General features: G+C 38.9%; 3 protein-coding genes and 2 non-coding genes across 13 annotated transcripts; 2 read left to right on the top strand and 3 right to left on the bottom strand.

The window, feature by feature from the left end:
- The first annotated feature begins 4,521 nt into the window (after positions 1-4,521).
- LOC131678917 (glucosamine-6-phosphate isomerase) lies at positions 4,522-36,757 on the top strand. Of its 6 annotated transcripts, none has more exons than XM_058959352.1 (4): positions 4,522-4,602; positions 4,680-4,775; positions 25,345-26,116; positions 35,462-36,757. In XM_058959352.1, exons 3-4 carry the CDS (start codon positions 25,349-25,351, stop codon positions 35,525-35,527), a joined length of 834 nt encoding a protein of 277 aa, XP_058815335.1. In that variant the 5' UTR covers positions 4,522-4,602; positions 4,680-4,775; positions 25,345-25,348; the 3' UTR covers positions 35,528-36,757. The 6 variants fall into 6 exon arrangements, 5 of the variants coding, with proteins under 5 accessions (XP_058815335.1, XP_058815339.1, XP_058815338.1 ...); XR_009303758.1 differs by having other exon boundaries at positions 4,563-4,775; positions 35,462-35,724; positions 36,589-36,757; XM_058959356.1 differs by having other exon boundaries at positions 4,563-4,775; positions 36,589-36,757.
- Positions 36,758-37,081: 324 nt separating this feature from the next.
- Trnam-cau (transfer RNA methionine (anticodon CAU)) lies at positions 37,082-37,153 on the bottom strand. The gene has a single exon. It is a non-coding gene; the product is annotated as a tRNA-Met (tRNA).
- A 23,036-nt stretch (positions 37,154-60,189) lies between these two features.
- On the top strand, positions 60,190-60,262 carry Trnav-cac (transfer RNA valine (anticodon CAC)). The gene has a single exon. It is a non-coding gene; the product is annotated as a tRNA-Val (tRNA).
- Positions 60,263-129,252: 68,990 nt separating this feature from the next.
- On the bottom strand, positions 129,253-531,352 carry LOC131678918 (uncharacterized). Of its 4 annotated transcripts, XM_058959359.1 has the most exons (7): positions 530,674-531,352; positions 442,541-442,923; positions 442,187-442,471; positions 240,317-240,483; positions 132,109-132,245; positions 131,858-132,034; positions 129,253-131,699 (listed from the first exon to the last, which is right to left on the bottom strand). In XM_058959359.1, the coding sequence occupies exons 3-7, from the start codon at positions 442,310-442,312 to the stop codon at positions 131,581-131,583; spliced, it is 726 nt and encodes a 241-aa protein (XP_058815342.1). In that variant the 5' UTR covers positions 442,313-442,471; positions 442,541-442,923; positions 530,674-531,352; the 3' UTR covers positions 129,253-131,580. The 4 variants fall into 4 exon arrangements, with proteins under 4 accessions (XP_058815342.1, XP_058815341.1, XP_058815344.1 ...); XM_058959358.1 differs by having other exon boundaries at positions 442,187-442,923; XM_058959361.1 differs by lacking the exons at positions 442,187-442,471; positions 442,541-442,923; positions 530,674-531,352 and adding exons at positions 272,763-273,359; positions 347,323-347,719.
- Positions 447,672-454,387, bottom strand: LOC131679308 (uncharacterized). The gene is made up of 3 exons (XM_058960016.1): positions 454,382-454,387; positions 448,394-449,677; positions 447,672-448,352 (listed from the first exon to the last, which is right to left on the bottom strand). Exons 1-3 carry the CDS (start codon positions 454,385-454,387, stop codon positions 447,672-447,674), a joined length of 1,971 nt encoding a protein of 656 aa, XP_058815999.1.
- Positions 531,353-538,844: the final 7,492 nt, after the last annotated feature.

The raw sequence follows: 538,844 nt of genomic DNA, 5'->3' as shown, positions 1-538,844 counted from the left end.
CTCCACCTATGACAAGGTGGAGGAAAACAAATCGTCGAACATACTAATACAGTTACAGATTGTCAAGTACTCTATGCAGAGGGGCCTTCGGCAAATCTTGGGGACTCAAACCTAATTGGATCTGTACAACAATTATTAGACCAATACTGAAATATGTGTGCCTCTGTGATGGCAGAAGGGACATGACAATCCGATCAAAGTTAAATCACCTTCAGAAGATAGTCTTGATGGCGATGACTGGTGCGTTCACGATACCACCTACTGTTGCGGGACTCTTGAACCTAAAGCCGCTATGTGTTTCTGAAATAAGAAGCACTTTCTTGTGCATACGGTCTTAAGGTTACTGGGCTATGGAACAGTAACCCAAAAGGTCGTGCAACTAGCCACACAAGACTGTGGCCTCAGATGGTTACTTGCTACGTGTTTCCTTTTTGGATGAGAATATACTTGCTCTCGGTGACCTAACACTAACATGCAGTTTTCCTTTTAAAACTTTCATTGTGAGAATTCCTCCTCGCGAAGAATGGCTGTATGGAGCTACTACCCAGTGAGCAAATTTTCTGGCAGAGACCGCTCTGCTAGATTTCTGTAAGTCTTGGTTTGGCAGCCCTGTTAGATTTCTGCGCGTATCCTGTCGGGTTAGTTGAGCTAGGGCGAACTCGGTTTCGCTCGCATTTTCTGGCAAATTTTGACAGGAACCGAGCTAAGCCCTGGCATAACTCGGACATAAACTGTGCAAAGATCCTGGCAATTTCTACCTGGTAGAATTTAGCACGAATCGAGCAAAACATCTGACAAAGATGTGGCAGCAAGCGTGCAGAGATTTTGGCCGTACATTTCTGGCTCGATTCTAGATAAAAGTGAGCAGTATCGGTTGGTTTAACCGCTTCTGTCAGAAACGGTTGTTGCATTTGAGCGAATTCGTTGCCAGAATTCTTGCACAAATCGCGCAAAATGCTCGCAGAAACTCTGCCAGCATCAATTTCGCTTTGCTCAACTTTTGCTAATTTTCTGCTTGCCATACTGACCGGGTACTTGAATAACACGTAGTTTATTATACTGACCGTTCTTTGTTAAAGAGTGCTGGATTCTATTGTCGTGAAATGAGATTAAACCAATCTCTTTTGCTTGGTAGATACTGTATCGTATTCCAAGCAGAAACCCAGTTAAACCCATTCCGGAACCGGTTCGGATTTCTGAATGGAGTCAGAATGGATTCCAACTCAAATGCAACAGCCGATTCCGACTCAATCGGTTTCGGAATCGGTTGTTGCATTTGAGCTGGAATCCATGCTGACTCCATTCAGGATTCCGAATCAAATTCCGAATGGTTTGACCGGGAATCTTCACGACTCTGTGTGGCGCACAAAGAGTACTTCAACAGAGAATTTCTGGTAAAAAAATCCCCTTTTTGCTCTGACAATCAGGCACAAAATTCGAAAGATTGGAGATCGAAATTAGGAATCGCATGTCGAACTGAAATCGAAGAACTTTGCATTTCAAATGCTATTTACCTTTTTTGGGTACATTGTCATTCCGGTATTACTGTACATTAATGGGCGGATGGATTGGCTAGAGCGGGTACTGCGACTGGCTTCGTTGGGGCCAGTACCAGTTCTACCATTATCGATAAGTCCGAAAATGTTAAAAAAAATCGTTGAATTTTTCAAGCACAATTGTAGTAGGACACTGCAAGCTCATTTATATCATGGCTATTATTCTGCGTGCTGAGTATTATTCGTGTGATCTTTGTGAACCCGTTTACGGAACTTCATATCATTTTAAATGTAGCTACCCTACAGTCACCGACGTGCCACATGGTACAAAAAATGCGTCAGATGTTCTGATAGTTTATATTAAAATATGTTGTTACACTAACGTTATCTGTATAACGGTTCGCGTGGTCCAGGAGCAAGCACTAAATCTTCAATACCACACAGTGCCAAAAATCTTACATAATTAGTTACTTTAAGTACCATTAAGTACCATCACAGAGAACAGACATATAAGCTGGAACAAACTTTCCCGAAAAACCACATGCGTGCGTCACCATTGTATCCAAGTTTGCACACAAGTCCCGTAAAGCGATTGCTGGCCTATCGAAGTGCCGGCTAGTGGCAAGTTGCTACTTGCTGTTGTCATTTCAAAGCGACAGTTTTATTTCTTACACAAGTTGAAAACTTTACTTATATGTTAGTTCTCAGTGGTACCATCAAGTACATTAAGTACCGCAAAGATTTAAAAAATGTACGCGTCAAATTCATTGTACTTTAATTACTGAAATGATTTTAAGTACAGCGCCTTTCGTACTTTAAAAACGCACAATATTTTTATTACCGTCAAACTAATACTTTAAGTACGTACACATTGGCATTAATTACTTTAAGTACCTTATTAAGTACAACAGAATTATTTTCAAATACTTTCATTACTTACTTTAAAATACGTTGGTATTTTCAATACTACGCAATCAAACCTGCTAGTGCTTGCCCCTCGCGCGTGGTAGTCTTCGCCGATAAAACAACAGTACGCGAAATCCAAAGTGTATCGACGTTGTACTAAATACGCTACAACTTAACTTTCTTTTATTTATGTTAAAATTCGATTTTCCAGCTTTTTATTACCTTTTGTATGCACCATTTCACAAAACTGTCCACTAAAAGCAAAAAAAGGAAAGAATACATGCATTTTCAATGAATTCTGCGGAATTCTGAATTTTATTTTGATGCATATTACCACTACAGTCGTGATTCGCTGGTTGGGCCACACCCTCTGTCCAACTAACGAATTTGATTCGCTAGTTGGAGCGAAAACGCATCTGCTCACATCTCTAATTATTGTCAGTTTGATTGTTAAAGTGAATTTGACACAAGATTTTGACATTCATATGCTGAGTCATTGGAATAGCCAGCCTTTTTGCATCCTCGAAGCTTTTTGAGATAATTGTGAGTGCTGCCATGTTAGATTGTGCAAAGAATGACATCTCGTTCGATCAGCATGGATTTATGCCAGGAAGATCAGACAACAAACTTGCTGAGTTGCACGTGCACAGGCGATATTTATCGCAAAACTAATTCACGGGGAGATTGACGCTCCAGAGATACTTTCGGAAGTAGATTTTCGTATACCAAATCGATTACTGCGAAACGGAACCCCTGCTTCAATACAGATTCCATAGAACCGTATTTGGATACAACCAACCGATTGCTGCATGTATTCGCGCATTTACCGACGTGGAAGAGCTCTTCTAATTTGGTGAACCGTCCAGACGCTTTACCGACAAAATTAGACGATCTGCTGTGTTTTGATATTATTTTTTAATGTGAAGATTTGGGTGTACTAGGACTTAAGATGAATTGTAGTTATTATTATTGTATGTGTTTGTGATTTTAAAAGATGCTGCTTTTTGCGCCCGTCTGAGAATGGCATGAAAGGTGTCCTCAGACTCAGACTCAGATGGGCTTTTTCTCATCCTGACTGTCCATGTAGACTCTGACTTATGTCCGTTGGACATAATAAAGAAATAAATAAAATATTTTTAAAAAAATATTTTTTCGTCATTAAAACACAGAAAAAAGATCTAAGGGTATGTACAGTAAGGTTTAAGCTTCAATGTAGTGCATTTAACTTTTAGAAAAAAGCAACAACCTATGATTTATAGCCAAAAAATAAAACACGTATCGATTTGCAAAGGTCTCCCCTACAGCGATTTTTTTTTTCGAGATGCTCTTGGTGATTCGCCTTCACTCGCAGAATTTTTATTATTTTACAATGACAATGAACATGTAGAAGAACATTGTTCAACTGTTCCTTTATAATATGAATGAAATAACTGACACTATCGTCAACAAAATTAAAATATTTAAAACGGTTTAACGAACGCACTAATTTAAGGTTGGACAGAGAATGGACAAAAATCGAAAACGAAAAAAGCAGTTTTTTCCACATCGTGTGTAAGATCTTCATAAAACTCAATCAGCTTATGTAGAATGTTGTTACAGAACTGCTGATTGATTATTATGACACGGTGTGGAAAAAACTGCTTTTTCGTTTTCGATTTTTGCCCATTATCTGTCCAACCTTAATTCCCTTGAACAAAAGCACTGTTTTTGAGCGACTTAGTGGAATGTTATATTTTACCGATGTCTTCCGTTTTAATTCCACTATGATACACTATGACATCATAGTGGAATTCAAACGAAAGACATTGGTAAAAGTGCTTTATTCCCTGCTGTATGGAAGGCGTGTTTCCAATGAAACCTAATATAATTTATAAAACCATGCTGCCTGACAACACTGCCTGACGCACCAACACTTTCAATCACGAAATGGTAACGCATTTTGCTACAATATCCCAGTAAAGTTCAGCCGGAAATGAACTGGAATTCTGGCTGGTTCCAGTTCGTATTCCGGCTCCAGTGCAACAACCGATTCTAACTAGAATCGGTTGTGTCACTAGAGCCGGAATACGAACTGGAACCAGCCAGAATTCCGGTTCATTTCCGGCTGAGCTTAACTGGGATGTTGGTAGCTCATTCTGTCATCTCTTTATTTACTAACACTCGGTCGGTGGTTGAGAGATAGCTGCAGTCCCCGGTACAGGTAGCTGTTTTTCGGGGAAATCTGCTGGTTTTACCTGTAGAATTAGGACAAATCTAAATAATACTGTTTACTTTTAGTGGTGTTTAGTAAGTGTGCTTTGGATTCCTGTCCGTCGGCCGTAGAACGAACCACCTTGATTTACACATCCCCTGTTGCAATCAGTGCACTAATTGGTGAGTAAAGAATCTGATTCACTAACTTTCCTTGGCCTGATATATTTTGTAATTTTATTAGCGTTAACGAGAACCTGGTAGTGAAAACTGTTTTTTCAGGTCAAGGCAAATATACTAACCAGCTATTGTCACAAATAAAAATTCATATACAAAAATACGCTATCCAGCATTACGAAGTTAAATAAAAACTTAACTATTCTTGGTTTAACGTTGACAGTTATACTCATAATCTATCAAGTATATCTTTTTATTGTGTATGATTTTCAACTAAGTTTTCATTGATCACGCTGTAGTCATTGGGAAGATTTGTCGACACAAAGCCGAAAGGTTCATGTATGTCGCTGGTTAGATTTAGTCATAAATGATTAGATTATAGAATTACCCTTAAGGTGAAACTTCTGGTTCTACGATAAAGAATGTAATTCGCCGATTATTTAAGACAGTCGTATATTCGAGTTAGTTCGCAGCTTCAAGGTTATTCCGCATAGGTTGTCAAGTCTTGAAACAGTATGCGAACATTCTGTAAAAGTATTGAAATGTAAAGTATTTGCTTTTTAACAGAATCCAGCTGTGTATCAGATCAGTTTCGTGCTAATTGATAAGAGTCATTGTACCCGAAAGGATGGATGATGGTTTGGAAGCAAGTATATTCAGTGCTGATAAAGCAGTCGATTGTAAATGCATACAATGGGCAATCATATGGGTTCAAAATTGATACTCAGAAAACAAACGAAAACACTATATGATTCCTTTGTCGATAAGGAACAATGATTTGTCGATTTGTGTAGAAAGAAATTTCAGCACTTCAATTTAACTGTTCTAATGAAAACATAATTCTAGCTTATGCTAAAGTATATTATCCTGAAAAAGTCAATTTGTTGTTTTTCAACGGTATCTTTGATACAACAAAAATTAAAAATGTGAAAAAATAACCTTGTCAAATAACCAAGCTGAATAAAAAAACAGTATTCTAACTTGGGTTTAATTGGACTTTTTTTACACAACATGAGACGAGCATCCTGCAATTCGAAAGTGTTATTAGACGAACAGCAAAAACAATAAAAAGTTGATTGATTAATAATTTTATCTATTGACCCAGTCTTTCAGCCACAATATTTCAATCCTGCACAGAAAACAAATACTTGATGGTGATAAGAGCTTTACGCTTCGGTGCCTCCATTGTAAATGCAGAAAGAACTATCAAGTTATGGGACTGCCCAGTTGGAATTTCGGTCATGTTCTGATGAACTTATTCCCCTTTGTTCTATACCCCAACTGTGATAGTGATAAGAGTCAGCCTGTTATCACTAATGACAATGCATTACAGATTCGACTTGCATGAAACTTGTTAACGCCAAAGCATTCACCACAAATCGATGCATTTTTCGGCTGCCCAGTGCATTGGCCTTTCCATTTGGCAAATTTGTCTTGGTGCAGATGTAAAATCCGGTTTTTAAAATTTTGATAATCTGCTTCGCTCTCTCTCGCACACCTCTTAGTCATTTTCTGGGTCATCAGCGTACAAACACTGATAAAAATTTGCGTCGGCTTTCGACTCCCAGTAAACACAGTCACACACAGAGATACAGATTAGCTACTTTCGGTGGTGGCATAAAATTTGTAGCTGCAAGCCTTGTGGTACGCAGTACGCAAGCAAGTGTCCGTCGGTTCGGTTTCGCGCACATCGGTGGTGAAGTTGTTTTTGGAGTATATTGTCAGTGTTAATTCGTTTTTGCAAACTATTTGGCTGAGCCGGAATTCAGGAGCAGTGTTAAAGAGGTTTGTGTGATTTGCTTTGTTGAAGTTATTTCGAAGGGGTGGATCGATGATCTGGCGTTTAACAATTCTTGAATTATAAGGAACTTGGAATAAGAAATAAAAATGACACAACGTTATCGAGTTTTAAAACATCTTATTTGTGAAAGGGGCGAAAGAGGGATTTAAGTTTTACAGAACCTCAACGATTTCAGCTTACCTCCACAAGGGTTAATTTATTTTTCATATTACATATTCTACTGATTTTAATATGTGGCATGTTCTTTCGAGAAGATGTCCCCATCCTAAAAGATTCTCGGCCTAAATTTACTTCCCCTTTTCACTTGGTCGTTTCTATTAAACTTTTCTCGAGTGTTCATTCCAAAAATTTTAGAAATAATAGTAATATAAATTTACGAAAAAATCATGCGTTTCAGTATCTTTGCAGACTAACTTAACACAAAGAGTTTTTATCGACCTTCAATAAGCGGTGACCCTCAATTGCAGTTAGGCTGCCTGCCAGGATGAAACCAAATTGTCTAGGCGTACTGGTGTAATTTTCTCCAACACTCAGGAAAGCACTGCAACCGACCGATGTGAATTGTGATCGGAAGCTGGTTATCCCGGTGTTTGAACACCAATCACTGTTATTTATCTACAGTCCAGCGGAACATGTAATCCTAGAAATCCACCATTTCCAACATCAAATTATGATCTCGTCAATTTTGGTCTTGAACTGCAAATGTTGGGAAATCCTAGATGATGCATTTACATATGCACCGCGAGAGATTTGGTTTTATAATTGGTACGATCGACATGACATTAATAATACAGAGCTTCCAAAATAAATAACTTATGGAAATCTAGAGTAAGCTTTATATTTGATCAATCTGCCACTCTCGGCATTCTTTTTTCGATACGCTCTTCCCTTTGAGATAGACCCTTTCGGGAACACTCGGTAGAATTGTATTTTTTGAAGAAGGCTACATTGTTTGATAAACATTTTACCAAACGGGCTGCGCACCGAATAGGGTAATAAAGTTATTCGTGTCACGTTTTGTCGCTGCCGCGTTGTAAGCATTTTTTTTATGTAATTAAATGAAAGTGGTCCGCACCGTACCCAAGTGATACAGTGGAAGTTTATGAATTGTGTTCTGGCTCGCGCTGTTCGCGTTGTCTACTCTCCAGTTACAAATAGTCGGTTTCATTGTTCTATTAAAAAAATTCGAACGCTATGAAACTGGAGATTGTCAATATTGAAAGTATTTAACTGCTTCATTGAGATCAGATTTCATGCTGATTTCGACTCATATTTTTGGCATGATAATCGAATGGATTATACGTTAGGTTCTAAATGATAATGAATATGGGTAGGGTAGCGTGGTGTTTTTTCTTGACCGCCACCAGGACGTAACGTTTCAAAGGCAATGACGTAGTCTCAGAACATACACCCTCCATTCCGCTCAAGGCTTTTTATGCATATTTCCAGTGTGCTAGTCTATGTTGCAGACACCCTTCCAAATACAGATATTTGCATGACTTCACAAGAAGTCGAGCTCACGAGCTCGAAATCATTCAATATCGTTACAAAGTACCAAATCTTTGCAATTCATGGCAAAAATGTAAACGAAAAACGGTGCGACGGACACCGCTGCGTCAAAAGCAAAGCATTGGAAAAGTAATTGCGAGCCACCGTAATCGCGCGAATGGCATTGACCTACATATTTCGCACATTTTGAGTTTGTATATGTATCGACGATGCGACGGCTTTGAAGTTAGTTTCATCATATCATTCGTCACCCTGTGTCAGTCAACAACAATAATTTTTATTTATTTTAGATTTATTCGTTTTATCTCTTGCATGTATAAAATCAAAACAATACTCGTACGGGATTCATTTGTAGTGCTGATGATTACGAACCGAGGTAGGCCTAATTCACAGAATCTAGCGATTAGGATGCTGACTAACATGATGACCTACAATGAGTTCGGACCACAAAACCAAAATAAAAGTCACTGAACGATAAGGAGTGGTAGTAACCCAACTAACATTTGGTTGTGTTTGTTTGTGTTTACGCTGGAATTGAGTCGAAGGTTTGCGCGACCAAACTGATCATAGTCAGTTACCTCGTATAGTCAGCGTTGATCCAGCCAGCAGTAGGCACCTGTTGAACGTTTGGTTTAAGCACGTCTCAGTGTCTCTAGTGTGTGATAAATATGACATTGTTTGTTCAAGTGCGACGATTGTTTTGATTGATTCCTGCTATCTACCACTAGCGTGATAAGAGGCTAATTTTAAATTCTATCAACTGGATTCGAGAAGGTGATATACGTGATTGATCAACAAGGCAACCAGGCAATAATATTTTATTCGTTCAACTAGGTAAGAATAGAGTGAGAGTTAAAATTATGTACTTTACGCATTGATGGACAAATGCAGAAAAAATACGAAGTTTAAGACTATTAACTATTTCAACACTATATAAATTTAGAACAACGGTGACTCAATACTACTGGGTAGTGATTGTAAAAGGTCGAGATGATCTAGGTGGAAGAAGAGATGTCTTTGGATTGGTTGTGTGCCTTGTCTTTATGAAGGACACCTGAAACAACGGGAATGTTTTCCCAACACTTTGCTTACCACAGCGAGGCCGTGGACTTTATATCTCACCTAATGTTCCTTGGGCTGTGGTCCTGCTTCCGTGGTTGGGTTTTCTTTCTTAGAAGGACGTCTGGAGTTTTAGAACTTTGAAACTTAATTTATTCAGAAAATATTTACAAAAGTTATCTTAAAGCTACATGTTGCCCGCGCGATTCATATATCGCTACGGGAAAATTTGTCCCTTAGTCCTTAAGTTTTTCCCTATTCTCCTGAGATACGGTGTAGATTTCCTATGGCCTTAGAAGGGCGCAATTCCTATTTGTTTACTTATATATTTGGCCCTGCCTCTTCAAGACTGACGTATTTAACCACAATACGGATTCCTGCTATTCAATCCTAGTCCAGTCCCGCAAGGGCTCACAAAATATGCGGTTACATTTGTACCGCTTTCTAAGATTTTATTACTATCATAACCGCAGAGTAAGTGAGAAGGAAAAACCAAAGCTAGCTAATCGGACTGCGTATGGTACGCTTATGTATATTAGGCGCGGGAGGTTGGTAAATAGACAGTGATCCCTTTTTCTGTGTTCTTTTCATTTCATTTTCGGGTTTTTAAGATCAACATCAACCTTCCCTACGCGTAGCAGTGATGCATTTCTTATGCACTGCTGACATTGTATAATTAACTCATTTGCGCGGCAACAACACCAGAAACTTGAGTGTAATAATTATTGAGGTATAACGAGCCCTGACCTGGTGTCTTATATTTATAGATTTTTTAAGGATATTTTGTTTTGGATTGCATCGAATTACACCAAATTTGTTGAAGTGAATTAGGGGGTTCAATAATAGAATTTCACCAAATTAATATCATAGATGCGCTTGAGGAAATTTTTGTTTTTCCGCATACAATTCATTTTTTAAATACTTCACTGAAGCACCAAGCAATAATAATCGATCGAATATTAGTCTTTTTATACACAATTTTTATTCGCTTTACCTAGGGTCTCGAGATCTCACCACATATATTGTCTCATGCTAATTTGATCGCTGTCCTAAGCTTTATGACTATCCCGCACAGTTTTGTATAGACATCGCCAATCACCATGCCCCAAACACTTTCAATCGTTATAAGAAAAAAGAATCTTCGCAGTGTATTGCTCGAGAACACAAATTTTTATCTTATTTTTATTTTTTTACGTTCAAGCACCGACTAACAGACATAACACTATGAGGGAATTCCCTAAAAAAATATCTATCCAACAATTTTCCTAGAACACTAGCTCCACCTTTTATTCACGGTCCCAAACACTCATTTACTGGTGGGTTATCCCTCAGGTTTGGGAACAATTTTTCAGTAGTAGTATATCCCCCATATGCTTGTTCATATGTCAGTTCATATCAAATGTGACCACAGTCCCAACTAGAAACATATTTAAAATGACCGTTAAAGCGGGTGAAGCTTTGTTTTTGAGTGTTATGTCTGTTAGTCTGTGGTTCAAGTACCTGAAAGAAAGAACTTCTTTTGACAAAAGCATATAAATCTTGTACACCCAGGTTTTTTACGCGGTTTTTTGCGCGGTTTTTTACGCGGATTTTCCAATTAAAGCGGTTTTTTCTCACGCGGATTTTCCAATTAACGCGGTTTTTGCAAAAATAGTCCTTTTGAATGCCTTTTTACTTTTTTCTGAAAAAAAATTTCTAAGTCCTTTTAAATGCAAAGAACTTAGAAGAATTTTGGCAGTTTTTATTTTGCGCGGATTTCACAATTAACACGGTTTTTGACGTCATTTTGAAATCCTTCGGCTTCCGGTTTAGCGAAGTTCGCGATAACTCACCCGAGTAGAATTTTACAATATCATTTACCCTACAAACAATCATAAAACAATAAATATTATAGTTATTATTGTTTCAACATTGTTCGATGCCAAGTTCTCACTGTAGATTTACAATAAAATTTCATGTAACAATAAATTTCATTGTTCAGCAAAAACTGATACAGTGCATTCACATTAAATTTTACTGTTTCCGAGAAAAAAATGCATGGAGAAAAATTGATTTTTTTAATGTTAAGATACATAACCACCCTCCTTTTTCACTGTAAAAGTCTATTTTACATTGAAATTTACTGTAAAAACGTTAAAGTTTATTGTTTTTGTATTGTAGCATAACACTAAAACTTACTGTAAATTGTTGTAAAATTACTGTACTGTCACAGTGAAAATCATGGTTTTGTTACTGTGCATTTCTATTCGGGCAATCATTATGGATATTTTTGGAATGGTCTTGAGGAGTAGGTGCCAGAAATTGATTTTTGACGCCATTTTGAAATCAAAGATGGCGACTTCTGGTTTAGCGCAATTCGCTATTACGTAATCAATATGGGTATTTTCAGAATGGTCTTCAAGAGTAGGTGCCAGAAATTGATTTATGACGCCATTTTGAAATCAAAGATGGCGACTTCCGGTTTAGCGAAATTCGCTATAACCCAATCAATATGGGTATTTTCAGAATGGTTTTCAAGAGTAGGTGCCAGAAATTGATTTTTGACGCCATTTTGAAATCAAAGATGGTGACTTCCGGTTTAGCGCAATTCGCTATAGCCCAATCAATATTGGTATTTTCGGAATGGTCTTCAAGAGTAGGTGCCAGAAATTGATCTTTGACGCCTTTTTGAAATAAAAAATGGCGAATTCCGGTTTAGCGAAATTCGCTATAACCCAATTATTATGGGTATTTTCGGAATGGTATTGACAAGTAGGTGCTAGAAATTTATGTTTGATGCCATTTTGAAATTCAGTATGGCGACATTCGGTTTAGCGGAAATTCCCTACGACCCATGCAATATGGGTATTGTCGGAATGGTCTTGAAGAGTAGGTACCAGAAATTAATGTTTGGCGCCATTTTGATATCCAAGGTGGCGACTTCCGGTTTAGCGAAATTCGATGTAACTCAATCAATATGGGTATTTTCGGAATGGTCTTGACGAGTAGTAGACAAAGATCGATGTTTGACGCCATTTTGAATTCCAAGATGGCGACTTCAGGGTTAGCCACATTCACTATAACCCAGTCAATATGAGTGTTTTTGGAATGATCTTAACGAGTTTGTTACGACGAGCAGTAGTTGAATCAGATTGTGAGCGGCTAAACTTCTTTCAGCAGCTATTTTCACACGGTATTGTGTAGGTCAGCTAAAGCACATTTATTTATTTTATATCGTTTCTGTTGATTTTACATGTATTTACTTACAACATTTTAGTGCTCGATATAATTCTGATTCCTAACTCGGTAACTTCATTTGTCATCGGCAAAACCGGATCGTATATAGGATTATAGCAATTATAATAATTTTCTAAATAAACTTTAGGTATACTCTGTTGCGGTTGATTTCAACATGTTTTCCGTCCCTAGTCTTCTATTCTTCTACCGTTTATTGTTCTTGAATCAGTCAAATAGCAATCTATACCCATTATAGCCCCTACCAAGAATAGATGGGCTAATTCTGTCGCAACATTCTCCCCCCCCCCCGTAACACGAGCAATTCGGATGAAGTGTTTCCCTTATATACTTGCGATAGAACTAGCTAAGTTTGGGTTTTATTTGGTCAATTATTGCAAACCATCTGGCCGAAGATGCTCCAACCAAGCTTACATTTCGAGGCGATCGGTTCATCAAAGTTTCCCATTCGTATTTCACTAGGTGTTATTAAATGCGAATGGCGCAGTCCAATTAGTATACGAGGTTTAGCATGATCATAACTTTCGACATCAATATCTTGCAAGTGGGTATACTTCAAACATAGTTTTTCAACATTAACGCTTTGTGCTGGGATTTCTAATTGTCTAATTGTTCGAACTTCAAATAACGAAAACCTCTTCCTTTTGTCTACTCCAGATATTTGCAGGTTTATAATCTTTGAACCAATTTCCTTCGATCTTGTACCATTTATCCAACGAAGTTCGTTTCTCTTGTTTGCTCCTTCGATATCCAATTCTTTAGCTAAATTACTTTCTATTGACGTACAGTCCGATCCTTCGTCGATGAATGCTAGAGTTTTCAAGCTTTTAGATGCTCCGTATAATGTGACAGGAACATACTTGAGGGTGGCGGAAGCATTGGAAAAACATCCTCCAGACATTGAAGGGTAGTTTGTTTGTGTTGAATCCAACATTGGATGGTGCTTGAGGCGACATCCATTAACGTTGCAATATTGTGCTGTCTTACACGGCCACGGAAGGTGCCGGTTCAAACAAGATGAGCAAAGTTGGAGACCGTTTACTATTTCCCAGCGTTGAGCCACTGTTGCGGAATTGAACTCCGCACAGTTGTGGGCACGATGGTTTTGTCCCTCGCATATGTTACAAATGTTGCGTTTCTCCTTGCGACTCATGGTGGATGGAGCCTGACACTCGTCCGTTTTGTACCTTCTACAACTATCATTATTGCTTTGCTCCGAATCGGACTTTCCAATTATCACTATCGAACTCACTTCACATGCAGCTTCTACTATCTCTGACATGAAATCGCTAAATGTGAATAAAGTGATGTATCGAATTCGTCGTTTGTGGACGGCCCATTGCAGCTTGAAGTGAGCTGGTAATTTATCCACGATTTCTTGCAGTAGGCACGGGTTATTTAAATTAGTGTTACCAAATTGAAATGAGAGCAAATTAAGGACATCCCTGCCAAATGTTATGCCAGTTATGTCACTTGACCCAGACTTCTGAAAAAACAGTCGGAATTCTGGCTAATGTTCCAGCGGTTGAACTGGGATGTTGAATCTTAATCGAGACAAATTAGAATGATGTAGTGCCAATACCAAACGAATATACCTTTTTGGCCAAACTTCATATTGAGCTATCCAACAAATTTTGGTTACTTGTGCGTAAAACAATTTTGATTGCCATGAGTCGCAGAGACCCAAGCAACACTTGCAACAAGTAATGGCCGCGGTTTGTTGCATAACCATATACTTTTGCTGGTGCGCTTTTTCAGTTGTTAAATCAGTTGAATAATGGTTTATGTAGGCTTCTTTCCCACAAGTTAAGTTGTAGAAACTGCTAATCAACAAGCGGTGCTGCTCGGGGAGTATGCATTAACAAAAAAAAATCGCTGGAAGGAATTGATTCTCTTGGAATAAAGTTGATCTGAATAATTTAATACAGGGTGATTAATCATGACGGTTTTTTTTTAATCTAGTAAAAAATTAAAAAATTGAGTAAATCGCGAATTGTTTATTTGTCAATCGAAAGAACATTTTTGTCATTGAAAACAATTTCTTTTAAATGTTGACAATGTTGGCGCTTCAGTTAGTCCATTCGACTGGTCGAATTATTGATGACGGATTCGAATATTTCAAGTGGTATCTGGCCAATTACTCGAGTAATGTTGGTTTCCAATGCATGGGGATGTCATCGCCGCTATGTTTTCTTCACTGCGTGGTGGATGTGGTCGATTTGTTCGCTAATCATTCAATAACAAGAACTACAACGCTTACTTTTTGGTTGTATGGCGAATAGTTGAGTCAGTTGGCCGATGATGTCGACCATATTATGGTCGGAGTTCACTAAACACATTTCTCACAGATCGCTGATTTTCGAAATATAGTTGAATAATTTGAAGATGGTGAGCTAGTGTAAGTCGTTCCATTATTAAATGGCAAACAATACTAAACTACAATAGCATGACAGTTTGCGTTAACTACTAGAAAATGCCCTGTTAAAAAACTTCGTGTTTGACCACCCTGTGTATGCCAAGGTTTGAGACTAAAATTAAGGACATTTGAAGTAAAATAAGGACGCTTTCCAAAAACCTCGAAAATAAGAACATGTCCTTTAAAATAAGGACGGTTTGTAACCCTATTTAAATGATCCTGCTGTTCCGCTGCGATCATATGGTCAGTGAGATTTTTCACAGCAAGTCCAAAAACAATTAATGAGTTCAAATCTTCTTCTTTTGGCGGGCATAACTGTCGTACTTTAGTTAGAAGTGTAGCTATCAACAGTTCTGGCCTGCCATATAGCATGCGCAATGTGTCAATCACCTGCGGAACCCTCTCCGGAAGCAAAAGTCTGCTGCTCACAGCTTCTCGTGCAGCGCCTCGCAGACATCGCTGCAATCTAATTAGGTTTTCAACATTATTGCATCCACATGCCTCGGACGAATTATTGAAGCTACTTATAAATATTGGCCAGTCTTCTGGCTTTCCAGTAAACACAGGGAGATCTGCTGGGATCGACTGACGAGCAAACATTTTCCGAATGTCCATATCAGCCAATTGCTCACTGCTGTTATCTGGCAGCAGAGATTGTCCAGTCGGAACTTTAGCAACGGGGATCTTTTTACCTAGACTCTGTTTTGATCTGCCTTCCAAACTGTTCATATCTCCTTTCAACGCAACGCAAATGTTCTTGCAAGACACGATACTTTTTGTTCATTATTTTCCTCTCCATTTCAAATTCTTCCTCAAGCCGCTGTAGATCCAAAATTATCTGTGCAGTTCGTTGTTGTAGTTGGTCCATCTACTTGTCTTCGTCAATGGAAGTTGATTGTGCGAAACAAGTATCACACTGCCAAGCTTGACTAGGTATCGAACTCGTTGCACCTTTACATGATGTGTGTTATCGTATTTTGCATTTTGCACAAACCAATCTATCATCATTTCCCACTGGGAATAAGCACTTTCCACAGTTTTCTTCCATCATTTGATTAATGATCACACACAATCCTTAGAGATAGTGATCGAGATTTAGTTAAAAAATTCCTTAGAATGTTACGACGAGCAGTAGTTGAATCAGAATGTGAGCGGCTAAACTTCTTTCAGCAGCTATTTTCACACGGTATTGTGTAGGTCAGCTAAAGCTGGAAACATTTAGCCCCTACCAAGAATAGATGGGCTAATTCTGTCGCAACAGAGTTGGTGCCAAAAATTGATTTTTGACGCCATTTTTAAATCCTAGATGGCGATTTCCAATTTCGCGAAATTCGCTATAACCCAATCAATATTGGTATTTTTGGAAGTTGAAGTTGTAGTACAAATAGTTTTAATTAAACAGTAGAATTTGCTTAAATTTAAGCAATATGTTTAATTTGAATTAATTCAAACCCCCAACTCACACCACATACGTCTCTTTCTTCTCTCTCTCTCTTCCATTCTCACTGCACTTTCCTGGATGAACACATAAAAATATTTTGCATTGTGCTGGTTTATGATTAGATCTTATATTTATATTAAGATGATTGCCCAAATTTTTCATGCGGGAATTTCGGGTAAACCGGAAGTCGCCATCTAGAATTTTAAAATGACGTCAACCGTTTGTCTGCTACTCGTCAAAACCATTCCGAGAATACTCTTGTTGATTGAGTTGTAGCGAATATCGCTAAGCCGGAAGTTGCCATTTAGATTTTGAAAATGGCGCCAAAAATCAATTTTCATGGAAAGCCTTGCGGGAAGGTGTAGATTTATTTATTTCTGGCACCTACTCGTCAAGACCATTCCGAAAACACCCATATTGATTGGGTTACAGCGAATTTCGCTAAACCGGAAGTCGCCATCTTGGATTTCAAAATGGCGTCAACAATCAATTTCTGGTACCTACTCTTCAATACCATTCCGAAAATACCCATATTGTTGGGGTGTAGGCCATAAGGAGTCTTCCATCTTTCCGAAAATTTTCTAAGTCTTTTGCATTCAAAAGGACTTAGAATATTTTTTGCAAAAGCCGTGTTAATTGCGAGATCCGCGCAAAAAAAACTTCCAAAAATATTCTTTAAGTTTAAGTCCTTTGCTGAGAGTTTTTTTACGCGGATTTTCCAATTAACGCGGTTTTTTCCGCGAATTTTCCAATTACGGCGGTTTTTTTACGCGGTACGTATCCCCCGCGTAAAAAAACCCTGGGTGTAGTACCCGGTGGATGAAGCGAGAATTGTGTTATTTTCCGCGGCTTTGCATTCCAGCCCTCCCCAGCAAATCTGTATTCGTACGTGACCAATTGATACACAATTGATCAGATTGCAGCGTTCTTCACTGGTCGCATAACGTGGCAGTCCAATAGCGATGAGCAGCACACGGGTGATGTTTATGTTTATTCCTTTGAATTTCGATGATCTTTCTTATAATACGTTCAGTGAAGACAAATCTCATCACATTGAACGTTCATTAGCGCATTTTTAACGATCAGAGTCACCCTTTTCAAACACCTACAAAAAATCTACGTTCATATAGGTTCCTTAGTAACCACAATGTTGTTAAAAATTAAAGCAGCGAAAAAAATCTTGTTCGTTACACAGATTTGATAATTTGACACTATTTATGATGTAACTGATTCGTTTCGTCGAAAAGACTGCTATGATTCACTCAATGCTGAACCCTATAGCAGATGAAAATTGAATCAAAAAATTAATCTCAGCATCATTAGACTCGACTGAGACATTCAGACAGCAGGATGAAGTCATTTCGATATTCCCAGAAAAACAAAACATTGAAGATAGTAGAACAAGTAAGCAACGGTGAAGGTTGTAAATTCCGCTGTAAAATAAAAAATAAAATTAAAAAAAAAATTACGTTTACATTTTCCGAAGTTTATGGGATTTCCGTAGACCTTTCTCAGAAACAATTAAGATTTTCCGCACAGCCATTGGATTTTGTTGAAGTTTTTAGGGCATTCCTGAGTTTAATAAAATATGCCTTAAGCTTGTAAATATGTCTAGTAGCTTACAGAAATTGACTGAGTGTGTGGAAATTATCAGGAACACAAGAAGCCCTTGCGACATTCTTGAGTGCGTAGGATTACCTTCTCTGAAGTTAATAGATACTCTGAAAATCGACAAAACTTGTTTGATATTTTTATACTTCTCTTAATATTGAGATATCGCATATAGTATACATCAATTCTGCTTAATATTATTTGGATGGTTTTCTGCATCGTGAAAGTATATTAGTTAATAAAAAATTGCAGTGGGTAGTTCTGACAATTGAAACAAATCAAATCAAGCAACTCAGTTCTATGGCACTTCGGATGTATTGCCGAGCTTGTTCTCTATTCGCCAGATACCGTTTTGCGCTAGCGAGTAATAATTATCGATCCTATAATCCTTTTCTGTCACCAGGGCCGGCGGAATACGTGGCTAGTATGGGTAGTACTACCCACTCGAAAAGTACCGAGGGGGGAATTACTCACTCGAAAGTTTGGAACAATCCAACACCTGAGATTAACCGTCTCGTATAAAAAATGCATGCGTCTGAAACTCTCGATGTACAACAATTTCACTTTTTTATTCAGATACAAATTTCTTTGCTTTACAATTTAAATTTCTTGGAAATAAGGGATGATAATCAGGATTTATTTGAAATTTGAAATTATTTTTTATATTTATATCAAGGTGACTCATTTTGACTCATCTATATCTTAAAACAAGGCGTTCAGATCGATATATCAAAAAGTATTAATACGATTTTATTCAGACTAAAGCATGTAGTGAGACATATTTTTGAAGACTAAATGCTCAATCTTTTAACAAGAAAAATGATTTGATTAAAAATTGAAACTAGGAGATAACAAGAGGATTGATTCCAACATCAGCAGCAAATACCGTATCAGGAAAAGTGAAGAAAGGGTGGACAAGAATGACAGTGAAAAAAGAAATTAGATTTTTGGCAAACGGAAGATCACTGTCAGGACATGATGAACAGGACCCACAAGGAACTCTTGGGATCATATTTCCAGGTAGCTATTAGCATGTCAACCAAAAGAGAAGATATAATTAAATTTGGATATCTAACGTGTTTAAAAATATGTATATGAAAGACATATCGTCGCTGTTGTGCTATCTTATGACAAACGCCATTTTGGGGTAAACTGAGTTAGATATGCCACATTACTCGTCTAACAAATCTCTACAAGATGGCGTTTCCAGAATTTTGAAATTTTGCTTGGTTACTGAAATATAGTGAGAAAAGTGATCAGAAATTGTGAGTTTTTTGCTTCAAATCATTATATCTTGGGATTGGCTCAAGTTATAATAAAATTTTAGTTGCTTTTTTGTGTAAAAATGTCGTAGGAACACAATGGCATAATAATTTTCAAAAGCAAAATACATGTATTGGGAGAAAAACGTAGTTTTAGCTTTAAACGGGAAATATTGCCTATTTGGCAACACTGTAACTAAAAATAAGTATTTTTTCTAGATTCCCTGACTCATTTCCTTCAAAATGCATCTAACCGATTGTTTATAGACCAAATGAAGCCAAAGATATGAATAAAAGTTCATAATTGGTGATTTTTTTCTTTGGAAAATTTTCCATGCTCGATTATGACACGTCATACAAATTTTTTCATCAATACACACCTATGACACGTGTGAGTGCGACTTTTGTTTACATTTTTAGTGAAAACTCGCAACATAGTCAACTGATTTTCGTAATATTTGAGAGATTAGTACAGAATAGGTAGAAGCATCAATTGTCTTCTCTGAATTGTTTCTACCATTTATAAGTTTCATGATATTCAATCTCAAACTTTAAAAATCGTTTTTCTCGAAATGAGCAAAATGGCGCTTGTCATAAGATAGCACAACAGCGACGATATAGGACCGATCGGGGATAGTCACTGGACTAGAACGTGGCCGAAGAGATTCGTTGAACGGAGATCTGGCGCTACAACACTAGGCGCACGACCAGACAACATGTTTAATGTTATGATACTTGTCACCACAAGCGCAGAGACCGCACTGCCAATACGCCGGAGATGCGCATTCAAAGTACAATGATTGGACATGAAGCAAGATATCACCCAAAGGAAGTCACGATCTTCATCCATATCCTTTAAACCACGGTTAATTCTTTTGGGATTCCTAAACTTCCCTACGAAATTTGCCAAGTTTCGAGCGTCCTCTTACAATAAATACTAAAAGAATCCGAAACACTAAAAGAAAAACCATACTTTATGTAAGGTCTTGTGTGCTTATGCACAAAAAATTTGGAATTGACCAAAATTTTCCCATTTGGGAATTTGCATATTAAAAATTTATTGAAGCTAAGCGATCTTTCATAATTATCACCTTCTAATGCCCAAGTGTCCGCCTTCTCATTACTATTCTAATCTAAATGTCGCCTTTCTCATTACTCGGAATGGAGCAATGTGATGTAACTGAAACTAGTATTTGTATCTGGTATTTTGGTTCGCCTGTTCAGACAAAGCTCTCAGGAACTCCTCATTTCCCCAGGAAAATCAAGAAGTGCTTTCCATTCTTCATTAAACGGAGAGCCGCATGAAACTGTAACGGTGTGGATATGGTCGTTGATAGGTAAAGCATAAGCTCTATGGGGACAATGTTTGCAGCACAGTCTCTTTTATTATCGCCCTCACCACTACTGTCATAATAATTAGCATAGAAGCTATGCATAGCATCATCTGATGAATGTTACGGTGATATGTGCATTACAATGCTTAATGCGAGCATCTTTGCTGTCAGACAAATTAATTGTTTTTAAAGAACAATCATTACGTTTATATACAGCATTATCATTTCATCTCGAAGCGTCTATCGTTTAATGTGGATCTACATGTAACGCTGTTGTCGCCGAAAAAGGATTATTGGATCAGTGTATTTCAATTAAAGGTTGAATCGATTACACAACGTAGGGTCTAGCCATTAGACGAAATATTGTTTTTCTCGTTAATTCGTCGACGAACCGGTGCCAATATCCGCGTTTTTCAGCTTCATCAAGTTTTTAATATGCGTTTCTAACGTCGCGTTTTTTTCGGAAAAATTCGGGCCATACGACGTTCAGAAAGTCCTTTTAAGACTTTTGCGGGTACAATTCTGTGCACTCCGCCCATCACAGAGGGGGAGACCGTTGTTCGCGCCGGGTTCTCGTTTCATCTGACCTTTAATCGCAGTGTAGATAATCAAGCTTGTCAAAACATTATACTCTTCCACTGGAGGAATTTCTTGTTTTTATTCGATTGTTTCTGATATAGTGGACGCGTAGTATATCGTGCGATTTGAAGTCTTCCATAACCAGCTGAAAACAATATCGAAGTTTTTGCCTTTGATTCGGATTTGAAAGGCGAACTTCAATACCTGATACCGAATAAAGGCTAATCTGATTGAAGTAATAGCACGTTTTGATCCCCAAAACGCTCCTGGCGAAAAATGTTGCGAAAGATCTACGTCGAAAGTTTACAAGGTTTAATATAATGCAAATGCATTGTGTAAAACATAGGAAAATAATAGAACTGACATACTTACATCGGTTTTGTAACAGCACCTATCAAGGGACACTCACGGGCCTTTACGAGGAAGCTTAGAAGAAATGATTCTCCTCTTTCGAAAATTTATAGGGATATTAGAAAATGTTTCCTCAATGGGATTGCTACAATCTTGCTCTTAGTTGTAGCCGATGGCGTGGCCCTCTTTAGCATTTCTTTTCGGAGCGTTCCTCAAAAGAATGCTTCTGTTTTCTAACTCTATTGTTTGTTTGTTTTATTTGAGAGACTTTAAAAAGATATTCATTCATCACGAGGGTAACTTTATGACCCCATTATTTGCAACGACGGTAGTTCAAGCCCTGCAGCACATAAAGGCGAACAGGTAGATCAGTTCCGATAAAAAAAAACAAAGTTTGAAAACCAGATCTGGCAAAACGTTGAACGCAATTGCTTGCATACCAGAATTTTCACTTACTAAACCAAAGGGAGTCAACCCCATATTTCACAATTACGACCCCTCTCGGAGACTACACCATCAATCTCTACGTCCCGGGCTGGTACGTAGACAAAATAATTCTTCGCACACGACCGAGAGTTGTTTAGTTAGATAACACGAGATAACGATTATGCCAAATTGCTTATCTTTGGTCTGGAAGTAGACCATCCAGGGGTAAGTTGTATTAAATGGATATGGTTTGCATTGAAAATTATTATTTTTGCCATCGGTATTCAATGCCCATTAAGCCTGGAATGATGTTAGTTAACGGAGCTACCTTCCTATTAGTACACACTATCATGCGGGCTTCAGTACCCACCAAAGAAGGTTCTATCACAGGGTAATGGAAAATTAATGCTACGTAATTCAAAAGAAAGGAGTAATATGAGCTTAGCTGTACAAAAGCTCCATGTAGTATCAGTAATCAACAAACATATTTTCACTGAGCCGTCGGTCATACAGCATGTCAACAAAGGGTGTTTTCAAATGGCCATCAGCTATTATCAGGAAATTTTCATTTACACTTACACACGCCATGGTTGAGCTTTCGCCAGTACTGGTAAAAATCATTCCGAATCTTACTACCCACTCGGGAAAGAGTGTTCCGCCGGTCCTGCACGGGCGAAACTGCTAATAAATTCATGAACCGTTTACGAAAATCGTGACCCAGCTCCCAACATCACGAATAATCAATCTCACATTCATGAAACTATTTGTGTTTCTTAAAACTAGTTCAGGCCAAAAAATATCTTACGTTAAGCTTAAATGTTAGATAGGGTTACTGTGGTTGTTTCCTGAATATTTTTAGTTCTTTTTGACATTTCTTACAAAAGAAATGTATAGGATTCGCTCAAACTTTGAAAACTTTTTCCGAGGCCCGGAGGGCCGAGTTTCATATACCAATCGACTCAGCTCGACAAATTGGACAATGTCTGTATGTATGTGTGTGTATGTGTGTATGTATGTATGAACAAAATGTCATGTAATTATCTCAGCAATGGCTGAACCGATCTTAATGAAACTAGTTTCAAACGAAAGGCTTAACGTGACCATTTGACACTATTATTTTTATTTTTCGATATGTTGTTTACTTTCCGAGATATGGATAATTTTGTCAAAGCAAAACGTGTTTTAAGTGAATAACTTTTGGACAAAGGGTTCGCGCAAACTATCTAGAAGTAGGAAGCTTATGGAAATACCTTTCTAACAAGCTATCGTTTGTCAAGATTCGTTCACGAGCGGCAAAGATATTAAACATTTTGTATTTTTATTTCTCGCTTACCAATGCCGTTACTGTGCGCAAATCACATTTGCGAGCCATTGCTTTGAAAAACTATAAAAAATAAACAATTAAACAAAAAAAATCAGCAAAAATGAGAGCGATTTTTTGTTCCGCTTCAAAATTAAATTAAATCAATTAAACAAATGATTAAAAACCATTATATAATACTAATTGTTACTTACGTAGTAAAACAACCAGTATTTAGACTGGTATTGTCACGAATCAAACTTCCACTGACAGCACGAAACCTGACAAAACACTAACGGCAACCGTACACTGGGGTACAAATGTACCCCACGCCAACTTTGACACCTGCTTCCACGAAGGCTATAAGCAAACTGACTATACCACCTTTTCCTACTCTTACTAGGAACTCTAAATTGAATTATGGTTAAGGTTCCAGGTCAGTAAATGCCGAATTCTCGTCGTCACACGGCTCCAAAGAAGGCGTGGGGTACATTTGTACCCCAGTGCAACGTTCTACGGTTAATCATATATTGTAATTAAAGCAGAAATCTTTCTTCCAAAGTTGTAACTTACCTACCACATAAAAAACCAACAATCGGTTTTATTGGGGTGAAAAGTTCACTAAACAGGAGTGAACCAAATAGAAGTGCAGTTTTGCTTAAGGTACACAATCGCGTTTCCGAACAAGATTCGAACCTATCATCCACATTGACTTTTATTTACTTTATCTATTTAATATCAATAACATAGTTTGTTGTACATCGTCATACGGTGTATAAGCAATGTTGATGGCCATCAAAATTCAATTCAAGTAAAACGCACGACGCACGTATACGCTTGACATCGTTGGATTTGGGTAATCACCGCCCTTACTTTTGCCTCGGAGCTACCCCTTACTTTAATATTAATGCCACTGGGCTGTACTAATCCTGCACGGAAAGAGGAACTTATGTATCTTTCAATTAAAAGGTTACATTGTTTAAAATTTGCGTTTTGTTCTTTAAAAATAAAATCCCATACTCGATCATGGAGCATCATTCTATATCCTGTATATTTAATTGTTTGTCCACAATTATGAGAATTTTGCTTTATGAATTTGATATTTAATGAACATATGAATCGGGCAACGTGTTTCGTTTAGAAAACAAACTTTTTACAAGGCTTAGTTGTTAAGAATAATGCATCTAATTGAACAAATGTTGGAATGCACAAAACTAGGCTTTCTTGCTATATAATTTTTTTCTCTAAAGGAAAATTTGTATCAAATCAAATTCGTGCATGAAGGGCCACAATACCTAATTTAAATAAATAAGATTGCGTTTCGAATTCTTCTCATCTGTAACTGGCACTGCTTTGGTAGCAACTAGAAATTAAATCCAAAAAATTACACGTCTTCTTTGACCACCTAAACAACTGACTGCTCGCGAGTGATGTCTCGGAAAGCAAGCACAGAAGTTCTTTGTTAGATTTTTACTCAGACGCGGTTTTCCGTGCATGGAAATGTAGTATAATCCAATGAGTTAAATTAGTTCAACCAGAGCAAATGAGACATTAAACCACGCTGGGAAACACGCACGATAGAACTACATGTTCCATAATGTATTGAATAAATGTATGTTCCTACATATGTGTACACAATAATTGAATTCTAATCAGGCCTGGGGCTTTCGTCGATGGAAATGACTGTTGATTGGTGCAATAATGGACACCATCTCACTGCACGTTGCGTGTTATCAATACATCCATAATTGATGGAATATTCATGTTTGGTGTGATTGGGAAGGTCACGAATCGGGGTCTTCGTAAATAAATGTTGGCTCTGTTAAAGGTCGATTTTTTTATTCAGAATTTATTGTTTGATTATTTCTTTAATTTTTTTCCCATCATCAAACCAAATATCTTCTGATTAGGAGATGCATTATATTGCCACAAGCTGCCATGTCCTATACCGTACTTTTACTGAACCTCTAGATCATTGTTTAGATGATACATACATTTAACCTTCCGGCAGTCGCGCTAGTGCACTGAGTACACGCTGCTCTAAAAATCTGGTGAAATCGTCTTAGGGCACCAGCGGCTGCTCGTTCAGGGGGCCATAAGTGCGAATTCCGCAGGGTTAAACCTACGAATCTGTTTCTAGACGCATTTTGACCGAGTTGTCGTCCGGCATTCGGACGAAACGTTAGGCTCACTTATACACATATTATGTAATTTATAACAAAATTTCTTCTCAATCTTATAATCTTCCCCAGAACCATGCGACTAATCATCCTGGACACGTCCGACTACGTCGGTGAATGGTCGGCCAAGTACGTGATGAAGCGTATCAATGATTTCAAAGCCGGCCCGGATAAGTTCTTCACGCTGGGTTTGCCGACCGGGTCCACACCGCTCGGGCTGTATCGGAATCTAATCAAGTTCCACAAGGAGGGTAAAATCTCCTTCAAATACGTAAAAACCTTCAACATGGACGAGTATGTCGACCTGCCACGGGATCACCCGGAAAGCTATCACTACTTTATGTGGCACAATTTCTTCAAACACATCGACATCGATCCGGCCAACGTGCACATACTGGACGGGAACGCACCGGACTTGGTGGCGGAGTGCGATGCCTTCGAGAGTAAGATTAAGGCGGCCGGTGGAATTGAACTGTTCATTGGAGGAATCGGACCGGATGGACACATAGCATTTAACGAGCCCGGATCGTCGCTGGTTTCGAGGACTCGGGTGAAAACGTTGGCGCAGGATACGTTAGAGGCGAATGCGCGCTTTTTTGGAAATGACATTAGCAAGGTTCCGAAGCAGGCACTTACCGTTGGCGTGGGCACTGTGATGGATGCCAGGGAGGTGATGATTTTGATTACCGGTACACACAAGGCTTTCGCCCTGTATAAGGCGATCGAGGAGGGAGTGAATCACATGTGGACCGTTAGTGCCTTCCAGCAGCACCCGCACACGATAATGATTTGTGACGAGGATGCTACGCTGGAACTTAGGGTAAAGACGGTCAAGTATTTCAAGGTGAGTTTAGCTGTTCTATTATCTTTACAAGCTGGTGGTTCTTATTTGCTGTTTGGTGAAGGTCGCTACTAGCTACTTGACAATCTTCTCTGGTGATGGTCTACTTGTTAAACAGTCTTGGACTCAATAATAGCAACTGATATCGAATATTTTGGTAAAAGGCTTCAGTGAATCATTGTTCAATAGAAACGGAGTAATGTTGTGTACACGATGGTTAAGGAGTCTAGTTTTATTATTAATGAGCAATCAACTATTTACATTAACAGAGCCTTTTCGGTAAAAAATCGCGTTCATGATTTTTTTTGCAATACAAACAGCCTAAAAAAGCCAATTCGAAGCAATAATGCAACATTTAAACATTTTCTTGAATTTTCATAGCAAAATGTTGCAAATTGGGTAAGTGGCAGTGAATCTCCGGAGGCATCTTCAAAAAACGAAGTGACCTTCATTGTTGGAATCTCCCTGGCGACTATGGCAATGAAAATTCGGATTCATTCCTCCCTGTCTCCTTTTCTTGTTAGCTGTATGGGAATGCAACTCCCGTTCTGCTTATCCTCCACAGCGAGAGTGCCTGGTGCTTCTGTGTTCTTTGTTATTAGCCAGGAAAGTAAAATTCCGAACTAAACCGACAAAAATCGTTAACAGATGCGAGAAATTCACTGCTTTATGTAAACTGAATAGCGGTGTGTAAATGTGCGTCTCTTTTGGTAATTTTCCAACCATATTGATACTCTGGTGAGTTACATAGGTAACGAAAATTTGTCTCCTTCTAAGTCAGCCTCTACTTTTTATATAACCCCTTCAAGTGTTGTTCTATCCTTTCCATTGAAGTGTACGCCCAGGTCAGTGAAGATTTCCGAGTCAAAGCCTTGTTAGGGGTTGTAACGCTATCTGTAAGGCTGTTCTCTCTGTTTATTTTCGTTTGTTTGGCGTCACAGAAAGGAACTGGTCTGTCTTCTACAGTGCTTTTGTATGGTGAAGTTAGGAACGTTCGCTTCAGTGTTTGCATACATACTTGTCGATGAGACTCTGTCCTCGCAGCGGATAACCACCACCGTTAGTAGTGCGTTAAACCCGAGCGAGCAATGAGGTACCACAAAAGTTCATTTGCAACACTCCATGGAAGCGCTAGGCGACGATTTGCAAATCTCTAAATTTTTCCATCCTATTACAATGTAGGGGTAATTCGGACCTCCCTACGGGGCAATTCAGACCGTCAATTTTTTTTATTTTCTTCCCAATGGAATTATGTTAATAACTTAATCTGGCTAGTCACAGCTGTCGATTGGCGCATCATATATTTTTTGTTGTGGCATGTGCAATCGTGTGCGCAGCCGCTGACCGATGGTAGATGAAATAGGGGGTTCGAATAGCTCCGTATGTCCATTTCGCACAAAAGTAGTGAGCGTCATTAAAATATCTGTGTTTTCACCCAAACAACAATAATTTCATAAAATAGGAGCCTCAAGCTATCTAAAACACATCTGTTTTTTGCTTTATTTGTCTTTTATTACGGTTTTACCATTATAATGATTTTTGTTTTGAGGATGGCAAAAAGATGAAACACGTTGTATCTCCTTTCTAAAAAAACTGAAGAATGAGATTTCCCGGCTATAATTTTATCAAGCACACGCTGCCGTCTTGTTGTGGTCGAAGAATAAAAAAATATGGTGGAGTAGAGATGTATACACAGAAAGGAATCAAGGCTATAGCTTTCATGAAATCTACGTTCGATTCGAGCATACCAATCGTCTCACGTTTCGAATTCCTTGCAGTTCGAAACACGTTGAGCGACCTCAACATCTGTGTAGTAGTTGTAGTATACAAACCCTCCTGCTCGAACCCAAACTTTAGCAAATGCTACGAAAAGCTTCTTTTGGACTTGCTGGAATACGATTTCGATCGAACATATGTTCTAGTCGATTTCAACGTACAAGTCAGTGCACCTCAGCCATCTGCGAACGTGCATGCATTGCTGCAGATCAACTCAGCCTCCAATTTGACTATATTGCCGACAGGATCTATCCGTATTACCGAAAATAGTGCCACTACGATCCACCTTCTCAGCAACGGTTCACCTAGCATCGTAATCAAATCGAAAGCTGTTAGGAACATCATATTTGATCACGATGTAGTCCAGCTTCTAGCTAATATTAGGTGACGCAAGTGTGCTGTGCAAACCATCGCAGCTAGGAACATAAATGGAATCTACCAACTACGAATCCAGGCGGCTATAAACACCAGAGATATGCGATGCTTTTAGGATGATCCGGATTGGAACAGAAAAACAAATCTGCTGGGCAAAGAGTTGAGAGGCCTGTTGCACCAGCTTGCTCCAGAAAGAACCTTAGTTGTCCTCGATCAATGCGATCAACCAACCATGGATTACACCGGAAGGTAAACAAGCAGTTAAGCGAAGGGATCGCGCTTTCGCTCTCTATCATCGTAGCTCAAATAGAACATACCACGACATGCAATGGCAGGACTACGCTAGCAAACGTGATAGAGCTAATATACTCATCTTCGCAGCTAAAAACAGTTACTCAGAACTACAGTTTAACACAAATCTGCCTGCTAAAAACTCTGGGATAACTTAAGAAGGGAAGCAATTTACAACAACTCACAAAAATACGCCATACGTTAGAACCGTTGCTAAAAACCCTGACCAATTCTTCGTAGAAGGTCATAGGCAACAGTTCCTTGCAAAATTTGGATTTTCGGCACACGAACGACAATGAAATCTGCAGAAAAATCTACGAAATTCAAACAAACGCAACAGGCTCAGACGATATTCCTATCTCCTTTATCAAACTCCTATGTCCGTTTATCCTCGCTATCTGTTCTCATCTGTTCTACTCAATCGACACAAATTCATTTCTAATTACCTGGAAGAAAGGAATTATCACCCTTATCCCCAAATCTTTCAATTCAACGCAACCAAAGGATTTCGGTCCGATCGACATTCTACCGGCAATTTCCAATAAACATCCTTCTAGCTCAAATGACAAAGCACTTTTTTTACAATGGAAAAGACCTTTACGTCCTAGCCCAGTACACGTGCTATTGGTAGGTGTCCAAGCTACCGCACGGGGTGTACTGGGGGCGTGTCGGGCTCGAATGGTGACGCTGCCATTAATACCGACTAAACTCCATTGGGCTCCGCCATCGTTCCTCCCAGGAACTACCTCTCGGTATTACTTCTGGGGGGATGGCTGTACTTAATGTACTCATTCACTCTCACTCACGCGTTCATACGTCCTGTATGAGGCTTACTTGGGTGCTCTCTCTATCGCACCTTGATTCACTCTCAAACACTCCACATGAGGTTGACTTTTGTGCTCACCTTTTTCATTCCTTGCTAGGCTTACTTTTGTGTTAGCCTCTACCATACCATGTGAGGCTGACTTTTGTGCTCACCCTTAACATGCCGTGTGAGACTGACTTGGATGCTCAGCCTTTCACTCCTCTGCCACGCCACGAGGCATCGATAGCTAAGTCCCAACATACTACGCTACGACCCTCCCATCTTGGCATGAGGCAGTCCACTTATACGCCTATACACTCGCTCTTCTGCCTTGCTTCGGGGTGGCTGGGTTTACCCTTTACGCGGTTGCCAGTCGCAGCGCCAAACCTGCCTCAGCATGAACAGACCATTCACTCCCTTTTTTGCGCTCGGCCTTTTTCGCTCCAACTAACCAATCACTAGTTAGCCGTGCCCGTCGTCTGTTGAATAAAGGTATCCGGGGTTGTGTCCCAGCCACAGACGTCAAGCATTGCTCTTCTTTCGACGTCGAACCACGGACATACGAACAGTATGTGTTCGGCAGTTTCGTCTACATCTGGGCAGTCTGGGCAGGCTGGGACCTCCGCGTGCCCGAACCTGTGGAGGTACTGTCGGAAACAGCCATGGCCTGACATGAATTGTGTCAGGTGGAAGTGAACTTCCCCATGGGGTCTTCCCACCCAGCTCGATATGCTAGGTATCAGCCGGTGGGTCCACCTACCTTTCGAGGAGTTGTCCGACTCACGCTGCCATCTGGCGACCGAGGTCACCCTGGTGCGCTCGCGGGCTCCTCTATTTCCAGCCCGACTGGCATCATGCTCGCTATCACGCAGGATGCATCGTGTGATACCGTGCGGTAGGCAAATATCACTCTGAGGCACATCACGCGGTAGGTGCTCTCCAGTTTCTGTAGGTAAGTGGTTACCCTCAGTGCTCTTGACCATGACGGGCCGCCGTACCTGAGGATAGATACGGCAACGCCTGCCAGTAACCTACGTCTACTGGCGCACACCTTTGAGCTGTTGGACATCATTCTCGATAGAGCCGCAACAGCAGTCGACGCTCTCTTGCATGTATAGTCGACATGGCTGCCGAAGGTCAGCTTGTCGTCTATAATGACTCCGAGAGACTTCAGACTTCGCTGTGAAGTGATCGCGACTTCTCCCACATGGATAACTGCTTGTTGTGCCGACTTGCGGTTGTTGACGATAACTACCTCCGTCTTATGATGAGCGAGCTCCAGGCCTCTCGCGCTCATCCATGTTGATCGCGTGTTCTGCGGTTAGTTCTACCTCAGGGATTGACTCTCCGTAGACCTCCAAGGTTACGTCGTCAGCAAAGCCGACGATCTTGACCCCAGGAGGGCACTTCAGTCTCAGAACCCTGTCATACATGAGGTTCCATAGCACCGGGCCTAGGATCGAGCCCTGTGGGACTCTGGCGGTAATCGGAACCCTTTTCTGACCGGCATCGGTCTCGTATAGCAGTACGTGGTTCTGGAAGTAACTTTCCAGGATCCGGTACAGACCCACCGGTAGGCTAAGCCGGTGTAACGAGAGCGCGATGGCATCCCAGCTTGCGCTGTTGAATGCGTTCTTCCCGTCAAGTGTCACTAACGCACAGTATCGAATGCCTCGCCTTTTTCGTTGGATCGCTATCTCGGCAGTCTTTATCACTGAGTTGAGAGCGTCCACTGTGGATTTACCCTTCCGAAAGCCAAACTGGTTGCTTGACAGGCCGCCAGGGGTTAGCCTGTTGAGGATGATCCTCTCAAGCAGTTTGCCAGTCGTGTCGATCAGACAGATTGGTCTGTATGCCGATGGGGCGTATGGATTAGTTGTTGCGACATAGTGCCCGACTACAGTTCCCTGAAATCTATAAAGAATGACATAACTGATCTGAAAGATGTCGTCAAAGCGCTCTCGGTTAAAGTTGAGTCAAAACCGCTATATCCAACCGTAAATACGTCTTGGAAACGGATTGCTACATAGGGTAAAGTGCCTATTTTCACTATACTAAGCAGGGTGTCTCACTAATTCATTAATTTCTTGGCCTACAATCAATGGAATGCGTAAAAATTAACATCAACAGTTTTGCTTCGTTGTTAAGAACCAAGATAATAACACAAATGCGCCGAAAACAGTTAAATGCTCGTGTTTGAGTGCAACGAAAACTCGAATCGAGTGCCCTTATTGTTGCGCTACCATTTGAGTCAATGCGTTGAACAAAGATGGCAGACACTGCTCTAACCAACAGCTTCAAATGGGAAGCGTGATAGTAGAAACATGGCGAAAATGGGCTCGTCACCCAATGATCCAGTTTCAAACACGCCTAAGCGCAAACGAAAAAATGATCCGCTCAAAGCAAAATTCCCTAATATTCGTGGATCCAAAGCTGCGTTTGAAACGATGAAAACAACATCTCCAGTTGATGAGCTGTTATGGGTTTACTTGTCAGCATTCGATCCCAGCACGACGGATGATGAGGTTTCTGGAGGAGGATCTGCAACCGAGAGTAGTTCGTCTAGTTCCTAAGGACAAGGAATCTCTGAGCTTCATTACCTTCAAAGTTGGCGTTAGCAAATCATACAGCGATAAGGCTCTGTCCAAAGACACTTGGTCGGAGAACATCTACTTCCGTGAATGTGTGACAAATTCAATGTAAATTTCACTTACAATCTGCTGATGAACACAACTCAATCGACTCTACCACTGCAGTGAATCTTCTATGGCAAAATGAAAATTTTGATTGCATCGCATCTGTCCGGTCTGTATGCCTCCCATTGCAGTCAACCGCTGGACACAACAGTCATGACTCAGTCATTCCCACCTGCTCCCCCCACGCCATTCGCAGTGTTGCTGATCATCGGAGCCCGCAGTTCTGAAAGTTGGTGTGTGGCAGGACACTTGGCACATAACACTGAGAAGGTTTGCGGATCTACTACCAGAATGCCAGAGGGCTAAAGACGAAAATAGACGACGTGTTTTTAGTTTCTGTAAATGGTGACTACGAAACATGGCTTGGATGCAAGGATAGCATCGATGCAGCTTTTCGCCGATGCTTACACCGCATGCCGTGCGGATCGAAATAGTGGCAACAGTATTCGTGATCGTAGAGGAGTGTTGAGGCTGTTTGGGTTAGAATTACTACTCCATCGAGGAACTTCTATATTGGTGCTGTCTATATCCCTCCTGAAAAGCGACTCGACTGTAACATCGTGCAACTTCATATTGATGCTGTGAATAACGCTTGTTCACAATCTGACGCGGATGGCGTTATCAATCAGCCAGGGTTCATTTGTGTGCCGTCACGACATGGATACGCTTACCCAGGTCCGGCAACTTCGACAACTAATATCGCCAGTCTTTTGCTACTGGACAAAATTGCTTTCAACGGACTAAGTCAAGTAAGAATGATTTTTAACCACCAATCTGGATCGCTTTCTGGATCTCGTCTTTGTTAATGAGAATATTATACCTGTGTGTCCCGTCAATGAAACATCCAGCGTCATTGTTCCACTTGGCAGCTTTCATCCCGCACTTGAAATTTCAATAGCTATTATTCGCTCAGTTCAGTACTTAGAAACTCTTTCTGTAGACCGTCTCAACTTTTGCAAGACTGATGCCCAAGTGAGTGTTAATGCTGCAGTTGCCCTCTACAAGCGACTATTACTGAACTGTGTTGAAACCTTAGTGCCTAAATGTCAGCCTCCTAGTAAGCCGCCCTGGTCAAACGTCACTCTTCGGAGGCTAAACGGTACTCGAGCAAAAACCCTACATGGGTACACAAATCGACGGTGTTCTCTCTCTAAGCGCATGTTCACTTTAGCCAGTAATGAGTATCGTTGTTACAACAAGCTTCTGTACAAACGGTAGGTAAACCGCATCCAGATTAATCTACGTTGTAACCCGAAGGGCTTTTGGTTATTTGTCAACACGAAGCGAAAAGAAACTGCACTTCCATCAAGGATACACTACGACGGCGAAGAAGCTACGACAACTGTGGCGAAATGTACGCTGTTTGCCAGATTCTTCTCTAGTGTTTTTTAAACTGACTCTCCAACCGCAATCGAACTCGAAAATGCTTCTCGTGGCGTTCTGTCTGAACAAATGGTTATATTTGCAATCCGGAAAACCAAGACATCTTATTCACCCGGCATCAGCGCTATACCTTCAGTTGCATTGAAAAAATGTTCAGCCCTTCTAGTAACACCATTTGCATATATTTTTAATCTTTCGCTTCAGCCTTTCTGAGGATTGGAAATGTTCAGTAATGTTTCCTGTATTCAAGAAGGGTGACAATGAGAATTACCGCGGAATGACTTCGCTAGGAGTCGAATCTGAAGTGTTTGAATTAATCATCAACGAAGCGTTGTTTTCTGCTTGTCGACACTACATCAGTACATCTCAGCACGGATTTTCCCCGGTCGTTCAGTCCAGACGAATCTCGTCAGCGTCACGTCAATTTGCACGGAACAAAGTTCAAGAAATTGCGTATATTCACTATTTACATAGATCTAACGGCAGTTTTTGACAGAGTTAATAATGAGTTACTGTTAACAATGCTTGACAAGCTAGGGCGTTCTACAAGATTCTGTCATTAACTTCGTTTTTAATTTGTACACCGTAAAGTTGTTGTTCAAATTGGCGATATGGTTTCAGTATCCTTCTCACCAGTTCCTCAAGGTAGTACGCTAGGTCCATTAATTTTTTCACTATTCAACGCGTTGACCACGTGAAGGATCTAGGAGTCATTCTTGATGAAAGACTAACGTACACTCTTCACGTCTCAGCGACCATCGACAATGCCAATCGATTTCTGGGATGTATTTTCAAAATTTCTAACGATTTTCGGGATCTACTGTGTTCCAAGGCTCTTTATTGCTCATTGTTGCGCCCGTAGTTGGAATTTGTAAACGTCGTCTAGTGCAATTATCAATCTACGTGGAGCATTGAAGCAGTCCAGCGTAAATTCGTATGATATGCGTTACGTCAATTGCCGTGGAACCATCCGTTAAACCTGCCACAGTACGAAGACCGCTGTCGTCTTTTAGGGCTTAATACTTTAACACATGGGAGACACGCAGCGCAGGCTACCTTCGTGTCAAAGATTTTGCTGGCTGAATATAATGATCCGGCACAGTTACCCTACATGAATTAATTTGTCGTTATTCAACATAATGCACTAAGCAGATAACACAAAACAAATCACGCCGCGTTCGATCAGTTGATGTTTGACATTTAGCTACTCCAATCTTTTTTTTGCTAATTATACGCAAAAGCCACCTAGTCGTTGCGGTATAGGGAAAATATAACTAACAAAGGCGCCGTTTCTTCCCATTGACACGTTTGGTTGTAAACAATAAAAAGTTTGGCTCCCACTTTTAGCAATGTTCGAATGAATAATCGGCTACAGCCCCAATTAGTCGAAATCCCATAAGCTATGGGTATCCTACAACGCGGATTCCTTTTTCACGCCCCCAGTTAATCGCTTAGTAGGAGACCCGACTGTATTCATTCGTGAATTGAGATCTTTTTTGTTGTTCTATGTTTGCCTCATGTTCTATGGGAGTTCCTATATACATGGGACAACCATGCATATAACGGCAGTATTGTACTACTGTGTTCTATTTTCCTACTTGTTTCATCTCTCCTTCTATAATAAAAATGATGGGACTCGCAATGTAAGGCACAAATCTCTTAATTGCGAGAACGTAACGATTGAGTAATTTTGTGCTTAACAAGAAAAGACTTTTTAAACCTTTATTATTCAATTATTCACACCACCAGTATCGACAGATACGCATGTTTCAATCACTTTTTTTGTAATTTTAACCAATGCCGTTTTCAAAAAAGCTAATAACTAATAATTTCGAATTAATTTGAATAAGCGTGGGTTGTTGTGATTATTTATGTAATTCTACGTGTAAGTCATGGTGATAATTGTATTTTTTATCATGTGAATTATTACAACACTTCCCGATTTTATTTTCTCCCTTTTCATTACATGTATACTCCACTTTTTCGATTCACGACATCTTCACTGACTTACAAAACGTACAGGCACTTAGTAATGTTCATCACAAACTGATCGAAGACGATACTAACGACGTGCGAATGCGGAAATAAGAACCGGTCACCATGCCCGATACTGTCCCTAATCTACTTGCAAATGCTATACTTCCTGCATTTCGTCGGAACTATCCTAACACCAATCAACCTCAAATGGATTCGAAGTTGTCCTTCCAGTGATAAAACCGAATGCGATACTTTTGTGTCACCACCACCAGAGACAGTTTCCATACCAGAAGATCAAACATCAAACGGTAAATTCGGCTACTCAGCTGCCGATCATGGCATTCGTCTACCAAAAAGGGCATATTTGAGTGGGCGTCAGCCAGCTCCTTTCCTAAACGCAAATGTGTCGGCCGTTGGTAGTGTAAGGGTGAACAAAACAGACAGACATAATAAAAATTGCGACATAGATATCAGTTGGGTTTTGTTCGGTCACCCAAGAAGGACACTCATAGGCGTGAAATCAGATTCCTACTCCCAGCACTCCTTGTCCCCCACTCATCACAATATGCGCTTTCGTTTGGGTTTGTGGTAGTGTTCAGCGGTAACCGAAGGTAAAGGTCAACTGGACTGCACATCGGTGCTTAATACTAGATGTTTGTCACTAACATGACACCAGCCGGCACGCTACAGGACACCGAACAGCATACATATGTACACACGCACAACAGTTGTGCGACGATCCTTTTTCAATTGATAAACTTTTCCCATAGCGAGAAAGAAATCATTCTTCCGTTTTTCTTTTGTGTTTTTCCTAAATGTTTACAACCTACGATACCCGAAACAGGACTGCTACATTTTGGCCTCCGCCAGTGGGAACGATATCGAAGGAGCTACCCGGTCAAACTGATGATTCACAGTTAGAAAAAGGAGCAGCCGGAGTGTGATTGACCTTTACCGTTGGTTGCCGGTGAATTGTGCTGCAGAGCCCCGTGCCCGTGGGTGGTTGCGCGGTTGGATGAAGGGGGTGTACAGGTTGAGGAGAGAAAGTGAGCGTGTAGCTGCCCTTTTTTGGTTTTATGTTTCGTAAATCACATCTTAGTACTAATTAATTTGTTTCCAACTGCGATTGGAACGACTTCCTGTTTTCTTTTTCTGTCCCAACTCTAACACAGAGCCTGTACGATGTTCATTCAAAGCTGATTGAAGGTGCGTAACACTGGCAACAAATTGGCGACTAAGAAATGGAGTACTTTTTCTCCCAACGGCTGACACGTCACTCGAATCCAAAGGGTAGTTTTAACATATTTCTCTACTTTTATTCAAATATACATCTGATTTTTAGCAGGTTAGCGATCATTTAACTAGAACGAAAAGAAAATTCCATTAGCTTTTTCTTGCCTTTCTCAAGTATTACGGCCTGCTTTGTTATTTCATGGATTCATGCCTGTAAAAAGTCTAATCGCATCGTTAAAAGAGTGACGGCTTGTTCCCTTTTAAACGCTAAATCAACGTTTAACACATTTTTCTAGTCAACAGACTCTTAAACATTTAAAGACAATTTCGAGCAAAACAGTCTTGCCACTATTACTCATGCGATCAATTTTGAGAACACAGTAAGAATTATTTCAGCATGTGGTGTTCAAGAAAATAATAAAAAAATGAATCTAGCAGAACGTAGTTTCGATCTACGGACCTCTGGGTTATGGGCCCAGCACGCTTCCACTGCGCCACTCTGCTGCACGCACGATGATGGAAACTACCCTTTAAATTACGCCAACCGTAACCATTTCCAGTACTTTATAGAAGTGATAAATTGTGTTTCCTCTTTCGCATCAATAAATCTTCGACAAGGTTATTTGTTTTAGCGTATGCTGGTAGCAAAACAAACTCGCAAAAATTACGTTTTCATAAATCGTGCGTAATCATGAATATTTTCTGCGTTTGTTTCGGTATGGAACCTTGTCGGCCCAACCGAGCTACTATGAAGGTAGGTATATACTTTTAGTAGTGCTGTGTCAAGTTTAACAACCAAACAAAAAATTGCGTGTCCGAACGCAGTCCCTTTGCATCACATTTTCAGATTGAAGCTATGCCTGAGCAGTACCTGCTTTCCGTCAACATTATCAGGTAGGTACCTACGGTAATTCAAAGGGTTCAGTTGAACCCAGTGCCTACGCCAAAATGTGTAATAATAATAAACCCAGAGCACGCACATAGGCCTACATGATTTTTACGATATGCTTCGAAACTCGGACGTCATAAAAATTTAGAACTAAGCAAACCACCCGCACAACGAACGAAAAGCACCGAAATTAGGATACTGTGCCTTCAACAGCATCAGCCTGTAGAAGTCAGTGTCAATTATCAGTCTCCCCGCGAAGGCGAATCCATCCGGGAAATCATTATAATGCAAAGTTCTGTTTCGCTTCTCTGCCTGCCAACCTTCCGTCGGTGTATATGTCTTCAATCTATTGGGAATGGGATGTATGTCCTCTGGCCAGACTCGGGAAGTGCGCCAGTTTGGGATAAATATCATCAGCGCAATAATTCATCAACGGACTGTTGCGTTGCTTTCGGATTTCGCGCGGGAACCGGGCTCTCGTAAACAGTGGTAGAACCAGATCGATGCCTACGGAAATGGGAGGTTGAATATGGGGGCGGGATTTATGATAATTCGCATTAATCAGGTTTTATTGTCCAATAGCGTGAGTTTGGGATGCAGCTCACGTTGGATTAATTTCATTGTATTTTATGGGTGTTTTGATATATGAGATTAAATTTATTTTTTCTCTGTGGAATGTTTTGATGGAATGCTGAAAATTGTGGAAGCACTACAGGATCGACCGGACATAGCAAAGGGTTTTGCACGGTTCGATGCTAAATCGTTTTGGGAGATCCTAACTACACACTTGAACAGCCTCGGTCCATCTACAAAAGACCCTGAAGGGTGGAAAAAGGTGCTTACCTCAATATGACTAAAGCAGTGAAAATAAAATCGGATCATTTAATTTTCGGCATGGTTTGAATGGAAATTCAATTTGAAAAAAAAACATTGGTCAATAACCGGAAAAAGGCGGTTCTAATAAATTAATTGAACTGGCAGCTCTTGAAGAGAGAGTGATCGATATTGCAGGCCTTACTGCTACAGTAGAAGAAGTTTGCGGCTCTGTTTTCTTTGGAACTGTCGGACAACGAAGGAGCAAGTACGACAACAAGCGAAATTCCATACTGATATGGTTTCAGTAATGATATAAAATAAAAAAAAACAAACCGAAGTTTCCCGTGGACAACAGCTGCTGGAACAGACACGATTGAGAAAAGCGCTTTCGAAAACTACAGACAAAAAAACAATTACTTGATCTACAGCTGAATCAACAGCAAATATTAAATTAGCAGTACATTTATCTATGTTGTTTTAGTGATAAGCAGGCAAACGCATTGTTTCGCAATTTAGACGAAGTATCTGAACTAGTACTCAAATTAGCACTAGTTAGACACAAAAAAAAATCCAAACATTTCACACGACATATCGTCGCTGTTGTGCTATCTTATGACAAGCGCCATTTAGCACATTTCGAGAAAAACGATTTTTAAAGTTTGAGATTGAATATCTTGAAACTTATAAATGGTAAAAACAATTCAAAGAAGACAATTAATGCTTCTATCTATTCTGTATTAAACTCTCAAATACCACGAAGTTCGGTTGACTATGTTGCGAGTTTTCACTATAAATGTAAACAAAAGTCGCACTCACACGTGTCGTAGACGTGTATTGATGACAAAATTTGTATGGCGTGTCATAATTGTGCATGGAAAATTTTCCATAGAAAAAAAGCATCAATTATTAACTTTTATTAATATCTTCGGCTTTATTCGGCCTAGAAACAATCGATGAGATGCATTTTGAAGGAAATCGAGCAAGCAATCTACAAAAAATAGTAATTTTTAACTACAGTGTTGCCAAACATGAAATATTGCCAATTTAAAAGTAAAACTGCATATTTCTCGCAATACGTGTATTTTTATTTTAAAAATTATTATGCCATTGTATTCCTCAGATATTTTTATATATAAAAACATCTAAAACTTCAACATTACTTAAGCGAATCCCAAGATACAGTGAATTAAAGCAAAAAACTGGCAATTTCTCATCACTTTTTTTGTTATACCTCAGTAACCAAGCAAAATTTCAAAATTCTGAAAACGCCATTTTGTAGAGAATTATCATATTAGTAATGTTGCATATCTAACTCAGTTTACCCCAAAATGGCGTTTGTCATAAGATAGCACAACAGCGACGATATGTGAACGTCTACAGCAACTGACTTGTACCGAATGATGTCCCGGGAAGCAAATGCAGAAACTCTGGGTTTGATGACAAGAAAGTGAAAACGAACTCTTGTCGTTTGGCTAGGGAGCCAAACGCCTGGTATTATGCAATATTAATTCCTAAGAGGGAAAATTGAATTAAAAAAATTTGCGCAATGAGGGCTCAAAACTTTACTTCAAACCAAGTTTGATTTGTTATGTATCGAGTCTAGTTAGCTTTCCGGGACGTCACTCGGGATAAGTCAGTTGCTTTAGATGTTTATATATATCGTGTGAAAGGTTTGGAATTTTTTGTATCTGACTAGTGCTATTTTGGGTACAAGTTTAGATACATCGTCTAACTAGACACCCAGTTAATGTTAGTTACTGACGAGATGGAGGTTCGGTTTTTTTGGCCTTAATGTGCAAATTGGTTTAATTCAATTCTCTCTTTTGGGAGTTAATATTGCATAATCTTTCGGAATGCAATACACCGTTCGCTTGGGTTAAATGTTTGAGGCAAATGTGTACAGTCGTAATTCGCTGGTTGGTCATTTTTACTGGACCGCTTTTTAATTAGATCTCCGCTAGTTGGATCAATGTCCAACTAAAAAGCATCTGAATATCAAAATCTCGTGTCAAAGTCATTTTGACAATCAAACTGACAATAATTAAAGATGTAAGTAGATACATTTTCGGTCCAACTAGCGAATCAAATTCGTTAGTTGGACAGAGGGTGTGGCCCAACCAGCGAATCTCGACTGTATACCTAATTTGTTTGCGGTAGCATGCGTGCATGATAACAATCTGTGCTTTCGTTGCGTAAAGACGAAAACTTTCTTTGCAACAAATCGATGGACACGAAACGATGGGAAGCGCAACGAAGGTTTATTATTTACGTTTATTGATTCCACGTGATTAATTTCCACTCAGCCTATACTACTTTGATTCTACTAATACTATAAAACCTATTTATGAATTAATACACTGCCAAAAGCTATGCGGTTGCAGTAGGCGATGCGAATGCATCCGAACTGTTTCTATAAAGTATGCCTGTAGAATTCTTAATTCTGTCATAGTAAAAGCGGAGCGATGCGCCTGCAAACGCGGCAAAATACCATGCAAAGTTTTCGACTTTGCTCTGTGTAATTCTCTTGAACTAAAATTTAATTAATCTCTATATCTATATTGATAAGTATATTATATTAATAAGTGCTCCTATGTTTAAGTCTAAAAACCAGAATGAATATAAACATATTTTCAAATTGTAAATAATTTCACTTTGTAATTCTTTTTGTGCATTTATCTCCAATGAGAAAAAAATTGGAGCGAAAATTAAATTTTACTCCCTAAGGAGAAAATTAGGTAAACCACTTTTGCACGAGAAAAGCTAAAAACCTATGGCTAATTAAGTTATGGATTGTGTTTCAACTTTGTTTCCTCAGAATCCGATACTTACAAAGCGCTTTACGCGTGCAAATGTGGTTTACCTAATTTTCTCCATAGAGAGCATTTGTCTATTTTATTTTCCTTGGGGAGAAATATGCCACTATGCAGATTGCCTTGGTTTGCTAATCCGAGCCATGTTTCGATTTGACCGAGTCTCTGTAGCCGAATTCTTATCTTGCAGGAAATCTACTTGTTTGTCCAGGAACACAAGTTTGTGCTGCTCTTTTTGGTTCTAGCGTCAATTCGGTGCTAAGTCAGTGTCGGACTCTGATGAGACTAAAGAGGAATTCTACGAAGAACTGCCCGAAAATCTTTGAAATCGCGACCGACTATCTTCGATTCCGATGAAACTTTACACGTTTCACCGGCATGGAAGACTAAACATTTTCCACAGTCAATAAGATTTTTTTAAAAGGGCTTAAAAGTTTCTTCATGTAGCATTTTCGAAAAAATAAATTCGATTACCCTATTTTATACAGCCAAACTATCTGAGAACGATTTAGAGGGAATGAATACTTCTGTATAAAAATATATAAAACAAATTTATGTTAAAAATTTAAATTGCAAGAAAACCAATTTTTAAAAGTTTTTAATATTTTGTCAACACAAACCTAAAGAGAAAGGAAATATTTCGAATGTGATTTCATGATGGAGAACTTATCGGTAAAAAACAACAATTTTGGTTTAACAATGTTGTTAAAATAAATTTTAAAGTATCTCGAGAACTACTACATTTCGGAAATTTTTTGTTATGAGCATTTCTTATTTAAAATGGCGTAACGCGAATAGTGTTTAAAAAGGGCATAATTACACGAATTAATTGTTTTTGTTTGAGCAAAATTCCAAATATCTCAAAAACTATCGCATTTTGGAAGATTTTTGTTTTTGATTTATAATTATACTTACAATTATATTCTGTATTAAAATTACAGTTTCAATTAGTATTAGTGTCAATTAGTATGAAATTTAAAAAACCTGTGTAAAGTTATTGTTAGAAAAAACTTTTTTACCGATAAGTGCTCCATTATGCAGTCACATTCAAAATGTTTCTTTTCTCTTTAGGTTTCTGTTGGCAAAAAATAAAAAAATGGTTTTTTTGCCATTTAAATTTTTAACATAAATTTTTATTTTTGTGGAAAATGACACAACTTTTTTTCATTGTATATTTTTTCGTACAGAAGTATTAATTCCGTGTAACTCATTCTCAGATAGTTTTGTTGAATAAAATACAGTAATCTTTTTTTTAAATTGATGCATCTATAAACGTCTAGTCCTTTTGAAAAATTGCTCTTGAATCAAAATATTGCGATTGGCAGATAAAATCATGGAGATATTAACCAAACACAACTGCAAATTTTCGTTCGAATCGACAATGGTCATATTTTGTGGTCGGCCGATTTTTCATGGAATCCCTCTAATAAGCAGTCCATAACATTTAAATTGCGTTTCGAATTTGAATTGAAAAGCAATTAAATTGGCGCCGTCCAGCTAACGCAACGTGTCGGGTCATATAAACAAACTGAATTAAACAACATGAATTTTCGAATTATGTGATCCATATTAATAAGTTCTTTAGTTTAGCCAATAAACACTAAAAACTACAAACCAACAAAATCCATAATTGACGATCATTGATTGTTTATTCAATAGTTGATTGTTTATCTGTGCAATAAATGAAAGATAATTTTAAACTATCAATGAACTTATATCGTATTATGCATCGTACTGTCCTTCGAGTCTTTAGAAATATTAGGTTGAGCATCAGGGCCGTCTTAAGACTACACGGGGCCCCTGGGCACTCTTGAGATAGGGGGCGCCTACAATTGAAAAGCTATAAGCAGCTGTAGTAGTATGATGATCAAAAAAAAAATCCCAGCTTTTCGGTACAGTTTCCACTCCATACCACCCTGAAGCTCTGTTCCAAATTTAAACCAAATCTGTGAACCGTGTTGACATTACTTTAAAAATAAAGTGGGATTTAAATTATACTGAGAACAAAGACGAATTTAGATTTCCACAACCTGGTGTCGTTGCCGATGTCCAAATATCGTCATGGACTTATTAACTACGCTATAGTATTCCCAGACGATGTAATCTGACCTTCGTAGTTGGTAGACGTTGTTTGAGGATTAAGAGTGCTTCCATCAAGAAGAAGAAATGTCGGGGTTGGGTTACGCTACCAAATGTCCGATGTTCTTCAAATACCCTGAAACACATGCACATTGCCGTGACTCATTTATTCAAATCTAGGGGAAAGTCAGGGTGTATGTGTGTAAACACTTTAAAAAGGCCATTTTCAACTTTTTTATTGGGATTTCATGACATTTGTCTACAAGATGGTTTATTTATTCTAGATAAGGCGGATGCATTACAGAGCAACATTATTGGTATTGTGTCAGTCTAGGACTGACCATGCAAAATGAAACTTGCCAAATCCGACCGATTAGTGTCGAGTCTTCGTAAGACCTCAAGAAGTTACTTTTGGACATTTCCATGTGAATTTGTTCATTTACAGACTCAAATATGACATAGAAATAAATATGTTTCCGCATCCGTAAATCGCTTGCCAATCAAAGTTTTCTAGTTGGTTGACTAAGGTTGGGTACCTTCAAAATTTTGTATACGTAGTGTGCCAAATGTTTGTAGTTAAAAATAAATTGAAACTTGAATCGAAATGTGGAATTGACGTTTTAACTGGTTTAATAGTCATGCAGTGCCTCGTTTTCTACCGCTCTGATGCCCTTTAAACAACTTGATCACATGGTATACGGTGCCATGTGCGATTCCAAGCTGCTACAGATCTATACTGCCGCTTTACGCATACCAATCAAATCGGACGGTTCGTTGACCTAGTTTTCTGCTCGAAGGAATATTGTGTATTTCGGTCGAGAAGTCAGTATCCTCCTTCTGCACGTCGACACGCACCACCCACCGCTAGTTATCATGATGCAATCGCCTGGTTGCCCGGTTATGTCGGTAGTTGTTCCAGCTAGCCAACTGCTGAATTATCGTAAGATTGAATTTTCCGAGCTGTGTGACTATTTGCTCCATCTGGACTGATCGACGTATCTAGGTAATAGCGATGCAGATACAATGACCATAAACTTCTGCCGTGTAATTCAGGACTGGTTACAGAATAATCTCCCAGTAAACGGGAGTGTTTCCTCGGCATGGAGTACATCGGGGCTGCGAGTCCGTCGCAGAAAACGAAATGCATGCCAAAGCAAACTTCGTCGCAAACAATCGCCTGCCATGAATCACGACATTCACGTTGCCAGTGAAGAATACCGGAATCTCAACGCTGTTCTGTATAGATCGTAAGTATAACGAGTTCAAGTAGACTTACGAACTAATCCTAAAGGATTTTGGAACTTTGCAAATTCAAAACGGAAAAATTCCAGCGTTCCTTCCAATGTGTACCTCGATGAAAAGGCAGCGTCGTCCACTGCAACAGCTTGTGAATTGTTTGCCAATCATTTCGCATCCGTCGTTGCTCCCTGTTTAGCATCTGATCAGGAAATCGATATCGCATTAGTAACCGTTCCGAAAGGTATCGCTGCCTTAAGCACCTTTTCGATTTCACCCGAAATGTTAATAGCAGCTGCAAGAAAGCTAAAAACCTCTTTCACCCCTGAACCGGATGGGATTCCAGCTGCTGTCTACTGTCACTGTGCCGTCGCTTTGGCTCGCATTTTGAACCAATCATTTGACCAGGCTAAGTTCCCCGACGTTTGGAAACAACCCTACATGTTACATTGGTGTTCATAGAGGAGAAAACACAAGTGGACACTATATACACAGATTTTAAATCTACTTTTGGCCGAATTGCCCATGAAATTCTTCTCAAGAAGTTGTACAATTTAGAAGCTCCCGACAAGCTTACGTTGCGGCTACGCTCCTACCTTGCGCACAGAACGCCTTGTGTGAAATTGGGCTCTTGTATATCGGCTTCGTTTACCAATAGATCAGGTGTACCGCAGGGCAACAATCTGGGCCCACTGCTTTTTTCACTGTTTTTAATGATATAACAGTAGTGTTAGATTCTGGGTACAAGCTCATATTTGCCGACGACCTTAAGCTGTACTTAGTCATCCAGTCAGCCGAGGACTGCCACCAACTGCAAGCACTATTTGATCGATTTGTGAAGTGGTGTGGAATGAATTAGCTTACTGTAAATATTGCCAAATGCTCCGTGATAACGTTCCACAGGAAGAACGATCCGTTAATCTTCGATTACAGTATCGATGGGGTTGCACTACAGAGAGTCAATGCAGACTATGATCTGGGTGTAATTCTTGTCCACAAGCTGTCCTTCAACTCTCATATGACCAACATAATTGCGAAAGCTTATCGCCAGTTGGGACTCATTTCGAAGATTTCACGGGATTTTACGCATCCGTACTGTCTAAATTCCCAATACTGCGCATTGGTCAGACCAATTCTCCAATTCGTCTCGCCGGTTTGGAATCCGCATCACCTAACTTGGTGTTTAAAATTGGAGAGAGTACTGAAAATGTTCGTACGCTTAGCTCTTAGGAACTTGTCTTGGCGTGACCAGCAAAATTTACCACCAAATCGTGACCATTGCCAACTGCTCAATTTTGAGACATTAGAATGTCGTCGTAGTATCCAGCAAGCTACTACCTTGATGAAAATTTTAAACGGAGAATGTGATGCGCCTGAATTGCTGCCCGGCTTAGATTTCCGAGTAGCGAGGAGAACACGAGATACATGATTATTATTGTCGAGGTTCCATCTTTTGGATTGCATGAACCACTGTCTTCAATGATTCGAACCTTTTCTCGTGCTAATTGTGCCTTTCAGTTTGGTGACTCCTCGAAAATATTTGCAAACAATATAAGAAGATTGTGTTTACTGTGATTATTATGTGTATTAGTAATAAGAATCAGGTCAGGTACTTGTAATTTTACTTAATTTTGTCCATTTAACCTTACGACAAGATAGTGGTTTTTACGCCCATTTGAAGGTGGCGCCTGGTAGGAGGAGGCCAACTCAAACGGACCTTTTTCCACCCAAATCATTTGAACTATTATGTCCAATGATAAATAAATAACTGTCCCATGTGCTATGGGATTCCCAATACACGCGATACAATTATGCGTAGAGTGGCAATATAGTTGCCCCTATGCTAAAAAGTTACAAGCATTTTTTTTGAAAATTAGTCTATTGAATGGTTTTATATTCATTCTACGTGCGGGGCCCCCAAAATCGCGGGGCCCCTGGCCCTGGCCCAGTGTGACCATGCGTAAAGACGGTACTGTTGAGCATGACAGCATTAAGCATCAACGAGAAACGGCGGCAATTTCCATAATCTCCAGTATGGAAAAAAAAATCCTCAGCTTGAATGACATTTTCAACGCCATTTCCAGGAAATTCCAAGTTTTTAGATACGACATTATCGCTGCGAATACGAGGATCGAAGTAGGCTGTGTCCAAAAGTTGATAATTTTTTTTAATCTGTCGTATTTTTGCTCAGAAGAAAAATATATACTAAACGTAATAATGGTGATGGTCAGTGCTGAAATTAGAATTAAAAGTAGAAGGAAAACCCGCAATACAGAAGGTATGGCGTCTGCACGGTCGTAGCGAAAGGTTCAGCCTTTATACTGGAATCAGCACCAGTTTATCGGTGTAGGGGTGACCGGGGCTGGTTGGCCGAAGGGACAGGTTGGACGAGTGCCTTTTATGAAAAGGTTATTATGCGCAGTAGCGACATCTATAGTGATTTTGGTGGAGTATTAGTTCACCAATGTACCGACGTAATTTCAGGTGTTTTGGTGGTGTCGGCACTGGTGAGTAAATTTCTGTTTCTGAAAAATAATATGTGCAACGCGAATAAATTTACATCCGATTTCCAATAGCTTGGTACTGTGTGAACTACCCATGATCGCATAGTTGTCCCGTTTTCTATGGGATTTCCTATCTTTATGGGACTGATATGCGATCATGGGCAGTGAAAGGGTATTCAAAACCCAACAAAATGGTATAACGGTTACCAGTGTAACCTTAAATTTGTTTGTATAAATTGTGATTGTTCTCCAAAATATACATTGGGGTAGGTTGGCCGAGTTCTGTGCGGGGCTGGTTGGCCGAGTTGTAAATTTAGTGTAGAGTAATGTGCACTTTGATATTTGTAAAATGCTAAACTTTTTCAAAGCAAAATTTGATATTATGCTAATATTGATGATTATAAGGAAAAATATACACGAGAAATAAGTAATAAAAATAATTTAAAATTATTACCAAATAGAACTAAGAGATTAGAATCATTAAAAGTCGGAAATTGTTTATAAAAAAGTTGATTCCGATATTTTATGAATTAAATGCCAAGCTGGTTTCAGAGTCTTTGGCGTGGGCCCTTCAATCCTGAATTTTTTTCTCCTGAGGAGTTTCTGGCAGGATTTGTCACAGATCGACCCAACCCCGAACATAACTCGTCCATTAGCATAGAATTTGCTGCAGATGTAAGCCTCTCTGAAGATGTCAGACCTCTTCCCAAGGCGATTGCACGATCTGATTTGAAGAAGTGGCAAGGTCGTAAACGCCGATCAACTCAAATTTTGACCGATTCCCCAAATAAAAGCAGTATTGCAGGAGCAGAAAAGTGAAATCAAACGTAAGCGTACGCTGGCGGAGGAAAAAATCAGCGAGAGCTGGTAAAAAGTTCACTAAAGCTGCCAAAACTAAGTCCAAAAAGGTTAAAAAGACTAAAAAGTTAAGAGTGGATTTTATTTTACTTACCTATATACGAAAAACGATGTTTTTTTTAATTAAAAGTTTTCCACTGATACATTTGACGTGCTTAACTTGTTTTACCAAAATCGGCCAATCTACACCAGCCCTGGGATTGGTTGGCCGATTTTTCTTTCCGCATTTGTTTACTAATAACTTTTTCCCTGATTTTTTTTTCATGAATGAAAAAAATTACATATGTGCTCAAGGGTTGTATCTTCATGACAGCGCAAACCGGTTTTCAAAAAGTCTAACCAGAATGAGTACAGAAATTCCGAAAGCAAAACTCGGCCAATCAGCCCCGGTCTCCCCTACTTCAGTTGCAATTTACATTACTCACCGGAGAATTCGATCGAGCACTACTGGGCCGATTGAGAGAATGGTCAAAAGTTTGAAGAATTGGTGGCTTTTGGTGAGATCGTTCGAATGTATTATTTTTGTCCATACACTGAAGTTTTTTTTTATGCGGGGGATACGTACCGCATAAAAAAAATCCGCATAAAAAAACCGCATAACTTTGAAAATCCGCATAAAATAAAACCGCATAACTTTGAAAATCCGCATAAAAAACTGCATGATTTTGAAAATCCGCATAAAAAACACATAAGGTGTGAAATATTTTTCATTATTAAGAGCCATAGTACTCAAGGAAGAGCAAGGATTTGAAGTAAGAAAGTTTAGAGAAAAGCGTGGAGTAGGGTATCATGAGCAAGCTTAGAGTTTCATGGCTACTTAACTCTTTTTCTTCTGCAACGCAGGAGTCAGGATCTTTTGGCATTAAATGCGAATCACCTGAGTCTGCGACATGTCCAGACAAGCGTAAAGTCACTTAATGACTTATGCTATCGGAACCGTGACTCCCTGGAATCACAAGACTGACCTCGGCACCTAACCGACCAGCATCGAGATAACGATTTCGAGAGAAATTTCAACGTCGGGAAATTTCTCCGTCGGAGTAGACTAGGCCCACCGCCGGGGACTAGTTCGAATAGATCGGGAAGTAGCTCCGACAGATGCTCATCGGGGCGCCTGTGACCTGGAAGTCACCCTCCACCCAGAATCGTAGGACCGACCTCGGCATCTGCCCGGGTAGTATCGGTTTCGGAAGATCTTCCACTGTCGGGGAACTCTTCGTCGGAGTAGGAAAGATCCACCGTCGGAAACTACTCCGAGTAGTCCGTAGTGAATCGCCGGCTTGAATCATCGGGGCAGCAGTGAACCGGACGCAATCCTCCACCGGGAATCGCTGGACTGACCTCGGCATTCTGCCGGACTGCATCTAAGGAAGAATAACGCGTCCGTCAACGGTAGCGTGAGACATTCTTTCGTCGGGGAACTCTCCGCCGAGGTAGGCTAGCTCCACCGTCAGGGACTACGCCGAGTAGCACCGAACACGACAAACCACCAGGTTCGTCGGGGCACCAGTGAACCGGAAGCCACCCCCCCAACCGGAATCACCGGATCGGCCACGGCATCCAACTGGTCAACGTAGAGAGGAGGGCATGTAGGATATAATGCCGTGCAGGACTGATATGGCGGTTATTAGACAAGCGAAATCTAGCACGACCAGCTAGACCTGGAATCAAGTGAAGTGCATTAGCACGCCTCCTCCCGAAGTAGTCATGTTAAATGGAATTCGGGGGATCAGGCAAATGTCGGACTTCTTGGTGGAGTTTAGAGGAATAGGGTTCAGAGTTATCTTCTCTGTTCAGAGTTCCTCACTCTGGCACACGATGGACGAAATCGGTAGTATGGTCTAACTACTGAACGTGTGCCGGGTCGGCGTAAAAGTTTTATCACCAAGTAAAAAAATACACGCTCAGAGACTTTTTTCCGATCTCGCCGAACTGAGTCGAATGGTATAAGAGGTTCGGCTCTGCGGGCCTCGGTTAAAAAGTCGAAATTCCGACCGATTGCATAAGTTTTATTATGAGAAAGGTAAAAAGGTATTCAGTCATTTTCTGTTTTTTTTTTTTTATTCAAATCGTTTATTTGATAAGGCACGTTGCGTTAGCTTAAAGGTGCCAATTTTGTTTTGTTTTACATTTTAAATTGCTTAAAACTAGGGGATTACATATTGATTTTTTTAAAATGAAACTAATGCGATTTTATAGCTATCTTATATATCTACACAAGGGGATAATATTGTTTTCGTAAGATTAGGGGGGTCATTTAGTTTTTGTGGCAATATGGTTTGACATTTTTATCAGTGAGATTATTGGAGCAAATAATGTTTAATTAAGGGGGACAATTTTTTACGACTAACTTAAAACTAGGCATAACTAGAGGGCATGATTGAATTTTGTAAAGATTCGTAATTATAGTTATTTTTGTGGGTAGTAGAGTTGGGCAATTTCAACGAGATTATATAATATAATAGTTAAAACTAGAAGAGACAAGAAGAGCCAAATGCTTCGTGATGATATTGGGGGGGGGGGGGTAGGGCTGTTACTTCTGGGTATAAGAGTCAGGGGAGGGAGGGTAGACAAAGATGGCAGGGAGAGAAAATTATTTCAGTTTCAGGCATCGTGAGATCAACGGATGGATTACAAACTCGGGTGGCCTTCATCAAGGGAATCATGTACTGGGACACCGGGTGGTCCTCCTCAAGATGGCAGGGGTTTTTCCAGACGATTTCGTAGTACGGCTCAGATGTGGATCGGCTACATTTCGAGTTAAGCGTGTTATGTTCGTGCCGTAGGTCCCGTGTTTGTTGGCTCATTCGATACAGATGGTTTGATACAGGTGGAAGAGCGTTCTGAGAATGATAAGGAGATAACAAGGGGCAGTTAGACTTGTATATTGATGGTTTTCACAAAGGTGTATATAAGGGACATATAGAGAACATCGCGGCTTGCCAGCACATCTCGAACCGGGACGTTGGTTGGTCTTCCTCGGGCCCGCAGGGTATCTATTAGCCGAGACCTGGCGGAACTGTACTCGGTGCACGCCCAGACAATGTGCTCGATGTCGTGATAGCCGTCGCCACAAGCGCAGATACCACTATCCACGAGCCCAATACGCCGGAGATGTGCATCCAGCGTGTAATGGTTTGCCATGAGTCGGGACATCACACGAATGAAGTCACGACCCACATCCATCCCCTTGAACCAAGGTTTCGTCGATACCTTAGGGATTATCGAATGTAGCCACCTTCCCAGCTCTCCACTGCTCCACGAAGTTTGCCAACTTTCGAGGGTTCTCTGATGAGTAATACTGAAAAATTCGCTGAAGCAAATTGGTCTTTCGTAAACGTCTCCTTCTAAGGCACCCACCTTAGCTAAGGAGTCTGCCTTCTCATTGCCCGGAATGGAGTAATGAGAAGGGACCCATACCAAGGTAATCTGGAAAGAGTTGTCAGATAAAGCACTCAGTAGCTCCCGTATTTTCCCCAAAAAATACGATGAGTGCTTGCCTTGTTTCATCGAGCGAATAGCGTCAATGGAACTGAGGCTATCCGAAACGATGAAGTAATGGTCTGCGGGTAATGTTTCAATGACTCCAAGGGTATACTGAATGGCAGCTAGTTCTGCGGCGTAAACTGAAGCAGGGTCACTGAGTTTGTAGGAGGCGGTGAACTTTTGATTGAAAATACCGAAGCCAGTGGATCCTTCGAGGTTTGATCCGTCAGTATAAAACATCTTAGAACAGTCGACTTCTCGGAATTTATTATAAAAAATGTTTGGAACCACTTGTGGGCGTATGTGGTCCGGAATTCCACTAATCTCGTCTTTCATGGATGTGTCGAAGAAAACAGTAGATTCAGAAGTATTTATGAAATGTACACGGTTGGGATTGTAAGAAGAAGGGTTAATATTCTGCGCCATGTAGTCAAAGTACAGGGACATGAAACGGGTCTGAGAATTGAGCTCAACAAGCCTTTCGAAATTTTCAATCACCAACGGGTTCAAGATATCGCATCGAATGAGCAATCGATATGAGAGTTCCCAAAATCGATTTTTCAAAGGGAGAACGCCCGACAGCACTTCGAGACTCATCGTATGGGTCGACTGCATGCACCCTAAGGCGATACGCAAACAACGATACTGAATTCTTTCGAGTTTGATGAAATGTATGTTCGCAGCGGAGCGAAAGCAGAAGCATCCGTATTCCATTACCGACAGTATCGTTGTTTGATACAACCTAATTAGGTCTCCTGGGTGGGCACCCCACCATGTTCCGGTTATTGTACGAAGAAAGTTGATCCTTTGCTGGCATTTCTGTTTCAGATACCGAATATGGCATCCCCAAGTACCTTTCGAGTCGAACCAGACCCCTAGATATTTTACTGTGAAGACCTGAGCGATAGTTTGACCCATTAATAGAAGCTGTAGTTGTGCTGGTTCACGCTTCCTTGAAAATACAACTAGCTCAGTTTTCTCCGTGGAGAATTCGATACCCAGCTTAATAGCCCAAGCAGACAAATTGTCCAGGGTATTCTGTAATGGTCCTTGTAGATCGACAGCTTTGGGTCCCGTAACAGACACCACGCCATCGTCTGCAAGTTGCCTTAACGTGCAGGAATTGTCAAGACATTCATCAATGTCGTTGACATAGAAATTGTATAAAAGGGGGCTTAGACATGAGCCCTGGGGTAGGCCCATGTAGCTAAATCGTGATGTCGATAAGTCACCATGCGAAAAATGCATGTGCTTTTCCGACAACAAGTTTAGTAAAAAGTTGTTTAAAGTCGCTGAAAGACCATGCTGGTGCAGCTTCTCTGAAAGAATGTTGATCGAAACTGAATCAAAAGCCCCCTTAATATCTAGGAACACTGATGCCATCTGCTCTTTGCTAGCATAGGCCATTTGAATTTCAGTTGAGAGCAACGCAAGACAATCGTTCGTCCCTTTGCCTTTGCGAAAGCCAAATTGTGTATCTGACAGTAAGCCATTTGCTTCGACCCAATTGTCGAGGCGGGATAGGATCATTTTCTCGAACAACTTCCGGATACAGGATAGCATTGCGATCGGACGGTACGAATTGTGGTCGGAGGCTGGTTTTCCTGGTTTTTGGATGGCGATGACCTTCACTTGCCTCCAATCGAGTGGGACAATGTTAGCCTCGAGAAACTTATTAAATAAGTTCAACAAGCGTCTCTTGGCAGAGTCAGGCAGATTCTTCAACAAGTTGAATTTGATTCTGTCTGGCCCCGGAGCTTTATTGTTACACGACAAGAGAGCAAGTGAGAACTCCACCATCGAAAAAGGTGTTTCGTTCGCGCTATCGTGAGGAGACGCGGCGCGGTAAATCTTCTGTGCCGGGGCGGAATCCGGACAAACCTTCTTGGCGAAATCGAATATCCAACGGTTTGAATATTCCACGCTCTCATTAGTACTGTTTCGATTTCGCATACGTCGGGCTGTTCCCCAAAGAGTGCTCATCGATGATTCTCTCGTTAATCCGTCGACGAACCGGCGCCAATAATCGCGTTTTTTGGCTTTCATCAAACTCTTCATTCGCTTGTCTAACGTCGCGTACTGTCGAAAACTGGCGGGTAACCCGTCGTTCCGGAAGGTCTTAAACGCGGCGGCCTTCTCTGCGTACACGTCTGAGCACTCTTTATCCCACCAGGGATTGGGAGAACGTTTTTGTATGTTCGCGCCGGGTACTGGCCTAGTCTGAGCTTGATTCGCGCTGTCGAGAATCAAGCCAGCCAAAAAGCTGTACTCTTCCTCCGGAGGAAGTTCTTGGGTAGATTCGATGTTGTCGGATATCGCGGCAGCATAGCTCTTCCAATCGATATTTCGTGTGAGGTCATACGAAATATTGATTGATTTCAATGGCCTTGAACCGTTATTGATTGAGACTACAATCGGCAGATGGTCGCTGCCGTGGGGATCAGGAATTACCTTCCACGTGCAATTTAACCGCAGCGATGTTGAGCAAAGGGACAAGTCTAAGGCGCTCGGGCGCGCTGGAGGAGCAGGAATCCGTGTCATTTCACCCGTGTTTAAAATTGTCAAATTGAAGTTATCGCAAAGATCCTGAATTAAGGAAGACCGGTTATCATCATAGAGGCAACCCCATGCTGTACCGTGAGAGTTAAAGTCTCCTAAAACTAGTCGCGGTGCTGGCAGGGATTCTAAGATGTCTTGTAGCCGTCGGTGCCCAACCGCGGTGTTGGGGGGAATATATATGGAAGCTATGCAAAGGCTTTTGCCTTTGGTTGTTACTTGACAAGCGACAACTTCAATACCTGTTATCGAGGGAAGGTTAATTCTGTAGAAGGAATAGCACTTTTTGATCCCCAAAAGCACTCCTCCATAGGGGGTGTCTCGATCCAGGCGAATAATATTAAAGTCGTGGAAGTTGAGTTCTATGTCGGAAGTTAACCAAGTTTCACATAATGCAAATGCATCGCAACTCAAATTATTTATTAAATTTTTGAAGGAATCGATTTTCGGGATGATACTTCTGCAATTCCACTGTAGAACAGTGATCAAATCCGTGACCTCGTTCGATGAGTTAGCCATCGAAGGATACAATCGCTGAGAGGAGGGGCCATTTAGCAGTCAACTGCTTCAAAAATGTTCTCACTGTAGGGAGAAAAGCTAACATAAGACTTTTAATAGGATCAGTAATATTGAAAGTTTTTATTATCCAGTCCACTATGTCCGAGAGTTTTATAATTCCAGTGCTGTGATTACTCTCGAACTGAAACAAAGGAACACTTGGGATTTTTGATGTTCCTGGAAGTGCTGGGAACTCCTTCTCTGAGCTTAATCCTCCGAGACCAGGAGCTAATTGCTTCGGTTTGGTTGCAACACTTCCAATAGATGTGACTTTCGGAGCCCCCTCAAGGGACACCTTCTGGCCTTTACAAGGAACTTTACGAGAGGGAGTGTTCCTCCTCTTCCTATAAATTCTAGGCACCCTAGTAGATGTTCCCTCTTGTGGGTTACCAGCCTCGCCCTCGTCAGGAGGCAAGTGAGTATAGATGTTTGCTGAGGATGGTGGCGTAGCATTCTTTAACATTTCTGCGAAAGAATGTTTGGATCGTCCCGCAAGGGAACGTTTCAGTTTATCCCCGCGTAGTTTGTACGCGGGACATGCCGAGATATCATGCAGACTCTCCGCACAGTAAGGACACTTTTCGGCTTGCTTACTGCACGAATCATCTAGATGATTCTCCCCGCATTTTCCACAGCGGGCCTTGTTGCTACAATGGGTGGCTGTGTGACCCAGTTGTTTACACTTTGTGCAATTCATGACCCGCGGCACAAACAGACGCACAGGCAGACGAACCTTGTGCAAGAGGACGAAATTTGGCAAAGCGGTACCAGCGAAGGTCACCCGATAAGTTTGATTGGGGGTACGTTTTTGAACCATCCCCCGCAACTACTACTGAGTGCAAACGTTTGCACTCAAGTATTTTAACTGGCTGAAGTAAGCGGTCTCTGAATCGGCCAACCCCGTACTTCAGCAGATCCTCGCACGTCAAACTCTCATCGGTTACGACGCCTTCGGATTGTACTCTTACAGCCGGAATATACACGTTATAATCCCGCGTAAAGTGCTCACAGCAAGCAATATCGTTTGCCTGCTTTGAGTTGGCTAGCAACACCCTTATCTTGTCCGAGCGGACCTTTGAAATTTCGGTCACAGCCGAGAACCGTTCCGTCAGGTCTCTAGAAATCTGAAGAAGATTCAGTGATTTAGTCTTGGGCCGAAAGAAGACCACAAATGGACCAGTTGAGAGTTCTGGATAGCATTTGGGCCGGGGGGGAGCCTTAGAAGTTGAACCCGATTCAACTTCCATTTGACCATCCGGAGAGGGAACCATAGAAAACGTCAACGCACGGGGTCAGCGCCCGCGCAGACGGAAGAAAGCAATAAATGTGTTACAAAAGACAAAAACCACTTAGCTTTAAACTGGTGTCCAACGACGAACCGATCCAGCTTATACAGCTGGCTATTGTTTAATCCTCACACGCGAACAAAAGACTGAGGACCGAACCGAACTGGCAAAATAACCTTGAATGCGGATTAAAACTATTCTTTATCGCCTCACACAGCACTACGGACTAGAAAAAACAACCTCTGTCTCGATGGAGAGCTCGAAAACGAATGATTTTCTGTTTTTATTTCCACTGCATCAAGAATGCTTCTCATATCCTTAACCCAAAGACTAGTAATTTATAACCTAAAATGAAAATATGAACATTTTATGTCTTTTGTTTAAGCATGTGCATTCACGAGGATCTATCTTTCGATAAAAGTCGCTTCAGGTGATGCCCTAGAAATTAAAAGGAAGCTGCATAAAAAGAATCGCATAACTTTGAAAATTCGCATAAAAAACTGCATAATTTTGAAAATCCGCATTAAAAAAAAACCGCATAACTTTGAAAATCCGCATAAAAAAAACCGCATAACTTTGAAAATCCGCATAAAAAAAACCGCATAACTTTGAAAATCCGCATAAAAAAAGTCGCATAAAAAATCCGCATAAAAAAACCGCATAAAAAAGACTTCAGTGTATTTCCACTGATTTCGCTTCCAACGATCTATTGATCATCAAAATCGGTTGAAGAATGGCGGAGTTATTAGTTTTTTTTTCTAAATTAGAAACCTGCTCACATGAACTCTTAAGGGGTTAGTGAGGTATTGTCTCGCAGTACAAGATGCTATAATTATAACTTCTGTTATTTTTTTTTTCAATTTCAAGCTCAAAGTTCAAGTTATCAAACAAAAATTTTTTTTTTTTAAATTTTATTTGAGAGTGTCCCCTTAAAAGTTCATGCGAGCTAATTTCTAATCACAGAATCATGGGTACTTTCATATTGTTGTCCCAAAACCGCATAGTAATTTTAACAAAAGTACATAACATAGCATACCGTTGGAAAGGTCTTCTTCTTCCCAAAACACTTAATTTAACACATTAAAATCTGTTGAAAAATGACCGAGCAGATAATTTTTTCGTGCTGAAAATCCTGAAAATTGTTTTGTTTTTGCTATAAATCAAGATTTTGAGAGTATATTCAATTGATCAAACGTGGTTTTGTGTTATAGTTGTGTTATACAGACCACTTTAGAAGTACATTATTTTTTTTTATTTTGTTGCACCGTGTAATCAGTGGTTGGCGTGCGAACATCGATAACGTGCGGAAACTGCTGCTTGGAATTAGGACTCACACGTATGTCTGGTATAAATACAGTGATAAAACGGTGACATTGACAAAATCGGGACATATATTTTTCTTACTTTTTAAGAAACCGAAGCTCTTAAAATATTCTTCTTTAGTCCCTAGATATAGCCTCATAGCCTTTCCTGATTACAGGTAAACTTCGATATAACGTACCTTCTATATAGCGTCACTCGATATAACGTACATTTTTCCTAGATATAACGTACATATTTTAAAATGAATTTTTCTGTCCCAATTTCTTTTCAAGTACGCATGTATTCCATATTTTAAGTATTGAATATGTTATACACAATCTTAAAACGTACTAATTGGGCTTCTATTGAGGATGTTAGAAATTGGTCACTTCATTGAAGGTTTCGAGAGGTTTTTATCCAAGTTTATTTGCGTATGATCGTAGTTGATCTAAACCAACCATTTATCTTAATAAATAATACATGATCAGTAAGTTCTAACTGGAAACAAGAAAAACTAGAATTAATAATATTGGTGTGGCCATTGAAGGATGGTTTCGGGACGGCGAAATCTGATTCTCTGGGCTGAATTACAATGTTTAAGTTCCATGGAATGCTGTGCAATAAAAAATACTTAATAACAATCAGATACAGTTGCTTCACGAAACTCCGGAGCTAGGTTCTTCGAATTACAGATTCTTTTTATCATTCTCGACGTGTGGCTTATCAAATTACATCAACCATATGATCTACGAATCATATTGAAAGTAATGCGGACACATTTAACTCCGTTATCGCATATTGCGGAATTCAGTTCCCTGGACTGATGATTTATTTTAAAGTTTACCATCATATGACCCACGACCTACGAGGAATACAGTGATGTTTATCAAAAATTTTCTGCTGGTTGCTGAGACTCCTGAATCCGGTTACAAGGACCAATGATTGTTTTCGTATCCTATCATATTGTATCATATTTGTAGTTATACGGACAACTGTGCACGGTTTACTACCGGTTTGGGTATTTAGGAAACTGGTTAACGGAATGAATAATATTTTCAAAAATTCTTCCATCAGTCAGTTAGTCTATTGTAATGATTCAAGTTTTTAAATTGCTTTTATTTGATGAGACGTATACAGTCAGAATATAAAAAAAACATTTTACGAGCTCAAATAGAATAATAATTGACTAAGGGCTTAATAATTAGGATAGGAATTAGAATATTTTCAATATAACTGTGATAATTGCATTTTAATTTAGATTTAAAAATAATTTTCTTAAAAGAAAAGTTGTTTCACACTGCTAAGTAGGTTAGATTTTAAAAATTAGTTACGCTTTGTCAAAATTCTACCAAATAAAGTACCATTAACAACAATTTTGTGAGTTTTTTCAATGCTTCGATATAACGTACAATTCGATATAACGTACATTTATTAAATCGAAATGTACGTTATATCGAAGTTTACCTGTATTTAGCTTAAATTTCCTTTAAGGAGGTCTGACAATGCAAAATAAAAAAAAATTAAAAATTTTCTGCACATTTGCAAAATATGCTCAAGTAAGGATTTACTCGAATTCAACTTTCTTCGTCTGCTAGAGCCATCAAACTACCAATTATCAATTTTGATGTGAAGCTGATTAAATCGGGGGTAGATAAAATCGGGTGCTGGTAGTCAGAATTACTGATTTTTTTAGGATTTCTATGTTAAATTAATACCTAGCTCGTTACAGAACAGGTTTTCGCTTTTATCGTAATCTTTTGATTTAAAAATAAAAATATCAACTTCTCGTTTTACGTTTCTTTACAAAAAGCGAGCTAGGATTAAATGTAGAGCGAGTCAAGGCGCTATAACCTAGGCTCATTAGTCAGGACAGGGCTAAATACTTCTGTCCCCAGGAACCTAGGACCAAAGAAGTGCCATAAACCCTCTTAGCCAAGTCGCTCCCAATTGCTATGAGCCGTGTCAAATAAACGAAATTTAAAAAAAAGTCGCTCCCAACGATTTATCAAATCCCCATCAAATTGAAACGGTCGGTACGGTTGTCCACGTTTCTTCCTTATTTAAGGTTTGATTAAATTCTTCATTAAATGAATAATTTAATTGCCGTTTAATTTTGAATCATCTTCGCTCTGGACGCTGCACAGTTGGCCTGGCCGCTTTAATGTTTGTGTCACATACCATAATATTGACAAGAAAAATTGTAGGCGAACGTCTGCAATTTTCCAGGATCCCTACATGTATTGGCTGTATATGTATATACTAGCCTAGACGACATTATCACTAGGAATACATTCTAGTTTTTATTGAGAGTCAAGCTATCTGCGACAGATAATGGTAGGTTACTGATGGAGCAACGCAGTTCTTTGTGAAACATAATCAGGAGGTTTAGCGATAATTTTGCTTTACGATGATTTTCTGGTAGTGCACGCCAAAAAATATGAAATTTATCGTTGACGTAATTGCAAGCATGACACAATTTAACAAATCGTAATTCACGAAATGACGAAACCGTGTTCCGTTTAATTTTACATGAAACATATTTTTACCTGCGTAATGACATAGAAAACCACTTACTGCCATTCAGAGCAATCGCTTTACGTGCAATAAAATTTCGTGGTTTACGAAATTCAACGTCTTGTAAAGATATAATCAAACGTTAAACAAAATCAGGAGACGTAAATTTACACGTTTTTTTCTATGTGTGTGGTTACAAGCACTACATCATAACCATGATAGTGCCATTCAAACATCCAACCATCATCGTGTTTTGTAAACAATATCGCTGTTACAGTTGGATATAATTTTTTTATCGCTTACGGAATTGCTCCACAGAACGGTGCGAGGTGAGTAATTTCGTTGAAAAGTTCCGCACCAAAACGAACCCTACATATTCTATTCTTGAGGTAAGTGCACCGCGGAATGAAACAACATAAACGGTTGGTTGGATTTTCATGTGTTGGTTCATTCTTCGCCCTTAGCGACTTCAAATTAATCAAAGCTGACTTTTGCGAGGAGCTTTCCAGGAAAGTACTTAGGCAATGGAAAACTTGAAGGTTTCAGCGTGTATTAGACTGTTGCCGAGGATGTAGTGAATAAGCAACTATGGATTAGCGTTGCAATGGAAATGAGTTGCCAAGGATAGAGTCCAGCATCCCAACACGTTTCCGTAGTGTAGTGGTTATCACGTCTGCTTCACACGCAGAAGGTCCCCGGTTCGAACCCGGGCGGAAACAAGAAAACACTTTTTTTGAGAAGCTGCTGATCGATCAGGCCGGCAAACCCTAAAATCATGCAGATAATTATTTTTAATCTTTGCCCGAACAAAAGATGTTTAAAAACTGATCCTACATAATTCTGCACTAATTGCAATTTTCCCGACGAAAATTTGCCTTGATGAGTCATCCATCATCTATAATCACATCCATCTTAACCCGTCAGGAGCGACGATCCCTCCATTATGATGTTAGCTGGATTGATTTGACTTGTTTTCCCTCTCCAGCTCCAGTAGAGGGTCATTGTTCTTACATCGTACCGTACAGACTACCGGCTCGGCGTGCATATAGTGAATATCTCTGTTATCATGGATGGATTAAAGTAGCAAAGTCGACGGAACGACACACCGAAGTGGGGTCTCTACCCCGTGACCGAGTGTATAAATTGCCACGGAAATTGACCGGAGGCAGCATGAACTATATTATGTTGTGTGAAGGTATGTATACACTTTTATAACGCTTTTCAGCGATGTTTACACTTCGGTGCCCACCCGGGAAGCTTTCTTCCGGGGCGAGAACAGACTTTATTTGTTGTTGTATGTACCTTCATATAACCAGCGAAACTAATTTAGTTTGAAGTTTTTATGTTCTCTATGTTGTTCGTTCACAGTTTTGCCACGCTAGTTTGTGCTAGTCTTCCGCTGCTACCGTGAAGTACCATTCCTTCGAGGTGAAGCCGGGTTTAATGAGATTATGTCCGGAGAAAGCCGACACCCGGCTTCGGGCTCTAGGTGAACGTACTGATTTTTATTTCGCTGTCTGGAGGTTGTTTTCACTTCATCATTTCCACCTTTCCAAGTTTTATTTTTTTTCTCTCCTACATCCGGGAGCACGTTGGCTGACCGCGTTAGGTGGCGGAAAACTTAATTGAAACCATATTTATGGTGCCGTTGGGGTTTAAATTTATGGGTTCAATTTTGCTCATTATTTCTTGTCACTTTACTTTCGTCGAGGTCGTTCACGGTTTGTGACCGAGATTCTCTTTGAAGGCTTGAAATTTATCGTCGGCTGATCCCGGTGCAACTACGATGAAAATATGTGTCATCGACATTGTTGAATACAGGCTCTTAAACCGTTTCTTTATCTTCTATAAACCAAACAAATATGAATTTCATTTAACTATCAATCTTGTTATTGTTTATGGCAAATGCAAAAGACGCTCGAAAGCAATTAGAACAAATAGCAGGCCTATCTAAGTTTTCTGTCGCAATTTCGAGCCACTATCGTATCAAACTCGCATTTGTCTTAAAAGGTTCTCAAACTAAATTTATAAAATATGATTTTTTTCCCTTGCATTTTTTTCTGAAATATAAGTGTCTACTATATTGTTTTAAACGGGGTTTTCGATCCATGCATCAAAAATGTTTCTACAAGCCATTCTTCGAAGCGGTGCCCTGGCCTCCATGAGATACTTATTTCTTAAGGGGGTCCGCCATATTGGGTCGGCCATTTTGAATTTCGAAAAACTGACTTCACATTCGTAATCAGCGATGTCCAAAACCCACAATTCTATGTAATTGTTACAAAAAATTGACATTCTACCACATCGAAAGTGTTCTCAAAACTAACTTTATCTCAGAACATGATTTTTCAAAACTGCGTACAATCACATTTGAAAACGGTTCATTTTAAAGACTTCGTCTTTAGATCTCTCGAAAGGAAACCTTTTTCAACGGAAGAATGACCTATAAAATCTACAAATTCTTTGTATTCACTATTTTTAGTGAAGCCTTAAAGTGGAAAATGGGGCTAAAAATCGATTCGATTTAAGATCGCATCATTGCGTTAAACTTGAAGTTTTTTACTTGTTCATAGGTCATTCCTCGAATAAATTTAATTTACTTCAGAGCCTTTTTATTAGTTTTGTGTTTCAGATTGATCCTAAGCCAGCAGGCTATACGCAGTTTTGGAATTCAACGCGCATCTAACCTTAGGTAGTACCTCACAACGGGCGCCATTTTGTTTTTTTTTGTCTTGAAAAAAATTGTAAATGAAGACAAAACTATAAGCTTTTTGAATCCTAAAAATGTTTCCTTCTGTGTTTTTTTGATTGGCCTACTAAAATTCCAAATTTTGCTTACTTTTTGGTCATTTGAATGAGAATCTCCCCTTGACCAATAATAGGACTTATATCATTTTTGACTTTGCGTTCATGATGAATACATAAACCTGGATATTACTAATCTGCTGCGATGTGATTTTTCGGAACATTGTCCCTTGTACCCATGTACCACAAAACTCGCGATGAATCCATATAGACCGTATAATCTCGTTACAGTACGCAACACTCGTTACTTTGTAGAAAGTTCATGGCCATGATCGACAACTTCCTCTAGCCCGTTTGGATCGAATGTAAAATGATCTTCCGATGTGACCCACATTACACCTGGAACGCGTTCAAATGTTCCATCTTTATCGAGATGCAACGATTTACATATCAATGGGTTCCACTTACCCGAGTTGGTTGAGTACCTTTTGCTCATCAGGCGGTATTTTGCCGAGCTGGAATTCAGATGCTGCGTTAATAACTTGCATCTGCTTCATAAGTTCTACGGCTTCGTTTATCCAATCGACGCTATCCAGCAAGTCACCAATGTAGTGGTCATTAGGCGGTAAAACAAGTAGTTTGTTCACCGTTGGGCCAACATTTGTGAATTCGTGCCAGTTCTGCAATCAGATGGCACACTATGGTAAATCATGTAATAAAACTGCTAAAGAAAATGGATCTACTATAACACCATCTAAGAAACAGTCTTCAAATGCTAAACCACAGACAACCGGTCAAACAGTCAGCCTCGATAACCCTAAACCATCCTCCAGTGTACCTAGCGAAGGAGTAACCAAAAAAAGAAACGAATACATCGGAGTCATTGAGAAACGCAAAAAGCAAAAAACTTTCAACATTGTAAACCAAAACTGTTCTAGCGACATCGACATGGACATCAAGCGAAATCATCGTCGTGGGCACAGATGGTAACCAAAAGGACCAACGACGGAATCCTTAATCTGACTTAGCTCCCTTCAACCCGTTCTGCAACTGGTTGCGCCTACTCTTCACGCATGCATCACTAAAATCTCTTCGTTGACTAGATGCAATCTTTTACTCCTCTAGCCGCATCCACAGTTTGTGCTTCAAAAACTCTTCTTGTTCATCCAGCTGCTTCAATTTAGTTTCTTCTTCTAGTTTCTCTAGTTTCTCTACTCCGCACGTAACTTTTTCAATTTATTTGCGTTTGCCGAATCAGATATTTCTGCGTGATCTTCGACAGCTTCAAATGCTTAAAATATAGGCCACTTTTCCCTTCCGGTTGGCATTACGCTGGTGGCAGTTGAGTTGGCTACTATTAACTCAGTATGCAACTAGTAGGGATTCAGGCGATACATGATCAAAATTTCGCTGTGCTGCTCCTCTTGCTTGGACGACACTTTTAAAACCGAAGAGCAAATGTCGAAATCGAAAGAGAGGCATCTTCCTGCACGCAGGCAAAGTAGGCAGATTTTCTTGAATATCGTGCAAAGCTTAAGTTGACGAACTTTTGATCGTAATACATGTTAAACATTCCTACGATTTTGGAAGAAGCCGATTTGCCAATAATTCATATTTATTCAGGTGTCGGTATTATATGGATTTGTTCAGATCTTTGTCTAGTTTCACATAGAATTCATTAAAGTAGAAAAAGCATTCGGACAAGTCGGTTCGCTATAACATTGTCACCGTCTGAAAATACAGCATCTCATTTGTTCGAAAGTATAGCTGATTTTCTTCGGTTTCGAGGAGAACGGATTTTTGCGAGTCCCATATTTATATATTTGGTATAGTATTGTTTAAAAACTCAGAATTACAATCTTGTGCAAATTGCAGTAGCAAAATTGAAATGCAAATCCAAAAAGAAAAAAAACATTCAATGGAAGTAGACTTCAAAGAGAGAAAAACAAAAAATAAAAAAAATAAGGAACAAACGAGAAAAAATAATAAGTAGTTAAAATGGAACAAAACCAGAAAGCTGAAAAGTGATATTTAAAATAATTGAAATAGATTAATAAAATGCAAATAGTCAAAAATCTACCAATATCCAAAATAAAAACCTATTTTAATCCACCTAGCGGTGCAATTGTGCCTTTCTCAATCATGAATCACGAGAATGTGTCCGTTGTTTATTTTCATTAAAAACTTTTAAATGCATATATTACATTTTATTATTATACATCACATGACAACTATATACAGGAAAATAAATCATTATTCGAGTTCTAAAATTTTGAAAAAGAACAGCCACGGTAATATTGAACTGAAAAAAGGTGCGAAATCGGCAGTCTCAAAAAGTCGATTTTTATAAAAAAAAAATTTTCGAGATCACATAAAATCTCGACGTTTCATGCATTTTAAAGATGTTTGGCATCAAAAATACGAATTCGATTTCTGAAATTTCATGGGGTCCCCCCTTTGGAAAAAAAATTGAGTTCCGGCTTATATGGGAATTTCATATGTGACCGGACGATTTAGTCTATATTTCCGGACCCATATAAGCGATCCGTACGAAATTTTATAGACTATAGCTATCATTTGGGACTAAGTTTGTGAAAATCGGCCCAACCATTTCAGGGAAACTGATGTGAGTTCGTAAATTTTGAAAGATGGCCGCTTTTCCCGGGCACTTCCGGAACCGTCTATGGTGGTCAATGTAGTCAACGATGGTGGTCAATGTAGTGGCCGTCGGTGACCTAGAACTGCAAAGTTAAGTTGTTTGAGAGACATTTTAGCGAAATTTTTACCTTTTTTGCTTCCATCGGGATATCGGTTTGAATCACAATTTGCTATGTGATCGCACGCCACAACCCGTAACTCCGGAACCGGAAGTCGGTTGGGGATAAAATTTAATAGCCATTTACGGGGACGCAACATCTTTCATTTGAGACTAAGTTTGGTTGATTCGGTCTAGCCACCTCCGAGAAACCGATGTGACTGTTAGTCTGAATTTGGATACTTCCGTCGGGGCTTCCGGAACCGATGATGGTGGCCAATGTGACCAAAGAGACTTTGAATGGCTGTTAATGACCTAGTACTACAAATCGAAGCAGTTGTGGTCACATTTTGGAAAAATTTTCACCATTATACATTCATTGCAGAATTTCTTAAAATCGACATTTTCTGCGTGATCGTACTCATCACCCTGTAATTCCGGAACCGGAAGTCGGATCCATTAGAAATTCAATAGCAGCCTATGGGAACGTTGCACCTTTCATTTGGGACTAAGTTTGTAAAAATCGGTTCATCCATCTCTGAGAAAAGTGAGTGAGATTGTGTTCGCGTACACACACACAGACGCACATACACACACACATACATACACACACATACATACACACACACACAGACATTTGCCGAACTCGACGAACTGAATCGAATGGTATATGTCACTCGGCCCTCCGGGCCTCCGTTAAAAAGTCGGTTTTCAGAGCAATTGCAATACCTTTCTATTGAGAAAGGCAAAAATGCAAAGCGGAGAAACAACAGAAAATGAACAAAATTAAGACAATGAAATTTGAAAGTTTGTAAAAAAAATAAAAAGTGCTGTTCGAAATAATAGCAGCGCGAGTGTTTTCAAGTATAGTGTTATGGATATTAGCGTGAAATTTGGCAAAGTTCAGATGTTTGTAAAGGTTTGTTTCACTTTTGTTTGTCCAGCGCAAAGCATTGTGTATCTTTTTAGCAGAACTCTGTAAAAATCCTAAACTTCACGGTATGTTTTGCCACTAGCGATCTACCGTTTGGTAAGATTTCGCTTTTCGACTGTACAGTGCTTCGAACGACCCATTTTCGTGAAATACTACAACTTGTAAACTTTTAATTTCCAGTTAATTGTAAGCGTTGGAACACAATACTGCACAGAACAGATAGCATAAACTGAACATCTTGAAAGCTTTAGCGATTTAAAAACCTTTTGTGGTAGCGCTTCCATTTTAACGAACAGCTTTATATCGACTTTCTTCCGAAATGACAACCATGTTTTGTAAACAATAAGTCAATGATTCCAAATAGTGGCGCGTTTCACTCTTCGTACTATACGTCACTTACAAAAACATAGAATGTTATTGGAGAGTAGAACGTATGGGAGCATTGTGCATCAAACTCGAAAAAATATTAGCGCTGCTATTTTTTTCGAACAGCGCTGTAAAATTGATTGAATAAATGAAATAATCAAATTAGACGAAGAAAATGAAAAAAGAAATTTGACTGAAGTAGAAAGAACAATAACACAAAATGTCTAAAATATAAAAATAATACAAAATGTTCAAAATATATAAATGATTCGATTATCCGGGGAAAATGATTCGATTATCCGGGTGTTTCGAAATAATCTCTGATTATAGTGCTAATTCGATCATTGCTGTCAATAGAACTTTTTTTCGGGGGGTCTAGGGTTAGCCTCCTTTTGGTCTTCCTAAAAAATAGCTTATATATGGGTTATTCCGGGCAACGTGGCAAAAAAACCAAAACTTACAATTGATCTTCACGGATTGGAACCGGTTTTGAAGAAATTGTTCATTTAGAGCCAATATATAATAACCTAAATGGGAATAGGAAATCACTTAATTTTAACAAATTGTTTAAAAAAGTCGTTTTTCTTCGGATGATATCTTTGTTACTATTTGCACTAGAATCAAACAGCGCGATAATTTTGAAATGATTTGTTCAATGAATCTAGAAAAAATACTAGTTTTTAATTGGCAGTGTTGTCATTGTTGTTTTAAACTAAAAGTACATTTTTCTCGTTATTCACATATCGGTCATCGCAGGTCTTTTTGAACCATAATATGTCATTATACCTACTTTGCTCGATCGGTTTCTGACACTCTCTTGGGATAATGATGACATGCTTCTCAAGATTCCGTTTGGATACTTTCCAGGATTCTGATCGAAGTTTTCTTAGCATTCCAAGGGAATCTGTTTCAGAATTACGATTGAGTCTTATCCGTATTTCTACGGTTTTTTCTCTGAATTTTGATGTAGTATTCTAGAGAAAAGCATCTGAAAGGTCTGGTGGAATCCTTCGTAGGATAGAATTCTGCCGAAGATTTTGATTTATTCAACATGCTGACAGAATCTTGTTCCTATTTACAATGAAATCCGGTGCAAAATTCTGGTGAATATCCTGCTCTGATTTCCAATGGACTTGGACACAAATATTATGTTTTCTCCCATTATCTTTTTCAACAATTGATTCCTGCTCAAAATACCAATGGCATGACCCCTTCACGCCCATGTTGTTGATAAATAACCACTTTTTTAACTTTTGGTTTATACAACATATGTTTACAAGAAAACGTAAGGTTAATAACTGGGACCAATAGCTTTCATTTGAGCACTAACAGTTATACATATTATCAGTAGAACAGATGTTATTGCAATTAATCTACTGGGGTCCACTAAAGCAGTGATGCCAGGGATAGTTTCACGTTTATGATGAAAATCAAATTTTGGAATATTTTCGTAGCCTGATAATATTAGAAGCTTTCTAATTTAGAGTGCCTTCAACTACCTTTCCATGTAATTGGACTAGATCGGAAGGGCAGCTTCTAGCACTGTGAAAGAAGCACCTATCTGGGATTACATACAAAGTTGTAGCGAAAAAGTGAGCTAAGTTCGTGATTTTTTAAATGTGTTTTATGTAAATTTTATTTGAAAAACCGAAAGACTGTTCGTTGGTAGCACTATCGAAGATAAAAAAACAAGTTGAATTTAAAAATATATTCAAGGTTTTCGGAGTTATGGCCCATCCCCCGAAGCATATTGAGGTTTGCGGTGAACGGTGAAAGCCGAACCACTCAACTGAAATCCAAAAACTAAAAAGATTATTGAAGAAAAATATATTGAACGGATCGGTTTCTCAATAGAAAAATTTTTTCTTGCAAAAAAAAGCACATTAGCCAAAAAATCGAGTTTTGTCGAGTTAAAAATTCAAAAAGAAATTAATAGCAAGGCATATAATATTTTTTAATGAAAAAGAAATCGTTCAAGTACACGAGAATGTAAATACAAACAATTCAAAAAGTAATTTATGAAAATTGGATCACGTTCACCGCAATGGTACTTTTCAAAAAACTTTTTTCCGAGATAATTGCGTTTGAAGTTTTGTGTTAACTTCTAGTGCTCCGATCTGGGTGAAATTTTCAAAAGTATGTACTTTCAGAATATTCATTAATTTTTTTTTGATTTTTTGAATTCCAACTTTGTGTATAACCCCTTAAACCAGGTTTGTAGTGTTTCATGAAGCCAAAAGTTCTAAGGGAAAAGAATCACTGAAGGCGATGTCGATTCTTGTGTAGCTCAAGCAAAAATGGATGTTAGACTATGTAAAGAGAGCGCCCGCACTACTTCTTGCCGAGACTGCCGGGAACCCATCATCTCCGCAACCTTTGGAAGTCCTTCGTTGGTGACAAACATGAGTGGGCGAGTTTGCGAAAACTACATGCGTAGTTATCAACTGACAATCCGATACGACATTGGTGAACTAAATGATGCTACAAGTACAAAGTCTCTTTGTGGAGGCACAACGCGCCCTGTTCTAATTAGAGTGAGGGTTAAAAGAAACGTTAGCTGTGATATGTGATACCACCACGTAAAATAAAATTGTTGCCAAGAAACAGATGACCCCCAGCTTATTTACTCTTACTTTTATTTTTTCTAGTAATAATCGATAAATAAAAATAAATAAAAATTTACCCTGGAAAATCGAAGCCCCGGATACTCGAGTTTGACCTGTATTGCAAAAGACACATCTTATTAAAAAGTGTCTTAGATTTTTTGCGCAAATAGATATAAACAACTGATACATACCGTTAACTAATTGCCAATGTAAAGAATAAATAAAAATCAACAGAAAATACAAATTACACCTTAAAATTCTGAGAAATTGACTAGGTCCAAAATAGGTACATTTGCATTTACCATAATTAGAAAATTTACCCCGACCATTTTATTTCCAATTTCTTCGCGAATGAAGCCCTGCGCGAGTGCCGGAGCGTTAAATTCATAAAATAGCACAAAAAAAGTTTGACTCGATTAGTGAACTGTTGTTACGGCTGACTCGATTATCCGGGGTGCCTTTTTTTGAAATCCCCGGATAATCGAGTCCGACCTGTACCCCCTTAAGAGAACTCACACCGCACACTGATTCAGATGTGTTATCAAGGTTTATGACGATGCTTATGACACTTCAGCACGCAAACGTCTTCTAAAGCCAGTAAATACTTTTGACCGTCTTGTTTAACATTGGGACAACTGAGCGCCGGTCTCACAATTTTTAGTTTCAATAATATTACTGCATAAATATTTGCAAATATCCTGTACAAATCATCCTCGAAGAGGTCCACTCAAGCTGCACTGTTGGGATTTCGAAATCTCACAAAATCACTGTCGAAAGAACCAACGAAAGCTTTTAACTTCGTCGATTGCTCATCGCGCATGCCTCGTCTCGTGCAACGTGGAACGGGAAAACCGCATGGCTTACCGGGAGCTTTTCACCGACCCAACCAGCTGTTGATGAGCTTCTGGTGTGCCAATCGTAAAAGGCGTGGATGATTGTAGGTAATGATGATGATGATGCTCGTCTCTCTGAGAGATTCTGAGCTCGACCGTCAAGAATCTCGGATTCGCGAACCATTCGAGTAAATAACTCGAATCTCGTCTCAATAAGTTGGTAGGTCGGTACACCGAACCGCTAGAAAAATGAAAGAGAAATTGCCAACATGCACGTGTCAACGAGTTTTTTGTTGTTGTTGAGTGATTCATTGTTGGATAGTTTGCTTATTGCTTGCTGGGTGGGCAGGTGGTTTTACATGTTTGTAGTTGCTTTTCAAATCACCGGAAACTTTTTCGTGTGGAGTTTAATTTGAATCCGTGGACGAGGCGAGATTAAGCCATGGTACTGGTCGATAGGAAAAGTTTATGTATTTGGAAGTGATTTGTCTCTGAATTTTTTTGACATGGCACACGGAAACGAAAAACTACCTAAAATTGAGTTCCTTTGACTCAATCTCGTGGTATCGTGGGGGAACTTAAAATTAGGTAAACCGTGTTGAAGATAGTTTCCATTTAACCACGGCAAAAATCACAACTCATTGATAGGTTTTTTATACTCAAATTTAAGTTGAATTTACCTTATTTTGAGTTCACCCCAAACAACTCAAAAGTACCTTCCCCCACGGAAGACCTCGACTGAGTCGAATCTCTCTTTTTGTTTTTGACAACACTAATAAGTGCGAAAGCGACGCACAACTCAAAAGTAAGTTAAAAGAACTTTTCTGCAGGTTGTTTTATTTAACCGTGCATGTTTCTTGTCGGTTGGTTGGTCATAGCTTAATAGATGGCTCAAGGTTAGATGTTGGTAATGCTCTAGGGTAGTGTTTTTTAACCGGGGTTGAATTCACCTCGAAGGGGACGGCAGATGGTGAATTATGCCGGGTAAATTTCAACTTGTTATCCTAATATTGTCATCGAATTATTGTCTATATATCATAGAGTTTATTAACTCTATCTCTCTATGATAATGCAGTTAAGATATATTATTATATGTCAATAGATGCAAATCTTCATTGATAGATGGGTGAACATTACTAGTTTAGAATTCTCTCGTTGTAGTAAAACAATATAAATGCGGAAAAATATCAGACTACTTTCTACCTATCCCTGAGTCAGACCTACAATCGAACCAAGTGAACGACAACTATCATCTTATCGATCTAGTGAGCTTTGTCTCGCGAACAAAGGAAACATTCTTGTCATCACGTGTAAAGTAGATCAAAAATCTCTTATTCGACCCAACGCCGTAGTCGTTGACTGTAAATTTTGTTCAATGCGACCGAGTTTTTGTGAGGGATTCCATGAGAAACCGACCGACCACAAAATATGACCATCGTCGATTCGAACGAAACTTTGAAGTTGTGTTCCATTATTTTCTCTAACAATTGAAATATTTTGATACAAGAGCAATTTTTCAAAAGGGCGTAAACATTTGTACGCGCATTAATTTCAAATTTGTTCGATTACTGTATTTTATACAGCAAAACTTTCTGAGAACGAGTTTCAGAGAATGAATAATTATGTGCGAAAAAAATATGCACTGAAAAAATGTTGTGTTACTTTTTACAAAAACAACAATTTGTGTTAAAAATTTAAATTACAAGAAATCCATTTTTTCTATTTTTTTATATTTTAGAAACAACCTATAGAGAAAATAAATATTTTGAATGTGATTGTATGATGGAGAACTTATCCGTAAAAAAGTTTTCCTAGCAAAAACATTTGACATACACTGCTGGCCAATAAAATAGGTTTGTTATAGATTATTTTGTTTTTCTCTCAATTACACATATCAAGTTACAGCAGTCTCAATCACACCTACCGCACACACAAGCCTTGGTATCTGTCAAGTTACTAGTGGGTTGTTGGCGCTGATTATATTTGCAATCTTTGTCAAGATGTAAAACAAGACTGCCACAGGCTTTTTTGTGTGGTCAATATAATAGGTGTGTGAAAAACATTAACTGGTTATTATTTTACTCAATACCATCATATGTTTAATTTGGTAAAGTTTGTATTTTGCGTGCTAATAAATGTATTTAAATGTTGAATAAGTCAAAGATTTGTTATAGAATGGGTAGAGCATCTCACTGTACTCAAGTGGAACGAGTTTTGCTAAGAAATTTTGTTAAAGAAGATAAGACGTACAAATAAATCGCGAATACACTTTGGCATTCCGAAAACTTCTTTACAAATGCATTAAAACCTTTGAAAAAAGAAACACGCAAAAAACCCAAGAAAACATCTACAGCAACTGACCATTGTATTGCATTATTAGCGAAATCTGATCCATTCGCGTCATCCAGGACTATTACAGCACAAATTGGAAATGTGGTAAGTCCGAGAACAGTTCGCCGTAGGCTGTAAAACTCAAATCTTCCAGAAAAAAATGCTAAAAAGGTTCCACTATTGCGAAGCAAAAGACCGCAGAAATATGAAATTTACTTTTCAACACCGTTAATGGGCATGGTTCAGAAGGAATCAAAATATGGCGACATATCCTTCGGAGGGACGAATCAAAGATAAACCTGTTTTCCTCCGATGCACAACGAAACGTTAGACGTCCAAAGTGCAAAAAGTTTGATCTGCGACACACGCAAAATATGGTAAAGCACGGAGGCGAGAACAATGAGGTTTGGGGCTACTTTTCGTGGAATGGCGCAGGTCCTATTTTTCGCAACACTACTATAATGGCAAGATTCGAATGCAAGGCTAAAGAATGGACATCCTTAAGGATGTCATGCAGTCCTATGCCAAAGATAACGTGCCTTTATATGGCAGTTTCAGCAAGATATTGAACGAAAACACACATCGAAGTATGTAAAGGAAGGATTTCGGGATAATAAAGTAACTATAATTTCGGACCCTACCAATCTCCTGTCATTAATCCCGTAGAAAATCTACGGAATGTACTTAAAAAGAAGTTATCCGGTCAAAACTTCAGAAATAAGTGTCGTTTGTGGGAAGCAGCTTAAAAAGAATGGTACACTATGCCAACGGAAACTTATCAGCGTTTGAATGACTCAATGCCAAGGTGAATGGATAAAATTTGGTTGAATAAGGGAGGTTACACAGGCTACTAGTTGTCAAAAATATTAAAGTCTTAAAATCATTGGATTTGAAAATTTTTAATGCAATGGATTACAATACACCTATTTCATTGACCAGGTGCTTTTTTGGATTTCATAAGGAAGAGAGAGTTCCTGTAAAGCATAACAATTAATTTACAAGTAAAAGTTTTCTTTTAATGTAGAATACATTTAAGCTTTCAATATAGGGGTCCCGTTTCAAAATATCGGCTGCGGCGCCGCGTCAGGTTTTGAACGATAATAACTTTTATCATACTTAACAGAATGATTTGATTTTTAGGCCAATTTGTTGACTATGCTGTATTAAAATTTGAAGTATGTATAACATGCACTAATAACAAAAAATTGTGTTTTGAAAAATCTTTCCAAAACGACTCGGAAAAGTGAAAATTTTCAGCCCATCCCGCACAGAGCCGTCACTTTGGTAGACCAACCGAACAATAAAATAATGAAAAGTTTATATATAGGTCCACTACATGTTTGTTTCTATGATTATTCGCATTGGGTTGCTTGACGAGAGCGGTTGGTGGGGGAAAGACGGCATATTCCTTTGGTTAGGCCATTAGAAGCCGGACGGAAAGGAAAGGCTCATGCACGGCACGAGAACGAGCGAGAAAGCGATAGTTGTGTATATTAGCGCGATTATAAAAATATCTGTCGGTCGGTTTTTCTCATCATTCGTGTTCGTTCAAGTTCAAGCACTAGCAAGCAGCCAGTCCACCGAAGGAAAGCAGTTGGCGATGACGACGGTCGGAAAAAGTGCCCCAGCTACTGGTGACTCATCGCAACCCGATCAGGAACTGTCGCCCTGCAAGAATTTCGCCCCAACTAAAGGGCAACAGAGAAACTAATCTGTGTTCTAATAAGAGTTAAACTGGCTCACCGCGTCCGCGGGGAGTGCGTCTGAATTATGCTCCCGCAATAAAACAATAAACGGTTCTTTACAGGATCAATTAATTGTGTTCTGATAAGTGTTAAACTGAAATTTACATTTTATGGTGTATAGCAAATAATTTTCAGAAAGCTATATAAGAAATACGATGTGTGGAAAGAAAGAAAGAGAATTTAAATTATCCTCTCTCGCTCGTTTTCGTGCACTGCTTTTCCATTCCTTTCTGCTGCTAATACCATCATAATAAACGAATGTGGGTGTTCCCCCACCATCCCATGGCCAGTATCAGCTCTAACAAATAAGACAAAAGAATTTAAATTTGTGAAAATCTTTTCCTTCTTTCTTTTCAAATCTGCAACATTCTTTGAAAATATTGTTGGAATGTTGTTATTGAAAAACTGAACATGCAAGTTTGCTAGCACTGGCCACTAGATTGAAGGCGATGGAAAGACAGGATATTCGTTTTGGTTATGCTAGTATTGGTAGCCGAACGGAAAGGAAAGGCACAGGAATGGCACGAAAACGAGCGAGAGAGCGATAGTAGTGCTTTCTCGTGTTTTCATATATGAATATTGGTCGGTCGGTTTTTCTCATCATTCGTATTCGTTCAAGCACTAGCAAGCAGCCAGTCCACCGGAGGAAATCAGTTGCAACCAACTACCGATCAGGAACTGTCGCCATGCCAGTATTTCGCCCCAAATAAAGGGCAACGGAGCAACTAATCCGCTGGCTAACATTCCAGCGTCTGGTTCGTAAGGTTGTGTATTACTTCAAAGTCGAGCTACGCTTACAAAGCTCAGCCGTAATGAAGCCAGTGATGCCTACTTGGTCGGTTTGTTTGAGGATACAAAATAGTGCGCCAAGTACGTAACTTTCTCGCAAAAGAAATCAAACTGGCTCACAGTGTCCGCTGGGAGTGGGCGTAAATTATAATAAAAGCAACGGTTCTTTTCAGGACCAATCAATTGTGTTCTAGTGAGAGTTAAACTGAAACTTTCATTTTAAGGTGTGTAACAAATTTTCAACAATCAACATAATACGTTGTGTGGAAAGAAGCAGCTTGCACACGGAACAAAAAATTAAATTATCCTCTCGCTCGTTTCGTGCACTGTTTTTCCATTCCTTTCTACTGTTATTATCAGTATTACCAAAACGAATGTGTTGTTGCATATGTTTAAGAGAAATGTTGAAGTCGCATGCTTCTATTCGAGCTTTTTGGCAGCCTCTGTGAACTAACTGCATTAAATTATTTTTTTGTGCAGTTCCGTGCTAGTAGCAAAAAAATGGCCCTACCAGTGTCTGATTCGTGAGATTGTGCAGGATTTCAAAGTCGAGCTAAGCTTATAAAGTTCAGCCGTAATAGTACCCGAAGAAGCCAGTCTTGTCGTTTTGTTCGAGGCTACAAAACAGTTCGCCAGGCACGTAACTATCATGCCAAATATATCCAACGATCCAGCGCATCACCATCAACACCAACGCCGATACCAAAGGTTCTTTTCAGAACCACCATTATTACCATAGAGAATTATTTGAAAATTTCCCATTCAAACGTGATTCTGTTGAATATTATTAGATTTAAATTAACGTCTCGAATTGAAATCACGACGCTCCGGTTATGTGACAGACATTACCCACCCATCTTTTTTTTATTGTGACCACGACTAACGGTTTAATATAGACACCCCATTTCAATATTTCTGAAGGAACAGAAGGTCGAGTTTGGAAAGTTTGTAACTTTCATTGTACTTAACCAAATTACACAATGTTCGCACTAATGATTCAGAAATATGATCAGGAATCTTCTGTTAGATTTGTAAGTATGTATAATTTACATGAATAAAGAAAAATTGATTTTCAGGAATCAATTATTATCTGTTCTTCCATTGGCCAGTACTACGCGACTTCCTCATGCTAACAATTAATTTCATCGTTAGCCATCTCTCTCACCAAGGCCAACAACGCCAACAAAACCGGTCCTTTTCAGAACCACCATCATTTTTGTAAAGAATAATTTGAAATATTCCTCGCCCAAATCACCTTTTGTCCGAAAATTCCAATGAGTATCAACATATTTGAAGAACGTGTTCCTTATGTATTCTACATCTCTCCGGTTATGTCGCAGACATTACCCACCCATCTTTTTCATATTTACGACTGTGCCTAACTATAAAATATTGGAATTAAAAATATTTTTAGAGAAAACTCAAAATTTCATGTATTTTTATCTCACACCTATTTTATTGGCCAGCAGTGTATGTTTATAATTCTTATTATTGGCAGTCAAAAATACAATTTTCTTTTCGAATATGATTCTAAACGCTATTTTAAATCAAAATGCTAATAACAAACATTCTCTGAAATGTAGTAGTTCTCGAGATATTTCAAATTTTGTTTTAACAACATAATTCTTTTGTTTTTACGACCTTTTCAGAAGTTATTCGCGTTTCTCCATCAACAATAAAAACTTTTTCAAAACGCCCATAACATTTGCTGTAACTTTTTATTTGACATCAAGGTGATATTGTAAAACATCGAAAGCTATATGGTTGAACATGCAAAACAACTTAAAACACGTGTTTGAAAGTGACGACGTTGGAATTAAGATTCCCTGTATGTAGAAAATGACTATATTCAGAGGTGACAGCACCTTCTCAGATTTTAATGAAACTTTCTGTACATGAAAACTTTGTCACAAAAAGCCACCATTTTTTTTTTAATGGCTCTAGTCTAAAAATGAAAATGGGTCAAACTTTTTTACCAATTTTTTTAAATGGCTCTAGTCTAAAAATGACAAAAAAATGTTGTAGGAATGATTTTCACAAAATTAGTCAAATTTTTGAATAAAACTATTGAAAAAATTCTTTATCGACTCCTACACTGCAAAAAATCCCATCTTTGAAGGGAATGAAATTTTGTTCCAAGATAGGTAATTATGTTCCCTACCTACCGTTAAAAATTCAAGTTGGACACTTTCAAGGAAAAAAAGTCATTTGAAAAAAACTTTCCCTTGTCCAAAATAATTTTTTTTCAGTGTGTTTTTATCGAAAACCAAACCAATGAACGTCATAATCGTCGCAGAATCCAATTTCCCAACTGCTAGTTGTCTGATACATGCAAAAAGCACCAGTAATGAATTTGGTATTCGTTTGGCATATTACCCTGGTTACCTGTACCTTACCTGCATCAATACTCATTTTTTCAAATAACAGTACTATAAAAACTATTGTTACTATACTTAAAGCAGTCTAGTAACAATAGTTGTGAAGAGCAGTTCTAGAAAAATTATCATTATGGATCAATTGTATAAATCAAAGTTAAACAGTATCAAGTGCTGTGCAAAGATAAACAATCCGAAGTGTAATCGTAATAATTTACGTTCGGAAGTCTTGGATTTCAACATGGCGTCAGACATGAATTTCAGGCACCTACTCGTCAAGATCATTCCGAAAATACTCAGTGAGTCTAGATTCTAGACTGTGAACTCTGAACTCACACTGGTTTCTGGACACCGGGTTTTGGCCTCGATATTCTGTTCTATGGACTCCGAACTATGGTCTCTTGGGTTTTGATTCTGGACTCTGGAATCCTAGCTCTAGATTCTGAACTCTGGAATCTATAGTCGGGACTCTGTATTCTGGACTCTTGGCTCTCCCCTAGGGATTTGAACTCTAGACTCTGAACTTTAGGCTCTGCATTCGGGTCTCTGGATTCTGGACTGTGGCCTCACTCCTTGGGACTCTGGACTCGGATAAATTCGTAATGCCCACCGTCAACACTAAAGGCAGTTTTGAGAGTGTCTTTTTTATGGATTTTAATTTGGTGAAATCCTGAGACCAGGTCTAAAGTTGAGAAGTATTGACAGCGACCAAGTTTGTCTAATATGTCAGTTATATTTGGGATTGGGTATCGAACATCTATCGTTTTGCCTTTCTCATATAAAGAAAGGCTATGCAATCACTGTAAAAATCGACTTTTTAACGGAGGCCCGGAGGGCCGAGTGTCATACACCATTTGATTCAGTTCGTCGAGATCGGCAAATGTCTGTGTGTGTGTATGTATGTATGTGTGTGTATGTGTGTGTGTGTATGTGTGTGTCATTTAAACTCACACAATTTTCTCAGAGATGGCTGAACCGATTTTCGCAAACTTAGTTTCATCTGAAAGGTATAACGCTCCCATAAGCTGCTATTGAATTTTTAGTTGATCCGACTTCCGGTTTCGGAGTTACGGGTTGAAGAGTGCGGTCACACAGCAAATTCCCATATAAACTGGTACCACCATGATGTTCAAATGATGTAAAACATATTAAAATTTATGTAACATTACTCTAGTTTGCGGGTCTGGATCACTAATGATCAATCAAAGCAGTTTTGACCACATTGGCCACCTATGACAGTTCATGACGCCCCCGGGGAACCCGCCAAGTTCTTAAGCTAATATCACACCCACTCCCCAACGAATTCTCTACCGATTTTTACAAACTTGATTTCAAATGAAAGATACAGTAATGCCATTGACTGCTGCTGAATTTCATTCGGTTCTGACTCTTGCTTCCGGAGTTACAGGGGTGTTAGTAAGAATACACTGGAATTTCCCATATAAATCGGTACAATCGTAATACCTCAGAGGCTAAAAACTATTGAAATGGTCACCAAATTACTTCTAATCGCAGATCTAGATCACTGATTGCCAATCAAACATTCTTTGAATATATTGTCCACTATCGACGATTCCGGAAGTCCGGAATTCCGGGCATATTCCACAAATAAAGTCACATCGGTTCTTCGGCGATGACTGAACCGATTTTCTCAAACCAAGTCTCAAATGGAAGGCAAAATATGCAGCTGAGTATTGCATCAGACACCCTCCGCCCCCCCCCCCGCCTTGCCCTTACATCTCCCTCCTTCATCACTACCGTCCCCTTGGACCACCCTCACGCCCGCATTTCCTTCATCCACCCCGTATACCAAAATAAAATGAAGGATTTCTGACGCATCCTCCACTCCCACTCTACTAACCCCCCATTCCCTCCACTTTTAAACCCATTCCACCAACATTTCAAAATATAATCACATGAAGATAACATTGAACTCATGCTGATTAAGCTAATTAAATACTATTCTTTTGCCTTTCTCATATATAAAGGTTACGCAATTGCTCCAAAAACCTACTTTCTAACCGAGCCCCGGAGGGCCGAGTCTCATATAACATTCGACTCAGTTCGCCGAGATCGCAAAATATCTGTGTGTATGTATGTGTGTATGTGTGTATGTATGTATGTATGTATGTATGTATGTATGTATGTATGTATGTATGTATGTATGTATGTATGTATGTATGTATGTATGTATGTATGTATGTATGTATGTATGTATGTTTGTATGTATGTATGTATGTATGTATGTATGTATGTGTGTATGTGCGGATTTGTTAACAAAATGTCCACATCGGTTTTTTGGAGATGGCTGAACCGATTTTGACAAACTTAGTCTCAAATGAAAGGTGCAACGTTCCCGAAGGCTGCTATTGAATTTCTAATGGTTCCGACTTCCGGTTCCGGAATTACAGGGTGATAAGTACGAACACGCAGAAAATGTCGATTTTAATAAATTCTGCAATGAATGCATAAAGGTGAAATTTTTTCGAAAATATGACCACAGCTGCTTCGATTTGTAGTATTAGGTCACTAACATCCATTCAAAGTCTATTTGGCCACATTGGCCACCATCATCGGTTCAGGAAGCCCCGGCGGAAGTATCTAAATTCAGAATAACCGATGTGACTGGTTTCTCGGAGATGGCTAGACCGATTCGACTAAACTTAGCCTAAAATGAAAAGTATTGCGTCCCCGTAAATGGCTATTTAATTTCATCCCGATCCGACTTCCGGTTCCGGAGTTATAGGTTGTGGCGTGCGATCACATAGCAAATTGTGATTCAAACCGATACTCCGATGAAAGCAAAAAAGGTAAAAATTTCGCTAAAATGTCTCTCAAACAACTTAAATTTGCTGTTCTAGGTCACCGACGGCCAACCAAACTTTCGTTGACTACATTGACCACCATAGACGGTTCCGGAAGTGCCCGGGAATAGCGGCCATCTTTCAAAATTTACGAACTCACATCAGTTTTCCGGAAATGGTTGGGCCGATTTTCACAAACTTAGTCCCAAATGACAGCTATAATATCCCCACAGATGTTTATAAAATTTCGTACGGATCGCTTATATGGGGCCGGAAATATAGACTAAATCGTCCGGTCATATATGAAATTCCCATATAAACCGGAACTCAAATTTTTTTTTCAAATGGGGGACCCCATGAAATTTCAGAAATCGATTTCGTATTTTTGATGCAAAACATCTTTAAAATGCATGAAACGTCGAGATTTTATGTTATCTCGAAAATTTTTTTTTTTGTAAAAATCGACTTTTTGGGACTTTGCCGATTTCGCACCTTTTTTTTCAGTTCAATATTACCGTGGCTGTTTTTTCTTCTTCAACATTTTTGATTTATTTTCCTGTATATAGTTGTCATGTGATGTACAATAATAAAATGTAATGTATGCATTTAAAAGCTTTTAATGAATATAAACAACGCACACATTCTCGTGATTCATGATTGAGAAAGTCACAATTGCACCGCTAGGTGGATTAAAATAGGTTTTTTACGATAGTCGTTAACCAACCGCTATTTTTTCTGACCAGAAGCGTCAAGTTTTTCCGGTACCACTCAAATGGGTGACGAATTTGGGCTTTCTGAGGCACGAAAAATACCTTGTTTTAGCGTATCATTTTGTGGATTCTGGTCTCTGGGATCTGGGCTCTGAGCTCGGGACACTGGGCTCATTATTTTGGGTTGAAGACTCTAGTCTCTGGACTCTGAACTCTGGTCTCAGGATTCCGTCTCTGGACTCTGAGCACAAGATTCTGGACTTTGAACTCTAGATGCTGCACTCTTCACGCTGGGTTCTGGACTCTGGATTCTCGCCTCGAGTTTCTTTGTTATGGACTCGGGTTTCTGGGCTCTGTGCTCTGGAATTTCAACTCTTGCGTCAGTATTTTGGGTTAAGTACTTCGGGCTCTGGATTCTGCTCTCAGATCTCTGGCCTCTGGCCACAGTAATTTGGGTTGAGGACTCTGGACCCAGGATTCTCGACTCTGTCCTCTGCATTCTGAACTCTGGACTCTGCATTCTTAACTCTGGATTCTGAGCTCTCGCCTCGAGATTCTGTGCTATGGACTTTGGACTGTAGTCTCTGGGCTATGTGCTCTGGGTCTTGATTCTGGACTTTGGACTCTGGACGCTAAACTCTGGACTATGCATTCTACACTCGGGACTCCGGATTCTGGGTTCAGATCGCTGGGATATGGAATCTAAACTCTGGATTATCAAATCTGAACTCTGGATTCTGGACTCTGAAGTCTGGAATCGGTACTCTAAACTCTGGTCCCCCTATTTTGGGTTAAGCGCTCTGGGCTCTGCATTATGTACTGCGGACTCTGGGCTCAGTATTTTGGGACAAGAACTCTAGACTCTGGTTTCCGGTCTCTGGGCTCTAGCATCTGAACTCTGATTTCTGGGCTCTGAACTCTGTGATCTGGACTTTGAACTCTGCATTCTGGACTCTGAGCTCTGTCTTCGGAACTCTGGGTTCTGATCGCCGCGCTATGGACTCTGGACTCTGCATTCTCGACACTGCACTCTGGATTCTGGACTCTAGACTGGTCTCAGCATTTTGGGTTAAGGACTCGCGACTCTGGATTTTGGTCTCTCTCCTCGGGACTCTGAACTCTGTGCTATGGAATCTGGAGTCTGGGTTCTCTCCTCGGGATTCTTCGTAATACGAAGAAGTAGAATCTGTTACACCTGATACTTGGAGAAACATCTTCCCGAGTATTCCCAACGGTGTTCTTGTTGTGAGGATGCGGGACGAATGGACAACCTTGCGCGGAAGATGCAAAGGAGAATGCACCTCAAACGATAGCTAGCTCATCAACGGAAAACCAGCCCAAAACAGAGTTTTCAGAGTTGAGGCAGTTGTGCAGGCCAGCAGAGAAGAGCATCTGATGGCGGATACCAAGACAGCCTGAACGATGATGAGCTTTACATGAAAGATGCGCGGGAATTGAATTAACTCCCCTGGCGCAGTAGGCGAGCAGACAAACATTTCTCCGCCGCGATTGCAACACGCCAAACTGCTCGGTACTCCAATAAATCGAAAAGTACTGAGCAACTACGAGCCAGTAGCTAAATAAATCAGATGTTTGTAAAAATGAAATGAAAATGTAATGAGAGTAAAAATAGTAGAAGTGTCGGTCGCTGTGGCTCATTATTTATGTTTGGGTTTGACATTAATCTGGTTTAAGCAACACTGAAATCAGAAGCTTATGAATATTCTACCATATCACCATCGATAAGTGCAAAAAATACATTGTTATATTCAATAAACGAACAATAGAATACAAAAAGCTTCGTTCTCATATCTCTTTTAGTCCTCTCATAAGGCCCGTGCGCAGAACATTCTCATGGGGAGGGTTTTGATTTTTTTGTTTGTTTTAAAAGAAAGGTATAGAAACACTCAAACGCTGAAGAGCAATAGAGGGCGGAGGCGTTGTCTACTAATCGACTCAGCTCAACAGATTGGGAAAATATCTGTTATCGAGAAGGAAAATTCAACAGACACCGCTGCCTGCCGGCTCATGGTATCCATCCCAATCCATTCGGGCAACCGATAGGTACTACTTCAGTAGGGACTGTGGTCCTCCTCATTTTATTTTGTGTTAATCGTTCATGTTTTCCATTCCTGCTTTTTGTAGGTTGCTGTCCAACCTTCGTGGTGTATTTGACCTGCTCAAGTCCTGACGTACAACTTGACGTACATCCCTTTCCAGTCACCCTTGTTTCTTTCTCGGTTTCTTCAACGACTTGTTTCTAGAGTGACTGAGCTCAAATGACATTTTAAATCTAAAAACGGCTCTCAATATAATTTAATGTTAGTTAAAATTTTTTAAAAAGTAACTCAAAACCCTCATGGGAGGGGTTTGAACCCCCAAAACCTTTCTCTTGTGCACGGGCCTGCTTCTCATAATAAATTAAATAAAAATAGGGGTCTAAAAGGCTTACAAGCTGTGAGTCCTTCTTAATACCTATTAGGGTGGGACAAAAAATAGAGTCTAGCTCCGAGCAACTTTTTGGGTGCCATTTGGGTCTTAGAGCATCTGTGCAAATTCTTAGCTCGATCTCTGAAACTATATTTTTGCGCCCACTGTTTAGAGTTTACATGGGATTTTATATGGGAAAATTAACTTTCACAGAATAATTCCTCCAGGAGTCGCCCATTGCTTCCTAAAAATAAACCGTTTTGCGGCTTTTGTAGGAAATTTAACAAAGAAACAAAGTCTCCAAAAATTTGCAAAGTTGTTCTGGGAGCTAAATGGGACCCAAAACGTTACTCGGAGCGAAATTTTATTTTTTTAATATAACCATGTCCCACTCTAATACCCATTTATAAAGATTATCTATTTAAATCTGGATTCGAGGGATATTAATTAAATTTTCTTGTTACTATATAATAAATTGAAATTCGTTTTCAAATTTACTCCTAAGGATTAAGATTCTTATCGATTTAGAAACAACTACTCCTCAAAGAAACACAATGTTAACGTGGGCGTTCGCATTAAATTCGGTTGCCCATTTACCCGTAGCATTATGGTTATCGTGGCTATTGGAGTGGAAAGTTTTTCAATATTCCTATCTAATTCCATTCACCAGTTACCCGACTCTGTCGAATGAATGAACAATGTAAATAAAATTCATCCCCAAAAAATATCACAAATGAAATCAATGCTTATAGCATTTCACCATCAACGGTTCCATTATCGTTAGACCGAATGACGAGAGTTAGAAAAAAGATTTCTGCATGTACATCAGCTCGTGAAATGTGTGCGAGTTGGAACAGTCAAAAAGTGATGAAAATTTACATTTTCCCTGAATTGATAAGGATCGATTCGAGTGGAGCGAGTGTTCATTGGCGTAGCTAAATTTACAATGATACAAAAGTAGGCTATTTCTTTGTTCCTATTCCTTTCTACCATTACGAGAAAGACCCAATCGATTCATCTACACCAAATTACATTCGCATTCGATGCTGATCGAGTCGGAAACGTAAAAGACCCGGAGACTATTTTGTGCGTCGTCGTCACCTGCGAACCATTTCCCACCGGAACGACAATAAAAGACTGTTTTTATATCAAATCCTTTGTGCTGTCGTCGCCTAGTAGCAATTTTCTTCCGGCGATGATGAAGGCGGAAATCAGTCTTTCATGTTGTCGCATGTGCTGTCGGGTGGAAAAATTGCGACAAGTGAATAATGTAGAATTTATAATTCATGTGACTTGAAATCATATTGTGCTGTGAAAGAGCTGCGATAGGTGGTTGCAGTGTACGTCAATGGGAGAATAGTATATTGTTCGAAACGTTAATTGGGATAATAATGAGATCAGTTTTACTCTGTGAAAGTTGCAATATTTATTCTCTCGAAGAAGTTTCTTTACTGATCTAGACAAGAATTTTTTTATGTATGAATACGATTTGCCCACCCAATCGGTCTTCACTGTTAACAGTGAAACACTTCACGCCCAGACAGCGGTATCTACTTATGAAGGTGAGGCTGCTACGTGTTTTTTTCTTAGTCAAAATTTAACAATCACAACGAAAAGTACTCATAGCTTGTACCTCGCGAAGTGTGAAAGACAGATCACGTTATATATTAATAAGACAACTTATCTCGGCACGTACTGGAAAACTGATCATGATTTGGTGATATATAGTAATGAGCCTATTTTGACCCAGTTTCTAATACGCTGGTAAGAGCAGTATCTGCCGTATTTGTTCAACGCATTGACAAATAGTAGTGCGATAAATGAGGCATGTGATTCGAATTTTTGTTGCACTCAAGTAGAAGTATTTTACTATTTTTGGACCTATCGTGCTGTTACATAGATTTTAGTAACAATTTTAGCACATTTCATAAATTGTGGGCTATGTAATCAATGCGGCACACTTCCTAACAGGGCCAAAATAAGAACTTTACCATATGAGAACATTTCAAGTCATCGTATTTAACTAGATTAACATGTGGGTATTTTCATATTTTAAATGTAGCCAGACTAAACTAAAAATATCCCCATTCGATTGGAGCAGCGCATCTTAAATGTGGAACCTTACTGACGTGCTTCCACATGATTTTTTTCTTGCTTCATTAGCCTGCTCTGTTGATCTTTCCCGTTAAAGTCTTCCGGCAGTAAGCGTGACAAAGGCCTGCCAGGAACAGTTATGGCACCGGTTCTCCGCCAACGCCAATGTATGTATATTAGGAAAAATGCAGCACCCATCAGTTTGTTCACGCCCGTCTTTATTTATGGTGATGTTCATCTTTCCCTTGCCCATGTCTTCCGCAGAGACAGACGGGAGCTATCCTTATTTCCACCGAAGATTTCAAACACCTGGTATCTGTTGTGCGGCGTCGCCTACTTTATAGATTGTATCTGTTTCCGCTGAGATGCAAATCCAGGACGTTTCGGTGAGAAACGGGAAAAGCCTACTCAGGTGCGGCGGTGAGGACGACATTCACGTGTTTCTTTAAAAACTGTGTTTTCATTCTCAGTCAACGTGTTGGCCCCCGGATCCGTAGGCCCCCGGATCAACGTCGCCGTCGGTGGCTGGTAGGGGTTGCTTGCCGTTTTCCTGGTATGGCATCATCTAGCTCCACACGTTTAGTCGGTTCGTGATATTTTGTTTTGGAAGCGAAAAAAAATGTCAGCAGAGAATTATGTAAACTTGTCATAATTTTATACACATAGCTATGGAGATGTCGAGCAAGATTTCACAATAGCAATGGCCAGGCTTAGCCGAAATTGTATGGACTTGTAAATGCAGTCTCCGTTTGGTCTTTTGATTGCTGGGTAAATACAAGCTGGATGGCAAAGTGGTATCATCAGAATCGGACAAACGTTGCCAAAATAAGAAGCACGTGCCCGGTTATGGAACAGGTTTCGTTTTTTTTCTTCTCCATAGTATTTGATCGAGTAATATCAGGAATCAGGAATCAGGAATCAGTAGCGTCTGGCTCAAATGGCACGTTCCCCATGTTGATCGAAGATTTGTGCCTTGCCAAGAATCGTCTTTTCATCATTTTCCTGATGGGAAGGATTGGGGAAGTGGTAAGGTTAGGGGTAAGGAAAACAACGACACATAACAATTAAAACAGAGCATTCTGCACCCCCGGAGTGATGCTGAACAATCTGCAGGTGCTACAACAGCAGGAATAAAACTTCCAACCCCCGGAGGGATTTAGAACCTCTACTCAAACAGTGAGCGGATATATCAACACCCTCGAGGGGATATTGAGATAACAGAACGACAACACCCCCGAAGAGATATTGTCATTCAAATAGGCTAAAAAACTATAGCTCTTTACCACACTGGGTTAGGAACAAAAGCATATCCTTAAATTTCAGCTCTCTGTACATAGGTTCATCTATGTATGGAGAACCAAAAATCCGGATGCCCAATTACATTAATACAGGGCAATTGCATATCAAATGATATGATGTTCCGTAATCGGATTCACAAAAGATCACATGAATAATACTCAGCGCGCTGAATAATAGCCATGTGATAATTGAGTTTGCAATGTCCAGTCAGTGCCCTGACCAGAATACTGCAGTTGTGCTTGGAAAAATGCAACAAATTTCTTGACATTTTCGGACTCACATCCGGCAGAAAAGCCTTTGTTTGAACCAAGTTTGCAAGCTACGCCAATGGTTGGCATGTTCGAATGCAGCCCAAGAGCGAATCTTGTGCTTTATGCAACTTATTGACAGAGATAGAACTGGTTCTGGACCAACGAAATCAGTCGCAGCGCCAGCTCTAGCCAATTCGTCCGCCCATTCATTTCCAGTAATACCGGAATGACCGGGTACCCATAGAAGGTAGATAGCATTTGAAATGCTAAGTTCTTCGATTTGAGTTCGACATGCGATTACTAATTTCGATCTCGAATCTGCCGAACTAAGTGCTTTCACGGCAGCCTGACTGTCAGAGCAAAAATAGTTTCTTTTACCGCAAATTCCCTGTTGAAGTGCGGATTGTACGCAACACAGAATCGCAAAGATTTCTGCTTGGAATACGGTACAGTATCTACCAAGCGAATGAGATTGGTTTAATCTCATCTCATGACAATAGACACCAGCACCGGCTCGGCCCTCCAACAAAGAACCGTCCGTATAACAAACTACGTATTCTTCAAGTTGTCGCTCCATCCAGCCAGACAGCCATTCCTCACGAAGAGGAATTCTCACATTGAAAGTTTTAGTAGGAAAACTACATGTGAGTGTAAGGTCACTGGGAGCAAGTGCATATTCATCCCAAGTAACCATTTGGGGCCACAGTCCTGTGTGGCTAGTTACACGATCTATTGGGTTACTGTTCCAGAGCCCAGTAACATTAAGACGGTATGCACAAGAAAGTGCTTCTTCTTTCAGAAACACATGTAGTGGTTTTATGTTCAAGAGTGCCTCGAGAGCAGCAGTAGGTGTTGTCGAGAACACACCAGTCATCGCCATCAAGACCGTCCTCTGAAGATGGTTTAACTTTGATTGGATTGTCATGACTCCTCCCTTCTGCCACCAAACAAGGCACCCGTATGGCAGTATTGGTCTAACAATTGTTGTGTAGATCCACTGAATGTACTTGGGTTTGAGTCCCCAGGATTTGCCGAAAGCCCGTCTACATTGGCCAAAGGCCATGAAAGCTTTCTTGATCCTGAAATCGATGTGAGCTGTCCAATTAAGTTTTGAGTCGAGAATTACCCCAACGTACTTAACTGGATCTTCGACAATAATTTCAGAGTCAAAAAACTGCAATGGACGAGCTCCGGTTGTAATCCTTCGTTGCGTGAAAAGCACCATTGAGGTTTTATTTGGATTAACTGATAGTCCAACATGAAGACACCACCGCTCAACAATACATAAGGCTTGTTACATCAAATCAAAAAGTGTGTTAATGCAAATACCGGTGATCATTATATGATAATCATCGGCGAAACCATACGTCGGAAACCCAAGCTCATTAAGTTTTCTCAACAAGCTATCGGCGACAAGGTTCCATAGAAGTGGTGAAAGCACACCACCTTGAGGATATCCGCAGACACTCAGTTTCCTCATCTCTACTTGTCTTAACGATGAGCACAGATGTCGGTTGCTAAGCATTGCGTGTATCCAGTTCGTGATATATGAAGGTACTCCATGATCTCGTGCTGCTTCCAAAATGGATTCGAAAGACACGTTGTCAAAAGCACCTTCAATATCGAGAAAAACTCCTAAACTTGATTGCTTTTGTGAAAAAGCTTTTTCAATGTTGTAGACAACATTGTGTAACAGGGTGGTAGTAGACTTCCCCCGCTGATATCCATGTTGCATTGCATGCAGCGGGTGCTCGCCCAAGCTACCATCCCGAATGTAGTGGTCGATTAAACGTTCCACTGATTGGAGAAGGAAGGAGGTCAGACTGATCGGTCTAAAGCTCTTTGCCTCCTCATAAGTGACGCGGCCACCTTTGGGAATGAATTTGACAGTTATTTCCATAACTGACATACTTCAACCCGCCGGATGCCACGCGGCCTCTAGGCTGGTTTTGTCCGGAGAAAGATAATAGAGTTATCAACCTCCTAGTGGACCACAGCCAGTTACTGGGGAGTTCGCCCGGCTCTTCCCAGGCTCCGTTCGCCATTGAGAATATTTTAAACCCCCTCAACAATTTTACCCATAGCACGGGTCGCATGACACTATGGAATTAGGGTTCCCTGTTTGGTGTTACCACCGGAACAGGTAGTCCGTAGTGTAATTCTTAGCCGGTTGAAACAACCACTACCGACACTACACGGCTTATCTAGGCTGTTCGGAGAAAGAAGCTGACATTGATGGACAGCTCCCATAGATGGCCGAACAGCCGGCAGAATCGGTCAATCGTTGCCAAAATAAGAAGCACGTGCCCGGTTATGGAACAGGTTTCGTTTTTTTCTCCATAGTATTTGATCGAGTAATATAGTTGTGGTAGTTGAGTAAAACCTCACTAAATAACTTCAACTTCCGATTCGATTGAAGAGTAATTATCAACGTTCTCGTGATCCTGCTATGAAATTTATTCGTCAGGATCTATAAAAGGAAATTTAACGTAGATTCACACTCTTAAGAAATTTCGTGAAAGAGTTTCCATATACTAATCCTTTCTGCAAACTGTCTAAGATTAATAACAAACTACAGAAACCAATTCCAGCTTTGAAGGAAGGTAACTTACCTCTTGCAAACGAGGAAAAAGCTCGAAAATTTGCTCAGCAGTTTGAGAGCGTCCATACTTTTAATTTCAACGTTGTGAGTTATATTGAAAACATAGTTCTACAAAAATACGAGACTATTTTAAATCAAGAATTACCTCAAGACGAAATTGTTGAGATAAAGAAATTAAGATGAGATCCATCTTAAAAAGTTAAAAAATATGAATGCCTCAGGTAAATTTTTTTAACATTCTTTTTAAAAACCTCCCTGAAATCACCTTGAAATACTATATTCAACAAATGTTGTGCATGCGCATACTTTCCTGGAAGATGAAGAAATACCAAGGTTATTCCTATTCTGAAGCCAGATAAAAAACCAAGTAGCAGTGGCGGCGCGAGATGATTTGCCGCTCGGGGCCAAAAATTAAATTTGCCGCCCTTTTTATAATGAATTTTCAAAAGAGTTGGGTTTGTACCAGACCTGCAACCTTTTCTGGATCACATTGAAAAGTACATTCTTTTTTATTTTGCGGCACCTTGTCATTATTCATTATGCGACAAGAGTTGACAAATTTTTTATTAGTATTTGTAGTTTTTTTAATACTAATAACAAGGTCGCCGAATGGTGAATACTTCCCAGTGTTCGCAGGTTCTAGCTCGTGCCTCAGCTTTGTAATTGCTTGTCAAACGTCCTAGGTGAAAGGGCGGTCAAGTGCATCTGTCATAATATCAAATTTCCCCTTAACAAACTAACAATCGTCATTATTATCTTAGTGACTTAGTGACCGGATAATTCGAATCATATCCGAATGTATTTTAGATTTCTAGGTTACTCGATCTTGGACCGCCAGTTTCATGGACGCCCACCGCACGCGCATCTTCCTCAATTGTGCACAGCCAGCGATAGCGGGGTTTGCCTCGAAATCGACGACCTCTTCCAGGTTTTGTAGTCTATCGTGTTTTATCAGCCTTCCAATGTCAGCATGGATGTATACTTGGTACTATTGGGGGTCCGTGCGTCTGCGCCATTCTCCATTTTCGTCTTCTCCCAAACAAGCCGAGCACTCGATACCCTGCTTCCTTCAACATCCATGGCCGTTCAGAGCAACAAGGAGTATCAGCGATTTGAATAGAGCAAGTTTTGTGCGCATTATTAGGCTGTGGAACTCTAGCTGACTACGTAAACCATATTCGCAGCAGCAACATGCATTTTTCCTTCGCGGCTAGCATCGTTATCATATGTATCATATCGTTAGATATATTAATTGGTTTACCGTACCCCATCGTTTTCCACCTCAAACCCAACACGACTGCCACGTTCTCTGCCAGCTACCATGTACTTTGTCTTGTCAGACTTTATAGTGAGCCCGATTCTTGCAGCTTCCCTTTTAAAAGGCAACAATGCCTCTTCCACTGCTCTGCGATCAACGCCAATGATGTCGATATTGATCGCAAAGCCAAGAAGCATGTGAGATCTCGTGATGATCGTTCCGTTCCTTTGCACATCAGATCTTCGTATCGCTTGATTTTATCCCATCCAACGTCATCCGAATCAAGCTAATCAGTTTTGTCGGGGAACCATGCTCAACGATTATCTGCCACAGTTCATTTCGTTTTATTGAATCGTCTGCCGCCTTAAAATCCACAAACAGATGGTGAGCCCGCAAGTTGTATTCCCGGAATATATCCAGAATTTGTCGCATTTGGTCCGTCGTCCTTCTTGAAACCCATTTTGAGCGACAAAGAATTCAGCCAACAGACGCAGTCTCCTCAAAAGAACACGAGAGACTACTTTGTAGGCAGCATTGAGGATCGTTATGCCTCGGAAGACATTATGTTCGAAATTGTAGTCCTTCTTGAAGATAGGACATATGAGGCCATTCAACCAATCCGAAGGCATTCTATCTACCACGCAGATCATCCCGATTACGGAGTGGATTGCTTCTCACAACCGGTCACTTTTTAGACTTTTAGAAGTTCACCCGGGATTCCGTCCTTCTCAACGGCCTTATCGTTTTTAAAATCTCGGATTCACTCACTCTATAGAACGGTTGTCTAATCGACGATGCTGGACCAACGCAGCCGTTACACGTAACAGAAAAGAAAACACCTTTCCAATGGAATTCAAAAATTTAAAACTCACTACTTGTATACTTTTTGAGGTAGAGACATTTAACCGTTGTGTGTCCGACGCGGTACCCGGGTACCTTTTGAGGTATCAAATTATGAAATTCCCATGTTTTATCCGTGGCTGGGAATTGAAACTTTGTGACATCTTAGAATTTCACTAAGTCAAGCTTTTGGGTTAATAATATTGTTAATTAAGGGGGAAGTGAGGCTCTAGAATTTTTTTACTACGTAACAGGTTTTGTATTCGGGAACTCATTCACTTTTAGACTTGGTAAAAATGAATCGGGTTACTTTATTCGGTTCCTGGGAATCCGGATTTCTGGAAGCATGTTCCAGTGCTGGGCTACTATTTGTGAATTTCAATGGAATACTAGCAATATGGGTATCAAAATTGGTGGAAATGCATCAGTGTATCTCGTGGTTTTGGAACTATTTGGTGATTTGACCCTGGAACGGACATTCTGGAGCAGATTCCCGTGGGACCGTGAGTGGCCATTCTATTCCAATTCCATTTTCAAATTGTCATATGGTCCCGTAACAATAAATAACAGACTTCCGAGACAATTTGAAGAGTTTTGATGCTCAGATTGCTAGGACATTATCAAAATTTATAAATCATGCCCTAGTACTGGAACATTACTCCGTAAAATCCGGTTTACCAAGAACCAGGTTCATTCATACGGTTCAACTTTACAGAATCAAAAAGTGGATGAATCCCTGAATCCAAAACATCTAAAAGTGTCCAAATCGGTTGAAGGAAGCCATACTTATGAGCATTTCAATTTGTGGGTACCCGGGTACCCTCGTTGGCCTCTTAAAGGTGTTTTTGTTGGACACATAACGGTTAAAGACAAACAAGTTGTTTACAGTTCAATATTTCTGTGACAGTTGAGATTTGATAGTTTGTGTAGAACGATTTGTTCGCTAAATATGATTCACTATCACGCCTCGAGAGATTCATAACAATGAACCAAACACCCTGTATATGGTAGAGCTCCCTGGTTTAATTTCAGTAAATTAGTCTGCATACTCACACTACTACAAGTACGTTCGGAAACTAATCTCCGTTGAATCTTTTTGACTGATCAATATGTATATAGTTTTGTTCTATCGCATCCGTCGTCTCAATCCCCTACCTTTTTAATTGTCAACAGATGCGAAAATAATAGGTATAAATTCAAGTGTTTCACTCGCACTTGATTTTTATCGTGATTTATAAAACTTGAAAAATTACTAAAAAATGAAAAAAAATTTGTTGTTTAGAAAATGCCGCCCCCTGATTTTGCCGCTCGGAGCGGCCGTCCCCTTTGCACCCCCCCCCCCCCCCCCTTAGCGCCACCACTGCCAAGTAGCATTTCTAGTTTTATTGCACAATCTATCTACAAGTGCAATCTATGTTTTAAGGCGGGCTTCAAGAGTACCATAAAATTGTAAATGTTACTAGGGAATCCAGCAGAAGTATCTAGCTATCGATCAATTAGTTTACTCTGTTCTATTAGTAAATTATTTGAAAAAAAATCATCCTAACTAGAATGACGTCACATATCAATGAGGATTCTATTTTTCTTCCTGAGAAATTTGGATTTCGTATTGGATATCAAACTACTCATCAACTTGTTAGAGTAACTAACATCACAAAGGCTATTTCACTGGAGTTGCTGTTCTAGACATTAAAAAAGCTTTCGACAGCGTTGGTCACAACGGATTAATTGCAAAGATATGGGATTTGAATTTTCCATTTCCATGACTACGATAATTAAAAATTATCTAAACCAGCTTCACTGACAGGTAAATTGTCAAAATCGTGAATCAATTTAGCAGTCTCAGCAGGCGTTGCTCCTTGTATAATATTGTTACTGCCGATCGTCCGAATCTGCCCACAGGCTTTATAATGTCACTTTTCTGAGATGACACTGGCATCTCTGCTTCAGGTAAAAGTGCGCAGTTGACTGCAACGAAGCTTTAAATAAATGGAAAAATTCCAATGACGCGATAAAAGCACAATTATTTTTTTTTGCGTTGCGTTGCGTTGCGTTGTGACGATGATTTTGGCGGATTGCACACTGACTTCATCATGTTTGACTGCTGATTATCTAATAAGAGTTGCTTAGGAAGTGGTAAGTAGGAATTCATACCAATCCGACCCATATTAAAACCTCAACAGCATGATAGCCATCATTGCCGGCCGCCCCCATCTCCATCGTTCACGGGGAAGGATAAAGGATAAGGTAGACAGGAAGTGTTGATGCTCCACCTACTTAACGGAAGGACGACGATTCATCAGACTCTTCCATAGGTGTCGCGGAGTTGGTGGTTTGGAAGGGTATCAGGTCTAGGATTCGCTCCAAGCAAACGATGCGACCTGTAAAGCATATTTTATTAGGTAGTTGTTTAGTTAGTCTTCGAGTGCACGATCACTCGAAAAAGAGATGATCTTGTTTAGTTTTTGGTTATTTTTAAACTCTGGGCAGCCGGCTACCGAGAGTATACTATGTTCCCTAAACAAAAACAATTTGAACTCCACACAGCCGATCGTGGGAGTATTGCCTGGAAAAGCTAATCTTATCTGCGTAATGGGCCGGATCACTATTTATTGCAACAGTATTTGGACAGAACTCGCTACTTCTTCTCTACGATATATTTATTGGCTTGAAAACTACCGAGTGATAACACATTATACAGGCAAAAATAGCGAGAGATGTTATAAATCTAGGAAAGTATTTCTTATTTTCCATATCGGATTGTTTGTGGAATACAAGTATACGAGCGATAATACCGAACACTGAAGGGAAATATAAAGGATTGTTAATCTGATGCACGGGCTTGTTAGCAATAACGGAGCTTTAAATTAGGTTCATAAAAACAGACGCGGCGAATTTTCAATACGTATTGAGCCGTGTTCATAGATACTAGTCAGATTAGTCGTATTGGGGCTAATTTCCGATCAACTATTCATTTTTACGGCAATGTTTTCTCGACTAGATCTGTTCGCACCCTCTCATTCTGTTCGCACCCTCTCATTTTGCGGTCTAAGGACCAAATGTCATCAATAGACTTAGAATCGCGTGGAGGCATGAGATAGGAAACTTGTAAGAATTTTGCTATCCCACCGTTTGACTACCAGGATGGATGGGAGAACAGTAATACTAGCAAATACCGACTACCATAAGAGCGGTGCAAATTTGAACGAGTGACGTAGAGTACTGCACTGAAAAAAGGACCAGGAGTGCGATTTTACGAAGTTTTAGCTTCCGATGGCCCTACATTTTCTGACAAAGTGAAGTTCTTGAATGTTGAGATTTTTATTACTGTTTAGAAAAGCAAAAGTATCATAAAGCTAGTGTCAGGCCTTCATGAGACCTCAAGAAGTCACTTTTGGAGGTATTCGTAAATGTAGATTTGTCGGTAGACGGTTCCAAATATAATAGAAAAATACCTAATTTAACACAACTACAGATCACTTGCAACATAAAAAGCTTTTTGTGAAATTCGACAGCTCCATCTTAGGCCAATTCAATAAATTTCCTACATGAAAGTTTCCATTTTTTAAAAACGGTTTTTAAGCCAAAGCTTTGGAAGTTAAACCTTGGCGTGGAAGTGCCGGTATATTAATATATTCTGTTACTTAGTGTAGAATTAGATTTCGTCATTTACGGCTAATATACAACCGCCAGAAGAAACTTAAAACGTTGGTACACAATCAAGAAAGGCGAATCAGAAAAGGTATATGTCAGTGATTCACTAAATACAGAGTGGAAAGAGGGTAATATGGAAAACCTTAAGGTCCGTCCAGATTAAGTCTTCGGTACGGAACAAAACCTCGGCCTAGGAACTCCTAACATGTTGTTAGTCGCCTCTTACGACATGGGAGCAGTTCCCAGAGGTTCTATTCTTGGTTGAAATAGTGCAAAAAGATTTCAGCCCGCCGGACACCACACGGCTTGATAAAAGCACAATTATTTTTTTTTCTGCATAAACCGAGAACTTTTTCACTTAAATCAAATAATAATCATATTAATAATTTTTTTGTTTGCTTATTTTCAAGGCTCACATTCAAACAAAATGCCACAAATATATAAAATGTTCAAATCCACTTATAAACTGAAATTCTAGGCCTACCTAAAGAACAAACTATTAATTTAGAAACAAATACAGGTATACCTCGATTTAACATACTCACGATTTAACATACCCTCGATTTAACATATTTCGATTTAACGTAATTTTTACCTCGATTTTACATACATGCAAAAAAAAATTAATGTCCATGTTACTAAAACGAAATGTTAAGAATCAATATCAATTTTATTCTATGATCCACTTCCAATGCTTAAAGAAACATAATTTATTTTCGTTTTTTCGCTAGATTATGTTTAAGATTCTGAGATACAAAGACATTCTTATTTTGATACCGCACAGTAAAATGAATACACGAATTTGTGGTTCAAGTTATTTCCTGATAATAGTTTTATGGGTTTTTATGTGTAAGCTAAAAATAAATAACTGGAAAGATATGGTTGATGGAAGGTATAGGGCGATGACGAGATGTTGGCGGACGGTGAGTTCCACTAATAGGCATTGGGACTGTAGCAGTTATTACGAAACTGTTAGAAATTTGTATTGAAGTCATGACAGTTCCTCGATGTTAACGCACCCAACTAGAGCTTAAAAGAACGTAAGCTCGACAACTTCATTATGGATCGCAAAAAAATGCAATAGACGATAATGATGGAAGATACAAGTCTTCCTTCAATGTACGACTCCTGGTAAGCTCACGGTGTTTATTTATCAATACCGGTGCCAGTCATTACTTAATCTAAACAGAGGAAGCACACAAAAGCAAAGTTAGTCCGACACTGATTGTGATTATATTCTTCATATATTACTGCGTATTCTGTATATCTGTATATATTACTCTCAACAACTGCAACGGATAGAGAATGGTCGTTAGTAGAGATTGGGATTCGAATGAACTGTACTGGCATTTGCGTACGATTTAAGATGATCGAAAACTCTGGATACTTGGCTCCCAGGAGTACCATAATAAATGTTCACGTTTAAATAGAAATCTAGGATATAAATCCAATAAATAATAAGCTAATAAAATGTGTAAAAAAGGAGATAGATCCTCCTCGTCATACATAAGGATTAAACTTTTTTTTAATATTTTTTGTATTGTTATTAAAATGTCTTATTTATTCTGATGATTTCGACTTTTAAACTGAGGTATTGTATCTGTCGTGAACAAAATGATTTAATCCAACTTTTTCCTTAAGGAGAACTATAGCGCTACAATGGCTCGATTTGGTTGCTTTTTCTGCAAGTAGAACTCCTGTGCTTACAAAACTTCGTGACTAGTCGTTTGGTCGTGAACTCAAGTAGTGTTCTTTTTTTGAATTCTGCGATTATCTGACGGACAGGTTGGTCTACCAAGATAAAGATGAGACAAAATAGAAACACAAATTTTCTTACTTACTAAAATTAGGCATTGTGCTCTTCATGCACACAATGGTTAATCCAACTTTGTTGACTATTCTTATAAGTTATCCTGAATTCTGAGAAAATTTTGCGACGAACTTTATAAAATGAATATCTGTTAGAATTGGCGAATACTTGGCAAGGTTAAGATAAATATGTTGTTTATGTTCAGAAGAGCAATCTAATTGTTCAATTGAGCATATGTGGTTTCTATGTCACTGTTAGGTGGATACAATCAGTAATATCATCGTAAATATTTCGTGTGATGAATAAAAGAAAATAATTCTATTCGAAAACAAATATTTCTTTTGTGTTTCGATTTTACATAAAATTCGATTTAACGTACATGATTGAATCGGAAAATGTATGTTAAATTGAGGTATACCTGTAGTGAGACCGGCAATGTTATATGCAAAGCCTATTTGGGTAAGTTGTGCTACCAGAAAGAAAGGATTCAGAACAAAAATTCTGAAAATTAAGCGTCCTAAGCAATTTCCAACAAAAATCGTTGCAATTATCAATTACAACGATTAGCTCCCTTTATAGTTTAAAAGTTAGTTTTTAAGGTATGTTAAGTGCCTCTATTCACATAACACGCAGGTTTAGAATTTTCTACAGCAAAAATCACATATCTGCAAGAGCGTATTATATCTTAATAAAGGGTGTACGGAATGAAATTGCATCATAGTCAAATTGCTGTAACTTTTTTTTCCATTCGGGATTTTATATTGAATTTTTGAGTGAAATTAGTTCAATGTTTTACATTGTATAAGTTTACATTGTATAAGTTTCACAAGCAATTGTGGAACGTTTGCGAAAATGGTTCCGATAAAAAACATTAGCGGCATAAACAAATTTTGCGCATTACCTAGAAAATCCGGATCTCTCTCTCAGCGAGCATTAGCAAGAAGTTGGGAATAGTTCAACATACGGTAAGTTCTTTTTTGAAACGGTACAACGAACATTTGGTCGTCGATAGGTAGTCGAAGCTTTCACGGGAAAACCCAATAGTTCAGTGAGAGACGCGGAAAAACAGCAATTAAGTAAAAAATTTATGCAAGATGCAAGACACACCTACAAAGTCCAAAAAGTGTTTTGGCATGGAATTAGCTTTTATGGAACGAGAAGCACCCCTTTCTTGACAACCAGAACTCTCAATGGGCAAGTGTACTTGAATGAATGCCTCCAAATGCTTCTACTTTCATTTTTGAAGTTTCACGATAACTATGGAGTGGTACAAAGCTTAGAGGTCCATTTCACGGCAATGGATCTTAATCCCTCTAATGTAAAATGCAATGAGGTAAAAATGGATTTCCACACACTAACAAATTGACCCTAACGTACAAATACTAAGTGACTTCTGATAATTTTTCTAGTCCATTTAACAAGATGGTTTCTTCCAATCTAGGTGGCGTTGCTTGATTTAAAAATCCTAAAACATTTCTACTCATAAACAATAAAAGATGCTGGTAGTAACAATCCTAGAAACGAACTTAGCAACGAATAATAAACAATTGCTACCAATTTTACGTGCCTGATAGATTTGTTGGTCAAGGTTTGCAAAATGAAAGGAGCCGTTCTTCCTCTATTACTTCAAAAGATCTAGCACAGGTGCCATGTTCCAGGGTCACAAAGGACGCTTTAGTCACATTCTTATAGCCCGAATACCAACTTCGCCGTATTGCGCCATGAATCTCCGGATTGCGCTAACAGGTTGTACTAGGAGATAAATCATGCAGCAGTTTAACGTCGACTTCATTGTCCTCCATGTAGATGGGGATCTTGACCTTAACGTTATCATGTTCAACGAAGTGTGTCTTGTTGTTGCTGTAGATAATTTTTTCTAGCAAAACACGATAACTAAACTGTACCAGTCCCACATTTCAAACATGGTGAAATCGTATCTGGAAATCTTTTCTCTTTTGATAAGTGTTCCAGTTGCAGTACGAGCGGGAGAATTCCACACGTTTTAAAGTCAATGACCGCTGTGACATGACGTCGGTTCCTCTGGAATCTGATTCGTGGTTCTAGAATCTTCTCTTCAGCCAAAAAAGATTTTCTTGATTCTGAAGTCCAGCTTCGGACTATAGATTTTTCTTGAACATACAAAACTTCGTTTTCTAATTTTGAATTCTGTATCAGATCCCAAAATTATTCACTGGAAATATTATCCAGAATCCCTTCTGTCAGAAGCAATCCCTACAATTGCAGACGAGTCGGGAAATGTCACCCACTGAAGCACTGCTTAAGGTCATTTGCAGCGGACCGGGATTCTGATTGTGTATAGCTCAGGGGCAAGGAGATTCCATGATCGCGTGGGATCGATCGTTTTTATTAAGCGTCAATCAACGGGTCGTTTTCACGTTTTACGAGATCGTGGGAGTAGGTTTGCGTAGATGATCGCAAAGAGCTCGAGGGTTTGTATGTTACCGTGTTGGAATGCGCGGACGTTGTCGCGTGTGCAAGCTTATATGGAACTTCGCGTGTATAAATGTTTTTTTTTTTTTTTTTCATATTCTGGTTGTGTGTATTACCGTGTGGTGTCCGGTGGGCTAAAAAGGTATTGATCCGTACCGAAGACTTAACCTGGACGGACCTTAAGGTTTGGCATCATAGCCTTTATCCATTCTATATTGAGTGAATCACTGACGTATAGTCACCTTTTCTGATTTGCTATTCCCGATTGTGTACCAACGTTTTAGGTTTCTTCTGGCGGTTGTTCAATAGCCGTAAAGGATTAAGTCTAATTCTACACTAATGTACACAGCATGTACATATTGATATACTGGCTCTTCCACTCTAAGGTATAACTTTCAAAGCATTGGTTTAGAAAACCTATTAAAAAAAAGCAAACTTTCAAGTAGGAAATTTTTTGAATTAACCTAAGATGAAACTGTCGAATAACACAAAAAGTTTATTGTGTGGCAAGCGAGCTGTAGATGTGTCAAAATAAGCAAGTTTTTTTTTATTAAATCTGGAACCGTCTACAGACAAATCTACATTGACGAATACGTCCAAAAGTGACTTCTTGAGGTCTCATGAAGGTTTGAACACTCCAAAATTTCACCCCGTCAGAAAATATAGAGCCATCGTAAGCTGAAAATTCGTAAAACCGCACTCCTAGTCCTTTCTTCAAAATCATCCAGTGCAGTACTCTGCGTCACTTTTTCAAGTTTGAATCGCTCCTATGGTAGTCGGTCTTTGCCAGTATTGCTCTTCTCCCATCTATTCTTCTTCTGGGACGCCGATGGATTAAAAGCCCTTGACGTCGTGTTTATTACATTTATTACGCATGTCGTTTGCAATTTGGCATGTAATCCAATTATGGAAACGTGTCTGGTAGGGAAAGTGGAAATGCCAACTTGTCATTAACATTTCGCAGTGAATTTCTTCACATTGATTTAGGATATCTTTTATACTTTTTGTACGCTTGCTTAGTACCGCAAACTTTGGAAATAATCAATGAAATGTTAATAAGAAGCCTCGATGGCCGGCTGTTCCCTATTCGGTGATCAAATCAACCATCGCCAATATAATAAAAGTGTTCGAAAAGCGTTTGTCGACAGCCAAGAAGAAATGATCGGGGGAAAACGAAAACCGGAAGCGGTAAAAATGACGAAAAATGTGACCAATTGTTTCAAGCGGAATCTCAACTTCTCTGTTTGAGATCTCGTAAGCAACCGTTCATCGAGCTAAAAATTGAGCCGGACTGTCTACTTAGGTGGTGGCATAAATCTTGGCGATAAGCAAAATAAACCGGCCAGAGAACGATTGAGGAAGCTGTATATGGAGCTGGTGACGAAGTTTTATTGCGTGGTACAGGATGATGAAACCTACGCCAAAAGAGATTTCAAACAGCTTTTTGGAAAGGAATATTATACATCGACTGGAAGAGGCAGAGCTTTTCAAACACATTAAGCTGTCGAAGTTCACAAAGGAATATCTCGTGTAATAAGCCATCTGTTCCGGGGTTCTCGCAACCGGGACCATCAACCGGGAGATTTATATGCTTTAGTGCCTGGAAAAACGTCTCTTGCCTTTCTCAAGCAACACAAATGTTCCGTTCTGTTTTGGCCGGATTTTGCACATTGTTATTACGGAAGAAGGCCTTGAAGTGATATGCTGTGAACAACGTCCAGTTAGTACCCAAGGACATGAACCCACCCAACATGTCAAAATTTCACCCAAAAGAAAAAATAATGAACAATAGTCATGCCCATATGAGCCTGCCTAGTTCTAGTTTTCCGTTCTAAGTTTATAACTGATTCGCTCTAGAATACCTATCCGTCTTTCAATTTCATTGCTTTCGTTTCTCTTAGTCTCAAATTTGCCGAAAATAGCCAACAAAATCGATACAGTAGAACCTTGCGGCAATTAAAACATAGTAACAATAGTCAAGCGGGCACTCAGGAAGACGCGGACAGTTGTCAGTGAGATGCAGTTCGAGGCAAACTGGTGTTCTGCGGCGATGAAAGCATCTAAGGAGGCTATGCAAAAATGTGATGGAAGAAGTCAAATGAAAGACCCGGCAATTCGCATTCGCTTGAAAGGATGCTTGAGTGAATATTTTTTCTTTATTCTGTGTGAAATGAATTTGTAGGAGGAACGGGATTTGTTTTTCAATATAAAGTTTGGCCACACTACACACATGGTTATTTGACCAATTTTTGATCCTAACTCCCTCTAAAAACGACGAAATATCAGGTGTTTGCCAACTGCGATATGAGATATGTAATCTTGTATACACCTGTTTTTATTCTAGACAAAACGGACTTCGATACCGTACACACAAATGTGAATATCAACGACTACAATACTTGCGATAATGGTACGTTTTTGTTTCCCAGAAATTAATTCAGCAAGCCTGTAGTTGACACTTACCAGCATATAATCACTTCATAGCAAATATGTTCCACGTAAGCATAATGAGCTGTGATTTCAACAATTCACACCTGATTGGAGAAATAATGTCTGCTCAATTAAATTGCGTTGTAAACATGTACCTGCAAGCGTGAAAAATTGATAAGCTAATGATGATTTTTCGTTTCGCCGGTTCGGTTCAATACGCCTCCAGTGTCAACCTGGGTGGCGGCAGTAGGCACTGCACTCCATTGGAATGGGGGTTTGTACGCATACAACAGTGTGGGAAGGAATGTTTAATAGTTATAATCCGCAATTATGATAACATTCCATCGCTGATTGCTAATTGGAGGCAAATTAGCTGTTGAATTTTCGTTTTCAGAACTGATATTTAATAATCGAATTGTACCATATTTATTGAAAATAATGTAACTGCAAATGATAGGTTTAGTCCCACTCTACGTAATATGCTAGCTATTCGAGCATCGCAATATGTAGGCGACGGTGGAACAACAAAGCGCTCACGTGTACAGGGATTTTCGATCAAATATATCAACACATGAGTGGTGTGAATTTTTTTTAAAACAAGTCAGTATTTATTAAATTCAGTTTTCAGATATAATATATTTCGAATATCATAGTTGTTTTGCATTTGATTTGAATTCGTGTTTTTCTTTGCTGTCTTCCGTGTTGTTGCATTTCGGAATGTGTTTTGATTTAAAATAGACAGTAGGCTTTGAATAATTTGCAATCGCGAGGGGTGTAATTTGATTTTCTTCAATTTCGATATCTTCATGAGTTTGCTTTTGATTTCAGTTTTACAAAAGTATACACAAAGGTACATGTTTTAAAAAGTTATAATTGAAATTGGCTAACATTTATGTGTAACTCGAATAGAAAAATGCTACCACTTATCTAAACAGTATAAAGATTCCTTTGAGTGAGTGTTCTCAACTACCATAGTGTAAATCAGTGACTTCGGTGTTAGTGTGTGACTTTGTAAAACCATTGGTCCTCGAAATAAGAGTATCCATTCTTTCGATTTGAAAAGAACAGTGTAGCTTCACTATTTTCCACTATTAGTTTTCCTATTGCGAACTAAACCAAGTTTGGTGTTCCTATCGATTCAATTGTATTGATAAATGCTAGTTAAAATCGTAATAAATCTCAGAATAGTTCCTTGGTAGGGGAACTTAACTTATCCGTTAACAAATCTCTTTTCATTTTAAATCATGTTAATGATCATCAAAAATATATCGCTCTCATCTCACCTTTCTTTATAACATTTATTCACTTTTATTATATTTGCGGAACGTTTTTTTTCTTTTCTATGTGTTTCATCTAGTTACTTTTATGATTCTAAAGATTGAAAAAACTATTGAATATCTCGCTTAAATTGACAATTAGGACATCTATATCACAGTTATCACTAAAAGTAAATGGTTTGTTATTCATACATTCGCTGGCGAAGCTGTTCATTCCGTTCACTAACACAACGAACGCAAACTAAGTCTGGATTGTACGTGATTAAGGGGGTATGTATTTGTAGGTATAATAATAAAATCATTACTTTTTTAACAAGCGTTTCTACTTTGCACGATGTCACTTGGTGATGATATTAGTTTGAGTACTTGTACGACTACTTCTGCTACTACTAATTACTACTACAGATTTACCTTTTTGATTGGATTGGTTTTGTTCTGAACATTCGTGATGAGTGCTGTCCACGCCGTGCTCGGTACCGAGTGCTAGTTGCATTTGCTTATACATATTTATTTTTTAATATATAGTATTTTTCCGATCTTTTCGTAGCTTACAGTTTTTATATTCGGTCTGCTGCTCTATATAGGTAAAAATCTAGAGTCATCTATTCATGTGCCTTTTTCAATGATCATTTTTCCGTCCATCCTTCTACCAAAGTATGGTTTTCTTTCGTTTCTTCTCTGTAATATTTATAATACTATTGCTTTTGTACATAATATTATTATCGTTTCAGTGATGTTTTGTAATTGATACATTCCCTTTATTTCGACACTTGTGAGTATTGTTTCGGTACGAATTTGTTTCCTAGAATCCTAGAGTTGCTGTTGGTATACGGCGCATTTGCTTAGATTTCATGGCAAGTTGAAACTCGCTCTGATTGGATCATTCAGTTGTACACTTGTTTTGTGTTACGGTAAGTGTAGCGAATGTTCGGTAAGTTGGGTAAGAGCCTGAAATGTATTGAAAAATGTCTAATGGAGATGACTCAATTCTTTGTTGTTGGAATGCAGCATACTTTTCAATAACCTCAATCTTTGTGCTCTGTTTGTCAGCAGAAGATTTCTGTCGCCAAGTTTCGTTTGGAGACGCCAGGCATCCCAATTTAGCTATCAATGTTATTTCAAAAGTGCACAAGAGTGGTCCACAGAAAATTTTCAACATTTTCATTGGAGAAATAATTTTATATATTAACAAAATTAAATTTATTTCTACCAATCAAAGCAGTATATTTTAGCGTTGCGTGTATCGTGTTCGAGCCCCATAAGAAACTACATAGCACTACGTCTAACAATCCAACGTAATGAAAATTTAAGACATTTTTCCCAAATTGCCTGTATGCAATCCCTAATAAACATCGAATGATTCAAGAGCCAAACGATCTGTTCAGGGTATCATCCAAACAGTATGTGGAATCGTATGACTATATGGGTTAAGGTTCGTGTATAATAGTTTTTTATTAGGGATCGCTTTGCTTTCTACTTCTGCGCGAATCAGAGTTACAAGCGGACCACTCGATCTAGTGTGCATTGATTAAAGCACAAAATGGCAAAGCAATCGTTGTTCTTATTCTTGCCGACTGGGGTGAATTTGAAGAAAAAGCATTGTTTTGCGCCGCAATCACGGTAGGGACTTTTGCGATCACGGTAGACTTCAACTTTTGCGCTATTCGATTTACTGCCGTTCTACGCATAGTTGTCCCATGTACATTTGATAAGAAACTTTTGTATGTCCGTTAGTACTGGGCAGTTGCATACAGTATGAGGTTCCGAAGTCGAATTCACAAAGATCACATGAGAAAGACTCAGCGCGCTGAATAGTTGCTATGTGATAATTGAGTTTGCAGTGGACGGTTAAAGCCCTGGTCAGCATGCCGCAGTGGAGCTTTGAAAAATGTAGGTGATCCTGCCCTGGCCAATTCGGCAGCCCATTAATTTCCAGTAATACAGGAATGTCCGGAAACCCAGACAAGGTAGATAGTAGGGCATCGCAAATTTTTTTTTTGAATTCTAAACCCTCATATTGTGACAAATGTCAAAGTAAGCTCAGATGCCAAATTTCACATCATTTGGACAATTTTGAACCCCCGCCCACTTCGCTTGAAATTTTTTGAAATTGGTACTATGGGAAAATATGGAGGAAAAATACATTAAATGCCATAACTTTTGAAGTAGCAATCAGAAAATTACAATTTATAACTCTTTTGAAAGGAAATAATCTTAGTATTTGAATGGAGAAAATTTTGTTTCTACGAAAATACGGGAAAGTGGGGAACTGGGCCATTTTAGCCCCAAAATCTCATATTTTTAATGATTTTTCTGCTCCGTGATGCAAATCTTACATATTTTGTAGTTTTTCTAATGTGAAAAAATCTCAGAAATCGATCGGGAGCCTTTTGACCTTAGTTCGAATACTAGAAGTTAGGGTAACCCTAACTAGGGCTTTTTGTCATTCATATTAAATTTCATCATTTTCTCATGCATATATCTCTATTATTCTTCAATCAATTTTCATAGAATGTAACTTGTTGAACGTGTAAAATTCTGTGGAATAAAACAAAAATAAAAACGTTTAAGGTAAAATTCAGAAGCATCAAACTTTTTGATATTTACTCTACAAATCTCATTTTTTTCATTATTTGTTCTAATACCTCAACTTCCCCTATTTTTCCAGGAATGAAACTTTTCTCATGTGATCCCTAAGCATATTTTACACTAAAATTAGTAAATTAAATAAGAATTTTGTTGTTAAATGGAGTTAATATGTGCGATTTTATGATAAAAATGTGAAATCGACACTATATGTCAGATAATTTGATGTTCCTGAATTTTACCGGTAACGAATCTATTTTTGTTATAATCTTAAGGATTTTGCACGTTCAACAAGGTATAGTTTATGAAAATTGAGTGAAGAATAATAGAGATATATGCACGTGAAAATGATGAAGTTTAATATGAGTGATAAAAGGCCATTTAACCCCAACTTCTCGTATTCGAACAAAGGTCAAAAAGGCTCCGATCGATTTTTGAGATTTTTTCACATTAGAAAAACTACAAAATATGTATGATTTGCATCACGGAGCAGAAAAATCATTAAAAATATGGGATTTTGGGGCAAAAATGACCCAGTACCCAACTTTCACGTATTTTCCTAGAAACAAAAATATCTCCGTTCAAATACTAAGATTATTTCCTTTCAAAAGAGGTATAAATTGTAATTTTATGATTGCTACTTCAAAAGTTATAGCATTTAATGTATTTTTCCTCCATATTTTCCCATAGCACCAATTTCAAAAAATTTCAAGCGAAGTGGGCGGGGGTCTAAAATTGTCCAAATGATGTGAAATTTGGCATCTGAGCTTACTTTGACATTTGTCACAATATGAGAGGGGGGCCTTCGAGAATTAAAAAAAATTTTTTTTTGCAATGCCCCAGTAGATAGTGTTGACAACGCTTAACTCTTCGATTTAGATTCGGCATGAGATCACTTGCTTGGACCGTGATTTGTCTGAGTTAGTGGCCTGTCTGACTATCGGAGCAGAAGTTTATAACTTTGCCGGACAAGCTCTGTTGAAGGGCCGATTGTACCCCGCAAAACATCGCGGAATTTCTACGTGGAGTACAGTACAGTATCTACTTAGTGAGTGACATTGTTCCAATCTCATTTCACGACAGTAGACACAAGCACCAGCACATCCCTGCCTTAATGAACCGTTTGTGAAACAGGTCACTTGCGTTTGTTGTTGTCTCTCCATATAGCCACACAATCACTGCTCACGAGAGGGAATCTTCACATGGAATGTCCTGTAAGGAAAACTACATGTGAGTGTAATATCGTTGGGAGTAACAATATATCTTCATCCCATGTAATCAATTGTGACCACAGTCGTGTAGCGATTCTTATCGCAGTAGGCATACGCGCCGGTCGCGGATATTGTTTTCGTTTCCGTCAATTTTTTCAACAACAAAATCGAAACGTATTTTTTTTCAATTTTCCTTTTATTCTGGTGTATTTGCTTAATTTTTGTCGTGAAAAGATTGTGCAAAATTAGTCTTCCCGATGAACAATATATAAAAATTTAATTTAATTAATTTCAACGCGTATCATTCGGAAGACGTGACAGGTTGTTCAGTGGACGGCGGATGCTATGCGTTTTGTAAGTCCTTAGTGCGTGCAAAATAAAGTGATCTGTGGGCGGAATTTTGTATCCAGTCGAACATCGAGTAAGCAGATAAGTGCTCTCCTATACTGAGAATAAGGGTTTTTTTTTTAATCTAATTTCGTGCCAAATCGAACAAATGTTGGCAGTACCCTCTCAGATTTTTATGAAACTTTCTGTACATGAGAACTTTGTCACAAAAAGCAACTTTGCATACTTCGTTTTTCCAAAAATGATTTAGACTTTCTTTTGAAAAGAGTCAAATTTTTTTTTGCCAATTTTTCCAAATGGCTATGGTCTAAAAAAGACAAATCCTACAAAAAAATGTTGTAGGAGTGATTTGCACAAAATTAGTCAAATATTTGAATAAAAATATTAAAAAAATTCTTCATCGACTTCTACACTAAAAAAGTCGATTTTAAAAATTTCAGGTCGATTTTCAAAAAAACCTATCTTTAATTTGGATGAAATTTTGTTCCAAGATAGATAATTATGTTCCCTACCTACCCTTAAAAATTCAGGTTGGGCATTTTCAAGGAAAAAAAGTTCTTTGAAAAAAACTTCCTTGCCCAAACTGATTTTTTTTCAGCGTATTTTTATAGAAATTAAACCAATGAAAGTCATAATCTTCTCAGAATACAATTTCCCAACTGCTAGTTGCCTGATACATGCAAAAAGTATCAGTAATGAATTTGATATAGCATCTCGGACTGGACTAGAACGAGGTCGAAGGGATTCGTTTAACGGAGATCTGGTATTAGAACACTTAGTGCACGACCAGACAACATGTTTAATATTGCGACCACAAGCGCAGAGACCGCTCACGACGACCCCAATACGACGGAGATGGGCATTCTACGTATAATGATTCTACATGACCCGAGATATCACCCGAATTAAGTCATCGTCCTCTGAGAAGAAATACTTAAACACTCGTTAAAGCTACGCGATCTTTCAGAAATATTACCTTCAACTGCCAAAATGTCCATCTTCTCATTATCATTCTAATCCAACTGTCCACCTTCTCATTACCCGGAATGGAGCACTGCGAAAGAACTCAAACTAAGGTAATCTGCGATGATTTTTCAGATAAAGTACTCAACAACTCCCATGTTTTCTCCAGGAGATACAAAGAGTGCTTTCCATGCTCCATCAAACAGAGAGCCTCCTGTAACTGAATCGTTGTGGGAATGGTCGTTTATAGGTAAAAAAAACCATCAGTTTTGTGGGAAGAATGTTGGCAGAACAACCTCTTTTATGATTAATAATTAGCATAAAAGCGAAGCATAGCTGTCATCATATGACAAACATTTCGTGTATTCCAGTCTCAGGATGAATCGTATACACAATGTAGGCCCTAGCCACCAGACGAAACATTGTTTCTCTGATGATCCGTCCGCTAATCGGTCGACGGACCGGTGCCAATAATCGCGTTTTTCATTTGCATTTATAACGCCGCGTGAAAAATTCAGGCGATTGGACGTTCAAAAGTCCCTTCCGTCTGTGACCACCACGAAGTAGGAGACTGTTCACGGTTGTTCGCGTCGGGTACTCGTTTCGTATGACCTTTAATCGTAGTGCAAATGCATTGTGTAAAACCTGGGGGAAAATGTAGTGACCAAACTATGGGGATGTCCCATGTGGAAATTCCTGCTAGTTTTTAAGATTACCGAGACCAGAAACCAATTACTTCGGTTTTGTAACAGCACCCTTCAAGGGGCACTCTCAGGCCTTTTCGAGGAAGCTTAGGAGAGAAAACTGATTTTCCTCTTTCGGAAATTCGGAAGGCACATTAGAAGATGTTCCTACAATGGGATGGTCAGACTCTTGCTCTTTAGTGTACAAGGAAACATAGAAATTAGTCGTTGTCGGTGGCGTAGCACTCTTTTGCATTCCTTATCGGAGATTTCCTTAAAATATTGTTTCATTTTGTCCCCACATAATTTATATGTGGGATATGTCGAGAGATCATGCGGAGTCTCTCCACAGTAGGAAAACTGTTCATGATTCCCCACAGCGTGCCTTGTTTCTGCAATAAGTTGTTATAGGCCCAATTGGCAGTTCATGCCTCGCGGCACAAAAAGATCAAGCTTTGGAAGAGCAGATTCGGTGAAAGCTTCGAAAGGAGGCTAATGGAAAATAAGTTATTTTCAAATACTCCTTGATTTTACCTGAATGCCATTGCTTGCGAACTAGAATTTTCATAATAGCGATACTTCATAATTAAGGCCCCTGTTGGATACTACACCATCAATCTCTACTTCCCGGGCGGATACATAGACCAAGTGGTATTTAGTTAAATCTCGCATGTGTCAATGCTGTTAAATGGCTTATCTTTGCCCTCATTCAAGTTTGTTACGAATATATACCAAATTCGTTACTGATACTTTTCGCATGTATCAGGCAACTAGCAGTTGAGAAATTGGATTCTGAGATGACTATGACTTTCATTGGTTTAATTTCTATAAAAATACACCAACAAAATCAGTTTGGATAAGGGAAAGTTTAACTTTTTTCCTTGAAAGTTCCCAACTTGAATTTTTGACTGTAGGTAGGGAACATAATTACCTATCTTGGAACCAAATTTCATCCAAATCAAAAATGTTTTTTTTGTAAATGGGCTTAAAAATTTTGAAATCGATTTTTTCAGTGTTGAAGTCGATGAGTCCACCGTATTTGACTTGATCTGCACACAGTAGCTCAGAATCAAGGAAGTGCAAGGGACGAACCTCGCTTCTTCGTGAAAAGAACCATTGAAGTTTTGTTTGAGTTAACTGATAATTTAACTTGTCGACACCACTGCTCCTAATGCTTCTTGCATTAAAGTCAAAGATTGTCCGATGCAAAGTCCAGTAATTAGTATTTGGTAATCGTCAGCAAACCCGTAGGTTGAAAACCCAAGCTCATTGAGTTTCCTCAACAAGCCATCGGTAACCAGACTTCATAGCAAAGGTACGCCGTGAGGACATCCGCAAATACTTAAGTTTCACATCTCAGCCTGTCACAGTGACGAGTAAATAATGCGGTAACTAATCAATGTGTTTATCCAACCCAAGATACATGTAGAGACTTCATGACCGCACGTCGCTTCCAGAATAGACTGGAAGGACACATTGTCTAAAGCATCCTCAACATCTAGGAATACATCCAAGCTAGATTGCTTGAGCTTGAGAAGGCCTAGGGGACTTCAACTTGTGCGCTATTCGATCGGGTATTCGCGAAGTGTAAATTTCACTGCAGTTGTAAATGGAGTGTATGCTTACCGAAGCTGTCTTCATCCAGTTCCATCACTTGCGCAATTGAGTACTGATATTATTTAACAATCCAAGCAGAAAGTTATATTTTGCAAAGCAACCGAAAACACAATATTGGAAGTGGTAACAGTAAGATTCCTGTGTATATGGAAGATTACAATAAAGAGGTACGACTGGACGACATAGCACCGGGCACCCACATGAGCCAATTGCTTAATACATGCTGCAATCGGAGCCGTAGCGTAGTCTTCTGGCGCCCTTGGCGAAGCTTCAGTTTTGCGCCCCATGCATCATTTGTCTACGCTAGCAGCATTGTTAGCGAATATGCCGCAGTGAATATGAAGTTAAGAGTCTGTAAGACAATCTAAACTACGACTTGTTCAGCGGTAACAGATATATTGCCCAGATAAGCTCAGAATTACTATATTTTGTCTTTTATTAAGGTCTATCACGTCTACATGCCCGCTCGCAAAGTTGAAATCGACAGTATAGTTACCGATTCAAGTTTGTCATGCGTGGATCTACTGATTGTTTCAAGGACCCTTTACTCCGATGAGAAAAGAGTTTGAATGGTAATCGCACCGAACGTGACAAAATTTTGTGTGCTCTCAAAATTCGTGTCAGGTAACTTTTGGCAGGAGAGGCCACATAACTGTTCCCCGCGTGTAAAAAGCTTCCCTTTGAAAATGCTCTTTTACAGAAATACTAAAAATAGCTACGCCGCTCACGACCACAAATCATTTTGCTCGCTTGACTCAGGAGTGTGACTCTGATTATCTCCATGTGGAAGCATCTGTTACTGCTCCGAAAATTATAGGCAGGTGAGATTACTTATAAAGTTTTCAATTTTTCTCTTAAGAGGTCGTCAAATATACCAGCTAGAGGAAGCTGGTATTAGTAATTGGAGATAAAACAGGAAATTTCCAACGCTTTTAGGAACTCCAAAAGTCTCATGTCATGTCAACCAGAGATTCAACTTAGTGCAAAACTCGTTGATCACTGGCAACTTTGTGATATTGTGGAACTCTTGCTGGCATCGAGAAAACTTCAGCGTAGCGTAATCTTTTAGCGCCTTTGGTAGGGTGTCAGTTGTGCACTACTTTGGTGTTTACATTGGCTTTCTTTGTCAGTTCGATTTTCGAACAATAATTTAGTGTGCACTTGAAAATGGCACTCCTCTAATAGCTTATCCTTACTTATTTTACAAAATAGATCACGATTTCAGCGCCCCTAAGCATGGCCTCCTTGGCGGGGGTCAACCGCACGCTATGGCTCTGGCTGCAATATCCAGAACTAGAAAACGTTTCACTTCATATTTGGAGAAACTTATTTTCGGGTATTTTCACCCATCAAGAACTGATTCCTGCATACCACTGCTTAAATCGGACAAAACACCATGGCAAAGAATACGTGAAAACTGCTATGAAATTTTATCTACTGCTCCTAAATCTAACCTACAATCTTCAACATGTTCAGCTAAATCGCAAACGGTTTCCTGAACACTACTCAAACGCCCATTTAATCAGTTATTTTTAGTGTTTTCGAATGGATGGTGTATCGAACCATCTACGGCAGGGTCCTAGAAGGAATCAGAAACGTGGAGACGGTGTGTGAATCTCAAATTGCAATCCGTTTAATCCGACAGGTTCAAGAAGAACGACCATGAACCGAGCGAGCTGGAGATGATTATTTGATACGGAGAAAGATATTACGGTTTTAGACATAGAAATGGTCTTAAGCTGTGAAGTTCCATGTCATTTTTCACAAACCGTCGATTGTGAAAAATCCCAAACCTCGTGAAATTCGATGATGTTTCAATCAGAAATCCTGTGTTGAACAGTGCTATCAATTATATTGGATCGAAAATTTATTCTCAAACTATTTGTGGACACGTACGCTATATCTTAACCGGATAATATAAGCATGGGATGCTTTCCTACTCACATAAACGAAAATTATCATAGCAGCCTGCCAGTGCAAAGTGAAACATAACCTCGATGCTCTCCTATGCAGCCAGTGATGCATGCGAATCAATTAACGTAGGAGGCCGACCACCCAACCAAGCCACCGACCAACAAACAAACAAACCATTATATGGTTATTTTCAACGTTGAGCGAGCGACGGGACATTAATACCGGCCAACCACTCATTACTGCTAACTATCCTATGAAGAACAACGGATGTGCGAAATCGGAAAACCAATTTTATCCATTAAAGAGCGAGGATGCTGTGCTGTGCTACCTACTATCAGGTGATTCCATTCGCAGCACATGCGTGCGTCCGTTTAGGAAGTGTAATTTCCAAGGAAACGGCTTGCTCAATAGCTCGGACCCCTACGGGGTGCTGGTATGACCGTATATGTACACATACTTTGCAGCGGAAATATGACTCAATCCTCTCACATCTCGCTATTTATGGAGGCCATATTTCCAGCAGTAGTTTTCATTTGGCAAAGCTGTTTACCGTGTGCTGTTTTGCGCTATCTGTTCCGAAAGTAATCCGATGCGTAGCTCAAAATAACAAACAAATTTCGCTTTATGAAAGACCTTTGGAGTTAGCATGTGGTGTAGCTAATATTTAATTGAAATAAATATTTTTCTGTTGTTCAATATTATTTCGTTTTCTTATGCCGATGAAACATGACAATCTTAAAACAATAAAAAGTAGTGTGGTGCGTACGTCTTTAGAAACAAAAAAGATAATCCTGTTTTGTGATTTTTTGGGACTTAGGAGCAGGAACACAGTAGAGCTCAATACTGGTACAGCAATTGAGTGGTTTATTCAAAAGGCTAAGGCTGACAACAACAAAATCTGTTAGATATTGTAATTCTAAATTTCTACGAGGCGGAGACCTCAGTAAAGAGCGCTTGGCGACTAGGTTTCATGGGTATTTTCCAAACGATTATACCTTCAACTGGCATGGATGAGGTCTTGGATAAAACAAACTCACTCATATTAGCAGGCTTGCAAAGAGGCTTGTCCGTTGTTTGGGAATTTGCTGTGTGACCGCACTCTTCAACCCGTAACTCTGGAACCGGAAGTCAATAAAAAATTCAATAACGTCTTATGGGTTACACCGTTCACAGACATTTGGCGATCTCCACGAGTTGAATCGAATGGTATATGAAACTCGGCCCTCCGGGCCTCTGTTGAAAAATTGATTTTTGGAGTGATTGCATAGCCTTTCTTTATATCGGAAAGGCAAAACGGATCGGAACAATCGACAAAATCACAAACTACAAAAAAGGCCCCAAGCTGAACCTTGGCTTCTCGTTGTTCGACTGAATTTTGGACGAGAGCAATTAGTAAGATGTGTGTTTCGATGGTAAAAGGCCGATTCTTCAACTACAGCATCAACAACGTGCAGCAGTCTATTTGTAACCATCAAACACATCGGTCACGATATTCAGTGTGCTCCTGCTTCTGTCCGAGCCAGTGCAAAGCGAACGAAAAAAACAGTTACTTGTGTGCATTGTTTGAAGAACAAAGGATACCGTTATTTGTATTCTTGGGTGATTTTTCAAGATGACTGAGTCTCATCAACAAAACGTGATTATTCGGCCTAACACAGTGGCGATTGACTTCAGGTCTTTTCGCATAAGACCAAGTATTCGTGATGTGCAACATCTGCTGAAGGTGAAAATGCAGCTTCGGTTTTCGGAAGTCACCTCCATACAGCTTGAGCACGTCAGGCATGCGGTGCTGATAATTTTCAACAAATTCGCCTAGGCGAAAAGATTCATTTTGCAGAACAACTTCAAACACGTGCTTGTTTGTGACAACGCTGAAATCACGATTTATCTCCACTTACTTGCAAAGTGGCAATTAAAAGATTTATGTCGTATTTCGGAGCAGTGGAATCTATTACGGAGGACAGATGGAGAAACTACTTCCCAGGTATTTCAAATGGTGTCTTTGTGGTGAGAATGCGGGTAGACCAACCCATTCCCTCTTACCTTACCCTGCAGTACAAAACAGAAGGGGGTGATACCATTACACAGCGAACTCTTTGTACATATCAAGGACAAACTAAAACTTGCCAATTCTGCGAACAAACGGCGCACTACGGACAACCATGCCCAGAAACTGCTAAGGAAAGCTCAGTTGCAGAAAAAAATGCCAACACCCAAGCCCCAATATCTTTACCTGAACCACAATCGGTTGCCAAATTTGTGGCTGAAGTAAAGGCAACAATATCAACTGCAAACGCTGCGTTAAGTAATTCGAACGTAACAATTCACATTCGTGACCCACAAGGGCAAGAAGCCAGGAAGAACATCTGATCGCGAGTATCATGGCAGTAATCAAGATAATGATGCGGACGTAAACGACAACGAGAGAGACGTGGATAACCCTGAAGTTGACGAAAGAAGGAACATCTTCCCGACGCGAAAAAAGATCTACGCTCGCAATAGCAAGTTGCGCGCACGGGATCTAACAGGCTCAAAATAAATAAACGAATTGGAAAAAAATACAACGTGCAGTACCCGCATGAAGTAATGATAAAGAGACATATTACATATAGCGGAACTGTGGCTATGACAGCTGCCCACGGCGGGATGTTAAGCTCGACTACATGAATGCTTACATTGGACCGTGGAATGATATTACGAAACGTCTTCTTTTCTAGTACAGGTACCAACAAGTCACCTAGAGATTGCCAAATCAATAGACTGAAAAAAAAGTTTGGCACATTCCAATCATCGAAAAAACTTCTTCAGCATCATAAACTTATACTACGTTCACACTACGAGTTAAAGCGTGTTTTAACGCTATCTTGATGACATTTTTCTTGTTGCTAATTATTATAACATGTTTTAACTCTGTAGTGTGAACATGGTATTACCGAAGTAGATTCAAACTACTATCGGGCAGAGATCCACGTGCGCTCAAAAAATTTCGACGTTGTACAACATATGTTGAGCATATCCGCTTCTCTTGCTTCGACGGAAGAGTTGCCCCCTACCGCCGAATATGAATTCCTAGCGGATTTGATTATTGAGGCAGCAAACCAGGCTCGAACGAATCGGAATCCTGGCATGACAATAAATAGACGGTCTCCTAATCCTAGGTTGGATAAAGAGTGATCCGGTGCCTATGAAGCTAAACAAATTGCTTGCAAAAAATGTTTGAAGCGAAAGGAACTAAGACAATTTGACGATTTTGAAAAACAAATTTGACGGCCTACATCGTGCCAAAAAGTCTCGTTATTGAGAACGCTTCGTTGATGGCTTGTCAAGAGAAACATCTATAAGTACTCTTTGGAATACAATCAGAAGAATGTGGAATTGAAACGTAACTAATGAAAGCAGTGAAGACAATTTCCATCAAAATTGACGCTCATCACCAAATCAAACCTGATAGTAATCCATGGTTTCGTTGCACAAACCTGTATACATACAAAAACCTTCCATGGCAACATATTTTCCAATTGCAAACAAATCTGAATCGATGAAAAGCGTAACCAAGTTCGATTGTTTACATTCCTTCCATTCATTAATTCCACGTGATCCTTTTTCAATCTGAGTATGCTACACTATATTCGATTCTTACCCATTCAGAAGTTCCATAAAAATTTCCGCATTCAATCGAAGTGATTAAAACAGTTTTGAGACTTTAATGCCTAAGAAGGGCATTTAACAGCTATAGTTACGGGCCTTTATGGCACTAGAACCACGACTATAACTATTGATGCCAAAATATCCACATTTTAAAACCCACAAGAATTGCGACGAATGCTATTTGATTCATTCATCAAGCATCGAAAGTTATCGATTGCGATGAGAAATCATCCATATTTGCCTGATCATCACTCAATGCTGAGTTGCCTCTGACAACGCGTAGTACAGCATTTATTGACGAAAGAAAAGTTCTATTTGGCGCGTTATGTATTTTGATTTGATCGCCTACTACAAATAGGATGACCTGATAAGCAAGGACAATTGGTTCAGTATACAACCAGGGCCTTGCCTCTAACATTTATTTTTTGTCTCATTTCGAAATCGCCAATAAGTAACTCACGGTCCCTTAGAATGTCAAACGCAACCATGACGTTTTACTGTCATCATAAAAACGGGCACTCATTTTTATATGGACAACAGGTATCTAAGAAAAATAAATAATAAACGTATCTAAGGACAAAGCGAACGAGCTAAAAATAAACAAAACTTTTAGAGTTTTCTGGTCATTGGCTATAAATATGAAAAGGAAATTACGAAGCTTGAAAAGGTTCGGTATTTGATACATATTTCAAATTATTGCGGATGGATTTTTTGAAACTACGATAGTTGTTTTCTCTCATTTCACAGCAACCTCCGAGGGAATTGATTAAGCTAAATCGGATTCAATCGATCATGTACATAACGAGTACGATTGCTCAACCGGTTTTATAAGTTTTTTTCGGTTTATGTTGGGGAAAATATTAGGAACCAGTTCGACTATCTGTATTAAATGTAATATTATTGTCTTATTTTCTGGACACTCATACCTTGATTTAAAGATGTATTCTAGTGACATCATCGTTATTTAAAATAAATGTGTTATCGAAGCTCAGGCTTGGTCAAGCAATCCGTAACCAATTAAGACTTCTGGTTCGAATGCAACAACCAATTTCAAGACTCATTGAGTATTGACCGGCTGTTATATTGTAACCAGAATTCTGACAGGAATCAATTAGAATCCCAGAATTCTGTATAGGATTTGACATCCGAGTGTTCGAAGATAAAATCAGAAATGCTTCAGGTTAACAGCTTTTATAACGTATGGTATGAAAGTTGAATATAGATCTACAAATTATTACTACACATTGAACCTTATTTTGAAATATCGCTGACCCGTGTTTATATCTGGCAAGTGCTATTATTTAAATATACCAAAATTAATAGTACTTGATACGTTTGTGTTCCCTACAAAATGCTTGCATTCTAAAAAATTCCATCAATCGGCAGTTGATAGAAACCACGCATAGCACGAAGTTTCTTACCGTTCAGCAGTCAATTAGTGATCATTCATCCAGCCGCGACCGGCTTATGATTCCGTCGTGTACGGGTATAGAATAAAAGTGTGGGAACATGTTTGCCGCCAGTGACTGTATGTTAGAGATGGGCGAATGAATCACGAATCGATCAAAAGAATCGACTCTTCAAAAATGAACCGCATTTTTTTTTAAGAATTACGATTCACTGAAAAGGTGGCTAATTATTATGAGCCCAATGAGATTTAACAAGAACACAATGAGTCAATTTGACAGTTTGCTAAGATTATGTACCTTTAGAGCGAATGAAACGAAATGAATGACAAACATTGAACACTGTTTGTCCACATGAAATAAAATATCAACAAAACAGCTGTTATATCCAACATAATGGTAAAATATGTGCTTCAATCAACCGAAGGTGAAGCAAAGCCCTCTCATGGTTTCCAAATTGGCACAGCTACTGCTAGATGGAGCATTTGAAAAGATTTTGACAACATCTCGTCTAAATGTCTCGTTAAATCCAACGGTTGCAGTTATATTGGAGATTGTCAAATAATAGCAGAACCTCCTCTCACACTCACATATCATCCAATATTTGATGAAAGGAAAGAAAATTAGTTTACCCTACTCTTTTCGAAATTATGCTAAAACGCCTATACGTACCTTCAACGTCAAGATTCTCACTAATGGTATTTGAGAAACATAAAACGAATTGAGACAATTATTTAAAATGGAACTATGGCAGAAAATTACTTCAAATATGTGTAAAACGAAAGCGTTTCTTAAAGCACTGGATTTTTTCTCATTTTATTTAAAAAAATCATTTTTCAACGTACGAGTCACTTAATCGATCCACCCACCACTTAACCGGTTCACCCACCAAACCGAATCGGTTTGCCCATCTCTACTGTATGTGGCGAGAAGAAATTACAGGAACTATTAGAAGAGTGGCAGCGAAAAGTGAAATAGATGCTATTATACCCTATATGGTGCACTGATTTACATTTCTGTACATTTATTATGCCTTAAATAAACTCTTCAGCTTCAAATGTAGTATAACGGTACTAACTAACTCGTAGATAGTACCATTCGCATTGGTTTGATGCTTGCTGGTTCCACGTCATATATGAGGAAATCACTTCCGGTTTCATCAGGGTGATGATTTTGTTGGTAATTTACTGGATGAGCAACTTGAGGTAACTAGGGATGTAAAATTTATGAATTCTATGAAACAGACCACTAATTCTTGCTAATTTACACAAAAACTCAAATCAAGACCAGATGCGACATACAGTACTTCCATCTGTTCGTAATTGAGATTGAGCGTTGATCGGGACGCTAAAAACATATTTATTACTTCCTACGTTATCGGCACTGTATTTCGTATCGTGTGGTCACTCCCTGCGCGTTTATCGATAGAGGCGTATCGTTACCAGCAATATCCAATCTTGAAGTGCTTGATCTATTGATGCAAAAATTCAAGGTCTGCAGAAAACAGAGAATCGACTCCGATCATAGATATAATCTAAGCAGAAGTCAATTATACATGATTGGATTAATAATATTAAATTAAAAGATTAGATTACTAAGAATCTACTTACAGATCCAACTGCCCCAAAAAATTATGCATGGATACCAAATTTTGTTTATATTTACTTGTTTCCATCTAGGCCTGCGTTGATGATTTTTTCTTTCTCAGAACACTCTCAAAAGAGACGTCAAACTGGGCGCCTTCAAGCGGTGAGTGCGATCAAATCTGAAGGGACCGCAGGCACTCATTCCAAAAGTGTAAAATGAGCCACATAATTTCTATAATTTGTTCGTATGAATTACGTCTTTATTATTTTTCTTTGATACAACGTTCGACGTTGATATGTATCATTTTGGATCATCAATATTTTCATCAATCACCATCACTGAATGAAAGCAAAGATTTCTCGAATCGCCTGATATTTAATTGTGCCAAGAAAGTTTGGCCAGATTCAGCGCCCGCACAGAAGATGCTCCCACAAGTAACGATTCCATAGATTCGCCCTTGACAGTGGTGGAATTTTGAATTGCATTCCTCTCATGCAACAGTTATGCTCCGGGTCCAGACAGAATTAAATTCAACTTTGTGTAAATCTGCCTGACTTTGCAAAAGACGCTTGTTGAATTTGTTCAACGAGATTCTCGAGCAGAGCATTCTCTCGCATGCCTGGAGTGGGAGTTACTGGCATTCCAAAACCAGAAAAACCAGCCTCCGATCATAACTCGTATCGACCGATTGCAATACGATCCGCCTCGACAATTGGGTTGAGGTGAACGGCTCGCTATCAGATAGCAAGTTTGGTTTTCGGAAGGGAAAGAGAACGAATGATGCACAACAACTCGCTTACGCAATAAAGGACAAATGGCGTCTTTGTTTTTAGATACGAAAGGAGCATTAGACTCTGTTTCTATTGATGCTCTCTCGGAGAAACTAGATTTCTTGTCAGAAAAGTACATACATTGTTCATATGGCGATTTGGCAACTGTTTTCGCGGGGAACTTTCCTGTTCCGTTAGTGGCATTTCGGTTTCGGGGGAATTACTGTTCCGAAGATCGAATTAAAAGTTGCGGGTATGTTATCCAAATGATTTATTGATTCCTACTGAAATTTCCTCCCTTTACTGTTCTCCCTATTTATACTCTCCGAGAGTAGTTGAGTACGGTGTGCAAATTGTGTATGATAAACAGCCTAATCCTCTTATAATGCTCAAAATGGGCATTATTAAATTATTGATGCCGTGCGCCAGCTCTATTTGCTGTAGCCGTGCACACTAAGCTATTGGTGTCGTTCCTGTTCTCTCTGGTTCTGTGTTCATATTCGTGTACGAACTCAAACACGCTATTTCGCACCAAAACACGTGCACATGCTCGCCTGCACAACTGATTCCCGTGTACGTACACGGTGTGCGGTTACATAGTATCGTAGCACCAGCTTTCCCTTTCTCACTCTCATCATAACTAGCGTTGACTCTTTGTGCCCTGTGAGAATTGTTCTCGTTTACGCACCCGGTGTACGTACACGGATGTTTGAACTAGAGTTTGCACATCGTTCGCTTGGGTTCGATGTTCGAGGTGAACCTGTACATCGAGACGAAGCATGTTTGAGGTTGAACTCGTGCACGAAATTTTGTATATAGGTACAAACTTGTCGATGTTCATGGTAAGTCTGACTCTAAGACAACTTGCAGATGATAGTGTGGTTTCTGTCAAAGAACTAAAAGCAATAAATTTACAACAACCGTTGCAAGATAGCTTAGATAATTTATCAATTTGAGCTTTGAAGCTGGGCACCGATTTCTCTACGGAGAAAACAAAGTTGGTCGTTTTTTAAGGAAGCGTGATGCAGCTCAGCTTTGGCTTCAGTTGGTTGGTGGAACGATAACCCAAGCCCTGACTAGCAAATACCTCGGAATTTGGTTCGATATTAAAGACATACGAGGAGGCCACATTAAGTATTTAATAACGAGGTGCCAACAAAGGATAAATGGGTTCTCATCCAAGTGACCTGAAAAGATTGTATCAAACTACGATACTTTCACAAATAGAAAATGGGTGCTTCTGTTTCCGTTCAGCTGCGAACCCGTATGTAAGTAGGGTGCGAATACAATATAAATGTAGGGGTTTGCCCACTACTCGGGTCTGATTGCCCAGCGGACCCTTCTTATCAGGGCGGCCTAGGTTCCTCTACAAGAATTTAGGATTTTCATATGCCAATAAACAAAGTAAACAAATGAACAAATTTAACTTTTACCGTTTATTCTCCCTCTGTCACGCCTCTCTGCTGTCCAACACTTTCACTGGATGCTGTCGCAGGTAGGTGGACGGGCGGTTTCTTCCGATCAGCCGGGATGCCAACGGCTGCGTTCTACTTCGGTCATATCTGCTCCGGCAGTGGTCCTTGACAAATAGCTAGGGAGGTGACCCGATCAAAGTCCAACATCAAAATTACAGCAAATAGACAACATATTTTGATATCAAGCATCAAATTGAAATCTTATTTTGATATCAGTTTAAATTTTTCCAGATATGACATCATATTTTGATCTCATTTTAATGTGCTTACATGTTTAGAAAAAAATGTTTGTTTCTCTTTCTTTGACAAACATCAAATTGATTACTTATTTTGTTATCAATGAAATATTTCACCATCTCAATGAGTTTTCAATTTGCTTTCACTGATAGCATGAATAGTTTTCAGTTTGATGTCATAGTGCAATTTTTCTGCTTTCGATTTTGATCTTTTAACCGTTAAAACGACCAAAATGATAACAACCTGAGCAATCATTCCCTACTACATCACAACATCAAGTTTAGTTCTCAATTTGTTATCAGACTCTGCTCGGGGAGCTTTGCTCTTTTGTTGGAACCTCCCTTACGACGGTGCGACACCGCTTTTACGTATGCCCAAACCACGGGTCGGCACTCTTCGACGGATATCTTCCGTCACACACGCGCACTTCGCACAATTGCTGTTGTGGCTGTTAACTGTCCTTGAACGGCTTATCGAGGACGTCTTGCATATACTGGGGTCTGTCACTAACTAAATTTTATACGATGGCCGCCTTCTGCACGACCAAAAGAAATCGACACACCGCCTCGGTGCATAGCTGTCGCCAGAGTTAAAAATAATCGAAGCTCATTTTTGAAGGCTGAAAATGAACCTGTTGCGACTCGCGGTGAATAGAAAAAATATTCATTCAACTATCCATCTTATTCATTCAGTTGAATATCGTACAATATATTCATTACACTAATTATCCAGGAAAATGTTTTCAAAAGCCGATAAAGCATATGAAACGACAATCATCATCGCTTACATTGTGCCATGGCCTACTTTGATGCGTTTGATTCGTTGCTCCACGGTCGCTTCGTGTAATAATCGGAGCCGAATGAAAATCTGCATGGATGAATGGGCAGTTTGTTCGTTTGACGTTTTCAGCTGCGTCACTGAATATTGAAAATGAGTGCGGCTGAATATGATCAATTTTCATTCAATGAATTTGAATATTTTTAACTCTGGCTGTCGCCCGCTTGCAGCATAACCAGCAACCAATTCAACAGCAAGAGGAAACAAAATTTTCTACATCTATCTAGACCAACATAATTGTTTACAAAAGCTAAAACAAACAAAATTTACAAGAAAAAGTGAACGATCATAAGGAACAGTGGTGAGTATTATGTTACGTAAACAATACACTCTACGGAGAGAGTACGTACAAATATGTAGATTTCCACCCAGTGCTATATTGTTACCCTGACGGCAAAGTCCCTCTAAACAAGATCCTAGCATGCGTCAAAATTGTTAGCGGTAGTGAACAGAGACAGCCTCTAAAATGTAGTATTGATGACATAGACGCTACCAAGGAGCTTTTATTCTCAGGTGATACGATCCTCTAAATCGCCGATCAGCCATGTTGGTTCTAGAAACGACAGCTAACAACATTGTTTAGTACATCCCCATGCTTGTTTGCTTGGATTTCAGTATGTAAACAACGTTATTCGCTGTTATTTTTTCCCCGCAGCTTGCTGCACGCTTACCTCACTCCTCACCTAGTTACTGTCAAAGACGAATCACCTTAGAACTCTAAGCACCTTGGACGCTACCATTCGCCCTTAGAAACTGTCACACATACGAGCGCAGAAGCAATTTTCGTTTTGACGCATGCTGGGACCTTCCTATATAATGACTTTGCCCTGACGTGTAGAGATGGTCGGGTTTCAATTTTTTCGAACCCGAACCCGACCCGAACCCGAGCGCATGAAAATTTAAAAACTCGAACCCGACCCGAGCCCGAAATTATAAAATTTGAAAAACCCGAACCCGACCCGAGCCCGAACATTTTAAAACTTAAAAACCGGAACCCGACCCGTACCCGAGAATGAAAATTTTGTAAAACCCGAACCCGACCCGACCCGAGAATTTTAAAATTTGAAAACCCGAACCCGACCCGAACCCGAAAGTTTAAAATTTGAGAAGCCCGATCCGAATCCAACTTGCAAATTCGGAGAATCAACCAAAGATCTCGAAGATTTTTAATTCTAGGCACCCGAGCTGGACCCTTGACTCATCTAAGAATAGTAGAATCATTCGAATCTGAAGTAGCACCATACGCATTGAGTTATGTCTGCATTTGGAAAAACAAATCACTACCGAGTAGAATCCGCATTTATATTTACTATTATTGAACGTCAAATTTGTAACGTGCTGAGAAACTTGATAAATCATTCATATCTTAACCGGAAATTAAGTTAAATCGGCGGCAAACTCATGGGGAAACAGAAAGCTTAATGGTCACAGTTTCCAACAACCTTGCCCGTCGTAATTGACCAAAATTTCTGATTTTTTATCAGAAACCATTCCTGCAAGGCAATTTCGTATAGTTTATTACATGTATTAAATTAAGCTATGGCAATTGGCAATTCGTATTCGACAGTTTACATGACGTCACCCACGTTACTGGTTGGAACGGTCAAACCTGTATCGAAGGGTATCAATCATTTTCTGACGTTATTTTATGCTTCAGATTATACGGTATGCGCGCCAATAGAGATGCTTCGACATCTCCAATGGAGCTCTCGGAACGACTCCAAACTTAAAAATCCGTTAATGGCTTCAACAGAACACACAAAATTTTTGCGATCATTTCGTTAAGTTCGTGGAAATTCATGTATTTTCATGAAGGAATCCGGATCATGCAACAGCTAGGCCGGGAACAATCTGACAGAAAGTGCTTGTATCATATATGTACCACTGATTTGATAATGGTGCTATTATCCCATCACCATATGAGTGTCATGAACAACGAAACCTGGCGGAAGTGAAGCTAGGTTTAGGTCTGATGGAACAAAGATAGTTTCTAGAAAATAAATTTGGCCTAAACTATCTGCTTTTAAAAAAATAATGTGCGTTTTTTAAATTTGAGCCGCCACAATGACACCAAAGTACCACCAAATTTATGAGTCCAAATCCTTATTTTTCCGTTACAGTTTATTGCAAGAATTGCAAGAAATCTTTATCATAAACCAATTTGATTATTAAACTTCCGTGAAGGCAGGTACAACCTATTTGTTTCATTTGACCAATTTAACAGTGCTTGCTTAAAGTTTGTTTGGGGTACAAATGTACCCCACAAAACCGTTAGCGTTAGTGTTTTGTCATGTGTACATAATTCAAAAAAAATTACATCTTTTTTTAAAAGCGAAATATCGATACATAGTAAGCGAGAAACTTGTGTAAAATTGTATAAGTTTCAACTTTGCTGAATAATAGTATCTGTTATTTGGTATAACAAAGCACTATAGCAAAGCAACTAGAAAATGCGCTTGGATCGGTATCGTAATTTTTGCTTTTGCGGATGAAAGAGTCAAAACACATTCGTGAATATGATTTGTATATACTATGCAAGACGCATCATTCGATTCGTTATCTTCTGCAGCCCAGTCTCTGGAACATACTTACTTTATATACACGTACAATGCACCGGCTCTACCTATTCCTTCGACGCCTTCCTGTTTCATCTCTGTTACTGCATATTGCTGCATATTTAACGTTTGTATTGGCGTTTGGTTTTAAAAAAGCATCGGAATAAATATACTTTTTGACCGGTTTTTGAAAAAAAAAATTAATAAGCTTTACAATGTCGTATAAATGGTCAAAATCGATTTGAAACTACCGGAGTTATAGCAATATGAAGAAAAAAAGAGAATTTTGACGACTTGTCTATACAAAATGAAATATTACCTAATTAAATAGCCAAAACACGAATATTTATAAACAGGTTACTTTACGAATGATTTTAGAATAAAACTATCCAATTTAATTATAAATTTAATAAAAGTTAGACATACTAGAGCGATTTTAGTTCTGGGGTACGAATGTATCCCACAAAACCGTTTACGTAGAGAAAAAGTCGCCGCGGCCTAAGTATCGGTTTTAAAGTACTTGTCGAAATTTATATTCCATTATAGAATGTTGAACCGATATTTTCCGATAAATTCCTGTTGACTTGGTTTATTATTAATTATCATGAAAAATAATAAGCAAAGAGATTTTAGATGTGAAACACGTATTGTTGAATGATCTTTCATGAATGTTCGTTTAAAAAATTAAATAATTCAGGCAGTTTGCGAATCTGAAGAGACGGAATTTTATGCAAGAATGAAAAAATACAATATTTGAGCACCAGAAAATACGACGAATTCTAGCGATTCAGAGGTGCTAACATTTGGTACGGTTATATGTGTCATCCATTCGTAGTGAATTAACTACTACAAAAAAGACTGCGTTTTGTGTATAGACGCAAACAGTGTCATGAAATGGATGGGTTGTTTTGTTCAAAACCCGAACCCGATCCGACCCCGATAATTTCTAATTTGAAAAACCCGAACCCGACCCGAGCCCGAAAGTCCAAAATTTCATAAACCCGGACCCGACCCGAACCCGAGAATTTCAAATTTGAAAACCCGGAACCCGACCCGAACCCGAGAAGCTTAAATTTACAGAACCCGAACCCGACCCGAAACCCGTCGGGTTCGGGTCGGGTCCGGGTTTCGGGTCCAAAAACCCGAACCCGACCATCTCTACTGACGTGTTACAAGTATTCTTGTTTACGAATTACCTAGGCTCATGTCCAATCATTATACTTTAGATGCGCATCTCCTAGGACCTAAAGACAGCAACACTAATTCTGCCGGAACTCAAGCGCAGCGGAGAAACGAGCACAAAATTAGTGACACCAACAAGCAGCTTCACGTAGGTTAAAAATCCTGCGAGGGTGGCTGTGAAGGGATGCGAGTCACATTTCGGCATCTCCGGATCGGTTCCTGTTTTGACGGGTTCCAACGTTGGCGCCCGGTTACGCTGCGAGGGTTGGATAGCGTGCTGGCTGACTCAACGTACGCAGGGGAGCCAACGGGCTCAAGGACAGCTAAGAGCCAATGTCAGTAACCTTAATTCTGTCGGAGCTCTAGCGCAGTGAAGATATGAGCTTTAAGTTGGCAACACCAACAAGCAGATTAACGTCGGTTAAAAAAGAAAAAAAGTCCTCCAAGGGTGGGGGTGAAGGGATGCGAGTTACGTTTTCGGTATCTCTGTATCGGTTCACGTCTTCGCGGGTTCCGACGTTGGCAATCGCCGGCGGACCGGTAACATTGCAAGCTGTACGCGGGTTAACTAATAATAATAATAATAATAATAATAATAATAATAATAATAATAATAATAATAATAATAATAATAATAATAATAATAATAATAATAATAATAATAATAATAATAATAATAATAATAATAATAATAATAATAATAATAATAATAATAATAATAATAATAATAATAATAATAATAATAATAATAATAATAATAATAATAATAATAATAATAATAATAATAATAATAATAATAATAATAATAATAATAATAATAATAATAATAATAATAATAATAATAATAATAATAATAATAATAATAATAATAATAATAATAATAATAATAATAATAATAATAATAATAATAATAATAATAATAATAATAATAATAATAATAATAATAATAATAATAATAATAATAATAATAATAATAATAATAATAATAATAATAATAATAATAATAGTAATAATAATAATAATAAAAGAAGAAGAAAAACATATTGATAATTTAAAAAAAGAAGCCAAGAACAAACTAATTATAATAAATTGATAAAACACCCACACAGCGAACAGGCGCGGTCGAGGAGCCAAGGGGCTTTAAGAAAGAAGAGGTGCAAGAGCACAATCCCCTCCTGACGTAATATTTAACGGTGGTCCCGGGAGGAAGAGGAGACGGAGATACAGGAGGTTCAGGTTTACTCGGTAGGCTTGCTGGATAAAGAGCTGCAGTAAGAATCCGACAGTACCACGACCAAGTTGGTAGTGGTCTCTTTTGAAGATTCCCCCTAGACAAAAAAGATGCGCAACTCTACCGTTATGGGCTTGTGCTTGTGGAGAGAGTTGCCACGACATTGAGCATTTTGTTTGGTCGTGCACTGAATATCGTGAAGCCAGATTCCAATTAGTAGATTCTTTACAAGTCCGAGGAAGGCCAATCCATATTTCTATTAGAGACATCCTGGCTTACCGCGATTCTCTATACATGGAACTTATCTATCATTTTTTAAAAAAAAAAACAGTGTCTGTCACAATTGAATCTGTTTCACTTCCTTACATTCATGACTCACACTATACGGAGATCCATTTTCGGTCAAATCGTTTCAAAACACGATTTGCCCTAGATTCGACCATTCTCAGTTTCTTGTTAATTACAAGGTGAGAAAAATCTAGATTTTCTAGGAAATTTGTTTACACTTCCTCAGAGTCCATTTTCGCAATGGAGGAATTCCACGAAGATCCGTCCGGAAATCTTTAAAATCGTGACCGACCATCTTAGATTCCAATGAAACTTTACACGTTTCACCGTCATGCAAGACTAAATATTTTCCACAGGTAATAAGATTATTTTGACTCAAGAGCAACTTTTCAAAATGGCGTAAACGTTTCTACGTGGATGAATTTCAAAATTTTTTTGTTCGATTACTGTATTTTATACAGCAAAACTATCTGAGAACGAGTTACAGGGAATGAATACTTCTGTCTGAAAAAAAAATACACTGAAAAAAATGTTGTGTCATTTTTCAAAAAAACAAAAATTTAGGATAAAAATTTAAATTGCGAAAAAACCCATTTTTTTTAAATTTTTTATATTTTGTTACCAAAAACCTAAAGAGAAAAGAAACATTTTGAATGTGATTGCATGATGGAGAAAAAATCGGTAAAAAAGTTTTCCTAACAATAACTTCGTACATGTTTTTAAATTTCATACTAATAGACATACAAAATTGTAATTCTATTACAGAATATAATTCTAAGCACCATTTTTATACAGAATATAATTTTAGCACCACAAAATTGTAATTCTATTACAGAATATAATTCTAAGCACCACATGAAAACAACCAACATATGATTCAGCTATATAGTTTAATCAACAGACCCTATGGTTGAAATATAAAAAGTTGCACAAAAGTTTACGGGCCTTTTGAAAAACCTATTATTGTTAATGGAGAAACGCGACTAACTTATGAAAAGGTCGTAATAAAACAAAATAATTGTGTTGTTAAAACAAAAGTTAAAATATCTCGAGAACTACAACATTTTAGAAATTTTTTGTTAAGAGCATTTCGATTTAAAATGGCGTTTAGAATCATATTCAAAAAGAAAATTGTATTTTTGACTGCAAATAGTAAGAATTATAAAAAAATGTCAAAAGTTGTTGTTAGGAAAACTTTTTTATTGAAAACTTGATCCAAATACACTAAAAAGGTTGCTTTTACGTCTTTAAAACGATAAACATTAAATTTTTGACATTTTTTGATGGGGTAACGCGAATAACTTTTAAAAAGAGCATAATTACACGAATTAATTGTTTTTGAAGGAGCAAAATTTCAAATATCTCGAAAACTAACGCATTTTGGAAGATTTTTGTTAAATGCATTTTGATTTTAAATGGTGCTTAAAATTATATTCTGTAATAAAATTACAATTTTTTATGTCAATTAGTATGAAATTTAAAAACATGTACGAAGTTATTGTTAGGAAAACTTTTTTACCGATTTTTTCTTCATCATGCAATCACAATCAAAATGTTTCTTTTCTCTTTAGGTTTTTGGTAACAAAATATAAAAAAATTAAAAAATGGGTTTTTTCGCAATTTAAATTTTTATCATAAATTTTTGTTTTTTTGAAAAATGACACAACATTTTTTTCAATGTATATTTTTTTCGGACAGAAGTATTCATTCCCTATAACTTGTTCTCAGATAATTTTGCTGTATAAAATACAGTAATCGAACAAAAAAAAATTGAAATTCATACACGTAGAAACGCTTACGCCCTTTTGAAAAATTACTCTTGTATCAAAATATTCCAATTGCCAGAGAATATCATGGAGATTCATACAGCGAACACACCTGCAAAGTTTCGTTCGAATCGACAATGGTCATATTTTGCGGTCGGCCGGTTTCTCATGGAATCCCTCAATGGTTTATTCGTTTTTATCTAGTGCTATAACGGCGTAGTGCAAAAAAGAGATAGACTGGTTACACCCAAGTTTGTATGAGTGTAGCACCGATTACACCGGTGTAGTGCAGTGTAAAAAAAGGAAATTAGTGGCACAGATACATAAAAGTTTAATACAAAATTGGTTGACATCCTCGCAAGAAAATAGTACAAAAATTGTTTTATTTGATTCAGTACAACAAATGATATAGAATCTCGAAAATTTATCCTCATTTTATTCGCTGTATTGAAAAGGAGTTTCTATATTGAAATGTTAGCCGTTAGTCACGATGAAAATATATCTTATGTACACTCACGAACGAAATTCATAAGATTTATCTTGTGATGCATAGAAAAGTAACAAAATTATGTTTTTATAACATGAAAAACATACGGCTTTTATGATTATCTTTTAATTTTATAAGGTATTTCATATGCCAGTCGTTTGAATTTCATACGAACATCTTATGATTCTCATAAATATAAGAGAAATGTATAATATAGTCTTATGTTAAAACAAAGATGCCTTATGGAACATGAAATCATATCAAACCGATTTGACAAAATAAATGCCGTTTCATAAGATAATCTTATTATTTTCATACATGCTACTTGTGGCTAAAAAGTATACGATATTTCTATGAAATTCGCTGTATTTTTTGCCTGAGTGTACGACCCCAAAGATGTGAATTCACCGTCATCATAGTAGGCCTACTGTATGTTACTGTAAACCCAAGCTTAGCACGAACAGTTTGTGAAAATTGAACAGTCGGTTCTCATTCAATGGTTCGAATTAATTTACAGTAAAGCACAATCACAAACACTTCTCCGTAAAACTTTTCTCTAATATAGTCGGGGAAAAACTAATGAAAACGTGTATAGGATGAAAATTTGCAGAACACCTGGCAGGTAAACATTGCAGCACTTTTAATTGAAGAAAACGGTCACAGGAGAAGAAATAAACTCGTCGAATTGTTTAGCAGCAAATCGCAAATGATTCCCAGATCGTGCTATGTAGTGGCATTCACTTATTAGATTTTATCTTTTTTCTCTGCATCCTTGTAGCACCTGCCGGCTGAATATACTCTCTTATGTACATCTGCAAAACAAGCACCAAAGCAACGAGTCTATTTCCGTTCGTTCTTGTTTGCTTGCTTGTTGGCAGTATGTGTGTACATTTTGCGGTCGACCGCCTTTAATTGATGTCATGATTAGTTCTGGCTCAACTTGGTCTTCAACTCAGCTTTCGAACACACCCGTTTGTGTTCTAAGGGGTTTCTAAATCCCAACTCTTCTTCTATCTTTTTGCCATGTACCTTTAGCACGGAGTTGCATTCAGGGTGGTCCTGATGGTTTAGTGTATTTTAGAAAGAACCGCCAGTCAACAGCTTGTAGAGTGTGCACCTTTCATAATGTTACTGATCCCAACCAATTTCGAGCTCAATTGACTTTAAGGTTGCACAGAGAAAGCGTAAAATTCGCAAACGAAAAAAGCAGTTTTTTTCCACACCGTATGTCAGATCTTCATAAAAATCAATCAGCAGTACTGTAACAACATTCTACATACGCTGATTGATTTTTATGAAGATCTGACATACGGTGTGGAAAAAAACTGCTTTTTTCGTTTGCGAATTTTACCCTTTCTCTGTGCAACCTTAATCCGGTTTGATATTGTGTTCCTGATGAAAACACAAAGAGAGGATACCACCCAGAGGGGCCCCTCCCGAGCGCCAATCGATCGGAACGAACGACTAACTTCAGGTGCCGTAGAGTGGTTAAACTAGTACCACTCAGCAATTGTGACCATGTACCTAGCATGCAACCGACAGCACATTTTCAGTTTAGACTAAATAACACACGTATCGAAAAATAAACTTATCTATAGGTACAGGGATTTTCGTGGTTTCGATGCCATCAGGCGTTGGCGGGAGCTGCAACCCCCGAAGGATATTAATAGTTTATCACTATACGAACTGCACTGCACTGCATCGCCGTCTGTTGGAGCTGGAGGTGGGTGGGATGATGGCACCTAGGACCTGTCGGCGGTGTACGTACAGGTGAGATGAGCGAGGCGAGGTGGACAGCGGCCCGGTCCTGTTGGATACCGACTGGAAGCTGCACTGATAGACTTTGTACTTCTATGTTCATAGGTAGTTTGGCCTCGAAACACAGCACAGAAGGCCCATGTTTTTGTAGAGTGAACCACGTCGTCGCTTCGCTGGCCATGGGCCGTTGATTTCGGTTGTAAGGGCTATTGTTCGCTCTGGAAGTACGGAATGAGAATAGTTTTTTGATTTAGTAGCTAGCTGAAGTAACATCGATTTTTTTGTTCTAGGTTGGCAAGGTATGTCCGAAAATAAATTATTTGAGTTGGCCTAGTCAACGTTTAAAGAAAAGATTCTCTAAACTATCTTTAATTACCCAGGTAGGTTTCCTGCTGGGGCATAAACTCCTGCAGATCCTGCAATATTCGGGCAATCTCCTGCGAATCCTTCGTTATGCTGCACAGCTCCTCCTGATTGAAGTCTGGCGTAATCTGTTTGCACAGCAATATCTGACTTATCACATTGCCGAGGTTCGACGGACCGGCACGATTTTCTATTGATTGGAGTAGAATAAAGAAAAGTTAGAAGCTGATAAACTATCCTGGCAACAGATTCACCCTAGCTTACCGTAATAACCGGACATATCCATAGGAATGACCTGCACCAAACGGTGACTTTTGATTAGTTCTCTTAGGAATAGTTGAGCTAGGTAGAAGAGCAGAACTAGGTGGGGGTTGTCTGCCAGGATGCCCTCGGCTAGTGCTCTGTAAAAAGAGTAATGAAAAATAATACTGATTAGTTTTGATAGCAATTTTGAGTTGAACTTCCTAAATTGACTCATGAACTGATCTGCAATACGCCAAAATTCCTCCCACACCTTCTGTCCTATTTTTGTAAAAAGTTTCCTTTTAATTTATTACTTTACATTTAATACCTGCTAGTGAAATGCCGCATATCACATTCTACAAGAGACTATCGTTCACTTAATCTGAACATTCTGAATAGCTTAGAAGGAAAGTGAAAAAATTCAACCAAAGCTTTAGTTGGCGCATACAGTCGGTAGGTAAAGGGAGTACTTGACAAAATGGGACACAACAACTATAAAAAATCATCTAAAACTTTCGCCGTTTCGAAATTGAAAAAAATCAATTTCGCGAAAATATTTTGAAATCATAGCACGACATATCGGGGCATCGCCCATTCAAAAATTCCAAAATCCATTTCAAGATCAAACCCTGATCTGGTAAGCAATTTGTAGTTCTTTATCTAGGATTATTTCGAAAGACTCCGAACTAAAACATGTTTTAAGAACCATTTTTTGTTGAGCGTTGAATTTTCATCGAATGCATCCTTTACGTACTCGCTTCCACTCGGGGTGATGCAAGACCTACTTCCGTGCAATGGTCTCATTCATTATTAACCGAAACGAACCAACCAAGTTGAACTGAGAGCTAAACGAGTAAACTTATACCGCAACCGGTGGTGGGTGTCGAATGGACATCCACCCTTCCAATCTGTTCGTGCATCGGCATCGTAGAAGAGCAATCCCTAATCTAGTGAATGTTTAATGCCTGTTTGACGAAAGCTTGGCGATGTGTCCGTAGCCTTGGTAGGTTGTACATTTTTTGGGCGTGTAGTGAAATTAGTTAATTATACGGTCCTTCATAAGTAATTAAGAAATTAAATAAATAAAGTCGGATTTAGTGTTCGGACTTCGTTTCACGCATGACAGATCATCTTGGCCACCAGTTACACACCAAATACAAAAAGTTACACTATTTCACTCAAAACTTGGCCTTATTATTGTTAACGCAATAAAAATTAATTCCTCTAATAGCAAGACAGTGAACACTCGGAATACCAAGGGGGTAAAAATTTCCTTACACCGCGGACTATCAAGGAGGTCAAAATATGGCAACGCTTACTTTGACCGGTCATATCTTAGCTGACATTTGATAGATTTTAAATCTAAATTTAAAATAAAGAAAATTGTTCATTCAGAAACTGTAGCCGAAATCAATCACAATGGATTGGTGTATAAATATGTATAGGTCATTCCTTTGAATTCTAAGTTATCTGCCAACTAAATGAAAATTCTGTACTTCTATGTGTTTTTGTTTATTTTTTGAGAAAATATAAAAAAATCCAGAGATGTAGTCGCAATCAATTACAATCGATTGGTACATGAAAATGTAAATGCCATCGCTTTTAATTCGAAGTTTTTTACCAACTAAATGAAATTTCTGTACTTCTACGTACTTTTGTCTATATTTGAGAAAATATAAGAATTTGTTCTTTCGGAAATTGTAGCCGTCATCAATTACAATCGATTGGTATATAAAAAAGTAGAGATAATCGCTTTAAATTTACAGTTATATTACGAATGCTTTAAACATTTTGAACTTCTTCGTATTTACATATAATTCGTGTGCCTCGTGAACATTATTCGCCTAAAACCCAAAAAAATTATAGTGATTTTTGAAAATCTATTTATTGCATACATTACAAATCTAGAAGCTCTAAGGATTTCATTGGTGTAATGTAACGAAAATTAGAATTGATTGGCAAACGACCGAGATGCGATTGTTTGAACAGAAAAGCTCATTTTGTCTGTACTGACTTTCGATTCCTGTTTTTAGAATTATCTCGGATATACAAATACGTTTTTCATTATTTATTATCACCGTTTTTGTAAAAGACATACCCATCCAATGGTGAAGAAAAATTTGAAATCGGTGAGCAAACAGCTAAGATATGGCAAGTCAAAGTTTTCGCTGACTTTGTTTACTCTTTTTACTATAACTTACGGTAGACAACTCTATTATTCCATATGACGTATTTACAAAAGACACACCTTTCCAGTGCTGAAGACAGATTTAAAATCGATCAAGTAACAGTTGAGATACGACCGGTCAAAGTAAGCGTTCCGATTTTTTGACCCCCTTGGTATTCTGAGTGTTAATATGAAATAGATAATAATAAAAAATCGCATGACTTAGAACAATAGGTGGACTAAAGTCTATTTTCAACCATCAAAGGCATCGGTCACAATACCCAGTGTGCTCCTGCTTCTGTCCGAGCCAGTGCAAAGCGAACGAAAAAAACAGTTACTTGTGTGCATTGTCTGAACAACGCAGGATACCGTTATTTTTATTCTTGTGTGATCTATCAAGATGACTGAGTCTCATCAACAAAACGTGATTATTCGGCCTAACACAGTGGCCATTGACTTCAGGTCTTTTCGCATAAGACCAAGTATTCGTGATGTGGAACATCTGCTGAAGGTGAAAATGCAGCTTCGGTTTTCGGAAGTCACCTCCATACAGCTTGAGCACGTCAGGCATGCGGTGCTGATAACTTTCAACAAATTCGCCCAGGCGAAAAGATTCATTTCGCAGAACAACTTAAAACACGTGCTTATTTGTGACAACGCTGAAATCAAGATCCCTGTGTACATGGATAATGGGAGTATTAAAGTGAAATTACATGATTTATCTCCACTTACTTGCCAAGTGGCAATTAAAAGATTCATGTCGCATTTTGGAGCAGTGGAATCTATTACGGAGGACACATGGAGAAACTACTTCCCATGTATTTCAAATGGTGTCTTTGTGGTGAGAATGCGGGTAGACCAACCCATTCCCTCCTACCTTACCATGCAGTACAACACAGAAGGGGGTGACACCATTACACAGCGAACTCTTTGTACATATCACGGACAAACTAATACGTGTCAATTCTGTGAACAAACGGCGCACTATGGACAACCCTGCCCAGAAACTGCTAAGGAAAGCTCAGTTGCAGAAAAAAAATGCCAACACCCAAGCCCCAATATCTTCACCTGAACCACAATCGGTTGCCAAAATAGTGGCTGCAGTTAAGGCAATAATGACAACTGCAAAAGCTTCAAACTTAACAACTAATACCACCAGTGAAGAAGCCAACACCAAGGATGGAGTGTTCACATTCGGGACCTGCAAGGGCAAGAAGCCAGGAAGAAGATCTGATCGCGATTATCACGGCAGTAATCAAGATGATGATACCGACGTAAGCAACAACGAGACAAACATGGGTAACCCCGAAGTTGGCGAAAGAAGGAGCATCTTCCCGACGCGAAAAAAGATCTCCGCTCGCAATAGCAAGTTGCGCGCACGGGATCTTACAGATTCAAAATAAAATTTGTTATTTTTATTTTTTACTTCTTGTAAATATATAAAAGACCCATGGCTCCTCTAAGCTAACGCATTGAGCCGTGTCAAATAAACGAATTAAAAAAAAATAGGTGGACTAAAGTCATAAAGGTTGTAATAGGACGGTTTTATGTAATTTTGGTACACTGAATTCGTTTTTGATATTAAAACATATTAAAAATAAACATTTACTATTGATTAAAATGTCTCAAAACTATCTATTTTATCGAAATCGTTCTTAAAATTTTTATATAATATTTTTCGTGCTTTAAATCGTTTCTGATATTACCATTTGTTAAAAAACCTTCATTGTTCATTAGGGTGGCTCAAAAATAATTATTTTGATGCGAAGGTTAAATAAATTTTTTAAAGAAATTTTTGTGCGCTAGATTCTGTTTTTGGTTATAAAAATATTAGAAATTAACTTTACTACTTTTTAGGGTGGCTCAAAAGTAAATATTTTATCTTTTGCAAAAATTTTCAATGGTTATTATGGTAAGCAGAATTTATTTTACATGTTGAAACGAAATGATTTACATCTCATTATGGTGCTTCAGAAATGATTATTTAGTTTTAACGGATCAAATAAAATGCGGCCAATTTTGGTACGTTAAATTCATTACTGTGTTAGGGTAGACGAGCCCTTATTCATCTCATTAGTCAGGATGTTACACTATTTCGTTGATAACTCGACTAAGAGTGACTGGATTGCGCTTAAATAGGTATTATCATCTTTGATTCGTTCCTAGGAAGCAGTACAGTTAAAAATTTTGCCTGGTAATGTGAAATGCTCGCATTTGTGCGAAGCAAAAAGTCGAGTACAACGTACCCTTATTCATCCCACCATTTGAGCTAATGCGTTGAATAGAGATAGCAGACACTGTTGTAACTAAGGTGTTCAAATAGGTGGGATGAATAGAGGAGCTAAGATGAATTAGGGCACAGTAACCCTACTTGAATTTAAAGCCTCATTTTCTTTAGTTTTTAAAACAAGCATTTTGAGCGTCTTAGTGGATGTTAATGAATGATGACCAATGATTTTTTTTCGCAGGGGTATTTTAGGTTGCTTAGATTGCTTATTTCATATCTTACATAAAAATAAATCTTTTATATTTTCAATTATTTTGACAAACAAACACTCGTTGGAAAGACTATAAATCTGGCAACATTTTGACAATAATGATTTTATGCATGGCTAAATATTTTTCAAGCTTAATTCAATAAGGCGAAGGTACTTTTCGATGTTTTTTTAAAAATCTGGGGATAGGTTACTATATCCATGGTTAAATAAAACAATGTACACACCTAGAAAATCAGCCGCTCAACTTTTTTTAAAGAGTATGAATATTGCAGATTATCTAACAATTATAACGCAAATAATAAATACAATCCATTCAAGTAGGAAAATGAGGAAGTAGTAAATGATGTGAAAAATCATAAAACCGCGGAAGGAAATGTTGAAAAAGCATGTTTTTCATTGGCTGCGTTTGGTTTACCTCTTCTGTGTCCTCGTCGTCGCCAGAGTGTTGAATTGAAGTCGTGTATTCAGGCTCACGTGGTTGCTAAGCGCAACGATCACGTTTGTATTTCGGAGCATATTCCTTGATTATCTACTTCAATAACACCTTAAATTGTTATATTGTTAACTCACGCGAAATATCTGACGCGCTTACATTGATGACGAGCACTTTCCTTTCACACGAGCACGTAATGTTTCGAATGGTGCCTTGAATTGTTTAAAGGCTGATTGAATACTGGCGCAAACTTGTGCAGATGCAACTTTGTTCTTTATGACCTCTTCACATCGTTTTAGCGCTTTACGCACGAAATTACGCACAATTTTCCTGTCAAACTAATTCAAATATACATTATAGTAGTGACCTATAGTAGCCCCAAACTGCTGACCTATCGTGCTCCCAAACGTGTGTTTCATGTTCAAACTACGGACATCAATTTTTTCAAAAATAAATATATCGGAAAACCAACACAATACTCGTGTTCAGCATTAACTCACTTGACTTTTTTTTACATACTGAGGACGAAAGACAATGCGTTTTCGCAGAACAGCACGCAAAAACATAAACGACGCTGTAACCAATACAGCTGATCCACGATCACAGCCGAAATGACAGTCGTCAACGATATTGTCTACCGTGTATCTAATCCGCGCAACATGAGCGACCTTAGCAATAACATAGCAAAGATAATGCCCTATACCAATTGTACCCCATACTTATTTTACCCCATTCTGCTCTACTATGAAAAAATAGGGAGCAAAAAAATATTAAACCAATATTAATTCTTCAAAAGGGCTAAAGAGATTTTTGTAAACAAACTTGTATCGCTCATTACTCCGCTGCAGAGTGGAATTTCATGAAAAATTCACGTTAATCCACATCTTCACCTTTCGTAGAAGAAATTTCAAATGTTTTCGGCGTTAACAAAATTATGGCAAATTAAGAGAAATCAGCAAAACAAAAGTTTGTTTACAAATATTATTAGCCCTTTTGAAAAGTTAATATGGAAATGTTGTAACTTTTGAAGAAGTAATTACAATTCATACCTCTTCACGCTTTCCAAAGGAATTAACCTGAGTATTTGAACGGAGATATTCTCAGGGAAAGTTGGGTACTGGGTCATTTTGTCCTCAGAATCCTCTAATTTTTTAATTTTTCCACTCTGTGTTGACTAAAAATATTGCAGAAATCGAACGGAATCTTTGTCGGAATGTGAGAAGTTGGGGTTATAGGGCCTTTTGTCACTCATATTAAATTTTATCATTTTCTCGTGCATATATCTCCATTATTTTCTAATCAATTTTCATAAAATGTACCTTGTTGAACGTGGGAAATTCTCAGGAGCAAAATAAAAATAAATTCGTTGCCGGTAGATTTATTTGACATTCAGTTTACAAACCACATTTTTTCACTAAATGCTTTAATACCCCAACTTTACGTATTTTTCCAGGAATAAAACTTTTCTCATGTGATCTCTAAGAGTATTTTACACTACATGTGGTATATTAAATTATAATTTATTGTTAAATGGAGTTGATATGTGAATTTTAATGATAAAAATATGGAATCGAGACTAAATGTCAAAAAATCTAATATTCATGAATTTTACCGGTAAGGAATATAATCCTATTTTGTTCTCGAGAATTTAACATGGTCAACAAGGTACATTTTATGAAAATTGATTGAAGAAAGCTAAAGATATACGCACGGGAACATGATAATTAATATGAATGACAAAAGGCCCTACAATCCCAACATTCCGGTATCCGCACAAGGGTTGCAAAGGTTCCATTCGATTTATGAGATTTTTTCACTTTAGAGAAACTGCAACTTATGTATGATTTGCAGCACAAAGCAGTAAAGAAAGTTATTTTGGAGACAAAAAGTCTCAAAATCCCAATTTTCCGTGTTTTTCAAGCTTCAAATGTCTCAAATACTAACAATTTTTTCTTTAAAATAAGGTATACACTGTAAATTTTCGCATGCTACTTCAAAAGTTATCGCATTTAATGTATTATATCCTCATATTATCACATAGTGTCAACAACTTCAAGCGAAGCGGACGGGAGTGTAAAATTGTTCAAATGATGTGAAATTTGGCATCTGAGCTAACTTTGACATTTGCCACAAGATGAAGGGGGGGGGGGGTGGGTTTGCGAATTCTGAAAAAAATATTTTTTATGCAATGCCCTAGTGTAGAATATGGGTTTTTTCTCGTTTCAGTTTATAGGTTCGGATACGCAATTTTATTACTGCAGGGCAGTTACATATTTTTTTCTTCATGTTCTAGTTATTTTCCGTCAGTCTATTTCCACTATTAGGCTAAACACCGACGAGAGAGAGAGGTGACTCCACTATCTGGCATAGACCCATCCATCGACCCATCAACCCATGGGCCAGGGACCAACGGTTTATTTATTTATTTATTTATTTATTGATTTTCCATCTGACCTACATGGTCTACATGAAATATGGAGTATGGAATGAGGAAAAGCCCATTTGACACCCTCCGAATGCGCGTAAAAACCTCATTATCTTTTCACATATACACATTAAACAATATTGCACGTTAAATTACATTACATTACTTAATTAATAATACATCTAACAAATCAAAATCTAATGCACTAAGTCAACCGCTTAAGCCTATTTCTAAAAATATCACATGAAACAGAGAAGTCAAAAAGTTCATACACACTATTAAAAACATTACACATCGCCCTTACGGGTTCGTTCTGGCCATAATTACTACTTTGATAGTCGAGTCTTAGAAAATCCCACGATCTTAAGCTTCTAGGGGGTGCGTTTACATTTATCTGTGAAAGTATATTTGGGGCATCTATTTCACCTGTTAGACCTTTTCCTACAAAGACTGCTCTGGAGATATTTCGTCTTTTTGAAAGGGTGTCCATATCAAGCAAACGACAACGATCAATGTAAGGTGGCAGCTCTATCGGGTTGCGCCATGGCAGAGATTTAAGAGCAAATCGGACAAATCTAGTTTGTATAGATTCAATCCTGTTAATCCAGATACTCGCATACGGACACCAGATGATAGCTGAAGCTTCCAGGACAGAGCGAACGAGAGAGAAATACAGTGCTCTCAGGCAATATGGATCAGTAAACTCTTTGGCTATTCTGATGATAAAACCAAGGTTCCTGTTGGCTTTCGCAATGACGTGGGAATAGTGATCTCTGAACGTCAATTTAGAATCCAGCAGTATTCCAAGGTCCCTGACAACTGACACTCTTTCAAGTGTTTTCCCTGAGATAGTATAACACCACAAGATTGGATTTTTTTAGCGCGTGAAAGAAATTACTGAGCATTGAGATACATATTTACTTCTCTTCCGAAGGAAGGCGTGACCAAAGGCGCCGTCGATATCAAATGATTTGAAGTTCCGTAATCGAATTCACAAAGATCACACGAATAATACTGTACATACACATACAGAGAGCGACAGAGATAATACGATTCGTGTATAGTAATACAGTATAGACGCTCAAAACCTCTACCGCCCTGGGTATATATCCTGGAGGATTAGTGTCTTTAGCAAAGCATCTTAGATGGAAATGATCATTATTTTGACAACTTTGGTTTAATCTAGATAAGAAGAAACTGATCTATCAGGAATCAGGAATCAGAATATATTAGCCCAAATGGCACGTTCCCCGTACATAGTCGGGGATTTGTGCCTTGCCGTGTGTTTTCATCATTTCCTGAGCGGAAGGAAAGGACAAGGAGGTGTGGGGAAGTAGAATTGGAAGGGTGGGAAAAATAACAGCACAAAACAAAAATAAACAACAGGTAAGTTAAACTCACAAGTAGTTCAACTGGCCTGCGAATAAGCCTAAAGCTCTTTACCACATTGGATAAGAAACTTTAGCATGTCTCTGAGTTTCAGTCGACCAAACATGGTTTCGTCTATATAAGGACGGCTGAAGACTCGAAATCGCAATTGCGCTACCGCTGGACAGTTGCATATCAGATGATATGAGGTTCCGTAGTCGGATTCACAAAGATCACATGAAAAAGACTCAGCGCGCTGAATAGTTGCCATGTGATAATTGAGTTTGCAGTGGCCGGTTAAAGCCCTGGTCAGCATGCCGCAGTGGAGCTTCGATAGTGTTGACAATGCTTAGTTCTTCGATTTGGGTTCGGCACGCGATCACTAGCTTGGACCGGGATTTGTCTGAGCTAAGGGCCTTGATTGCAGCCTGACTATCGGAGCAGAAGTTTATAACTCTGCCGGACAAACTCAGTTGAAGAGCCGATTGCACCCCGCACATAATCGCAAAGATTTCTGCTTGGAATACAGTACAGTATCTACCTAGTGAGTGAGATTGTTCCAATCTCATTTCACGACAGTAGACACCAGCACGTCCCTCCATCAGAGAACCGTCAGTGTAACAGACTACTTGCGTTTGTTGTTGTCTTTCCATAAAGCCAGACAACCACTCCTCTCGAGAGGGAATCTTCACATGGAATGTCCTGTAAGGAAAACTACAAGTGAGTGTAATATCGCTGGGAGCAAGAATATCTTCACCCCATGTATCCATTTGTGACCACAATCGTGTATGACTGGTAGCAAGATCAACATGGTTACTGTTCCAAAGTTACAGTAACCTGCACTCTGCAGTCTGTATGCACATGATAGTGCTTCTTGTTTTAAGTGTATGTGTAATGGTTTGATAGTTAGAAGTGTCTCAAGAGCAGCAGTCGGAGTCGTGGTGAAAGCACCAGTCAACGCCATGAGCGCCATTCTTTGCAGATGGTTTAGCTTTGACTGGACTGTCACCACCTCTCCCCTCTGCCACCACACAAGGCATCCGTATGACAGTATTGGACGTACAATTGTCGTGTAAATCCAATAGATGTATTTAGGTTTGAGACCCCAGGTCTTTCCAAAAGTTCGTCTGCACTGCCCGAAGGCCATGCACGCTTTCTTGACTCTGAACTCAATGTGAGCAGACCAATTCAGTTTGGAATCCAATATGACTCCAACGTATTTGACTTGATCTGCACACAGTAGCTCAGAATCAAAGAACTGCAAGGGACGAACCCCGGTTGTTATTCGCTTCTTTGCGAAAAGAACCATTGAAGTTTTGCTTGGGTTAACTGATAGTTTAACTTGTCGACACCACTGTTCGACGGCTCTTAATGCCTGTTGCATTAAGTCAAAGATTGTTCCGATGCAAAATCCAGTAATTAGTATTTGGTAATCGTCAGCAAACCCGTAGGTTGGAAATCCAAGCTCATTGAGTTTCTTCAACAAGCCATCAGCTACTAAGTTCCATAACAAAGGTGACAGAACGCCGCCCTGAGGACAACCGCAAATACTCAACTTCCGTATCTCAGCCTGTCGCAGTGACGAGCAAAGTATGCGGTTACTAAGCATTGCGTTTATCCAACCTGAGATACATGCAGGTATCCCATGACCGCGCATCGCTTCCAAAATAGACTGGAAGGACACATTGTCAAAAGCACCCTCAATATCTAGGAATACACCCAAGCTAGATTGCTTGAGCGAGAAGGCTTTCTCAATGTTGTAAACAACATCGTGAAGCAGAGTGATCGTGGATTTCCCACACTGATATGCATGTTGCATTTTGTGCAGTGGATATTCAACTAAACTAACGTTCCTGATGTGATGATCGATTATCCGTTCCAAAGCTTTCAGAAGAAAAGAACTTAAGCTGACAGGCCTAAAACTCTTGGCTTCTTCATAGCTTGAGCGCCCCCCTTTTGGACTAAATCTAACAGTTATTTCTCGCCATGCTTTCGGGATATACCCGGCAGCAAGACTGGAAAATCTTTTTCAAGACATGTTTAAGAATATCAAATCCTTTTTGCAGTAGCACGGGAAGTGTTCCATCTTTTCCGGGTGATTTTTATGGAGCAAAGCTGTCAACTGCCCACTTGACCGATTCAGTGGAGACTAATGTGCGTGCTAACGCCCACGAGTCCGAATCACCAGAATGAGATCTGTGAACATTGTTCAACTCCGTATCGATACAACCTGGAAAGTGTGTGTCGAAGAGACAATTAAGAACATCTTTTTCGTCCGTCACATAAACACCATCTCTGGTTTTTAAGGAGCTCATCTGAAAATCATTCGATTTGGAGAGAATTTTATTTAATCTGCTAGCCTCGTTCAGACTAGAGACATTAGTGCATAGGCTTTGCCAGCCAGCCCGGTCTGCAGATCTAAGACATTTCTTATATGCACTACGAGCTGACCTGAAAGCCCTGGAGTCATCACGCTGACGCCGGTTCCAAGCTCCTCCCCTAACTTTCTTCATTCTTTCAAGCTCAGCCCTCCACCAAGGGGTTCCCCTAGACGATTTAACAGTACGAAGTGGACAAGTTTCTTCATAGGATGCTAATATGAATGAGTTTGTCGTATCCACGACGTCATCTAAGTCGTCTAGTTGACTAATTGTTGGAAAATATCCATGAAATTTAGTCGCCAAGTTTTCCAAAAAGAGGTCCCAGTTTGTAGATTTAGGATTACGATATGTCACCACATTGAAGGTGACATCAAAATGATCAAAAAATATATATTTATGATCGGATAGAGACGGTTCAGTTTCATTTGGAACCTGCCAATTTCCCAGTTCATGCAAAATTCTATCAGAGCAAAGTGTTATGTCTAACACCTCCTCCCTCCCAGACCTCGCAAAAGTTGGTCGGTTTCCCACATTCAGAATATGGAGATTTGTACTACTTATGTACTCCATCAGTTCAGAGCCTCTCAGATTGATGTCGGAGCTGCCCCAAATGATGTGATAAGCATTCGCATCACTGCCGATAATGAGCGGAAGCCCATTTCTGCTACAATATGATACAATGCTTTTGAAATCATCAGAAGGAGATGATTCGTTATGCGGTAGGTATGCTGAACAATATATATATTTTTTGTCTACGTTTCCGACAGTCAGTGTAACTGTGACAACACAGATATCGCGAGTTGTGAGCTCCGATATGAGACACGCGTCAATAGCCTTATTTGCAAGAATGCAAGCACAAGGCATTTCACGTGGGTTAGTCATGCCTGTCTTGTTGTAAGCAATGAAGGCAGTGTTAAGTAACTTTCCAAAATAGAAGTTTCCTTTATGGAAATACGGTTCTTGAACCAATGCTATGGAAGCTTTACCTTCCTGCATGAGTCGAGATAAATTCAGAGTTGCTGTACGTTTATGTTGGAGATTGATTTGTGCTATTCTAACCATTGTTGATTAGAGAACTGTACATTTCATCTCCAACACAAATTGCACAACAACTAGAGGACACCAAGCGAGTTGGGATGTTAACGCATATAGCGAGCCATATCAGGTTTAAATGGGACATGATCATTTAATTCCCACGATTTGCGAAGAAAATAATGGTCCACTGTGTCAGAGATTCGCATAACACAGTAAGGGCAAAACCCAAAATGATTTTATCAAATTCAGACGTCGTACAATGGGGCAAGCTTTCGACGCTCAAAACCTCTACCGCCCTGGGTATATATCCTGGAGGATTAGTGTCTTTAGCAAAGCATCTTAGATGGAAATGATCATTATTTTGACAACTTTGGTTTTAATCTAGATAAGAAGAAACTGATCTAGATCAGTTATATCTTTTGATAGAGGTGTTCTATCAAAAAACTGTCTTCGGCAAAGTTGTTCGTTTTGATATTTCTAACACGTGTACTGAAGACATTTATACTTTATAACCTATGTAGATGGCGCTATACGACATTTAAAAAATACTCGATAAAATGAATTTTAACATTTGTTTATGAAAAATATATCTAGAAATAAATGTTTTATTCCTAAATCTTCGAAAATATACAATGATAAAAATGCTTAGAGTGATAAATGTTATCATGACATTTTAAGGTCGTTTTTATCATATATATTAAAAAATATGTTCCACAAAATTTGTAATAACCCACGAAGCGGCAGCTGGTTGTTTGTTTGTGACTAGTAAAAACCTTTAACATTATAACCACGAAGAGAAAAAAGTGGGGCAAGGTGGGCCTTTTGCCGACAAATGAAATGAGGAAAAAAATATAATATATTCAAATATTTTCTTGTTTTCGAATTCAAATATAATATTTCGAACTGAGAATAAATTTATCAAGTAATTTATAAAGTAATCTTATTTAAATCACTGCTGTGTCTAGTCCTTTCTGCAGTTTTCCGAATTCTAGTTCAGTCATAAGGCTATGCTTATTCTTTGCAAAAAATGTTTATCAGTCAGTTGTCAAAATAATGCTCATTTTCATCCAAGATACTTTTCCGAAGACTCAAATCCTTCAGGATACATACCCAGGGCGCTAGAGGATTTGAGCGTCGAAAGTAGCATTCTGCCCACTGTGCCGTCCTGTAGAATTCTCACAATCTTCGCGCACTTCTCGAGTGCAATTACCCTCACTACGAATATGTAAAATAGCATTTAATTCGAATCGCTTTTCTTCGGCCCACTGAACGTCAAAACTTGAACAATTCACTGAATGGTAGTGTTGATTTCGCTCCTGGGACTGTTATGTATTCTTTCTGGAAATAATTGAACAGTTTTGTTTAAAAAACACAGCTCTTTTAGAAAACAAATAAATTTATTGCTTCTCCATAACTAACCAATCGTTGATCTTTCAAATGAAATTGATAGAATGAAAATCGAACTGCAATGCTTGATGATATTTAGGCTTGAAGAAAACCATTTTTGTTGTAAAAATCACTTGCAACTTGTCCATATTATACATAAATACTGCATCTCTACACTTATTGTAATGATTAAATACAACACGTCTAGTGTAAAATATAGGTAACCCTTAAATGCATAACACTGTTGTAAAACAAAAACATCTCAAAATTATCACAGTAATGTATTGAAGCTATGAGACAATTTTCACAATATTAAAAAAATTGATTTGCGCCTTTGAGGGTTAATATGACTCCCATGTTTGGAAATGAAGTCAAATAATGTGATATCAATTGATACAAAAATATCTATTGCACATTTTTAAAAAACTTATTATGACCAACAAAAATGTTGCCAAAAACGGAACCCATTTGTTGCCAAAATCGGAGTGTGCCAAAAAGTGAGCATGCCAAAAACGGAATCTTACTGTACCTGTAAATAGTATTCATTTGTATTGAAGTAAATAGAAGGGAGTGTGAAGTATCTAGACTAGGTTTATTGTCGGTTTTATTATCGATAGCCCAAAAGATGTGCATTCATACTTATAGTTTGCGAATTGTTTCGTTCGGAATTCTACATCGTGGTGCAAAGTAGTGGCGATCTCAACAATCAGTTCGTGAAAAGAGCTGAGCAACTGTGAAAGAGATAACGAATCGTCTAAGAACTTTATCTTGCCGAGTTCTTACCAATATAAAATGATATTTGAGTTAAAATTTGGAAATTCGAGGAAAACGAGAAAAAACAACTATTTAGGGTGTGGTAGTACAATTCAATGCAAAAATTATCACACATCTTGAAATTTTGAAAAAGTTAAAACTATTGGTACGTTACTTTACAGTAGTATTTTACCGAAGAATTGAAAATTGGTCGTGTACTAACTTGAAACTACACTTAGGATCTAGAGAACTTACTCCGCCAAAAGGCTGTGTTGGGCAGCTAGGCGAAGTAGGGGACGGTGGGGAGTTGTGAACATAGTTTTTTTCGAAGTATAACTACCACAAACATCGGTCGATTGTCAATAATTCAACTGGTATTTGTACAGGACACCTTAATACACCCACAAACTAAACCAATTTAAAATAATCGTACTCGTATTTAAGATATGACAAATTGTGTGAAATGCGTGGAATCGGCATTGCCAAGTTCTTACCGATGGGGGCACACTCAACCAATTGGTGATTCAAGTGCGCATTCGAGAAGCGGAGCCAGAGAACGGAAATGATTACCGCCAACTCAATGGTACGTTCTGCGGATTTACTTTTTTGTTGAATGCCTTTCTAGGGCAAGGTTTTTTGGTGAACGGTTTACAAATTGTTTAGATATTTCTGTAAGACAGCAATCTTAACATGTTTCGTGTATTGTAAGATGTTTTTTAGCAGGACGAACAAGTGCAGAAACAAATTTTCGTGCAAGCCAAAGAAGCTCGAATGAGTTTTCAATTAAGAACAGAGCTTCTTGTTTTGGAACTAAGGGAACGAAGCATTGTGATCTTACTAAATTACGACTGGCTCAGTAGCGCTTCAAACTGGTTTCCTAGATAAATTATTGTTCTCTGATAACATCAATTTAGCGAAAGGATCGTACACATTGTTGTGATACCAAGATTCGAGTGGCATAGAGCTGGTTTTCTGATAAATCGAAGAGCACTGGGGTTGAGCAGTAATTGTATTTTGAACACACTGTATAAACATAACAGACTCACGGCTCAATCAAGCTATAGCATTGAGCTGTGTCAAACAAACTCTCTTAAAAAACTAATGGACCTATCATATGCATGGCGATGATTCGATCAGTATAGTCGCATCACGCTTCCGGTACAAGTTATAATTTCTTTTCACGACCTCCTCACCCCCTAAAAACTATTTCAATTAGCTGATACAAATCCATACGGAGTACGACGCTGCAACTGTTTCAGGAAAGCAGAGAAAACATTTCCCCAGAAGAATCAACTTTTATGCTTGTTGGACATAAAATCCAACTCTAATACAAACTAGCGCCTTCTCTACTCGGGTCTAACAATAGAAAAGAAAAATTTATCGAAATAATGCACTCTCCAGATTTCTGCTAAAAGAACACCTCCCCCTGTTGCAGTTCCCACTGCTAGACACCGGCCAGAAGCGCTCCACGGAGACAAATCGCGAAAAACTGAGAAACGTCAGCAGCAAGTATGAACTTAATTTATCAGACTCCTTCCAGAGGCCAGCCACTTTGCGACGTAAAACCTCAAGGCCCTCAAGGAGCTGTTTTGGGAAATGAAATAAAAAAGAAACCGGAAGCGCCATCGAAGTGGTTAGTGGCTTTTCCTCACTTCGACTTCCTTGCGGCTTGTAGAAGGCCTGATGCTTGGCTGATTTCCGCTGCCGGGAACTATTGGGCGGCTAGGGAAACTCGACAAATGAAATAAACGATAATTAGATTGCACTGCAGAGTACAGAGAAAATTTTATGGCAACGGCGTTAGCTCCGATCAGTTGACTGCAACGGACGAGTGTCTCGACCGCGGTGCAGGCGGGTTTTCGGTGAAAGTTCACCAATGACTGCAGTGTGGACATAAACGAGATTTTATTTAAGATGTGGGGTGCTAGAGCTTTACTTTCGAACTGATCTTCTTTAAGGGCAGAAGCATAAAAGTGGTTAGAAGCAGGCTCAAAGCACTTTCGTGGAAATTTGTTGAAATAGCTTGGTTGTAGAACTATACGGTTTAAATTACTGCTGTGAGTATTTAAAAAAAAACCTTTGTGAAACTTGTATGTTACCAGTAAAACTTTTAAAGTGCCATTTTAGAATAACGAAGCTCACTTTAAAAGATTTTTTAAACTAGTTGAAGTACCATTAATCACACATGCCTCAGGAAATTAGCACACTTCATTATTCAACAAGTGGCAGAGCACATTTTCTAAAGAATCTTCCCATCCTTATCGGCTACGGGGAAACGGCAGACGTCGTTGAACGGAAACCATGATGTTAATGCAGCCGGCGGAATGTTCGAACAAACTTCACAAGGCTAACTGAACTGCCGTCGTGTATGGTATGGTGGCAAAATTGCCCTCCGGCGTGCCTTCCAACGGAAGCGCTTATTGCCTATCGACATCAGCTGATGGGGATGACTCCACTTGAGACTGGAATGCTAATGCGAAAGCAGGCTTTCCGGAGGTGGCATCCAGCATGGGACAACATTCTATTTTAAGACACATGTTTTACGATTTCTACACGTTGGCCACCTGTTATCAGTTTTTCCGCATCGGTTAGTACGGCGTAGGATAAAAGTCAACCATTAGAGATGGCATAGGAGTAAGTTTTTATGGTGAAGTAGGAGAAGACGGCAACGCTGAATGGGATGGAATGGGATGGAAGGGTTTTAGAATAAAGCATTCTTAGAAAATGAATGTGTCAATATAGTTTAGTCACTAACCGTATGTTTAGGAATTTGCGATTCGACTTCGTATCATCAGCATCGTAGCAGATCAACTTAACCGCCAGATCGATGTTAAACCCATAAATGGAAAACATAAGCGTAGTTGGCAAATCGATTGCCTTACGCGCAGGTCACCTGGGTTCTATTCCCAACCCCGCACATAGGGTTAAGGATTTTTCCAAAAAGGGATTTCTCTATCCCGAAAAGAAGTGAATAAAAAAATATTTATGCACATTCATTATGCACAAAAAAAAATACGTGCGCGGAATGCATTGCTGTTCAACCCTCTGCTGTCCAAATAATCTTTTAAATATCGAAATTTTAGTGTCTTTGAAAGCAGTCGATTTATCATTATTTTCATATTTATCCAGGTGCATGGATTTGTTTGGATCTTTGCCTGGTTTCACATAGAATTCGTTAAAGAAACCACACATTCGGACAAGCCGGTGCTCTACAACTTTTTTGGTTTCGGGCAAAACTGATTGAAGTGAAAGATTAATAAATTTAAAAAGAAAACAAAAGAAACATTCAATGGAGGTGGAATTTAAAGAGCACAAAACAAAAAAAGAACAGACGAGGAAAAACTGATCAATAGATAAAACAAAACAAAACGAGGAATCTAAAAAAATAATATAAAATAATGGAAAAAGAATAATATGCAAATTGTCAAACCCTATCAATATCAAAAACTAGAAAAAAATCCAAAGCGCAGAAGCAACAGAAAATAGACAAAGACAACGGAAAAGAAATAAATTGGAAATTTAAAAATTTAAAGAAATAGCAGAATAAAACAGATTGAACAATTGAAGCAATTAAATTAAACGAAGGAAATGAATAAAGAAATTAGACAAAAATTAAAGAAATAGAAAAATATTGCACAATGGATGAAACAGTGGAAAACGCGTAAACATCAAAATGATATAAAGTATCATGAAAAAAGGAAAAACTGAACAAGAAAAACGAATACAACAAAAAATATAAAAACAATACTACAAAAAAGTAAACAAATATGGAAATGAATAAAATGGACTGAGTTGGATGTAAAAATAACAATTATGTGACATGTTTGAAATATAAAAATTAGCAACGAATTAAAAAATGAAAACAGGAAAATGGGAATATGTTAAAAATGTTTTAAAATAGAAGAAATGATAAAAGACAAGCATGGAGTATGTAGATAAAAATAAAATTACAATGAAAAATCAAAAAGTGTACAAATGAACTCATTTAGAACTGAATGAGTGTAATGGGATGGGAATAGGAGCAATTGGATGGGATAGATTAAAGAAAAAATAGAAAGCAAGAACAAGTGGAAATAGACCAAAAACAGACAAAAGTGAAACCATAGAAAGCATGTAAAATCAAAATGGTTTAAATGGATAAATGTAAAAAAGCTAGAAGAAACGAAAAAATAGGATTGAGCAGAAAATAAGGAAAAATTTAAAAAATAAATTGGTTTAAAATAAATAAACAAAAAAACAGTTACAAAACGCAAAAAAATCAAATTAAATAATGAGAAAAATGTTAAAATGAAAGAAATAACAAAATAAAAACATGGAATTCAAAATTGTTTAAATGGGTAAAAAAGTAGAATGCTAAAGGTAATGGAACATAACAATAAAGAAAAATGGGAGAATATTGAAAAAATCCACACAAAAGAAAGGCATAAATTTCAAAACCTATAAATGGAGAACATAAAAATTCACAGCACGAATTAAAGGTAAAACGAAAAAAATAAATAGAAAGAATGATGTTTCAAGCAAATGATAAACTTAAAATGAAAAGTATGGAAAAAAGGACGAATAGACGAAACTTTAAAACTGATGCTAGTCTATTATTCTAATTATAATTTTTGCTCTTAGCTTTTAATATTTTAGTTCATGTTATTGAGTTCGCGCAATAACTCTTGCTTAAAGGCTATTTTTGTATTACAAGTTTTGATTGGAAAGGGCAAGTTATTCCAACAAACAAACCTTTTACAAATATTGATTGGCTGTAATATGCCGTATGATGAAGGAGTAACGAAAAATTTAATGTGCGAGGATTACGAAGAGGTCTTAATTTTGTGAACAAATATTCAGCTTGATTAGATTGGATAATACGAAATAAAGTTAAATTGGACCGCAAATTATAAAATTGATGAAATGGACGGCCAATCAGATGGTGATGGAGATGGGATACTCGAGAAAAAAATTATACATAGTAGGCATTATTTATCTGTCCGCCAGATGGCGCTACGGAACAAATTGTGTTTTCCTCTTCTTTCGTAGAAAGTCGCAGCACCGCGCGATGGGTATTAGCTAGTAGAAAATATTTTTCAGTGTTTTAACACGCATAAAAAGATCTTATGTCTTTTTGCCCACTGCGCGTTAAAATCGTTTTTGAGTTCTAAGTTTCAAAGTTTTCCTTTGATTAGCCTCTCATGCAGTTTAAACTTTATGGTATAATTTATAATTAACTTTGTGATATAAATTGGAGGAAATCAATACCAATATTGAAACTGCAATTGAATTTCCAAATTAATTGTTATTGTGATAATATCTGACAGAATCATTCCTTCTGTTCAGGCCCGGTCCCCTCCACAAATCCGGAACCGGGGGCAAACACTCCCCCCCCCCCTCCCCCCTCGGCAGCCCTGCCGTCAACTCATTCTCAGATGGTTTTGTTTTTTTTATTCAGTTTGTTTATATAATAGGCACAAATGCATTTGCTTGACGGCGTCAAATTCTTTTTTTTTTTTTTTTAACATTTTGGATATCTTAAAAACTAGGAGGTTACAATGTGGAAGTATGTTTTATCAAAGAGGAAAAAAATTACAACTATTTTATAACTAGAAATACAATTCAATATGCAAGAGTGGGAACAATAGTGTTTTATAAGCAAATTTTCCAAAATCTTAAAACTAGGAATCCAGTTTGATAATCAAGAGGGAAAACATAAGTTTTTTTCATGAAAATTTTTACAGCTATCTTACAACTAGGAATACATAATACAAATTTGATTTTTTTCTAACATCGGTGTAGCAGCAGTTGTGTCAGGGACAGGACATGATGACAAAGAAAGAAGAACAAACTTTCAGGCGAACGGGAGATCAGCGACATGACTTAGAGCCTCAGGCTACCATGATGTCAAGAACCGGATTGATGGGTGAAATTCATCGGACCCACGGGGAATCGAGTCACTTTCGCTACAAGTTCTTTTTATGCAAGCGTGATAAGGACGACTACGGACACATAATGACGCTCTGGCGCAGGTTGGCTCCAAAAGGCAGGACAGGGAGCTTCTAAAAATGAGAAATAAAAGAGAGGGGCTAAATTGGGATATTTATCGTTTTAATGAAATTGTAAATAAGGGACATTTAGGGGAGATCGCAATTTGCTAGCATATACCGGACTGGGACATTGGGTGGCCTACCTGGCGTCAGAATACTCGGCACAAACCCAGACAACATGGTCGATGTCGTGATAACCCTCGTCCCAAGCGCACAGACTACTCTCCATAAGCCCAATACACAGCAAATGTGCAGCCAGCGTGTAGTAGTTAGACATGAGCCGGGACATTACACGAATGAAGTTTCGACCCACATCCATCCCCCCTGAGCCATGGCTTCGTTGATACCTTCGTGATAATGGAATGTAACCATCGTCCAAGTTCTCCATTGCTCCACGAGGTTTGCCAACTGTTGAGTGTGACGACAGATGCTGAAAAATTCGTTGAAGCAAATTGGTCTTTCATCGATGTCACTTTCTAATGCGCCTACCTTTGCTAAAGAGTTCCCCGGGATAGAGCAATAAGAGGGGACCCAAACAAGGACTCCCGTATTTTTCCCAGAATATACGGGAATTGTTTTTTGGGCTTCATCGCACGAAGAGCATAGATAGAGCTGAGGCTGTCCTAGATGATGAAGTATGTGTATGGGCAGAGTGTCGATGATCCGAAGGGTGTACTGAATATCAGCTAATTCTGCGACGTAAACTGAAGCGGGATCATTGAGCTTGAATGAAGCGGTAAAAGTATTATTGAAGATATCGAAGCCAGTGGACCCATCGAGATTTGATATGTCAGTGTAGAATATTTGGTCAAAGTCGACTTCTCGGAATTTATTATAAACTATATTGGGGATCACTTGTGGGAGTATGTGATCCGGTATTCTACAAATCTCTTCCTTCATGGTTGTGCCGAAGAATACAGTAGAATCAGAAGTATCTAGGAAGTGGACACGGTTGGGATTATAAGAAGGATTGATGCTCTGTGCCATGTAGTCGAAGTACAAGGACATAAAACGGGTTTGAGAATTAAGCTCGACGAGCCTTTTCGATTTTTCAGCGGGAGAACGCCCGCCAGCACTTCGAGACTCATCGTATGGGTCGAGTGCATGCAGCCCAAGGAAATGCTCAAGCAACGATACAGGATTCTCTCCAGTTTGATGAAGTGTATGTTCGCAGCGGAGCGGAAACAGAAACACCCGTACTCCATCACCGACAATATCGTTGTTTGGTATAACCTGATCAGGTCCCCACCATGTTCCAGTTATTGTCCGGAGAAAATTGATCCTTTGTTGGCATTTCTGTTTCAGATACCTAATGTGATATCCCAGGTACCTTTAGAGTCGAACCAGACTCCGAGATATTAAAATGTGAAGACCTGATTGATCGTTACATCCATGAGTAGAAGCTGGAGTTGCGCCGGCTCACGCTTCCTAGAAAAGATGACCAGATCAGTTTTCTCCTTGGAGAACTCGATGCCCAGCTGAAGAGCCCAAGCAGACAAATTGTCCAAGTGTCTTGTAATGATCCCTGCAAATCGGCAATTTTGGGCCCTGTAACAGAGACTACCCCGTCATCTGCAAGCTGCCTTAGCGTGCAGTAATTGACAAGACATTCGTCAATGTCATTCACGTAAAAATTGTAGAGCAGGGGACTTAGACATGAGCCCTGGGGAAGACCCATGTAGCTAAATCGCAATGTATTTAAATCGCCATGCGAAAAGTGCATATGTTTTTCAGACAGCGATTTTAGCAAAAAGTTGTTTAGAGTCGGTGGAAGACCATGCTGGTGCAGCTTCTCAGAAAGAATTTTGATAGAAACTGAATCAAAAGCCCCCTTTATATCTAGGAAAACTGATGCCATCTGCTCTTTGCTAGCATAGGCCATTTGAATTTCGGTTGAGAGCAATGCAAGGCAATCGTTCGTCCCTTTGTCTTTGCGGAAGCCAAATTATGTGTCTGACAGTAAGCCATTTGCTTCAACCCAATTGTCGAGGCGAAACAAGATCATTTTCTCGAACAACTTCGGGATACAGGAAAGCATTGCAATCGGTCGATACGAGTTGTGGTCGGAGGCTGGTTATCCCGGTTTTGCGATGGCGATGACTTTCCCTTGCCTCCAGTCATAAGGAACAATGGTACCCTCAAGGAACTTGTTAAATAAATTCAGCAAACGCCTTTTCGCGGAATCAGGCAGATTCTTCAACAAGTTGAATTTGATTCTGTCTAACCCCGGGGCGTTCAGATGGTTTTGTTGTTTAAAGTACGGTTCTCGAACAATTTATTTTGAAATTGGTACAAGCAGTAACTCAATTTCCTTTTTAAATTTTTTTTTGAGTCATAATGAGCGAAATTTCGAATGAAAAACAAGAAAGATTCATAAACCGAAACCAACCGCAAAGTTTCGTTCGAATTGGAAATCCACGAGTTTTATGATCTGCTGCTGTCAAATGAAACTCTTCATTAAAAATAAAAAGCTTTACGAGTTTTCACACAAAAAAATAAGCAAACTAATCTATTTAAAAAAGACCTGCAGTAAAGCATTGGTGGAAGATCGCGCCTTGTTTTATTCTTTCCAGACTTGCAATTAAAAATGTTTTCAACTTTTTACAACATTTTAGAGCATCTGTTTTTTGGCTTTCGCTTCGTTTAATGGGCCATTAAATTTCAAATTATTCATCTATAATACCGCCCACTACTGATTACGGTGGGCATCCTTTCTACAGTAGACACAATCAGTCATGCCGTCTCACGTAATGGAAGGGAAAATTGTCAGAACCATACTCTCTATACTACATTTCATTTCCTGCTCATGTCGTTATTCGTTAGCATTGCACGTATTTTTTTCCGTCCACCCCATCTATAAAAACTAGCACTTGTCAAAAATGTACAATAGAGGAAACATGTAACATGGCTTTCATTTTTCATTCCGAGCTTCGAAACACTTGTACCAGTCCAGCTGGGAATATTTTTATCTGTCTCCATCACTCTTTTGGCAAAGGAACAATCTCCACTCCACAGCGCGCAACAGGTTCCCAAAAGTCGCACTATCATACCGTCAACTTGATGAACATGACTGGGACCAGTTGGCAGAATCCATCCATTCAGTATTTGAACTCGGTGGCGTATGTGTGCCGGAAATCTCCAATGATTGTGTATGGGGAGAGCAAAGCTGCACATTTGAATTTCTGTGGGATCATCATTCGAAGCACATTTTGCTGCTTACCGGCACTGCCGAATTGGTACTTGATGGGTAACGTTGTTACAATAGAGAGTTTCTATGTTTCCTGTACATATAGTGATTGCTACAATGGACGTAGAATGGAAAGTTCACGTTTTTTGATGACGACAAATCTCATAAATTGATTTGGATTTACCATTGCTTTGTCAAAAACTTAGTTTGCATGAAACATAACAGCTTCAACAATGAAAGTAGGTTAGGAAAGGACTATCTCATGGGATTCCATCCAAATGGCGTGTTTTATGCAGATTCTACACAAAATCATAGAGTAGTTCTGAATGTTATGGCTCCAAACTTTTCATGTTTGGATAACCCTGACTAAACCTCTATAAAAAGAAAAATAAGGAAAAGTCGAAAAACAAAAATATTCCCTATAAGGGTCCAAACTCATCCGAAAATCGTCAATCTAAAACTTTAGTTGCGCATTTCCGGTCACCATTTAATCAAATACGATCCAGGATACCATCCATTCCCAAATCAAATTTAAATTTATGCGACACGTGTTTGATAAACCATGACTATGGCGGTGCGTGAGGCGAGAGAAAATCTCTCGCAGCGAATGTAAGAGAAAATCCCTCGCATACAGTTATTGGATGTAGAATTACTTTAACGAGGATCGACTGCTTATTCGTTTTTCCATCGGAATGGATTTACTGGCTTCTATTCTAGGATGATGATGTTCAGTATACCTTCCATTTTCTTCGAACCCAGAACGGCGGAATGGCGAGCACACGAACCATCTCTGATCATAAATTCCAATCAACGAGAATGGCAAGCAGAGCTTCTGTATGGGAGGATGGGATCCAAATCAGAATTCCGTGAAAGAGTTATCAGTACCTTGCAGGCAAGCAGTCGCGTAAATTGTGAATCGATTGATGTCTTTTTGTTGTGTCTGTTTTCGTTGTGTATTGCTGTTGGTCGAGTGTGGCAAATCTATTGCAACTCTTTGAAGTTTGATTTCAATGATTGACTGGGGTTCAAAATCGTGTTTGGAATCCGAACTCCAGTGACACATTTTCCGATTACAAGTTCACAAGAAGGTAAAAAGGAATGAGATGAAAGGGGAAAGATCATTTTTTCACATCCTTTTCATGTTTTAGATGCCATATCAAAAATATCAACTTTGGTTGTGTTTATATTTCCATGAATAGTGGAAATTCTATTTAGGGCGAAACAGGAATTATGCTATATTTACACAAAGTGTGTTTTAGTTTTAAGGGATTTGCGTCAAGCCGGCGCTAATCTATTCCGACAACAAGTTAGTGTCGGTTTCTGATGAGGCGAAGCCGAAACGCAAGGTATTTTATTCATAGGTCAGATTTTTCTGTCATATTAGCGGGATTTATTGTTTTTGATTTCAGAATCTTGGTCGCGATTTTCGTAATTTCTATTCACGTTATCGTGATATTTTAGTCACGAATAGAGTGTTTTATGTTCATGATTTCAGGATCTTGGTCACGATTTGTGATATTTTAATCACGAGTAATGTGACTTTTGTTCAGGGTTTTCGAAACTTTTTCACGATTTTCATAATTTATATTCACGTTGTCGTGATATTTTAGTAGCGTGTAGAGATTTATGTATATTTATTTTCATGATTTCAGGGTTTTAGTTACGTTTGTCGTAACTTCTGTTCACGTTATTGTGATAATTTATTCTGGAGTTTACTTTCGAATTCTACACGTGGATGAATGTGACTCATGTTCATGATATCAGCAGTATTATAATGATATTCGTAATTTCTCTTCTTATTTTTTTTTCTCTTATCGCTATTTGTTATTTTTTGGTTACTATCGATTTTTTTTATCGATACTAAAAATCATTTGAAATGTTGGCATTTACTCGAAGCAACGTCAGGGAGTGGAAACTGAAAAAAGTCTTTCAGTGGTCTGTAACCGAAATAGTTCGACCAAATAGTGGAGAAAATCGGAATTTAAAGTGCGTAACAGGCCGTCATTCTGGTCTAACTTTGACAATCGTACATTTTCGAAAAAAAGGAATTCACGCGTAGATTGCTGTTAGGGGGAACCACCCACATAGGGGAGACCGTTCTTCGCAGGATCACAAAGCAATCACAATAAGTTATTTTCATCCAAATAACTATTGAACAATCGACTTTATGGGCGCAAACCAAGGGCCCTCGGGAGAAGAGGGAGAGGGTAGCTAGAGACGAAAATGGGATATGAGGGAAACTCTCTACTAAACCATCCCTAATACATTTAACCCTCGAAAACACCCTGGAAACGGAACCAACAAAATGAATCTCGGCGGTTAAAGAGGCGAGAGGGACCAAATACGCCCTTCAGACTTCTTCCTAGAGAACCTACTGCTGTTAAAAATCGATCGGTTAGCCGATAGACAGAAGATCTAAATTATCCCACACCTATTCCTGAACAAAATTTCAAGGCCTACTATAGGACTTGGGCACCACCAACATGGAAACGTCGACCATCCTGCGAGAGCTAAAGGAGCAAAGGGTCATAGAGGTTCGAAGGATCACCAAAATTATTTCCAAAATTCTTTCAAACACCCCGCTACTTAGACAATCTTCCTAAGCATGGTGTGCGTTCAAATCAGGCGATTCTACCCTAACCCGATGCAATGTTTCCGCTGCGGAAAATTCGGTCATGGATCGAGGGTAAGCAATCAAAAAGAAGTGTGTCTCAACTGTAGTGGGGAATACCAAGTCCACAAAAAGAAATCTCGTGCAGCGATGAGAGCAAATGCATTCATTGTAGTGACAAACATTCAGCCAAAGTTCGATCCTGTTCAGAGGAGAGAAGCGAAAACCATTAAACTGATAATCGATAGCAATTTAACGTTCCCTGAGGCTAAAGCACTGAACAACCAAAACATCCACAATAATTCTTTTACGGACACTCTCAAAAAAACCATTGGCCCACAGTCGATGAAAGGGACCGAATCATAAACGCTCTGATAGGGTAAGTCGCCATGCTCGTAGCGAATCGACCGCCGACGGCAACCAAGGACGTTGAGACACAAAAGTTGAAAGAAGAAGTACTGGCGTACCGACCGCCAGGAACCCATCTCGGATTGAAAAAATTAAGGGTTGTGTACAAGACACGACCGCGATGACATTAAAAATGCAGCCAGTTTTATGAGCAAGCATTATTATCCGTGGCCAAATTAAAACCCCTTAATGCCATCGACTGTTTCAGAACTACACACAGGCATGCTATTCTTCACCAGAGATAATTGTTGAATTTTTAAATTAAAATCGATAACCTGTAGTGTGACAAATTAATGTTTTAAAAAAGTTTTATTCCAAGGCTCATTAATGTGATTATTGCCTTTAATTTGAGTATTAACAGTTGCAAGGTTCAGATCTAGAACTGAAGTTATTGCAATTAGTCTGATTGGTTTCCGATGGAGCAGTGCTGCCAGGGACAGTTTACGTTGACGACGGAAAAAGATTTTTTCACATATCTTTGTTATGGTGCAATATTATTGAAAACTGATAAAACCTATCAATTTAGACTGTCGTTGGCTACGTTTTCCACGTAATAAGACTATTGTAATATTCTAGGACAATTGTATTGAGCATTAGAAGGTGACTTCTAGCACTGCCATGGAAGCACCTATCTTTATGAAAATAGGCTTTTCATGTTTCTTGACCCCACCGTTTTCAAGAAAAAATAGTTTTGAAACCCTACATGCACTAGAAAAAAGTTGGGCATGAAAGGGTTAAATACCTGCTATCAAATCAAATGTTTGCAAGCACTATAGAAAAATAACTGGGCATAAATCAAATTATACGTAAACGAAGAAAGTATAACATATGTATCTTTATATATTCGGTGGTTTAATTAACATTAACTCTGAAATGTTCTCTATTTGGGGTCCTAAAAAGAACCATTTTAAGAAAATCATTCAAATTAACTCTTTTGTATGTGGGGTCCTGAAAAGGACCATTGGTGGAATTCTGAAAAGGACTATTTGTGGGATACACAAACACGCGTGCTATGGAATGAAAAGTACTAAACTAACTAAGAGCTTTTGGGTTAACAAAAATAACATGCAGAATGGAACAATTAGTCAGCTGCAAAAAAAAGGTTTGCCATCTCTTCCAGCCGCACGTTACTTACATCAGATAAATATTTCTAAATGAAAAGAAACAACCTTTCCCTTCAGCATCTAATATGAAATACTGTTAGCTTGAAACGTGACATCGGCTTTTATCACTTTCGCACTGATGATGGAAGGACTGCCTTCATGCAGAATAACGAAAAAATATTTGCGGATTCTTTTTGGTACGGCTTTCGCTAGTTGGCCGTGTTGCCACATCCTCCAATTTTCTGAAACATTGCAGAATTTTGGATTATGTTTCCGAAAGATTATTTTTAATAAATCACAGGTTTTCGCCAATTTCAGACTGGAAATGAGCATGAGCATGAGCATGATGACCATACAATTCGTAGTTGCTACTCCGTGATTGACCAGAACAAGCAAAATTGCACAGAGAATCAACGAATGGAGCCTGGGAGTAGCTTTCCATCCTCAATGTGCACGTTTCGAGGGTTCTAAATTTTGAGGTAGCAATAACGGCGCCGGCCACGTCCTTACAGTCATCGGGGAAGGAAGGGAATGTTAGTGTGACAACCGTTGTTATAGAGACCGTGTATACCTCTGCATCTCTGCGGTTGTCACGGGATGGAATTTTGGTTAGTGGGATGGGATCAATAGCTACATAGATCAGGATTCACCTTGATAAATGATACGATCTATGCAACTCTCTGAAGTGTTATCATGTATTTATTGCTCTGGGCAGCCGGCTGCCGAGAATTGAGATTAGATTTATCGTTTGTTGTATTAATACGGAAATTATTAGTGCGTGAAATATGCAACTTAAACTCCGGATAGCCGGCTGTCGGGAGTGTTGCTTATATTTAATAGAATTTTTCAATCGACAAGTGAAAATGTTATTTTTTCGTGTTTCTTTGTTCCGGTGAAACTCTACAATACTAGAATAATAAGATAGTTCTGGTACGATTATGCTTACTGCTTCAAGCTATCTCGTAATAAAAAAGTTGATACCTAATTACATTTTATTATAATTAACAGTTACCTTGATTAAATCGTGATAGTATCACAATAATGTATTACATACTTTCTCTTCAAATGAGTGAACAAAATGCCGACTCTATATTGCCTTCATTATGCACGCGAGATGTTGTGATATGTGTCGGTGAATCGCATAATAAATTGGTTCATAAATAGAGGCAATGTATCCCATCGGCTTCGAAAATCATACCCGCAGAAAATGATTTGCAATAAAATGTATACCGCAGTAATATGACAAAGACCCCACCACGGACACCAGTGAGGGCTCTGCTCCACCCCACGAACCACCCGGTCCACAATCCAAGGAACGCACAGAAAACGGCATCAACATCTCCGTCCCGTTCCGTAGAACCAATACAATAAGGGGTCGTGCACAAATGACGTAGCTTTTTTCGGCGACTTTCGACCCCTTCCTCCCCCCTTGTAGCATTTGGTCACAAAATTCTAGCCTCACCCTTGTCAGCAACGTAGCATTCTATGACCCACCCGCTCGCACCGCTGCCGGCCGACGAAAAAATTCAAATTTGTTTCGTATAATTCTTTCAAATTTTTTCGCTATAACAACAATTTGCATACACAATGAATCAATTACATGACAAAAATCGTGTTGACAGGTTTGTTTTGAATTTTATATGTCATGGATTAAATTTGTAACAGCGTACAAATAACCTTAACGTTTTTTGGATATCTTACAATACCGCGAATTGAAAAACTTACTGCATGAAAAATCGTATGAAGAGTAATTTTTGTGAATTTACATTTATTTCTCTTTAGAATAGAGGAGTATTAAATTATTTTCTTTAACGCGTCGAAAAAATTTAAACTTAATGCTACGTCGCACTGCCCTTGCCTATGCGCAGCGAAAACCCGAATTGGACGCCCCAACAGACGTCCGCCATCCGAGCCAATACGATGACAAAGCCAGACCTACACCTATCCGATCCGTCCCAGTGACGGTCCAGCTCCATGCACGGACACCAACACTCCTCAACACGACTCAAATGCGAGCACTCACACCCGTCCGGCATGGCATTGTGACGGACAACCGTGAACGCCCGTACCCGAACCGTACGAAAGAATAGCGGTGTCCGCGCACGGCACCGAAACGGATCGGACAGGTGCATATAGTGCTTAAAGACGGCAGACGATGCCCCGTCCAACGGGTCCAAACCGGCGGGGCGACAGCATAAACAGTGCAAAAACATGAATATTACTCTATATAAGAAAACCGTACCACGAATAAGCTTACATTGCATTCACGGGCTGCCTGTATCAAATATCATATATCATACACATAGGGTAATGAGCCCATCCCCCACCCACCCGAAGCCGCCGGCCAGAGCAGCACCAGCCATCTCCGCTCAACGCGCTGTGTCAAAAGGTATGGCAACAACTGCGGCACCCGACTCGTCTAAACACGATTACCCCACTGCTCCGAGGGCATCCGTGCTCCTGCCTTGGCTCCCACCAACGAAGCAAAGCTGTCGATGCCAATCCCTATGCATCCCCTCGACCGTAGGCCGAGCATTCAATGAACCAGTGACGCATCCTCCCCAACAGGACGAAAAATCGCACTTTACTCTATCGTCTTAATATCCGCTAGCACTGTTCGAGAAAAAAAATTGCTCCCCTTTCTCTTGAATGTGGTTGTACTTGTCATCTCCCGAATCCAGAGACAAACAAAATGAACGATGCTGATCCGAGATCACATGAATTAGGCGCTATCCCTTCATCGCGAACACTTTCAAATAAATCACCTGACACAAATACTCCGTTGTCTTTCCACAATCATTTTCGGGTTCCCAACTATCCCAGTGTAAGTCCGACCTGTGCATAATAATATGAGCGTGTGCATGTCTGGTACTCAGTGTCGCTCATGCTTGCATGTATATATGTGTGGCATGAAACTTTGATCACCTCACTACCGTTTACTCCGTGTGCAGGGAGAGGAATAGAGATAGCATGTTGACAGATTGCTATCAAAGTTGCCAAAAATGTATAAAAATCAGTATGTATTCCGATTCATATGCTTTTTATAAACCAAGAAACTGTATGTACGAATACACAGATTTTGGTTCAAAAATAGATATTCGCGTAATTCGGGACAAGGCCAGTACAGCCAAACGTCATAATATCCCCAAAATATAATTAAACCGAGACCAATGCGCAATATCGCCATCAGGGTTACCAAAAATACAGAACAATCCATATTCATACAGACCCCTCAGCCATCCCCAGACCAAGAATCTGTATGTGCAGATATACAGATTCTTGCGCGCATGCACAGATATACAGACTTCTAAGAAATGATGTTACAAAAACTATTTTTAGAAATTCCCTTCACAGTTTCAGCAATACTTTCCCTTTGTCTCTTTCAGTCCAGCCCTCCACATCAGGCTGTGCACGCTGACGAAGTCAACCCAAAAATGACTTCCACTGTGAGCCGTGTCTACAAACATTGCCTCACACGGCCCACAGCAAGTCACTATCCATGTCTACTTCGTCTGCGTGCACAGCCTAATCAAAATACATCTTCACATTCGAGAGCGGTCACTCCCTCTGAAAGGCAAAGGTTTGTAGTACATGCCAGCACCCAGCAAACGCCTGGCTGAAGCCCACTTCCAGAAACACCCCGTGATTTTGTCAAGTCCCAACTCTCTGTCCGAAAACATGACAGCTACATTGGTCGACCCAACGTATATAACATTATACATCAACAAAAGTAATTAAATGAAGAAGAAAACAATTCTTCAACCCTGCACATCGGCAAAGATCAAGTTTCTGGATGTAAAATATTAGAACGATTTGTATTGTTTCCTTTACGAAAATGTAAACAGGTCCTTGCTTGACTGATTCAAACATCAGGAACCAACATCTTTGATAGATAATCCAGCAAAAGGCTAAACGACTCAACCGACCCGATACAGACATCGACACAGACCTTTCGAAGAGCAAACACAGATGAAAAGATTTTTTAGGATAAAAATACAGATTTAATTTTGGCAACCCTGATAGCCATGACTGTTCATCATGAGAAATTCAAAAAAATCCGTCAATGCATCTGAGTATTTGAGGAAATAATAAAGAAATCAGCGGAACTTGAAAATAATGTGTGATCTGTGAAAGTGCATCGAACAATGCCTCCACTGAAAAAATCTGTGAAAGTGGTAACCCTGATAAGTTCGCTGTAAAATTTATTGTTGGCCTACCACCATCTTGTGAATCGAATCCAATGAGATAAATCTGTCTCCTATCGCATATGCTTTTCACTACCTTTCTGAATCGAATATTCTGGAATATCGTGACTGGTGGAATTTAACACATTCAGTTATATGGTCGGTATAGTGATGAATGAATCGAAAGCGATCTTATGGCGTCGCTACTTGTACTGTTATATAAAAAAACAAGTCGGCTCCCCGGTATAAAATAGAATAAAAATATACTTCCTTTGGTTGTATAGATGTGTGCCTTTTGGCAGAATGCAAATGGCCGGATCTCTGGAGATCTTCTTCATTCATTTACACTATCAAATCACTTCACTCGCGCAGTACTCGACTTAATTTCATTATCAACTAGTAGAACATGGCTTTATTTGGAAAACTAATATCCACTATAACTTTTAAATTGCAAATATCACTAAGAAATTTGATAAAAAGTCAGCTCAACATTAGTAGACGACATTTGCACAAGGCTGTGTTGCCGAATCTCCCGTGTTGGAAGTCAATGAAGTTTTTATTGAAAAAAAAACTACAATAATTTATTTACACGCATCGAAAAAGAAATATTCAGCTTTTTGTTGGTCTTTTCGCCAATTTCAGACTGGAAATGTACTTTAAGTAGCTGCACATTTTTGCATTGTTTCGGAAGGATAAATTTAAACAAATAACAGATTGTTGCAAATTTCAGATTGACAATATACGCGCAAGCAACAAATAACGAATATAAACTGCGCAATTGGATTATCGCTGTCAATGATTGGAAATATTCAAAATTGTTCTTCACTGCATGTTATAGCCCTTAACAGGGCTTTTAATTTAACAATAATAACATGCACAATGGAACAGCTTCAACTGAGGTTTGTCAACTCTATTTACATCGGATCACCCCCAGCGGTAGCAGTGATCAAATGCAGCACTCATCGCAGCGCATTGTTAACATGCGTGATTGCTGCTGCTGTTCTTTGCGGCCCGACGTTCGACAGGAGAATGAAGTCGCTCGAGGAATGATATTCTTTAAATAGTCAAGGATGACGCCATTCATAGAAGCGTAGTGTGCTGGGTGCTCAAATCTGTCGTACGATACGCTATAGGCACGATGTTACTTGTCTGGTAAAAGAGCAACAACTGATTCAAACAGGCACGCGGCACATTTATTTATAACTTTTCGTGTTCGTTTGAATCACTAAGCTGCTCCCTATTGACGGCTCTGCCGGGGATAGATTAACTGATGTATGGGAGTTTTCACTTTTTCGAGATCTGTTCATTTTTGCTTGTTTTTCAATAGTGTGCTATTGAAATACAAAAACACTATAGCAATAAAACATAATTTCAGCTAATTCCGAATTGTTTGGTAATAACCAGACGGAAATCCGTTCATAAATACCAATGTTATTAGCGTTCAAAATAGTGACGCAAAAACGTGACATCGTTTGATTTTAGATTTTAGAATGACACCCTGCCCCAGATAGTGCAATAAGACATTTTCAATGTCAAAAAAAACAAAATACTAATAGCAGCTAGACCAGAAACAAGCTAAACAAAATAAACAATAAAACCAAGCATCAAAAACAACAATATGACCACAACGAACAAACTAACACAAACAAAGGAAACAGCTACAGCTACATAAAATGCTATGCAGTCACCACCTCGACACCAACACCGACTGGGGTGTAGCCTCCGGCGGCTGCTAGTGTAGAGGACCCGGCCTCGCACCGCGGGTAAGTCGCAATGCACTTTTTCCGGCAAACGATCAGCCGTACCTATCTGAACTGCTTCCAGACAACGCACCACACCCACTCATCAGTTCTCACACCGGGTAGACAAACAAAGGAATCCGTCACCCACCGACCAACACGAGTACTAAAAACCAACGAATGACAGGCACTCCACCAAAAGCCCGGTCCACCGGGCACCAACCCCCACCACCGCATGCTCTTGGTCCTCTTCATGCAATCAACTGAAGGGACAGTCAACCCAACCCGTGCGGACTCCTTGCCATACCCCCTGCGGTCACTGGAAGGGCAGCCTGCTAGCCCACCCGAACTGCATTACTAAACGAGGCACTACTCCCCCAATTCCAGCAGCATAAGACGCGACTACAGGTCGTCGCAATACACCCCTGCTCCCAAGGAACTGTACGTCTCTGAATTGTTTCCAGACAACCCACCACAACTCATCCCCAGCCCTTACACCGGGAAAACCTCGAAGGGAAACCGATGCCCACTGACGAACACCACTACAAAGATACCAACAAATGACTGTCACCACACCAAAAGCTAATCCCATCGGACACCAAGCCCCATTGCCGGATGTTCTTAGCACTCAATTAGGTTCCACATGTGGCAACCGACTGAAGCAATAGCGCTAGTCCACCCGAACACCACCAGCAACCGAGCTCTCCCAAGCGGCGAACCGGATTTCCGCCGACATACACCCGGAAACCGCAGCGAACGACAGCCGGGCCGCACAGTTAACAGGGATCCGCAATGCTAAACAGCACATCAGCAAGAATCAGAAAACGAAAGACCGAATCCAAGGGACTCAGTACAAAGATCACCAAGTCCAATTGTCGGATGCTCATGGCACAGCCTTCCGAATAATGCGATCAACAACCAATACCCCGGTATTAGATCACTGAACTACAGCCAACGAATCACACCACGTAACCGAGAACACTAAGCGCAGGAAAAGGTTTTCTCCATAGCACCGGTCCTATTCGCGGATGTACCGGACTTCACCGACGAGTCTTCAGTGGCTGCTGGTGTAGGGGGCCCGGCTATCCTCCGGTTAAGTTCAGCTCTCTAATCCACACTCCGAGAACAGTTCAGCGCCCCAAACCTTCTTCCAGTAAAAGTTTTCCCAGCTGACGCCCAGGCTACCACTCGCCCAGGAAGACGATACAACATCTCACCTACAACACTTAGATCCCTTGTAACCAAAACAAAACGATCTACGTGGACCCCTTGCCACACCCCCGGCGGTGGCCGGAAGGGGTGGAAAGACGAGCTCAAAGACGACAAATTTCCATATCCGAAACAGATAGCTGTTCGGCCAGGGAAAAAGACCCCGTCCCTGCAGCGCCCCTGACCGTGAACATCCCGGTTCCTACTGAAGAACCACCGACGGCTGCTAGTGCAGGGGCCCGGCTTCCTGCGGTAAACTTACCACAAATAGCCCGCCCACGGCAACAATCTATCCCACACTAACGACAAATCTATCTGATCCACCAGCAAGCATACCAGCCGACTCTGATCTCACAAAATTTAGGATTTACCCATCCTCTCCGTTTAGTGGAACATTAACGGCCTGAGACACAACCTCGGGAATCTGCAAAGTATAATTTCTCACCTTGAGCTGCTCTGCCGCGTCATCCAGGGGACCCACCTTTACGCTTGCGTTGCGTCGACCCGTCTGGTGCGGGTATAGGTACGAGCGGGAGACGTCACAGGAATCAACAACTATTAAACCATCGGTTTGGTCATTAAAGTGAAACTCCTGTCGGAGCACATCCCCTTCAATACCAAATTGGTTGCCGTCGCCAGGAACCCTCATCTGGAGCTCCCGGCTTTGTCTTCTTATATATACCATAAGAAGTCACGAACATTCGAAACTAACTGATCGACCTCATCTAATAGATTCCAGCTCTACTCATTACGCCGCCTAGGGGTTGGACAAGTGCTGCCACCGCGGCAATGAGATACATACTTAGAGCCCTCGAAGAAAGCGACGCCACAGTCTTCAACGACGGCAGCACAACCCTTATCCACGGAAACTTGACGTCGGCCTTGGACATAACTTTCTGCTCCAACACTGTTGCAGCGACCTGCGGATGGCAGGAGGAGACCACACAGCAGAGAGTGACCCCTTCCAAAACCACGGGTGTACGAGAACGCTGACGACGACGACGACGACGACGCAGCTCTCCAGTTCAACCTTGATCGGGACGGCACATACACTCCGGAAGAGCTCTCCAAACCACTGCAGAAAGAAGTATTCCTCAAACTAGTGGGGTCGCGACTCACTGCGCCATACGCTGGTAAAACTTGGACGTCGCCTCCGTCATTAGGACACGAAGGAAAGCATTACTCCTCATACAAAAACTCCCCTTGCCACCCCCTGCGTGAAGGAAGAGCTGTCGGAGCAGTAGGAAACTCCGCAATCTAGCTAGGCAAACCATTCAAGAAGCTAAGGAAATCAGCTGGTCCAACTTCCTGAACGGCATACACCCAGATTCCCCAAATTCTGAGCTATGGAGACGGGGTAATGTTCTCAGCGGTAAACAGCGACAAAACGGTTTATGACTGGCACAAAAAAAAAACTTTGTAACCATTGACGACTCCAGGAAATCGCAAACAGCATCGGCTGTCACTTCCAAGCGGTATCTGCGAAAGACGCCCTCCTCAACGCTTTCGTCTGACGCAAAATACGCCTTGAAGCAACCCCCACCACATTTTTCCCAAACACTACAGCGGAATACACGTGTGGCACGATCTTCAGGAAGTCCGTCCAGCTTCTTGGATTCGTCGACGACATTGATATAATGGCACGGAACTTTGAGGTGATGTTGGACACGTACATCGGACTGAAAGCCAGCAGTATTGGACTTGCCGTCAACGTTTCGAAGACAAAATGTCGGACGACGACCCGGTGAAAATGGTTCTCGAGGGCGACCCTACATGAACAAGAATACGACAGCGAGCACGATGGATCGACCAGATAGAGGACGAACTGCGGACCCTTCGAAGACTGCGAGGCAGGTGACAAGCAGCAATGGACCGAGTGGAGTGGAGACGGCTTCTGCATACAGCAAGAGACAACAAGGCTCTAACCTGAACGGTAAGTAAGTGTTATCCATGGTTCAATGTAGTAAACCGTTTCATAATATAACGGGCAAGTAAGAATCTGTCATTGATAATTGAAAAGCGTTGTCTGCGGAATGTTAGTCTTGTATTTTATATTGTATGATCAGGTAGGCAGGCCGCATTCTTGTAACTGAAACCACTTTTCTATATTGCAAAACGATAATTTTTAAAGTCATATCACAAGTACACGGAAAAAAAATTCGTTCATAAATTCATAAATTCACGATTTCATGAACTGGACGATTTACGAAAACTGTGACAAAGTTCCTGAAATTATGAATAATAAACCTCGTATTCATGAAACTATTTGTGTTTTCTAAAAACCAGTTCGCCCCGAATATATACATGGCGTTACATTAGAATGTTTGGTTGGGTTACTGTTGTTGTTTAGTTTTTGTTGTGACTCTTGTTCATGATTTGGGAATACACAGTCGACAGTCAAACGTTGTTCATGATTTCAAGAGCTTATTCGCGATTCTTGTGAATTCTCATGACGTTAGCGGGATTAAAATTGAAGATTTCAAGATCTTAGTCGCGATGTTCGTTATTTTCATTCACGGTATCGTGATATTTTAGTCATAAGTAGAGTGATTCATGTTCATGAGTTCATGATCTTTGTCACGATTTTGAATATTTTTGTCACGAGTTATGTAATTTGTGCTCATGATTTCAGGATCTTAGTCGCGATTTTTGTAACTTCTGTTCATGTTATCGTGATATTTTAGTTATGTATAGAGCAATTCATGTTCATGATTTCAGGATCTTGGTGACGATTTTAGATATTTTTGTCACTAGTTGTGTGATTTGTGTTCGTGATTTCAGGATCTTAGTAACGATTTTCGTAATTTCTGTTCATGTTATCATGATATTTTATTTTAGAGCTTACTTTCAAAGAGTAATGTAACTAATGTTCATGATATCAGTGGTGTTATCATGGTATTCGTAAATTCTCTTCGCCTTATCTTGATCTATTATTTTTTGGTTACTAATGGTTTTTTTACTCGGAATAACGTGACAATATGAACTGGATCATTAAAATAAGACTCATTCGCGATATCTAGTTTTGTGAACTATATCACGCACATTATTTGAGGTTCTCAGTGTAGTTTTCGTTTTCTGTCCGGACATCACAATGAACCTTATCAAATGAATAACGATGTTCGAGGTCTAATAATTTTTTTATATCTACTGCTCGTACCTATTACTAGTCGATAGAAACTGGGTAATTCATTAAAAAGTGTATGGAACAAAAATGATTGCACGAAAAATATTCTAACTTTTGTGATAGAGTTCACGTAAAAATTTCATTACCATGTTGCATGAAATTGTAAATGATTAGAGATATCTTCTAAATATCACAAGCACGCAAATAGATATTAGATAGTTCGTACTAGGAATCATGCACCAGTTCACGAATACATGAATAATATTTTATGATTTCGTGAACTTTTTCACGAAAACGAATGATAAGTTGTGACTATTAAACTAGGTATCATGAACCAGTTCACGAATACATGAATAATATTTCATGACTTCGTGAACTATTTCACGAGCACGGATATTGGATCGTAACTAACATATTAGAAATCATGAACCAGTTCACGAATACATGAATAATATTTTATGATTTCGTGAACTATTTCACGAAAACGAATGGTAAGTTGTGACTATTATACTAGGTATCATGAACCAGTTCACGAATGCATGAAAAATATTTGATGATTTTGTGAACCATTTCACGAGCACGGATATTGGATTGGGACTATTATTTTAGGGATCATGAATTAGTTCACGAGAATTGAATGGGTTCATGAATAAAATTCCGAATTTCGTGAAATAGTTCACGAAAAAATATTCAGAATATATCGGTGTTGTGAACTATTGTTCCTATAACTATGAAAAAATCATGAGTCAACCTTTGGTTTTATGAATAATGTTCAAAAAGTTGTGAAATAGTTCTAGACGGAAACCGTGACTGAAGTTCACAAAACAAAATCAAATATTTCCACAAATGAAAGCGTTATGCGGGCGTTACTGAAGGGAAATTGAACATAATTATAAAAGCCATGATTTTTGTTCATGGTCCTGTTTTCATAACGTAAAAACGTGATTGTTCCAGAATTCATGGCACTTTATTCACGATTTTGGGAACAATTTTTTTCCGTGTACGAGGTGATCGTGTAGTCGAATCATGGCTTCACGATTATCTTTAAACACGATGTCATTGAATTTGATTCTATTGCTGCCACAATCAGCCACTTGTTGTAGTTTGTTATGCTAAATGATTTTATTTGCCTGGGGCAATCTACTGAACATTATCTACATTGAATGCCTGATATGATGGAATTGGATAGGGGTGACCTTCATAAGCCTAAACTAACGGATACTCGGTCTACCACAAAAAGACCAAAAATAAATGACCACGGTATTTAATAGCATTTCATTATGAATTATGTAGGTTATTAAGCATCGATTACATACAGTTAAATTATTATTATTTAATTGTAAATCTCAATCTAATGGGTTAGCTAGGAAAATAGTCATTCATATTCCATTGAAAATAATCGTAGCTCTTCTTATTGATCTCTAACAGAAAGTTGCCTTTCGCTATCATACAAATCAGAATGCAAATGCGATCGTTCCCGTCCACGACCTCGCTGTTATAAAAACGAACGAATTGATGAATGCGGACTTAAGCCCCAACACACAACCCCCGCTCTCGCGCGTTCATGAATCGTACTCGTTCGGGAGCTCTCACTCTAAAACGCGAAACTTGTATACACTAACCAACAAGTCTCAGTACACAATAGTTGTAGACTTCAGTGAGATGGAGCCCAAGCATCCAAAATCTCACGGGGATATGCACTAGGTTATATAAAACGATTCAAACACGCCAAATTATACACACACAAGCTATCGCAATCAAACACGTTAACATAGAAACGGTTGTGCCCTTTGCGGTAATACCAATCTGGTAACACATGCGAACGCGATCTCACATTCATAAAAAAACGCTCCGGTAATCAAGTCGAATTTATATGTAAACGCGGTCTCAAGTGCGATTATACTAACACCCGCTCCATTGCGATTGCTAATCAGTCACGTTCAGAAGCCGCCTATCTTTGGTCCTCGTCCTGTTCAAACAACCCACGTCCATACCTTCAGTCTTCGTGTAAAAAAACAAACTCATATACACCAGAAATGCCGGGGTGCCGTGGCCGTATACTCCAGTGATAAAGGGAACTCACATCCTCCTAGCTGCGAAGCGTACACTCAAATTCAAAAGCCCATGCGAATATGCAAGCGGTTACACATACAAGCGCTTGAGTAAAACGCGATAATATTATCCTGGTCACAAACGCGAAGATGCAATTGCGATCATCTACGCAAACCCACACTCGCGATCTCGCTAACAACACTCCCAATAATTTAAAGTACCCAGATTTATGGTTAGTCAATCCGAATTTGGTGTTTTTTCTAAATCCATTAATCATTTTTGATGCTGGAATAAATACCGAAGGATTGCATAAAAATCGTTTCAACTTTGTACACATACCTACTTAATTTTAATGTTTTCATACCGGTAAAAATCGATGGTAGTAGGCCACGGCCAGTCGATCACGGAGTGAATTCAGATTTACAGAATTATATACCCGTAATTTCACAAAACCGCAATAATCCGATTGAATGGCGAGTCTCGATAGGATTACTGCGCAAACCAGCTGACCGGGCGAGGCATGCAAGATTAACAAATTGTGATGGATGTACTGCTGCTGTTGCAGTTTTCACATCTGCATCAGATGAGCGATAGCAGCAGAATCAGACCGGATACTGTATTGATTGTCCTTCCTGTTGCTGGGCAGGTGGGGGTAAATTGTATATTATGCCTTGATAATAAAACCAGAAAAGAAACAACCCAATATGTGAATGTGATTTCGAATTTTTGATTACAATTTTTTAATCACAGAAAACTCGTAAACTATTCTATGTATGACATTTTTTCAAATAATGAAAGTTGAGTTTTCGAATGAGCTCGTATCAATGATTTTTAGAAAACATTGTGTAAAAATTTCATAGTGCATCTCAAAATACTGGTCAGTAGAGTGACGACAAGATTGCCATGAAAACAGAATAATTTTTACCCCCTTTACCATTTCTGTCAGTGGTCCGAACGCTACGCCTACTGGATTGTGGCAATGTTTTGCGGGTAAACCAGACCTGTCACGCGTCACCAGCTTGGTGAAAATCAATTTATCAACATATGTATCCTCCCCCCAATCAGTACGAGGCCTTCCGGGCTGAAACCGGACAGCCATATGGGTTGAATAGATTATCTCCTCGGAGACGAGGCGTGGTAGTTGATTTTGCAATAGACACTCTGCGGACGTGACAAAATAATGGAACCGATACGGAGTAGCTGTTTGAATGGTTGGGAATGAAAATCAAAGCGTTATCACATTACAACACTTGGAATCGCGAAGTGTAGTCGACATGTAAATGAAAATGGCAGGTATTTACATTATATTCCCCGAGAATTTCATTGAAAATGTAGTTAATGTCAATGTCACGCCAGATTTTTCCAACCATATTTAACCATATTTAATTTTTATATGTTTTGAAATTATAATTTTGGGAAAAGTAAATTTTTTTTCCATTTATTGTGAAGGTTCAAATAATTACGTGCATGAAAATAAATGGTTAATTACAAAAAATTTTAGCTGTGTCGTACCAACGCTATTGTAAGCGGTGCGTAGATATTTAAACTATAAATTACTTAGTGTCCTTATAACGAGGAGTGCTCTGTGACTAATAACAAACTATGGTTTTTCCTAACGACATCTCACCAGGCGGACAAGCAAAAAATGGCTGGTTTGTTCAGTAACGAAAATTGCATCCACAGCACTTACAAAATTCCAGCCAGCGAACGTCATCGATCTTTTACCAGAAATTCAGACTTTGTTAAACAAAGCGCGAACAAAGTAATTAGCATCCCACTCATTTATACTTAGTCAGCTTCAGGCGAAATACTGGTTTATAGCATTCATTATTCTCTTGAAACGTTCTTTCCAACCAACGGACCATCATTGGGTAAGTGCTTGCGAAAATGATTGTGGTTTCTAAGGGGAGGCATGTCTGGCTGAATCCACCCCGAGCATAGTATACCATTACATTATTTTTGGTATTGAAAATGCCTACCCGCACTCTCTGAGGCTGGGTGTAATTCTAAAATTATGAACTTTATTAGCGCCACGAAGCTGTAGCATTGTTTGGTGGTTTGTAACTTTGCTATACATGATGAAAACCCAATGCAAACCGTGATCCGTTCGAGAGGAGCGTCACGAGCGAAGCCGTCCCTATTGGGAAGGGATAGTGTGGTGTTGACCTAAAATCCGGTCAACTTAACAAATTTTTACATTATTTCATACAAATACATACAAATACTGTCTTACGACAACACTGCAAATTACAATTTTAACCGAATCAATGTAGGCCTTGCCAAAAAATTGTGAAAAATAAAACATTGCCTTACATCGAGCGCTGTACTTGGCGGATTTTGAAGCTGCACTTTCGCTTGTTTTATAAACCGGCCATCCCAAACGATGCTATGAGCGCTAATAAATCGAGGAGAATGTTCAGTGTTCGCTGAAATTTTATCGCATAATTTTGAGCAAGGGGTTTTCCAATGTGCTTTTCAATAATTATATCTACCGGAGAGCTCATTCTTAGCTCAAAACCAACCTACCGGATTTTGAACTAGCTCTCGACAGGGGGGATTTTAAAACAAACACCACTTTACGATTGCGGATTTAAAATATTGACATTAAAAATGTCTTACTCCACTATCTGGGGTTAGGTGTCATTCTAAAATCTAGACTATCTCCCATGTAACGAAACTATGTAAGGTTTGCACGCTTATAACTTCGATATTACTAGATGGATTTTAATCATTCATACACCAACCGATTCAGAAACACCTAACTTTAATATTGGTAATAATTTAATATCTCCCCAATAAAAGTAGACTTTTGGAAATTGGTAAAATTAAAAAGTTCACGAAAAACGGGAAAATTACCATTCCAGAGGCAGATTTCTCAGACACAGCCGTCAAGAGAGGGCAGCTTAGTTGCTCAATGAAACACGAAAAGTCATAAATAGAAGCAACGCATGTCCGTTTAAATCAGTTGTTGCTCTTATCCCATCCGAGCAACATCGTCTCCGGGCGATGCAATAAGCGCTATCGATTTTCGGTAACGTTGGCATTTGCACACAACTCGCACCCAGCGATGCCAACCTTCCAGTTTAAACTGGATTCTTCCAGTTTTTTTTACTCGATCCAGTCAAACAGACAAATGTGTAAATCGTCCAGTTTTTTTAAATATTGTCCAGTTTTATCCAGTTTTTTTTCCCAGAGGTGTGCGCCAAAATTATTTCCTCACTATTTGCATTACAATAGTAGTTTACTATATAAACTAGTAATAAATAATAAAATAAAATAAATGAAATTGTGAAGAGTACAACCTCTCTAGGGAACAAGGGAAATTGTTTTTCAGTAACCATATTTTGCTGCACCCTGTCGTATTTCAATTCAATAGAAATTGAAATGCTATGGAGTGCAAGATTAGCAGATATTGTTAATTAAAATGAAGATTGTTTTTTTAGTCTGTTAATTACACATGGCATAGTGCGTTAGTTTGAAGGTACCAATTTTTTCGTTTAACATTTCAAATTTCTTAAAACTTGTAATGTGAAATTATCTAAAAGTTATATTTAAATAGTAGCGATCGCTTTTATACTATCTTAAACTAGAAATTCGCTGCTATATGAGAATTGTTTTCTTATTTTGTCTAATAGCTGAACGTTTTCATATTGAATGTTTGTCTTCATATTTGAGAATCCTGTTTTATTAAAGATAGATCCATTTTATTTTAAAATACTTTGCATCCCTAAACTACATTCCCTTTTGCAAGGATAAATTTGGTTATTCGGGCATCCAGTTTTTTCCAGTCTTTTTTAAAGAGAGGTTCCAGTTTTTTTGAAAATAAAGTTGGCAACGCTGCTCGCACCTAAGTGTCAAAACCATATACGGTTAGTTTATAAATAGAGGTGACGCGTACCCGTTTGAATCAGTTTTTGTTCTTATGTCGAACGGGTAAGATCATGGCTGCAGCGTTTGGGCACTACAATAAGCGGTAGACGCTATGCATTTTCGGCAGCGGTAGCCGTGTGCGGATTTTCGGGTACCAGCACGGTGTCACAGAATGATTTGCAAAGTGGGTGGGCGGGGTGGTTTGGATTTAATTCAATACGGTGTGTGCTGCTTAAGAGTGTTGCGTTTGAAAAAAATATATTTATTTTTATGCATGCGTGTGCGTTGTAACTTGTTAATACATGTTTACGGCGCTTTGTAGTTGCTTAGGGTAAAGAGCCTATTGGTTTTCATGTTTCATATTTCGGTTATATGTTTTTTATCAGTAAGGCATCTGACAACGTGCCCCGAATTACCCGTGCGGTAATTGTTCCGAATCGCGGCTTTTTCGAAAAGAGGGTTAATTTCTTTTGGAAAAGGTTCTAAATGGCCTATTTTATAACAAGCAATGAAAAAAATTCGGGGGGAAAGCTTTAAAATAGTTTAAACTGGAAAAATAAGTTATTCCCACTTACCTTTCTAACAATGGCATTGCTCATGAGAAAGTGACATTAAGGGTGAAGGTAGTGCGATGCGGCTTTGCCGCATAGTCGAGTCCAAGGATTCGAAGCGGCGCAAAGCCGCTGAGAAACCGACGGACGAGGTGGTTTTGATCTTGCTATCGAAGGGTGCAATCAAACCTGTAATCCACTCGTTTGCCCGGTATACTCAAACATAGGGACTATCCTTAGTTTAAGTCCGACTGAGCGGCAGCGAAGTCGGACAGCATGGCAAAAAGCGATGTGGCGTAGCCACATTAGGCATTAACAATGTTTTATTTAGTAACAATAGGATAGTTTTTATTTACAAAAATAAAATGTAGTCAGTGCCGAATGTGGCCACATCGCTTCATTCAAGTGCTGTCCGACTTCGCTGCCGCTCAGTCGGACTTAAACTAGGGATAGCCCCTATGTTTGAGTATACCGGGCAAACGAGTGGATTACAGGTTTGATTGCACCCTTCGATAGCAAGATCAAAACCACCTCGTCCGTCGGTTTCTCAGCCGCTTTGTGCCGCTTCGAATCCTTGAACTCAACTATGCGGCAAAGCCGAATCACACTACCTTCACCCTTAACGTCATTTTCTCATGAACAATGCCATTGTTAGTAAAGTAAGTGGGAATAACTTATTTTTCCAGTTTAAACTACTTTAAAGCTTTCCCCCCGAATTTTTTTCATTGCTTGTTATAAAATAGACCATTTAGAACCATTTCCAAAAGAAATTAACCCTCTTTTCGAAAAAGCCGCGATTCGGAACAATTACCCGTGCTTCTGTAGTTATTGCACTGTTCAGCAGCGTAGTATTTTATATAGGAGAGTACACTCAGGTTTTTTTACGCGGATTTTGAAATTTACGCGGTTTTCATTTACACGGCCTATATCCCCTGCGTGAAAAATCTGAGTGTAATTGCATCGGAAACAATCACATTCCCAGCAGAACTTTTTGTTTTCTAATTTCAAACACTTTTGTTTCGTACTGCACACAACGAAAAATTTTAAAACAGAACTTACCGTCCCAGCAGCAGTTGAAGCGGGTGTTCTTTTTCGATTCAAATTCAAGCCATGTCTTAAGCGTTACTGGACTTAAAATTGTTTTCCCAGTTTATTCAGTCAGATTATCTGTCCTACCCTATGTATTTAAAACACAGTTCTAATTGCGTTTTAAAGTATACAACAAATAGAACGGTTGGGTATACTAATTTAAATTTTAAAATAAATCTGTACACCTATATAACATAAAACGCTGCAGAATTGGTTTAATAATACAATGTTTACACTACGTTACACGTTTTAATAATTAGCAACAAGAAAAATGTCACCAAGATAGCATAAAAACCCATTTTAACTGGTAGTGTGAACGTTGCATAACAATGTAATTTATCAAATAATTTCATTTTTTCCACCACTAATCGATCAAGAAATACTTAAACTTAAGATTGTTTACTTAAGTTCAGTAGTACATTATTGAAAATTTAAATGGAAAATGAAATTTCATATTTCATGGAGAATCTCTATATTTCCGTTGGCGGGCGTGGGCTTCCTCATCACAGCTCTCAATATGGAACTTTTCTTTTGAATATATTTTCTGGACAGACCAGCCTATTTTTACTAGATGGATCAGCCAAATAATACCAATCACCTAGTAAGATACTTGATTAATTAATAGATTACCGTTAAAAGACCTTCAATAAATTATGTTTTGATGGGGAGGGTATATAGCAAATTGTAACATATGAAAGCAGGCGAGTGAACAAGAACGTGAGTCGATATGTGTGATAGATAAAATTCATTTGCACGCTCTTGAAAAAAGCTACATTTTTAATGTCACCGTGGTCGTGTCCTGTACATAACCCTTTAATTTTTTATTTTTGCCGTTTCGATTACTTTTCGACCATAAATCTGAAAAAATACCATGAAAAACTATATAATAGACGATATACCAATTGTCAAAACAGAACGCGACTATTTTTGCATGCCATTGACAGTAGGCGTTGCCTTAGGTGGCCGTGTTTCGAGGTATTACTCATGTATTCGCGGAACCAGGTTGCTATGCAAGCACAATGCTTCCTTGTGAATGGCGAACGAACGACTCGTGAGGCGATTTTTTCCCTGCTAGATCAGACGTTTTAGGATCTTCATGGAAAATGCTTTTTTGCCTTTCTCATATAGAAAGGTTATGCAATCACTTTGAAAAACGTCAACCTAATCCCGACCCGGGGGGCCGAGTGTCATATCCCATTCGACTCAGTTCGTCGAGATCGGAAAAAGTCTGTATGTGTGTGTATGTGTGTATGTATGTGTGTATGTGTGTGTGTATGTATGTGCGTATGTGTCAAATAATGTCACTCATTTTTCTCAGAGATGGCTGGACCGATTAGCCCAAACTTAGTCTCAAATGAAAGGTGCAACCTTCCCATCGGCTGCTATTGAATTTTGGATCGATCGGAATTCTGGTTCCAGAATTACGGGTTTCAGAGTGCGGCCACACAGAAATTTCTCATATAAACTATAGGTAAAATTTTAAAAAAGAATTTTTATTTTTAATGCTACATGTGTTCAAGGTGCATGAAACGTCGAGATTTTATGCAAACTCGAAAAAAAATTGACGACGATTCACTTTTTTGGATTTTGGCACATTTTGCCTTTCTCATATAGAAAGGTTATGCAATCACTCTGAAAAACGTCAACCTAATCCCGGCCAAATTTGTTTTTCGACTCGCAAAAGGTTTCTGGATATTAACAGAGGCGTAGTTGATGGTTTACGGAGAGGGGTTACACCCCCCCTCTACTGTTCACTCCCCTCCTTTAAAAATCTCCTTAAATCACCCCTTAGACCACCACCCCATCCAGCCCTCATACCCCTCCCTTTCAACCCCATCATCTTTAAACCACCACTATATCACAAAGCATACCAATTTAAGCTGGGGAGTCGTTCGTTCATGGGACTTTCGCCCTCCTCACATACCCACCCCCGAATGACAACATGAGTTAGCAAGCAGATAACATTGAGCTAATGCTGATTACGCTAATTAAGTATGATATTTTTTTTTGTTTCAGGTGTTTCACCGTCGACACGTAGCTCATCAAGTTCGTGGCTGGCAAGCCGTTGTGTATAAGTGCAAAGTGTACTAAGAATGTAATGGACATTTCCACAATTATGTTGAACATAAAAAGCCTCCGTGCCATAGTTTAGAGGAATGAGAAAGGCACAATTGCACCGCTAGGTGGATTAAAACAGGTTTTTATTTGTTATAACAGCTAATGGATAAGAATTCAACAGAACGATGCCCACGACGGAGACAATTATCGAGAATCTCATCGAAGGAAGTGGTTTTCATTTTGGCCCTCAATTTTTGGTTTAGGAATTAACTTAGGATTTCTTTATAGAGCGAATTGAACTTATTGTAATATTTTTTGGAAAACACTCTGGAAGTGTTGTTTTCTCGTTCCAGAAACATTTATTTTAAGCTGAAGGAAGCCCAAAATCCTAATAACCACGATGTGATTATTTAAGTGCGGGGGAATATATTTCTGTGCTTTCCTCCAAACATTAATACATTTAATTTTTTCGCAACAAAATGTAAGAAATTTGTAACAACTATTTAAAAATCTACGAATTTCCGAATTAATCCGCTATATGGTCACTAGACTGACTCGAGGTTGCATGGAAAAAAATAAAAATGATCCCAATTAGCAAGCGCAAAACTTTTTGAGTTCATTTTGTGGTCCCAAATGTCTATGGGTCATTCCACGCGAAGTGATAAAAAAAAGATGCAAACCTGAAATCGATCTTCACGGATTTGAACCAAATTTGGAGGAATTGTTCATCTAGCGCCAATATATAAAAACACAATTTTTGGTGTCAATTGAACCACCCCTCGGCTCATGGGAGCATCCCCCGTTTTGGCAAATTGCCAAAACCCTTGATTTTCTTTTGATCATATCTCCGGTTCTATTTACTCTAGAATCAACCCACAAGATGGCTTTTGAAGAAAATTGTTCAAGGAGTCTAGAAAAAATATTATTTGTTTCCGACAGTGCTGCTAACTATGCGATTTTTTCAGTTAAATATTAAAAGGTAATTTTTCTCTCAATTTTGAAAATTTTAATGCCATCGCGTTCCTCAGATATTTTTACATGAAAAACACTTATCATCCCAATATAATATGAGCGCATCCTGAGATATACCGTTTTGAAGGGAAAAACTCCGGTTTTCTCATATAAAAATCCATTTTTATTGGCCAAAATTGAGAAAATCTTCAAACGGTCATAAAAATCGACCCTGAGAAGCAAACCAAAAATGTAGTTTTTCATCATTTCTCGTCTACTTCACGAAAAATTATGTTTGAACTCAGAATAGTCAAGTTGGTTTTTTAGTGTTATGCGCTTGCGATTTTATATGGGAAATTGCGGTTTTTTCTCTTCAAAACAGTGTATCTCAGGATGCGCTCATATTATATTGGGATGATAAGTGTTTCTTATGTAAAAATGTCTGAGGAACGCGATGGCATTAAAATTTTCAAAATTAAAATATATGTATTGAGAGAAAAATTTATAAATATTATTTAACTTAAAAAATTGTATAGTTGGCAGCACTGTCGGCAAAAAAATAATATTTTTTCTAGATTTCTTGAACAATTTTCTTTAAAAGACATTTTGTGGTTTGATTCTAGAGTAAATAGAACCGGAGATATGATCAAAAGAAAATCAAGAGTTTTGGCAATTCGCCAAAACGGAGGGTGCTCACGTGACCCGAGAGGTGGTTCAATTGTCACAAAAATTTGGGTTTTTATATATTGGCCCTAGATGAACAATTGCTCCAAATTTGGTTCAAATCCGTGAAGGTCGATTACACGTGCCTTGATATGCAAATTATGGGAGAGATTTGTTGCTCCTAGGATTTGCGCATTGTGGTTAAAGCTTGTTTTAAAATTATTGTCGGAAAATTTACTTTTATGTAGGGTAAAGTGCCTATTTTCACCATACTAAGCAGGGTGCCTCACTAATTCATTAATTTCTCGGCCTATAATCTATGGAACGCGAAAAAATTGACATCAACAGTTTTGCTTCGTTGTTATGAACCAATATAATAACACAAATGCGCTGAAATCGGTGAAATTCTCGCGTTTGAGCGCAACGAAAACTCGAATCGAGTGGCCCTATTGTTGCGCTACCATTTGACTCAATGCGTTGAACAAAGATGGCAGACACTGCTCTAACCAACGGCTTCAAATGGGTAGGGGGATAATAGAAACATGGCGAAAATGGGCTCAACACCCTATCTCCGCTCATTCAGATCACTACACACCTAGAAAAAAATTAAAGGGTTATGTACAGGACACGACCACGGTGACATTAAAAATGTAGCTTTTTTCAAGAGCGTGCAAATGAATTTTATCTATCACACATATCGACTCACGTTCTTGTTCACTCGCCTGCTTTCATATGTTACAATTTGCTATATACCCTCCCCATCAAAACATAATTTATTGAAGGTCTTTTAACGGTAATCTATTAATTAATCAAGTATCTTACTAGGTGATTGGTATTATTTGGCTGATCCATCTAGTAAAAATAGGCTGGTCTGTCCAGAAAATATATTCAAAAGAAAAGTTCCATATTGAGAGCTGTGATGAGGAAGCCCACGCCCGCCAACGGAAATATAGAGATTCTCCATGAAATATGAAATTTCATTTTCCATTTAAATTTTCAATAATGTACTACTGAACTTAAGTAAACAATCTTAAGTTTAAGTATTTCTTGATCGATTAGTGGTGGAAAAAATGAAATTATTTGATAAATTACATTGTTATGCAACGTTCACACTACCAGTTAAAATGGGTTTTTATGCTATCTTGGTGACATTTTTCTTGTTGCTAATTATTAAAACGTGTAACGTAGTGTAAACATTGTATTATTAAACCAATTCTGCAGCGTTTTATGTTATATAGGTGTACAGATTTATTTTAAAATTTAAATTAGTATACCCAACCGTTCTATTTGTTGTATACTTTAAAACGCAATTAGAACTGTGTTTTAAATACATAGGGTAGGACAGATAATCTGACTGAATAAACTGGGAAAACAATTTTAAGTCCAGTAACGCTTAAGACATGGCTTGAATTTGAATCGAAAAAGAACACCCGCTTCAACTGCTGCTGGGACGGTAAGTTCTGTTTTAAAATTTTTCGTTGTGTGCAGTACGAAACAAAAGTGTTTGAAATTAGAAAACAAAAAGTTCTGCTGGGAATGTGATTGTTTCCGATGCAATTACACTCAGATTTTTCACGCAGGGGATATAGGCCGTGTAAATGAAAACCGCGTAAATTTCAAAATCCGCGTAAAAAAACCTGAGTGTACTCTCCTATATAAAATACTACGCTGCTGAACAGTGCAATAACTACAGAAGCACGGGTAATTGTTCCGAATCGCGGCTTTTTCGAAAAGAGGGTTAATTTCTTTTGGAAATGGTTCTAAATGGTCTATTTTATAACAAGCAATGAAAAAAATTCGGGGGGAAAGCTTTAAAGTAGTTTAAACTGGAAAAATAAGTTATTCCCACTTACTTTACTAACAATGGCATTGTTCATGAGAAAATGACGTTAAGGGTGAAGGTAGTGTGATTCGGCTTTGCCGCATAGTTGAGTTCAAGGATTCGAAGCGGCACAAAGCGGCTGAGAAACCGACGGACGAGGTGGTTTTGATCTTGCTATCGAAGGGTGCAATCAAACCTGTAATCCACTCGTTTGCCCGGTATACTCAAACATAGGGGCTATCCCTAGTTTAAGTCCGACTGAGCGGCAGCGAAGTCGGACAGCACTTGAATGAAGCGATGTGGCCACATTCGGCACTGACTACATTTTATTTTTGTAAATAAAAACTATCCTATTGTTACTAAATAAAACATTGTTAATGCCTAATGTGGCTACGCCACATCGCTTTTTGCCATGCTGTCCGACTTCGCTGCCGCTCAGTCGGACTTAAACTAAGGATAGTCCCTATGTTTGAGTATACCGGGCAAACGAGTGGATTACAGGTTTGATTGCACCCTTCGATAGCAAGATCAAAACCACCTCGTCCGTCGGTTTCTCAGCGGCTTTGCGCCGCTTCGAATCCTTGGACTCGACTATGCGGCAAAGCCGCATCGCACTACCTTCACCCTTAATGTCACTTTCTCATGAGCAATGCCATTGTTAGAAAGGTAAGTGGGAATAACTTATTTTTCCAGTTTAAACTATTTTAAAGCTTTCCCCCCGAATTTTTTTCATTGCTTGTTATAAAATAGGCCATTTAGAACCTTTTCCAAAAGAAATTAACCCTCTTTTCGAAAAAGCCGCGATTCGGAACAATTACCGCACGGGTAATTCGGGGCACGTTGTCAGATGCCTTACTGATAAAAAACATATAACCGAAATATGAAACATGAAAACCAATAGGCTCTTTACCCTAAGCAACTACAAAGCGCCGTAAACATGTATTAACAAGTTACAACGCACACGCATGCATAAAAATAAATATATTTTTTTCAAACGCAACACTCTTAAGCAGCACACACCGTATTGAATTAAATCCAAACCACCCCGCCCACCCACTTTGCAAATCATTCTGTGACACCGTGCTGGTACCCGAAAATCCGCACACGGCTACCGCTGCCGAAAATGCATAGCGTCTACCGCTTATTGTAGTGCCCAAACGCTGCAGCCATGATCTTACCCGTTCGACATAAGAACAAAAACTGATTCAAACGGGTACGCGTCACCTCTATTTATAAACTAACCGTATATGGTTTTGACACTTAGGTGCGAGCAGCGTTGCCAACTTTATTTTCAAAAAAACTGGAACCTCTCTTTAAAAAAGACTGGAAAAAACTGGATGCCCGAATAACCAAATTTATCCTTGCAAAAGGGAATGTAGTTTAGGGATGCAAAGTATTTTAAAATAAAATGGATCTATCTTTAATAAAACAGGATTCTCAAATATGAAGACAAACATTCAATATGAAAACGTTCAGCTATTAGACAAAATAAGAAAACAATTCTCATATAGCAGCGAATTTCTAGTTTAAGATAGTATAAAAGCGATCGCTACTATTTAAATATAACTTTTAGATAATTTCACATTACAAGTTTTAAGAAATTTGAAATGTTAAACGAAAAAATTGGTACCTTCAAACTAACGCACTATGCCATGTGTAATTAACAGACTAAAAAAACAATCTTCATTTTAATTAACAATATCTGCTAATCTTGCACTCCATAGCATTTCAATTTCTATTGAATTGAAATACGACAGGGTGCAGCAAAATATGGTTACTGAAAAACAATTTCCCTTGTTCCCTAGAGAGGTTGTACTCTTCACAATTTCATTTATTTTATTTTATTATTTATTACTAGTTTATATAGTAAACTACTATTGTAATGCAAATAGTGAGGAAATAATTTTGGCGCACACCTCTGGGAAAAAAAACTGGATAAAACTGGACAATATTTAAAAAAACTGGACGATTTACACATTTGTCTGTTTGACTGGATCGAGTAAAAAAAACTGGAAGAATCCAGTTTAAACTGGAAGGTTGGCATCGCTGGGTGCGAGTTGTGTGCAAATGCCAACGTTACCGAAAATCGATAGCGCTTATTGCATCGCCCGGAGACGATGTTGCTCGGATGGGATAAGAGCAACAACTGATTTAAACGGACATGCGTTGCTTCTATTTATGACTTTTCGTGTTTCATTGAGCAACTAAGCTGCCCTCTCTTGACGGCTGTGTCTGAGAAATCTGCCTCTGGAATGGTAATTTTCCCGTTTTTCGTGAACTTTTTAATTTTACCAATTTCCAAAAGTCTACTTTTATTGGGGAGATATTAAATTATTACCAATATTAAAGTTAGGTGTTTCTGAATCGGTTGGTGTATGAATGATTAAAATCCATCTAGTAATATCGAAGTTATAAGCGTGCAAACCTTACATAGTTTCGTTACATGGGAGATAGTCTAGATTTTAGAATGACACCTAACCCCAGATAGTGGAGTAAGACATTTTTAATGTCAAAATCGTGTAAAATTACGTTTCTTCACCCTGACATATACGAGCGTCAAAAATGACACAGTTTTACGTTCGATTTTAAATTTACACGACATTAAATTTCGTAAATCACGTAATTTTACTCCACATATGGCGTTTGTCTTAAATGTTGATAGGTGTAATTTCATAGCACAGCACATGTAATTTAAAAGTACATCTTTCATGTAAAATTAAACGGAACACACACAGTTATATTTCGTCATTTCGTGAATTACAGTTCGTTAAATTGTGTCATCTTTGAAATTACGTCAATGATAAAATTCATATTTTTTTGGTGTGTACTTCAATTGAATTGAAAAAGTTGAAAAACTAATTCAATAGTAGTCCAGAATGTGGTATACAACTTGGCCGAAAACAACAACAGTTTATTTATAAAAATGTTATTACAATAAAATAGTCTCATAAAAATCGAGATCTAATTAGGAAACATTCTTAGTATCAGAAGGAGCCTTGTATTAATGTTGTAATGCCCAAAATTTCGTTTGGAATCAAATTAGTTATGGAATTTGCGTTTCGACTTCGTCTCATCAGTATCCGACACTAACTTAGTGACAGGACTAAGCTAGCGCTGGATTGAAGGGAATCTGTTCTGCTATTTGCTAAAATTGGTCATATAAATATTCAAGAATATTGTGCGCATCGTAATTGAGTAAATATTCTTCAATGTACCCGACCCAACCAGGACCCTGAGATAACAAAAGCTTATTCCTACGTGTACGGGTTCGGGTAGAGTTCTTGACAGAAATCCATTGTACGCCCGCCACAGGCGCACTTTCTCCGACCGCAAACGGCCAGCGGTTGCGGGGTTTACCCTGAAGTCGATGGCTTCTTCCAGGTTTTTTGCCTTCCACAATTGTAAAAAACACGAAAAACGTGATTATTTTGAATCACTTGGAAACTCTTAGTTAAAACTTTGTACTACTTTAGGAAGAATTAACGACAGTGACGTTTGTTGATTAATCCTTCTATAGGTGACATGATAAATTTATTTCTCATATAATTGTAGATAGCATAAACTGGTGTATACTGCAAAGTAGCATACAGTACAATAGAGTGACAGAAAAAATGACCCCTATCGGCCCATGCCAGAGTCGATTCCTAGTCCCAAGAGGAGTACTTGCTCCAAATTTAAAACAAATCGGGCAAGTCTAGCTACCGGACAAACGTGCCTGAAGTTTGCATGGGATTTTTCGACAATTTACACGGAGAAAACCCACTAGCTCGCATTTTCTCCGCTAGGTGGCACTTCATGCATCGTATTATCATTGTAAGTAAAAATAAGAACGATAATTTAATTGCCTACAACTTTGTCGAAGACTGCTAGTGAATCCGGATTTGTTAAAAGAAGTTATTAAACTTTTAACGAAGTGATGTCTGAGTCAGTTTTGCATGGAGCCTAGCAGTGCATGGTTGTGTATCGGTACTCGATTCCCATCAACTATACATTTTTGTGAGATACTTTCACTTACAGTGATAAAATATGATTCATACAGTGCCACCTAGCGGCGAAAATGCGAGCTAGTGGGTTTTCTCCATGTAAATTGACGAAAAATCCCATACAAACTTCAGGCACGTTGGTCCGGTAGCTAGACTTGTCCGATTAGCTTCAAATATGGAGCCAGTACTCCTGGTGGGACTAGGAATCGACTCAGGGGTGGACCAATTGAATTTTCCAAAATTCATCATTTTTCTGCGCACTCTACTGTACAATGATCAGCTAATATTTAACATGATATCCACCATCCCGTGTCGCAAGAAATTAGAGAATTAGGGAAATGGGATTAGGGGTTACATACCTTTTTGTGCGAAAAATGTCAAAAAAGTTTGAATTTACGTAATACATCAATGATTTCATTAGATCAAACTTATAGTATTTTGGTAGCACATTTTTCAATGGAATAAACAAGCATAAGTTTATAAAAATATATTCATGATTGGCGGAGTTGTGGCTTTTTCCTCGAAGCCTTTTTTATATATGAGGTTTATAAGTGATCACGATTGAAGACCAATAGATCAACTAAAATCCTAAAACTCAAAAAATTCCATTAGTATATGAGAATTTCTCGTTTATTAACGATTAGTTTAATAAATAATATTTTTTCCAGCATTCGGGAACGTTTTTCCTAAAAAATCTCTGTTTTAAGCTCTAAAAGTTGTATTAAAAATTCTCATCCACCAAACAAAAATTTATTCATAAGAGAGGAATTGTCAAGGTACGAAAAAGATTAATTATGGTGGTGGTTTCGGCAATCGTGATCACGGAAAACCATTTTTTCATTAACGACATTTCAAGATAAATGTTTCCACTGCTCTCGGTAGACGAAGCGCGCTTGGAAGCATTGTAACTTTCGATCTATTTCTCGGATCTCTATAAAAATTTGGGAAAATATTCTCAAGTAGTATTTCAGATAAAATAATAAAAAATTTAAAATTTAAAAAATAAAAAGGTATGTAACTCCTTAACGATTTTTTCTTATAGTGGAACAATCATCACAGTGTACCTGACCATGCCCTTACAATCGCCGAGGAAGGGAAGGAATGTTAGTTTAGCATCTACTAGCGAAAGTGCAGGGAACCCATACTACTATCATAGAAGTTTCAGGAATATGCTCATAGAAACCTTACTAATTTTCAATTATCTTCTCTCCTACTTACGGAACAGATTCAGTAAACTTGACTAACCATTTTTCCTATTTAGTGAAGAGAAACATCCCAATGATGCACAGGCATGCCAATTTCATGCATATGATAGGTTTGTTCTAGTATACGGAAGTGATTCCGGAGCAAACAGGAGCAAAAAATACTTGCTCTTTTTTACTCCGTTTTGCTATTGCGCACTTATCACCAACCTGAACTTCGCACTGTCAATGTGCGAGTGATCAAACTGCTACTGAAAATTGCGAGCTGTCAAAACGGATGTATTTCAAGTGATAGAGAGATGGTATTTTCATAGACAGACCCGTCGAACTAACCAGTCTATGAGAAGAATTTAATAGAAGAATAGTAAGTGCGCAGTGCGGTTTGAATCCAGTTTTAGTGCCACAAGCAATATCAGAAGAAGAAAAAAGAGCAGAGGAGAGCACAGGAACGATTTTCGCTGGAGTACTCCTGGACTTGGAACATTCGAATTAATAGTCTACTTCACTTTGGTTATGTTTCTAACATTACCTACCCATATTTTTTAATTGGTCCAACTGAATGAATTGGCCTAAAATGCTAGGACGAAGGGTAAAGATTTACCGACGTGACTGATTCGTGATCGCACGAACACGGACGTTTGCGGGTTTGCGTTCGAGACCGCGTTTGTAACTTTGAAAGATACCTTATTACTGGAGTGTTATCGCGCGCTCACTGGTGTAGGTGTGGGTAGATGATCGTGAAGTGCTTAAGCCTTCGTATGTTGACATGTTTGTCGCGTGTATAAATTCGATTTTGTAACCCTGCCGCCATTCACATAAAAGCGTGTGTTGTTGGATAGTCACGCGGACCGTCATTCTGATATGTTGTTTTCGGTGTACGGATCACAATCTGACAAAGAGTGCGTTACCCCGTATGACTAGAGCTCTCGGTCATGTCGTGTTGTCCAGTGGATATGAGAGCATTTTTTTTTAATTGGTCCAATCGAGAATGGAGACTCCCGGAAGTGATCGATTCGTGATCGCGCGAGCGCAGGAGTTTGTAGGTTAACGCTTGACGCCGCATTTGCCTGTTTATAAGTGCTGAGACGTTTATATTATCACCAGGATGTTATCATGTTTGCGAGAACGCGGGTGTAGGTTGCGTGGATGATCGCTAGGACATTGCAGAAAAAAAAACATTTTTATGAAATCTCAAAGGCCCCCTCTCATATAGTGACAAATGTCAAAGTAAGGTCAGAGGCCAAATTACATATCATTTGGACAATTCTAGACTCCCGCCCAATTCGCTTGAAATTTTTGAAATTAGTACTATGGGAAAATATGGAAAAAAATATATTGAATGCTATAACTTTTGCAGTAGCAATCAGAAAATTACAATTTATACCTCTTTTTAAAGGAAATAACCTTAGTATTTGAATGGAGATATTTCTTTTTCCGTATTTTTTCTTATAGCAGAAATTACTTTCTTTCAAATACTAAGGTTATTTCCTTTAAAAAGAGGTATAAATTGTAATTTTCTGATTGCTACTGCAAAAGTTATAGCATTCAATATATTTTACTCCATATTTTCCCATAGTACTAATTTCGAAAATTTCAAGCGAAGTGGACGGGAGTCTAGAATTGTCCAAATAATGTGAAATTTGGCATTTGTCACAATATGAAAGGGGGTGGCTTTGAGAATTATAAAAAAATGTTTTTTGCGATACCATAATGATCGCGAAAGTCTCCAGCATTTGTTTGTTAACATTTTTGTCGCGTGATTTCGGCTGGTTTGACTTCGCGTGTGTAAATTCGATTTTATGTCGCCATGGAACGTGTTGTTTAGTTGATATAAGCGTCATTTTTCCTGACAGCACTGGACCTATGCTACTAGGGTCAAGATTAAAGACTTCCGAACGTAACCGATTCATGATCGCGCGAACAAGGGCATTTGAATATTCACTCCTTAGACAGCGTTTGTGAATTTATAGATGCTAATCTATTCACTTAGTCACCGGGCTATTCTCCTGTTGCGATATCGTGGGCCTAGGTGTGCGTGGGTGATCGCGAACGACCCGAGCGTTTTTATGTTGGCATTGTTGTCGCGTGTGATAGCGTGTATGTAACTTCGCGCGTAGACCATTGTAAAATATTGATTTTTTATAAGCGCCATTCATATGCTCGTGTATTCTTGAATGATTGCGTGCGGATCGTAAATATGAAGGCATGAGATTGGGCTGCTAGGATCGAGGGAAGATACTTCCGGACGTGAACGATTCATGATTGCGCGAGCGGTGGGTTGATGCATGTGGCCGACGTTTGTAAATTTATATGTGGTAAAACGTTTACTTGGTTACCGGGGTGTTTTAATGTTGGCGAGATCGTGGGCATTCGCGTTTGTGATCAGGTTTGTGTTATCGCGAAGGCCACGTTTGAACGTTTGGAATAAGAGAGATTATTAGTGTATATGAGAGAATATGCAATTCATTGTGCTAGTGAGTGATATGCTGATTTTGGTTTTAGATCAGAGTCGCCCTAGGTTCGCTCTAATATTTATAAAATACATACAAAACTGACAGCTCAGAGCAAACCTAGAGCGACTCGATTCTAAAAACGAAATCAGCATTAGTATGAATCTAATTTAAGATATAGCAATAAAAGAGAAAACATGCCAAATAAAGAGAAAAGGAAAGAAAATAAGTAGAAGCGAAATGGACCGATATTATTTTTGGTACACATGAGTAGGGGTAAAACAAACTACTAGAAGTACAAAAACAGACTATTGAGGCAGAAGAAGATGTGACTCGCGTATCGCTACTACCCAGCAAATGTGAGACTCCCTTTCCCAATGCCTCAGGGTCGGCATACGCTCGTGGCCAGTGATGTACCAAATTGGGTTTTTATAATTTTGGGGAAAAAACCCAAGGTTTTTTCCCGGTTAAAACGGTTTTTTCGCGGGAAGATTGGGTTTTTTGCAATTTTTTGATATTTTAGTAATTGAACATTAATGTATTGTTATCCAAACATTTTTATTTTATTTATGAGCATTATTGTCATAAAGTTTTGCATGTATATGAATTCTGAATGGTTTTCCTCGATTGAATTATTATTAAAGCGGTGATCCATCATTTCTTTACAAATATTGTGGTTAAATAAGTGATAAAACTTTTCAACACGTTCTAGGCTAAGTCGATTGCGTTTCTTAATGTGAATTCACCTAAACGTACTAAACATTTTTTCTATTGTTGCTGATGTAGTTGATGCCGAAAGAATTTGGATTGCGATTTGTGAGAGTATAGCAACCCCTAAAATAAGTAACAAGCAGAATAAAAGTTGTTTTGGCATCACACGATTATTCTAATTTTCACGAGTAACAATGACTATTGTTCCCAGTATTATATAAAACAAGTTGGAATATGGAATGGACCGAAATTAAAGTCGCAGGAACAGAAATTGCTTCGTAAAACCCGTTATAAATATACTAGAATGTGAAAATTGAATTTGAACTTCAAGTTTCAAAATCGGACAGGAGCTTTTCGATTATTTCCTATAGAATAAAAACCGTAAAAAAGTATATCCGGTTCTTACAAAGGACTTTTCTTTCTCAAACTTTTAATCTTGAATGTAACGTTGTACGGAATTTCCTATGAGCGAATTATACTGGAGGTTCATACTTTCCGACTTTTTCGGATGAGAATATTCTAAGCGATTCTCGTGCTCAAGGATCTCTGTCCGATTTTTACGCTTGATGTTTATATTCGATTTTTACATGCTAAGATATCTGGAGTGGGTTCTACAAAGAATGTTTTATCCTTGCGACTTTTATTTTCGGTCTCTCAAATGTAAATGCAAGATTCTTTAACTCTCCGAAAATCGCGCTTATGGCCCACTGAACGAGCAGCCGCTGGTGCCCTAAGACGATTTTGCTAGATTTTCAGAGCAGCGTGCACTCCGTGCACTAGCGCGACTACCGAAAGGTTAAAAAACATTAAATGAACATCATACATTCGATAAAACCATATTTCCCGGTTAAAACCCAAAAATAAAAACCCGGGAAGAAGGAATTTTTCCCATCGGTACATCACTGCTCGTGGCTAATCGCGGTCAAGAAAACACCTGGTAAGTATCTTCAAGCAAACACCTCTTTTATTCGATTCTGTCGACAGTTTTATTTCTTTCTTTCCCACTTTCTTACTGGCTACCTCCTACCTTAGCACTTCTCTTTCTTCTCTTCTTCGGGGCCCCTTCTTCACTCCCGATCGCTGTCCATCCACTCCACCACCAATACCTCTGGTTTTCGTCCTCCGACTCCGCAACTCCACACGGCTTTGGTACGGCTATGTTTCTCGCTACCGGTCCTCTACGCGGCCCTCGAGTATGTTGACGGACTCGAGCTTCGACGATGGGTTCGTTTCGTCGGTTATGCCCGGTTTCTGGCGTAGTTAATCGACGAGCGGACACGGCAGGGCTTCACTAGGCCTCAAAGGTATTATCAAACGATGGCTTCGAATTACAAACCACGTCTTCAAGGTATAAACCAAGGGGTCCTGGAACTCTAGATTCTTCTCTCAGCAATCCACTTTATCTTTGTTTCTCCTTCTTTAAAACTTTTAAACTTTCCAACTTCACTTTTTATAACTTCAACTTTCACAACTGTTCAAGTCGATGGTCACCGGTTAATTCACCACTGTTTTGGCGGTTACTGACCTTTTGCCTTCGACCGTTGACCTTTTAGGTCTTCTCAGAAATCCGCTATCATTGGAATCGTTATCGGCACTCCCAATGGCCGCCCGTTTGTCGATCTTGGCTCCTGGTGGTGGGTACTGGAAACTGTGGCGAGTTTTCCTGGCTGCGTTCATAGGCCTTCTGACGGTGTTCCACTTTTAGATAAATCACAGACACTTTCTTGACATATTCACACCCGATAAACTAATCGCGACAATCTCACAAGTCTTGGACAGAAACAAATACACTGGTTAGAAAGAGAACACATGTAACATGCAATCAAACTATTTGAAATCGTCTAAATGCCTGCAAATGATACTTAATTACCATTAACGACAATTGCATTCCGTTAGAAGTTTTACATGCTACGTTGCCCGGGAATAAATGATTTACGTGCGTCGCTAAATTAATCGTACCTTATCCGATCTCAATCCGATCTTCCCGAATTAATCGAATCGAATGCACGAATTGAACACCGATAAAAAGTGATTAACGAATCCCAAGAATGATTACCCACTATTCTATCATATACGCCATTTCTGCATCCATTCTCAGACCTCTCTGTCACAAATACTCAGACAAACACATGCATATATAGACATACGACTAGCACATAACAATTGTAGGGAAAGGTGTTCGGTTGCCTGCACACTTTTGTTTTTGGCTCACAACATTACTCCAATTGAACATTATATGGGAATAAGCATACTCATGGAAAGCTAGAGGCCTTAGCTAATAACTTATTGAAGAATTTAATTTATTTTGTCGACTTAAAAAAAGTTACTAACAATTGTAACCGACCAAATCGTTTACAATGGTTCGATGACTGTCTGTCTCTTGGGTTTATATGCAATCACGATTATAGACGAAGTAAAATATTTAAAATTATGCTACTCTATCGTTACGTAACCAGGAATTGGTTCCGACTAAATCTAGAGCATAGAATATTTGCCCCACGTTGGGCGCCATTGTTAGTCACGGAAAAGCCCACAAAATAATTATGCTATTCCATGTACTATTTCTCAGGGTTGTATTTCGACTCAAGAAAAAAATGGAAAATAATTGGAAATACTGTGCTTTAACCTACTATATTACGCTTGTATTCTAAGTATTTAATGCTAACCTAAATTGCTAATTGTGACCCTAATCTAATTTATGTACAATCTACTTACTAGTGTTTTGTGTAATGTGTTCGTTGGGGCCCTGTGGTTACTGGCTCCACGGTTGTTGGGACGACTCTCGGGTATGTTACCCTATAGCGGAGCGCTGCTGAGAATGAGCGCGCCTCGTTGCTCGGTGAAACGATTCGTGCGGCAGATTGGATTTTGGTTTTCTGGGAAAATTGTTCGCCGGGTGATGGGCGCACTCGGACTCGATGGAGGTAATCAAATGATGTTTTATCATTAAAAATTAATCCGCAGTGCATGCGAATGATGACACTGCAATATGGTGATGCTATGGAGAATATGGTGTTTACGATTTGGCTATAATTTTCCGTGCCGTTGGTGTTTAGTTACCTTGATCCTTCTTACACTCTCTCCAAATTTATCGAAGGCGGAGAGTGCCAAACACTGCGGATTAATCGAAAAATTTACACTATGGCCTAGCTTTGCTTCCACAATTCGGTACTGCTTCGGAAGATTAGCTACACGTAAATGAACGAGACAGTCATCTCCTGATAGCCAGCCACCTCCGGGAAAACTTTTAGTACTTCCCGGTTTAGTTTTTTTTTTATTGTTGGTAGCTACTGAACGATGGGTAGCAGCAGGTAGCCTCGGAATGTAAGTGATGTTAAGTGTGAACCAAGCTGAATATAATACCTACCAGTCTATACATTTAATTTGATTTATATTTTGCTCTATTATTTCCATTTCGTTTATTTATTTAATTCATAAGTTATCTTAATTGCAAATATTCTATGCTCTAGATTTAGTCGGAACCAATTCCTGGTTACGTAACGATAGAGTAGCATAATTTTAAATATTTTACTTCGTCTATAATCGTGATTGCATATAAACCCAAGAGACAGACAGTCATCGAACCATTGTAAACGATTTGGTCGGTTACAATCCTCCCGGACTCCATGGAGAAAAATCGTAGATTATATAATTATATAATCATTATTACTTTTTTGGTAGCCGATATGCGAATAGAACATTTTGCAGAGGTTTCATTGAAATTCGTCAGATAAGAGTCATTTAATTGGAACCAATTACTCGGAAAGACCAGAATTAGTGTAACTGTTCAAAAATAGGAACACAAAATTAATCGAAACCAGTTCCCTTGTCGTTTACCTTTCCCGTCGCTGATTGTTCATAGGACTATATTTTTGAAAACGACTCATTACCATTATCATCCTTGCACACTCTCGCACTCATTCATTCATGTCTTCTCTCAATCATAATTCATGCGACCATTCATCATCCGCATTCATACCTATTTATTCTAATTTTTGGGGTACCCTCTAAAAATAAACTCTGCTGACCACTTCACCAAGTTCCAGTTTGGAACGTGGAGGTGGAGTATGCGAGATAAATGCTTCTATCTCTGGTTCTTATTCGGCTCTCTCATAATGAGGGAGAGAATAGAGGTCAGAGAAACAGAAAGAAATTTAAGCTGTGTAAATCTTCAAACCGAGTGATCGATATTGTACATAAACCAAGAAATGAATATTCCTTCTCCGAAATTTTCAGCGATCCCTATTATTCCTGTACCGATAAATGCTTATATGACTAATCTGTTATGAGGTTTCAACCTGGCTTTAGATGTGCTGCTGCCCATACTCCCAGTTGCTTTCCTGATAAATCTTCTAATTGATATGACGAGGTTCCGATTTTGCTTTTAATTCTACAAGGCAAATACTGGCGACCGTATTTTGCATTGTAATGCTCAGAAGCATTAGAAAGTTTCATGTTTTGTACGATACACAAGTTGCCCTGCTTGAAACGGTTTAGCGAATTTATGATGTCGAAGGTTATATTTTGAACGGGATAATTCGTGAGCCTTCGCGAGGTTTTTACTAACAAGATCGTAGGCACTGGAAAATAACTGCTTTCGCCTTTCATCCAACTCTTGATCTGAGAGAGATTCCTCGTTGCGGGCTCGACGGTGATCAGTACCAACCTCTGATAACTCATGCCCATGAGTAATAAAAAATGGGGTAAACCCGGTTGAGGTATGGATAGTTGTATTGATCATTAATTCAATTTCCGGAAGTCGCGTATCCCACGCTCGTTGATCTTCCTGAACGTAAGTCCTGATTGCCGTGTTTATGGTACGATTCACCCTCTCGACCGGGTTGGCTTGAGAGTGGTACCGTGAATTTAGCCAGTGAGTTATGCTAAAGCGATTGAGTAGTTCTTTAAATTGTTTGGACAGAAAGCAGCTCCCATTATCGGTAATAACGATTTCCGGTACTGAGTTTCTGAAAAACCAGTTATTTTTAAGAATGGAACACATGAAGGAACTGTCAATCTTTTTGACTGCCTGAATCATGGTCCATTTCGAGAAGTAATCCGCGATGACAAGAATATATTGATTTCCCTGTCGACTTCGTGGAAGTGGTCCAATATAGTCTAAAGAGATTATCTGAAACGGACGAGAGGCTAAGCGCATGTTTCCCATTTCGGGGCAAACAGGAATAGCAGCGGCTTTCACCTCCTTGCAGGTTTGACACCGTTGCACGTACCGGCGGATTTCAGATGCCATTTTTGGCCAGTAATAACGGCGGCGTATTCTCGCCAAAGTTTTTTCATATCCTGGATGCATAACTTTGTCATGACATTCTTGTAAGATGTTTGTGATACACTGAGATGATGGAACGAGCTTCCACTCAAATCTAAAATCGTGGGGTTCGTCAGGAACTGAAATAAATTTGTAAAGATTATCGCCCTCCACTCTAAAGTCGACAAACTTATCAGGGTGTTCGGTAACCTTCGTTTTCATGGACATATGCCAATGGTCCGTCGAGGACGCTGATACTGCCGCAACACTCCGAGAAAGGGCATCCGGGACGATATTATCTTTGCCTTTCCTGTGTATTACGGTCATGTTATACTGTTGAAAATCTAGACTCCACCTACTGCACCGCGATCCCACCTTCCACTTGGAGTGCAGGATGTGGGTCAAAGCTGATGAGTCTGTTATCAGCGTAAAATGATATCCTTCGATATATCCACGAAAGGCATCTATTGACAGCAACGCAGCAAGGGCTTCCTTCTCGGCTGCATGATAATTGCGCTGGGGAGAAGTGAGTTTGTGAGAATAATATGCAATCACTTTCTCCCCGTCATCATGCTGCTGAGTGAGCACCCCTGCCACGGCTACGTCGCTCGCGTCGGTCTGGATTATAAATTCTCTCTCGAAATCTGGGCTAGTCAGAATGGGTGTCGTTATCAAGCATTCCTTGATAGCGCAAAAAGATTTCTCTGCTTCTTCATTCCATTTAATCAATTTTGACGTCGACCGGAGTAGATCTGACAAAGGAGCGGTTACTCCGCTGAAATTAGCTATAAACCGACGGTAATAGTTGGTCATCCCAAGGAACCTTCTGAGCTTGGTGATTGTAGTGGGACGTTCGTATTCCACGATTGGACGAACCTTTTCTGGGTTCGCTCTCAAACCACTAGTGCTCAGAAGGAATCCTAGGAAGGGGATCTCCGATACGCCAAACTTTGACTTTTGAATATTTATGCTGAGGTTAGCTTGTCTCAGGCGACGGGCAATCTCTTTGAGTAACTGAACGTGATACTCAAATGTCTCCGTCACCACGACGATGTCGTCGAGGTAGACGAAGACATTTGGTTCCAGTACACCATGGCCTAATACTTTATCCATAAGCCTAGCCAATGTCGCGGGACTGTTAATTAACCCAAACGGCATTCTGGTGTACTGAAACAATCCTTTACCCTGCACGCTGAAGGCGGTGTATTTCCTCGAGGACGGGTCTAATGGAACCTGCAGGAAGGCTTCCGACAAATCGATGGTGGACAAATATCGGGCTTTCGGAAGCTGTCCTAAAATTCTTCCTGGGTGCGGCAAAGGATATGCGTCACGAACCGTACGCTCATTCACTTTGCGCGCATCCAGACAAAGTCTAGTTTTATTGGGTTTTATTACGGGAACACAATTGAGTGACCAGTCGGAATTACTAGGCTCTATGATCCCCGTGTCTAATAATCTCTCCAACTCTTTCGATACTAGCTGCTGGGTCTTAGGCGACATCACATAGGGGAATTGTCGTATCGGAGGACGATTTTTACATGCTTCCTGTAACTCAATTTTATGGGTAGCGAGAGCGGTGAGAGTTAACTCGCCTTCTTTGGCACCTAAAAATAGTGTTTTAATTTGTTCCATCGTTTGGACTTCTTGATCGCTAAGGGAGTCCGTTTTATCTATCGTGAAACAGTTAACTTGTGTTTCCTTTCGACCGTTTTTGATGGAGGGAAGGATTTGAAATTTTTTCCAGAAATCCATCCCACAAATACATTTAACTGCCAGCTTGGGCACTACCAAAGTCGGCACAACTTTAACGTTTCCGTTAAAAGAATACGGTAAATACAACTGTCCAGCCACTTTAAGTTGTTCGCCGTTTGCGGTACGCAGAACGATTGGATGGGTGGGTATAGATAATTTTTTTATCCTAAGAAGAGAATATATTGAATCATTAATGAGAGTAACATTACTACCACTATCTAACAGAGCGGTTACTTCAATGCCACACACCTCAACGGTAACATAGGGTCTGTTATCATTTACATGTGGATAAGAAATTTTGAATACGAAAGGGTTATCATCATATGCGTTGTCTGTTACCGGTTCCCAGAATTTGGGTGGTGAGAGAGGCGAAGTAGTTAAGTTTACGCGTCGGTCAACAGCGGGCGGCGGTTTTGGCCCACTGCCAGCTCGTTTTTTATGCAAAAAGGGCAATTATTCGTTGGGTACCCACGGAAACCACAATTTCCACAAAGTACACCTATAGGCAAAGAACATTTGATGATTTTATGCCCGAATTTACCACAATTGAAACAGCAATTCTTCGGGGGTGGACAATGTGGGGCTATCATAGTTTCCAATGTCATGACCGAACGCGACTGAGTATCAGCTGCTAAGGTCGATGACGTCGAAGGTAAATTATACGAAGGGGTGTTTGAATGTTTGGAATAGTTAGTTTTCACCGTCTGAGCAGACTGTTGGGTATCGTCGGCAGAGTTTTTATTTTTTTGTTTACCATTTTTCTGATTGGGCTTATCCCCGAACTGATCTTCGATCAAGGCATGTACCGATTTATCAGCTCCGAACACCTTGTGGTATGCAGAAAAGTTCAAAGCATCAACCTTTTGTCCTGCCGCAACCAGCGTTTGGAGATCCGAAATAGGAAGGAAGTTCAATTGCTTTTTGTAATCGATCCTCATATTTTGTTGCAGGATTTGGACTTTTTCGAAATCAGGAAGTTGACTACTCATTGTGCTGAATAAGCGTTCCATCTCATAATAAAATTCGTTGAAAGATTCATTCTTCTGTTGCCTTCTTTGATAGATTTTCATTTTAATTAATGCATCTAAATCTGGGTGCATGAACGTTCGTTTTAGCTCAAGCAGAAGATGCTGCCAGTTTAACAACCTACCAGTGGTACGCATAGTCATGTACCAATTCAACGCCGGCCCCTTAAATAGGTGCACTGCTGAATCAAATAATTCTCTCTCAGTTACATGTTCAGCAACTGAGAGCGCGTGAATATATTCTAGGAACTCATTTAATTTGAGACCTTGATCTTCCCCATCGTATTTGGTCATTGCCCATTTAGAAACTGGTAATGATCGAGATGAAGAAGAGGTTACCGTGGGAACATACGTTGCTGCATCCTGCCAACACTGAATCGGTACAGCTGAAGAGTGATTTCGCAGAGGTTGAGTCCATTTTGGTATCTCCCAAGAGTAATTCAAATCTTTCATCCCCTCGTTTCGCTCATATCTAAGACGGATATCATCTGCAGAAGGCCGTTGAAAAGTTGCTTTATTAACGGGAGGAAGAGAGTTTCGTGAGTCTGGAGCTCTCGGATCTCTCCAAAGTTCATTATTTGGTATTGCAGTATTTGTGAAACATTCAGACCTCAGCGGTTCCTCTGTTTCTTGATGGTGTGACACCATATGCATAGAAATATTGTCTGCACGATCGTATGAACTTGGAACGTTCGAAACCCGTCGTGAAAAGGAACACTTCTTATTCTGACTAGTCGTCTCGGGATGAGAATGTAAAGGAAAATTTCCAAAAGTTTTATCTATAGGATTGCTAAATCGTACCTGACATGTTTGGGTAGAACGGTCTTCCACACTCGTTCGTCGCCCCAGCTCCTTCTCGAGTTCCGTGACTCGCATTTGTAGAGAGCGAATCCATGTGATCTCATTGACACTCAGTCCTGCCACTTGATCCACGGAGGGATGCTGTGGAGAACTTCTCTCACTACCACACTCTTCACTATTAGATTCGTTGGGTTGCGGTTCACTTTGGGCATTGGGTTCTTCTAACAACTGAGATAAATTGGCTAATATATTTTCTTCTTCCACTACTTCCACTTGTTCGTCGCCTAATCCTGGATTTTCCTTATGCCCACAAAAAAAAAATTAGCTAATTTTTCGACAACATCGATGAACATCAATTGAAACTTATCAGTGATATATGATTGAAGCTTGGTGTAGTTTAGTAAAATTTTCACTCTATTTGCCAAATGCAAGAGACGCACTTTACATCGTTCTTGGCTACCTTTATCCCTACGTTCCAAAAAAGCCATAAGTTCGGCATATTTGGAATTACAAGTCTTTATTTCATCGATCACTGGTCTCTTCAGGGTAAGAATCACTCGGGTATCCGGATCTTTTTCGTGTCGTAACCTGTCTCTCAAACACCTTCTTCTGCGGGTTAATGTGGGATCGTCACTAATAACTATTTCGCGAATTTCGAGCTCAAAGTTTAACTCGTCTTCTAACAAATAATCGACCCGTAATTCCCGGTACCACACTATGTGTGCCTTACAAGCGGGTTCGAACGAAAACCGTGTTGGAAGCATCGTGCCCACAGTAACACTGAGCTCGTACTCAGAACGAGTTTCGGCTCGACCCAATTAGATGACAGAAAAGATATTCGACAGTGGATGCTAGGTAGAAAACAGTCCTTTAGACTGCAAATAACGTCGCGCTAACAACTGATGCTATATTCTGGTGGTTCGCAAGCAGTATACTACACTCACGACACTTTTATCATCATCCGAAATGATTGAAAACCGGCAACATGTTATATCCACTTTTATCGCAAGAAAAAGACTTGATCGAAATTGAAAAGATTTCGATTTCTCCCCAGGTCTCCTCAAATGACGAACTATCTATGAATTTCAATGCAATCACTAATTCTAAAATTCTAAATTTACGTTGGGCGCCATTGTTAGTAAAATGATCATTTTTTACCATTTTGAAAAATGGCACCCTAAAAAATTTTACTAAAATGGAAAAATATGAATGATGATCATCAATATTCAAAGGGCAAAAGAAATTTATTCATTTCAACAACCATCAAAGGCATTATGAACATCATTCTTCATCAGAACCACAATATGTTAAAAACTAGTGCGAATATTACTCACTGCTAATGCACTGATGGATCGCATTCACTGCCATTGAGTTAGTTTCAGGCAGTCCATTTTTTACCAAAGTTCAGACAGATCATATAGAAGTCAGCCAAAGGGGGAGGGGGGCTACAGGATAACCCCGAGCTCTCCCCCCCCACACACACAAAATTATCTGGTCGTGACAATCTGGTATATACAGTGCTACCTAGCGGTGAAAACACGACCATGTGGGCTTTCTTCCTGTAAATGTAAAACGCAAAACCGGAAGTCGCCTTCCTGGTTTTCAGAATGGTGCCAAAGATCGATCTCTAGTATCTATTCGTAAAGCCCGTTCCAAAATAACCATATTGATTAGGTTATTGAGAGAATTTGCCACAAAAACTGGGGTGCCGACAACCGACCATGTTTGGGTGCCGACAACCGAATGTAGTAACCTTTTTGAAAACTGATAAAAAAGATGGGTGGGTAATGTCAGAGACATAACCGGAGGAAGTAGAATACACTTTAGTTTGTTAATACGAATGCTACAATTTTGACTATCTTCTGATAGATTGTATTAAAACCAGCTATTTCGTTGTTTCTAATGGAAATACCGAACTATGGTACACGTACATCGAAACCTAAAATATTCAAACATAGTTAACCTTATATGATAACCCTGAAAAGAGCATTTAATGAGAGTGAAACAATTCATTTGGCAACAGCAGAGAATCGGATATACTTGTACCGTTATTTCGCTATTTCCATTAGAAACACCGAAATAACTGATTTTAATAGAACCTTTTTGAAATTAGTAAAAATTGCAGCATTGCTATTAATAGCTTAAAATGTATGCTACTTCATTTCGGTAATGTCGTTGACATTATTTTCTCAATTTTTTGTAAGGAAACAGCGATATAATCACAACAAATGGTCCTTATTAGGACCACAAAATCGTTCTCAGAAGAATTACAAATAAAATTTCCATTTCGTGCTTTGAAAAATAACTTCCCTTTTATCGGGTTAGTTATTTTCTATAATAATATCCGAAAAATGTGCGATAAACCAAATAAACTGACCAATTGGAAGGAAGCAAGAAAATACCTAGAAAAATTTGAATCAGAAAAGTGACATTGACGGAAAAAAAGCTTCGATCGTTTCTAAGTGTTTGGCAACTGAAGTTGCCGATTTGTTTTCCAACGTCAATTCTCTGACAAGTGGACTTGCTGAAACCGACTGAAATTCTTTCTGACCAGATTTGCGGCTTGGTTCATGAAATTAGTGGTAACCAATCAGGAACGAGCTTCAGTCAGATGATTTGAAATCGGTTTTTTTGTGTGTGTATGCTATCTTACATCCATCATAAAATAAAATGATGGCTTCTGCTAGTAGCACGTTTCAACACAAACAGATTCATCCACCAGTCGTGTACAGCTCACAAATATTTCTCGGTATTGTACAGCCATCCATTCCGCCAAGCAACCAAATACGAAGGTTAATAGAAACAAATCTGTAGCGGACCTATATTTAAAACTTTTCATCATTTAAGTGTTCGGTTGGTGCACCATATTGACGGCTCTGGCCGAGATGAGCTGAAAATTTTCACCATTTTCGGCAGTTTTTGAAAGATTTTTTAAAACACAGTATTTTAGATATTAATGCATGTTATACATACTCCTAATTTTAACACTACATTGCGGAACATATTTTCGATAAAATTGCCGTAAACCTCAAATAATTCTATTAAGTATGATGGAAGTTATTAACGTTCAAAATCTGACGCGACTGCCACAGCCGATATTTTGAAACGGGCCCCCATATTGAAACGTTAGAAGCATTCTACTTAAAAAAAAACGCTTTTAATCCACCTAACAGTGTGATGAGACATTTCTTATAACTCTTATCACTCTCTTCGGATATTATATCGTTTGAGAACATTTAGAACTTGATGCTTCGCGATGTTTTTGATAACACATACTACATGGGATAGTGGCAGGACTCAGAGAATCGCTCAAATCAGCATAGGACAACATCAGTGCTAGAAATCTCAAACCAAATCAATGGGAAAGCGGAAAAATGACCCATTATATAGACATACAAACGAATTATTGCTAATGCTCTGTTAATAAAACATCTAAATTCCTCAATCAATGCATTGTGGTGGGAAAACTGAATTTTCCTAAAGGGGTTATGTATATTGTACTGAGTCAAAAAAAAAACATTTAGCCTATACATATAATTGGTCATACAACAAAAATAAAATTCTCATCAAAATCGATCAGGACCTGCTAGAGTCGAATGTAAATCGTCATTTTTCATAAATTTCTCTCTACATTCGGAAAGTGTTATCCTCGTTATTAATCGAATTACGTTTTCGTCTCAACTTGACGCATTTCCAAAATAAAAACCCGTTTTAATCCACCTAATGGTGCAATTGTGCTTTTCTCATTTGTCCAGACTACGATTCCATGGCTGGTTATGTTCAATACAATGGTGGAAATGAATATTACATGTTCAGTACAATTTTCACATACGAACAATGGATCGACAGCCACGATCTTGAGATACTATGTGATACTGAAACATCGCTTGAAACCAGCGGCGGATCATTTAGAAAGATCCGGGTCCTGCATAAAACTTTCAACTTGTTAAGAAATTTTAAACTAGTTTTAATTTTAAAGTAGCAACCCCTCACTGCATACTCGCTCCGGGCCGGTATGTTCACATTTTTTCCACATACACACACATACGTACACACACAGACATTTTCCGAACTCGACGAACTGAGTCGATTGGCATATGACACTCGGCCCTCCCGGTCGCGATTAGATTGACGAATTTTAGGGTGAATGAGAAAGGCAAAAACATTTTTAGCAAATTTTGAAAGTTATGCATTTTTTTTGGTGAGCAGTTCTATGTTTCATAGACATTAAATCAATTTCAACTTCACTTCCTATTAAATAAAGACCCTTATTACAGTACATCTCTACAAAAGCGAGCTCAATTTGAAAATAAATCTGAGGATTATTATTGATTACAGAACTCTGGAATTTTCTATTGGAATGTTTTCAGGCAGGAATTTGATATTGATGCTATTAGACAAATGTGAAATCAAGACCAATAGATCAGTTACATATCAGGAAGGACCCCATTCCGACAATTTATCAAAAGTCCTCATGATGTTTACAACAACAGGTTATCAATCTACGGATCAGATAATTGTTATTGTAATATTGAATTAAATCATTCTGCATCAATAAATTTTCAACTTCAATCCAATTTATTTTTTTGGTTTGGTGGGGGGGGGGGGGGGGGTTGTATGGTGTTAAACCCCAAAACCTTCTCTTGGCTACGCCGTTGCTTGGAGTTATTTATTTCGCTTTCCATTTTCCGATATGTTTCAGATCGATCCGATGGTTATAAGTTAGAAAAATTGCAGTCAGAAGGTTCGCACAAATGAACATTTTTGCACTGATAAGTTATCAAGTTCCTTCCAGATAACTTGGAAGTGTTCGGTGATTATTTTTAGCGGTTGTAGATAGTAAAATGAAATACAAAATTCGTTTTATCGAAATAATGTTTAGCTTATTTCAATGGATTATTACTATATTGAACAATAAATAGGCGAGAAAGAGTAATCAACAAACAACAAGCCATAACTTTTAAAGTATTCAAAATAGATATTTAAAGTCTTTAGTAAAGTTATTCGCAAAAGTAAGAGCTACAAATTTGCTGAAGACATCATTTCAATATAATCACTTCCAAGAAAATTTGTGAAAATATCTCACTCATAGGGAGATTAATCAGCAAAAGCACAATACCAAAAGAAAGGGCATATTGCCGCCATTAAATTCTCCGAAGATACTATTGACCTAAAATAAGCCGTTTTGGCGTTAATAATAGATTACATTTTTTTGATCATATTTCTGGCAATGGGAAATGATAAAAATCTTTCGTCCGCATTTAATGTTAAATATCTCTTTTGATAATAGTCCGATTTCAACAATCTATAGCTTGTTCGAAAGGTATTTGTTAAAGTTATCTAAAAACATATAAATTGTTAATCTATAATGTCAATTTCGGCAGATAATTTAAAAAAAACTGTAAAAAACGCCATTTTTACGCATTCAAACATTCATATCTTGGAAACTGAACATCAGAATCAAAAACAAATTAATAGCGTTCATACTGTTTTTTAGTTCTTTCATTTAAAATTGGTTTGGATAAGATCGGTTCAGCCATTGCTGAGAAACACGAATGAGAATTTGTCCGTTACATACACACACACACACAGACACACACACAGACACACACACAGACACACACACAGACACACACACACACACACACACAGACATTGTCCCAAATCGTCGAGCTGAGTCGATTGGTATATAAGACTCGGCCCTCCGGGCCTCGGAAAAAATCTTGAAAGTTTGAGCGAATTCTATACATTTCTTTTATAAGAAATGTAAAAAACTTGTGGTGAATTTCGGTGCCATTCAATTTTGAATCACAAAATAGAATAAATTCACATCGTAAATATTCAATGCGCATAATTTTTCGATCGATTTACTTCTTTCTGTAACACTAAGCAAATCATTAAAAAAACTTTTAAGTACAGTTTCACTTGTTCAAAAAATATATTAGTTGTAGAACAAAACATTCGAGCCTGTTTGCTCCAGCAATCGGCACAAAAAGATCACCGTAATATATCACACTAATAATATTTATCAGAATGTCCATATCTGGTTTCTATCAAAAGCTACATAGGGGTGCCGACCAGTGCCGGCAACCGACCACTTTCCTCTACACTATTACTAAAAACTACAATTATTACAACACAACAAACTAACTGCGAGCCGTGCTCACAAACACTGCCAATAAGCTGTTGAACAATGTCTGCAAACACAACTCACACAAAAATCAGTCCTCGGTGACCCGCCGAAGGGCAACGCCAGTGTGCAGCGCTTTCCTTGATGTACCACTATCGAGGCGTAATGCAATAACCATCTTAAAGCAATTGTTTGTCAGAGGTTCTTTAAAACTAGTGTACTTGATGATGTTTGCAATATGTACCGTGCAATATTGACGTCAACCTGAGGGAGGGTTTTCGAGTGAGAGACACTTTATGTCAAAAATGTTAATTATTTCCACACATATCATCCGCTATCACCCCTCAAGAGATCTTTAATGATGAGGGATTTACATTTCTATTCTGGGCATCTCACCAAAAAGAAAAAGAGAAACAACTTTATACCAAAACCTATTTCACTCGTGTGAACATGAGGGTTCCAACATAGTTTTTTGGAGGATCTTATTCATTCTGATTACCTACAACAATTCAGAATGAGATTTTAAGCGATCCAGAGTTTAAAATGTCACCTAGAAAAAATCGAGTAAATTTACGTTTCCTGACCATGGAAAGAAAATGACATAACTTTACGTTTTTAAGTTTAAAATGTCGAAGAGTGACATTTTATGGCACTGCGCATGGAAGGTACATCTTTCATGTAAAATTAAACAGAACACGGTTATATTTCGTCAATTATGGTTTGTTAGATTGAGGCAAGTTTGGAATTACGTCAACGACAAAATTCAGATTTTTTGGTGTGTGGTACACACAATAAGGTTTCAAATTTTTTGTATTTGGTGCATGACACAACTGATCGTCTTGAGCAATTGAGCGCGACCGCCGAAAGGTTACATTCGCAACGATTGCATATTTTTCTCGAATTAGGAAAGTTAACCTAGCAGATTTCAGCCGCACCGAGCCGAAACATTTTTTTTACCTCTAATTAAGTGCCGAAGCGGAACATTCCAAGCATCGCTGGCTGACGGTGAGAACACCGGTGAAATTTTCGTTGGCCTGCAGCGCTATTTTCGGCTCCTTCTACCGTTAGGCATACGGTACCAAGTTTGTAATGAACAAACGCCAACATAGAATTTAATTAACCGCATCGCCTCCTAATGTGCTTTGAGAATGCTCCGTAACGTGCCGGAAACAAAGTACCTCCATAAAACGTACTAAATGTGATGGGGACGCCTGGTTCCGCAACTCTTTTTTCCGCAAAAGCTATTATCACACCGTCCTTAATCTTTTCGACTAACAAACATGTCCACGAAATTGGGACATTTCAACTAAATCTCACCCATAAATTAGAGCTATTCTGCGGTCTTCCAAGCTGCCCTTTTACAAAAGTCTCTGTCAAATCTACACCGGTACCTTCACAAGCAAAAAAAAACTCTCTCAACATAAATCATACCATTATGTTGCCGGTTATTACATTGTGGAATATTTATGCTAGTGGAATTACTTCTAACCTTGCTCGTCAAAGGATGAGGACACACGATGATGAGTTGCGGTACGGGAGTCAACCTAGGCGACCAACTTCTCTATATAGCTTCGAACGGGAAGGGCGAATAGAAAATCCAATCGACATGGGAACCGACAAACAAGGACCAGCAAAGCCCTGTTAGCTAGGGCTAAGATTTATGACAGTTCGGGCCACCTCAGAGACAACGATGGAAACTGGGGTGCGGCTTTTGAAATTGAGCTCAGTGCCCAAAAGATGATAGGAATTTTATTTTGGTCGGCAGTAAAAAATCTGCTCTGACCCAATTGAGGGTTTCGAAAAATAATGGGAAACATCGGAGCATCCCACAAATAAAAGTGGTTTAACCTATTTGCTGTGCAATAAATGATAACAGCAAAAGGTTGTATAATTGATGGGGGCATCATTGTTATTTAGAGATTAGGTCGCAATAGCAGTTGCAAAGAAAAAAGCCTTTGTGAACAATGAAAAATGCTACTTATTTGTTACGTCAAAATCATTCGTTGCTTCAGTTCTATCTAAGCAGAAATATTTTCGCCCACTTTCTCAAAATCGCTAGATTTCGTTTAATGAGAACAATAAAAAATACCAACTCCCTCAGCACGAATCATTTTTACACTGCCAAAACAGCTTTCAGCTGCAATTGTCGTCATAAGACGGTACATTCCAACCTACTCGCCACTGACAAATCTCTGACGTAATTACAATCTTGAAATTTCATTAGATAAAACGACAAAACAATGCCCCCAGCAAAAGCACTTCAGTGCCAACCGCTGAGCTTGATTAAAAGATAATACCAACCTCAATGGAGTCCATACCGAAGAAAACAATTCCGCGTCTCAATATCAATTTTCCTTTCGCCCGTATTTATCCTTTCAATTTCATTATCCATTGTGAGCCCAGGTCTGGCATTCTTTCGCACCGTCCTCGCGGCTATCATCCCGCGAAAAAGGTGAACATATACGTAACTTCATACCACACATACATACACATACACAGAGGAGAGAAGCTAAATATTTGCGCGGTGAATTCACTTGCTGTTCGGCAAAACCAGACCAGGCCTTCGCAATAGTAACCGGTCTGCCCGGAACAGGTCGGTGGCTTAGAAACGTGCCCCACGTGAAGCCCATTGCTGCGCGCGTAAGCGTCTTTCATATTTCACGAGTTCTCTCCATTCAATAGAGGAACCAACCAACGATGGTCGGGAAAGCTTTTGTTAGCCGCTTCCAGTCCCGGTTCGGGCGAACGTGTGCGGTTCATTCATAAAACAGTACCTGGGGCGGACCGTCCTACCGGTCGGTGATCAGCATGGGAATGCGTCGCTTGGAATGTGGAGCTGAACTAACAACGTAGGTAGGTATAGGAAAGAGGAAGCGACACGGTGGAAATGACAGCCGCCGTGTGACGTATGGACTGCGGTAGGCAGCTCACGTTACGGTACGAAAAGGGGTTGGGCTTGGAATTAGATTGGATCTTTTGAAAGTAAGCTTGCTTTGCTGACCGTAAATAGCCTCAGGAGTGATTATGGACATAGGGATGAAGAAAATGTACGACAAAGAAGGCTGGTGTGCCATTGGATTGTACGATTGTTGCGCTTTGTTGGAAAGAATGGTAACATTTGTTGCGAGGAATTGTGGAAGCTCAGCCTCCTAACGGAGCTCGACGATTTAATGATTACAGAATAGAATGAACCGGATTCAAGCGATTTTCACTGTAAATGTTTGTATTTCGAATCTTGCGTATTTCACCAATGAAGGGAGCTATTGATGAGCATAACACTTGGTGGGACTATCCACTGCAGGCCCGTGCGCAGAAAATGCTCATGGCGACGGTTTTGATTTTTCTACGTTTCTCATAAAAGAAAGGTTATACTTTAAAGATTTTTATGAGACCTGGAAGGTCGAGTATTGTGTACCAATCGACTCAGCTCAACAGATTGGGTAAATGTCTATTATCAAGAAGGAATGGAATCGGTTGGTGGTAGTTTCGGATTGGTTTGAAGTAGTTAATCTTACTGACTAAACTTAAACGTCTTGTATCTTGCCATCCTCATCCATCCGGGGCCATAGTTACACTGAAAAACATTTTTTTCGAGAGTTGTCCTACTGGAGCTGTTGAGCTAGGTTCTCGGAAGGGCTCCCCGTCAGAATCACATACTACAATTCGCAGACGAGACAGGCAATGTCGCCCACTAAAACACTGCATTAGGCCAATTGTAGCGGGCCGTGTTTCTGAATGTGATATTCATTGTACAGTTCAGGTATGTGCGGGCGCAGGGACTCGCGATCGCGTGTATCATCGCGAAGAGCTCGAACATTTATGCGTTAACGTGTTCGATCGCGTGTGCGTTTGTATGTCGCGTGTGCTAACGTGTATGTAACTTCGCGTGTATAAATTCTATTTCATAACCGTGAATCTGATACTTAATTTTTTGTGTGCGGTCAGATTCCAGAAGAAAGTGGGTTCTTCCATATCATTATAGTTCCCAATCATATCGCCGTAGAACGCGTGGTCTAGTGGATATGAGTTTTATTTTTTTTTTGATTGGTCCAACTGAATGTATGGACCTAAATTGCTAGAATGAAGGCTAAAGATTTCCGGACGTGACCGATTCATGATCGCGCGCGTTTGCGGGTTCGCGGTTGAGACCGCGTTTGTAACTTCGTAAGTACTAAAACGTTCACACAATTGCCGGAGTGTTATCAAATTTACGCGTCCGCGGGCATAGGTGTGCGTAGATGATCGCGAAGGGCTTAAGCGTTCGTATGTTGACGTGTTTGTCGCGTGTGCTCGCGTGTATGTGACTTCGCGTGTATAAATTCGATTTTGAAACCCTGCGGCCATTCATATATTCGCGGATCGTCATTCTGATCTTTAGTTTTCGGTGTACGGATCACATTCTGACAGGGAGAGAGTTACCCCATATCAATAGAGTTTCCGATCATGTCGCCATGGAACGTTTTGTCTACTGGATATGGGAGTTATTTTTCAATTTTATTATTTTTTATTAATTAACAAGGACCCAAATTGTTGGTATCGAGGATAGAGACTTCCGGACGATCCCGATTCATGATGGCGCGAGCGCTTTGTAGGTTGACGCTTGAGATCGTGTTGGTAAGTTTATGAGTGCTGAGATCTTCACCTTATCGCCGGGGTGTAATCATGTTTGCGAGTTCGTGGGCGTAGGTTGCTTGGAAAATCGCGAGGGGCTCTAACGTTTGTGCGCTGACGTGATTTTGTAACGTGTGTTGTTGAATGGTGAGTCTGATATTAAATTTTCGGAGCGCGGTTAGAATTCTGGCAGAGAGTGGGATCCCTTATATCGATAGGGTTCCCAGTCATGTCGCCATGAGACGTGTTGTCTAATAGGTATGAGCGTATTTTCTTAATTGGTCCAGCTGAAGGCATGGACCTAGGCTTCTAGGATCAAGGATAGACTTCCGGACGTGATCGATTCGTAATCGCGTGCGCGAGGGCATTTTTGTAGGTTCCCGCTTGAGACCGCGTTTGAGAATGTGTGAGTGTTAAGATGTTCACTAGACTGCCCAGAAAAATAATGAATTTTTGAAAACCCCTGAGTCGATTCCGGGTCCCACCAGGAGTACTTGCACCAAATTTGAAGCAAATCGGACAAGTCTAGCTACCGGACCAACGTGCCTAAAGTTTGTATGGGATTTTTCGACAATTTACATGGAGAAAACCCACTAGCTCGCATTTTCGCCGCTAGGTGGCACTTTATGCATTGTATTATCACTATAAGTAAAAATAAGAAAGATAATTTAATTGTCTACAACTTTGTTGAAGACTGCTAGTGAATCCGGCTTTATTCAAAGAAGTTATTAAAATTTTAACGAAGTGATGTCTGAGTCAGTTTTGCATGGGGCCTAGCAGTACATGGTTGTGTATAAGTACTCGATTTCCACGAACTATACATTTTTGTGAAATAAAGATTATGTTTAGCTCAATAGTATGTTCAGAAGAATTATAGCACATAATACGAGTTATGTTTGGGTTAGAAAATTTTAGTTCCACCTGTGACCGCATAGAGGGCGCCAACACTAACTTTTCATAGAAGAGAGTTAGAGCATCGAAATGTTCGGAAGAATTATTGCAAAATACCGGTTCTACAACTTTGTTGAAGACACCTAATTTCTATCTCTTTCCGTTGAAAAGTTAGTGTTGGCGCCATCTATGTGGTCACGGTTGGAACTAAAATTTTCTAACCAAAACATAACTCGGACTAATCCCACGTCCGTGTGGTGTATGCCCGTCGGCCTGTAGACAGTGCAGCCAAGCTTAGACATATCTGCAATCAGTTCTTCTGGTCGACCTATTCGCAATTCGATCGGTGCGTACAAGTGTATATCCTTGAGCCCAATCAGAATCATGGGAGCTGCTTGCTGAAATTCGGCAACTTCTAGGCCACGGAGACGAGAGTACTAGCCTTTACTAGACCATTTCAGCGGAAAACGTTGCTTTGATTCTTGTGCCGAGATACAAAGGTCTACTCTTTGAGAGTACTTCTCGAGTCGTGAAATTCCGGCTGTCCATGTTCCGAAGCTAATGAATTGATCTTCGAAACCGCTTTGGGTAACAGAAGTTAGCTTCTAACCGCTTCCAATACGCCTCCTCTCAGACATTCTTGAAGCCGCGCAGTTTTCGAGATTAGAAAACCTGCACGTTTTCGTCGACGTCTCATAACTGCTTATGAACATCGGCCATTCCTCCAGCTTGCCGGAGAAGGTTGGAATTTTTTTGAAAAGGAACTGGCGCGAGGGCAACTGGGTCTTCGTGAGATCCTGATGATGGCTTCTTCGTCTCTGCATCCCTTTGCTTTTACGCCGAGACTCTTTCCGGTTCTCATCTTCGTCAGAACTCTCTTTCTTGGTTTCAACACTTCCTTCCGCTTCAGATCTAACTTCCTCCTCCTCTGCACTATTTTTTTTTCTCTCTAGAATTCTCTTCAGCTTCGTCGCTCTCGTTCTCCTCTTCCGAAGATTTTTCTTCAGAACTATTTCCACTCTCAGACTCTTACAGCTTCTTCATTTTTCTACTGCTACTACAATCCTTCTTTCTTGGGACTTCCGGGTGACCAAAAGGCGTTTCATTTTTGTCTCGATCGATCAGGAAGCTTTCCGTCGGCGGACCTTCATCTAGCTTTCTTGTACGCTTGTAATCCACTTTCGGTGTTGGTCCAGATCTGCATCTCCAAGTTTTTCTTTACTCGACTTTTTCTTCTCGAGCTCTGATTTTTCTTTTCGGTGCAGAATCGTCTCCCGTTCCATAACCGCCTTCTCCCTGTTCTTTTCCGATTCGAGCCGTTTTAACTCTTCTTGAGGCTCAGACGAATCGGTACCATCCGCCTGACTTCATTCGCAATCCTGGCAGTTCCATGAGACGTTCCCCACATCATCAGTAACACCAGCACATCCGACATGGTACCATCGCTGACAATGGTCTCAAAACACCATATTCGTTTCGTCATTATCCAGACGTTGACGTCGACGCGCAATTGTGGCCTGATTGTTCAGGCTTCTCGGTGTTAGGGTTTGACCGAATCAACGAGATACTTTTTCGAGATTATTCAGACGTACCTAAACCGAAAAAAAAATCTTTAGCTCTTTTCGACTACGAGTTAGGTTTGTTCCTCATTATCATATCTTCTCTCTTACAAGTCATCTTTGGCCAACGCCTTCCAAAATCTACGAAGTTTTTAGCCGTTTTAAATATATTTCTTTTGCTTTTAAATCTATTTTCCTCACTTTCTACCAATCCGAAATCCATCAGTTTTATTTCCTCCCTCGCACTTTAAACCAATTAAATTTCATTCAGATCCCAAAAAATACTTCCTTCAATTTTTTTCAAATCTATCTTTTTTTCGTACAAATCTGTTAGGCTTTATATTTATGTTTTTATTTACAAATGCTCCATTTAGAGTCTATAGTTTTAAGTCCCGTCGACTATCAGCAAACGGTGCGATGGTTGCTCGATATCGCTTGATACATGGACGATTCGCTTCTGTGTTTTCAGGTAAACACTTAGAACGTATATGTTCACTCGAAGTAGGACAATCAGATGCTACCTCCGTTCAAACTCAACCCCCTTTTTCGGCGCATGATATTACTCCTGACGTAGCGACGCGTCGCATTTCGGCCGCCTATTAGCTTGGTGTATATGGAGGCCCCGTTTACGCATATCCAAGCGTACGAGACTGCTGCTGTGTCATTCACGAGCACGTTTCTTCATAGCACATTTGGCTCTACAACGACCGCAGAAAGACTAAGCACTCTATGCCATGCTGGTATGACTCATCGCACCCTGGAACGCGCTGCAGCTAGCACTATGGAAGCCCCTAATCCCCCTGCCGCAGTCGAGCCATTGCAGCCAGCGTTCGTCAGTCGTCCCGGTCCTGTGTGCAGGAGTGGTGAAGGGCTTCTTCCAAATCGATACCAACGGCAAGTACGAATCTGATTTTGGTAATGCAAGCACTGATCAGCTTCTCGCTTCCAGTTAACCGCAGCATTCAAACCTACAAATGTATTACCAGAATACCGGCGGTATGAATACAACAATCGATGATTATTCGGATGAGTGCTTCGATATAATCGCCCTCACAAAGACGTGGCTTAGCGATAGCACTCTGTCAGCGCAAGCATTCTGCGCCAACTACGATGTTTCCGTACTGATTGCAGCTCACGCAACAGTCTCAAGGCTACCGGTGGCGGGGTACTTGTGGCTGTCCATCGTCGATTGAAAGCGTAATTTTGTAATTTTGAAAATTTCTTAGTGAAAACAGTTCCAAAACTAAGGCAATAGACAATATGTTGTCTAATACAAGAAATGGTATAGTACATCGACGAATTCTTGCTTTTGAATTTGGTTTTTATTATTAATTTATAAGCTACCATTTTCACCGGTGGAATTTGCATACGTGGGTGCTCCCATCATACAACTTGAAGCCAACGAAGTGAGGCTGTCCAGCGCAGATTCATACAATATGTGTTACGTCAATTGCTTTGGAATGATCCGCTGAACCTGAACCATACGAAGATCACACAGGCTAGTGAACTCGGGTGATTCGTAGTTATGCTGCCTAAGCTCGACCCTCATTAGCAGAAGACAAAAATTAAGCCCGATGACCCTGCCACTTCTAGTTTTCCGATCTGTTTACTTCACATCCTTGCTATCACTTGAGTACTATGGCTCTAATTTTCATAACTTTCCCTACCCAGTAATCTCTAGCTAATTGAATGTCGTTAAAATATAAAAAAGAAAATGTGACTAACATAGTTGAAATAAAAAAAGGAAAAAAAAACATGCGAAGATCGTTGTCGATTATTAGGATTACACGCTTTAGAAGATCGTAGAACCGCGACGTAAACTACCTTCGTGTCTAAGCTTCTTATGGCTGAATATGATGTTCCCGATCACAAATTAACCTCTACGCACAAACCCGTGTCCTTTGTTCTCGAACACTGCTGCACTCTAAAATGTACAACACTAACTACGCTGCCAACAACCGATATTAGAAATGATTCGTCGCTTCAACGATTATAACGACATCCTCGACTTCGTCATTAGTTCCGCGCATGCCACTTTAGGTCATTTCTTTTTAGCACAGTTCATTAAGACTCAATTATTTAAATACAAATACAAGAGAATGTCAAAATTCGCTCCAAATCTTCTGATTAGGCAGGCGATTTGTAGATGCGCAGAAACGGTTCAACTCCTATTCAACACAAATTTATAATAATTTTCAATTTAAATGATGATACATTAAAGACTATTTTCAGACAAGTGAGAACAACTAGTTATTTATCTATTTGAGTATTCAGATTTTTCACAGATCCTATACTTTTATGAAATTGATACTTTTTATATCATTAGACAGACTTATTTTTCTAGGCAATTCTTCCTAGACCCTTGAAACTATGGCAAAAGACAGACCAGTAATTTTGTTTGTTGACATGTAAAGGGTGTGCAAAAAATACTACTGATTTCTCTACAAAGCATAAATAAGAACTATAGCTGTATTTACCTAGATTAAGCAAATATTATATTTGAGCACACGAAGCTTACAGGTTTCATTTCGGAATTCAGGGCTTTTTGGACAATACAAAAGAGACGTTTCAATGAATTAATTTACTAAACTAGCCGGAATTTTATCTACTATACTGCCGCTCTAAGCATAATTGTCCCATGTATATAGGGAATCCCATAGAACATGGGACAAATATGCTTATAGCGGCAGTATAGGACTGTTCACTAATCGAAAGGAAATCCCCTGATTACTGTTATCTTGCAATTTACGTAAATTTTGATAAATATAACCAGAGCTTTAAAAAATTGACATCCCAGCGTGAACTTGAAAGAGAACCGAAATTCAATTCCTGCCCGTCGCGATGAATGAAATGTTTGGTTCGTTCCCCTCGCCATTCATTCTCCCGACATAGCGCATTCGGGTTCGCATATGTTCGGTTTCAGAAGAAAACTGAATTTTCTTTCTATGCTAGCTCTGAGAAACTCTAAATATGGGTGAGCTAAATAATTTTAGCATCACACTTGCTTCCGACAAATCAAAGAAAACACATCGCACTTGCTTCTCCTGTGCCGAAGAGACCTACCGTTGAATGTTGTGCGGATAACGAAGACGTAATGTGTTTTCGAAAATGCCGTTTTTTCAAACCGAATTGAGAGGATCAGAGCGAAATTCCGAAAGCACTCGTTCTGAGTGCATAGAAAAGATAGAAGAGGTGCTCTTGAGGCTTCTTATAGCATTTTCGTTTTTTCTTGGTGCTACTCCGGTGTAGTGCAAAGAAAGAGATAGACTGATTACAACCAAGTTTGAATGAGTGTAGCACTGACTACACCGGTGTAGTGCACTGTCAAAAACTAAAATGTCATTAGGTTAGCTGATTCTTTTTTCCTCCGCCGTGATTTCTGATCATCTCTCATTTTAGTCCAAAACGAATAAAAAACAGATCGTGAGACTGCTATATACTGAAGACATAAAATCGAAATTATTGGACTAATAGATTCAACCAGTCACAAAATTTTAGTCGCAACAGTGTTGCGAACTCGCATGTGCGTGAAATTAAGTGCCAATGAAAATGATGATGAATTCCTCGCGTGAAAGTGAAATTAAGTGCCAATGAAAATGATGATGCGTTAAAATGACGCGAAAGCAAAAACTGTCGCCTCAGCTATATCGTTCTCAGTAAATTGAAATATTTTTTGCCTAGTACGCTTGAATGTGATGTCTAGTATTTATATTAAGAGTACAGAGTGCACAGACCTAATACAGTAATTCAAATTGAGTACAATTCAAAAACCTGTCATTTAAATTTAAAATAGAGTAGCCAATATCGAGTATTATATCTGAGTTTTGTTAAACGGGACAATCACTTACGATGATGCGTTCACTTTTAGAGAGTTTTAGTACTCAGTTATGTCTACTATTTTTTAAATAATTCATAAGTGAACTCGGTTCAATGCTTTAGCCAATCGAAGCAGTGGTTCTGTTATCTAGTTATATCTATTTCCAACAATAAAAATAATAAAATGAGTTTTACTGGTTGACCCACAGATCTCACGCAAGCTCTTAACCATTGCACGTAGATACCTGTTTACGAAGCAGGGAAATATTTTTCCCTAGCCAACTGCGTATAGGGGGTCGTTCATATCTATCTCGCTATTGAACACTTCCGTGTCGTAATCGTGGTTGCTGCCTTTATGTTCGCAAACATGCTTGCTTGTTGCCTTTATTATTGTGAATTTCCTCAATGATTTGCTGGCTGTAGATTTTGAGATATTGACGCAGCTTTTGCCGTTGTCAATATTACGTGAACATGTGCCACATATTTGGTAATTGCTTGTGTTCAGCAGTAAATAAATCGTAATGTGACGTTTTTTCATAGAACTGGGACGTACTAGTTTGCCTTGGATATGTGCAAAGAATACTATGTGTAATTGTACTATCGCATTATGTTTTGTACTGCATTTCTCCCATATGTGATATGTATCTGCAAGTAAGTGGTATCCGATCTTGTAACCGAACATTGATTCTCTCATCGTCCAAGAAGATCTTAATTACAGCATTGTCACACACAACCATTAAAATTTAATGGCTTTAAATCATTCGAAATCAATGATCCAATTTGTAGAACGCTATGAGCGCAGAATACCTGAGGTGGTAGAACTCAATAAAGGTGGCTATCGTAAGTATAGCCTCCATTTTCACCTTCAGAAAATGTTCCTCATCACAAATACTCGGTCTCATGCGAACCACCACTAATCACAGTATTTGACCGGTGCACCACTTCTTGCTTCTGCGACTCACTCGTCTTGACTGATTACTAGGGCATAGTATAGTAGAAGTTTCCTTTGTTTTTCAGACAAGGAACACAATATAAAAGTAACTTTATTTGTCGTTTGCTTCACACCGGCTGAGACAGAAGCATAAACCATACTGAATTTCGTGACCATTGATTTTGGTTGTTGGAAACAGCAATCTTCTAACTTTATCTCAAACCAAACGAGCTACAAGCTAAAATCGTCGCTGATAATAATGTTTTTGAAATTTATTTTCAAAACATTTCGGGGGGGGGGGGGGGGGCTTTAGCCCCCTAGCTCCTCCTCTAGCTACGTGCCTGATTTCCGCTCAAGCAAACCCGGTCGATGAGATCCTGATTGTTGGTGATTTCAACTTCTCCGGATTAAAATGACGCTCTGCTTCGGACGGATTTATGTTCGCAGATCCCGAGCTGTCATCTTTTCATGCTGGCATCACCAGTGTGCTTGACCGCTACTGTCTAAATCTGTTGGCCAAACGAATAATGTGGTGAATGAGAGCAACAGAATCCTCGATCTCTGCTTCTCGAGCAAATCTGACTACGTGCCAAAAATTACCGCGCCACCGTTTCCCCTGGTAAAGATTGTTAGACACCACCCTCCCCTGCATGTAGTGCTTGAAACGATTCGTGTAAAGCATGACTGCAATGTTACTGACACCGTCAGCTTTAACTTTAGAAGAGCCGACTATAATAGCATTATTGACTTGCTGTCAAATATCCACTGGAACGTATTTCTCGACAATGATGATGTCAACGTTGCAGTCCAGACCTTCTCCAATGTTATGATCTATGCTATCGATCGCTATGTACCCAAAAGAAGCGCTCCTCAATCTAAGTACCCCGCGTGGCAAACCGTCGAGTTGAGACGATTAAAAACAACTAAAAGAGCCGCTCTGAAGAAGTACTCCAAGTTTGGGGGCTACGTGCTGCAACAACACTACGTGCATGTTAACCAAATCTGTAAAAAGACATCGAAGCGTTGCCATGCCGATTAGTTGCGAAACGTGCAACGTAAGTTGAAGTCTGAAACAAAAACATTCTGGAAGCATGTAAACGAGCAAAGAAAGGAATCCGGGTTGCCTTTAACGATGAGCTATGGATGGCGTACGAGCTCTAGTTCACAGGAGATTTGCCAACTGTTCTCTAAAAAGTTCGCGAGTGTTTCTCCAACGAGAAACTGGCACCGCACAGTGTTTTAAAACGTCGTTTTCGTGCTCAAAATTAATAGCGTCTAAACCATTAACTTTAGAGGTATAGTTTGTTCGGAGAAGTTGTTGTTCTTATGATTGCGCATCCACAGGAGTATACCGTTGAGTGATTAATTCACCTATAAGTGATATACGAAATTTATTTTCCTAACTGATTGAGCTAGAGACTTTGTGTCTTTGAAAAAGTTGCAGCCAATGTTACTAAAAAAGAAATTGCTAAAGACGCTATATAGTTTACGAGTTATGGAACATATTATACGGAAGACCCCTTAAAATTAGTTTTTTCATGATAACTTTTGTAGACATTCTCGTATCTTCTTGGAATCTTCCACAAAGTTGTTTGCGGTATCGAAATACATATTTTTGCTGAACGTAATTACTTCCTATCTGTTGAATTTAAAAAGATATTCTAAATTTTACGATATTTTTGGGATAACTTCCACCTTAAATAATTTGTTATGGTTCAAAAAGGAGCAAACAACATCATAACATACTGTAAGTACTAGCTTTTTGTCGACGCGATTCTCCCCGAGTGCCCCGAGAGCTGTTTGTCGCAGTGCGCTTGAATATTTCATTTTATACCACTGCGATGGCATATTGTATTGAACATAACACTCGGGGAGAATCGCGTCGACTAACAATCGGGCCATTATATGAAAGCAAAAAGCTAGTACTTTCAGTATGTTATGATGTTGTTTGCTCCTTTTTGCTCCTTAACGAATTATTTAAGGTGGAAGTTACCCCAAAAATATCGTAAAATTTGGAATATCTTTTTAAATTCAACAGATAGGAAGTAACTACGTTAAGCAAAAATATGTGTTTCGATACCGCAAACAACTTTGTGGAAGGATCCAAGAAGATATGAGAATGTCTAAAAAAGTTATCATGAAAAAACTAATTTTAAGGGGTCTTCTATATAATATGTTCCATAACTCGTAAACTATTGAAACTAGATATATAGCGTCTTTAGCAATTTCTTTTTTAGTAACATTGGCTGCAACTTTGTCAAAGACACAGAGTCTCTAGCTCAATCAGTTAGGAAAATAAATTTCGTATATCACTTATAGGTGAATTAATCACTGAACGGTATACTCCTGTGGATGCGCAATCATAAGAACAACAACTTCTCCCAACAAACTATACCTCTAAAGTTAACGGTATAGACGCTATTAATTTTGAACACGAAAACGACGTTTTAAAACACAGTGCACCGACCCAGGTTTCATGCGCGGCACTCAATCGTACCAATCTTTGAGCTCTATCAGTATCGACAATAATATGGTACAACTTGCGATTGGCAAAAGAAGGCTTTAACCTCGGCAGGCTCAGATGGTATACCAACTATTATTCTTAAAAAATGCTCTGCCGGTCTAATTGAACCTCTTTGTCATTTGTTTCAACTGTCGCTAACAACCGGATTATTTCCCGAACTCTGGAAATCCTCCTTCATGTTTCCGGTTCACAAAAAAGGTGATAAAAAGGAAGTCGACAATTACCGCGGTATTACAACGCTAAGCGCAGTTCCTAAGCTGTTTGAAATCCATCTTCTTCACTGCAAACAGTATACCTCCGAGACTCAGCATGGATTTATGCCGAAACTTTCAACATATGTGACAGATGCCATGTCTGACATGCCATCAAACTGACGTTATTTACATGGACCTTTCAGCTGCATTTGACAAGATTAATCACGCTATTGCAGTGGCAAAGTTGGATAGACTTGGCTTTGGTACTAATATTCTCCGCTGGATGCAATCGTATCTCAGTAATTGTCGTCTGGCAGTCAAGATAGATGATTGTGTATCCGAAGAATTCTTCGCTTCATCTGGCATTCCGTAAGGCAGCCACCTCGGTCCATTGATTTTTCTTCTGTATTTCAACGACTTCAACTTTTGTTTGGAAGGACCACGGTTGTCTTTCGCTGAAGACCTCAAGTTATACCACACAGTCCGGAATACTGATGATGCAGTTTTCCTTCAACGCAAACTGGTAACCCTTGCGGAATGGTGCGAAATCATCCGAATGACCCTAAATCCCAAGAAATGCACGGTCATTACGTTCTCCAGGAAAGACGCCAATTCGTTTCGAATACTGTCTAGCAGAATCCACGATTGGCAGAGCGAATTGTGTCAAAGATCTTGGAGTTTTCCTCGACGAACAACTGACGTTTAAGCAGCATATATTGCTCAGTTGTGTGGAATCCTCATTATCTCAACGGTATCCATCGAATTGTGACAGCACAGCGCAGATTTGTTCGGTTTGATTAAAAAATTCAAAAAAAAATAGTGTGTTCAAAAGTAGGTAGTGTTCCAAATTTTGGACTATCGTCAGCGCGGTGTGTTGGGCAAGTGACGAGGTACTGAAGAGACGAAGTGGAAACTAGGCCCGTAGTCAGGATCCCAAAATCATATTCTTTGTCACAAGGAAAGCTATAGTACATCGACAAATTATTGACGCTGAATTAGATTTTTATTTATTATCTCGTTACATCAAAGGATATTGTAGAGTTCAAAATATTCATGCGCTACCCGAATATGACAATCCTTGACGGAAAATGCAAGGATTCAAACGCTTAATCGAAATGAGTAGAACAATTTCCATAAAATGTTGGGATTTGCACTGAATCTTTCGAATCAGCAAGCGATTTATAGATGCACAGAAACTGTTCAACTTCTATTTTCTTGATCTATTATCAGTGTTATGGCATCAACATTTTTTGATACATTCTAATTAAATAAAACTATTTTCAAGACTGGCCTTGGCCTAGCAGATCAGAGTCCCAGCCAGGAAGGATTCTTCGTGATGAATAGGATCCAAATGTTTATTTCAATCATTTAATCAACCAAGTAAAATTGCCCGAAAATTGCCCAAAAATCGAAAAAAATCGCTTAATAGTGACTACTAATATCTTCTAAATTTACGTAAAATTTATTAGTTGTATCATTGATGATAACACCAAAATAACTATAAACTATAAATATGAATATGCTCAATAATTTCAGCATCTCTTGCTTCCGACATATGGAAGGGAATACATCGCACTTACTTCCTCTTTGCGGAAGACTTTCTATCATTTCGGATTTCGGTTACACTTTCTAAATCAAATCGTCACTTCGTTAAACAAATATATAATCTGTTCAGCAAGTGGTTTGTTTCTTAAATAAAAGTTATTTGCTCTAATTTTTTCCACAATTACCACAAAACTTGCATGGAGTTTGAATACTTGAACATCACTGTAGTGTCTGTTTGATCACAGGTTCATTTTACGACAATTTGAAATTCTTTTTAACGTTACACTGCATGGACTGGATGATCGAAGTAAGCTACGGTAGCAGGCGTAAGGAAAAATATTCGATGCGTAATTTTTGTGTCAATCTTCCTTCTTCCTTGTGTTAGAAACGATTGAATTTGCTCGCAATATTATTTGAAAGGGTCCGAACTTACAGTGTTGTGTGTTTTTCTGATAAATACTGTTTACTTTGAACAATTTACGGCAAGTGTTTCCGGTGAACCTTTCCTGCCTCAACTGGAGTTACATCACTGGATATTAGACCGGCAACAATTTTGACTTTTTTTCGGAACACTGCTAATTCCAATGGTAATTGGATGCACAAGTCATATGCAAAATATGAGCTTTTTCTGATAGCTCTAGTTCACCCACACGAGTTTTGAAGTTTCTATGGTAATATATATGGAAACTCGGAAATAAAAACTTAAAATTAAATAAAAAATTCCACAGTAACTCTGTATACCTCAAATATTTTGGCCGCATTAGCATATTGATTGGAAGTTCCCCGACAAAGTTATTTAACTTTGAAGACGAACCCATTTTTTTGAAATTGCCTATTCTAAGCATGTGCGAGAAAGAGAGGCAACACATAGCTTTATATGAGAATATCTTTTTACTGCAAAATCGGATCAATTTGCAGTCTTCGGCCATGTTCATCCTTACACCATAAGCTATATATCTACAGTTTACGGGATGCACAAGATGTTACTGGCATTTTTTAATGAATTTATTGTTTCTTTTCCCTATTTTTTCATACATTTTACCATACAAACTTGAAAACTCTTGTGAGTGAGCTAGAGTTTTCCGAAAAGAAAAAAAAATCATATTCGACAAATGGTATGTGAAGCCAATTACCGTTTGATTTAACAGTGTTCCGAGAAAAAAAATCAAAATGGTTGCCGGTCTACTGGATATGTAAAGTAATCCTTATTATCGGCTCACGAAGGTTTTATTAATGATTATGTGCGACCAGTTGCTGATGTTCTAGAGCTACCATGACCATGGAACTAGACTTAGCAATAAACCTGCTGGCAAGAGCCTAAGATCCGAGTGTTTCATTTTAAACTCATAACTTCTATAACGTATAATCATCTTTTTGTTTCAGCTGTTTTCTTTCTGTCAGTCATCAACTGAAAGAAAATAATCATTCTGCAATGCTCCAATCTATTTATACTTATATACTAAAACTAGGAAATAATCACATTTTTTTTCTCGAAATTATCTCCTAAGAACATCGTGGTCTCTCTAGGTTCGCTCTAACTTTCATTTTAATATGGCTTTTGTATATATTAGAGCGAACCTAGAGCGACTCGGATCTAGAACCGATGTTAGCATTAGTTTGGAGGAGAGTGAGTAAAGGCGCTTTAACCTAGGCCTAATGAGCCAGGGCAAGGTGTAATTACCTCTGTCCCATCCCATAGAACCAAAGGAGTGACATTAACCTTCTTAGAAATGGCACTCCCAACGTTTTATCATAACTCACTATAAACTGAAACGGTCGGTACGGTTGTCCTCGTTTCTTCCTCATTCAAGTTTCGAAACGACTCGTTGGTTGAATTGCTCATTAAATTAACAATTCAATTGCCGTATAATATTGAAACATCTTCAAACCCAACTCTGCACAGTAGGCCTGGCCGTTTCAATATGCTTCAAATATTAATGTTGACAAGAAAAACACTAAAGAATACCTTCAGTGTTTTCCAGGATGCTTTTCAACACTGGCTGTGTAAGGGTTAGAATAGAATAGAATAGAATTCAATAGAATAGGTTCATTTTACGACAATTTGAGAAACAGTTGCAATTGAATCTGTTGTGTCTAACGTATCAAAATCCTACGGATAACGAAGACGGAAATGGAAGGATCAGAGCGCAATTTCGATAGCACTCGAGTTGTGTTTATAGAAAAGGTAGTAGAAGTGCTCTTGGGACGGTTTCAATTGGTGGACTCTTTTCTCCCTCTTTTCTCCGTGCTTTTTTATCATTTGTCTCATTTTAAAACATAACAAACAATATTAAAGCGAAACACTGTCATATACCGAAGACATGAACGCGATGGAATAATCCAGACTTATTGACTTATAGACTAGTTACAACATTTTAGTCCATGATTGTCTAACGAATGTCTAGACATTTATTGGAAACCATAGAATGCAACTAAAATGCTGCTGCCGGTAGCAACATTAAGTTCATTATGATTGGTTCAATGCGTTAGCTAAACCGTGGGTCTTTTCTATATATCCATGGTGTAAACAATAAAATTAATATAACGTTAATGGTTGTTCAACATATTTCGTGCGAGCGACTAGCGATTGCGCGTGGAGACAAACAAAGCTGGGAAATATTTTGCCTAATTAACAGTGTCTTGGTGGTCATTCATGTCACTTCCATGTACAATAGCAGTAGCATTTTGTTTTTGGCAAGTGTGTCCCTGATAAAAGTTGGCCTCGAAAGTTCTGCTGGATTTTTTGCCTGTTGCTTTCCCCCGTCTGGTTTCCCTCTGTTTCAGTTTGGCTTTTCTGTAAATTTTCGGTTTCGCGAATTAGTAGTGTGGAACGTCGAGTCAATCAGTCAATTTATTTTTAAAGAGTGCAGTGGCTGTTTCAATTACACGGTTTGAATTTTGTGAACGGTGTGGTGAGTGCAAGCCAAGTGCAGTGATTCAAAATGGCAGAACTCAGATCTCTTCGTAAGCGGGAACACCAGATAGTGAAGGCTTTCGACAGCGTGCAACTTTTTCTCCAGAAATACGACCAGGAGACTGATAGCGGGCAAGTCAACCTTCGGCTGCATGGACTTGAGGAAGATTTCAAGGATTTTCTTGTGGTTCGGAGTAAGCTTGAGTTGCTGCTGGAAGATGTTGAGGTCCAGAAACATGCTAAATCTTACCCAGACTTGAAGCAGGAGGCGTTGGAACATATGGACGATGAAAATGATCGGATTATGCAGGAATTTCGTGATCGATTCTACGCATTGAAGGCGGCGCTTGTGACTTTGCTACCACATTTCCTACCCCCACCAACGCCACCATCACAAAGAGGTCCCCATTCGTCAATTGCAGGAGATGATTTTTTCGGTGTGCACCCAACGCCGACATTTTCAAAAGTGAAGCTACCTGAAATCCGTCTACCGTCGTTCAGTGGTAAGATCTTCGAGTGGGTAACTTTTCGCGACACCTTTCAAAGCCTCATTCACAACAATCCTCAGCTGACCGACATGGACCGTTTCACCTACTTGAGATCATCGTTATCAGGAGACGCATTGCAGGAGATTAGTTCTGTGGGCTTGTCAGCCGTAAACTACAACGTTGCGTGGGAAATGTTAGCGAACCGTTATGAAAACAAGAAGTTGATTGTGAAGGCTCATCTAGACGCACTGTTCGCTACAGAAGGGCTCAAGAGAGAGAGAGCTATGAAAAACTCAACAGTCTCATTAGTGAGTTTGAGAAAAACCTTCAGATGCTGGACAAGATTGGGCAAAACACCTCCGAGTGGAGCACCATTCTCGCATACATGTTGTGTTCTAAGCCCGATTCCGCCACGCTGCGGCAGTGGGAAACTCATCACAATTCAAAAGATGTACCCACGTATACTACTATGATCGGCTTCTTGCGCAATCATTGTGATGTACTCCAGTCAGTGGCTCCTGCTAAATCCAACTGGCGTCGATCATCGTTCCTCGAAACCAGCTGTCTGTCACACAGTGGTGAAAACGTCAAACAGATGCTCATTCTGCAGTGAATCGTGGCATCCTGCCTTCCAGTGTTCTGCATTTCAACGGATGAACGTTCCAGATCGTGTCGAGGCTGTCGCTAAACACAGACTGTGTCGAAACTGTCTGCGTCCAGGACATTACGCAAATTCCTGCGAGAGAGGGGTCTGCCGTCATTGTCAACAGAAGCACCATTCCATGCTGCATGGACCATCCAGATCCTCCGTTCCACACTCGCAGCCGAAACCTCCGACACAAGACGAGCAATCGCGACCGCCAAAGGCTAAGTAACGCAATTCGAACCAACACACACACCACCACTGCCAGCTCGCAGCGCACAAACAACATACCTCCAGCCACCAACACGCCCACATCAAGTCAAAATTATGTTGCACTCCCCATCACACCTACACACCTGTCTACCGCTCTCGTAACAATCAAGGATCGTTTTGGTAGAGCGACGCTGGCACGAGCTCTGCTAGACTCGTGTTCCCAGCACTGTCTAATGACTGCCAGTTTTGCGAGTAAGCTGCAGTTCCGTGAGTCTCCTACATATTTGTCGGTACAAGGGATTTGATCAGCTCGATCGGTTTCCACCAAAGTAGTTAGTGCAGAGGTCGGTCCTAGGTCTAGCATCATTTCGCGATTCACTGAAGAGATGCAGTTCCATGTGCTGCCGAAGCTGACTGTGTTACTTCCAACGACGAGTTGCAATCCTGCCGATTGGGATCTTCCTGATTCTACGTTGATAGCCGATCCCAGTTTTCACGAGCCTGGACCGGTCGATTTGATTATTGGAGCTGAATATTACATGGACTTGCTGAAAGATGAGCGACAAAAGGCTACACCATCAGGACCAACTCTGCAGAATACGGTGTTTGGGTGGATAGTCTCAGGCAGAGTTCCCAACAGTACAAATAGTGAGCCATGTTCACTGGTTCACGTGTGCTCGACGGCGGAAATCGAAGAGCAGCTCACCAGATTCTGGGAATTGGAGACCTGTCGAACCACCAGCACCAACTTCGTCGAAGAAACCACCTGCGAACAGTTTTTCAAGGAGACTACAGTAAGAGACGAGAATGGCAGATTTATTGTGGCACTGCCAAAGAAGGAATACGTTATCAGCAAATTGGGGGATTCAAGGGCAACTGCTCTCAAACGGTTCATGGGACTCGAACGACGATTTGCAGCTAACCCAGACCTGAAGACGCTGTATTCCCAGTTTATCCACGAATACCAAACTCTCGGCCACATGAAAGAGGTCATCGATGATACCGCCGCAGGGAAGACATTTTATTTACCGCACCATGCTGTTCTAAAGCCGGACAGTGCCACCACGAAACTCCGAGTAATTTTCGATGGCTCTTGTCGAACATCTACGGGCATTTCTTTGAACGACGGTTTGATGGTCGGTCCGGTTGTTCAGGAAGACCTCCTCAGCATCACGTTACGCTTCTGTATCCACCGATTTGCAATAGTAACCGGCATTGCCAAGATGTACCGAATGGTCCGAGTTCAGGCAACGGATCAACCTCTACAACGGGATCTTGTGGAGAAATTCTATCGAAGACCCAATCCGTACTTTCGAATTGACGACCGTTACGTACGGTACCGCGTCTGCGCCATATCTGGCCACAAAATGCCTGCGAAGTTTAGCCGAACAAGGAGAAGAAACGCATCCAGATGCTGCTAAGGTGCTCAAGCAGGACTTCTACGTGGACGATATGCTCTCAGGTGTAGACGACGTGAAGGATGGAAGGAAGTTGATTCAACAGCTGGTCGAGCTTTTACAGTCAGCAGGATTTTCACTTCGCAAATGGAATTCCAACAGCAAGGAGCTCCTACAGAACGTGCCTGAGCAATTAAGGGACGATAGGTCGATACTAGAGTTAGACTCGTCTAGTTCAACCATCAAAACGCTAGGACTTGTGTGGCAACCCAGTACCGACAGCTTTCGATTCACTAGTCCAACCTGGAACTCCGCGGCTGTAATCACCAAACGAATGGTGCTCTCAGACGTCTCCCGACTGTTTGACCCATTGTGGTCTTGTGGGGCCAGTCATTATTCAAGCTAAAATATTCATCCAATAGTTATGGAAACAGGAGTGTTCCTGGGATGAACCGCTCCTGCCAGAACTACAAGAATACTGGCAAGAGTATCGGAGAAACCTTGCTGGCTTGGATAACCTCTCGGTTCCTCGGTAGGTTGGAATATCTAGCAACATTGTAGCAGAGGAGCTACATGGGTTTTGTGACGCCTCTGAAGCAGCTTACGGAGCCTGTATTTATATTAGGACAGTTACAGAGACTGGATCTGTATCAGTGCGGCTGTTGACATCCAAATCGCGGGTTGCTCTACTTGAAAACCTGAATAAGAAAAAGGAAAGGCCATACCTCGCTTGGAATTGTCGTCAGCACTGTTGCTCGCTCACTTGTACGAAAAGGTCGTACAAAGTCTCCGCATCTCCGTTAGATCATTCTTTTGGACGGATTCGATGATCGTTAAGTGCTGGCTTTCGTCATCGCCGTCAAGATGGAAGCAATTCGTCGCTAATCGAGTCTCCGAGATCCAGCATATCACGAAGGAAGGTACCTGGAATCACGTCGCAGGTGTAGAAAATCCAGCAGATTTAGTCTCGCGTGGGATGATCCCAGCACAGCTTCAGTACCAATATGTTTGGTTTGACGGATCTCGCTGGTTGCTATTGGAAGAAGCCTATCGCCCTCAGCCCCGCCAGATTAGAGAAGAAGACATTTTTTTTTTTTTTTATTTCAATTATAGAGGTTTTAACCTTAAGGTCATTCGCCTCTTCGGGTTAGAAAAATCTCTTAGGAAAAATTTCTAACCCTATGTGCGGGGTCGGGACTCGAACCCAGGTGCGCTGCGTACAAGGCAATCGATTTACCAATACGCTACGCCCACTCCCAAGAAGACATTGCATCAGCTGACTTGGAGGAGAAAACCCCCACGTTAGTCCTTCAGGCAAGCACTCCCAGTGAGATCTTCAACCTACGATCGTCGCTGTCGGAGTTAGTTCGCGTTACGGCATATATTCGCCGTTTCCGGTTCAACACACAAGCTGTCAACCGCAACTGTAGAAGGTATGTGCCGATCACATCCTCTGAGCTCGAAGATGCACTGCGAGCATTGGTTCGGCTTGCGCAAGAAGAAAGCTTTCCACAAAAACTTGCTGATTTGTCCAAGCGAACCCACGTGCGGGACTCGTCGCGCATTGTGTCACTAAAGCCGATTCTCAAGGAAGGCATGATGTGTGTTGGCGGCCGGTTACTGCTATGGCCGAGGATCGTTGCTAAGGGCTTTCGGAAACTACGACTGCTAAACACGTCTGGTTTGTTCAAGCTTTAAGATCACACTGACTCTATTGGGTGTTCTTCGCTATGAGATGAGATACATCTCATCTCGCCTCTCATCTCCCTCCTTAAATTCATAATTCATCTTTTTTTAAATTCAATATTATGCAATGTTTGGGTATTCAAAAATAAACTTAATTAATTATTTCATTTGGATTTCTTCTTCTTAACTAGTTGCCCTAAATTAAGATTTTTGTACTTTGATTTTATATATCTAGTAGATCGCCGTAATACTGGTTTTGTTTTTAGTTTAGGCAATGCACTTGATGGTGTATGTTTATGTTCTGTTTTAATCTCTGACCTGATTGTTTCGTTTTGTAGATCGTATTCTGCCGCTAACTCCGGAGCGATAGAATTTTTCAGAACGAATGGTTTCTGGGGAATGTGTTTTAATTGATTTCTATGCGCTTTACGGGTACCGCCATTTACGTCTATCAAATAAGTTAGATTCGATATTTTTTTTAATATGGTACCTTCTGTGCTAAGAGCTCTACCATTTGATTTATATGTATAAATTATTTTACTGTTGGTTTTGAAAACTGTTGGCGTATTTTGAGCGTTGTCGTCGTAATGGAATGTTTTATTATTCCCTCTTAGGGCAGACAGCTTCGTGCGAGGTGGGAAAGCAAAAATTCGTTCATTCGGTATTATGTTGTCTTCGGTAGTTGGTGATTGATGGTGGTGATGCAACATTTTTTTTGATTTCATTGTCGATCTGTAATGATGAAAAGGAATCGTTCTCTTTTATTAGTTTCCCCAACACCGCTTTTGTGGTTTGTACTGCCCTTTCTGCTAGCCCATTGCTGGCGGGATGGTAGGGAGGCGACAGAATGTGTTCGCAGTTTCTAGACTCACAGTATTTTTTGAAGTGGAAGCTGTTGAATGGAGGCCCATTGTCGCTGACAATAGTTGATGCAAATCCAAACACAGAAAAAATGTTATCCAGCTCTTGTGCAACGTTATCTGCATTAGTTTTAACCATTCTGCGGACCTCAATCCACCTGGAGTATGCATCAACTAATATCAGAAAGGTGCGATTAAATTTATGGAAAAAATCTATGTGGACACGCTCAAACGGTTTAGATGTAGCGGGCCAATTGCCGTACACTCTTGGGGTTCTATCTATTCCTAAAATTTGACATTGTTTGCAAGAACCTACGTAGCTTTCGATGTCTGATCCGAAACTGGGCCAGTATAAATACCTTCTGGCGATTTGTTTCATTTTTTGAATGCCACGGTGGTTTGCATGTAACAATTGAAGAGACGGAATTTTCAAGGCGGTCGGAATAACCACTCTTTCACCGAAAATTAAACAATCTGACTCTATGCTTAATTCATGTCTTTTACCGAAAAAGTTTTTCAATTGTTTATCTTTTACATGACTTGGCCAACCATTTTGTACAAAATTTAATACTTTTGACAAAGTAGAATCGTTAGCTGACTCTTGACCTATAATTTTAGAGTTGAGATTCACATGTTGGTCGTCTACTAGATAATTGAGTTCCATGAAAGAGCTACGCTGACTTTCTTCTAAGTCGGCTGAACTCAGATTTTGGTCCAAAGGTAATCTTGACAAGCAGTCTGCCACACAATTATCTTTTCCAGCCATATGAGTGATAGTGTAATCAAATATAGATAATCGTAAAAAATACCTCTGTAGCCTAGTTGCAATTACTGACGGGCCCCCTTTTTTGCTATTAAATATTCCCAGTAATGGTTTGTGATCCGTGATAATAGATATTTTCTGTCCTAAGACATATTTATAGAATTTTTCCATGGCAAATACCACAGCTAATGCTTCCCTGTGTAATATTGGATATTTTTTTTCAGTTGTCGACAATCGACGCGACACAAAAAACACCGGCATTTCAATTTCGTTTATCTTATGGCTCAATATGCCTGAAATCCCGTCATCACTTGCGTCGCATGTTACTGTGATGGACTTAGATGGATCAAAATGTGTTAGAACTTTTGCACTACAAATGGCTCTCTTGCTCTTCTCGAAAGCTTCATTGCATTTTTGATCCCAACTCCATTTACTATTCTTTGTCAGAAGGTTATAAAGTGGAGAGAGAATAACGCTCAATTTAGGAACGAATTTACCATAAAATGTTATCATACCGAGAAATGATTTCAGTTGTGTTTTTGACTTTGGCACTGACACGGCCGTTATCGCATTCACCTTCTCCGGATTTGGCGACACACCCGCCTCCGAAAGAATGTGACCCAAATATTTCACTTGGGAGACAAACCATTCACATTTCTCGGCATTGATTTTAACGTTATGGTGCATAAGCCTTCCTAACACTATTTTGATCTTATCTAACAGCTCATCATCGGAATCAACCCAAATTAAGATATCATCGATGTACGTTTGGACTTTTGCAATATCTCGTAAAATAGAGTCCATAACGGATTGGAAAATTGTGGCTGCCGGTTTAACCCCGAACGGTAATCTGCGGTAGGCATACAATCCCTGATGTGTGTTTATTACTAAGAGCTTTTTGGAAGCTTCCGAGAGCACGAGTTGCTGATAGGCTCCTCTCAAATCAATTAGAGCGAATTTTTTTGCACCACTTTTATTTGTAATGAGCTCTTCGATAACTGGAAGAGGATAATGATGGGTAATAATGTGTGGGTTTACAGTCTTGGACCCGTCCATACATATTCGAATATCTTTTTTATTTGGTTTCACTACCACTACTATGGGTGATGCCCACTCGGTATATTCTACCTTCTCAAGAATACCTTTAGCTTCTAAATCATCTAAATGTGTCCCAACGATATCTCTATGTTTAAATGCGACTGTGTATGGTTTGTGTACCACCGGATTTGCATTGCTATCCATTCTGATGTCTACTTCGACCCCTTTAATCGGTTCTGTTAGATCCTCATCGAACGCCGGCGCGTACTGAGTTTTCAAATTTTCAACAGTTTTCTTCACCCACTGTTGTCTTTTACTTTCGCAGAGAGAATTAAGATTAAACGTTTCTCTCCACTGAGGCCAGATTGCGCTTAGCCAGTCTCGACCTAACAGAGACACAAAATTTCGAGGAGATTTGATCACCAATATCGATAAAGTTAGTGTTTTCGCTTTCAATTTCACTTTAACTCTTATCTTTCCCACCACGTTTACAGTTTCGCCAGAGATAACGAAAAAGCTTCGACTATCTGGTAGTAGTGTACACTTATTAAACTTTTCTTTATATGTATCTAATGAACAAATTGTCGCACTAGCACCAGTATCGCATTCCATCAACAAGCTTTGACCCTCCACATTTAATTCCACAAAAGCTGGTGTTGAAATGTTTGACTTACCGAGCAATATATTGTTAATCTAATTCGATTGGGCATCCTCGGTGTCCAGTTCTTCCCCTGACTGATCATCACCTGTAGCATTCTCGTCGCCTAAACTCATTTTGAGATCTTCCATGGCTGCTGATAATTGGTTGATCCGTTCTTCGAAAGCTCTCTTCCTCACTGAATTATTTCTAGGTATTGGAGATCCATGGCGTGGCTTCTTAACTTTGGGCAGCGTGCAGTTATAAGACAAATGACCTTTATTATAACAATTGTAGCACACCGTGTCGCTGCTAACTTTAAAATTTCCTCGATGACTCGAAATATCCTTCGGTCCTTGCCCGGAACATGCACTTTCGTGGAACCTTCCTGGTTTGATGAAACTTCTGTTACGCACTGAATTGTTTTGACCCACATAATTAACCATGCTGGAACTTTGCTTAGACATTTTTCGAGCCTCGAAGGCTATCTCAACTGTTTTAGCTTTTTCTAGTAGTTGAGCTAGGTTTAGCGTATGGTTTGCATCCCGTAACATAGTCTCTCTTGTTTTTTCATTCCGAATCCCTGCCACGAATACTGATTGCACTAATGTAGCTTCCGTATCGACGCTCACACTACAATGTTCAACAATGTTCTGTAAATCTATAGCGAAATCGTCCAGCGACTCGCCCTCTTCTTGTTTCCGCGTTATCAACCGATGCCGTTCAGCAAACACATTTTTGTTCTCTTCGTGTAAGACTTTAAACTTATCCACTATTTGCGCGTATGTTTTATAAACGATCCTATTCGGTTTGAAACTGCCAATTATTCGGTTGGCCGTCTCTTGACCAACACTGGTTATGAATTCCAACGCCTTTTCGTCGTCTGGAGTTCTATTCAAAGCAAAAAATATATCTACTGTTTGTAGATAAGAGTTCACATTTAACCCAGGTACATACACAGGAAACTTCCCTTTCGTCCTTTTGTCTACGGTCACAGTGACCATTTTATTTTCATCTTCTACTGACGTTGCCATAGCGTTTTTTACGATTTCAATTAAAACGCAAACGTCCAATTTTTACTGCTCGACTATCACGCGAGTAAACTATTGAACCAATTTTCCTTACACCGTGATTGTACCACGTTTCTTTTTATTCTCGTCGCCAGTATGCTATGGCCGAGGATCGTTGCTAAGGGCTTTCGGAAACTACGACTGCTAAACACGTCTGGTTTGTTCAAGCTTTAAGATCACACTGACTCTATTGGGTGTTCTTCGCTATGAGATGAGATACATCTCATCTCGCCTCTCAGTTACGACATGCATCAGTTTCACCGAATCGCAAGCATCCGTACATTCTCGACCCACATCACCCGCTGACGAAAATTGTAGTTACTCACTACCATCGGAAACTATTTCATGCGGGACAGCAGCTGTTAATTTCGGCAATGCGAGAGCGATTCTGGCCAGTGTACACCAGGAACCTGGTGCGACAGGTAATCCACGAGTGCCTCGCTTGTTTTCGAGTTCGACCAAAGGTTCAGGACCAGATTATGGCCGATCTCCCGGCTGAAAGAGTAACTCCCTGTTCGCCGTTTCGAAGCGTCGGAGTTGATTACTGCGGACCATTTTCAGTGGTCTATCCACATCGTCGTTGCCGGCCTGTAAAATGTTTCGTCGCAGTCTACATTTGCCTTACCACCAAGGCGATACACTTAGAGATAGCCGCGGATCTTACGACGCAGGCCTTCCTAGCATCGTTGAAGCGCTTCTCGGCTCGACGTGGAAAACCTGAGCTGATAATGTGTGACAACGCAAAGAATTTTGTTGGTGCAAAACGAAAGCTGGATGAACTTTGCAAGCTGTTTCACAACCAACAGTTCCAGAACACTGTCGCAAAGGAGGCGGCAGACGACAGAATTGAGTTTCGGTTCATTCCAGCACGTTCTCCTAACTTCGGCGGGCTATGGGAATCCGCTGTCAAATCGTTTAAGACACTCTTCAAACGTACGATTGGCTTGCATACCTTGGTGTACGACGAAATGCAGACAGTCTTGATTCAGATTGAGGCGATTCTGAACTCACGACCGCTCACCCCCCGTTAGCAACGACCCAGACGATTTTGAAGTTCTGACACCAGGACATTTTCTAATACAGCAACCCTTAATGGCAATTCCGGAACCAGACCTTGGAGAGATCCCGGAAAATTGGCTGTCCGCCTGGCAAAAGGCACAGCGATTCACACAGGTTCTGTGGAAAAAATGGTCGACGCAGTATTTGTCGAATCTGCACAATAGGACGAAGTGGACACGCCAAAGAGACAACATACGTGTGGGCACTATGGTTGTTCGCAAAGAAGAAAATTTACCTCCGTTGAAATGGCACCTGGCGCGTGTGACGGAGATTCAAACAGGTCCAGATGGGAATGTACGAGTGGTTAAAGTACGAACAAAGGATGGTAGCTACCAACGAGCAATCTCGAAGATATGCGTGCTACCCATTCGCGATATTTCTTTACCAACCGAGGAGAACTAGGACTCCTTCATCGGCGGAGGCCAGGAGGCCTCCGCACACCAGTTAAGATGCAGCTCGTCGTCGCCAAAGGGCGATTGCGGAGGCCAAGGGGCCTCCGTTCCAGGGAAGTCTCTTTATTGTAATCATTTTCCTCTTAAAAAGTTCCCTATAATTTGTTCCAGCATATCACCACCGTCGAAGACGACCAGTCAGCCAGTCGGCGGCTCAGACCCGCTGTTCAATCCGATGTCCATCCTGCAAGTCCACCGGTCCATCCATCATACCTGAAAGTAGAGCAACGAGATAATCTAGCACAGTTTAATCACCACCGATGATGCACCAGGATGTTTGTTACCCGCGAGCAAGCGGCGATCAAATACACGCAGTTCCAATCCAGTCGACATGCAGATTGTCAACATAGCAGCAGCCGAGGTTGACGATTTCATAGACATCAGCAGAACGAATTCATTTTTTCATTTATGTAAGCAGAAAGAATTAGCAAAACAAAATTGAATTCGTGTAGCAGTATGTAGAATAGGACAGTTTTAGTTTGAAATCTAAAAGATTCCAAGGCGGCCAGCATATGATCGAGCGAGAAAGGAATCAAAATCTCAGGGAATCTTGAACATACGATCCATAATTCAATGACGTTTGTTTTGTTATACCTCCTGGGTGTAGACTTATATATGCCGATGATCTCAAACTATTTCTTATTGTGCGGTCAATAGAAGATTCCAAGGAACTACAGAAACACTTAGATGCTTTTTGTTGTTGGTGTAATCGCAACTTGCTGGCTCTCAGCGTGTCCAAATGCTCCATAATATCTTTTACACGTAGAAAAAATCCAATACTGTGGAACTACACCATTTCCGGGGAATCGCTAGAGAGAATGACAGTTGTCAGAGACCTCGGTGTACTTCTGGACTCACAACTGACATTCAGAAATCATTACTGTCATGTTACAGCACAGGCAAATAGAAATCTCGGTTTCATTATAAGAATCGCCAAAGAGTTCACTGATCCATATTGTTTGCGGGCACTCTATTTTTCACTTGTGCGATCTGTCTTGGAAGCTTCAGCATCCATTTGGTGTCCTTACACAAGCATTTGGATCAACCGAATAGAAGCAGTGCAGGCAAGATTCCTCCGTTTTGCTCTTAGAACTCTGCCGTGGCGTAACCCACAGAGCTACCACCGTACATCGATCGCTGTCGTCTGCTCGATATGGAAACCCTAGCCAAAAGGCGGAACACATTTAGAGCAGTATTTGTTGGGAAGATATTAACTGGCCAAATAGATGCTCCAGATATTCTCTCACAAATAAATGTCAATGTGCCCCCGAGAAGTCTCAGATCGCATAACTTTTTAAGACTCGAGTTTCGACGCACCGAGTACGGTCAAAACGAACCCATTAGGGCGATGTGTAATGTTTTTAATAGTGTTTATGGCCATTTTGACTTTTCTGTATCTTGTGATGTTTTCAAAAATAGACTAAGAAGGTTGACGTAGATTTTAAGATTCATTTTTTGTAATATTTGTATTTTTTATTTATGTAATGCTGTGTACTATGTTATTATATTTTATTGTAGTGTGAATCCATTGTAATCAGGTGTGAATATATGAAAAGATAATGGGTTTTTACGCCCATTTGAGGATTGCTTCTGAAGTATATCCTGAAATGGGCTTTTCCCATTCAACTACATTTCATGTAGACCAACATAGGTCAGATGAAAAATAAGAATAAATAAATAAATAAATAAATAATCTGCGATCCGTGCGATCTCATTCCCTACCATGGTTGTTCTTGGCCTGTCTCGCTTCACGAGCGCAGGTAGTAGATCGAAGATGTGCGAATAGGCCTTTTTCTTCGTACTTCTTACGATAGCCGGTCAGCTGTACCTTGTATATATCAGATCAAATAAACCGTCGCGTGATCAACACGTTCTTTCGTTCCGCAAAAAAATACGTTTTTTAGCTCGCGCAATAAAGTGTATTTTTTTGTTTATAAAATTGAAGGTGTTTAGAAGTGTCCGAAGAATCCAGACTTGCGCGCGCGAGCCAATTCCATAAGCATAACCTCCATTTTCACCTTCAGTAAATATTTCACATGACGAAAGTTCGGTCTTATGCGAAAAGGCAGGAAGTCAATAGCCTCCGTATTTGGCTGGAGCACCACCACTTGCTTCTGCGACTCACTCATCTCGACAGGTCACCACAGCATGAAAGGATCTGTTTTTGTCACACTCAGCATACTGAGTAGGTATCGTGAACGGTGTCTTTGGTGGTTCGAAATAACAGTCTTCTTCAACATTTTCTCATTAATCAACGAAACAAGCAACAAATTTATGAACAGTCATCGAAAAACATGTTTTTTTTTCTTAAATTTATTTCTGAAACTTTTTCGGAGAGGGGAGGGGGGGGGGCTTTAGCCTTTGAACAAAGCGAAATCACATTTGATTTAAGCAACATTCTGATGTATTCTTCTGTTCAATAATAGAATTTCACATGCTTTGATATGTAAAATAGAATATTGTATTTCTTTTGATGTGAAACTCTACTGAAGAAACTAGGGAATTGTGAATGACGTGCGTTTTTACATACTCTTGAATGTATAATCAAGAGCACGTGAAAAGAGCCCTTTGCTGTGCATCTTTTGTAAGAGTGTAGTTGCTGTAAAAACTGGTCAAAAAGCTGAACCACCAGAATATACCATATCGGTTTAGTAGGTATTGGGTTTCGACAAATGAACGTATTGATGTTTTTAGTCATTCCTAAATATTTATTGTACTTCTTTTCGGATATTAAAGTAAAAGGAAAAGGATTCAATGAACTACAGCGGCTGTAAAAAATTGTGGTGTCAACGATGTACCACCGTTTGCTTTAAAGTGGTCTGTTCTTAAGAAGGGACGAATCGGTATTGCAACAAAAATATTTAAAATTTATCAAAAAAAAACTGTGCTCTCAAGTTTTCGTCTCACATTGTTAAAAAAGACAAAAATTTAGCATTACAATCCCGTGATAAACGCCGTTCATAACATACGGGACAATTCGGAAGCTAGTGCAACCATCCGGGTGACAATAAGCATTCTTCCTGCCTGGAGTTGCTAAGATCAACGGTTCCTCTCGTGTGCCACAAGCAGAACGTCTAAATTTCCGCTATTTACTTGGTATACGAAATAAAACAAAAACACAAACATATCCTTAACGGAGCTTAACACGCACGGCTCATAAAAAATCCACTCCGAGAAGAGCTAATCGAGAATAAAGCAGTCAACTCTTAAGTGTTTTACCGTGTCTTCCGGTGTTGTTCCAAGTCAAGTCAAACCAACCATCAACGTCAGACCGCATTCCAGCGCTGGAGTAGCAGTGGCACTGCAGGTGTGTTATCCTTCTTTTTTAGACTCTTGGAAACCGCACACCAGTGCCCGTGGTACCGCAAGCAGAGAAGGCAGATGGTTGGTTTTGGAAGAATGGAATGGAGAAGTACGCAACCTGTAACCTTTTCGTGACTCTTGAGAGATACCTCCTCTAGTTCATACAAATATACGTATATATAACCGTATATACGTACTACCATCGCCATCGCTGCAAATGGTTGCTTGAAAATGATGTAAAAATGGCAGCCACTTGAGAGCTCATGCATGTGAACAACAGTGGCTTCCCGGGCTCTATGAGCTTGTAATTATGTCTGCCCCGGTGAATACTTGTACGTACTGACAACTGAACGACGCGATAACGGAAGCTGTTGTTCTCGCTGACAGTGAATGCTTAATGAAGTTCTCCGGTTAATGATGATTTTGGGCAATGGGGTGGAAGGAATGCCGGTGTCGGTAGGGAATAATTCGAAACATCCGACTGCACATTGAAACGAATAATACGCTTAATTGGGGCATTAATTTTTTCGAAGAATTGAAAATTGAAGTTAAATACAGAATAAATAAATTTCTTTTAAGCTAAAATTTAGATAAATCATCTCTCCGTTAAAAAAATAAATCTCACGTGCGTGAAATATCACCACATTTTTATCTCACCTGACATTATCTGCAAAAAAGTATCTCTGCCAGAACAGTAAAAGTTTACCAACTTCATCGTAGACGTAACTCTTCCTACGGCAGAAAATTCCAGACACGTGGCCGGACGGCTCAACAGCTCAGGTTTAACGCAGCAAAAAAATGTCCCTCGTCAGCGAGAACCTTGTGCAGAGAAGCTATTTAAACATTTAGAACCTGTCCGTAGGTAACTCGTTAACTTCCATACATTGCCGGTCCCCAACGTCTCGTCTCTTTTACGTTTTTGCACCCTTAAGTGTTTACTTTTCATTATAACTTATTCAGAGTGCGGTGAGGCAAAATTATTCCAACACTCTAGCATTACAAGGTATTTCGATTAGCACCTGCTCTTCCTAGATGATGGTAGGTTTCATTTTTAACAAGCGAATTTCAAATTGACGCATCATTCCAGCAAATATTTAATATTTGATCTCTGCAGTATTTCTTCTAGAAAAGCATATAATTTGCCCCACCATCCTCAACTACATTGTTCCTTGGCATTATCGCCGTAGAATATGGGTTCATTGTCGCAGTGACTACTTACGTTCGTATTTGCGGCAGTATCAGGGCCGCCGTGTGTTTGCAGGCTTCCACGCAGGATCTTCGCAGTTTCCGGATCTTTTCCCGCAGCTCCGGACAGTCTCGTGACTGCCCGACATGTATCAGCAGGTCTCGGAAGAGGGCAACTTCACTGTTTATTTCCAGGATGAGCTGTGAATGGAAGAGATGGAGGAATTTAACTTAGTAGTTGTTTGAGGAGAACGTTGGTGGTTGTAGAAATTATTGAAGTAAATTGTTCGGGTTTATTATCTTTAATAAGGTTTTTATAGGCGTTACAAATCTATTTGTTCGGTATTCTTTACGCCAGTAATGTCTCTAAAAGCGAGAAACTTATTGTAGTTATGTTTCACGCCAACTCATTGCTATTGTGGTTTCGGCAAAATGGAACAGGCCCTAATTCTTCAAACTACTTATCTGAAGACTTTATTAGCTCGTTAATTGATTACAAGGTTCGATAAATAAACAACTTGAATGCGCTGTGACCGCCTATCGTTCTTAAAAATTAGCAGGATAAAAAATGGGGACTCCTGTTTGTCTCTAGTACGATTTCATGAGCATTTATAAAAAATTTAATATTGAATTATAAAAATAGTCACAAAAGCAAAATTAAAGAATTAACGTAAGAGACTTTTTTTAATGTACATTTGAGTGCTGAGTTGCATAGCGTCCTTAAATTTTGTATACGAGGTCGCGTTCTCAAGCGTTTTACAGTCAAGCCGACTTAACTTCAAAATCGTCAACTTTAGAGGGTCAGTATTTTCTGAAAAGATTTATAACATGATACAGCGCATCTCTCGGGAAAATAATGTTGGTGATTAATCCTCATAGAAGTAATAAGAGAGAATCAAAAAACGCAGACTTTGTGTCTTCAGCAAAGTTATTCAGAATAAGATTAGATAAAACTTTTGTTCCTTGTATTTAGCGTATTGAAATATATTAGTTTATTTCCGAAACAAAACACATTTGAAAAAACTTGTTCTAGTATTAATGATTGTAAAATTCTTACATTTGTTTGACCTTTGGATAAGTTGTTTAGAACAGTAAAACACACCTTCATATCCAGAGTGTACGTTCCTAAAACTTTCAGTAAAAAATTATATTGAAGAAAATTGGATTTGAAACAAAAATGCAAAATATTGTTCAATATATTGATACCTTGAATACATTAACATTGAAGTCTTCACCAAAGATGTTTCTAATGCCATCTTCACCTATTTTACTGAAAGCATCAAGTCTCTAAATTATGTGTTTCGATGAGTTATTTCACAATATTTACTTTTAGGAAGATTAATTACCAAAATATTTTTTTTCAAAGTATACGATGTATTGCGTTATAAAACTTCTTCTAAACCACTAAAATTCCATACTTCTAAAATTGAAAGTTCCAAAATTGTTTGATCTTGACTGTGAAAACCTATTTTCAATTTTTTTTGTATTCTTGACCTTAACCCTTTCAGACCTTTCTTTTTCCTATTTCCTAGTGCATGTAGTCTTTGATAAGCACTTTGCCCTAAAACTGTTGAGGTCACGAAAAACGAAAAGCTTGCTTTGATCTAGATAGGTGCTTTTATTGCAGTGTTAGAAGCTGTTCAATTTTTACAGTCCGATGTTCAATAGAAATCTTTCCAAATTTTAACAATGTTTTTTTTCTTGTAAAAGATAGTTAAAAAACCTGTTTTAATCCACCTAGCGGTGCAATTGTGCCTTTCTCATTTCTCCAAACTATGATTTAATAGCTGGTTCGTACAATATAACATTATGGAAATGTCTTTCATTCTTATTACACTTGGTAAGTATATATAAGAGCACCTTTTTGCATTCATCGAGGTATCGGTTTGAATCGGAGTTTTCTATGTGATCGCACTCCACAACCCGTAACTCCGGAGCTGGAAGTCGGATGGAGATGGAATTTAATATCAGTTTCCGGGGACGCAACACCTTTCATTTGAGACTAAGTTGATCAAATCGTTCTAGCCATTTTCGAGAAACCAATATAACCGTTATTCTGAATTTGGATGCTTCCGGATTCGTCGATGGTGGCCAGTGTGTCCAAAGAGACTTTGAATGACTGTTGGTGACCTAGATCTACAAATTCAACAGTTGTGTTTAAATTTTGTAAAAAAATTCACCTTTTTACATTCATCGCAGAATTCGTTAGAATCGGAATTTGCTGCGTGATCGTACGTATCACCCTGTAATTCAGGAACCAGAACTCGGATCCACACAAAATTCAACAGCAGCTGATGGACCTTTCATTTAAAATCAAGTTTGTCAAAATCGGTCCAGAAAATTCCGAGAAACCGATGTGGACAAATCAACAAATTTTGTGTTGTAACCATACTCTTCAACTCGTAATCCGGAACAAAATGTCGGTTGAAAATGAAATTCAATAGCAACCTATGGGAATATTATACCTTTCATTTGAATCTTAGTTTGTAAAAATCGGTTCAGCCATCTCCGAGAAACCGATGTGGACATTTTGTTAACAAATCCGCACATACACACACATATATCAACGCTTTTTTATGAAAAGGGCGATACTCACAAATGTAAACATAAGGCTTTTTTCATACATGCGAATGAGGGCTTTGAAACGCAACAAATTAACCTAAAAATTTTGATTCTACGATATTGCTTTCTTAAACTACAGCAAAAAATACAACGGGCGAAACTGTATTTTTGTTTGTTTATTTAAAGTTTCGCCCTCCACGCCCCATGCAAACAAACAGGGCGATACTTTTTTTGCTAGCAGTTTAGAGGCGAAACTGTTATTTTCGTATTTTTTTAGGATTATCAAGCTGATACCAGCTGGTAATAGTAACAATGATCGCTATTGAAAAAACACGGACGAAATCGGTGGTGTAGAACGGTAGTTATTGTAAAAAAACGTAAGAGCGTAATTTCAATGCTGATAGGTGGGACTGAAAAAGTAAACAATCGCCAAAGGGGCGATACTATCATTTTGTCAATTTCAATAGCAAAAACAAATTTTAATTTAATAATTTCAAATACTTTATGAAGTTTTAGGTTTCGATCACTGAATCATGCAGTCTAGGATGTAAAAACACAATAGTTCTTAAATAGGAAATATAACCAAGTCTGGAAATATTCACTGTTGATTTTCTTTGAATGGTATCACTGCTAGTATCGCCCTTTTCAAGAAAAAGCGTTGATATACATACATACATACAGAAATTGGAAGACCTCTTTGTTGAGTCACTTCGGCCGAACGGCGGGACCGAGAACGTGGATGCGGCTGACCTAACAAGAAGGATTGTGGCGGCTTGTGACGCCACAAGGCCGCGAAAACTGGAACCACGCAACAAACGGCGTCCAGCTGACTGGTGGAACTAGACGCTTAGTACGTTACGCGCTGCTTGTCTCAGAGCCAGAAGGCGGGCCCAAAGAGCGAGGTCGGAACCAGATAGAGAAGAGCGTAAGGCAGCGTTTCGAGAAGCTAGGGCCGCTTTAAAACGGGAGATCAGACTTAGCAAGTCAGAGTGCCACAAGGAGCTATGCCGAGAAGTAGACGCCAATCACTGGGGTGACGCATACCGAGTCGTGATGGCGAAAATGAAGGGTCCGACGACGCCAGCCGAAATGTGTCCTAGCAAGCTGAAGATAATCGTCGAGGGTCTTTTCCCGAAGCACGATCCAACTATATGGCCACCGACACCGTACGGCGAAGAAGAAGGAACAAGCACGGATCGGCAAGTGACTAACGACGAGCTAGCAGAAGCATCGAAGCGCCTAAGATCAAAGAAAGTCCTTGGTCCGGATGGAATACCAACCGTGGTACTGAAAGCTGCGATCCTGGAATATCCGGACATGTTCAGGATAGTGATGCAGAAGTGCCTAAATGAAGGCAACTTCCCCGAAATGTGGAAGGTCCAGAAGCTGGTGTTGCTGCCGAAGCCAGGGAAGCCACCTGGCGACCCGACCTCGTACAGGCCCATATGCCTGCTGGGTACACTCGGAAAACTCCTGGAAAGGATCATTCTTAACATGTTGACGAAATTCACGGAAGGTGAGCGCGGACTGTCCAAGATGCAGTTCGGTTTCCGCAAAGGAGCATCGACAGTGGATGCAATTCGGATAGTGCTCGAGAGTGCTGAGAAGTCATCTAAACAGAAGCGAAGAAGAGATACTGAAGAAGATAAGATAAGATAAGATAAGAAGATCGATACTGCGCTGTGGTCACGATAGATGTGAAGAACGCGTTCAACAGCGCCAGCTGGGAAGCCATCGCTGCAGCGCAGCATAGAATGAGGGTTCCCGACTATCTATGCCAGATCCTGAAGAGCTACTTTCAGAGCAGAGTGCTGCTGTACGAGACGAGCGAAGGACAGAAGTCATTGCGTGTCACAGCGGGCGTTCCTCAGGGCTCCATTCTCGGTCCAACCCTTTGGAACGGGATGTATGATGGGGTCTTAACGCTGCCGCTGAAGTGGAGGTGTCGGTGATGGAGACAATAGACGCGATCGAGAGCTGGATGAACGGGGTCAAGCTGCAAATAGCTCACCACAGGACGGAGGTGTTGTTGGTCAGCAACTGCAGATCTGTTCAACGGATGCAGATCGACGTCGGAGGGCACGTAATTGCATCGAAACGTGCATTGAAGCAATTGGGAGTTATAATCGACGACCGGTTGAGCTTCAACAACCACGTTGATTACGCCTGTGAAAAGTCGGCGAAGGCAACGAACGCAATAGCGAGAATCATGCCAAACGTCGGCGGTCCAAGAAGCAGCACGAAACGTCTGCTATCTACTGTTTCGTCATCGATACTCCGATATGGGATTCCTGCCTGGAATGCTGCGCTGAAAACTAAGCGGAACCGTGAAAAGCTAAACAGGACATTCCGACTGATGGCCGTACGAGTCGCGGGTGCCTACTGAACAATATCGTCGGAGGTAGTATGCGTTATCTCCGGGATGATCCCCATCTGCATTAAAGGGCGAACACGAAATTATTGCGACACCGAAAATGTCATGCCAATTTTCTTATAATGTTTAAAATCAAACCAAAATTTTAGGGTAGTTTTATATATATATTTACTTCAAAAATCAAAAGAAAAGTTAATCGATGGAGCCTTGAGTGTAAAATTGAACGCATTTTCGCTTGATGCCCTCCATCAAAGTCTTTACAGTGTCATCCGGTACCAGTTTCTCAGTTTTTTTTTTCCATTTTCTTAACATGGCCTTCTCGTCTTTGACTGTCTTCTTGCTCTTCCGAAGTTCCCGCTTCATCATTGCCCAGTACTGCTCCACTGGGCGCAGCTCCGGACAGTTTGGCGGATTCATGTCCTTTGGAACAAAATTGACAGAATTGGCCTAATACCACTCCAGGACACTTTTAGAATAGTGGCATGATGCCAAATCTGGCCAAAATAGCGGAGCTTCTTCGTGCTGCTGCAAGAACGGCAAAAGGCGCTCCTCGAGGCACTCAGATTTGTAGATCTCGCCATTTACTGTGTCCTTTGTCACGAAAGGCTCACTCCTCAGTCCGCAAGAGCAGATGGCCTGCCAAATGAGATATTTGGAGGCGAACTTCGACATTTTCTTCTTCTTAAATTTGTCGTCCACATAGAACTTACTCTTGCCGGTGAAAAACTGCAACCCCGGAATTTGCTTAAAATCGGCTTTTATATACGTTTCGTCGTCCATCACACAGCAGCCATATTTTGTCAGCATCTTCTCGTAGAGCTTCCGTGCCCGAGTTTTAGCCGTCGATTGTTGCCGCTCATCGCGGTTTGGGAAGTTCTGTACCTTGTATGTATGTAGTCCAGCTCTCTTCTTTGCATTCTGGACGTAGCTCTGCGACATGTCGATCTTTTCACCCAAATCACGGCTTGAGACGTTGGGATTTGCTTTAATCATCCACTTCACCTTTCCCTCCGTCTTTTTGTTCTCCGGTCCCGGTTTTCTTGCACCTCCTTTGCCGTGGTCCAACGTCAACCGCTTCAATACTCTGGAGACGGTTGAATGGTGAATGTTCAACATTTTTCCCAACTGCCGGTGCGACAGGTTCAGGAGAGAATTTGTTCTCTCGATTCGCGTTGGTTCACCTCAATTTTCGTTGAATCGAAAAACACGATTTCGAGTTTGACAGCATGTAAACAAAACACATCAATGAGAAAGTGTGCAAATTTTGGTTGATTTTTACCCAATGGTGAAAAAGTTATGCCCTGTTGAATGTGTTGCAATAATTTCGTGTTCGCCCTTTACCCTGGCGGAGGACGTGGAATGCTATCAGCGGAGAAATGCACGTAACGCTAGGAGACTGGTTCGAGCGGACTCGTTGGCTAAATGGTAACAGGAGTGGGACAACGCGGAGAAAGGAAGGTGGACCCACCGACTCATCCCAAATGTATCGGCCTGGGTACATAAGAAGCATGGAGAGATGAACTTCCATTTGACGCAGTTTTTGTCCGGGCACGGATGCTTCCGGAAGTACTTGCATCGGTTTGGACATGCTTCGTCACCCCTTTGCCCGGAGTGTGCGACTGTGCAGGAGACACCGGAACACGTGGTCTTCGAATGCCATAGATTCGAAGAAGTTCGTAGGGGTATACCTGGTATGACAGTGGACAATATCGTCGAAGAGATGTGCCGTGACGAACATACCTGGGACGCTGTCAACAGAGTGGTCTCGAGCATACTCTCCGAGCTGCAGAGGAAGTGGCGAAGAGACCAGCAAGAAGCCGCAAATCGGGTCTCGAGAGAAATTCCGCCGCCGGGGAACTCTCCAACTGTGTATACTAGGTCCACCGCCGGGGACCAGTTGAGTAGTACGTGACGTAGCACCGAGTTGGGTCGTCGGGGCGCCTGGGAACCGGATGTCAAGCTTCACCGGAATCGCTGAACCGACCTCGACATCCTACCGGGTAGCTTGTGAGTAGGCTAGATCCACCGCCGGGGACTAGATCGAGTAGATCGGGACGACGCGGAGAGCTTAATGGCTCACAAAAACGAACATCCGAAGCAGGAGAAATCTACCGCTCGGTTGCAGGAGAATAGGCTAGATCCATTGTTGGGGACTAGACTGAGTAGTTCGCGAACAGTTGAATGACTCATCGGGAAAGTAGAGCGAAACGGAACGAGAGGAAGCGAAAGGGCTCAAGAAATTGTGGTGCTAAATCAAAAGAAGAATCGGTATCGGGAGAGCCTCCTTCGCCGGGGAGCTCTCCGTCGGCGTAAGCTAGACCCACCGCCGGGAACTAGACTGAGTAGACCGCGACGAAATACCACCAGTCGCAGGTCGTCGGGGCATCAGCGAACCGGACGCCCTGCTCCACCGGAATCGCCGAACTGACCTCGACATCTGGTTGGTTGGCTCGGTTTCGGGAGAATTTCTCTCGCCGGGGAATTCTCCGTCGGGGTAGGCTAGGTCCATCGTCGGGGACTAGACCGAGTAGTTCGCGAACAAGTCTGGTGCTCAATGAGTAAACGGCGCTGAATGGTGCGAGAAGGGAGTTGCAGTGCTAACTGGCACAAGGGAGCCGAAGGGCTCGGTGAATTAGACAGTCTGAAGTTTGCCGCCCAGACTGTACTCGTACTAAGCCCCGACTCACAGCCAGCTTTCCGTCTGCCATGCAGAACTTGCCAGTCTGTGTGAATGGTAGAGAATTGGTGGTGTGTAGAGGAGTGGGGCTGTAGACCTGCGGAAGAAACGAACTAGTAAGTAGTTGAATTAGAGTGTGTGCTATGCACATCAAAACCCCTCCCCGAAGTAATGCCGTAAGGTAGTGCCGGGGAGCAATCAGGTTCTGGGCAAGAGCAGTGGTTTTTTAGCGGGTCGGGTGATGGCAGCCCAAATCCGTTCCCTGAGACATTGGGGTTTATGTACATTTTCCCTCGGGTATCAGGGTCTTCCTGAAAAATTTTTTACTGCTCTCTAAATAAAACATACATACATACATACACACATACATACACACAGATATTTTGCGATCTCGGCGAACTGAGTCGAATGTTATATGAGACTCGGCCCTCCGTGTCTCGGTTAGAAAGTCGGTTTTTGGAGCAATTGCATAACCTTTCTATATGAGAAAGGCAAAAGAATAATAATTTAATTACCTTAATCAGCATGAGTTCAATGTTATCTTCATGTGATTATATTTTGAAATGTTGGTGGAATGGGTTTGAAAGTGGAGGGAATGGGGGGTTAGTAGAGTGGTAGTGGAGGATGCATCAGAAATCCTTCATCTTATTTCGGTATACGGGGTGGATGAAGGAAATGCGGGCGTGAGGGTGGTCCAAGGGGAGGAGAGTGATGAAGGAGGGAGGTGTAAGGGCAAGGCGCGGGGGGGGGGCATGGACGGCGACGCAATACTCAACTGCATATTTTGCCTTCCATTTGAGACTTGGTTTGAGAAAATCGGTTCAGTCATAAACGAAGAACCGATGTGACTTTAATTGTGGAATATGCCCGGAATTCCGGACTTCCGGAATCGTCGATCGTTGACAATATATTCAAAGAATGTTTGATTGGTAATCAGTGATCTAGATCTGCGATTAGAAGTAATTTGGTGACCATTTCAATAGTTTTTAGCCTCTGAGGTATTATGATTGTACCGATTTATATGGGAAATTCCAGTGTATCCTTACTAACACCCCTGTAACTCCGGAATCAAGAGTCAGAACCGAATGAAATTCAGCAGCAGTCAATGGTATTACTGTATCTTTCATTTGAAATCAAGTTTGTAAAAATCGGTAGAGAATTCGTTGGGGAATGGGTGTGATATTAGCTTAGGAACTTGGCGGGTTCCTCGGGGGCGTCATGAACCGTCATAGGTGGCCAATGTGGTCAAAGCTGCTTTGATTGATCAATAGTGATCCAGACCCGCAAACTAGAGTAATGTTACATCAATTTTAATATGTTTTACATCATTTGAACATCATGGTGGTACCAGTTTATATGGGAATTTGCTGTGTGATCGCACTCTTCAACCCGTAACTCCGGAACCGGAAGTCGGATCAACTAAAAATTCAATAGCAGCTTATGGGAGCGTTATACCTTTCAGATGAAACTAAGTTTGCGAAAATCGGTTTAGCCATCTCTGAGAACTTGGATTTCACACAGATATATTCTTATTTATGGTGATAATCTCGACCTAGGTTTCGTCCTCCATCACGGTGGCACACGAATAGCGTGAAATTTTAGTCATGCTTCCAGGATTATAGTCACGATTTTTGATATTTAAATCTCGTGTAATTTGATTTGTTAATGATTTTAGGATCTTATTCACGGTTTTCATAATTTCTATGCACGTTATTGTGATGAGAGTTGAGTAATTTATGTTCATGATTTCAGGATCTTAGTCACAACTAGCGTAATTTGCATGCACGTTATGGTCATACTTTATTCTTGAGTTTTTCGAATTGGATACGTTGAGTGATGTGACTCATGTTCATGATATCAGTAGTTTTATCAAGATATTCGTAATTTCACTTCGCCTTATCGAGATATGTTATTTTTTGGTTACTATTGGATTTTTTACTTGGAGTAATGTGACAATATTAACTGGATCATAGAAGTGTGACTGATTCGCGGTATCTTGTTCTGTGAACTATATCACGAACACGTTTTGTAACTCTTTAATGTTTTTGGTGTTCAGCGCTGTTTTCGTTTTCTGTCGAGATATCACGCTGAATCTTATCAAATGAATATCGAAAAAAAGTTCACGTGAAAATTTCATGACCATGTTGCATGAATCTGAAAATGATTGAAGATATCTTCTAAATATTACAAGCACTCAAGGTAAATCATGTGCTAGGTATCATGAAATACATGAATAGTATTTGAAAATTTTGTGAATTACGAGCATGGATATTTTATCTGACTAATATATTAGGAATCAAGAATTATTTCACGAGAATTTAATGGATTCGTGAATAAAATTTCGAGCTTCGCCCAATAGTTTTCAAGGCAATATCCCAGAGTGAGCTGATGTTCCTAAATCTATGAATAAAATCATAAGTTGTGAACTAGTTCATGTGAAGAAAATTAATTTGGTAATAAAAATCGTGGCGAAAATCGTGACTGAAGTTCACAAAACGAAACCAAATTTTGCCATTAATTATTTCCCGCGTTATGCGGGCATTACTGAAGAGGAACGAAAGAGTACACATTTGTCTATTTTATTTGATTGGGTAAAAAAATGGGATGGAAGTGTACCTTAGTTGAAAATTGCTTTTAGTTTCAACTCATTCTCGTGTTTCTCTGGAAGGCTACCTCGAGCTTAGTTAAAATCTCCGTGTCAAAGTCACACTAGAGGTGGCAACCCTAGAACAATGCAGCCAATTTCAAATTTACAGTGATTATAACAAATCATGGAATCATAGTATGGACAATTTAGAAAGGCTCAATTGCACTTCTAAATTAATGAAAATAGATGAACCATTGTTTCGAAATTATATCTCGATAGAAACCTTTGAATTAGTATAAATTAACAGATTCTTTGCTTGGAAAATCTCCCTTTTCCTGTTTGACATTCGACAAACCTCATAACATGATTAATATTTTATCGCTAATTGCAACAGATCCTTCAACACCCAAAATGTAAATTCATCCGGTTGTCATTGAAGAAAGAAAGAAAAACCTAGTAAAGTGATCTCTTGCGGGGGATACGTCATTATCAACTTTCCAACGGCATCCGTTCCGTCCTATTATTTGTCTGTGCTGCCTGGGGTAGCAGAATAATGTCTAATGTATTCATCTGCCGAGTCGGAAACGTAAAAAGTTATCTGGAATGGAGCGGATGTTTGAAGGTGGAAACGAATCGAAAAGTGACGGACAGAAAGGACGAATGCGTCTGTGAAGTCACCTGACACGTGTGCTACCAAACACACCACGAGGAAATAACAAGTGTAGATACGATCAGCATAATTATCATTATGATAATAAACGTCGACGTTTTGTCGCTTTGATCATTAGTGGAAAAGTAATAAGCTGTGATTTTCATTCGTTTGGTGGTGTATAATTGTATGTATCCAATCTTCGATAATTTGATAAGTTTGCTGTAAATGTCAAAGTCAGGTATTCGACGAAGGTTAAAAGCTAAAAAAACGATGGTAAAAATCACGATAAAAAATAAAACGTTCATATCTCAAACGGTGCTAATACAGAAGGGAACTAATTCATCTTAAATACCTCACTTCAACTTTAACATGACCCAGCGAGACCGAAAAACAGAGCCCCATTATCGGATAAGTGCACGTGTGTGAACGAGCAAGCAGGCGAGTCCTTTCATCCACAAAAACGACTGACGAAGGCGTTAAGTTCAGCACCCACCTACCAAACCCTAGCAGCGATAAACCCAACCAGGCAGCACCGCAATGAAAGTTGAAGTGAAACAAAACATCAAAATCTAATTAAAACCTTGCAACTTTTTGTCGTCTGTTTGCCGTCAGTCTTAGCCGTTCATGATGCCAGAAAGCTATTCATTCTGCATCAGCAGCCTCCAGACCATCGTCGTTTGCCCGCCCCGTTAACATTGACGCATATGGAGACCACTGCTGGCTGCTGGCATTTTGACCTCAAATCTCCGACGACGACGAACTGTTCGCAACCGCCCGCATCGTTGACGGAAAATCGTCGACCTGTTCTGATGCTTCCAACTAATTCCTGCAGGATCCAGCACTGTCACCGTCAACGTGTAGTAATTGCCACTAGCTTCTCTAAGATAGCGTAACACCGGGAGTGGGATGGATCTATCTTGGATAGGCTTATTACTAAAAGCGTAGGTATGTTCCAGGTCGTTTGTGACGAATATAGTAAATGGTTTGGTAGTTTCGAGGTTTCGTTGTGGTTCGCTTAATGGGGAACACTTTGACTTCAAGTAAAAACCGAATCATACAAGGTGGTGAATATGATGAACATAGCATAGCATAGCAAAAACGACCGTACTCATCATGGGTGGCTAATACAGTGAAATCTGTTTATACAATAGTGTAGTTCACTGCACACCTGGCCATGTCCTTCCTTACGATCGCCAAAGGGAAGGAAATGTTAGTTGAATACCTATTTAAGAAAATGCGGGAAACCCACGCAATCTTCATAGGCATTATGGATGTTAGAATTGGTCAGTAGGGAAGGAAAATGAGATTGGGTTTGGAGTGATTTATATAATATTGAAGTAAATGGATAATAAAAATTAATTTTAAATTAGATATATCTCACCAACTTCACTTGGCTGATCTGTAACAGATGCAGACTTCAGGAACGATAGTTATGCTACTTTTTCCGAGCATTCCGCTTAGATGGGATACCGCAACAATAAAAAGTCTCAGATGATGTTGACGAAGAAAGCATCGCCGATGATCCGGGATTCTGATCTGACTGTAAACCACTAACAGACCAATACCGATGCTGACGTTTTCACTAAGCTGAGTATACTGTTATGGTGACAGCTAAACACAACAGATTCGAATGTGCAAGAGTACAGCACAGTTTTCAAATTTCCTCAGCGCGAGAAAAAAGCCGAGAATTGCAGCACCAAAAACTTTTGTTTTGCGAGAAAACACGTCCACCTTAGGTGAAAACCTTCTTCTTAGTATAGGAGGCCACTTATATCAAATTCACTTATGTACAATGCAACTTATGACAAAAGCCGGATTTCTGCTTTTAGCAAAATAGTTAATTTAATTCAATTAAACTTTCACCACACGACCGCTAGTTCAGTGCTACGCCACCCAGCAACAAAATAATGATACGATAAATTTATTCATCTTCAGACGCAGACGTATTCTCGAATTCACATATTGCATGTCGCAATATTAAAACATTTATGTATTCTATTCACATGGTGACAATTAAATAAATTATTATTTTCCACTCGGAAAGTTTTCACACGCGAAGCAAAGAAAAAATTTCATCCGTCATCGTCGCCTACTGCGATCGAAGATCCACAAGGTGGTGAATATGGTGAACAAACTACTAATACCAACCGCAATCTTACTGAACTGGTTCGGTTTTAGTTTAGACGCAAGATTAATCGAATAAAAAGGCTTTTGTGTCCCGATCACTTTCAAGCCATGGGAAAAAAAGTTAAAAAAGAAAAAGAATTGTTGGAGAGATTTTAGATTATAGCAAGCTTGATCGCAGGTGGCGTTGACGGACAGAATAAGTAAATTTTCTATATTATTTCTACGCGTGGATGGAATTGGAAAAAAAAGCTGCCGAATCAGTTTTTTTTTCAAGTTCCATGAGGTAAGCTGTACTCATCCGTTGTTATCGCTAACATTGGCCTTTCGTATCCCTCGGGTAAGCCGCACTAATCTGGACGTTGTCAGTGTTGCTATTGCTAGCTTTGGTCCTTCGAAAACCAACAACAAAGTGAGAGTTCGAAAACAGGTACCGTACCGAAACGTTTTGTGGATTAATATTACTAGGAAAATTCCACGACTGGAAACATAAACACAGGCAGCATATACCGGTGCATCAAAATCCCGCTACAAGTTCTAACGTACCCAAATCTGGCACGAATTTGCAAACTAAATTTTAATCTAAAACAAGTAGTAGATTTTTATAAAATAGTAGGTAATCCATTGTAAGCATAACCCAACATCAGGTTGGAGTTTTAGAGTTGATTCTCCGTAGTGAGCAATATTGTGGCAAACTCCCGAATTTATGCAACAGGTGCACATATACCTACTTAAATTTAAGCTGGGGATTTTAGTGTTTCGAATTCTCCTCGCCAGTAATTAACAGTTGACTGGGACACCAGTTCCGACCAGTTGTTTTAACCGTACCGGACATCAATCTTAGAGGCTTTGAACTGATGGAGTACATAAGTAGTACAAATCAACAAACTTTGAATGTAGGAAACCGACCAAATTTTGCGAGGTATGGGAGAGAGAGGAGGTGTTAGACATAACGCTTTGCTCTGAAAGAGTTTCACATGAGCTGGGAAATCGGCAGGTTTCAAATGAAACTGAATCGTCTCTATCCGATCATAAATATAAATTTATCGATCATCTTGACGTCACCCTCAATGTGGTAAAATATCCTAATCCGAAATCTACAAACTGGGACCTCTTTTTGTAAAACTTGGTGGCTAAATTGCATGGATATTTTCCAACAACTAAACGACTTGGATGATGTCATGTCTACGATAAACTCGTTCATAGTAGCATCCTACAAAGAAGCTTGTTCGCTTTGTGCTGTTGAATGTAACACCTTGGTGAAGGGCTGAGCTTGAAAGAATGAGCCGGTGTCAGCGTGATGACTTCAGGGCTTTCAGACCAGCTCGTATTGTATATAAGAATTGTCTTAGATCTACAGAGCGGGCTGGCTGGCAAAACCAATGCACTAATGTCAGTTGTGTGAACGAGGCTTACAGGTTAAATAAAATTCTCTCAAAATCGAATTTTCAGATTCTTAAGAACCAGAGATGGTGTTTATCTGACGGACGAAAAAGATGTTTTAAATTGTCTCTTCTACGCACACTCTCCAGATTTAAGCGATCCGGAGTTGATCAATGTTCACTGATCTTATTGTTATGATTCGGAATCGTGGGCATTAACACCCACATTAGTTACCACTTAGTCGGTCAGTGGTTCGCCTGGAAAAGATGATATATTTTCCGTGCTGCAGCAATTTTTTTGTTTTCTACCATGTCTTTAAAAAGATTATACTTATCAGTCTTGTCTGTTAGATTTATTCCCAAAGGGGGGCACTCAAGCTATGAAGAAACCAAGAGTTTTAGGCCTATCAGCCGAAGTTCTTTTCTTCTAAAAGCTTTGGAACGGATAGTCGATCATCACACCAGGAACTCTAATTTAGTTCAACATTCACTGCCCAAAATGCAACATGCATATTAGTGTGGGAAATCCACAATCACTCTGCTTCACAATGTTGTTTACTAAATTGAAAAGGGCTTCTTGCTCAAGTATTTCTAGATATTGAGGGTGCTTTTGACAAAGGATCCTTCCAGTCTATTCTGGATGAGATGCGCGGTCATGAAGTATCTGCATGTATTTCGAGTTGGATAAACGCAATGCTTAGTAACCGCATTCATTGCTTGTCACTGAGACAGACAGAGATAAGGAAGTTGAGCATTTGCGGCTGTCATCAGGGTGGCGTTCTGTCACCTTTGCAATGGCCGATGGCTTATTGAGGAAACTTTAGGAGAAAAAATAAACACTTTTTGGCGATTTTTTGGAACTTTGCGTTAAGAGAATTGATCAAAACTTTTGTACATTATAATGTGTCATTAAAATAACATTCTGTAATTTTTCCATGCAATAATATCGACAAGTGACTCGGTGACGAAGCTTTTAGTAGAACATCTCTGAAAAAACACGATTTACAGTGTGAGCTGCCATTCAAAAACTACTTAACCGATTTATTGCAAACTTTATATACACACTACCGAGTCGCTTGTCAATATTTTTGCATGAAAAAATTACAGAATATTATTGAAATGATACATTTTAATGTACAAAAGTTTTGATCAATTACCTTTACCTAAATTTCTAAAAAAAATTAAAAAAAGTTTTTTCGCGCTGAAACCCTTAACCCTCCTCCTCTTAAAGAAAATATTACCGTTATAAATTATTATCCAGTTTTGTTTCAAAAACGACCAATTTAACCGAACTTAATGATTAAACCAAATCGTTGAGAGATACAGAGTAGTTGCAATGTTTTCCGATCCAAAAAGTTTAATGCTTGAATATTTTTTATCAATGGTTATAACAATATGGAAAAAGGTCTTCTGAAACATTAAAAAATCTGATTTTTAGTACTTAGCAACATGCCACTGTGAAAAAAGGCGCGCCATTTGTAAAAATGTTACGGATTTCGAATAACGGAACGAAGAAGTAAACATACGGCGTTGCCGTGAACCCGCATGGACCAAAATGGCCGCAGCGGCTTTTGAGGCTTTTTCAAACCACAATGGATGGAAGCGCGGCAAGCAATGCGGCTAGCATGTATTCAGACCATAACTGTGTAATCACAGCTATGACATACATTTGTATGAATCAATTGATTACAATAAATCAAGATTATATAACTTATGGTGGAAACTTTTTTGTAATTCACTGGAAATGTGTCATTACATTGAATTCAAAGATATTACACAGTGGTCCAGGAAGTAAAATTAGCAGGAAACAATTGTTTACGCTTTCATCATTGAATTTAGAGATTTGATGTCTTAGAAACATTTATTGTACGTGACAACCTGCTTCATTTGACAGAAACGGTTTTAGAGTGGTCCCTATAAATCGAAGTTACAAAAGTTATTTCAAATACTAATGGATATAGAACGACACTTTTTTCGCCAATATTCTAAATCAATCAATTCAGAACAACTTTGTTGAAGTTGTTAAATTTGTAATTCAAATCATTCTCATTTCATAGTGATTTCCATAACTTAACTAAGGGTGCTTCTTAAAAACTGTTTCTTCCGCACAGTTTATGATGTGATTTTTCTCATAAAAGTTTTGAGCCCTTCAAGGGCGTAATTAGGGGCTACTTTGCTGGAAGAAGAAAGTTTTTGTCTTGTCTGGCTCAAAAATTATATATAATTTTCACTGAAAAACTGCACGGGAGAAACCGTTCATAAATTCGATTTACGAAAAAACTAGTTCGCCCGACGTGCTTAGTTTTTCTTATGATTCTTGTTCATAATTTGGGAATACAAAGCCGATAGTTAAACGATGTTCATGATGTTATCGTGATGTTTTATTTATGGGTTTACTATCGTATTTTTCTATTAGTGTAGCGTGATTTGTTTTCATGATTTCTTAGTCGCGATTTTCGTAATTTCTATTCACGTTATCACGATATTTAAGTCTTGAGTAGAGTGATTCATATTCATGATATCACCCAAGTAGCAATTCTAGTTTTTTAGCACACTACAAGTGCAATCTAAGCTTTAAGAAGGTCTTCAAGAGTAACATAAAACCTCAATTGTTACTAGGGCAGGAGCTTAGTCACGATTTAATAATTTCTATTCGCGTTATCTTGATATTTTTGTCGCGAGTAGTGTTATTTATGTTCATGATTTAAGGATCTCAGTTACGATTTTCATACTTTATTTGCACCTTATCGTGATATTTTACTCCAGAGCTTACTTTCGTATTTGACACGAGGAGTGATGTGATTCATGGTTTTGATATCAGCAGTTTTCGCCTTATCGCGATCTGTTATTTTTTGGTTGCTATCGGATTTTTTTTACTGAAAGTGAAGTGATAATATGAACTGGGTCATAAAAGCGTGACTGATTTGCGGTATCTTGTTCTGTGATTTATGATCACAATAATGTATTTTCGGTGCTCGACGCAGTTGTCGTTTTCTCTCCAGACATCAAACTGAACTTCATTAAAAGAATAACAATGTTCGAGGTCCTAATAGTTTTGCTATATTTACTGCGCGTACCTATTATTGGTCGCTATGATATTTCATGAAATAGTGCAAGAAACAAACATGATTTCACGAATAATACTCCGAATTTTGTAGAATACTTCACGTGAAAATTTCATGACCATGTTCCATTAAATCGAAAATGACTAGGGATATATTGTAAATATCGCAAACACGTAAGATTGATCGTATATCATGTACTAATAATCATGAATCAGTTCACTAATCCATGATGTTCATAAAATGGTGAACTAGTTCACGTACAAAAAATCGATTTGGTGATGACATGGCGGAAATCGTGACTGAAGTTCGCAAAGCAGAAACAAAAATTCCTCTAGCATTATGCGGGTGTGACTGAAGGGAAATTGAACATAATTATAAAATGATTATTGCTCATGGTCCTGTTTTCGTAACGTAAACACGTAATTGTTCCAGAATTCGTGGCACTTTATTCACGATTTTAGGAACATTTTTTTCCGTGACTAGACCATCCAAAGATCAAAATGGCACACTGTTTGCGAACAGTATACTAATAAAAAGTAGTACCCGTGTACGTGAAACATAAAGACACCGCAAAGTTCCGTAGCCCCCAAATTGGAGTGAACACAATCGCGATTGACTTTTCGCAGACCAGTCTTTAACCTACAGTGCGCAAGGTGTAACAGTAGATCAAGGAAAAAAAACAGTAGATCAATGCGAAAATGGAACTTGTTCTTACAGATGTTTCATATATTCAGCTACATCATACGAGATAAGTAGTGTTAATAACGTTCAACTCCTTGGTCAAAGCAGAAAGTTTCGTAGCAAAGAACAACATGCTATACGACGTATGAAAACGTCAAAACCAAGATCCATGTGTGTATGGATTTTGATCTTACGGAAATTTGCCTCCACGATCTGGCACCGCGCACTAGTACGGATTATATTAACCCTTACATGCTCACGTTGTTTATCAACAACAATGTTTTTATAATTTTCGATTTAGGGAAGATTTGCTCACAAAAACAAGTAAGGCCAATAAATAAATAAATTAGTCTGATTGGACAGTTTACGTTGACTAGGAAAAATGAAATTTTCATATATCTTCGTTATTTCGCAATATTATTGCAAACTGATAAAAATAGATGATAGACTGTCTTCGATTACGTTTTCCACGCAATTGGACTATAGTAAATATTCTAGAAGAATTGTATTGCATTGGAAGAAAGATTGAGTAGCTTCTAGCACTGAGAGTTCTTAACCCCACAATTTCAAGCCAAAATGCGAATGCAACCTATACCGTCTTAGTTGTCTTTTGAGAGCAGATCATCCCAAGGTGTTAACTACATACAAAGAACGCTATTCAAACACCCATGTACCATGGGAAACCCCTATAAGGACCGTGCGGGTAATTCGGACCCCCTCGATTTCTCAGAAAATCGTAAGACTTATTCGTACATATCCGTGGAACCGCTATTCTAAAACTTTAATTTTGACAGATGAATCTGGATCTTTTTGAAAGAATACAACGTGTTTCATTTTTTTGATATCCTAAAAAAATCATTATAATTAAAGGATTAAAGCAACAAATAAAAGTGAAAAAATATCAGGCAAGTGTTTTGGAAAGCTTCAGGCTTCTTCAGGATTTATATTTATTTTCTAGACGCCCAGCAAATGAGCGTACGGGGCTATCCGGACCACCTATTCCATCAACCACCGCTCAGCGTCTTGTGGCTACGCGCACGATTGCACACGCCACAGCAAAGAAAATACTTGATGCTCAAATCGACAGCTTTGACTACCCAGATTAATTTTATATTTTAGTTACTTTATTAATTTTAGTTTTCATTTTTCTTTTATTTATTTCATTTATTTTGTTCATTTGGTCAATGTTAAGTCAGATCGGACTATGTGACAAAATATTGATTTCGAGAAAAAACGAGTTTAAAGTTTGAATCGCAGCATCCTTTACATTATGATTGGAAATTAATTTTTGCCATAATTCTTGTTTATTGTTACATATTTCAAATCTGGTAAAAGTCGAATGTAGTTGACGAAATTCATTATCCAGTGCTACAATAATTTCATTTTTTGATGTTTTGCGACTTAGTCCGTTCTGACTTAACATCGACATTTCATTTATCATTTGATTTTATTGAAGCCATTCATTGCATTTAGTTCACCGATTTTATTAATTTAATTCATGTTATTTATTTTTATTATTGAATATAATGAATGTTTTTATTCATTTTATTTATTTATAAATGCTATTAATTTTTTTTACTATTCATGTTAATTTTATTATTTTTACAGTTCACACATTTATTTAGTTTCTTCGTCTTATTAATATTGTTGAAGCTGTTCAATCATTCCTTTTTTCATTTAATCCAATATGTAAGTTCGAATCAATTTAATTTATTCTAGTGATTTTATAACTTTCTTCTTTTATCTAATTTTTCACTCAATGAGCTGAACTAATTGGATTTATGTATTCTATTGATTTGATTTATATTAACCATTCTACTATGAGTTTGTATCTGTAATTTTTTGCTTTAATAATATTTAAATTTTAGTTTATTCGAGGTAATATCTGTGCAGAACTCGAAACTGTGTTCATACTACCTCTAGTTGGGTGCTTACTTCGCTTGAGTTCTACAAACTAATGAATGTTTCAACAATGATATGTGGAAGAAATGTCTCATATCATTGTAAGGTAGACTAAATCGTTTTATGCTTATCTATTCTATTTTTTGAAAACCAATAATTCTGTTAAATCGTATTTAACTCTGCTGAAAATAGTAGGAGACTAATCAAATATATTTAGTCTTAATGTAATAATATAGCGCTACACCCAAAACAATTTCCCAATGCAAAAAAGGCATTACATCCTTTCGTGCATTTTCCGAATTAGAATCATGCCTTCATCGCATTGTAGACCAAGCATAGCTACGGCAGTATACCAACAGAGCGTGATTCATGATGAAATAAATTGATTGAGAATACACGCTACCATATTATCTGCCCGCATGTAAAAGTATTAGTTGGTTTTGCTTGCTGAGTGCCAAAAAGGTGGTGTATTCTATACATGAATACCTCTGTGGTGTTTGTAAGAACTTCTGTCTTCATACACAGTTACGCTTTTTTGTCTGCGAAGAGCTCAATTACAATCACACTAAACGCGTGAACAGTTTACGTTCACGAGAGTGTGTGATATACGCGTTATTTTCCCATAGCAAATGGTTTTTGCCGTAAAACCATCGCTCTCTTATTCTATGCTTCAGAGAAGAGTGGAAGAAAATGATTTGTGTTTAGATTGATTTGCGATGATCGTTGACCAGGGCGATGATGTGCGCTCAAGAGGATGACATGGCGTCATATTGGCGTAGTCAACATAAAAAACTTTGTAACAGAATTAACGAAATTTGTCTAAATACAAACGAGAAGCACTTTAGTTTCGATCAAATTAGAGAAAGTGTGCATTGTTTTCTATTGTATACTGCTACTGCTATTTGTTGATGATGTTTCAAGCGATTTTGACGTTGTCAAACTGACCCCAATTGATCGGTGGAAAAACGATGTTACCTATTGAGTTCTACAAGATGACGACATGAATGAACTTATGATGAATGATGTTCATGTTTGACAATTCTCGGTGGTTTGTTTACTTTGTCAATTGCATGAGTGCGAGTGCAACGGGTGCTCAACTGTTTTGTATTTGTATTTGTATTTCAATTGATCATCTGACACGTAGTCTTAATGAATATGTTAAAATATCAAAACTTAAACTTAGATTAATCTAGAGCTACGAATTCTATTTGCAAACCGACTAGAATTTTCTCCAAAATCGAACAAATCCTCTACTAAAGCGAATATGCGGATACACGATGTGAGTGGTTCATTGTATCCGAATGATGTTCTGTGGAATCTTGGATGCAACATCGTTGTACTACGAGACGATCTGGATGGTGTTCGAAAGTCCATTAATGACAATAGATGCGGTGCGTCAATTTCTCCATTCAGCAACTTTCCAACGAATAATGCTTATGCTATATTTCACCCTAAGGAGGATGAGGCGAAGCCGAAACGCAACTGAGTATGAAATAAGGATTTGTGCCCTCCTGTACAAAGACTGGTTTTACCAACAAATTTTCACCCTAGTTAGAAATTTTGGTTTTTACCAAATTTTCCTCCTTAGGGTGAAATATAGCATAGTGCTTTCGCATAGGCCTGATATGCCAAGACAAGTTTCGGCTTCACTGTGTCTCATCGGCATAAACAGAACTTCTGCTCGAACGGGACCTCACGTTTGATCAGTCGTTCGATTGAAACACAAAGTGTGTTTTAGTTTTAAGGGATTTGCGTCAAGCCGGCGCTAATCTATTCCGACAATAAGTTAGTGTCGGTTTCTGATGAGGCGAAGCCGAAACGCAACTGAGTATGGAATAATGCTTATTGGGTCTTCCTACGTCGTTGCAGCGTGTCAAGTCCTAATAATCGACATCGATCAGGATATGGAGATTCAAAGGATCACGACATGACAGGTTTTTCAACGCTAAACGAATGAATCGTTTCTGTATGCGTTCAACCCTCAGGCACCAAGACGTCTGATGTGGACACCAAACAACAGAGGCAGTTTCCAGTATAGGATGGACTAAAGAACAGTAAAGTGCTTTCAGGCAATACGGATTGGTAAAATCCTTCGCAACCTTAGCGATGATCCCCAACTGACGAGTAGCATTTGAAATAACGGCTGACCGATGTGCCTCGAATGATAACTTAGAATCCAACAGCACGCCTAGATCCTGAACTTGCTCGACTCTGGTCAGTGAAACACCGTCAATGCGGTAGTCGAATACAATCGGTGTTGCAATACGATGGAATGTAATCACCACACATTTGCGGATACTTACAACTAATTTGTTCTTCTGACACCAAAAAACGAAAAAATCCACGGTGTATATAATAGAGCAATATTATGACAGAAAAATAAGCATCGCTGAATTGTTCATTATTGGATGAAAGAAACTTTTACCTTCAATTTAAAACTAATTCGGAAATAATCCACCGAGGGATGCAGAACAATTTTTTTTCCAGTTCAAATCTAAATATCATGATTTATGAAACATACTATATTAGGCTGTCCCAAAAAAATCGATGTACGAAAAGTCATGGTGCTCAACCCTATAATGAAAGATAAGCATATTTTAAGCACTTTTGTAGAACAAATCAAGTTTTTAAAAAATCATCTAGACGTTCCACAAATGCGATTTATGAAAAATGGCCATTTTTGAGTAAAATTGTCATATAAGTCGTATAAGCGGTTTTCGTCATTTTTGCGAAGTCCGATTATTTTTTAAATATTTTTTTATTTTTCTGTGGACTTTGGAGAATAAATACCATTTAAAACGATCAATGATTAAACAAAGCAAATACAATATTTTTTAGTCAATTCTAAAGAAAATCCACATAAATCATTTTTTTTCATTAAACCAAAGGCATGTATTGGAAAGTACTATTTATTATAAAAGTTTTCGTGAATAAATATTGTGAAAATTCGGTCGGGAGGCTGAGATATAGCATTTTTAGTAAATGCTCTCAAACCATGAAACTTTGTCACATTTTTTTAATTGATCAATATCTCAACCTTAACTTGACCAGTGTAGGCATTTTGAATGTGAAATAAAAAGGATTTCTCTCTATCTTGCAAAATTTTTCCATATGTGGAATTTGCCATCTTATTCTAAGGTAGTTATTGAGACATTTATGGAATTGTGCATGATCAACAACTTTTTCGAATAAGAAGTGATACTTTTAATGATGCTATACTGTAACATTCACGATTGATTAGATTTATTATTAATGTAAATGTATGATAAGTCTTGTAATAAAACACTCAAATATAATTTTAGGAACGTGTCCACTGGAAAACAGACAGAGAAAGAATGACCGGAATGGTGAGACTGAAGAAACGGGGGTCGATAGGTCAATTAGTAGGTATTGGAGGCTGTGGCGGTGATCACGATGCCGTCGGGAATATATGCCGGGAATATATGCCATCACAGTTCCTCGATGGCGGAGTGGTTAACGCACCCAACTAGAGACTGGGAGATAGCAGGTTCGATTCCTGCTTGAGGACATATCTTTTCCCAGTGCTTCCAATAAAAAAAGAGAATTTTCACCGTTTCTCCATTCTCACCGTTCCGGTCATTCTTCCTCTTTCTGTGTTCTAGTGGACACGTTCCTAAAAACCCTTGAAAAAGGAAAAAAAACGAAAACTCACGTCAAAACAAGGAATATAGAGGTACTCAAATTGAAACCATTTTATATGTTATCGAATACATATGGCATGATTGATTATTTTGGCCCCTTCTGCTTTTGGCGATAGTTAGCCCTCATTGAATTGAAAAAATAAAAATGTTCGTCGACCCTCGGTGGATTATTTTCAAACAAGTCTTAAATTAAAGGTAAAAAGTTCTGCTATCGAATAGCGAAAGATTCAGCGATGCTTATTTTTTGTAATAAGGTCATTTTATATACACACCGTGTTCTTGAAGACGTTCGTAGACCTCGATTGAATGTACAACAAAATATAGTTTTAGATCATCAGCATAAACTAGCTTACAGCCGCCCCGCAGGAACAGTGTTACATCGTTGAAGAACAGAATAAACAACATCGGACCGAGGTTACTACCTTGAGGAACTCCAGACGCTTTGGAAAATGCAGTCGAAAAACAGGAACCCAGCTTTACACGTAATACTCTGCCAGTTAAATACGAGTTCAGGCAAGCCACCAATTGTACCGAAGCTCCGAGATGCGACAGATTGCAAAGAAGTATTCGATGGTCGATTTTGTCAAAAGCAGCTTTCAAGTCAGTGTAAATTGCGTCAATCTGAGATCTGTTTTCAATCTGTGTGATGCATGTCGAGGTGAACTCCAATAAATTTGTCGAGACAGATCTTCCAGGCATGAAACCATGTTGTTCGAATGAAATGTAATTACGAGTGCTTTGTTTAATCATGGCGCTTACTATGATTTCAAATATCTTTGAAGCAGCAGAAAGGCTAGTTATACCACGATAATTCCTCACGTTTCGTCGATCTCCGTTTTTGAAGACAGGCAACATTGTGGATTGTTTCCAAATGTCATGAAATTTCGCCTCGGCAAAAGAACGGTTGAAAATACAGCACAGAGGTTCTCTTAAATCGGCAATACAATGACTAAATATTTTTAATTTAATGCTGCCGACCTGACCATTTATGGCGTTATAGTAAAGGTTCTTAGGTCAACCACAATTAGGTTTTACACCAACTGTTACATTCGAACTTACGTAACTCCCATGTAAACAAACCACCGAGAATTGCCAAACAAAGTTCATCCGGTTCATTTTGTGGGGTTATGTCGGTTGGTGTAAAACCTAATTGTCAAACTCTGTATGTAGAGATAGGGATGCCAGTTACCTGTGTGCATTGGATTCGCATGTTCGGGAAATAATACAAGCTGAAATGAGTAACTGCCACTGGTGCTCAAAAGTGCAAAACCATGCCATCACTGCCCTTATAGCTTATGATACTTTAAATTAAAATAATTTTACTGCGAAATACTGATATGTTATCACCTGAAAGTATTGTTGATATGAGAAAAGCCAGAAATGATTGGCGGACGGCTTCTATCAGACAAATGTTGAAATTTGTTAGCCCAATGTTCCCATATAGGTAACTTTAGGGTGACCATACGTCCTGGTTTCCCAGGACATGTCCTAGTTTTGCATTTACTGTCCTGGTGTCCTGGGAAGTCGAGGAAAATGCTTGATTTGTCCTGGTTTTTCTACTGTAAGCCTAATATATTTCTATTTATTCAGTCTTCGATTTTCACTATGCTCCAGATCGCAGTTACGACCGACCGCAACCATAACTGCAACGTATACTCATCCTCAATCGGAATGCGACAAACAAAAGTCGAATCTCCCAATTGTACCTTCCAATGGTTTTTTTAATCTTAAGAGTGCCTCGTCAAAATCGATTAAACAATGGTTACCAGCGCTTCTTCTCGGCTTAAATCGTCTTTCAATCCGGGACCCGAAGCATTCCCTTTGGTACCTTTCAAAAGACACATCCGCGTTTTGGTGTTTCTGCTTCTACTTGAGTTCTCTTGCTAATGGCTTTTTTTCGTCTTACTCGAAATCCATTACATAAAAAGAAAAATAGCAACTATCGTGGAATAATTTCATTGAGCGCTCTCTCGAGCTGGGGATCATGCAATTACTAGTACCTAATCAATCGCTCTGCTTGTTAACAGTGCAGTGAATCAAACCAACGTTTCTACCTAAAGTCTGCTGTCTATATATACCGTGCCAGTACTATAAATATAGCATAGTACTATAAACAAGAAAAGCAGTCGAATAATAAAATTCGTCCCAAGCCAGTGTGAACAATAAAGCACCGTTACTTTCATTGGTGCGATATCAATTAGTCATTTCAAGATGTTTAAAACTCAACAGCAAAATTGAACAGCAAATTTGAAAATGCAGTTTAGACTATCGGAAATCGTCGTTATACAAGCCCACACTCGTTACTGATAACGTTTAAAACTTTGGCCATAACGGAAAGCTACGCTATGGAAAACAATATGCAATACGTCGTTGAGCATGATAATGTTAGGACCAAGGTACCCGCTTTTTATTGGCAATGATAAGATTGATATGCGTCTGCACGATCTACACTTGGGTACTATTAATAAATTTATTACAACCATCATGTCGGAATACGTAATACGTCCTTTAAGTTTGAAACCTGGAGAAAACTTTTCTTGATATTTCCAACGGTGTTTGTTGCGTGAGAATACGAGTGACAAAAGCTATTCCTTCATATCTGAACTTTCAATTCTAAGCAAAACGCATGACCAAATCTCAAATCACGCTGTGCACGTATGAAGGACAAATTCCTGCGTGCCCTACGTTGTTAGACAAGAAGACACCTTACGAGAAACCACGTACACAAACCTCTGACGAAGCAATATCAACTGCAAGCATACCCATCACACAGCCTTTCATCAACTAAATCACAAACCACCGGAGTTGCACCAACGAATACAGAACCTACGCACAGCGTGAATGATCATTGTGATGCGCCTACTACTTCCCAATCAACTGCCAGCACCACTGATAATAAAGTAAATAACAAAGAACACGGATACGCGATCGTGACCCATAGGCCCCACAAACAACTCAAACCAGGTAATCGTGAGAGCCCATACAACATTAACAGCGAGGATAGCAGTTAAAACGATAAACCGAGAGAAAGCGGACTAAGTGATCCACAAGCAACAAGAGGCTATGAAGTACATAAATATATCTTCAACAAGAAATAAGAGCTTTGCGCAAAGTAACACACGCGTACACAAGATCCGATGGATATACTTTAAAATTCGATTTATTTATTTTTATTTACACATTGATAATATTATAAGACCCACGGCGTAGGTAATGCATTGAGGCGTGTCAAATAAATTAAATAGCTAATGGACGATTACCATGCCTTCACGCCTGGACACTGAACAGCGACTAACCGCCGAGTCTAGCATCCTACATAACAGGGAGTATGGAATGTCGGGGTCAAACCAGTGCTGCGAAATTTCACTTATTTCTGCTTGTATTTACCGAAACCAAAATTCCCTCCCTGATTCATTAACTTCCCAACTGACTGAAATTTCATGCAGAATGGAATGCTTAAGTGCAGAAGAAATATAAATTCCTTCACCAACGAAAGCATTTATTTGTTTTTATGTGGACAGTTTGTAGGCAGAAACTGGCTTCTTCTACATTTTCGAGCATAAGTGAACTGCATAATCTATATCTGGTGCACATTTGCTCAATAATCTCTCTCATAGGTAGAATGGAAACAAAATTCTGTTTGATGAGGGAAATGAACCAAACATTTCATTCATCACGACGGGCATGAATTGAATTTTGTTTTCTTTCAAGTTCACGCAGGGATGTCAATTTTTTCTAGCTCGGGCTCAAACTGATATTATTTACTCCAAACTATCCGCCAGTTTTCATATAACAATCGTTTAAACGGAGATATTTTTGGTAACAATAGTAGGTTTTGCAGCTCTCAAATCGAGATATAATGGTTGACATTGGAGATTGCCAGGCATAGCGCAGGGAAGCTACTTGGGATCGTTGATGTTTCTGATTTACGTCAATGTCGTGTTTTTAGTACTGAAAACTCCTCTCCGGTCCTGCACAGACCATCTCAGCATGGAAGGTTTGCTGATGGTGGTGTAGCAAGAACTGCCTTTGTGTAAATCCGAAAAAGGTTATCGGTAATCGAATTCCGATGAAAGACGAGCTCTTCCTCCCAGCCTCCCAGAACTTTTTTACTGTCGAAGCTCTGCCTGCCAGACCCCAGAACTTTTTAACTGCCGAAAATATGCGGAAAAGGCAATGTCGATTGAGAGGTAATGGGGGATGCAGCACCCTTTCGACTGTCCTGGTTTTTTACTCGTCTGATATGGTCACCCTAGGTAACTTTCTCCTGCGTATAGTGCGCTTAAATAATCATTAATCATTATTAACATTTATGAACCTATCTAAGGGCTAGAGCTAGCATATCGATGGTAAATTTAGGGTTGAGAGAACGCCGAAAGCTCAACATAAAAACAACACATAATCATCACCCACACCCCATCAATTTGATGATGCTATAAACTGTTCTCTCCAAGATGCAGCATGTGATCAGTAGAAAGGCGAAATGGAAACAGGTCATTGAGCGTGTATTAGTATTTTCAGAACGCACGTGTATCCGAGTGGAGATGTCCTTTACATGTGTATTAGTGCGGAGTCATTTCAATACTAATACTCCGATATCGTTAAATTCACTAATACGTTCCCAACTGTGGGTTTGAGTAAGTTTCTGTGGTGTAATCGCCATTTAATGCATTTTTGTCCCGGACCAATATCGCTTTCTATGCATTATACCAGTTACAATGCAAAATTCTCATAAGAATCATGCTTATGCGCATGCAATTCATACAGTTCGCGTTTTGGGTGTATAATTTGCAACTAGAACTGGCTGCCGTTCAAAATTTATTACTATTGAAACTTTAACGATTTTTATCAAACATTATCCAATAACTTCGAAGTCACCGGCTATAGACAGCTGGTCTTTTCAGGTAATAAATTAACATTTTCTTGGGAGCTTCCGAGGTAGATAAGTGGTTGGTTTATGCGCCACTCTCAGTTGAGAGACCACCCACCTGTTATAGAGCTGCCCGGCCTAGTGAGACCCCTCGGGAGAAGGTTCTGGTTTTTCTTTCTTTAGGAAGGAAGCAATCTAGCTGGAGACACAGTCCGTCCGCGTCGATGATTCGCGTGCTATATGAGCCAAAGATAATCCAAAACGGCTTATGCGAATTTATTCCGAAACGAAGATTACACTCGCGGGTTGTTATCATCATTGGCAAAGTCCAAACCGCCAATTCGATCGACCAGAGTTCGACTAGAGAGTGGTTCCGGATGGTATAAGGGCCAACCTCCCCAGTAACAGACAAACAACCAAAAAACTAACACGACGCGATTTAACTAGAACTGAAAAACTTCACCAAGACGAACATCAGTTCATTTACCCTACGGGATACATTTTCTGCTATATCGCAAACAGCACATTTTCGCTACATCAATACATTTATTTATACAATCCTCCTTTCAGTTTCTCATCCCGATATTAATTTCAACCTAACTAGGCAGTTTCCCTTCCTTCTCGTGTTCCCTCTACTATCTAGTGCGACGCTATACTACCCATTATGCGTGCTCTCGGTGTGTGCTAGTTCGGTGCTGTGATAATTGAACGGCAATCTATATAGGCGAGCCACGCATGGCAAAATTTGACGGTAGGGTACGGCCGTCTATGGTGACCCGATGCGCATGGACTTCACAAACATAAAATCACTCTACTCAATGTTGGGCGGGAGATGGCGATTCCTTCTACTGCTGCTGCTGATGCGACATGCGATCACTACTGATCGCGCCGAACGGACGACGATAGTCTCCACCGCCGATTCGTGGACTGCTGGCGGGGTACTGCCGCCGAATCTTCCAGTCGTCACCGGAAAATGTGCTTGGTGTGCTGGTAATGTGTTTCGGTAGTCGAATGGTCCTGCCAAGATGCGGTTTGACGGATGCTGCCTTCTTCCGGCCACGTGTACCACCGGGACCATCCTTGAGACGAACCGTGGGGTCAAAAGTGGTTACCAACGAGGAGATGTGATGCTTTTGGACGTTCGACGGCTGCCACGAACCTGTGAAACAGATTGCTGTTGCACGGGAACAAATAAGTACAAGCACATTTTTATGGCAAATCTTCTTCGGCGCGCACACAAGAATCGCCAAGCTAATTGGGTTGCACTATCAATTGCTATTCTGTTAGGGAAGGGAAACTGATTATAAGACTTAATGAAACTTTTAAGGTCGAATTTAATTACCACGCTGAACACACCACGGGATAACAAATGACGAACCACTCTTGCCTCCTCCACTGATTAGTTCAAAGTGGTTTATTGGGCTTTGAGAATCCTCAGATTAACCGCGGTTTGAAGGTCTTCGTTAATCTGACGTATTTTCCACGAAGTGGACAATAGCGACATTCTCGAATTCGCATTAACAGTCCCGAGTTTCCCCAGCTGCATAAAAGCATCTCATTTCTACGGGTGGCTTCAATTGTGCCAGCCTGTCGCTTGCCAGCCATCAGAGTGAAACAGACTCTTCACCGAAGGATGCAAGGGTTCGTGAACTCTTGATAAGGTCGATAGCCTCTTTCGGTAGCCAAATAACACTCCCATCGGTAGCGACGCTAGGCGAAGCAAACTACAAATTGGCGCGTGCGAAGAACGGTGGTAACTCAAGTGGGTAATAGCAAGTCTTTTTTTAAAGAAGTCTCTCTCGCGCTACCGTAGCAACTCGATTTTATGAACGCGGTAAACATGAATAACGAAAATTAAATAATACTAATATTAAATGAACTAAATTAAATTAAATTATAATTACAGAACTATATACATTTACATATTTACAATAATGTACTCGTTACATTATATCTACGATATCTAAAATATTAAAAAAGTTATTCCACGCCGAACGGCGACGCGCACGGATTTCGAACAACGTAGTGAAGACATAGTTGCCGCGAACCCGTATGGCCCAAAAATGGCAATTCAGATTCAGAGTGTATTCAGACCATAGTTGTGTAATCAAAGCGGAAGAAACTTTTTTGAAATTCATTTGAAATATGTGATTATTTTGAATTGAAAGACATTGACTGAATAAACGAAAATCCTTAATTTCTTCATATTTCTATGATTTTTCTCGTCGAACCGAGTCAAATGGTATATGAGAGTTACACCGATAATTTTGGAGCGATCGAATAATCTTTCAACATTTGAAGTTCAAATATAATTGAAACTTCCCGGAATGGGGGATCGGAATGCATTTTCCAGGAACCCCATGTAATGAGCCATTAAAACTCGGCGGAAATTCAAAGGCTGGATAAACGACCCGATCGGAATGCAATAACAAAAGTATAACAGAATGCAATTTTTGCAGTATGCTATATTTTCACGTAGGTCTCATTACTATTTAAAATAAAAGGAAATCGTAATAAATAACAGTTTTAAAACTTTTTTACTATGTGCTTCTGATCGGGGAAACCTCTCTAGTGAGTCCGTTCAATTTGCCCTAATTAAATAGTAATGCAGTCCGCTATCCACCTCACATTGTGAAACCCCGCCGTACACAGTTAAAATCATAAACTTTCGCTCGCAACAGGACAATGATGCGGCGGTCACCGGTAGAAAGGATCACGTGTTATGCTGGCCTGGCGCAATTGGTGTTGTTCTTTATACTCCGGTACTTCCAAACTGGAACACGGGTAAAGAGGGGGGGGGGGGGCGTATGTGTTTGTCGCGACCTTACTGGCTTGCGGTAGACCTCCCTCCCGTATCCAAAACATTTATCATTAATTTATGATACATATTTATAGAGCCGCCAGTTGGGAGTACGATGCTTTTGTGTGGTTGCCACATTTTCAGCGAAACGATATCCACCCGGTGGGTGGTTCTGTGGGTAACCGAACCATCAGCATCACCACCCCCACCGCACTCCAGTTAAATCAGGTTAGCTGAACTCTCAGTTTCATTTCGTCGGTTTCGCTTGTACAACCCTGGCAGCCACAATTAGAACGAGCTAACATGTGCCAATTCCTAGGAATGTGCCGGGATGCGGGTTTGTTATGCATATGTCGCTGTAATTGTATATGTAATTAATTTTCGCATCACTGCAGTCGGAGTAGGTGTCCCGTGTTTTCGCTTGTCAATCAATTTTGCTTCAATCTGTGGGTCTGGAAATGCCGAATGTCAACAATAGATTGTGGTAGAATTACTTGATCGATGGGTATGTTGAACTGAATCTAATAACGCTAGTGCCAGAAGTTAAAATATGAAAGCAATTCGCTTCGATACAGGACAAGCGTTATTTTCTCTTGCAGAGAGACACTGGCGCCGATGTTCATTGGTTGTTCGTACCATCGCGGTGGATCTCTGAAAACTCAATCAAAAACCAAATTTGATTTGTGACTTCTGCAGTTGATTGATTTGTGTTGTCTGGTATTGGGATGTTGCTCTGGGGGGAAATCAGTGTGATCCACCGAAAACTACTGAGGCGTGGGTTTTTGGTAACAATTTTACTGGATTCGCAACTGTTACCAATGGAGTTTGGTTAAAAATGTATGTCACATAAATGGGACCGGTTCCCTTCACCAGTGTGTGATGGTTATAAAATATGGTACGTGATTGCCAATTCTGCTACCATAGTTCCGGGCTACGAAATTAAAACCGAGCAATCATCAATCATAAACAGAGAATGTACCGGCAAATGATGATGAAAGGTATCATTTATCGAAATTAATTAAATCCGGCGGTGATCTGGTCTGGGAACATGGTGGTCTGTTTTGATAAACTCAGATACTTTAAAATTCATTTAGCTAATTGACCTTTTGTTTGTGCGAACTAAACTAGCTAATTGTACTCACCGTGTGTAAATTTGATATCTGTGTCAATTCCCCCGGCGTCATATGGTGTAAGGCCAACATGGTCCCAGTGCCGGTTCTTTCTTCCGCAACGTGTCGTTGCCAAGAGTAAACACGTTCTATACACTTAAACGGGTACAAGCTACAACACTATCAACGGCGAAGTGAGCCACCATTCTTCACACTCACATTTCCGAATCGGATACATTTTCCACTCCTTCGACATTGGCATTGAATAGCGACGACGCGTTGCGGAAATAATGAAACCTCAAAGAAAACCCCTCAAAAGCTAAACTGAACAGAAACATGAAGCTTGTTTCCCTGGCTCTCGGCGCTTTCCACCACCAGCATGCTTGAAATGAGATTTCCCTTTTTTTCACCGGCAGAAACGTTCACACACTTATATCCCGCTCTATTTCGTGCACCAACCAAGGAGGCCGCGCTTGAGGTTTCACACTTTGCACTAAACAACATCAACACGTCACAATGGCAGCACTAATGGCAGCTGAGATGGAGCAAAGTACCCATTGTAGGTACATCCTCTTGTGTCGTACAAATTCCGATGGTCGGGGCGCTCTGGTCGAACCTGTAGCACACACGCTGTTGAAAAGGGAGACACAAATAGAAGAAACGGAGAAATGACAAACGGAACCTTCGTCTCTGTGGGATAAAATCTCTAGTGGAGACCATGGTTGGCCCGGATTCCGAGTGAGTGAACAGACAACTAGTGCACATGTTATTCTGTCCAGGTACTGCCAGCGAGGATACTCCGAAATACATTCAGTTGGATAGGTAGATACATATTGACAAGCAGTAAATCGACGTACGGTGCATAAACGACTCAAATACATGTTTTATTGGTGGTTTATGTGTCACTTTTGCGAGCTTAGAAATCAACTGATAGTACAGCGTTTTCTGCATTCCTATCGTGTTTTATCCTGGGTTGTCGATTTGAGTATAACGTCATTCGTTACACGGAAATTGCAATTGAAGCGTGGAATGGTGAAATGATTGAAAATATGGTGAAATAATATGTCCTTCTAGTCCTCCGATATATACAGATGTATGCGACGAACACAGATATTCGTTTCGCCGATTCATTTTACGGTTACAGAATTGTGTGAAGGATATAGAGTTCTACAGCCGAATGTTTGAAGCAGAGGTTATGGATTGATGGATGGAATGAAACCGAATACTCTTTCGACAACGTGCGTCAATATATCTTGGATGAATAGTATATACATTATTGAATTTCAATGCAAACACATCGATTTCAACACATAAATTTGAAAAGAAAGTAAAATTACATCTAGAATTGTATCAAGTCACTTCTTTTTTGTATTGACATTGTCTCATCAGTAGCTGACATACCGTCTAAGCCCCCTACTAAATCGATGTACTACAGTTAGGCATTGTTTACAGTGTTAGTCACCGCTAATGGACGTTTACACGCTTTTATTGTCGTGTTTCGGTGATGATCAATCACAGGTTATATCAGTACCGTCTCTACGCATGGGCATACAGCGTTATGGGTTCCGCGATAAGGATAGGCGGATAAAATTATTGAAAAAAATTATTATAATTGACCCTGCAGCAAGAAACCCGAGGCTCGGAAATGAATCATGCTGATTCTAAACCATCTGAAAAGGACTCGCCAACATAATATCGTTTAATTCCAAAACCTTCTGTTGGCAAAGTGTTGTTTATTGAAATAATGTGGCTTTTCGGAAGCCACATTCTATCCAGTTTCATCACATCAGGAACGTGTTATTACTCACGTCCAGTATGCACTTTTGTGAACCTCGTAAAAATAAAGATATTTTTTTGTGAAATATGCTCGTTTAAAGACATCTTCGTGTTGAAACTGTAACCAAGATATATTTTTAAAAGTTGAAATGAATTGGCAAATTGTTAATTGGTTTTCGTAGATTGTCGTAGTGTTATGTCAGCCTTATTATAATACATGGTCAAATGGAATAGACAAACGAACCCTCGCAACACGCACTTCTGATTTCAATCAGCACAGCTCGATTTATGTCGTTTATATCATGTGCATTTTTAGTATCTTGTTTTTTTTTTAGTGTTGGAACAATGGGTTGTCCATGGAATTATTATACTTACTTATCAGAGAGGGAGGGAGAGTTCGTCCTTTCTTACGTAATATCATAAAACAAGTATGAGAAAAGAAATTAATTAGAAAAATATTCTAGAAACTATTTCTAATTTGTGCTATGAACATTTTGAATATCAAACAAAATGAGCACATATTGTACATCATGGTCAAGGAAGGGCGGATCTCGAATTGCAGTGTGTTTGCAGCGGTAGAATATGATTGTTAAATAAGTTGTGGAACTTTGTTGATTGTTGCCAACATTAGGAGTGGCTTAATTGTCGATGTTTTTAGAACAGTTACAGCAATTTATTGACTCTTGGTGGTACATTGTTCTGATCGGGAACTGGGGTCGCAATTTGCCTTACAAGTTAAGACGTGTTGGTACCCTTCATGTTGCTAGGCCAACATCCTTTTCAAACATTCGCTTCAACCCCGCAAAGTATCCGGAAATTTTTCTGTTATGTGATTGTCAAAGATGTGGAATGTAGCGAAGCAGATTATGTGGACCAAATCGGAGTTTCTGAATATCTTCCAAAGGTTAGTCTGAAATTTCTACTGGGTGAGATCAGGGCAGGAAATATTCGAACCGAACCTATGTTCGAATACTTTCAAAGCGCGAAGCTTTGCGTTACTGGTTCGTATTCACAAGCTTCGCATCACAATCGCTTACCATCGTAATTGCGAACATTTGGGCGATACTTTTGCATGCTCTTCGGCGAGGACAAATGAAGCTTCTTGTTCATTTCATTGATGTTCGGAAAGATATGTAAAAGCTTTTGCGTAGTTTTCGACGAACACGAGCTAAGCTCTTGGTTCGTGTGATCGATATTTTTGAAACAGTTACACGGAGCTTCGCAGCGATATTCGCGAACACAGAAAAAAGATTACCTCGAAGTATTTCAGAAACGCGAACACCGAAGGATTATATCAATTTAGCATCGCGAGGGCCATCGCTAACATGTTCGCCGGACGATATTAGTTTTCTTTATTCAAATACCTACCTACTAGTTATGCAAAAAAGTATATTCTAGACAGAGGCCTTGTATTAAGGGTGAAAAATAATTGTGACAATGTGTAGCTTATGGATGCTGGGGTTAACAGAAAAGTGACGTAACAAGTTTATTTAAGATAACCTACTGATATATTACCAGTAGGGATAAAATCAAGATTTCGTGACAGGGCGGGGATAAATTTTCAAATTAAATAAATTAGGGCTAGAAAATGAAGTTAAACACAATGTACACAACGTATTGAGTGGCTCGCTTATCTTAGCCATGTTCCTATGTCAGTTTCTTGAGGATCCAGTTATGTCAGTTTCTTGAGGATAAAGATATCGATACCCATTCAAAGGAAAAAATCGATTATCAGTTAAATAAATAACGTCATGATGTGTATGATGAATCCTAGAAATAAATAGGGAATGTCAATAAACTCGACCATTCCCGATGCATATTTGGCAGTTCTGGTCGTTTTGTAAATCTTGTTTTCGACTAACAGTAAAACCATTTTGATTCAGAAGTATGTTTCAGAAGGGCGCATGTTTTTTCGTGCACTTATTTAAAAAAATGCTTTGAATCCATTTACCAGTGTGATGAGACATTTTTATAACTGTTTTCGAATATTATATCGGTTGAGAACTTTTAGAACATGATATTTCGAGAAATTTTGAAAGTGAAATTGAATCAGTTGTAAAGTTATAGAAAATAGCCTTTTAAAATGAACGGACAACCGAATTATTACTAATACATTATCTAAGTTCTTCATTCAATGCAATATGTATGCAAAAAGTTAAAAACTGGATTTCCCTTGAGAGCTGGGCCAAAAAATCGAAAAAAATGTGTTGGCGATCCAAGAACTAGAACAGAAATTGTAACCCTTGGACCTCTGAAGTGCATGCGTACAAAATGCTATAGTCTAATGTTTGTTTTCATTCATTTCATTTAATAATTTTCAGTTGGGCAATTCTGTCGCAAACTGCATTGTGGAGCGAGGGTCATAACTTCCTAAATTTAAGTGTTCCTATTAATTTAGTACACTTTCTTTAACATAAACTACTCTAACGAATGAACGAATGGGAGTAGGTTCGATAAATTTTGAAAGAAGCCGTTAAATCAACCACTTAAGGGATTACACCACAGCTAAATTTAAAAAAAATCGAAATTGATCTTGATTGATTTTATTATTCCATATCAACATTTGAATAGGGCTAATAAGATTTGTGAACAAACTTTTGTTTTGCTGATTTCTCTTAATTTGTTATCATTTCAACACAGAAAACATTTGAAATCGATTCTACCAAGGGTAAAGATGTTGATTCATGTGTATTTTTCATAAAATTTAACTCTGTAGCGGAAAAATGAGCAAAATAAGTTTGTTTACAAAAGTCTCATTAGCCCTTTTGAAGAATTACTATTGTATTGATCTTAAATATGGGTCTTCAAAATAATATTTCAAAATATGGAATGCGACAAAAAGCGAATAATAATGGAAAGACAGTATTCGAAAAAGTTCGAGTTTAGAACGACTTTCATTCTACTTGGAGTTATTTATTTCGCTTCTCATTTTCCGAGATTTCCCTTACATAAAGCATTTCGGCTATAACTGATTAAAAAAAAAAATACAGGGGGCCCTAAAGATTTCTTTCTTTTACTTTTTATTAGTAAAAGTCAAATAAGGGAAGATTACATCATGGAGAAGATAAACCAAATTTTGTCCTTTTCAGAATTGTTTTTGGATTTACAACAAAAAAAAATCACTAGAACATTGTTTGTAAGTTCTTTGCGTTTCTCCATCAGTAATTAGTTAACAAATACAATACAAACAAGTTGGAATATCCTTCTCATTATTTATCACAAAACACATGTACAGGAGTCAGGAAATAAATTTCATAAAAGTGGAACATGTAATAAGTTTGACACTTCATTTATTAAGTGAGCAGATTCTGTCGAAAATGTTTGAAAATAAATATTTTGTCTCTTGTGATTAGGTAATCAACCAATAAACTTATAAAACAATATTATAAAAATCATTTGTAAGCTTTCCTCTTGGTTTGGTACAGATGCCAAGAAATTATAATTCAATTAATGACAATAATAATGGATTCAAGTATGTAGGTATTTGTTAATAAATTTATTTGGTAAAATTAAAAATAACGTTTAACACACAAATCATCACATATTATTGAGAGAATATGACTAGCCGATTTAGGAATGTTGCGCAAGAACGTTAGAAACCGCAACAAGTTGAAAACAAAGGCCAACCCGACCAGAAGGAAATAACACAATTATAACTCATGCTGATATTTTGTTACGAAAAATTTTCTATCAAATTTTGTTATAAAGTAGAATCCGTTAGGTGTTAAAATAACAAAAATTCTAACAAAAAATTCTCTACTGATATCAAATTTATAACAAACGTTGATAGCAAAATAACACGATCATAACAACTTGAGATAGCTTAAATGACCCCAACATAGCTTGTATTACTTATTGTATAATATCAACGATTTTTGCGTGTACGTCTAAAAATAGAATACGAGAAAAATAAAGCATACATTAGGGCGCTTTTTTGCTTTGGAGCAAAAAGCTTCATGCAGCAAAAGCTTTTATAGCATTGCCAAATGATTGCATACCTACTGGCTGATTGTTATTGTGAATATATGACACGCAGATTATTATTTGTCGATTTGCCGCTTTGAACCTGGGTATTCTGAGTTTGATGGGGAAGTTTCCTGCATGAACCAACGACGTTGTTTTCGACTGATGTTTAATGTTATCATAATATTCCACGCCTCCGTCAAGGGCAAAACGATTATAGATGCAGAAGACGTTTCCAGAACGCACACATTGAAATTTGCCCAAGCCTACGTACTGTTTGTTTTCCTGGTGTCATACGCTTTGTTTTTATTCAGTTTTACTCACTAATACAGCTGCTTATATGACGATAGACTGAATAGCTTTATAATATCTTTTCAGATTAGGAAAAAGGGGCTATTTTTAGATTCCAAATAGTGTGCTTTGGCGCTTCTCTTGTACGTTAATGTGTTTTACACGGTTTTTAAAAATAATGTTGATGCGGCATGGTAACATTGAGCGGATATTTTACGTACATTATTTTACGGCGAATACGACAAATCTTATTCAGGATTCCTCGTAAATTCAAAGCAACAAATGAGTTTTGAGGTTTCATTATTTTGTCTCTTTTTGGCATTTTTGATGTGGGAAAGACTAAACAAACCAGTACAATTATCTCGCACCTAATAAATTGCTAGAAATGCAAAATCTTTCACAGAAGTTATATCTATCAACTGCGAATATAACAGATGTATGAGAAAATTCGAGAAATTATTGATGTTTCTTTGATGGGACGGATTCTTGAATATTTCATGTTTTTTCTGTTACACATTTTTTTTCCAAATTTGATTAAATTTTAAGGAGGAAATTAACAATATTTTTGCATTAAAGTTTTTAGATATTTCAAGGATTATCTAAAACGCATTCAAATCATTTGTCAGTTCAACCATTAAATATCAAATTTATCTTACGGGGCATGAAGAGTTATAATACTCAAGTAAACTCAAACACTTTTTATGCGGAGGATGAAATAAAAAAGTCGCGATAGTTTAAAAATTCAAAAAACGCACAACCTAGAAACCCACAAACTGGATAAGGTTTGAGTGTTCATAAAAACCCGCATAAATTGGAGAAATCGCACTTATCAATATGCTCAAAATACGCTAAATTTTAAAGATCAGTATAATATATCAAATAGTTTTTGTGACCTGAAAATTCGTTTTCGCAATATGCAGTTTAGATTAGAGGTAAATTAATTATATACTCATTTGACTAAGCCTTAAAAACTAGTTTTAAACTGCTTTTTGATTTCAATTCGCGTTTCTTCATTTCCTGTGGACTGTTTCATACTACCTGCTACTCGACGTAATGTGTCAGACGAGTGTCTCAGAAAATAGGCAATGTCATCTCTTAATCCAACTGCAACCAAGTAAGTTAATCAAACACCTCACTGACAAGTTCTCCGACCACTTGCATACAAAATATGTCTATACTCAATACGCGGAATTTTGAGAATCCAAATAAAAAAAAAATCAAAAACTTCGAAAATTCGCTTTAAAAAATTGAATTTCGACGCATAAAAAGAGACTTCAGTGTAAAAGCAAATAGACTGTCATTTGTGTAACCGTTAGCATTCAAAGATGATTGTGAAAGAATATATAACTTACTGTAACATCATCGTTGTATGCGTACATTAATATCTTATTATTAATACAATGATAGCACCAGAAGATATAATCTTGATATCAGTTTTCTTGCATTCCTGCTCGGTATATCATAAAGATAACACAGAGAGTAATAAATATCTACATGAGATATAAATTTGATAGCTTTCTGTTATGATGTTCTGATCGGGAACGGACTACGCCTAACTACCCCTCAGTGGATGCAAATAACTGAAGTTCGCCGTCTAACTGAACTCGGACGTCAGCAGTGAGATTCCATCCGAAAATTGTTCTTTTTAGGAAGAATTTGTTTTAGATAGGGAGATTATTAAGAGAGGGGTAATGGTTTTAGCGTTAAAAAACACTATTTGCGATTTTTTTAGAAATTTGGGCGAAGCGAATTGATCAAAACTTTTGTACATTATAATGTATCATTTCATCCAAAAGAGTCATTTCACCAAAAAACATTTTTTCACGCTGAAACCCTTACCCCATTAAACATACTTTATACATCTTCACCTAAACTCCTTGGCAGGGAAAATATACTCCGATTGAAGAAGAAAAGACGAGTTTGTAATCAAAGTAGCTAGTAAACATAATTGTATTCCGAAAAAAAGAATTTGAATTTCACTACCACTACGCTCATTCAAACTCGTGGCTCATAAATTGGTAAGGTATGCGACGCACCTAATCCCTAAATCCTAAATTATAATCTTAAAATAATCCATTTTATTTATACTCAAAATAAGATTTACAGTTTATGATTTTAAGACAGATAGTCACATAGCGAACATGTTCGCGGTGGCCTCATGATGCTGATGCTTGAAGGGATATAAAACTTCGATGTTCGCGATTCTCAAATAAACGAGGCATTCGCTTTATATGTGTTCACCGAATATCGCTTCGAAACTCTGTGGAAATGTTCCAAAAACGCAAAAACCACGAGCCAAGAGCTTACGTCGTGTTCGACGATGTGTGCTTCTAAGGTTAATGTGAACTTTTTCGGTCGAACCGGTAGGTCCACCTTCCTTTCTCCGTATTGTCCCATTCCTGCTGCCATGTCGCCATCGACTCGAATCTCACCTTCTTCCTCAAATTTATAGTATTTTTTTCGATTGTAGCAATGGATGATGCAGATTGGGATCATCCAGGCAATAACGCATATTGCCTACGATGATATTGTTCTGTAGGCTCTAGCAACGTTTGGCATGATCCTCGCCATTGCGTTCATTTCCTTAGCCGACTTTTCGCAGGCGTAATCGACGTGGTTGTTGAAGCTCAACCGGTCGTCGATTATCACTCCCCATTGAGTCAGTGCACGCTTCGATGCAATCACGTGCCCTCCGACGGTGATCTGCATCCGCTGAACCACATTGCAGGTTTAGCAGCAGGTTGTTGGTCAGCACATTCACATACGTCTTGAGATGAGCTATCTGCAGCTTGACCGCGTTCATCCAGTTCTCGAAAGCGTCTACTGTCTCCAGCACCGACACCTTCACTTCATCTAGTGTCTCACCCATCATCGTTAGTGACACGTCGTCCACGAAACCCACGATTTCCTGGGCAGTCGCAGTGTCAAGACATTCCGTTCCAAAGAGTTGGACCGAGAAGGGAGCTCCGAGGAACGTCCGCTGTGACTCGCATTGACTTTTGTCCTTCGTTCGTCTCGTACAGCAACACTCTATTCTGGAAGTAGCTCTTCAGGATCCGGCATGGTCATTGTGTACAGCGCTGCGGCGATGGCTACCCAGTTGGCGTTGTTGAACGGATTCTTCACATCTACCATTACTACAGTGCAGTATCCATCTCCATCTCTCCGTTTAGATGCCTTCTCAGCACTCCCGAGCATTGTCCGTATTGTTTCCAATGTCGATACTTCTTTGCGGAATCCGAATTACATCTTGGACTGTCCGCACTCATAATTCTTTCCAGGAGTTTCCTATTGACAACAACACCAGCTTCTGTACCTTCCACACTTCGGGGAAATTGCCTTCATCTAGACACTTCTGCAGCACCACCCTGAACATGTGAACGGATATGCCAGGATGGCAGATTTCAGCACCACGTTTGGTATTCCATTCGGATCGGAGATTTTCTTTGATTTTAGTCGCATCGACGATTCTTTGAGCTCATCGTTAGTCACTTACCACTTTTCTGTGTGTCCTTCTTAGCCGTACGGTGTCGGTGACCAGGTAGTTGGATCGTGCTTCGGCAAGAGATCCTCAACGATTATCTTTAGCTTACTCCGGCACATTTCAGCTGGCGTCGACGGACCCTCATTACGACTCGTTTTAAAGCGGTCTTAGCTTCCTGAAACGTCGCTTGCGCTTCTCTCTCACTCTCAAATCATGCTCTCTGAGCCCGCCTTCTGGCTATGAGACAAGCAGCATGTAACGTACTGAGCTACTCATTTAACCAGTAAGCTGGACGCCGTCTACTGCGTGGTTCTAGTTTGTGCGGCATTGTAACGTCACACGCTGTCATAATCCTTCTTGTTAGATCAGCCGCATCAACGTTCTTGATTCCGCTGTCCGGTCGAAGTGACTCAACAAAGAGGTCTTTCTTGAAGGCTTTTGTCTTCACTTTAGCTTGCCGGTCGTCCTTCTCCGTGCAGTTGCAGGGTTCCGTTGGCCGATGCGGTAGCGAATCGCATAGTGGTCGCTATGGGGATACTTCTAGCACGCTCTCCAGTCCATGTTCGCCTCAGTGAAGGACTACAGAATGTGGCGGAATTTCTTTCGGTACCGATGTCCGTTTCGTGAAACAATTAGCTCCCAGTTTTGTCACAATACCAGGAATCGTTTAGCTCCTCGCTTCGCCGCGAGCTATTCGATGTAGTCGAGCCGAAAGGTAGGTGCCGAGGTCTGTCGGTAATTTTCACGATATGGAAATATTCCCAGAAGATAGCTTTTCCAAATAAAATTTTGATAATTCGATTTAAAATATTAGGCAGATTATGGTTGAATATGTTATTTTTTTTTTTTAAATTTGATTAAAATATTTCGAGGAGGGTTTGTCCCGAACTCCCCTCGCGCTTCTGCACCACTGCCGCGTCGCACATAGGAGTATTTGAGTGAAAAACCTGGCCAAAATTATTTTAATATTTGTTTGCAGCAGAAATTAATAATCAACTAATATTATACATCAAATTAATGATTTTGTAATAATTCAATCCAAGAATTGCCTATCTATTAAGTGAAAAACAATTTCTCCCATTGTATTTCCAAATTTTCTTTTTGGGCATTTTGGACGAAAACTGGCAATTATAGCAGTTTTGGAGACGTATTTACCAGGAAAGACATGTATGTTGGCTTTTTGCATTAGCTCGTTTTGCCTTCTAGTCAAGTTCGCCTCACCAAACATCGTAAGATCTTCTTCAGGAGAATGCTTCTTATGGTTCTTAAATATCAAAGTGTGATTGGTTTCAACGGCTTTCTTGGACACTCTGAAACAACTTTCATAATCTTGGAATCAACTGGATTACCTGCCCTATGTTAAACGATCTGAATTGCAATAACATGAATAGTTTCCCTAAGATTTTGAACATATTTTGTTTTCTTCTCCAAAATTTCAACAGAGCGCCCAGCGTGCGATGCATCCTCCCAACAGGCAAATGAAATACTTTTCTGAAGCCATTCTCTATTTGTAGTTATGAATCGATTTGTTTTCGTGCAAAATTGAATACAGAAAAAAATATTTTGTAATTGTAAATGTATTTTCATGCACATATTTGGACCATGAATATAAATGTAAAATTAAATTCTACCACAAATACACACAACTTATCGTACTTTTTTCAACGAATTTTACTATGATTTCACAAGTTGATTGAAAATTGCAGTTTCAATTAACGGACTACCAATGCACTTTAATGTATTTTTAATCCAGTATTGCTGTAAAAATTAATGACGTGTAATATCGCACGAACGAAAGTGTAAAATCATACGATTTGATATTTTTAATGGTCCCATTGAGTGCATCGAATTCAACTTAATTTTCAATCAATTTTTTCATTCAAGCTATGTAAACGAATTGATTGTAAACAGTATTGATTTACATGTCGAGGAAAATTTCGTTATTGTTTGGAGTGAACCACATGTTTTGCTTGAACTGTTTTTGAAATGACTCAGCTGGTGTCAAAGCATTTTTAAGCGCTGTGGTCAAATAAAACCATATTTTTCCGCAGCTAACTAAACCTAAATCTTGTCGAGAATTACACAAAAGAAATATCCTTGAAAAAGTTTGAATTTCACACGGACATTGTAGTAAAACGTGAAAAAATGGCAAAAACATCTTATGATTCAAATAGCTTTAACAGCAATAATTATGCGCAAGTTTTAGTAGAATTTGGATTAAACTTAATCAGGGTACAAGAGTTTTCACTAGTTTCGGGTCCTGACTTGCGGACCTTCAATGGGACTTTTCGGGTTCCGACTTACTCGATTGAAGTGAGTTTTACTAATGAATCTATATTTTTGAAGAAGGACCGCCGAGGGTTCAATTGTGATTTCGTTTCCAAACACCTGACATGCATGCTTAAATTCAAACCGCTTAAAAGGAAAGTTATTGGTGTTGCGTTGTTTATACATCAACTCAAAAATACTGTATGTGCGTTAAGAATGCCCACCAAGGAAGGAAGTTATGATTTATTTTTTTATATTCTAACGACAAGGACTGGAAGGTGAAATATTTTTCAAATATTAAGAGTCATAGTACTCAAGGAAGAGCAAGATTTCAAGTAAGAAAGTTTAGAAAAGCGTGGAGTAGGGTCAATGAACAAACTTAGAGCTTCCCGGCTACTTAACTCTTTGTCTTCTGTAACGCAGGAGTCAGGATCTTTTGGCATTAAATGCGAATCACCTGAGTCTGCGGCATACATACGAATTTTTCATGTAAACCGGTACAATCATAATACCTCATAGGTTTAAAATCTATTGAAATGAACATCAAATTACTTCGATTCGCAGGCCTAGATTACTGATGGCGAATCAAAAATTATCGGAATGTATTGTCCACTATCGATAATTCCGGAAGTCCCGGGGTTCCGGGTAAATTCCAGATCTAAAGCCACTTCGGTGACGACTGAACCAAATTTCACTAACCTAGTCTCAAATGGAAGGTATAATATGAAGTTCGGTGTTGAACCCTCCATCTACCCCTCCACCTCTTACCTCTCTACGCGGCCCCCCTGTGTCACCCCCATCCTCTCAGACCAACCTCCCACATGCATTCCCTTTATCCACCAAGTATACTAAAATAAGTTAGATGATTCCCGACACATCCTCCCCATCCCACTAATTATATCCCTTCCATTCTCTATCATGAAGTTAACATGAAGACAACATTTAACTCAGCTCATTAAGCTATATAAAAATTATATTTTTGTTTGTTTCAAGTGTGTCAGTATCGACATGTTGCTTATCAGGTTCGTGACAGTCGTGCACTTATATATGCTCATCAAGTGTAATAAGAATGAAATAGACATTTTCACAATGTTATATAAATCATAGTTTGGATAAATGAGAAAAGCACAATTGCACCTCTAAGTGGATTAAAACAGGTTTTTTTCCGATACACTACCACAATCAAAACAAACTCTTTGCGTCTAGCAAATAGGAAAGAATCAGCACTGCGGCCAAACCAATATATAAATTATATTCTAATGCAGGTATAAATAATCAATTATTTAAAAATATTTGACTGATTGCTGATTGCAGAGATTTTATTTTCATCTGGAAATACAATTCGGCTCGCGACAATGCAATGTTTGATGTGAAACTAGTCATCACCAGTTGTTAGTCTTTGCATGATTATTTCCTGCGAGTGTAATACTGGGCGCTCTTCTTCTAACAGCTGTGCTGGGGTTCTTTCATATGCGTGATTTTTACGTTTGTTTTAATCGGATGAAAAGTGTGGAATGCGTTGGCGTCCATGATTTGAATATCTACTTAGAATGAACACAAATGGAATATAAAGCATTGCGGATCGCTTTGGATTATTTGATTATGTTCAAGTAAATACAGCACTTATTCGGATTTATACCGACATGTGTATAAATCCGAAGAAGTGCTAATCTTGCTATACCAACTAACTAAAACTAGGAGCTGATGTTGGAGAAATCTTCAAACTTCAATTTAGTCAATCAGACACAATACCACGGAGAGTCATGGAGTCTTCGGCCGACCGCAAAATATGACCATCGCCGATTTGAATAAAACTTAGCATATGTGTTCGGTTTATGAATCTCCATGATTTTGTTTGGAAATTGCAATATTTTGTTTGTTTTTTATTTTTAATTACTTTAACCCTAAGGGTCATTTTTTTTATAATTATTAAATTTATTTAGGCCCAAATGCGGTAGCTCAACGAGGCCGATTGTTCGTTTTTTACAATAAATAAAAAACAACTATGTTAAGTTTTTTGTCTCGTTTAGACGCAGCTTTCTGCTGCGTGTTGAGATCCTTTTTCTAGGGGGCGAAATATTGCCAGTGTTGTCCACTGCCATTTGAGGTTCGATCCGTTTGTCTTCTTTTGCGTTGTCGTTCATGCCCATGTCCTCATCCGTACTACTTTCCTGCTGCTCGCGGTCAGATGTTCCAGTTTGTGTCTTACTCTTATCGGTCGTCATTGTATGTTCGTATTTTTCGGCATTCGTTTCGTTGTTGTTGTTGCTGGTTGTTGGTGCTTGATCCGAAGATGTTGGTTTTGCAGCTGTTAGTGGTTTAGCGTAAGATGGTTCTGGGCTGATTTCCGTTGGATTGGTTAAGTTTTCCTTAACAGTTTCTACGCAAGGTTTTCCGAGGTGCACCTTCTTCGTGCAGAACTGGAACGTAGGAATTTGCCCTGGGTACGTGACTAGTGATGTTTGATGAATGAGAACATCGTCACTTCCTAACGCTGTGACGGTTATGTATGAGGGAATTGGCTTGGTCACACGCATTCTCACCACACGAACACCGTTAGGGATGCCCGGGAAAAATTCCTCCAAGTCTCATGTGTAACGGAGTCTACTTCTCCGTATTTTTGCAAGCATTTTTTAATCGCGCCGTCAGGGGTACGCGTAGCCAAATCATGGACACGAACTTCTACAGCGCCGTTCTCGATGTATACGGGAATGCTATATTTAACATTGCCGCATTCGGCGGTGTGCTGCATGTTGTTTCGCGAGGCGAATGACTCAGCTTGGTTAATGTTGTTGAACGAAATCAGCACGCAATGTTTGATATGATGCATTTGTAGGGTTTTCACTTCAGCCAGATTGAGTTTCATCTGCACTTTTAATAACTGTTCCACTTCCCGAATGGCTGGTCTTACGGGGCATTTCGAAAAATCAACAGCAACACAGTTCGGCCGTATCTGGGTTGCTTTTTGCTGGGCACCGTCACTCATCACTAAATCGCACAGTAGGTATAGGCTATTGTTATATGGACTGCTTGTGTGATAGGCACCGATTGGTTTTTAGGTAGAATTGACTGTTTCACTTGCGCGGGACGATTTTTTGCTTCTGCTCAGGGCGAGATGTGAAGACAAACTGAAGGGTCATTTTGATACAAGACCAATTTTTCGAAAGGGCTTAGATGTGTTTGCGTGCATTACTTTCAAAACTTTTTTTTCGGTAACCGTATTTTATACAGCAAAACTATTTAAGACTGAGTTATAGGAAATAGATACTTCCGTGCTGAAAAAATCCGTTGTCATCTTTTACAAAAACAATTAATTCTTGAAATTATACCCTTTTTATAGGTTATTCGCGTTTCTCCATCCTAAGATTTCAATAATCAAATGTCTATCGTCGGTCATGTCGATCATGGAGAAGCTATCAAAAAGTTCTGCTAACAAACAAATTTTAAGATATTTTCGTAATTCATACTATTTGCAATCGAAAATACAAGTTTCTTATTCAATAAGAAAATAATTCTAAATATAATATCAAATCAAAATGCTCATAACAAAAAATAAAAATTTGGGAGCAAAACCGGCTCCAAAAACCATTTATCCGTAGCATAAATTAGGCATAGATTTAAAACACTATGCTACATTGCTTACGACGTCGTGAATCTTCTAATATGAGTATTATTTCACTCTGATTACATGCATTAAATCGTTTTTGACATCCGTACTGCAAGTTCAGTATTTACATAGGAAGTTTTTTTACCAAGCAAACGAATCAAAATAAATTAATAAAAAAAACCTCCGCTTGATGAGCCTCGGTAATCAGAGATCAGTAGCGAATGGCTCAAATTGCACAGTCTCCATTTTGATCGGAGATTAGTGCCTTGCCATGATTTGCCTTTTCGTCATTTTCCTGATGGAAAGGATTAAGGTTAGGGTGGTAAGGTTAGGGAAAAGAAAAATAATATAGACAATAAGGATGTATTCTTCACTACCATGGGAACAAAAGACACTTTCGATCGGCGGAAATATGAACACCTCTGAGGGCTTGCAAATTTTTTCTTTCCGCTGTCAAATGAATATCGGAACTTTTAGATGTTATTGCAAGAGATCTTTGAACATCGCAAAACAATAAATTCATCAATTGTGATTTTTTTTCATCCAGAAAGTTTTTGTTAGTTTTAGGAAACAAATATAACTTATTTCGAGAACAATAAATGTCGTGAACTTTTCCCACCGACTGGTAGCAGCTTACGTAGGAAACAAACATAAACAAGCGGACGCAAAAACATTGTCGGCAGATATATACCTCAGTAGAACTAATTCCACGCTCGAATCAAGTCAACTTTCCGGTCGCTGTTTTTTCTCGCCTCCGGTAACTAGGTATGTTTTTACAGGTATACCCCGGTAGTGAAAACATTTGCGGGGAAAAATGCCGCATAGTATCTTTAATGTGCTTTACAAACTAGCAGGGTTCAATAGTAGCTAACTGTTTTCCGCGGAAACGAAAGTTCGTAAAAGTTTTCGCACCTCCGGGCTTATTTCGCACATAAACGTTTCCTTGCACAAAAAATGGATTATATAGCATGCACTACTTGAATATTTTATCGCGACTGTAATTATCGTCAGGCGTACAAGAGTTCGTTTTTCCAAGAACTATTAAGGCGGCATAGCTCAAAGATAAAAATGGCACCAAATTGTAATTGAAATTCTTTGATAATACAAGTATTGGAAGAGAGATTGTATTCCTTCGATCTCTTCAATCACGCAAATATTTTCTCTGACGTCACTCTAAGACGATCCCAGTTGAATCTATAAACATTGACAAAACAGTTTCATATTAAGACATTTTCAATTAACGTTCCATCCCGAATCGCAGATGAGAATTTCGTCGCAATCCAAACGTAGAAAGACGCGAAACGGAATGCGGGGTAACAGTGATTGATTTTTGCCCCAAACAATGTTCTCTAGGGACTGATTCCGACTGATAGCATCGATTTTTGACAGCAATGATGAAGAGAATGGGATGAAGTGCCTGGCTCAACAAACCCCCGGCTGATGGCGGCGTTGTCTGCTACCAGCGGCACCAGCAGTACACCATCGCAGCAAGACAAACTTTGGCGAAATTGAAACTTGTAGCTATAATCCTTCAGATTGGTTGCCTGATAAACGCGCTGCGGATTTTCAGCTTCAAGCCGTGGGTACGTGACACCAAGTTGGTGCCACGTTCAGCAACCATTTTCTTTGCGGCGAGGATTTTCGCGAGATCGTTGCACCCATCAAGAACTGTAACTGGATAGCTTAAACTAACCGGGATCCGAAATCAGTACCAGCAGTAAGTAGAGTGGACGAAATAAATCCGGGATTTCAGTTGATTTAGGATGACTGATTTGTAGCCGGATGATTGCCGTTTCGTTTCCAAGAAGTCGGTTATCGATTTCGGTTTTGAAGAAAGATGAGTTTTATTTTCCCAGAATCAGGATACAAATTAAATTTGCCCAGTCGATGCTTGCGGCGAGATGTTGTAAAATGGATCTAAATTTGTTTTATTTTTGGTTCGGCTGTGTACCGCCAGAAGTTGATGTTGAGCAGGGGTGGCGAAGATTTCGGACAACTTTGTTAAACATGTTGGTGAAAAACGTGAGAAATTATTTCTGAGCGAGACAAATTTAATTTAACGAAAATTCCGGTTAATTTCTTCGAACCAAAAGTTAAGTACTATTCGTGTTGTGGTGATTTATGGGTGGGATAATCGTATAATACTGAGAACATAAAAATTTGAATAAAGGAAATACAACTTCCTAACACATTTTTCTCAGCAATCGAAAATGTTGGTAAATTAGAGTAAACTATTTACTTCAACGAAATACAAAACCTAGGTACTATACTATATTTCTCCTAAGTGGAGATCAATTATGGTAAAAGCTATTTTTTCTCCATTAAGAACAATCCCATCGCGAAGAGAGCAAATTCTAAATTAGTTATGGAATTTGCGTTTCGACTTCGTCTCATCACAATCCGACACTAACGCAGGGCTTAGGCTTTCTAAGCCAACCCAAATGTTTCGATTTAATTAGTTCTCATCAGCTTAAAATGAGCTCCTTTTCTTGCAGGACATTACGCTTGACTAGGGGGTTTCTCTTCGTTTTTGGAGCTAGCGTCAATCTGGCGCTAGCTTAGTCCTGTCACTAAGTTAGTGTCGGATTCTGATGAGACGAAATTGAAACGCAAATTCTATAACTAGTTTAACAGCTACTCAGTACTTGAAACTGTTCAACCCTGTACACATTTAATAATCCATCTAATGGTTTATTATGTGTGTACCGGAACAAATTAGTGAAGCTAACGGAAAACCATTACTCGGCATCGAAAACTCATCATTCTTGCAAATTTAGCATCGAGGCTACGCAGAATTTAAAATTCGCATGATAGATTGTTTACTTTTCAAAAAGTTCATCCTATATCGATTTTTTGCCAGGCTCGCCAAAACGACGCGTTTCTACGTTTTAGATGCTGGGTGTTGTAGCATAACTCATCATCAACGAAATCAAACCCGATGTAGGGAAGCACATATTTCTGTTTGCATATGTTTTTTTGGGAATTGTGATTGGCATGTAAACTGAGTTTCTACTTCGTTTCCTGTTACATACAGCGTTTGATCAACTGTTTGTTTTATATCTAACGGGAATGCTCATCAGACCCGCGATTTTTTTTCAACTGTGTAAAATTTATCAAATGAAAAACAAAGAGAAGCATACATGCCGTCCTGGAAAACAGATTTTCACACATAGAGATACAAATCACCGTCCAGCATTAGCTTTTCTTTTTTATTTATTTCTTTGAAAATGAACCACCTTGGTTATGCTACTAATTTTTCCGATTTTATTTTATTGCAAATAATTAAGTAATTTTCATTTTATTAAATTCAGAATTGCACATATTTTGTTGTGTGTGATTTTAAATGTTCTTTGATTTGATGGCTTTGTAATTGAACACGTATCCACTGATTGATAGTAATCGAGGTGACATTTTTTTGGACTGGAGATTACGCATGGTCTTGTCTAAGTGAATGGTGAATCATGCATGAGGGTTGAGAATTGACGATTCGCGAGAACAATCGAAAGGCAGTTACCAATTTGCGGCAGTCGGCTTACTTTTAGTCCATTAAATCAATTAAATTAAATCAATTAAATTAATTGTTCTCGTTGCATTGAATACTTTCATATGCTTAGAAGTAGTGCATGCACTATAATATTGATGGTCATATTAATATTATTTCTTCATGAGTATAAAAATATTCTTGATGATTGACATAAAAGGTGAAAAGTTGGTTTCTTTTTGTTTTTATTGTTTCCAATTTTGTACTAGTAATTACACACCAAAAAAAATATTAATCTTATCGTGGACGTAATTGCAAGCATGACACAATTCAACAAGCTGTAATTCACGAAACGACGAAACATTGTCGTGCTCCGTTTAATTTTACATGGAGCATATACTTTACATGCGCAATGCCATAAAATTACACTTACCGCCATTCAGAACAAGCACTATATGCGGAGTAAAATTACGTTATTTACGAAACGTCATGTAATATTAAAATCAAACGTAAAACTAGGTCATTTTTGATGCTCGTATATGTCAGGGTCGGGAAACGTAAATTTACACGGCTTTTTTTAGGTGTGTAGCGTAAAAGTTGGCGTCATCGATTGTATATACAAAGCCAGTCGTTTCGGATATTTCGATACTGACTATTTTATTCCGTTTAAAATTTGCTTCAGTTAGCTTAACAATGCGCGCGAATATTCTCCATTTGAATTATTCTTCATTTGAATAGAAACCGGTTTTCCACTGAAAACCGGTTTTCGGCCAATTAGTCACCAGCAACCTGAAAACTGGTTTTCAGCGAAAACCGGTTTTCATCCAGTGAAGGAATAATAAAATCGTTCACCTGCCGTTTGATTCAGTTAAACATAAGCAACACTTCCGATCGTCGGCAGTCCGGAGCAGAAGTTGCTTTTTTTACAAACCGAGCAATTTTAAATTATTTCAACAAACGATAAATCCATCATAAATTCTCGGCAGCCAGCTGCCCAGAGCAATAAACACATGATAACCCTTCCGAGAGTTGTATAGATCGTATCACTTATTAAGTTGAATCCAGATTTGTGTAACTCTTTTCCGTATTCTACTAACAAAAACTCTTTCCCGTGGCAAACGATACAAAAATAACTGAGCTGAAAATCTTTTTTTTTATTACCCTAACTACTTGAGAGAGAAGCAAGAACGTTTATCACGAGTAGAAAAGAAGAATGATCACAATTCATCTACTAATTTACTACAAAGGCATCATACAAGATAAGTATCGCTATTTTATTACATTTTCAACATACCGTAAACCGGGGTGACATTGATCACTTTTCGAAGTAATCATTACATATTTTTAGACGCAACTTATTTTTTTCAAGTTTAAAATTTTTAAACCATGTACTGATGTATGGAGAACAAGATTGGATAGTTTTACCTAAAATTGTCCGCTTACAGCTATTTTTCTAAAAATGATTTGAAGATGAAGTCCGTTTTCGTATTCCGGGGTGACTTTGATAACCTGCATGTTCACCCACATGTTTAAACTAATTCTGGAAAGATTCCCATAGTTAAATAGATGTTAATCAGTAGCGTAGTAGCGGGGGGGGGGTGGAGAAGACTTTGGTGACTTGACTTTTTAGTTTAAATAGGTTTGAGGTGGTCAGATAAAAAATACTTTTTTCACTAATGTATTCTGTACAAATTTCGGAATCATTTCGGAACGGTCACATAGTACACATTCTATGAGAAATAATCTCTACTTTTCGAATATCATGGTCTCGTTCTGCGCCTAGGTGCGCAAAAAGGTTTAAGGAGACTTTGAAGCTTTGTTGTTGGTATGGAGGCGCATGGTGTTTTGTGTAAAATAGTTAGACAATCTACAGTAAACCAACACGTTATACAATGGATTTAAAGTAGTGTTCTTCATTTTTTATGATATTGCTGACATTGGTGTACAGTAATGGAAAATCTATCATGAAAACAGGATCTTAGTTACAAGAAAGGTTCAATGACACTGTATGGAAAAATGCATTTAATATTTTACGACTTTTGACATCAAAAATGAGCTCAGCATCTCAAAATTAGCTTAAATTGTGATTTTCAGCCAGATTAAGTAACATTTGAGGTTTTGTCCGACTTTTGTTTGAAGACCCGCCACTGTGCGGCGTGCAGCTTACGGGTTAAATGAGTAGCCTGCTGCAGTACGAAGTACGCTACACGCTGCTTGTCTTAGATCCAGAAGGCGGACTCAGAGCGTAAGATCGTAGAGTGAGAGAGGAGCGCAAGCGATGTTTCGAGAAGGTAGGGACTCTTTAAAACGGGAGATCAAGCTTAGCAAGCCAATTGTCATAAGTAGCTGTGCTGAGAAATAAACGCCAATACCTGGGGGACGCGTACTGAGTCGTCATGACGAAGACGAGGGTCCGTCGACACCAGCTGAAATATGCCCGGGTAAGCTAAAGATAATCGTTGAGGGTTTCTTCCCGAATCACGATTCAACTACCTGGTCACCGACACCGTACGGCGAAGAAGAAGGAGGTAACACAGCCGAGTGGTAAGTGACTAACGACGAGCTCAAAGAAGCGTCGATGTGACCAAAATCAAAGAAAACCCCCGGTCCGGATGGAATACCAACCGTGGCGCTGGAAGCTGCGATCCTGGCATATCCGGACATGTTCAGGATGCTACTGCTGAAGTCTTTAGATGATGGTAATCCCCGAAATGAGGAACTGATGTTGCTGCCAAAATGTGGGAAGCCACCGAGCCATCCAGCCTCGAATAGACCAATGCCGCAACGTGGCATAAAAGAATGAGCCAGATCCTGAAGAGATACTTCCAGAGTAGAGCACTGCTGTACCAGACGACAAACGGGCAATAGGCAATGCGAGTCACAGCGGGCGTTCTTCGGGGCTCCATTCTCTGTCCAACACATTGGAATGGGATGTACGATGGGGTCTTAACACTGCGGCTTCCCAGGAAAGTGAAAATCGTTGGTTTCGTGGACTATGTGTCACTAACGGTGAGAAACTCGAAGAAATGGAGATGTCGGTGACGGAGACAATGAAACCGCGAAAAGCTGAACAGGACGCTTCGACTGCCGGTCGTACGAGTTGCGATTGCGTACCGGAGGCAGTATGCCTTGTCGCCGAGATGATCCCTATCTGCATTACCCTGACGGAGGATATCGAGTGCTACAAACGATGAAACGCCAGAAACGTGAGGAAGATGATGAGAATCGATTCGAAGGTGACGTGGCAGCAGGAATGGGACAATACGGAGAAAGGAAAGTGGTCCTACCGGCTCATCCAAACCTGTCGGCGTGGGTCAATAGAAAGCACGGAGAGATGACCTTCCATCGGTGTGGGTACGCAACGTCAACACTGCTTGGAGTGTGAGATCGTCGAGGACACACTGGAGCGTCTTTGAATGTCCGAGGTTTTGTAACCCGTCAGGGTAACAATTTAGCACTGGGTGGAAATATACCCTTTTTTGCGTATACACTCCGTAGAGTGTATTGTTTACGTAAAATTATGCTCACCGCTGTTCGGTACCGTTCACATTTAGTTGTAAATTTTTGTTCATTTTCGCGTTTGTGAACGGTTTTATTCGTACAGATAGGTTAGATAATTTTTGTTTTATGTTTGTGAATTAGTAACATAGGGCTTAGGTAGGCTACCGCTCTCCTCTTGCAAAAATTTGTGTGTACTGGTTATGCTGCTCATCGTTGACAGCTGTGCGACAAGGCGGTTGGCGGTTTGTGATAGTCGAGGGAGGAAGGCGGCCATCGAGTTTTTTAGAAAGTGACGGACCACAGCCAGGAACAGACGTTCCAAATTTATTCCTTTTTTCGGGACAGTTTCCCGCCACCGTAACAAAAGTTCAGTGCGCGCGTGTGACGGTAAGTGAAATCCGTCAGTGTATCGGTGTGTGGTCCGGGCATACAAAAAGTCCTGGTGTAGGGTCGCCGAGACGGGAAGCTAATCGCTAAGGAGCTACTCGCTTCCCCGGCTAAATAAAAAGGACCCAAGTGACACCAGTGCCGTTCTCACTGTGGAGGATCAGTCGAACGAGCCAAGCTCTCCTCCACAGTTAATTGCCAAGGAGAACGAAGCAGGGCGGACAAAGGTTCCCCCTGGGAAGTTTACTGCGGTAACTTCCGGGATCGTTTACGGCGAGTAGACGATCCGGCGATTCGTCGCCAACGTCGCTAGGGAGGTTCCAACAAAGGAGCCAAGCTCACCTCCCTAGCTAAACGCCAAGGACCGCTGCCGGAGCAGCCAACGACCAAAGAAGAACGCGGCCGTTGTTGTCCCGGCCGGTCGGAGGAAACCGCCCGCCTTTCCGCCCGCAGCAGTGGGCTACCAGCAGCAGCAGTGAAGTGGAGAGTTTGAGGACAATAAAGTCGGTAAATTTAGTAATTTATTTTGTTTGTTTACTTTTGTTTTTTTGTTGTTACGAAAATCCGAAATTCTGTAGAGGCACCTAGGCCGCCCTGAAAAGAAGGGTACGCCGGGCAAATAAGAACCCGAGTAGTGGGCAAACCCCTACTTACAGTTTGAAGTCTTTGAATGTCCAAGGAGAGTCTTTGAATGTCCGAGGTTTGAGTGACGTGCAGGGAGCTACTTAAAACGGGAGGACCGGACATCAACCCGGATAATGTAGCCTACAGAATGACAAGCGACGTAAAGACGTGGAACGCAGTAAACAGAGATATGATGTAGGTCAGTGATTCTCAACCTGGGGTCCGCGGACGCCTAGGGGGCCGCGAAGTCATTGCTGGGAGTCCGCGAAGAAAAATATATTTTCCGAGTGCATATTGAAATTTCAAGTCATGTTTCCTAACAAATTGAAAATAACATATTGATAGCATACAAAATTGATGTTTATCTATGGGACCGCGCGACCCAGTGTGGTATCTAAGGAGTCCGTGGTACGAAAAAGGTTGAGAACCGCTGATGTAGATCATGACCGTCTTACAACGGAATGGACATCGAACAACGGTTTCGGTAGAGCAATCACCGCCAGGGAACTCTCCGCAGGAATAAGCTAGATTCACCGCCGAGGACTAGTCGAGTAGACTGCAACAGAGCAGCGAGTATGAGTCGTCGAAACGCCAGCGAACCGGACGTCACGCTCTATGCGGATTCGTCAGACCGACCACGGCACCCCACCGGTTGTTCCAATAGAAAAATAGCGAAAACCAAAGAAGAACCGATATTGGGAGAAATTTTTTCGCCACTAAGACCTCCGTTCGCGTATATATTGCTTTAAATCTGCTAAAATTGTTTTATTTCATTACTTTATCAATGCACAAAATGTTTTATCCAGTTTAACACGTTGGAATATTGAACAATAAAAAATGTTGCGAATTTTAGCTTAAAATAATTTGAAAAAATTGCCAACTAGTTTCACAAAAAAATGTATTTAAAATTAACAAACTCTTAAAAGTAAATTTGGCACATCGCACTCTAAAGGAAAATAAAAACTCGCTTGTAATTTATTACTCTTGCTCAAATCTGAGATTCATTTGTTTTATAAAAAATAGACATTTTACGAAGCTTCGTAAAATAAGGTAAAGTCAATTTTCGGTTTTTTGTAATTTTTGTACCCAAAATATACTCAAAAAGTATGACAAATCAGTATTTTATAGGTTTAGAGTAAACATCATTTTAAATTAAAATGATTCGGTAGACTGTTCTGGTTTAATAAGCGATCTTCGAAAAAGTTTCGAGTGATCAAAGTCACCCCGGTTTACGGTACAATGAACGATAGGTCAAGGTGAAGTTTTACCCACCTTCTTCAACCGAGCTCTTCGTTCTTCGTTAAATCTATTGCGGATTTTTCTAGTTTTAGCGGAACGGTATTCTGCTTTAAAAGAAATATTGAAAATTCGCTATGATAAGTTTCGGGGGGGGGGGGATGAATAGTTTGACGCAGACAAATGACATCGATGGCTACGAGACTTTTACGAAAGAGTACATTGTGTATGTGCCGCAATATTTGAGCTTCATGCCACTCAACAATACCATTGTTGCAATGGCTAGAGCATTACAAGAACAACACTTTTTGACAGCAGTATAATACAGTTTCAACATTGAATATTTTATTAATTCACAAAAGACGAATTTTGAAAAATATTGTTTTAACCTGCCGTCGAACAAAATCAAAAATTGTTTTTCGGATAGTGTGCAGAATGGCTTCTTCTCCTTCAAAGCACGAAAAGTGTCTGTACTGCAAGCTAGCAAAATCCGGTGACATCGATTGGGTTCAATGCGAAGAATGTCAGTATTGGGCTCATTTATCGTGCGCAGATGCCAACCAAGAGGTGGTGAACGTTAATTGGCGTTGTCCGCGATGCTCTCCGCTAAGCGCTCGACGTCTTAAAGTTCCAGAGACTACGGCTAAGAAGCGCGGGGAAGTCCGCCCCGAATGTGCAGGGTCCGGTCGTGGAACTGGTTCCGTCTTAGACCTGATTGAGCAGCAGCTTGGAAGAGGAACAGTTAGCAATGTGGCCTTTGCAAAGCAGATAAAGTTGCAGAAGCAACGTCTCGCTAAGCAGCGGGCTTGGAACGAAAGGCGGATGAAGCTAAAGTGGGAGATGCGCGAGCAGGAGCTACAATCGCAGCGTGAAATGGAGCAGCGGCAGCTAGAGCATGAGCAGAAAACGCCTGATTGCCAATTGGCCGCAGAGCGTGAATTCTCAAAGAAGCGGGATGCTATTCGAAAACAGCTTGACGACAGCATTAATAAGGTCAACGCGTTGAAGGGCCAATATGAAGCTGTTGGCGGTGCTTCTGCCTCCAAACCGTTCCGGAAGGTGGAAGACTGGATGCTGGATTATCGCGGGGCCTATCCAAAGAAAGGATATCGGCAGATGACTGATAAACTCGCGTGTCCGAAGAAGGTCGACAATCAGGTGGCACCTGAGGTGCCGTTAGATAAGTCGCTCGTTGTCGAAGTCGAGCGAAATGACGAAGATGTAAGTGACGGTGAAGTTTCGGAGGTCCCGCCGAGTAGATGTAGTCGCAACAGTCTTTAAATGTGTGTAGAAGGAAACGGGCAGGGTTGTATCATTGGTATCACAAGAGATTAGCTAGCTGCTCGCAAAGCGGTCTCTCAGAACCTTCCCAAGTTTAAAGGGGAAGCAGAAGTTTGGCCATTCTTTATCAGCAGCTTCGAGTACACGATTGCAGCTTGTGGGTTTTCAAACCTCGAGAATTTGAAGCGTTTGCAGGACTGTTTACAGAGCGATCCACTTGAGGCAGTCAGGAGTCGGCTAGTGCTGCAGGATTCTGCTCCGGATCAGGGATCTTCAGAATCTGTTTGGAAAACCGGAGAAGCTGCTCCGAACCGAACGTTGTTGTCGATGGTGAGGAACGCGCCGTCGCCGAGAGCTGCTCGATTGGAGACGTTCATCAGTTTCGGGATAACGGTGAAGCAGTTATGCGACCACCTTGAAGCATTGGTACCTAAACATCCCGATGCTGGTACATGCTATGGTTGACAAGTTGGGTCCGGTATAAGCGCGGAAAGTTGCGAGTGTTCACGAACTTCCCAAATGACATCGTTTCGAATGTGTCGGAGGTGATGGAGTTCTCGGCATTCTCGCTAAGCGAGCGCGAGCCTTTGCGGATGGGGAAAGGAAATTCTCGTCGTCGAAAGAGTTCGTCTCTCTTCATGACGCGGACCAGATAAATTCTGATAAAATTCAAAGAGAGCCAGCAACTAAGCCGTGCTGGATCTGTAAATGAACGGATCATCTCATCAGGTGCTTCGATGCTTGATACAAAACTGTCGTGGAAGCCATCATCCCCGTTTATATCGAGTGGAGGAATCGGTGCGGCTGCAGAAGGTAGAGTGCAAACGTGTGCCAGCAGATCGAAAGCTATCAAGTCAAACACTACGCGCACAAGGCGGGTGATGCCGAATTGAATGGTCTCTACCGTTGAATGTCACGGTGAATCCAAAGAAGCTGGGTAAGGTACGCCTGGTTTGGGATGCTGCAGCTGCAGTGAACGGAGTCTCTTTTAACTAAGAGTTACTCAAAGGTCCGGATATGCTAGTTCCACTTCCCAGAGTAATCTGCAATTTTCGGGAACGACTAGTAGCATTTGGTGGTGACATTCAAGAAATGTATCGTCAGATCCGGATCAGACCTGAGGATAAGCAAGCGCAACGGTTTTTATTCCGAGCGCGCAGTGAAGATGCTCCGCAGGTGTACGTTATGGGCGTTGCCAACTTTTGTTTCACGTGTTCGCCCTGTTCAGCTCAATTCGTGAAGATTTTAAATGCAGCGTATTTCTCGGAGAAATACCCTGAAGCAGTAGAAGCCATCGTGAAGCGCCATTACGTGTATGACTACTACGACAGCGTGGATACTATCGAAGAAGCGAGCCAGCGAGATGAAGTACATCCATTCATGTGGAACATTGTGGATCGGAAACTGGGTGTCGAACTCTGCTGCATTTCAACCGGGACAAGAACACCAAGACGAGTTCCGTTTTGCGATCGAATGGAAAGTAGAACACAGCAATGTTTTCCAAGAGGAAGAACGCAGACGAGAAGAATTCTTTTGATCATTGTGATGGCGCATTTCTATCCAGCAGGATTTCTCGCTCATTGCACTAAATACAAGAAAATGGGTGATTGTAGCAATAAGGCTCGGTGTGACAATTGCGCAGAGAATAACGAGTATGACCATTGCACTAGTAATGCTGAAAGTATGCTTATTGTGGAAAGGGTCCACATGATCTATTGCCAAGCCCCGCGTACAAACAGCATCCGAAGATTCTGAAGCGTTCCTTTAAAAGACGCTCTATGTACTCATTTACGGAAAAACTAATAAGTGCCATGCCACTTTCCACGCAAATCATCATGCTCTCTTGGCTGTGACTCTGACAGGGATCATGTGGGGACATCTTTTCTTGCCCCCAAAAACTATAGGCAGAAGAGATTCCTTATAAAGGTTTAAATTTTTCTCATGAGGAAGCTCTGACACAAAGCCGAAACATTTTCGAAATTTTACACAAAACATGTAGTTTCCAACTCTTCCAGAAACTCTGAAATTCTAATGTAACATGCGACAGAGATTCAACTTAGTGCAATACAGGTGAAGGCTAGGTTGAGTACCGGAAACATTGCGGTATTGCAGAACGCGTCAAAATTTCCGCAACACTCTAAAGTTGGCGTCCTTGGCGGCAGCCAGTCTATCCAAGTCCACAGTGCGGGCCTACAATTCTGTATCTTCGTGCAGAAGCAACACAGGCATTCTCTTGTGATACAGAAGTCCTATCCTACAATACCAGATGGGGTACGGGCAATCTTAGTGGAGATCAGGTAACAAACCCTCTTTGGTCACATGCTGACAGGAAACAATAAACCACACGAGCGTCTGTTCCTCGTGTCAGCGACTCAAAACTGTTTCTGGATTGAGGAATGAGGTCTCTCGGCAGTAGAGTATATGCTAGATGGCAATCCAATCATGAGGCTAGTTATCAAAGTCCTGGTAAATTTCTATACCGATTCTTCAATCAACATCCCCACAAAATGCAAAATTAAATTACTAAGTGAATCGAGAACAAAGGATAATAAGACGTGGTTAAGGGCTAGAATGTGAAAAGAAAGTTAGTAATCTGCTAACTTGGCATATAAAACATGTATTCAAGAAATAATTTCTTCGAATTTAGCTTGGTTCGTCTGCTGGAGCCCATCGAACGGAATTTCATAAAGCTGACAAAATCGGGGGCTGCTTAAATTGGGTCTTCACAGTATCTACTATATAATTGTTCCATTCCGAAAATACCCGTATTGTTGAGTTTATAGCGAATTTATATAACCCGTAAGTTGCCATCTTGGATTTCAAAATGGCTTCAGATTTTTTTTATTTTTTCTAAACCTACTTGTAGTAAATTTGCACACATAGTTTGTTGTTGGTATGTATTGTTCGTATCGTGCCCATGAGTGTTTAAATTTGAAACACATGTTCTTAGCTTAACCTTAGCCGAAGTTTCATGGTGGGTATGGATGGCAGTTTGGAATGAAATAAGGATAGACTAATTCGTGATTTTCATAATTCTGCTAAAAACTTCGAAAATTATCTTTAAATGCGTCATTGTTTCAGTCTGTAACAATGACTATGGTAGTAAACAATGGTTTTGTTTATTTTTTCCAATGATACCATAACTGGTGCTATTGCGTTGCGTAAGCACGGTATACTTCGTAGATTGCAGACTGATGACTCTCATTTTCAGCCAGACTACTTGAGGAGCATTGTTTGGAAATAACAATTAATCCAGTCCAAGCGAGAATTTTGCCTGAGAGCCACCATTGCAGCCACCACGATCTTTACCGTAACTTGGGACGAGAAAGGAAGTGTTGATGTGGTACTTACTTAACGGAAGGCCCGGCTCAGTGACACTCCCATTAGTACCACGGATTGGGTACTGGGTGGGTTGTTAGTCAGGATTCGCTTCAAGCAAGCGATGCGACTGAGAATATTTTTTCGTGCATAAGATGTTTGAATTGTTTATTGACTCTAGGATACGTAAATGTTCTAGGCGTTTAAACTCTGGGTAAACGTTTATCGAGATTGTTTCATCGAAAACAACTTGAACTCCGAACAGCCGGCTGTCGGGAGTGTTGTCGACAATGTAAAATGGACCGTAAACAATGACTTTAACAGTGGTATTGTGGAACATTCATAAATTATATCACGCAAAGATTACCCAATACTAGATAACTCTCTGTCATATTGCCACGTTATTTTTGCCCTTGGTCTAATACGAATCAAATGATTTAATTTTTCCTTCATTTTGTAGTAGCACATTAATGCCGATACTCGCAAAAGTGTTCATGTTCTATGGAAATTCCTATACACATGGCGCTATCGTGCGTAAAACGGCCGATTGCGTCAAAGCACATGACGTGCTCTCCTCCCATTTATGTCACAATTAGTCATATCTCTTCCTCCTAATAGCGTGGCAGAATTTATAAATGGTCCTTATTGGTATAACCACAAGCATATTGAGATCCCGTAATATGAAATTTTCCACCTCGTTCGAGTAAACGTTGCGATATTACCATGAAGACGCAAAACAGAAAGAATATAAATGCTGCGTCCCTAAACGATATTAACATCATGCACGAATCAAACACCCCCCGTTTCCAAATAGTACGTACTTATTCTTGGCTCAGTATAATTGACTGATGAGTTAATGGACTAAAAGTAAAACATTAAATATGATCATAAAACATTTGTTCCTCGAGCGGAAATGATTGCAGCAAATTGGTAATTGGATTTGAATTGATCTTGCGAAATGTCAATTCTCCACCTTCATACATAATTCAAAAGTCATTCGCTCAGACAAGACCATGCGTATTTCCCACACGCATTAAAGACCTAGTGGATTCGTTTCCTAGTTGGTCAAATAAACACTAAACAAACAAATAAATTAGTTTGCTCAGTCTAAAGAAATGTCAGCTCGATTAGCATCAACGGGCGGATACGTGTTCCCTTACAATGCCATCAAATGAAAGTACATTTAAAATTACATACGACCAAATATGTGCAATTAAGAATATAACGAAATGAAGATTGCTTAATTATTTGAATTAAAAAAAAGATCGGAAAAAATTAGTTGCATAACCAAGGTGGTTCATTTTCAAAGATAGCACTGCTGATGAATCACTTTTCAAAAATTGGTGATAAGGGACGCAGACGAAAATAGCTGACCACCGCCAATGATGCCATAACTGGTGCTATTGCGCCATAACTGATCCTCCTATCCTACCATAAAATACCATCATTTTTATTTAATTACATTTTTTATGCGTCAAATCAATATCGATCAATCTTGTTTCCGGATTCCAAGTGGGCCCAACTTTATTCATCGATTTCTTACGGATCAAAGGAATCCAGCGAAAAGACCAACCTGTGGGAGTATTTAATTATTTTTAATTGGTTCGTTATTGTGCACCATGCTGCTTCGAAGAAAAAGTATAAGTAAAAGAAGGTAGGAAAGTAATTCGGAAATATTTAATAAGAAGAACCTTCATTAGTATCGTTAGGAGGGATTTTTCGTATTAGTAAGGACGAGAAAGTTTTATGAGACACTCGATGTCGCATTAAGTCGTACCTTAGTTTGAGTTTTCCCTTTCACAGTTTAATAAAGAAGATTACCAAAGAAGGATCAAACTTTCAGTTGCTCATTTATAATAAAGTAAGTAAGCCGAATTCCACGATTACCAAGTACAAGAATATTTATTTGTGCATACAGTTATTAGCAATTCCCACCGTAATATGTTTTAATTCGGGAAACGGTCATCCAGTTTGTGTTCCAAAATAAGATTTATCTCCACTCTAAATCAGTGCCTTCCGGCGTCCGTGATTCAGCACAACCACAACGGTGTCATAAATACATTTTAAAACATAACAAATCTTCCACGAATCCAACGGTTCCCGAAACCCAGAGCCATTAAGCTGCGGCCGGCCGAAAAGCTTCGGGGCGGGGAGATGGATGCTTCTGCACCACAACAAGTACGAAAGAGTGTCCCACCACCACCGGCTTATCCAATGCAGCAAAATTGTGACTATACCTAACCTACACCTACACAGCACTGTTCGAAAGGACCCAACTCGGATCCGACGGATAATGATGTTGTACAGCGCAAAACGTGCATCTAGTGGTTGTCCGGAAGCCGCGGTGCCGTTTTTAATGATGCGATAGCTGCTCGTAATGGCTTTGTTACTGCCTCCGGGGAAGGTTGAATCCCGTTGACACTGCTAGTTTCGTCAGTTGTTGTCTCCGAAAGGGCGCATGACGACACTATATTTTGAGGTGCGATGCCAAATGCGGTGCTCTCGGGATCCAAATGGACCAGATGTAGGTCATTCCGGAGGGTTCAGTTTATAGTTGCAGAGGAATGAAGTAGATATAAAATCTGCAGTAGAATCAATTTTTCAATAAGAACCTTATCCGTTCCAGCATGGATATTCTTTTGGCAGTGCATAAAATTTGCAACCGAATCAGTATATGTCGCAGCATATTTTTATTTGTTTTTGAAACTAGATTTACAGGACACATAACTATAACAGAAACCTCTCGCGTGACTTTAAGGATTCATCCAGAATGCTTCAGCGCTGACGTAGCATCAGACCCATTTTGGAGAGCTTTTAAGGTGTCGAAATAACTTCGTCACGCTTGCTGCAGAAAGCAGTCCTTGGCTATAGATATTTTTACAAACGGAGCTTTGATGTATGATTCAGTTACAAACTGTTTCAAATTGAACAGTTGAAGATTATGATCTTAGTGGCGAAAGGCTTTTCACTAAGAAATAAATCCGATTCTAAACTTTTGTTTGAAAAACCTAATTATCATTTTTGTTTTTCAGCCCAAATCCAGTCCCACTTGACTAGCTCAGATAAACTCACAGATTTGCCACACTCGAACCTATTTTTTCCCCTCAATGTTATCCTATCCGGATCAGCATCGCCACGCGCGAGTGCTAAGTGTTTCTGTTTGTGTTTTATGTGATCCTTCCAGTTCCGACGAGCGAGCCGTCGTCAGCATTAAAAAAATGCCAAACAGTCATCAGCAAGTAGGGCGTAATGGTTTTTTGTGACTTTCTCGGTTTCACAAACGAAAAAAAAACGGGTTTAAAGGTTGAAGTTGATAGCTGAAGAGCTTAATGTACTTTCCTGTTTTTGATGGCAAGCGAATGGGTTAGGTCCTTCCGGGTTTGGTGATTTCCTAGAAAAAGGATGTGTTGGGTGGACCAGATTTTTTTTTATTAATTTAAAAACTTAGAAAATGCGCGTTTACCTTATTTTTTGGTCAGTTTTTTTTTTGCTACTAAGAGATCGAGCTCGAAAATATTTGTAACATTTAGTATACCTAAGCTGACCAACCGTACGGAATTTGGGAGGACTGTACGGATTTTCTGAGGCATGGCCGTAAAAAGCAGCTGTGTGGATTTGTCCGGAATTTGCACGGAATTTTCGAGCTCAGTGGACAGACAAATTCTTTCACAAATGAAAACAGATCAAATACCGTTTGCGAACTAGTTTCTCACGATCTAAACATATTATCTTGGTGACAAGAAGAAACCAGTAAACGAAAGTGATCAAAATCGATTTTTGTACATTATTTTTTGACTTTTGGGAACAGGTGAATTTTAAGAATTTTTCCTAACACGAATAGAAAAAAATACCCGCTATCTATCTAACTATCCGTCTTGACTAGTCATTTACTGCATTCACAAAAGTTGGGCTATATTTTTGGGATTCGGTTTCTAACTGTCGCCAAGTTGAGAATTCATACTATCCTGGTATCCTTTTGTGTGCACCAATATGGTACTGAAGCCCCCAGTATCGGTAGTACCGGTAAAATACCGATACCTGAATATTTTTGTTTTCAAAGACAACGAGAAAGTCTCTCTTATTTTTTAGCGGCACCAGTGGCGGCGCGAGGTGTTTTGCCGCTCGGGGCCAAAAATTAAATTTGCCGCCCCTTTTATAATGAATTTTCAAAAGAGTTTGATTTTTCCCGCCTATTCATATGAAACATATATGATAATAGTATTAGGAAATGTCTACATAAAAATGAACTTTTTCACATTTTATTGCCAATATTTTGTCCTGGCAGTAGTGCTGCGCATTAATTTCCTCTCGAAAGGTGGCGTTAGGACTCCGTTCACATGTTCTCTCCGGCCTTTTAATTATAGCAAAAATTGCTGCCTAAACCCTCTGTAACATAAAAGATATTAGCTATAATTACCCTAAATATAAAATAAAAGTATGAAATATAAGTGCAAGATTAACTAATTTTAAAATTATATATAAAAAATCTCGAAATTACTAAAACAATTACTATTGAATACATTACAATTATTTTAAAAAATGTAACACATTTTCAAAACATACATAGGGTAGACGAGCCCTTATTTATCTCATAAGTCACGATGTCACACTATTTCGCTGATAGCTCGGCTTTTAGTGATTGGATTGCGCTTAAATAGGTATCAACATCTTTGCTTCGTTTCTAAGAAGCAGATCAATAAAAATATAACTTGGACAATGTAAAATACTCGCGTTTGTACGAAGCAAAAAGTCGAATACAATGCACACTTATTCATCCTACTATTTGAACTAATGCGTTGAATAGAGATAGCAGACCCTGCTCCAAATAATATGTTCAAATGGGTGGGATGAATAGAGGTGCTAAGATGAATTAGGGCACAGTAACCCTATTTAAAAAAAAAACTGATAAAAGAATTGGACACATCATTTTATAATATTATTCTTGTAAATTACTGGCGATCAACCATTTCCTTTTCAAATTCTTTAGCTAAACGTTCAGAGAAACAATTCCCTATTAAACCAATTTTGTTTATAAACAATAACGTTTATCTATAACTATACGTTTTGGCTAAGGCAAAACTAGCTTATAAAACTAATTATTGAGATTATTAAATTTCATTTGAGCACTAGCATACATAAGTATTATTTTATACCCTCAAAATTTTGATATATTGCAAATGTTTTTTCGTATTTTTCGGAACCTTCGTACAATCAATATTTTGCGATTTTTTCGTGAAAATTAGGAAAATTACTCAACACTCTTTTTTATGAAAAATTTAGAGATTTAGTTCTGCATTAAACAATCTGATTGCATGAACTCTTGAGCAGTTAGTGAGTGTTACCGACAGAATAGTCGCGCGTCTCAATGGACAACATTGATTCAAAAACCTACCATCATTTACTGACACATTCTAGACGACATCCTGCTAAAGTCAGTACGAGAACAAATGTCAACGACAGCTTGAATGAAAAAATATTATTATTATTATTATTATTATTATTATTATTATTATTATTATTATTATTATTATTATTATTATTATTATTATTATTATTATTATTATTATTATTATTATTATTATTATTATTATTATTATTATTATTATTATTATTATTATTATTATTATTATTATTATTATTATTATTATTATTATTATTATTATTATTATTATTATTATTATTATTATTATTATTATTTATAAATGTTTTAACCACAAGGGTCATTCGCCTTTTTTAGAAATAATAAACATTTCAGGAAATTACATTTCAAAAGTATAAGAAAAATGCGAAAATTATTGCGATCGTCTGTCCTGGGCGCACTGCTTGCTGTTTCTCGTTATCTTTCTCGGGGGCGAAGCGTTATAGAGTACTTGACAATCTGTAACTGTATTAGTGTGTTCGACGATTTGTTTTCCTCCACCTGTCATAGGTGGAGAAAAACAAATCGAAAATAACTTTTCAGTCGGATTTTTTCATGATGGTACCTGACTATCCGGCATTGTACGTCTTCGTAATGACTTTTACAGCGACAAAGAGCATTTCAGCACCATTATAAATACTTCATAAGAGCTATTTCAAATGATTAAATTGGCTGACAGTTTTACATATGACAGCTGGAGGAAAACAAACCACTCAAGTGGTGTGTGTGAAATGGTTTGCCTAGAACTCTATTGCCATTATTCCCTTTACCGTTTGCTGCTTGTTGGTTAATCTGTGTGTCCTCTCCATCGCTCTCGTGTACGTCCATATCACTATCGCTAGAGTTGGTTGATTGCTCACTGTTGGCTGATATTTGATGCTTTTTGTGTTTACTAGTGACCTTGGTGTATCCGTCTTCTTTTTTGGTCATTCCTGCGGCCGGTGTACTGGATGTTTGCTTTGGGCTATCGGAGATTATCTTTTGGCCGGTTGACTGTGGTTTAGCGGTGGAAGGCTGTTTATCAGTGCGTGTTGTAGTAGATCCATTTTCCGCAGCAGTTTTACCGCATGGTTTACCGTAGTGTGCCGTTTGGTTGCAGAACTGGCACGTGGGCGTCTGCCCAGGGTATGTGCAAAGGGTTTTTTGAATGTAGGTAATCCCTTGAGAAGATTTGCATTCGAAGGTCTAGTAAGATGGTATCGGTTTGTGCAGCTGCATTCTGACGATACGAACCCCGTTGAGAATACCGGGGAAAAAGTTTCTCCAGGTGTCATTCTTGACGGATTCCACTTCTCCGTATTGGGACATGTATTTTTTAATGTACTCGGAGCTGATGCGCGGTGCCAAATCATGTAATAAAACTTCAGTAAAATCTCGGTCTATATAGACGGGGATCTTGGTTTTAATGTTGTCGTATTCGATTTCGTGTTGCATATTATTCATCACACTAAAGAATTCTGCATCGGATAGCGTCTGGAACGTTATTAGTATCACGTTTTTTGTATGATGCAGCTGGAGGTGTGTAACTGCCGCAAGATCAAGATTCATGTTCACTTTTATTAACTGTTCCACCTCACGCACTGTAGGTTTTCGTCGAGTTTGCGTAAAGTCAATCACGACAGTGTTTTCCCTTAGTGGGCGCACTTTGCTTTTTTGTTCGCTCATTTTGCTCACCGTGGGGCAACGAGGCTTTTTTCTGTTACTGGTGTAAAGAAGAAACGAAGCGACGCGGGTAAAAATTCGTTCGTTTGCTTTGCTGTGAACGAGCGGTGTGTATTTAGCTTCTGGTCTGTGCGAGATCAAGGACTAGACTGAATGAAAAAATAATATACGATAAACAGTAGTGTGCTTTATATCACGATATATTTCTAAGCTTAATAATATATGCAATGCTAAAATGTATGCCTAAAACTACAAATTATGAGCTGAGATAGCATAAATCTAAGCGGTAATGTACACTATATAGTTGAGTTGCGAACATAAGTTTTATTTAAAGGGTATGAATTACTAGTAAAATCATAAAATGTATCTTCTAGAAGTATTGCTAATCTGATTAATCAATGCGGAAATTTTGTATCCCTTCCTTATCACAACTGTAACACGGAATGGAATGGATGGAATGGAATGGATAACGGAATCAGAACACTGCCATTGAATAATGAACGCAAAAAAGAGAGGCATTGTCGCGCACTATGGGATTCTATAATCATATCTTCCGTTGTTTTTCCTAATTTTAGCTTCAAAGTTTACATACATACTTTTAATACATAATTGGGCAAACAAATCGAAATTTTTTTTGAAAATTTAATATGAAACCGTCCTTTTAAAAGTTCATGCAAGAAAGTTTCTAATTTGGAGAAAAAAAATGAGTAACGCTGCCATTTTTCAACTGATTGATATGAAAAATACCGCATTATACTTTTAACAAAAGAACATGACAAATGACCGCCAACTAATTTTTTAGACCCGAGAAATAGTTTTTTGCTATAAATCTAGATTTTGAGGGTCTATTAATTTAATCAAACGTGGGTTTGTATTGTATTTGACAAGACCCGCACCTTTTCTGGATCACTTGAAAAGTACATTCTTTTTTAAATTTGCGGCACCATGAAATTATTTATCATGGTGCAAGAGTCGACAATTTTTTTAATAGCATTTATAATTTTTTAATACTAATAACAAGGTGTCAAACGTCCCTAGGTGAAAGGGCGGTTAAGTGCATCTGTCATTATTTCTACTTTGCCTAAACAAACTAACAATCGTAATCATTATCTTATAGCGTTTTCGTTTTTTCTTGGTGCTACACCGGTGTAGTGCAAAGAGATAGACTGATTACACCCAAGTTTGAATGAGTGTAGCACCGACTACACCGGTGTAGTGCACTGTCAAAAACGAAAATGACATTAGTGACAATCCGGATAATCCGAATCATAATTGAATGTATTTTGGACTTCCAGGTTACTCGATCTTGAACCGCCAGTTTCATAGACACCCACCGCACGCGAATCTTCCTCAATTGTACAAAGTCAGCGAGAGCGGGATTTGCCCCGAAATCGACGACCTCTACCAGGTTCTTTGCTGATCATAACTTTAATTGGTTTCTCTTTCGTCATTCCACACTACAAGCCCAGCTCGCTGTAGTCTGCCGTGTTTTAACAGCCTTTCAATGTCACCATGGTTGTATGCTTGGTACCGTTGGGGGTTCACGCGTCTGCGCCATGCTCCATTTTCTACTGTGCTGCCGAGTATTGAACGGAGAGTTTTTCTCCCAAACATGCCCCGATATCTTGCTTCCTTCAACATCCATGGCCGTACAGAGCAACCAGGAGTATCAGCGATTTGAATAGAACAAGTTTTGCGCGCATCCTTAGGCTGTGGGACATTAGCTGACTTCGAGGCTAACATCGTTACCCTTGGTCACTAGTGTTCTAAAATATATAAATTGGTTCACTGTACCTCATCATTTTCCACCTCGAACCCAATACGACCGCCATTCTCTGCCAGCTACCATGTACTTTGTCTTGTCAGAGTTTATTGTCAGCCCTATTCTTGAAGATTCCCTTCTAAAATTCAACAATGCCTCTTCCACTGCTCTGCGATCAACGCCAATGATGTCGGTGTTGATTGCAAAGCCAAGAAGCATGTGAGATCTGGTGATGACGGTTCCGTTTCTTTGCACATCAGATCTTGCAGCGTCATACGAATCAGCTTAATCAATTTGGTCGGGAAACCATCCTGAACCATTACCTGCCACAGTTTTTCGTTTTACTGAATCGTATGCCGCCTTGAACTCCACAAACAGATGGTCAGCCCGCAAGTTGTATTCCCGGAATATATCCAGAATTTGTCACATTTGGTCCGTCGTTGATCGTCCTTCTCGAAACCCGCTTTAATATTCACCGACAAAGCATTCAGCCAACAGGCGCAGTCTCCTCAAAAGAACATGAGAGACTTCCTGGTAGGCGGCATTGACATCGTTATGCCTCGGAAGATATTATGTTCGAGTTTGTAGTCCTTCTTGAAGATCTTGAAGTCAATTCAATCAATCGGAAGGCATTCTTTCAACCATGCAGATCATCCCGATCACGAATGGGATTGCTTCTCACAGCCGGCCACTTTTTAGACTTTTTGAAGTTCACCCGGGATTCCGCCCTTCCCAACGGCCTTATCGTTTTTGAACTCTCGGATCCACTCACTCAAAAAAAAAAGCATTCGGTCAAATAACGTACGCTACCATACGAAACTAACCTTCTATGGAATACCTATTAGACCGGTTGTCTTATCGACTATGCTGGACCAACGTATCTATTACACGTGACAGGAAAGGAAACATCTTTCCAATAGAATTAAAAGATTGAAAACATAAAGTATATTTTTTGAGGTAGAGACAATATGTATTTAGTTTTGTTCGATCACATCCGTTGTCCCGATCCCTTGTCTTTTTTATCGTCAATAGTCACGAAAATTATATAAATTCTAGCGTTTCACCCGCATTTGATTTTTATCGTGATTAATGGAACTTACTAAAAAATGAAATAGAAATTTGTTGGGTAGGAAATGCCGCCCCTTGATTTTGCCGCTCGGGGCAATTGCCCCATTCGCCTCCCCTCCCCCTTAGCTCCGCCACTGAGCGGCGCGACACAATTCAGCGCAATTCACTGCCTAATTCAATAGTACGGGTTGCCTGCTTCTTTCATTTGCACTCCATGACTTTTTAATTATAGGTATATGAAATGTACCAAATCAGTCATCGTTCCTTTATTTGAAGACGAAACGGGAAATGTCGCCCACTAAAACACTGTTTAAGATCAATCGCAGAATGCCGTGATTTTGATTGCGATATCTTTTAGCCGTGTTGTTTCCGGCGGACTGAAATCTCTCAAAGTATTTCAATCAAGAATTGATCCACTCGTTTCCAGATCCCATGTCGTAAGAGGCGACTGAAAACAGGAGTCCTCGAGCCGAAATGTTTCTCCATGCCGAGGACTGCACGGCTGGCAGGATTAAAATATGTATACCAGTCGCGCACGGAGTGTCGTGGCCCGTGGGTATTGTCCTTGCTGCGTTAAGCGAATCTCGTACACAGTGGACGTTTGTTTCTTCGCAAATCGTGAGATTCAAATGATGGTCATGTCACTAATGCCCACTTCGGGGTTCGCTATAGGCGATTATAAGCCAACGTGTTAGGTATCTTCTAATAGTTGTACAATAAGTGCCGGTGATGAAGTGTGCAATGCTCCGATCGACCATGGTTCGAGTAACTCAAATTAATCTTCAGCATAGACGTACATCAACTATGAATCTATAACACCTTTCACACGAAGAAAAAGCTTCATAGGTTGAAGAACCGCATTTCCATGTAGGAAACTTCTATGTTGGAAAGCTACTTAACCCCGTCTTCGTAGCTTACAACAAAATGGTATGACAAATTCACGCTGAATGTGAACGCATGTGAACTTGTGAGTAGTGCTATCGACGCATATCTTTTATCCGACCTCAAACTCGTGATATTTGTGCTGTCACAGTCAATCTGCCTATTGATAACATAAGCAGGAAATACGTCTATTGTTCGGCATATTCGCCGCATAATGAATACCCAGCTCAGATATAAATTCGAGAATTAATTAATGAATATGAATTAATAGACGGTTTAAGCAGTACAAATTTGGGTATACTTAATGTAGCAAATCACCCAACATTTGCACAATCTGGCGGAGAAGAGGTGTTAGATGTAACTCTCTGCTCTGACTGTATTACGCATGAGTTGGCAGACTGGCTCGTATCCAACGTGCTCGAACCGTCGTTATCTGAGCATAAGTACATCGTCTTTGATCATTTGAACGCCTAGATGTAGCAGCCTCTTGTGGTTGTACTGTATGATAATTCAATTTTAAATAAGTGGTAGAAAAAATTGGATTTAATTATTAGGACTTTGCTAGATTGTAAATTCCCACTCGTTTTGATGAAACCGTTGATGCGTGTAGATCCTTTTTGGATTTTCGGGGAATCGAAAATTGAATCACTTCCCACAACATCAGGTGTGAATACTGGTAGTTGCGAGAAACGTGCTCCTTCTAAATCTTACAAAATGGGAAAAAAATGATCAAAATCAAAGAAAAGAAGCAAAACTGCAGAGGAGCTCTCTTCAACTATGCTTCGGCTCATTGTATAGAGTCTTTGAGTCTCAATACTTATCGAGTGTAAGCAAGGTGGGAGAAAGGTCACTTTTTGATTGCGCTGAAGGATGATCGGTAAAAAGATCTTCACGGGTATCTCCTTTCAATTCCTCCTAACTCATTCATCAGTTGGCTAAGTATGGTATTGATTGGTTCTTTCCGGATTATGAATACAGCTGAACCTGGTTGAAATAGAAATTGGAGGAGATAAGTGAGAAGGCAGGGGACTTTCGTTTTATTGTTAAACTATACAGCCTTCACTTTACATTCCGTAGAATCCCAAGAAATATTTGAAGAGTACTGATGTTTTGATGAGACTAGAGTTCCATAATCCTGGTTCGCGGACAATTTGCTGGGAAGTTCAGACAATCAAGTCGCTTACAGAGAAAATATAGCAGTATTTTTGCAGTATCGAAGACCGTTCTCTAAATTCTCTAGCGAAAAAGGGTTATGAACCGAACTATGGCTTCCAAATGTCACGTTAGTTTATAAACCTAAATCGGTTTAAGCCAAATTTGAATGAACATATCTCTTCGGGGGCGTTCTCGTTCTGTTATCTCAATATCCCCTCGTGGGTGTTGATGTGTCCGCTCATCGAGAAGTGTTTTTTTTTTCCTTGGAAGTGAAGAATACTTCCGTATTGTCTATGTTCCTTGTGTCGTTATTTTCCTTATCCCTAACCTTACCACTTCCCCAATCCTGCCCATCAGGGAAATGAGGAAAAGACAAATCATGGCAAGGCACAAATCTCTGATCAACATGAGGAACGTGCCATTTGAGCCAGTCGCTACTGATTCCTGATAAGAATCATTAGATTTCAAATATTTAAATACAAATACAAGAGAATGTCGGAATTCGTTACCAATCTTCTGATCAGGTAGGCGATTAGGAGATGCGGAGAAACGGTTTAACTCCTATTTAACGCAAATTTATAATATTTTCAATTTAAATGATAATACATTAAAGAATATTTTCGGCGATATTATCGGACAAGTGAGAAAAACTGATTATTTATCCATTAAAGTGTTCAGATTTTTTACAGATCCTATTTTATGAAATTGATACTTTTTATATTATTAGACAGGCTGATTTTTCTAAGCAATTCTTCTACTAGATCCTTGAAACTATAGCAAAAGGCAGACCAGTAATTTTGCTTCTGTACAAAAAAACTACTGATTTTTCTACAAAGTATAAATAAGAACTTCTGCTCTATTGAATTACAATCTTGCAAAACCGTTCAAACTCGATAATATTACCTAGATTAAGCAAATATTATGTTTGAGTGTATTGTTTTTTTTTCGGAATTCTTGGATTTTACAATAGATATGTTTCAATGAATTAATCTACTAAACTAACCGGAATTTTATATGCTGAAGGACTGTTCACTAATCGAAATGAAATGATTACCGTTATTTTCCACTTTTCGCATTTTTTTTATTAAATGTTTAAAATTTAAATTGATGACACCACTAAAATAACTAGAAACTATAAATAAACTCAGTAAATCACACTTGATTCCGATAAAAATAAAAAATAACACATCGCACTAGCTACTCTTGTGCCAAAAAGACTTACTTTTAGATTTCTCTGTTTTTAAATTACTGCAATTTATCCGATTCCTGTGAACCTTCTGCAAAAGTTTGGTCAGCGGCAGTGTGTAAGGCCTACCTAGTTCGTTCTGGCAGTTGGATTTGCTATGATGCTTGCGGTTACAGTTTGGCGATTTTTTTTAAACTTTTAGTTAAAATTTGACAGTTCGAAAGTTATTTTCTCTCCAATGGTAAAATTTAACCGAGAGAGCGAACCATCTCAAAATTTGACATTTGGTTAGTTATTTAGATTTGACAGTGGCAATGACCACAAGTTGGTAGAGGTGTAAACATTTGTCGATTTTTCGAAATTAGATTTTTATAACATTAATTATGACAGTCATACACCATGAAATAACCCAAACAAATCTTGACACAACACATTATCGTTTCCATCTTTATCCCTTCATTTTGTATTGAAAAATATTGACTAACTCAATTAGGTACAGAAAATGTTTCCACCTTTTTATTCTGCACCATGGACAAAATTTTAACTATCGGGCTGTCACGTTTAACTATAGCTCTGTCAATTTTAACCATGCTTCAGAGCAGGGTTATTTTGCAAATAACTTGCGATGTGTCAGATTTTAACCAAAAGTTAAAAATTTCGCCAAATGGTTCACAGCCTAAGGTTATTCAAACATTTTGACACTAATCTGATCAGTAATTGGTTCGTTTTTAATTAGCTCAAGTTTTTTTTAACAATCATCATCCAGATCGGAAGAGATGCATGACTTCTTGAAAAAAGCTGTAATGTTGTTTTTGATATTTTGACAGAATTTGAGAAACAATTGCAATTACAGTAGTTACATCCAACGCTGAACGCTGTGCGGGTAACGAAGACGTAAGATACTTTTGAAAATGTCGTGTTATTCAAACCGAATTGAGAGGATCAGAGCCCAATTCCGAAGGCACTCGTTCTGAGTTCATAGAAAAGATAGAAGAGATGCTCTTTAGATGACTTTGATTAGCTGATTTTTCCTACTCCGTGATTTTTGATTATCTCTCTCTCACAGTGTTGCCACAATTAAATCTGTACCGTACCTGTCTATCTATAAAAAAAATCTGTACCGGATTCTGTGCCCTAACAATATTAAGGTTGTTTTCAAAAAAAAAAATCATTTTTTAATACATCTTTTTCATTTGGGGAAGTAAAACCAGAAATTCGAACTCTTTTTTTTTTATTTGAGCTGGACTTACGTAAGAAATCAGTCAGAATTACGAATGAGTTTGACTGGGTAATGTCAATATCAGCTCCAGTTCAAATTCTCACCGCTCCTCTGTTTGCAACTTAAGTCCGCTTACAGAGTGGAGGTGAAAAGCCGAGATGGGGCTTGTAATCTCAATAGGATGCGAGAAACATGTTTGCAGCAATTCAAATGGAGCATGTCAAAGCAAACGTAGGCACGCCGAGAAGATTCGCTTGGCTTTCACTCAGACATCATCCCCTGGACCTGCTGGAAGCAGGCCTCTGGCATATTGCATTCTAACGTCAGCTTCAGTTCAAGCTCAGTCAGTACTAGCTCCACCTCAGACTCCCGCCATCACTATGTCAGCGGTCTAAATCAACGTCTACCTGGTGAATGCATCCCAGCGCATCGTATTGTTAAATTATTTTACCCTGCTGTCATGTAAAAAAATCTGTAATCTGTACCGTACAGAATCTGTACCAAAACACTTCAAAATTGTACCTTTCCAGATAAATCTGCATTTGTGGCATCACTGCTCTCTCATTTTATTCCAAAACGAAAAAAAACAGATCAAGAGACTGTCATATACTGATGACATGGAATCGAAATTATTGGGCTTATAGATTCAATCAGTCACAACATTTTAGTCGCAATAGTGTTTTAACAGTTGCCAATATCGAGTATTACATCTGAGTGTTGTTCAACGGGACAATCACTTGCGATGCAGCATTCACTTTTGGAGTTTAAGTACTCAGTCGTCCAACTTCTACTTTCTTTTAAATAAAAAAAAAACTGTCAAATGATATCCCCACCACCTCAAACATTTGTCCTTTAAATAATGTTCGTCGCGTCCGTGAGTCAATATATTTGCGTTCTTCATCAACAAACGAAGTAATTATTCTGATACATAGCCTAGATAATAAGAAGAGTAGTGGCCCTGATAACATTCCTGTCAATATGTTAAAAGGAAATTCTTGCGCTTTTTCTAGAATCCTTTCTCAATGTTTCAACATAATTGTTCAATCTGGTTATTACCCTGATTGTCTCAAAGTGGCTAAAGTCATCCCTGTTTTTAAATCAAGTAACTGTTGTGATTGTAATAAATATCATCCTATATCTACACTGTCTGTTTTCAACAAAATCCTCGAAAAACTATTTGTTGCTAGATTATTAGAATTTTTGAACAAACACAGCGTCCTCTATAGATTTCAGTATGGGTTTAGACAAGGCTCTAGCACCCAAACTGCTCTAATTGAATTAGTTGATCTAATAATGAGCGAAGTGGATCGTAAAAACATTGTTGGTGCTCTATTCCTAGACCTTAAAAAAGCATTTGACACTTTGGACCACACAATACTGCTGGCTAAGCTTGAATGTTACGGTATCAAGGGCATTGCTCATTCTGTTATTCATAGTTACCTGACGAATAGAAAGCAATTTGTATCTGTGGATGGTGAACGTAGTAGCCTTGCTCCCATTGGAATCGGTGTCCCTCAAGGTAGTAATATAGGACCTTTGTTATTTCTGTTGTATATTAATGACCTAGGTAACTTGAGGCTTTCTGGAACTCCTAGACTGTTTGCTGATGACATAGCTCTGTTTTATCCCAACAATGATGTCAATACTATTATTAACTCGATCGATAACGATCTAAGTGTTCTCGATCAATATTTCAAAGCAAATTTATTATCACTAAACCTTTCCAAAACTAAGTACATGATCATCCGATCCATACGGAAAACTTTTCCAACATATCATCATCCCAAACTTAGAGATTGTACAATTGAAAATGTGGACTGTTTCAAATATTTGGGTATACACTTAGATCCTACGTTATCCTGGACAGACCATATAAAATTTGTCGAAAAGCGTGTGGCATCCTCTTGTGGTATTTTGTGAAGAGTTAAAGCGTTTGCTCCCCAGCGAGTTCTGTTGAACTACTACTTTGCATACATTCATTCACAACTTAACTACTTAGTATCGGTATGGGGGCGGGCAGCGAGCTCTCACCTTAAAAAGCTACAAACACTACAAAACAGATCCCTGAAAATTATATTTAATAAACCACTTTTATATTCGACTTTGTTGTTATACTCTAACAGTGCCCACAATATTTTACCCATAGCCCACTTATGTGACGTACAAACACTATTATTCATACACGACAATCTACATAACTCCATCGCGCAGCATAATATACATTTTACAACTTTAACACATTCTCGTTCAACACATCGAAATAGTAACTTGCAATGCATTCGAGCAGCCACAAACCTTGGCCAAAAGCGCATTCTTTTTATTGGCCCTACCAAATTTAATGCACTTCCACTTGACATGCAGAGAATCGAAATTCGTACCATCTTCAAGGCTAGATTGAAACAGTACTTTAAACATAGGCTTAATGAAATATTTAATTAATGATATTGTTTTGTAATTTAATGTAAACATCCGTCAGCAGTATTTAACTTTAATTTAATTTATAATGTGGATCCCTTAACAGGAAATCTACTTCCACTGGGATTCCACCTTAGTTAATTATCTTAACCTAATTGCACATCAATAAATGTCTGTCTCAGCTCAGTTTGTTTAATTTGTTTTGTTTGTTTTTGTTGCCATTGTTCATGGGCTGAGACAAGTTGCGTCCATTACCAGGGGGCTCTTGTATGAGTTCTTTGGTGTGGAGGAGTGTGGTGGGCAATTAAAAAAAATAATTCGTTTAGCGGACTCGGTTCAATGCTTTGACCAATCGGAACAGTGGTTCTTTTGTCTATTTATATTTGTTCCCAACAATAAAAATAATAAAACGAGCGTTAATGGTTGTTCAGCCGATCTCGCTCTTAGCCATTGCACGTCGATACCTGTTTACGAGGCGGAGAAATATTTTTTCCTCACAAACTGCGTTCCTGCCTCTATGCTCGCAAACATGCTTGCTTGTTGCCTTTACGAGTGTGAATTTTCTCAATGATTGTGCTGTCTGTAGATTTTGAGATACTTGACGCAGCTTTTGCCTTTGCCAATATTACCTGAACAGGTGCCACAAATTTGGTGATTGTTTGTGTTCAGCGGCTTCTGATCAGTGTAAACCGTAATGTACCGTTTTTTCACTGAACTGGGACGTACTAGTTTGCATTCGATAATTACATAGAATACTACAGGTATACTTCGATTTAACATACTCACGATTTAACATATTTCAATTTAACGTAATTTTTACCTCAATTTAACGTACATGCAAAAAAATTTTAATGTCAATGTTACTAAAACGAAATGTTAAGAATCAATATGAATTTTATTCTATGATCCACTTCCAATGCTTAATGAAACATTATTTATTTTCGTTTTTTCGCTAGATTAAGTTTAAGATTCTGAGATACAAAAACATTCTTATTTTGATACCGCGCAGTAAAATGAATACACGAATTTGTGGTTCAAGTTATTTCCTGATAATAGTTTTATGGGTTTTTATGTGTAAGCTAAAAATAGATAACTGGAAAGATATGGTTGATGGAAGGTATAGGGCGGTGACGAGATATTGGCGGACGGTGAGTCCCACTAATAGGCATTGGGGCTGTAGCAGTAATTACGAAACTATTGGAAATTTGTAATGAAGTCATGACAGTTCCTCGATGTTAACGCACCCAACTAGAGCTTGAAAGAACGTAAGCTCGACAACTTCATTATGGATCGATTCCTCTTCCAAAAAAATGCAATAGACGATAATGATGGAAGATACAAGTCTTCCTTCAATGTACGACTCCTGGTAAGCTCACGATGTTTATTTATCAATACCGGTGCCAGTCATTACTTAACAGAGGTGGGTAAGAAAACCAACCGGTACGTACATACACTGGTATTGTTCTCAAAATCTCAACACCTGTAAACGAGTGATGCACATCGTATTCGGTTTGGATTTCGTTCACACGGTAAACGAAAGAAAAACCTCGACCGACTCTCAGTTTACAAAACCAAACCGAGCCACTCAGCACCGTTTACATGTGTGTACGAATTTCAACTTGTGTTGATGTATTCTCAGCAGCGGTTTCGGTTCGGCTTTAGAAAAACGGGCCTGGTTTTTTCTGTACACGGTGCTTCGGTTGAAAAAAGAAGCAGGAAACTCGTCTGCAGTGCTGCCGAATAGACAACTGAATTGAGTTCAATTAGTTGTTGAGAGTCAATGGGGTAATATCGAAATGGCTGGTTCTGAGCAGTTGTTGAAAGTTCAACAATTGTTTAAATAGAAATTAAAGAAAACAATGAAATCAGCGATGTCAATAAAATAGCAAAAACAATAAAATCAATTAAATTAATGAAATCAATAAAATTAATTAAATCAATTAAACATGACTTGAAACACTTGAAACTTCACATTAACACTCAATGCATTCAAAGTGGCCTGTATTTATATCGCCAATAATCGTATCAATGAGATCTAATCCACGTCTGGTTAGGCGATTCTCGAATAATCTCGAGCACACACTCGCATTTTGTATACATATATCCTTGTTATTACTGCTACGGCGCATCGTATTGATACATCTGTCCTTGCACAGAGGCAATTGCGTGTATGTATGTGTTATTTACATATGGTAAGCAACTCAGACGCAAGTGGGGGGAAACTCACGATAAGGTTCTTATTTACTGAGTGCTGGTAATATGTATTTCTGTTATTTTTGCTGTTACTGTACATCGTTTTGAAACATCTAGAAGGTTTGGTCGCGAACACTCGAGTTTAGAGAAAACTACCACTAAATTATTCAATTACAAAAAAACTTAATTCATTGAGAACAGCAACCAACTAACGAATAGCAAAAACACATGAGTTATAGACCGCCATTAAAAACTAAGTTTCTTTAAGGAATAAATATTTCCGGCGATACCAGTCGATGTGTGTATGTAAATCTACTGCAGAACAATTAATTTTTTAAAAAATGTTGCGCAATAATTTGAATAAAAAAATTTGTTCACATTGTGTCCAATCCCGAAGTTGTCTGTCTCATTACAACAAAACATGTAAAACGACCTTCAATCATTAATGTGGATATTGGTCCACAATATAACCATGCTAGTTGTTAAATCATCATGAATAGGCCGCCATTTTGAATTTCTAATTTACGACGCAATTCAAGTTTCGTTTCCTTGGAAATATGTGCCTATTTAAACATGCATGCTTTTAAATGCTAAATCTTCGTGAAAATAACACCATATCGGGATGCAAAATGACGACGAATAACAATTTTTAATCTCTACACAACTTTTTGATATCAAAAATACCCTTGTTTCATGATATTTTTACCATTAAAACGTTATTGAATACCAGTAGTATTGAATATTGCTCGCCATTTCAGATGTTAAATGACGGCAGGCATCAATTTGCGATCTTTTGACATATTTTTTATATTTAAAATGCCCATGTCGCGTGATCATTGGCGTGCGCAAGGGGGGGCTAGGAGGGGCTTTAGCCCCCCCTAATGTTTTGGAATTTTTTAAAAACTTTTATAAGTATGATCATCATGTTCAAGACATACGAGAAACATATGAAACTTACTGCATAACTCATTTTGTTTAAACAAGCCATGTAATCTTTGAACGCCTCGATAAAATCAACAGTCGTAACAAGTTCGTTGAAATCAGGAATCTCGATAAGAAGATAAGATTGCTGAGCGGAAGCGGTAACTGCAGCAAAGATTCGGTTACCGATTTAAAAATACAAGAGTGCTGACCATCAATTTAATTTTTTGCTTTGACTAAATTTTTTAAACTTTTTATTGCAAAGGCACATATGGCGATTCCAGGAGGTATTACATGGAAAGTGATAACAAGAGAAACTTTCAACTTTCTTCTAACAGTAATATAATATTAAAAGAACTTTTGGAATTGTAGATATAGGTTACTTGTTTGGATAACAACTTATTCTGCTTCTGTGTTTTCCCTTTAATCACATTAAATTAGCTAGAGATTACTAAGTAGCAAAATTATAAAAATTCTAGTTATGAAAGGATTTGGAATATACAGATAGGAAATATGGCGATTCGCATGGTAAAGAAGGATGACTCTGCTGTTGCCGCGAGACATTTCTAGCTTTCCGATCTGTAAATATTTAATCCTTGCTCTCACTTGCGTACTATGGCTCTAAATTTCAATATCTTTACTTTCATTACTAAGTAATCTCTAGCTAATTAAATGTCGCTAAAAGGAAAAAACTGTGCTAGAACTCTTCTTTATACGAAGGAGAAATAGGAGAAAAGGTTTTTGTGAAGCATATAAAAAAATGATAGTTTTTATTGTAATTTGTTATATTTTTACTGAAAAAGCAATACAAAATGATGATAAATATTGGGTTATTTGCCCTAGCATATAACCCATATATTGAAGTTTCATTTATAGAAAAAAATTGCTTCTGAAACATCTGAAAACATTCCTTTAGGAAACTGAAAATGTACCTATATTAATAAACATAGTTTAATAGTGAATACCAAAAAATATATGTTTATATTTCATATTTCATGGAAAGCATGAGATATATAATTCCGCCTTTAGGACAAAAAGTATTGAGGAAGAGATTGCCTGATCATAGCGTAGCATCAAATTCATAAAGCGATCAGTTCAGCAGTCACATGACTATCGGATAACAGGCGAGCAAACTGGTTTGATGTGGGGTGCCAACGAGCCACAGATGAGAAAAATCAGACTAGGAGCTTATTGATCACACTGGTTATATGTTGAAACAGTGTAATGAGCTGAAAGACGCTGAATAATCATGACGATCATGACAGGGCGCATAAGGCTTGAGAATTATAGATTAGCATGTTAGGGGCAGTGTAAAATTCAGGAGTTGAAAAAACGGCACGAAGTGGTCGCCCACGTAATCTCGATGATGGTTGGAAAAGAAACTGCAATCTGAATGTTGGATGGCCGCATATGGCTTATCTACAGACTCGATTGTGATAATTATAGAGACATAACGCGCCTCAATATTGTTTATAAGGTACTCTTCCGTATTCTGTTTAGCAAGCAGATTTTTTTCTGTGATTACCCCAGCGGGCTACAAGAAGACAAACGACGAACCATTGCCTTATGACAATACTACTAGTGCCCTGGTAATAAAATAAAAAGATAAATGATAAAAGAATAAAGCATGTACTCGAAAATACGATTCTATACAGTGTACGAAGAAACGAAACCATAATCACATGTTTCTTGGTTTCATGAAAGACTTCGGAATTGACGTCGATTACAAACTTGTCAAAAATGTAACTTGATATAACTTCTGACAAAATACTACTAAAACTTTATTGTTAAATACTATGATGAAGAAAAGAAAATGGAAAATAACTCCATGCATGCTTACGACGAAAAGCTTTTGGGTATGTAGCGCGCAGGAGAGAGATTCGCTAGAGTGATCAGTAGACAATCTGAAAGGCGTCGTCGACTTGGGGGGAAAGCGTTGTTCCCGCTGAAGTTATGCAATCGAGGAAAATATGTGTGTGGAGCGTAACAAAAAGTGGCTCACAGAAAATCTCTAATGCATTCTACCACGGCACTATGAGAAGGTTCCATACAACCAGGTGGCGAAAAATACATTCTTTCACGAAAAGCTTGCTTGAGTTGTTAATGTTGTACATTATTAATTACATTATTACTCATAATGGACGTATCCAGGATTAAAAACCTTAAAGGAGGAAGGGGAAGGGAAGGGGGGCTTGGTGTAATGTATGTAAGTTTAATTTTTTTTCAAAGAAAATATTAGCGATTCAAAGAATTTTAGTCAATTCATTCACTTTCCACATAATGATGCAACATTTGAACAATATTTGCTTAAAGTTTCATTGGGCGAGTGATACTGTTTCTTCGAAGGCACCTTTAAAAAAATGCGGTGCGCATTATTACTCAAATTCTACTGGAACAATCGTTTCGAAATTTTGCACAGTTCTTCTTCACATCATTCTCCAGGTAACTACGAGACTTTCGTTAAAATTATTACTATACCTATTTTTACAATAAAATGTTTTTTTTTTAGCGAAAATGGGATCTTTGGCTTTAAAGTGGTACGAAAAACTTAAAAATCAAAAAGTAAAAACTCAGATTATATGTGCTTACCCCTCAAAAAGATAGTGACGAAGAGAGAATGAAAGTCGCGATAGAGGCAGATAAGTATTTTAATTTATTTATTTACATAGAAGTAAATAGAAAAATGTGTGAAGTGCTTAGGCTATTTGGTGATTATTTCAATGTCGATATGACCAATGGGCTTTAAAGGTAATGTCGCTCTTTCAGGTGATTGCTATGCAAATATATCTTCTTCATATTTATAGCTTGCGATTATTTTTGATTCATTTGGAATTCTTGTTCCGGAGATACAGATTAATGAATCCTATATAAACCAGTATCATGAAAACGAAATAGTTAAGACTATCAGAATGTATTAAAAAAATTCTTGGCCACAAACACTGTTTTTAACGAATCCGAAGCTCATTAATATAAGCATGAAAAGTGAATTGTAAATCATGCTTTTTGGTACAATAAGAATTTCAAGTATTAGGACACATTTCGTCGCTGTTCTGCTATCTTATGACAAGTGCCATTTATCACATTTCGAGAAAAACGATTAAAGTTTGAGATTGAATATCTTGAAGCGTATAAATGGTTTAAACAATTCAAAGAATACAATTGATTGCGAATTTTTAATATAAATATAAACAAAAGTCGCGCCAACACGTATCACAGGTGTGTATTGATGACAAAATTTTTATGACGTGTCATAATCGTGCATGAAAAATTTTCCATGGAAAAAAATCATCAATTTTTAACTTTTATTCATATCCTTGGCTTCATTCTGTCTATAAACAATCGGTGAGATGCATTTTGAAGGCAATGAGTCAGGGAATCTAGAAAAATCGTTATTTTTGGTTACAGTGTTTCCAAATATGCTATATTTCCAGTTTAAAACTTAAACTGCATTTTTCTCACAATTCGTGTATTTATGTGTGTGTGTGTTTCTCAGATAGTTTTACACATAAAAACATATTATACATCAAGATAACTTGAGCCAATACCCAGACACAGTCATTTGAAGTGAAAAAATTAAAATTTCTCAGCACGTTTCTCGCAGTATCTCAGTAACTAAGCAGAATGTCAAAATTCAGAAAACGCCGCTTTGTAGAGATATTTTGGACAAGTGATATCTAATTCAATTTACCCCAAAATGGCGTTTGTCATAAGATAGCACAACAGCGACGATTTATCGTGTTAACGGTAACTTGGGGGTTTCAGTACAACTCAGTACCATTTGTTGCTACACAGTAATGTTGTATGGCATAAATGTAGTCAGATCAGCTATCTTTTCAATACATCGGCTCTAATTATCGGATTATCGGGATTATCGTTCATTTAATTGTGGAATATGGAACACTCAACCGAAACATGTATGAAATGAAATGAAACATGAATTATCCTTCTCTGGTCTAGTAGTTGAGACAGCCAATAAAACTTCAAGTGAGGCGTTCTCAGCTTAGGGCAAATTAGGGCAACTAAAATCTTCGCTATTAGTTAAAAGATACCATGCATCCCCCATCAATAGTTTAAGGGGGACATTGGAGGCCTTTTTTGCCGGATCCAATTTGTGGATATTTTAGGACACTGAATGGTTATTTTGCATATAACTTTATATCAATACGATATATATGCATTTCTAATAAATTAATCACAAAGCTGGCGTTCTTAGCTTTAAAATGGCATATTTCAACATATGTTTCATCTAAAGTTCAGCAAAGATACGTACAGTTGAGAAAACGCACATGATAGGTCTATTTTTCATAATTTTTATCTTTAGACATCCATATTACACAGTTAAGTTAAATATTTTTCCGAGATACTCTTCTTAGCTACAGTTTATATTAATACTCAGTAAAGAATTGAATTAAATTGGAGTTGATGCAATTTTCGATTTTGCCTCCCCATAGTGCATGGTTTGCATCAAATACCCGGATTCTTCGGTCGTTATAAATAGCACTGGTTTACGAAAAAATTGATTTCTTTCCTAACTATGTTTTCCAAATGTATTTTGGAAACTTTATTCTCGGAGTTGTTCAGAAGTTTTTGTTAGTTTCCATTTTTCTTATAAATACAATAGAGATTCACCCAAACCTATAGATAGAGATTTTTTTATAAAGTATAATTGTAATATTTTGGTGAAAATCTTGGTGAGAATGCACATATTATCCTGAAAGTAGATATCATAAAATAAAATTTTAAAAATTAAAAGTAGAATCAAATTATTTTTTAAGCCTAAAGCCTATAGTTGTTACGGAATTTAATTAGCAAGGGACTGGAAGGTGAAGTATATTTTTCAATATTAGCCATAGTACTCAAGGGAGAGCAAGAAGTTGAATGGTGAAAGTTTAGAAAAGCGTGGAAAGGGTCATATGAGCAAGCTTAGAGTTTACCTGCGACTTAACCCTTTGTCTGCTACCGTAGGAGTCAGGATCTTTTGGCATTGAAAATATGGATCACCTGAGTCTACGGCATGTCCGAACAAGCTTAAAGTAACTTGTTACTTCATGCTGTCGGAACCGACAGCGATGTGTGCAGTGCGAACAGATTTCAAGTAATGTTTGTCTGCTGTCCAGAAGGTGCCATCGTGTTGTCGAAGCGGTGCCGGAAACTGCGTCAGGACTTCATGGAGGCTTTCAAAGCTAATCCAGGACTTTCGGGCATGGATGTGGGAAGTTTTCTTCAAGTACAGGTCTATCAAGCAATAGAACTGGACTGTAAAGCAAAGTATTACGGCCAAAATCGCGGGTCTGAAAAACGTATGTTCAGGATCTGAACACATTTAATAAATACAAAGGCTGATGAGACGTATGTCAAATTTAACTTGAAACAGCTTCCGGGACAGAGGCTTTATGTTGTCAAAGATCACTGAGATATTCCAAAGGAGTATAAATTTGGTGTTGCGGACAATTGCAGTAATGGCCGTAAAGCTCCAATTTACGAAAAACAAAATTTCAATGAAGTTGAGAATGTGTAATATTAATTACTTCTAGTTTTATAAAATAAATGAAACAACGTAAATTTCAATAACAAAATAAAATAACTGTTTCATAATCAAACTTATACCAGAAATCTAACTGATAATGAAGGTCATAACTGAAAGTTTTGAATCTGTTAGCCCCCCCTAATGGAAAAGGCTGCGCACGCCTATGCGCGTGATTCTAGATGACAGAATATCTTGAATATACCGTCATCTTAAATTTTGATCTGCTATCATAGGTATAAAAATAGCGGAGGCAATTAAATTTCCTTTTACTTTCGATTTTTGGGCAGTTTCCCATACCAAACATACCCATATTGAAAACTTCCTGATGATAAATCATTATGAAAATGTCGCAATATTGAGTTAAGGAACGCCATTCATGACCACGAACATAATTTATTTGAACAGAAATATGTCTGAAGACATTTTTTCAATTACCGAAAAGATACCTTATAAAGAGATTTGTTTAGAATTCTTAATAAAAATACTAGCAGCACTAGCACAGCCGATAAACATCAACCCGAATACACAACCGCAACACAACCGAAGTTTGGTTTCGTTATTCTCGTGTTTCCTTCCCATACTCGTGCACCGGTAAACGAAAATCAAAACCAAACCGCGGTGCTGTCTAAACGAAACTCGGTTTGGTTTTCGTGTCTCGTATAAACACAACCAGCGATAAGACCGCACACAATGTAAAGGAAACATAAACACTTGTGAAAATTTGGTTTACCGTACCGGTACTCAACCGGTATTTTCCCACCTCTGACTGTCGGAAGCAGCCATGGCCTGACAGGAATTGTGTCAGATGGAAGTGAACTTCCCCATGGGGTCTGCCCACCCAGCTCGATATGTTAGGTATCAGCCGGTGGGTCCACCTACCTTTCGAGGAGTTATCCCACTCACGCTGCCATTTGGCGACCGAGGTCACCCTGGTGTGCTCGCGGGCTCCTCTATTTCCACGTAGCCCGAAGCACTCCTCATCTTCCCGGATGACCAGCTTGACTGGCATCATACTCGCTATCACGCTGGATGCATTGTGTGATACCGTGCGGTAGGTAGATATCACTCTGAGGCACATCACGCTGTAGGTGCTCTCCAGTTTCTGTAGGTAACTGGTTATCCTCAGTGCTCTTGACCATGACGGGCCGCCGTATCTGAGGATAGATACGGCAACTCCTGCCAGTAACCTACGTCTACTGGCGCACACCTTTGAGCGTTTGGACATCATCCTCGATAGTGCCGCAACAGCAGTCGACGCTCTCTTGCACGTATAGTCGACATGGCTGCCGAAGGTCAGCTTGTCGTCTATAATGACTCCGAGAGACTTCAGACTCCGCTGTGAAGTGATCACGACTTCTCCCACATGGATAACTGCATGTTGTACAGACTTGCGGTTGTTGACGATAACTACCTCCGTCTTATGCTGAGCGAGCTCCAGGCCTCTCGCGCTCATCCATTCCTCCACCGTGTTGATCGCGTGTTCTGCGGTTAGTTCTACCTCAGGGATTGACTCCCCATAGACCTTCAAGGTTACGTCGTCGGCAAAGCCGACGATCTTGACCCCAGGAGGGAACTTCAGTCTCAGAACCCCGTCATACATGAGGTTCCATAGCACCGGGCCTAGGATCGAGCCCTGCGGGATTCCGGCGGTAATCGGAACCCTTTTCTGACCGGCATCGGTCTCGTATTGCAGTACGCGGTTCTGGAAGTAACTTTCCAGGATCCGGTACAGACCAACCGGTAGGCTAAGCCGGTGTAACGAGAGCGCGGCAATCTACGAAGCGCGAAACGTAAAAAGCGACGCTGAACGGACTCTATTCTCTCAACACCGTTATTGTAGTTTGGACTCCAAACTTCAGAGCAATATTCTAGTATTGATCGCGATAAAGAACAGTAGAGCGATTTGAGACAATAGATATCTGTAAATTTTTTGGCTATTCTGAAGATGCATCCCAGGGCTCGAGATGCTTTACCAACTGCATAATAGACGTGTTGTTTAAACGTAAGTTGAGAATCCAGAATCACTCCCAGATCTTTAACGTGACTGACGCGTTCAATGTTTGTTTCTAGTAGACGGTAGTTAAAATGAATCGAATCCCTTTTCCGTGAAAACGATATAACCGAACACTTCTTCGGGTTCACGCACATGCGGTTCGTGTTACACCAATGAGCAAAGACATCAAGCTGATGTTGGAGTAATCTGCAATCTTCAATTGAACGAATTAGTCGAAATATCTTGAGGTCATCTGCGAAGGACAATCATTGAAGTATAGCAGAAACATCAATGGTCCCAAGTGGCTTCCTTGACGTATTCCTGACGTAGAAATTAAGGTGGGGGCCAGACAGTCTCCTATGGCGACCGCTATCTCTCGGTCTGTGAGGTAGGATCGAAACAGCTGCAAAACACTACCATTTATTCCAAATCTCTCCATTTTTGCGATTGCGATATCGTGATTTATTTGATCGAAAGCTGCAGTTAAGTTGGTGTAAACAACGTCGGTTTGAGCACGATGTTTCATACTCTCTGTTATGTAGGATGTTAAACACAGCAGGTTGACGCAGTTGACCGTCCGGACGTGAACCTGTGTTGATCGTGTTGACATACGTGACAGTTTTCAAATTTCAAGTTTTTTCAAAATTTCGAGTCGGTAATTACCCACTCGGATATTTCCAAGTGAGTAATATTACCCATACTACTCACGTCATCCGCCAGCCCTGGGATTACCCGTTCAAATATTGCAACCTCTTAATTCAATAATGCCCTGGAGCCCCGAGTGGCCTTGAGACGGCCCTGCCCAGATAGTGAAGTGAGCTATTCTCAATGTCAAAATAAATTTAAAAGGACACATTGCCGAAACACACGCAAACATTCAACGCTTTAAATTTTCTAAAATCTAAACCAATTTGTTAAACTATCAAGCTGACATCCTGCTATTAGAAGACCCATTGGAAACAGCCTTCTTCCCGCAAACTCCAATCATCATCATCAGCTTCGCCGGTTTCGCTTGTCGGCCCAGCTCGTCGACATGTCCCTGACGGATGGTTGATGTTTACTGTCAAATTTATCAAAATTGTTTCAATCTTGCTCATCGTTCCAGCCAGACTAAGTTTAGTGTTTTTGTTTCAGAAGCAGTAAAAGGGCACCAAAGAAATACGGGACCGGATATTGTTTGAGTGAACGCCGCCGTCGTGCTGCAGATGAAGGGAACATAAACACTGAAGGTTGGAGGTGGGGGAAACTCAAATTGGCAATTTTCGTTTTGGGAAAATATTTTGATTTGATTTCACTTTATGCCTATTGGGGAGGGTGGGAATGACGAAAGAGGACTGGATTTGACTTTGAAGAATTGGATTGAAAATATATACCTTACCTATAAACTAGACAATGGGGCTTGGCCGGAAATAGATGTGGCGGTTAAGGTGAGTCGATTTGTTATTCCTTCGTTTGATTTTAGGCTGAGCGTGATGGTTGGAAGATTGATGTTTGCTTGGTTGCATCAGGATATGCACTGTTGTTTATCGGCCATTCTGAAGGTCTCGGTCGAGACTTTCTGCTTTGATTGAGACTTGTACAAATATCGAAATCTATCAAATATTTTTTTTACCCCCTCATGTTAAACTGCTCGAAAAAATAACTTTGTAATCTTGTGGAATAACCTTGAAAACGTTAGTGTTATATCCGTTAAATTTTTCACAACTTAAATGCTCATAATGGATGACTGTTTTCTATGGAAACAGTCTATATATTTGAACTTTGGTAGCTATCTCAACATATTAACATATATTACTAAAATGACCTTGCGTTACAAAAAAGAAGTGAATGACAACTCAGTAAATATGCTAACTTTACCAGGCTTCCGACCTTCTCAACAATGTTAGAAGAGCCACATTAAAAAAAAAACGAAAATCAGAAACTATTGTTTTAAGCGTAAATGTCGCACGTTTCTCCAACTTTCCGAAAATCCTACAACTTGTGTAAAAGTTATTTCTTTCTATCCCGACGACAACGACGACGACGACGATGTTTCGCTTCATTTGTTACGGTGACAAAACTGCTGCACGAAAGGTGTCTAGCTGAAGGAGAAAGGAAAAGTTTTAAATTATCTTCGAAAGTTCGGTCGGCCTCAAGGCACGAGTGTTTTGTCTTGAATTGTATAGCTTTAGTGGGACATAATTCCCCGGACAGGAGCGACAAAGTTTCAACACTAATAAAAGCAGGTCTCAATGTAGCTTGAAATAGAGGAAAATGTTCCTAAGTTTAGCGAAACTTGACGGTGGATTAAGCTTGTGAATCAGCTGATCTCAATCTGATTGTCTGTTCTTTAGGGAAAAGCACAAGTACGGAAGAATTCCAATTATCCTAGATCCTTATCAATCCCACACGGTGTATGTGTTTCTGATTAAGGCTATATATTACAACCGAAATAAATCACTGACTTTCACCGTTTGTTTGACAGTTATTCTGTATTCAACACAAACCTCGCTATTAATTCTACTGTCATTCAAAAACCCGAAATAATATTTAAGCACCATTCAAACAGCTTCAATTTATTGATTCTTCGAGAGAACCTCTCTTCGCTTACTAATTAAACGATTCCATTCACCAACAAACACGTTTCCGAGCAGCTCATTAGGACTCAAATTACACAAAGCGAAGGATTACTGCCCACGTGCTTCGTCAAGCGACGCCGGAAACTTTTCCATTGTGCTCAAAGTTAAACCAAACCAGGTACACGTGTATTTTTGTGTCACAAAGGAACTAAGATTCCAAACTGTTGGAAGTTTTGTCCCGTGAGTGGGTAAAGAATAGGAAACTTTTTCCCGAAACCATTAGGTGGAAAAAAAATCGTTGCAAGTTTTGATAACGTCACGGATGTTGATGCATGAAAATTTATTTGAAAGCTACGACTATTGGTGTTTTCGAAAGCGAGAACTGAAAATCGAAACCTGAAATCAGAGCTAACAACTTAAGGTGAAGATATGTGGAAGCTAGGAACGTACGCGTGTTGCTAGGCACCGACGCGCTTGTTTACATATAGAAAAAAAAATGGAATTCGAAGTGAAAATTCAAACGCACAAATGAGAGTTTTCGGAAATTTTTCTTCGGTCGTCGGCACATTGGTAGAAAATTTGAAGTTTAGTTAGTAAACGATTAAAGTTTCGCGGGTATTTTTCAGTGGTGTGTGATTAAAGTGCATTTTAAAGTGTTCTGAAAATGAGAAGAAGAAAAATAAGAGTGTTTCGAAAAGCCCTAAATGAAGAGGGGTGATATTTTCGCACAAAATAAGAGCTACAGATGGAATTCCGTCAAAAACTCGGGTTGATTGTATAGTAAAAGATTCTAGGTTCCTCAAATAGCAGTTTCGTGATACAGCAGCAAGGTTAGTGCGTTGAAAAACGTATTTTTATATTTGCTCATGTCATATACATGGTTAGGCAGGGGAGAGGGGTGTGTGCGCCGTAGGAGCTATATTGTGGCTCGCATGTGTAATGTCCTTTAAGGTTCAAGTTACCTTTTTTAAGCATGTGTTAGAATTGAACGCTTGGTAGTGTGGGTAGGAAAATTTGCGTTCAGCTTTGCCACCGGATTATTCATTTAAACCTTTTTAAAACTCTAAAAGAAGAATATCAGTCGATTTATTAGATCATCACGATTCAATTCATGCAAAATACCTGCTGGAAAAACCATCGGCTTAGCTAAACGGTGCTTTTGAAAAAGTGGCTGTGGTTTTTTCATTGCGCAGTTGTGGTGCGTACCCCAGCTCGGTGTGGTAGTGTGATAAAAAATCACAGCCACTTTTTCAAAAGCACCATCCAGCTAAGCCGATGGTTTTTCCAGCAGGTATTTTGCATGAATTGAATCGTGATGATCTAATAAATCGACTGATATTCTTCTTTTAGAGTTTTGAAAAGGTTTAAATGGATAATCTGGTGGCAAAGCTGAACACAATTTTTCTTACGCATACTACCAAGCCTTGAGGTAACTTGAGCCTTAACTCGATTCGAACACGAAAATACAACACTGGAAGCCAATAACAACTTCAGAGAAACGACAACGCATTTCAAGACCCATCATAGTAAGCTCGGGCGATTAAAAGATTCACACAAAATCCGCGTGTCATTTATCAACCTACAGCGCACCTCTTTCCCTAGCGTGTGAACCATCACTCAAATCTGTCAAAAATCCATCACATTCAGATTTTAATTGCCACCTCCAGGCGGAAACATCGTCCCTTAGGAAAACTCAATGTCAGTGCCAGTGCCTGATTGGGCCCGAAGCCAAACGGTGCGCATTATTTTCGGAGGTCTGCTAGGTATCTAATTAATGAAGATTTATCTGCTTGAAGCCGTGATTTAACCTCGCTTTCGGCTGTTGGCGTCTCAGAGGAAAAGTTTACGAGTACATCTAGATGATGAAGAAATTAAGTCAAATTCGTTGCACGGGGACTTGAAAGTTTTATGTTTTGGAAAATTTATTTCAGACATTATCTTTTTGATGGGGTTTTGATTTCTGGAATCAAAGCTTCAGATTAGATCTTTCTCGGGATTGAAGTAATTTTATAAGTAATAAATTTTTATCAAATTAAAAATCTTTAAAGAAATCGTCGACCGTCAGTTAATCTCAGTTATGAATGGCTTAACGTAATACTTGGCCCATCTGCTATATTTTACTGTCCGTATTGTATTGTATTGATCTAGACTACAAAGCAAGCTATTTCATATGACAGTAGGTGGATTAAAAATGTTTTCTAAAAACGGTTTATTTTCGTATTTTTGATAATGTGATTGAAGCATACAAAATCTTTTAGCATGTTCAGAATCATCTTTTTCGTTGGTGATTATAGTGTTACAAAGATTTTGTTTAGCAATATTATGTTATAATTAAACATACTGCAAACCAAACATAATCAGTTCAGTATTTTTAAAGAATAAGTGTAACCGATGTAATAAAGAAGAAGTGCAGCCTAATGTGGCTACGCCACTTTGGTTTTGTTCATTTACTGTCCGACGTCGCTCTTTTCAGTCGGACCTAAACTAATTCATAGTCCCTAAGATTTAATAAACCGGTTTGCTTGTGAGGGGCCGCCGCTTCCGACGGCGGGTCAGGTGCCACCTCTTCTAGTGGATCCTCAATGGCCTCGATTATGCTACCGAATCCCATCAAACTAGCTTAACCGTACACACTAGGATGATATAGTAAAATGTTTTCGTTAGTGTAACTGTATTCTGCAAATTTCAGTTTGTAACTCTTGGTCTTATCAGAAATGATAAAGGTGGCAACTAGGTGTTACGATTTAAATCATTGTAAACAAATTTCAAATCAGCGTATAACACAATCGATCGAGATCAGGCAAACAAAGCACGAGTGCGATTTTCCGGATAAGCTAACACGATTAATCAAAGCGACGATGGATCGGGTGATGTGCGTTGTTCGAGTATCAGGGACACTCTCGAGTCCCTTTGAATCTCGAAGAGGGTTACGGCGAGGTGAAGGTCTATCGTGCCTGCTGTTCAACGTTGCGTTAGAAGGTGTAAAAGTAGAGCGGGGATAGACACGAGTGGCACGATCTTCAGGAAGTCCGTCCAGCTTCTTGGCTTCGACGACGACATTGACAAAATGGCACGGATGTTTGAGGCGATGTCGGAAACGTACATCAGACTAAAAAAGTTTAAATCCTAGGTGTGGCAAAATACCTGAAGTAGCATTGGGTCTAGCACACTATCCAGAAATTCGTTACCTCTAATATAACTTCCCCGAATGTTTTATTACTTCGCATTCCTTTACACCGAATGGCATATATGTAACCATCTATTTGGTTGAGCTTTTTTTTCAATTTTTCTTTTATCGAACCATGATTGAAGAAACGAAAAAGAAAAATGTTTTATTTGTGAAAATTCGCCAAATATTTGTTTGTATTCATCAAATTGGTCATAAGTTTTTGGTGACAGTGTGGTTTATTGAATTCCAATCCTACAATACACTTTTCTATTTAATACATTGCAGTAGATGTTTGTATATCCTTATAATAAAATATTGTAAATTAATAGAAAAACTCAAATTAAACGAAGAAAATAAATCTAAAAAAGGTAAGAAAATCGCTTGTTGCACAAGTCCACTTAGTGTACCGCAAATCGAAAATTATCCTTAATAACAGGTCAGGTAGTCCGGACCGGATATCAGGTCATTCATCATTTAAAGAACAGCTCATGCTATAAAGAAGGGAAAAATATCAATTAGAATCAAACAATTCATTTTTTGGGTTTTGAAGTAAATGCTAATAACTAAAATATGATTTTTTGGTGTTATCCAACGTGAAAATCAGATCGAAATGGTGAGTTAAACGGAAGGAATTAGGTGACATCATCTCCTCTAAGGCAGGATTCGAGCCTGTAACGTTTGGGTATTGGACCCAAAGTACTAACCCTTCTATTAAGCTATGATGACGTCTCAGGAAGCACACATGACTATACTGCCCATGATCGCTTATTTGTCCCATTTTCTATGGGATTTCCGATCTTTATGGTACTGATTTGCGATCATAGGCAGTATAGCAGTGGCGACAGTGATCGTACCACTGCCTTTAAAGCGAGATCACACACAAACACCGCCCACCACTCAACACATTTGATATATTTAATTTCCCCACTAAACCCTGAACAGCCCTCAATTTTAGGTGCGTTGAATGAGATCGTTTTGATTTTGATAGTTGCTTTTCCATTTTCTGATCTATTCACACACGATTCAGCATAGTCGTTGAAATCTACTGTCACCAACTTATTAAAAGTGTTCGGGGCAGAGCTTAAAACAATTGACAGCCCTCCGTGAACTGAGAGGGATTTTTGAGCAGAGGTGCACCAGATATAGATTACGCAATTCACTTATGCTCGAAAATGTAGAAGCTGCTAACTTCTGCCTTCAAACTGTCCACTAGACCTCTCCACATTTTGAAAAAGTTTTGAAATATACATGGGTCAGCTCAGGTTTTTGTTCTAGGTGTGAATTTAAAAACTTTCGCTAAAAATTACTTAATTGGACTTGGTTTAGAGGGGTCTCCAATCAAAAATTGTGGTTTTGCTATGTTTCCATAGTAATATCACTAACATTCTGATCTAATAGGCCCTACATGCCCACATAGCATCAAAGGTTGTTCCTTAGACATATCTCAACTTGTTTTAACAGGTGAACATAGCTCTAATCGCAATAGAAAATTTGTTAACTGGATTTTTATATAGAAAAGTATATCGAAACCAAGGAAAATTAGTAGTATTTTTTTCTTGATTTCGACCTTGGTTGGGATTAAACCCAGACCAACGGGAATGAGCGACGGTCGCGCTTACCACCGGCGCCGTCAAACCGTTACTCTCCAATTACAGATGTCTGTAGTACACAAAAGAAAAATGTTTTGTCTTTAACATATGTGAATTGTGTTCGGCGTGTAATGGTTATAAAATATTATTTATGTATTCGTGAAGTGATTAATGATTCCTACGATTTACGATTTGTTCGTATACGTGAAATATTTCACAAAACCATAAAATTTTGTTCATGTATTCATGGATATTGGTATAATAGCCATGACTTACTACTCGTGGTTGTAAAATAGTTCACGAAATCATAGAAATAGTATTCATGTATTTATGAACTGGTTCATGAATCCTAGTATAATAGTTACGATTTACCAATCGTTCTCGTGAAATAGTACGCAAAATCAAAATATTTTCCATGTATTCGTGAGTTGCTTCATGATTCCTAGTACAATAGTCACGACTGACCATTCGTGCACGTGAAATAGCTCATAAAATCATGAAATATTATTCATGGATTCGTTAACTAGTACATGATACCCAGTACTTGACTTACGATCTATATTTCGTGATTGTGGTATTTGGAAGATGTCCCTAATAATTTTCAATTTCATGCAACTGGCCATAAAATTGTCACGGGAACTACTTAACAAAACTTGGAGCATTATTCGTAGAATCGTTTTTGTTTCATGCATTATTCTACGAAATGTTCTATATGTCGCGCTGCTAGCGACCAACAAGAGGCACAAGCAGTAGATATAAGAAAACTACTAGGACTATTATAAGTGTAATATCTCGACAGGAAAAAAAACTGTGCTGAGCATTAAAAATACAGTATAGAGCCACAAATTGTGTTCGTGACATAGTTCATTGAACAAGATCCCGCTAATCAATCACAGTGTTATGTTCCTGTTCATATTGTCACGATACTCCGAATAAAAAACCGATAATAATCATAAAATAACAGATCGCGATAAGGCGAAGAGAATCTATGAATATCATAACAAAAACTGCTGATGTCATGAACATGAATCAAACCACTCCACGTAACTCGAAGTGTAAGTTTTAGACTATCAAGATACCATGCAAATAAATTTCGAAAATCGTGACTAAGATACTAAAATCAAGAACATAAATCATACCACTCGTGACAAAAATATCAAAAATATCACGATAACGTTTCTATTCGAAAATCACGACTAAGATGCTGAAATCATGAATATAAATCTCATTACTCGTGATTAAAATATTAAAAATCGTGAGTAAGATCCTGTATTCATGAACATAACTCACTCTACTAGTGACTAAAATATCACGACAACGTGGACAGAAATTATGAAAATTGTGACAAAGATCCTGAAATCATGAATATAAATCATATTAGGGGTGACCGGGGCTGGTTGGCCGAAGGGGCAGGTTGGCCGAGTGCCTTTTATGAAAAGGCTATTATGCGCAGTAGCGACATCTATAGTGATTTTGGTGGGGTATTAGGTCACCAGTGTACCGACGTTATTTCAGGTGTTGTGTTGTCGTTTGTAGAGGAGCACGTTTGTTCTTTTTTCGGCACTGGTGAGTAAATTTCTGTTTCTGAAAAATAATATGTGTAACGCGAATCAATTTACATCCGATTTCCAATAACTTTGTACTGCTGGAAAGGGTATTCAAAACCCAACAAAATGGTATAACGGTTACCAGTGTAACCTTATATTTGTTTGTGTAAATCGTGATTGTTCTCGTAAATATACATTGGGGTAGGTTGGCCGAGTTCTGTGCTAGGCTGGTTGGCCGAGTTGTAAATTTAGTGTAGAGTAATGTGCACTTTGATATTTGTGAAATGCCAACCTTTTCAAAGCAAAATTTGATATTATGCTAATATTGATGATAATAAGGAAAAATATACACTAGAAATAAGAAATAAAAATAACGTAAAATTATTACCAAATAGAAATAAGAGATTAGAATCATTAAAAGTCGGAAGTTGTTTATAAAAAAGTTGATTCCGATATTTTATGAATTAGATGCCAAGCAGGTTTCAGAGTCTCTGTCGTGTGCCGCTTCAATCCTGATTTTTTCCCCCCTGAGGAGTTTCTGGCAGGATTTGTCACAGATCGACCCAATCCCGAACAAAACTCCAATCTGCTGCAGATGTAAGCCTCTCTGAAGATGGCAGACCTTCTAATAAAAGCAGTGTTGGAGGAGCTGAAAAATGATATCAAACGTAAGCGTACGCTGGCGGAGGAAAAAAAACAGCGAGAGCTGGTAAAAAGTTCACTAAAGCTGGCAAAACTAAGTCCAAAAAGGTTAAAAAGACTAAAAAGTGAAGAGTGGATTTTATTTTCCTTACCTATATACGAAAAAACGATATTTTTTTAATTAAAAGTTTTCCACTGATACATTTGACGTGTTTAACTTATTTTACCAAACTCGGCCAACCTACCCCAGCACTGGGGTTGGTAGGCCGATTTTTCTTTCCGCATTTGTTTGCTAATAACTTTTTCCCTGATTTTTTTCATGAATAAAAAAAATTACATATGTGCTCAAGGGTTGTATTTTCATGACAGCGCAAACCGGTTTTCAAAAATTCCGGAAGCAAAACTCGGCCAACCAGCCCCGGTCTCCCCTACACGTGATTAAAAATATATTAAAAATCGTGACCAATATCCTTAAATCATGTACATTAATGACTACTCATGATTAAAATACCACAAAATAGAAATTACGAGAATCGTGAATAAGGTCCTGCAATCATGAACATAAATCACCCTACTCTGACAGAAAAATTCGATAGCAAACTTATATTGTATTCATGAGTTATTCGCGATTCTCGTAATTTCACGGTAACTAGATGAGAAATCACAAAAATCGCGAACAAGCTACTGCAATCATGAACATCGTTTCACTGTTGGCAATGTATTCTCAAATTATGAACAAAGATCACAACAAAAACTAAACATGTCCAGGGAACAACCACAGTACTCCTGCCAAACATTCGACTGTTGAATGCCTTGTATATATCCCAAGTAACAATTGAAGTTTTATAGCACGCTACAACTGCAATCTAAGTTTTATGAGTGGCTATAAAACTACTATAACTCCTCAATTTTTACTATGGATTCGACGCGAACTCGTTGTTTGAAAACACCAATAGTTTCATGAATACGAGGTTTATTATTCATGATTTCAGGAACTTGGTAACGATTTTCATAAATCTTTCCGTTAACGAAATCGTGGTTATGTTTTCACGAATTTATGAATGGTTTTATTTTTCGTGTAGAAACCCTAGTTATAGGGATTAAGGTCGTGAGGGATTGTTTATGAAGTGACTTTAGTTTTTTGATCAATTATTGACGAGATAGTTCTCTCTAGGTAACCGTCGGGACTTTCAATTTCAAAAATAAATCCTTTCCCTTTTATCTTCGCTTATTTACTAAGTGGTGAATTTAGCATTCTATGGATCGTATGGGTGAAAAGAGGCCTTTTGTGTTAGTAAGAGAGGTTCGAGTTGTTTGGTATCTTTTTTTCGGTATTGGTGTAACCATCTCTTTCCATTCCCTGTGAAATTTTCATCGCTATCTTAGAAAAATGTTTGAAAGAGAATGTGTGTTACCCAAACGGTGGTGGAGATACTTTGATGATAGTTTGCATTATCAAACGAATTACTTAACCCTAGAAAGTTGCACTGGGGTACAAATATACTCCACACCATCTTTGGAGCCGTATGAAGAAGAGAATTCGGCATTAAACCTGGGAGCCTAACCATACTTCAAACTAGAGTTCATAGTAAGAGTAGGAAAAGGTTGTAAATCCATGCAATAAAATTGGACTAAACCGTTTTGCGCGTTAAGGGCACAAGACCTAATAAAAATTAAGTTTTGTGTTTTTGTATTTCGAATTCATCTCGTCAGTAACTAGCACCATCTGGGTGTCTAGTTAGACGATGTATCTAAACTAGTACCCAAATTAGCACTAGTTAGACACATGTGATGTTTTACTACGTGAGTAACAATTAGTATTATGTAATCATTTTTAATCATTTATTCCATTAAATTTTATTTAATTTTGACGCAGGAAAAAGGAATTTCATTCTCATATCTCTGGTTTTTTTATTTTCTTTTTTTAGAGTTTTTCAAAATAATCGCTTGCAAGTATAATTTGCGGAAAGTAACAGCTATAACAGTAGCGTTACGTGTTACTAACGAATTACCGGTCCGAAATATTTTTTTCATTTAAATTTCCGCCTCATTTTGTGATGTTTCCAAAACCCGATTTCAAATAATTGCACTTTTTCAAAAACATCTAAATTTTATTTCATGCCATTTCTAGACGATTTTTTCAACTTTTAGAACCGGCTTGATTCTTTTCAACTCGGTTCTAAAACGCCATATTTTCACTTTTTTTATTGTTCAAGCCAGGTTATGTATCATTAATTCAATAAATTTCGTACCCCAGCGCAACGTTCTAAGGTAGCAAAAGATGGGTGGGTAATATGAAAGACATAACCGGAGTGAAGTAGAATACACTTTAGGCTGTTAATGCGAATGCTACAATTTTGGCTACAGATATACCTCGATAGTACGTACCCTCGATAGTACGTACACTAGAGTGACAGAAAAAAAATGACCCCCATCGGCCCACCCCTGAGTCGATTCCTAGTCCCACCAGGAGTGTCTGCTCCAAATTTGAGCCAAATCGAACAAGTCCAGCTACCGGACCAACGTGCTTGAAGTTTGTATGGGATTTTTCGACAATTTACATGGAGAAAACCCACTTTCGCACATTTTCCCCGCCAGGTGGCACTGTATTCATCAGATTATCACCAAAAGTGAAACTTAATAAGATAATTCTATTATCTACAACTTTGTTGAAGACTGCAAAGCGATCCGACTCGAACAAGAAAAGTTATAAAACTTTTAACGAAGTGATGTCTGAGTCAGTTTTGCATGGGGCCTAGCAGTGGATGGTAGTGTATCAGTACTAGGTTCTAACAAACTAAACATTTTGTGGAATAATGGTTAGATTTAGCTCAATAGCATGTTCGGAAGAATTGTAGTACATAATACGAGTTATGTTGTGGTTAGAAAATTTTAGTTCCACTTGTGACCGCATAGATGGCGCCAACACTAACTTTTCAACGGATACAGATAGAAATTAGGTGTCTTCTACAAAGTTGTAGAACAGCCTTTTGCAGTAATTCTTCCAAACATCTCGAGATTTTATCTCCCTCCGTTGAAAAGTTAGTGTTGGCGCCATCTATGCGGTCACAGGTGGAACTAAAATTTTCTAACCAAAACATAACTCGTATTATGTACTACAATTCTTCCGAACATACTATTGAGCTAAATCTAACCATTATACCACAAAATGTTTAGTTTGTTAGAACCTAGTACTGATACACTACCATCCACTGCTAGGCCCCATGCAAAACTGACTCAGACATCACTTCGTTAAAAGTTTTATAACTTTTCTTGTTCGAGTCAGATCGCTTTGCAGTCTTCAACAAAGTTGAACTATGATCGCCTATGTCACAATTGATTTCACCAAAATCATATTGCGCGCAATTGCCAATCGAATTTCTCCTGTCGTCACTGCAAGAAGCGACACCATTCACTGCTGCACCCTGGCTACTATCCAATCGAAGATGATCTACAGTCTTCCACATCACACGCACAATCCCACCCAGTGAACCTCATTGAAAAACGAAATAATGCATCGACAGTTCAGGCGAAAGATCATACTCCGCTTTCAAACGCAAACATTTTGCTTTCTACGGTTGTGCTACTAGTCGTTGATTCTAATGGTAAATTACAACACCCCGCACGAACACTGTTAGATAATGGCTCACAATCCAATATAATGAGCGAGTGAATCACCATCCAAAAACCAGGAAAACCAGCCTCCGATCACAATTTGTATCGTCCGATCGCAATGCTATCCTGTATCCGGAAGATGTTCGAGAAAATGATCCTATTCCGCCTCGACAACCGGATCGAAGCAAATGGCTTACTGTCAGATACACAAATTAGCTTTCGCAAAGGCAAAGGGATGAACGAGTGTCTTGCCTTGCTCTCAATCGAAATTCAAATGGCCAATGCTAGCAAAGAGCAGATGGCATCAGTGTTCTTAGATATTAAGCGGGCTTTTGATTCAGTTTCGATCAACATTATTTCAGAGAAGCTTCACCAACATGGTCTTTCAGCGACTTTAAACAACTTTTTACTAAAGTTGTTGTCGGAAAAGCACATGCATTTTTCGCATGGTGACTTATCGACATCACGATTTAGCTACATGGGCCTTCCCCAGGGCTCATGTCTAAGCCCCCTTTTATACAATTTCTATGTCAACGACATTGATGAATGTCTTGACAATTCCTGCACGTTAAGACAACTTGCAGACGATGGCGTGGTGTCTGTTACGGGACCCAAAGCTGTCGATCTACAAGGACCATTACAGAATACCTTGGACAATTTGTCTGCATGGGCTATTAAGCTGGGTATCGAATTCTCCACGGAGAAAACTGAGCTAGTTGTATTTTCTAGGAAGCGTGAACCAGCACAGCTTCTATTAATGGGTCAAACTATCGCTCAGGTCTTCACAGTAACACATCTAGGGGTCTGGTTCGACTCGAAAGGTACTTTCGGATGCCACATTAGGTATCTGAAACAGAAATGCCAACAAAGGATCAATTTTCTCCGTACAATAACCGGAACATGGTGGGGTGCCTACCTAGGAGACCTAATTAGGTTGTATCAAACAACGATATTGTCGGTAATGGAATACGGATGCTTCTGCTTTCGATCCGCCGCGAACATACATTTCATCAAACTCGAAAGAATTCAGTATCGTCGTTTGCGTATCGCCTTAGGGTGCATGCACTCGACCCATACGATGAGTCTCGAAGCCCTGACGGGCGTTCTCCCGCTGAAAAATCGATTTTGGGAACTCTCGCATCGATTGCTCATTCGATGCGATATCTTGAACCCGGAGGTGATTGAAAATTTCGAAAGGCTTGTTGGGCTCAATTTTCACACCCGTTTCATGTCCCTGTACTTTGACTACATGGCGCAGAATATTATTCCTTTTTCTTACAATGCCAACCGTGTGCATTGCATAAATACTTCTGAATCTATTGTTTTCTTCGGCACATCCATGAAAGACGAGATTTGTCGAATTCCGGACCACATACGCCCACAAGTGGTTTCAAACATTTTTTTATAATAAGTTCAGAGAAGTCGACTGTTCTAAGATGTTTTATACTGACGGATCAAACCTCGAAGGGTCCACTGGCTTCGGTATGTTTAATCAAAAGTTCACCGCTTCCTACAAACTCAGTGACCCTGCTTCAGTTTACGCCGCAGAACTAGCTGCTATTCAGTATACCCTTGGAGTTATTACCGCAGACAATTACTTCATCGTTTCGGATAGCCTCAGTTCCATTGATGCTATTCACTCGATGAAACGTGGAAAGCACTCCTCGTACTTTTTAGGGAAAATACGGTAGCTACTGAGTGCTTTATCTGACAAATCTTTCCAGATTACCTTGGCGTGGGTCTCTTCTCATTGATCCATTCCGGGAAATGGGAAGGCGGACTCCTTAGCTAAGCTGGGTTCCCTACAAGGTGACGTTTATGAAAGACCAATTTGCTTCAACAAATTGTTCAGTATTGCGCATCAGAGAACCCTTGAAAGTTGGTCAAACTTCGTTAAGCAATGATGAACTAGGAAGGTGGCTATATTTTAAAGTCCCTAAGGTATCGACGAAACCTTGGTTCAAGGGTATGGATGTGGATCGTGATTTCATTCGTATGATGTCACGAATCATGCTGGATGCACATCTACGGCGTATTGGGCTCGTGGATAGACGGCTATCACGATATCGAGTACATTGTCTGGGCGTGCATCGAGTAGAGTTCCGCCAGGTCTCGGTCAATGTACACCCTGTAATTTATTACTGCTTGCTCCGGTCCCGGTTCGAGATGTTATGGCAAGCCGCGATCACCTCTACATGTCCCTCGTATACACTTTCCGGAAAACCATCAATATACAGATTTAACTGCCCCTTTTATTTTTCTTACCATTCTCAGAAGTACCCTCTTCCGCCTGTACCATACACTCACGAAGGTTTGATGCGACTCCACGACACCAAACATCTCTGTCGAATGAGCCGACAAACACGGGACGTACAGCACAAACATCACACGCGCAGCTCTAAATCTTTCCAATCCGCATCTGAGCCGTACTACGAAATCGTCTGGAGGAACCCCTGCCGACTAGAGGAGGATCACCCGGCGTACATAATTCTTCCTGATGAAGGCCACCCGAGTTTGTAACCTGTTTGTTTTCCATACTGATGGCTTTGCCCGAAAAAGGCTAACAAATTTTCATTCTTTAAACCTGCTATCTTTCAGGTACATTGGAATATAGATTACGTTTCGAATAGATTATCTTAATTTCATATTCACCGCGGGATATTCGCTGACAATGCTGCAAGCGTAGCCAAATGACGCAAGCGGCGCAAAACTGTGTCTCCGCCAAGGGGTGCCAGAAGTCCACGCTACGGCTCTGAAACCCCAAGTTTTCGGAATTTAGAGAAACGCAGGACATCTGCAGCCTTGTGGTATTGCGGAACTCTTCCAAGTATCGAAGTGACTTCAATTCAGTTATCTTCTCGATGATAATTGATCTAGTTTACTCTTTACTGCTTTAAGGGGGTCGTGTTTGGTATTTGCATTGGCTTTCGGTTCTACTTTCGAACAAGAATTTACAGCCTACCAGGAAATGGTACACTTATTTTGACTTATTTTATGTCGTATTCTCACTTATTTTATAGAGAAAATCATGATTTAAGACTCTCCCCCCTAAGGTTGGCACCCTTGTATTGATAAGCAAATGATTCTGTTTGGGTAATGGCTTTCAACTTAATAAATATCGCCGGATGTAGGTGCTGAAGTTGCACCACTGCATCTTCAACGGTCTTACGAAGCATTTCGAAAAGTTAAGTCATAAAATAGCTTTGCATTGTCTCTGATTATTGTTTATCTTTAACACCATTTTTAGAAGCACTCCGATATTTTGAGTTAGTGAGTAGACAAAGCGACGCACGGGCTGATTTATTTACTTCCCATGTGATAGCGGCAGAGCGACTTTTAGCTTCTGAATTGAGTAGCCTGTAGACTGAGAAGCCAGACTTAGTCTAGTCGCTGATTTGACAGAGAGTTGTTTAAAATGATGAGATCAATTGTCCATGGCACAGTTAACAGACAAATCAATTAAAGTGACACTTTCAGGTCGGCATAGAACCAATAATCTATTCAGCTAGTTCCGTTCGTAATTTTGTATGGATCAAAATATATCATTCAAGCATGAACAGAAAAAGACATTCCTGGTGACATCCCTGCGGTATATCAAAAGGAACACGAAAGGAGGATACAATATTTTTCGTAGTCCTACGTCAACAATTACCATATTCACTATACACAATGACCGTAATCGATTAGTACTAATTACTGGGAGATATCCTACTTTTACCACACAACCCCTTAATTGACCGCTCGACCGGCCGATCAGGGTTAAGAAAACCAATCACTTAGTGACGCCTGTCAGTTGCTCCACTGTAGCAGCTGGTTGCTGCAAACAGTCGTGACTAATCGAATTCCACTACAGAAGAGACGGCGGCCTGTGAGGCGCGGTGAGGCGATTGAACGTAACAACAAATGAAAAAGTTTATGTTCCACCTCGTCAAGCCGTGATGGCTATCCAAAACGGAAAGGCATTGAAGGTGAAAATTAGATTGCGAAACTGTATCATGGATGGCGTGCTGGGAAAAGTATCTACTCAATAGGAGGGAGATTGTATTGATTTTGATACTAGACAGGTTGATTATCTAGACAAACTTTCATGATGTTCTTTTAGTTTTGGGCAATTGAAGAAAAGTGAATGATTGTTATTGGAACTCTTTTAAAATCGAGAAAAGACATTCTTAACCGGATCTATCAAATTTCCCGATAATTCGAGATACTGCGATGATTCTAAGCCTGACAGGATAGAAAACGTGACACTCATCAGAAGCTTATATATTACTTCGTTTCACCGACAGCATTTACCCGGATAGCGATCAATTACTTTCCCATCTCCTGCCGGCCGAGCTCTCCGGAAAAAACGCCAATCAGTTTTCCCGGAAGCCATTATTATCTGTTCGAAAATATTGCCCCATTGTTTTCTACCGAACGCGGGCACGTTTCTCGTTCGTTGAACATGTTTCTTTCGCCCGAAAGAGTTAGTACCCGCCGGCGTCGGCGGTGAAGGTTGGTTGGCAGTTGGTCTCGGTGGGATTTCGAAAAGAAACCGGCAGTGAAATTTGCTGAGCATACCGAACTGCCGAAAATATATACACTAACTTGAAGTACGTGAATATTTTATGTCTCTTGCTCAAACACATTTTTTGTGTTGGGGTGATTTAAGACAGGCAGGTATTGTGTGCCTTTGCCCTTGCTGGTTCGATAGCTGGAAATAACAGGATTAGGCACAGCTTCCGGCAATGGTCATAAAGTATGAACAACTTATGTTCGTTGGAGTATCCTCGGTGACAGTGGCTTCGGGTCGGGCCAATCGACATCGAAAGCGTTTAGATCGTTCAGCAGCGATTAGTGAACACATTTGCTTACCGTTCTGATGGAAGGTGAACCCTCCATTCACCTACGATTTAATCCAGTCGGGGCACTGTATAGCACAATTTAAAACTTAGTCGTCAATTATTTACACCTACGCATTCGCTCGAATCCTTCAGAACGAAGAGCAGCACCGTCACTAATCACCAGTCCGTCATGACATGCAAGCGGGTAAGCAACCGTAAATTTCACATAGTACACATCATTTTGCTTTCGAGCTATTTTCCTTTCGCCTGAATTGTAAGCCCAGATTCTCGTTTTCCTGAAATTCCTCTAAACAACGCGAACCAATCTAAAAGCAATCATCGCACACTCTCTACTACAGAAACAGGTTGCGTCTAATTCTTTCCCCGAACATTCACGTATACAAGTCCTCGTTCACACATGGTCCGCGTTCAACACCACAAACACCGTCAGGATTGTACGAAGAACCGAAATTGACTGATGGACGTAGCACAACCTGCTGATTGCGATAGGCTTCGTGACGCCAGTCGTCAGCTGGTGCAGCATCACGAGCACGGGAAGGATTCTCCGCGCGCCCGGTGTGCTATATGCTATCCTGTAGGTGGTATTCAGTAGCCGTCCTTAACGGTACATCATTCCTAACTTCAATCAGAGAGCGTAGAATAACAGTTACTCTCCAATAGAACATACATTCAGTGAGCGAGAGCAAGAGAATGCGAAGGTATGCGGCTACGTCTAGCAGGTGGTTTTCCCGATGATGATGATGATGATGATGGTAGCAGTGATGACGGCACTGATGATGGCAACGTGGGTGCAAGGAGCAAATGTATTTTTGATTCGGCGAACGACGTGTTTCCGTTAGCTAAAAGCTTTCGTTTGCCGAACTCTATCCACATTTTTGCTGATTCGAGGGTGATATTCAACAACGTAGAAGTATGTATTTACTGTGGTAATTGGAAGATGGCCTTGATTTTAGCGAATCACTAGCTTGGTACATAAATCACAAAATCGCTATTGTGCGGCATATTTGCCGTATAATGAATCATCGCCTTCTGATGATGTCAGAAGGGTTGAATCGTACTGTGGCAGAAATGGATTTTCCTCATAATCTACAGTGATGCGAATGCCCACCACATAATTTAGGGCAGCTCAGATATTAATTTGTGAGGAATTGATGGAATACTTAAGCAGTACAAATCCGCATATACTCGATAAAGTAAATCTCCCAAAATTTGCACGGTCTGGTAGGAAAGAGGTGTTAGATGTAACTCTCTGCTCAGGGTGTCGGCTCATTTTTAAAAATGAAATTCCCTGATTTTCCAAGTTTTTCCGGACCTTATCATAAATTTTCCAGAGTTCTCAAACAAACCAATTAAATCCACATGTTTCAATGTTTATTGTTTGAGTTTACAACATCTTCAATTTCTATTAAACTACTTTTAACTATACCATACAATTTAAATATTTCCAAATCTGAACAATTTTTTTTATTCCTCTAAATTACTAAATAAACATATATTTTCAAGATCACAATGCCTGCTTGTGACGAATCCTGGATCAATGCATACTCTTGGATCCGACATTATGGTGCTTATGGAAAGCACAGACCAACAGACAATGCTTCGCCTAATTTAACGGTCATTTTAAATATAGTTTAAGTTGGGACTGTGGTGGCAATTTGCGATGATGCCGCCACTGACATATACTGGGGATAGACCACTAGTGAAAAATTATTCCCAAGCTCGAGGGATAACCAATAAGCAAATGAGTGTATGGGACCGTGCATAAAAGGAGGAGCTAGTGATGGATCGACATCAATTTCCTCGTGTTAGGTCTGCTAGTCTGCGTGGAAATGTTATTAGGTTGGGGATCTTCCATTAAGTTGGCACCGTTTAGGATTAATCCAAATATCCTTGAAGGTAATCGCAACCCATTCTTGTGTCGATTGGAAATGTAAGGCTTGTTCGCGACGAAATCTGGGTACCTAAAAACACATAGATCTTTTGAAATATTCAACCAAAAATGAAAGATTGTTTGCAGATATGGAAGCATGTCTGTTCTATCTACAAATACATAATTCGTTGATATGCAAATGTTATGTGCGGTCCAAACGGGCATCAGAGATATCTCATTAGAAGTGTTCACGAAGTTGTTCACAGTGTTTACAAATCGTCTAATACTCGATTGCCACAACTACAAATAAAAGATATGCGAAAAACAATCTTAAGAAATTGGAGTCGATAGTGAGACAAACAATCTGTTCGCACTGTTGCTATAATACGCATGCATAATACGAAACATCATTAAGGAATGACGTCCATTACACGGAAAAAAACCGTTCATAAATTCGCGAACAAAAAACACGATTTCGTGAAGTGAACGATTTACGAAAAGCGTGACCAAGTTCCTGAAATTATGAATAATAAACCTCGTATTCATGAAACTATTTGTGTTTTCTAAAAACCAGTTCGCCCCGAATATATACATGGCGTTACATTAGAATGGTTGGTTGGGTTACTGTTGTGGTTCCCTGGACATGTTTAGTTTTTGTTGTGATTCTTGTTCATGATTTGAGAATACACAGTCGACAGCCAAACGTTGTTCATGATTTCAAGAGCTAATTTGCGATTCTTGTGAATACTCATGACGTTAGCGGGATTAAAGTTCATGATTTCAAGAACTTAGTCGCGATGTTCGTAATTTCCATTCACGTTATCGTGATATTTTAGTCATGATTAGAGTGCTTCATGTTCACGATTTCAGGATCTTTGTCTCGATTTTAAATATTTTCGTCACGACTTGTGTGATTTAAGTTCATGATTTTAGGATCTTAGTCGCGATTTTTGTAATTTCTGTTCACGTTATCGTGATATTTTAGTGATCAATAGATCAATTTATGTTCATGATTTCAGGATCTTGGTCACGATTTTAGATATTTTTGTCACTAGTTGTAATTTGTGTTCATGATTGCAAGATCTTAGTCAAGATTTTCGTAATTTCTGTTCATGTTATTTTATTTTAGAGTTTACTTTCAAAGAGTATAAAATAAATAACGATGTTCGAGGTTCTTAAAGTTTTTTTTATATCTACTGCTCGTACCTATTACTGGTCGCTAGCAGCTGGGTATTTCATAAAAAAGTGCATGGAAAAAAAATGATTCCATGAATAATACTCCAACTTTTGTGATATAGTTCACGTAAAAATTTCATTAACATGTTGCATGAAATTGTAAATGATTAGGGATATCTTCTAAATATCACAAGCACGTGAATAGATACTAGATAGATCGTAAATCATGTACTAGGAACCATGAACCAGTTCACGAATACATGAATAATATTTTATGATTTCGTGAACTTTTTCACGAAAACTAATGATAAGTTGTGACTATTAAATTTGCTATCATGAATCAGTTCACGAATATATGAATAATATTTCATGATTTCGTGAACTATTTCACGAGCACAGCTATTGGATCGTAACTAATATATTAGGAATTATGAACCAGTTCACGAATACATGAATAATATTTCATGATTTCGTGAACTATTTCACGAAAACGAATGGTAAGTTGTGACTATTATACTAGGTATCATGAACCGGTTCACGAATACATGAATAATAGTTCATGATGTCATGAACTATTTTACGAGCCTGAATATTGGATCGTAACTAATATATTAGGAATCATGAACCAGTTCACATATGCATGAATAATATTTGATGATTTTGTGAACCATTTCACGAACACGGATATTGGATCCTGACTAATATATTAGGGATCATGAATTAGTTCTCGAGGATTGAATGTATTCATGAATAAAATTCCTAATTTCGTGAAATAGTTCACGAAAAAATAGCCAGAATATTTTGATTTTGTGAACTATTGTTCCTATAACTATGAAAAAAAAATCATGAGTCAACCTTTGGTTTTATGAATAATGTTCATAAAGTTGTGAACTAGTTCTTGGCGGAAACCGTGACTGAAGTTCACTAAACAATATCAAATATTTCCACTAATGAAAGCGTTATGCGGGCGTTACTGAAGGGAAATTGAACATAATTATAAAAGCCATGATTTTTGGTCATGGTCCAGTTTTCGTAACGTAAAAACGTGATTGTTCCAGAATTCATGGAACTTTATTCACGATTTTGGGAACATTTTTTTTTCGCGTAAGATATTGACTGTTCCGAATCGTAGTGATAGGCAGAATATGAAAGAGAAATACTTCCACCAAGCGTCATGGTATGTTTTTCCATACGGTTATGCAACGAAATGAGTTAACAATCTAGTTCTGAACAATAGAGAAGTCAAAGTTTGCCAAGAAATATTTGGTTAAGCAGTTCATCTGCAACAGAGGGTGAACGAGTAAAACTGTTTACAGATACGATTTTAGCCACTTCTGTACAGTAATAATGCATTTTTTCTGTTTTGGATAGATTTGGCTTCTTCTCACTACGTCAGTGATGTTTTGCATGTAGTAGGAAGCCACCATCAGTTCAAGGCATTACCAGTGGATGCGGATAGACTTAAAGTAGACGAACTTTGTTTATTAGGTAATTTTCATATTATTGCTGTTTTCAAAAGGCCAAAATATTGATGGGCGGACCCGTAAACAGAGACATTTACACGCAATCCGCGGGTAGCAGAGAATCATCTTCCAACAGTTACATCCGGCCACATAATAAACAATTTCGCAATATCAGCTTGATTACTTGTTTGTTAGAAAGGCGCGTTTCACTGATTTCAGACCTTCAGGAGTAAACGGGAGGTTTCCTCCAGTTGATTCAGGTTGGCAATTCACTCCATCATCCAGTCTTCCAATCGTAAGGCACGCTCTCTTCCCATGTAATAATGTTTATATTGCACCGAACGACTCAAATTCACCGAACTGTCCAGAGCTACGCCCTTTCATACAAAATTGGGTTCACATGATGAGAGAGCAATCCAATGCCAACAGCAAGTAATAACGTAAGAAAAGTGACAAACATTGTGGAACAAAGCAGCTAAATTACACATCCCTGATTTTTGTTTGGACCGACATACGTACATATCCGTGAGAAATATTTCATTTTTGGTTGAATATTTCAAGAAATCATTGTGTTGTAGGTGTCCAGATTGTATTTCGAACGAGGCTTATCTAGTCAAAAATTAATATTTTCTTTGAATGTGTTATCCACTTAATTTTTAATAATGATTGCGTTGTTAATATAAATCTATGCAGCACTTTTACTGATTTTTGCACAGCTGTAAAATAGGGTCATAATTCGAAAAAAATATTAGAAGCTGGATAGTGACGAGAAAAAAGTAGACAATTCTGCTAACAAGTTATAGAAACCGGTTTTAAGAAAAATGGCTTATGATTTGAGCCAAACAGTTTTTTAGTCGCCCATTATTCAAATAAATAAGTACAAATAAAGCGATTTTAAATGCAATCTGGTCACAGCATTCTACCTCTGCTCAAGCTTGTGCTGCGAGAAAGTTAAGCAATCGACAAATAACATTCGTCGCGATCTAACGTGAGTGATAATACATTGTTGATTTGATTTTTGCTATGAACGTTTGCCTGTTGTGAGATGAGTGAAACTTCGCAGCAAAATGGAAGCCAACTTCGATTAAATACACTTTTTGTTACATGGGTGCGTTTCGACTTCGTCTCATCAGAAACCGACACTAACTTTTTGTCGCCCTAGTACAATATGTAATATGGGAGCATGCGCGCTCAACTGAATAGTTACCTGCCGAATTTATAAAAATATCGGGTCAAAATTTCTCACTTGTTTGAATGCGAATTCCCTGAAAATTCCAGGTTTTTCCAGGTCAAGTAAAATTCCCTGAAATTCCCTGCACGGTATTCCTAAAACCGTTATTAACAAAAAATGACCATAAATTTGTCATACGGCATTCGAAAGATAAAGTATCCAAGCATCTTCTCAGTCAATTTCAAAATGATCCATCGAGGGATTCGAGAGAAATTGCAATTTGAAGTTTCGTGACACGTTTCATAATGGTACCAGCAAGCACCCACGGGTTTGGTCCTATCTCTACAAACAAATTTTTTTTGTCTACTTATTTAGTACATGGCATTCGAAAGATATAGTAATCAAGTATATCCCCTGCAAGTTTGAAAATATTTCATTGACGGAATCGAAATTTATAACGGTTTGGATGTGGTATGCGGTCATAGATGGGTTTTCTATCAGACTTCAAGCGGGAATCCATTTGAACATAAATAAATAAAGCTTCTCCCTAGATACCGTTATATATCGTAATCACAAATCTGGGAACTGGGAATTCTTCGTTGAGAGCTTGGCGACTTGGTTTTACGGGTATTTCCAACGATTGACTCTTTGAGTAATTTGGATGAAACACACTCGCTAATAGCATAAAGGAGGCTTGTTCGCTTCGAATTATGCGTGCTTCTAGACGAACTCTTTGGTGGTGTACCAAAATTGGTAGATTCAAAAGGTTACATAAGTACTCGTCTGACAATGATGGAGCATTCAATTGTTTTTTACACACATTTTTCAGTCTGTACGTAGCCATCACCGACGACTGCCCCTGACTTCTTTTCACGTAGTTCGATTTCTTGAACATTTGATCGTAGAGTTATGACAACCGAATGGCTGTCTGGCTGGATGGAGCGACAACTTGAAGAATACTTAGTTTGTAATACTGACGGTTGTTTGTTGGAGAGTCGAGTCGGTGCTGGTGTCTATTATCATGAAATGAGATTAACCCAATCACATTCGCTTGGTAGATACTGTACCGTATTCCAAGCAGAAATCTTTTCGATTCTGTGTGGTGTGCAATCAGCACTTCAAGAGGGAATTTGCGGTAAACGAATCTATTTCTGCTCCGACAGCCGGGCTGCCCTTGAAAGTACTTAGTTCGGCAGATTCGAGATCAAAATCGCATGTCGAACTCAAATCGAAGAACTTAGCATTTGAAATGTTATCTACCTTCTATGGGTACCCGATCATTCCGGTATTACTGGAAATGAATGGGCGGACGAATTGGCTAGAACTGGTGCTGCGACCGACTGCGTTGGTCCAGAACCACTTCTGCCACTGTCGATAAGTTGGATAAAGCACAAGATTCGCTCTTGGGCTGCATCTGAACATGCCAACCATTGACGTAGCTTGCAAACTTGCGTTCAAACAGAGACTGTTCTGCCGAATGTGAGTCCAAAAATGTCAAAGAATTTGTTGCATTTTTCCAAGCACAACTGCAGTATTCTAGTCAGGGCGCTAACTGGATATTGCAAACTCAATTATCACTTGGCTACTATTCAGCGCGCTGAGTATTATTCATGTGATCTTTGTGATTCCGAGTACGGAATATCATATCATTTCATATGCAACAGCCCTGTAGTAATGCAGTTACGTATGCAGATTTTTGGTTCCCCATAGATAGATGAACCTATGTATAGAGAGATGAAGCTGAAGGATATGCTATTATTCCTTACCCAGTGTGGTAAAGAGCTATAGTTTTAGCCGTATTTAAATGACAATATCTCTTGGGGGGTCTTGTCGTTCTGTTATCTCAATATCCCCTCGGGGGTGTTGATATATCCGCTCACTGCTTAAATAAATTCCAAATCCCTCTGGGGGTTATAAATAAAGTAAAAGATTCGCTCTTGAGCTGCATCCAAACATGCCAACCATTGGCGTAGCTTGCAAACTTGCGTTTATATAAGAAATTCTCTTGCAGATGTGAGTCTGAAAACGTCAAAGAATTTGTTACATTTTTTCAATCACAATTTCAGTATTCTTGTTAGGGCACTGATTGCACATCGTAAACTGAAACACCACATTAAAGATCACACGAATAATACTCAGTGTGCTGAGTAATATTCGTGTGATCTTTGTGAATCCGATAATAGACCGAGGTAACTTCCCTACAGTAATGCAATCGCGTAATCGAATTTTTGGGTTTCCCTAAATAAATGAAGCTACGTACAGGTAGCAAAAACTCAAGAATAAGCTATTGTTCCTAGCCCCGTGTGGTGAAGAGCTATTAGTTTCATCAGTAGGTCTAATTGTTCCTTCGAGAATGAAGAATCCAGGATGTTTACTGATTTGTGCTGTCATTTTGCATTTCCCTACCTTTATCTATCACCATCTTTTCCCTTCCCACCAGGAAAGTGATGAGACGACATGACATGACACATGGGGAACGTACCAATCGACCCAATAAATTCTCGTTTCGACTATTTCCTCAAACCACAACCGCCTAATGGTTGGATAGCTGCCTTTCTGTATCTGACCTCTTTGTCTTTAAATGCCTCTAACTCAAAAATTATAGTTTGTATTTTAAATCTTTTAGTTTTATTGGAAAGGTGATAAAAGTTCCTATTTAATGGCGTTCTTAAGTTTTATGTATCCTTCTTGAAGTGAAGTATTGGAAAGATTTTTATCGAACTTTCGTGCATATCTCGAAAAAGTAGGTAATTAACATCATTATTCCTTTAATTCGAAATATTTTCTAAAAATTTGCCGAATTTGTGCTTCGGTGTCAAGCACTTATCTCTTCTCCTTTCCAATGTATTCGGGTTATTGAAATTGGATATTTTTCTCTTATTTTCTCTTATACTAGCAGCTCGAATTGAAAAACTACAAGAGACAGCCATTCGTACCGTAGCTCTCAGACAGTTCGGGTGTGTTTTAATCTCTGTATATAATCAGACGATTATAAGCTTTGTCTTGGTTTGATTTGTGCTTGTTTTTCGGGGCCACATTCCTGAAACTGTTATTCGCATCGATTCGTTGTTATAAAGCAGTGTAAAGATAAGTCGTATTTATCATTCCTGACACATTAAAAGCTTTCACCCGCCTGCACGAGCGCTGACCCCGTGCGTTGACGTTTTCGATGGTTCCATTTTCGGATGGTCAAATGGAAGTTAGATCGCGTTCAACTCCTAAGGATCCACCCGGCCCAAAGGCTACCCAAAACTCTCACCTGGTCCCTTTGTGGTCTAATTTCGCTTCAAAGCAACATTGCTGAATATTTTTCAGATTTCTAGAGACCTGATAGAATGGTTTTTGGTTGTGTGTGTGTGTGTGTGTTTTAACCATCCTAACTCCCACTAGCTGGTAGTGATTTACAGAAAAAATACGTTTGCATGTATTTTAACGTATCCATGCAAATAACTTGGTTCAAGGATTTAGGTAGGTGTTAGCTCAATTGACTTTCCGATGACCCATTTCGTGTACAGCGCCAGACATGTTCCGAGGTCATCGTTCCATCAACCAGCCCCGCCTTACTGTAATGTTTGTATCAAATGGATTATAACATTACAATAAGACTTTCGATTCCTTACATGAGGTAAGAAATCGACGCGTATTTAGTGTATTTATTTGATTTTTGTATATATAAATCAGAATATGTCTGTAGAAAAATATACCAGTTTTTCTATTTCCTTCCTCATCTCCTACTTACGCGAGTGACTGATACTTGCTTATCCATTTTTCGTCCCATTCCAAACCTTCTCCAGATATCCTCAAAATCTCCAGCTTCATTCTCACGCATCAAACAGCCCTAGCAATCCTTTCTCTTTCTCAAATTTGCAGGTACAGCGCAATCCCTCCTTCAGTTTCCGCTAGTTTCTTCAAAACCAGTTCCCGTATGGTATATTCCTGTGGGTGGGTTGGCCATCGACACCCGTCCATCTCCCTAGAATCAATTTATCCCGGTCAAACCATTCGGAATTTGATTCGGAATCCTGAATGGAGTCAGTATGGACTCCAGCTCAAACGCAACAACCGATGCCGAAACCGATTGATTCGGAATCGGCTGCTGCATCCGAGCCGGAATCCATTCCGACTCCATTCAGAAATCCGAACCGGTTCCTGAATGGGTTTAACTGGGATGCCTTTCCTTTGCGAAATTTTCTCCTCTATCATCGATCAACCAAAGCGATGAACCTTAAAGTCAGGTTTAGATGGCGCTGCAGGCATTGAGTAGAACGAATGGGAGTGTATTTTAGTGGCTAGAATAACACCCGTACTTGGTAAAATAACGAAAATATTTTGTTGTTAAACTGCACTATTCTCGCGACATTTTCACCAACTAATACACAGCTTAATGGTAGACATGACCTAGTGAATGGTTGGTTTCGTTTTTCGATAAATTACACTGTACTTCACTCAAAAACTTTAAAAAAGTTTGGACAAAAACAAAAACATCTTCTAGCGACTTGGCAGTGCTGCCACTTTTCTCCCTGATAGAATGGTTTTCGGTTGTGACCGAAAATTCAAAGGTCCGCTCGATATTGATATTGTTTATATTCCAGATTTAAGGGTAGAAATTGAAGGCGTTTTCAACGATGAGAGTTTTTCATGCGAGAGTACAGGGTTGGCTGTTTTAGAGACCGCTTACTTCAGCCGGTGAATATACTAGATTGCAAATGTTTGGGTTCAGTGCTAATCGCGAGGGATGGTTCGACAACATACCCCCAAACTCGAAGGTACCGCTTTACTGTACTACATCCTCCTGCCCAAGCTTCGTCTGCCTGTTTGTATCGCTGGTGATGAATTGCTCTAATTGTAAACAATTAGGTTACCAGCCACTTCAGCAATAATGCTCGCTGTGGAAAGTACGATGAAAATTACGTGGACGATTTGTGCGGTAAGAATGTTGAAATAGTGTCCTTACTGTGCAGAGAGTCTGTATGATATCTCGGCATGACCCGCGTACGAACTACGCGCAGTACCGTATTTACGCATGGGCACACTGGGCCCAGGTCAGCGGCCCCGTTTATATTACTTTTCTGAAGCCATATTATATCCAGTTTCATCACATCAGGAACGTGGTACTGCTCACGTTTATAATTTTAAGGATAACTGTTTTTTAAGTCGTTGTTTAAAAATATAGATCAATAAAATCGATAGATTCGTTTAAAGACATCTTCGTGTCGAAATCGTAACCAATGCATAATTTTAACAGTTGGGATATTGTTGGAGAAAGGGAAAAGATTCAGTTTGTGATATGTAATATTTAAAAATAGTTTTGAATGGTAGTCATAAACTCTTAAACAGTACTATCTGTAACTTTTCTTCCAGCTATCTTATAGTTTCATTACATTTTCATTTCGTTTTTATAAACATCGGATTTTTAGCAGCTGCTTCGTATTTGCCCAGCATCTTTCGATTCACTGAAGTTTTGGGCAGTGTGGCGTATTGCAGTATTTTGGCACCAAATTTATTTTGATGATGCAATTCTAGCACTGACTTTGCATAACGGTATGACGTCAAATCAGGCCAAAACAACGGAGAACCACAGTGTTGTCTAGAAGAGGTAATCGACGTTTGTAAAGGCTCGGTTTTGACATAAATCTGACCTCGTTTACCACAACTGCAGATTGCTTGCCGTACCAAAAAACACTGACCAATATAGAATTATTGATTGTATTTTTCAACGATATTAAATCTATTCCTGGCGGTAATTATCACTCACACTCGAAACTGCGGCGTTCACTGTCCCGAGTCGTTGTAAAATTGTTGTTGTTAAAAATTTACAAAGATATTTCTCCAAATTTACAAAATATGAACATTGCACGTTAAACTGTATTTCAACTAAATATGGTTAGTCTGTGTCGTTCTGAGAGACTTGTGGTGCAATATTTTCGCGGATAGCATTAAGATTTGGAAACCTAAAAAATCTGATGATAGTATGACCCAACAAAAATCTAAATAGATAATTATGAATTAATTTGTCGGTATTTAATGTATCAACAAGTCTTGTACTTCAGCGGTAGATTTTTAAGCTAGTAATGTTTGCCATCTATCAATAAAGATTTGCATCTATTGACATATCTAAGTATATATAATAGATGTTCCAATATTTACGCAGTTATACATAACTAGGGTTGCCACATTTGGTGAATCTTTTACCCGGAGATATTTACTGACCTGCGGTAGGCTTCATGGAAAACGCTGATACCTGACAGAAACTTCAATGAAATCGATCGCTAGATATTTTAGAGTACCCTTATCGATTTTTATTGCCTACTGAGTTGAAAAGAAACAAGTTTAAGCTCTTTCAATTCCTTTGTAACTTGTCAGGTTATCAAAATAGCACTGTTTGGAAAATAATCCACTTTACTCATTATTATCTAATTTACTCATATTCACCTTTGTTTTGGCAAAGCATAACCCCCACTTGTCTGTACCGTTCACATTAAGCCGTTAATTTTGTAGATTTTCAGGTCCCCTGTAAACCGCGAAAATATCCAAAAGCACCAGCCACTCTCGCTGTGGAGGATAAGCTGAACAAGCATTGCTCTCCGTCAGAACTACCAGGAATAGCAAAGGGGTATAGTGTGAGAAGCACAAGCATTCGCAGGTCTCAAAGAATCTGGTTATTCGTCACTACAGTCGCTAGGGAAGTTCCAACAAAGGAGTACAGTTCTCCTCTTTGTCAAAGTGCTAGCGTGAACACCAGACAAGCTCGTTTGAAATTCAGTACTATAAAATTAAAAAATATCCGTCGTCTCTCCAGACCTAGTGAAATTTATGTAAAATCCGGAGATCGTCTTCAAAAACCAGAGTCTACGGGTCAAATTCGCAGCGGGTGGCAACCCTAACATTGTCGAGCGCATTGTTTACGAAAATAGCCTTAAACGCTTCATGAAGTACGAAGAATTCTGTTCAATTATAGGGGACCCTTAGTTCATTAGTGCCCAGGGGCCCCGAGTGGTCTCAAGACGGCCCTGACTACGCGGAGTAACCTAAAACGCTCCCTTGCGGGACGTTCCAAGCAATGAAAAAAAAAATCATGTGTTTTATAATTATGTTCAATTTCCCTTCAGTAACGCGATCATAACGTTTTTATTAGTGGAAATATTTGTTTTTTTATTGTATATTTCATTCCCGGTTTCCACCATTTCATTGCCAAATCGATTTTCTGCACGTGAGCTAGTTCACAGCTTTATGAACATTATTCATAAAGCACTTCTACCTGCCCATTTATCTATGGTCAGCCCAAAGCACACAAACCCGCGCTTCCGCTACGCCCAGTCGTCCCTAACGTAACTGCACCAACTTATAACATGTCAAAATTCATCGCAACCGCTCTAAAACAGAGTTTCCACAGCAAATACAACATAGTGGACAGCTTCAAATTCGCCGAATACATCAACACGATAAAGCTCCCTAAAGACTATGTACTAGTGTCGTTTGACATAGTATCTCTGTTTACCAATATACCGAAAGATCTTGTCATCCACGATATCATTATGAACTGGCTTGATACCAAAACAACAACCAATAGCAATTTAGATCTGTTTATAGAGATCGTAGAATTTTGCTTAAACAACAGCTACTTTCAGTTTCAAGACAAATTCTATCTGCAAACATTTGGAACGGCAATGATAAGGCGTCTTCCTTTTGAAATTCCAGTATTACGGAAGTATGTTGACGATTTACTCTTGGCACTGCCTAAAAATCAAGTACAGTATACATTGGACACTTTCAACGACTGCAATGAGCACATACAATTCACAATAGAAGAGGAATTAAACAACACCTTGCTATTTCTCGACACATTAATCATACGCAGCAACGATCAAACCTTATCCACGCAATGGTATGCCAAGCCAATTGCCTCAGGCAGACTTCTAAATTTTCACTCGCTACACCCAACATCTATCAAAGTCAACGTAGCAACCAACTTTATTAAACGAGTGGTGATGCTATCTACCAACAAACCAATCAACCAACTAAAACACATCATTTTCCAACATCTGCGGCAAAATGATTATCCATCTTCGCTGATCAACCGACTCATCAACAGAAACATTAGCAAACTCTCCATTCAGCACCATGATTCTATGTCCCAACACAGCTCACCACCAAACAGCCTGAGGCATAACTCAGCTCAAAACTTCAATAACCAGCCTTCTACACCTGTTCCAGTCGAAGAACCAACATCGGAAAACACAACATCACCATCGATTCCTTTCATCCCAGTCCTAAGCAAAATTATAACATCAACTCTCCGGCCAGATTTTCCAACATTGAAATTCGCGTACAGACCAATCAAAACAACCAAGTGCCTACTCAAACAGATCAAAGATCCAGTACCCCCACAATTGCAATCCAACGTTATTTACAGTATCCCCTGCTATGAATGTCCAATGACATATATTGATATGACCAGAAACCAGCTAAAAACGAGACTCAGCGGACACCTATCGAATATAAACAAATATACCAATCTAATTGACCACCCAGCCTGTTTTCGCACATCAAAGCGTCTGTATGGTTTGTCGGTGAAGATTCTTTTTCTGCCTAGTAAAACTCTGGTACTTTCTGGTTTACACTATTACTGTTTATTGGAGCGGATTCTAGCAGACTATCAGACACGGAGGACGGTTAGCGACCGAACTTAGACTGTATTGAAACGTTTATAGACGGACTAACGGAAACGGAATAACGAATGACTGTACTAACTAAACTGTATTCACATTGTAACTTACAAGCGTATAAACATATAAACGAAAAGAACTATAAAACGTAAAGAACGTGAAAACGTGAAAACGTGAAAACGTGCCTGACCTGCTGCGAGCTAGGCTTTTATAGTCCTGCTGTACCCTTTGATGACTGTAGATTAGTTCAACCGGAAACCCTTTTCTGACCGGAAACACATACTGACGACGATATATGACTGACAGAAAGGCAAAATATCCTCACTACCACTATGCTGAATCAATCTGATCTAAAGTGCATGCCGATGGCACTTATGTTGTGGGTACAGTGAAACTCTATTACTGTGTTGATAAGAAATTGGACATAGGCGCAAACACAGCCCAATACCAAAAAGAAGAAATAGCCCAGTTAAGCGAAAAAACAGCACTCATGCAACACATCATCAGTCATGGGCACAGCTTTGATCTGGCGAACACGAAGATCATCGATCGCACACTCCGGACTTCGGCATTACCACTGCTAGAGATGTGTCACATTGCAAACACACCTAACACAGTCAACCACCGCACCGATGTACAGGGCCTCAACACAACCTACACTGGTATTTTGCACGCTACCAAATCCATCAGTTGTAGTAGCAGAAACAGACGAAAAAGTTTCTCTACTAACACTGATATTGTTCCATCAAAAGCTCCGTAATGTCATTTTTTTTGGGCCACGATAGACCAGATGAGCTTTCCCAATGTCTATGTTTAGCTTTTCAAATCAATCGTTATGTTTATAGTGCAGTAGTGACATTGAAAATTTTTCCCCATGCAACCTCGATTTTTATTATTTTTAATTTGCATACAAGTAGATACGCATGAAGAAAATCAATCAGACACCGCAAAGTCGGACAGCGACAACTTAACAAAAAACGAGAGACCGTAGTAAGTTTTTGTTCACAATGTTAACCGTCTCTAGATTTGCATTATTGTTATTACTAACTAACGATATCCCCAATAAATTAACAGTTTCCCTTGAAAAAGGCCAACACCAAAGGCCGAAACGTCGGGCAGTAAAAAACATTCGTTTTGCTTTTTTGTTGACTTAAACAGCCGTTAAAATGCATCCAGATAAAACCATCCCAGTCGTCATAAACATAATTATTCATAAAACCAAAGGTTGACTCATGATGTTATTAATACATATATGAGCATTAGTACACAAAACCAAAACATTCTGGATATTTTCGCTTGAACTATTTCACGAAACTAGAAATTTTATTCATGAATCTATTCAATCCTCGTTAACTGGTTCATGATTCCTAATATATTAGTCATGAGCTACTATCTGTGCTCGTGAAATAGTTAACAAAATCATGAAATATTATTCATGTATTCGTGAACTGGTTCATGATTCCTAATATATTGGCAACGATCCAATGTTCGTGCTCGTGAAACAGTTCACAAAGTCATGAAATATAGTTCAAGGATTCGCGATCTGGTTCATGATTCCTAGTGCACGATTTACGATCTATTTTGCGTGATATTTAGAAGATATCCTTAATCATTTTCAATTTCATGCAATATGCAATTGTATTTTACGAAACTTGGAGTATTATTCGTGGAATCCTTTTTGTTCCATGCACTTTTCCATGAAATGTTCAGCAGCTAACGACCAGCAATATAAGAAAACTATTAAGACCTCGAACACGTTATTCATTTGATAAGGTTCAGTGTGATGTTTGGACGGCAAACGAAAACTGCGCTGAGCATCACAAATACCGCGAATCAGTCACACTTTTATGATCCAATTCATATTGTCACTTTACTCCGAGTAAAAAAACCGATGGTAACCAATAAATAACAGATCGCAATAAGGCAAAGAGAAATTACGAATACCTTGACAAAACTGCCAATATGAACATGAATCACATTATTCCACGTGTCAAATTCAAAATTAAGCTCCAGAATAAAATATCACGATAACGTGAACAGAAATTAAGTAATTCGTGACTAATATCCTGAAATGATGATGGCATAAATCACACAACTCCTGATAAAAATATCAGAAACCGTGACTAAGATCCTGTAATCGTGAACATAAATCACTGTACTGGCAGAAAAATCTGATAGTAAATTCGTGAATAAATAGCACGACAACGTGATGAGAAATCACAAAAATCATGAAAAAGCTTCTTAAATCATGAACATCGTTTAACTGTCTGCTGTGTATTCCCAAATTATGAACAAGAATCATAACAAAAACTAAACATGTCCAGAGAACAACAACAGCAACCCAACCAAACATTTGAATAAATATTATAGACATATATAATAATATATGAATGAATAAAATCCGGGGCGAACTAGTTTTTTAAAACACAAATAGTTTCATGAATACGAGGTTTACTGTTAATAATTTCAGGAACTTCGTCACGGTTTTCGTAAATTGTGCAGTTGGCGAAATAGTTTTTTCATGTAATTATCAACGGATTTTTTCCGTCTTGGGATGTGACATATTTGTGACGGTTCAAAAAGTGGTATTCTTTTTACAGTATTAACCTTCCCTCGATAACAGGTATTAAAGTTGTCGCTTGTCAAGCTAAAACCAAAGACATAACTTCAATATAAATTTCTCCAACTCCTCGGTTGGGTACCGAAGGCTACACGATATCATAAAATCCGTTAGAAACGCCAATGGAAAGATTGATAAAAGCCAAGAAACATAGTTACTGGTGTCGGTTCGTTGACGGACTAACGAGAGAAATATCGATGAGCACTCTTTGGGGCCCGGTCCGGCGTATGCGAAACCGAAACAGTACAAACGAGAGCGTGGAATATTTAAACCAACGGTTCGATATTCGATTTCGCTATGTAACGTAACACCTTTCTGGATGGTGAAGCTCTCACTTGGTCTTTTATAATGTATTTATACATTTATGTATTCAAACAATTTAAGTCCAACTGGAACTGAGTCTTAATGAACTAAACTAGTTGAAAGTAGTGTTTTCGTAATGCAAGTGTCTTATGTTTCAAGATTTTTTTTAAATGCTGCTCGTTTGGTAGTTTTTAATCGTCTAAAGTCGGTTGATTGCCAGGGAGCGTGTTAATTGTTCGTTTTGGTACATAACGGTTAAGAATATTAGACAACGTCATCTCTGCTTCGTTCGCGTCGTTATTGTTAAGATTTTCATCTCAGTTTATATCCAACAGCGTGCCAACGATGCTGTCGTACTCAGTGTTTTTAAAATCGCAGACGAGAGATGCTTTCAAAATTCCAAACTTCCTTGGTTATCAGCGAATACAAGACGTTGCGTTCTAACTTTAAAGGATATGAAATTCAGAGTACTGACGTCTATGCCTTTTTTACAAGCGGAATAACCTTTATCTCCTCGTTACAATTTAGTCCTTCTTGGGACATTTTTGCGACAGTCTCCATGCCAACGCTGGGATGAAAGCGGAAAAGATACTACCAGAGCGACGGCGTGGGAGGTGGAACCGTGAGAATGTTGCTATTATCGACTAGTTTTCGACAACCGACAAGAATATTGCTCGGATCAGGGCCATCCTCACGATGACGTTTCTGAGGTGGTCGAGAGGTACCGGAACTTGGCCGAAGTGGAATATCTGTTAAAATCTTTCTGACAAGGCGCGAAATTTGCTGCTTATTCTTGGATAACACATCCAAGCGAAGAAACGGTGTCGCGAAAGCGAGCAAAATTCATTATTCATTGCACATCCGAAATAAATTTGAGTTTTCCGCAAGTTTTTTTCAAGAACGGCTTGTTAAGTTGTTTTTCGCGCTGCATATGCACCACATTTTTGCAAAATTCCATGCGTTCGATAAAGTCCTCGATCGTTTTGACAGTCAATACAAACAACTAATCGGTGAAAATACACTGAACCAAACATCCAAACTGAACCAAACGGTTGTCACGATATCAAACGTATTGTCAGGGCATGCGCCGAGTATTGTTCTGCCAGATCTCAACTTCGGGCCCGAGGAAGATTACTGAATGTCCCGGTCTGAGATGTACTGGTAAGCCGCGATTTCCTCTATATGTTCTTCGTACACACCTTCCTAACAACCATCAATGTACAGATTTAACTGCCCCTTTTATTTTTCTTATCATACTCAGCAGTACCCTCTTCCGCCTGTACCGCACACCATCGATGGTTCAATTTGACTTCAAGATGCAACGAAACAACTCTATCGTATGAGTTAACTTCCACGAGAGCTACAGCACAGTACGATCAACCCGGTGTGTTGCCGATCCGCATCTGAGTCGTACTGCGAAATCGTCTGAAGTAACCCCCACCGGCTCGAGGAGGACCCCCCAGTGTCCCGGTACAGGATACTTCCTGATGAAGGTCCTCCGAGTCTGTAATCCATGCCGTTGATCTCTCGATGTCGGAAACTGAAATTTAATACCCAGTCATAGGAATGCACCCCTCCCCCCTTGTGTAACTTTCCGAAGCATATTTGCCCTCCCTATTTTTTCTAGCTTTAGTTGTTGAATTACATGACCCCAACTGTATTAATACTCATAAATAAACTAACTCCCCTAGTCTTAATAAAATTCAGTCACTCTCTCTAGCTAATTCTAGTTTTAAGATTGTTGTAAAACTGTTTCTTAGTTAATAATTAATCGCTCATTTATACTTACTGTGCAAATTTGTGGAATACAGCGGCAGGATTTTTTTTCCAGAGAGACATACCTGAAAGTGAACAAGAATACATGCATCATATTAGTATCATGAATTATTAGAAAAATAAGTGCAACATATCACGAAGACGACCCTGTGTACTGTGTGCCTTGCAAGGTGTCGACGAAAAACCAAAACATCCAACGACTGACTGCCACTCGCGAGAATAACTAAAACCCTCTTCGTCGATTTTCCCCTCCCTGTCTCCATCACGCTCTGAGTTCCATTCGCTCCCCCCACGAAGTCACTCACTCTCCAACAACACAGCAACCGGAAAAAGAAAACAACTTGGTTTAATTTTTAGGTAGGTTGAGTTTACGCTTGGTCATGACCTACTGCCGGTTCCAGGGAAGAAAGGAAAAGCGAAAGTCTATACCAAAGGATGCCAGGTAGATACATACGTATTTACAGTGGCAAAACTTTTTTTTTTGCCCCGCTATTTGCAACTCTGGGCCTGACAGCAGTGCCTATTTGCCTTTTGCCTTCACACGGCACGCGCGACGAAACGGAGGCACACCCACCGAATGGATCGGTGTGTGCGGAAGCTGCAACTAGCGACGGATAGGGAGAAATGCTTTGAATGTCGAGTCGATAGAATCACACCTCAAGTGGGGTATTTAATCGAAGTGGATGGTGCTTTTATTGGGACAATCATGTGGCGGAAAGCTTGCTAGTTATTATAGTGGCAGCTGGTGCTTAACCGTGTCGTGTCCTTGCCACCCTTGTTGTCTGGACGTTTTTGGGTAGAATAAATGTTATGACCAATTGTTACGGTTATGTCTTTGTGTCGTTTTGGATTGCGGGTGATATTGGCGATGGGGAAAAGCGACATCTGTTGAAATGAATTGAACGTTTACGATTTCCAGATTTTATTTGATGCTTTCGATCCAATTCACTATTTAATTGACACAATCTACAGTTGGAATTTTTACCTATAAATCCCGGCGGAATTCGTTTACTGTGCGTGGTTTACGAGCAACATTTTTTTATCGTAAAAGTAATTGTTTTGATCCTGCGAGTCGTTTGTTTTTGTTGTTCTCGCAGCGTACTTTTCCCATTTTATCCATCACCGGTTCCTCTGGCGGCAGCCATTCCAGCAGCAGCTCGTTTTATTTTTATTATTTTCAGTTTACTTTGATCGAAACAAAGTCGCAGTTTATGTTCGCAACCGCATTTAATTCAACATATCGATGGTCAGGTCATACTGAGAAATGGCAATGTTACGGGTGCCAATGGGGTGAGATGTCTTTTTAACACGGTTGTTGTTCTCGAGCACGTTATTCTAGACAATGCGCTATCTCGTTCCTAAAACAAGGTCCGAGCATGTGTCAATTTTTGTTAGCAATTATGAACAGACAGTTGTAGTTTTTGGTTTGACGTCTGCTAGGACCTTCCAATATGAACTTTGGTTGCCTTGCATACTATCGGTAAGTTTTCATTCTTTCAACGTCCTCATCAAAATATAAACCTTATTATATAATGGAGACCCATGGTAGCACACGTCGTAGCGCAGAACATCGAAGTAGTCAGCGTCTCCATGGTTTTAAATCAACAGATCATTTTTTCTTTAGTTATTTTTGGAGCGTTCTGGACATTTGTAGAATATTGCAGCCAATTAAAAAGTGCAAGCTCTGTAGGTATGAATTTCGTGTCCCGTAAAATCGATTTTCCTTATTGTCTATCTTCAGATGGTGGTAGCAACACCGGCAGCGTAACGATGCGGAAAATTTATAATATCACTATTTACACAGATTCGGCGTCAGTAAATTTCCCAGCCAGAAGCAGTTCATAATTCTGGTGCTGCATCTTCGATGCCACTCTTCCTGTAATGTACGTTTTGCAACGTAGACTTTATTACTGAGAAATGTTTAAAGCATCGCTGCTAAAAGGAATGAAAAAAATGCACGGAGAAGATCTGCTGCGGGAAATAGCAATCCATGCTTCGGGTAGTAGCGAAGGTAGTGCTTCGAAACGAGGGGCAAATTGGACCACACGGGAAGACAACGTACTAAGCACTGCTTGGTAGAATGCATTGCAGGGCACTAACGATGGTATTAATCAGCGCGCAAAAACTTTTTACGGGTCGGGTGTACAATTGTTTCCTGAAGATCTGCAAGGAAAAACAATTTCCAAGAAATACGTGTTCCTAGTGAAATCAAAGCAAGATTGCATCATATAAGCAAGATTGCGAGCAACTTTACTGGTTGTTACACAATTCGAAAACCGTTGCTAGAGTGGCTTTTCTTCGGAAGATGTTATAAGACAAGGGACTTCATTATTTGCTGTCACAGAAAAACCTTTTCAATATTGATGAACTGATACAGATTACTGCAAAGTGCACTTTAGGTTCAACTGAGAACGCCTCAAAATGCGGCCATCTTGCAAAACGAAAAAGCAGTTTTTTTTCGCAAACTTCGACTTTAGAGACGACTGCGTTCACTACGGTGGCAAAGGTAAGTTTTCAAACACGGACTCACACACCTTTCCATATATTTAAAGCTTATGCAACCAATTTTAGTATTTAACTCATAATTATTCGTTTCACTAAACTATAATTTAATCGAATAGAATTCGCTTGTAGATTTCACCCGATCAGAAGAGCATAACAAAACAATATCACTATTATAACTATGGCTGATATTTATAACAACTGGAGTTATATTCAGATAACGGTATTGAAAGTGGATTGCGGACAGTTTTCTGTACTATCAATATTATATTATAATCTATTATTAGAGCATCAATTTATGAATTGATCGTTTGTTACTAGGTCACTGTCATTAGATGATTATATCTAATACAGTTCTCTCACAGAATACCTACATACTTTTGGAAAAAAAATTATATCTCATTTAGTTTTAACTTTGATAAAATCATATCAAATTTTGTTACAATTTTGTTACAATTAGCCAGGTTTTTGTTTTATTTTTTGTTATTTTAACAACTAACCAGCCGGATTTATAATAGGTTCTGTTTCAAAATATTTTTGAAATAAATAACTCCAGGTGTTATAAGGTAGTTCATCGCAGGCAGCTTCTTCGACGAAATAGCAAAGAAAAGAGTTGTATTTTTCGATGGACCAAAGCTTTTCCATCAGATGATGCCGGCGGTAACATTTGTGACAATTGGAACAATTGGTTGACCGTGAGGAAACTTTTCCGACACTATCCAGCCAAGAACGGAATTCACGAGTACTGGAAGGTTGTCGTCAAGGAGAATTCGAATTGAATAGATCGAAGAATTTCCGCTCCCACGGTAATATCGATTGGTTTGGTGCGGCTGAATAATGGATCAGCTAGCTGTATACTCGGCGGAATATCCCAGGACGATGAATCAACAGGAGGCGACGCACAGTGGCCCAGATCTGGAAAAAGCTGGCCAAAAGTCAATATCTCGCGAATGTTGCCTTTTAGGCAAATGATGTCTTCGGGTAAGTTTTTTCAAATGAGATGCGCCTGCTTTTCATATTGACAGATCAAAGATTATTCGACCTAGAAGTGAGATTCGAATTTTATTTTTTCAAATATTGCATATTCAGGATCGGCGTCTTCGGCAAAGTTTTTGCCACTATCGTCACAAGAAACTTTGCTGAAGAAACTATGAGTTGTTTTCTTCAACTGAACGGGATATCGAACGTTTTCCACAGAAAATTTCCAAACGGCAGTTTTTACTTTATAATTGTTTTTCTTTAACATTCACATGTTTAAAGTTTCTACAAAATTGTCCCATACTATAATATGCATAAAATTCCTGAACATTTTTTTTTAAATATATTTGATACGGATCAATGCGTTAGCACAGCTGAGCCGTGGATCTTTCGTGTTTTTACAATATGTAAACATAGAAAAAAAACATCAAGCCGTGTGGTGTCCGGCGGGCTGAAATCTTTTTGCACTATTTCAACCAAGAATAGAACCTCTGGGAACTGCTCCCATGTCGTAAGAGGCGACTAACAACATGCTAGGAGTTCCTAGGCCGACGTTTTGCTCCGTACCGAAGACTTAATCTGGACGGACCTTAAGGTTTTCCATATTACCCTCTTTCCAGTCTGTATTTAGTGAATCACTGACATATACTCACCTTTTCTGATTCGCCTTTCTTGGTTTTGTACCAACGTTTTAAGTTTCTTCTGGCGGTTGTATATTAGCCGTAAATGACGAAATCTAATTCTACACTAAGTAACAGAATATATTAATATACCGGCACTTCCACGCCAAGGTTTAACTTCCAAAGCTTTGGTTTAAAAACCGTTTTTAAAAATGGAAACTTTCATGTAGGAAATTTATTGAATTGGCCTAAGATGGAGCTGTCGAATTTCACAAAAAGCTTTTTATGTTGCAAGTGATCTGTAGTTGTGTTAAATTAGGTATTTTTCTATTATATTTGGAACCGTCTACCGACAAATCTACATTTACGAATACCTCCAAAAGTGACTCCTTGAGGTCTCATGAAGGCCTGACACTAGCTTTATGATACTTTTGCTTTTCTAAACAGTAATAAAAATCTCAACATTCAAGAACTTCACTTTGTCAGAAAATGTAGGGCCATCGGAAGCTAAAACTTCGTAAAATCGCACTCCTGGTCCATTTTTCAGTGCAGTACTCTACGTCACTCGTTCAAATTTGCACCGCTCTTATGGTAGTCGGTATTTGCTAGTATTACTGTTCTCCCATCCATTCTGGTAGTCAAACGGTGGGATAGCAAAATTCTTACAAGTTTCCTATCTCATGCCTCCACGCGAGTCTAAGTCTATTGATGAAATTTGGTCCTTAGACCGCAGAATGAGAGGGTGCGAACAGAATGAGAGGGTGCGAACAGATCTAGTCGAGAAAACATTGCCGTAAAAATGAATAGTTGCTCGGAAATTAGCCCCAATACGACTAATCTGACTAGTATCTATGAACACGGGTCAATACGTATTGAAAATTCGCCGCGTCTGTTTTTATGAACCTAATTTAAAGCTCCGTTATTGCTAACAAGCCCGTGCATCAGGTTAACAATCCTTTATATTTCCCTTCAGTGTTCGGTATTATCGCTCGTATACTTGTATTCCACAAACAATCCGATATGGAAAATAAGAAATACTTTCCTAGATTTATAACATCTCTCGCTATTTTTGCCTGTATAATGTGTTATCACTCGGTAGTTTTCAAGCCAATAAATATATCGTAGAGAAGAAGTAGCGAATTCTGTCCAAATACTGTTGCAATAAATAGTGATCCGGCCCATTACGCGGATAAGATTAGCTTTTCTAGGTAATACTCCCACGGTCGGCCGTGTGGAGTTCAAATTGCTTTTGTTTAGGGAACATAGTATACTCTCGGTAGCCGGCTGCCCAGAGTTTAAAAATAACCAAAAACTAAACAAGATCATCTCTTTTTCGAGTGATCGTGCACTCGAAGACTAACTAAACAACTACCTAATAAAACATGCTTTACAGGTCGCATCGTTTGCTTGGAGCGAATCCTAGACCTGATACCCTTCCAAACCACCAACTCCGCGACACCTATGGAAGAGTCTGATGAATCGTCGTCCTTCCGTTAAGTAGGTGGAGCATCAACACTTCCCGTCTACCTTATCCTTTATCCTTCCCCGTGAACGATGGAGATGGGGGCGGCCGGCAATGATGGCTATCATGCTGTTGAGGTTTTAATATGGGTCGGATTGGTATGAATTCCTACTTACCACTTCCTAAGCAACTCTTATTAGATAATCAGCAGTCAAACATGATGAAGTCAGTGTGCAATCCGCCAAAATCATCGTCACAACGCAACGCAACGCAACGCATGTAAACATAGAAAAAAAACATCGCTACAGTCTCTTCGTCGGGTCTTGTTGACGCATCTTACTGCTGTGTGTTGAGATCCTCTTCCTTGGTGGTGAAATATTAGGTGCGTTGTCTGCCGCACTGTTGTCTGTCATTCGGTCCGTCTTCTCTCGTGTTTTCATTTATGTCCATGTCGTCATCGGTACTGCATTCATGTTGCTCACGGTCGGATGTTCTTATTTGTTGTTTGTGCTTATGGGTCGCTATTGTAAATCCTTCTTCATCAGAATTTGATTCCTTATTAGTGGTGTTGGTTTGCAAACATTTGCTGTAATCGTTGTTACTTCGATGTTGGTAATGGCAGTTGGTTTAGTGGTACTGAGTTCGATAGTTGTTGTTCCTCCGTTTTCACTGAAGCGCCCTCGACGTTGAAGCAAATTTCTTCGCCAAGCCACTTACTATATTTCACTTCGAAGGCAGATAATTTCCTGTTGCATTTGTCTCAACGCTCATAAAGCTTATCTGTTCAGGTAAATTGAATGGATTCTAGACTAAGACTGTTAGTTAGTAATAATAATCAAAACAAACCACAAAATGAGGAAATTCGGCTTCGAATATGTTGGATACAGGAATCCGTCGACGTTGTTACATTTGATGAACAAATGCAACTCAAAATATAGCGAATAACGTGTTCTTTCTGCAGATCTCGACTAAAAGCTAATTTATCACGGATAATTTCAAAGAGCTTGCTTCGTGTTAAAGACAACGTCTTCATGCTATGACAAACCCAATTACAGGTATACCTCGATAGTACGTACCCTCGTTAGTACGTACCCTCGATAGTACGTACATTTTGCCTCGATAGTACGTACACCTACCAACAATTTTTTTTTCGTTTGATTTTGTAAACTTCAACATAATGCGACACATTTTATAGAAGTTTAACGAGTTCCATGTTACTTCTGCATATTTTAGAGAGGTTATACCAAGGGTTCTGTGCTACTCAGAGTAGTTCTGCAAACTCCAAAGTATTCCAAAGTTTAAGTAAACCATAAATGCATCATGGAATTCTACCTAGTATGAAAAGAATCCTACGAGCTTTAGGGACGTCCTACAAGTATCTTGAAAGTCTTATAAATTTTTGGGAGCTTGCTAACTTACAAGGAAATCCTTAGAACTACAGACAATTTGTACGATATTCCTATCATTCATAGTTTTTTGTCAACCATCAATGAATCTCAATGAGCTTTAAGGATGACAATTCGCCGGTTGTATAAAATTTAAGAAAATACTTCAAACTTCAGAGAATTTTCATGCGCTCAAACATTTTACACAAACAGCAGAGTGTTCACGATATTCAGTCATCTTTTACCAAACTCAGGGTAATTCTGCCAACTTTAAAAAAATTTACGATTTTGATCGAAATCTTTAGAACTTCTGGAAAGTTTACGAAATTTCAAGAGTATTTAAAGGATTAATGGAAAAAAATTTTCAAACATCAAGCTTTACAATATTACTTCAAACAAATAAATTACAACGAACCTCAAGTAAATTTCTAAAACTCACAGTTAACTTCACAAAATTATGAAAGTTTGACCAAAAACTTTTGCATGCTTTATGTACGGTGTCTCACAAGTATCAGAGAAGTATTACTAACTTCGAAGTAACCGGTAAAATTCAAAGAAATTTTTCTGAAGACCAAAAATGATTTTATTAACTTTCAAGGTATACTATCTAGAGCAATGATGAGACGATTTTTGTTTATTGATTTTCAAATATTATGCACATAAAATGTGAGTGCTGAATTCATTACATTCTAAGAGAAGTTTTGAATGGAATGGGTAAGATTCGGATCAAGTACGCTTAGCGAATTTGATGGAGTCTAATATGACTTACAGATCTGGACAAACACAGCTAAACGAGCCTTTTCCCCTCCATACTTCTTTTGTGAAACTTGTGCGAGCAATTAAAGGAAGTATTCATCATATTGGTATGGTTCAAGGATTAAGGTATGACAGGGAACTATGCTTTATATATCTTTAAGCTCATATAAAACATATTTAAAATTTAATCGCCATTGCAAATATATTTAAATATTCGTTTTGCGACCAAAAATATAAAGGAGTAGAAACACAATATGTTGTTAATGGCATCGCGCTCGCGGAAATGCTACCAAATTCAAAGAATTTATCAATATCTCTCGAATATCCTACAATATTCAGAGGCATCTCATCAGTGGCGTAGCCAGAAATTTGGTTTGGAGGGGGTTTTGACGAAAATCTTAGATTTTTCAAAAATGTTTGCGGGTCTATTGATGACATTTAATCTGTAGGCCGCGATCGACTGGGTACTACCGTGTTCTGCAGTAATAGCGAAATGGGGTGGTGTGAGCGGGCATGGGCGCTATAACCCTACCGTAGGCAGAACTAAATACCTGTCGCAGGTGTCAGTAATGTTGGGTGACGGGCTACGAGACACGATAGGTCAAGTTCAACGAGTGGCCCAAAACCACCACTTTACTAACAATCAAGCAGAAAAGGATGAGCTGAAAACTCGCAACTTCGAAACCGTAGCATTGGAAGAGCTTTGATTGACGGAGCAGAAGGTGTGGAAATGCGGGGATCGAGCGACGGCACAAGAGCTGGGCAAAATGCGCCAACGCGTGATCAAGTGGCAGGCGAAAGGATGTGTGTAGTGTGGATCAATGGCCATTTCTTCGACTAGAGCATTATTAATGTGCACTGACCTCACGAAGCCGAAAAGGATGCAATTTATGCGCAGCTGGAGCATGTCTATGATAGATGCCTATGGCGGAATGTTAAGCTCGTCATCGGTGACATAAACATCCTGATAGGCCACTTTGCTTTTCGCATTTCAACAGGTTATTTTTTATTTTTATTTGAAGTCGTTTGCACTGAAAGATGTGAATTTTCGTAGTGAACTTAAAAATATGAAAAAGTTAAATTTGACCAAAGTGGCGTTGAAGTCACTTTTGCATACTAGGATAGTAAACGTCATCTACAAGGTGTTCTTTCAAATTCTTTGTTGCCGCCTATAACCGTTAGTAACAGAATTCGTAGTGCAATATGGCCTATAACGCACAAATACGGGTTGCATTCATATCTTGAACCAAGCTATTTGCAATAATATTCTTGAAAACCTTTCTGAAGACACTAAGTTTCGAACTAAATTTGATTGGAATTAGTAATGCATCCAACTGGAAAAATTAATCAACAAAATTATGCTGCTAAATACTAAACCTCCAAAAGCTGATGGTTTCCAAATTATGGAATCTTGACGCCATTCAATTCGATATCCAAATGTACACCATAAATAGCGAAAAGCGTGAAAATTTTTCCATTTTTTTATTACCAATCCTAGCTAGTGGCACTTTATATAAGTGATAACCCAATAAAATCAAATGCACATAAAAACCGATTCTGACATGTTAGAGCCAAGCGTAAACGCCATTTTTCGTTAGTTTCTATGTAGGCGTTTTCATTGAGCTATTTTGCTTGATATTTACATGATTTATCAACTATAGGATCCTCACTAAAATATTAGTTACAAGATCCCATTCTCACAATTTACAAAAAGTCGCCATAACGTTTAAAACATTAGGTTCTCAATGTAATGAACGGATAATAAACTGGAAAATAATTATTTGAATATTTAATACACTAGTCAGCATCAAACTTTTTTTTCTTCAATTCAAATATTTTGGTTTGGAGGGGGATTTAACCCCCAAAACCCCACCCCCCCCTTGGCTACGCCGCTGCATCTCATTCCTTTCGGTCTTTTATTACAAATTCAGAATATTTTATGCAAAATTCAGACAAATCGTACGTAGTCAAGGAACTGAATAAGTCCGAGGAAATGCTTTTACATGCCATTTTCAACCATTCTGGTTGTAGCAAACCGTTCTTCTAAAACCAAGTACACAGTGATTGAACAGTTTATCAGTAATATGGGGATTAATTCAGTGATAAATCTTATTTTTGTAAGTTTTCATGCAATATTAAACATAAAAAGTAATATTTTGAAATTTATTTTTGTGATTCGATAGTACGTACGTTACGATAGTACGTACACTAAACGAAGCGAAGGTGTACGTACTATCGAGGTATACCTGTACTTCATCAATTAATGATCCAAACCTGCTATTTTTTTGGCTTCCAAAGATAACCAAACCTGCTATTATTTTCCTTTAGACACTAATACTTCGGTTGCACAAATTTGTAATTTTGATTTTCCAAAGAGTACACAAAAACAACGCTTACTATGTCGCAATACCTTCAGTGGACTTCGTCTTAATAAAGCTTTTTCTAGGCAGAATAATTGCTCGCAGGTTACCATGAAGAAAAATTGAAATATTGTCATTTTTTACGTATAATTTGCGTGTCTGCATGTTTCTGCAAGAAATGTTAAATGTTTTGAATAAAACACACCTAAACAATTCTATAATAATCGATTCCCAAGTAACAATTGAAATGCTTGAAGGATTTACCATTGTTTTATCTTGATTTTATGAAGGCACCATCGAAGCCGATGATTTTATTATGGTTTTAAATAGCTATCATTAGATTTGCTCTGTAAGTACTCTAATACAACATTGTTATGACTTCAACAATATAACTTGAACTTTTAAGTTTTATTTGTGGTTGTAAAAAGGTTCTGTGCACTCTTTTAAACCTAAAGTAAAACTAGCATAAAACAAGCAATCAAGTCATAAGACAGCTTTATTGTAGACTATTGCAAACCTTGAAGTTCATCGTTTTCTTTAATAAAACCTATTCAAAACAATTATTCTTACGCAAGGTATAATATGCACTACGGAGTCATAATGATTGTCAAGATAAAATAAATAAACGGTGGGAGATTTTATACCGATGCAGTTGTCCAACTTGAGCAGCGAAATAGAATGGAATTTAGTGAATAAATTTTACGATTTGGTGGACATACTTAAGAAATGCAGGATACATATAGCGTCAGCAAATTAAAAAGACTAATATATGACACCAGGACTAGCGAAGTTAAATAATAAGGTAACTTTAGCATTTATCAGTAGAATAGTAAATATTGTTAACCGATGCAAAAAATTGTTAACCGATGCAAAAAATACAGTATTTGAATAATCCACGCATTGAATTAGTGCGATTGTTGAGCTTAATACCACGTTCACACTACGAGTTAAAACGCGTTTTAACGCTATCTTGATGACATTTTTCTTGTTGCTAATTATTATAACCTGTTTTAACTCTGTAGTGTGAACATTAGACTGGTTCAATTTTTGACATTTAGCTCCACCAGGCTCTACTGATTTCTTTTATGGCACTTATTAACTTTTGGTACCGATCGGTTGTGTCTACTGACCCTCCAAAAATTTCAAAGTTTATATGGAAATTTAGTAGATGAATACCTTTCGAAATAAATAGTGTTCTGATTAATTGATTGATGAGGTAATTTTTTATGAATTTATTTTCAATGTTAACCGATTTTCCATAGAAATTTCTATATAAACTTTGAAATTTTTGGAGGGTCCGTAGATACAAATTAGCACAATTACTAAGGGCCATAAAAGGAATCAGTAGAGCCTGGTGGAGCTACAAGTCAAAAATTGAACCAGTCTAGTGAACATAGTATAAATGCTGTGCCTGTTGAGATTTCGGTTGTATTTACTATTTTTATTTATATTCTACGTAAACAGTAAACAGGTCGCTGTTTCACACTATCAGCCTTTTTGACAAACATTTCACCCGCAGAGGTTGACCTGTTAATTCAACTTTACAAATTATTTGTTTTGTCATTTCTCGTACACAATATTAGAAAGAAATTTGACTAAATTTCTTTGCCGTTAGTTGCATCGAAAAGCATAAAAATCAACGCAGGGCTAGTGACGCTATTACACAAACGTTCCGCTCGTTACTCGTTTTATTTTCTGATCGACGAAAATAAATTGTCTGTTCAAAGTAAAGAGGACTTTTTTCCTTTCTGTTTGGAAAGACTTCGTTGCCAATTCTCAGTGAACAAAACAATTTCATGGGTAGTACTACAATTCTGCACTTACAATCCTTCTTCGAAGCGGTAAGTGTGGCATTTTTAGTTCTATTCCTAAGGAATCAACCGGATCTCAAAAGTGCAATCAGCTAATACCACAATGCTTCCTACATGAGATTCCAAAACAAGATGCTTCGTTCACATGAATACGGAAGTTTCCTGCTAATTTGGTTACTTCAAATTAATTTATCAAGACATTTAGTAGAAGGAGATTACATTGTGTGACATTTGCTATAGCTGTCAACAAATCATTTATTTAACGGCGGTCTCAGCAACAGGCTGCCATTTTAGAATATAGTTTAAAATAGTAGTTTCGATACATGTTACAGTATTAGCTGTAAGTGCGAAATGTATAAGCATTTTATCTATATTGATATTTTATGCAATTCAAAACGAAAAATGCGACGTAATCGCTTTTTTCTTTGATAACTCAAGTTTGACAACCGCTACATACAAAAAACGCCTACCTTTTTATCTACCATCTTGGTCGAAGTCGCTGTCAAAATAATTATAACCAGCAAGCAGCGATAAAGCCCAACATAAAACTTGTCGATCGTAACATAGCTACAAAAGCGCTATGGTAAACACACTAGCTATATGACTTGTTATGTTATAACAAACCCAGGAGGACATGTCATATGGTAGTATTTTTTAGGTATATCAAGTTTTATTGGAAAAAAATGTCGTCCGATACAAAAATTCATGCAAACACAAAAAAACGCAAATTAAAATTTCTCAAATAGGGGAACATGGGGAGACTTGACCATGTTTTCAGCTAAAACTGCATAAATCTCTAAAAAAGCCTTCAATCCCCCAAAAATCATTCAGATATAATGCGCAAAGTTATTGCGCGTCTTCATGATTTTTTGCAGAATTTTTAATTTAATTTTTGAAAAGTTACAAAAGTTTTTCTGTGATCGTTTTTTCTGGTCAAGTCTCCCCATTGCGGGGAGACTTGACCAAGAGAATTTTGAAAAATCATAACAAAAAATAATGACATTAAACATACTGTAATTATTTTTTTCCCTATTGTCGAGATCCTTAGGTAGCAGTAAAAAATATAAAAGAGTTGCATTTGATAAATTTTGATTTTTTTAAATGCATTTGTTTTTAAGGATTAACTGTACTGCTTGCATTGCATGTTCACACGTCACGAAATCAGTCCTACTATTGCTAACTTTGCTTACAAATTTTAAAATATAAAGACTTATGTTTGGGGTTGGATTTTTTTATGGCGTGATTTACATTAACAGTAGATACCAAAGCATAATAAATATTAGGAATTTTGTATCTTTCTTCAGCTGATCGCTACTTGGTCAAGTCTCCCCATAAAATCTTGGTCAAGTCTCCCCAACATTAGTTATTGCGTTCAATGTCATGCAAATTCTAGTAATAACTATTCCAATGTTCCAGTTTATATAAACTCATTTCACTGCATCACAAGGATTAAGATGGTATATTAGTCCTTTAATAGTAATTAGTAGTCGAGTAGATATGTCCATACAAAGTTTGATAAAAAATTACATCATTTAATGCAAATTTATTAATCACGTAATATTTTCTGCAAGGAAAGGATGTTTTACTCCAAGCTTTCAAAATTACCTTAAGGGATCGAAACAAGTATAAAAATATTTTTGAAAAAAAAAATTAAGAATCGAATAGAAGACGCCATAGCCGAAAATAGAATTTTGCGCTTGGTCAAGTCTCCCCATGTTCCCCTACATGCTTATTACTTCGTTTGAATGAGAATTATTCGTTTCAAGGCGTTTATCGAGTAAAAATCTATGTACTTTTGACAAAATGTTGCATTTTTAATTAGAATTTGGTATAATGTTATTTTAATTATAGCATTTTAAGTATCATAGAAAACCCATTTTCGGCCGAATTCATGGGGCGCATTTATTTTGCGTAACTTTTGCATTATATTTCAACGTAAATATTTAACGGCATCACTTTAAAACAATTAAAAATGGGTCGTAAACAAGAATAAAGATATCGTATATATAATATTCTGGGAAATATTATATACCTAACAATATCGTTCGATACTTGAAGTTATGAGGTGTGAAGGAATAAAACCATGATAAAATTTTATTGAATATGCATGAGCATGAGCATGATGACCGTACAATTCGTAGTTGCTACTCCGTGATTGGCCAGAACAAGCGAAATTGCACAGAGAATCAACAAATGGAGCCGGGGAGTAGCTATCCATCCTCAATGTGCACGTTTCGAGAGTTCTACGCTTTGAAATGCCAATAACGACGCCGGCCACGTCCTTACAGTCATCGGGGAAGGAAAGGAATGTTAGTGTAACAAAAGTTGTTATGGAGACCGTGTATACCTCTGCATCTCCACGTTTGCCACGGAAAGGAGTTTTTGTTAGTAGGATGGGTTAAAGAGTTACACATATCTGGATTCACCTTGATAAGTGATACGATCTATGCAACTTCCAGAAGTGTTATCATGTGTTTATTGTTCTGCGCAGCCGGCTTCCAAGAATTTATGATAGATTTATCATTTGTTAAATTAATTCGGAATTTCTAGGTTTGTGAAAATGAAACTTTTACTCCGGACAGCCGATTGTCGGGAGTGTTACTTATCTTCAATATTCAATCAAACGGCATGAAAACGTATTCTTACCTTCCCTTTTATTTCGGCGACACACTACATTCCAAGACCTATTCAATGCAACGAAATGTGAATTTACTTTACTTTCTTGTTTCTTGTTGCAGCTAATTTGTATTGTAATTAAAAATTTAGTACCTAATACAAGTAACATTTGTATCATTATAAGAGATGAAACGACAGCTATATTTTTCACGGATGTGTAAGTTGCCGACTCTTTAGTAATCAATATTCGCGCACGTTGTGTTGCTATCTTGCGTTCGTTTTCAGCGGTATAAAATAAACACTACTTACGTTCCCGAATCGACCGACTTTTTATGTCTGACATACTGACGATTGATGACACACGCGTTGTTTTTTATGCTAGCTACTAGAAATAGAAGCAAGATTCGAAGCAAGAAGAGTGGAAAAAAACTAATTTAATACAGTATGTTAAATCTAGAAAATACAGAAGATGCAAAGAAATGGAAAATAAACTCTTATTTTGTCACCTTTTTGATAATAATCAAGCCATAACATCGTTATTCACATGGTTGTTAGCCACGGCAATGAATAATAGTGCATACGCTACTCAACATTATACATTAGGGAGCATGTAAACTTATTTTCTGGTGAGCTCTAAGAATTCTGTCACGGATCACCACAATAATATGTCAATGTAATAAAAACATGTCGTTTTTATGGCATAACTTCTGTACTAGTTCACTGAATGAAAAGCAAAATATACCCTTCTATAGTTAATTTTCTGGTATATTGTATAAGTAATTTGATCACTTGGACTGAGATAATATTTGACAAATCTGTGTACAATAACAAATATTTGCGCAAACTGAACATTCTTTGCACGAAACCGAAAATCGGTGTTACACGAACTTATCTGTGCGCCTGGCATCCCTGATGCTAACTTATCACCCCAAAAAGATGAACCACACAAGGAGAGCTTTACTTAGAAATTGAAATGAACAGTCAAAGCATATGCCTCAAAAATATTAATAATCCTGACAGAACAAACAAGATGAACGGCATTGTTCTTCTCGCCTCGCATTTCAGAAGTAAAACAAAAAGCCCGACGTAAAAAACCAACACACCTACATAGATAGAGCATCTCTCAAATTGAGAGCATATTCCTACACAATGAACAGAAATAGAGAGCATGTTTGCCCCCCAATTCGCCGTGTGAACAGGGTTGCCACTTTTTTTCAAATAATATCTGGCAGAAAAACTAAAAATGTCTGGAAAAATCTGTCACTTAACAGCGACCTCAAAGGCATCAAAATTTATCAATATATTTTTAATAAATTTGGGAAAATATGTCCAAATTTCCAAAATGTGAGTGCAAACACTTCTATAATTCAAAAATCTGGCAGAATGAGATGTTTGTCTTTTTGTCTAGAAGCTGCAAAAAACTCTGGCTGTGCCAGATAAATCTGGCATAATGGCATCCTTGCGTGTGAACGACCTGCCCACCTTTCAACTCAAACGTCAAATACTAACGCAGTTGTGTAAAATACAATTCACACGATACATCAGGCCTCCGTCACCGGCACGGAAAGTATTGGTTACATACAGTTAAATGGAGACATTGACGTACGGCACACGAGAAACGCACTTAACTTATCCTGACGGAACAATGACGTTCCCCTCTGATGACGGAAACCAATGCATCGCCTTAATCGGGCTTAATCCTATAACTTGCGCCACTCCAATTCATTGGTTGGAATGAGTAGGAAACACGATTAAAATACACCCATCTTCCTTCATAGTAATACCAATACACAGACAATGGTTTTTGGAATCATACAAACACAACACGAGAACGGCCACGCAAAGAGTGAAGCCAAAACAGGTCAACCAATCGAGCACAATCGGAATCCACCCGACATCTCTGTAGCAAAGCTGGATTCGGCCAGCGCCCGGCCGGCCGACACGGTCAAATTCAATCTCAACATTAAAAATGCAAAAGGATGCCAAAGTGTACAATTTCCAACCTAACGTTATTGGCCGCGAGGTACACCCGAGGTATACCACATGTTATGCGAAATAAATATTATATTAATTATCAAAAATACTTCCTTCGTGCAATCCTACAAGCACACACAAATTGTCACCGGTTGAACAGCATCCTACAGTCATCACTCCGTTGTCCGATGTATTTATCGTGGTATTGGTGCAAATAAAACCTTTGCTTTATGTCAACTTCGTGTGGTATTACCATTACCACTACACCAATCTTCACTACGCAACCTGAATATTATCACTCTTTTGAGGGGCCAAAAAGATGGCTGTCCGAAAACTGGTATTGACACTAAACTGAACACTAGAAAAACCAATATCCACCCCAATAACCAGCAAAACCACGCTACATCGCGCAACACCACCATCCAGTCCAAACAAATTTACACAATTATTCGCACAAATCATGAAAAATCACGGGATTTCGAAAATTACAAACAGCGCACTAAACTTCGCGACCACTCAATATAACAATGTTGCCAGTTCGCTGCCGTGGTTCGTCACTATCTCCATGATAAAATTTTATTGAATATATCCAATAAATGGAGAAAAGCCAAGGTAGAACTGAATGCTTAACCAAGGAAAGCAAAAGAGGCTTTAAAGACTTTGAAATAAAATGATTACTCCTATGGTGGTTTGCATATCAATTAGTTATACTGATAGCAATACAACTGGGCCAACTTGTCATAACACGGGTTTATTGCGGCCTGTAGAAAGGTGTCAAAACCATGAAGTATGCATGGAAGGTTTTAAACATTGGATGTAATAAACGCTACAAAACTTTAATATAATCAAAATTGTTACGTGGGTTTTGTCGTTGGGTATGCTGGAGAATAGTAGTTATTCGTAATTTTGAGGCTAAAATATGTATTTTTCGTGTGGAACAAATAATAACTTGTCAGATTCACGATTTGGTGTGTTACAATGTTCAGAGTTTTTTTGCGTATTATAATGTGGAACAATTTTGTAAACATTTCAAACATGTGAATGCTAAAGAAAAATTATTGTAAAGTAAAAACCGTAGTTTAGAGATGTTCTGTGAAAAACGTCTAATATTTCAATCAGTTTAAGAAAAAGACACTTAGTGTCTTCAGTAAAGTTACTTGTGACGATAGTGGCAAAAACTTTGCCGAAGACACCGATCCTGAATATGCAACATTTGAACAAATAAAATTCGAATCTCATTTCTAGGGCGAATAATCTTTGATCTGTCAATGTGAAAAGCAGGGGCACCTCATTTGCAAAAACATACCCAAAGATATCATTTGCCTGCAACATTCGAGAGATATTGTGGTGCTGGGAAGAACTAGAAATTACAAGCACATCGAATATCTTCCTGTGCGTGAACAAAATGTGGAGACTCATTTTTACCGAGCACTAACGGAATATAGCAGGACACGTGCTGCGTGCTCGGTTCCACTGTGGCCGACAACGACGACTATCGTATGCGGAATAAAATTTGGACAAAATTCAAAAGGCAATTTTTTTGTAGAAAAACGTTTATTAAATGTTCTCTCTATATTTGTCAGCTTATTAACTTAATGTAGAAAAAAATTGAGTCCATTCGAGAAGCTTTACGACAGTTTGTAGGAACTTTTTGCAAGGGATTCGAAAAAAATAATGTTGGTATTTTATTAATTTCTTTCTATTCTATTCTTTTTGATTTTCATGTTTGTTAGTTTTAGGTCAAAAATTATTGGAATATACTCTTCGCTTCAAATTATCCCAGAAATTCTCAATTGGACGCAGTTGTGGTACATTTGGAGGATTATCAGCCTTTTGTACAAAAGGTATGCCATAATCTTCCATTGCGCCAAAACTTTTTTTTGGATATAATAGCTAGGTGCCGGATTGGGCGTTCGCTGCTATTTTGTTCATATGGTATCTCCTAGCAGGTCGGAATCAACACTGTATATTTAAAATAAGTGTGCCTAGAGTGTGACGTTTGGTATGGATCCTTGCGCAGGGTTGCATATTTGTTTTAATGTTGGAAGCGTTGTCCAAATTTCATTCCGCATACGTTACAACAGTGTCAAGTAGAATCGCCTTCGTCCGTGACTAACGCAAAACTGGCAGGTTCGACAATGGTGGCTGACAGAGATGCAGTGGGTTACTTGCTGATAAATGTAGCGCACCTAGACTTCTCATCTGTTTAGTTGGTTATTTTCGAACCTGATCTGGCACCCGACAGAGATGATTGCGATGAACTTCTTCCTCTTTGTCCTCTGGACCCATTCTGAAAATATTGCGCACTGGCAGAGTGGCTGATTTTATTTTGCGTTGTAAGATGCAGCATTGTTAATTGTAACTGGTCATTACGAAGGCATCTTCACTAGGCCAAAAACAGAGACATGTTCTGCAATACGGCAACCCTGCGTTGGATGAATGTCGTCAGGTGCTTGAATAAATGGCATCCTGCACAGTCGAAAATCTCTCCCAGTCTCTTCTCGTTGTCCGGTCGAGATGAATACTAAGCATCCGAATTAGTAAAATGTCCCAGAACTAGACCATCTCCCCTAACTGCTGAAGGCCCCTGACGTTGGCATCGGTTTTTTACTCCAGCGAATGCAAGTCCGCCGCAAACTCTCTTTTAAGGGAAAGTTCTCATCCAAATCTCCTAAAAGTAAACAAATTTGGATTTTTTGTAAGCCAATGAAAACACATAGAAGGAAACAGTTTTAGGATCTAAAAAGCGCACGCCGCCGTTGGATTTTAGCGTACGTTGTCTGTCTACAAATGCAGAAAAAAAATTTGAAAAACTCTATTTTCAACAAGACCTTGCACACCGCAGCCGCTATAACCAAGTTCTTGCAGAGCAAATTCGCAGGACGTGTTGTCTCAAAAAATGGTGATTTGGAATGGCCTTCTCGTTCTCCGGATTTAACGGTACCAGACTTTTTTCTGTGGGGTTACTTGAAAAGTAAAGTTTATTCTAGCAAACCTAAGAACCTTGACGAACTCAAAGCTAATAAACGAGCTGAAATTGCTGCGATTAAGCCCGAAATGCTGTCCAATGTCACGCAATATGCCCGCGAAGGAGCTGCTTTCTGTGTATCAAATGGGGCTGGCCATTTAATCGATGTTGTATTCTAAACCTGTATTATAAATAAAATATCATAAAAAAGCTTGTTTACTTGTGAAAATCGGCTATTAAATTGCGGAGTTGTTAAATGTTGAAAAATGATACATTCAGCTGGCGTATCTTGTATATATACCAGCTCATCGGGTTGAATGTGAAGGGGTCGTCACCGATGCGAGTTTTAATCTCGCTGATCTGTTAACGCGTTTTAAAGTCCCCATTCTTCAGCCAGTGAACATACCGAACTGCAAACCGTTGCATTCAGCATCAGTCGCAGCTGACGGAAAGCAGACATATGTTAATTCCTCCGAAAATAACTAATTCTAAACCTGGTCCCCAAAAACGACCCCTGGGACAACTACCTCCTGCGGACCCCCCCCCCCCCCTCTCGTCGGCCCTTTCCACTACAGAATGCGGTATACAGTGATGAAAGGAATACAATCTCCGTCACCGGCAATTACTCACAGGTATCCGTTTCAATACCACCGGAAATATTAATATGCTATAGACTGATTATGACATCAAAAGCACTAGTACTGAAACTGCTTTGTACGTGTAAGAAATATAAAAAATAACCTTCTTATGTCTATATAATAGGGGAACATGGGGAGACTTGACCAGGTTTTCATCTAAAACTGCATAAATCTCTAAAAAGGCCTTCAATCTCTTAAAAATCATTATAATAAGATATAATGTGCAAAGTTATTGTGCGTCTTCATGATTTTTTGCCGAATTTTTAATTTAATTTTTGAAAAGTTACAAAAAATTTTCTGATATCGTTCTTTCTGGTCAAGTCTCCCCATGCAAAGTTTGATAAAAAATTACATCATTTAATGCAAATTTTTTAATCACGTAATATTTTCTGTAAGGAAAGGTGCAAGTGCAAAAATATTTTTGAATAAAATTTAAGAATCGAATAGAAGTTGGTTGGTCAAGTCTCCCCATGTTCCCCTACATGCTGTCGTTCGGATTTTGAGGAGATGCTTTTCGTTTATTGGCGAAAATCAGGTCAACGCCTACCGCGACCCAATGAATTTTCAAAATAACACTAATAAATGAGTGCGTTCAATGCCGTAATCTGTATTGCCAGTCACAACTTTTGACAATTCGACTTGATTTCGTTCATGGTATCACGGATATCACCCAAGAATGATGATAAGAGCTGACATTGTGTTGTGTGAGATATCAAGCGATATGGCGCGTAATATTACCGGATATCTCAGTAATTCGCATATCACTTGATATCAGTGTTAATGTGAACATAGTATAAAGCAAAAATATATTTCGCACAACCAATTATCAACCAACTGTGAACCTATGCGAAAGAAGCATTTTCTATCTTGTCTAATATTTCACAACAGATGTTACCAACTTTTCGAAGGTGGAGGAAGATCACGAAATGAAATCCTTAAACAAAACAATTTAATCCGACTGAAATCGATCTGCCAGATTGTCGTCGTCAGCTGGTCCTGCCATTATCGCAAAAGTGTTTGTCTACTAGCAAACCGAACAAAAGAGTTTCAAGTTCTTTTTGGTTGCTAAGTTGTGTGTGTGCAAAAAGTAGGGTAAGGATTAGTTGTTTATGGCAAATAGGAGAAAACAAAGCATTTTGAACAAAGATGAGCGTGGCTACAGTTATGTATATTGCAAGATTTGGGGTTTTTTTCCACCCATTTGGGTTCCTAGAAAATTATTGGTATTGGGAAAAAGAATCAGACAAATGTAGAAAGTTGTTTTCCATCAGTCGTTTTCGTTGGTAAACATGTTTGGCAGACTCATTATTTCGTTATCGTTATTCCTGTACTTTGCGAAGAATTTCTGAGCTTAAAATCCATTTGCAACAATAGCTATCAAACAAATACTCTCTGACCTTTCAACTTCAATCCACACCGTTGTTGGTCGTATACTTCCCATAGGATGCATTTCGACCTGCATAGTCTCCAAAGTAATAAACGTGATGCCTCCAACTGCGAATCTGAAAGCGTACATTTTAATGATGAATGAGTGAAGGGCAATGATGATAAAAATAAACTGCATAATTACGAATGGTAGTCTGACGCGGAAATAGAATTCAGATACACCGCCTTCTGCCACTCGGAGTCGGGCTGAACTTGGTTGCGCAGTGCCGATGGCGAATGGTGCAAGGTAGGCGGACGGCTCTCGTTAGCGAGCAACGCTTCCAGAATATCAATGGTTTAATGGTGAACAACTAGGTTCGGAAGGGGCTGTAATTTTTTTTTGCTGTAGTCAGGGAATTAATTTTAAACCAGACATTTATAGGTACCGAAATACCTAGCAGGGGCTGGACATGTGGCGCGGGTGCCGTGAATTTTTTGGACGATTGCTGCCGAAAAAGTTAGCCTAATAAATCAGGACTTACCGGAGACTGACAGTAGTATAACTCAGCTGTCATAATAGATTAAATATGATGTGTTGAACACATGCAATTTACTATTTCATTTGGCTGTGAGCTCTCCATAACTAGGTTCTCTTCTAGCCATCAAGTGGTTCAACAACAACAACATCGAAATTGGAAAAACCTACTAAGATCGTGCCAGCTAAAGAGGTAATTTGTGTTCGGTGCTGCACATTTCGTCGGAAATGGTATTGCTTCTCCACACTCAACCTGGTCCGCCAAAAACATGGAAAAGTGGCTTCATTTTCTCGAGGAAACAACAACCGTAGAAGAATGTGGCTAGTATAAACATCCCCCACCCGGTGCCAAGTGATTCCGAATGGGACGGTAAATTTCTCATCTGGTTAAAGTTTTTGTAACACTTCCGAAGAAAAGTTTTGCTTTGGTATCGTAATTTATGCTACTTGCGACCAAAAACTTTTCCACAATCTAAACGAAATTGGATGTGGGAAAATGTAAATTTTAGTTCATGGGTTGAATTGGTCGAAACTAGAACGACCCGAACGAAAATTTAAATTCTTTCAAAAGGCAAGTCGGAAAAGTATTCATCAATTTAATTCAAAAGAATTCGAGATATGAAAGAATTCATCCGGATTCAGTGAACTGAATTTATTTCATCAATTGCGAGCATCAAGCCTGTAACATACTGCCTGAGTGGATGCCAATCGATTGAAATATTTTCTGCTAATTGCTGTACTTCAATCGAACCAATTTCACCAATCATCAATCCTCTCCGTACTTTTCTGACACGTGTCAATGTCACATCACTTGCAAAGCATGTAAAGCATTCCCAGCAAAAAATCGTAGCCCAAGTAACTACCATCTTGCAAAGGCCTTCTCACGTATCATTTTCACCGTCGAAGTAGATTTCCTTCTGACTCAACGCCACGCAATAAAGAAGGGCACTCTGCCTGGGATTCTTATTCCGGCTTGGTTAGCCCGGAAAATGACGGTTAAGTTTTGTACGAAAAAAAATGCCAATCGAGTTTTTTTGTCGAAACGACACCACCAAGTCACTTGCTGCCGGATACCGATACCGACCCAGCCTGTGGGTACCTACAAGGCAAGGAAAAGCACGCAAGGAATGTCAGTAGAATCTCGAAGCGAAGCGAATCGTCGTACGTGGACGGATGAGAATGGATGGTTTGTGTAGGTACCGAGCTGTACATATATCATTTTCATTCGGAATTTGTATTTTTTCTGGTTCCTTGTTCGTTGAATTGTGCAACATTGGTTTTATCACCGAAAGTGAATGGGATGGAACAGAATGAATGGGTATGCCGTAGTCGGTCGGTATTGCTTCTGAATTGTCCGTTCTGCCTTCAACAGAACTATGCTTGAAAGATTGAATCTGCTGAAGATTTGTCAAGATTTCATGATCTTCTAATGCAAGAATTAAATTTTCATTTTGACCAAGAGCATAGGTGTGCGCAGCAATTTTCATTACGGGGTTAGATTACTACATTACACAGTGTTTTAAAACGTCGCTTTCGTGCTCAAAATTAATAGCGTCTAAACCGTTAACTTTACAAGTATAGTTTGTTCGAAGAAGTTGTTGCTTTTATGATTGCGCATCCACAGGTAGGGTTCGTCGCGGTTGCGGTAATTACCGCAACCGCGCGGTATTTACCGCACCCGCACCGCAAAAACTGCGGTGCGGTGAGACACTTTTTCTCGCGGATGCGGTGCGGGAAATGAGCTTTTACCGCGCGGTATTACCGCAACCGCAATTAACAAAATAATTAAAGTCTGCAGTCTGCATTAAAAAGTAAATTAAAACTTTGACTTTTACCATTTAAGAACGACGCAAATTATTACCTTACAATAGGGAAACATAATAAACATATAATTGCTCTAATTTCCATGGACTTGACAATGATTTGAAAAGAAATCCGAATATAATCTGTATTCGACCTGTCGTTACTTGATTTATTACAATTTGTTTATTCTAATATGATAAAACAATGTTACTAAGAAATAAAATCTATAAGCTGTGTCCAATATAATTTGGCATCATTATTTTACGACATATTTTGAACACTTTGAAAAATTTACAAGCGAACCTTTTAAATATATAAAATGCACAATCCAATCATTGAAAAACAATTGAATTGTACTGTCAAATCCAATTTTAAAATGCGTCATTTCTCCCGATTCCTCTTGGCAATGGTGAAATTATGAATAGTTTACGATGACATTTTCTCAACTGTGAATTTTGATTAATTTGGAGAACTTAAAGATAAGTCTTAAGACATAAAAACAACCCAAAGAATGAAATTATCATCATCAAACCAAACGAATTTGGGGGAATCAGCAGTAAGAGAGACAAATGTTTGAAAAGCGTCCAAAATAAGGAGGGGTCCAAATTAGGCTGACAACCTTATCATTCGTTCTTCAACATCGTATTTCTATCTCTTTTGGTTTCTGTGTAAATTCGCAATGAATTTTCCTGCAGTTCGTTTTTAAGACTCCTTCTACATAACTTTTTTTTCGCATACGTCCATTGTTCGTCCAACTGGGAATATTTTCTACCAAATTAACAACTAATATTTTTCAGTTACGAGTATTTTGTAACTTTCGAAGTTAGTGTAGGGTATTTCGATTTTTTTGTGTTTCTCAAAGCCTCCTTTCATATTGTGACAAGTGTCAAAGTTAGCCCAGTTACAAAATTTTGCACAGGACAATATTTGACCCCTACCAAATTCAATTGAAGTTTTTGCCATTGGCATTATTAAAAAATACATAAAAAGGTAGAACTTTCGAACTAGCTGTTAGAAAGTTACAGCTCATACAATTTTAAGGGAGCAATCTTAGTATTTGAATATGAATACATCCATTTCTTGAAAAATACGAAGAAAGTGTTTTGACGTGTTTTGTTCCTAAAATCCTTTATTTGTAAAAACATTCCTGCTGTATGCTGTAAATCATACATCTTTTTCAGTTTTTCAAATGTTCTTCAACAACTATGTACCGGTTGAGATGGGATGGATTCCTGTTATGTTATGTGTAGAACGATTTCTGATAATTAAATTGAAAGTTTTCCTATTAATTACTGCGGAAGAACATTTTTGTATGTATAATGATGAAATACAGCTACATTTCATAGGACTTCAGTGCTATGCTAATATTTACCTGGTTTCGAAAGTATTTATCTCAAGATGTACGGAATTTTATTAATAAAACTTGCAAAGTTGACATTTTTTAATAAATGTTACATTCTGAGGAGTCCGTCAAAGTTAATGTTCGTGTAAATAGGAAATAATTTTTTATTATATATATATAATAAAAAATTATTTCCTATTTACGCAAACATTAACTTTGACGGGCTCCTCAGAATGTAACATTTATTAAAAAATAGTTATACAAATAAATTAATAATTTTTCGAGACACTTTTCAAAAATACAGAATTTTACCGCATTTACCGCATTACCGCGCGGCGCGGTGTGGTAAATGCAGTGCGGTTGCGGTAAGCGGTGCGGTTTTATTATTTTTTTGCGGTTGCGGTGCGGACTATCCATTTACCGCCCACATCCGCACCGCGACGAACCCTATCCACAGGAGTATATCGTTGAGTGATTAGTTCACCTATAAGTGATATACGAAATTTATTTTCTGAACTAATTAGAGATTTTATGTCTTCCACAAAGTTGTAGCAAATGTTATTACAAAAGAAATTGCTGGAGATATCATATATCTTGCTTTAACGGTTTAAAAGTTATGGGACATATTATATGGAAGACCCCCTAAAATTAGTATTTTCATGATAACTTTTTTAGACATTCTCAAACCTCCTTGGTATCTTCCACAAAGTTGTTTGCATTATTGGAACACATTTTTTCGCTGATAAAGTTACTTCCTATCTGCTGAATTTAAAAAGATATTCCAAATTCTGCGATATTTTAGAAAGTAATTTTGTTCATCAAAAATATGTGTTTTGATGCCGCAAACAACTTTGTGGATGATTCCAAGAAGGTAAGAGAGTGTCAAAAAAAGTTATAATGAAAAAACGAATTTTAAGAGGTCTTCCATATAATATGTTTCATAACTTTTAAACTATTAAAGCTAGATATATAATGTCTTCAGCAATTTCTTTTTGTAGTAACATTTGCTATAACTTTGCGAAAGACACAAAGTCTCTATCTTAATTAGTTCAGAAAATAAATTTCGTATATCACTTATAGGTGAATTAATCACTTAATGATATACTCTTATGGATGCGCAATCATAAGGGCAGCAACTTCTACGAACAAACTATTATATCAAGTATTTTTGTTTGTAAACAAAGATTCATTAAATTTTAACATTTTCGAAAAATCGTCGGTTTTTACTAAATTCCCCACCAAACCGAATTCCTGGCTACGCCACTACGTGTTCCTGTTGATTTATCAAAATGTCCCGTCCGACCTGTTACTCGAGAAGTGGAAACAATATTGAAAATACTGATGGAGCATTAGCTGATAGAAGCTAATAAGCTGTAATTTCAAAATGACTATTACAGTGTGATGACTAGGTTTAAGAACACTAGCCAAGTCGAATCATATAATAGTCATATAACTTTTGCGGTATTGATGTAGAACTGGACTAGTCTTCAGACAACTTCGCGATTATTTTGGGGCGAATATTTTGTTTCATGGCACCACATATCTAACCGTTGTCGTTAAAAAGTTAAGAGCATTTTCTTCGCATAAAAATGGGGGTATTTCTAATGCCAATATTGCTGATCGGGGTTAACAAAATTTTTTTTTATCTACATGTAAAATCATGATTCGACGTATAACTGAAAAAATAGCGATAACGATATTTTTTTTAGTTTCTTAACCCTCCGGAAGTCGCGCTAGTGCACTGAGTGCACGCTGCTCGGAAAATCTAGCGAAATCGTCTTAGGGCACCAGCGGCTGCTCGTTCAGTGGGCCTTAAGCGCGACTTCCGGAAGGTTAAAATTGATTTCAAAAAATCAGATTTAGATATCATAAACAAAAAAAAATGTAAAATTATATTAAAAATTAGGGTTTTCATGAATTGACCCTGCGTGTTCAAATTATTTTCACGGTAGACAATATAAAAGATATAATTTCGTTTTCACGATAAAATTTTGCTCATTATAGAATTTTTCTATTACTTTAACTTATTAATGGTTTGAGATAGAGTTTTGCAGCATTTCAGAAAGTTGAAGAGAATCAAATTTAAAAAAAAATGTCGAAGACATTGGAGCCTTATGTGTTGCACCTATCATTTTAAAGAAAATTAAGCATAAGCATAAGAGATCGCCCGTAGTTGCTACTCCGTTATTGACCAGAACCAAATTAGGTTGCAAAATGTTCATTGGAACAACATGCTTGGGAATAACATGATGAGCCACATTGTACAATCTATTCTGATCCCTGCATGCTGATCAATACCGACGCCGGCCATGTCCGAATGCAGATCTTCTGGAATGTTAGTCCGATACATGTTGCTACTAGAGACCGAGGAATCCTCTGCATCTCCACATGTATCACGGGAATGGGAGAGTTGTTAGTAAGTGTGCCAGTAGCGCTATCATGTAATAATTGCTCTGGGTAGCCGGCTGCCGAGAATGTGGGAAATTTATCATTTGTTGTATTAATACGATTAGTAAAATAAGCAACTTGAACTCCGGAAAGCCGGCTATAAGGAGCACTGCTATATATTTCTTAATAATATTCAATCACGCGACGAATTTTTTCGTGGTTTCTATCGTGTCGGTGCTGATTTTACCCGGCGATCGTTTGAATAAAATGAGGAATCTTATACAGAAGGTTCATCATACTCTTCCATAGGTGTCGCGAAGTTGGTGTTCTAGGATTCGCTCCATGCAAGCGATGCGACCTGTACATAGTTCATTAGGTAGTAGTTTAGTAAGTTTTCGAGAACACGATCGTTCGAAAAAGAAGATCTTTAGTTTTTGGTTCTTTTTAAACACTGGGTAGCCGGCTACCGAGAGTACCCTATGTTTTCTAAACAAAAGCAATTTCAACTCCACACAGCCGATCGTGGGAGTATTGCCTAGAAAAGCTAATCTTATCTGCATAATAGGCCGGATCACTATTTATTGCGACATTATTTAGACTAATTTCGCTATACCTTCTCCACAATATATTTTTTGGGTTGCAAACTACCGAGTGATAACACGTTATACACACAAAGAGTTATGATAGCTCGAGATGTTATAAATCAACGAAAGTATTTCCTATTTCTAATATCGGATTGTTTGCGAAATACACGTATACGAACGATTATATCGAACATTAAAGGGAAATACAGATGCACGGGCTTGCCACCAATAACGGAACTTGAAATTAGATTCATTAAAACAGACGCGGCGAATTTTCAGTACGTATTGACCCGCGATCATCGATACTAGTCAAATTAAAGTCTTATTGGAGCTGATTTCCCAACAACTATTCATTTGGACGGTATTGTTTTCTCCGCTAGATCTGTTCGCACCCTCTCATTCTGCTACTATTGGCAGAAGGCTGATAGCACCCAGTCGTCGTCGGTATAAGGACCAAATGCCATTAATAAACTTAGACTCGCGTGGAGGCATGAGATAGAATTGAAAGCTGAATGAACATGACAGCAAAACACTTATTCTTCGTGCTGACATAACTGAATTGCTTACCGGTCCCCGATTCCTCTCACGAATTGTCAATTCTCAAACCTTATACATGATTGAAGTCATCATTCTACTCAAATAAGGCCATGTGTGTTCCCTAAGCACATTGAATGCTCTTTGGATCAGTTCCCCCGTTGGTAAAACAAACCCTAAAGAAACATAGAAATTAGTTTGCTCAGTCCAAAGAAAAGTTTGCCGACCGGCAGATACGTGTTCCCGAATATTAAAGAATCAAAACCTCTCCTCATACGCTATAAAATAAGAAAATAAAAAAAAAAACAGTTGAATATCCAAGGCGGCTCATTTCCAAAGATAGCACCGCCTATGAAACACCCAATAAAACATAGGTGACAAGGGACGCGGACGAAATTAGCTGAGCTGGAGTGGCTGGTTTGCCACCTATTTTTCGGGCGAAGAATTTTGGGGCGACACCTGGTAGTCGCTAGTCGCCGGTGAAACGCCAATTATTTGAATATGCTAATTTTTCTTATTGCCGTATCTTTTTTCACTTTTCGGATTGATTTTTTTTTCTCTGAAAAATCATTTTTCACTATTTTTAGAATATACACTGTGTTTCTAGATGTTTTCTGTGCACTTTTATTGTCCTTGCATCGGGAATCGACGGCCCGTAATGCGAGGAAAAGATATTTTTTCATTTGCCGGAATTCGATTTTCACAAACTGTCACCACTCGCGTCATTCAAAAATATGCCGAAAATGCTTTTATAAGCCACTTAACTTTGTATAATCGTTAAATTGCACCCTTATTGACACTTTCTATAACCGGGAGGCAGTAAACTGCGCCGAAAATAATCCGTCAACCCAAAGAGAATAGGGAAAGAGGCGAATAGTGTGAAGCCGAAAATACCTTATTGAGCAGACCAATGGTGCAATGTAAATAAACATTACTCATGCATGAGTTGGAGGAGATAAGTATTGTACATCTATCAAAAAAGGAATTTTAATTTTCGTCAGAATTTAGTTCAATCATGATTTTAAGGTGCATTCTAGAGTATATGTATTAATGAAAACAAGCTTTAGAATTATTTCGTCTCTTTGTTTCAAAATGCACATCATTTGATAAACAAATCCAACGATCGACATACGGTTTCTTTTCAAAATATAATAGGAGTCATTTAAAGTGCTGCCTGTGGAAGCGGTTGCCAAAATTCTAGTGCTGAAATCATCATAAAGGGAGTGTTGCCGTTTTGACTGATTTTCACTCTTGGTCTCTTTCCCTATTCTCTTTGCGTCAACCTACTAATTACACGCCACGATGAACCTTCCAACCAGATGAAAAAAAAAACAATTTTTTACCAACACCCGTTTCAACTTTTTTTACCAATTTTATTCACTTCATAGGACTTTCAAACCCTATTTCACAATACACGTGATATGCGTCACGGCTTTTTATTTTCAAACACACACTATGTGTGAATTCACTTTTTCTTCTATTTTATATCACTACTAAACGCACCATCATTTCAAGATGCGATGCAATTACTTCCTCAACTATCAACTTCACTTTTTCTACCCGTCGAAACCTGATCTCACTCATCCTGCGGAACTTTTCTTTTTTCAACACCAGATATGTTATTTGGGAAAGGTAAAATTTCTTCCGGATAGCAAAATATGCACTTTAAGAAGACGCTTTCTTTCAAATGCAAATTTTTGGTTTTTGCAGCTAGAGCAAGCACTCGCGAATCGCGAAACAATCGTACAAACTACACCGACGACCGTGCCGAACCGACTCAAACTCGCACCTATCATTTTAAAGAAAATTGACTGAAAATAATTATGGTTCTTTTAAAAAATAGTTTTATTTACATAACTTTACAGTTTCGATTTTCGTTAAGACGATTTTAAAACACTTTCAGACATTTTGAAGGAAAATTGTCTCCCGCTTTATTAAACCGCTAGGTCTTACAAACTTTGTACAAAAAATAAGCTTGTTTTTAAAAAAATATTTCAAGAAATAAAAAATATCGTATTTGCCATTTTTTGGGGATCTATACTATAGAGCATGGCATTCCATATCGCAGCAATGGTATATAATGTTAAGTGATCTAGTCGTAATAACACTATTTAAAAATGCTATTTTTTTGCCTTTGTCATATTGAAAGGTTATACAATCACTCTGAAAATCGCTAACATAATCCCGGCTCGGAGAGCCGTATATCATATCCCATTCGACCCCGTTCCTCGATATGGGGAAAAGTCTGTATGTGAGTAAGTGTGTGTGTGCGTGAGTATGTGTCAAAAATGTCACTCATTTTGCTCAGAGTTGGCTCGACCGATTTGACCAAACTTAGTTGTAAATGAAAGGTACAACCCATTGGTTGCTATTGAATTTTGTGTCGATCGGAATTACGGTTCCTGAGTTACGGGTTCAAGAGTGCGGCAACGCAGAAATTTTCCATGTAAACTGGTACCACTATGATATCAAAATTAATTCAAAATCAAAAAAATTTAAAGTGGGTAGTCCAGATCACTAGGGTAAAAGGGTATAATACGCCCCACCGGGGCTAAATGCCCCTCTTCGATTCCCACGATTCCTGACTTATCTAAAAAGTAAAAATGACTGATAACAGTATCGTTTCATGAAATCAACGTTTCCAATAGCATTACAACCAATTAGAAACAGTCGGATTCGATAGAACTATTTCAAGTAGCTTACTAGAATATTATAGTTACTATCTTAGTTTTTAGCTTGGCTTAAAACTATGTGTGAGTGTAGAATTATTCATGCATTCACAACAGCTCATCACCGGCCAAAACGCCCCACCCATTGTTGTGGGGCATACTCACCGATTGCTGTGGGGCATACCGTCCTCTTGTTGTGGGGCATATTACACTTTCACTGGGGGCATTTTGCCCTGGGTGAAAGAAAAAACTAGGATTTAGGCATCTTTGAAAAATGTTTAATAGTACTTGTATCAGGATGTTTTTAATAAAAAATGAAACGTGTACTAATTTCTAACTAATATAACAATAAATTAGAGTCATTGGTGAGAAGATCATAGCGTCGAATGGTGAAATATAGCTATTTTTCCTTAAGGGGGGCGTATTGGACCTGTTTACCCTAATGACAAACCAAAGTCGGTTTGACCACATTGGTCATCTACGACGATTCCTGAGTTCGTAGAAGCAGGAACTGAATAATTTTGAAAAAGAGGGAGTAAAGGAAAATTTCAAAATCGAATTTGTATTTTTGATGCCAAATGTCTATAAAATTCATGAAACGTCGAGATTTGATGTAATCTAGAAAACAGGGCCCCCTGTTCTGCCCCTCCCCATCCTAAAACATTCCTTAGATTACCCCTCTTTACACTGCTCCTCAGACTATCACCCCATCCATCCCTCATACCCCTCTACACCATCATCTTTATACCACATCACAAGGCATACCAATTTAAGGGTTTATATACAAAGTTGGGACGAAAAAGTGAGCTAAGTTTGTGATTTTTTAAAGTATTTTATGCAAATTTTATTTGAAAAAGTGCACTATCGAAGATTGAAAAAAAAACAATTTGTATTAAAAAACCTGTTTTAATCCACCTAGCGGTGCAATTGTGCCTTTCTCATTTCTCTAAACTATGGCACGGAGGCTTTTTATGTTCAACATAATTGTGGAAATGTCCATTACATTCTTAGTACACTTTGCACTTATACACAATGTCATGCCAGCCACGAACTTGATGAGCTACGTGTCGACGGTGAAACACTTGAAACAAAAAAATATCATACTCCATTAGCCTAATCAGCATTAGATCAATGTTATCTGCTTGCTAACTCATTTTGTCATGCGGGGCTGGGTATGTGAAGAGGGCGAAAGTCCCATGAACGAACGACTCCCCAGCTTAAATTATTATGCTTTGTGATACAGTGGTGGTTTAAAGATGACGGGGTTGAAAGGGAGGGGTATGAGGGCTGGATGGGGTGGTGGTCTGAGGGGTGATTTAAGGAGATTTTTAAAGGAGGGGCGCGAACAGTAGAGGGGGGGGGGGGGGGTGTAACCCCTCTCCGTAAACCATCAACTACGCCTCTGTTAAAATCCAGAAACCCTAAACGAGTCGAAAAAAAATTTGGCCGGGATTAGGTTGACGTTTTTCAGAGTGATTGCATAACCTTTCTATATGAGAAAGGCAAAAATGTGCCAAAATCCAAAAAAGTGAATCGTAGTCAAATTTTTTTTTCGAGTTTGCATCAAATCTCGACGTTTCATGCACCTTGAACACATTTAGCATCAAAAATAAAAATTCTATTTTTAATTTTTCCTATAGTTTATATGAGAAATTTCTGTGTGGCCGTACTCTGAAACCCGTAATTCCGGAACCAGAATTCCGATCGATCCAAAATTCAATAGCAGCCGATGGGAAGGTTGCACCTTTCATTTGAGACTAAGTTTGGGCAAATCGGTCCAGCCATCTCTGAGAAAAATGAGTGACATTATTTGACACATACGCACATACATACACACACACACACACACACACACACACACACATACATACATACACACACACATACAGACTTTTTCCGATCTCGACGAACTGAGTCGAATGGGATATGACACCCGGCCCTCCGGGCCGGGATTAGGTTGACGTTTTTCAGAGTGATTGCATAACCTTTCTATATGAGAAAGGCAAAAATGTGCCAAAATCCAAAAAAGTGAATCGTAGTCAAATTTTTTTTTCGAGTTTGCATCAAATCTCGACGTTTCATGCACCTTGAACACATTTAGCATCAAAAATAAAAATTCTATTTTTAATTTTTCCTATAGTTTATATGAGAAATTTCTGTGTGGCCGTACTCTGAAACCCGTAATTCCGGAACCAGAATTCCGATCGATCCAAAATTCAATAGCAGCCGATGGGAAGGTTGCACCTTTCATTTGAGACTAAGTTTGGGCAAATCGGTCCAGCCATCTCTGAGAAAAATGAGTGACATTATTTGACACATACGCACATACATACACACACACACACACATACACACACACATACATACATACACACACACATACAGACTTTTTCCGATCTCGACGAACTGAGTCGAATGGGATATGACACCCGGCCCTCCGGGCCGGGATTAGGTTGACGTTTTTCAGAGTGATTGCATAACCTTTCTATATGAGAAAGGCAAAAATTCAAGGTTTTTTCGAAGTTATGGCCCAATCTCCGAATCGTGTTTTTGGCAGAGGTTTGCGGTGAACGCTCTTCAAGCCGAACCCACAGTGGGGCCGGGCCGGACAAAACCCCCAAAATCTATTGTCGATACCTTTTATATTTTTTCGAATAAAAAGTGTAAGTGCTACATTTTTTTGAACCGAACAAGGTCTTGGAAATCTTCCACAATTTTAGCGACAAAAAGTTTTTGTTCATTCTAATTCATCTCGCTTTAATAGGTGCTAAAATGATAATTTGACAACATATATAGGCGTTTCTAATAGAAAATCATCTCAGGAATTCAATGGTGTATTTCGATTAGAGAAATAATGAGTATTTAAAAAGTTACCAATGAAATCAATATAGCTATGTTGTTTAACGCGAACTTATTTACATTCAAAGTTTCATCTCTTTATCGGTAAAAGCGTGTTGAAAGATCTCATCTAGTTCAACTGACGCTGAATGTTATCGAGTTTTCAAAAATCATACACTGAAAGCCATTCGATGAAGAAAATAACAAAACAAATTTTTGTTTTCCTAATTAGTTGATTTCAACAGAAAAATGAATAACGTAACTAAATTTTCTCTTTATTTTGAGAGATTCTCAAATAATAGTTATTGAAAATTATTATTGATTTTGATTCAAGACGCACATCATACGAAATGACAGCAAGTAGCTAAGATGCACACCTTACTGAAATACATCAAGGTAGCGACAGCAACTATGTTCATACACGCTGGGCATAACGGTTAAGCACGTAGGTAGTTGTCTCAGCTTGGAAAGCTTGTTTTATCCTGGACGCAACTACCTGAACCAGTTCACAAAAAAAAACAGAAATTCAACTGACCTCATTTTGGTTTTACCTAGTTTTTCTTTAAAAACATTTCAATAAAGGGATGATTTTTATTGACATTTTTTTCAATACATGTGCACTGAAAATTGAAAGTATTGTCGAAAATTGTCAAAATCATTCTATTTCGGATTTAGTCGATTATATAGTAACATTTCAATTATTAACCAATGTAATATGCAATATGATAATTATTTTTCATCGTTTGAGATTCCAAACTAGATGTGGAATAAGTATGAAGTTTTTTTTGTAGTGCTGGATAGTGTTTGTGACTAAATAGAAAAAAAATATACCTTTATTCTAAAATTCAAATCAATCAATTTCCAACAATCCTTAAATACCTTTGGCTATTACGTCTCATTTAAGATTGTAGTTTATAAAAAGATAACATTATGAGAAACATAACTCTGTATTATATTGACGTGTGAATTACTGACATACGGAATTTTTCAACAATTTAATTCCATACCTTTCATCCGTCGGTCGGTGAAACAAAACGTTTGAAATATCCTATGTTGTATTTTACGATGAAGCAGTTTAATTCAACAATGAGATTAGTTGAATTCTAGTCGTTTGTGTCTTGGCTGAAAAGGTAGTGTAACGGCATATGCAATTGTGTCTGGACTAAAACAAGCGTTACAAGCTGAGACAAGCGTTTCAAGCTTTAGCTCATGTAGCTTTTCAAGTTTTGTGCTTTAGCTTTTTAAGTTTTGTGCTAGGATGAAACGTTCGTGTCCAGACTGAAACTGACAGCATCAAACCAACAACGTTGGATTATTGTTTTCAACAAAAATTTAGTTCGCCCAAATATTAACTAGACGAAACCAAAAACTCAACTAATTTTTTAGTTGAAATTGTGATGAATCGGTTTTCCGTGTAGTGTCATCTTGCGTCGTTTTGCGCCAAAGGTTAATATTTGGTCATTTGTAAAATTAGTTGTTTCATGAAGACGCATGGTATTTTTTGATTTCATGAAGTTTTGCATTATTATTCAACGGTGGATTTTGGGGCGATTTTCGCGATACAAATATAAGTCTTGCAACTATGGCTCGTGTTTCCACATTTTCTCAATTATCTACATTTTAAAAAATTCAAATAAATAGAAGCCAACGACGCAAACTAACTGATACTATTATTATAGCTTTCCATGAATCCTATCTCTTTGGTAGGTATTGGTCGTTAGCTTTACTGATGACCAAAGTAAGGTAAATGCATGAGTGTGTGAAGTGTTCTTTTCTACCCGATTTTTAGTTATTGGCCAATGCGCAATATTTATTTTCAAGTGCAAACTCCCTATTGAATCTATCACAATCAACGATCAAATTCAAAACCTTCCTCAATAATTCACTTCCAACTTGACGAGAGTTTCATGCGAAAACGCTCACGCCTCTATTTCAAAGCATACACAAACTGCAAAGTATGCTCAGGATATTTTTGCTCAAAAAAACCAAGTCAGTAGCCATAAGCAGAGATATTCATATCATCATTGGAATTGAAAATCGAAGGAAAAGTATTGAGCGGCTTAGCTGCAGTATGCATTGTATGAGCAACTGTGACTAGTGCACAGTAAGGCATGCGTTGTCATCTTTATTAAAATCAAACAAACCCGTCATCTTTTAATAGCTTCGGCGATAACTGTAAATAAATAAACCAATAGAACAAGAATTTAAGGCATTCTATCAAACATCTTGAGATATGCTATCTTTTAAAACTATTCTAAACACATGCGTTCATAAATTAGTACATGAGGATTATCTCTTAAAGAGCGACGATTTTTTACGATGGTGTTCAGATTGGACTGAATATCAAATGTATAAAATTACATCATTTTTTAATTCGCTAGATTTCGATTAATTGGAACCATCCTAGCTAAATCCTAAGAAATCTGTTTCTGTTTCTGTTCTGTTTCTGCATCTGTTTTAAAAAGTTAATAAAATTCACATTTGCGAATTAAAAAAAACTTTTAGAGCCACCCTAGGCTGTCTAATTTTCATTTTAGCGTCCTAATTAATTAAAAATCGAGTTCAGCGCACCAAAATTACCCCTAGATGATATTTACAGTCATTTTAAATTACTTTGGAGGTTTTGTCCAGCTTTTGTATGAGGAACCGCTCAACTGAAATCCAAAAACAAAAAAGATTATTGAAAAAAATGAATTGTGGTGTACTTTAACGGATTGGTTTCCCAATAAAAAAGTTGAGTTTTGTGGTGCTCAAAATTATAAACAAAAATTCTTGCAAGGGATCGATTTTTTTATAAAACTACAAGGGACATGGGGTTGGGGTTGCACGAACTGTGGACGTAGGACTATACTACTAAATATAAAATATTTATTTTCCGTACATTTAGAGTAATAAAAAATTTAACACATTTCTTACGTATAGTTTAAGTACAATCAATCAACATCGAATGTTATATATTGAACCAAACCTTCTTGGTTATCAGGCCATTTCATTTGTAGTAGGTGATCGAATCCGATTAAACTTATTTGAGAAGATTTGAAGAAAACTGTTTTAAATTTTTATAGCACGGTATCAGCTTTGAAAAATTGTAAAAACTTTTCGATTGTGTGTGGTAAAAACCGGTGAGGAAAAATCAAATTTTAGACAATATAATCACATTTCATGTCCAAGCTTTCTAGTTATATTTTTCCATTATTGTAATTTTCCTAAAGTACGCATACAAATGTAGTGCATACAGTGGTCTTAATCATATATCGAAGCTTTAAATATACAAGAATCGAAAGCAATTTTATATATGGACTTAGATGCGTTTTTGCAACGGCTTTTCGAGTGGCAGTGTATTAATTCATAAATAAGCAGAATCAAAATAGGATAGGCTGAGTGGAAATGAATCAATGATCGAACGTAAATAATAAACTTTCGTTGTGATTTCCATCGATCCGTGTAAATTGGTTGCTAAGAAAGTTTTCGTCTTTGCGCAACGAAAGCACAGATTGCTATCTTGCAGGTTACGCATACAACCGTAACCGATGGATAGAGCGAAAGAGACAACTAGTACCACGACACTATGTTAACCATGTTTGCAAATGGAGCTCGAATGTACAAGCGATTTTGTGTACGAATAATTGTGTTCGAGATTGTACGTAAAAATGTGCTGGAAACGAGCACAACACAAAAGAAAGCATAGTGTTTGAACGGACAAGTTCAGTCGCGTGACGGAACTGGGTAGCGTACCTCCACAGCCAGTGTAACGGACTTCTAACTCAGCTACACTGGCTGTGAAAACACACAGCGCAGTGATCTGCTCCGCCTGTCGTTCAACAGGCAACTCAGCTTGTCCGGCCAAATCCGTTCTTAAAATAGTCGATGATGACGTCATTCATAGAAGCGTAGCGCGCTAGGAACACAAATCTATCGTGCCGGACTTGGGAAGCGCTTTCTTCTGTGCGTAAATGCGCGATATTTTGACGAGGTTGTACATTATTTAAGTTTTTAATGCCACGATATCAAAAATCATAAACCCAAAGATTTGGAATCTATTCCTAGAAGTATTTCGGGGCGATATGTCCAAAAAATTTGAAAATTTATCGTGAGAGGGCTGAATTATATGCGTTTAAAATTGGACCACTTTTCCTTACATACCATTTTTGTAAAATTTGCAAACTGCACTCTCATATCGAAAACAAAGACGTAGTCCTACGTCAAAACAAATTCAGCGTACTAACACTACATAGGGTGATGAGCCCATTTTCGCTATGTTTCTGTTATCACCCTACCCATTTGAAGGTGTTGGTTAGAGCAGTGTCTGCCATCGTTGTTCAACGCATTGAGTCAAATGGTAGCGTAACAATAGGGGCACTCGATTCGAGTTTTCGTTGCGCTCAAACACGAGAATTTTTTTTCAGCGCGTTTGTGTTATTATAAAACAAAGCTGTTGATGTCAATTTTCCATTCCATTGAATGTAGACCGAGAAATTAATGAATTAGTGAGGGACCCTGCTTAGTATGGTGAAGATAGGCACTTGGGCTGTTTCGTATTTAGTCCGCCTTTTGTTTTTTCGCTGAAAAGTGAAAAATCATGATCAGATAACGACGGTTTGAGCTCGTTGGGTACAAGCCAGTTTGCTAACTCATGCGTAATATTGCTGGAGAAGTGAGCTTCATCTAACACCTCTTCCCTGCCAGATTGTGAAAATGTTTTTCGATTTCTTACAATGAGTATATGTAGATTGCTGCCGATTATTGGGTACTGGAAGCTCACTTCTCCGACAGTATGAAACAACCCTTTTGAAAAATTTGCTGAACAGTAGAGGTATTTCCTGTAGATGATATCAACAGCTATATTGAGTGTGTGACAGCACAAAGCAAGCACTATTGGCGAATATACATGCATGAGGCATTTCACGTGGGTTAGTCGTGCCATTTTTATTGAAATCTACGAGGGGGCTCCTTTATGAAAATGCGATTCTCGTACTAAAGCTATGGAAACCTTTTCTTCCTGCACAAGGCAGAATAGAATCATAGCTGCAGAGCGTTTGTGCGCAAGATTTGTGCTATTCAAACCATTGCACAGCGGTCCAGGAAGCGAAATTATCGCGAAACAATTGTTCACGCTTCATCGTTGAATTTAGAGATTTGATGGCTTAGAATCATCTATTGTGAGTGACAAACTGCTTCTTTTGGCAGAGGCGGTTTTAGGGTGGTCCTTAAAATATCGAAGTTACAAAAATAATTTCAAATCCTAGTTGAGATGGAACGATACTTTCTTCTGCAATTTTCTAGAGTAATCAATTCTTAACAACTTTGTTGAAAATAACAAATTTGTATTTCAAGCCGTTTTCATTTTAGTGTGACTCCCAGAACATAACTTAGGGTGTCCTTGAAAGTTTTTTCCGCCCAATTTCTTATTGCGATTTTTTTCTATAAAAGTGGTGTTCTGAGCACGTCACAAGCATAATTAGGGGGAATTTATGCTAAAGGAAAGTTGTTATCTTATCAGGTTTAAAAGTTATACTTGATTTTGACTGAAAAATACGCCCTTTTTAAATCTCAAAAGGGGGTAGACGAAAATGGATAATTTTAATTGCATTTGAAAGGTTTTGTCTAAATCATATCAAAAAGTTAGAGACGCGTCTTTGTCTTCCTCAAATAAATCAAATCTAAGTGAAACATTTTTGCATACATTCTTACATCGTAAATATACAAAAACATGTTTTACGCAGACGTCATGTCAACACTTTACAAAATTCATATACATTTACAGAACTTTTATAATGCATATAAGGTAATGATCCTGTTTTAGGCAAATTCTTTAGGGTGCCGCAATATATCATCAATTACTTGACTTGCAATTGTTGCAATACATATAAATTAGGAATGATATTTTTTCCTTGATAGCCAGTATAATAAAAACGTCGGAGAATTGTGAAATACTTGTGTATGAGCACAATAGAACCAATAATCGTTTCCCCCTAATTTTCACCTATCATTCCACCAACAAACACAATGGAACCATAAAAAATGCGGGGCATTCGTTGTATTCGCACAATTCTTTGTTTTCATCTTCGTTGATAAAGCTTTGTTCATTAATACTGATTTTTGTAGCAAAAAGTTAAGCTAGATGATATAAAATCTATAACGATCGCAATAAAAAATTGACCAGAAAAAACTTTTTTTTTATGTTATGAGAATGACACTAAAATGAAAACGGCTTGAGATACAAGTTTGTCATCCTCAATAAAGTTGTTAAGAATTGATTACTGTAGGAAATTGCAGAAGAAAATATCGTTCTATCTTTAGTAAAATTTGAAAATATTTTTGTAACTTCGATGTTTTCAGAATCACCTTAAAACCGCTTCAGCCAAAAGAAGCAGTTTGTCATGCACAATAAATGTTTCTAAGCCATCAAATCTTTTCGTCGCTAATTTCACTTCCTGGACCACTGTGCATTGTCGATAAGAGTACTACACATTTAATAACCGCAATTATTGGACAGCAACTAAAAGATACCAAAACACTTCAGTACTAATTGGTACTAAATCGGATTGAACCAAATTTATGCATAAGGGCGCAATACCTAACGGTATTATGTCCGACTTTTGCGTTGCGACCAGGGCCGTCGAGAGCTGCGTCGGGCCCCAAGCTTTGTATTACTGCTGGGCCCTTTTAAATCTAAGCCCTCTAGTTTAGCATGAGTTAGTACCTCGTCAGCCATGAGAAACTCGTGAGTCCGTGGTTTCTATTATTCTCTGGTTGGCTCATATTAACACATCCACAGATAGCGTGCCATACAGGTGAATTTCGATAGCTTCTTATTCCGTGATATCCAAATCGGGTAAAATTCCCATAGTTACGATTTTTTCAATTTGCGAGTACTCGGGTGTACATAACGATTAACAACGTAATTAAAGGTGCACGGTGCGAATTCGCGTATTCGTACCTCGTTTATGTCATCGCCCATAGAGTTCTATGCAAATGATGTCACTCACACTACTTGGGGGTTTGTTTTCCTCCAGCTGTCATATATAAAACTATCAGCCAGTTTAAACATTTGAATTAGCTCTCGTAAAGTATTTATAATGGTGTTGAAATGCTCTATGTAGCTGTAAAACTTATTCGGGGACGTACAATTCCGGTTGGTTCTATTCCATCATGAAAATAATCCGACCGAAAAGTTATTTTCGATTTGTTTTCCTCCATCTATGACAGGCGGAGGAAAACAAATCGTTTAACACACTAATACAGTTACAGATTGTCAAATACTCTATATATACAGAGGTACTGATTTCATGTCACCACAACCAACGATATATTTCGTTTCGCGAAAGAAACGTTTGTGCTGGATTGATGGCCTTGAACATAATCAGCACGCTATGTCTAACATGGTGAAACTGTAGGTTGTAAACATTGGTCAGCTTTAGCTCAGCTTGTACAATAGATCTTAAGGGGGCGTTTGGTGTAGTGGGCAAAAAATCGACTTCTTTTTTATCGGCTTAATTGTTAGTATTGAACCTCTAGAATAGTCTCGTAGTCCTCCTAGTATTTGCTGTAATACACGTAGATTTCAATCTATCGGCAACAACATCTACCCAATTTTTTCGAGATTTGTCCTACTGGAGCAGTAGAGCTAGGTTCTCGGAATGGCTCCCCGTCAGAATCACATACTACAATTTGCATATGAGACAGGCAATGTCGCCCACTAAAATACTGCCTTAGGCCAATTGTAGCGGGCCGGGATTCTGAATGTGATATTGATTGTACTGTTCAGATATGTGCGGGAGTAGTGTATCATCGCGAAGGACTTGAGCATTTGCACGTTATGTATGTCGCGTGTGCTAACGTGTATATAACTTCGCGTGTATAAATTCTAATTTATAACCGTGTGCATTTTGCTTATTCGCGTGTGTTTTGGGGATCTAATACTTTATATGAGGTGTACGGCTCAGATGGTAAAAGAAAGTGCGATCTTCCATATCACTAGAGTTCCCGGTGATGTCTAGTGGATATGAGCTTTATTTTTTAATTGGTCCTACTGAATGTATGGACCTAAGTTATTAGGACAAAGAGTAATGGTTTCCGGACGTGACCGATTCATGAGCGCGCGAAAACGGACGTTTGTAGGTTTGCGTTTGAGACAGCGTTTGAGACTTCGTAAGTGATAAAACGTTCTCCTCATTACCGGGGTGTTATTAAGTTTGCGCGATCGCGAACGTAGGTGTGCGTTGTTAATCGCGAAGGGCTTAAGCGTTCGTATGTTAACGCGTTTGTCACGTGTGCTCGCGTTCATGTGACTTCGCGTGTACAAGACTGGATATTTGTAATCGTGTGGCCATTCCTATATACGCGTGCGTTCTTGGATGGTCACGCGGACCTTCATTCTGATAGTTATTTTTCAGTGTACAATTCACATTCTGACAGGGAGTAAGTTACCCCATATCACTAGAGTCCTCGGTCATGTCGCCATTCACTTTATCACCGGAATGTTATCATGTTTACGAGATCGCGGGTGTAGGTGCCATGAATGGTCGCGAAGGGCTCAAGCATTTGTATATTAACGTGTTTGTCACGTGTATGTGACTTCGCGTGTATAATTTCGATTTTATAATGATGTAGTGTGTAGGGGATCAGCACGAACTATGAAACATTCGCAATAAAATCATAATGCATGATCAAAATCGTCTCATACCCTCATATTTCACGTTTTCTAATTCTTTACACGTGTTGCTATATTTTGGAAGAGATCTGATAACTGTATCTCTTTTAATGGATATTTGTTTGTTTTGTGATAGCCAGAGTAAATTTGCAATGAAAAACATTATTCCATCTTTATGAGTTACCATTCATTGAATTAATGTTTAGTCTACTGCTATTTATAGCAAATTTTATGCTCAACATTTGCCGCGAGCAAAGTTTTTTGGTAACTGCTCATGGTTCTGTGTAATTTCACAATTTTCATGAATAGACCCATTGGGTAACTGTGGAACGATGGCGTATGGGGAACAGTGATTATTTTTTGTTTTTGTGGTCTGTCTCAAAATGTGAAGGGGTTCCGATTTTCCACAGCAAATACTACTCATATACTGCAAAATTAGTAAATTTGGGCAAGTTTTGTAGAAATTGTCTCTTATTTCAGGATTGCAGCTGATATGGTTCAATGTTACGCGATGTAATAGTGGATTCTTTCGTAAACAAACGATTTTCGCCTCAATATAACTTTAATTCAAAGCGTTAGGATCATCCTTCGTCAAAACAAAAGAATAAAATTTATAAGTAAAATATTTCACTATAAACGACATTGTGTTTCATAGTTCCTACCCATGGGGCACACTGATACATTTTACCACCGACTGTTTATTATCCAAAAAATGTTATTTCCCGTGAATTTTACCAGCTGGAAAAAATATATGTATTAGTTAACAACAGAGTGGCACTATGTATCACTTTTGGTTACACAAATAACAAGTATTATCATCAAAATTAAATTGTAGAAAAAATGTGTTTCATTGTTACCCTCTCTCCCCTATTATTGTTTGATCGCGAACGAACCGTGAGTCAGATGCTTAATTTTTACTATATGATACAGATGGTAGAGGAGATTCCGTTTCCCCATATCACTAGAGTTCCAGAGCATGTCACCATAGAACGTGTTGTTTAGTGAATATGAGCGTCACTTTTTTGATTGGTTCAACTGAAGACATTAGTCCAGACTGCTAGGACCGAAGTAAGGCTTCCGGACATGACCGTTTCATGATCGCGGTTAATGTTTGAGACCGTGTTTGGAAGTTTAAAGATGCTACGTTTACTTAACTACCGGGGTGATTTCATGTAGGCGAAATCGCGGGCGCAAATATGTGTGGATTATTGCAATTAAATGGTCGCGTTTGTGGCCAGGTTTGTGTTATCGCGAAGGCCACGAGCGTTTGTACCTATATAGATGTATGGATAGCGTATAGTAGAGATATACTAATAAAAGGAATCATAGCATGCCGAATAAAGAAAAAAAAATGTAAAGAGCTTGATTAGAAGTGTATAAATTGACCGATACTATTTTGGTATACATCAATTACAGAAAAGCAAAATAATAAATGTACAAAAGAAACAGACTGGCGAAGTAGAATAAAAAAAACACATTTAACATTCAATCAAACTCGTCTAAATGCAGCAAATGTTGTATATTTACCATTAACGACAATTGCATGCTGTTAGACTTTCATCATGCTATGGTGGCCGGAAATGGATGACTCACGTGCGTCGGTAAATTCATTGTACCCTAATTTATCCAATCCGACTTTCCCGAATGAATAAAACCAAATGCACGAATTGATCCCCAAAAGTATTAGCCACTATTCTATCATATACGCCAGTTCTGCATTCATTCCCTGGCCCAACTGTCACAAATACTCAGACGAACACATACATAGATAGACATATGACTAGCACATAACAATTGTACACTAGTAGGAAAAACTACGATTATTACAAGGCGACAACTAATAGGTTTCTACCTATTTCACTAAATTAAATAAATTTAATTAGTATATGCACGATGACGAATTGGACCGATAAATGGACTCACAATAACTCCCACTGTGAGCCCCGTCCACGAATACCGCTATCAAATTGTGGAACAATATTTGCAAACACGGCACACAGCAAAAGTCAATGCACGTCGACTCGCCAGTCGGCCACCTCACCGCACACAGACCAGTGGTTGCGTGTTTGTGTGCGCAGGTGCAGAGTATGGAGAAACATAGAACATAAAAAAGGCGCATAAGCCCTCTCGGTCTCCTTGATGCACCACTATTGAAGCGTAATGCATAAACCATCTTAAAGCAGTTGTTCTTTAGCGCTGATGCACGCAATATGCCTGATGATGTTTGCAATACCGTCAAACCCCTCAACCTTAGGGAGGGGAGTCGCTTGTAGATATTTTTGCATGAAAAAATTACAATTCACTTCACGCATCTTTCTAAAAAATTGACATGAAAAATTGATTTTTTGCGCGCTGAAACCCTAAGAATCCCCCCTTAGCAAATTTATGTTAAGATACGGAGAATTGGCTTCCATAAAAGCAGTAGCTTCGCATTTTCCCTGGTGTCCCTAACGTTGTTCTTGTGGTGAGAATGTTTCCGTATAAACTAACTTTTTCATACGTAATCATTTTATGCGGATCAACCAAAAATAAGACGTTTCAGCAGACAATACTGGTTATGCAACCATGGTAGATTCCTATGCGAAAATTCTACAAAAAGACACTACACCATGGAAAACTTTATGCAAAAGCAGATAAGAAAAACTTAAACTTGTACACAAAGTAGATAACCTTTTTACGCTTTCATCCTATAACAATATAATAACAAAGAAATTGCAATTAGTATTTTTATTGCTCTTCTATGAATACCGGACGTGTTCGTCCATCTTCAGGGTAAAAACGCGGGCCCCCAAATACGACCCGGGCCCCAGGGCAATTGACCTGGCTGCCTCCCCCTCTCATCGGGACTGGTTGCGATTTCGTCTCATCAGTAACTGACGAACTGTCTCGACATTCATATAGACGCTATCCTATTTTTCTCCTTAGTGGAAATAAATTTGGTGAAAGCTTCTTTTTCTCAATTTCTCAATTTTTTACGGGAAATAACGCTCAGACACAAAAAAACAGTGTTTAGCGTCAATCTGGCGCCAGCATAGTCCTGTCACTAAGTTAGCGTTGGATTCTGATGAGACAAATTCGAAACGCAAATTCGATAACTAATTTAATTAAAATACATTCTCTCAGTTACTGATAAAATGACGTCGAAACTTAATAATCGATTCATTAAAGTTATGTATTGCATCCTTATGCATCAATTTGGTGTAATCCAATTTTCTCTCTAGGGAATAATACCAGCGTAGATGTAAAGGTCAGGATGACCAAGAAGCTTTTTCTCACTTTACACAATATTTTTCAAATGATAGAGCAAATGTAGAAAAACGATATCCTTCAAACAAATTAATCGTTACTTGACCATTCAGATTATTTTCTACATGTTCACGTACCGAACATAAACACTGCCAGTTGAACGTGATCCATTGGTTGGACGGAACCCTGCGAATTAAGTTGATGAGTACCGTTTTTTCCGCTAGATTAAACGTTTTAACAGCAGCTTCCAAACGAGATGCTGATGCTCATCACGTTTTACTGCGCTGAGTCCCCGATGGAAATGAACATCGGGAGGGAAACGTATAAAAATATACACTCGAACAGGGAATGAAGAAAAATAATTCGACATCATCCGGAATGATGATGACAGCCAGACGAGCATAAAAATAAATTTAAAATATGTTATGCTTGGTTCGTATTTACAAGGCGCTGGCTGTTTGACTGATGACTTTTTAATTTGTTCTGTGTGAAAAACAAACTTAATTGTTAAACGGATATGAATGGAATAGTTACCGTCCGTCAAACAGAGCTGATTTAACCAAAAATCACAAACCGGAAAGTGAGGCGTTTGTTTTAGGTTAGAGTGCACTTTGAATAAAACTTCTATAACATTTGAATTTCATAGAAATTTCTTTCAAAGACCTGCCCGTTATCGTTTATTTATGCATGCATATCCGGACAATCACGAGAGAATTATTCATTATTCGTCGAGATCTTGATACGCAACATGAAGCCAAATTGCTTCCGGCTGAGGCTATCTTCTCGTGTTCAGCCTTTTTAGTATCGGGGGAAAAACTCTCAATGATTTTAACATAAAGCAATTGAGTTAGGCAAGGAAGAACATATCACTTCTTCTATATTCCCTTGAATTCCCAACCGGAAATAGTTGCGCAGTTCAAACCGGTTTAGGCTAGATGGTTGAATTGAATATACAATTCAATAAAATAAAATTGATTCAACTAAATTCAATTACGGCGAACAAATTCTCTTCACCGGCTGTGTGACCTAGCAGCACCCCGTCCAACGGCCAATCAAAACAAACGGAGTCCATCTATAGCTCGACCTGGTCGCTAGGCCGGGAAAATCAGTATTTGGATTGCACGAGAAGATGAAAATGTAATTTTTCATTTCCTGTACGACGATTCGTTCCTTACGTGCTTAAATGACAGTCGGTAGTTGAAAACAAATGCTGAATAGTTTTTAATGAAATTTATTCGTTATGATGTTATGATGAAAGCTCTCAAAATAAAATTTAATCTACCGGAAAACTTTATATTTTTTCCTTCCCTTTTATAGACAAATCTCTATTCAACTATCCTGTGATTCTCACAAACTTGGCCTAACCCAAACGCTGCTACCGATTTTGAGCGCGGAGGAACACACAAAACTGTCACAACCTTGCCCTCGGACGAGGACGTGATAGGAAATTGATAACTTTTCCCCCCATTCTTAACACAGATCCATGTTTTCGTTGGTTAAAATTGAAGCTGGAACCGAAAACGCACGACCCGGAAGGAGTGTCCTATTTGTCATTGGTATCTTCTGTATCTCCATCTTCGAGTCGGATACTGAGATGACTGAAAGTGAAGACGGCGACAATCTGCTTCAAATTTGTCGACTTTGATTGAATTATTGGAAATTAAGTCTGAAGGTGCGGCTAATCGGAAAAGATTAATGGCTTCGGTATGCAAATGGGGGAGACAAGCCGAGCACAACAGCAGCCGTACGAAGGCATTCTCCGTTGGGTGTCATCTTGAGGGTGCCGAATTATAAATAGGGGGTTTATTATTGACAGGAGGTAAAATTACAAAGTTCCAGAAAAGCGATAATTTAGTTTGGGAAAGTCCTTTGTGAGTGGACGACTGAAACCGAAAAGCCCTAATCCACAAAACCGCCAAGACTTCATTAACAGATGACAATCTTATTTAAAGCATTTTGCTATGGGGATCTTCCATGTACCATAAAATGCGCGAGAAATGAAGCGTAATTCATACTTTTAACGATCAAACAGCCAGTAGTGAGGCAACGAGGACAACAGAGCAACTTTTATCGTAAATCTGCAGGGAACGGTTTACTTTAGTGCTCAAACATTCCAAGTTCAGAATAATCGACTGAAGCGTAAATATTTTAGCTGTGGCAGGGGAAGTGCAAACGAGAAATTCAAAGTTTCAAACTGGTTACAAAGTTCAACTCTTTCCGGAAGCATTGTTTCTTGAATCCTTTTCTTTCCTCTGGTGGGTCATTAAACTCCTTCCGGCTGTTTTAATCAGAATGAATAAATTATGCATATAGGATGAGCGGAGGCGAGAAACTGATTTTGGAGTTATATATTTCTGAATCGGATTGCTTAGAACATTCTTCGGCTTGGGTCTAGGGTTTGGTTTAAATGAACGAATTTGGGCTTGAACTTGGATTGACCATTTTCGCCGTAATTTGTCTACGTTTTTGTTTTTTTAGCATGACGAACTCCAAACGATTTTGATTGTTTAATATAAGTTTATTCAAAAGGCCTGTTATTCAAAAAATATATCGTAATTATAAATCTATATGGGTGTTTGTTTGTTTGTTTATTTAATTGAAGGCTTTAACCTAATAGGTCATTCGCCTTGATAAGAAAAAGATAAATAAATAAAAGGTAATTTACATCGGATTTTACAAAAAATTTTCTTAGATTATTGTTTTATTGTAGTCCGGAAGATGTCTCGTTGCTATGTGGGCTCGTAGATGTGGCTATTACGGATTTCTCCTCCTTTGCGTTGTCGTGGTTTGCTGGTTTGCAGTCGAGTGGAGCATTGTTTAGCTGATTCATCTGGGTATGTTAGGGCCGCGGAGAAACCTCCCCAGCACTCTCCAGAATATCTTCAGGTGGTTTGAGTACCTTCTATTGACATGTTGTAGAAAACTGGCTCGGGCAATGTTGGGGGAAACACCCGCCTTCAGACGGCGGGTCAGGTTGGTATCAGTGTTCGCTCCGTGTTCTGACCAGGCACGGTTTCCGGTGTTGTATAGTCGGGCGATTTGCGGCAGGGGGGAGTTTGTGCAGCTGGAGTGGATTTCTTCAGCGGGCCGTAACAAAGCGCAGTCAGTGCCAGTTGTTTTCTCGAGGAATCTAAGGGCCTGCCTCAGAGTTGCCACTGCTGTGGCCCATTTGAATGGGAGAATACCAGCCTCCATACATGTAGCTTCGGCAGGCGTGCTGGGTAGGAGCCCAAGTAACAATTGAAGTTTTATAGCATGCTATAAGTGCAATCTAAGTTTTATGAGAGACTATAAAACGACCATAAAACCTGAATTGTTACTAGGGAGGTTGGATGCAAAACGAATCGCTCCATGGTATAGTGAGCTAAGCGTCTTTACCATACCTTCCCAGTTGCAGTATGTTAGTTCGAGTCCATAATATATTTTGCTTTGGATCAAGACCCGACTAATGTCAAGCAAGGTTGTGCGATTACATTTGGTATGTCGTGTGCTAATTACTTGAATTATTCGCTTTCTGCTCTTGCAGTCTTGTTTTACATGTCTAAAATGCGGTAGGAAGGTCAATTTACGGTCAATCGTAATACCCAAAATCTTTCGTTCTTTTTTGAACGGTATAATGGTACCGAGTAGTTTCACCGGCCGATCCGTTGCTCTGTGCATAGTATTGCAACAGTGTGTAACTGCACATTTCTCGGCCGCAATGTTGAAGCCGACTGATTCTGCCCAAATGCCGACGGCTCTTACAGCAGCTTGGAGTTTGATTCGTACGCGCGTCTTATGTTTCCCGGTGACTACCAAGATAATGTCATCTGCATATACAAATATAAAAACACCCTTTGGTAAGGTGGCGAACAGTGAGTTCATCCCGATAAGAAGGAGCGTCACCGCCAGGACGGAGCCTTGGGGAACCCCATTTGCTTCTTGGAAAAAGTTAGATCGACTTCCACCTATACCAACCTGAAAACGCCTGTTACTCAAAAATGCTGCACGAAGAGGCCTAAATTTCCTTCAATCCCTCATTGCCTAAGTTGTCGGAGGATTCCTTCACGCCACGTAGTGTTGTAGGTCTTGGCTAAGTCCAGAATGGCGATATCGATATGGTGACCTTCGTTCATGGCCTGAGTTGCCACTTCGCCGAAGGATCCCAAGTGTACTCCGGCACCGAGTCCTTTGCGAAAAGCGAACCGTCTGAGATCAAGCAGGTTACGATCCTCCAGGAGCGTGGTAAGTCTTCGGTTTACCATCCTTTCCATCACCTTAGATGTGCACGGGAGAAGGCTTATTGGGCGGAAGTCACTTGCGATGCTGGGTCGTTTCTTTTTTGGGATTGGCACAATAAGAGCCTCACGCCAGTTATCTGGGAAGGACCCACCTTCCCAGATTGTGTTAAAGCTGCGAAGTAGTGCACTCTTCTTGATTGGTGGGAGGTACCTCAACATGCGGTAACCTATATTGTCAAGACCTGTTGACTTGCCTCGACTACAACCAAGAGCTGCAGCGAATTCGATATTAGAGAAGGCTCTATTGTATTCTTGACTGGGGTCCGGTGAGAAACTCGTAGGAGGTGCCTCTAATGCAGCCTTGCGTCGAAGGAAGGCAGGTGGGAGCGATTCGTCGGCTGACAGGAGCTGGAAGTAAGTGCCAATCTGATTGGATATTGTATGTGGATCCATTGTAGTGCCTCCATCGGTTGTGAGTGTAAAGCCTATTTGCCGACGTTTTCCGCTTAGTGCGTTAACTCTTCTCCACAACTCAGGAGTTGGAGAATTGGGACTGATACCATCGATAAATTTGGTCCAACTAGCGGCTTTGGCTTCTTCAACGGCCTTTTTTCCCATGTTTCTGAGGCGCCGGTATTCGGACGACCGTTTCTCCCAAATGAGGAGGTCTCGGGGTGTTCTCTTGAGTGCGCGCAGTGCAGTTCGGCGGTCTTTAAGGATTGCAACCACTTCAGGGTTCCACCAGTGTATTACCTTGGGTGGAGGGGTGCCGCTGGTCCGGGGAATACTCTTACCCGCTGCTTTCAATATGATGTTGGTAAGTTCATCAGTAGCGTAATTACGGTCGTGGTCTAGGCTTTCCGAGATTTCTTCTTCGAAGACCGGCCAGCCAGCGCGATCGAAAATCCATTGTCTTCGGCGTGTGGTTGCTGGTGATAAATATTTGTGCGATATAACGATTGGAAAGTGATCACTATTACCCATATCCGGTGATACCCTCCAGCCGAGTGATCCAGTGAGATTGCTGGAACAAATGGTCAGATCTATGGCCGACGACGTGCGGCCACGGAGAAATGTGGTACTGCCGTCATTTAGTATGATGGTGTTGGTATCTTCGGCCACCTCGATACGTTGCCCCGGTGGCAGCATTTTTCTGAGCCCCAGGAGGTGTGGTGCGCGTTAAGGTCACCCATAATGATGAAGGGGATGGGTAGTTGTCTGACAATGTTTCTAAATTTGTTTCCGAAATCGCTAATTGTGTGTGGCAGGTATACATTAGCTACAGTACAGTTGAAAGGATAGGTGATCCGACTCGCCGTGGCAATCAACTCGGTTGTCAAAGAGATTGGTTTCGAAGGTATATCTGTCCTGATGCCGAGCCCGATTGTTTGGTAGAGATTAGATCGTCTAGCTGTTTCACACTGATAACGGTTGCCGAACCATGCTGCTAGATCTATATCGCTGTTGGTGTGGGTTTCTTGGATCGCAAGACAAATAGGGGAATTTCGAGCAATAATAATCTGTAGCTCACCTAGATTGCCTGGAAGTCCATTGGTATTCCATTGGATTGCTAGGGTAGAATCCTTTTCGTCTGGTGGGGATGTGCTGAGGCCAGAATATCTCCGACGATTAGCGGTTTTTGTTGGGCTTGGCGGTATGTGAATTTCGGACACCACTGGGCTAGCTCTGCTGTATCTTTTGTCCTCTGGGCTTCTATGGGGCTGTGTCGAATTAACGGACCGCCTTCCCAGGGGTCTTAGAGGGTTGCTTTGCTCAGTTTCATTGGCTGAAAAGTATGTCGGGGAGCTCAACTGATCCTGGTTAGAGTTTATTGTGGGGTGACTTACCCGGATTGGAGCCGGGTCCCCTGCACCAGCAGCCGCCGGAGGCTCATCGACTGGGTACGGGACATCAACGGACGGGGCCGGTGCAGGGGAGAGGGCTTTTTATCTAGCAGATCTGGTAACGTATTTGTTATTACTGGCTATGCTGTGACTTTGGTCCGTCGGCCTATTGTGAGGTTGCGTCGAACTAACTGATCGCTCTCCCGGGAACATCGAGGGGTTTCGCGAGAGAACCGCGGTGCTTGAGATTTCGGGGTTATTAGAAAAGCTCCATAGCTATTGGTGAGCCATGACCCCGCCATTGGACTTTGTAATGGAAGAGTTGTTGCCTGCGTAATGATGGCCTGGTTGTTATTCATTGTCTTTTCGCTGAGTGTTCTGAAGGCTGCTTTATTTTGTACCGAGGTTGTTCTGCTTGATGAAGGATTGTATAATCTGCCGGAGCGGGTGAAGGAGCCTGTTGTAACGGAGCTTGAGGACGGCTCATCTGAGTCATTAACTTTTCTTATCTCGTTGTTTAGATTGCTCATTGGTTCAGGTTTGGTGGATGAGGCACGGCGGCCCTTTTTCTCTCCCAGAGCCCTCTGGAAGGTTGTCGAGGCGTCCACTGTATTGCTTTGTTCAGTATCATAGGCTGGAAAGTAGGCTGGAGCACTAATCTGGTCTTGGTTAGGGATTATTGTGTAGAGACTTACCCGGGTGGGAGCCGGGCCCCCTGCACTGGCAGCCGCCGGAGGCTCATCGAATGGGTACGGGACATCCGCGGTCGGGGTCAGTACAGGGGAGAAGGCTTTTTCCCTAACAGATCTGGTAACGTGTTTGTTCTTGCTGGTTGTCCTGTATCTTTTATTCTCCAGTCTTCGGCGAGGTGGTGTCGGGCTAATGGATAGTCCTTCCCGGGACATCAAGCGGTTTGGCGAGGGGTCCGCGATATTTGGGACTTCAGGGTTTATTTGGCGAATTCTGTAGCTATCTGTGTGCCATGAGGGGCCCGCTACTAGGCTTAGGGATGGGTATGTTATTGCCGGCGTGTTGCTGAAGAGGTTATAGTTCGTGGCGTTTCCGCTTGGTACTGTGTAGTCTGCTCTGCTCTGTATCGGAGTTAGTCTAGTTGGTGGGGGATTGTACTGTCTGCCGGAGCGGGTGAAATAGCCCGTAGCGACGGGTCTTGTGCACGTCTCATCTGTGATGTGTGCTTTGCTTCTCTCTTTGTCGTTCCTGTGGTCAGGGCGGCCAGGCAGTCTTCCTCTGGGGCTTCCTAGCGGATGCCGACCGGGAGCTTCCGGTTCGCCAGAAAATTTGTTGGTGGGTGTTGCAGTTAGCGTATGGGTTGGGTGGTCGACCGAGGGGACCGACGTTCCCTTTATCGGTTGGGTTGGTTCCTGAAGTATAGTTCGTGTATGGCGGGCGGTCCGCCTACTCAATTGCCCGCGGTAGCCCGGGGGAACGGAGGCAACCGGTTCTTCCGCTTGGTGTGTGTCGCTTGATGCTGTGGGGGGGGGGGGTTATAGATGGAGCAGTTTCTGTGGTCGAATTGCGTTGTGTTTCGGTACTTACCCGGAAAGGTACCGATGGTCCCACACCGACAGCCGCCGGGAGCTCGTCGGTGAGGGCCGGTACTTCGCCGGACGGGGTCGGTGTGGGTAGGCTTTTGTGGTGTTGCTGGCGTTTTTGTTGTTGCATGTGTTATTAGGTAGTTGCTGTTTAGTTTAGCTACTTAGTCCGAAATGTAGGTGGCTGGGTCACCACTTTGGTTTATTGGCCTCTTAACGTTGTGCGGTTGGGGATTGGAGAGTTGTTTTGTCCGAATTTCTTTTGCTGGTGCGAATTCGGATGGTTTTTGTTGGCTCTGTTTCAGAAGGGGGCTCCTCGATTTTTCTTGATGTTGTTGATCTTGTTCCTTTTTCGATTTGCTTCGGCTTGGTCGATTTGTTTCGCCTTCTGATTGTGTTAAGCTTGTTGGTGTGTTTTGTTTCACAGACTTAGCTTGTGGAGCTAAGAATCCTGTTGCCGGTTTTGTCGACGTCGTTTGGGATGTGCTGGTGCCGCGGCCGGTTGAGGGGGTCCTTGGTCCTGCCTTCTCAGTGCCGTAAAACATGGCGGAGGGCCGCCATTTCATTGCGCAAATCTTTATTTTGTATTTTCTCGTCCAATAGCTGCTCCTTTAGTTTAGCGATTATCAAATCTTTGCTATCGGTCTTCGTTTTTTTTGGGTGTCAGTCCTCTTAATTGTGCAATTTCCTCCCTAAGTATCTGTATGGTGCGATATTTTTCGTCATTTCCAGGGGATAGTCTATCTTTTAGTGTAGCTGCGTATGATTTTTTTCTTGACTCCTGGTTGACAAGGGCTCGGGCTTCCGGGAATGAGAGTCCGTTGTCAGTTTTGATTTTAACCACCTGATACTCTTTTTGATAAACAGGGCAGGATTTGTCTCTGGCGGAGTGGCTATCTTTGCAGTTAGTGCAGTTGCTGGGTTTTCGTTACTGGTTTCGTGTTCTGTGCCGCAGTTTAGACGTATCTCCTTATACACACATGTTTTACTTCCGTGTGCAAAGCGCCCGCTGCGGAAGCACTGCATGGGAGAAGGGTAATATTTCCTCACTCTTACTCTAACCAAGCCTAGGAAGATCGTTTCCGGCAGGTGAGAACCAGCAAATGAGAGTACTAACAGTGGTGTGTTAGTCGGCATACCTTTGGTCACCTTGGTTATTCTTCTAATTTCCACCACATTTTGGGGCCTGAGCGCAGAGAGAATTTCTTCAGTGGGAATATTGATTGTGTCAAGGTCATAAATTATTCCCTGGGTTTTATTCAGGTGAGGATGGAGGATCACCTCAACCTGTTGACCGTTGGAGAACTGTTTAATGCTGAGCAATTTTTGGAGTATCCTTTTGGATGTAGTGCGCAGAATGTACTGCGTTCCTTTTGCCTCCTTGGTAGCATGGATGCACTTATTAGGATCAGACCCAATTGCTTCTTTCAGTAGTAGATGTAACAGCAGTGGGTTTGGTAAATTTACACTGTTACCTTCACTGTCCTTCGCCGCACGCAGCAGTAGAGTCTGCTGGTCGATCAAATCACCAGAGTTCATAAAGGCTGGTATGGAGTGACTAAGCGGTGGGCCCTCCCCTGGGGGAGGCGGATCGCCTTCCATCGCCCACTCTAGTCTGGATTGCTTCCCCGGTGGAGGGGTGCAGTGCAGGTTTACACGGAAGAATCAGGGAAGGCCGGAATTGAACTGTCCGAAGACTCAACCAAACTCGTTTGAGGTTCGTCACTACACTCTCGTATGGATCACAAGCCGCTCACGGTTCGCACTTTTGATGGGGGCGCAAGTTTTTTACCAGGTTAAAATTTTCTTTTCGCGATCTGTTCACAGATTTAATGTTTTATATTCGGCGGAGGCGCGAGTAGATTACCTACTTTAAAGTCTGCGCTCCTGATACTTGCCACTGTTATCACCACACAATTTTTTCACAGAAATGTCGTAGTAGGCTCTGGTTTTTGGTATATTTCGGTGGGAGGCAGCCCTTTGGCGGCTTGGCCGTCCCTCCGGTTGGCGGAGGCCCGCCAGGAAGCGAGATCCGGATCACTTGTTTTTCGCACTACTAACTGTGTGACGGGATATTACACTCGCGTAAAACTATCACTTGGAGTAGGTAGACGATATATGCCGGATGGCTGGGGCCGAGCTGATAAAGTCCGGGTGGCTGAGCTCGAACGAAAAAAAGGAACCCGATAGCGTGACCTTGCTTTTTCGGGAAATCGCAGAACCACAGCGATAAGAAAAACACAACCGATCACACCGAGTGATTGATACGATCTCTGATGTATATGGTTGTGTAAACAGCATTCTACGGGTGTGCTAATATCTACAAAAGATTTGTGCGCCGATGCATTTTCGATCGGCGGCGGCGTAAGCCTTAGGCTAGGGTGACCATACGTCCTGGTTTCCCAGGAACGCTTGATTTGTTCTGGTTTTTCTCCTGTAAGCCCAATGTATTTTTATTTTTGAGTCTTCGCTTTATTCACTCTTTTACACTTTTTACTGCTACACTTTTCTATTAATTACGCAGCCTACAATCGATGAAGTGCGCATAAATTGACATCATTATTCTCCTTAACAACAACAATGTCCTGTGAATGATGAAATACTTCTGTTTGAGTGCAACAAAAACTCCAATCGAATTCTCCGATTGTCGCACTACCATTTGAGCCAAAGCGTAGACGTGCTTTGTTGATCGCGATGGGCTTAAGCGTTCGTATGTTAACGTGTTTGTCGCGTGTGCTCGCGTGTACAAAACTCGATTCTATAACCGTGTGGCTATTCATATTTTCACGTGCGTTCATGGATGGACCAGATGCAAGAGAGTGAATTGGACCATCTTTCATCAATAATGAAATTATTTTTGGATCCATTTCTGAGTGTTTCTGCAATAAAAATATTGTATTACATGTACATTTATTGAAGAATAGTCGAGATAATACCACGAATAGTTGAACGATAAAATGTCCGAAAACCCCAACTTCCCGTATTCTGTCCAAGATGGAAATACTTTTATTAGTCTCCTGAGGTTTTTCTACATAATAATCGGTTCGATTCCAGTATGGATCAGAGAAATAATCTGCTTTATTAAAAATAGGTTTTTTTGGGGTTATAATACCCCAAAACCCAAACTATCCGCATTTTGCCCAATTAAGGAATGAAGACATTTGAATTCTCAGATTTTTTGCATCCAAAATTGGTGAAAGTGTTGATTTTATGGAGAGGGGTTCAGAGCTATTGATTTCAATGTCTTTTTCCTTCGTTTTTTTCCCTTGTGCAATGCGTTGAACAAAGATGGCAGACGCTGCTCCAACTAACGGCTTTGAATGGGTAGAGCGATAACGCAAACAGGGCGAAAATAGGCTCCACACTCTACTTATCCTCAATCAGAGTACGACAAAAAACTAAATACACTCGAATCTTCCCATTGAACCGTACATTTTTAATCTCTCAATAGCCTCGTTGTTTCTCTTTTTAACTTGCTTCTCTTTCATGGAAATTGAAAAGAGAAAGAGGCATTCGAATGTATGTAGCATATGAATGAGCTGTAGTCCGTTTGCAAAGAAATTTGGCAACCGAAAAAATCGAACCGATTCCATTTGTGGACGCAACTGTGACCGCCATCAATGTAGAATGTCCTCTCCATAAAAACAAAAATTGTCAAAATATTAATAACTATCGTGGAATAACTTCACTGAGCGCTCTCTCGAGCTGGTGATTATCAAACCCCTTTAGGATCAATACTAGTACCTAATCAGTCTACTTTATTCATCTCGATCGAATCGGATGCTAAAATTGCTCCACTTGTTAAAACTGTAGTGAATCAAACAAGTGTTTCTGCCTTCAGTCTGTTTGTCTACATGTAACAAGCCAGTGTGGAAAATAAAGCACCATTCTTTTCTTCGATGCGGTATCGACCGTTTACTTCAAGGTGATTGAAACTCAGCAGCAAAATTTGAATAATCTTCGCTAAAATGCGGTGGCCTCCTGTTATAAACACTGCCCAATCCGCCCTAGTGTTCGCGAAGTAGAGTTATTAAAGGTGCAAATGCAGCTTAGACTTACGGAAGTCATCGTCATCCAATTCCACCACACTCGTAATGCTGTACTGATAATATTCAAAACTAGCCATTGAAGAAAGTTTCGCTGTGGAAACCAACATGCAACACGTTGTTAAGCATGGAAATGATACAATCGAGATATCCGATTATATTGACGATGATAAGATTGATGTGCTTCTGCACGATCTATCCCCGCATACTACCAATAAATTCATTGCAACCATCATGTCGGAATACGTAACGTTAAGTTTGAAACCTGGAGATTTTCTTTCCAGATTTTTTCAACGGTGTTCGTGTCGTGAGAATGCGAGTGACGAAACCTATTCCTTCATACCTGAATTTTCAATACGAAATTGAAGATGTAACCAAATCTTAAATCACGCAGCACACATATGAAGACAAAACCCCACGTGCCACAGGTCTGTAGCAAGAAGACACACTACGTGAAACCATGTACATGTACCTCTAACGAAACACCATCAACTGCAAGCAAATCCAACACACAGCCCTCATCAATATCAACCAAATCACCAACAACTGGAGTTGCAACTCATGCACCAACGAATATTGGAATTTTTTAACTGTCGAAAACCTGTTGAGAAGGCACGGGGGACGGGGGAGGCAGTCCCCTTTCGACTGTCCTGGGTTCATACTCGCCCAATATGGTCACCCTACGGTATGCGACATTTTCGGCCAGCGGCGATGTGCGTCAACGTGACAAATATCGACGACACCTTTGTAACCAACAAAAAAGCCGTGACAGTACAATCCCTCACCAGAATTATCAGTTTCTATTGTAGACTTTGCATACAGGCTGGTTGTACTAATACTGAAAATCATTTCTGGGTGGGGCTCGACCATACGCCGAATAATTTATGAGACCAGAAAAAAGCAAAACTTAGTTTAATAACCTCTCTGCCGTCAGATCACGGTCACAACTTCATGAATAATAATTAAACCTCGCATTGATAAAAATATTTGTACTATGCTATATTCCTCCCTAAGGAGGCAAAATTGGGTTAACACCACAATTTCTCTCCAGGGGGAATATTTTCGGTGAAACCACTCTTAGTTCGTAAAAGGCACTAGCGACGTTCCGACTTCGTCTCATCAGAAACCGACGCCGGCTTGATGCTAAATCCCTAAAACTGAAACACAATGTTTCAATCGAACAACTGGCCAAACGTGATGTCCAGTCCGAGCAGAAGTTCTGCTTACGCTGATGAGACGTAGCGAAGCCTAAACTTGTTTTGGCTTAGCAGACCGCAACAGTACTCGGCACACCGTCATCTGCAAACTGCCTTAGTGTGTAATAATTGATAAGACAATCGTCAATGTCATTCACGTAAAAGTTGTAGAGTAGGGGGCTAAGACATGAGCCCTGGGGAAGACCCACGTTGCTAATTCATGATGTTGATATATTACTATGCGAAAAATTCATGTGTTTGCTGATGCCATCTGCACTTTTGAACCAAATTGTGAATCTGACAGTAAGCCATTTGCTTCTACCCAATTGTCGAGGCGAAACAAGATAATTTTCTTGAACAACTTTCAGATACAGCACAGCATTGCAATCGGTCGATACGAGTTGTGGTCGGAGGCTGGTTTTCCTCATTGTTGGATGGCGATGACCTTCACTTACTTACGAAATTGTGACCGAAGACCGAAATTTGGAATTCTGGACTCATTTTTCAACAAAAAGGGTGCTGGAACTAATATCTCCAGCGTACTGTTATAATTTTAAATTTGAATTTTTTTCTCTCCCCATAGCAGTTTTAATGCTTCAAATTTCTGGGACACCTATTTAACAATCAATAGTGACCAAAGTTGCCGGACGGCCAAATTGTCTTTTACACTAAGCAACGGCGGCGGTGTTTTGGCGAAATAAGTGCTCAAGTTGCACATCAATAGCTAGTACCAAGGCTTTGCCTTTTTAGTTATCCACAAAGAGTGGGATTACATATGCATTTAAAGAAAATCATATTCTACTCTATCAGCCAATCTATGTTACCGGTTTTTGCTCTCATATACCAACTCATTGAAATGCACATATAATTTTCTCGCTCTGTTGAGCAGCGAAAAACTCCAACTGATATGAAACGGATCCGGAGCACTGCACAAAAAGAGCCTTAATTAAATTTCCATTTCCTATGTTTCCAACATTTGTTTCTTGTAACTACATATCTTCCTCCCTACACTCATTCGTCTACCAACAGACTAAGCCACACAATCAAGACTTTTCCATCCTTAGCTTTTATTTCCGGCTTTCTGTACGATCAGAACGGAAACAGCCAAGTTACTGGTGAAAGTTAGTAGCACGTAGATCCTATACACTTGCCTCGGTCGGGATTTGAGAGAGGCACATGCCGACTGTTCCGGATGGAACCATCAGGCAGAAAGTGCACATGTTTCAAAGATTATTTTCTAATGAAATGAGCTGGAAAACGGAAAAGTTGTACTTCTGGTTCGTTTGTCATTGATTGTTTTAACACTCGTCTGATGTTGATCCAATCTCTTCGAACGAGCGAAAATGATATCAATATGTATGCTTAAGTGGGTTTTCAGCTTGAAAAATGAATCATAGGGCATTTTCTTTGTTTCCAATATTGTTTATGATCGAAGTAATCCAGTTAAAACATAGTCCAGCTTCAGGTGAAGATATGTGGAAGCCAGGAACGCACGCTTGTTGCTAGGCACCGAAGCGCTTGTTTACATTGAGAAAAAATGGAATTCGAAGTGAAAATGCAAAAGCACAAATGAGAGTTTTCGGACCTTTTCTTTCGATCGTCTGCACATTGGCAGGCAATTTGACGTTTTGTTAATAAACGATTAAAGTTTCGCGGGTATTTTTGCAGTGGTGTGTGATTAAAATGCATTTCAAAAAGTGCACTGAAAATGAGAACAAGAAAAATAATAATAAGTTTCGAAAAGAAACTCCAAGTGAAGAGGGGTGATATTTTCGCACAAAATAAGAGCTACAGACGAAATTCCGTCAAAAACTCGGGTTAATTGTATGGGAAAATGTTCTAGCGTCCTCAAGTAGCAGTTCCGTGGTACACCGGCAAGGTTAGTGTATTGAAAAAACGTATTTTTATATTTGCTCATGTCAGATATATGGTTAGGCAGGGGAGAGAGGTGCGGCGTAGGAGCTATGTTTTAACTAGCTTGTATAATGTCCTTAAAGTCATTATATGGGAAGCATGCGTCAAAACGAAAACTGCCTCTGTGCTCGTATGTTGACAGTACCCTACAAATTTTGACGCTGGGTAGGACCTTGTTTAGGAGGACTTTATTACCAGCTTTTTGTACTGTTTATAATGTTTAATTTAAATTGTTTAATTTTGTTAATCTACAACCGAGAAACTCTTTTAACACCTATACTTACTCAGAATAATTATACCATTTTCTAATTAGCTACTCAAAACATTAGCTCAAAAATGCAGAAGAATCAAATTAAATGCCCTAAAGCTCTTCAATCAAAGTAGAGCCAAAAAGTTGGATGTTATATTTGAATTTTCGCACTTTGATCTATTTACATTCTTGGCTGTAACGAAAGGGCGCTTTTTGCAATAGTCGGTGGACGAAGTTGCAGCTTCGGTTTAGTCAACACCACTCTGTTGGCCAGAGTCAGGAATCGTGGAAGTTGGAAGGAAACCCTGCGAGTAAACGCCCAACTCTTACGATCCCCACTGTCTCTTTTCAAACCGTGCTGTGTGAATGGTGACTGCTCCGATGACTAATGGAGAATAACTTTCCCAGCCGAGCAAGAACTTTGCCTGCTTTGAAAAGTTTGCATCGCCATGGCGATTTGCCTTGACTCAGCTTGCTACTGCTAAGCAGTAGGGTGATGAGCCTATTTTCACCATACTAAGCAAGGTGCCGCACTAATTCGGTAATTTCTTGCCTTACAATCAATGGAATGCGTAAAAATTTACATCAACCGCTTTGCTTCGTTGTTAAGAATCAATATAATAACACAAATGCGTTGAAAACAGTAAAATTCTCGTGTTTGAGCACAATGAAAACTCGAATCGAGTGCCCCTATTGTTGCGCTACAATTTGACTCAATGCGTTAAACAAAGATGGCAGACACTGCTCTAACCAACGGCTTCAAATGGGTAGGGTGATAATAGAAACATGGCGCAAATAGGCTCATCACCCTACCTACTGCTGTTGTTGTTTGCCTTTTTGCAAACGAGCAACCGACGTCGCAAATAGTGATGATAATGACGATCGCTAGGTGGGTGGTTGGTTCAGTGGGAGAACAATTTCATTTCCTCCTGTTTGGCCTCGTTGGCTGTTGTTTGTGGTACAATGAAGACATTGCTGAATATTTTTGCAGCGATTTGAAATCGTATTACAAGAAGAAAAGTGTCTGCAAATGATATGATGTAATGGCTATCAAACTTGAAAACAAAATAGAAGCATTTCCGACATTTTAGCAATTGTATTGTTAAATTAGTTATGATATTTGCGTTTCGATTTCGTCTCATCAGAATCCGACACTAACTTAGTGAGAGGATTAAGCTATCGTCGGATTGACGCTAGCTCCAAAAATCGGAGACCCAATTTGTGTTCCTGAGCAAACCCCAAGCAAGAAAAAGCAAAATTATATTGCGAAAATAGGACGAATGGATCATGTGGTGAAACAAATCCACTGCGACCAAACCCATTAACATAGGACGCAGCATCAACTTCAGACGGTATCAACAATTAACACTAAAGCAAGCAAACCAGTTATGCATTTCAGCATAAATGAAATATACTCTAGAGACCACAGCGTTTTGATTTTCTGAACAACTTTTAGTGCGACCTAAATGGCTGATGGATGGATGATGAATAATGCACACGGTATCTGAAAAATTGCGCTGTATCATTGTAACTGGTAAATCGTTACAGTGGGGTTTCTAGTCAATATTTCCTTTATGGTTTCAGCTGGCGTCGGGTAAAGTCCCAACCAGGCTTGTTCTTTGACATTAATTTATCCTTGATTCAGAAATCAGAAGATGTTTGCTCGATTGGAACATGTTTTATGTTATTCCATGCAATGCTACGACGCCCCACAATATCTCTGATAGGAAGAGTCAGGGATGTGAAAGAAAAATATAGGGATAGATACAACACAATCCAATCACAATACAAAACAGAAAACCCGGATTCTTCACTCCCGGTGGAATAATGACCAATACTGATGAAATTTCCAGCTAGATATTTAAGGTTGGGTTAAGAACAATAATATATAGTTAAGTTTTAGCTCCCTGTACATTAGGGTGGGACAAAAATTAGATTCCTGCTCCGAGCAACTTTTTAGTTACCATTTGGACCCTAGAACAACTGTGCAAATTCTTAGCTCAATCGGTGAAACTATATTTTTGCGCCCACTGTTTAAAGTTTACATGGGGTTTTGTATGGGAAAATTAACTTTTGCAAAATAATTCGTACAGGAGTCGCCCATTACTTCCTAAAAATAAATCGTTATGTGGCTTTTATAGGAAATTCTATAATGAAACAAAGTCTCGAAAACCACGAAACGATCTGACGCTTGAGAAAAATGTTATTAAGCAGAAACCGATTGATAAAATATTCATTTTTTCTAGCACCACTGCTATTGGTTGTCCAATTATACGCATCCTCTCTTAATGTGTCTAAATCGTTTATCTATACTATTTGGCCACTTCGCAAGGTTTTAAGGGATAAATTGAGGCTTCTTTTGTACATAATAAAAGAAAGTTAAAAAATTTGTATACAATTAGACCGTCAGAAGCAGTGATGCTATGAAAAGTGAAATTTTCATCAATCTTCAGGGCATCTATCGGTTTTTGCCTAATAGCTTTTTCCACAAGCATCAGATCGTTTTGCAGTCTTCTAGACTTTGTTTCCTTGACAAATTTTCTATAAAAATCATACATCTACTTAGAAGATAACGGGCGACTCTTGGAAGAATTAATTTGCAAAAGACAATTTTCCCATACGAAATCCCATGTAAACTTTAAACCGTGGGCGCAAAAATATAGTTTCACCGATCGAACTAAAAATTTGCAGAATAGTTCTGGGAGCTAAATGTGACCCAAAAAGTTACTCGGAGCCAAATTTTATTTTTTTCGTATAACCATGTCCCACTCGAATGGATATGCGAGCGTCTGCGAATGGTTTCTTGCCTTTTTGGGACGAGATTCACTACCAGTCAAAAGTTTAAGTTCACTCTACAATGTTAATGTAATATTCAAAAAGCTATGGTTATTTTTATTAATTATTATTATTTATAGTTATTTTTCGAACCATTTCTCTACCATAGACACATAAAATATGCAGTTTTTTCACTTTTCAATAATTTCAGAATTCAGAATTAGGTCCATTTGAATAGATATTTTTTTCGACAGTTACGATTTTCTGTATAAAAATATAAGAAATGGAAACAGATTCAAATTCGCTTGGAGTTCAAAGAACGGGAAACAGACTCAAAATCAGTTTTTTTGTGACATATTCTATATGCATCAGAAAGACATTTCAGAGAGGATGGGGGGTTGATTTCAGCATCGCAGTAACAGCAATATCAGATACAGAGGGAGAGGTCAACGATGACAGAGAAGAAGATCACGTAGTAGCAGTATGAGAATGAAAATGAGAAAAAGAGAAAGAGAGGGGCTAGATTCTTAGTCGCGACCCGCCATAATATCTCGAACTGGGACGTTGGGTGGTATTCCTCGGGCCCGAAGGCTATCCATTAGCCGAGACCTGGCGGAACTGTACTCGGTACACGCCCAGAAAATGTGTTCGATGTCGTGATAGCCGTCGTTTCGGGTGTGTTTGTGATCGGTTAATCCAACGCTGAAATGAGTCATAGTTGTGACTTTACCAGAACTTTCAGCTGTTGTAGAAAATAGAAAGCTTTTGACTAGACTCGACTGGTATTGAACCCTCAAACAAACCAGTAAGGAATTTATCAAACTCATAATTTTTAACACGTAGGTTATAAAATATCCAAAGCATCTCCAGTACGACGATTATTGTTGAAGTAATTTCTTTCAGGAGGGGATATCGACGGGAAGAAAAGGATGGAAGATAAAGGATGAGAAAAACTTTTAAGGAAAGGGTTACTAATGTTGATATTTCTGCAGCTCTTCCTCAGTTCTTATGGGACGATCAACATTATCATCACATAGATGATTTCACTTCGAATATACACATTCATCCAGTTTTCCCTACTTCTTCAGCTCGAGCGCTTTAGCTTTGATCTTTCTAGCCAATGGTATCAAATTCTTGTTCACAATACACACGGCTGTCTGATTGAAAACCGATGTGTCTCAAGGTCAAATTACGAAAATGCAGCTTTTATGGGGATACTCGGTCAAGTCTCCCCAACATTTATTAATGCTTTTGAATTTTTTTAAGAACCTAATAGAAATGGTTTTAGCCAATAATAGAATACTGCACTTGGTCAAGTCTCCCCATGTTTCCCTACCCAGTTACTGTTGAGTTCTAGAAGAATGAAAATATTTGCTCATTCCATAGGACGTATTTGACTTTTCACAAAACTAGAAGGACAGCTAAAGATATACAAGCTAATGTGGGAAAACTTACCAAGCTCTGGGAATAGCTCAGAAAGCTCTGTAAAGAATTCTCGAAGCATTCACACACCAAACTCGAAATGTATCTTGTATCAGGTAAGTTTGCTTTTTTCCACTCCAGTAACTTTCTTGACAGATTCATGACTACTATTGACCACATCCAGCTGAAGAGAATACATGGCACAACGGACCACGTCCAACATCTCGTTGATCTCAGTGCATAACCCATCTGTCAGATCGCGTTGTTATGTGTCGTCAGTGTCTTCTTCGAATTCTGCCAATGACGGCGCCGATGGTTGGGTGATAAGCGTGACCACCACTTACCCCAGTTGGTCTAGGTTCAATCCCAGTCCAGGTCGTTGAGATTTTTCAGAGGTGAGAAAAATCTGAGCTCACGCCTTCCTTCGGAAGGGAAGTAAAGCCGTTGGTCCCCGGTACATGAGTTGATGGGTCGATATCCAGTCCAGATAGAAGGGAGTGTCACCTCTCTAGCGTCGGTGTTTGGCCTCGTAGCGGAAATAGGCCGACAGAAAATAAACAGAATTCTAAGAAGAAGAATTCTGCCAACAAGGTTTACTCTAATTCTGTCTTTAGCAAACGAACCGTCACTTCGTTGGAAGTTATGGAAAAGATCTGCTGGATAGGCACTCCGAAACTGTGCAATGTTTCCAGGATTTTTCCTTTCAAAAAAGCGGCATGTATTTATTGGCAAACTTTGAAAGTTTCTGCGCCCTGACTTCCTCCGAAACATCAAAATTGTGCGGGCGATAAAGAACAGTAGCCCTGGAAGCTGCCAGAATCATCTGTATGTACAGTTTTCAGGCCCGTTTCTTTCACACCTTATTTTACCGTTCGTCACTTTTTGGAGCTTCCTGCACTTTTTAGGTATGCAATCCCGCCCGGTCCTTGGCTCTCTGAACGAAGGACTTGGGCACAGGGCCGCCGAGAGGGGGGGGGGACCGGGGTGTTTCCCCCCGGGCCCGGAGCTTTGAAGGGGCCCGGATTTTTAATAGAAACTAAAATTTTGACAAATACTTTTTCGACAAAAATTTATTTGAGAATACAATTAAAAATTCAATATCTTGTGTATGAGATAACTAGAATAGCGAAAATTCTAAACTACTGCATATTTGATATCAACTATGTTTATACTAACCTAATTCTCGTATCGAAACCAGATCAGACTCGAGCGGGCATAGCGGAATTTGTACATTGAATGTCATGTACGCAGCTCACCTGGGTTCGAATCCCAACCCCGCACACAGGAATAGAGATTTGTTATAGGAAAATTCTTAACCTGAATGAAGAAGCGAATGACCTTAAGGTTAAAATGTCTATAATCGAAACAAAAATATGATCAGACTTATAAGGGTTAAATAATTAAATGGTTTGATTAGAAGTCATGAGGTTGTCTTCAAATTTCGCCAATCTGAAATCGATTTTTTTGATTTATTAAATTTCCAATCTTCGAAAGCGCTGGATTAGTATCGAAAGTAATTATTGAAAGAAAAAAACCCTGCTTAGGGTTGCCACGCCGGTTTTCGGAGGCGAATTCCTTCGTTCAGGTAAATCCGAATTCGCCCGGAAGAATCCATTGGATTATTTTGCAATTTTGCGTGCAGGCCCTAATTGTTAAGGAGGGCCCCTCTTGGCGTTGACAAATATTTTAAAAGAGCCATTTGGGTTTACTTTACCCCATTGAACTTTCGCTTCAACGGATTAATGTTCCTCACAAAGATTCTCGAAAGAAACTGAAGTGTGATTTCACACCCCGTGTTTGTTTATTGAGGAACAGAGCAAAGCTCGGGTTATCCTTCACAGCGAGAGTGGCTGGTGCTTTTGGATTCTTTGTGAATATCCGAGAAAACCAATCACTACATCCAACTAAATCAACAAAACTATAAACAAATGCAAAAACATGCAACTAAATGTGAACGGCACAGAAAGAGGAAGTGCTTTACCAAAACATTACACTCTACGGTGAATGTGAAGAAAAAAAGATATTTTTCCTCCTAGTGCTACGAGCTACATAAAAAGTAAAACAGTGCATATTTATTTGTTTTTAAGCGTTTCATACAATAAAAAGCAATAGAAGCGCTCCAAAATTCTGTCGAGTGATCACTTTAATTCGAAATTCTGATTGATTTCAACGCATACGCATGTGTCTCTTGAAGTCTATCCCCTGCTCAGTAAAATTCCGCTGGTCTAAGTACCACTAGAGGCGGTAACCCTACCTCTATTTGAGAGCTCAATTGGTCAAATGAGTCATCGAAAACTCTTGATATACCAAAAGAATTCGAAATTAATCCAAAAATTTAAATTTAAAATTTAATATGTTTGGTTTGCCATTCATTGATACACAATCTATAAAAATCATATTCCGATACGAGATTATACCGAAACATTTTTGTAAAAGGGTCATACTCAAATGACGTAGCTTTTTTCGGCGTGTGCCGTTCATCAAGCACCATTCCTCTATATTGGCTATATCATGTTGGAGCACAGTAAAATTGAGTCCTGAGGAAATTGAACGAAAGATATTCAGATCATCAGCGTAGAGTAGTTTTCCGGATCTTTTGCGGATGCAGAGATCATTGATAAACAAGAGAAAGATAAGTTGCCCTAAGTGACTTCCTTGAGGTACACCGGTTGGCGTTTCGAAGGCGCTTGAGTATGTGGTACCAATTCTAAAGAAAGCGGATCGTTGTAAGAATGCAGAGAGCTGGATATCCATCCAGAAAAACCTAGTCCCTGCAGTTTCAAAACAGTAATGTTGTGGGAGAATGAAAGTAAAATATATTACCGCCACATGTTGATGCTTCTCGACAGTTGGAATTAGAAGACTTATGCACGTCATCATGTTCGAAGTGGCGAAACGTTTCTTTGACAAATCCCTGCTGACATACGTCAATTATGTTGGAAGAAGCAACGTACAAACATTTCCAGAACTTTAGCCAGGCAGTTTACTAGCGACTTTCATATGTAGTTTTCAACATTGTGAGTGTTTCCAGCACCAATTCCCCCTAGCAAAGAGGCCAGGGATGAAAAAAATAAATACGTTTTGCAATTCTTTCAAATACGGCCTTTTATCGACATTTTCATTATAACAGCAAATTGCGTACACAACAAGCCCCTTTCGTGACGAGTATAGTGTTAATAGTTTTGTTTTGAATTTTATATGTCATGGAGCATGAAGAGAAGATCTCTCAGTTCACAATCCTGCAGCTGCCAATGATTCTAAGAAGCATACGTTCAACTAAATTGCTAAATTGTGTTTGATTGATTTCGAAGAGATAATTTAACTATGTTATTAAACTAAATCTACTAGTTAGCAGGATTAGCTAACTACTGTAGCAAGTTAAATCCGCATACAAAATCTTTTCGTTTTGGAGGAGTGAGCGTGAGATTTTGAACGTCGCTTCCTGAACGTAACGATTTTATTTTTATTTTTGAACTATTTCTAGAAAACATTCTTGTAAAAAATATTTTAAGGAGTGCTAACACACCAACACAAATAAAAGAATAATTCATGTTTTTGTAGGATTATGAATGTTTTCGAAACCAGCATAGCGTAAAATCCAACCACAACCCTTATTTGAAATTTGATCCTTGTTACTGATTTTTTTTTCATTTTTATTCCTACATTTACATTTTTATTTTGTTAAAATTTCATTGATCTATTTTTTCAAGTTGTGGATTGTATTTGTATTTCTACAATTGTAAGATTCTGCCTTTTTTATCTATTTGCATACTTTTATTTTATCCATCTTTTAACGTTCCTTACTTTTGCTTTTTTTCTATTGCTATCACTATCACTTACTTTAATTTATAGTTTTTCTCTATTATTTAACTTTATTCGCAATTTTTCGAGAAAATTCTGCATTCTTTATTTTTTTCTTATTGTTTCATATTTTAATACTCTGCTTTTTTAATTATTTCTCTTGTCACTTCATCTAATTTTTAGAATTTGTCTATTTACTATATTTATTCTTGCCATAGCCTTTTTCTATTTCCTATTTTCTCATATTTTTTGCATTTCCAAAAGCAATTTTACTTATTCAAATTTATTCCAATTTGTCTTATTGTTTAATTTTTTACATTTCTCCTATTTTCCTTCTCATTTTCTAATTTTTAGCTTTCCGTTTATCGTAGTTTTGTTTTTTCCCATTGTTCATTTAATAAAATTTTATTTATTTTTTATACCTTTTTCTTAAATTTAATTCGTTATTGTTATTTCTTCATGTTTTCCATTTAACCTACATGGAAAGTACTTCTTCTATTGACTTCTTCCTATACGTTAACATTGGATTTTTCTTTATTTTCCTAAAAAAACATTTGATTTATTTTCTTATCACTATGGTCACTTTTTCTTAATTTTACATTTAGTTCGTTGTTTGAATTTATTTCAAATTTCATTTCTAGTGGTTTTTCTATTCTTTAAATAATATCCATTTTATTAATTTTTTTCGTGTTAATATCTTCATTTTTGTGTTTCTATAGTATATCACGTTGGCTTTTTTCTACTATTTTTCGTTTTCCATTTTGTCTGTTTGCTCCGTTTTTGTTCAATACTTCCAATTTCCTTTACTTTTTCGTCTTTTTATCATTTCAATTTTCCAGTTTTTCAAAATTTTCTAGTTCGTCCATTTTTTTTAATTTCTCTATAGTTGTTTTATTCTTGTCTTTTATTTATAGGGGTACCCGGGGTTATTAAGACAGTGGGGGTAATTCGGCCCCCTCGATTTCTCAGAAAATAACAAGACTATCGTATATATTCGTGGCACCGCTGTTCAGAAACATTAATTTTGACAGTTGAAGTTGATTCTTTGTTCGTTGTAGAAAGGAGATGCAACGTGTTTCGTTGTTTTGTCATTCTCAAAACAAAAATCATTATAATGGAAAAACCGTGATTAAAGCTACAAATAAAAGTGAAAAATAAAAAATAAAAATAAGTGTTTTGGAAAGCTTGAGGCTCCTATTTTATGGAATAATTTTTGTTTGGGTGAAAACACAGATATTTTCGAGACGCTCACCACTTTTGTGCGATATGAACGTACGGGGCTATTCGGACCCCCTATTCCGTAAATCACCGTTCAGCGGCTTGCGGCTGCGCATACCATTGCACACGCCACAGCAAAGAAATACATGGGCTGCCAATAGACAGTTGTGACATACCAGATTAAGTTTTTGTAAAGCAATTTTTTTTTGCTTCTTAAGGAGTGTCTCTTGTATCTAACTCACAGGTAAACTTAATTCCATTGTAAAAAAAAAATAAAGAAAAATGATGGTCTGAATTGCCCCGTAGGGAGGTCCGAATTACCCCTACATTGTAAAAGGATGAAAAAACGTAGAGGTTTGCAAATCGTCGACTAGCGCTGCCATTGAGTGGTGAAAATGAACTTTTTATAGCACCAAAATGTAGCTGAGGTTTCAAACTAACAATTAGAACTTTTGACCGGTAACTTTTTTCACATCTATCCACCTAAAAGGGCGATTTGTTTAAGTTGGTCCGAATAGCCCCGTGTTCCCCTACTCCTCTAGTTTTATGCATTCTTAGCGTTTTATTTATTTTGCTTTAAATATGTTTTGTTTTTAATGTTAAATAAATTTTATTATTCTTGATTTATCGAGTTTTTCAGTTTTATGTATTTTTTATATTAATGTTTTCTATATTATTATTCTTTTTAGTAGTTTTTATTCATTTTCATTGATTCTAAAAAAATTTCCAACATTCTTATCGATTTTTTACTATTTTCACCATTTGTTCAATAATGTTCGACTTTTTTAATCTTCGCCGTTTGTTTTTCTAATTTCCTGCTTTCAATTGATAAAGGAAAGCAGGAAACTAGAAAAACAAATGGCCAAGATTAAAAAAGTCGAACATTATTGAACAAATGGTGATATTTTATAGTTTGTTTTGGTTTTTCTCGATTAAACATTTTCTAACAAATGACTTTAATTTGTTTATTTGGTTGATTTTGTTGTTTTTAGCTCTTTTGTACATTCTTTTAATATTTAGTTTTCCTATTGTTTTTTACCTTTTGCCGTTGATCGCCGTTTAGATATTTTTAATTTTTGTGATAACTACATCTTTAATCTTGCCATTTCCTTTCTTTTATAAATACTATTAACAAAAATGGCGCTTTAAAAAGTCACCAAAACTGTCGAAGTGGTATTAAAAGCTCCCAAAGTATAAATAACTCTACGTTTTTTCCTTCATTGGCACTACAAAGAACTAGAAAAAAAAATGGTACATAAATATAAAATTTCAGTGTACTATACATAATATCAGTGAACTCCAATGGATTTCAAACATTGACTTTTTTGTACTCAGGCAATACACATTGGTGGGGGCCCGTACGTTGTACCCCCCCGGGCCCGTATTTTCTCTCTGCGGCCCTGCTTGGACATATTCAACTTTTTGGTCACACCTCTGTCCGGAGCATTTGGGATTCCGCTTTCACTACACGCTTGTGATCCTGATCACTAATAGAGCATCCGTTCTGATTGCATTTCTCCTTCCATTCTATTCTCAGAGCTTGGTAGTAACGTTTAATCACATGAATCACTGTTGACTGCACGATTCCGAGTTTCTTTCCGATAGGCCGATGAGAGAGTTGAGGATTTTCCAGGTGCTTGCGCAAAATCAATTCGTTGCTTTTCGGGTGACGACATTTTTTTCCAACTTTCGAACCAAGTTATTTGCATGAATGTTTAAATACATGCAAACATCTTTTTTCTGTAAATCACTACCAGCTAGTGGGAGATAGGAAAGTTAACACACACGACATTTTTTCCAACTTTCGAAAAATTGACAGCGATATAGTGTAAACAATACACTCCAAACTACTTCTACCCAAATCTTCAAGAGAAAATACCCAAAGGGTAATTTTCTTCAGCGTTTTTTCCGAGATGCTATTTAATGTGGGACACCCTTTAGTCTCAAGTAAAAGCCATAGGATGCTTGCTATTGAATTACCGGGTTGAGAAGTGCGATCATGAAGTAAATCCCTATATAAACTGGCAGTACCATGATATCTAGAAGATACAAAACTTATTAAAATGAGTGTTAAATTACTTAGGTTCTCAGACCCGTAGTCGCTTTGATCACATTGCCCACCTAGGACGGTCTCAATGCCCCGGAGAACCTTCAGAGTTAATTTTACACCTATTCCTCCGAAAATTCTTGACCGATTTCCAGCATCTTCCAAATTTGATATGATTGATGCAGTGATTCAATTGACTACTATTTAATTGCATCCCGATCTGACTTTCGATTTCGGAGTTACAAGCTTGGTTAGTGCGGTCACATAGGAATTTCCCATATACCTGTACCATCATGAAACTTAAACGGTTAAAAATCGCAAAGTGCGCAACCATGCCAAATAATTTAATTTCGACCGAATTTCTGACAACATTGCCCACGATGACTGTCAAATAAACTTGTTATTTTGGTTTCGACTTATTAGAGGATATGCGAAAGTATCTTGAATATATAGTATGTCCGTTGTGCTGGTATAATACGGAGCTGAATTGTGATGCATCCTAAATATGTAGTTATTATTAACATTCATAGATAATTGCACAACTAACTGTGGGTTGAGTCGGCTCGTTGAACATGTCAGATCGAAAATGATCTGAGATTTTCTTCAGATCCCGTAATTCCTGCACCCAGCATACTTTAAACTTCTTCACCAGATCCAATAACCAAGTGAATGCATTCAGAAATTTGGATCAGTGGATGATATTGAAATGTTTAAGCAGAAAAAATTTATAATCACCCAGAAGTAGACAAGCTTTCCTTAGTAGCTCCTTTTCAAGGGCTTACGATATAGTGTCTCATTGCACAATAGGCAAATAACATCTTTAAGTTATTCTCATCCTATAGTCAGGCATGAAGCGAATGATTTGGTTCAAGCAATTAACATGCTGTTGCCGTTGTAGCGTGCGAAAACGTAGAAAAAAATCCGTAGTTAATATTTTATGTGGCATGTGTTGTGTTGCCTCGTCTGCGGAAAGCTTTAAGTACGCTCGCAAAGATTACAGAAATGCCATTCGATCCTCTAAGCAAAGTGGCTGAAAAAGCCTTTGTACAAATTTCTCATGTCTCAACGTTGATTAAATAAGTTATTTTCGAAATCGAAAGATTTTAATGATAGTTCATTTAGAACAATTGAAAGTTTTGCCCTATGTAAGTCTCCTGGAGAAGATGGAATACTAATTCTACTTCAACGAAGATACGAATTTCAGAATTCTAGTCGGGGCACTGACTGGACATTGAAAACTCAGTTATCACATAGTTATTATTCAGCGTGCTGAGTATTAATCATGTGATCTTTGTGAATCCGATTATGGCAGTTCACATTGCATAATATGTAACTGCTCTTCAGTAATGCAATTGTGTATCCGGATTTTTTAGTTCTCCATACATAGAATAACCTATGTACAGTAGAGTGGGACATGGTTATATGAAAAAAATAAAATTTGGCTCCGAGTAACTTTTTGGGTTCCATTTAGCTCCCAGAACAACTCTGCAAATTTTTAACTCGATCGGTGAAACTATATTTTTGCGCCCACGGTTTAAAGTTTACATGGGATTTTGTATGGGAAAATTGTCTTTTGCAAATTAATTCTTCCAAGAGCCACCCGTTATCTCCTAAAAATAAACAGATTTTTAAGAAATTTGTCAAGGAAACAAAGTCTAGAAGACTGCAAAACGATCTGATGCTTGTGGAAAAAGTTACTAAACAAAAACCGATTGATGCCTTGAAGATTGATGAAAATTTCACTGTTCATAGCATCACTGCTTCTGACGGATTTATTATATATAAAATTTTTAACTTTCTTTTATTATGTACAAAAGAAGGCTCAATTTATAACTCAAAACCTTGCGAAGTGGCCAAATAGTATAGATAAACGATTTAGATACGTTAAGAGAGGATTAAAACAAAATTGCGTATAATTGGACAACCAACAGCAGTGGTGCTAGAAAAAATGAATATTTTTTCAATCGTCAGAGCATCAATTTGTTTTTGCTTAATAACTTTTTCCACAAGCATCAGATCGTTTCGTGGTTTTCGAGACTTTTTTTCTTTGTTAAATTTCCTATACAAGCCACATAACGATTTATTTTTAGGAAGTAATGTGCGACTCATGGAGGAATTATTTTGTAAAAGTTAACTTTCCCATACAAAATTCCATGTAAACTTTAAACAGTGGGCGCAAAAATATAGTTTCACCGATTGAGCTAAGAATTTGCACAGTTGTTCTAGGGTCCAAATGGTAACTAAAAAGTTGCTCGGAGCTGGAATCTAATTTTTGTCCCACCCTAATATCCATAAACCGCTAAGAATGGACTGGTGAATTCATTAAACAATGGTTTTTCTATAGACAAGCACCATCGTGATGCACCACGCTTAGTATCTCAGAAATGGCCGGAGGGGGGGGGGTATCTTTCGGTTCCCAGAAAAATGCCAAGGAATATGATTTTCACCAAATGCTTTCTGTGGCGATTCTCAGATACTTGTAGATTGAAATTAAACAAAGAAAAAATATCGATTTTTCGAAATCGTGAGAGTAGAAGACCGCCTTATCTGAAAAATTCTCTCGAAAATTCAACGTAAGGGGTTAGCTATTTTTTACATAGAATGAGTATGCAAAGTTTGAAATATATCGGTTCAGTAGTTCTAGAATGGCAGTTCACACCGCAAATCGTGTTTTTTTCCAGAGATGATCTACAAAAATCTCCATCACCCAGTCTACTGTCGATATTTTTGCATAGAAAAATTACAGAATATTAACTAAATGATACATTATAATGTACAAAAGTTTTGATCAATGCGCTTCACCCAAATTTCTAAAAAGTCGCAAGAAAGTGTTTTTTTCACGCTGAAACTTTTTACCCTTTTCAATGGCCTGAATTTAAACGAACAGAAATTATTTAAAAGAAAAATTTATAGCTTTGTTAATAAGTAACAAATCATATCAGATATCCTGCATTTACACAACATTATCTGCAGTTTTTGATAGAGTGAATTACAATATAACAATCGCTAAACCGGAGAAATTCGTAATCTACGGTTGATTTTGCAATTGTTTCGATCATAACTAACAAATCGAGAGGTAATGGTTGTCATTGGAGATTTCCAAGCACCCACATCTACATCTACAACAACAATAGCTCTTGGAGGCAGCTTGAGACCGTTGATATTTGTGCATTACTTCAATGTGTATTTAGTGCTCACCTGTCTTGCGCAACGATCTCAAATATTGCGTCTCATCTGTTCTAATGAGAAGTGCAGATTTCTTCAACAGCTTCAAGCCTTCGCTGATTGTGGTGTAACAAGAACCGCATTTGTGTAATTTCATAGAAGTTCCTGATAATCAAATGCTAACGAAAGACATTCTGGCAAAGCTCTGCCTCTCAGACCCCAGAAATGTTTTATGACTGCCTGGGAAAGATTTTACCCCCGTTCGACCTGGGTGTTTACTCGCCTGATATGGTTTAATCAATATAAAAAATGAAATATGTAGAATAACTAACCAATTCAATGAAATCTCACCTTGAACGGATCCCGGTCGTGCTGGGTCTGGTTGATGTACATCGACGTCCGCCGGCCAACGATCGAACGACATCCGATGGAGCTGCTACGCCTTCCGGACATCCGGTCTGCCGTCACCTGCAGCATGATGATTCGTTGAGTATTTCACTCTATCCTCAGAAGCACTGTTTTATCACACGCCAGCCAAACGGGGCACCCAAAAACCCTTTCCACAAACCCCGTAAATACTGGTATGCACTTTTTACTGGTTCACTTCTCACACCATATTTTTCCGAAGCTTCATTCCTTCGAATGGACCAGGAGAGAATAAAAACTTGCAACAGTTGCAGCCCCTGCACGATAAACTCTGCTCACCAGGAAAAAAAGAAGCAGTATGGGAAATGAATTGAATATTTATCTTCCTAGAACTTTCCACGAATAAATCAAATATTTCCTCCGCTAGGTTTCCTTTCCACACTTTCTTTTTTCTCTGTTGCGGTTATACGTTGGTTGGAAGAATAAAAAATTGGAATATTTACACTTCACACCACACCACAATCGGTCGACGGTTTTCTTTTGCAACGAAGCTCACTACTATGGTCGCATTATTCGGATTACAGTTTTATTGTGTTTTCACTTTACTACGGTTCTGAACGTTTCCATCAGGTTGGATTTTTTTGGCAGGATGTGATGATGGCGAATTGGCAACCCAGAATATTGGTGGGTCGAGTTCGATGTTTTATGAGAGAATTATTAATCTGAAAGAAGAAAAAACGAGTATAACGGCAGATGTTCTGAAAATCGGTGTTGCAATTTTGCAATCACTTTAATCCGCTTATAAAAAGTGATACCTAGTACAAAACTACTGAAACGTTATGAGTTGTGCGAATTTTATCCGAAAATCTAATTAACGTAGCTTTTTTTTGGCAAACTATTTCAATCTCCATGTTTTGATTAATCGCTTCTTTCCCGAGATAACCGATGGCACGATTAAACATAATACGTTACTGGGCGACAGAATAGTTTCCGGTGCTTATCGCAGAAGGAAAAACTTTCTCGATTGCTCTCCAGCAGGACATTTACTATATTTATCCACCAAAATCCCTCCCGGGTTATTTTTTGCCGCAAGATCCACCGAAAACGGTCATCCGAAGAAACGCCAGGATGATGGAATACAGCGATTTATAGCACTCCGCTTACGCGGAATGAAACTTTCTTTGGCGAATTTCTGCTGCGGATTTCAGTTTTCACCATCAAGGAGCGTGTCTCGTGAAAGTGGGTTCTTTTTCTTCGGTCGTTACTTTGCTGTAAAAGGAACACATTTCGGTGGTGCAGATCTCGGGGGCAATCTCCTGTCGGTATTCCCACGTAGGAGGGTAACAAATTTTGCGCAATTTGCATTCATCATCATTGCGGGGTACTTGTGAAAAAAAATTTGTCTCTGAGTAAAACGGTTGGAAACTAAATATCAGCTCTCTTTGCGGTTGACATTCATTTAACCTTTGCTGTATATATGAATGTGACATACGATTTTTTTTGTAATTTTGCGTAATTTAAAAACTGATCAAACAACTCTTCAAATTTAAAAGGAGCAGTACATATTGACGCTCTCAGCACTTTCCCATAAAGTGAAATGCTATTCCGCAAGCAAACCAACAATTTGTGTAAGCGCAATAAACTTGTCTTGCTTACCATCGTCTTCAAACGAAAAAAGAAAAAAAAACTTTTATCTGATGGAGGAATAAAATTGCTGCAATCGAATTTCTTTCGTTTGCCACCATTACATAGTGTAGTCATCACTTCAAAGTTTCATCTGCCATCGTTTCACTCTGATGTAATTTGAAGTAAAGCAAACGATAATGCACGTTGGAAATTCGCGCGACGAGCATCTTATCGCGTATTCATCCTGGCGTCTCCTCAGTCTCCACCCATGCCAGCAGCGACGCGTCGTCAATCGTCAATCCCATGCTGATCGGCAGAGAATTTCAATATATTCAGTGCATACACTACTCTAGCGCGCAATCATCAATCTTATTCGCCGAGGTTGATGTTGTTTATTTTCCATTCGACAGAAACGATATTTCCCGTCATCTCGCATCATGTATTCCCTGGGCTCGTACCGTCAGCCGGCTACCTAATGGAACCATGGCATCAGGGTGGTTAGAAAGTCAGTGCCGGTAGGCTTTACCTGAGCAATTATGGATGATGCCATTTTGGGAGGAGCTGTCGTAGGAACGTGGGAAGATGATTCATCAAAATTCTAACGAGATGTAGTTAAATTTTGAGTAAAGCACTTAGGATAGGTCTAACAATAAATAAACAACCCCATCGCTTTTGTCCTTTGTAATGGGTGGTTCTGGATTATGAAGGATCATTTGTAATAATGTTGCACAATGCTACATAACTACCTAATGATTGAAGGGTTCACTGGCTTCGGTATTTTCAATCAAAAGTTCATCGCCTCTTACATACTCAGTGACCCCGCTTCAGTTCACGCCGCAGAACTATCTGCTATTCAGTATACCCTTGGTGTCATTGACACATTACCGCAGACCATTACTTCATCGTCTCGGATAGTTTGAGTTCCATTGACGCGATGCGCTCGATGAAACATGGAAAGAACTCCTCGTATTTTTTGGGGAAAATACGGGAGCTACTGAGTGCTTTATCTGACAATTTTTTCCAGATTACCTTGGTGTGGGTCCCCTCTCATTGCTCCATTCCGGGCAATGAGAAGGCGGACTCCTTAGCTAAGGTGGGTGCCCTAGAAGGTGACGTTTTTGAAAGACCAATTTGCATCCACGAATTTTTCAGTTTTACTCATCAGAGAACCGTCGAAAGTTGACAAACCTCGTGGAGCAATGGGGAGCTAGGAAGGTGGCTACATTCGATAGTCCCTAAGGTATCGACGAAACCTTGGTTTAAGGGGATGGATGTGGGTCGTAATTTCATTCGTGTGATGTCCCGACTCATGACAAACCATTATACGCTGGATGCACATCTCCGGCGTATTGGGCTCGTGGAAAGTGGTATCTGCGCTTGTGGCAACGGCTATCACGATATCGAGCACATTGTCTGGGCGTGCACCGAGTACAGTTTCGCCAGGTCTCGGCTTATGGAAACCCTCCGGGCCCGATGAAGACCACCCAATGTCCCGGTTCGAGATGTGCTGGCAAGCCTGTCCTCTCTATGTCCCTTATATACACCTTCGCAAAAACCATCAGTATAAAAATTTAACTGCCCCTCTTATTTCCTATCATTCTCAGAAACGCTATATTCCACCTGTATCATACACCTACGAAGGTTAATGACTTTCTTCCCTGCCATCTTTATCCACCCTCCCTCCCCTGACTCTTATACCCAGAAGTATCACCCTTTACCCCCCCCCCCCCCCCCTCATCCACCGAATAGCTCCCCGAAGCATTTAGCTCTTTCTGTCTCTTCTAGTTCTAACTATTATATTATATAATCTCATTGAAAATGCCCAACTCTACTACCACAAAAAATAACTCTAATTAATCTCCCCGAATCTTTACAAAATTAAATCACGCCCTCTATTTATTCCTAGTTTTAAGATAGTTTTAAAAATTGTCCGCCTTAGTTAAAAATTATTTCCTTCAAAAATCTCCCTGCTAGAAATGCTAATCTTACGAAAATTATATTACCCCCTTGTGTATATGTATAGCTATAAATTCTCCTTAGTTTAATTAAAAAAACAATATGTAATCCCCTAGTTTTAAGTAATTTGAAATGTAAAACAAACCAATATTGGCACCTTTAAGCTAACGCAAACCTGCCTTATCAAATAAACAAATTGAATAAAAAAACTACCTAATGAGAAAATTGGTTTAAAATATTTGTGTGCGTGAAGGGAAAAACACCAATAATTTTAACAAGTCAATGATTTGTGTGCCGACTTTTTCAGTATCTAGCAGAATTGACTTAATCTCCAGCAATCAGAGCTTCCTTGCTCGCAGTTGTTTGTTTGTGAACAAAAGTCATGGATAATTTTTTTTAAAGATTTACTGTCTCCGTGGAAAACAATTCAATCATAAATTCATAAACAAATAAAGCACGATTTCGTGAACTGAGTAATTTGCGGAAATCGTGACCAAGTTTCTGAAATAATGAATAATTAACTTCGTTTTTCATGAATATATTTATGTTTTCAACAAACTAGTTCGCTCAAAAATATTCATAGCGTTACATTCCGATGTTTAGCTTAGTTAGTGTGGTTTTTCCCTGGACATGTTTAATTTTTGTTATGATTCTTGTTCATAATTTGGGGATACATTGGATACAGTATATCAACTAAAAGAACCGACATTTAAACGATTTCAGGAGTTTTGCTGCGGTTTTCGTAATTTTTCATTACGTTACCGTGATTTTTAATCAAGAGTTTACTATCGCATTTTTCTGGCAGTGTAGTTCGATTTATATTCATCCTCCATATCGTGATATTTTATTCACGACTTTTGTATCGGATTTTTCGAGCAAAGTAGTGTGATTTACGTTCGTAATTAATGGATCTTAGTCACGATTTTTCTAATTCATAGCTTGAGCTTGAGCTTGTGCGACACCCCCTGGCTGCTACTCCGTTATCGATCTGGACTAGCTGAAGTTGCACAGGGAATCAGTAGATAATTATGCTTGGGAGTAGCGAAACATCTTTCAATGTGCAACTCCTGGTAATCCTAAAGTGTTTATTGATCAATACCGGCACCGGCTAGGCCCGAACGTAGGTCGCGGAAGGAAAGGGAAGGAATGGTTAGTCCGATACTTGCTTTTGCTAGAGGCCGTATATACTACTGCGCACTCCACAAGTATTTGAGGATATTTTTGTTAGTAAGAGTATAGAAGTTGGATTTACTTCTTCTTTACCGACGTCAGAGAGGTGATTCCAACTACCTGGACTAGATATCGATCCACCAATTTCATGGACCGGGACCAACGGCTTACTTCCCTTCCGAAGGAAGACGTGACCACAGATTTTTTCACCTCAGAAAAATCTCAACGACCTCGTCTGGAATTGAACCCAGGCCAACTGGAATGAGTGACGGTCACGCTTACCACTCAACCACCGGCGCCGTCATTAGTCACGATTTGTCTAATTTTTATGCAATTAATTGTTATATGTTAAATGTTATTTGGCATGTGGAATAATGTGCTATGTTTGTTTCTTTATTATTGGCTTTAACCCTAAGGGTCATCCGCCTGATAGATTAAAAAAAACAATGTACATTTCATTTACCAGAGTTTGTAATTATAGTTTGTTTTCATGGATAGTTGAGCATCGATTGAACAGGAATTCCTTTTTACTATTATGGTGCCTTGATGATTCATACGCTGGTGAAACGGTGCTGCTCTTCAAGGTCCGCGTTGAACCTCCGTTACTCCCGTTCGGGTTACGAGAAGCGTTCGCGTAATACGGGGTAAATTGATGATTTGATCGAGAGTGAGACGGTGTGGTTCACTGAACATTACCTCGCGGTGATTTTTCTTTTATCTACATGGACCCAAAGATTCCTGCGTCTTTTAGGAAAGCCAATAAGCTCACCTCCCGAATCGGATCGTTGGAGAGCATTTCTCGAGTGGAAAGTGGCAGTTGGTGTTGTTTGCGTAGATCGTGCAACTTCCTGTAGTTGATGAGTATATACTCCACCGTTAACCGAGTCCTACAGGTTTCGCAATGCGGGGGGTTGGTACGGGTTACATTGTGGGCATGGGTAAGTCTTGTGTGACCGACTCGGATGCGGGACAGGATCTTTTGTTCGAGTCGACTGTCCCGGTCCGTCCATGTCTCTAGATTGCCCTTGATCTTCTGGAAGTGGCCTTGACTACTTCTCCAGTGCGATACGAAGTCGTTCTCCACTTGTTTTCGGAAATCATCAAGAATGTCAGCGGAAGGGATTTCCTTACTGATCAGTCTCCGCACTCGGTACCCTGTAGAGGCTAAGCGGTCCGCATTTTCATTCCTGGGGATTCCGCTGTGTCCTGGAACCCAGCAGATGGTTGTAAGAGGGTCACGCAAACCTTCGATAGCCTGGACATATGGATGCGATGACTCTCCTGAAGTTATGGCAGAGATTACGGACTGGGAATCTGTAAAAATAACAACGGGTAGGTCTTCGGTCTTTCTCGTCAAGGCTAGGGCAATAGCTGCGGCTTCAGCGGGAAAGACGGAACACTGTGGGGGCGAAAGGCAAGACCTGCTCCGATACCGCTCACTCCCACCCCAACTCCTTGGTCCGATTTGGACCCGTCCGTAAACAGCTTCTCGTGGTTATTAAACTTCTCCTCGACCAACTGATGATAGCTGGCTAGAGCGAAATTACGGTTCGCCCCTGCTCCAACTGATTGTGCAAGGCTTGTGTCGACATTTGGTGCTGTGGTATTTCGTTTACGTGATCCGAGTCTGTGCAAACGGGCCAACTGCGGTAGGGGTGATCGGGAGTATTTTTCGTGAACTTTGTTAACTATGTCCAGAATCGTGCAGTCATCGCCGGATGTCCTTTTGAGAAAACCAATAGCCCGCCTCAACGTGACCACTGCTACTGCCCAGCGACAGGAAAGGATGCCAGCTTCCGAGCAGGCACTCTCCGCGGGTGTACTAGGTAGAAGACCAGATGCGAGTCGTGCCGTGCTGTTGTATAGTGGGCCAAGGATACTCACTAATCCTTCCAAGTTCCGACAGGTTATTTCCAATCCATAGTACAAACGACTAAGAACTAAGGCTTGGCTTATATTGAGAGCGGTCCTTCGGTTGCATTTCGGGTGTCTAGAGCAGATCGTCCGTAGGAGTCTTTTTCGACTTTCGCAATCTCTTTTGAGCTGTCGGAAATGTTGGGTGAAAGTCAGCTTTCGGTCCAGCATTATACCGAGGATCCGAACTTCTTTTCGGAATGGTATGATGGAGTCTTCCAGCCGCACTGGCCTGTCGGTGGTTCGGTGATTGGATGTACAGCAGTGGGCGATCACGCATTTACTGGCGGATAGCCGGAAACCAACTGAAATTGCCCATTTTCTCACGGCGTTTATGGCTGCCTGCAGTTTTATTTTGTTTCTGGCGATGGACTTTCCCGTCACAACTAGCACAATATCGTCTGCGTATACAAAAATAAAAATGCCCTTCGGTAGGGTTGCAAAGAGGGATTGCATGCTCACCAGGAACAGTGTCACTGCTAACACCGATCCTAGTGGAACCCCGTTTTCTTCCGTAAATAACTCTGAGCAGCTGCCGCCGATTCCGACACGGAATCTCCGATTTGCCAGGTACTGTTGAATAAAAAGACCAAGGTTCCCACGGATCCCCCGGTTATGTAATTGCTGTAGTACTCCTTTCCTCCATAAAGTGTTGTAGGCTTTGTCGACATCAAGTACTGCAATGTCAGCATGAACTCCATCCGTCTTCGCCTGATCCAACACTTCTCCGAGGGATCCGAGGTACATATCGGTACCCATCTCCTTCTTATATCTACTACTCACACCTATTACTACGGATTTGAAGGTTTTCTACGGATATACGGAACCGCAGATGAAATTTATGGAATATTTTTTTCTACGGATATCTACGGATTTATCTTGGTGTACTTTTAAAGAAGGATACCAACAATGATCCATGGATATTTTTCCTATTAGGAAAACACCTTATTTAAGCATAAGTCTTAAAATGAAGAATCTGAAAAAGCATGTTGAGTGTTAAGGCATACCAGCGATAGAAAAAAACAAGTTGAAAGTGTAGTCTCTGCTTTATAAAACACTTTCCAAAAGTTATTCCGATTTCGGTGATAATTAGTCGGAGACTTTGAATAATTGTTTATAGATTAAAGTGACCAAACGTTCCGGATTAGCCGAGACAGTCCCGGATTGGAAGAACATATGATTAGATGTCCTGGAAAGTGTCCAGCATTTTTCAAAATATTGATTATTATTTCGAAGTACCTCAGAAATGTTGTTATTGGACAAACCAGTTAAAACGCCGGGAAACGTGCAAATTGAGAGGATTGACGTCCACGATGACTTTGACTACTAGTATGAGCTGATGAATCTTCGCATCATTGTCTAACTAGAATTGTGCAGATAAATTGAAAATGTTCAACTTCAATAGGTTCTTTAATTAATCTTCTGTAGTAATATTGACTTCGATATGCTGTAGCTCTGTGTTATGAGTGATATGATTTTTATTTCTGTTAATTTGAATGGAAAATTGTACACTGGTAGAATATATTCGTAATATATTCGTACAGAATTTTTTTATAAAATACGCGAATTTTTCGAAAATATGGCAAACCATTCGTAGTTCTATTGAAACACTTTTATTTTTCATTACGGATTTTTCGTGAAAACCACGAAACGACTTTCGTTGGCTTATTACGAATCAGCTTTACTACATTCCAAACGAATTGTTCGCTGCTATATACGAAAGTCTTTATAATATTTTCCAGCACCATTCGTCAAACCGTCAACGTCAAAAGACATTCAATAGAGGTAGAATATGGAGTCCTTGTTGTTATACGTCAAATCATTGTTGATCATCACGACGGTCTCGGTCTGACTACTGGGTAACCGTATTCTTGTCCGCCGGTTTCAGCAAGATTTCCTGAACCTCTTTTGCTTCCAGTTGATCCAGAATCCGGATCAGTACGGATTCAATTGAGCCATCGCGAACTGCTTGTTGGTTTTGTATGAATTAGTTTGAGTTTTTCTCTGCCGGAGCAATGTCAAAATAATATGCTATTAAATACGACCTGCGAAATTGTTCGTAATATTCAGAAACGTTTATTAAAATAAACGAAACATTTTGTTCCATTCAAGAAAAATAATGTTTTTAACGATGACATTCGTGCAATGTAAATTAAATAAGTATTATTTACGAAATCTTTTGTTCATCAACCGGCCATTTATTTACACCACTATCTTTCTAGTCTTCAATAATAATGAGCAAGTTGAAATAAAACCGATGTTTCCAGATCGATCCCTTTAATTAAAAAAAAAATCGGTGCTCTCAAACATCGATCCCAATAGATCGAATGCGACCAACGAAATCGTTCGTAATGTACATAAACGTTTATTAAAATTAACGAAACATTACGTTTCATCCACGAGAAATAACATCGTTTCAACGATAACATTCGTGCGGTATACACTAAATATGTAAAATTTACGAAACTTTTTGTTCGTCAAGTGGCCATTTCTTGATACCACAATAAAATCGATTTGTACAGAACGATTTCTTTCAAATAAAAAAACGGTGTTGTCAAACATCAATCCCAAAAGATTGAATGATAAAAATAAGAGGCTAATTTATTTATTTATTTGCTCATTTATTTATTTATTTATTTATCACACACATCAGCAGGCCGCACTCTACCCCAATGATGGAAACTTAAACATTTTACTTCTAAAAAACTGCAGGGATCGATTTCTTATTGATGTCGGAGACAAATGAAGGTCGAACGGGTGCGCCACACGATAGAAAGGGCGTTATTGTCCCGTGATAGCCGGATTCAGAATCATTCGGTTGTTTTGACACCATCTGCTGAAAGTTTCAAATTGCTGCTGCAAATAAAATGCGTCCGTTCGTTTCTTAATTGTGTTGAACATTTTTAGTTCATCTGCATACGACAACCGTGGCCCTTTTAGCTGATAGTTTACATCGTTGAAATAGAAAGTGAATATGAATGGTCTGAGATGACTTCCTTGCGTAATACCAGACCTTGCGGAGAACAGTTTGGAGTATGCATCACCTATGTTCACACTAAGTTGACGGCCAACGAGATAGGATCGGAACCATCGGAGGAGTGATCCACTGAAACCAGCGATTGCGATATCGTGATTGATTTTGTCGAAAGCTGCAGCTAAGTCAGTATATTTAACATCAGTTTGTTGATTCGCATCGACCCTTCGGACACAAAAGAGGTTAGAGATAGTAGATTCGTCGTCGTCGATTGCTTCGGCATAAATCCGTGTTGGTCTTTAGAAATATATTCCTTACAGTGAAAAGACACTGACTCCAGCACGACTAACTCAAAGAGCTTGGAAATGGCATAGAGTGCAGATATTCCTCTTTTATTGTCAATGTTCATCTTATCACCTTTTTTGTGGACAGGAAAGATGAAACTTTAGTGTGGAAACTTACCGTGATTTAATTTTTTATCGGTGCCGACAGCATAAAGTGCTAAGCCACTTTACGCTTATCCGGCGGCATACCGCAGACTTATTCAATAAAAATTCCAAAAATTTTCCTGACTCCTGCGGTAGAAGACGAAGGGTAAAGATATCGGAAAACTGAGCTTGCTCAAATGATTCAGTTCCAGGCTTTCCTCATTAATGAATACAACTTCAACCCGGAATTGAGTTTGGGCACACAATCCCTAAATGGGCTGAACAACGGTATTTGGAACACTTTCTTTTTTGGGTGAAAAACAAATCAACGGACAATCTGGCATCTATGACTATATGACTTTCCACGAAAAATAGAAATTTTGTTAAATCATTAACGTGAAAAATTTATCACCATATACAGATTGGCATAAAATTGAAAATGATTAGGGATATCTTCCAAATATCGCAAATACAAATACTCGTGGACTATCATGGATATATGAATATGATTTTGTGAGCTATTTCATGGGTACGCATGGTGAGTTGTAACTAATATACAGTAATAACACGTTTTTATCAACAACCGAAAAATTTTGGTTGATAAAACGGGGAAGTTGATAAAATCGGGAAATTTTTTTAACTTCCTTTAGAATTAATTAGAAGCAACCTGAGAATAATCTCACGCTGTTAGTTTGCAGAAAAATTAAACCTAATGCCTTACCAGTGCAAAAAATCGTATTTAATCGAACCGTCCGATACTTGTCTAATCCAACTTCCAAGCATAGGATCGATCTTCCAGATAAACTCATTATGAATACAAATGTATTCTGTCAACGAAATTTAACAATAAATCTTCTTAAAAGCACGATGTCGAAATTATTCTTTGATTTATTAAATATAGAGCGTTGGTAGTTCACTGCCATTCTACGCCTATGTTCCAAAACTGACAACTAAGAAAAAGGCGATTGAAGATGAAAATTAAATTAGCGATCAAAAGAGAAACGGTGGATCAAATGAAGTTTCACCGTCTAAAATTTCGTTCATATTAAACGTTTCCAGTTTAGTTTTTCATCAGAAAAATTCAATTTTCGGAAGATTCTACGAAAAATGCTCAGTGGGAAAACCTGATAGCAATCGAAAAATTTCAGCCACCATACACACAAATGATGTTGTCTATTCATTTTGTTTACGAAAGTGTGCGCTGAGAGCTTTCTGGTTAAGCGGACGATTTCAAGATTTACTAAAATCGGAAATGGATGAGCGCGCCATGTTTTAAGTTTTTGGAAGCGACGACAGTGATGAATAGTTTTGCTGGATCGATCTCACTATTGTAGTTAATAATATCGTATCCATATCTTAGTTAATAAAACTATTTCTTTCCACAAAGTTAATATTTCCTGGTTCGGTTTTTTTTATTAGTGAAACAGCTATGCGTATAATTTGAACAATGGGACAAACAGGTTTGATGTTTTTTAGGGTTTTACATCATCAAACAATATTCCGTATCGGATATCAAAGATCAAAGAACCGGCACACTTATTGTTATGGAAATAGGCGGTTTGAGCCTAGGTCTGTGACTTTCGACTGGCACGACCTATTCTCGTTGGTAAGGACTGGTTGGTGTGTTCCGACTTACAAATGAAAAGATCAATTCGCTTGGATGACACAGGATCTAAACACAGAGAACAGGAACAAAACAATAGCTGATTCAATCCAGAACTATGTTTTGATTTTTTTCCTTCGATGGAGTATGGCACAGACGGAAAATGTCACTTCTGAGAATGACAAAAAATAATGAAAGAGGCACTTAAATCTGTATATTGGTGGTTTTTGCAAAGGTGTATACGAGTAACATGTAGAGGAGATCGCAGTTTGTCAGTACGTCCCGACCCGAGACATTTAGGGTTTTTTCTCGGGCACGAAGGGCATCCAATAATTAAAATCTGGCAGAACAATACTCGGCGCATGCCCAGACAATATATTCGATATCGTGATAACCGTCGCCACAAGTGCAGTTACCACTATTCGCGAGCCCAGTACGTCAGAGATAGCGTCTAACGTGTAGTGAATGGACGTGAGCTGTGACATCACACGAATGAAATCCTGACTTACATCCATTCCCATAAACCAAGGTTTTGTTCATACCTATCCAATTCTCATGTTTCTGGCAACGCCACTGCCATGGGAACAAAGCAGATCACTTTCCGAAAAGCATTATTCAAATAAAATTCACCTGTTTGCAAATTGGAACTACTGGCAGTGGATAGTTCAACAGTTCAACTAATCTCGGCATTACTTTCCACACCTCTAATCCAATTTAACTTTTATGATTTACATGCACACAAATGCAATCAATCGAATCACACGGTAGAATTTGTGATAAACTTTATGGAACACATCAGCTCCCTATTTAGCATCTAGGATGGGATGTTGCCATGCACACGAGAGGGCAGCACAGTTTTTCCTACACACACACACTTTTGAAATTCTATTCACTTGAACCATAACGCGTCCGAATGTTTTCGAGCCAAAAAAGTTGAGATTTAATTCATTTGCATGGAAATTACTTTCAAACCCCTACCCCGGTCCTAGTTGTTTGGTGCGGGGGCGGACAAGCAAAGTATCCTAAAATGCGCTATTCACTAGGGAATGGAAATCAGTAACTATGACCGTAACAACAGTGATTAAAACATGGAATAAATTGCGGGATGCGAAGTTAATCGTAGAAAAGTTCCTCGAGTTATAATCGGTACTATCGTGTTCGGAACCAGCTCAGTCGACTAGAAACACGACAGCTCAGTGGAGATAAACAAGCAAAATTATGTTGATTGCTGCTGAAGTTAGTGCGAAAGTTGCGAGGAAAAATTTTCTGAGCTGCAGAAAGCTTGTCTGCGTTCTATGTGAATATGTGCTTACAATTATTATTAAAAGTACACGTCTGGGGATTAGTCAACGTCTAGACATTTTTTGGTCAATTCGCAAATATGAATACTTTTAGCTCTATCCAATTAAGTTCCTCTAAACCATGTATTGAACTATATGGCAATGATCCAATCCAGCAGTACGTCTCATTGTTCTTTCTGAAAGTTTCAAACTTCTAGAAATCCTTGTAAGGCGTTAAGCTCATTTTTGCCCATAAACCAATCCTGATTACAATGAACGTACGTCCTGTCCCTTGGAGTATGGGGCAGGGTTACCATACTCACAGATTTTTCTGTAATGTCACCGATTTTTTTCATAATTTTTGATCACAGATTCTTTTTCACATATGACAGATTTTTGGCATTTCGATGAAAATTTCACAGATTTTTGAAAATATTGTGATTTTTCACAGATTTTTTGGAAATTTATCACAGATTTCCACAGATTTTTTTCCTTTTTTAGTCATCACAGATGGTAAAGAGATTTTTTTGATCGAAACACAGATTTCAATGTGGCATCCCTGGTATGGGGGAGTTTTTCAACACACAACATGCTACGAGGTTCCTCCGCCTCACCAGGACCCTGGTGTAAGGGAGTCTCTCTACGACCCGCAGACAAACCATTTACTTCATATGAAAAATTCTTTTACACTTATACTTACAGTAGGGTCACTGCCCCCTAATTCAGCTTAGCTCCTCTATTCATCCCACCCATTTGAACACATTAGTTAGAACAGTATCTGCTATCTGTATTCAACGCATTAGCTCAAATGGTAGGATGAATAAGGGCACGTTGTACTCGACTTTTCGCTTCGCTCAAACGCGAGCATTTCCCAGGTAAAAAGTCTAACTGTACTACTTTTGAGGAATGAAGCAAACATAATTATACCTCCAGTCACTCTAAGTCGAGTTATTAACGAAATAGTGTAACATCCTGACTAATGAGATGAATAAGGGCTCGTCTACCCTATCTACAATATAATTATTTATTGTTTTCTCCATGGAAATGGCCCTCCAGGTTATAGCATGCGAATAGATAAATAGTAAATTATAAAATAAGTATGAATAAGTGTGTTATTTCAAGGAACACACTAAATTGTTACCCGAAAATCGAACCTAAAAAGAGACTCCGCCAAAGGCGCTAGAAGACCAAGCTACGGTCCTCGGGATTAGTCTCAGTTATTAGCACTACTTACTTTTGCGAGCGAATCTTGCCTAAATCAGAAGTTATAGCTACCGTAAACCGGGGTGACTTTGATCACTCGAAACTTTTGTCGTAGATCGCTTATTAAACCAGAATAGTCAACCGAATCATTTCAATTTGCAATGATTTTTACTCTAAACTTATAAAATACTAATTTGTTATACTTTTTGAGTATATTGTTCGGTTTTTTTGGTACAAAAATTACAAAAAAACCTAAATATGACTTTACCTAGTTATTACGAAGCTTCGCAAAGTGTCTATTTTTTATAAAACAAATAAATCTCAGGTTTGAGCAAGAGTAATAAATTTCAAGCGAGTTTTTATTTTCCTTTATATTGGGATGTGCAAATTTAGTTTTAAGAGTTTTTTCTGTGAAACAGGTTGGCAAGTATTTAAAATTATTTTAAGCTAAAATTCGCAACATTTTTTTTTATTGTTCAATAATTCAACGTGTTGAAATGGATGAAACTTTTTGTACATTGATAAAGCACTGAAATAAAACAATTTTAGCAGTTTTAAAGGTTTTCAGAATATTTTGTTCTAGTTGAACACAAATTATACGAATTTTTGTTATTCGAATTTTACAGCAACATTGCAATACTTTGTATAATACCAATTTTTTTTTTTTTTTTTTTTTTTTAATAGCCCGCCTCTTACCCCCACACCAAAAAGCTCACAAACGGAGCCCCCTGGTAGTGGACACATCAGTTCTCAGCGTACAAAAAAAAGGTCAGCACAACAAAACAAAGTTACGAATCGCGGAAACGCTGAGAACAAAAAAAAAACAATACGAGACCGACAAAACACAAAATTTGACAAGAAGCTACGGCGAGTACCCAGCGGAAAAGAATCCTTTTAAGGGTCCCATCGTAGCTTTGCAGGAAGCTCATAATAATTTAAATTTATTTATTACTTATTGCTATAAAAAATGCATTTATCAATTGTTTTTATTTAAAAAATGTTAACCAATTATAGCTAAAGGAATAAGCTCGATTGGTGGTGAACGAAGTTTATATTAAAAATTCTCCTATTTTATTTTTTAAAATTAGTTTCAATTTTGCTTGGAAACGAGTGCGACATGTTATTTGCTTTAAATCCGTAGGAAGCTGGTTGAATAGCTTAGGTCCGATGAAAGAAATGCGTCTTTGACCAAGGTTCGTGGATACTCTGGAGTATAATAAATGATTGGCTTGTCTGGTGCTGTGAGCTCGAATTCCTGTCGTAAATTCTAGATTATTATGAGCAATAGTATTATGCAAAGCATTGTGGATGTACATTATTGTTTGGTAGTTAGTCAACCCAAGCAAAGGTAAAATGTTATGGGTATTATTATTGTATAACAAAATAGTAGGGTACATAAATGGTTTTTTATAAATAATTTTAAGACATCTGTTTTGAAGCGTTTGTAGCTTTTTCAGATTCGAAATACTGGCACGGCCCCACACAGATACAAGGTAGTTCAGCAATGAGTGGATGTGCGCATAATAAAATTTTAGAAGTACATGCTGGGGAACAAAAGAGCATACTTTACGCATAGCCCCACATAACGATGCAACTTTTCTCTCTATAGATGTTATATGCTCAATCCAGGAGAGTGTGGGGTCTAAGTGAAGTCCTAAATATTTGAAGCAGTTAGTTTCTTTGAAATATTTGAAGCAGTTAGTTTCTTTCTTCAATTAACATCTATTTAACAGTATCTGTATTTGATCCGGAACAATTTCGGATAACTGAGTGACTACTCATTCGCACAGTGACTCTCAGAGCGTGTAGACGTTTTTTCAATCCGTTCAGTGAAGCGCTGTTAAGCAAAGCTAGCTTATTCACTTTCAAGGTTATCTCCGCCCCTTCGAGGAATTAAATTCAATTTTTGTGTTTGTGTTAACCGTTATTTGACCATCAGAACAGTGGCAGTGTTTCACATCTTGTGAACAACCTGAAGCCGGTATAAAAGATAAGTAGTGCATTGGGAAATAGCCCCGTGTCAAAATGACTTCCCCTGACAATGGTTCGCTTCAAGGTGAGATGGACGTCGAAGCAAAATCGACTTTGTTCAAGGTATACCCATACTCCGCCACCTGGTTCTTCGTGATCTTCTTCCGGGCCAAAGACAAAAATTGTTTGAATTTATTGTGTATTTCTCGAGTTCTGGCGGAATGATATTAGTCGTAACAGAAAATTCGTCTTGATACGCTTTGGATGATAGGGAATAGTGCAGGTAAATTCTCATGGGCTCAGACATTATACAACTCCTTTCAAACGCCATAAATATGGTCTGTGCCAAATTTCACAACTATTAAAACACATGACATGATCTCAATAACTCATAAATACACTAAAATATGGTTTTCATGTAGGATCTATCGGACCATGGTGATGGTGTTTTCATGGTTTGGTCCCATTTAAAACACTATCAAAACACCATGAAGTGGGGATGAAAGTAGACCGTGACTATGCGGATATTATGGGCACTTTATGAAGGAGACAGAGTATATGTACCAACTAATCGGGTGAAAATCTGTGGGGTCATCTTCGATTCGAGTTTGAAATGCGCGGATCTACTGAGACATGGGGTTGATTGTTTTAGCATCAGTTGCATCCTGGCGCAAACCTTCTTGAGTCAGGGTCTAGGGCAATTTGTTTCCACCAGTTCTTCATACGACTAAAGCCACTTCTTCTTCAGTTTTCGCTTCATTATCGTCCAATTGCACGGAAGTGGGGACAATTTCATGAATTCATCTCTTTTGGGATGAACTGGACCTAATTGTGATTCTAACGTTACAGCAAAGCCTTGCTGTTATCGCAGCGGAATAGATCTGGCCATAACGTAACTGAAGCATCATAAAATCTGTTTGTTCAGGCACACTCTTTTATATACTTCAGAAGTCCTAGTTTAACCTTCCACAAAATACTGATTTTCTTACAACAGGAACAATTTTTGTGCCAAAGCATTATGCTTTTGCGATAATTTATTCGCAAAAATAAATTTTAATCTGATTGCAACCGTGAACAGTAAAGTTCGAGCCCGGCATTTATTTGAAATCAAATTGAAATTGTTTAAGGCTACTGTTAGGTTGTTTATTTGCTCAGTGACGCTTGGAGCGGGGACGAATTTGCTGCACAATTCAGGGTTAGGATATTTCGGCGTGATGGCAATGATATCTTTGACAAATAAACAAAAGATCAGTTGTGCAAAGTGACTTCCTTGTGCGAAACCTAGACATTTGAGCTACGGTTAAGCCTGACGTTCGTTGGTTTTGATTGCCCTAAAGGATAAATCGAGCAATCGACAAACAAAGCTTAGTGACCTAAGACAAGTGACTTTGTTTTACTAAAATTGGAAAATAATTCACTCTGAAAATCAGTACATATATTATTGCTGATAGTTTTTATTGACTATTAAGACGGGCAGAAATCACCAAACTGAATTGAATGTCTATGACATCAAACAGAGTTTATATTTGTGCAATCAGTGAAAATAAATTGAAAACTCATTGAACTGGAACTTTTTTCGATGATAAAGCACGAATAAACAAATAAACAAAGCGAATTGAGAACAATCTTTGATATCTTATTTGGTAATCATAACCTGAAAATAAAATAACATTTGATTTGAAGTTGACATCAAAATGCTATTCCGTTTTTTCCGTAATTTTGATGTTTGACTTTGCACAAGCTCAAGCTCAAGTGAAGAAAGTATTTATTTTAGCAGCAAACTATACATTTAAATATTTCGAGGAATCACGGTATTTCAGTCTGCGACTAGTACTGTGAAAATGTTAATTTTTTTAATCAAAAAAATTAAAAAAGATAAACGCACAACCAATTTACGCCAAACATTGTTGCCCTCAAACGGCAACAATGTTTGGCGAACATAAGATAATGAGCCAATCTCCCACAGGGCCCAGTGCGAATACCACAGACGCTGTTTTCCAATTACATTTAAATACGCTCCAATGCCAAACGATGTAACCGGCACTGTGGAATCCACGTTGTTTGTCTCCCCAAATCTATCATTAGGTTTTCATTAGCTTTTCTGCCAATCTGCAAACAATGACGCGACTATAACACAAAAAAGTCAACTTCCAATCCCACCAAACAGAGTGAAAGCAACAAAAAAAAGCTCAATTTACTTTATCCGGGGTTGATTTTTTATTCGACATCCGCCGCACAAACAAACGGTTGATCTGCGTGGTATTCCCGGGGCCAGGTGGATTCGAAATAAGGACGAACAGAAATCAATTACGATATTATTTATTCCCATGCTGCCAACCCGACCACAACCACCCACAAAAGTTGGGGTTGAGCGACAGCTGAAAATGACGTACCATGCCAGCTGTCACGAATTAAAAACTTCAGCAATTTTGATGATCACCGGCTATTCCACTGGAAAGGAAGGAGGGGAGATTTATTCGTTTTTGCGTTTTCTGAATACACTGGTTTAACTGTTGGGCGGGAAAATTGGCCAGAAATGCTCAATTTATCGTTTTATGATGGTAATTTTTTTTTAATTTCTTCACGGTCGAGGAAGTCAAAAAAGAATTCAGGAAATAATAACATAACCAATTTTTAAAGCACAAAGCTAGTACAATAATTCCACTAGTATCGAGATACTTTTTGACGTTAAACCATCATTCCATCTCAATTACAGTTATGCCCGGTTTGTTGAGCTGGATCTGGAACTATGCATCTCACTGATGGATTGGCGAGTATCATCAATACGCTGGCACTACCCCATATGGTTTTTGAAAGCTTAATCTGTGTTCTGTTTATTTTTGCTAGAGGGAGATTGGCGTTCTCAATCCTTTTCCTCGTTTTCACAGTGACATGATAGACGTGAATAGAAAGGATCAATTATATTGGTTATTGTAAGATCAAATTGAATGAGGAAAAGTGATAGCCGTTTAATTGACAAACCGAAATCCAATTCAGTCCTGATTTTTTATGTTCCTTCCGATCCAACATCTATTTCCGGTTTCGCTAAGGAATCTCCTGTTACCGGTTGGAAAAGGGTAAACTGGGGACAAATCATTTACCCACAGCGCTTTACTTGCTAACAATAATCGTTGTTGTCAGTTTTCATTTCGTCACGTTTGCTTCAAATGGCACTTGACAGGCTACGGAATTTATATTTTCTTCTAACACACCATCATATCGTCAAGCGAAATCTTGGTTGGCACAGCACCAATTCATTGGCTTCGATCCAACTGGAATCGACTTTAAGGCCCGTACACAATGAGAGCGGCATTGCGATACAGCAGCAGAGCGGAAAACGCGAATAGTACCTACTAAAATCGCCTCCATTGCTATGTTGCAATGTATGCGCGTTTTTTGTTCGCTCTTTCGCAGCGTAAACATAATCAAAGTAGGTGCAGTTTTTATTTTGAATTCCAATGTTTTGTGACTGTTACTGATTTATATTCAAATAAAATGCATTATTTCCGTGTTCCTTGGGCAAAGAAGTTTTTACGCCAATTTTAGAATTAGATTCATACGAGATAGTGAGACTTCACTGTAGTACAGGACAGATAGGTATCGCGTAATGAACCAACTAGCTTAGGTGTTACGGAACAGTTCGTTGCGTGCTCCACTCATACTGCAGGGTTAGGTTTCTAGAAGAGGTCTCACTTCAGGAACTGAACAGTGGGGGTGTGTGGGGTTATTCAGAGTGTAGTAGTGTGTGTTAGGAGTGTAGTGTAGTAGTAGTGATAGTATATATATATATATAGATATATATATATATATATATATATTATATATATATATATATATATATATATATATATATATATAATATATATATATATATATATATATATATAATATTATATATATATAATATATATATATATATATATATATATATATATATATATATATATATATATATATATATATATATATATATATATATATATATATATATATATATATATATATATATATATATATATATATATATATATATATATATATATATATATATATATATATATATATATATATATATATATATATATATATATATATATATAGTACAAATTACAATCAGAACTGTCAGTCATCATCCAAAGTTAGTTATTATCAATAGACAGAAATAAGCATTACAAATCTCAATACAGAAAGCTATGTATCTACTGAACAGAACTTTTTATACTCGTTAACAGTGCAACGCTGAAAAAATATTTTGAACCGATATGGAAGAGAAGATTCAATATTTTAATATTTCTGGAAGACCGATAGCTTAGCTTTATCCGACATTGAAAGGTGTGGGTCAATTTTCGATTTTTAAACTCAAACCAGACCATGTCTACTTCGAAACTTCAGAAGTTCTGTAAACTTCTCTTTAGCTCGACGGCATCCGTGTTCCATTTGATGACACTGCCGTTATTGAGAATGCCAATCGCCCTATTCCGATCTAGTAATTTGTTGCCATATACAAAAAATAATTGAACTTCAAACTTCCGATAATAGCTTCGAACTACAATGAATTGTAGGTGAGATTTAAATATATTTGTAAAATTTAATGAATTCCTGTTGAGTTCTACCTTCAGGAAAGTTATAAATGTCAAGAGAGATTTATTAAATTTTGAATAGTTTGCTATGCTTTCCGATTCTACACGAACTACAGGGAGAAACTAGAAAGATTTTAGCGAAATTATTCAAACCAAACATTACATAGAACTAACGGAGGAAAGCTCTGTGAAGTTTTGCAGGTGATTCGGGAAAACTATGAACGTCAGGGCGGCATTCACAACTTCAGGGAAATTATGTAATCTTGAGAGAAGCAGAATGACCTTCAGCATTAAGCGAATATCAAGTAAATTCGGTTTCTGTGAAACCGTTAACTACTGGAAAGTATTGGTAAGGCCTAAAAGCCTAGAATCGAAAACAAACGTGTTGAATTTCAGGGATATATTGATACCTTGGAGGAAACTATGTTAGATTTAGAAATATTCTGTGAACACAGATAAGTATTGTAAACTTCGAAGAAGATCTGCACATTGTGGAAAGTTCAGCGACTTGCAAGCAAGCGCAAAAAATTTCAGTGAATTTCAGGGAAGCTCTGTGAGTTTCAAAGGAGAGCTGTATACTTCGGAGTAGTTTAACATACAGGTAAGGGGGGGGGGGGTAATACAAAATTCAGTGGTGTGCTGAAAACTCAATGGAAGCTCAGCAGTTTTAGGATGGTTTCCCAAAAACGCCGTTAGGAGTACCCGGGAAGAAGTTTCTCCAAGTATCAGGTGTAACGGATTCTACTTCTCCGTATTGCGACATACATTTTGCAATTGGCTCAGGAGGGGTACGAGGTGATATGTAATGTAGCCTTACAACCCTGCTTGAATAGCTGTATCTGCCATACGCGAGCGGTGGGTGGTAAGTCTAGTTTACACTTGTATAACGGTGTAGCTATTCAAACAGGGTTGCTTTGGTTACTAATAAAATCCACTTGTTTTGAAAATTCGCTTCACGGCTCCGTTAAGCTGCCGCTATGAGCCGTGTCAAATAAACGAGTTATATAAAAAAAAGCTGAGCGTTTCGTTTTGCAAAACGACTTAAAACACGTGGTTGAAACTCACAACGTTGGAATTAGGGAATGTTAATTCCTACGTTGTGAGTTTCAACCACGTGTTTTAAGTCGTTTTGCAAAACGAAACGCTCAGCTTTTTTTTATATAACTCGTTTATTTGACACGGCTCATAGCGGCAGCTTAACGGAGCCGTGAAGCGAATTTTCAAAACAAGTGGATTTTATTAGTAACCAAAGCAACCCTGTTTGAATAGCTACACCGTTATACAAGTGTAAACTAGACTTACCACCCACCGCTCGCGTATGGCAGATACAGCTATTCAAGCAGGGTTGCTATGGTTACTAATAAAATCCACTTGTTTTGAAGCCATGTTGCTTCTTTAGTTAATAAGTTTTCTCAGCGAATTTTCATAAACTTTTGATGTTCCACGAATGTGTTCAGTAGAAGATTACCTTTAGAAATATATAGTGTTCTGATTAATTGATTGACAAGGTGATTTTTCAAGAATTTATTTTCAATGTTAATTACTAAGGGCCATAAAAGGAATCAGTAGAGCCTGGTGGAGCTAAAAGTCAAACATTGAACCAGTCTAAGCTGCACATTTTTGTATTGTTTCGGAAGGATAAATTTAAACAAATAACAGATTGTTGCAAATTTCAGATTGCTTGCGCGTATGCAAGCAACAAATAACGAATATAAACTACGCAATTGGATTATCGCTGTCAATTATTGGAAATATTCTAATTTGTTCTTTATTGTTCGTTTTTGTTATAGTCCTTCAAAGGGTTTTTAATTTAACAATAGTAACATGCAGAACGGAACAATTAGTCAGCTTCAACTGAGGTTTGCCAACTCTTCCAGCCGCGCGCTATCTACATCGGATCACCCCCAGCGGTAGTAGTGATCAAATGCAGCACTCATCGCAGCGCATTGTCAACATGCATGATTGCTACTGCTGTTCTTTACGGCTCGACGTTCGACGGGAGAATGAAGTCGCTCGAGAAATGATATTATTTAAATAGTCGAGGATGACGTCATTCATAGAAGCGTAGTGTGCTGGGTGTTCAAATCTGTCTTACGAGACGCTACAGGCACGATGTTATTTGTCTGGCAAAAGAGCAACAACTGATTCAAACAGGCACACGGTACATTTATTTATAACTTTTCGTGTTCGTTTGAATCACTAAGCTGCTGCCTATTGACGGCGCTGCCAGGGATAGATTGACTGATGTATGGGAGTTTTCACGTTTTCGAGATCTGTTAATTTTTGCTTGTTTTTCAATAGTGTTCTATTGGAATACAAAAATACTATAGCAATAAAACATAATTTCAGTTGAGTCCGAATTGTTTGGTGATAACCAGACAAAAATCCGTTCACAAATAACAAAGTTCAAAATAGTGACGCAAAAACGTGACATCGTTTGATTTTAGATTTCAGAATGACACCCTGCCCCAGATAGTGCAGTAAGACATTTTCAATGTCAAAAATTGACGAACTTCAAGAAAGCATTACCAACTTCAAGGATGTTCAACAGTTGTCGGTGAACTTTAGACAGGTTTTCTGCATATTTGGAAATATCTGCAAACACCGAAGAACTTTCGGGATCTTTGTTCGCGAAGATCTGTAAAGATTAAAGAAAACCCGAAAAATTCAAGGATGCTTGGTGAGGTTAATAAAAGCTTCCGAATATTCAGGCGAACTCCTTAAATTTCACAGAAGTTTTACGAATACCAGCAGCGAATTCAGCAAATTGAAATGAAATTCTACAAGCTTTTGAGTAGTTCTACAAATTCAGGAGAATTTCTAGAACATTGGAAAAGTTCTTCGAAATTTAGGGAGGTTCTGAGAGCTTCAAAGAAGTTTGGGAAATACTACATGAAAAAAGATCAACATCTTCTAGAAACTTCAGAAAGATTGAGATCTATATGAAAGTTCTACAATCATCAGGGAAGATAAATTTTTTTTAGAAAGATCTGAAATCTTCGAAAAAAATTGTGAGCTTCAAGGAAATTTTATCGATTTTACAGTACAGTCATTTAATCAATGTCGCTTTATCAAATAAACAAATTGAATAAAAAATTAATTTAATCAATGTAAAAAATGTAAAGTGAGTTTTTAATTACGTAAAAATTAATACTGAACACGAGTGTTGCGTTGGTTATTCGATATTTTTATTTTTGAGCAAAATACGGACATCAACATGAAACATACGCGTGGGGACACGATAGGTCAGGCGTTTGGGGGCACTATAGGTCACTATTATAATGTAAATTCGAATTATTTTGACAAGAAAATTGTGTGTGTAGAGGACATCAAGAACGCAACTGCATCTTTACAAGAGGGCGCCAGTATTCGATCAGCCTCTAAACAATTCAAGGTTCCGTTCGAAATATTACGTGTTCGTGTGAAAGGAAAGTGCTCGTCATCAATGAAAGCGCATTAGATATTTCGCGTGAGTTAACAATATAATAATTTAAGGTGTTGTTAAAGTACACAATCGAAAAAAATAAGGAAAAGGAATCCAAAAAAAAACGATCCGAAGCGCAAACGTGAACGTCGCACAGCTAAGCATCCACATGAGCCAGAACGCACAACTTCAATTCCACACTCTGGCGACGATGAGGACAATAAAGAAGTCATTTGCAAGTACAAACCTAGACGCAGTTGCTAAAAAATATATTTTTTCAACATTTTCTTCAGCGTTTCATGATTTTTCACATCATTTTCCACTTCCTCATTTTGTTATCTGAATGATGTCGTAAGAATGTCGGACGACGACCTAGTGATGGGCGACCCTACAGGAACAAAAAGACGGGGCGCACAGCGAGTAGTGGAGTGGAGACGGCTTCTGCATACAGCAAGAGACAAAAAGGCTCTAGCCTGAACGGTAAGGTAAGTATGATGTCAATGGATTTCATTTATTATTTGTGTCATAATTTTAATTAATCTACAGTATTCATACTCTTCAAATTAAAGTTGAACCGCTGATTTTCTAGGTGCGTACATTGTTTTATTTAACTTCGAATATAGTGACCTATCGTACCCCCATTATAGCTAAAACGTTGGCCGATGCATAACCTTTCCAACGAGTGCTTGTTTGTCAAAATCAGTGCAAAAATACCGTCACAGGAGCTCGCCAAAAAACTGACCCACTTGACCCCACGCTACTCTACTGCTCAGTCCCGTGCGCATGGGGAGGGTTTTGGGGGTTCAACTACCCCCCCCCCCCTCCCCCATTTGAGGGTTTTCAATTACTTTTAAAATTTTCTTAACTTCCTGATTAGGAACAAAATATAATGCGAGCCATTTTGACACATAAAGTATTATTATTATTTAATGCATGGAAGCTAAATAGGAAAACACGAACGAACAACACGAAGTCGGAGTAATGTTGTCAGGATAAATTTCACCACCGATGATCCGTCGGAATGGCTGACAGCTAGGTGGGCGTCGGTATCGATAGAAATATCGCCACCGAGGAACTCTCAGCACGAGCTAGCAGATAAACAGGAACAAGTAGTGCGAAGACGGATAAGGCATCTTGTGAAGGGTGTTGTAAAGTGGTGTACACCATCATGGTCGGCACCAGAGATGGTTGGGTTCTTGGACGGGTTTCGGGTTCTGTCGATTTAAACTTCTCGGGCTCGGGGCGGGTTCCGGCTTTTCATATTTGAAATTCTCGGGGTCGGGTCGAATCCGGGTTTTTTTAAAATTTAAACTTTCGCATTCGGGTTTTTTTAAATTAGAAATTTTCGGGTTCAGGTTGGTTTCGGGTTTTGAACAAATCACACCCAACCATTTCTTGACGTTATTTACTTCTATATACAACATCCATTCTCTTTTTGTAGTAAAAATTGATGTTCAAAAAGTCATCATGCTCAACCCTATAATAAAAGTTAAGTATATTTGAAGCACTTTTGTAGAAAAGATCAAGTTTCTGAAAAATCATCTAGAGGTTGCGCAAATGCGATTTATGAAAAACTGCCATTTATGAGCAAAATTGTCGTATACAAGCGGTTTTCGCAACTTTTTCAAAGCTTAATTATTTTTTAAACATTTTTTTTATTTTTTCTGTGGACCTTAAAGAACAAATCCCATTTAAAAGCTTTTTACAAAAAGTAATATCAATATTAATAATAGCGAAAAACATATTTTTTTAGTCAATTTTGAAGAAAATCTACACAAAACAAATATCAATAAAAAATTTCATTTGGCCAAAGACATGCATAAGGAAGTACTATTCATTAAAAAAATCTTTTCGAGAAGAAACATTGTTAAAAATCGGTCGGGTGCTGAAATATAGCATTTTTAGTAAATGCTTTCAAACCATGAATCTTTTCTACATTTTTGTGATTGATCAATATTTCAACCGTAACTTGACCAGTGTAGGCATATAGGGTGTCAAATAAAAAGGATTTCTCTATATCTTACAAAACATTTCCATGTGTGGAATTTACCATCTAATGCGTGTACATTGAGATTTAAATGTGTATATTATTAACTGAGCCATGAAGTAAAACCAAATTTAAATGCAGCTCGATTTGTATATTTTTAGCATAGTTGCGATTCATGAGATGCTTTTAAACCATTGACTTCAAAGGTCGTTGCATCCCGGTAAAATTTGACAATATATTCAACTTACAAATTTGATGGTACTTTGGTGGTATCATGGAGGTTCAAATTCAGCAACATTTGAAAGAGGTACATCGTCTAATTTATTTTTTTAACAGCAGATAATGTAAGCAGTTTTATACCAAAATTTATTTTCTAGAGACTGTCTTTGTTCCATCAGACTTAAACAGAAAACATAGCAGATTCCATTTTGCATAAAAAAACTTAAAACAAAAAAATGTTATAAGTGACGAAAAACTTTGGCTTTAAACCAACATCTTTCCAGGCACCGAGTCCTCTGTCATGTTTCTGTCTGTCCTTCGTTTAGCTATAATTACCAAATAGGCTGAGGGCAAATGTATGAAACGTTAAATCTCTACCGAAATAAATTTCGTTCATAACATACGGTACAAAATTTGCTTTTCACTTGAAATTTCTACAAATGTAGTATTTTTGCGGTCAATTCGTTGAGACCCTTGACACCCTTCAACACAAGTTTGACCGTACCAACCAGTAACGCGGGTAACGTCGTGTAAACTGTCGAATATGAATTGCCAATAGCCATAGCTGTATTTAATACATGTAATAAATTACACAAAACTACGCTTGCAGGAATGGTTTTCGATATAAAATTAGAAATTTTGAAAATTGTGATCAGATCGGGTTTCTCAAAATATGAATTTTCTGGTTCGGGTCGGGTTCGGGTTTTCAAATTTTGAAATTCTCCGGTTCGAGTTTTTAAATTTTTAAATGGACCCTACCCGGTTTTGTTTCTTCAAATTTTAAAATTTCGGGCTCGGGTTGGGTTCGGGGTTTTCAATTTTCAAGGTCTCGGGTTCGAGTTCGAAAAAAATTGAAACCCGACTATCTCTAGTCGGCACCTTTAGATCGGTTCGCATCTTAACGCGTCTCATTTCAGATTGAAAAGCCAAGAACATACCAACAGCAGCAAAACAAAGCAATAAACCAAACAATGCAACAAAAACAACAAAAACAACAAACTGGGGTACTACCGACCACAGTCGACGATTTTCTGGAGGCTGGCGGTACAGGAGGCGCGGTTACTCCCGGGTAAACTGCAACATACATTATCCCATCAACGAATAACCGTACGCGTCTAAACTGCATCCATTCAACTCAGCATATTAGTTCGCTTACCTTTCACTGGGCTAAAGGTGTGCGCCGCGCCGTCGATTTCTGGTAAAAATCGGCGGCGCGCCGGCGTCATGCCGATGTGCTTACTATTTTTACATGCAATCGTTGGCGCGGCGCGGCGGCGGCGGCGTGGCGCAAACCTCTACACTGGGCCATCAACGATGGAAACCGGTGCCCATTGACGAATACCAGTACAAAGCAACCAACAAATAACAGGTATCACACCGAAATTCCAGCTCACCGGGCACCAAGCCCCATCGCTGGAGGCTCTTTGCATCCCTTTGAGGTTCCACACCTAACAACCGACTCGACCAGATTAACCCGATAGCAACGATCATCCACAGTCCGCCGAATGCAACCATTCTCCGTCCGCAGTCCCGCTCACCAAAGGAAGATCGTGTGGATGGACCGCTTACTCTAAAACCTACCCAGCAAAGCTACCTGAATCGGTAGGGATACCTATGTTTACCAAGTCAACCTTAACACCGAGTCAACCTTAACAGAATGGGCACATATCAAAAACTAGCGATATTATCGGCCAGCCAGAACCTCATAGTAACCCTCCTGTCACAGGACGTGAGGAAAGTGCACATCTTAACGGACCCAACCAACCACGAACCACAGACTCAGTTCCTATAATTGCAGTATATCATTCAATGATAACCACTTCAGCTCCCGGTTCACACTCACTTTACAGTGGAACATGAGCGGCCTCCGGGGAGATCTATAGCTGCAAATCGCTCAACTGCTACCGATATGCTTGGCTCTCCAAGAAACCCACATTCGGAACTAATCCCGGACCGTGGCTGGGCAACCGCTACTCGTGGAAAACTTTCAGACCATTGGCCTCGGAATCCTTACCGACATCTCATCGATACCGATACAATTCGATACGAAGCTTACAGTCGTGGCACGAATCATATCCTATCTAGTCAAATGTACGGTGGCCTCCATCTACATCCTCGTCGGAGTGCGCAATGTCGGTTCAAAACTGAAGAACATGCTAGAACAACTTGTACCCCCTCCTTGGTGATGTTCATGGAAGAATGTAATTATCGTAATGTACTTAACAACGGATGCTTTACCTATATCCGAGGCCAGTAATCTCCAGTTCTAGATATATCTTTCTGCTCCGCGGGCTACGCTGGGACCTGTGGTTGTTCCGTTCTTGCAGACCCCTGAAATAGCTTTTTTTTCTAATTCAAATAACGTAAGGCTACATACCACCGGCAACGACTCGCCGTTGGCGCTGGCTGTACGACCGGGTCTACTGCGTTGCCTACGAGGACGAAGACTTGGATTCCCTCACACCAGACCGTTAATACACATCAGGTGAGTGACTAAGCTCGTCCAGGCCGTCGAGTGTAGCATTTCTCGCACAAATGGTAAACGTCCACCTCGAGCCACCCACTGGTGGAACCCGGAGGTCAGTCAAGCAATAAAAGATCACCGCAAAGCACTCCGGACACTTTAAAAGACCCCCGTTATAACGCTATACAGCCACCCTATGAAAAAACAAATGGATACAGACTTTCGTAGATCATGAAACCTGACCAGGAAGGGCATTGAGGCTTCGAAGATCAACAACTAGAACGCATTTCTCCAAGGGGTATCTCACGATGTTTCCACCGCCGAGCTTCGGAGGAGAACGAGCGCTTTCAGCGGGAAAAGGAGGAAAGTCAGCTTCTTCCACGTAGTCAGCGGAACCAAAACAGTCGAACCCCGAGAAATTGACGAAGAACTCGGCAAATACTTCAGCTCACTATCTTCAAGCGCGGTGCTTCATCCAATCTTCTTAGCACGCTGCAGAATACTTGGAAGAGCGCCTATATTCTTCCCACCAAACTCCGGACAAGAATCCAACAGAACATTCTCCGGGATAGAATTAACGGCGGCACTTGCTACAGCATGCTCCACCAATGGCTAAAAGAATGCTGTTGGACTGTTTGAACCGCATTTAGCATGGCCAACCCATTCCATCGTTATAGAAAACGGACCTTGTAATCACCATACCAAAGAAGGATGTCATTCCCCGTACGGCACAAGATTTTCGGTTGGAGCGCATTTTGGAAGCATTACAGAGATTGTTCGACAGGTCCTGGCGGATGATCTGCATGCCGACATAGCTAGAGCTGCTGAGTCAACGATTCTCGGAGTGGGGGTCTGCGGAATAGGAGCTGGTGTGGCCTACCGCTCCCTGACAAGCTGCTCAATTTTTTTCGACAGAAGTTGCTGCCATCAGTCTCGCGACTGAAAGGAGACCAGAGGAAATACTAAATACTAAATACCATTCAAACTGAGAAATTCTGGCCAGAAACTATGGAAACTTCCAAGGACCGTTCGGCCTCCATACCGCAATAACCTATTACTCAGCCTTTGGAATAACGCCAACGAACTTTTAGAAAGCTATGTAATATCAAATTTTACTACAATTTACTAACTTTTCGCGTGAATGATCAATTAGGTTAAAGCCCTTAATAAACATCCAACCAACCAGCTTCTATTATCCCATTAAATATTTTTTAATTGTATGTTTGGAAATGTTTCGATTCTGAAGTTACTGTTACGATTCCATTTCTCAATTTGACAGTTTTCAATTTACTGTCTTTCAAATTCATTTTTTTAGTTTCCTATTTTAAAAAAAACCCATTCATTTTCTATTTAGTAATATTTCATTCTTCAATTTTCTATTATTCAATTCTTTAAATTTCAATATTTTATGTTTTCGATGTTCCATTTTTTTCTATTTTATTTGTTCATTTATCCATTTTTGAATTTCCATTTTTTTTTTCTTTCAGTTCGCAAGAATTATTTCACTATTTCTTATTTTTTTAAATTTCTGTCAGTTTAATATTAACTTTGTAATTAAAAAATGGTAGGTTGTCTTTTCATAGAAGTTTGCTATCAAAATATCGCAGATGTTTTATCTTTAAAAATAGGGAATGTAACTTTCATAATTCAATTCCGGTTTTATTAAAGTAGTGATTATTATTATACTAAAATAAAAATTCAAAATTTGTTTCATCTTCCTCGAAATCTCGAGCCTGAATTTTCTTAAATAAAACATGCGAAAAAACTATAAATAACGACAACGAAGCCATAAATTACTACAAAATCATCACTGAATTTTCCGATGATCAAGAGAAAATTCATTTATCGACAATTTTTTTATTCACATTATTAAAAAAGGTGTACTGCTGGAAATGGAAAATGAATTTTTTTATTTGTTATTTTATTTTTTTTCGAAAACGGCTCTACATTATTTTCGAATTCAATTTTACTTTGAAAGTGAAGGTCATACAATGAAGTTAATTAAATTTTATATTCACTTGTTTACTTTTAAAATAAGCCCACTTCTTAATTTGTCGCTTTACCGCTTGGTTTTTCCTAAATTTTGAAAAAAAATTGGGTTACCAAACATATTCCATATTAACATATTAACTCCTGAAATTTGTGCCTGCCGCTTTGTCGCAGTTATTGTATTCGGACCTTTATGTACAGGCTATGGTTGCGATATTTCGGCGACATCCACCCTCTCCCGATAAGCCTTCGAATATTGATAGCATCGATAACTGTTATTGACTTTCGCCAATACACGAACTTTAAGTGAAACTGATGGGACGGGTTCTTCACTGTTTTCATTTTGCTTCCGAAGCCATTCGTTTCAGATAGACGTGAAAAATGGACCATTTCGTCGAAACGTGGACTTTTTTCTTCGTCGCTACTGCTTCCTTAGGGGACTCGAACTGATAAACGAGAACCGGCAATATTGATGGGATTAACCGCAGTCGTGAGAATTGGAACATTCGATGGATATGAAGAAACATAATCATATTTTACGCAAATTTGAACGAGATTGTGGTGGATATAGTCATGACTGATTGCGGTTTGTTTCAACAGAGAATTTTCTCAGTTTTTAAGACTGTTCATGTGATTGACAGAAATTGTTAAAATATTTTCGATTAAGCTTATTCTGAAGTGGGTATCTTCATTTCATGGTGAATTAAATTCATTCCCTAAAATTACTTGGGTGTTGATTTTTCCACCTCATCAACTGGCACGCCCGGCTGATATAGTGATTTTTACTCTTTATCTTGATAGCACTTAATTTTCCCATCTCGGTTTCTCCCACTTTCGGAAACGATTCGCATCCTTTTCGATTTCGGTATAGGGTTTTGGCACAATGAAGAGTAACGCGAGTGCTAATTTCACGCTGTCAGCACCTTTCTAATTTTATGACTGCTCACGTTTCGTACATTCGGCAATTAAGGACGCCAAGCAACCCTCAACCGACAAGAGGAGTGGCACACCGCAATTTGTTCATCAGATAAACTAAGCTACCACACTCGAGATCAAAGAGGCTGACATCTCAACCCACTCCGACTACCGCAGACCTAAGCACACGCACACACACACATTCTAACACTACCGCTGATTGTTTCCCGGTTATACTATTGCTCGCTCGAAACATGTCCCATCCGATGATTTATATTCCAACTAGGTAGGTAAGGTAGGAAGTTGGGGAACATTTTCCTTTCTCTTTGTTTCTTCAAATGGCTCCCCACATAAAAAGCTCTCGAGATCCTTTTTCAGGCGTGATCAGACACAAAGAACGGATGGGGCGACCACGGCAGTTGTGTGAGCTTTTCAGGAAAACCTGTCGCAATTAATCATCTGCGAGTGAAGAACGAACAAGGAGGTTAGCCGTTATCTTCATCCGTATCATACGACACTTGTGGTAAATGTTAATTTGAGTCGGATGTTTTTTTTACTAGTTTTGTCCAAACAAATGTGGGAATGCTGTGTTCAACATTTCTAGTTCATTCAAGGCTGCTATTTTTTGCTCTCTCTCTGTTCGTTGTTTTTACGGTACCCGAAGCGAGTCACGTAAATATTTTTTGCGTTGGTTCGCTGTCGAATATGAATTAGGCATCGATAAATTGCGAATGCGGGACAAACAACGACTTGGAATCACGACCTACTGTACATACTAATAGGTATCAGGTTCAATTCAACTGCTTAGTATTTTGATGATAGATTGGTAGAAAATTGAATCAATCGCACGATTGCTTATACTGAAAATGAGGGGTTTGAAATCAGTATAGGATTAAAATTAACCTTTTATTCACCTTAAAAGTTTTCTTCTGTGTTTTACGGTGTCGAGTTTCCTGTTTTACATCCATAAGTGAAACGCAATTTCCCTCCTACTGCCAAAACCTCGCGAACAAAACAGAAATCGCATATATTTCAATTATCAAGATGAGAAAATTCAAACAAAGGATATACGCTGGCAAAATAAAACAAAAACGTATGGCATGCCACACTTAACCCTTTCATGTCCAACTTAATACTATTTTTTCGTAAAACTGTTGGGGCCAACGAATACGGAAAACTTATTTTGATCAAGATAGGCGTTCATTCTGTAGTGCTAGAAGTTGCGCAACTTTTACCTTCTAGTGCTCGATACAATTCTCCTAGATATTTTACAATAGACTAATTGCTTGAAAAAGGTTGTCCATAGGTTTAATCAGTTTTCAATAATGTTTCAAAAAAACGAAGATATACCAATATTTCATTATTCCTATTTAACTTATACTGTTCCTGACAGCACTGCTTCATAGGAACCCAATCACACTAATTGCAATACCTTCAGTTCTACGTATAATACTTACAACTGTTCGATCTCAAATGAAAGGACATAGTTATTAATCTTACCTGTTTCGTGAGAAAATTTTGCCTGAATCAAAAGTTAAGGATGTTTAAAAACGTTGTTGTTTATATACAACATGGACATGAAGGGGTTAAGCAAAACGCAATTTATCACCACAAAGTATAAGGAAAGTGAGCTGACTTCATACCGTGCTCCAAGATACTTCCAGTACCCGACAGAATGTGTTTTTATACATATTTATTTTCTGTAGGCCTGTGTTCGCACTTCTTATCACGCACCCCAGATAGGCGACTCCACCATGAGGGCTGTAGTTGTCGACCTACCAACACACACGAAAAAAATGGTTCATGAATTTACGAGAAAAAGATTCTTCGTAAAATTAATCATTTTGAGAAAAACGTACTAAGAGAATATATTCGTAAATCTACGGATCATAAAATCAAGCTTTGGTAAAATATATGAATAAGTTGTATGTAAGCCCGCTGGAGTGAAACTCATTTGTGCTTCTTCTCCAGTAGGTATCATTCTCATCCATTCATTGTCAATAGACAATATGCCAACCCTAATGACAAAACAACAATTACTTTACAATACATAAAAAATGAAAATACAATGATGATACATACAAATGAGCACAGCTCCTGCTAACTAAGTGTAAGATTAACACGATTGAAAAACGGTAAATTTGCTACGGAACATGCGTTTAGACATCGTGTCATCAGAATCGGGGAATATCGTTGGGACAGGACTACGGCAATAGCTTAGTTATGTCACTAATCGCGTTTTCGATTGACCCCGAAACTGAGTCAGGTTCTAACCCCAACTGCTGACAGTTCATACATTTTGACAGCAGTTGGGGTTAGACAGGCACGTAGCTAGAGGGGGGCTAGGGGGCTAAAGCCCACCCCCCCGAAATGCTTTGAAAATAAATTTCAAAAACAATGTTATCAGCGACTTTAGTTGGTAGCTCGTTTGGTTTGAGATAGGTAGTAAGCTGCGATACCAAGCGGCTAGAAAAAAATCGTGTTTAGCTCCCATATTTGTTGTTGGGAAAATCGTGTTAAGTGTTCTTCGCGTATTATGGACGGTATTCGTCAAGATTGTGTCGTTATGTGTGCTTGTTGCCGGGCTTTGTACCGGTATCTCCACGGCGGATAAAAGCATTCAAGTAGTGATTAAGCAGAATATTGTTCCGCTTTTCGAAGCTCTGCCCATATTCTTCAAGAGAGGATCTGTACATCAAGAACACCGAATGGCTTTGATGCCCCTCAAAACGCTCGAGCCATTCAGAAGCATTCGGGACATGAGTGTTGTCTTCTGTAGGTCCAGAATCAGACGCGACGCACAGTTCACCGCAAAATTCAACACCGGTTGCGGAGCTGGTACGCAGGTGCGTATATATATATATATATATATATATATATATATATATATATATATATATATATATATATATATATATATATATATATATATATATATATATATATATATATATATATATATATATATATATATATATATATATATATATATATATATATATATATATATATATATATATATATATATATATATATATATATATATATATATATATATATATATATATATATATATATATATATATAAATAGTAGAGCATAATATTAGAGCAAATCTAGAGACTCCGATCTAGAATCGAGAGCAGCATAAGTGGAGGAGAGCGAGTAAAGGCGCTTTAACCTAGTCTCAATAGCCAGGGCAAGGAGTAAATGCCTCTGTCCCATCCCAAAAGACCAAAGGAGTGACATTAACTTTCTTAGCCAAGTCACTCCCAACGTTTTATCCTATCCCACTATAAACTGAAACGGTTGGTACGGTTGTCCTCGTTTCTTTCTCATTCAAGTTTCGTTGGTTAAATGAATAATTCAATTGCCGTATAATATTGAAACATCTGCAAACCCAACTCTGCACATTAGGCCTGGCCGTTTTAATATTTGTGTCTTTATAATATGCTTCAAATATTAATGTTGACAAGCGAAACACTAAAGAATAACTGCAGTGTTTTCCAGGACGCTTTTCAATACTGGCTGTGTAATGGTTAGAATAGAATAGCTCGTTTGGTTTGAGATAATGTTAGAAGACTGCTGTTTCCAACAACCAAAATCAATGGTCACAAAATTCAGTGTGGTTTATGCTTCTGTCCCAGCCGGTGTGAAGCGAATGACAAAAAAGTTACTTTTATAGTGTGTTCTTTGTATGAAGAACAAAGGAAAATTTCTACTATACTATGTCCTAGTAATTTGTCGAGATGAGTGAGTCGCAGAAGCAAGAAGTGGTGCACCGGCCAAATACTGTGATTAATGGTAATTCACATAAGACCGAGTATTTGTGAGGAGGAACACTTTCTGAAGGTGAAAATGGAGGCTATACTTACGATAGCCACATTTATTGAATTCTACAACCTCAGGTATTCAGCGCTCATAACGTTCAACAAATTGGATCAGGCGAAATCATTGATTTTGAATGATTTAAAGCCATTAAATTTTAATGGTTGTGTGTGACAATGCTGTAATTAAGATCTTCATATAAATGGACGGTGTGAGAATCAATGTTCGGTTACAAGATCGAATACCGCTTACTTGCAGATACATATCACATATGGGAGAAATGCAGTACAAAACATCATGCGATAGTAGAATTACATAAAGTATTCTTTGTGCATATCAAAGGCAAACTAGTACGTTCCAGTTCTGTGAAAAAACGTCACATTATGATTTATTTACCGCTGAACACAAACAATTACTAAATATGTGGCACATGATCAGGTAACATTGACAACGGCAAAAGCTGCGTCAATATTTCAAAATCTACAGCCAGCACAATCATTGAGGAAATTTACAATCATAAAGGCAACAAGCAAGCATGTTTGCGAACATAAAGGCAGCAACCACGATTATGATACGGAAGTGTTCAATAGCGAGATAGATATGAACGACCCCCTATACGCAATTGGTGAGGAAAAAACATTTCCCGGCTTCGTAAACAGGTATCTACGTTCAATGGTTAAGAGCTTGCGTGAGATCTGTTGGACAACTAGTAAAACTCATTTTATTATTTTTATTGTTGGAAATAGATATAACTAGATAACAGAACCACTGTTTCGATTGGCTAAAGCATTGAACCGAGTTCACTTATGAATTATTTAAAAAATCGTAGAAGAAGTTTAATGGACTACTGAGTACTAAAACTCTCCAAAAGTGAACGCATCATCGCAAGTGATTGTCCCGTTTAACAAAACTCTGATGTAATACTCGATATTGGCAACTCTATTTTAAATTTAAATGACAGGTTTTTGAATTGTACCCAATTTGAATTACTGTATTAGGTATGTGCAATCTGTACTCTTAGTATAAATACTAGACATCACATTCAAGCGTACTAGACAAAAAAATATTTCAATTTTCTGAGATGGTATAGCTGAGGCGACAGTTTTTGCTTTCGCGTTTTGACGCATCATTATTTTCATTGGCACTTAATTTCACTTTCATTCGAGGAATTCGTTCCGTTCATGCGAGTTCGCAACACCTTTGCGACTAAAATGTTGTGACTGGTTGAATCTATTAATCCAATAATTTCTATTTTATGTCTTCAGTATATAGCAGTCTCACGATCTGTTTTTATTCGTTTTGGACTAAAGTGAGAGATGATCAGAAATGACGGAGGAGGAAAAAAGAATCAGCTAATCTAAAAAGCCTCAAGAGCACTTCTTCTATCTTTTCTATGCACTCAGAACGAGTGCTTTCGGAATTTCGCTATGATCCTCTCAATTCGGTTTGAAAAAAACGGCATTTTCGAAAACACATTACGTCTTCGTTATCCGCACAACATTCAACGTTAGGTGGAACAACGTTGATTGAAATTGTTTCCTAAATTTTGGTAAAACAACCCTGTAATCAAAAAGAATTACAGCTTTCTTCAAGAAGTCATACATCTCTTCCAATCTTGATGATTGTAAAAAAACTTGAGCTAATTAAAAACGAATCAATTACTGAGCAGATTTTTTGAATTGACTTAGAAAGTGTAACTGCAAGCATCTTCGCATCACGAAAACTGCCGCTGACAAAAAATTTTGCAAAAGATTCACAGAAATCGGATAAATTACAATAATTTAAAAACATAGAAATATGAAAGAAAGTCTGTTCGGAACAGGATAAGCAAGTGCGATGTGTTTTCATCGATTTATCGGAAGCAAGTGTGATGCGATAATATTTATAGTTTCGAGTAATTCTAGTCATCAATGTTACATTCAATGCTTCGAAATTTCAAAATTAACTATTCGTGCTTATCGAAACTGACAATGACAGTGACAGATTCAACGCCTCGGTCATTCATTATCTTTCCAATTGACTAAGATTTCACGCAGAATCGAATGTTTGAGGGTAGAGGAAATATAAGTTCCTTCACCAACCAAAGCATTCATTTGTTATTATGTGAACAGTTCGAACATTAGTGAGCTGCGTAATCTACGTCTTGTGCATTTTCGCTCAATAATCCCTCTCAGAGCTAGTGAAGTGGGGGCGGTGGCCACTGGTTTTGTACGACGAGAGCAGAGTAGTGGATTGCTTTCAGATTTGCCTTACCGGACTCGGTCAAACGTAAGCTATTTCGTTTTCTTCTTATAAGACTTTGATCCGACACATCGAGAAACACATCAATTCACCAAACATATATTTTTTCCCTTTCACTTTATTTTTCTCTTAATTTTATCATTAATTTTATTCGGTCAAGAAATTAATTACTTCCCTCCGACCAACTTTTTTTTTCTTTTTTCTGTTATTGTACACCCTGAACGTGAACTACACTATTTTCACCGACGCACCCGGTTGCGCGTTCTAATAATAATTGTCTGACCACGCCGAACTCGGCCGGGCGAGAACTAACTACGGACTGACTCCCTAAACTGGACGCAAAAGACTTTTTAACAACGCGGATTTAGATCACTTTCGCGCATCTCTGAGAGAGCATCTCTCGAAGTTTTTGAAAGCACTTCTAAAGCTCTCACTAGAACTGTCGGATGCTAGCCGGTTTATTTAAAAACAATGGTTCGTTTCCCCGAGGTAATGCCATGCCCCTGCTACGGTAGGGTTCCGGCGTAAACAAACAATTTTGTTATCATTAAACATTGCCTTCGGGTATGCAAAGCGCAGCGTCAATGAAACTTGCTTAGCTTAAGGCTAAATCTTTATGATGCAACTTAACTCATGGAATCGAAAATACGAGAGATGGGCAAATGATGATGGAATATTACCGGGATTGAAACCGGAGAAAATTAGGGACTCTGCACTAGCATAGAAACAAAATTCAGTTTGCTTCTGAAACCGAATGCGCTATGTCGGTAGAATGAATGACGAGAGAAACGAACCAAACATTTCATTCATCGCGGCGGGCAGGAATTGAATTTCGGTTCTCTTTCAAGTTCACGCAGGGATGTCCATTTTTTAAGCTCTGGTTACATTTAACAAAATTTACGTAAATTGCAAGATAACAGTAATCAGGGGATTTCCTTTGGATTAGTGAACAGTCCTATAGTAAATAAAATTCCGGCTAGTTAAGTAAATTAATTCATTGAAACATCTCTTTTGTATTGTCCAAAAATCCATGAATTCCGAAATGAAACCTGTAAGCTTCGTGTGCTCAAATATAATATTTACTTAATCTAGGTAAATACAGCTATAGTTCTTATTTATGCTTTGTAGATAAATCAGTAGTATTTTTTGTACACCCTTTACATGTCAACAAACAAAATTATTGGTCTGTTTTTTTGCCATAGTTTCAAGGATCTAGTAGAAGAATTGCCTAGAAAAATAAGCCTAATCGAAAGATTGGGAGCGAATTTCGACATTCTCTTGTATTTGGATTTGTATTAAAATAATTGAGTCTTAATGAACTATACTAAAAAGAAATGACCTAAAATGACATGCGCGGAACCAATGAAGATGTCGTTATAATCATTGAAGCAACGGGTCATTTCAAATATCGGTTGTGGGCAGCGTGGTTAGTGTTGTGCATTTCAGAGTGCAGCAGTGTTCGAGAACAAAGGACTCGGGTTGGTGCGTAAAGGTTAATTTGTGATAGAAGATCGGGAGCATCATATTCGGCTATAATAAGCTTAGACATGAAGGTAGTTTACGACGCGGGTCTACGATCTTCTAAAGTGTGTAGTCCTAATAATCGACAAGGATCTTCGTATGGTTCAGGTTCAGCGGATCGTTCCAAGGCAATTGACGTAACGCATATTGTATGAATCTGTGCTGGACAGCCTCACTTCGTTGGCTTCAAGTTGTATGATGGGGGCACTCACCGGACCACGTTTTGCAAATTCCAACGGTGAAAATGGTAACTTATAAATTAATAATTAAAACCAAATTCAAAAGCAAGAATTCGTCGATGTACTATACCATTTCTTGTATCAGAAAACATATTGTCTATTGCCTTAGTTTTGGAACTGTTTTCACTAAGAAATTTTCAAAATTACATTCAGTTTCAAGTGACTATCTCAAGTCACCAGAATTAACACATTTATGCAACAAGTTTTAAGCCCCTCCCGAAACAAAATCCTGGCTACGGGCCTGGGGATAAAAACTAACTCAGTTCCGATTCAAGCAAAAACGACATAAGTTAGTGTTGGATCCTGATGAAACGAAGTCGAAAAGCAAATTCTGGAACAATAACGTTTTTGGGTTACGAAAACAGGGCCATAAACAAAAGTATTTGTTTTGTAATTATGTTCAGTAACACCCGCATGACGCTTTGATTAATGAAAATATTTGTTTTTGTTTTGAGAACTTCAGTCACGGTTTCCGCCATGTCATAGTAAAATCGATTTTCTGTAGAAGAACTAGTTCACAACTTTATGGAAATTATTCATAAAACCAAAGGTTTGCTCATTATGCTTTTAATAGATTTAGGAACATTAGTTCACAAAATCAAAACATTCTGGATATATTTTCTGTAAACAATTTCACGAAACTCGGAATTTTATTCATCAATCTATTCAATCCTCGTGAACTAATTCATAATATCTAAATATTAGTAGCGAAATGGTTCACGAAATTATGAAATATTATTCATGTGTTCGAGAGCTGGATCATGAATCCTAGTAAAATAGTCAAAATTTACCATTCGTGTTCGTGAAATAGTTCGCGAAATCATAAAATATTATTCATGTATTCGTGAACTGGTTCGTGATTTCTAGTTCCCAATGATTTTCAATTTCATGCAACCTGATAATGAAATTTTTTTACGTGAACTTTTTTACAAAATTTGGAGTAAAATTCTTGGAAACATGTTATTCCGAGTAAAAAACCGATGGTTACCAACAAATAACAGGTAGCGATAAGGCGAAAAGAAATTACGAATAGCACGATAAAACTGCTGATATCATGAACATAAGCCACGCTACACCACTTGTGAAATTTGAATGTAAACAATAGAATAAAATATCATGACAATGTGAACAGAAACTACGAAAATCTTGACTAAAATCCTGAAATCACGAACGTAAACATAAATCTCTATTCGTGGAAAAATTATCACGATAACTTGAATAGAAATTATGAACATCAAGCAAAGTTCATGAACATAAATCACTTTACTAGTGATTAAAATATTTATAACTTGACTAAGAATATGAGTCACTCTACTCATGACAAAAATATCACGATAATGTGAATAGAAATTACGAAAATCGGGACTATAATCCTAAAATCATGAACATACAGAAAAATGCGATACTGAACTCATGAATAAAATAGCACGGAAACGTGATGAGAAATTACAAAAATCGCGAATAAGCCCCTGGAATCATGAACATCGTTTGACTGTCGGCAGAATATTCCTAAATTATGAACAATAATCTTAACAAAAACTAAACATGTCTAGGGAATAACATCATTAACCTAACCAAAGATTCGACTGTAACACAGGCGAACTATTTTTTTCGAAAAGCAAATAGTTTCACGAATACGAGGTTTATTATTCATAATTTCAGGAACTTGGTAACGGTTTTCGTAAATCGTTCAATTTACGAAATTGTGATTTTTTTTCCATGAATTTATGAACAGGTTTTTTTTTTCCGTGCAGATTTGATGTTCTTTACGCGCAAATGCGGTTTTACTCGTAATTTTACTTCGAAGGTTTTTGCCATAAAGTTCATAATTAAAAATAATAGATGAATGCTTACGGGAATTTGGGGACACTTAGATGCATTCATAACCATCTGATCGTTGTCCCTTGGCATAGACAGACTTATCCATCTTTACCGTGGGAACCAATGGACATGTCTGTCTATGCCATAGGACATGCTGGTGAACTCGAGTGACTCGTAGTTATGCTGCCGAGGCTTGGCCCTCATCAGCAGAAGACAAAAGATAAGCCCGTAAGATATTAAGCCTGTTCTAATGACCCTGCCACTTCTAGTTTTCCGATCTGTATACTTCACATCCTTGCTCTCACTTGAGTACAATGGGTCTAATTTTCATAGCTTTCCCTACCCAGTAATCTCTAGCAAATTGAATGTCGTTAAAATGTAAAAAATAAAAGCGCTTGTTAAACGTGTTTTTGTCGCTCGGTACTTGGAGGGACTTATCCAGGTTTTTAATAGTTACGAGCCGAAGCATCTGTTGTCTGGCTGTACTGTGCATCAATGTGCTCCTTTTGTCCATATCACGCCATGGTAGTTTTAGAATGTTGCCCTAATGATCTTCGCGAAAACGTATTTACAGTCGATTTTACAGCTTGATTATTACTCATTCGTTCGGTGATTCTCAGACCGATATGTCGATCATCCCAATCCGAGCAGTGTAACGCAATAAAGAATAGTGTATCGATTTTGTTGGCTATTTTCAGAAAATTTAAGCGCGAATCGGTTATAAACTTACAACGGAAAACTAAGCCTACGCATGCTCATTAGGGTGGGGCATTGTTATATGGAAAAATGTAATCATAGCCACATCAAACGAGCACAGCACTTTTTTGGTTCCTTTTGGGGTCCCAAACAACTGTGCAAAATTTGGGGTCGATTGGTGTTGACCCGGTGTAGCGCATTGCGATTAAAATTTGTATGGAGATTAGTATGGGAAAACCTACATTTTTGCATTTTTAATTCTACAGACTACAATTCTTCCTGTAGTGTGCGAACAAATAGATAGAAGTATAGTACAGGATATGCTGAACAACTTTGCCGAAGGATGTATGGTGTTAGAATGTCTCTAAGCCAAGTTATAGCTGTTCAAAGTTCGATACATCGAATTAAATGCCAAAAATCATTTTTATTGCCAACACTGCGGGTGTACCAATGGTATTTCATATAGCATTCCAAAATAACATTATATATTTTAGTTTTACCACATTGATATGTTTGGATGAATTATTCAAAATCCTTAGCTCAATTTCATGTGCGTAGGTAGTTGAGCAATGGGGCGTAGTGAGGGGGGGGGGGGGTACTTTAATATGTAGAAATTCGAACTGAAATGTTGTCGAGTTGGAATGTTCAGATGAATTATTTCAAAACAATTACACAATGTCCTACGCATAATAGTAACGATGAAATAAAACATACTGTATCCCTTTGCCTTAACTTTTATCAATAGAAGTTACGTTTCAGACTGAATCAATTGATGTCGAGTTGATATGTCAGAGGATTATATTTCGGTTTAATACGCATTATGATTTGATAGCATGCTCATTTCTATGCTGTTCGATCACGAGGCGTGAAGCTAATTTCTGGATTTCAACATGAAATCCACCAGATCCCTACAACAGTTTTTGCTTCAGGTGATCTAACAGCATCGAAATGAGCATCCCATCAATCATAGTGCCTATTAAACTGAAACATAATCAGTGCAATCCTCTGACATATCAACTCGACATCAATTGATTCAGTCTGAAACGTAACTTCTATTGATAAAAGTTAAGGCAAAGGGATACAGTATGTTTTATTTCATCGTTACTATTATGCGTAGGACATTGTGTAATTGTTTTGAAATAATTCATCTGAACATTCCAACTCGACAACATTTCAGTTCGAATTTCTACATATTAAAGTACCCCCCCCCCCCCCCTCACTACGCCCCATTGCTCAACTACCTACGCACATGAAATTGAGCTAAGGCTTTTGAATAATTCATCCAAACATATCAATGTGGTAAAACTAAAATATATAATGTTATTTTGGAATGCTATATGAAATACCATTGGTACACCCGCAGTGTTGGCAATAAAAATGATTTTTGGCATTTAATTCGATGTATCGAACTTTGAACAGCTATAACTTGGCTTAGAGACATTCTAACACCATACATCCTTCGGCAAAGTTGTTCAGCATATCCTGTACTATACTTCTATCTATTTGTTCGCACACTACAGGAAGAATTGTAGTCTGTAGAATTAAAAATGCAAAAATGTAGGTTTTCCCATACTAATCTCCATACAAATTTTAATCGCAATGCGCTACACCGGGTCAACACCAATCGACCCCAAATTTTGCACAGTTGTTTGGGACCCCAAAAGGAACCAAAAAAGTGCTGTGCTGAGTAAACGATCATTTTGCCCCACCCTAATGCTCATAGATATGGCCGAAAGGATATGTGAAGAATCCTTTGCCTTTTGCTAGTAGGAGTTGGTCGTTCCACCCGTCTTCTGCATGGTCGTTGATAGAACATAACTCAAATCTGATTTTTTGAGTTTTGTTGTAGCGATATTCAGCCGTGACAGAAATATCGTAAATTCGCCGTGATAAGCTTCGGGTGATGGTAAATTGTTTGAAGCAGGCAAACGATATTGCTGGCTACGGGCTTTTCACAAAGGAGAGCAGAGTATATGTACCATCTAATCGGGTTGAAGGTGACGAGGTTGTCTCCGATTCGAGCTTGAATTGTGCGGATCTCCTGACGCACATGGGGTTGGCGGACCCCATGATTCAACCAGTGAGGATACTGGACTGCGACGGGAAGATAACATATGTGCCTTCAGACTCAGGTGATCTTTGCCGAGTCTGCTCTACCCTGGAATCAGAATATATTGGCTCATATGGCACGTTCCCCGTATGTAGTCGGAGATTTGTGCCTTGTCGTATTTTCTCATAATTTCGTGGTCGGAATGAGAGGAGAAACAGGGGGCAGGTAGTACAATTGGAAGAGTGGGAAAAATAACAGAACAAAGCTAACAGGAGGTAAGTAAAACTCACAAGTAGTTCAAATGCGTGTAAGGCTAAACCTCTTTACCGATAAGAAAGATATGAGGTTTCGTAGTCGGATTCACGAAGATCACATGAAATGGACTCAGTGATAGTGTTGACAATGCTTAATTCTTCGATTTGGGTTCGGCACGCGATCACTAGCTTGGACCGTGATTTGTCTGAACTAAGAGCATTGATTGCAGCCTGACAATCGGAACAGAAGTTTATAACATTGACGGACAAGCTCTGTGGAAGGGCCGATTATACCTCGCACATAATCGCGAAGATTTCTGCTTGGAATACAGTATAGTATCTACCTAGCGAGTGAGACTATTCCAATCTTATTTTACGACAGTAGACACCAGCACCAGCGGGTTCCTCCATCAGAGAGCAGTCTGTGTTACAGGCCACTTGGCGTTGCTACAACAACCATAAAAGATATGTGATTGTGGTGGCAATCCTTTGACAGTTGTGTTGAAGAGAAAGGATACGCGGTGATAAATCATGTAGCCTTAACTCCAGGTAGTCACTTTCTATGTGTATCACGGGAATCTTATTTCCACCATTTCCACGAGCTTCAAGTTGTTCTGTAGAACGAAACGTTCGGCTTGGGCTAAGATATTGAATGATATCAATACCGCACTGCGGAGATGATGATCCCGAAGATAAAAGTTCTTCGTAAGCCTAAATTTCATTTTCACCTTTAGCATGAATTCCACTTCACGAAACTCGGTCGTATTGAACAAAATTCAATGTCAATGACCGTAGCGTTGTGTCGGAGCAAAGATTTTTCCTCAACTCTGCTTATGGTGGCAAGAATCAAGACAATCTATTCTCTGTTCTCTAGACACGGTTTACAAAATATCTGATTATCTTGATCAAAGAAAACTGTTGCAGAAGATTTATTCCGGTATTCTTGTCTTTAAAAGTGTTTATATGGTGTATTTTCGCGTGGGTAGTATGGGTAGTACTACCCACTCGAAAATAACCGAGTGGGTAATTACCCGCTCGAAATTTTGAACCATTTCAAAAAATTTAGATGCGCAGCGCGTGTATCTCGCACTACACACATTTGAAAACATCGATGTACCACAATTCCATTTGCATAAACGAACGTGATTTCATGTGACTGTAATCAAATACAAATACAAACATATTTGTATTTGATGTAATGTAAACGTGTGCATTGCGAAAAGGGAAAAAATCTTTATTAATGGACCCCTCACCCTATGCTTTCTACCCACTCGGGCGTTAAACTGTTACGCCGCCCTGATTGGAACACCACGGCGTTTTCTGACGTTGCAGCTTTCTGGATAGTTTATCTAAGCTTCTACCGAAAGGATAGTACTCAACTCACCTTGATCCCTTTGCAACACCCAATGGAAGCTTTTCGTTGCAACAGAATTCAGCCAAACGATCCAAAAATCGACATTTCCTGTCTGAAAATTTTGTGAAAGTAAACTTTTGTTTACATTCAAATCGGCTACACCAGGAAATTTGAAACAGTTAATGTGCACTGTGTGCATTTTGCTGCATAGTGGTCAAAATTCAATATTGAATGTTTTGAGACATAAATATTGAAATATTATTATACACATACATGAATCAACGCATCAATAGTACGTTTTGATACGAAAAAACAATTTTGATGTATGTCGACATAATTGACCATTCATAGTAGTTCGTTTGTTACAGTGTGAAAGCTCGTTGCATAAAATTATATCCCATGGCCATCTACCCATAGTTTCGCTTATTTGTTGACACTAATGCTCAGAGATGCCAGGTACTTTTTCAAATGTCTGCAATAATAATTTTAAAAGTCTGGGAAGAACAAAAAATGTCAGGAAAGCTAGTGTAACCAAAAGCCTTTATATTCAAAAATCTGTAAATATCTGCAACCAAACTAAAAAATCTGCAAATATCCGCGTCATCGAAAAAATCTGCAGCTTAAATTAAAAGTCTGCGAATTTGCAGACTTGTCTGCAAATCTGGCATCTCTGCTAATGCTATCATTTTCATTGCTGTCAAACATTTTAGCTAGCGAGCCAACTGAAAAGGGATTATATCATTTTTTTGGAATCGATGCGACAAAAATGAAAAATTAAATTTGTCGACAGTTACGATTATATTAAAACTCGATGTGCATAAGGATACTAAAGATAGTATATAATTAAAACGTATAGCAGATGCAGATATCATTTGTCCCGAATAGAACATTTGCAATGTAGCCAGTCGGGTTGCCTAAATTTGTACTACTATCCAACGAAGAGCATACATTTTCTACTTTCAATCTAAGAACTGGTTGAAACCGATGCAACAATGATCGCGTGTCCGTTTCCAGGCGATGGTTTGTGAAGAATATTTTGAAGGCGTCGGTAAATATATAATGATGAGATACGTTTACTTTTCTATCCTTCTATTAGACTGAGATTGGCTTATATAAGCCGAACCAGTCTAGTTTTGTCTTGTTTTAGTATACCGTTACCTATTACTTTGCCTTGTTCAAATCCAAGAAAATAAATATCAAATCAATGGACCATCGTAATGAATAAACTAGACCATAATAACGATCATAATTAGGGTGACCATACGTCTTGGTTTCCCAGGATATGTAATTGTTTTCAACTGAATGTCCTGGTGTGCTGGGATGTCGGGGAAAACGATTGATTTGTCCTGTTTTTTTCAGTAATCCTAGAATATTCTCCTTCGATCGTCCTGGATTTTTACTCACCTGATATGGTCACCCATAATGAATAAGCCAGATGATGCTTCAACCAGTGTCAGCAACGAACTACTCAAATTAGAGGATATAGTCCTATTTTTGTGCTCCATGTTTGTTGGTGAGCAATGCTATTATGTTGTAATATGTTATACACATTTGCGAAAAACGACTTTTTCAAATGAAACGCTTATTTTTGCTTGGCACTTTTTGTCAAAGCAATCAAAGTAACTAACAGTGCTCCTAGGATATTTTCTCTATCAACAGAGTTTTTCCATTGAAGTGGTCCCTTAATTTCGAAAACATTGAATAACCTGGCACTTTTCAACCGATATTTATAATTGACCAGCTAATACCCATCGCGCGTTGCTGCGATACTCTGCGAAATAGGAGGAAAACACAATTTGTTCCAAAGCGCCATCTGGCGGGCAGATAATCTTCAACTAATAGCACAAAAACACGCCCCATACCAAATACCTACTGTGTGCAAATTTTTACGGAAATCGGTTAAGCCGTTTGGGAGTCTATAAATCATATACATACAAACATTGACTTTTATATATATAGATAGATAGATAGATAGATAAGTCAGTGTACCTATTAGTGGAAGTATAGTATCCCACACAATAACCGATACAGGTTTTGCTGAATGTGTTATGAGTTCGCTAGTTGTAAGAGTTACTGAATGTTAAAAGCCTAGAAATCTTTGAACAATGATTTGTTGCTCCATGTTGCTACTAAAAATGGACCGTGTCTGGCGCACACGGAAAAACGAATTCACAGAGAAGTAACACACACACTACTGTTTAGAAGGAAGCCAAATTTCAATTTAGCTAAATTGAAGCAAATTCCGACCATTATTTCCATACAAATCCCTTTCGGCAGTAATTCTGTCAACTAGCAAATTTTATTACCGATCGTATTCCCTGGAGGCCATCTTTTATAACCTCATCAGATTCGCTCCATACGACGAAGCACGAACGGTTGTCCTTACTTCTAATCCTCTGTAGCCCTGAAGCAACTCAAAGACCGGCTCCGGAATTAACTTTTCTCCTAGCTTTCCTAGCTTTTTGTCGAGCAAATTGGCTTCGGTTCGCGTTCAAGCGCAGAAAACAAAAACAAAAATAAAACGGAACCTATCTGCTTGTTTTGCAATGTTTGAGTTTCTATGGAAATGTGTTCCATGGAAACGGTAGTTGTTCAAGTGGAAAATAATCGCACGGAAAAAGCTTTATTCGTAGTAACGCTTGATTTATTCGAGTGCAACTTTGCCAAATGTCAACATTTTTGGTTGAAAATTTTAATGTATATTACTTGCAGGATATAAACTAAAACTAGAATCCATACGATATTTCAATGGCTTTTGTCTCAGTGATAGGTTCGTATAATATCCAGCTTCTACTTTCAATTACAAAATACTTCCTGGATCCCACATTACTGAAGATAAGTTGAAATTTCTATAATAGTCAATGTTCCAATTGATGACTATACTATTGTATTCTACCTTTATGTTTGAGGCTTGATGCTTATATGTAGAGACCTCTCTGGCGAACAGGGGACGTCGGAAAATAAATATGAATAAAAACCCCTACTTCCAATCAGAATGAATGGATATGTTTTTAACAACCCATGACAATTAAATTTTATTAGTTGTTAATTCCACACATGGCTCAATGTAAATAGTTGGGAATAAAATAAGGTTGGGACACATGCTCCAGGATACCGAACAAACTTTCCACCCGAATTGAACGAAGAAAGCCCATTTGACCATCAGACCACCCCCCTCCTTCTTAGTCCTGCCTCAGTTGTAGACCATCGTAGGGCTATCGATTGTTGTTTCCCTAAAAGCTTCTGCCCGTTTGTTCATTTTCCACTTGATCGAACATACGGCTATTAGTTCTCCTTCCTTGTTTTTCTTTTTTTTTCTAGTTCGTTTTGTTTTCGATTCCCGTGACGAGCTCTGACGGTAAAACCCCTTGCTAGTCCAGTACAGTGGGTGGAAGAGCTGCGATGGTCCTACATTATTGTACGTGAAGGAAAAGTAAACATTATGACCCGTCCGTGTCGCCGACCGACGCTTACGCTATCAGCGTCGAAGCAGAAAATGGGCCTGCCGATAAAATTGAATCGAAGGGACGAAATTGAGAGGCTGGAACCGGACGTGTGTTTCCGTTTGATCGATCTGATGAGTTCATTCGGGTTGGCACCGTGGCGCCGTTCTCGGTAATTTGATGGAAACTTTTTTCATCTTGAAATATTTGGTTCCCTTTTTTTATATTTAAAGAACAAAATTAATACTACTTTGTCGATCTTTTGTTGTAAAATGACAAACAAATATAGAACATGGGTGTGATGATTAGATACGTTACAGAGTTAAACCGATTAATCCTCAGAATTGTAGCACCTTAAAATTGTTCAAATGTTCGTTATTAAAAGCGAGTTCACTGGTTCCTTTTCATGCTATAGTAATCTAGTAGACTATGATATGTAGGAATATTATTGACAGAATAAAGCAGAATCATAAATAGTTAACAGTGGACTGTGGAGCCACGGCCTGGCTGATTATACGTATTATCGAACGTAAAGCCCTAAATCCCAAGGTTTACCGTGAAAGGAAGGATGTTGTGGGATCTGGCAAACTAAACTTGGTAAGCTGAAATGATGAAAATTGTAGATCCTGGCAATATTTGCAGGTTGACTCACAATTTCAAAAAGAAAATTGTGGCTTTTGCCAAAGCTGCCGATTATTTTTGGTTACTATGGCAGAATTGCAGAATGATTTCCATAGCTAGGAAAATTATGGAAGGAATTTAAAAACTACAAACGTTATGGAACCTAGCATGATTGCAAGCTGACTTCCATAACTGGGAAACCTGAAAAGTATTGCAGACTGATTTACCTGTTGTGTAAATAAGTTATGAAACCTGAAACTTACAGGCTGGAAATTATGTGCGAAGCCTAATTACGGTCCAGATGATTTTGGTAAAGGTAATCGATATCATTTCAGGTTTAAGTAAACCCGCTTGTTTGGTGTAAAAGCAGCATACATATTGTCTGCCCTGGTGCAATTTTAGACTGCATGGCGGCCATGTATGCAGGGTGTTTGGGAATCTCTCGAGGAATGATAGTGAATTATATTCGGGGGAAATTTTTTTTTCTACATATACCATCAAATCTCAGTCGTTACAGAGTTATTCTACTTTTTCTGAAATTGACTTGTCTGACTTTAAATGCCTCTAGCTAAAAAAGCACACATTGTATGTCAGCTCTATTAGTTTTATTGGAAAGGTTTTCATTTTATATTAAATGTCGTCCTTATATCTTTCAGTTATTGAGTTTAAGTAACTTTTTAGAAGTAAAGTATCTGAAAGTTATGGTTTTTATCGAGTTCTCGTCCGTTTCTCGAAACCTCAAATAATTAGCATCATTATTTTAATTTTGTTCGTCTGAAAATTGTTATTTTATTATTTGATGTCATACACTTATTTCTTCTTGTTTCTACGTGTTTGGGCTATTGAAATTGAATATTTTTATCTCATTTTCTCTTATACTAGCTATAAATACAAAAGGAATTGCCACTTATCATAGTATCTTTTGCTTCCACTGGAAAGCTATCAAAATTTTACATAGTACTAATATATTTCAGTTAGGTGAATTTAGTACACTTTTAGAAGTAAAGTTAGTGTTTTATTAGCGTTTTGCCAAATTTCTTCAAAATAGTAAATAACAAACATCGCCTTTATTATTGTTATTATAATGATGCATCTTAGAAAATTTTACAATTCTTTTTAAGTCCGTATTATCTCTTTTCGTTTTGACTCATATGCATATGCAAAAACAACGATTTCGAGCCCTCTGCATTTATGGCGACGTCATATTTTATCTTCTATTGGATTTCAGCAAAATAAAAAGAGATAGGGATAAACTGTCAAAAAACAACTTGTAAAGAATGTAATCCGTTAAGTTCGAAGCCTAGAGAATTTTTTACCAGGTGAGAAAGCGAGTTACGAAATCTATTCCTTCATACCTGAACTTCCATTTTGAAATTGAGGGTGTTACCAAATCTCACACCACGCTGCGCACATATGAAGGACAGATCGCTACGTGCTAGTTCTGTAACAAGAAGACACACTACGAGAAACCATGTACAAGAGCCTCTAACGAAACAACATCAATTGGAACCAAGCCCACCACGAATGCTGGAACAACAGAACCTACGCACAGCGTGTCAGATCATTGTGATGCACTTACTTTTTCCTAAACAACGGCCAGCACCACCAACAGTAGAGTAAATGATAAAAAAACAGAACCTCTATCGCGATCCGCAACTGCTCGAAAAAATAAATTAAAATGGGTTTTATGCCTATTGAAGAAGTAACTCAAAGGGAGTTCACTTCAATGGGCTTTTCCCCATTCATACAATTAAAAAAAGTCTCAAACAACTCAATGTAAGGACAGCATGGTCGAAAACGATAAACCGAAAGGGAGGAGACTAGGCGATCCCCAAGCAAAATCAGGCGATGCAGCTAATGGATCTCCAATAAGAAAGAAGATCTTTACGCGAAGTAACAAATCGCGTACACAAGATCCCGTTGTAAATATTAAAAGATCCACGGCTCAGGTAAGCTAACGCCGTGTCAAATAAACGAAACAAAAAATCCTAATCCACAGTTAACATGACTTCACGCCTGGACCCCTATCGGCCCACCCCTGAGTCGATTCCTAGTCGCACCAGCAGTACTTGCTCCAAGCATTGGCTTTGAAGCAAATCGGACAAGTCTAGCCTCCGGACTAACGTGCCTGAAGTTTGTATGGGGTTTTTCGACAATTTACATGGAGAAAACCCATTGGCTCGCATTTTCGCCACTAGGTGGCACTATATACATCGTATTATCACTGTAAGTGAAAATGAGAAAGATAATTTTTTTTATTATCATAGAGGTTTTAAGCTTAGGGTCATTCGCCTCTTTTCGGGTTTGAGAAATCTCTTTTGGAAAAATTTCTAACCCTACGTGCGGGGTTGGGAATCGAACCCAGGTGAGCTGCGTACAAGGCAATCGATTTACCAATTACGTTATGCCCGTTCCCCGTTGTCGAAGACTGCTAGTCAATTCGGCTTTGTTAAAAGAAGTTACTAAACTTTCAATGAAGTGATGTCTAATCTTCGACAAAGTTGCAGACAATTAAATTATCTTTCTAATTTTCACTTACAGTGATAATACGATGCATACAGTGCCACCTACCGGCGAAAATGCGAGCCAATAGGTTTTCTCCACGTAAATTGTCGAAAAATTCCACACAAACTTCAGGCACGTTGGTCCGGTAGCTATATTTGTCCGATTTGCTTCAAATTTGGAGCAAGTCTTCCTGGTGCGACTAGAAATCGATTCAGGGGTAGGCCGATCAAGTTTTCAAAAATTTATCATTTTGCTGGTCACCCTAAGAAAGGTTCCTTGCTCCCGCCTCGTCGGTGATACTTTGTTGAAATAAGTACTACTAAGTGCTCCCGAATTGAAAACCTACTCCAACATCAATTCTACATCCTTTAGTCGAAGATGCAGAAGAGAACATTTGGATGAATACTTAGCGTAGAAAGATATTGAGAAAAAGTTTAAAATACTGATGTTTGTCGGTCCAGATATTAGGGAAATTGATGGCAATTTCCCTAATATTTTTAACAGTTTAACTATTTAATTCATACTTTGGAACATAGCTACTACTGAGGAGAACCAGTGGAATCGAAGCTTGGTTCGGCTTAAATAGAACGTGTTGTATTGATGAACATCACACATAACTTGATGTTTTTGCAGGAATACAAACTGTGTTGCCGTCTTTGGATTTTATGTCAATACAGCTGTAGCTAAATCATGGCACTAAGTATGTGTCGGATTCTGATGAGATGTGTGTATATACAATCTATTTCCCACTGACCGGTAGTGCTTTTATGGAAGAAACTTGTCTGCATCTGTGTAATGATATATTTGTTTTCATCGATAGATGTACACCTGTTTACCCCTGGAAATGAGAGGCGATAGCTCTACTGTACATCCATCGACCCATTTCAAGAATACCGTACATTCTGAGGCCACCTTCATATATAATAAACCCCGCGCGAATACATCCACGTGTCGATTGGATATTTGCAATATATTCGCACTGCCAGAATGAACAATATTTTTGATTCTGGCACGTATTTACAAAAAGGAAAATATTTTCGAAGGTAGAAAAACTGAAAAACGACATGAAACGATCTCACCAGCTCTGAATAAATAAATTTATGAGACTTTTGTGTAGAATTCACCTCCATCCGTGAAATTGTTGCGTCAGCTGCTCAGGTTCAGATGGCGCTGCAGGCGCTAAGCGGAATAAACGGGTGTATTTTTCGCGACTTGATTCACATACATCAATGGTAAAGTTGTGACGATAAAACACTATGTAAAATCATACTTTTCCTCCGATATTTCAACCTACTAACACATAACTCAACAGGAAAAACTACCTGCTAAACGAATTACTTCATTTTCCTGTTGAATATACTGTATATCACTGAAAAACTTTGAGTAATATTGGACGTTAACGACAACACGTCCGGGTGATTCGCCAGTGCTGCCACTTCGAGAACAGCAAGCAAAAGTTTTCAATGTCGGATTCTGATGAGATGAAGCAAAAATGTAAGTTTCATAATTTGGCACAGAGTTTTTGAGCTTCACGCACAAAAGGAGTTTTGCTCAATTTTCGCAATAGTGGATAAAAATTGGTTTCCATCAAAATTTTTCTCCTTAGGGAGAATTATAGAATAGCAATAAAACCTATCAATTCAGACTGCCTTCGACTATCTTTTTCATGTAATTGGTCTTGAACTTATGTTAATATTCTAGGAGAATTGTGTTGAACAATGGAAGGTAAAAATATACCAACTTGTAGTACTTCGTGAGAAGCACCTATCACTCAAAAGTTATCCAATTTCATGTATGTTTGATTATAACAAAGATACCTCTTTCTAAATTCATTGATTATACTGGATAACAAAAAAGTGGAAATACAGAACAAATAATTATTTTATAAATAATTTACGATTCGAAGCGATACGCTGCAAATTTTATATACTAATGGATTTAAATCAATGCACAGTGGTCCAGATCGCTAATTTAGGAGGAATTTTTACTTTCTGACAAACCTGTATAATTTAGCCGTATCATGTCTTAGGATGAATTTGTGTACTTTAGAAGATGCTTCTTTTTATTGGAATAGTTATTAGGGTGGTTCTAATTTATCTAAAATACGATAATAAACTTTTTACTGATGAAAGATAGAGCTCCACAGTCTTCCACAAAGTTGTAAAGTAACTTATTTTGAATAAATTTGTTGAATATATTAAAGCTCTATCTCTTTTAGTTTTTGTTATACAAGAAATTTAAAAAAAAGATTAGGGTGTTCCTGAAAAAAACGTTTTTTTAGTATAACTTTCGTATCTTTTACTTTTTGTTAACACAACCTTTGAACAGCTTATTGAAAACTTCAAGCCGAGTATTTTTCTCCAAGACACCGAAGGTCTAACTTTTTTCTTTAAAAAGTTATGGACACCTTTCGTTAAAAAAATAGCCTATTTCAAGGCTCAATATCGCTGATGCGGGCACCTAAAATTGAATTCTGTTTCCACCACATGAAAGACCATACTTATTAGTATATTTGAGCAAAAATTGGCGAATACGATATTTTTTTAAAATTTGCAATTTAGATTTAAAGTTTGTAGTTTTGCAGGTTCAACGCATTAAAGCATTTACACACATATCGTTGTATTATGAAAAAAGCCACTTTCAAATATCATTCTCTCATCGCAGCAAGCTTTGCATAAGTGAAACGACTGTCAAAAAAGGTTTCTGATTTTATTCGTTTTAAATAAAACTAGTAAATATGGATATTAGTCGAAGAGAGTTGGCGAATTTGCTTATTGCTGGTAAAAAGACAGATGAACTGCTTAAGTTCATTACAAGTAGTAATCCAAATGTAAAATTGAAACTTGTTAGTGCTCGGAAGAAAATAAAAATCTTGATGTTGGAATTTAGAAGGTTGTGGATTCGGAGTAAGCGCACGCAAATTCGGTTTGAGCTGGAAAATTTTGTGTGGCTTGAAGGAAAGCTAAGATTCGAAGTCGAAGGTAAAGGTAAAGGCCGAAAGAGGAAACCATTTTCCGAAATATGTCGCAGAGCCAAAATAAAAAGATTAGGAAAGTTGCGCGATAAGTATTCCACGGAAGAACTTGGTTTAGCGTCAGCCGTCAACGCTAATTCTACTGGTTTCCGTTTAGTTGGCAGACAAATCGAACGATTGTCGAAAAGTCCCGTCAGATCTACCGTAGAGAATTTAGGATCTATGGCTGTCCCGATTGCAGAAGCGTTTACTGCGGAGGAGGCACTTAGATTTATTTGTGAAAATGATTTTTCTAAGGCGCAGTACCAAAACATACGCAGCTCAGTTATGCAGAAGGGTTTGGACATTTATCCCGCGTATAATAAAATAGTAGAAGAAAAGAAACTATGCTATCCGATCGGTATGTACTATTCTCAAAGATTCGTCCCTGAATCAACAATTTTTTTCAGGAATTTCTGTTCAGCCTTCTTGTGCGTATGTTCCCCTTCAAGCTCTTGTTAACCATACCGTGGAACGACTCATCTCGTTTCTGAATATTGGAGTTCTACCACTGCATCCTGAGGATAATACGTTTGTTATCTTTAAGTGGGGCTGCGATGGAAGCAGCAACCATTCCCGGTAGGCAACATTATTTTTCTTCTAAACTTTGACTGACAGTCTCTTTTCCACTTGAACATAGATACAAGCAAATGTGCGTTGACGAAGATGAAAATGGAGAACTATTCGAGTATAACGATTCGCATATATTTGCTCTATCTATAGTACCTTTACGTGTAGTTAGTCGCCGGAAAGATGAGTCAAGAGATTGCATTCTTTGGAATAATGATTTTCCATCTTCAGTATCCCTGTGCCGACCAGTAAAATTAATTTTCAAGAAGGAAAATCCTGAACTAACAAAGGATGAAGTTGCCGCGATGAACAAGCAAATCGATGAATTAGTCCCGACTATAGTAAATGTTAATATGCGCAAGATTCCGATTAGTTCAAGCTTCATATTTTCCATGGTTGATACGAAGGTAGTGAATGACGTAACAGGCACACCGTCTCAAGCGTGTTATATATGCAAACGCTCCGGAAAGCGATTGAATGATCCTTTACTGGAAGCCAGCGATCCACCGGATAGTTTATATGTTTTTTCACCTTTACATGCATTAATACGAGCAATGGAGTTACTATTGAATATCGCTTACCGTTTAGCTCTAGCAAAACCGCGTTGGCGCGTAGGCAAAAATACCAGCGAGCTTAAGGAACGACAAATAAAAATTCGACAAGCGTTACGTGACCGTTTAGGTCTTCGTATTAGCGAACCTTTGCCAGGTGGCGGAAATTCTAACGATGGTAACACAGCTCGAAAATTTTTCAGAAACCGAGATGTCGTTGCAGAAGAAACCGGGTTGGACGAAATGTTGCTAGAACGTATGTATGTGCTATTAACAATCATCAAGAGCAAATTGGGAATTAACGCGGATGCTTACCGGAGTTACGCCGAAGATACACGATTGCTTTATGTACGCCTGTATGGTTGGTACGCTCTCTCACCAACCGTGCATAAACTCCTGGTCCATGGAGGAAGCATTATTCAACATAACATGCTGCCAGTAGGTATGTGCAGTGAAGAAGTTCAAGAAACCAGGAATAAAAGTATTCGCAGATTCCGAGAATTCCACGCACGCAAATTCGATCGACTCGTCAATCTTGATGACGTTTTCAAGAGACTTCTTGTTTCATCAGATCCTATAATTTCTCTTAAATGTAAACGTCGAATTCAACGAGCACCGCTGGATATACCTGAAAATGCAATGCATCTACTTTTGAATTAATTGGCATTGAATAAATTCTCCTTATATAAATCATAAATTGTTGTCATAGCCAAATTATTTTTAATGAACACATTCTGTATTGTTGATATGTAAGCAAAACAGAAAAGGAAATACAAAGGCTTTAGGCAATTTCTTTTATGTCGCTATGCGGTAAAATTTAAAACTTTGGTTAGTAAATTTAAAATTACATGCTTAAAAAAAATAATATTTTCCAATTTTTGCTCAAATATACTTAAAAGTATGTTCTTTTCTATGGTTCAATCCGAACTTACTTTTATTTGCCCCAATCAGAGATAATGACATTTGAAAAAGGGCTATTTATGAGCGAAAAGTTTCCATAACTTTTGAAAGTATAAAGTTAGACTTTCAGAGTTATGAAAAAACGTGGATTGAAGTTTTCTAAAAGCTGTTCAAAGGTTGTTTTAACAAAATATAAAATTTCTTTCGAACATTAACAAGTCTCAATTTTACATTTGGATTACTACTTGTAATGAACTTAAGCAGTTCATCTGTCTTTTTACCAGCAATAAGCAAATTCGCCAACTCTCTTCGACTAATATCCATATTTACTAGTTTTATTTAAAACGAATAAAATCAGAAACCTTTTTTGACAGTCGTTTCACTTATGCAAAGCTTGCTGCGATGAGAGAATGATATTTGAAAGTGGCTTTTTTCATAATACAACGATATGTGTGTAAATGCTTTAATGCGTTGAACCTGCAAAACTACAAACTTTAAATCTAAATTGCAAATTTTAAAAAAATATCGTATTCGCCAATTTTTGCTCAAATATACCAATAAGTATGGTCTTTCATGTGGTGGAAACAGAATTCAATTTTAGGTGCCCGCATCAGCGATATTGAGCCTTGAAATAGGCCATTTTTTTAACGAAAAGTGTCCATAACTTTTTAAAGAAAAAAGTTAGACCTTCGGTGTCTTGGAGAAAAATACTCGGCTTGAAGTTTTCAATAAGCTGTCCAAAGGTTGTGTTAACAAAAAGTAAAAGATACGAAAGTTATACTAAAAAAACGTTTTTTTCAGGAACACCCTAATCTTTTTTTTAAATTTCTTGTATAACAAAAACTAAAAGAGATAGAGCTTTAATATGTTCAACAAATTTATTCAAAATAAGTTACTTTACAACTTTGTGGAAGACTGTGGAGCTCTATCTTTCATCAGTAAAAAGTTTATTTTCGTATTTTAGATAAATTAGAACCACCCTAATAACTATTCCAATAAAAAGAAGCATCTTCTAAAGTACACAAATTCATCCTAAGACATGATACGGCTAAATTATACAGGTTTGTCAGAAAGTAAAAATTCCTCCTAAATTAGCGATCTGGACCACTGTGCAATGCGAGCTGCACTTTATGACAGAAAAAATTACGAAATGGAATTAAAATTTGTTTGAAAAATATAAGAATTTTCTCTATTTCTACATGTCATCGCAATATTGCTCACCGAGTTTATTTTTGCTTCGGGACCATCCATAAATGACGTAGCATTATATGGGGGAGGGGGATCATGTGATGATGTGTGACAGGGGGGGGGGGGGGGGTAGGGGGTCATGTCATGCTACGTAGCTTTTTTAAAGGGGAATAGGGATTGAACTGATGTTACGACAATCTTACCCGTTTCATCTCAGTAACATCGTTCTTGTTTTTTTTTTAAAAAATTACGGGAACAACGAGGGGGGTGAGGGTTACCGTCAAGCTACGTAATTATCAGGGGGGTATATAGAATTTTGTGACGAAATGCTACGATGGGGAAGGGGGGTGTTAAAATTCACTCAAAAAATGGTACGTCGTTTATGGATCATCCCTTCCAGAATTTCGCTTATTTGACATGGTTCAATGCATTAGCTTGACTGAGCCATCGGTATACTGAAAAGTATGTACCATGTCTGATCTAGTATACTCTACACATACATATAGGGATTCTGAAAATTTGTAGAACTTCGCTTACAATTTTCCTTGCCAATATTAATATTTGTGGTTCATTAGTAATGTAAAACAATCATTAAAGAGGCCAGGCCACCGTACAAAATGAAGAGGTTTTGAAATTATATGGCCATCAAATTATTCATTTAAGGAAGCATATAATTAACGAATTGAACCTTGAATAAGGGAGAAACGTGGACAACCGTACCGACCGTTTTAATTTGGTGGGGATTTGATATATCGCTGATGGTAGTGATTTGGCTAAGAGAGTTAATGCAACTTCTTTGGTTCTAAGTTCCTGAGATGGGAAAGAAGTATTTAGATCTGTCTAGGCTAATGAGCCTAGGATATAGTGCCTATACTCGGACTAAATCTATTCAGTTTATACAACGTGTAAAAAAAATAAATAATATTGAATATCGGCCGAATATTGCGTAAGCCATTCGTTACTTTGTGTGGAGATCTTTTTCCTTGGTATAAAACCATTAAGCTTCATCGCCTACTACTACTTGATAGTCAATTACTCCGTTAAATACTGTAGACGCAGTTACATATGGGAATTACACGATTATTAGAAAAAAGATCAATATAAACCGGCAATATCTGAGTTCGAACCTGCACACATTTGCTAACGGAGCACGCCTATTTACAAACCGGGCCGTACCGGGATCATTAGAAACAGACTTTATATCCTACAGGCTAGTCTTTTGTCTTTTGTTGGCAGGGACGAGCTTAGGCAGCATAACTACGAATTACTCAAGTCTACCAACATGCCTCCTGGTGAAGACAGAGTTGTCGCTATCATTTACTCAATGATCATGAAAATAAATCATAATCGTTAGAGTATTAGTAATTCTGTGTCGTTTCAAGGATGACTTAATGGTGATTTGGAGTTGTCCATGAATATCGAGTTTGTTTAGCTTTGATATTGCGATATTATGGTTGATTTTGACGAAGACCGTAGAGAGATCCTTGTAAATAGCATCGTGTTGATCGTCTGCAATGTAGTGTTTGCAGTGAAAGAAAATAGGGTCTTAAACAACCAGCTTGGCCGATAATTATTAATAACCCTTACACCTTGCCCAGGCTTATTAAGTCTAGGTTAAAGCGCCTTTACTCGCTCTCCTCCAAACTTATGCTGTCTTCGGTTCTAGATCCGAGTCGCTCTTGGTTCGCTCTAATATTTACAATAGCCATATTAAAAGAGTTAAGTTTATTAAAAGTTCAGAGCGGATCTAGAGCGACACCGATCCAAAAATAAAATCAGCATTAGCATGTACCTGTGCTGTAAACTTTCATTGTTATTAGGAGATTATTTCGAGACAAAAATATATGTGATTATTTCCTAGTTTTACATTCGTATTGATTTACATGTCGTTTGAATTTCATTGTTTTTTGGTGTGTACGTTATAGAAGTTATGAGCTTAAAATGAAACTCTCGGATGTAACCTTAGACTCCTGCCAGCAGGTTTATTGCTAAGTCTAGTTCCATGGTCATGACTGATTCGCTCCAGAACATCAGCAACTGGTCGCACATATTCATTAATAAAACCTTGGTGAGTCAATAATAAGGATTATTTTACATATCCAGTGCTGTAACTCCTTGAAAGACAAACTCACAATATCCCATTACCTCACCAAAGTGACCCCACATACAAGATACAGAGTGTGCGGCATTTCACCCCTACTCGGCATCTCTCCTGAAATTACACTACGACTAATAACAATGGTCGATAAGAAATAAATTGGAATACTCCCTTATCATTCAGGTCCACCTTCGACTCCTTGGAGCTGTCTGCAATAGTTGCTCGACCACTCCCACTTAACACAGTGTGATGCTTCAGTGAGAAAAATCTCTTCCTGTAACTCCAGTTGAGGCAGGGAAACTTCACCGGAAACACTTGCCGTCAATTGTTCAGAGTAAACAGTATTTATCCAGACAGCACACAACACCGTAAGTTCGCACCCTTTCGAATAATATTCCGAGCAAATTCAATCGTTTCTAACACAAGAAAGAAGGAAGATTGACACAAAAATTACGCATCGAATATTTTTCCTTGCGCCTGCTACCGTAGCTTACTTCGATCCCAAAATCACTTCCAAGAAGCTCGCCAATACACTGTTTTATGCCCAGTTTACATTAGTGCTGGTTACCATCTGCTGGAGCCAGCATGCTGGCAACCAGCACGCTACCAGCATAATGTAAACGCATGCCATCTGCTGGTGCCAGCTGCTGGCAAGCGTTTACATTATGCTGGCAGCGTGCTGGTTGCCAGCATGCTGACACCAGCAGATGGCAATCAGCACTAATGTAAACTGGGCATTACGAAAATTGAGGAATGCCTTCTGGGCCAGGAGAACTAGATGATTTTAACTTGCAAGAATGGTAGCATTATCGATAAAAATTGGTTGAGGTTTGGTCCTAGAAAAGAAGTGAGATTGGCGGTGGCAGAGCCTAGTTGTGGCAGAAAGGTGCTCGTCGGAAAGGAGTTAAAATTTTCTTGGAGAATAGATTACAAGAAATACATCGGCTTAGATTTAAGTTGACAGTCGGCGTTTTGCTTATGTCTGCAAAAAGCGCGTCCGATTTGTGGTTTGTATTCATGCTGTTTCGACCTGGTGTTTATAGAACCACTCCAGCCTCAACGCAAGCAGTACAACGTTTAACAGAACATATCTAACATCTTACATAGCCGAGAGTATGAATTAATGGTTAGCGTGAAACGATTTATTCAATTTTTTTCCGCAAAGTATATTGTGGCAGTTGGATTTTATGGCCATTTTCTATCAATTATGCGAGAAATCGTTAATAAATTGATCCTAGATTATGCGAAATGCATTACTTTTGAAAACAAAATATGATTTGAGTACAAGAAAAACTTTATATACATGCAAATCCACGAATATATGTCAAAAAAATATCTTTATCCAAAAACTCAAAGTTTTTTGTTCACTGTTTGTCACATTGAGTTAATTTTGAAAAAGATAATCAGCATTTTTAACCAAGCATTGCAATGAAATTCGCAAAATATTGCAATGGTGTTAACAATTTTATTGAGTTTGTTCAAATATAAAGGTTGAAGTTCAGGACAAGTGAATTTTATACGAAGATGCTAGCAAAGTAAGAGGTTCATGCAATAATAGTTATCAGTCATCCCCGAGGACAATCGAAAAAATGAAAAAGAAGCTGTTTCTGCGGGAGAAATCACTCACCATCTTGGAAAAGAATATTAATATCATACTAGTTTGGTCAACACTTATCTAAAACTTCTCATCCCAAAAATATTAATGATGCCCTATATCAGATGGAATCTGGATTTATAATTTTCAGCTAAAAGATGAGACTTTCCAAGTTCTCAAATGCCGCTGAATGCACTGTTCAACTAAACACAGCTGAAGTGTGAAAAAAGTGCGTGTGAATTGACTTACAAACCACTGGGGTTTCTGTGAAACTAACTTAGACTTAGACTTCGTTAAAATATTAAACAACTTTTCCGGATAATTTCAAATTGGTTTTTAGTTGTTAACAAAGTTGTAGACAATTAAAATATCTATCAGATTCTCACTTTTAGTGTTGTCCGAATGTCTAAAGCACCATCTAGGGACAGAAATATGAACTAGTTCTATTGTAAAATATGTTTTCACGAAAAAAAAAAATAAAAAAAAGTTGCTCTAAACCCCCGACGCATTATTTTGATGTTGGTTTCAAATAAAAGGGGAAAGCCCATTCTTTCATATCCTGAAGTTTTAGAGATGCTGAATTTTTATGCATAAAGATGTTAAAAAAAGACACCGTGAAGTACTTGGTGATCTAATTCTCATGAAAGGCATTCTGCCTTCCGAAAACTCGCGTAGAATTTTACGAAGCGCGTTCGAGCTAGCGGGTTACTCTATCTTAATCAATTCTTGGCATCCTAGTAATTTCAATAGATCGAAATCTTGCACTATTGAATAGGCTTTCCCAGCATTTCGGTCGAAGATCAATCTGGTCTTCACTAAATATGGATTTAATTAGTGAGGATTTTATCCTTTGCAAAGCATTCCCAAATTAGGCGATAAATAGTAAAATAATGATACTGAAACGTGTGTTTCGGCAGTTTATAAATGTTATACGTTTCACACGTCCACGTACTATCGAGTTATACCTGTTGTACTGTTTCAGCAGAATTATTGCGGCAGTATTAATTAATCTGTTTTTCCCCGAGTTCCATTTTCGTCCCGTTTTCCAAATAACGCCAGTCACGCATCTCATTTCGGGCGCGCGTTTCGGATGTTTCGCAACATTGTAGTTCGAATTCACGCCTTTCACCCGTACCTAACACGTACATCCCGTTCCCAGCAGTGCAGTAGAGCAGTAGCTCGTGCCTGGACATCGGCCGTCGCATCGCTGCTGGTTGTCGTGACAACAAATGCTAATCATCTTTACCATTCGCAAATGTCCTGTTCATCGAGGTGTGCGTTGCTATTACGATTGTCAGGCATGCTGTTCGGTAGCTGCGGAATGCGAGCTTGAAATGTGACTTAATTTGCATGTTAATGAAGAGTGTTATCACCGGAAGATATTTGCAATCCGATACGCAACGGACAATGATTGTGTTTCATGGTGATATTCTTCAATTGTGACGGCGACATATCAGCGTTGCTCGTGGCGACTAGCGACTTTTTAAAGCGTAGCAGGAAAACAACGGTCCGAATATAGTCAAATGTTGAAGCGTGCACAAGCACGATAAATTATAGGATCCATTGACCCGAACGATATTATTCTGAAACATGTACGAACATATTTCCACCGCCACAAACCTCTTTTACCGCAAGCTATCCCAACGATGAAATCCAAATTAAGCAATCTCTCAGAGTTACGACTTTGTCAACACGACGTACCAGTGCCGGTATCACTATGCTCGACTATGATAGCATTCGGGTAACCAAATGGACAAACCCCAATCGAGATGACAATGCATCCGTCCGTCAAGATTACGTACAATTTAATATCATTCGGTATGGGAAAAGTTTCCTCCTTTTACAATGTGCGGGTTGGCTCCGGGAAAGGATAATTTTCGGTCGGTCAGTTGATGTAGTCTTTCCTGGGAAAAAAGCGGGTACGCACACACAAACCGTCACTCGGAGACAATCAAGATAATTTGAACCATAAAACCGAACTTTCGAGAGGGAAAGTGACAAAGAGCGTATATGGCCTGTCCTCCCGGTTCGAACCGAACGAGTGAGAGCGGTCTTGAAATTACATTGCTTGTCATAAAATGCGCCTTCTGACCCACTTCGCTCCCTTTTGACAATATCCGGGGGCTGTGACCGCAGGGGGGAGCTTTAAAGGCACTAACTGTTTTACACTTTTCGTTGCGGTGCGAAGCGATAAGAGGTTACGGTTTACTTTTGCGCCTGCTGTGCAGTAGACCCATTCTGATTGGGATGGTAGTTGAATGCTTCTACATACTATGGCGTAGTTTTGAATCGATGCCATTTCGAGAAAACGGATAGAATTGCAGGTCTAAATCGCTGAAGGGTTCGAAAAAACTGAAAGAAGTGATGAGAATACATATTAATCACTATCAAAATTCCTAAAACTGCGTGACAAGATTTTCTTTTGACGCGGGATAACGTTTTTGGTTTCAATATGATAACTCCTCTTGAGTGGAATTAAACTTACAAAAAGTAGTGTGCATCCTCTCGAGAACAAAGGAAAAATTGTATTTATTCTTGCAATCATGAGTAAAGATGACAAAAAATCTCTGCTCGGTCCCAACGCTGCAGTCGTTGCCTTTAAATTTTGTTCAATTTGATCGAGTTTTGGTGAAGTTGAATACCTGCTGAAGATAAGCGACTTCCTTTATACTTAGCTTAAGAAAGTCGCTCAATTTCAGTATCATCATCTCTGTAATTCAGTACTAATATCGTTCAATACGTTAACCCAAGCCGAACGTTTCGTTTTGCAGAACAACTTGAAGACCCAAGTAACCATAAGCATTAAGCCATTGCACTATATTGGCTATATATTTGAACAAATGTTGTATTGAAACTCCATTACCGCATTAACAATGCAATGAAGGTCTATCTTAGCATCAATAATGCATAACTACACAGCCGACATATAGCATTACCCAAGTAACAATTGAAGTTTTATAGCACGCTACAAGTGTAATCTAAGTTTTATGCGTGGCTATAAAACTACTATAAAACTAAAATTGTTACTACGGTACTGCTTGCTCTATATGCGTATATAAAGCTGATATAACGCGTACATGCTTCAAGGATCTTTAAAGCATGTAAGCTTTACAAGTGCATTTAGTGCCATTATAGAGCAAATAAAAAGCCAATATAATGCTATTGTAATGCTGTGGGTTTATTTGTTATGCAACTCTTCTTGAAGATTATATTCGGCATAGTTCATTTCAATCGAACATGTGCAATGTAGTCTAGGGAGCAAACGCAGCGCACTTATCGGTAAGGACGAGGCAAGGTACCTCAGTTTGAGACTGTCTAAAGGTAATTTTCGTAAAACATTCATATTATGTGAGAACGAAAACCAGTTAAGGATATTCATTACAATGCATTAGAAGAGAGACAATTACGGTTTTAAACAGAACATCTTATTTTAACATTTTTTCTTTTTGCTCATCATACCGAAAAAAACATAAGAAATGGTTTCAAAACCATGACAGCCAACTAAAACTTTTTAATAGCATTAGTATTTCCAATATAAGGCTTTCAAAATTGACATTTGTACGCTGGTGCTATATAATAGCATTAGTACTGCAGGGACAAGCTGCCAATCTCTACACAGTAATAGCACTATATTTCGCCTTTTCTGGCATAATATCAGCATTATATCGGTATTTAGGGCTTCACGGCTCTTTAAGACTGCTTTATATGTGAATCTAAAGCAGATATTAGGCTACGTTATAATGCTTATTGGTTACTTGGGGAATGTGATTGAAAATGAAAACGCTGAAATTAATATTTCCGTGTATACAGACAATGACTTTATCGAGGTAAGCCTACACGACCTATAACCGGATATCCTTTTTTAACTAATTGAAAATTTCATGTTCCAATACGAAGAAGTAGAATCCGTTACACTTGGAGAAACTTTTTCACGGGTATTTCCATTAGTGTGCTTGTGATGAGGGTACGCGTCGAAAAACTATTCCCCCCTACTTGACTATTGAATTCAAAACTCAGTTCCGCTATTGAAAAAACTACGCTATGTACTCCATATGTGCTAGTACTGTAATTAGACTGCACACCGTGGGCAACCTTTCGCGGAAAATGCAAAGGATAATGCAGCTCAACCGATTGCCAACTCATGAACGGAAAACCAAACCAAAACAGAGTTTTGAATATCAATACCCAGAACCGTAACGTTTCCTGGAAATTCCACCTAAGTTCGTTTGTGGTTGACTGTCGCTCATTTCATGTTAATTCCAACCGGATATCCACAACTAAATATATTCATGAAATCAGTTGACGCTAGCGATTTTAGGTCTATAGAGGCAATTCTTAGGATCTGTGGTCTGGTTGGTGGATTGTTGCTTACGGTATATATTATTAGATTTGAATTATTAGTCCAAGTGACGTAATAATACTTTGGTTATGTTCCAGACAAACATGCCCATCTTTTTGCACATGCGAGTGGAATGAAGAAGGTTTATTATCTATTACTGATAAAGATTTGCTTCACATTCTTCGAGCGGCCACATTTTTATTCAACTATGCCCTGACTCGTTTTTCAATTTGTTATATCTTCCGTAAATTCTGTTTCTTACTTAAGATTCCTTAAGTTTTCACTTTGTGTCGGGCTCTAGCTCGATATATAATAACAATCTTCTAAACGGACCAATCTAATGGTGAAATGAACATCGAACAAGATTTGACATGAAGGACTCCAACTTCCCGTTTGAAAACATACACATTGAATTTGGTTGAATCATGTCTTATCTTCTTTCGGATAAAAGAAATCCGTGACAGATATCTTGAAAGTTCGCCCAGATAACCTCAGAATTGTGACATTCGTTACTAGCAACAAGTCTTTCATGAAGGACGACCGCGTCTACATGCCTGCTCACAAATTTGAGATCGACGGTGTGATCACCGATTAAAGTTTGTCATGCATGGATCAACGGAAATACGGGGTTGGCTGTTTCAAGGACACCTTCCTCCAGTGACGAAGAAATTGAATGGCAATCGCATTGTGGCTCGAATTGGGTGCCCAAACTCGTATCGGGTTACCTTTGCGTTACATTACCTCTTCTGTGGCAAGGATCGTTTGCCTGTCCGGTTGTTTGAATCGCGTCCCGCATTGCAGCATTGCACTAAATATAAGTAATTGAGCCATTGTAGCAATAAGTATAGGTGTGACAATTGCGCAGAGCATTATGAGGAGGTCTTTTGTATTGGGAATATTAAATATGTGACGGTTTTGGGGACCCTACATGATCTATTACCATAATACGCGTACAAACAGCGCCCGAGGCGTTTCCTTCAAAGCCGCTCTAAGCTCTATTCTGTAGTAATACTAAAAAGTTCCCAAAACTACAGGCAGACGAGATTCCTTGTTAAGGCTCAAATGTTTCTCTTAAGAAACTTCCAAATATAACAGCTACAGTAATCTCACACACAAAGCCGAAGCAAATAGCTCCTGGTCCTAGAAGTTTGAGATCAAACAAAAAGTTTCCACCATGTCTGTATGGGGTTGTGATCTTGATGATAACTGATTTAATTTACTACAGCTTCATGGAGGCGACCTGTTCCGCTGTCCATGTCCACATATCTGTACCGTTTTTGTTTCCATGCGTCTGAGAAAACGTGCGATAAAGTTTGCAAGAATTTTCAATATGTTTTTAATTTGAAGTCTTAGCAGTTCAACTTTCTCTGTGGTACAACTCAAACACGTTCGTTATTTATCCTTCTATCCACTAAACATTCGAGAATAAAACCATTCAATTCAAAAAAATGTAAATGAGTCTGACAGAACCGTACAATTGTGTGCCCTTTTGGCGTTCACCTTTTTTCAGTTCAACTTTCGAACAATAATTTAGGGTGTACTTGAAAATGGCAGGCTTATCCTGAGTTATTACATGATATATTCTTACTTAGTTTATGCAGCAGTTCAAGATATCAGCGCCTCCCTAAGATTGGGACCCTTGGCGTGGAACAACCCGACCAATCGCAATCCCAGCTACAGGCCTGCCAATCCTGAACCACAAAAATGCCATAAGGAAGTAAATAACAAAGACGGAATTACACTGATCACCCGTAGGTGCAAGAACCAGTGAAGAACATCTGATCGCGAGCATCAAGCCAGCTTTAACGATGATGACTTTGACATAAAAGACAGGAGAGAACTAAATGACTTCCCTGACGCAGTAGGCAAGCAGAAAAACAGTTTTTCTACATTTTGAATGCCTACACTGGTGGAGTTGCGGTTGAGATATCGATCATTAACAAAAATTAACATTCGTTTTCGAGTGCTCGGTCGAGGCACAAGTGTTTTTAAGTGTGGGCTGATAAAGTTAGAGTTGTCGTGAGTAACCTCGAACAAGTGAACCAGATTGTTTGCTACAAGCGATATATGCAGCAGTTTACGGTATACGTACCCGCAAATGCAGTGGAAATCGATGGGGTTGCCGTCGAACCGGGTCTGACGTATTACAGTGTGGGGTTGGTTGCTTTTTCCCTCACTACAACAGATGAAGATTTCGGACTGCAAGCAATTGCGTGGAGAAAAAGGGTGGGTAATATGACCACTACTCGCCAACATCCTCGTTTCGGGTGACCTTCGCCGAATTTTCGCTACCCAACCTTGTTTGCAACAAAATTTGGACATGCAAAACGCGTTTTTAACGTCTAAAGAGGTGTGTGTTATGTCGGGCAGCCCAAACGAAAAACAGGAATATCTAAATAGAATACTTTTAAATAAGCGTGGCTAATTTGCAAGTTTTGTCAAAGGAAAGCAATCATTCGAGCTTATGATGGCTCCATACCGTGACGATAAACAGAATGTGAGAGCCAAACACTAGTTCGAACATTTTTCGTGAATATTTTACCAATTTGTTTTAAAATGACAATACATGGACGTGGAAGACTTCAACCAGCTTCATGGCACGTTTTTATATAAGGCAATGTAACAAAATGGGATAACAAAGTAATTCTGTACGCTAGAGTAGTCTAAGTTTCCCAAGAAATATTCAGTTTGGCAGGTCATCTGTAACAGTGGATGAACCAGTAAACACTTTGTATCAACAGGATGGTACTCCAGAATATCTACAAGAAAAATTGTTTACAGAAACGATTTTAGTGTAATTATAATGTACTTTTTTCTGCCCGAGCCAGATTGAGCATCTTCTTATTACCTAGTGATATTTTGCATGTTTAGAAGTATATAGTGTCTATATTGCACCGAAAGAGCCAAATTCACCGAACACTTGGGCTGTCGTAGTGAGAGAGCAGTCTGAATGTTAACAGCAAGAAACAACCAAAAGGAGATGCCACAAATTATAGAATAAAGCAGCTAAATTGGCTATCCTTGATTTTCGTTTGGACTGCACATAATAGCTTTTCTATCAAGCACTATTACACACGCTATTTTTGAACGCGCTTTTTACAAGTGAACTGCACAAATTGCAATTAGTTGGGCCACACAGCCACCTAATGTGACAATAAAAGACGTTACGGGAAATGCGAGGGAGATCATGAGGATGACTTCTACGGCAGAGAAAGAGAAATATTGTATTTACTGTGGGGACCATCCGCATGATCTTCTATCATGTCCTGCGTACAAGTAGCACGTGGATAAAATTATGCGATCTCTTAAGAAACGCTCGAATCATTCGTATGCAGAAATGCTAAAGAATGCTTTGCCACCTGTCCTTTCCTTAAATTCCTTTGCTCTTTTGGCTCGAATCTGACGATCCACAAGAGGGAACATCTTTGGTTAACTCGAGGGAGCCCTGAAAGAGGTTGAATCTTGCCTCCCCTAGACCATCTCGTAAGGGTCCCAAGGTGTCCTCCTCTGAGAGCGCACCAACAATGTCTAATAAATCCAATGGAAGTGCTGCCCTAAACCCAAAGCAATTTGCTTCCCGCGGGGCCGTAGAGAGAAAATCCGGGCCCGGGGGATCCAACGTACGGGCCCACTGTATATTGCCCGTGTATCAAAAAGTTAAAGTTTTCATTGGACTTCACTGATAATATGTATATTACACTGAAATTGTATAGTTATGTACCAGTTTTTTGCACTATTTGTTTGTAGTACCAATAACGGAAAAAATAACTGTTAATACTTTGGAGTATTGTAAATACTTTTTAAAAGTTTTAAAGAGCCATTTTTGTTAATAGTATTAATAAACGTAGAGAAATGGAAAGAACCAAAATGTAGTAATTACGAAAATTAAAAACATTGTCTAAACGGAGATCAATGGAAAAAGACAAAAACGATGGGAAAACTAAATATTGAAATAAAAACAGAAAATTCAAAATAGCATCATCAACCTAATAAACAAATCAACCCTCAAAAAGACGAGCAAAAAAAAAACTTCAAGAAGCATCGCCCAAGACCCAATGACATTAAACGCCTCATTTTCGTCGTTATATCAGAGAGAGAATCGAAAGCCCCAAAACGCTTGATGATTCAAGCTCATTGAAACTAACTAGCCGGGCCTCTGAGATCCACTGCCTTTTTGAGGGTTAAAGTCAATTGTCAAAAATGCATAATCGAAAAAACCAAAACAGATCCTATAAAAAATCGATAAAAGAAAACAGGTAGCTAGATAAACAAATTGAACAGATTAAAGAAGTCGAACATTATTGAACAAATGGTAGAAATACTTTTTAAAAATCGGTAAAGGTAGGAAAATTTTGAGAATCAATAAATATTAAAATAATAGCAACTAAAAAGAATACGAACAATAATATAAAATAAAAAATGCATAAAACTGAAAAACTCGACAAATCAAAAACAATAAAATGTATTTTACTTAAACATTACAAACAAGGAGTATTTAAAACAACTGAAAAGTGAATAAAACATTAAGAATGCATGAAAGTAGAGGAATAGATAAAACAATAATAAAATAACTATGCGGAAATTTAAAAAATGGGCTAACCGGAAAATTTTGAAAAATTGGAATTTTGGAAGGACGGAAAAATAAAGAAATTTGGAAGGTATGGATTTAACAAAAACGGACAAAATGGAAAACAAAAAATAGTAAAAAAAACCAAAATGGTATACTATAGAAACATACAAAATGAAGAAAATAACTAACGGACTAAAATAAAAAAATAAAATGCTTTCTAGAAAAATAAAAAAAGGAAACTGACCAACAGAAAAAGTACTTTCAAAATAGGCTAAATGGAAAAAATGAAAAATAACAGTTACAAACAAAATAAAAACTAAAACCATGGATCAAAATATGAGAAAGATAAAGAATGGGACAACCAGGATGAATTAAAAAAAGATATCAAAATATAAAACAATAGAAAAATGAAATAAAGAAAGTGGAATGATTATAAATTAAAGTATGTGGCAGTGATAAATTGCAAAAATGAAGAAGTGCACAAATGGATAAAATAAAAATATGGTATCAATGTAAATAGATAAGAATGGCAAAATGTTAAAATTGCAGAAATACAAAAAAACAATCTACACCTTGAAAAAAAATCAATGAAATTTCAACCAAATTATAAAAAATCCAAGTAAAATAAGAAAAATGGAAAAAAATAGCAAAACATGATTCAAATTTCAAATTATGTTGAATTTTACGCTATGCTGGTTTCGAAAAGATTCGTAAAAGCTCTAATTATGCTCTGCTTTATTTCTTATGTAGCTCGTAGAACAGGAAAAAATCATATTTTCTTCACATTCACCGTAGAGTGTAATGTTTTGGTAGAGCACACCACTATATCGTTCACATTTAGGTGTGTTTTTCGCATTTGTGAACAGTTTTGTTGATTTAGTTGGGTGTAGTACTACACTTCCTCGAATATTCACAAAAAAAAATCAAAAAGCACCAGCCACTCTTGCTGTGAAGGATAACCCGAGCGAGCTTTGTGAGGAGCATATAATCCATTGATCCATCCGAAGGTCCTGTGGGGTAAAGTAAATCGGAATCCAAATGGTGGTGAACACTTTTTGAATATATTGGCCAACACAGAGAGGGGCCCTCTTTATCGATTAGGAGGATGATGTTTATGATGACTGTGTGCTGGACAATTTATAATATGATGCTGAGAGTTCCTGGTCAAGAAAAGGGCAACGCAAAATTGCAAAATAATCCACTGGATTCTTCCGGGCGAAATCCGAATTACCTGAACGAAGAGGAGTTCGCCGCCAAAAACCGGTGTTGCAACAAAAGTTTGAGAAGTTTTCTTACTCTTTCTAATAATTACTTTCGATAATATTCCAGCATTCAGTTGCGAAGCCAGGAAATGCAATAAATCAAAAAAATCATTTATATTTTTTACACCTAACAAGTCTGATCTTATTTTTTTCGATTATAGAAATTGAAACCTTACAATCATTCGCTTCTTCTTACAGGTTAGAAAATTTTCTTTAAAAAATTCTCTATTCCTGTGTGCGGGGTAGGGAATCGAACCCAGGTGAGCTGCGTACGTGGCAATCGATCTGATCTTCTGATTGGGTACAAATATATATTTGACATCAAATATGCAGTAGTTTAGAATTTTCGCTATTCTAATTACGTTGTACACAACATATTGAATTTTTAATTGCATTCTCAAATACTTTTTTGTTGAACAATTATTCGTCAAAATTTTAGCTTCCTTTAAAAATCTGGGCCCCCTTCACAACTCCGGGCCCGGGAGGACACAGCCCGTCCCACCCTCCCTCTCGGCGGCCCTGGCTTCCCGGCTTGAAAATTTGAATTCTAACAAGGAGAACCTAACCCAACCCAAGTGTCATGCAGAGAATAGTCTGTGCGCTTGTGGCGAGGGCTACCACGACATCGAGCACGTTATCTGGGTATGCGCCAGATATTGTGACGGCATGTCTCAGCTAAAGAATTCTCTTCGGGCCCGAGGTAGACCACCCAGTTCGGGATATGCTGGCAGATCGCGGTATCTCCTATATGTCCCTTATTGACATTGTTATAAAAACGATAAATACCCCAATTTAGCCCCTCTGTTACATTTCTCGTTTTTAGAAGTTCCCTGTGCTACCTTGTGAGGCCCATCAGTACCAGAGTGCCACTTGCGACAGCCGTTGCCCTCACTACTACGCCTACATAAATGGAATTTGAATCGAGAGCGATCCGAAGGTCTGACCACTTCTGAAGAATTCTCAGCGGGTTCGAATAATTCAACTCGTCAATCCGATTTTTGACGTCTTGGTAGTCCGAGGCGCAAATTCATGTCCCGATCTCCCATTTGCCTGATGGTTACAAGTTGTTCCCCTGTCATCAGGTCTGCCTTCTTTACCCTGTCTCTGATATAACTGCTGCTACACAGAGGTTGGAAATAAGCCTCCCACCGAATATTTTGACCAAGCATAAGCCTTCGTTACAAAAATTAAAAGTTGCATTCTGTATTCCCAGTTTCAAGATAGTTCTAATATTTCTAAAAAAAATTCCTCCCTATCATTTTAATTTTCGTAAAGCGAATTGTATCTCTAGTTTTAAGAAAGCTGTAAAATTTCTCATAAAAACTTGTTCCCTCTCTTGTATATCAAACTGTATTCTTTGTTTTAAGATAGCTGTAAAATTTTCCTCCTTGATTTAAAAAAGTATTTCAACATTGTAATCTCCTAGTTTTACGTAGGATATAAGTGATTAAAGGAAGGATTTGTCTCCATAAAGCTAACGCATTTGTGCCTATCAAATAAACGAACTCAATCAAAAACTAGTAAAAATGAAGGCAAATTTTCAAGGTATGAGAGCCTTTACGAAAAATGCTATTTTTCAGTTCTCTGATCGATTTCCACAATAAAATGCTAGAATTTCAGCAATTATCAGCAAACTTTATTACATATGTCAGGTTTTAGGAAATATTTTATTTTATATTATTATTTGTTTTGTGTGGATTTTCTTCCAAAATGAATAAAAAAAATATTTTTATCACTTTGTTTAGGAGGCTGTATCAAATAAACATATATTTTTTGAAAAAAATCTTTTTAATACAATTTGTCTTCTAAGATCCACAAAAACATAAAAAAAAATTTACATCAATTCTGCTAAAAATGGTCATTTTTCATATATCGCATTTGAGGAACCTCTAGATGATTTTTTAGAAAATTGATTTTTCTACAAAAGTGCTTCAATCTTTCATTTTAGGGTTGAGCACCTTGACTTTTCGAACATCGTATTTTTTTGGGGGCAGTCTAGTTCTAGACGGTACTTGCACAACCTTCTATCGTTTTCAGCAACTTAATATGTCTTGCTGTAAGATTAAACAGTATAAATCAACTGAAGTTTCATTCATGCACATGCTTTCTTCCAATGATTACAGTGATTCAAACGCATAATTGCACATATTAAGAAAGTATGAATACGATGGAGGCAAATATATGTGCGATTATCGAAAACAAACAAAAGAGCAACAGTTATTTTGCATCTAAATACACTAACAACTGAAATAATTATAATATATGAATAAGTAAATATATTCAGTAGTATATTTGAAATGAAAAAACTGACCGCCTACTATTCTACACTTTCGCTAGAGGCGCCCTCTGATAATGCATGGTATCCTTCACTTAAGCGGATGTCAGTGCCACACTCGAAATTCTCCGACTTAAAATATAATTAAATATATTTTTCTCCGTATGAGTCTAGCTGGGAAAGTTGAATTGTTTCCAACGACAATCCCCCGCTATATCCATCGTTCATACACACAACTCGTCTACTTTCGCCTCGGTGAAGGTTAAAATACTTCTACTTGAATGATAGTTTTGCTTTCTATTCCGGTCCACGACCCACTTTTATTCCAAGAGACGTATTTATCTTCTATTTTTTCCCCAGAGCCAAAACAAAACAATTTCGCTGGCTCGGAAATAGGATGAAAATGTGCCTCACTTAGCAAACAGCAAGAATAGGTTAGGAGCAATTTTTCCGCCGCCGCCACCACTACTGCACTTCATTACGGGGGAGGGGCTGAGCTGAGTGCGATGGGTTGGTGACGGTTGGTCGTGGCAGGATGGCAGTACAGTACATACGATAAAGTGGAGCAAACATTCTTCACTTCGTACTCGTACATCGCCAAAGTTACGGACCGATTCGAACGTAGCTAAATTGCTCAAAATTTGCATGAATGTCATACCGGCGTCAATCTCCCGTGTGCTTTGCGCCATAAATTCAAACACAGGCTGCGCCAATCGTGACTGTTTCCCGCTTACCCGTGCCCAAATGGTAGCTAGGCAGCTACTGACTGATATGTGTACGGTTTATGCTCCGTGTTTCTGTTGCGTGTATCGTCGGGAAAAATGGTAACTGGAAAAGTGTGCTTTCCGTGAAAATGAGACGAAAAACTATGCGCGTGGTCGGTAATTAAACTAGAGTTGCACAATAAAATCCAGACCAATGACTCCTCTATGGCGGGCGCGCGAAAGTAGTGCGAGATATGCAAAACGCAAGCACGATCTTTCAGGCGTACCATGTAACGTGGTGTGGGCAGGTATAAATCATTATAAAGCGCGGCAGGTGGAATAGAAATCGGATTGTTCGGTGCGGCTTTATTGCCTACCATAAAGGAATTTTTCGCAATGAAATATATACCGTTGAGTGAATTTGCTATGCTGTACCGTCTCAGGAATAGCGAATAACGCACAGAGCACACGAACCCCCGTGTGGGTAGAAGGGATAATGGTGGCACTCATTTCTTCAACGATTTATTTTGTTGTAGAAACACGTTCTTTGTTTAGCCGAATGTGATGTGTACGTGAAAAAATTTCCGTTTCAATCTGAATTTTATTGTACAATCTCAGAGGGTAAACAGTTGCCCACGGCGAGACATGACTATACTTTCAAAATTCATTGTTTAAACTATACAAATAAAAATCAAAACGGATTCAAATTTTACTCTATGAAAAACATTTTCAATAACATTGTTCATAACAATAAACGCTGCAAATAATCATAATGATTTTCTTTAAAATGAAATACTGCCACGGGAATTATTGGTGCACAAGGTACCTTATACTTAGAATTATTGATGATCCATCATTCATTTTGTCTCATAAGTATCTGACTGAACGCCACCAGATAAATGCTAAATTCAAAACAGAAACACTAAATTTGTTAACTTAACACTGACTAGACAAAGTGGAAACGAAAATTCTTGACAAACTAAAGTCGTAGATATTGTGCTCTTCAAGCATTGTTCAATTGTTCTAAACGGATTTTTCTCTTAAGAGATTCACGCTCTAGCCGAGCCTTGTTGACACGTTTCGATTCTATTCTATTCTAACTCTAACCCAGCCAGTATTGAAAAGCATCCTGGAAAACACCGCAGTTATTCTTTAGTGTTTTTCTTGTCAACATTAATATTTGAAGCATATTATGTGTAATATGTCGCAAATATTAAAACGGCCAGGCCTACTGTGCAGAGTTGGGTTAAAAGGTGTTTCAAAACTATACGGCAATTAATTTATTCATTTAATGAGTAATTTAACTGACGAATCGTTTTGAATCTTGAATGAGGAAGAAACGAGGACAACCGTATCGACCGTTTCAGTTTATAGGGGAATGGGATATATCGTTGGGAGTGACTTGGCTAAAAAGGTTAATGTCACTCCTTTGGTCCTTGGGGATGGGGCAGAGGTATTTACTTCTTGCCCTGGCTAATAAGCCTAGGTAAAAGCGCCTTTACTCGCTCTGCCGGTCCATTTTGTTTCTTTCCAATCAAATACAAATGCTGAGGCTTGAGCGACTAATTGAATTATTCTATTCTCAAGTCACTGCAACCTCATCATCTGCGTCTGATTGGATAGAAACAAAATGTAACAGTTACACTTCATCTAATTTCATGCTATAAGCACCACAATGGCTGTCTGTGAAGCAAAGAATCTATTACTTCAGCAATTCCATGAAAAAAAGTTATACGATCTCTCAGAATTCTGCAATATTTGGTAGAATCGTTCCTTACCGAAAAATATTAGATGCATACTTTTTTTTATTTCGTCATTAGGGTGTCCCTTTCCACGTTAAATGGGTTCAAAAAATCGTGATTTTCCAGAAGTTGATTTTTTTTTTAAATTCAGAACTTTTGAACCACTGAACCGATTTTTATGGGTAATAGATCAAATGAAAGGTATTTAAGTGTAGTTTCAAGAAAAAATTATAAACTTTAAAAAATATTGAGTTTTGTACGAATAAAATGTGCATTAAATGGTTTTTCTTGATTTTCACTGCGAGGGTCCTTGAATACTCCATACTTTTATATATTTTATTTGAAAGATCATTCAATTCTACACAACATTTCCAAACATATTTTTGAACCAGATCTAGAGGTTTCGGAGATATAATTTTTTGAAAGTAAAAAATCTATGTGTACACTAGAGTGACAGGAAAAAAATGACCCCTATCGGCCCACCCCTGAGTCGATTTCTAGTCCCACCAGGAGTACTTGTTCCAAATTTGAAGCAAATCGGACAAGTCTAGCTACCGGACCAATGTGCCTGAAGTTTGTATGAGATTTTTCGACAATTTACATCGAGAAAAGCCACTAGTTCACATTTCCGCCGCTAGGTGGCACTGTTCACATCGTATTATCACTGTAAGTGAAAATAAGAAAGATAATTGAATTGTCTACAACTTTGTCGAAAACTGCTAGTGTATCCGGCTTTGTTAAAAGAAGTTATTAAAATTTTAACGAAGTGATGTCTGAGTCAGTTTTCCATAGGGCCTAGCAGTGCATAGTTGTGCATCAGTACTCAATTCGCACGAACTAATCATTTTTGTGAAAGAACCGTTAGATTTAGCTCAATAGTATGGGATCTGGCCGATACTCAAGCCCGGGAAACAGTGAAACACAACACACAACCGGACGAACAGCACCCAAACAGGAAAACTAAACAAACTGGGCTGGCCCCGCACAGGCCAGCAAAAGGGCGTTCTTTTCTGCCTTCTGCAATCACTTTTAGCCCGCGCAACACTAAAAGTCTATGTTCTAGAACAAGCAACATTTATTTACACAATTTACATGTTATATTCAAATTTCACTGCTCCTAATTTATCTAAGTCCCGGTCTGTGGGGATCCGGCCGTGCGACGTATGCACGGCAAGCGCGACGCACACTCAGTTCTGCTGGACTGTCTTGATCGGCGATAAACTTTGTACTGCCTGGTACCGCTCCCACAGGCATGGTAAATTATCAAGATCGCCCCGAATGTGTGCGATCATCTTCAATCTACGGCGACGAATTTGCGTGGAAATCACAGGACTGCAAAAAGTATTGTTGCTCATCTCCAGTGATAATTGGCAGCAATCAGCTGGGTAACGATGATGTTAGTTTGCCTTCGGTTTGCGTGTGCGCCTGCTGATCGAAATTGAAGAATAATGTTATCTGTTCCCCGGGGGTGAAAATATTTGATTTGGCACACTATTTGCGGGTGTCGATTTGGGGGGTCAAAATGATTATCTGGTACGATGTTCACTTCGGCGTGAACATTCTCCCCGCCTTGAATTATCAAGGAAATTCAACTATTAGTTGCTTAGGCCACCGAGATGGGCCGAGCCAATCTTGAACTACTGGAATATCGATAATGCTGGTTCTTGCGATGACGTAGAACGGTCCGGAAACTGTCCGGAGATTGTGTTCCTAGGTGAAGGTGACTTATCGACGGCGATCACAGAAAATTACTGTGCGGTCCAGTCTGCTACCGGAGTGGTGATCCCGTGACGTCACAAACGTTCGTGGTGATGAGAATAGATTTCATACCGATATTCTGTCGGGATGATGCTCGTATAGGGTGTAGTCCGATATTCTGTCGGGATGATAATCATAAAGCGTCGGTGGTGCGGCGATTAGTGCACCTACGGTCTTGATCAAACGGAAATTCTGTCCGGATGGATGTGCGTACAGACTATAGTGCGGTGAGTAAAGATCACGATGAAAGCTGAAATAATAGAAATCTGTACGCAAACGTCGTTGCTGCTGAGCGAAAAAATGGTACTTAACTGTAGTCAAGTCACAGCCGGGGGGTTCGGAGAACCCACCGGCGAGGCTTGTGCTCTTTACAGATGCTTCAGGAACTGCTCGATTCCCCCGAGCTTGGGCCAGGATCTCGTCTGGCGACTCTATACCCTGAGTGAGGGCCGGGATCTCGTCCGGCGGGTGTGTTTGCTGCTATGGCTTCGTTGATGGTGATGACAAAACCGCTTCGTCGTAACTTACTGTGTGTAGTGATGCGATGTGATCAACTTTGTGGTGCAATCCGTACATCCGTGGACGGATTACACGCAAAAAGATGGATTCCTCCGGTCCAACCACAAGGAGTGCGTTGAGGAACAGAATCCCGCGGAAAGTTGATCCAGGATGGGGTGAGCTGACGGATGACGTGGTAAATTTGGCGAATGTCACTTTCCGGTTGCATGATTTCTGGCGAATACGCGATCATAAATCCACCAAATCGCCCTTTGGTGGGACCAGAAAACACCAACGGTAAAATATGAAGCACTTGGTTGCTTCCCAGGTCGGAAAGTGACTCGACATCCGTGTGTGGTTGTGTGTGTGAGAGAATCGTCCTTCGGTCGTCTTTGACGGGAAAAGTGAAGCCAATTGCTTCCAGGAAGTACGAATCGTGCGTGTATGCGGGTTGACGTTGTGCGCATTTTGGCCACCAGAGATCCTTAATGTGCCTAGTGTGCGTGTACGGGGTACGATACAGCTCTAATGCCGGTAGAGCAAATCTAGTGCAGGCTTATGTAGGGAAAACACGATCACGCGCCGTTTCGATTGTCTGTTGGCGACACATACGAAGAACAGCGTTCTGTGCTGCACTAGATGAAGCGGGGGTCGGTTTGTAGCGAATTGATGACGTGGGATTTGGCATCTGATGCCACACTATGGCTCCTTTCGAGTGTGAATCGGGCTGGTAGTCTTCGTCGTAGGGTGCTCACTAATATGTGATGACGTAAATGGCTCACAACGGTGCTTGTCCCGAAGAATCGCAGCGAAAGCGGGACGTGTTGTGGTCACGAATCGGTCCTGCTTGGACCTACTGTTACAGCGCGGTCGGTGTGTAACTTTCGCGAATTGTGTTTCCTCGTCAACGGCAAGAAAAAAGACTACCAGACGCACCGATTTATTCACACACTTGAATGGAACTGCACTCACCCATTTCCGTCGATGATGCGATGGAAAACGCGTCCTACAGCTGGCAGATTTGTTGCATAGCTCTCCAGCTGGCCGCCGATTCTCCAAATCAGCAGCGAAAGTAATCTTGATCCGCGTCTTCGCAGTATTGGAAAATGGGTGCAGTCTCCATTGCATTTTCTCCCACAGACCGGGTAGATCGCGATGGCGCTCGCGAAAACAAAAGCACGATCGTTGCGCGCGTTTTGCAGCGGACCGCTTGGCTTGCGGTAAATGGAGCACCATCCTGCGGACTTGAGAGTCTATCCGGTTCGAAGGACCATGTTTACGCCGGGATCTGGCCGATACTCAAGCCCGGGAAACAGTGAAACACAAAACACCAAGCGGACGAACAGCACCCAAACAGGAAAACTAAACAAACTGGGCTGGCTCCGCACAGGCCAGCAAAAGGGCGTTCTGTTCTGCCTTAGATGAAGCGGCCGTCGGTTGCCGCGTTTTGATGACGTGGGTTCGTTGGTTTGTGCATCTGATGCCACAAGATGTCTGGTTTCTCGTGTGAATCGGGCTGGTAGTCTGCGTCATAGGGTGTTTACTAACATGTGATGACGGTAAATGGCTCACAACGGTGCTCATCCCGAAGAATCGCAGCGAAAGCGGGACGTGTTGTGGCCACGAATCGGTCCTGCTTGGACCTACTGTTACAGCGCGGTCGGTGTGTAACATTCGCGAATTGGGTTTGTTCTTCAACGGCAAGAAAAAAGACTACCAGACGTACCGATCTATTCACACACTTGAATGGAACTGCACTCACCCATTTCCGTCGATGATGTGATGGAAAACGCGTCCCACAGCTGGCAGATTTCTTGCATAGCTCTCCAGCTGGCCGCCGATTCTCCAAATCAGCAGCGAAAGTGATCTCGATCCGCGTCTTCGTAGTGTTGGAAAATGGGTGCAGTCTCCATTTCATTTTCTCCCACAGACCGGGTCGATCGCGATGACGATACAATAAACAGATAATTAAAACGCAATCGTTGGTGTCGGTCGCAGAAAAATAGTTTTTTCGAGTTTTCATTTTCGCGATATCCAAGTTCCCTACAAACCCGTTATACTCGCGCGCGATCTCCAGCGGAAGGTGCAGTGGATGCAGAAGAAAGTCCTGATCCAGCAGGTGAAAATAGGAGAAAAGTGTTTCGGAAAGATCCAAAAGTGAGAAGAGTAGCGAAGTGCGTGAACATTAATTTTAAGTTTTAAGTTTTTAATTTAAGTTTCAATTAAGTTTTTGTAAAGCAATTTATTTTTTTGCTTCTTAAGAAGTGTCTCTTGTAACTAATTCATATGTAAACATATTTCGATTGCAAAAAAATTAAAGAAAAATGACGGTCTGAATTGCCCCGTAGGGATGTCCCCTACATTGTAAAAGGATGGAAAAACGTAGAGGTTTGAAAATCGTCGCATTGCGCTGCCATTGAGTGGTGCAAATGAACCTTTTATGGCACCAAAATGTAGCTGAGGTTTCAAACCAACAATTAGGAGTTTTGACCGATGACTTTTTTTACATCTATCCACCTAAAAGGGCGATTTGCTTAGGTAGGTCCGAATAGCCCCGGGTTCCCCTATTTAAATTAATCAATAGAGGTACGAACAGTTTGCAAAATGCCCGTAGAATGTCTCATCTCTAAATTTTCATTTTCATAGGTCTATACTTGATGAAGTTTTCTTTAATTGTAGTAGATATAAACTCTGGAGTTGATGTATTTTTTAAACTTTTGGTCACATAACTCTACATAGGGCAACGTTTCAAAGGATTACCCATCTATCTTCAGAGGAAAGCAGGGTTTGAACATAAATCATAGTTGTCCTATAGTACAAATATATTTCAAATTTTGTCAGGACTTCAATCAAAGAATGTAACACTAAGTTTGCTTCCGCGAGTGACTTCGCTCTACACTAAATTCCAAAAACTCTTTGTAGAAAAACGGCAAACGAAAACTGTTTTGTCTTGGACGTGAAATGACGAACGGGGGGGGGGGGTGGACGTGATTAGTGCTGTGACATAATTTTTATATTTTGGGCTTCTTTTGGTTCCTTACATCGTTATTTACGGGTGTACAATAAAAAATAAGAATGATTTCAATACCTTTCTGTAATTAAAGTAAAGAGCGTATTTTTTTCTTTCCAAGAGAATTGCTCTCTGGACTCCCTAGAAATGGGTGGCATGTTTCTTTTCAATCGAGTGCTGTCAGTTCAATCGAAGATGGCGTCGAAACAGCAAGCACTCCACGAGCGTGTTATACGGTTTTACGAAACGCATGGTCATCGTGGAAAAAAGTTTACGGTAGACCACTTTCGAGACGGAAACGGTCCCCGTGAGTACTGCTTACCGGATCCTGGCATCTCTGAGCGTGGAGCGGAAGACTATCCGGCGAGAAAATGACGAAAAAGAAGAAGGGAGCGATAAAAAAGCTGTTAGACAACAAGAACGGAACGAGTTTGCGTGACGCCGGCCGAGAATATCACTGCTCCCGTACCTCCCAACCCTCAAGATGGAGGACATCATCTGTTGGAAGAAGACTCGTTCCCGATAGCGATCGTGAAATCGCAGTGCCGGTGGATGACGAAGAACTACAGCGGGACGTCGTTCGTGCTGGACGACGAAAGTTACTTTCCGCTCTCGTAGACCCACATTCCAGGAAATGACAGCTACTATTCCTGCGACAAGTCGGCCACACCCTCCGAAATAAAATATAAGTTTATGCAAAAATTTGAAAAAAAAGTTATGCTGTACATCGCCATATCGGACAGATGGATTTCAAAGCCATTGTTCAAGCCGAGCGGTCTGGCCATCAATCAACAAGTGTACCGGGAGGAGTGTCTTGAGAAAATACTTCTTCCGTTCTTAAAGGAGCATCATGCGGATGGGAAGTACGTCTTTTGGCCGGACAAGGCGTCTTTTTACTACGCCAAGAAGACACTGGAGTATTTTGAGCAGAAAAAGATACCATTGGGGTTTTTTTCGGCTCCCTCAGTGCTTTAGTGTATAAAAATAATTTGCGAGTCAAGGATACGAAGCAGTTGACCACCAGGATCCGGAATTGTATCCGGAAGAAGGACGTCAGTGCCGTCCAGTGCTTTTGTGAGAGCATCGCGACTGAGTTGCGTCGTACGGCTGACCAAGACTCCTTCTTCAATATTCATTGACGTTTTTTGAAGAATAAACAATAGGTTTTTAATAAAGAATACTAAATTCACTGAAAACTTTTTTTTTTGTTTTTAACTACATGACTGAAAAAAATCTCATTTTTATTGAACACCCGTTACATTAATACTGTGGTTCTACGAGAACAGCTCAGTTGTCGCATTTTTTTGTTAGCAGCAAGTCCGCAATTGCGCAAGAAGGCAATATGGGAGCATTGCTGTTCAAGCTGTTCGTCACGTTATAACCTGTTATAAGTCTGCTCACTGATCAAGCAGCCGCTTATGCCCTACACGATCATTCAAAACTACTCAAAATTGGAGTTCAAAGCACTAAATTTCAAAAATAGAACATATTGCTTCTTTAGTTTTAGAATTAGCTCATCTCGTGAGTAACAATTTTATTTTCAAAGTTTTGAGTGAAAAATTACTTATTCCTTAAAAAGTACGTAGTGTCGAACGTCCACCAAAACTTGAAAAAGACCTTGCAGAAGAGTCGACGTTGATCGTTCTTTTTGTAGTTCCTGTAATTTCTAGAAAAATACCGATCGGTTTGAAATACATGTGGAGAAAGACCCTCGAATTAAATCTCCAGACAACGCAAACGCCTGGACAACCGTCTGGAGGTTGAGATAGATGGCATTTGAAGTACCAATACAGATCTTTGTAGTTTTATAGAAAATGCGGAAATTATTTTCCGTATATGCTTCTAGAGTAAAATGTACTCAAATTTGACAATTAAATAGACTGAGTTTAACTAAGTGCCCTTTTCATAAATTTAAGTGGCTGACAACTCAAATTTGAGTTGCCAATGAATGAGAGTGTAAGACACTTTCGCTAGATTTTCAGAGCGGCGTGCACTCAGTGCACTAGCGTGAGTGACTGAAGTTCAAAGGATGAAGCGATCAAACTTTGGTCGACTTAAATATGAGGTATTTATTCATTCGTGTATTTGAAAATTTGAAAAGCATAATTTTCATTTTGTTGGTGTCCAGATTTTGCCATTTTTCATTCAGTTGTCGAGTTGTGGAGTCGAAGCAAGGGGAATGGCATACAAAAATTTTGTAAGCCCCTAAAAATCAGAAATACTCCCATGCGGATTAAGACAAATTGTTGAGAGTTTTGAAATCATTTGTGACAAATACTGTTAGAGTGACCGGGAACGTCTGCTAGGAAACCAGGAACAGGCATAAGCGGGACACAGTTAAAAGAGCCACAGATTTTACTAGATTGGCCATGGGTCAATAAGAAAGCCTTCGTATCCTATCCTATCGAATATCTGGTCCTTCGAGCCGGATACGAAGGACAATCCAATAGTGTCTGCGGCCACTTTGGCACGAAGAAACCTTTGCGGTGATAAAGTTGGCCATTTTGCGCGCACCCAAGCCTGATAGTGACTATTGTTAATGGTTGGCGCCATTAGCAACTAAGCTTGCTTTAAACTTTATAAAGGGTCAGTTAACCCAAGCGGCGCTCCGCTGGCGTCTGTAAGTGCTTGAAAGGTTTTGGCGGAAAACCAGTGATATTAATAGCAGCACCGATTTCAATTGTGACAATTTGCTGCTTTCAGTGAAGCGAACACAGTGTTTGTGTCAAACTAAAAGTGCTTAAAGTTCCTTGGTGGCCGCCACGTCCGTCCGGATTTTCGATTCGATCCGGGAAGGAGAATTCACGTGCCGTTGCACCCACGTGTCGTCGCGTGTGCAAATCGTTTATTATTGTTCGGATAACTACATCGTCGGGAAATGACCACCGAGAAGTTAAAGGACAAGAAACTGAAGGACAAGTTTACAGTTCGTAAGTCACTCGTTTCATCACTAGAAACAGTCGAGTCCTTTGTGGAAAATTTTGAGGACCGTGATTTCCCACAAATACCGGTTTTGTTGGACTTAGTGGATCAAGTGTACCGTGAATATGTGAAGGTACAATCGGAGATCAAAAGGATGAACGGTGGAGATATTACGTTAGTGAAACATCTGCAGGAACGGAGAGAATTTGATTCCAGGTATTGTGCCACGAAATAATGGTTGATGAATAGCAGATCAGTTGAGTTTAATTCAACCAGCAACGCCATCAATGTTAACGTACCGCAACCGTCCAGTTTCCACTAGCGGCTTCCGAAAATTGATTTGCCAAAATTCGATGGTGATTACTCACGGTGACTAAGATTTCGGGACACATTCATGTCCATGGTGCACGATGTCACCGATATCCCATTAGTTGCCAAACTTGAATTCCTGCTCCAGTCGTTGGGAGGAGAGGCACGCAAGCCTTATGAAACGGTGCACATCGATTCAGCAAAAAAAATCTAACCACTTGGGAGGCACTCCTCAAGCGCTATGACAACAAGCGCTTTATCAAGAAGCAGTTATTCCCTGCGCTCCATGCTAATGTTCCAATTCGTAAAGAATCTCCGCAGGATCTCTACAACCTTGTGGACGATGTTCACACGGAAGGTATGTATGCTGTCCTTCAAAATTGATCCAATGACCCTCAGAGCCTGGGAAGAATATGCGTCAAAATTGGAAAATGTTGGATATGATGTGTGCGTGGAGTTTTTGTATCAGCGGGTTCGCATACTACAAACGGTTTCATCGGAAATACAACATTGCTCTCAAGTAGCTCCAGTTAAGATGATCAATTCAAATTCCTTCACCAAAAAGATTCAGTCTCAAAAGTCGGTAGCCAATATGGCGACTGCAGCCACCCGCGCAAATCTTCCCACCTGCTTAGCTTGTTCTGAGAAGCATCTGTTATTCCAGCGTCTTACATTCTTTACCGTCGGCCAACGTTGAGAACTGATCTCACAGAAATGTCTGGAACTGCTTCAATCGTCTCATAAGGCTTGGAATTGTGATTCGAAGTACACGTGTTGTCATTGTCATGAACGGCCTCACACACACGCACGCATTCTCACCACACGCATGCCGTTCCGAAGACCTGGGAAGAAATTCCTCCAAGTATCTTCCTTAACGGTATGGATAATGGTTTTGAATATAATCAGTATCACACGACGTAGATGATGGAATTGGACAGCATTAACTTCCGCTATGTTAAGGCTCATATTCACCTTCAACAACTGCTCCACTTCAGGAATCGATGGTCTTACTGGACATTTCGAAAAGTCAACAGCGACACAGTTTGATCGCATCGGGAAATATATTAACACCATTGTCACTCATTGCTTGTTCACGTTGCACACACTAGGCAGAAGGAACGAAATTTTGCGTTGGCTAATAGACAAAGCAGTGCACGGGTAGATTTGATTGCGCGCCCTGCTATAGAAACGGAGCGATTTTCAGCTTCTGAACTGAGTGAGAGGAGAAACCAGACGAACATTTTGGCTTGACGTCCTTGAAAAGTTTGTTGATAATGTACGCTGCTGCTTCTCATAACATCGATCAATGTCAGCTCGAATTTGTGAAGTAACACTGACTACCAGGGTCGTCTTTAGATTACGCGGGGCTCTTGGTAACTCTTGAGCTAGGGGGGGGGGGGGCTATAATTGAACAGGTATAAACAGCTGTAGTAGTATGATGATCTAAAAAAGTTTCCTAGCATTACGGAACCATTTCCACTCTATGCCACTCTGAGACTCTTTTCCAAATTTGAGCCAAATCAGTCATTTCATCGTGACTACTCCATAATGGGTAACCAGAAAAGAGGCGCTGTTATGATAAAACTAAACTGAGTCGACTTCCGATTTTGGCCACATTTTTCCTTTCAATGATTATTACACTTCACTCGAATTAGGGAACCTTTGAAATCAAACGGTATTATTTTGAGTCTAAGCGCGCGAATCGTTTCGAGATTCATTCATTTTGCTCGCATTCTTTTCTGCTAGAATAGAAATAACGGTTCTTTGAAATATTGTTTCTTTTTGTACAAATTATTGGTGAGGTAGGTTTTTGTTGCTTGTTCCGACAGACGTTTTGTGCATTCGTTTATTGCGACGGGTTCGGGGAGGTGTAGAAAGGGGACTGGAGATAATAATAGTATTCCTATTTAATAAATTGGTGTATCGAAGTCAACCATTAACATACGATATAATAAGTATTCAATACCTTATCTTTACCAATACCTTTAGTTGTCACGTAAAGTTTGTTTAAAATTGCTTTCAAAACGACACAAACAAAATTACTCGAATCTATCAATATAATCGGCACAGTTCGTTTCAATGGCATGAATGTAAAACAGTCGACATATAAAACACGCTGAGAGCACGTTTCCGCGACGCTTAATTCGTCATTTGTCTAAAAACTGAGGTTTTTAATTTAGCAATGAAAACTATTTGTGTGAGACACCATTTTTTGGGCTTCCATGAGCATTTGTCTTCATGACGGCTTCATGTCTTCATGGTCGGGTTTGATCTGTTTGAAATCCCAAACTAAAAATGAACCTTTCATAAACATACCCGACAAGAAACCGAAATTATTGTAGTTTTGAGCACCCGAGTCCAAGAATAAAAATTTTCGAAAACCGGAAAATACCATGCTAAATATTAACCAAAATGTAATTGGGGACGGCCGTGATATGCTACGATTATGTGAAAATACATATTATCGCCTGCTGGCGTGGATTTGAACCAAAACTGGATAATTATTACGATTACTAGTACATGATTTGTATAACGACTGATTCGGGTTTTGACAGAGCTGTCAGAAACCGTTGATTAGATCGCAACTCGGTCACACTAGGTGTGATAATAGTAGCCAATGGTATTATTAGTTTGGCATGGAATTTTAACATTTTATTTTTAAAATGCACTATTGCCAAAAATACAGATAGAAAGTTTCAAATTAGGAAGTTTACACTATGAATATATGTTACACTTCACGCTCAATAAAACTCTTTTACCTTCGCAAAGATCTAAAAAAAGTTAGGATTATGAATTTCGTTCGGAATGCAGAACTAGTACATTCGTGTAAATCTTAACTAAAAGCAACAATCAACTCATAGACGTTTCAAGAATAAGCTTGTTGATCAAATTACCTTATAATACAGCTTTAAACGCCTTTGTGAAGACCAATATCTTCCGCACAATCGACAAATCAGAGAGCGCCCTTCAGAAAGTACTCATGGCAATGCACTTTAATCCACACACACACCCTCCCCGTGCTTGTGCTTAAAACGCGAAATACAAGTCAAAGCAGTTCACACACCGCAACGATTGCCCTGAAGCAGGATTCTTTTCACTCGATCAATAAGAAACCAGAATTCATACTCTCCTCCACACTTATGCATCAACGATTCTTTTGTCCCCCTTCGCTTTATACTCTCGATAATCCTGCATTAATCTTGATGTCACTATAAGCCACTCTGCACAATTTATCCGCAACACCGATAAACCGCGTCACGTACAGGCCACGTGGCTAGTGTCGCGAGAACAAACTGATCAAAGCAAGCTAGGCTTACCACAATACGTTCTGTCTTGTCCTTTATTTTCCACGCATCTTCAAATCGCTGACGACGCGATTTCATCTACACATTTTCCCACCCTTAGAAAATTAACCGTTTTCTTTGTCACCGACAGCACAAGTAGCGTCTGTGTCAACCGGATACTCCCACAAAGGATTCGCAACCTCTCGCGAATTGACAAGTCAACAACAAAGCGCGACGAGACAAACAAAGAAACCGTAATCATCCGCCACAAACGGAGACGTCCACTTCCGACGAGTTCCAGCGCAGCACTGAATGGAATCGAAGCCCTCTAGCTCCTTTGCTTGCCAAGCGCCACACAAACGATAACGACGCCGACAAACGACGACGATGATGACGACGCACGGCAGGATCTGGAGGCTGAGGTGAGTGGCCTTTGCCGGTTGATGGTGGGAGAAAAGTCGGGAAAACGAGTGCTCGATGGAACAGATGATAAAGGTTAAACGCGAAAATTGTTATCAAGCAACAGCCGGCGGAAAAGGGTTCGGGAAACAAGAGAAATTGGTAGCAAAAAAAAAAAATGGTTATAGTCTCACGCCCCCACTAGGCTCGCAGTTTGATTGATGGAACTGTGAATTCAGAAGAAATCAATCATTGGTCCGAACAGTGTGCGGTCACTTGTCATATGTGCGGTCGATGGTCTGTTGATGCCGGACTGGATGTTGAACGGCTTGTGTCTGTAACACAATTTTTGGGGGGTCTTTTGTCTTTTTTTTGCATATCCCAGACATTAATAGTAGAAGGTCGTGGAATCTCCCGGGACAGAAACAATCGATCGCATGCACGTGGCTACTTGGCATCAAAAGGATTAAACTTCCCTCGTGAAAGCGTATCCATTTTTGAAATGGAAAACTTTCCCATTCAAAGGCTAGTGAAACTATGCTAAATCTTCTCATCGAATATTTCTTAGGGATACTAGAGGAACAGTGACGCGAGTTTAAAATTTTGGATAGACAAATTCTGATAATGTTTTGGAAATACGTATACTTTTTTCATATTGTCAGTATTGTGAATAAGTAGATTTGCTTTCAACGTATCAAATAATAGGATCATGCGCTTATTATGGCAGTATAGCATATTATAATCCTGCTTCGAACCTCTCTATTTCGAGCCAAGCCTGTGAGATAAAGACAACGTCTGTTTGGTTCAAAAAGATGTGAAAATATAAGTTCAAGTTCTGAATCCAATCTTTAGTCAAAATAAAATTATCTTCTTAACCTTCCGACAGTCGCGCTAGTGCACTCAGTACATGCTGCTCTGAAAATTTAGCGAAATCGTCTTAGAGCAGCTGCAGCTGCTCGTTCAGTGAGCCATTTGCGCGACTTCCGGAGGGTTAAGGTTCAACTGAGAAGGGGGAAAATAAAAAAGGCAGTTTTTTCTCACATCGTTCGAAAAATCTTCATGAAAATCAATCAATAGTATTCTACCAATGCCCCGAATACATTGATTCATGTTCATGAAAATTTTCTCAACGATGTGAGAAAAAAACTGCTTTTTTGTTTTCAAAGATTGCCGCTTTTTGAGGCGTTCTCAGTTGAACCTTAATCTTGATTCTTGATAAATTATCTTAGCTCATACACGTAGTAAACCGAAACAGGATACAAGTGTGATTCACAAAAAGTTACTAATACAAGCGGTTAATTACCGCCTCATATCTCGTTACACCATTAATACATAATAGAACGATGCGCAGGGGACTACCTTTATTTTAATTGGAAAATTCATTTATGATTAATTCACAATTAAACTGCTTATTAAACGTGAGGACATATCTGGTGTCATGACACATGATTCAGAAATACGGTGGAGCAAAATGTTTGATAACCAATCTTATTCTATTTCATTTCACGTTCAACAAGATACATTTGATAAAAATTGATTGATTAATAATCGAGATGAATATGAATATGATATGGATGAAAAATCATGAAATTTTATACGAATGACAAAATGTCCTAGAACCCCGATTTTTTGTTTCAAAAGTTCAAACTGAAACAATGTATGATTTGGAGCGTCGTGTAGAAATGTTATTTGATATAGGGGATTTTGGGGTGAAATATCCCAAAACCCGAACTTCTCGTATTGTTCAAGAAACCAAAACACCCACATTCAAATACTAATATCAAATACTACTTTTTCAAAAATTGTTATAAATCAAAAAATCAATTGAATTGGGCGGTGGTAAAAAGCCGTCTAAATGATGTGAAACAAGGCATTTGATTACTTTGAGATTTGTCACAATATGAAAACGGGGTATGCATTGAGAATTAAAAGAAAAAAAAATCTTAAGGCCCCATGGAACACAAAACTTCCTCTGTTGAATCCTTCGGTAAAACATTCTCCTCCCAAATTTCTAAAGCTACTAACGAGCACTGGGTAATAGATTCCTGCCAAAATGAATTCCCCTGACAATGACTCACCTCAAGGTAAGATGGATGTCGAAACAAAATCGATTCCCCGACTCAAGGTATATCCATTCGGCCGCGACAGAAATATCGTAAATTCGCCCTGATATGCTTCGGGTGGTGGTAAATAGCTTGAGCCAGGCAAACGATATTGCTGGCTACGGGCTTTTTGCGAACGACTATAGAGTATATATACCAGCTAAACGGGTTGCAGTCTGTGGGGTCGTCTCCAATTCGAGTCTGCATTGCGAGATTGAGGTACTTGGGACAATTTGGCTGCTTGGGCCCTCCAGCTGGGTATCGAGTTCTCCACGGAGAAAACTGAGCTAGTCGTATTTTCAAGTAAGCGTGTACCAGTGCAACTACAGCTCCATTTAATGGGTCAAACTATTGCTCGGATTTTAACATTCAAATATCTTGGGATCTGGTTGGACTCTAGAAGTACCTGGGGATATCACATTAGGTATCTAAAACATAAGTGCTAACAAAAGATCAACTTTCTCCGTACAATAACCGGAACATGGTGGGGTACCCACTCAGCAAACTTGATCAGGCTGTAGCAAACAACGATATTGTCAGTGATGGAATTTCTGTTTCCGCTCCGCTGCGAACAATCACTTCATCAAACGGGAGCAAATCCAGTATTATGCTATTTTTTTTCAAGTGCAAAGACTGGTTTTACCAAAAAAAAATGTTCGCCCTAGTGAGAATTTTTGGTGCTTACTCAATTTTCCTCCTTAGGGTGAAATATAGCATAGTGCATTCGCATAGGCCTGCTATGCCAAGACAAGTTTCGGCTTCACTGTGTCTCATCGGCATAAACAGAACTTCTGCTCGGACGGGACATTACGTTTGAAACACAAAGTGTGTTGTAGTTTTAAGGGATTTGCGTCAAGCCGGCGCTAATCTATTCCGACAAAAAGGTAGTGTCGGTTTCTGATGAGGCGAAGCCGAAACGTAACCGTGTAACAAATCCAGTATTGTTGTTGGCGTTCATTTCGTTTATATTTTTGTTGTAATTATTTGATTCAATTCATCCATTTAATTCATTCCATTCGTTGTATTCAGTTAATTTTTTTCATAACATTCATATTGTTCATTTTATAAATTTTATTATTTTAATTACTTTTTAAAGTTTGTAAGTAGGGGTTTACCCACTACTCGGGTTCTTGTTTGCCCGGCGTACCCCTTCCTTTCAGGGCGGCCTAGGTGCTCCTACCGGAATTTCGGATTTTCGTATAATAAACAAAAAGAGAAAAAACAAATAAATTCTAACTTTACCGTTTATTCTCCAACTCTCTCCACTGCTCTGCTACTGCTGGGTGGAAAGGCGGGTAGTCTCGTCCGACCGGCCAGAACAGCAACGGCCGAGTTCTCCCGATTTGGGTTGACTGCTCCGGCAGCGGTCCTTGATAATTAGCTAGGGAGGTGAGCTTAGCTCCTTTGTTGGAACCTCCCTAGCGACGATGGCGAATTATCGCCGGATCTACTCGCTTCCCACGAGAGATCCCAGAAGTCATCGCAGTGTACTTCCCAGGGAGCACCTTTGGCCACCCTGCTTCGCTCTCCTTGACGTTTAGCTGTGAAGGAGAGCTAGGCTCGTTCGGTTGATCCTTCACAGCGAGAGCGGAAAGGCGTCTTCTGGGTCCTTTATGGTTAGCCGGGGAAGCGAGTGGCTCCTTAACGATTAGCTTCCCTAATCGGCGACCCGACACCAGACCAGAGTTCTCGAACCACGAGCCGGTACTTTTGCGGGAATTTACTTCCACACACACGCGTTATTTGGCGGGTTGGACTTTTCAACAACTAACCGGTCACTGCCGAAAACAAACCGAACTGCAACGTGGTCCGAAACTAACTAACTTTTTTTTACGATGGCCGCCTTCTGCACGACCAAAACAAAACGACACACCGCCTCGATGCCTAGCTGTCATGTCCCTTGCAGCATAACCAGCAACCAATTCAACAGCAAGAGGAGAGCGGTGACCTACCTAAGCCCTATGTTATTTATACAGAAATATGAAACAAAATTTTCTACACCTATCTAGACCAACAAAATCGTTCACAAAAGCTAAAACAAACAAAATTTACGAGAAAAAGTGAACGATCATAAAGAACAGCGGTGAGCATTATGTTACATAAACAATGCACTCTACGGAGAGAGTGCGTACAAATAGGTATATTTCCACCCAGTGCTAACTTGTTACCCTGACGGGTTACAAGTTTACTCGTTTTTTTTTCTTTTCATAAACTTTATTTATTATAAATTTTACTCATTTAATTCATTTCATTCATATAATTTAATTAATATAATATACATAATTAGGAATTATATAAATTTAATTACTTTAAGTCATATAATTGATTAATTTAATTAACTAAATTTGATTTAATTAATTTAATTCATTTAATTAATTTGATAATTTCAACTAATTTAATGAATTTTATTCATTTCATTCAATTCATCCATTTCGTACATTTTTTTTGTTTTGTTCATTTCATTCAATTCATCCATTGAATTCATTTTATTATTTTTATTTATTTCATTCGTTATGCTCATTCTATTAATTTCAATACACTCAGGTTTTTTTACGCGGGAGATACGTTTCGTGTAAAAAACCACTTAAAAATACCACGTTAAAAAACCGCCGTAATTCGAAAACCGCTTAAAAAACTCTCATCAAAGGTATATTATTGGAAGTTTTTTTGCATGGATTTCGCAATTAACACGGTTTTTGCAAGAATATTCTAAGTCCTTTTGATTGCAAACTACTTAGAAGATTTTCGGAAAGATTGAAGAGATGGGTCTGGACTGCTTATGGCCCGCACCTCGACAATATGGATATTTTCGGAATGGTCTTGACGAGTAAGTGCCAGAAATTTATGTTTGACGCTATTTTGAAATCCAAGATGGCGACTTCCGGTTTAGCGTAAATTCTGGCATCTACTCGTCATGACCATTCCGACAATATCCATATTGTATGGGTTGTAGAGAATTTGCGCTAAACCGGAAGTCGCCGCCTTTGATTTTAAAATGGCATCAAAAATCAATCTCTAGCACCTACTCTTCAAGACCATTCCGAAAATACCCATATTGATTGGGTTATAGCGAAGTTCGCTAACCGGAAGTCGCCGTCTTGAATTGCAAAATGGAGTCAAGCATAAATTTCTGGTACCTACTCTTCAAGACCATTCCGAAAATACCCATATTGTTGAGGTTCGGGCTATAAGGAGTCTTCCAGACCCGTCTCTTCCATCTTTCCGAAAATCTTCTAAGCTCTTCAAATGGACTTAGAATACTTCTTGCAAAAACCGTGTTAATTGGAAATTCCGCGTAAAGAAACGCGTTAATTGAAAAACCCACGTAAAAAAATTGCGTTGATTGGAAAATCCGCGTAAAAAATCGCTCGAAAAAAAAGCGTTAAAATCTGGGTGAAATTCAATCGAACAAGACCTTGAGATATTTGAAAACTTAATTTCACAAGTTTTATTAGTTTCATTAATTTTATTTATTAATTCATTTAATTAATTTACTTAATTTAATTAATGTAGTTAATGTAATTAATTCAATTAATTTAAATAATTTAATTAAATTAATCAATTTAATTAATTTAATTAATTGATTAAAATAAATTTTGGGATTAATTTAATTATTTTAATTAATTTAATCAATTGGGTGACGGGCATAGCGTAGTTGGTGCATCGATTACCTTGTACGCAGCTCACCTAGGTTTGGAGGGTTGGAGATTTTTCCAAAAATTAAATTTCTCTAACCCGAAAAGAGGCCAATGACCTTAAGGTTAAAGGTTCAATTAGTTTAACTAGTTTAATTAATTTTATAAATTTAATTAATTTGATTAATTTAATCAATCTAATTAATTTAGTTAATTAAATTTATTTAATTTAATTGATTTATTTAATGTAGTTGATTTATTGAATTTAATTAATATAATTAATAATAATTTTTAATTAATTAAATCAGTTAAATTAATTTAAATGATTGATTTTATTTAATTAATTTATTTTATTTAATTGAATAAATACATTTATTTAACACTCGGAATACCAAGGGGGCGAAAAAATTGGAACGCTTACTTTGACCGGTCATATCTCAGCTGCTACCTAATCGATTTTAAATCTGTCTTCACCACTGGAAAGGTATGTCTTTCTTAAACATCGAAAAAATAGAATAATAGGGTTGTCTACCGTAAGTTATAGTGAAATGAGTAAAACAAAGTCAGAGAAGAAAAAATGTGAACGCTACTTTGACTGACCGTATCTTAGCTTTTTTTTCATCGATTTCAATTTTTGCTTCAGCATTGGATAGGAATATCTTTTACAAAAATGGTGATCAAAAATAATGGAAAACAAATTTGTATATCCGAAGTAATTGTAAAAATTGTAATTGAAAGTCAGTACAGACCAAATGAGCTTTTCAGTTCAAACAATCGTATCTCAGCCGCTTGTCAACCAATTTCAGTTTTCCTTAGACCTATGATATTCCTAGAGCTTCTAGATTTGTAATGCATGCAATAGAGTATATTTTCAAAAGTTACTTTTTTTAAAGTTTTAGGTGGTTTGATTTTCACAATACACGTGGTACACGCTTGGTTAATTTTTTTTGCGTCTTGTTTAGTTTTACGGTTTGAAATGTAACACGTTTACTGAATAATTCTGCGTATTACATGTGGATATTATTATATCAAAATGTTCGTACAAACGTGGAGAAACGCAATGTTGTATATAAGTTACAAAATAATAGCGTGTAAGGAAAAATTCAGTAAATACGAAGAAGTTCAGAATTTTTAAAATATTTGTCATATAACATTAAATTTAAAGCGATGACCTATAGTTTTTATACACAAATCGATAGTAATTGATGGCAGCTACGATTTCTGAAAGAACAAAAATGCCTATATTTTCTCAAAAAATAGACAAAAGTACGTAGAACTACAGAAATTTCATTTCATTGGCAAATAACTTGGAATTCAAAGCGATGATTTATACTTCGTTATACACTACGATTATAATTGGACTTCGGTTACAATTTCTGAACGGTCAATTTTTACATTTTCTCAAAAAAAACATACAAAAATACGTAGAAGAACAGAAATTTTATTTGGTAGGTAAACAACTTCGAATTCAAAGCGTTGACCTATACCTTTTTATGTACCAATCGATTGTAATTGATTTCAGCAAACAATTTCTGAAAGAACAAATTCTAATATTTTCTCAGAAAACAGACTATATGAAATTTCTGTAGTTCTGCGTATTTTTGTCTATTTTAGTGAGAAAATATAAAAATTGTAAGTTTAGTTA

The sequence above is a fragment of the Topomyia yanbarensis genome, chromosome 2, assembly GCF_030247195.1.
Source record: "Topomyia yanbarensis strain Yona2022 chromosome 2, ASM3024719v1, whole genome shotgun sequence".
NCBI classification, from domain to species: domain Eukaryota; kingdom Metazoa; phylum Arthropoda; class Insecta; order Diptera; family Culicidae; genus Topomyia; species Topomyia yanbarensis.
The sequence above is the reverse complement of the archived record's forward strand: the minus strand, read 5'-3'. Positions and strand labels throughout refer to the sequence as shown.

Bases quoted from the DNA above. Each gene is read 5' to 3' on its own strand.
- LOC131679308 (XM_058960016.1), bottom strand. The intron at 448,353-448,393 runs GTGAGCGGTATC...TCGCCCCCACAG, and splicing joins ACCAAGGAGTTGGGGTGGGA to TGTTCCGTCTTTCCCGCTGA.
- LOC131678918 (XM_058959358.1), bottom strand. From the start codon at position 442,312: ATGCTGCAGGTGACGGCAGACCGGATGTCCGGAAGGCGTAGCAGCTCC. The intron at 132,246-240,316 runs GTAAGTAGTCAC...CTCTTTTTACAG, and splicing joins ATACTGCCGCAAATACGAAC to AGCACTAGCCGAGGGCATCC. The intron at 131,700-131,857 runs GTAATTAAAGAT...CCGTACTTCCAG, and splicing joins CCAGCAGGAAACCTACCTGG to AGCGAACAATAGCCCTTACA.
- LOC131678917 (XM_058959352.1), top strand. From the start codon at position 25,349: ATGCGACTAATCATCCTGGACACGTCCGACTACGTCGGTGAATGGTCG. The intron at 26,117-35,461 runs GTGAGTTTAGCT...CAAAACGTACAG, and splicing joins AGACGGTCAAGTATTTCAAG to GCACTTAGTAATGTTCATCA.